We start from the raw sequence: 576,716 nt of genomic DNA on the forward strand, positions 1-576,716 counted from the left end.
GGACACACTGAAGAGGCCCCGGACAACAGAGCGGCCAGTAATATACAGCAGGAATACCCTGCCGGACGTCTTTCGACATCGCAGCTGTACAGGCTTCAATCAGTAGGTCTTTAGACGTCAGACAGTGGATTGGAAAGGGTTAATCCTAGGATCGAGTAAGCCGTAGTGTCAGGTTATTTAACGGTTAAAGTTCAATTGCTTGATCATTATAACTCCATTGTTCACTTTCAGTTCTTCATTTTTAAATACATATTGAACATTGTGGTTACTGCTGTATAATACCCTGAATGCTGCGTCGTGATACCACCCACCCGCTACATAGAAGTGGTGAACAGAAGTCTACAATGTTGTAGTTTTAACCACATTGTGTTTTTTTTGTTTTCTTACACACTTTTTGCAGAAATCTATTCCACAATATTAAAAGATTAAGGTGAAAAAACTTGGTGAAGAAAGTGAAGAATTACATGTAAGTTTCTAGAAGAATTTCTAATGCCCTATTTTCTACCGGAGGGAATGTCATCTGCTTGTAACACTTGCAGCTTGGTCAGACCTCTGGGTGAGGATTCCTTTTTTGTTCTTATTTATCCTGTATTCTGAATGCCTCTAAAGTCCTATAATCCCTCAGATGGATACTCCACAAACATGTCATGGCGGCTACTCAAGCTTCTCGCTGTAACTTCTAAAGCTAATAAGCAATAGATTATACTTTAGTTACTTGGGGAAGCAGGTTATACCCCAAGGCCTACAGGTAGAAAAGCAATCTAAAATATCTTCAGTTTAAAAGACTGATAATCTTATAATTCTTAGGCATAACTGTATAGTATCTAACGCATACGGCTTGCCGCAAAAAACTTTTTTTTAATAGATTTTAACTGCATAAATCAATGCTGGGGAAGCATAACACTGGGTAATGTACAATTATCGGGGTACATTTTGTATTCATGAAAAATGATGGATAAGGGAACTCGCATGGTTCAGATAGACGGCTCAAGGTTGACTCAGCCTTCCATCCTTCAAAGGTCGGTAAAATGAGCACCCAGCTTGCTGGGGGTTAATAAATAAATAAATTACCTGAAAGCGATGCAGAATGAGTTGGCGCTATACAAATGTTAAGTCCCCTCCTTCCCTATTGTATAAGGAGCTAACCACACGTGATATACCCTGTGTCCCCAAAAATAAGACAGGGTCTTATATTAATTTTTGCTCCAAAAAAATGTACCTTTTTTCTATGAACAGCTGTCTGAACACTATTTAAGTTGACTTTTCTTATTGACTGTACCTTGGGCTTATTTTTGGAGTAAGGCTGATATATTAAACATCCTCAAAAACCCTGAAAAATCATTCTGCATTCTAAAAAATTCTGAAAAATTATGCTAGGGCTTATTTTCAAGGAAACAGTTCCTTACAGTTCATAAGATGTAAATAGCTGCACCAAAAAAAATTCAGCAACCTACTGTGATCCTATAAGCTAAGCTGATACCTGCGTCACACGATCAAGTGTTTGCCTTGTAGTCTGAAATGTTCAGTGGCGGGTTTGACAGCGGACACAGAGGAAAGACGGGGAAAGTAAATATAAAGCTTAAGTCCACAAGTCCTTTTGTCACAGCGCTTTGTGTTTCCCGTTGTGTGTAGACATGTATCTTCGTAGGCTACCAGTACCTACACACGGACAACCGCGATACGGGCTGAGTTTCTTGGCCTGATACAGCGCTCGCAAAAGTGCATTTTCGCGGCAATGCAAGGCGTTTTTATGGCAAAAATGTCTCCCATCACTTCAGTAAAGTAGTAATCCTCTGATTCGGCTTTTAGTCTTGTCGGAGGATCGTCAAGTGTTTCCCATTATTTTCAATGGGAAGACTTGCATACCACTGTCAAGCAAGCATATCACACGCCGCGCAATGTGTTATACTGTCCCATTAAAAACAATAGGCGCTGCGTTCCAAGGAACACAAAAAGTTAGAACATCCCGCTCATGTATATGGCTCCATTCAATAGAATGAGGTTCATATTCATGCGAGCTTTGTGTGTCATTGTGTGAGTTTGAAAAAAAGTGGGAAGATAGATTCTGCCCTATCTTTGCTGCACATAATATTAACTACATGCAAGAAAGAAAGCGCAAGTCCTATCTTTTTTTGACCATTCTATTAACAGGCAAGAATACCTTTAGTGATAACAAAACCATTGAAATCAATGGTTTTGTTTCATCACGTTGTGCAGGCGTGATTATCATTATCACAAATGACTCCAATTTACAAAGTAGACCCCTTAATGAATTCATCTAGGGGTGTGCTGCGTACTGCAAACTTTACAATTTTCATTTTTTTTGGCAATTATGTCATTTTAAAAACATTTTTTTGGTACAGCACACATATGAATGAAGACTTTCACCCCAAAATGGATACCCCCATCTGCCCCATGTTCAGAGACATACCCGTTGTGGCCCTAATCTTCTGTCTGTATGCACAACGGGGCCCAAACCAACAGGAGCAGCCAGTGGCTTACAGAACAGACATTTTACTTGAAGATAATTTAGGCCCCATTGCCCACTTGTAGAGCCCTTGAGAGGCCAAAACGATGGAGAACCCCCACAAATAACCCCATTTTGAAAACTAGACCCTTAGCGAATTCATCTAGGGGTGTACTGCATATTGTGACCTCACAGTTTTTGAATCTAAGCAAAGCAGAAGGAAAAAATTACGATTTTCATTTTTTTGCCAATTGTGTCAATTTAAAAACTTTTTTTTTTAGTACAGCACACATATGAATGAAGACTTTCAGCCCAAAATGGACCCCCCTGTTCATCCTGTGTTCAGAGACATACCCATTGTGGCCCTAATCCTATGTCTGTATGCACAATGCGGCCCAAACCGAAAGGAGCATTAAACTTCAACTGTTTTTAACTTTTACGTAATTGCCATTATTCATTCATGGATAATGTCGATCACATGAACCGGGACCACTCACTGTGACCCTCGGTCACTGCTCCTGGGTCTCAGCTACCTCTATTAGCCAGATACACTGAGATTTTAAATTTCCCGGGCCCTCACCAGCTTCTGCACTTACGTCCGCCACTTCGCCGATCAGCGAATGCGTTGAAGATGGGGAAAGGTGCGTGGATAAGGATCCCATAAGTAATTTCACTTCCCCTCGTGGATCCTGTGACCAGCGACCACATACTGCGGCACCTTCCCCCACCCAACCCCTACGTTTGGTAGCCAAGAGCAGGGAGATTTTAAATTACCCTGGCAATCCGTGGCTTTTGTGCATGCATTCGCTATTTCGTCAACGGGCATATGCACAGAAGCTAGGATGAGGTCCGCGGGTAAATCCGGGTACCTTAGGTATGTAATTTCATCTCCACTCACCGATATGATCCATGAGGGGAGATGAAACATTAACTTTTTAAACTTTTTTTTACACTTTTTTTTACTTTAGATTATCACCATTATCCATGTGGCGCGCATTGTGCAGAAGGCAACGTAAGTTCCTTGAAGGACCAGAATGTCGAGGGACATCACGGAGGTTGGAGGTGAGTACTTTCAGCTGCTCTCATGGATCCGATCAATGAAGGGAGCTGAATCTTTAACTTTATTTAACTTTTATTTATATTTTTATGCGATCGCTATTATCCAATCGCATGATAGGGGGTCACTTACAGCGGCCCCCCTGACAGCTCCATACACTTGGCTACCTGCGGCAGCCGAAAGCATGGAGCTGTCACGTTCCACAGGCCCCGCAGCTTTAATCCTCAGGGCGAGCATGATTTTACGGCCCAGAGGTTTAAAGCCCACTTAGCTAGGACGTAAAAAGGCAATGGGGCAGTCACTAAGGGGTTAATAATATAATTAACCTAATGAAGATATCACAAGACTTTATCCTATTCTAGGCTCAGGATCAGTATAATCCTTATCATCAGATGGCCAGTCAGTTGAGCAAGAGGGTGATAATAAGTCTTTAGGTTTTCCTAGAGTATTTCACCTACTTTTAGTTTAATAAAACTTTTGTCATATCAAAGTTTATTGTTTTTTATGTTTTTGACCTAAATTTTATAGTTGTAGCCTATTCCATTTTTGAAGTGAGCATGCTCTAAAAATGTCTAGAAAGGCAACAAATGGAATCTCAAAATCATCAGAAGGTAGAGTATGTCCTCTGGTGGAACATGCCATGATTTGTATTCTGTCAGATCCATATGGATCACTATTAAATAAGACAGAAAGGACTTCTGTATGTCTTCATATGAAATAGGAGGCACACTGAGGTACAGAATAGCAGTATATGGCTGCCATATTATGGCTCCGTACAACTTGGAGGTCATACAAAGCCAATTGTGTACAAGATGCTTAGATTGACTTTTAATACTCTTTATGATGGTAATATGTAGATAAATAACCCCTTTTCATTTGCCCAGAAGTTTATGGAACTCTGCTAGAGCAAAAGGCCCAGCATGACACTTTCATGGGGTCATTTAGCAACCTGTCAAATATTCTCCATAGAGAAGACAGCATGGCTTAGAATACTTGATGTTTCACTCGTAACATTGAAGCTAAGGATTAAACAGGTCATCAATAGTTGATATTTTAGATATTATTTCCATGCATCTAATTATATTGCTACGAGGGACTGCTAATAAGTCTTTGCTTTGTGTTCTTTTTTTGTTTCTATGGTAACGAATGTTACATCACATGAAAGCCTTATGTGTCTAATATATGTTTTCAAAATTTTGTGTCTGTAGCTTATGGCAACAGTGATCTAGGCACGCGGGAAAACAAAATGGCGGAGTCTAAGGCGATATTCACAGCAAATGAGAGCAGAGGAGTGATAACATTCTTGTTTCTGCAAGGAAAGTCTGCAAAGGATATTCATGGTGATATGTCGCAGACATTGGGGGATCAATGCCCTTCATATTCTACAGTTAAGAACTGGGTTGCCACATTTAAAACGGGCCACTTCAGCACAAATGATGAGGAACGTCCTGGACGACCGAGAGAGGTTGTTGTTCCGGAGATCGTTGATGCTGTGCACAACCTCATATTGGAGAATCGGCCAATTTCAGCTAAAGGAATAGCCGACATCAGGGGGATTTCTCGTGAACGTGTTTGTGTCATTAATTATCCATGAACATTTGAACATGAAGAAGCGATCTGCAAAGTGGGTCCCCAGATGTTTGACAACAGATCAGAAAAGCATGTGAGTGAAAACTTCCTGCTCCATTTGTCAGCGTTTCGGACAGATAAGAACTTTGAGGATCGACTGGTCACTAATGGATGAGACCTGGATTTATTTGTATGACCCTGAAACCAGGGAGCAGTCAAAAGAGTGGAGGCACAGTGGTTCTCCTCACTCAAAGAAGTTCAGGGTGCAAAAATCAGCCACTAAGATGATGGCGTCTGTGTTCTGGGATAAGGAGGGTGTGCTGCTAGTGGACTACCTTCAAAATGGTTCCACCATCAATGCAAGGTATTTCATTGAAGTTTTAGACCAATTGAAGGCAGCTCTGAAGGCCAAAAGGTGCGTCAAGCTGTCCAAAGGAATCTTGTTCCTGCAAGACAATTCCTCTGCTCACACTGCACAAGCGATCCGGGCAAAACTGGTGGAGCTAGGCTTCCAGCTGGTTGACCACCCACCTTATTCACCAGATCTAGCTCCCTCCGACTATCATCTGTTTCCAAATCTGAAGAAACACCTCAAGGGTACCAAATTTCACACCATTTCTGATGTCATGGCTGCTACGGATGACTGGTTTGAGGCACAACCGAAATCCTTCTTCTTGCAAGGCTTACAGAACTTGGAATACCAATGTAAGAAGTGTGTTGACATCAGTGGAGAGTATGTGGAATAAATGTAAAGTTTCATCTTCCGATCTCGTTTCTTTCTGTGTAAAGCCAAAGACTTATTAGCCGACCCTTGTATAAATATGGACCTAGAATTTATTAGCCCAATTATTAAATTGAAAGCTATGTATCTAATTAATCCTAATTATTTAATTGTTCATTTAATTATTTGTTTGCTTGTGTTCTTCATTCCTCTCTCTACTTCTTATAAATGACTCTTTTTATTATTAGGAATTAAATTTTATGTAATTACCCCCCCCCCCCTATTTGTCAACATATTTCCTATTAAATGTACAGTGTGTCCCCAGCTAAATACTGAGGAAGGTGTGCAACGGCGCCAAAACACGTTTGTTGTATTCTAGATTAATTCTTAGTAAAAACAGGAGTCGAGCTTAGAAATACGTGCCATGCCTCTTTAAGTAAAGGGATTGTACCTACAACCACTTTTTTCCTACCTTTATTCTATGAATAGTTGATCGACTGGGGTCCTCTGCTCAGGATCCTGACCAATCAGCTGTTCCAGTGCTCGCTGTCACTTGCAAAACATATTGTATGGAATGGAAACAGATGTCTCCGACCCCTGTTTAGTGTCCGCTGCTGGAAATTGCAGGAGTAGTTCCCATTAAAATCAATGAGAGCTATGCCTTCAATTACCAATACCAGCCTCTATACAGGGGTCAAACAAATCTGCTTCCGCTCTGTATCCTGTATGTTTTAAGGGTAACAGTGGGTGCTGAAGCAGCTGATTGGCTTGGGTCCACCACTTGGGACCCTGACCAATCAACTGATGGACTCGGACTTTACTGGACATCCGTGAGTAGTGCCAATGTTTTTCCAGGGTCTATTCATCCATCCATATAGGTGATGCTTAAGATGGAGAAAGAGTATTTTTGCGTTTCTAGGGTTACAGCTACATGTGCCTCTCACCAATATGTAATCAGTATATGTAGAGGCACTCTGGAGGAAGTGGACCAAAATGGAATTTTTGTGGGATCTATCAAAAGTTTTCCATATACATACAGTATAAGACAGCATAGTGCAGATGGCATGGTGGCTCATTGGTATCATAGGAGCTATGTGTTTGAATCTGACCATGAAAACATCTACAGGAAGTTTGCAAGTACTCCTTATGTTTTCATGAACACTCTAAGGATATGTTCACATGGCATAAATGCTGAAAATTTGCCATACAGAGTTTCTGCATGGAATATCCACAACATTTAAAGTACAACCCATGTGGATGAGTTTTTAATAAGTCTCATCCGCATAGCAAGTGAAAAACCTGCAACGCAATTGACATGTGGTATGAATGTAGAGGGGGATGCCTTGTTTCCTCCCAGATGGATTCTTAGTATTTAACAGTTTTTGTTTATTTGTGTGCCTATCGCTTTAAGGATGTGTGCCTGCAGCGGGCAGTTTACTGAGAGGCGGAAGTACTTTCTGGCGCCAAAATGAGGTGCATCGTGGGTAAACTCAGATGCTGCTCTACTGGTCTCTAGCTGAAAGAGAGGGCTCAGTGGCAATATTAAGGATGCCACTGCCTGAACCATGTTTCTTGATTGCTGCAGCGATAAAATGATGTTGTTTGGAAATTATACTTCCTGCAGATGGTCGATTTTGCACCCGTTTTTGTATGCAGATATTCAGTTGCAGAAACCGCATCCTTTAAAACCCATTGATTTCAATAGGTTCCCTCACATTCCTCATTTTTCTATGCAGAATTGGGCACCAAAGGCCCCATAGAAGTCTATGGGGGCTTGTATATGTGCACAAACTAAGAATGAACATGTCTAGGAGAGCAGTGAAATTACACAGCCACCTGCCAGGGCACTGTAAGTTTGCAGCTAATTGCAGGCAAGAAAGGGCAGACAGTGCTTAGGAGGGTCTCTTTTGGAATCTTCCTCCATCGAGTGGAGATGGAATTGGTCATAAATTTTGTAGATCAGAGGCCAGCACTCTGGTACCCCAGGAATCCCAACCTTTTATTCTGGCCTACCTACACAGATTTTTAATTTATTGTTTGCTACAGATTTTACCCTTGGCAATGCAAAAGGTGAAATCTGCAAGAAAATCTGTGTAAAATATGTCAGGTCACTGCTAGCACACCTTCACTACTGTGGGTTCTGTCCTGGATAGCTAGGGTTAATATCTTGTCTTCAGGCTAGTTCAGGTAAATTAGTGCTGCAGCTGGTAGCTGAGGTAGTGGCTGGTGATTGACAGCTCTGTTAGCCAATCAGTCTCTGTCCAGCTCCTCCTGGCTGTGAGTTGCTGGTTATTTTCAGTGTATTGCTGCTCTAGTTAGCCTGCTTAGTGCTATTGTTTGGATATTGCTCCTGTGTTCTGGTTTGTCCTCTGTGTTTCAGATTGTCTTGCATTTCTGTGTCCTTGTTTTTTATTTACTGTCAGTTTCTGTTTGTCCCTGGTTTTCTGTACTCTGTTCCCGATTTTCTGTACTCCGGTTCTTTTCTGACATTGGTCCCTTCTTCGTGGAAGAAGTGGGGTCATCCCTTTTGGGACGGTACCCCACTGTGAGGTGGGTTCTGTCTGAGGGGTTCAGAGTATCTCGCTCTGATCACTACCTCTCATGTCTCTCCGCTCCTGAGTCTAGCCACCTGTATACCAAGTCTACATGTCAGTCCTGACTGCTCAGGTACCAAATCTCTCAGGGTTTTATTGGCAGTCCCGGATGAACATAACATATTATATGCGGATTATAACATGGCTTTTTATGCCAATCCACAACAAACACGCAGCCGATTTTCTATGGTAGAAATTCTGTACTCTAAAAAAATGTTCCCAGGGCAGAATCTGATTTGGATTTTTCTGTGCTACTTCCATCCCAAAATCGGTGGCTGAACTACCGATTTCTGCCATGCATTTGCACTTGCGGTTACAACAGATCCACATGTTGATTTAGCCACTTTCAACAGGACAAATACACATATCGATTTCCTGATGCAAATTCCATGTAAAGAAGTGACCTATTATGTTTTTGGTTCTGAATATATACTTCAAATCCGTGACACCTAGACTGTGGTGCAGATTTGCATGAGAGTGCATTGACCACTTTTGGTCTCAGATTTTGCAGTAGATTTCATATGGAATCAGTGTGCCATCAGCATCAGATTTCGCATCATATCTGTAGTGAAATCCGTCGTGTGAACGCAGCCTAAAGATCATCTATTTTTTTATATACTATAGAAGTCTCCATACAGTAAGTCCCTCATAATAACCCTTTCACTAGATCAGGATTCAGATAGGGAAATAATATCATCTGTTTGGCATTCGCTGTCTTTAACAAAAGTTAACAAGAGTTCAACCTAAAGATATAAAATGCATTAAGAAAAATAAAAATCCTGTCAGTAACAATGAAAGAATAGCAGCAAATTCATCTTGTGTTCAGCAGATCAGACTCATTCACCGTTTATGACCTTTCGAGAGCCTTGGTAATCGGCTTTTGAATTATGTTGCAATGAGAAATTTGTAGTTAATAGCTGAAAAGTGAGCTGCAATTATGTGAGAGAATAAAATGCCTTTAACGTACTGCGAACAATTATCTGCTTTATGGACATTACATATCATTAATAGTGTGGCATTACGTGCGAATTATGGTTCTGTATGTAATGTATGGGACAAAGCAAGGGATAGATGTAGGTAAAGTGTCTCTTGGCCAATGGCATCCCAGCAGTCGCAATGAGGCAGATTCTATCAGGCGTCTGTCATCTTTCAGAAAATTAGTCAGTTTACTGATTGAGATAGTGGTAGCATAGAAGAAAAAAGGAAGGAAGTGGAGCTACTCCGATGAAGGTCCAGTGAGGAGATTGGTGGAGTAATTTATTGGTGGAGTATATAGTTTCTTATTTCCGTATGTGGTGAAGAGGAATAGGAGAAATAAGTTCCACGTGCTGCCAAATCAGCAACTGTGCAACCTAGATAGGTTGGCCAGTGAGATAATGGGTGGGGGAAAAAAAGACGCTGAACGAGTGGCGCAACCTCTTTTAGAAAATTGCGCACATGCTTGGATATGTAGAAGAAAGAGTTGCTTTATTTTGAAAAAAAAAAACTGAAACGCATAGCGTTTTGATGCAAAATACCCCCCTTCTTCAGTCACGGTGGATATACAAAGCCGTGTGGCTCAGAAGGACATTGGTTTGTGTATCAGGAGGATCTAAATGGCCAGGCATCTCAGCATCTTTAAAAATTGTTTAAAAATCCTAAAATTCTGCAATTTTCATAGAATGGTAGAGTTAGAAAGAACTTCCAGGGTCATCAGGTCCAACCCCCTGCTCAATGTAGGATCACTAATTCATCCCAGACAGATGTTTGACCAGCCTCTGTTTGGAGACTTCCACTGAAGGAAAACTCACAATCTTGCATGGCAACCTGTTCCACACATTCATCACCCTCACTGTCAGAAAGTTTTTTCTAATATCTAATTTGTGTCTCCTCTAGAGATGAGCGAGCACCAAAATGCTCGGGTGCTCGTTACTCGGGACGAACTTTTCGCGATGCTCGAGGGTTCGTTTCGAGTAACGAACCCCATTGAAGTCAATGGGCGACCCGAGCATTTTTGTATTTCGCCGATGCTCGCTAAGGTTTCCTTGTGTGAAAATCTGGGCAATTCAAGAAAGTGATGGGAACGACACAGCAACGGATAGGGCAGGCGAGGGGCTACATGTTGGGCTGCATCTCAAGTTCACAGGTCCCACTATTAAGCCACAATAGCGTCAAGAGTGGGGCCCTCCCAAAAACTTTTACTTCTGAAAAGCCCTCATTAGCATGGCATACCTTTGCTAAGCACCACACTACCTCCAACAAAGCACAATCACTGCCTGCATGACACTCCACTGCCACTTCTCCTGGGTTACATGCTGCCCAACCGCACCCCCTCCCCCCCACAGCGCACACCAAAGTGTCCCTGCGCAGCCTTCAGCTGCCCTCATGCCACACCACCCTCATGTCTATTGAGAAGTGCGTCTGCCATGAGGAGGAACCGCAGGCACACACTGCAGAGGGTTGGCACGGCTAGGCAGCGACCCTCTTTAAAAGGGGCGGGGCGAAAGCCCACAATGCTGTACAGAAGCAATGAGAAATAGAATCCTGTGCCACTGCCATCAGGAGCTGCACACGTGGGCATAGCAATGGGGAACCTATGTGCCACACACTATTCATTCTGTCAAGGTGTCTCTGCATGCCCCAGTCAGACCGGGCATTTTAATTCATAGACACAGGCAGGTACAACTCCCTATTGTGAAGTCCCTGTGGACCGACAGCATGGGTGGCTCCCTGGAACCCACCGGCGATACACAGAAATATCCCATTGCATTGCCCAACACAGCTGAGGTAGTAATGTCGTGCTTAATGCAGGTGGGCTTCGGCCCACACTGCATGCCCCAGTCAGACTGGGGTTCTTTACAAGTGGACACATGTAGGTTAAACTCCGTGTGCACCTACAGCATGGGTGGCTCCCTGGAACCCACCGGCGATACACAAAAATATCCCATTGCATTGCCCAACACAGCTGAGGTAGTAATGTCGTGCTTAATGCAGGTGGGCTTCGGCCCACACTGCATGCCCCAGTCAGACTGGTAATATGTACCTTAACAGTAACCGCGTTGGTGGTAATGTGTTGGTGACTGTGGACCTAGTAGCGCGGTTTTATTTTGTTGGTTTTCGGAATGTGGCCAGGATTAAGTGGGCTGTGGCGGGGGATGTTTTTGAGGCACTACGTGTCCTCTCCACGTGTCCGTGGTTATATGCACCTTAACAGTAACAGCGTTGGTGGGAAATGGCCTCGCCGCCATCATGTCTTTGGGAAGCCTCTGTTTCCACACCCCAGAGACATACCATTAGCAGCGGTATAGGCAGAGCCCATAATTAGTAACATTTCAGCCGTAGCATTAGGACAGGCCCCACTAACATATCACTAGCAGCATTATAGGGGGAGCACAGTATGCATTCCATTTCAGTAATAGTAGCACTCAAGACAGGCCCCAGTAACAATTCCGAAGCAGCAGTATAGTGGGAGCGCAGTCTTCGTTCCATTTCAGTAGCTGCAGTATAGACAAGGCACAAGTTACATTTATGTAGCTAAAGTGTAGGCCAACCCCACACACCTTTCTGTACCATGAGTGCAGGCGAAGAACATAGAAATTGCTATGATTACACTGTAGGCGAGGGGCCACAAAAATTGCTGTATCAACAGTACTAATGTACATCCAAAAAATTGGCCATGGCCAACCAAGAGGGCAGGTGAAACCTATTAATCGCTTTGGTTAATGTGGCTTAAGTGGTAACTAGGCCTGGAGGCAGCCCAGTTTAACGAAAAATTGGTTCAAGTTAAAGTTTCAACGCTTTTAAGAGCATTGAAATGTATAAAAATTGTTTAGAAAAATTATATGAGTGAGCCTTGTGGCCCTAAGAAAAATTGCCCGTTCGGCGTGATTACGTCAGGTTTCAGGAGGAGGAGCAGGAGGAGGAGGAGGAATATTATACACAGATTGATGAAGCAGAAATGTCCCCGTTTTGGATGGTGAGAGAGAACGATGCTTCCATCCGCGGGTGCAGCCTACGTATTGCTTAGGTATCGCTGCTGTCCGCTGGTACAGAAGAGAAGTCTGGGGAAATCCAGGCTTTGTTCATCTTGATGAGTGTAAGCCTGTCGGCACTGTCGGTTGACAGGTGGGTACGCTTATCCGTGATGATTCCCCCAGCCACACTAAACACACTCTCTGACAAGACGCTAGCCGCAGGACAAGCAAGCACCTCCAGGGCATACAGCGCGAGTTCAGGCCACGTGTCCAGCTTCGACACCCAGTAGTTGTAGGTGGCAGAGGCGTCACGGAGGACGGTTGTGCGATCGGCTACGTACTCCCTCACCATCCTTTTACAGTGCTCCCGCAGACTCAGCCTTGACTGGGGAGCGGTGACACAGTCTTGCTGGGGAGCCATAAAGCTGGCAAAGGCCTTGGAGAATGTTCTCCTGCCTGCGCTGTACATGCTGCATGATCTCTGCGCCTCCCCTGCTACCTGACCCTCGGAACTGCGCCTTCTGCCACTAGCGCTGTCAGATGGGAAGTTTACCATCAGTTTGTCCACCAGCGCCCTGTGGTATAGCATCATTCTCGAACCCCTTTCCTCTTCGGGAATGAGAGTGCAAAGGCTCTCCTTATACCGTGGGTCGAGCAGTGTGTACACCCAGTAATCCGTAGTGGCCAGAATGCGTGTAACGCGAGGGTCACGAGAAAGGCATCCTAACATGAAGTCAGCCATGTGTGCCAGGGTACCTGTACGCAACACATGCCTGTCTCCACTAGGAAGATCACTTTCAGGATCCTCCTCCTCCTCCTCTTCCTCCTCCTCAGGCCATACACGCTGAAAGGATGACAGGCAAGCAGCATGGGTACCGTCAGCAGTGGGCCAAGCTGTCTCTTCCCCCTCCTCCTCATCCTCCTCATGCTCCTCCTCCTCCTCCTGAACGCGCTGAGATATAGACAGGAGGGTGCTCTGACTATCCAGCGACATACTGTCTTCCCCCGGCTCTGTTTCCGAGCGCAAAGCATCTGCCTTTATGCTTTGCAGGGAACTTCTCAAGATGCATAGCAGAGGAATGGTGACGCTAATGATTGCAGCATCGCCGCTCACCACCTGGGTAGACTCCTCAAATTTTCCAAGGACCTGGCAGATGGCTGCCAACCAGGGCCACTCTTCTGTAAATAATTGAGGAGGCTGACTCACACTGCGCAGCGCAAGTTGGAGTTGGTATTCCACTATAGCTCTACGCTGCTCATAGAGTCTGGCCAACATGTGGAGCGTAGAGTTCCACTGTGTGGGCACGTCGCACAGCAGTCGGTGCACTGGCAGATTAAACCGATGTTGCAGTGTCCGCAGGGTGGCAGCGTGCGTGTGGGATTTGCGGAAATGTGCGCAGAGCTGGCGCACCTTTCCGAACAGGTATGACAAGTGGGGGTAGCTTTTCAGAAAGCGCTGAACCACCAAATTAAAGACATGGGCCAGGCATGGCACGTGCGTGAGGCTGCCGAGCTGCAGAGCCGCCACCAGCTTACGGCCGTTGTCACACACGACCATGCCCGGTTGGAGGCTCAGCGGCGCAAGCCAGCGGTCGGTCTGCTCTGTCAGACCCTGCAGCAGTTCGTGGGCCGTGTGCCTCTTCTCTCCTAAGCTGAGTAGTTTCAGCACGGCCTGCTGACGCTTGCCCACCGCTGTGCTGCCACGCCGCGTGACACCGACTGCTGGCGACGTGCTGCTGACACATCTTGATTGCGAGACAGAGGTTGCGTTGGAGGAGGAGGAGGAGGAAGGTGCTTTAGTGGAGGAAGCATACACCGCCGCAGATACCACCACCGAGCTGTGGCCCGCAATTCTGGGGGTGGGTAGGACGTGAGCGGTCCCAGGCTCTGACTCTGTCCCAGCCTCCACTAAATTCACCCAATGTGCCGTCAGGGAGATATAGTGGCCCTGCCCGCCTGTGCTTGTCCACGTGTCTGTTGTTAAGTGGACCTTGGCAGTAACCGCGTTGGTGAGGGCGCGTACAATGTTGCGGGAGACGTGGTCGTGCAGGCCTGGGACGGCACATCGGGAAAAGTAGTGGCGACTGGGAACCGAGTAGCGCGGGGCAGCCGCCGCCATCATGCTTTTGAAAGCCTCCGTTTCCACAAGCCTATACGTCAGCATCTCTAGGCTGATCAATTTTGCAATGTGCACGTTTAACGCTTGAGCGTGCGGGTGCGTGGCGTCGTACTTGCGCTTGCGCTCAAACTGTGGCGCTAGCGACGTCTGGACGCTACGCTGAGAGACATTGCTGGATGGGGCCGAGGACAGCGGAGGTGAGGGTGTGGGTGCAGGCCAGGAGACGGTAGTGCCTGTGTCCTCAGAGGGGGGTTGGATCTCAGTGGCAGGTTGGGGCACAGGGGGAGAGGCAGTGGTGCAAACCGGAGGCGGTGAACGGGCATTGTCCCACCTTGTGGGGTGCTTGGCCATCATATGCCTGCTCATGCTGTTGGTGGTGCCTCCCCAGCTGATCTTGGCGCGACAAAGGTTGCACACCACAGTTCGTCGGTCGTCAGGCGTCTCTGTGAAAAACTGCCACACCGTAGAGCACCTTGACCTGTGCAGGGTGGCATGGCGCGAGGGGGCGCTTTGGGAAACAGTTGGTGGATTATTCGGTCTGGCCCTGCCTCTACCCCTGGCCACCGCACTGGCTCGGCCTGTGCCCACACCCTGACTTGGGCCTCCGCGTCCTCGCCCGCGTCCACGTCCTATAGGCCTACCCCTACCCCTCAGCATGGTGTATTACCAGTAATTTGATTTCCCAGGCAGGAAAGAAAGTGGCGCAAGCCTGCAGCCAAAATAGAATTTTTTCCCTTGTTTTTCAAAGGACAAGCCACACTGCGTGTATTCAATGAATACTACTAAGTGTAATAACTGTGTTGTGGCCCTGCCAATGTGTCAGAGAACTGCAGTGATGCAAAGTTATTCGCTCCAGCAGATCAGGGATTTCCCATGCAGGAAAGAAATTGGCGCAAGCCTGCAGCCAAAATATAATTTTTTCCCTTGTTTTTCAAAGGACAAGCCACACTGCGTGTATTCAATGAATACTACTAAGTTTAATAACTGTGTTGTGGCCCTGCAAATGTGTCAGAGAACTGCAGTGATGCAAAGTTATTCGCTACAGCAGATCAGGGATTTCCCACGCAGGAAAAAAATTGGCGCAAGCCTGCAGTAAAACGTAGCTGGCTGCGTCTGATTTTTTTTAACGTTCTGCACGCAGCACACACGTACCCAGAGCCCTGAGGACTGTCAGAGGCAGGCGAAATAGAATTTTTTCCCTTGTTTTTCAAAGGACAAGCCACACTGCGTCTATTCAATGAATACTACTAAGTTTAATAACTGTGTTGTGGCCCTGCAAATGTGTCAGAGAACTGCAGTGATGCAAAGTTATTTGCTACAGCAGATCAGGGATTTCCCATGCAGGAAAAAAATTGGCGCAAGCCTGCAGTAAAACGTAGCTGGCTGCGTCTGATTTTTTTTAACGTTCTGCACGCAGCACACACGTACCCAGAGCCCTGAGGACTGTCAGAGGCAGGCGAAATAGAATTTTTTCCCTGGTTTTTCAAAGGAAAAGCCACACTGCGTCTATTCAATGAATAATGTATGTCTTCTGGCCCTGCCTACACAATTCTATCCCTGTAGTATTAATGCCGGGTGCAATGGTCTGCACAGCCGGTTTTGAGAAAAGAAAAAAAATATGCAACACTGCTAACAGCAGCCTGGACAGTACTGCACACGGATAGATGTGGCCCTAGAAAGGACCGTTGGGGTTCTTGAAGCCTACACTCACTGCTAACACTCTCCCTGCCTAACCACCACTTCTGTCCCTATTGCAGGGCGCAATGCTCTGCAGATCCAATTTTGAAAAAAAAAAAAAAATACAGTGCTAACACAGTACTGCACACTATTAGATGTGGCCCTGAGAAGGACCGTTGGGGTTCTTGAAGCCTACACTAACTCCTAACGCTCTCCCTACAGCAGCTCCAGCACGATACCACTGTCCCTCAGCTAACTCACAAGGCATGTGTGCCGAGCCGCGGGAGGGGCCGACTTTTATACTCGGGTGACATCAGATCTCCCCAGCCACTCACAGCAGGGGGGTGGTATAGGGCTTGAACGTCACAGGGGGAAGTTGTAATGCCTTCCCTGTCTTTCAATTGGCCAGAAAAGCGCGCTAACGTCTCAGAGAGGAAACTGAAAGCAACCGGAACACCGCGTGGTACTCGTTACGAGTAACGAGCATCCCGAACACCCTAATATTCGCACAAATATCAAGCTCGGACGAGTACGTTCGCTCATCTCTAGTCTCCTCCCTTTCAGTTTCATCCCAATGCTTCTAGTCTTTCCCTGTGCAGATGAGAATAGGGCTGATCCCTCTGCACTGTGACAACCTTCAGATATTTGTAGACAGCTATTAAGTCTCCTCTCAGCCTTCTTTTTTGCAAGCTAAACATTCCCAGATCCTTTAACCATCCTCATAGGACATGATTTGCAGTCTGCTCACCATCTTGGTAACTCTTCTTTGAACTTACTCCAGTTTCCCTGTCTTTTTCAAAGTGGGATGCCCAGAACTGGACGCAGTATTCCAGATGAGGTCTGACTACGGAAGAGTAGAGGGGATAATGACCTCACATGATCTAGACTCTATGCTTCTCTTAATAAATCCCTGAATTGTGTTTGCCTTTTTTGCTGCTACATCACACTATTGACTTATGTTCAGTCTGTGATCCTTTCATACACCCAAGTCTTTTTCACATGTGCTGTTGCTTCTCCCAATTCCTCCCATTCTGTATGTGCTTTTTTCATTTTTCTTGTCCAATTTTAGAACTTTGCATTTCTCCTTGCTGAATATCATTCTGTTACTCACCGTCCACAGTTCAATCTTTTCTAGATTTTTTTGAATACTCTCTCTTGTCTAGTGCTAGTTATCCCTCCTAGCTTTGTGTCGTTGCCAAGTTTGATCCATTCCCCCTCAATTCCCTCCTCCAGATCATTTAGAAAAATGTTGAACACTGGGCCCAGCACAGTGCCTTGTACTACCCCACTTGACACATTCTTCCAATTGGATGGACAGCCATATATGACCACTCTTTGAGTACAATCACTCAGTCAGTCGTGAATCCACCTGATTGCTAATGGTCTGATACTTCCTGTTCTGTAGAGAAAACTTTGCGTGACAGTGACAGTGAGAGGGAGTCTATGATTGGAGGAGAGAGAGAACAAAGTGAAAGTCCCGCACAGGAAGGCAAGAAGTGCACAGTAAGTTAGTGGATGAAGAGCAGAGCAGTCGCGCCTGAGGAGAGATAGTAAGAGCAGCCGTGAGAAGAAGACAAGGAGTGGGGACGGAGCGGAGAGTGGACATAGAGAGTGGATGAGCAGCTGTGAGGAAGGAGCCCTTCCAAAATGGGCCTGTAGCCTAGAGGCTTGGTATAGTCACTTTGGGTGAGTGAGTCAGTGCAGCATCAAGCACCTAGTTCTGATAGAAGGATTAGTGTAGAAGCTAGCGCTATAGTCAGTACTACCACAGGAAACCTTCTCCTCATCAAGGCTGTCTCCTCACAGCCATATATCCCCAAGTCATCTTGTCACCTCACTGCAATTGTTTAAGCAATCTGTGTAACCCATGTATGACTATGAAGAAAACCTTTATGCTGCATCTTGTAAAAAAGGAGAAACATTTAAATACTCCACTGGGTGAGAACTAGTAAAGAATTTACATCTTGGTTACCTTACTACCACTCTGTTTCTGTCTGATTCCTTCATCACTAACTATTGTGCTGCATAGCACTGGCGTCACGACCATTACCATTACAAGTCATCATTAGCCATTTACTCTACTGCAGACACTACTATTTGGGAAGCACTGGTGATAGCTGCTGTGACACCAGTTTACTTACTCCCACTCTCAGCATTCATGTCCCATCTGGCACGCAGCATGTGTTTCACTATCTGGTTTTGATTAGTAAAAATGTATATGCAATATATTTTTTTAACGTAAATTAATCGTTTGTTCTGTCCAATTATTCATTTTGTTCATACTCGCCTCCATTCGCGTGGACGTGCTGTTTTTAATTCTGACTACGTATGCTATCAATGTCTCAAGTTGGTGGTCCCCACCATTCACTGTCAATGGGTGACATCAGACTGTCAATGAAGTCCAACGTCACCCATTGACAACGAGCAGTTAGGAAGTTGGAACCACCCACTTGACACACTGACTGCACCGTGAACAGGACCTTAGAAGAGCATGTATGGGTGAATGGAAGTGAGTATGAGAATTAAAAATAAAAATCTAGTCAGCAGGGCAATGGCTTCAGAGCTATTCAACCAACCATCCCACCTTCACAACATAACAGGTCCTCTTTAAAGTCAACGTCTGACCTTTTCTAGAACCTTGAAACATATTGGACTATTAGCCAAACCACAGACCTCCATGTGTAGACATCACTCTTTTAGGGTTGTGTCTCCTTGTCAGTACAAAGTCAGGTTTGCTGTGACCTAGCAAAATAGAAAATAAACAGAGACAGAGATAAAGATCAGTTATCAATGAGTGGATTATATCATTTCTAAAATATTGCCTAAGGTGTACCATCAACTCTGCCAAAACTGAATGTTCACATTGCAAAATATGGGAAATCCAGAGGTCTTTATTTGGAATATAATGAGCAAGGTCAAGAGTAACATAAACATCACTTTGTATAGGTCCCATTGTCTTTGTTCATTGTTGCAAGCATTCTTAAAACTTGCAACATTCCTCATTCCAACGTAATCTCCATTAGCTTTTTATAATGATATTTCATACATAGAGCTGGCAGGAAATTGTGCCATGAAACACCGCACAGGCACAAAGGTCATGAGCAACAATATTAGCATATTTGTTTTTAATACCTGAGGTTAGACACGGCTGCACCGATCAACCGGGAGTATGGATTTGTGTTTAAATCCGAGCATATTCATTTTTCTTATTATGCAGGATCTTCTCTGCTTTCATTCTCGGAAGAATACATTTAATAATGGAAAATGGTTGTTTATCATTGAACATTGAGGGGAAATTGTATTATTTTTCTTTTTAATAACCTGTGTATGCTGTGATGTTTACAAGGCTGTTTGCATTGTTTGAAGGCATATTCAGACAATCTCTGTAGGCTTGTTAGATTTTAATACCATCACCACTCAGAGTCAAAGTTTAATACAAGAGTATCATTTATATGGAGTTGACTTAGAGTCAAGTCCTCCTGGAAATTTAGGTTACTCGAGAAGACTAGCTATTCAACATCATGGTCTACTCTTAAAGATCCCTCTTTCTTGGAAACTTAGAAAGTTCACTAGTACTTAGCTGCTCCAAGACACCAACACATTACTGTTCTTTTTGAGCTCAGCAACTCTAGATTTCAATGAAACAAATAATTCCCAACTATGATAATTAAATAGTGAGCTGAAAGTGCAATATCATGACATAGATTGGAGAAGGACAGAAAAATGGTCCTAGTCACTGGAAACAAAGGGTATATTGACATGAGACATACACCCATCCACCACAACATTAAAATATGATGAGAAAATGACCTCCATTACCTTATGAAAATAGCACTTGTGTTATGGCTACTAGTCAAGGCTTGTGGTGTCCTCTGCCTTCTCCTGCTGTCAGAGGTGGCCAGTTTCCTGGTTCCCATAGCGTGTGCTCATGCCCATTATGACTTTCCTTTCCTCAACTAATCCTAACAGGTCCTGACTCCTGGGCTATTTATGGCTACTCTGCGAATAAGCAGGTGCCTGAGCAATTCTCCATATTGTGTTAAGGTGTAAATGTGTTTCTGTCTGATCTCCTGGTATTTGATCCATGTCCAATACACACAACTTTCTAGACCATCCTATACCTAACCTTGGCTTGTTACTTGACTACTTTCTCTTTGTCTGCTGCCTGCCATGACCCTTCGCCTGATCTGCATTGTGAAATCATTTCATCTTCCCTATCTCAGGCTCTATTCTATGACTACATCCCTGTCTATACTCTTTGGTACCACATTACGGAAAACTTGGTCAAGTGCATTAGCTGACTCGTAACTGAGACTATGTCTAGAGTAATGGTTTGGGGGTCTAGCAGCAAAGACCAGATCCTTATTGGTGTGGTGAATTGGTGAAAACTAGGGAACCCCATGTTCTTACCCAGGATCTAGACCCACATCAAATCAGTTCTGATGCACAACAGTTCCACATATACTGTCAAGACATAGGATATATTCAACAACAAGTAAAGGTTAGTCCATCTAGTCATATCCTACAGAAGAGCTACTGTAGGAAGAATTGCTGAAAAAGTTAATGTAAGCTATGGTAGAAAGGTGTCAGAAGATGCTAACCTCTGACCACGCCTAAAAGCAACTACAATGGACACTTAAGCAACAGAGAAGAACAGTGGAGCAATTGGAAAAGGTGACCTAGTCTAAGGGTATCATGTGTTTAGTACACCATATGGGTAGCCAAGTGTATGCATTGCTACTCCATATTGATATTTCCTGTGTGTCCAATGATAACAACAGAGTTTATGGCACAATTATTGTATCAGTGTTATGACCAGCAGGAATTATCTTGTTGTATTGTTATCTCCTATCTTCTAACCTGTTGTTGGGGAAGGGGGGGGGGGGGGGGCTATGTTGTTATAACACAGCTGATCCATTGCAGTAGAATAGTTGGCCTTATTGATAGCTAACCTCATTTAGGGAGAAGTTTATCATTGGCTAGCCTCTCGTTATGTATCCCTGGCTTCTGCAGTGTGGTTGTTGGTGATGTAACAATGTGCATTTTAATGCAAGTTCTAGTACCTTGTTCTAGTCCTGTTGGTCTTGTCAGTTTGGTCTTGTTTCTGTGGTTGCCTAGTCCAGTATTGTTTTCTAGCCTCTGTTTTTGTCTGTTTTTCCTGTTAGTATCTACTTAGCCATGGTTCATTCTGCTTGCTTGTTTGGTTTCTTGTCTGGGTCCTAGTGCTCTCTTGTTCTTAGCAAGAGTACTTCAGATAGGGTCACTAGTAGGGATAACTTGAGGACTACTTAGTAATAGTAGTGTCTACTGTTAGGGTAAGTGTCAGGGAAATACTAGGGAGAGACACAGGTAGAGCTGACAATAAGGATAAGATTTCCATGATTGTTATTTATGTTCCATACCATCTACTCTAGTTTCTACTGCCAATTTTATCATTATTCTTAACATCCTCTTCATCCTCATCATCCGACTACCATTCCTGTAATCTAATGGTGAATCCCAAGTTTTGTATTAGTATTTTCTAATGGGTGTTGATAAAATCAGGGTCACCCAAGAAACTGTGGCAGGTTGTTTCTCTGAGCCTTTAGGTACCTGAGAGAAGGAAAACCAGGCATCAGTTTTCATAATGACCCAGGGACTTCTCGGACTAGCTTGGAATGCTCTTTGATCACATCCATACAAGGAACCATAAAGTATACAAAAAGTGCCTCAGGGTGTACACCAGGCTTATTAACAATGATTGACACCAAAGGGCAAGAAACACCCTGGTTGAATACACTCATTAAAATCTAACTTTTATTGAACTCAATTAAAATACTAAGAAGGAATACTAAGGAATTAAAATTATGAAGACCTACCTAGCAAACCTGGGAGCACTATGCCCTCTATAATATATATCAATCAATACTGCTGCAACACACTGTATTCTGTGCTTTATTGAGCTGGGCTGATTACATCATCACACATCAGGATTGGCTGTGTATGAAGGAGGTGGTCTGTAAGATTGGCTTAAGAACCTGTCCTACATTGTTAGCTTTCTCTCCATTGGTCACTCACCAAGTCAAATGGGAGAATCCCTCCCTCATGTTATATAACAGCTGATATTTAAATCGATGCACCTCTAATAACCATAATGCACTACTAAGGATGCCACTACATTGGCAAAACATTTTGGGCTACTAACTATTTAGGAGAGCTCTATAAAGCACAGGATACAGATACAGATTCAACCGGAGTGTTTCTTCCCTTTGGGCAATTTTGGCGTCAATTACTCATATGAAGAAGTCAGAGGATCCCACATGGTGCTTCCTAAACTTTATCAACTGGAAATCTTAGCACAGCTATTTGCACAGTGAGTGATACAGCTCAACATTTTCTGGATTTGTGCAGTAGGCCTTTGAAAGGGGAGACTTCATGAGAGGACAACCTCAATGCTGAGCAATTCTCCATATTGTGTTAAGGTGTAAATGTGTTTCTGTCTGATCTCCTGGTATTTGATCCATGTCCAATACACCCAACTTTCTAGACCATCCTATACCTAACCTTGGCTTGTTACTTGACTACTTTCTCTTTGTCTGCTGCCTGCCATGACCCTTCGCCTGATCTGCATTGTGAAATCATTTCATCTTCCCTATCTCAGGCTCTATTCTATGACTACATCCCTGTCTATACTCTTTGGTACCACATTACGGAAAACTTGGTCAAGTGCATTAGCTGACTCGTAACTGAGACTATGTCTAGAGTAATGGTTTGGGGGTCTAGCAGCAAAGACCAGATCCTTATTGGTGTGGTGAATTGGTGAAAACTAGGGAACCCCATGTTCTTACCCAGGATCTAGACCCACATCAAATCAGTTCTGATGCACAACAGTTCCACATATACTGTCAAGACATAGGATATATTCAACAACAAGTAAAGGTTAGTCCATCTAGTCATATCCTACAGAAGAGCTACTGTAGGAAGAATTGCTGAAAAAGTTAATGTAAGCTATGGTAGAAAGGTGTCAGAAGATGCTAACCTCTGACCACGCCTAAAAGCAACTACAATGGACACTTAAGCAACAGAGAAGAACAGTGGAGCAATTGGAAAAGGTGACCTAGTCTAAGGGTATCATGTGTTTAGTACACCATATGGGTAGCCAAGTGTATGCATTGCTACTCCATATTGATATTTCCTGTGTGTCCAATGATAACAACAGAGTTTATGGCACAATTATTGTATCAGTGTTATGACCAGCAGGAAGGAATTATCTTGTTGTATTGTTATCTCCTATCTTCTAACCTGTTGTTGGGGAAGGGGGGGGGGGGGCTATGTTGTTATAACACAGCTGATCCATTGCAGTAGAATAGTTGGCCTTATTGATAGCTAACCTCATTTAGGGAGAAGTTTATCATTGGCTAGCCTCTCGTTATGTATCCCTGGCTTCTGCAGTGTGGTTGTTGGTGATGTAACAATGTACATTTTAATGCAAGTTCTAGTACCTTGTTCTAGTCCTGTTGGTCTTGTCAGTTTGGTCTTGTTTCTGTGGTTGCCTAGTCCAGTATTGTTTTCTAGCCTCTGTTTTTGTCTGTTTTTCCTGTTAGTATCTACTTAGCCATGGTTCATTCTGCTTGCTTGTTTGGTTTCTTGTCTGGGTCCTAGTGCTCTCTTGTTCTTAGCAAGAGTACTTCAGATAGGGTCACTAGTAGGGATAACTTGAGGACTACTTAGTAATAGTAGTGTCTACTGTTAGGGTAAGTGTCAGGGAAATACTAGGGAGAGACACAGGTAGAGCTGACAATAAGGATAAGATTTCCATGATTGTTATTTATGTTCCATACCATCTACTCTAGTTTCTACTGCCAATTTTATCATTATTCTTAACATCCTCTTCATCCTCATCATCCGACTACCATTCCTGTAATCTAATGGTGAATCCCAAGTTTTGTATTAGTATTTTCTAATGGGTGTTGATAAAATCAGGGTCACCCAAGAAACTGTGGCAGGTTGTTTCTCTGAGCCTTTAGGTACCTGAGAGAAGGAAAACCAGGCATCAGTTTTCATAATGACCCAGGGACTTCTCGGACTAGCTTGGAATGCTCTTTGATCACATCCATACAAGGAACCATAAAGTATACAAAAAGTGCCTCAGGGTGTACACCAGGCTTATTAACAATGATTGACACCAAAGGGCAAGAAACACCCTGGTTGAATACACTCATTAAAATCTAACTTTTATTGAACTCAATTAAAATACTAAGAAGGAATACTAAGGAATTAAAATTATGAAGACCTACCTAGCAAACCTGGGAGCACTATGCCCTCTATAATATATATCAATCAATACTGCTGCAACACACTGTATTCTGTGCTTTATTGAGCTGGGCTGATTACATCATCACACATCAGGATTGGCTGTGTATGAAGGAGGTGGTCTGTAAGATTGGCTTAAGAACCTGTCCTACATTGTTAGCTTTCTCTCCATTGGTCACTCACCAAGTCAAATGGGAGAATCCCTCCCTCATGTTATATAACAGCTGATATTTAAATCGATGCACCTCTAATAACCATAATGCACTACTAAGGATGCCACTACATTGGCAAAACATTTTGGGCTACTAACTATTTAGGAGAGCTCTATAAAGCACAGGATACAGATACAGATTCAACCGGAGTGTTTCTTCCCTTTGGGCAATTTTGGCGTCAATTACTCATATGAAGAAGTCAGAGGATCCCACATGGTGCTTCCTAAACTTTATCAACTGGAAATCTTAGCACAGCTATTTGCACAGTGAGTGATACAGCTCAACATTTTCTGGATTTGTGCAGTAGGCCTTTGAAAGGGGAGACTTCATGAGAGGACAACCTCAATGCTGAGCAAATTCTCCTCAACCTGTCAACTTTAAGCATACTTTTGAACCTTATTGTCTTATACTCCTATGGAGACCACCATGATTTCCACATTGGTTTTCTAGACCAGAACGTGGAGACTCTCCCTCACTATTAGACTTAGGTGTACCCTGGATTCTGGAATTTCAGATGCACTGGAGATAGTCCCAATCAGAACTAGAACTGCACATTACACAAGCTCAAATGAATATATGATTGAGGGCTCTTTCACATGAGCCATGGCGCGGCTAAAAACCAGTGGACTGGCCCACAAATCTACCATTTGTATGCCCATTAAGACAGCATGGGCCCAGCGCATGTAAGCCGAGCCCGGATTGTCGTTGGGCGGGGAAGACAGTTTAGCTTTGCTAAACTGCCTTCCCCCTTTTTGCCCTCTTGCTGGCTCTCGGCAAGGGTAGCGGGTGGGACGGGGTGGGAGCTAGTGGGCTGAGTGCTTTTACGTGGCAGAAAATCGCCTGTCTGATCTGATGCATTGGAATCCAATGCATCAGATGGTAGCGTATATAGGCCGGCCATGAAAATGGCGGCCAATATACGCTCATGTAAATAAAGCCTCAAAGTAGCAAGCCTTCAACACAAAAATAAAGTACAAGCCCTTTACAGTACAACCCCTTTACATTGATACGTGCATCATATCTATTCTCGCAATAGTCCGGTTGTTACACTATTTGACTCTATAAATCGTAGGAGTATCTGCGTACTGGGAGACATGGTTTGTGGAGACAAAAGTGGTTGCTATAGGCAAAGTCAAGTTCTACAGTTTATTGTGCAATTGGCGTTGTCGTTACAATAAGTGAACAAGCAGATGTTCTGAATAGATGGAGGGTAGGCCCGCAGAATAATTTCCTACGGTGGGTCCAAGAAAACTTGCTGAATCTAAATATGTGTTCTGTTCTAACATTTATTCCAATGACAGAATATACAGGATTTACTATTAGAGCTCAAAGATCACTCTATATCTATTAGGCTTTGATAAACTTTTAATAAGCCCTCTTTCATTAACATGACCTTTTAATAAGGTGATCATTTACCTCTGCCATAATAATGAGTCGTCGTTAAATTAAACCTGGGTCGATTTTCATGGCAACCCATAAAATAAATAATTCTCTATCATTATTCTTCAGTTTCTGAGGATTGGAAACACAATAAAGATGATAAAGACATCCTGTGCCTATAGTACGAGGCTAGTACTAATGAAAGCTGACTTTGATTACTGAAAATACTATCTTAACCATGGCAGATTTCTAGATGGCTTCAATGAATTTAATCAAAAAACGTTAAGCGCAATAATCATCCATTACGCCTTTCTTCTTGGGATGTTAATAACATTCCATATTTTAGACTGTCAATTGATATTTACTATACTCTATAAGTAATCAGGAGAAAGGCGCATGTGATCAAGCCCTCTTCAACTTCTAGAATATAATAGCAATAATTAGAGAGGTCATTCTACAATGTGATCAAAAGGGTTGTGTCCACGGATGACATGAATAGCAGACACAGTTGGCATTTACGCAAGTTCTTTCTCTGGGTACATAAAATGTATTGCATTTACAACATTTATTCATTTCTTTTGGTGGAGCAAAATTGGGGAAAAAATATTTAGTCATAGTTTCTTTTTCATTTAATTTTTTCAGCCTACAGAATAGCAGATAACATTATGCTCTGGGTCAGCATGAGAACAAAATGATAAGGGGTATATACAGTTGTATTGTTGTTTTCAAACACCCCTAACACTTTTTTTTCCATTAGTAGGGCTGTGTGAGCGTTTTAGGGTTTTTTGCAAGACAGATCGTAGCTTTTAATGGTACTATTTGGTGATACATGACTTTTTAATAGTTTTATATTCAGGTTTTTTTTGTGAGGCGAGATATACTAAGTTATTTTCTCCATGTTTTTTAAAAATGTTTTACTAATGTATAATACACTGCTATGCTTCGGTATAGTATTGCATTATATTGGTCTATTAGGCTTTAATAGGCCACCACAGATGGCAAACCTGGAAGCCATCTTCAAGTCTCTGAGTACTGTAGCAACTCATTGGGACCCTATGATCACATCACAAGGGTCTGATGGCTGACAGAGGAAGATTTCTTTCTGCATTTAGTTTATTGCCAGAGAAATCCAAGAAATCATAACCATGTCACAGGTTTCCAACTGTGATATGGCGGAGAGGAGCGTCCTGACAGGACATCATTTATGATATGGGCTCATGTTTTGTGGGTGTCTTAGATCCCTGTAATGATATGTCAATATCATGCAAAATATGTTAGTTCTAGAGATGAGCGAGCGTACTCGGATAAGCACTACTCGCTCGAGTAATTGGCTTTATCCGAGTATCGCTGTGCTCGGGTCTAAAGATTCGGGTGCCGCTGCGGCTGACAGGTGAGTCGCAGCGGGGAGCAGGGGAGAGCGGGCGGGAGAGAAGGAGAGAAAGATCTTACCTCCGTTCCTCCCCGCTCACCCCTGCAGCTCCCCGCTCCGTGCCGGCACCCGAATCTTCAGGGACGAGCACAGCGATACTCGGATAAAGCCAATTACTCGAGCGAGTAGTGCTTATCCGAGTACGCTCGCTCATCTCTAGTTAGTTCCAAATCCACACAAATATTAACCATTGCTACGTATTGATTCTCCAGCCAAACCCTATATACTCTAAAGGGTGGCTTTACATGGGACAACTATCATTCGAAATGTCGCTGGAAATAGCTGTTACAGCAGGTTGTTGGCATACGGATGACTTTTGTTAGTGTACCTTTACACAGAGTGTAAACTTATTGGCTAGTCATTGAAAGACAAATTATTACCTGTTTACACAAGATGATAATTATTCAACCAGGAACAAATTTTTAGGCCAGGCGAAATAAAGTAACTGGTGAATGAATTGCTGCTTGTCACCCTGTGGTGTTTACATGGAACAACTATTGCTTGCATTCACTCTTTTGACTGACTATTTAGATGATAGCCACCCTGCGTAAAACCACCCTAACATGCAAGATAAAAATATTTGTACAAGGGAACTTGGCATCCATTTACAGATCTCATATCCCAGCTAAGAGGGGTGGCCAAGGTAGAATAAGTATATAGAGACCTTTGTTCTCAGGCATTATATCAACGATGCATGTTGGGTAAAGGACACATTGTTACTATCGTTGTGTGAGGGGGGTACCCACAAGTAATTCATACAGGCAGCCTCCATACATAGAGGATAGTAGTTGGGTGTGAGCCCCCCCATTCACAGGTCCTAAAGTTACTAGAGCTTGGCAGGAAGTGTGCAAGGGCTAGAGTGTGGCTAGTGAGACGTGCTAATGTGGAGATGGTCTGAGGGTGCAGGCCTGGAAAAAAAAGGCACTGCCAAGACTTAAGAACAGCATAGAGATATTTCTGAGTGATAGGGGAGCAGAGCATCTGTAAAGAGACACTGGGAGCCCACCTGAATGCACTGGGACCCCAAGGAGACAACAGAGCGATAGTCTGCAAAGAGGGGGGTCAATTGCTGGTGCTGTCTTGCAAATCCCATGTGCAATGGCTGGTGTAATTGGAAAAGAGTTAAGGGAATACTGGTACAAAGAGACTTGTACTCTTCAGCAAAAAACTGTAAGTGAGATCTGCTCCAATCCATTTCATAAGTGAGCACACTAGTACTGACTCGCAACAGGCCTGCTGTATAGGGAAACACTGTAGCAATTTCTAGTTAAAGAGAGAGTGCTCCCTGGTTACGAACAGTCTTACTGATCTAACTCCTTTAAAACATAATTTTTACTAATAAAAGTGTAAAAACATAAGGCTTCAGTAACAAACAACATAAATTACCTAGCTAGTATGACCGGCACCTTAGTGCCCTTGGTTTTAACAACCATAGATTAGATGCTTTGTAATAGACACACAAAAACTATGCATTGGTCAATTAATTGAATGTATGGTCCTTGATAGACCTGTGGCCAACTGCATAGAAATGTTACTATGTTCTATCAGGAGGACTGGTGTTGAAAAGTGATATCAACATACCCCCGATCTACTGAATAACAGGTGACTAGTGCCCGCTTACCCGTGTCCTACCTTCAAGGCTGGAGGTGCTGCTAGGTTTCTCATTTTGTTATTTTTGGTTCTCTTTCCAACCAAGCCTTTACTTTAGCTGGTAGCTGGCAATATTAGCAGCATACCTAGCCGTTTCTACACCCGCTATTGGGCACTTTGCTCTCATTTTGAATTTTCCTTGGGTACAAACGTGAGTTTTGTAGCAATATCTAGTCTTAGGCCAACCTATGACACTTGATGCTGATTGAGCTTATTTGGGGGCATAAGTAATTTCTATGCAAGTCTAGGTAGTACATTTTGCTTTAGTAGCAGAACCTCTTTTCCTAGCATTATGAGGTATCCTCCTCACTTCCTTGAATAACTACTAGGATTCCCTAGGGTTCATTGAGTTGATATCTAAATGATCAGATATTCGCTTGGTTCATTCTTAGAAGGTCTCCTGATGAGTTGCTTATGCAGCAGAAACGCGTTGAGCCATATAAAAATTCTGAGCCATATAAGAACTTATGCTACCGGACCTCATCTGTCTGAATTCCATGTGGGAAATATCTAGAATTGATATGTATCTAGATCTGGCTCGTATTCTCATCCTTATGTGGACAAACCTAGAGCCATACATGTTCTAGTATTTTCTTCCTCTGTTTGAATCTATCTGGCCCAATACTTCGTTATTGGTGTTAATGTAGACTTGGCTGATATCCTGGTCTTATTCTAATACTAATATAAATTGTCACTTTGGACACGGGTAGGCAGGCACTAGTCACCTGTTCTTCAGTAGATCGGGGGTATGTTGATATTACTTTTCAACACCAAGCTTCCTGATCGAGCCGATTAACGTTTCTATGCAGTTGGCCACAGATCTATCAAGGACCATACATTCAATTAATTGACCAACGCATAGTTTTTGTGTGTCTATTACAAATCATCTAATCTATGGTTGGTAAAACCAAGGTCACTAAGGTGCCTGACATACTAGATAAGTAATTTATGTTGTTTGTTATCGAAGCCTTATGTTTTTAAATTTTTGTTAGTAAGGGCTCCTTCCCACGGACGGATTTCCACCGCGTAATTCGCGGTGGAAATCCGCTGCGTTGCCCGCACCTATTAGGTTCTATTGAACCTAATAGCTCAGGGCTCACGGTGCAGAATTCCACCGCGGAATTCCGCACCGTGAAATCCCCCGTCCTTACCCGCGGCATGCTCTATTTGCCGCGGGTGTACACGCGGACGGCTTCCATTGCAGTCAATGGAAGCCGTCCGTTCACGCTATTTTCCGCTGTAGCCCGTCACGGCCGTGTGCAGCCGGCCTAAAAGTTATGTTTTGAAGGAGTTAGATGAGTGAGATTGTTACAATTCCCTTTGACTCCCCTGCAGCTGTGATTTCTGGTTACAAACAGAGACAAATTGCTTAGCAATACACCAACATGAGTCTTTTGGGAGGACAGACGCCGTGTTAACTTATAGCGCATTCATAGTAGTGCAGTAACAACCTTGTTCAAAAATGAGTGCGCACCGCTTCCCGTATTTGCGCTCCGCTGTTACCAGTCTAACTATTGCGAATGTAATTCATATTGTTTTGATGTATTACTTGCAGCAAGTCATGGACACGGAACGGAGTTAGTGCGCACAGCATTAAGTTACCATAGAGTGAAACTCAGACTGTTTGTTTATTGCCAGTTACTCTTGTTACTACTTACTCTCATACCGGTATAATCATAATTCCTTTATTTTTAAATAAAACATTGCATATTTTTGTTAACTCTGTGGCTCATCATATCCTGAATCCTGCATCGCGCACCACCTCCTCGCAACATATTAAAATCATAATATTAAAAAAAAAACAGCTCCCCACAAAAGTGGAGTGTCACTTTAAAGTTTTGAAACAAAAGCCAAAATTTCAATCCAATGTGTTTAGTAAAAGTTGTTCAATCTGTGGAGTTACAAGCTATGAAAAATACCTAAAAAAAAGTGCCATGAAACACCTGTAAACATCAAATCCGATGGAATGCTTCTAGAGATAATTTATGACATTGTCTTTCCTAGTTTCATATACAATTCAATACAGTTCTAGGTAACTGTACTCAGACATATCCTGAGAGCTCCATAGCCGGCTTGTCATATTGATGTATATTTTGGCTGAATACAAAACCATATCTGTCAGATTTTATGGTCCCACAAAATGTTTTACAGTTTTGGACAATGTCTCTGTCATTGACTTGTCACTGAAACCGCAGATCAACTCATATGTGGAGTGGCTATATAAAAGTTCCTCACGATGCTTTAGAAAAAGCAAGTAAAAAAAGGGGGAATTTTAGTATCTGATGAAAATATTCATAATGTAGAACTAGTATGGAAGTTCTTGTGAAAACTAAAGGTTTGGGAAAAAGAATCAAGTGTATGATGAGTAAGCAATGGAAGCGGCTGGAGATGAACTGTAGGGTATCTAGATGGGCAAAATAAGACCATCTGATGATCCAGAAAAAATCAATATTGTAAAACTCCATTAGATGATGAATTCAAGCTACAAGTTGGGGATTTCTATTATTGCTGATATATAATTTATTTTAATTTTTTTATTACATTTATTTATTTTTTTAACTGCAGTTGTGTTTTAGTTTCCGATTCCAACTAAGGTGAAAACTACCAATTGTTGGAGTGGTAGTCACAGTTTGTCACTTATGCCCAAGAGCTCACAGAAAGCAACGTGGGGCCTGACCGCAGGGTTGATGTATTCCTGACTCCTGGGATTCTGCACTGGTTGCAAGATGTAGCCTAAATCGCATCCAGATACGATCGTCTATGCTTCAAAACACCTTGCTGCCACCACTGACCGTTTTACTGCACGGCAGGTCAGCCACCTAGTTTCTAGTTGTGTACTGATTACGGATAGAGATGAGCGAGCATACTCATTAAGGTGATTTACTTGAGAGAGCATCGCCTTTTTCGAGTACCTGCTGGCTCGTCCCTGAAGATTTGGGGGGGGGGGGGCTGCAGGGAGTGGCGCGGGGCGGCGGAGGGGAGCGGGGTGGAGAGTGAGAGATATCTCTCTCTCTGCCTCCCGATCCCCCCTGCTCACCCACGCAGCCCCCTCAAATCTTCAGGGACGAGCCAGCAGGTACTCGAAAAAGGCTATGCTCTCTCAAGTAAATCACCTTAACAAGTATGCTCACTCATCTCTAATTACTGGTCATCCTGGTTTACCAGTTACCAAAATTGCCACAGTGATTGGGGTCTACCAATTGCTTATAGAGCAACAAGGACAGACTAATAAAGATTTTAGAGTTTATTCCAAAAAGGTAGCAGTATGTAAAAAAAAAAAAAGGTATATAAAAAAGGGAAATATACAAATGGACATAAACATACAATAAAGAAATGACAGTTACTGAAATTAAAAAAAATATATATAAAGCTAGTTCTTATGGATTGGATGAGATCAGTTGAAACTGGATGTGAGGAAATATGCAAAAATATCTGGGCAGTCCCAGTATACTTGGACCATCGCCTGGAATTACTGCCTATTTGTGTTAGTGCCTCTAGGTCTTAAAGGCTTCCCAAGCCAAACCTCCCACCTCTGACATCAGGGCGAGACTGAATGAGTGTATGCACAAAACTCTAGGATGGAAATACAATATTCTGGCCAAATTTCCGCAGGAGCCACTCCAAGAGTAAAACTATTGCCATATTTTATATTGTGATTTTTGCTGTCAATAGACATCAAACACAATATGCAAGATTGTTGGTTCAAAAGGTATGGGCTTCATCCTATTCACGACATTAAAAGCAAATGCATTGTAGTCAGCGGCACTTCACAATTGTAAAGATATAATTATATCCATGCTGTACCATCCTTCAAGTTATTAATGTATCCTTTATTCTAATCCAGTGTTTCATCTCCTGGGGTGGTTCAGAGAGGCAGAGGCTTGGAACAGAGTTTCTGTTTAAATGGTGGGCAGAGGAGGATATAGGGCTTTAGTATTTCCTGCGACAACTGGCGTGTTCGTTAGCAGGCACAGTAAAATAATCTACATGCTATTGGTATCCCAGACAGCATAGAGAAAATGGAGAAAAGCCCCCTTTAAATGCCCTTTTACATGGCACAATTATTGTGCAAACCACTCCTTAGATTGAGCAGTTTGCACAATGGCATAAATACGTGCAGTGAAAGGACAATCATCAATTAATCATTGATCGGATCTTTCATGTAGACCCGAAAATCATCATTGGTCTGCCACTGCATTGGATTGTCCAAACAGACAGTCATTCATTTATAAAGGACTGCCTGTTTATTGTGAATGGTGAAAGATGGCCAGAAGAGATCCCTGACATGCTTCATCTCCATTTACTGAGTGATCATCTCTCATGATGTGATTGACTGTCACACTCTGGAGGTTTTCCCTGTGTACTCCTGTCACTTCTATTTAAAGCAACCCCTGTCCGATGTTTATTAGACACCATCTTGTCAGTAAGATTTTTTACTTTCACTTTCAAATCAGTACCATAATGCATTCGCACAGCATTGGCTAGAGGCTGTACCATCTCTGCCTGCTGTGAGGTCAGTTAAATTATTGTTACCTTCTATATTCATCTAAATAAGCTATAGACCATAATTATATAATTAGGAGGCTTTGCTGTGATCTCCTCTATTATAACTGTGACAAGAGCTGTGTGATCATCACTAACTGTGATAGGACTGTCTGTATCCCCTTCTAGGTAGTTTGCATGGTATGATTCATGCAACAGCATAATTCAGACTGACTAGTTTCAGGCAGCATAGACCTAAGTTAATCTGAGCTGGTCAGAATTAAGATCACGTGACCATCTGAGTAAAGAGAGGTCGGGAGTTTCAGATAGTAACTAGCTGGACTAACTACATAATTAAAGGGGGGGGGGATCACTGGAGTGGCCCTTTAAAAAATTACAATATAAAAAGCTGAATTCCTTGTTGTCGCTTCTTATTAAAGATCAGAAATTACGTATTATCCTCATTTCATTACCTTTCATGGTTCAAAAGTCAATAGTGCCATGTCAAAAGTAAGATGACATGAATGATGCAAATAGATTCCTGCCATAGAGCCCGGCACGACAAGAATCCCATTTGCATCTCATTTGCTAAACATACATGTTTACATGACCTTTACAATATATTAAGACCCGTTTCTTGAAGAGTATGATAGAAAACAAGAAAGCAATGACAAAAACAAGACATTAAACGAGCGGGTAGCGCAGACTGTAACAGAATGGCCATTAGTTTTCTATGTGCGCAGTATAAATGCCATGTGGAATACATTTGTAGCTTTCGGGAATAAACAGATTAAAAAACAAATGGTAAAAATGCTCGGCACGTATTTTACCAATCAGATGCTTGTAGTCATTTATAAAAGCAAAGGTTAAAGACCTGGAAAGCAAGGTTGTTGTGAGACAAGAAAATGGGACTTCGGCGTGTACCGGTATTGTTTTAGAAATAAATAATCCATAGAAATGCGGCAATTTTAGTCTTAACGCTGTCAGTCTTTTGCATATATAATATGTGTGAATATGAAAACATTATCACCTTCCGGTGGCCTGTAGTTCTCTTTTCTTTACCCCCAGGCACTCTGGAAATATACCATAATTCCAGCCTCAAAAAATTCAACTAGCGTAAAACAATAAATACTGAGTAGGCGAGGGGGTGAGGGGGGGTGAGGGGGGGTGGGGGATGCAACTGCAGGTTCTCATTCATTGTTTCAGTGAAACAGCAAGTGATGGGGAGGGCATAACCCGTCCGTTCAGCAAGCATAGAGAGAAAAATATCTAACCATCTAATACACAACTACATCAGCTAAAAGGCTATGTACACCTTTTCACTCTTTATGAAGACTTTTTGTAATTGTTTTTCCTTTAAAATCTCTGATTGTTTGATTTCTATGCTTTCTATTGTTTTTCAAAGCACGGAGTATTGCAGTATATGGTATAAGCCATCATACCAATCACAAGTTCAAGTCCCTCAAGGAGACTTAACTAAAAAAAAAACAACATTTTTTTTAAAGTCCCTTTTGAGGAACTTGAATTTGTGATTTGTGTGATGGCTTATACCATTCAGTATTGCAGTATATTGTATTTCTGCAGGCACTCTACTATGACCTGCATCAGGCATGTCTTAATAGGGAGAAATACATGGCAGCCCTGGGGGTTTTCAGATGGCCTTGAACTGAAATGATATCTGGACAGCACCTCATGATCTTAAAGGGGTGGTCTCGCGAAACCAAGTGGGGTTATACACTTCCGTATGGCCATATTAATGCACTTTGTAATGTACATTGTGCATTAAATATGAGCCATACAGAAGTTATTCACTTACCTGCTCCGTTGCTAGCGTCCTCGTCTCCATGGTTCCGTCTAAATTCGCTGGCAGCTTGCTTTTTTAGACGCGCTTGCGCAGTCCGGTCTTCTCCATTCAGCACGAGCCGCTTCAGTGTGCTCCCCGCTACAGCTCTTCTGCGCATGCGCAGACGAGCTGTCACTGCTCGGGAGCGCGCTGGAGCGGCCATTCTGCACCATCCTCTGTTAGAGGAAGGTGCAGAAACTGGAGCTGCCCAGCGGAGAAGCCCAGCCCAGCCCAGCAGCCCCGAGAAGCCTCCCAGGTAAGTGATGGGTCGGGGGGGGCTGCCGCTGCGCCGGGCTGCGCCGGGGGGGCTGTCGCTGCGCCGGGGGGGGCTGTCGCTGCGCCGGGGGGGGCTGTCGCTGCGCCGGGGGGGGGCTGCCGCTGTGATGGGGGAACTAGCGCTAGGCCGGGGGGGGGGCTGTCGCTGCGATGGGGGGGCTGTCGCTAGGCCGGGGGGGCTGTCGCTGCGATGGGGGGGCTGTCGCTAGGCCGGGGGGGCTGTCGCTGCGATGGGGGAACTAGCGCTAGGCCGGGGGGGGCTGCCGCTAGGCCGGGGGAACTAGCGCTGGGCTCCGGAACCTAGCGCTGGGCTCCGGGGCCTTCACCTGGGCTGAGGGTCTAGCGCTGGGGAGCCGGGGGCTAGCGCCGCTTACCTGCTGCCTGGCGGTGGGCGTCTGGTCGGCGGCTGCGGGGCGTCCGGTTGCCATGGAGACACAGCTGGCGGCGTCTCGGGAGCGCGCACGTCGGGCTGCAGCGAGCGACGGGGAAAGAGCCGGCGGCCATCTTGAGGAAACTTTTATAAGTTGCTGAAACGCTGGAACGGTAAGTACGAACCAGCTAGAAATGTCATTTACAGGGGGGCTTAGTAATGTGTGTTTAATGGGGGGGACTGGGCAAAAAAAAAAATTAACTGCTTCCTCGAGACATCTCCTTTAAGGCAGAGGAGCCATTTGGGACCACCAAATGTAGACCGAGGCACTTAAAGGGTTAACAGCGGTGCTCAGCGTGAACTTAATAAGCAGAAATACAAAGGCTGGATGACTCAGCAGAGAGAGCTGCCAACTGGAGCACAGAAGGTCCCGGGTTCACTCCCTGACACAGACACCTGTCCATGTGCTGTCTGATACATTGACAGGATTTTGTATATCCATGATACGGACGAGCAATGAGTTTTTTTCATGTGGATCACCAGTCCGTGTGAAAAAAACAATATTGCGCATAGCCCTGTAGGTCAATGTACTATCCATGAATAAATACCAACAGCACATGAAGCCAAATATACTAGTGTGCTGGAGGCTGAAAAGTCAAGGTTATGTGAAAAGGGAAATCTATGGCTGTAAATCCCTGATGCTTGGCTTGAAAACTAGGATCTAAGCGGTGTCATTTAGAAATGGGCTTAAATAGGAAAGTAATGCCCATTAACCCCACAGCTGGGCCGAGAGCTGGTTAACTCTTTCAGTACTGGAAGAAAACAGACATAAAAAGTCCATACACACAAGGGAAGCAGAGCGGCAGACACGGGTAGCCGACCTAACAAGCGCTATACAATTTCTAGATAACACCGTTCAGATCATAATTTTTAAGTCAAGCATCCTTTTTCCTGATAGTTGTGTGTTTTGGGTTTCAGACACTCAGCTCTCCTAGGTCACCTGTTTCAGTCTTTATAGTCTGTCTGATCCTGTATCTGTATTCCGTTTAGTGGTTGTCTCCCTGTCTCTGCCCTTATTCCATTTGTGTGTTTGGAGTTGTCTTCCTGCATAGCCTCCCCACTCCTGCCTTTTTAGCCTGCTCTTTGCCTTGTATGTTTGCTGCTGCCTGACTCTGGTATCTTCACTTGGTGTGAGCCTGTTCCAGTCACCCAGCTTAGGCATCTTGTACCTTTATCTGCGTGTACGTTTGTTTACTCTCTGACCATGTTCCTGACCCTGGTCTGTCCCTCTCCTTGCTTGTGCCTTTGTGCATGTCCATCTGCTGCCAGATTCAGTCTTGGTACCATTCCTGGTTCCGTGGTTCGTACAGCTGTGTTCCTTGTCTTTAGTGCATCCTGTGTCCAGTCTTTCTCTCCTGTGTCCCATCAGGGATAGTCAGGCCCAAGAGGAAGACCGCGTGGCTGTTCTTATCAAGACGCCTACCCTGCTTCTAGGCAGGGTTATCCTCAATTCCCTTACTAGTCAGGAGCTGGTTTTCCATCAGTCCACCAGGGGTCAGCTGCCAGCCACACCAGGAGTAGCCTAAAGCCAAACTGACTGGTTGGTTGGTTCAGTGGGTCCACAATTCATGTTCGTGACAGCACTGTTATTTGGGCAGTGCATGACACTATTATTTGGCCACAATATGGCATTATTGTTTTGATATATTAACATTATAGTTTCAATATATGAATATTGTGGGTGCATGATTTAGAAAACGGATGATAATATTCTGTGCAGTCTTTAAGGTATGGATAATGTTTGATTGTCTTGCTCTTTGGAATCTTTCAATATATTGTAGCTACATAATTTTCATCTTTCACCTGTAGTTTTGGTGTCCTCTTATCTACTAAATATTTTTTCTAGGGATCTTATAAGCCTTGATATGGTCCTGTGTAAATATGATATCAGTATAGCCTACTCTGCAGAGAATGGTCTGCCTAGAGGGTAAAGCTGCCCATACACATTCAACAACTGTTGAATGAACGATCACTGTTCAGCTCGGCCAAACGTTCAGATGCTTAGACACAACCAGTTAGCTCTGGTGCTGGCTTATCTCCAAGGGAACAAAAGTTTACTCTTTTATATCTCCTTTCAAGACCCTTTTCTGAACATATTGTTAAACATTTGACAAAGTGACTTGTTGATGTTCATCTATGGTCTTTGGTGGAGTTAAATGCCCTTATCATTCTTGCAAGTTTCCCATTAGGTTTTCTAAAGAACTTTGTTTTTGAAAGTGTAGTGATCAATGTTTAGGTTGTATGCTTGATTTTAATATAACTAATGTTGCTGCCCCCTACATTTACTGCGTTTTTATATTTTACAGATTTTCTACCATCCATCGACTGCATTGATTTCTTAAGTGGTTGCTAACAGCTTTGCTCTCATATTCTGTGGTATTGTATCCTTTTCACCCTTACACTTTATTTTGAGTTATTTGATATTTCTTTGTTTTTCTTTTATTTTACCTTTTGACATGGTTGGTTTATTTTAGCTAAATCCAATATTTTCCATTTAATTGTACACTTTGTCTGCCTCTCCATCACTGTAAAGCATCTAGCAGCATGTTTTAGCAGTAATGGATCAAGAAGACACACTTTGGAGAAAATAGAATATTTTATTGGTTTTATGGGATGAAGCACATGGGTTGCTTTATGCACCAGTAAATACACTGATCAATAAGGGTGCAGATAGTTAGCTAACAGGTCCCTGTAGCATTGACCATTCAAGGATTATAGTATGATGACGAATAGTCCTAAGCCATATCAGGAAAATACTCCCTTGACCATGACACCGGGGCCTCCAGCCTGTTGAACCCGAATGATACATGCATGGGATATGGTTTCACCTTATTTATGTCAAATGCAGACCGATCCATCCATATGGCTCAGCAAGGAATAGGACTCATCACTCCACATGACCTTCTACCATGTTTCCAAGGATTATTGACATCTTTCCTGTGTCCATGCAGAGCGTTGTTGGTGTTGCTGCGGGGTCATCAGAGGTACCCTTGTCGGTCTTCAGCTATTGAACCCCAGTCAACGCAAAGCACATTGCATGGTAAAAGTGGAAATTTGTCTATTTTTGACCAGTTGTTCCACTGTGGCACGTTGTTGCTGGGATATCAGATATGCCACCTGATGCTCGCCTCTAGGATCAAGCAAACATGATCTGCCAGTGTGTGATCTTCTGTTGAAGGTCTATCCATGGTTCAACCAGTCTTCAACAGGAAAGATGCAAAAAATCTAGGTGACAGGAGCACCCAAACATTCCTTACTTTGAGGGGAGGCTCCGTTAGTCCTGTACATGATGCAGACTTAAAATAGATCTAGATTCGTGATCCATATAAGCACATGTATTATTTCAAAATTTGGACCGCATCCGGGGTACCTAGAAGGTGTCTAACTTATGTGCAACTAATAAAGATGAAACACTTTTAATGAAGCTGTGAGTTTTTCATCTTCTTGGTACCCCAAATGCGGCCTGAATTTTGAAGTAATACGCTCAACTAGTCTTGGTATACTCTTGATTCTGTGGTTCAGGAATAGCCAACAAGTGTGATTGTTTCAGGAATATTGGTATCACGGCGGATGGCTACAGTTTTGTGAGCTTTGCATAAAAGATCTCTAAAGCAACTAAAAACCTACTTACCAGCAGGACTTTTGAAGGTGGATCCATTGCTCTATTCTTTCTCTAGTGATGACCCAGAAAAGTAGGCCCTGGTAGGTTAACGGACTTCTTTTCCTCCTGCAATTCAGGAAGTGAGGTGGTGGAGCAGACCTCAGGAAGAAACACTGAGGGGAGTGACGGACTTGGAGTATTCCCTGCAAAGGAAACTGGATAAGTAGACTTCTCCTTGTCCCCCGCTCTCGAAGCGAAGAGGCTCTCCAGCATGCCCTAGGGATGGAATGGGAGTATGTTCTGGGCATGCTTGAACATACTTATCTTATGGCTAGCAGTGTTTTCGCTGATGCAAAAGATTACAGTTTACGACTCACTCCTAACCTGCAGCTGGCAATATTATTGATAGGGGCTGAAAGTATCCCTTCTGTTCACAGGAAAATCATATCCCATATTCTACTATCAGTGAAGTTCCTAATAGCAAAACATTGGAGGTCTCCTGACTCACCTTTGATACAGAATGTGATCGATATGATATCAGAACACTTTTTTATATGAAAAGCTATTTGCTCTAAGAAGGAACACAATTTCCTTATTTAATGCATTCTGGAAGTACTGGCTAAATTATCTTCATCTCTGATGTATCTTTATTAGCACTACTATGATATAATGCTATAGTTTTCTCGACTATATTTCTAACTGCAAAGCCTACCTTATGACCAGGGAGAAATGTAGAGTACTCTGTCAGCTACAGGGAGCTGTGTCCGTAAGTAAAATTGGGGCAAAGTGCCGCGGTTGAAAGCATGACGGTTTGCCCTGGTCGTGTGTGAGAGGACCCTAAAGGCGTTCAACATTTGTGTAATTTTTTGGGAAGATTCTTGATATTATGTTTTTATTTCAAAAGAATAATATTAGATAGTCAATTCAGTTAGGCTGGAAAGATAAGTATTTGCAAATTGGTTTATTCGGGATCAACAAAGATGAAGGCACCGCTGAAAATTTGCTTCTTTATCCATTCTCTATAGTAGTGTTTACATACCGTTGGCTCAAGAAACCTAAATGGTTTTCAAGCCCTCTGTATCTGCCTTTCTAGGTGATTTACAGATACTATCATAGACCAGTGGAACCAGTGATGTTGCAACGTTACTGAAACTTGGCACAAGGATCCATTATATCACTGACAACTGACATCAAGCAGGCTGGTTCCATGAAATCCAGAGAAAGGATTAAACAGATTGCAAATTTTACTTAGACTGCTCCCTTTTTCAAAAACTTTTCTTCAGGTCTCTCTGTATTACTGTGCATATAGAGAAACCTGTCAATCAGCAGTGGGAGAGGCGGAGTAAGTAGTGAATATATGAATATGAGCTGCACTGGACTCATCTCTGTAGCTCGTTGCAAACTTTCAAATATAAGTTTTTTAAAACTGCTGAAGCAATCAGTATAAGGGCTTAAACAGACGGGCATGATTTGTCCCGTTATGCAGCCGTGATAACCATAGCCGTATAATGGGACAAAATGAAACCATTGATTTCAATAGTTTAATTTTTACTATTGGTATTCTTGGGCATAGTATTAATACTACATGCAAGAAAGATTGGGCAGGACCTATCTTCCTGCTTTTTTTTTAGCTTGCACACACTACCATAGAGTTTGTAAACTCTGAAGAAAAAAAAAACTGAAAAACCCTGGTTCATAGAATCATAGAGTGGTAGAGTTGGAAGGGACCTCCAGGGTCATCGGGTCCAACCCCCTGCTCAGTGCAGGATCACTAAATCATCCCAGACAGATGTCTGTCCAGCCTTCCAATGAAGGAGAACTCACCACCTCCCGTGGTAACCTGTTCCACTCATTGCTCACCCTCACTATCAGAAAGTTGTTTTTTTTTTTAATATCTAATTTGTGTCTCCTCCTTTCAGTTTCATCCCATTGCTTCTAGTCTTTCCTTGTACAGATGAGAATAGGGCTGATCCCTCTGCACCGTGACAGCCCTTCAGATATTTGTAGACCGCTCTTAAGTCTGCTCTCAGCCTTCTTTTTTGCAAGCTAAACATTCCCAGATCCTTTAACCGTTCCTCATAGGACATGATTTGCAGACTGCTCACCATCTTGACAACTCATCTGCAACTACACTCCGTAGCGGCGAGCGTAGTTGCACTCACGCCCATCTGTTTAAGCCCTAAGTGACAAACTGCTAAAACCAGCATGCCTTTCGCTAAACAGTAGTGCCATAGTCCAGGCACTAGTTATGAGCGAACTTTAGAAAAGTTCATTTTAGCCAGTCCACCGAACTTTTGCAAAAGGTGCCATTTGATCTGAATTAGTTTAAACCAGACCGGAAGTTCGCCAAAATAACCTAAAACTGATATTTTACATTATATAAGAGCTATAAGTATCCAGTATAACACTCTAAAAGTTGTTATAAAGGGTCTTCATGGCTCTTAGGTAGTGTTATACACCAGTGCTCAGGACTAGTGTTGAAGGACCTAAACCAGTAGAATCCTGTTTTAGGTAGAACTTTGCTGAAAGCTCAGTTCGTGTTTCTGCTCGACTAATATTTTGACAAAGTTCATACCAAAACATGGTTCTACTGGATTGGTTCGCTCAACAATACCAAGCACCATTAGGGATCAGACAGATTAACCCCCTCCTGCTCCAGGACGTACATTTAAATCCCCCGAACAATGTTCGGGGTCCCGTACCACCCCCCACCCCCCGCAGTGAGATCAGGGAAGCCGTGCAGTTGTCATGGCTGCTGGGGGCCTTCTGAAAGTCCCAGGACTACCTTGAGAGATTGCCTATCAAGCCATTCCCGTGGGGTGGCTTGATAGGCTGCCTGTCAGAATGCAGTAGGACGTAATGCTATAGCATATGTCATATAGCATCACGTCATACTGCAGGAGTGAGCAAAGCATCGCATATTGTAGTCCCCCAGTAAAGATCAATAAAGTTTTTGTTTTTTTTTAAGTTATAAAAGTTTAAATCACCCCCCCCCCCTTTGCCATATCTATAATTTAAAAATCTAAATCATAAAATAAAAATACATATTTGGTATCACCGCATCCAGAAAAGTCTGAACTATCAAAGTAGCACATTATTTACCCCGCACGGTGAACTTCGTCTGAAAAAAAAAGAACGTCAGAAATGCACTTTTTCAGTCACCCTGTCTCGCAGAAAAAACGCAATTAAAAGCGATCAAAAAGTCATATGTATTTCAAATTAGTACTAACGGAAAACACGGGACATCCAGCAATAAAAGAGTCCTCGCTGAACTACATCGACGGAAAAATAAAAAACCTATTGAGTGCAGAAGATAACCACAAAAAATAATTGAGAAAAATTAAATGTCTTTGAAAAAAAAGAGTAGTATAGTAAAAAAAAAAACTATACAAGTTTGGTATCGTAGCAATCATACTGACCCATAGAATAAAGTTATCATGTTGTTTTTGTTGAAGTTTGTGCGCGGTAGAAACAAGATGCACTGAAAGATGGCGGAATGTCGGGGTTTTTTTTTACATTTTACTCCATTTAGGATTTTTTTAACGTTTTTCAGTACTTTATATGGTACTTTAACTAGCACCATTGAAAACTACAACTCGTCCCGCAAAAAACAAGCCCTCATAAAGTGACGTCGATGGATAAATAAAGGAGTTACGATTTTTTTAAAGGGGGGAGGAAAAAACGAAAATGGAAAAAAAAGGGCCGTGTCATTAAGGGGTTAATAGTAGCGCATCCACTATTCAGAATCCTCATCTTTTGGCCAGAGTGTTGCAAAGTTACAAAGAGTATCCCTCTCTCTGGAGGACTGTCTTACCCTACATTACACAGATGGTGTCTATTGAAGTCAATAGGCTAAATATTGCTTATAGGGATACTGTCACATCCCCACAGCACCATTGGCTAAGTTATAGTGCTGTTAAGAGAGGATATGGGGAGACGGGTGATGTATTTTTTATACTCACTGCTCTCATGATCCAGCACTGTCACCAGCTGAAGCAAGTGTACAGAATGATAATCTGAGTCTTTTCAGGTTCCCGTGGACATGCTCTCCCATACAAGTCTGTGGGAGAACGCAAGAGTCCGATCTTTTTTATTGTTTTTGCTGCATGCCTACTTCAGTGGGTGACGGCACTGGATCACGGGAGTTGGTGAGCATAAAAAATACATCACCCGGGAGACCCGCAGCATTTTACCGTTACGCCCGTGGACATTAGGCCTTGGATGCATAGTTAGCCATTAGAAACAGAAATAAAGTGTGCGCACAACTCACAATTCTCAGATTTCAACTACAGTAAAGAAGTGTCACAGCTTGCCCGCCATGTTGGAGGATCGGGACCGAAGTGCTGTCACATTGTCAGCCCAACCCATGTAATCCTCATGCTGGTGCCTGCTACCTGTTGTTTCAATGCTGGAGCCAAACAGGGATATTTCTCTGCTGGTGTATGGTTAGAATGGTTGACTGGGAGTTGTGTATCCCAGCCAATAATCGGCATCTGTGTACATTTAGTCTGGCTTCTCCTCAATCTGAAGGTGTCTGGTTCAGTTGGAGGCTCTAAAGTCCAGTCTAGTGTCTCAGTTTGGATTAGTGTGTCTAACAATACATGTTATCTGTTCCCCTTTGATATTTGTGGTTCCAATATTTGCTTAACATTTAACTGCTGCCACATTGCCTTTTCTTATATAGAAAGCATCTGGGTAACCCTTAGGTTTCTGTTTGTGGGGTTGCCCTCATCTGGGCATGTGCTCCGCTTTTAAGTACGGTTCCCTTATAATTAGTAGGCCAGAATCAGTTCCTCTATTCCTCATCTTTAGTGTCTTAATATACTATTTTGTGTTATCCGTGTTTGCACTTTGTGTGTTTCTCCATCCTTTACGGCCCTAAAATTACATCCTGTTCGGACATAACAAGAGGACTACTTGTTGATTTATAATCCAGTGTATCAAACGAGTGGATTGTAATCTCAATGTGATCAACCTTTCCCAATGTCAAATTATAAAGGTTACAGAATGCACATAAACTACTGGATGAAATTAAAGTGACCCTCCGAGCCTGGAGAAACACAGATGGCCATACCAGCTTCTCTAACTGCCTGATGCACACTGAGCATTAGTTTACACCATTGGGGCTTCTTTAGACAGACGCATGCGCAAATATGCTCTCCTCTATGAAGCGTATTAGCGCATGAACCAGTGATTATTTTTGACTATTCGATCTCTGCGCCATTGTCCGCAAGTTTGAAAAAAAGTGCAGTAAGATAGGTCCTGCCCTATCTATCTCGTATGTAGAAAAACTACGTGCAAGAAAGATAGGGCAAGCCCTATCTTTTTTTGCGCATAGTAGTAGTAACATGCAAGAATCCCAATAGTGAAAACGAAACCACTGAAATCAATGGTTGTGTTTTGTCCCATTCGGAACGCCACACTAATCGTGGTAAAAAGCGTCTGGTGTGAGAGTGGCCTGAAACTACTGATCCATACTATGTACATACAAACAGAAGCACTTTAGACATTTTTGTTTCTACAGGCGCAGAAAGAAGCAGCAAATCAGTATCTAATATCTCCTGGCACATGCAATACTGAAAGAACCCAGTCCTAAAGTTCTAAACAAGGAGTGGAATCTATCATCAGTTTTATACTAGTTTTTTGCTGGAAAAAAATTCAAATTTTGGCACAAGTGATGTCTACCATTATATTTTTGCTTTTTAAATTTTCCCCCCATTTTTCAAAAGTGGTTCTGTCAAACTTTCCAGTGTTTGTGACAGCAAAAATAATACATTCTGCACCTCTATTTTTGCTGTAAGAAATGCTAGAACTCCAATTAACCCCATTACTGTGTCTATTATACATGGAAGCCGCAATGCTGGTGTGAACAGAACCTTATACTACTACCTGAAAAGTCTAAGAAGCCACCAACCTGGACTTTGCAATATTTATGAATCCCCAGACAGAAAAAGACTTGATGAAAGGGAGTTGGGATAGACGCTGCAAGGGGCAGTGGGAAATTGAATGAAGTTCATTGAAAAATCAAGTGAAAGAGGAAAACAAATATTTTCAGCTTTTTATGTTCTAAACTCACTGGCTTTTGAATATGTTCATAGTATAGAGAGACTGCATTTCAATTTCTTTCTCTCGGACCCAGCCATTACTTGCTATACCCCTAATGGAAAGGAACAGTCAGCTTGTACACATTTTCGATATTTACTAAAAAGTAGAAAGGAGAAAAAAACAAAAATAGGGGTGGAGCTACCTGAATGGGTGAGGGATTTGGATAAATTAGGTGTGGAAGATGTGATCCCCTCTCTCGTTAACATGGTGGGTCATGGAAAAGACCTAGTTGTTCGGGTGCAGCCAACCCAATGATAGTCGTACTGGCAGGTGAGACTATTCTGATGGAAGAGTGAAGAGAAAAATGTGATGGATATAGGTGCAGCTGACCGAAATATAAAGTTCAGTACAATACAGGAAGCTCAGCTTCTCTGTTTTATTTTAAACCAGCATAAAACAACGTGTTTCAGGGCAATGCCCCTTCCTCGGTTACAGCTGGGGGTACACTGTTACGAGTAACAGGTTAAAAAAGGAAAGACGAGTGCGCAATAATTGTGTGCATAAAAAATAAGTAAAAGAGCAAAGAGAGAAGAAAAAAAAAGGAAAAAGAAAAACTGTAGAAAATGGTACTCATACAATAAAGCATTATGCTTGAAGGACACAGTAATACAATAAATATTATAACATAATGCAATATAATAATAAATTCCTATAAAAAATAACAACCAGTTATAAAACCGTGATCCCCCATCAGGATTATGATTGCGTTTTTTTGCATGGTGGAGAAATATATTGAGACATAGAAGAAAGGAAACTAACTTTATTAAAAAGTCCTTAACCCTTAGTGACAGCTCGAGAGTGTTTTTACGCCCTAGCTAAGTAGGATTTAACCCCTTGAGTGGCGGGTTTCTTACCACCCTGTTGAAGGTTCAGAGAACCTTGAATTCTGAATTGATCTACTTACCACCCTGTCAGACCCACCAGGGCAGGTGTTTTAAATGGTCTAATCATTTAATTTCAACTAATTTTGCAGTCGCGTTCCAAGAGCCATAACTTTTTCATTTTTCCACTGACACAGCCATACGAGGGCTTGTTTTTGCGGGACAAGTTGTACTTTTTGATGGCATCATTTTTGGGTTCATATAATGTATTGCATAACTTTTGTAAAAAAACATTTGTAGGGAGATTGGGGGAAAAAAAATAAATTCTGCCATTTGTTTTTTGGATTTCCTTTTTACGGCGTTCAGTGTGCCGAATAAATAATGTGCTAACGTGATTCTCTGAGTCACACGATTCCGGCGATACCAAGTTTATAAAGTTTTTTTTTGTTTTGCTATTTTTGTACATTTAAAACCTTTTTTTTTCTTAAAGGTTTGCTTTTGTGTTGCCACATTCCAAGAGCCGTATTAATTTTATTTTTCCATTGCCAGAGCTTTAGAAGGCCTTGTTTTTTGTGGGAAGAACTCCAGTCTTCATTTATCTAATTTTTTGGAACATGTAAAATTTTGATCGCTTTTTATTCCATTTTTTCTAGTGGCAAGATTAATAAAATCTGAAAAGGTTTTTTATTTTTATTTTTCACTGTATTCTCTGAGCAGTGTAAATACTGTATTAAAGTAATTTTACAGGCCGGTACGATTATGCCAATACCAAATTGTAATAGTTTTTTTCTTTTTCACGACTTTTTCACACTTTAAGGCCTCGGTCAGATGGGCAAATCGCGTGACCGGGGCCGAAAAATCGCCGGAAAAATCTGCTCCTAGCCGCGTTTCCTTTGAAACGGGCCGGAGCACAGAGCGCTGTCCAGCCCATTAAATTCAATGGAGCCGGCAATACAGCCGGCTCCATTGAAAGCAATGGGCTGCCGGCGAGCGCAGGGTGAATTTTCGGGAAGGGCTTAAAAATATAAGTCCTTCCCTGAAAATCATCCAAAAATGTGTAAAAATAAAAAAATATATATATATACTCACCTTGTCCCCGCAGAAGGAGTTCAGCCACGGCCGGCCGGCAGTTCTCCTGAACTGCTCTGAGTAGTATCTAGCAGCCAGGGATTTAAAATCCCCGCCTGCTGAATGGGCTGCCTCTGATTGGTCACAGCCCTCACCAATCAGAGGCAGCTCTCACTTACCCATTCATGAATTCATGAATGGGTGAGTGAGTGCTGCCTCTGATTGGCTCAACGCAGGGACCAATCAGGGTCAGCTCTCAGCTATTGAATGACAGGTTCTATAAAATCGCAGATCGCATGCGCAAATCGCGCGAAAAATTGGCCTCGTGACCGAGGCCTAAAAAAAAAAGTAACTATTTAAAGCACCATTAAAAAATAACAACTCGTCCCGCAAAAAACAAGCCCTCATACAGCGATGTCGATGAATAAATAAAGGAGTTATGATTTTTAATGGGGGAGGAAAAAAAGAAATGGGGAAAAAAGAAAAAAAGGGGCCATGTCATAAGGCCTTAGTCACACGGGCGCATCGGCACCCGTACACCGGCGCCGATGCGCCCGTCTGACTGTCAGTGAGAAGACGGACGTACCTGCAGACGGCCGTCTCTCTGCAGCGCTGGAGGAAAGAACATGTGACCGTCTCCAGTCAGACGGGCGCATCGGTGCCGGTGTACAGGTGCCGATGCGCCCGTGTGACTAAGGCCTTAAGGGGTTAAATAATGTACTAACTTCCTCCTCTGGGTCATTATGACACAGGGATACCACATGTGTAATTTTATTTTTAATTTTTATACAAAGTAAAGGGAGACAAGTGTTTTTGTTAATAATTTTTTTACCTTTTTTTTTGTCCCTTTAGGGGACTTCTACAGAGACCCATCAGGACCCCCTGATTACATTCCAGATGTCCGATGGTGACAGCCTTTTACATAGACTGCAGCATTTAAAGAGTTAGCACAGCAGAAATCGGAGGTTTTCTCTGATCTCTGCTGTAAGAGCTGGTGCCTGGCTGTCCTCTGATTGCCAAGCACCAGCTCTGCCTGCCACAGAGACCATAGGCTTGCTTCTGACAAGCCGATGGTCTCTATGGCAACCTGTAAACAAACCAGTGCAGGAGTTTGAATTCAGAAGCGGGAGATTGCTGGCAGATCGGCAATATCTTCCTGCTTCTGTTTTTCAGAGTCCTGCACTGGTTCTCTGTGGGACTGTGCAGGCAGAGCACACTGCCACAGCTTGTGGCATTAGGCTCTGCAGCTCCCATAGTGATACATAGCCCGGAAATCTTCCGGGCTATATCACTATAGGCAGTGGAGATCGTTGGGGAAAATTTCCAGGCGTGCCACTCAAGGGGTTAATCCTAGAGAATGTAAAAAAAAAAGAATCCTCTTAGGATTAAAGCCACATTGGCTATGGACGTAGCCGACAACATGGAGCTGTCATCCCTGGCTGAAGGTAGCCGGGAGGCAGGAGATGTCACCGGGGACCGTGGTGAGCGGTCCCCGGCCCGTGATCGCCGGTATCCACTGGATACCGGCGATCACGGAAATGTCAAAAGAAGTTTAAAAAAAGTTAAAGTTCCAGCTGCCTCTATGGATCCGATCTATGGGGGCAGCTGAAAATACTCACCCCGGTCCTCCGTGATGTCCCACTGCGATTGGGACCTGCAACGGGCTTCTGCGCATCGCCGATGTGACGCACATGCACAGAAAGCCAGAGAACCTGGCAAATTTAAACTCTGCCTGCACCCAGCTGTCAAAGATAGCTTAGTGCAAGGAGATGTGACTGGGGACCGCTGTCTATAGTTCCTGGTCACAGGATTACTGTTATCTATAGGATAACAGTGATCATGGAAAGTTTAAAAGAAGTAAAAATAAAAAGTTTAAAAAGTTAAAGTTTCATCTCCCCTTATGGATCGTATCTGTAAGGGGAGAGGAAACTACATAACTAAGGTCCCCGGATTTGTCCTACAATGGGATCTTTATCCGGAGACCTTACCCTGGCTTCTGCGCATGCGCCTGTCAATAAAATGGCAGATGCATGTGCAAAAGTCGAGGATTGCCCAGGAAATTTTAAATCTTATTGCTCTTGGCTACCGAAGTTAGTCAAGAGCCTGGAGATGTCATGGGGGGCTGCGGTGAGCGGTCTCCAATCACATCATCGCTGTTATCCAATGGATAATGGAGATCACGTTAAAGAAAAAAAAAGTTGAAGTTTCATCTCCCCTCATCAATGCGATCGGTGAGAGGAAATGAAACGTCTTACCGGAGGCCTCCATATTTGAACCCTCGAGACAATCCTCCTCCGTGGACCTTCCCGGCTTCTGCATATGCGACCGCCGGCAAAATGCCAGACACATTCGCAGAAGTCGGGGAGCCTGGTAAATTTAAAATCTCCTTGCTCCTGGCTAGCAACGGTCTGGAACAGTGACCAGTGACCTCGTTAAGCGGTCCCCGGTCACATGATAAAAAGGTAGCGATCTACCTTAGGCCGGTCTCACACAACTGGATAGAAATTACGGATTCCGTATGCATCTGATCCACAGTAATACGCAGACCGCTCACAGCGGAATTACGTAATCCACTCGCAGAAAACAGAATGCATGAGGTTCTATTTTACCATGGATATTGTGTTCCATGGTCACGGATAAACCCATAGCCCATACGCAACTACATTGTGTATGGGCTGCGGTACCCGTGTCATCCCTCAACGACGGCGCGGGAAATACAAACAAAAAACGGTGTACTGCGCATGACCGTCTCTGTGTAAGTACGAAGTTATGCGCAGTTCATTACGCGGCTGTACACACCGCCATGGGAGGGCTGACAGCTGGGATCCACATACGACCGTGTGAGCCCAGCATTATTCAGTTCGCTACCCGTAATAGGTAATTTACAAGGAGTCCCCAGGAATGCTCGCCTTCCTGCAGTTCTAGGAGCAGCTTGTTAAGCACCGCCTGTGTGAGACCGCCGCACCTCAGCAACATTACAAAGCCTCACAGAACGCCACTTTTTACACCGCATCCCTGCCTCAAAAAAACATGAGTAGAGGAGGGATACCTGATTTTATTGCCCCATGTGCCCATGCCAACCAGGCCCCCGCAATTACCCCTGTCTTTGGACATACCACACACTTTTCATTGTTCCTTTTATCTAAGATTTGGGTGAGGCCAAAAAAGGGCGCCGAGGGGGGGATTATTTTTAGGGAGTCCATTTTTTTTCCGCACAAGTGAGCAATGGGGCCTGGAATTTATTCAGCTGTGCCCTGAAATCCAACGGGTGTTCCCTCCATTATAGGCCTAGCCATGTGTCCTGTAAGTAGATTAGGCTATGTTTCTGACACAGGACAAACACAGTCTATCTATTTTTGGGTGAAAGTTTTCATTCATATGTGTGCTGAACAAAAAAAATAGTTTTTAAATTGCCACAATTGCCAAAAAAATAAAAATCGTAATTTTTTTTTCTTCTGCTTTGCTTAGATTAATTCAAATACTGTGGGGTCGAAACGAAAACGAAAGTTTTTCCAATGTGTGTCCAGAATAAAGTGAACAGATGAAAATATATCTTATCAAAAATGTGTACAGTATGTTTGCACATATTTGAGAATTTGCAATTGAAAATGTGAAAAAATTATAATTTTTTCAAACTTTTCTCAATTTTGGCGCTTTTAATAAATATGCATACATTTTATCAGTTTATTTTTACCACTAAAATGAAGTACAATATGTGGCGAAAAAACAATGTCAGAATCACTTGGGTATGCAAAGCCTTTACGGAGTTATAGTATGTCACATGTCAGTTTTTCAAAATTTGGCTCCGTCACTAAGACGCAAACAGGCTTTGTCACTTAAAGGGTTAAAAGACAAAATGTGTGTATCTTAAAATGACTTTTAAAACTACTGTGATGTGATAAGCAATATTAAAAAATTATGGTGGAATGAGCTTATGCATCACAGTAGTTTTAAAAATGTCTTTTTAACATACACACATTTTGTCTTTTAAGGACTATTTAATAAAGTTAGTTTCCTTTCTTCTATGTCTCAATATATTTCTCCACCATACAACAAACCGCAATCATAATCCTGAAGGGGATCACGGTTTTATAAGTTGTTGTTTTTTATAGGAATTTATTGTTATATTGCATTATGTTATAATATTTATTGTATTACTGTGTCCTTCAAGAATAATGCTTTATTGTATGAGTACCATTTTCTACTGTTTTTCCTTTTTTTTCTTCTCTCTTTGCTCTTTTACTTATTTTTTATGCACTATAATTATCGCACACTCATCTTTCCTTTTTTAACCTGTTATTTGTAACAGTGTATCCCCAGCTGTAATGGAGGAAGGGGCATTGCCCTGAAACACGTCTTTTTATGCTGGTTTAAAATAAAACGGAGAAGCTGAGCTTCCTGTATTGTACTGAACTTTATATTTCGGTCAGCTGCACCTATATCTATCCCATTTTTTTCTTCACTAATCGATATTTACTAATAGACACTTTACAATGTTCAAAAGAGGTTGTTTCCAACAGTCTCATAGACTTTAATTATGGTTCCTGGCCCCCAGCTTACCCCGTCCGGTGGTCACAGTGCATGTCCTGCTCCTATGCACGTGTCTTTCAGGCTACTGTCTGCCCAGTCTTGGACAATGGCTCAGATTGCGCATGCAAGTCTTAAGGGCAAGCATGCACTTTGCAAATTCCTCCCCTGATAATTATGTGGTGTCCTAGGATATATCAAGCATCTTCCTCCTATAGAGGGTGCCTCATATATCCTAGGTGTTATGTCATTCACACTCATGAACTGGCAAAACTCTGGTGGAACTTGGAAACAGTGGACATAACTCACGGACAGACATAGCACACTGACTATCACCCAAAACACCACCAAGCATACCGCATGCATAAAAATATGTAAATAGATACAATATGAGGTATTGGTTTGTATTTTGGTCAAGATACTTAGCCCGTGAGTCTACTTCACAGGCCCTCGTTGTCTTGCGGGTCCCTACTCTAACCGGACAACTTCCACATGAAACCTGTATGCATGCAGGGTGATCGTCCCAAAAAGGATGGCCCCGCACTGGAACCTAGGGATCTACCTAGACTTAGATAACAAATGAAACATACAGCACACCATGCACCCTGGACTGTTCACACCACATGTCCGCAACATGCACCGACACGTAGGAACATGACACTATTTACACTGAACAAACAGAGGAAAGTCCAGAAGCCTCTAGCAGAGGAGCTGTTATATATGAGCAGCAAACCAGTGGTGATTGGCTGGCTGGAGAAATCCACACCCAGCCAGCTCAATCAACCCCAACCTGTGGGACTGCACTGCTGGAAACCCATGTAGAACACCACATCTCGCAACAAACCATAACAGTACTTCCCCCTTCAGAGGAGCCTCCGGAGACACAAAGACCCAACACTCAGGGGTCTGAGACCGAGAGGACTGATTGGCTGGAGAAATCCACACCCTGCTAGCTCAATCAACCTCCTCCTGTGGGTGGCTGTGCTGTGCTAGAATCTAACACTAGGGTATCGGTCCTACTTAAGCTACTATAAAAGTGTGTTCTGACTATCTAGTTCCTGATGTGAGCTATTCATGACTTTGTTGCTTTCTCCATTCCTGACCACAGCTTGTTTCATTTACTTTGCTTCTGTCTGCTGCCTGCTCCGACCTCTGGCCTATTGTACTTCGCTGAACCTATTCTGTGTGTTCTGACCTCTGTCTTGTTCCTCATTCTGAGGTTTTGACTGTCCTGACCAGGATTGTCTGACTATGCTTCATTTCACAGTTCTGAGGTCCATGTCTTTGTCTATAGTAGCTCAATCGTCACATTACTGGGACCACTTCCAGAGTAGCGGCTTAGGGGCCCCATAGCGAAGCCCACATCACATCCCAATTGGTGAAGTTACAGGATGAAGACTGGGCTTACCCATGTGTCGCCTCTGGATTTGGCTCTAAGTCAAACCAGTATGTAAAAGAGTGGATCTACATGTGCTTTTTCTGACAACTTTAGTGTGGATGCAGAGTGACTTGACTCCTGCTCCATTCAGTCTCTTCCTAGGTACAGTCATGCGCTGAGGAGGAGTGCAGGACTTGAGACCCCCATTCTAGTAATTGGTGTGATTCTCAGTGATCATGCATTTATCATCTTTTCTGTAGATTGGTGATAATTGCCACTTGTGGTAAAACTGTTTCAACTTTGCTGTCATCATTGTGGACACGGTCCATACTATCAACAAGGTTGAATACTTTTTTTGTGAATTATCCCATAAGGATTAGAAAGTGGCAAGTGATTCTGTCATGGCGCACTACTGCCACAGCTCCTGTGTCACTGGAGCCACAGTTGGGTTCTGCAATCTCCTGTAGCCAGTATGCCAATGCCATACTGTTTTTGCTTCCTCGCAGGATTCAGGATGTAGGTTCGCATTCCAGTCTCTCTTCTTGAAGACCCAGTGTGTGCATCCCTATCTCTTCCTCTACCAATCCTCTTCCTGGTCTGGCTATGCTTGGCATCCTCCCCATATCGAGGATGTCTAAACAATCATTCTTCATAAGCATTGTGAATAAGCGCCTGTTCGTTGTGTATTCTAGTTCTGACTCCTGTTCGATTTTTGACTATTTTGACTTCTGTACCCCCTGAACTTGGCTCTGTACACTGGACTTTGGTATTGCCTGCTGCCTGCCCTGAGCTTCAACTTGGATTTCATTATTTCACCTATGCTACTGTTTTTCATATGCACCTCTTCACACCATCAGGCACCATGGCTCGATCCAATGCAAGGTCAGCATCCACACTACCGGGACGAGTGAAGACTTGGGAACCCTGCAGCAAAGACTATGTCCCACTTGTTGGGAGGGTCAAGAATGAAACCAGTGTACCCTTGGTGCTGCCTTCCCCGATGGCCCAAAATCAAGCTGGTGTTTGGCAAGGCAAATCCACATCTACCTGCCTGATTCACTCCAAATGGGGTTGCCAATTTCAGTCTTTCTGACAACCATAAAGTGGAAACGCAAAAATGTGTAGCTGGGAAGCACTGCAATTATACAGCACTGAAGGCTCTGAATGTAGCACGTGTCTTTTTAAGCATCATATGATGTTATTAATATCAGACACTGATATTTTTGGCCAATTATTTGCTCACTGCATTAAACAATATTGTGAAAAGAAATGACTGCCTTCCTTGTGCCAATATACAGGGTGTGGTTGGCAGAAATTGTTGCTCAGTTTTCCAGAGAGCAGTGACCCTGTGCCAAAATCTCATGACAAAAAGTACTTATGTGCAATGTCAATAATTTGCTTCCTGTGATTCACAATTGTATGTCAAGAAAATCTTCTTCAAATCTAATGCATTGGGATTTAAGAACTTGGCCGGGATCTGCGTTTTAAGCATATATTTTATTTATGTAACATTTATTAATGCTAAAAACAAATCATATGGAAGCAGGTCTGTATGCATTAGTTGTAAGAGGAATTTTCAATGATCCATACAGCAAAGATAACGAAAGATGAGTAAAGGTACCGTCTGTCACGCAAACTTTTTGTAAACAGATAAAGAATTAACCTTTCCCAAGAATGTAAAAAGTTTCATTTGTTCTTGGCAGCCCGTGTTTTGTTCTGTCATGGTGTTAAATCACACTTGTTTCTTGAAACAATAGTTATTTTTAAGGGTAATTGATTGTCACCAGGCAACGTGTTCCAACACAAACTTACTTTCAATACCGACTGCTAGAATCTAGGAAAAAAACAGAAGATAGAAAATATAACAATGTAGTTAAAGTAAAAGAAAAAATTAATAATCTGGATATTTTTTATTTGGTCTGCTTGTCATTTTTGGCTAATACTTAAAAACTTATGAATAGAGATGAGTGAAATTTGCAAAGTACGGTTCAGCAGGTTTACCAAAATTTGGGAAAAAAGTTCAGATCAGTCTGAATAAGTTTGGACTAAACTTGAACTTCCCAAATGCCCCTAAAATAATGATTCACGGCCAAACGGTGTTGGTGGTCATTAGCATGGAGTTTGTATGTTTTCCCTGTGTTTGAGTTTCTTCTTCTTGTTCTACTCTGGAGAAAGAAGTAAAGGCATGAGGTCCTTGGAGTCCTGGAATCCTAGATTTCTATCTGACTAAGGAAAACATCTGTATGTAGTTTGCATGTTCACTTTGTATTTGTTCTTCTTGTTCATCTCCCTCTATGGAGAATGAACAAGGAAGAAGAAGCAAAGTGGCTCAGTGGTTAGCACTGCAGTTTTGCAGCCCTGGGGTCCTAGGTTGAAATCTGTTATTAAACGTCATGCAGATGTTATCCTTGGTCTGATTTGAACCTAGGACCCCAGCGCAAGACAGCAGAGCTAACCACTAAGCAGTCTCCTCCTCCTTCATTTGGCCATGATGAACCACATGAGGTTCGGATTTATTGTAAACCAAACTTTTAGGAAGATTGGACCCAAAACAGGGTTCTATTGGTTCGATTAGCTCAACACTACTTATGAAGTAGACAACAATGGCTGCTATACATTTGAAAGACTTTTCGTTTGTTTTAAAAAAATCTTTACTCAGGCTGGATTCACTCTATATTTGCATCATTTTTGTGCCATTTATGGTAGTCCGTAAAAATATGAAGTTTGCTGCACACAATGTAAATTTTTGTGCATTTTCTGTCCCATTGCTATTTTTTAAAATAAAATACTTGCAGGGATGGAATAACAGTGTGCCGGAACAAGGCAAAAAGATGAATTAGGGCCCCTCTGAACTGCATATGCACAGTAATTACCCATCGGTACTAGAGATGAGCAAGCATACTTGCTAAGGGCAATTACTCTAGCGAGCATTGCCCTTAGCGAGTACCTGCCCGATCGAAAGAAAAGGTCCGGCTGCTGGCGGCGGGTGATAGGTGAGTTGCAGCAGTGAGCAGGGGGAGCGGGGGGGAGAGAGGGAGAGAGAGATCTCCCCTCCGTTCCTCCCTGCTGTCCCCCGCCGCTCCCTGCCCGCCCACGGCAGCCGAACCTTTTCTCTCGAGCGGGCAGGTACTCGCTAAGGGCAATGCTCGCTCGAGCAATTGCCCTTAGCGAGTATGCTCGCTCATCACTAATCGGTACATATCAGGTGACAAGTGAAACAGTAATACTTACCATTATTTTTACTTTAGTACTTTTTTAAAATTGAATTTGGCTGCTCCACTTCTATTTTCTGAATGACTATCGCTCCTGTCTGAAAGCAGAGGAGCTAGAGGCTGTGGGACAGTCATTCTGTGTAGGGGTACTTTAAACCGGTCTGATCAGAAATTCATCACTTATAAAATGCCTTTTTTTCTAAGGGCACACTCTGTTATTGCTTCACCAAAAGAAACCTTTTTGGTTAACTCTACCTTGACAGAAAGTACTGCAATTGCATTTAAGCAAATCTGTGAGTTATTGTCCTTCATGCTGATGTTTTGTCTCTGTGTTTGCTCTAGAGAGTTAGAGAAGAAATCTTGTTTTCTCCATGTGCAGTGTGTAGAAGACACAGAACAACAGGATGCTCCAACCAGCTCAGAAAGCGCTGAGAATTAGAGATGGAGCCTGCAGATGGGAAACCTGGTGCTAAATGCAGCATACAAGTCATATAAGCCAGAAATACAGTAGTAATATTCCTCATGAATACACATGACTGCTTATTCTAAAAAGTAGTCTAAAAGTGCATATACACTTTAACTCTATGCTTATTGTACTGATTATGCAATATTACTTTCTTTGTTTTCTGTCCTCACAGACATACATGCACACAGCACAATTCAGCAGTACAACCTTGTATGTAGAAAGTTATGAAAAATGCATCATAAAAAGTGTCAGTTCATGTGATATTGCTCCTGTGCTTTTACACATCATTCAGCAACTGGAGGCGGAGCGGGGAGGGGGGGGGGGGTTCAGCCCCCCACCTTCATTCACAGTAAACAGGACGTTGTTCATCTATGTATGTTTATACAGGAGAATGCAGTGGTAGGCTAGCAATGATTTGTAGTTCTGCATGAAGATCAGATTAGCAATTTATCACTGATTGGTCTTTCACTGCATGCTTTCACACTGCTCAATTATTGTGCAAAACACTAGATATAATGAGTGATTTGCAGGATAATCATGCCTTGAAAATGGGGCTTAACCTGAAGTAATCTGGGACACGCCCTCTATCTAATTAGTGATTCAGGGAGACACGCCCCCTACCTTCTTTGCAACCTAAACTAATGGTAGGAGGTTTGTCCCAGACTTCAGATTAGATACTGTAGGTAAACTAATTGCAGGCCCCAGCTCTGTCCTGATAGCGATAAACTGAAAAGCAACCAAGGAACAAGCAGTGACCTAGACAGCAATTTTGAGATCCTGACTGCTGAGTTTTTTTAAGTATGGTAAAAGGAGAGACCAGTTAAAATGAATAAATGAATGAGCTAACCAGTGAATGATGTAATTAAGTATATACAGGGGGTAGACAAAAATATGGAAACACCATACAAAATGCATGGGATTTTAATCATTAGCACTGAGCAGCCCTTTGACCCCTGTTTCGCTGAGAGCTTTCCCACCAAATTTGTTTTTACTTCACCTCTTGCTCTGCTCTGGGTGGTTTTGGGAGCCAGCTGGTAACAGTAGCTGAGTGGCTCAAACCCCTGACCGATGGAATCTTGTTGCTCAGGTAGATGTGATAATACTTCCACTTAAGTTACATGGGATTATAAATCATATTTCAATAAGACATGTAGAGACTTATTTTAAGGCGTGCATTTCGTACGTTTCCATATTTTTGGCCACCCCCTTGTATATTTTATATAGGTATGACATCCTAATCTTAAAAAACACATTTTTATCACATTTGTTGGGACTACAGGGAGACAGGATAAAGTACTACATGGATTTATTAGCCTGTATCGGTGGTGTGTTGAAATATGATATGAAAAGAGCATATAAAAAGTATTCTGACCCTTCCCTGCACAATGATGTCTCCCTGCTAAATAAGAAAAATGTATGTAATTCTGCTTCCTGCAGACAGAAACCTTGTAAAACATTTTAATCACTGTTGACAAATTATAGTGTCTGCTACCGAAAAAATCCATATATAATTTCACACTTGTAACCTCCTTAGTTCTTTCTTTGGCAATTCATTATCTTTATATGACTTGAAGCGTACCTGTCATTTCGGAATAAGCTGTCATGTGTGTGCATGAGAGGTAGCACTATTTCGCTATATGACTTGTATATGGCATTTTCTCCCAGAGGATCATTGCATGATTTATAAGTCTTTTCTCCTCATATTCCAAGCTTTTTTAGCTGATGACAGGACCTGCATCCATTAGCTGATCATCCGGCCCACTGTCCTGGCAGCAGGCTGGACGTCAATCTCAGGGGTCAGAAGAGGAAGTCAGAGTGCCAGATTTACTCCCATTGAAATAAATGGAAGCGCCATGCTGCTCTTACCTTTCTAGCTCAGGAAAGGATATGACATCTTGACCATGTTCCTGAGCAGAACGTGTAAGAGCAGCGTGGCGCTCCCATTGATTTCAATGGGAGTGAAGCTAGGACTTTAACTTCCTCCTCTGACCGCTGCTGCTGATGGCTGACCTGTTGCACTGACATGGGCCAGAGGATTAGCTGATGGACAGCAGTTCTGAGCAGCAGACCCCTGTCCAGGGGATAGGTCATCGGTTAAAAAAAGTCTGGAATACCCCTTTAACTCCACCAGTCAGGATCTTGGATTTGCTATTGGCACTAACACTACTATTGACCAAGGCGAGGTACTTGAAGGTGTGAACAGGAGTGTAGTCAGACAATCCAGTTCAGGGTAGGCAGCAGAACTTTAGGACAAGGCACAAGCCAGAAGTTGCGATATACAGAATGCACTCAACAAGGTACAACAAGCCAAAAGTCAGGGCAGGCAACAGACAGAAGTGTGGTCTGTATAACAGACCTGGGTTAGGAGTGGAAACATAGTCAAGAATAGCCAAAGTCAAAAATTGGAAAATCAGGACTCACTTGACTAGTACCTTAACTCCTTCACAATATACAGTTATATACGTCCTAACTGCATACACCCCGTGCAGTTAGGATATATATAGACATCCACAGCATATGTTGTGTATGCAGCGGGCTCGGAAGGTGAGCCCACTCTATACACAGTAAGTAGGAGGAGTCTTTGGCAGTCAACACCAACCTGCAACAGCCAGGATCAGAAAAAAAATCATTCAAATTGCTGTAGTCAATTCTGACAGTGGCATTTAAATGTCCCAATATAAATTACTGAATGACCCCAACGGGATAAGATTGCGAAGTTGCCACCCGGGTGTCATGGCAGCCTGCAGCCTTCTGGCACGTCTTTAAAAGAAATCCTGTTAAAATACAGCATTATGCAATACCATGATATTGCATGATATTGTATAAGTGATCAAACAATCGTAAGTTTAACTCCACTATGATGACTAATAAGAAAAAGTCAAAATAACAAAAATAAAGAATTTTTAATTATTACAAAAATTTCAAAAAAATTTCAAAAAATTGAAATTCACCTCGCAAAACACAAGCAGCCACATAGCCTTATCGATGAAAAAATAAAATAGTTATGATTTTTTGAAAATGGGAATCTCAGAACTGCAGGAAGTCATGAAAGGGTTAAGCAGCACCAAAAGGCTAAAAACTCAGGCAACCTTCATAGGGGAAGGATGTCTGATATAGCCAAGAGTACCAGATGATTGGCAGGAGTGGAATATTCAAGGTGTGTGCTGGCCCTTTAAGTGCTTAAACATATGGGTGTGTTTTTATCCCGTTATGTAACCGTGAAAATCATGGCTGCATAATGTGACGAAATGAAACCACTAGCAGTATTCTCGCCCGATATTAGTACGAACGAGTAAAGATGGGACTTGCCCTATCTTTCTCGCACGTAATAGGGTAGGACCTATCTTCCTGCTGTTTTTTTTTCAAACTTGTGCACATTACCGCATAGTTTGAAAAGTCTGAGAAAAAAAATAACCCATTCATGCGCAACTACGTTCTGTAGTGGTGAGCCTAGTTGCGCATATGGGCGTGTGTTTTGCCCTACGAGTGCAGCCACATGCTTGCGTGCAACCTTGGGCCGCTACTGGTGACCAGAAAGACGTCGAAGCAGGGTATGTGCTGAAGACAAGCACTGGAAATGTATATCAGCCACCAGGACAGTAAATTGGCAGCTGTGGCTGCATACTGGAAGAAAATTGCTCATTTAATAGCTAGCAATCCAATTGGATTTCCTCAAAAATTTAAATAAACTCGGAGCAGTGAGTATCTTTCCCTGGCTGGTGCTTTTCTCCTCCAGGATTTCCAACACTGCCCAATTCAGGATATAGCATGCATCAGTGTCAATACACAGTGCCAACAGCAGAGGACTGGAGATGTTTTGGCAGCAAACTTCGCAGACTTGAGGAGAAATTGTCAGGATGGTCTGGGCCAAATGGAGAAGAAAAGTAAAGTGAGTTACTAGATTAAAAACCTATTCTGCCTGTATCTTTTTCTTTAAAGATGTGTTTAAATCTGTTTCAATAGAGAGAAAGTTTGCTTTTAATAGATTCCAATCTAAGGATTGCAGGTGGTGGGAGGTGTCAATCTCCTAATCTGCCTAGGGCACCAAATCACCTTACCCCAGCCCTAAGTAAAAGAATGGTGACTTTTAAAAAGACAACCAGACCCTTATATCTTATTCTGGCATATGGACATCATTCTCCCTGATAAAGAGCAGATAATGTTCTTGTGGATTCGTGTGAATGGGCACCATGTAGTATTAACTATCCCCTGTAGTGGCCACTGCAAGGGAAATGTGTGGTTGCTTACAAATTTATCAGCTGACTAACAGAGGTTTCGGATGCCAGAACGAGGCTTCCTTTTAAGAAGGAACTCAAAATTTACCCTAGGGCTGGCCATATGTATTAGACTTTATTGGGTCTGGCCTATCATCTAATGTGTATGGGAGCTTCCTGACTCTCTGTCTATGGTATATGTAAGGGGCGATAAGGATGGGGCAGCTGGATATCATTCCTGGATTGGATTCTTGGGGAGATAAGTCGCTGCCTCTTTTCTACACTTTCCACAATCAGAACTCATGTAAACTCAGCTGAACTGAGAATGCATGTGTATAGGGGGTGTCAGGTGATATAGATATCGGCTGAACGAGCACTTGGCCAACTGCTATCTATTGTGTTTCGCAAACTTTGCCTATCTTTTGACATGTAATAAATTTTGGCGTGCCACGCATTTTTTTTACTTGATTCTTTTGACACACCTACTTTGTGCCAACATGCGTTCGTGTGAAAGAGGCCTTAGACACATTTTTTGCTGTGTGTATCAAAGTTTTCTTCCTTTGCAAAAGAAGGATCGTGGGTGAAATAAATTAAGGCAAAAGTTGCTGCAAACTGCACTCAAATTTTGGCACAATTTGTGGCATAAACTAAGCCAACTAAAAGGTATTCTAAACTTAGACTAGAGAGTCTTAAAATTTGATAGATTTATCATCCAGTAGAGCTATAAAATAGATATATGAGCCCAATGTGGCTTATTTACTAATGCTGTCTAAATTTTAGACAGTGCAAACTTGGGGCCCTTCTTCATGGGGTGAGAAATTGTTTATATTCCTGCGATCAGCGATTATTGTTCAGTCTAAATGCATGCATGACTGACCAATGTACAATAAATTCTTTTATTGTTCACTTTCTGCATGCATAACAACTGAACAATGGATCAGCCCATTTAAACAGGCAGCCGTTCATCTATGAACAACTGCCTGTTTACTGTGAACGGAGGCGGGCAGGTCGGCATGATCCGCCTCCATTTACTAGGGATGCTCTTTCGTATTTAAAATTACAAGAGCGATTATTGCTGGGATGACCTGTTGGGCATCTGCACCCAACAGTTTGTCCCGTGTAAAAGCACCCTTAGAGCAAAGCACCTGAGCAAATGCACAACTACGCCTATAGAGTGCAGCGCAGGCAGTGGGTTCTTTCTTTGTTTATTTCCAGGCATTCAAACTCCACCATAGTGCATGAGTTGTAAAAAAACAGCAGAAAGATAGGTCCTGCCCTATCTTTCCAGCACGTAGTGTTAGGACAAGTCCTATCTTTTCTCACCTGTACTATTAACAGGCAAGAATACCGCAAATGAAAACAAAGCCATTGAAAGTAATGGTTTTATTCCATCCCGTTTATTACGGCTGCATAACAAGACTAAAACACTCCCATGTGAAGAAGAACTTAGTCTAGACATTCTGAAAATGCACCAAGTTATCATAGTAGCTCTGCTGCATAATAAATCTGTCAAATTTTAGAATTGTCTAGTTTAAGTTTTTAGACCACCTTTTCGTTGGCTTAGTTTAAGCCAAAAATAATGCCCAAATTTTGGCCCGATTCAGGCCATATCACCATTTTTACGGTCCAAAAATGTTGAAAATAAGTCTCCTAACAAGAGGTAACTCACCTGGTATGATCAATCTGGCCTGGGTGGGCAGACTGTCACACCTAAATCCAAGATGGCCTTATCAAATTAATCCCATCAGATGGGGACCCCTTATCTTCTCGGGACAGGGGGGAGCATCTGTAGGATCTCTGAAGGGTAGCATACCTTGGTCATATATGAAAAAAACAAAATTAAGAAATAAATGCCAGCGCTCCATCAGTTTAAAGCAGTAAAAACAGTGTGTGCTCAAATAGGATAAAGTATGTTAAAGTTGAACTTACTTTGTAGAGGGGCCCCAAATTAGACACCCCCCCCCCCCCCCCAGCAAAACCTAAGCGCACCTTGCCCACACTGTCAACATTGTGTCTTGCAATCGAAATCCACAGTGATGGATTAATGCTCTTTTATTTAGGATTAGTACGGCATAGAAATACATGCAATGCATTTTAGAGGATAAAACCTCCTTTATCAGGCATAAATTGGTCACATATATCAGCAATATTTATATCCAGATATTTCACTACTTCTTTTCCTTCCCATCTCCATTAGTGGGTATGGGGAAGGTGTGGTTTGGTTTTCAAGCCATTGGTTCGATTTGGAGTGCGACATACCTAGCGTGGGTGGCATGTCAGAATTACAGGGGCGCACACTTTAGCACTGCCATTGGTGATCGGATATGCACTCCAATGACCAAAAATGTGGTCGCACCAATGTTAAAATAATACATTTACATCACTTAAAAGGAAGAGGAAATTAAAAAACAAAGTCCCAATAATATAAATAGGATGATAAGTACCAACAAGAAGATAATGTAGTCACAGGCAATAGGAAAAACAATGGTGTGATAAAATAAGATCAATAAAATCAATGCTATTTTTTGGCAAGGGGGAGGAGCTGGAAATAAAAACATGTGAGAAACATGTTAAAAAATGGGATTAAAATTTGCACCATATATTTATTCTGACTTTTGATAAGTAAAAAAAAAATACTAAAAACAATATAAATATACTTTAAAAAATATATGAAATATATTCCTTTTTTTATGAACGCACACCTTCTTGTCTCACACAACAAAAAAAGTGTTTGAAAGTGTCTAAAACACATAGTAATGTAATGCAAACTTTGCTTGATAGCTTTATGGTGCAATTTGTGCCAGAAAACTGTTTCTGTCTCAAGTGGCAAAAACAGCATCAAGGCAGAAGCCTGGGACAGATCCATAAGGTTTAGGGTGCCTACCCACTAGCGATATTTTTTCTTGCGATGTGAGAGCTATGATTATGAAACCAATGATTTTCAATGGTTTCATACTCATTTGCAATTTTTACTCTCAAGCCTCACAGCACAGAGAAAAAATCTGCAATATCACTCAATGTTTTCAATGGGGCGGGTGGCAGCAGCGCCAGATCCAGACCCATTAAAAACATAGGGAGTACTGTATAGGGTCCCATGCACTGCATAGGAGCCTATACAGAACAACGTGGGTAAGACTGTATAGGCTCCCATGCAGTGCACCCCTCATCCTGAGTACCTGTTCCAGCGTTTTCAAGTAGACTACTTCCAACTGCCAAGGGTGGGCAGGTACGAGTTCTTTCTGGTCTGTCTAGATCTGTTCTCAGGGTAGCCAGTCCGACATACCCGCCTACAAACGCCACCAGCAAAAACTGACCTCTGAGGTGGTATACAGGTACAAAGTCCCGGGGACAACTGAGAGTGACCGAGGTACTCCCTCCATGGTAGAAGTGATGCAGAAAGTAATGAAAGTGTTGGGGATAGAACTGGCCTTTTATGCTCCATACCATCCACAAAGCAGTGGTAGAGCAGAAAGTTTTATTTGGTACCTTAGAAACCACGATCCAGAAGGCCATGGCAGAGCTCAATAGACCATGCACCAAGTGACTCCCCTTGGTACTCTTCTCCGGAAGGTACACACCTGCAAGAATAGGACTCAGCCCATGTGAGCTACTTTTTGGGTCGGCCCCAAGGTTAGGATTGTATTTACCGAGATAACTCCAGATGCAGCATGGTAGCTTGACAAACTAATTGTGTAATTGCTCTCATAAAATACTTAACTAATGTATATTCTCAAGTGTTTATTCCCCTTCCAGATCTAGAGACTGACATGGGGACCCATGACCTGCTCCCCGGAGATTGGGTCTATGTGAAGAAAATTGTTAGAAAACACCCCTTTGAGCCCAAATACGACGATCCTTCTCCATTTTCTCAGCCTCTATACTAACACCACCACCAATAGGACAGCCTGTAAAAGATGGAAGGAAGAGTACCCAATTATTACTAAAGTAGAGGGGATTGTGATATACCCGGGAAACTACACCTGCTTTGTCAATTAGGGCAATGGTAGATTCCTAGCGAGCTTCACAGTTGGGTACTGTGCTGTTTGGAAGGATGGCACCCCAGTACGGAGACAAGTCCAGTCCCTAGGAGATGTCTATTGGGTGTGTGGTGATGGCAAGATATGCACCAGACTTGAAGGGGACTCGACTGGGGAATGTGCCCTGGCAAAAGCCTTAATGCCCTTGCACATACTACCTGACAATGCTGCAGAAAACAAACTCCCACACCGAACAAAAAGAGAAGTCGAGACCCCAGGCGTTAGCTTTGACCCTCATGTGTACCTAGATGCCATAGGGGTGCCTAGGGGGGTACCAGCTGAATACAAAGCCAGGGATCTGGTTAAGGCAGGATGGGAGTTGTTATTTACCATTGTCATAGTTAGAAAAACTGTAGATTGGTTAAACTATATTTATTATAACCAACAGAGAGATTTGTAAATTACACCAGAGATGCCTTACAAGGAATTGCTGACCAGCTAGCACCCATGGTAGCACGGCCCAAGTAGGGATCGCTGTCCTGTATGTATTAATTATCTTTATCATTGTAGCTTGCTGTATAATCCCCTGTATCCAGAGGACCTGTGAAACCGCTGCTGCCAGTGCTGCTCCCACCATGAACCTGCTTAACGTGTCCTTAGAGAATGTGAACAAGCCTCATAACCCCTTGAAGCCTCTGACCCCTGTCTACAACACACTCCAGCCTTAGGGACAGATCACCTTCCTTGGAACGAGTCAGTGGCTACGGGGGACTCAGGCTAGCTGTGGTCCAGTCGCAAGGGCTGTGAACAACCCCGTGGTAGACCCGGAGAGCTTGCCTTGGTTTGCTCAAAGGGCCTGTCTCAATCTGGGACGTCGAGGAGGGTCAACCGTTGAGGACTGCGGGGTAGTGTAGGGACAGTTAGTAAAACAGACAGTTTCAAGGGGGGTTTGTGGAGGATATATATATATATATATATATATATATATATATGTGTGTGTGTGTGTGTATGTCTACGCAAGATGAAATGTCTATTTCACTATCTGAGCCAGTAGAATAGAATAGAATGTGCCTGTACTGCTAACCGTTATCAGAATATGCAGCTTGATAGAAACACACGCTCATAACCTCAGGGCACATTTTTTACCCGCACATAACCCTCGGGCATCATTTGACTACACATTGCTCATTCCCGCCCCTGCCCCCTCCATCGAACTCAGAAAGATGGCGCTGGCTCTTCATCTGAAAGCACGTGATGTCGGACGTCAATGACAGCAATTCACGCAGGACCGAATGCAAAAAGACCATATTTTGACCACCCAATCCCATGCTTTGATTTCCAACCACATATTGCTTCCTGCCGGCCCATAAAGTGCAATTAACTCATCATGCTATATAAGATGCTATATGCCTACTAATAAACAGAGTGCAGGAAGACTTTCTACACTGACAGTCTTGTCTCCTATTGATTACGCCGTGGACCCCAAAATAAATCCACATCAGTACATCGCGAACTTCTGCCACAGCGGTGACAACTATGGCAGCTATGGCAGAGGATTCCTTCATCCTCGCGGGTACAGCTGTGGCAGAAGTCCATGATACTATCCCATTGCTTTCAAGCTGTGGCAGAAGTCCGCAATGTACTCCCTATGTTTTCAATGGGGCTGGCACTGCTGCATCGCTAGAAATAATATCACTAATGGGTAGGCACCCTTATTGTGTGAAACGGAAACAACTGTGTTCTCCATTTCAAAAGGTTTTGATTTGTTTCTGGTATTTTAGGAGGATAGATATAGTCAACCCTGGTTTTCTATACCCGAAAATACCAGAAGTGAATAAAATCCGTGTGAAACAGAAACCAAAATGGTGTCTGTGTTACACATAAAACTCTATGGTTCCATCTCAGGTTTCCGCCTCAATGCCATTTTTACCACTTGAGACAGAATCCCAAGATTGAAACACATAGCATCTACAAAAACATTGTGAATGCACCCCTAACTTTGTTGTGGTACAACTTTAAAACCAAACAGCCATCATTTTATATAAATGGACACCTTGAAGTTATTTAATGCCCCGATCCTGAACATGATAATATAAAAGTATCTCTTATGCTTGGGGGAAATGCTAATTCGGCAGCACATTGCCTATGTATACTACAGGGGGTTAGCTCCCAGCTACTAGCTTTCTAATACTTAAATAATATTTGCAATAACCAGAACACAAATAAAAAAAGTAAACAAGAATTCCATCCAAATCTTAACAGAGTTAATCATCTTCCAAGATATTCTATAGCACTTGGATTAAGCAAGTCTTTAAAAACTACATACAATACCTTCAGTATACTGAGCATAATCAAAAATAAAGTATAATAGAAGGTTCTAGTGCTTTTTGCTTAGCAAATTAGACTCACAGCTACCTGAATGTTTTTGAAAAGTATTGCAGGAAAGGGGCGTGGCTAAAGGCATGGCTAAGGGCAGTGGAAAAAATGCACCCCTTTTTTGAAACATTTATAGTGTCACACCATATTGGTGAACATATTGACATAATGTTCATCATGATCAGTAACATACACAGAAGAGAGGGGCCCCATAGCAAAGATCAAAATGGCCTGTAAATTAAAGAGGTATTCAGAGCATTTACTTTGAATGACTTATCCTCCATGAATAGCTGATTTGTGGAGGTCCACTGCTCAGGATCCCTGCCAATCAACTTATCTCTATCTGGCTGTCAGTGCAGTAGTGCCGGACATCCATATTGGTGGTCAGAGGCAGAAGTGTAATATTAGGCTTTACTCCCATTGAAAACAATGGGAGCTATACCTTCTATTATACTTCCGGCTCCTCATTGCAATCAGAGCCAGAAATTTAATAGAAGACCTTGCCCCCATTCATTTCAATAGGAGTAAAGCCTTGTCTTATATTTCCTGCTATAACACCCATGTGGACATCCAGTCCCATTACATTGACAATGGGCCAGTAGATCAGCTGATTGTTGCGCATACCAAGTGGTAGACCTATGCTAATGAACTATTGCTGACCTATCCTGAGGATACGTCATCAATAGTAAATGCTCAGAATACCCTTTTAATGTGCTGTATTTTGGTATTCTGGATAGAAGTGTATGGTCTTTGGCTTCCCTCCACTTCCTTCCCATGACCCTTAAGACATTTCCCAGCACCCTTGTTTTGGAAGACCTCAGTTCCTCTGGTGAAGGGAGTCCTGCACTGCTCACAACCACCCAGCAGAAAAGGGGGTGGGACTAGACATTGCTAGGCCCCCTCTTTCTCTGGACTCCATAGCAGCAACACAGTCTGCCTCTATAGTGTTTACACCCTTGGTAATTGTGTGGCGAAAGAAAGAGAAATTTGCATCAAATTTGTCAGGTTGTAGAATTTTTGTAAATATGTTATTTTAAAGACAGTTTTCTACTATAATGCACAAGAAAATGATGATATGCACCCCAAAATGGATACTGCTCTTTGTCCTGTGTTCATAAACATACAAATTGTGGCCCTTATATAATGTCTGTATGCACAATGGGGCCCAAACTGAAAGGAGCAGCCGGTAGCTTTCAGAACAGAAATTTTACTTGAAGGTGTTTTCTGCTTCAAAGCACACTTTTAGAGCTCTTGAGCTGCCAAAATGATACAACGCCCCCACAAGCGACTCCATTTTGAATTCTAGACCCCTTAGCCCATTTATCTTGGTGTGTACTGAACATTCTGACCTCCCATATGTTTACAAAAATTATTGAAATTAAAAAATAAATACAATTTAATTTTTTTCATAAATGTCACTTTAATGAAAGTTTCCTTTGTTTGAAGCAGGGAATACTGGGAGACACACCCCAAATTTTATAGCACTAGTTCTTCTGTGTTCAGCAATACCCCAATCTACAGGGACCACATACCATGGTCTCACGTGAAATCTCTAGGCACTTGGTTACCTTTGGAAGCTAAGAGTTAGTAAATTTTAAATTTTCAGGGCAATCCTCGGCTTTTGCACATGCATCTGCCATTCTGCTGACAGGCACATGCACACAAGCCGGGGATATGGTCAGCGGATAGAGATCCCATCAAGGGACAAATCTGGGGACCTTTGGTAAGTAATTTCATCTCCCCTCATGGAACCGATCCTTGAGGGAGATGAAACTTTAACTTTTTTAAAACTTTTTTTTAACTTTACATGATCGCCGTTATCCAGTGGATAATGGCGATCACGTGACCAATGACATCACCCTGCTCCTGCTCCCTGGTGCTGTATTGTGAACAAATGTCCTACAGCCGGATGATGGGTCCTCATGCCATCCTTTTTGAGTCTGTTTCTGTCAGTTTTGTCAGAAACATGCAGACCAGTAGTCTGCTGGACATCACTTTTGTAGGGCTCTGGCAGTGCTCCTCCTGTTTTTCCGATCCTGATGCTAGAGATAGGCCCTTCTGTGGCTCTCTCCAGCTCTTCTCATGTATTGGACCATGTCCTGACTTCTTCATGCTCTTAAGATTGTACAGGCAGAAACAACAAACCTTATTGCGGCACCACATATGGATGTGCCATTTTGGAAGTGCAGGACTACTTGTGCCATCTGATTGGGCTGTAGGCATCACTTCATGCTACCAGTAATGACAAGCATACTTGGAAAATGCAGAACTAGAAAAAAATAAGTCAGGAAGAAGAGAGGAATTGTCTCCATTCCTTTTTTCGGCTTGTCTTGCTGTTGCCTCTCCTGTGCTTCTGTTGTTACTTTAATTTGCACAAAAGTAGGCCAAGTCTATTCACAATTGATTCTGACTTGGGGTTATACCGGGATGCTTAAGTGTCCCCTTCATTTTTTAAGCAGTGTATATTTTATCATCATATGTTGTTATATCCTTCACATTTATGTATGTAAACATTGTTGCAGTTCTTATCATAATGGCGGACATGTATTTGGACACCTAATTCGGTTGGGGCAACCATCGAAAGTCTCTTCTCTTCTAGAGATGGGTATACGTATATTGCATAAGACTGCACAAAAAAATGGAGATGCTATAAGCTTTGAATGTAGTATCCATTTATAGAATATTGAGAATTGTTTATTAAGGCAGAATAGGTTTATGGGAAGTTATAGTTATAAATGTATGTAAGTTAATGACCACTTCCATCATCCATGGAACCTGTACCAGCTCATGATTTAAATTCTGTAGTTCGAATTACAAAAAAGCATATAATTAAATATATTTAAGCACCAGTTCAGCTAGGAACACCTCAAACTATCTATTACATATCAACACCTCCATTTATCATCACTGTGTTAAGCCATTTCTTGCTGAGCATTCCTTCAGCTTGTCTCACAATGTAACTGATGTGCTGGCTCTGGGCCGAGCCTATGGAGAGCCCTTATGTTATAGGCACCGCAAAGCGCAATCTACATTATGCATTATATTTATATCCACACCTTCACACATTATGAGAAGAAATTAACGATGATACATAGGCTTTAGCAATGAAGCAAATTAATCTTAGCAGGAAACACATGCTGGTTGCTCTGTTATAGTCCCGACCCATGCGATGGTCTGTTATCTACCTGCTGCTTACAAATATCACACATTCATGGTTTTATAGTTTTATATAGTAAAGTACAAAGCATAATTGTAGCATGAAAAATGGATGTTTTTATTAAAGAAATTCCCAACCAAGATTTCAATATTTCTAATTAATACCATAGACTAATGTAAGGAATGACATGGCTTCACTTCTCTAAGCTGCTGCTCCTTCCTTGTTGGTGGCATTGGAGTGTACCTATACAGTTTCGAGTGGAACAGTTGAGTCATGTCTGACATTTTGGTGCTAGAGATACACAATCTGAAACGGGAAGAGAAGAGTCTTGTAAGAGTTCCATGAGGACAGGAAGATGCCCTCAAGGATTGCTGCCAAGATAAGTAGACAGCAAGAGACATCTAACTTTCTTTCATGGAACTCAGAAGAATGACATAAATGAACCTACAGTGAGAAGAATGCAGGGCCTATTTGAGCTTTTGGGGGCTGTCTCCTAATGCCCATAATACTCCATCAGTTGGGAACACTCACTTAGTGCATACAAAGTTCAATGCAATCAAATGTTGCTCTTCTCCAGCAACAAAGGCACAATACCTTGTACACAGGCTGTACAGTGCAGTATAGTATGCTTAGGGCCCATTTAGACAACAATTATCGCTCACAATTCGCTCAAAATACATCTTTTGAGTGATAATCGTTATGTGCATTTATACGGCAAGATGATCGCTCAAAAATCGCTTAAACGGCAGTTTGAGTGACAGTTTTGAGCGTTCACTTCGCATAAGTGTGTAAATGAAGGCTCATGCTGCATGCAGAAGACAAGCGGGATCACTATCTACTGCATGCAGCTTTTGTCTTCTCGGAGTGTTCAGCTGGTATACAGCTGAGTGCTCCGAGCAGGGTGTGCAGAACACAACTGAAGCGCTGTCTTCTGCATACTTCTGCTGTGTTTTCGGAGCACTCAGCTGGTATCCAGCTGAGTGCTCCGAGCGGGGTATACAGAAGACAGCCGGAGCGCTGTCTTCTGCTGTGTTCTCCAAGTGGTATACCAGCTGAAACAATAGTTGTTCAGCTTGCTGAAAGACAATAATGAGCTAATCGTTGACGAAAACTACACGATGGCCTCGCGTTTAGACCCAACGAGTCTCGCTCAAAAGACGGCTTTGAGTGAATTTTGAGCGAGAATCGCTGGGTCTAAATGGGCCTTTACTGTACTATATCTGCTCTTGGACAGAATTGCTCATTTGATCAGCACTGGCCAACCAGAGAGCAGTGCACAGTGTGCATTAGGTATTTTGAAAATTTCTGCAGCCATCTTGAATGTCCGATAACAGGGCACAAAACTAGCAGATAGGATAGGTGGCAAAGAAGAACTGTAGACAATATATACAGAAAAAGCACGCATAGTGCAGTGGCGTAGTAGAGAGAGAGAAGAAGGAATTTGCGAGTGTTGGCTAGAAGAGGAGTTATCTTCGGCCTGTGAATGTTGGACGTGTAATTTTCTTACCAAAACTGACAAAATTTTTGTTCCAAAAATGGAGGATCGCTTTAAGGATGCGGCCTACTATGGTACTTAAAACATCTTTATTTTTTTCCTCTTTGCAAAAGCCATTACTTCTAGATTTTCTGTTGACAAAGCCATATGATGGCTTGGTTGATGTGTTTTGAGCTGTAGTTTTTATTTGTCCAACTTTGGGGTACATATATTGTATTGTATAACTTTTATAAACTTTTTTTTAGGGGGGAAGAGGTAGAAAAAATACAGCAATTTTTTCAAGTGTTTCTAGGGTTTTCTTATAGCATGCACTATGTGGTATATAGTAAATTAAATAACTGTTTCCTGTAGGTTGGTACGATTATGATGATATCAATTTTTTTTAGCTTTTTCTACATTTGCACAATAAAAACTCCTTTTTTGAAAAACAATTTATTTGTGGCATCACTGCATTCAAAGACCCAGAACTTTTTAAAGCTGCATACCACACCATCCCATGGTGCTTCAGTAATATAACATACATTAGGGCATGCAACAATTTTTATCCTTATGGATTCTGTATGTCTGCATTAGGAAAACCCTCTGTCACGATGAGGTTCAACATGGGCCTAAAGCAGCTTAAAGTCACATAAATCCATATGAGTCCAGGAGGGTAATGTTTCTCCTTGGTAAAAGCACTTAAAGGGTGTAGGGAGTTTTATAGACCTTGCAATGCTTCCTAGGAAAAAAGCTATGCAAGTGAGTGATGGAATAATCTCCACAGTGGAAAGTAGCTACTCTACCATTCATTATCAACTTTTGAACAGGCCTTGTAACATGACTAGAAATATAAGCAAAACCCAAGAACCTATGGACAGACAGCTGGTTCAGCGTTCTTACCCCTCATCACAGAAGGGTTGACTAGGTAAGAGGCCATCATCAGTGCAGATGGGTAATATTTCTCTTTCTGGAGAGCAACACAGGAGAAAACCCCTCACCTAACCAACCAAAATCCTACTGTGCATTGATGAGAAGCAATATCAGCAAAACAACTGTGTGTATATGGGTATTCTGGTTTAGCTACCATCCTGGTCAAACTGCTAACGACCACTTGTCTTTAGTATGTGAGTGAGTGCTTCTGATACTCCGCCCCTGGTAACGTCATCGCTCCACCCCCTGGTGATGCCATCGAAGGTCCTACAACAAATATAAAACACAGAGTCTGACTGACAGAAGAACAACACAGTTAGGGCTCTTGGAAGGGGAGGACAAAAATAACACAATGAGAATACAATCAAGCCATTATTATCTCAGAAGACACAACTTAGCAGTCCTGACCGAAGACAACAACCTACCACCACCACAGAGATCCAGTGGGGTAAAGGACCTGTGGTGATGTCACTGCTATGGAAGGAGCCAAGCTGTGTGTGTGATGTGTGGGGTGTAGTAGAGCTGTGTGTGTGCATGTACCATGTAGCAGAGCTGTGTGGCACATTGAGCCACTAGAAACACTGGTACTGTAATTTCCTACACAACTCAGCAGTCCTGACAACACACTGACCTACCATCACCACAGAGATCCAGTGGGCTGAAGGGCCTGTGGTGATGTCACCGCTGTCGGAGGAGTCCAGCTGTGTTTGTCTGTTGTGGTAATCAAGCTACTGTGAGTGTGATGTGCCACCAGAAACACTGGTACTATAATGTCCTAATAATTACTAGCCATGTTATAAGGCCTATTTTCAGGATCAGCAAGCACGAATCGACTGAGCCACAACCCGCTATGATCTGATGCAATGGATTCCAATGCATCAGATTACATGTCCGTATTCCCGCGGCATAAAAGCGCCTGGCCTGGCCAATATAGCAGGTGCTTTCACGCCAGGCTGAAAAGATAGTCCTGGAACTATCTTTTCGGCCGGAATACGTTGACCGATGCATAGGCTCCTATGCGAGCCAATGACAGCGGACGGAGAAGGGAGGTGGGGGGGAGTTTAGCAGCGTGACTGCTAAACTCCCTCGCTCTTCTCTCCTCCTCTCTCCTCCTCTCTGGCTGTTTACAATGGGAGGGGGTGGAATTTTGTGGAGCTTAGCGATTTTTGCTGTCAGCAGACAAGGGGCAGGGAGGATACGGGTGCTTAGCTCTGCCCCCGTCCTGCACACTCCCATTGCAAACAGCCGGATGGAAGGAGAGAGTAGGTGAGCCGGCAAGTGGGAGGGAAGAGGAGGCAACAGCATTGCAGCCTCAGCGTATATGCACTGAGCCCATTCCGTCTGAACGGGTGCACAAATGATTTGTGCGCCTGTTCACACGTTTCCATGGCGCTGGCACGCGCACGTAAAAATGCCTAGGCAGTGTGAAAGACATAAGATAGCTCAAAAATGAGAAGCGTGCACTACAAGAGCTTGAACATTGTACACCAGTCCACTCCGTCTCCACCATCAAAAGACACACTGAATGGTTTACATATAAAAAATAATTAGGAAAATCCAATAGATGCAGCAACATAATGAATGCTCTTTAATCTTTCTCATTTAATTATTACCATTTGAGCAGTCCAGGCAATGCTGGTTTCCGCGACGTCCAATCAGAATTTGCTACCTCTGCAATTTTAATAAATTAAATTTTCCCTATTGTTAAAACTACAACATGTGCGAACGAAGAATCCCCCAGAGTGTTCCAACGGGCTCAAAAGCTTCACAACATTTGAGTAGAAAAAACATTGTCTAAGTATTCACATGGTTTGGCTTTGGCAGCAGTAAAATCTTCATGAAATCATTCATTTATTGCTTTTCATTATAAAACAAATGTTAAGGATCTGTCAAGCATTAAGAATGAATAATAGCCGCGATCTGGAACAATCCTGAAGCTTGAGTTCCCCCCCGACGGCTTCCAGTGTTTTCTGTATTTGTCAACAGTTTAATGTACTTATCCCACATAATACCAGCTTGGATGTGATGTAGAAGGACATATGGGACAACCTATCTATATGCCGCACATGTGTCACCGGCTACTGAATACACTTTAAGGGCTTCAACAGACGAACGCATGAGTAAATACACTCGCCGCAACAGAGTGCGCATGAACAAGGTTTGAAGAAGCCAATACTCAGGCTGTTGCACGAGTGTCAGTGCACAGTACTGTAATTTTTGCGATCGCAACGCCAGTTCACGCGTGCGTGATGCTCCCTTCCAGTTGAATAGAATGGTTATTTAAAGCCTTATAAGGGCAGCTGTCTTCCTTTTCCTGCGGTGTCCGTCTGGTCACACCCCTCCCCTTGCTTTTTTGAACCTACCATAGACTTCCGTAGCAGGTTTTTATACTATGTGGCACTCCCCCTCACCTCCTCCAAAGGCTTCCTGCTGTCAGTGCTCCCTAGATTCTTGTTCCCAGCGGCCTGTAGTGGCCTCACCTGACCAGCAGCGTTGAACCTCACCAGGCCACTGGGAACCATAAGCTGGGTAGCGCTGACTGCGAGAAACCTTCAGAGGAGGTGAGGGGGAGTGCGGCATAGTATAAAGTCAGCTGACTATCTTTTGGATGCAGAAATGCTGCAGAATTTGCAGTGCAAATTTTCGCTGCTGACATTTAGCAGCATCTCTGCCACGTGTAAACATATCCTAAATTGGCTTGAAGTATGCTGCCACATGCAGAGTGGCCCCAGTAGTAATAGTGTCCCCTATATCGGCCACAGTAGTAATAGTGAACCCCCACAGTGGCCTCAGTAGTAATAGTAACCCCCCCCCCCACAATGGCCTCATTAGTAATAGTGACCCACCATAGTGGCTTCAGTAATAATAGTGACTCACACAGTTGCATCAGTAGTAATACTGTCCCATATACCGGCCCCAGTAGTAACGGTGACTCCCCACAGTGGCCTCAGTAGTAATAGTGACTCCCACAATGGCCTTAGTAGTAATAGTGTCCCCCCAAATCAGCCCCAGTAGTAATAGTGACTCCCACATTTGCCCCAGTAGTGATAGTGATCACCACAGTGGCCTCAGTAGTAATAGTGTCAACTAAATCAGCCCCAATAGTAACAGTGACCCGCTCAGTGGCCTGAATTGTAATACTGTTCCCTGTATTGGCCTCAGTAGTAATAGTGACCCCCCCCCCCCCATAGTGGCCCCAGTAGTAATACTGACCCCGACTGTGGCCTGAGTTTTAATAGTGTTCTCCACAGTGGCCTCAGCAGTAATACTATTACTACTGGGGCTGATATAGGGGACACTATTACTAATAGTGTCCCCTATATAGACCCCAGTAGTAACAGTGACTGCCACAGTAGCCCCAGTAACAATAGAGCCCCCTGAAACTGATATGCTTACCTCCTCCTGGTCTTCAGAGTTCCACTGCTCCTTCACTCGGCACTGCTGCAGGCCGAACTGTGTGCGCCCAGACTACTCCTCCTCTTTTCTCTCCTTCTGCAGAACCAACAAGGAGAGGTTAGGGGAGGAGGAACCCAGGTGCACACACTGCCTTCAGTGTGCGCATCCCACAGCAGCAACAGTGAGTGATTCCCAGCTGGGAAGCTGCGGCACCCTGGCTGGTAATTACCTTCATTGTGAACCCTTGTCCCGAAAGTGGGACAAAGGTGGGACAGACTTCCCGAAAGTGAGACAAATGGCTGTCCTGCTTGGGACTCAAGCAAAATCTGGTCACCTTAATTAGTGTCAGGCTGCGGAGTGACGATAGTCTAGAGGCAGATCACTAGGGGCAATATAGATGGCCGTAGGTACCCTGGACCCTTGGGCCTGGAATAGCTACACCTATTTTAATCTACCATTGCTTCTTAGGCCTCATGTCCACGGGGAAAATCAGGCCCGCCGCGGATTCTTCATGTAGAATCCGTGGCGGGTCCCTCCTGCCCCGCGGACATGACACCTAAAAATCAGAATAAGCTCACCTGCTCCAGATGATGCGGATCTTCCTTCCTTCACAGCCGGATCTTCTTTCTTCAGCCCGGCGGGTGTGCTCGGCACGCCGTGCGCATGCATCGGGCGCATCCGCCGGGCCGAAGAAAGAGGATCTGGCCGCGAAGAAGGGAAGAACCGCATCGTCCGGAGCAGGGGAGTTTAATTCTGGTACGGGTCTCCTGCGAATCCGGACGGCTTCCATAGGCTTCAATAGAAGCCTGCGGGAGCCGTCCCAGTGGGAGACCTGCACTAAAATGGAGCATGTCCATTTTTTTTCCCGCGTCGGATCCGCACCTGACGGGAAAAATGACATTCGCAGGTATTTAACTACCTGCGGGTGTCCAATGCATTCCTATGGGGTGCGGATCCGCGTGCGGGAGAAACGCTGTGGATTTTAAGCCCGTGGACATGAGGCCTTATACTTATCCAGCTCCCCATTTTCTCACTGTCGCCCCTAGAAGTTGGTGCTTTGTCTGTAAGCATCACTCTTTTTTCTTCAGTCAATTTGTGCATGTCTTGGGCTACCCTGAAAGCGTTAAATGGTTGCTATGACAATGGATTGAGAGATGCGCTAAAATTTGCGCCAAAAATACAGCACGCAGAGTGCAAAGTCATTTTTAGAAATGTGCATGTTTCCAACTAGTGGCTTTTCCTATCCCAACATGACAGTAGACCAGTGCACACAGTGATCTCTATAAGGATGTGTGGAGGAGCTTGAGTTAAGGCTCCTTTTTCTTATTATGGGGACTGTATAATAATTTCATTATTCTTGTATTCCTGTTTTTACACAAATCATCATAAATAATGCTCTGAAGTTATTGTACAGGTTGTTATATTTGTGAAGATACTGAATACTGCATGTCTTTACCATTTCTTGCCTTTGGGCCTATATTTAATACATTTTATTTGAGGTAAAACATTGTGTGTCTTCATGTTTATTTACTGATTTATTTCCTTTGTATAACTTTTCTTTATTTTTTTACATGTTTTTAGTCCCAAAAGGTTTTAAAGCAAATCTTTAGTCTTGGACAAACAAAGCTAGCCGAACAGCTTCTCTGACTACCTACTGCACATTGTACATTAGTATACATTGGGAGTTTAAGACACTACTAGCTAGTACTGTTCATATGGGCAGCACTGGTCAATCAAAGTGCAGCGTCCCATAGAGAGAAGCCGGACATTTGACATACATGGGGAGCTGGGAGAGTAAAGTTAATGGCTTGTCACAGTGGCACCTACCAAACTCCTTTTCCTGAGAGATAACATGCAGCCAAGGCCAGAGTATAACTGCAGGCCACCAAAGACACCCCCTAGGATAGGGAATGCCAATAAACAGGAGGATGGTAGTAGTAGTTGTCACAGGTTACGCCACCGTTCCCACACACCAGAATAATACTCGGCGGAGAATAACTTCAGACACAGGCAGTCTTTTAGTACCTCGGGTCCCTAGTATTGGTTAGGGCCCAGTATAAACTTTACTTTGGTAAACTTGCAGTAAACAATTATCACAAGGCAATTTAGGTACAGTTTATACAGTGCAGGCAAGACAAGTGGCTTGAGGTCAGGGAGGAAACACAGGATGACACCGGTCCTACAGTCAGAAACCGCTCCTGGAAGGGGAGCACTCTAGAGGAGGAATGAGGTAGGAGTCACTCCACAGATACTCTGGCAGTAGTTATTGACTTTCACCCAGCCATTAAGACGCGTGGGTGTAACTTAGTAGCATACTTCTACGTGGTGATCCTGGCTCTGGATGGCCACGTGGGAAAACTTGTAGAAGTGTGTAGTACCTCTGCACTGGCGTTGTCAGGTAAAGTGATTACTTACAATTGCTCTCTCTCTTATTTTGCAGGCTCACTCCACTCACATCCAGAATACAGTCGGTATAGGAAATCTCTTCTCCTCTTCCATCTTCACCACAAGGAAGCTGAAGGTGTTTCTATGTGGCTCTGTGTTAGGTGGCAAGCAAGATGGAGCGTAGGTTGAAAATGAAGATTTGGAACCCTTTCCCGCTCTCAATCAATCCTACTTATACCTTCTCTCATATGACGTATCTCTCATATCTCGTATCACGTGACATGACAGACGTGATACATTTACATGCAGGCAAGGATTTTATTAAAGTTAAAGGGGTTGTCCCGCGGCAGCAAGTGGGTCTATACACTTCTGTATGGCCATAATAATGCACTTTGTAATGTACATTGTGCATTAATTATGAGCCATACAGAAGTTATCAAAAGTTTTATACTTACCTGCTCCGTTGCTAGCGTCCTCGTCTCCATGGCGCCGACTAATTTTCGGCCTCTAATGGCCAAATTAGCCACGCTTGCGCAGTCCGGGTCTTCTGCTGTCTTCAATGGGGCCGCTCGTGCAGAATGCCGGCTCCGTGTAGCTCCGCCCCGTCACGTGCCGATTCCAGCCAATCAGGAGGCTGGAATCGGCAATGGACCGCACAGAAGCCCTGCGATCCACAGAGAGACAGGATCCCGGCGGCCATCTTCAGCAGGTGAGTATGAAGACGCCGGACCGCCGGGATTCGGGTAAGTACTACCCGGTGTGTTTTTTTAACCCCTGCATCGGGGTTGTCTCGCGCCGAACGGGGGGAGGGGGGTTAAAAAAAAAAAAAAACCGTTTCGGCGCGGGACAACCCCTTTAACCTCTCAAGCGCTGCAGCTGTGCAACAAACACACTGGAAATAACAAGACAGGCTTGCATAATGCATCTACATGGGACAAACATGTATGACATTTATGGAGAGGCCCAGCATTATGTACTGGGTCACTACAAAAGCAGCATATAGTGTCTTATACTAAGGGCTTAAACAGACGACCATGTTTGTGGAACATTTTGCGGGTGTGAAAATCACGCCCACAAAATGTGACAAAGTGAAGCCATTGATTTCAATGGTTTCGTTCTCATGAGCGTCTTTCTCGCACAATATCCCTTACCTTATTTTTCTCACATATAGTTTTTATATGTATGGGAAAAGATAGGTCCTGTCCTATCTTTCAGCTTATTTTTTGCACGCAGTAGCGCGTAATGTGATCTGCAAAAAAAAAAGACTTTGGACTTGTTCATGAGCAAATTCGCTCATTAGCATTGAGCATATTTGAGCATATGCTCATTTGTCAAAGCTCTAATAAGGTATACTAATGCACAATGTGCATCAGATAGTCAGCGAACCGGTTCGGCCATATTTCCTTGTCCAGTCTCAGAGGGTTGGCTTAAATTATTAGCATCATGATCTGGTGCTGGAGCCAGAAACTGGCTCAAAAGTGAAGGTTTGACGATAACTTTATCAACACCTCTCCAATGCTTTATCAATCTGAACCAGAATTGCAATCAACCCAGTCTGCTAGCCCACGGAGACAACCTTTGGTTTGTGGCCTCCTTCTACTCTGAGTGACTCAGTACATGTTGGTTTCCGCCTCAGTTACTTTGTCACAGGATGGTGCTCTCCTTCCTTCTGACCACCTCTTCTGCAGTGGACTCTTAGAGTAGGCATTGTCTTCACATAATGAAAGGACAGTGTGTGTTGACACTCAAGGAGTCCGATGAAGGCACCAAGTGGCAGCTTTTAGATGGACAGAGAGGAAGCAAAAAGTTAGAGGAGTATACAAAATATCAAACTCCTGCACTCAGCACTCCCTTTCTAGGAGTCCATAACTTTAGTTTGTGGGGCTTATAGGAGCTGACAAATTTTCTTTAACAATCTTTTTATCCAGACAGGGTAGCTGGTGAAGGCTTCTGCTGCTGCCAGCTGTCTTATAGACAATCAAAGAAGAGGAGTTGGGGAATATGCCTGATTTCCTGGGACACTTAGAGAAGATTTGCTTATGTATTTCTCAATTTTAATTGTAATATGAAACAAAAGAGAATCAAAGGAAATGAGAGAATTTAAGGAGGAAGAGCTGGGATGGCATACTTTATTTTTTTTATACATTTTCTGTGGTTAGTGTCACTTTCAGGCCTCTTTCACACGAGCAACATGATATCTGCGCGAGAAAATCACAATTTTGTCTCGCTACAAAGTCATACATGGTGCCACGTGCGAGGATTTTTGGGGGTGTGAGTGAGGGACTTGAAATATAATCCTTATCCAAAAAATAAGCCCTAGCTGCATTAAAAAAAAATGTTTCCCCTGAAGCTCCGGCAGACTTGCTTGAAATCGTCTGTCATTGCTTCCTTGATCTCGATTAGAGGTTCAAATTCCTCGCCTCTAGGAAGCACTGGCTGTGATTGGTTCTTGAACACTGCGGCTCAGCCAATCAGAACTAGCACTCGATGAACCAATCACAGCCAGCGCTTCTTGGGGGCTGGGAATTTGAACCCCTGACCAGGAAGCTCTGAAAGAAAACTACCAGCAAGTGCCGGGGAGCTGCAGAGAACACAGTAACATAGTATGTTAGGCTGACTGAAGACAATGTCCATCTAGTTCAGCCTGTTTCAACCTTCTTGTTGATCCAGAGAAAGGCAAAAAACCCAAGAGGCAGAAGCCAATTACCCCTTTCGGGGGAAAAAATTTATTCCTGACTCCATAATGGCAGTCAGAATAATCCCTAAATCAACCTCTGATAGTTACTACCTGTCTGTAAGACCCGGATCAACAACCCGCTGGTCACCTAAATGTTTATAGCCTGTAATATCCTTTCGCTCTAGAAAGACATCTACTCCCCTCTTAAACTCCTCTATGGATTTTTCCATCACCACATCCTCAGGCAGAGAGTTCCACAGTCTCACTGCTCTTACAGTAAAGAACCCCCTTCTGTGTTGATGATGAAACGCGCTTTCTTCTAGATGTAGCGTATGCCCTCTTGTTACCGACACAGTCCCGGGTATAAACAGATCATGGGAGAGATCCTTGTATTGTCCCCTCATGTATTTATACATATTTATTTGATCACCCCTTAACCATCTTTTTTCCAGAGTAAATAATCCCAATTTTGATAGCCTCTCTGGGTATTCCAGTCCCGTCATTCCATGTATTAGTATAGTCGCTCTTCTTTGAACCCCCTCAAGCACTGCAACATCTTTCCTGAGCACCAGTGACCAGAACTGTGCGCAGTATTCCATGTGGGGCCTGACAAGTGCCTTATATAGTGGGAGGATAATGTTCTCATCCCTCGCCCCTATACCTTTTTTAATGCACTCCAAGACTTTATTAGCTTTTGCAGCAGCTGGTTACTCCAGTTTAGTCTACAATCCACTAGGACCCCAGGTCTTTTTTCATCCCACTTTTTCCTAGTGGTACCCCATTTAGTGTATATTGGTGACATCCGTTTCTCCTGCCCATGTGCATAACCTTACATTTATAAATATTGAACTTCATTTGCCATTTTTCTGCCCAAGCCCCCAGCTTGTCCAGGTCCGTTTGTAGCCGTACATTGCCCTCCTTTGCATTGATTATATTGTATAATTTTGCGTCATTTTGCAAATATTGATATTTCACTGTGCAGCCCCTCTATCAGGTTGTTGATAAATATATTGAATAGAATGCGGCCTAATACTAAACTCTTTGGCACCCCACTAGCGATGGTGGCCCAATCAGAGTATGAACCATTTATTACCACTCTCTGCTTTCTATCTGTGAGCCAGTTCTTTACCCAAATACACACATATTCACCCAATCCAAGCTGTCTCATTTTATATATCAGCCTATTATGCTGCACAGTGTCAAATGCTTTAGAGAAGTCCAGATATACAAGATCAATAGACTCTCTCAGGTCCAGCCTAGAGTTTACTTCATCGTAGAAGCTGATCAGATTGGTCTGACATAATCGACCCCTCATGAATCCATGCTGGTGAGGAGTTATTCCATTGTTCTTCTTGAGGTATTCTAGGATGGCGTCTTTTAGAAACCCCTTGAATATTTTTTCAGTTACTGAAGTGAGACTTACCGGCCTGTAGTTGCCAGGCTCTCTTTTGAACCCCTTTTTGTATATTGGAACTACATTGGCAACGTGCCAATCCAATGGTACAGCCCCGGTCTTGATAGTATCCATAAATATTAGAAATAGCGGCCTAGCTATCCCATCACTTAGTTCCCTTTGAACCCTTGGGTGTATTCCATCTAGGCCAGGCGATTTATCGATTTTAAATCCCCTTTAACTGGTTCTGCACTTCCTCCTGTGTTGGCTATGTAATATTTTGTGAGGGGTTCATTTTATTTCCCTGCATCTCCTGTTACATTTCCTTTTCGCTCATGAATACACTTGAAAATAAATGTGCACAATGACCGCTGGATCCTCACCAGCCCCTCCCAGTAATCTGTCAATCCGATCCAAGATGTGTCGAACGCGAGTGCCAGAAAGACAACACACTGTTCGACAATCCCGCTCTTTATGGCAGTTTGCCCTATCTGTCCCCCTTATAATTGAGTCCCCCACCACTAGGACCTGTGTAGCCTGCACTACGCTCCCCGTCCCCTTCTCACTGGAGCAGTCATCCCCCTGGCGTTCAGAGGGCATGTCATGCTACAGCGGTGCTCACTCTGTAATGGCATCCCCCTCATCTACCAACTCTGCAACTTGTTAGGTTGTGCCAGTTCAGGACCAGCCTCCCTGGTTCTCTTCCCTCTACCCCTCCTTCTATCTGTCACCCAGCTGGCTGCCTGTCCCCCTGCTCTTCCGTACTACCATCCGCCCCCACCTCTACCCCAGTGAGTGCCTGCTCAGTGAGCAGCAAACTTCTTTCCATGTTGTCAATGGATCTCAATGTTGCCAGTCGCTCATTTAGATCCAGTATTTGTGTTCCAATTGTGCGACCAGCACGCATCTTGCGCTTTAGTATGCACCCTCGATCGGCTGATCAAGGACCGCATACATTGCACAAGTAGCACACTGGATGACATTGTTAGGCATGGAGCTCATCCTAATGGGGATCTACAATTGTGGAAGTAGTGAGGATTGACTAGAACACACTCCAAACTCGCCTCCGCCTGTGCACATCCGCTCACGCTCTTCCACCCGTGTGCAACTGCTCATGCTCCTCCGCCCATGCGCAACCGCTCATGCTCCTCTGCCCATGCACAACCACTTACGCACCTCCACCCGTGCGCAACCGCTCACACTTTTTTTTTTAATGCTCACACACTTATTACTTGCTCTCGCTTAATCACCCAATCCGGCTTCACTTACACCTTACACACAGACACTTACACCGTTTTTCTTCACTTACACACTTGCATTCTAATACCCCTAACTTAGTCACGGACACACATACACTAAGACACACACAGACACACACACTTAGATACACAGAATATACTTATCAGCTCCTCTGCAGCTCCGATAACATCACCTGCCGGCTCAGCTTCAGGTTCTCTCTCCTAGCGGCCGCGCTCTCTTGCCTCCTGCTGCTTCGGGTCTGGGACCCACTCCTCTGCTTCTGCCCAATGATCGTTCAGCGGGCAATCCTCCAGCGGCTCCCTCGGTCTCCTGGCGGCGGCTCCTGTGTCGCTCCGGTGTCACCTTCTGCCCTGCTCTCTGCTCTCGGCTGGCGTCAGCACGGAATAAACAGTGGCTGTTAGGTGATGTTTTTTTTACTGCAGCTAGGGCTTATTTTAGGGGACACAGAAGGATTTCCTACTGTAAAAGTCGCATCGCACCGCACAAAAAACAGCTTTTCCCTATAGGAAATGTCCTTCCCTTTGGAGAAGCGTTTTTCACAATAGCTGCATATAAGAACAGAGACAGGAACAAAGATTGCACATTTCAGTTTATAACATTGGTAAATAGTTTACTAATGAAATCCATGCACTCACTTGATTTCCTAAGCACCAGAACAAATTTGTGGCCCACTTTTAAGATGTTCCCATCATCATTTATGAGACTACGGAAATCTGCTCTGATTTCCTTTGTCTCGCTTGATCTCCCGACTTGATAACTTGCATTCCCCATTTAAACTCCTAACGGTGTGCCATCGATTCTTTAAACATAAGTCCAAGTCCAGTCAACCATAAATTGTATTTAATTGTTTATTCGGCTAGTAAACTTTTAACAATGCCTTCAGAACATGCAACAATTTGAAGGAAACACCCAGAAGACTCTTTACTGTACATTATTATCACATACTTCACATATTTTTCTGGTTGTTAACAAGTGCAGTTTGCTACATTGATGAAAGACATTTTATATAACTTAGTATAAAACTGTGTCAGACATTTTGCCATCGGCTTTTGCTACTGAGCAGATATACGAGTGATATGTGCTTGCAAAGATGCTACATTAGACATTGGTTGTAGTTTCAGAAAATGTCTGATCTGCCGTTGTTACATTCTAAGGAACCCCTAGAATCTGTGAACCCCTAGAATCTGTAGTCCTTCAGCAGTATACGACTGGTTAGAGGCCCCAGATTTGAGGATAGTGCTGGGTGTGGAGAACCACTGAGCAACACAGTCCTTATCTGACTCCAGCAGTGGTTCCCCATATGTCCTAAAGATTCCGACTCCGCTTAAGACAAAATGGGAGCATTCACAGGGATTGCTATATGATAACCAAACTCTTTTTATTCTACCAAACCACCACTCAATTGTTACAGTCTTTCATCCGTGATATCAGCAGTTGCTTGGGGTCTTACTGCCTTTCACTTTCCCCTTAGGGTAACAGACTCTACCTTGTCCAGCTCAGTGTTGAGTTGATGCAAGTTGGCAGACCACAGGAGACTTTCCAGCTGTTTGTCTCACAGCTGTCAGTCACTGAATCTCAACAGAGGATACTTATTACTCTGCCACTAATCTTTTCATGCTGCGTCTGAGGTGTGCGTTGCGCCCCAACTCTATATATCACCTCTCCTAATCTCACAAGAGCTAGTCTCCTCCTTATGCCGTGTGGCCAGCACATACAACTGCTTTTTTTTAAAAGCAACAGGCATCTTGCAACATATCAGAAGTTTTGAGGGACTGAATCTTTCAGCTGAGTTCCACTGAAGGGACTAAATCTTTCAGCTACGTTCTGTGCCCCTTTGCTTTGATAAGCTTTACACGATTCCCCTCATAGATGCTACTGTAGTCCCCCAGCACATGCTTGCTTGGCTCCTTCCATAATGTCATACATGTTATATCTTATGTTGGTGCGCTGTGCAAATCTGTCTAGTCATTCTGTTATATGTATTGCACAGCTGCAGCATGTGATGGGTTAAGTGTTTACCAGAGCCTGTAGATTGCCTGTGATGGTATCAATTTATGTCCTGTCACGTGGTATAAGTGAGAGTATAAATAGGAGTGTTTGAGAGCAGGAAGAAGTCCATGTCTTCTGGATTCCTGATAAAGAGTGCCAGCAACATAGGGGTAGCTTCAACCCTCATGTAGTGATTGCCTTACCGAGCATGAAAGAGGAGTGAGCCTCAAGTGGAGAGAGAACATGAGAGAAAAGTAAGTGGAGTTTTCCCCAAGGCCCAGTGCAGAAGTACTCTTATCAATTGTTCACACACGAGTGTCCTGAAGTCTGGGACCACAGGGTGGAGGTATTCTTCTTCAATTGTTCAGGCACAAGCATCCTGAAGTCTGGGACTGCTGGGTGGAGGTACGCGTCTTTAATTGTTCAAACCTGGGCGTCCTGAAGCTTAAGATTGCGTGTGGAGGTGCTCCTAATCAAGACTTTCTAAATGCCTGCACTTGGAAGATTGTCTACTTTGCCTTGTACTGCTGGAGTTTGTTTAAGTAAATTTGTTCCAGGCCCTGACCGTTCCCAGGTACCTGAGATACATTATATCTGTCTGCAGCTCATTTATTCTCTGCCGAAGGTCATTCCGGTGTGCATCGGAACAGTGGCGTCACCCATTACAACTACTATCCCTGTTCTAATAATAATAATAATAATCTTTATTTGTATAGCGCCAACATATTCCGCAGCGCTTACATAGACAGGGGGGAATACAGAAAGACAAAATACAAACATTACAGAACCACGGTTACATATAGTAATCAGTTGATGGAAACAATAGGGGTGAGGGTCCTGCTCCAACGAGCTTACATACTACAAGTAATGGGGTGATACAGAAGGTAAAGGGGCTGGAGATGTGCACGGTATGGCGAGGTGGAGAGTGAGCGATGCTATACACATAGACAATGGTCAGACATTTAGCCGTGTGACGGCAGAAACGGTGTGACTGCAGGAGCGGTTTATGATGGCTAGCAGGGATTGCAGTCAGTAGGTCAGGGAGCATGTTATCAGGCGGAGTACAGAGAGGTTTGTTTAGGGAATGCGGTATGCCTCCCTGAAGAGGTGCGTTTTTAGAGCACGCCTGAAGTTCTGCGAGTCCTGGATTGCTCGGGTAGCCTTTGGTAGTGCATTCCAGAGGACCGGTGCTGCTCTGGAGAAGTCTTGGAGGCGGGAATGAGAAGTTCGAATTAAAGGGGCGCTCAGTCTGGTTTCATTAGCAGAGCGGAGAGCCCGGGCTGGTTGATGGATTGAGATGAGGGAGGCGATATAGGGGGGCGCTGCACTGTGGAGGGCTTTGTGGATGAAGGTAGCGAGTTTGAATTGAATTCTGTATTTAACGGGCAGCCAGTGCAGTGACCGGCACAGGACAGAGGCGTCCGAGTAGCGGCTGGACAGGAAGATGAGCCTGGCTGCCGCATTCAGGATGGACTGGAGAGGGTAGAGTCTGTTCTATCATGTATTGGGCATCCCTCTCCTAGGGGTGTCCGGAAGAGGCCCAGCGCTGCCCTGGCTATGACTATGTGCATCCCTCTGGGAGGGACCATGGTAAGTTCTGCCGTGACAAGCCAGCATCTTACCCACCCCGCTCCTCAACATATGCCCTGTGTCTGGGGTCACCCTACGGGATACTGCACTATGAGAGTGATGTACAGATTCATAGAAAGTATATGAGACTGTACAACTTTCTGCTCACACTCAAAAGTTTTTTTTCATGGGGGTATACCGCTTCAAAGAAATGTTGTAAAGGATGCTGACTTTTCTGGCAGGAAAGAGGCCTTAGGGTTTCATAACTGCAGATAAATCAGCACACACATTCTGATCCCTGTCTACCACCACAATCACCTGAAATGGGCACACGATCATCAGAACTGGAGAATGATCATGGAGAATGGAAGAAGGTGGCCTAGTCCGATGAATCACATTTTCTTTTACATCATCTGGCATTTTTATTTATATAGTGGAGGCAGAAGATGCACGCTGGCTTATTGGATAGCACTCTTCCCTTCCAGAGCTGGGCTTCTAGGTTCAAATGTGATCATCTTCATGGAGTTTAATAAAGATGATCATTATGTAACACAGGGAGAACATACAAACTCCTTGCAGATGTTATCAGATTTGAAGCTAGAACCCCAGCACTGCAAGGCAATAGTGCTAACAACTGAACCACAGTAGAAGAGCCAACCAAACCTTTTAAAAGTTAGCTCATCTCTAGTCCTGATTATTGCGACTGTTTACACAGGGCTAACCTGCCAGAGTTTCATTTGATTGCCCATTCAATAAAATTACAGCAACATTTGGAGCCAAGAGCAGAATCCATCTTTTAACCAGGTGGCCAGCAGCTGAGCCTCTTATAGGGCATTTTTGGAAGGGGGTTTGGTATATCGCCCTATGGAATACCTGTGTGGCCATAAATCTGAGTCCAGTAAGAGACAGCAGGTAGACAGCACCATAACATCCCTCCCGCAGGTCTATCCCATTCCAAAATGAAAAGCCATCACCTTCCCTAGATTCTTTAATGGCCGAAGAAGCACAGTGCTCTGCTCAAAGATACAGCCCCTTTGTTGCATTGATTGTTGGCGGTCTCGGCATGTCAAACATTTTCTGAAACTACGCTTTAAAGCAACTGTTCAAGTAATAAAAACATAGAATCACATTATATATTGAATTGGCTTCCATGGAGATATTAAAAATATGTATTATGGATCTATAGCATATAGCCAATCACAGGAGACCACATAATCACTATGGAGTCAGTGGGGAAAAAGAACCCAAGCCTAATGGCTTTAACTTTATGCCCAGCTGACTGCAAGCAAAACCAGCAAGTCCCTTCTCCGGAGCCATGTCTCTGTCACTCTTCCTGTCCTATTGCTTCCACCCTATGCCCAGCTGACTGCAAGCAAAACCAGCAAGTCCCTTCTCCGGAGCCATGACTCTATCACTCTTCCTGTCCTATTGCTTCCACCCACTGCCACCCACTTGAAAAGCTGGAAGCATTGTATTTGACATATACTTAACAGCACCAGACAGACCCCATTAACTATGATGGCATCTGTCCAGCTTCAAGCATATGGCCTGCAATTCTCCTTGACAAAATAGCTCCGCATGCTATGTTTTTTGATCTGGGATCATATGCCAGATCTGTGCCAGAGGCTCCAAACAGAGCCTCCAATACAGATATGAAGATGGCCTTAAAAGGATTGTCTGGTTGTAAACTATTGATGGCCTATCCTTAGGATAAGTCATCAACAGTAAATTTGTGGGGGTCCACCTGATCACTGTCTGCCAGGCCGGTGTGCTTGTGCACTGATCTGATTATAGCAGATAGCTCTGTTTGTACTGTTATCGCTAGGTTTCCCTTAATCGACTACTACATGTAACAATGGTTTTTGTATCTTTGTTTTTTGTATCTCTTCTCCCCTGTTTTGTAAACGCTGCAGAATATGTTGGGGCTATATAAATAAAGATTATTATTATTATTATTGTAGGCAAAGTTCCCATTCATTGCAATACTTGTAATACCATTCCTGGCCACTACAGTAAGAATGGAGCTGTCTGCTTCCTACAGAATTCAGTTCAGCACATGGATGAACCAGCCCAGCAGATGCCTGATCAGCAGGGGGCATGGGCAACAGACCCCTCCAAGTCTACTATTGATGACTTATTCTAAGGATAGGCTGTCAATAGTTTACAACCAGACAACCCCTTTAATCATACAAAAAGTAACATGTATTTGCTGAAAATGAAATGCCATCTTAAGAAGGTAATATAATATAGTAAACATAGTGAAAATGTTGTTTGCAGTCGGTTGACTCTTTTTGACAATTGAGATAACATTTAAAGGTTAAAGTAAATGTTGACAGAAGAAGCTGTGAGAATGAATATGATTCAGGACAGTCGACTTATTGATAATGTGACACCTAAGGTTTCTATAATCATGACACAGCAGAGAAATGTGGCTTCAGAGACAATTTCTATAAAGTAAATGGATTTATCAATAACCATAGCAGTTGTGGTTTATTTCAATAATTGTTTTACTGAGATAATAGATATACAGAAGTAGAGGCAGTTTGTTAGGAACTGTATGATGGGACAATGTAGGGCAAGAGAACAGAATGGAGAGAATAATCTAGTTGGACCCGTAGTCTCACACCATACAATTCCATATTCCGTTACACACTGTATGGGCACTTTATTAGAGACAGTGCTTCATATAGGGCTTCCATTAGGAATATCTTTAGGGCTATTCAGAGACAGTGGTGTCTGATGTTAAGATCACAGGAGCAGGGATAGATTAGGGAAAGCTACAGTAAAGGCCCTTCAAAAAATCATTCAAAGAGCAAAAATGAATGATAGTCATTCAATGTAAACACAGCCAATGATCGAACGATTAACCCTTTCCAATCCACTGTCTGACGTCTGAAGACATTATGATTTAAGGCTGTACAGCTCCGATCTTGGAAGACGTCCGTCGGGGTTCTCTTACTGTATATTGCCAGCCTCTCTGCTGTCGGAGCCTATCCAACTTGTCACCTCATGCAGTACTGGCTTTAGTCAGCAGATAGCGCCGTTGTATAATGGCAGAAAAGGAGTAAGCCCCCTAGGAAAACCAGGATACAAATTGAATTGGAAAGGGTTAATCGTTCGCTTTTCGTTGATGTTATATGGGCATAAAAATCATTGTTGGCTGGTTCACTAATCATCCGTTTTACATACCGATCATTAAGTCTTTCTCATTCATTGATAAAGTGAATGTCAACAACTGAATGATTTCTCGTATGAATGACCCAACCATGTATCTGTCTGTAAAAACAGGCTGCCCCAGCGAATCAGCGACTCTTTTGCTCATCCAAACGAGAAATCGGCAGGTCTAAACGAACCCTTGGGGTTAGTTATTATCAATTTGCTACTATCTATCATCATCATCCATTTGTGCCATCTTCTGATTACCTTCACCATTGTGTTCCTGTCATCCATTGGTCAATTCCTATTTTTCATTTTATTACCTACAAGTGTTGATACGTACTTCATATTATTGCTCATTTGACTATTTGGTTGTCACCTAACACACTACTGTAAGTGCTGGGGGTATCTAAGTACTGGGAAACACCAATAGTACCCGAGAAAGGTGAATGCTGTGAGTAAAGTCCCTTTCTGCTGTTTTGTAACCCAATTGGCATTGTTACAGGCTGCTGTTATCAGATAGATGTGTGGACGCACTTTGCCACACACAAAGTTTAGGATTAGATCTGGAGACAGTACTTCAGGAACTCTGGTATTCACCCTTGACTCCTCCAGTTGGGATTTGGTCTTTGCTGTTGGGTTCCTAAATATCCCATGCAGAAATAGTCTCAGTAGTGTGGCCGCTGACACTACACAAAGCCGCAGCACGGTATCTGAAAGCGTGAATGCATATGTAACCAAAAGACAAGCCAAGTTTGGGGCTCGCAGAATATGTGCAATACTGTAGCATGGTCCAGGTCAGGCAATAAACACTACTATGCTCAATGACGTAGTCAAGGTCAGGAGTACAGGCATCAGGACAGTCAGAATCAGGCCAGGAGACAGGAAACCAGAAAACACACCAAATCCTTGTAGAGGCTTACAAAACAGGATAGGTCTAATTGTTTAGATATGCTCTGTAGAGAAAGGATGCCTAATAGAGCTAGAGTTATCATGTGATTGGTTAGCAGAGCATGCAATGGTCTTTTAAGTCAGGGGCAAGAGCATGGGAGAATCCTACAGGCAGAAGCCAGGAGCCATGCAGCAGAAAGGATGTAAGGGGTTACCCACAAGGGGTACACAGCCTCTATGATGTCATAAGCCCTAAACATAGGGAACAGGGGAGAAGGACCTTGGAGCCCACCCTTCCACAGGTTCCACAGTCACTAGAGCTCAGCAGGAAGTGGTGCAAGGGCTAGAATGTGGCAACCGGAGATAGGTGCTTGTGTGGAGGTAGTCTGAGGGTGGAGGCCTGAGAAGAGAAAGAGCTGCCAGGACTTAAATACGTTGTTGGACCCTTTCCTGAGTGAGAGGGGAGCACAGCATCTAGGAGGAAAGACACCAGTAGTCCCCTTGAACCCACCAAAATCCCAAGGAGACAACAGTGCCACAATCTGCAGAGAGGGAGGTCAATTGCTGAAGATGCTTTTACAAGGTCAAAGTCATTCGGCTTGTGTAATCGGTTATGGAAATACCAGAAAAGAGAAGCTTGTAGTCTTCAGCGACAAACTGTAAGTGAAATCAGCTCCAACCCAGATGATAAGTCTGCACTCTGACTCACAAGCCTGTTGTGTAGGGAAACATTGCAGCGATTCCAAGTTAAAGAGACAGTGCTCCCTAGTTACGAACAGAGATTTAACGCAATATACCACCATATCTCTTGGGAGTACAGACACGGTGCTTAGTTCTAATGCATTCATAGTAGTGCAATAACATCCTTGTTCAAAAGTACTGTGTACAGATTTCCTGTCTGTGTTTCGATGTTATCCGTCTAACTCTTCCAAATGTCATTCATATTATTTTGATTTATTGCTTATAGTAAGTAATGGACAGAGAACTGAGTTAGTGTGCACAGCATTAAAGGGAACCTGTTATGTCCCCATGGCACCAAAAACTAAGTTATGGTGTAGTTAGGGGGCATGAGTGGGAGCCGGAGGAGGTGACAGGGAGTCAAGTGAGATATTTTTTATACTCACCCGCTCTTATGATCCAACGGTGTCCCCCTCTGAAGTCAGCGTGCAGCAGAAAATCTAACTTTTTTAGAGTCCCGTACGTGTGATCTCTCATAGACTTATATTAGAAAGTGTGCACATGGGACTTGAAAAAGAGTGTGATTTTCACTCCGCACACCAACTTCAGTGGGGGACACCGCTGGATCGCAGGAGTGGGAGACCATAAAAAATATCTCTCCTGTCTCCCTGTCACCTCCCCTAACAGCACCATAACTTAAGGTTATGGTGCTGTGGGGACGTGACAGGTTCCCTTTAAGTAACCATAGATTAAAACTCAAATTGTTTGTCTATTGCCAGTTACTCTTACATATCGTAGTAACATAGTATGCTAGACCGAAAAAAGACAATGTGCATCCATTTCAGCCTGGCCCCCTCCCCCCCCCCCCCTTTTTTGATCCAGAGGAAGGAAAAAAAATGGGGCAGAAGCCAGTTACCCCATCCTGGAGGAAAAATTCCTTCCCGACTCCAAATCTAGAAATCTAGCAGTCTGAAAATCCCCCTATCAACAACCCATTCTGACTATTTAATGTCTATATCCTGTAATGTCATTCATAGCGCTCTAAAAAGACATCTAGTCCCCTCTTAAACTCTTCTATCAATTTTGCCATCTCCACGTCCTCAGGCGGAGAGTTCTTTAGGCTCACTGCTCTTACAGTAAAGAACCCTCTTCTATGTTGGTGATGAAACCTTCATTCCTCTAGACGTAGCGGATGCCCTCTTGTTACTGTCGCAGTCCTGGGTATAAGTAGATCATGGCAGAGATTTTTGTATTGTTCCGTAATATATTTATACATTATAGCTATTAGGTTGCCTCTTAACCGTTTCTTTTCTAGGGTAAATAATCCCAATTTTGATAGCCTCTCTGGGTATTCTAATCCTCCCATTCCGTTTATTAATTTAGTTGCCCTTCTTTGAACCCCCTCCAGCACTGCAATATCTTTCCAGAGCACCGGTGTCCAGAACTGTGCGCAGTATTCCATGTGAGGCCTGACAAGTGCCTTATATAGTGGAAGGATAATGTTCTCATCCCTCGCCCCTATACTCTTTTAATGCACCCCAAGACTTTATTTGCTTTTGCTGCAGCTCACTGGCATTGATTGTTCCAGTTAAGTCTACAGTCCACTAGTACCCCCAGGTCTTTTTCCATCTCACGTTTCCCTAGCAGTACCCCATTTACTGTGTATTGGTGACATCCGTTTCTCCTGCCCATGTGCATGACCTTACATTTATCAATACTAAACTTAATTTGCCTTTTTTCTGCCCAAGCCCCCAGCTTATCTAGGTCCATTTGCAGCCGGACATTGTCCTCCGTTGTTGCTAATTAATGCTCATAGCGGTATAATCATCATTTCTGTATTCCTAAATAAAACATTGTATACTTCTGTTAGCTCCATGGCTTCATCGTATCCTAAAACCTGCATCACAGACCACCTCCTCATGACAATCAAGCGGCAGGCAACCGGACAATGAAGATGGCGACTGCCCACAGCCCAAGTAGCAGTAAGCTGCAGTGGTAGCGGTGGCTCGCTGTGACAGCTATTTGCCATTAGGACAAGCCTACCTGAGCCCACCCCACACAATTAAAGGTTGGATCTCACATGTCCTCCCCAGTAGAGCCTTCACGCACTGGCCTTTACAAGCATAAAGTACAATTCCCCAACAGCCTGGTGCCAACAAGAATGCATGCCTACTATAATAATAGTGTACAATACATAGTATCTGAGTAACGTTAAGCCTGTAAAACACAATCGCTTTGCTCTACATCTTTTTCCATTTGTTATGAACACTTAGGACATTGATTTTAAATGGTTACCAGCTGGCTTTACGCAAAACCTGAAAGACAAAAGGTCCCTTCTTATACATAATACACACATGTATCTCTCCCTATCTTTGATTACATTTTCGGGAAGATTTCCGATGTCAGTATGCGCCCTGTTCTGGGGAAGCTGGAATAGGACTCTGTTTAAGAACAACAGCTCTGGGCAATCTCTTTGGAAAGTATCAGCCTGTCTGCTTGAATAAACAAAGGAGGCTATTGTTTGCTACGTATGTTTTAAATACTACTGTAAAATTCTGCTTTGCAGCACTAACACATCCTGATTAAACTGAAAACTCTGCGGAATACAATTTGCAGACAGCTTACCGCAAGAGCCGTGATGCAAGAGATTTGCCTGTTGACATGTACAGTATAGAGATAAATTATTCATGCAGACACAAACCAAGGCTTATCATAGTTGTTCAAGCCTGACATTCTATCTTTATTATTCAAATACATGCTGAAAATAGAAAGTCACTTTTTTTGAAGACTAATACTCATGTTAAAGTTATGCAGAAAGCCAATAATTCGTTTCATAGGAACATTCACCTGGTTGGGATTCTGCAGGGATTATTTCAATTAAATCTCTGCATTATATTGGATCATAAATAATATATATATATATATATATATATATATATATATATATATATATATATATATATATTTAATATATATAAAAGAAACTTAATGACTAAACTTGTTTATTAGTCTTTCAGCTGATTTACCAAAATTCATCATTTTTTAATATCTTTACTAGGATATAAAATAGACTAATAGACAAGGTTTAGTCATTTAGTTTCTTTTTTTGTTTTTTTACATTTTTTAACTTGTAATCCAATATGATGCAGGCATTTAATGACGGCTGATCAGGGTGACAGTCATGAAACGATAGGGCAGAAATACATTTATGTTGAACTATGGGCCACTTTATTAGACACCCAACTAGTAGACCTCCTTTGAGATGTGATGAAGAGGTACATTCACATCCGAAATCTTGCACCTACAAATACCACGTGGCTGTGGTTGGCTATACAGATGTCATGGTTCAGCATTAGAGATGAGCGAGTATACTCGCTAAGGCATATTACTCGAGCGAGTAGTGTCTTAGCCGAGTATCTCCCCGCTCGTCTCTAAAGATTCGGGGGCCAGCGCCGGTGACAGGTGGGTTGCGACGGCGTGCAGGGGGGAGCGGTGGGGGAGAGAGGGAGAGAGAGATCTCCCCTCCGCTCCTCCCTGCTCTCCCCCGTCGGCCCCCGAATCTTTAAAGACGAGCGGGGAGATACTTGGCTAAGGCACTACTCGCCCGAGTAATGTGCCTTAGCGAGTATACTCGCTCATCTCTATTCAGCATCCATTCAGACGTCATACGTTCTCTTTTGGAATCAATGCCACATTGAGATGCTGCTCTTCACGAGGCTAGAGAGACTCCTACAGGATATTAATTCTTGTCTCCTTTTGGCATGCCAGTGTAATTATAACTTTTTATTGTGTGCAACAAACATCTACGGTATTGAAGAACGATGGGACCAACCTTACCTGAAATCCTCCACTCTACAGACTCGACAGTAGAAGCTCATTTCAGATCTATGGCACAGATTCAAACCTTCTTCTGCTATAGTAAGCAAACTACAAATGTTCTGAATGGAGTTCTACTTTAAAAAGCACATAACCAGTGCCACATGGGCCGTCACAAGATTTCATTTTTTTTCTGTGATTCAGTATCATAAAGTCATCCGAAACTCTTGTCCCTTTGGTAAATGTTGTTCTACTTTGTCCATATAATACGGTTAATATTAAACTTTTCGAAATAAAAAATGACCTAGACTTCCAACAATCATTTTTGCTTTTCAAAAGGATCTGTAAATTTATGACAATATTGCGGTATAGCTGCTTTATTTGCACCGTGCAGAAGACTGAAAAATATATGGAAAGGAAATGTATTAAATTTCTGTCACCTGAATGACCCACATCACAATGGGATATATGAAAGCCTGATGCCTCTGCCTCTCAACAATTGAATTAACATGCACTATCATGCTTGTTCCATATGTATTTACTTTGATGCCTCTCTGGCTCAATTCAGATCATTTCCATCTTCCCCGATATATTATTAGACTGACATTTCGTCTTGAAGGTCTGTTTACATACAGAGTGAAGAGTAAATCATACATCACATCACCAAATTATTCTGCCAATAAACAAGATGCGCTGCTTCTCAAAATTCTTATTCCATTTGTCACTGCTTTTATGTTTTGTTTTTTTTTACTCGATGTTCTGGTGCGAGCCGCTATAGGGATTTTATTATGGCATCATATACATAACAATTTGTTTATAAAATGTGATCCTACCCATTTCCATATGACCTGTGGGGATCCATCACGGATAAATGAAGTACTGTATAATAAGGTGCTCATTTAAATGTATGGACAACATGGTTCCAACAAGTCCACCAGAGAGAAAGAGAGAGTTAAGGCCCATTTAGAAACCATGATTATCGCTCAAAAGATGACTTTTGAGCGATAATCGTTATGCACATTACACGGCAAGATGATTGCTCAAACATTGAGTGATCACCTTGTGCTCTGAGCGGGGGATGCAGAAGACAAGTGGGGCTGCTTGTCTTCTGCATACAGCTGTTCTCTGTTCAGAGCGCCCAGCTGTTATACAGCTGAGCACTCTGAGTGGGGGATGCAGAAGACAAGCAGGGGCGCTTGTCTTCTGCATACAGCTGTTCTCTGCTCGGAGCGCCTGCTGTTATACAGCTGAGCGCTCCCAGTGGGGTATGAAGAACACAGCTGGACCACTCTGTTCTTCATACCCCACCTGTGTTCAGGGAGTGGGATACAGCTGAAACAATAGTATCAGCTGTATCCCGCTGCGAATTCCTGATAACTGATCACTGATCTTTCAGCATGCTGAAGAACAATGATTAGTGACTGCTTAACAAAAACTGCACAATGTCAGTGCAGTTACACACAATGATTATCACTCAAAAGCCGGCTTTTGAACAAATTTTGAGCAATAATCGTTGTGTCTAAATGGGCCTTTTCTCTCTGCAGCAGCTCTCTGCTCTAGATCATACATTATCCCACCAAAAGTAATTGGACACCTGAGCAAGAAACAAAAGCAGTATTTATTTACACATGTTAATACTTAGTGGGGCCACCTTTGGCGCTAATGACATCAGATACTCTCCATGACATGGCATACTACTTTCTGCTAACATCTGATACACTTCAACTGGTGTTTCCTTCCATTTGTCCTGTAAATGTCTGTCAAGTTCTCTTAGGAAAGATGCATTGGCTCTTCTACAGTGGGGCAAGGAGCATTGTCATTGGACATTTGAGCAATGGAAGAAGGTTTACAAATCACACTACTCCATCTTTAAATCAGAACACCTGGGGAACACCTTTTGCCTGAGTGTGTTGTGCCAACAGTTAAGTGTAGTGGGGGGGATGTTTTATGTGACATGATCTCAATCAGTAGGCTGTAGTGGCAAGAACCATGAACACAGAGCTGTGCCCTAACATTCTAGACAATGATGTGCTACCAACAATCGTCAGAAATTCTTCCAACAAGACAACAGGTTTTAGTTGTTTGTTAGAGTGGGGGTCTCACAAAACAAAGAGGACCCTTGATGTTGGTTTGTGAGTTTACGTATTCTGGCCAAAATACAACCAGTACCTCGTATGTACTAACTTATTAGATATTTCCATCTGTCTGGGTGGTGTGGTAGACTGGTAAGTATTTTGGCATCTGTTGACTTGACTTGACACAAGACCTGAAAAGGTGTCTTATAGGAGTCTTCTAGTATTTGGCACCAATATGTTAGCAGAAGATACTTTAAGTCCTGTAAGTTGTGGGGTGCTGCCTCCATGGAGCAAACACATTTTCCAACACATCCCACAGATGCTTGATCGGATTGAAATCCGAAATATGGAGACCAAATTATTATCTTAAACTTTTTGTCATATTCCTGAATACTTTTTGCAGTGTAGTAAGGGGTGTTATCCTACTGGAAGAGACCACTGCCATTAGGGAATACTCATGCCATGAATGGCAGCACTTGGTTTATACAGTATTTAGGTGGGTGGTGTGTGTCATATCCATATGATGCCAGAACCCAAGTGCTCAGCAGAACATTGCCCAAAGCATTGCACTGCCTCTACTGACTTGTCTTCTTCCCATAGTGTGGAACCGCGTGTCTATGTATGAGGTCACAGCAAGGCTGTCCACAGCCAAGGAAAAACTAGACTGCACAGCCAATTACTTTTTTTTTCATGTTAGCTGGTAGCATTAGGTGACAGACAAATCTTGAGCAATCAAATTGGCAGGAGCCTCAGTCTACAGCCAGTGTAAAATCAAGGCACAGCAAAATTCCAGTCTCTTAAGCAATTAACAATTAGATGTGTACCTAAGGAATGCTAAACTCCCCCCCCATCCCTAATACCATCCCACCACTAAAATCATCTAGCAGTGGTCGAGCACAGGACCAGTATCTTCCTCTACACAAAGATATGTCTACAGCAGTGCCAAGTGCCATATAAACACTTGAGAGTATTGGACAATAGTTATGTGTGCTGTTCATTCATTGTTGACTGGATTGAGGGGGCATGGAGAAGCTTTGAAGTGTACACACAATGTGGTATCCATAAAAAAGGGTGGATAACTACTATATTGGATGGACATGTTATTCTTGTGTAAGGGACTTGTGATCCTATGATCTCTCAGATAATACACTGCAAAATTTCTTGACTTGCAGTGTCTTATCTCCTATCCATTACACAAACAGCCATGTCAGGTCCAGAGGCCATTGTTAGGCCTCTGGTTGCCAAGGCAACCCATCAGCACTACACACTACATTGCAGAGAGCAGATGATGTGACAAAGGGAGTGCCTCCTACTGGTAAATACTTGCATCCTGCCTGCAGTCAGTATTGAATGCAGTATGCAAGAGGTAATGCCTAGGTAGAAAGTTATCTCCAATCCCAGATCTTGCAGTGGGACCCCAGCTGGGTGGCCATTACAGCTGGCTCTCACTGCAGATGGTACGGACTGAACTCCTGAGATTATGCCATCAATATGCTGTAAATGTATAGCATTTTGCCTTAAAGCACTCTTGCCCATGACGTAAATATACATCATGGGACAGAAAGGGGTTCAAGTGAATTGGGCTGTACTGTAATAACATATACAGTATGTGAACAGATGTGGCGTTGTTTTTGGATGAAAGCAGCCCTTTTTTTAACATGTTGTCACATATGATTTAACTTGTGTATATAACCAGAATCGATTACATCTGGAACTAAGTACAGGGTCAGACCAGGGGACAGATAAATTGGATTTTATGGTATCACATAGAACGGACTTCAGCCTGGAACTGTGGTAATTATGAGTTGGTATTGCCTACCTAAACCGGACTGGCCACTCCAGCAAAGCACCTGCCCCAAAAAGGGCAACCTCACTATAGAAGAGAAGCTGAATCCAGGACTAAGATAATTAAGTGGCACCGTTCACGAAACAGCAAACCACAAAGAATAAAAGTCCTTGGTTTGGATTACCGTGAAAACTGAATATTGAACTTCTACATCCTAAACTGCTGAACTCAGAAACCACTGAACTTGGATTAACAAATGTTGGCCAGAACACAAAAACAGCATAACCAACATCCTTCACACAAAGGAGCTGGTTTAAATACCCTCAGTATGACACTGATAGGCTGACTGGGCTGAAAGACCGCCCGGCTAGCCAACCCACGCTCCCTTGGTGTCCATTGCCAAATGACACTGAGCATGCCCAACTCTGTACCTCACATAGTGCAGGAATCACCATTATGACATCATCCAAGACTGGTGGCCAGAACCTAGAAGTTATGGTGCGGTCGATGCCGTGACACATGTAACATATGTAATTTTGTATTACCTTTATAGCAATCCTTTTCTGTATTAACAGAATATACATAAGTAATATAAACAGCAAAATAAGTCATCCACTATTAATAATAATACTAAAAATGACTCAATATTTGCAAAATCGGGATTATGGTCATGCTTCTGACTGTGAGTCTTTTATCCTTAACTGTATCAAGTTTCAATAGACAATTTCCAAATGTCAATCATGTTCTTTAACTTTTATTTTTTCTTTAAGCTATAATTATCACTTTTCGTAATCCTTCTGTTTCATTTAAAGGATTCTAGGTTTAAGAATTCACACATTCTTTCTTTTTATAAGTTTCTTGTTTCGCATTATTCTTCAACATCTTGATTGTTCCCTATTTGTGAAAATTAAAAAAAAAAATAGCATTTTTAGCTAAGGCATAAAATAGCAGAATATCATAAAATAATGTAATAAATGATATAATAGAGACTTTATATATTCAGATTTTAAGAGCAGAGGAAGCCAAGTGCTATTACATTGTTTTATAGCTTTCTAAGTCACCATTGATCATTCATTATTAGCTTCGAGCGGAATTATCCAAATTTTGAGAAACAGCAGCAAATATTATTAGTACATTTTTTAAGCAGGTTAAAGGCGTGATCCTGTCTGGGGTATAATTCAGGTATTTAATTGCTGATAAGATGAAAGAATAACAGCTTTCATTTAGTCAGGGTGGAGCAGGCTTCAACAGTTGGCGGTCTTCTGTGATTTACTTGTCTACAGAAAAATGTGCATATAATTTAGATCAGCTTAGAAGCTACACTGTTGAATATTTTTGGAAGCGATTACGGCTTATGCTTTTATATACGTATATTTTTTTCAATCCCGGTTATTTTATGACAATTCTATATTCTTGATTTTCTAAATTTAGAAAATAAGAACTTAAAAGGAAAATGAAAAGTTTGTAAAAATTTTGCAAAAATAATGAGCTTAGATGGATGATAACAATGAAGGGTGTGGAAGGACTTTCCTAGGCGTCTCTGAAATTCACGTGGGCAGATTGCCTTTAATCATCCTATAAAACAACTATACATAATAGATAATGATTTCTGGGCAATAAAGCAAAGTCAATCTTCAATCTCTGGGTTTTTTTTTTTCCTGACGTTGGATTATCATACATTTTCTCAAGAAAATCCCAGATGAAGGTAAAGGAAGTGCATCATAAAATGCCATCCCAAAATGATTTACAGATGTTTACAAAAAAAGTAGTTGTGTATCATGTGTGTAACAGAATAAAACACATATCCCAAATTATTTTTTTTTCCTTTCTTTCAATCTGTTTTTAATTAAGTCTTCAAAACAGAATTATCATTCAAATTAAAATGTATCATTCCAGTGCTCGAATGAAATGGGAGGGCAAATCTATTAACATGGAGTCTGTAAACTATCAAAGCTACAAAGAAACATAAAAGTTTAATAGACACTTGGTTTATACATGTTCTAATCTGGAAGGAAAGGAAAAAAAACAGAAACCAACTCCACGTGGTCGAAAATAAAATTCTGATGTCAACAAAGTCTTTGAGGTTTGATCCAGTAAGAGACTTGAATGGTCTTTGTGAAACCCCACAAGTTTTTTCAAGTGGTATCTCTATAAATGGAATGAGTCTTGTATTAATCTGGATGAAATATGGGAAAGTATTCCAAAAAAGGGACGCATTTAGTGAAGTGGGTGGCGGGTGGGTTATAGAAAGCTGTGATAACAAGGAGGAAGAAACTGCAGCAGTAAAGTCAAAATGATGTCTATGGGAACTTTTGAGTGATGATGGACTTATCACTCCATATAAATGGAGTTTGAATAGACATTAAAAAAAATTGTCATATCATCTATGTAAGAGGAATAGTTAGCAGAGAGTGCATCTGCTCCAAGTTGATGACTGGGTTTGTTAAAGGGGTTCTAACACGAAAAAAAAAATGTTTACCTACCTTGCCTGGCCAGGACCGATCGTCAGGCATGTTCCCTCCGTCGGGCATTTTCTTCGGTGGCTTCTAGAAGCAGAGCAGGAGTGGTCAAAATGACCGCTTCCTGCTCTGCTCCGTCCGTCAGCCACTTCCGAGGTGAACGGACGGGCCGCCCACAGCAACCACGTCACAAGCAGTGCTTGCTGTGGGCGGCCCGGCCGTCCTGGCTGAAGTCGGAGTTCAGCACATGCGCAGTGGAGACGCGACCCGTCCTGACTCCTGTCAGAGGGCACCTCTCCACTGCGCATGTGTGGATTCCCGGAGGGGGGGCGGCCCATCGGAGGATGAAGAGGAGCCTGCTGGGAGATGACCCCGCTGCAGAACAACATCAGAAACAAAGGTAAGTGTAAACTTTTTATGCTTTAGCAGCCATTGATCGTGGGTTCCCTGTGTCCATTAGGCAGACCAGGGAACAATGGCTGCTAAAGCATTAAAATCTGATTCATGTCAGAACCCCTTTAAGGGTTGTACATACAGGGGGCGCAGAGGTAGCACTTGTACCAGGTTTTGTTGCCTGGCGCATATGAAGACACAAATAGTATGACTGGCACATGGTAAGTAGGAGAATCTTACAAAAAAAAGTATGGACTGCACATCCACATATTATACTTTGATCTGGTGCTTCTCAGCATTATTTTAAACATGAGGTCCTCGGTTACATTTTGATCAAATTGTATAAGTACACTAGCCACGTTACAACGAGCTCTATACGTAGGTCCCTACACTACTGGGCACAGTGCAACATGGCGGCACTGTCACCACAGCACAACACCCAGAGAAGGAGCAACCCAGTTGCCCAACAACAGCACTGTTGCCAGACTCAGCCCCCATGGCACTGGGTCCCGCTCCACGGACACTGCACCATAATAACCTGGGCCACTATGCAGCACCGCACCATGTGAACAGGCCTCCAGAGCTTATCTGTCCATATGCTCATCGGAAATAGACTGAGATCCAAGTAGGTAAATCACCCTTATTCAGTGTCCTGCTAATTTAAAACACCTGAGCCAAATGGGCTGCACTGCTGGTACAAAGAGTAAAAAATTAGATCTTTGAAATGGAACTATACAAAGAAAAGCATAGATTGTGCATCCACATATTATACATTGATCTATTGCTTCTCAGCATTATTTTAAACATGAACATGAGGTTCTTGGTTACATTTTGATCAAATTGTATAAGCCCACTAGCCACATCATAGCGACCTCTATAAGTTGGTCCCTACACAAGTGGGCATAGTACAACACAGTGACCCATGCCACAATACCACAACAGCCACAGTAGAGGGAGACTCTGCTACTGAACTTTCATTGACTTCCAGAAGCTTCAAGTTAAGTCTGAAAGTTATTTAGAATGGTACTGTTAATTTCTCACAACTCTAAAGGGGTTGCCCATCGTACCACTACTAGGGGTGACCGACTGTGATATGCCATGGCTCCCCAGACTATCACACCAGCAATGGGGGCAGTGTACCGCTCCACAGCAAAGGTAGAATGAGGTGTTCACCCTTAGTTCTTCAGACATAAGTGCCCAAAGTAAACGTGGATTCGTTGCTGAAGATAACTTGGTGCCACTCCAAAGCAGTTCAGTTTCATCATTCACAACACCACTGCAAATAGAGGTGATGGCGGGTGGGTGTCAAAGGCAGTACATGTAATGGATTCCATGAGAACAAATGTCCTTTAGCCAAGTGCCTGGAAATGATTTAAACAGACACAGGGGCCTGTACAATGGTTCCATCTGTCTCTGGATGGTGGACAATGAAACAGTTGGAGCTGCTTGCTTTTGTCAGATGATCAGACGTTTCTCTCCACTGGTGGTGTGTTAAAGCTGTCCTGATTCTGGTAACCTTATGTGAAATCCGTCCTGCATCCACTGATTCCAACACTTTCTAATAGACTGGTCAAAGGGCCCAAGTGGCGGGAATTTCATCGATAAGACTATGTAGCTCCTTGCATTCCAATAATGCGCCCCTCTCAAACTCTGTTAACTGAGCAAATCTCTTTGATTGCATCATAGAGGCGTCTAGTGGTCAACAAGCTCTACACAAGAGCAAAAGAAGTCCACTACATACAAGTAGCCTCTGAGAGCCTTTTTATAAGCCAAAGGTAGAACCACATTTAGGGCCTCCGGTGGCAAGACTGTTCATCTAATGACAACTCTCATCGTTTGCATATCTGCCTGACATGTAACTGAATGCCATGTTTTGTAGCAAAATGACAACTCCTTCTAGGTACTTGATTTTTTTGGACAAAGAGTGTTATGGCCCTGATACCTGCTACAACCATGCCTACAGCCAATATTTCACTGAGTGTTTATATAATCTTTCAAGCAGGAATCATAGGCTATATCAACAACTTATACCCACATTGTTCATAGTTTCTCTACCGAGGATACCTCCTCTAAATGTAGGTCTACCTTTCGATATTGCACACATTGTTATTTTCAATATACTATATTTTCATCAAAAGGGTCAATAGTTTATTAAAAAGGCAAAATGTTTGAGGCCCAGGGAAATAAGGGATGGTTGAAATGTAGAACTTTTTAATCAGACATGTCAAACAACAAGTTCTAGGATGAGTATCTTCATTAGAAAGTCTCCGCAACTTGAGGCAGAGGGACTTGTATGTTTTTTTTTCTATGAACAGTCTCCGGTCTTCTCCTTTTTATCTTTATTGCCCATTTCTAAGTGCAGTTATAAAATAAGTAAACACGATGACTGACAAGGAGATTATATAGCCATATTTGTGTTACCAGACAATCAATCACACAGTATCTGCTTCAATATAACAGCCATTGCTGCTGTACTTTTATGTGATCACTGGTAGTAGAAGAAGACGTGGCGCTGCCACTGTTTGCAATGAATAAGACTGTGCTCAATGAGTGCTTTCTATGCAATTAACGAGTCGGCAGAATCGGTTATCAATTAGTTTCATCTTCTTTGTGGATGGTCCAGTATTAACAGACACGACTACAAAAGCTCAAGCAGACTCTAAAGGCCCCATACATATTAGACGATCGGCTGATCATTGGATGCATTGGGAGTCCTCTTGACTGATGATGTGAAAGAAGGCATGTTGAATTTCAACACCTGATCCTTTTGTTCCTCCTAAGGTTCCACCTCCGGTGTCTGGCTGCAGATTTCTCTGCTGCCCCACGGAAAACACATGACTGTATAAGAAAGGTATAGGCTGGCCAGATGGAGGTAATAATGCGAGCAGCCAACCCAACGGATAGAGGTACACGTCCACTTGTTCATGCAGAAACATCCACTTCCACATCCCTCCCACATGGGAATCATGAAGTAGGGTGGTGATAGGGCTCACAGGTCAGGAACATATAACGCTGGTTTGATGCACGAAAAAACAAAATGTTTATTTTAACAGTCCAACCTTTGCTTGGCAAGCATTTGGCACTTGACTGATGCGAATAGGTGTACATCAGGGGACCATTTTGAGTAACCACCCAGGTCTCTGCTGGACTCCAATTGTGTCTCTGGAGCAGCATTACTAACAGCACAGCAGTGTCCTCTCAGTTGTGTTTCCTCACTATCACCACTCTACTTCCAGAACTCAGGCAGAGCCAACAAACCTTCCTATATATAACCTCCCGCAATAACGAAGTAGTCACTGGAGCATCACCTCTCTGAACGTTGCCACGCTCTTAAAGGAGCAGTAACCCCTTAACATACTACAATACAATATGAAGTCATTAACAGCACACAAAAAAGCGTTATGTTCTGTGCCCATCATTACAAATGATCAGCTGAATGAGCGTACTTGCTCATGTCAGAGTTGGGGGGGAAACTATTGAATTTTATATAGGCACCTTAAGACCAATTTCAGATGGTGGTGCTTGAGCCTTTAAATTACAATCACCAAGGTTATAAATGGTGATCTAATTGGTTCGGTAGAACCGCTGAGGGTCCTGATGTTGCATCTTTAATATGAACACTGAAGTGTGGCTACTTAAATGTAGAACATTGGGAGTACTTTGGTCCAATTTATTTGCATAAGGCATACTTGGTTTAGAAGGGATCCATGGAAGACCACAACAGAAGGTACTGTTACTCTCACAGTCGGTATGGGAACTTTGTATAGGTTGCACTGGAGGGGGGAATAAATTTGGGGCTCTCCATAGGAAAAAGAAACAAGAAAGTTTGAAATAACTTATCAAGAACATAAGAAGAACATTTATTAAAATTACAGAAAATTGAATATATATCCAATCATTGCAAAAAACCAAGTAACCGCCTTCTAAAATGTCGAGATCTCAAGATTTGTATAGATGTGACTTCCTTTTCTAAACAAATTACCTGTAGGGCAATTTCCATAAAAAGGTTTGTCAGCCACCTTTTAACATTAAAAAACATTTTTATAGCTGGCCAAACAGAGGACATATATAATAACAGCTTGTAGTTTGCTTATTCTTGCTCGGTTATTATATTTGCAACCTTTTTACAACATTTACCGGAGAAAACCATAAAATATATTTCTGTAAATTTTATGTGAATTATTTAATGTTAGCTTTCAACGCCGAATGTATTTAGACAATTCTATACTAACAGCACGGCCATAAAACAAGAACTTACATGAAATTTTTATTTGAATGCTAGATAACCATTTATAGTGAGATATCAAAAGCCATAAATTATGAATATGAATATAAATTTATGGGCAACAGTAACAAAAGAAAACAGAGATAAGTAATAAAATATCAACAGATTTGCTCAGCTGTGTCATGCCAGAACAAAATTAATGAGGCTATGCCAAAAGCACAACTGCTCTGTGCAGGATTCCTATAAGGGCGTACAAATGTCATAGAGCAAGGTCCTCTGCTTGGGACCCCCCTCTATTACCTAGAATGTACTAAGTGGCTCCTGTTGTAGTGCGTCTTCTGCTGTCCTGGTAATATGGGATTGGTCATTCATGTGAGGAGCCACCCCGTAATACCGCATTTTTCCTACAGCAGCCACTGCAGGGAAAATGTGTAGCTGCCACAGCTTTCCCTTGACATTTCAGCTAATTGCCAAGAGTTGGACCTGGGGTGATCAGATGTTCGCCACAGGCTTTGCATTCAGGGAGGGGTTGTGACTCTTGGCACAACTCCTTTAATGCAAAACAAAGTAATCAATCATTTAGAAATTATTTATGGAAAATCACATTAAATCTTAATGGATTTCTGCCAGTAGTTTTGACCAGGCAGATAGGTCATCAATAGTTGATCGGAGGGTTCTGTTGCTCCAGATCTTCACCGATCAGCTGATTGCCTGGCCTGGAAAACCCTTCTAAGATAACCTTATTAATGCTGTCAGCGACTACACCTGAAATGGGAAAATGGCACAGGTGAGGGAGAGGCTTTTACACCAGTTCAGATGAATGAAAAGACTTTAAAGAATGTATGATGAAGAATAATATGGCAATAACATACAACAGTATTAAGTGGAGTTAGTAATGTTTGAATAACACTATAATTCGGTTTGTCCCCTACGAATAAGGTCTTAAAGGGAACCTATCACTTGCCTAAAGCGTCATAAACTAAATTATAGTGCTGATAGGGCAGGTGACAGAGAACTGGGTGATATATTTTTTTAGACTCACTCACATCCTGGTTCCTCTGTGCCCGATTGTAAAATTCAGACCAGGGGCGTAACTATAGTGGATGCAGGGAATGCGGTTGCACCCGGGCCCAGGAGCCTTAGAGGGCCCATATGGCCTCTCTTCTCCATATAGGGAGCCCAGTACTATGAATAAAGCATTATAGTTGGGGGCCCTGTTACAGGTTTGCATCGGGCCCAGAAGCTTCAAGTTAAGCCTCTGATTCAGACAAAAATCTTACTCTTTTCAGACTTGAAAAGAGTCAGATTTTCGGACGGCTCATGGACTTTACAGGCACTCTTGGGACTAGGATGTGGGGAAATACTGCCCTAAGTCAGTTTCTGGTGCTTTAGGCAGGTGACAGGTTCCCTTTAATATTGTGCACACAACATAGATCTATCACAGTTAATAAATGGTTAAATAATGGTTTGGCCATGGGTAAATAGCCAAGATAACTTAGTCTTGCAGGAGCTTCAATTAACCAAATAACTGAGGCCACTCTCACACAAGGCATCGGTAAAATGCCGCAATTTTGATTACTGCGTTTTTCTGTGAGCTTTATCTGTGTTTTTAAATGCAGGGTACGGAGTTTGGCAGCGTTTTTTAATGCACCCCACCATTCTGATGGGCGATGAGATGCATTAAAAATCGAGAAAAAGTGCCAAAATAGAGCAGATAGCGCTAGAAAATGATGGTATTTTCTGACCTGTTCGAGCACAGGTCTCCAAAGCCCAATTGAGAACATTGTACTGCGATTAGTGTGATGTTCAAAATGCCACAGTGATCGCGATAAAAAGCGCATGTGTGAGTGGCGCAAATCTGCTAACATAAATATACAGCCACTGTCTCCTAAAGAAATTATTGGTATAATACCTTTGGAGGTGATTGCACAGTAATGAAGCCAAAATAATCCTTCTTAGGCCACTCTCACACATGTGCTTTTTACCATGATTACTGTGTTTTTGCGCATTTTAACACACCTCATAATGATGGGTTGCATTAAAAACCGCTGTTGGAGGTAATAACCTGCATCCGAAAACAGCGGTAAAATCACGGCAAAACGCTGAAATCAAAATCGCAGCATTTTGCCGTCGCTGTTAGTGAGAGTGGCTTTACAGATGAAGAGTCTGGGTGATTCTACTGACAATTACACACCACCAAAACTTGAATATCCAGATACTGGCTGTCAATCTATCTGTTCGCGCTAATGGTGTCTCTCCCAGTGAAGGTTCAGCACTTGCGGTTGGTAATTACAGTTGATGTTTCCTTGGACAATCAGAAACCTCCCTCTGGTACTCATAATGCAACAGCAGGGTAGCGCCACTATGGGAATCCAAGTTGCACTTTGCCTCTCTCTCTAGTACAGAAAAAATCATCTCTCTAGTAGCACTGGGGCAGCTCACTCCTCACAAGTTTCTCTGCTCTATTCAAAAACTGCTGAGTCACAACAGGGCCTGGGAACAATACCTGCACTTTATACCTAGCCCTTCAACCAATCAACAGGCAGTTCAGGTCCTGTAAATCCACAATAGAAAAGTTAGAGTAAAAAAAAATACAATAATGTGACTAATATAGATTCTAACAAGAATATATCTTGTCTAGCAATTATACTTCGACATATATGCATAGGTATTCAAGCCCTACACATCAAGACATAATTAATCTTTTAATAAACGACAAGTCTACCACATAAGACGTCTTCCTCTGGCGCACTCCCTCTTGTCCAATCAGATGCACTACAGCAATGACAGGTGGCTATAGCTGTCTCCTAATTGAGATGGGCATGTGTCAGTGGTTGAAAGAATAATGTTACCCTGATACGGCTGCTGACAATGTCAATAAAGGTATCTTCACTCCCGGCTGCCCGTCCCAACATACATCTTTCAGCAGTTTTGCATGGGCAAAACTGCTGAAAGAATCCGTTCAAACTGAGCATGAACATTAGCTGGCTGCCAGCCAAATGCTCATTCGGCCAAAAGTTATCATGTTTTTATGGGGGAGCAAGTCTTTCCCAGACACCTCTGTTGGCAGCTTATCTTCCCTAAGAATAAAAGCTTCAGACATGAAATGCCTGCTCCTTCTACCCTCCAACATCTGCAGTCAGAGGAAGGTTGGGAGGCTTCCTTACACATTAGATGGTCAGCCAATCCCACCAAAATGGTATGTTTAGCCAACATTAATCTAATGTGTACAGCCAGCTTTACTAGCTACAGATACGAAAAACTGTAATCTTGCCATATTGCTATAGACATTCAAGCAATTTTGACACAAAAGAGGTGTTACTAGAAGCTCATAGGACCATATTCAAAATCGTGCAACTGGCAGGCTGACCTTCACTTCTCTACACATCAAATGTGGCAGTGGAGCTTGCAGCATGTTCTCTTGGTTGGAGTGATATTCCACAGTACCTTATACCACTCTTCCTTAAACCAAGTGTATGTACCATACAGGCAACCCATGCACACACCTATGGTGGTCATTAGGGACAAGTGGTCCAGGTCTGTTTTGTTTTATCCTTTGCGCTATTGGATGGTGCTAACCTGTACAGGACTCCCCTATCCCAAGGAGCTGCAAACAAGAAGCTAAGGAGTTGTGCCATGAATAAGGGGAGATTTATGATCCCCAAAGTGGTGTATAAAAGTCACTAAATTTGTACAAACTTTTTTCAACTTTTTGCTGCCTACACCGTCCAACACCACTTTTTAATAAAGAAGAAACATGGTTGGTCTAGACCACAAGTGGCCACCCTGTCCCTACACATTTATGTGTAATTTATGCCAGAGGCAGGTATAAATTATATCAGAAATCTATGCCGGCTTAAGCTTTCTGTTTAGGCACATTGTCCGTCGGCAGGGATCATATTGAGACTGGCGTTTGAAATGCCAGTCTGAGGCTGGCTTCCGTGTGGAATTTCGCTGCGGAAAATCTGCCTGTGGCCGCTAATCCTGGGATTAGCCAGCCATGTGGACGAGTTTTGTCAAAAATCTCGTCAACATAGGATGGCCAATCCGTCGCGGCAAAGCCAGCAGAAGAAAAAGCATGCAGCCAAGCCCCTCCAAAACCCACATCTAAATGCCGCAGATTTTGAAGCTGTGCTTTCCCGGCAGAAAGCTCATGGTTTTTCACTGCGGCAAAACCGCAAGCTTTCCGACGAAAATATTTGATAGCGCTTTCAGATTGCGCTTTTCAGTATTTCCAGTTTCTTATATGTCTGCTCTAAAACAAAATATCTCGTACAGTAACCCCTTTCTTAGGCTTTTACCCAACTCCCTGAATAAAGGAAGAAAATTAGCCTTACAGCATATAGGGTCTTTGAAGAATGAGTTATCTAAACTCCTAATGGCCAATATTCACAGGCCAAATATCATTAACTCATACACACTAGTCATCTATCGTTAAAAGTGTCGTTTTGTGAGCACTTGTAATGATAGATTGCTAGGGTGTATAAAGAATCAACGTGAAGCGATAAAACAATTATTAATCAGTGAGTTTGATTAACTGCACCACTGCAAAAAGTATGCTGGCTACACAATAGTTATATGCTGCTTCTACCATGTTTCCCCAAAAACAAGACCCTGTCTTATATTGATTTTTCTCCAAAAAGAGGCACAGGGTCTTATTTTTAGGGGATGTCTTATACTCACTTAGCAGGCACCGTCCAGGTCCCTCTCATTGCTCTCCTGCATTCCTGCAAGCTTCCATGTAATTGTCAGCCTCCTACAGACCATCTCTTGCTGATAACAGGGTTGAAAACCCTGCCTCCAGCAAGAGGTTGCTCTCATTGTCCCTCGGGCGCCACACTCAGCGAATCAAAGCCAGCGCTCGATGCACCAATCACAGTCATTCATTTATTTGAGAGACAATCAGAGCAATCTCTTGCTGGAGGCGGGGTTTTCAACCCTGTTACCCGCAAGGGATGGTCTGTCGGAAGCTGACAACTGCACAGAAGCCTGCAGTAACGTCAGAGAGCAGCAAGAGGAACCTGGACAGCACCAGATAAGTGAGTATTGCTTTTTTTCCCCACTTAGTGTAGCTAGGGCTTATTTTGGGGGTAGGGCTTATCTTTCAACCCACCCCCATACCCCCCCAAAAATCAGAGTAGAGCTTATTATCGGGGTAGGTCGTATTTTCGGGGAAACATGGTAGCGATGAACCATTTTTCTATGGATTTCTGGTGGCAAAAATAAGTCTAACATGTTAAATAGGGTTGGTACCACAGGGGGCACTATTAAGCACTATTCTTTTCAATATATTTACTAACAACCTCATAGAGGGATTTTACAGTAAAATATGAATTTTTGCAGATGATACAAAACTATGTAAAGTAATTATTGCAAAAAAAGGACAGCATATCGATACAAAATGGATCTGGATCAGTTGGATGCTTTGGCATAAAAGTGGCAAATAAGATTTAACTTGGATAAATGTAAAGTTATGCTTACTGCTGCTTACAGCTGCTACCAAGGCAAATAGGATCATGGGAGGGGGTGGCATCAAAAGAGGTCTAGGGGCACATGACCAGAACATTGTGCTTCCTCTTTACAGGTCACTGGTCAGAGCATACATGGAAGATTGAGGACAGTTTTGGACACGGCTACTCAAGAAAGACCTATCGGAGCTTGTCAAAATAAAGTAAAAAAAACCTCCTGCACTACTATGTATGCTTGTCAGATTAGCATTCGGAGATTTCGCTTACTCAGCAGAGGAGACTGGAAGGCCACCAAGTCTCATCAATATCCACGTCCACAGGTCAAAAGTCCCCAGCAGATGAAGAGGATGGTGTCTACTGATTTATGCCACATTATATTTAAAATATAAATACGGAAACAAAACAGCATATAGCCAGGCAACATGTTTGGAAGGCTACCACTTGCCTTCTTTTTCTAGCAGCTAACATATCAATCCAAGAACAATTGATAAAGACTAATGGAGTGAGAGTAAGACGGGTCTCACACACCGAATTTCAATTGCAGAATCCGCAATTGTCACCCTTGAGGATGATTTGCAGTATTCTGCATACATTGAAAGAACAGAACATTCACATATCCGCTCAGGTGAGCAGATAGCGATTTCCATGAGCGGATGTAAAATCACAGCATGTTCTATTTTTTGTGGGCTCTATGAAGACGGCTTCCATTGAAGTCAGTGGAAGTCATCTGAGCTGCGACCCATCCGCAATTGACATTGCAGATAGGCCACGAGTACCCGCATCATCACCTAGCAATGGCGCAGGAAAAACAAAACCGTACTGCGCATGTCCAACGGCGGGTACGGTATACAGAAAAGAGCAGGTATGCCAGTTCACCGGCCGTAGACAGAGCCAGATTCTGCTGCAGACTCCTGCATGCAGAATCCAACATGTTCCTATGAGACCAACCTTAGGTGCATGATAGGCTCTCAGCACTTACCAATTGGGAGTGGTCACTTAGAGGAGCACCCCCATGTCATTCTCCATGACTCATTTGCAATAACTTTCTCCCCCCCCCCGTGTATATGCGTTCCACCACGAGAGTGAGCACAGCGGTCTCGTACATCATGGAGATCACATGCTTCTAAGTACTGCATAATAATGTCTACATAGCGATTGCTAAAAGGTTTTTTTTTCTTTAATTCAAATGAAACACATAATTGGCTACTATTTACTCCAAAATGCTGAATGTATGTTACCTCCTCATAATTGAAATAGATTGATAATACACTGTAATCCAAAGAGAGTATAGCAACAGTAAATGGATTTCTTTTATTGCAGATATGGTAATAAAAGATAAATATAAGAGGAAACTGAATTTCCTTACATGAAGAAGCCAGGAGGAATCTCACAAGAATTATTTACATGTATTCGTTAATAAAAAGTATAAAATATATAGGAAATACACGAGATTCCACAATTCTATAGCTATTTAAGACTTAGTTGTATAAAAAAATGTATATGAATATATGTGTGTATATATATATTATATGCATATGTATAAGGCCTTATTCACACGGGTGCTGTCCATGCACATAAAAGCTGCACACAGAATGCATTTCTATATACCGATGGGTTCCTATAGAAGCGTTCACATGGACGATTGTTAGACGTGCGGAATGCGCGCATCTAACAAAGATAGGACATGCGAGTGCAAACTTGCATGTCAGCTTCGAGGTGCGCACAAAGATAGGACCTGACCCGTGCTTTCCATAGACTCCTATGGGAACTGGCAGATAGCACTTGTGTGAAAGAGCCCTTATACTGATTCATGAGCTAGTCCATCATAAGGTCCATATTATTCATATATAACTTCATATTACAAAACTTTATGGTTTCCTATTTTGTATACCTCTTTTTTTTTCATGGACTCGTCAGGAAGAGCAAAATAAAAAAAGAACATGACTATTGAACAGCTGTGCAACACCCTCTTATGAAATCACTTCTTACCACTTTATCGCCTACTTGACCTTTGTAATATGTGTGTGTTTCTGCGCACACAATCTCATAACAGAAGTGAGACCCGGATTCCATCATGGAAATGTAGCATGATATACAGTATCATGTAGACCACAACGCTATCCTCTCCATGAGGACCTCTACGATTGGAAACCATTACTTCATATAAGAGAAGTTCTGCTGTCAATCCCATCTGGCTTCTTTAACTATTGGCTACGATTCAGTTTGCTGCCCTCGTCTTCTCTCCAAATACTAGTGTGGCTTGTTGGTGTGCTAATGGCACGCAGCAGTGGGGCGCATGCCCCAATAATTCCTTTCCTCTTAGGTATGCCCACGTTTGGCTAAGACCTTTTTACTTGAATTCCAGCTGAATCATATTTTGCCTTTCGAACATTTTATTCTAGTAGGGCCAGGCTACTATATACACTGCCTCTCGTAGAAAATTTCATACCATGAAGATTTTGTCGCAACGTCACACAATTTTCAGGATATGTTCAAACAAATAAGTTGTGTAAATTGATGCTGTTTCGGGACAATTTGGGGGAATGTTAAAAGAGGTAAACCTGTATGGATATAAATTAGGGAGTGAAGATGCTGTTGAGAGACACTTCATCAAATGGACAAGTTTACTAAGGGTTACATCATAGGGCTATGAACAGCTGATTCGTCTGTGTCATAATGTGGCAGAAATTCAACAGGAAGCCACATCAGTGGGTCAAATTGGTAAACGAAATGTGTATCGTTGTAGTGGGATTGGAGATGAACGTCAAAACACACAGATGAAGGCTTCATGTCCGCGGCACGCGCAGATTCCATGCAGGAAATCCCGCACATTGGATGGCTTCTATTGACTTCAATAGAAGCCATCCCTGCGAGATCCACCAAAAAATGGAGCATGCTGCGATTTGTTTTCTGGGCCAGAAGGTCTGCAAATCAAATCCACATGCCTTTAATTCATTTGCAGACACCCGTGCTTCTCTATGGGTGGTTTCGTTTGCGGGTGCCCCATGCGGATTCCGCAAATCAATTTTGCCCATGGACACATCTGGTGTCATGCAGTTGTGGCTCCACAATCTACAGCTGAGGGTCTGGAGACATCGTGTGGATTCTTCCACCACTTTGAAGCACCACACAGTTCGTCAACTTGGAGACATGGTTTGGGATGTAATCAGCATCAACACTTGATAACTTCTAGTACATATAGCAAAAGTCTGCTGTTAAGTAGTGAGGTACTGTAGCCCATTGCTTTAGCATATCTTCAGGGCATACCTAGCACCAATGGCATGGCTACAAAACATCGCTAATATAAGGGAACCCATTGGAAAACATGGGCTTCACATACATGCGATTTGTAGCGCTGTCGTATGGCGAAAAAATGGCATGATTTTGTCCCCCGCCTGAAACCTGCCTTCGGACGAGGTGAGCTGTAATTTCTATGCAGACCATGTTGAAGTACAAATACAATAACTATCTAACTTCTATTGATAACACTTTTCAGTAAAAGGTAAACCAAGGAGCTGGAATTTATAACTATATATCAGTAGTTGTAAGGGTATCAAATATGTAGGGTTTTTTATTATCTTTAGCCATTATTATACAAAGAGTGCCTTTTTTAACCCTTTCCAATCCACTGTCTGACATCTAAAGACATTCTGACTGAAGGCTATACAGCTCCGATGTCGAAAGACATCCGGCAGGCTATTCTTACTGTAGATTACTAGCCGCTCTGTTGTTCGGGGGCCTCTCCAGCATGTCCCATACTACAGTACTGGCTCTAGCCATAAGATTGCACCATTGTATAATGGCAGAAAGAGAAAGCCCCCTAGGAAACCCTGAATCTAAAATTGGATTGCAAAGGGTTAATAATTTTATTGGCTATTCATTAGCCCAAATGCACCAGAATTCTGGTGGCAAAAATGTTTTCACATAAAAAATTAGGACTTTTTCTCAGTTTACAACACTAGAACCAACTCTCATAGCTGGTGTAGATTTGCTTCTGCGCCACATAGATGGCACGAGATGTGTCTAATGTATTAAGAGGTATGTGCCTCATTAGGGTGCATTCAGATGAGCGTGTTTATGTGCATACTTATGTGCGCACATAACCTTGCGTCTATTAGAACCATTGGTTCCCTATGGTGTGTTCACATGCCGTGTTTTACAGGCGTGAAAACGAGTGCACCTGTAAAATATAGGACATGCGTGCACCACATAGGTCCGTGGTGCATGTCAATATTCCCCGCTAGAAGTCCCCTTGTCACTGAACACTGTGACAGCACTATCACAGTGTTCAGTGACAAGGGGAACCCCCCCCCCCCCACCTCGGGGAGTAAAGAATCCCCTGCCACAGCTGTCACAGGGGATTCTTTACTCTTCCGGCAGCCCCATTGAAAGCAGTAGGGTGCCGGCACCCCCGCAGTGATATTTGGGGAGGGGCTTTAAATATAAGCCCTTCCCTAAAAATCAATCCTAGTTGTAGTAAAAAAAAAACATACATACTTACCTCTACACAGCTGCCGGGGCTCAGGTGCATCTAGCAGCCTGGGTCCCGTCACTGTAATGAAGTTCTTTTAGCAGGCGGGGATTTAAAATTCCCACCTGCTCATAGGGCTGTGTCTGATTAGCTGAGCGCTCAGCCAATCACAGGCAGCGCTCAGCTATTCATTAAATGACAACTGAGCGCTGCCTGTGATTGGTCACTGCGCTCAGCCAATCACAGGCAGTGCTCGGGCTCTCACTGAATTCGACTGTACAGCAGTACAGCAGTAGGCTGTAGTACTAGCACAGACCACGCTAAAGTGGCGGGTGAGAAACTGATAGTTTTTTTTTTTCTTTAATGTGTATTCATATGCATGCAGTTGTACAGATGATATTATGCTTGAAAAAGGCTTGTATTTACGGCCAAAATGCATCACAATATTTTAATGAATAAAATCTTTCTAAGGACTTATCAGGACCAGTTCCTTCCACCTGCCCCAAGGCTCTGTACAACGCTATTCTGGAATAGGGGTGCTCTCGTGAGAGGCACCCCTGTAAAGTAAGGTCTGCACAATTTCCCTGTTCTTTCTCCTTTTGAGTGTACTCCCTGGAGCGCTGGGACTTTTTTGTTTTCTATCCTGATAATGATGGCTAATAGAGAGGGTAAAATAGGCAATTGCCCAGTAGACTTCACCATGAAATGGCTTCTACCAGTTACATCAATCCCCCTTCATATTATGTCTTTGGGCCTTCAGGACCACTAATTTTAAGATTTTCTAGTTTAATAAACCCATCTATACAAACTGGGGTCATCATAGTCAAGGAAGTAAGTCAAACCTCACATCATGCTTTAGCTGCTTTGGCCCAGTTAAAGACACAGTGTGGCTCAAAATCCATGTTCATGACCTAACCAAGTCTATTCATCTAGGATGCGAACGTTGATATGGATTGAGATTCGAACTGCATGATGCTATTGCTTTTGCATTGTATAGGTAGCTTTACATGGGACAATGGTCATCCGAATAGTCACTTAACCCCTAAGGAGCAGGCTGTTTTGTACTTTAAGGACCAGAAACTTTTTGGGAATATTAGCCATGTGGTAGTTTTACGCCCTATTTTTTTCCTTTAGCTACCAAAATTATTTTTGCTGCATTCTTTCCATGACATATAGGGCTATTTTTTTTAATCTTTTTCACTGACTTTTTTTTTTTTAAATTAGTTTTATTGGGGGGTAAAATGCTAAAAATTGATTTGTTAACATTTATAATAATTTTTTTTAATTAGTATACTTACACTAAAATTAAGTTTGGGAACGGGTTCTTCCTTTTGTTTCAGATGTTTTGATATATAGTATGTATAAATTCGGATTACAGCGTGCTTCTGGGTTTTGGTTGGCATCGGCTTTGGGTTATTTTCTTCTTATGTATATATTGCTGTTTTATTCTATCATTTTTATTTACTTATGTATGTAATTATTTTTTTTACTATCTATGTCCCCCATGATGTCATATAAGACCCTCATGGGGGACATTCACATGTTTGTTTTTTTTAATTTAACATTTTTCTACTGTAGCTGGGACATCCATAGGAGCCCAGTTACAGTAAAAACATCCCCTGTAGTGACAATAGTCACTGGCAAAGCTAATCAGGGTCTTCTGGAACCCCGGAGCGCTGCTGTAGCAGAAATCCCGGCGGTCATGTGAACCCCAGCCTCCCGTAGTGAAAGAAACACTTTATATACTGCTGGGCTTGAAGTCCGGGACCAGACGCAATAATTTTACAGCGCCTGGTCCTTAATGGGTTAATAGAGCAAACGTAAGAGAAAGTTCTATGTAAAGACGGCCACCAACTGGATGACAAGTGAGAATTCATTCACTAGTCTCTTCATTTCAACTTACCTAAAAATTGTCACTGGTTGATTAATTATCATCATCTGCTAGCCCCTAACTAGTTGAAAAACACTATTCCGGCCCGTGTATATGCTGCCAACAGTTTGATCATTGATTGCTAAATTGATCAAGAAGAGAAGAACAAGCATCTTTTTAGGGGATAGTGTTCCCATGTGAAACTACCCGATGTCCCTTTTATCTAAGCACTGTGTAGCAATATTATTTTGGACACTACCCTGTTTCCCTGAAAATAAGACATAGCATGATTTTCCAGAATTTTTGAGGATGCAAAATCATTTTTCAGGCTTTTTGAGGATGCTTGAAATATAAGCCCTACACCTAAATTAAGCCCTGCTAACAGTTAATTTAAAAAGTCAATTTAAATAGTGTCCAGGCAGCTATACATGTAAAAACGTTAAACCTTTTTGAACAAAAATTAATATAAGACACTGTCCTATTTTCAGGGAAACACGGTATTAGATACATTTGGTTTTTCATTACTGCTTTTCTTTTAGGTAATGGAAATGATTTGCTGTGGAGTATCGTACCTTAATCTGGCTTCAAGCTTTGGCATGTAGCATTGTGGATATTCAAACATTTCAGGACATAGAAACCCCTCCTAGGTGTTTGGAGCAGGGATAATTGCTATTCCATCTCCTTTGGGGGTTGGCTGAATTGTATCACATGTGTAAAGTTTGGTAAGACAGTTAACCGTTTTATTTGGTGTCAGGTGATGTGAATTACTGTCCAGGAACTGTAAAGGTTAAACCTCTCTATTTTTACACAATGCTCTGGACTTTTCACTCTGTTCTTCCAGACGTCCTTTGATTCCAGTTTCGGTATGGTATCATGAGACGCATTAATAACAGAGACATTTTAATTAACATATAATTAATATACTCATTATCCAAATATTGAACCTTTTCTCAAAGTATTTCTGCAATTGGCAATAAAAATAGCTTTCCTCTAGAGAAAAGAGCAGTCTGCTAAACGTCCCTTTACATGGCTACTTTATAAGTCAATGTCTTAGTCCAGAAGGAGTCTAGGAAAATTGCTGGTTTCAAGGTGTATGAAATGGATCGAAGGATGCTATTGAATTTCCATTACTGCTTTAAGCGGAATGTAGAAATGACCTACTGTATGAATCTAGTTTTTATGTGCAACATGTATCCTAAAAAATGTTTGGGATTTTCTTTCCTAAATGTTCAATGTCCCAATCTGTATTAATTTTTTTTTTTTTTTACATATTTTATATATTTTTGTATACCGTATACACTTTTGGTGCACATGGGTCTTTCTTAGGTCTGGATTGCATCTGTATTGACAGAGTTTTTCAAAATGTAAGAAGGCCCAAATGATGTCTTTTTTCCCCAATTTCTCCTGGCAATATGCATTAAAAAAAATGAAAATACATGCAACTGCATATTTTCTGCATTTTTATTTGATTCCATTGACTTTAATGCGCAATTTCAGTTTGTAAATAGGCTGAAAATAAGACATACTGTACTTTTTTTTACTTGAATACACCAATGCATATTAATGATGTTGTAGGCTGTCTGTGAAAAACATGCATGTAATACAGGCAGAAAGTACACCCATTTGAGAGAGTCCTAAGTCTAATAAAGAGTCTGACACTTCCTGTTCTGTACAGAAAACTTTTTAGACATCTTTTCATTATTACAGGTCTGAGTACAATAGAAGGAAATACCAATGTATATATAACATAGGACCCACAATTTATAATAAGTGATGGTCAGAGCCCACCTCCTCCCCCTCCCTGCACAATAGCATCTGCATAAGTCACAGAGCATGTCCACAACACTCACCCATAGACGTCAATGGTTCAGTCTCTGCTCATTGTGTGAATGGTTTATGAGATCTGCTGTAAAGGACATCTGCATATGCAGCTCAGGCAAGATGACCACCCTTACATTATATACATATATATATATTCCCTTCAGATGGTTGCATGAGAAAACAACATAGCACAGACTAGCAATATTTGATTTGTGGGACCTGCCTTTTGGCTAATCATCAGAATAAAGGGCTATGGTACTCCAGCAATTGCTATTCTTCCTTCATTGCTATACAGGCTCAGCAGGTGATCCATATGGACGGCTGTGTCTGGTACTGCAACTCATTCCTGTTCAAGGACAGGTCATATTTGTCTAACTAAAAACACTTTCAATCCCCAAAATTTGCTGTAATCTAAAAAAAATTAACAAAAGTAACGCCTCTGCTTACAGGGTGATTAGTGATGAGCAAACTTTGGAAAAGTTGGGTTTAACTGATTCGCCTTTGTTTTGCAAAAAATTTCGTTTGGTCTGAAAAAGTTCAAACAGAAATGGAGGTTCATCAGAACCCATAAACCTAGTGCATAACACCATCTAAGAGTTATTAACGCCCCGTATAGAACTCACAGAGTATAACACAAGGCTTTTATGGCTCTTAGTGCCATACATAGTGTTCAGGACTAATGTTAAGCAAACCGAACTTTTATCAAAGTTTGACCGGAAACAGGGCTCTACTGAATCAGTTTGCTCAACACAAAAGGTAACATTTTTATGTCTCAGTGTTGAGTTACAAAAGGTTTACTCAAGTGTTACTACTGAGAATTTTATTTTGTACTATGCTCAGCAATCCAAATTCCCAAAGTGAAAATGTTAATAGCGATAAAAAAAAGACTGGAAGTGTATTAAAAGGATTTTCCAACCTTAAAGAAAACTTGCCCCAGAGTAGAGAATGGCATGAAAAAATGTAGAGTCATTAACTCACCCTTACATTATGCCTCTGGTCCAGCCCCGATCACCAGGTCCCCACCACTGCTGTCCTTACTGAAAGAGGAAGTGACCATAGCATGTTAATTGCTCACATGACTGTTGCAGCCAATCGCTAGCTCAATGGTCATGTGCTGTTCATGCACACATGTCATGTGACCAACAAATGTGACATCATCGCTTCTTGTTTTAGTGAGGAGGGGTGCAGGTTGGCAGTGCTGGACCTGAGGCACAGAGCAAGGGTGAGTGGTGGTTATTTCTTTTTTAATGTCATTCCTTGACTTGTTGCATTGGAAACAAAAACTGTACTCAAAATTACTTGTGTAAAAGCAGCTTAAGGCAAATGCCAATGGACGGATCTTCACTGCAGAATTCGCAGCCAGATGCCCGCCGTGAATTCCGAAGCAATGTCTGTCCATAGACATGCTATGTTAAAAGATTCTTTCCACTCACGGGGGAAAATCGCAGCATGCTCTATTTGGTGTGGAAAATCACACAGATGGCTTCCATTGCAGTCAATGGATGCCATCCTTCTCGCGGCACTTCCGCAGTTAGCACTGCAGAAGTATCACGGGAATCCGCGTCATAGCCCACCGTGTCATGCCCTGCACTGCGCTTGTGTGCCGGCTCACCAGCCGAGACACTCGTGGAGGATCTGAACATGTGAGTGTAGGTCTCTGGGGGTCACTGCCTGATTCCGCTGCAAGATTTTGCAGGCGAAATCCAACCCGGCCGTGGGCAGGAGGCCTTAAGGGGTACTCCTACTTCTTGCTGTTTTGCTGCACGAAGCAGATAGCTCCAAACATCCCATAGTGACTCGGGTTGGTACTGCAGGGTCAGATCTATGGGTGTTGTGTAAGCGCTGCGGAATATGTTTGGTGCTATATAAATAAGGATTATTATTAGCCTGCAGTACCAAGCCAGGCCACTAACTAATGTACAGAGCTGTTTGCTCCCTGCAGCAAAACAGCTAGAAGTGGGACAACTCCTTTAAGGTTTACTGCACACCGCAGAACCTTCAGTGCTAACTTCACACTGGTGAGCGCGATACGGAGCCCTGAATCCCACCCCACATCACATTCCCCGTCATGTGATTTCCCCAAGGATGCGAGGCCTCTTCATGTCAAAACAGCCTCATATCACTTTGGGGAAGGAGCAATCCTCCACTGCGGCTGTCACAGATCATGGAGTTTCTCCCATTGCTTCCAATGCTGCCACTAGCCCCATTGAAAACAATAGGCACTGCGATGCGAGAGCACACAGCAAGATACAACAGTGCCATACAGGAAAACATCGCTCCTGTGCATGACCCCTTTCAAAAGAATGGGGTTGATATTTGTGCGTCTCACAACTCACAAATCTCGTGCGATTTTGACGCCCGTGTGAAGGCCGCCTTATGCAGGAGCCTGTCTGGTCGCAGATGACATCTCTGTACTACAGACCCTTCCGGGCTTCAGATTAAACTATATCCTGCTCTGTGTGGCACTGTGGCTCAGACATCATTCCCCTTAGGGTACATTCACCTGTCATTTCCACATCAAAATCGGCACTATTGGAGCAGATTTCTGTTCCAAACCACAACAGATCTCACCCCTTCTACTAAATCCACGCTGTGTTTTTGATCCGGGTATGACACTGCTTTTGGTGTGAATCCAGACCATTTCCAATACTTGTAAACATACCCAATAAAGAAAAAAAAAAGTATCCTTTTTGCTTATATGAAAAAATATTACAAGAGTGTTACAATAGTTAACTTTTTCTTACATGTGATCACGCCCCTGATGTACATCCCGCCTTAAATAAACAATTAATTGTTGTGCACAAACCGGTTTTAGATCGGAAAGAAAAAAAACAATTCAGAAGGACACATTATTGCATTTCAGCTTGCAGAGGAGAAGAATGTCTGCAAAACCCCCAATAACCCTAATAAGAATAACACCCACTGCAAGACTTAAGGCCAGACAAATGACCTACAGTCCGTACAACAAGCCGCTCTTCCCCGGGAACTGTAGGGTTAATGTTCATCCCATCATAAATTTTTGGACACAACTGGTGCAATCCAAATGAAAAATACTCCATACGATGAAGCAAACCTTAACCACAGGACCGAAATCACTTGAAGGGCAAAAGATAATTACTCCCAGTCTCCCGTCTAAATGTCTTCGGAGATACGAGATTGTGTTTTGTGTAACCTACATTGGAGAAGTATTCCTGTACATGTCAGCATGAATCATTCCTATCAATTACACTTTATACGTTCCTGTAATCTCCAGTGTTGTCCATATGTCATCAATAATTACACTGTGTACATCACAAGAGGCTGCAGCACACAGCCGCCGCTCTATTTATCTCCCCATTATGGGTGTAGCTAATGCAAAAGCATTTATCTCTTTTTTTTTTTTTTAACGGAGGCAAACCCAGAGGAAATATTAAGGTAGCACCCTGTGTTATTTTAGCATACAGCATTCACTGCATATAAGGGCAAGGCGTCTTGGCTGAGCTAAATATTACTTTCACATTTTAGGAACTGTCATGTGTTAACTTTTCCCTTCCTCCAATGTTTAGTTAATACAATCTGTTCCACCTTGTCTAAGCCTCCAGACAAAATACGAATACAGATCATTTCATGTCCTCTGTGGGCTGACTGTAGAATAAAAAAAAAATCAAGGTTGAACAGGGTTTTAAGCCTCGCTGTTCTATTTTAAAGGAATTGGGGAAAGAGCTAATTGTTACATTGTATCATATTAATATGGTTACATTGTAGATTATATATTTGCTTTGGATCTTCTATTATTGTTCGTGTTTCAAAATATATTTTTTTGTAGTTTATTTATTCATTTTTTACAAAATGTACTTTTTTTTGCAATGAATGTTTTGATTAGTTTTCGATAGTTTTAGATGCGTATCTTAACCCCTTCATAACCAAGAGTCATTGATGCGGCTGTCACTTTCTGCAGTTCCAGTATTCGCAATTTAGAAAAAAAATCTGAACATTTATATTTTTCAGGTGGTAGCTACATGAGGGCTTGTTTTTTTTTTGGGGGGGGGGGGGGCAAGTTGTATTTTTTATTGGTACCATATGATGTATTGGAAGAGTTTCTTTTCGAAGTAAGGCATAATGGGACAAAAACGCAATTGCTACATTTGCAAGAGGGGGGTGGTGTTTTTATTAAAACATTCATGTTGCAATAAAAAATATATTGTTGTCTTTATTCTGTGGATCGGTACCATTACAGTGAACCCCGATTTAGTCATTTACTTTTTTTTATAATAATACTTAAAAAAATAAATAAATAAAATACTTTTTTTTAAATTCCTTTCTGCCCCAATATTTTGACCCCCATAACTTCTTTAATTTTCTGTTCATGCTGCTGTGTGGGAGCTAGCTTTTTGCAGGGTGACCTGTCTTTTTTATTGATACCATTTTGGAGTTTATATGACTTTTTAATCACTTTTTATTCAATTTTTTCTTGGAGATGTGGTAAACCAAAAAAGGACATTTCTGGCATTGCCTATTTTTTTTCTAACGGTGCTCACTATGCAGGAGTAATAATGTGATATTTTAATAAATTAGATGTTTATGGGTGCAGCAATACCAATTCTTCATTTTTTTATTTTTTGATGTGACAACTAGAGAAAGTGGAGTTTTTTACCTTTTTATTTATTACAAAAAAACTAATTTAGAGTCTTTATTTTAGCTATTTTTACATTCATTTTAAGTTCTTATGGAGGAACTTGAAATCAGTTTATCACTTATACAATATAATACAATACCATGGTATTGCATTACACTGTATTATAGGCTTCCTTTTTAAGACATGCAGCATTCACACGTCCGTATTTTAAAAATACAGCATGGCCTATTTTTGGTGTTTTTGCCCCTGTATTGCTATTCCCTTCTAGTGGGCAAATACGGATCAGTATTTTCCCAGTAGAAAATCAATGTCTGGAGGCAAAACCAGATCAAATACGGATAAGATTCTGATGACGTTTGGTTGTAATGTCATCTCTAACACATCTGTAATATGGATCCACATTAAAGACGTCTGAAACTGGCCTAAGGCTTGTTGTAGAGAACTCAAATAGTAATGCGAAGTTACCCAAGTGCATCAATTATTTAATGCTACAGTTCTTTGGAGCATTTTTTCAACACCGGCCTAAGGCTTTTGCAAAGTAAGATTTTTTTTCAAAAATAGAAGGCGTCTGGTTGACTCTAAATTTTTTTCTGCAGCCGGACAGCAACTCCAAACATCCTGCCAATGTCATTAAGAACTATCTTCAGTGTAAAGAAGAACAAGGAGTCCTGGAAGTGATGATATGGCCAACAGAGTCCTGATCTCACCATCATCCAGTCTGTCTGGGATTACATGAAGAGACAGAAGGATTTGAGCGAGCCGACATCCACAGAAGCTCTGTGGTTAGTTCTCCAAGATGTTTGGAACAACCTGCCTGCCGAGTTCCTTCAAAAGTAGTGTGCAAGTGTACCTAGAAATATTGATGCTATTTTGAAGTTAAAGCATGGTCACACCAAATACTAATTAGATTTAGATTACTCTTTTGTTCAGTCACTTTTAATATTTTTTTGTCAACCAACAAAACTCAAACTTCTATTTTTGAAAACAATCTTAGGCCTCATGCCCACGGCTGTGACGGACTCCGCTAGTGGAATGTCGCAGTGGAGTCCGCCACGGTGTCCCCACAAAACCCCCATACTTACCACTCTGGGTCCTTCATACGCTTGCTGCATGGAGGGCCGGCGTGCATGCGCAGTACAGCGCATGACGCGCCAGCAGTGTCAAATGACGCGGCCGGCAGTGGGTGGGGCCACGTATTCATGCGATACTTCCACTGTGCTATAGCGGAAGTATAGCGGGACTACAATGGAAGACGGCCGCGTGTATTGCCGCGGCATTTAGAACATGCCATGGTTTATTTCACGCTGTGGAATTCTGCAGCGTGAACGTTGAGCTATCAGGTTCAATAGAACCAAATAGCTGCGGGGCAACGCCACGGATTTCTGCTGCATACAACGCAGCAGAAATCCGGCCGTGGGCATTAGCCCTTAGTTTGCAGAAGTTTTTTACACATCTGCCTAAAACTTTTACACAGTACTGTACATTATACAAAAAGAAAACCCTTTTTTCCTAGATGTTGCATCCAATAATATTCTATGGATATTTTGAAATAACGTGATAATACAGTCATATAAAAATCATATTATTGATCTGTTGCACCAAACAAACAGTTTGATATTGTAGAATGTGTTTACTACTAATACATGTAAGGTAAAAGCTTCCGCTGCTGGGATCTCTGCAGTGGTTTCAAATAAAATTACCTAATGAAATAATGTGGAAAAAGTAAACTAAACATCTCAGAGCAGAGAAAGTAAAATGAGAACTTCATTCTCAGATTCACTTGAAACCTTGGCTGAGGAATAGTGGTATTCAGAGTTCTGGAGTTCTACAGGCACTTGAGCATGGCTAATGCGTCAGGGAAACGCTGTTAAAAAGGTTTCCTCATAAGAAGGACACTTGGGGAGATAAAAAAAAGAAATTAGGGAAAAAACAAACAAAATAACATAGTTAGTATAAGGTGGTTTCACATGGGCGAGAAAAATTGCGCAAATTTCCCGTGATGCGAGAGTCAGTAAAATAAACAAAAAATCGTGACATGCTCCATCTTTTAATCAGAACACAATGTTGCGTTGCGATGCAATGCAATTGTAACATTAGAAATTCCTATTGACTTTCGCAATAAATAATCGCTTGTTTTATCGTGCGATTTTATCGCGGGCGGCAGCAATGCAATGAGATTATTCTAAATAAAAAAGCATTGCCGACGCCGGAAAATTGTGGGCGCGATCTTGCGGCAAAATCACAATCCCCCGTGTAAAACTAGCCTAAGTGCTATAATTGATTTCTAATAGCTAAACATATCAATTACAACACTATAACTATTAACTAGAGATGAGCGAGCGTACTCGGATAAGCACTACTCGCTCGAGTAATTTGCTTTATCCAAGTATCGCTGTGCTCGGGTCTGAAGATTCGGGTGCCGGCACGGAGCGGGGAGCTGCAGGGGAGAGCGGGGAGGAACGGAGGTAAGATCTTTCTCTCCCTCTCTCCCTCTCTCTCGCCCTCTCTCCCCTGCTCCCCGCTGCGACTCACCTGTCAGCCGCAGCGGCACCCGAATCTTCAGACCCGAGCACAGCGATACTCTGATAAAGCACATTACTCGAGCGAGTAGTGCTTTTCCGAGTACGCTCACTCATCTCTACTATTAACCCTTTCCAATCCAATTTGTATCCTGGTTTTCCTAGGGGGCTTACTCTTTTTCTGCCGTTATACAATGGCGCTATCTGCTGGCTAAAGCCAGTACTGCATGAGGTGACACATTGGATAAGCTCCAACAGCAGAGAGGCTGGCATTATTCAGTAATAGAACCCAAATGGGCGTCTTCCAACATCGGAGCTGTACAGCCTTAAATCATAATGTCTTCAGAGCTCAGACAGTGGATTGGAAAGGGTTAACATAAAATATAGCAAAATGTTTTTTGTGACTGCCCTAATCCTGACTGTGTATGAACCCATTCAAATGAATGGGGTTCATATTTGTGCAAGATCTGCGCATCTCGCAACACACAAATCACGTGCGATTTTCTCGGCTCTGTCAAACTGGCCTCAGGGTACATTTACACATTGCAGAGTTGGTGCAGAGTTTCTACAGGGGATCAGCAGCATTTCCACCCCGTAGGCAGATATCCTTAGGGTGCGATCACGTGGGACGTATTTGCTGTAAAATCTCCATAAATCTGCTGCAGACAATTTCCAGCATTTATAATGCAAGAGATCTTAAAAATCTTGTTCACATGCATCAAAAAATTCTGCGTGGAATGCATAGCATATTGCTATATTTCGACATTTAAAATGCAAATGTTGAAAGTTGCAGCACATCCGCACCACAATCAGCAGCAACATGGCCCTTTTACCAGAGACACCCATGTAGTACGCCATTGGACCTCCTTTGGCTTTCAGAGCCTCAGCAATTCATCGTAATATAATTTACGCTAGATGTTGAAATCATCCTGCATATATTGGACCATGCAGATAGGAAGCATTGATTGGTTGACAGGAAGGAGTCATCGATTCATGCTTCTTCCACCACATTCTGACCCTCCTATCAGCGTGGTGCAACAGAAATTCGGATTTATCTGATTTTACGGATGTTTTTTCGCTCAGTGATACAATTTTGTGCGCTTATTTGGCCCCCAAAATCTTGTCTTTCTGTTTCTCCTAGACAGCATTGGTGCTGGAACTGTTCACATGCTTCTATACCCCATTTGTGCTAAGGAACGATGAATTCTGTTTTTGGACATGTTAGTTCATGCGTTACTTGCATCCACAGAACCGCTTTTACTGCATGTTTTCTCTTGATCATGCCATTCTCTGTATCAGGGGCATAACTATAGAGGATGCAGGGGATGCAGTTGTACCCGGGCCCAGGAGCCTTGGGGGGCCCATAAGGCCTCTCTTCTCCATATAGGGAACCCAGTACTATGAGTAAAGCATTATAGTTGGGGGCCCGGTTCCAGGTTTTGCATTGGGGCCCAGGAGCTTCAAGTTACGCCTCTGCTCTGTATACTTTCCACACCACTGCATGAGAAAAACCCACAACGTTGGCAGTGACAAAATGACCTCGGCTAGTCTAGCACCGATGACCAGCTCTCAATGGAGGTCCCATATAATGTAGATTCATTTAAAAAAACGGATCCACAGAAAACATGGCCATTTGATTTTATGTTGCGCTCCGAGGTAACAGGTCTAATTTTCATACAGGATAATTGCAGTCATGAAAGGGCCGGTGTCTCTAATAAAGTGGCCAACTCATATAACAGGTAGAACTTAAAAGAAGAAAGGTGGTAAAAAAAAATCTAAACTGATAAAAGCATGAAATTACAAACTGTTTAAAATAAAAAATCTAGAAATGTAAAACTAAAAAATATAACAAATAAATGAAAAGTCATTCTAATCATAAACTAAATTAGAAGGGAAACCTGACTTTATGTGTTTAGATGTTGGAATATATAAATAACGCTGATATTATTCAACATGATTACTTTTTTTATGTTTGCTGTTTAAAATCCCAGCAGAGAAAAATAGTTAATCTATGTGACAGATGGTCAAGACAATCTATAGCTTTAACAAGTTGCCAAAGGGCATTTCAGGTCTTCGGCTACATTTAGGGATTAAAATAGTGAAAAATTAATTCTTGAGGGTAACAAGTTTAACTGGTGCAGTAATACGACTAGATTTGGTTTTAATTTCTCTTCAAATCTAGAATGAAATATACACAATCAGATGAAAACAGTGTAAGAAAAAGTATCATTGTATTCTATATTATGTACATGATTATATGGGCAGTCATCTTGCTTGAACTACTGCCACAGCAAATATACTTTACAGCAGGCACCTGGATATAAGAAACTACTGCAAACAAATCATGTACTTATACAGGAGAGTGTTGTGGGCGTGCTCAGTGACTTCTATGGAGGTCATTATGCAGAGAGGAGGAGGAGGAGGGAGGAATAGCTGAGCTGTGAGCCCTTCACCTTCTATCAATGGTGTGAGCTAGAATTATCTGCTTCTGGGTTTATAATAAGAGATGGTAACATTCATTATATTCCTGCTGTCTTATGATGAAAGGGCTAATCCCCTTGTGTACTTAGCACAAGCTCAAAAGTGACAGTCAGTGCCAGCCTAATGGCCCTTTTACACAGGACAATTTTTTTCAGAATCATTCAGATTCCCATGCTCCCATGGGAATGTGAACGATTTTCTCCCATGTAAATGCATGCAGCAAGTGAACAACTGAGCGAGAATTGCATGCAGAAAACTGAACGGGCCATTCAGTGTAAACAGCAGTCATTCATTTTTGAACAGCTGTTTGATTACTGTGATTGCAGGCAATTGGGGGAGAACGCCCCCTGGTTTGCTCCACCAATCTTTAATATAGGAGAGCCTGCAAATTAAGTATCAGGCTTTCGAAATGCATGACAAGAAAAACTCAATGCAAAAAAAAAACAGATAAGTGCATCATTTTTTTCTGCAGGGGCTTAACCTTTACCAATCCAATTCTTATCCTGGTTTTCCTAGGGGGCTTACTCTTTCTGCTGTTATACAATGGCGCTATATGCTGGTTAAAGCCAGTACTGCATGAGGTGACACGATGGATAGGCTCCGACAGCGGAGAGGCTGGCAATATACAGTAAGAGAACCCCCGATAGATGTCTTCACAGTAGTGAGTGGCTGGGCCGATCAGGTGACTGCTAAGTACTTAAACTGGTCCCGCCTGCGGCTCGCCTCAAACGCATGCTGGCAGAGGTTAGGGATAGTGCTGCTGCTAATATAGGGACAGTGTTAAAGTAGGATCCTGTCGTCAAGAACCCCAACAGTCCTTCTTAGGGCTACTCCTCATAGTGTGTATTACTGTTGTGGTTGGCTAGGAGCAGTAGTGCACCAATTTTTTTTTTAAGCATCTCGGGCTGTGCAGGCCATTTCAACTATAGCGTTCTCAGTCTGCAGTGCATTACACAGAGTTTAGGGAAAGAGCTGCTTATATAGGGAAAGTTATACAGTCCTCCTGATCCTCTGTACAAGAACCCCAACAGTCCTTCTTAGGGCTACATCCCACCGTGTGCATTATAGTTGTGGCTGGCTGGGAGCAGTAGTGCATCAATTTTTGTATTACGCATCTAGGCCTGTTCCCAGCCTTTCAGTAATAACGTTCTCAGGCTGTAGTGCCATACAACCAGCTCTCACCATGAAACTGCACTCTTAACATTTCCTAGCCTACTGCAAACGACTTCAGTTATACCGTTCCGTGTCTGCAGTGCATTAGACAGAGGTCTCACGGCTAAACAGTACTGTAATATTTCCTTGGCCACTGCAAAGTATTTCAGCTCTGCCGCTGTGCAGAGCGTCTTACAATACCCTTTCCTTAGTGGGGTTGAGATAGCCGCAGTTACCAGCACTATCCACTGGCTTTAGAGTCTTCTCCCACTCCATACAGCCTCTCTTATCTACAAGTCTCTGCGAGCAGTAGATTACCCCTAGGTATCAGCGCAAGACAGCGGGTTAATTTTTTCAAGTCACAGCATAGAGCCTCCGCTATCTACAAGTTCTGTGTGCGGTGAATTAGCCACAGTTGTAAGTGCTGTACAGTGGGGTAATTTATTTGAGCCCTGCTCTATTCTTAATCCGCCATGCTGAGGAGGAGGGGTAAGGGTGTTCAAGTGAGGGTGCGGGCACAGGCCGAGTTCCTGGGCGTAGTGAATCACAGCCGGCTGCTGCGGGATTAGGAGAGAGGCAAGTTTCTGGGCTCCCCAGCTTCATATCACAATTTTAGGGTCCGTGTAGTAGACCTGTATTACAAACAGAGCAGTGCGAGCAGGTCCTGTCGTGGATGGCAGAAAACATGTCCAGCAATGTATCGACCACCCAGTCATCTACGCAGTCTACTACTCCCAGCCTGCGGACTGCAAGTCTGAATCCTCTGGCTGCTCCTCTTTCTTCCCAGCCTCCTCACTCCATGAAAATGACATATTCTGAGCAGGCAGACTCCCAGGAACTGTTCTCGGGTCCCTGCCATGAGTGGGAAAAACAGTTCCTCTCTCACCTGAGGAGTTTGTTGTGATCGATGCCCAACCTTTGAAAAGTTCCCAGAGTCCGAGTGATGAGGCTGGGGGCTTCCGGCAACTGTCTCAAGAGCTTTCAGTGGGTGAGGAGGACAATGATGATGAGACACAGTTGTCTATCAGTGAGGTAGTAGCAAGGGCAGTAAGTCCGAGGGTGGAGCGCCCAGAGGATTCCGAGGAAGAGCCGCTGGATGATGAGGTGACTGACCCTACCTGGTTTGCTAAGCCTACTGAGGACAGGGCTTCATAGAGGGAGGCAAGTGCAGCAGCAGGACAGGTTGGAAGAGACAGTGGAGTGGCCAGGGGTAGAGGCAGGGCCAGAGCGAAGAATCACTCAATTGTTTCCCAAAGCACCCCCTCGCGGTAAGCCTCTGTGCAGAGGGCTAGGTGTTCAAAGGTGTGGATGTTTTTTAGTGAGAGCGCGGACGACCGATAAACAGTGGTATGCAACCTGTGTCACACCAAGATTAGCCGGGGAGCCTCCACTACCAGCCTAACTACCACCAGCATGCACAGGCATATGATGGCCAAGCACCCCACAAGGTGGGACGAAGGCCATTCACCACCTCCGGGTCACACCACTGCCTCTTCCCCTGTGCCCCAACCTGCCACAGAGATCCAATCCCTCTACCAAGACACAGGCACAAGCGCCTCCCAGCCTGCACCCACACCCTCACCTCCATCGTCCTCCACTCCATCCAGCAATGTCTCTCAGCGCAGCATTCAGCTGTTGCTAACACAAGCATTGGAGTGAAAGCACAAATACACTGCAACCCACCCGCATGCACAAGCTTTAAACGTGCACATTGCCCAATTAATCAGCCCAATTAATCAGCTTGGAGATGCTGCCGTAAAGGCTTGTGGAAACTGAGGCTTTCAAAAACATGATGGCGGCGACGGTCCGGCGCTACACGGTCTCCAGTTGCCACTATTTTTCCCGGTGTGCCATCCCAGCCCTACACCAGCTCGTCTCCCGCAACATCAATCGTGCCCTTACCAACGTGGTTACTGGGAAGGTTCACTTAACCACAGACACGTGGACAAGTACTGGCGGGCAGGGCCACTATATCTCCCTGACAACATATTGGGTGAACTTGGTGGAGGCTGGGATCAAGTCAGAGCCTGAGAACGCTCACATCCTACCCACACCCAGAATAGCGGGTCCTACCTCAGTGCTGGTATCTGCTCCAAACTCTCCTCCTCTGCCACCTCTACCTCTCAATTAAAAAGTGTGAGCACGTCGCCAGCAGTCAGTAGCGCGAGGAGCAGCAGCGCAGCGGTGGGCAAGCGGCAGCAAGCCATGCTAAAACTAATCAGCTTAGGTGACAAGAGGCTCCCTGAGCTGCTGCAGAGTCTGACAGAGCAGACCGACCTCTGGCTTTCGCCACTGAGCCTCCAACCGGGCATGGTCGTGTGTGACAGCGGCCGTAACCTGGTGGCGGCTCTGTAGCTTGGCAGCCTCACAATCGTGCCATGCCTGGCCCACATGTGAGCACGTCACTAGCAGTCAGTAGCGCGCGGCAGCACAGCGGTGGGCAAGCGTCAGCAAGCCATGCTGAAACTAATCAGCTTAGGTGACAAGAGGCACACGGCCCCCGAGCTGCTGCAGGGTCTGACAGAGCAGACCGACCTCTGGGTTTCGCCGCTAAGCCTCCAACCGGGCATGGTCGTGCGTCACAATGGCTGTAACCTGGTGGCGGCTCTGCAGCTTGGCAGCCTCACACATGTGCCATGCCTGGCCCACGTCTTCAATCTGGTGGTTCAGCGGTTTCTGAAAAACTACCCCCACTTGTCTGACTTGCTCGGCAAGGTGCGCCACGACAGCGCACATTTCCGCAAGTCCACCACGGACGCTGCCACCCTGATGTCCCTGCAACATCAGTTTCAGCTGCCAGAGCACCGAATGCTGTGCGACGTGCCCACACGCTGGAATTCTACGCTGCACATGTTGGCCAGGCTGTACGAGCAGCGTAGAGTAATAGTGGAATACTAGCTGCAATATGGGCGGCGGAGTGATAGTCAGCTTCCCCAATTTTTTACTGAGGAATGGGAATAGATGGCAGATATCTGCCAGGTCTTCGGGAACTTTGAGGAGTCTACCCAGAGGATTAACGGTGATGCGGCAATCATTAGTTTTACCATCCTGCTGCTTTGCCTGCTGAGAAGTTCGCTGCTAAGCATAAAGGCTGACGCTTTACAGTTGGAGCAGGAGAAAGGGGAAGACAGTATGTCGCTTGATAGCCAGACCACCCTCATGTCTATATCTCAGCACGTTTTGGAAATGGAGGAGGAGGGGGAGGGGGAGGAGGAGGAGGAGTGGGAAGAGACAGCTGGCCACACTGCAGAGTGTACCCATGCTGCTTGCCTCTCATCTGTTCAGCGTGTATGAGATGAAGAGGAGGAGGAGGAGGATCCTGAAAGTCATCTTCCTAGTGAGGACAGCGATGTGTTGCATACTGGGACCCTGGCACACATGGCTGACTTCATGTTAGGCTGCCTTTCCCTTGACCATCGCGTTAGACGCATTCTGACCAACACGGATTACTGGGTGTACACCCTTCTCGACCCACAGTATAAAGAGAACCTTTCCACTCTCATTCCCAAAGAGGAAAGGGGTACAAGAGTGATGCAATACCACAGGGCCCTAGTGGAAAAAGTGATGCTAAAGTTCCCATCTGACAGCGCTAGTGGCAGAAGACGCAGTTTTGGGGGCCAAGAAGCAGGGAAGGAGCGTTGATCAGGCAGCATGTCCAGCGCAGGCAGGGGAACACTCTCCAAGGCCTTTGCCTGCTTTATGGCTCCCTAGCAAGACTGTGTCATCACTTCCCAGTCAAGGCTGAGTCAGAGGGAGCACTGTAAAAAGATGGTGAGGGAGTACGTAGCCGATCGTACCACCATCCTCCGTGATGCCTCTGCTCCATACAACTATTGGGTGTCTAAGCCGGACACGTGGCATGAACTTGCGCTGTACGCCCTGTAGGTGCTGGTCTGCCTTGCTGCTAGCGTCTTGTCAGAGAGGGTGTTTAGTGCAGCTGGGGGAATCATCACAGATAAGCGTACCCGCCTGTCAACTGCCAGTGCCGACATGCTACTATACTCTTGCTACAGAAATGTTACTGGGGTCTGCCTATGCTGTGGGTGCACAAAGACTTTCCATCGCAGTGTTTTACCTATCTGTCACAAATATACTGACTGACTTGATCAGAAATGTCGGCCAAGGCCGAGCTTCTTGGCAGGGTGAAACTCTGCCATGTTTTGGCACTTTGATTTCCTCCTGTGTAATACCATCTTTGTGCATCCACAGCATAGGCGAGCCCAAGGAACTCAAAGACTTCCCATTGCGGTGTTGAGCTATCTGATACCTACACAGAATGAATTGTGTGGGGACACATGGATTTCCCATTGCTATCTAACTTGCGGCACCTTGGGTCACACAAGGTGGAGACTGGGACCGAGCCTGACCCTGGGCCTGCTCACAGGCTTCCCACACAGAGTATTGCTGCATTGTGGAGATGTGTAGAAGTGCTGGCACCTGAGTCCCCTTTATGCCCACGTTTGCGGCTCCTGACAATTTTGTGACGGAGGTGGCACGGGATTAGAATTATGATCATACGTCAATTTATCATCAATTCTCAACAACATTGTGGGCTATCACCCACACTTTCAAGGAGGGTCGCTGCCTGGCCCTGCCAACCCTCTGCAGTATGTGCCTCTGGTTCCTCCTCATCCAGTACGCACTTATAAATAGACATGAGGGTGGTATGGCTATGAAACGAGTGTGTGGCATGAGGGCAGCTGAACGCTGTGCAGGGAAACTGTGTGTGCTGTGAACGCAGGGTCGTGCAGGGGGGTTGGACTGCAATTCCAGCATGTAACCCAGGAGAAGAGGCAACAGTGTCACCTGCAGGCAGTGATTGTCCTTGGTTGCAGGTAGTGTGGTGCTTGGCTAAGATGTGCCAGCGCATGTGCCTTGCTAATGAGGTTTTGTTCCAAGTAAATTGTTAGGGGGGTGACGCCAAACTCTTGCCCCCATGTTGGCTTAATATTGGGACCTGGGAGCCTCCAATGCAGCCATGCATGTTGCCCCTGCACTTTCCTATCCGTTTCTGCTGTGTTTCCATGACTTTCTCATGTTTTCTGGTATCTGACAAGTCATCACCTATGCGGAGCATCAGTTCCATACAAAAATGCTCGAGTCCCTCATTGACTTCAGTGGGGTTCGTTACTTGAAACGAGCTCTCGAGCATTACGAAAAGTTCGACTCGAGCAACGAGCACCCGAGCATTTTGGTGCTCGCTCATCTCTAGTTATAATTATCATATCCATTGCTCTATCTTCTAGGTCTTCTCCTCCCTTCCTTGGACCTTGTTGCTCTACACTTCACTAGTTACTGTCCTCCCAATTGCTTCTGAATTTAATTAAACCAATGAGTTTGCCCCACTCAGCATCCAAGGCCCAAAGCAGCTGCTATGCCTGATACCATTGTATTTATGTTCATGGTACACAATTAAAGAAAACATCTTTAATTTGCCTGGTTGGCAAGTCCTTCAATGCTCATGCTTGGATAGTGTAGGGTTCAGAGAAGAGGCAAATGGCAATGCAGCCTAACTGCTGCCCTGTACAGTAAGTAATGATTAGTGCTTACAGTGTGGTTTTTTTCATATATTACATACCAATGACGTATCCTCACTGTAGTACTACAGAGTAACAATATTCATATTGATTTCATGGTGGTTACACATCTTAATATCCCTGCAAAGAACAAAAATCACCCTCTAAATCAAATTTAATCACAAGAGACACAAACCAAGTCATCAAGTCCAAATATAGCACAAAAATTACAAAACAGTAAGTCATAAGTATCGTTGGGAAAAGGAATTCAGAAGATCAGGGCAATTACCTGCATTACGTATTCAGCGATGACAATTAGACACAGCTTGGACAGGTAAAGTCCCACAAACCACCACAATTACATCATTGCAAATAAATCCATTGGGCATACATTATATTAGTGAACATATGGTTATAGGAGACGGTTCTGCTGGTTGTGGCCCTCAAGCATTATATAAATAATGCAACAACTCAAAACAGCTTAAAGCAGATCTATCAGGTCTGTTAGGTAACCCATGTAGGCTAAAGCTTGGGAGGTTGTGCTTAAGGACAGAGAATTTACAGTAACAATATTTTATTATGAAAAGCCAGAGAAATCCTGTCCAGACTCAGAGTGATCCATGATTCTTACTTCTCTCTGCAATGGTGTGGCAGATACTATTAATACCTTAAATGGGAACTGCAACTTTGAGACAAATTGTGTTAATATAATAGCCAATTTGCTAACTCCCCAAAGTGCAAATCAGTAATTTAACCTAAAATGACATCTCCCTTCCTTGTAATTTGCTGTCAACTCCCTGTTGTCACTTGAAGTCTGTCTATAGTCCAGAGTGTTATGTTCGTGTGGGCAAAAAAGGACCAGGCCCACACGAACGTGACCCAATGTGTCCTGCAGGGAAGATGACTCGGCCCTACCTACAAGCAGAGCGATCGCCTCTATAAAGGCGGTCCCACGCTGGAACCTTGACCCTGCTCTCCCTGAAAGGGTGACACTCGCAACCAGGAGGAACTGACTCATTAGATGCACAAACTCACTTACCACACCACCTTGCACACTAAAGCAGATGGAAAAACTAAATACAAAAGCGAGGAATTAGTTCGTACATTGGCCAATAAGCTTAAGCTGCAAGGCCGCGGCAATGCTCCTCGTGTCTTGCAGTCCCTACTCTAGCAAGACACTAAACAGGCAGCACAGGACACCAAACACCCAGCAAGCTGCAAGCTGACCAGACACTACTCACACAGCAAGCTGCAAGCTGACCAGACAATTCACACACAGCAAGCTGACCAGACAATACACACACAGCAAGCTGCAAGCTGACCAGACACTACACACACAGCAAGCTGCAAGCTGACCAGACACTGCACACACAGCAAGCTGCAAGCTGACCAGACACTACTCACACAACAGACAAGATTGAAGAAATACAGCTTCCTCATTGCATAGTGGCTGGGGTATATATCTACACCCAGACCCAGGGGATTGGCAGACCTGAACAACCACACCCAGCCAGCTTAATTAACCCTCACCTGTGCAAGTGTGCTCCTGGAACCCTGTAGAACAACAAACTCCAGCAGCACAACCTAACACAGAGATAACAAGACAAAACAAAGGAAGTGGAGGCAGTTGATAGAAGTCTTTGGAGAGGTGGGAGAGATAGAGGAGGAGGGAGAGAAATAGACTGTGGCTGTAACTATTATGCCAATTACAGCTACTAGAATCACATCTACACTGCTCAGTACTTCTCTAAGGTCCTCCATGATGCTGTTAAGTCTTTGTGCGTTCTACAAAGAGGGAGCAAAATCGGCTGTTTTATCCAGACATCATAGTAGCAGTCTCCTACCAGAACTGTAGGAGACTGCTGATCCTTTCTACAGGTTCTTCTTTAATTCAGCTTCGAGCCCTATGAATGTGTCAAGTGGGCAGTCCCTATCACTGACTATCCATGGGTGAGGTGAGGACTGCCCATTTGACACATTCAAAGCTTCAGGAGCTCAATCTAAGAATTGGGATGACAAAACAAAATACGTTGTTGAAGTCAGTGATGCTGTGTCTGCAAAGCTATGCAGCAGGCCCCATTGACAGGGGAAGATTGGCCATTAAACCCACTGGTAAAGTTCCTGGTGGGCCAGTTGGGTCCTTGGGCTGGTAGAGGGGAAGTAATTTATTAGTAAAATGTCCACAGATAAAATTTTTTAAAAAAACTCTTATACTCACCTGTATCGCTCCTCCCATTCCTTGCCTCTGCAGTTATGCACGACTCCAGACTGTTCACTCACTGAATTGTGGGTAGAGTGAACATGTGACAAACACATGATTACTGCAGCCAGGAACTTGTCACAGTGGTCACATGATTGCTCTACTTTGCAGTCATGTCCAATTCCGCATTGTTCACTGTCTGAGGCCGGGAGCGCGACTGGCAAGAGCAACATAGGAGAGTATAACAGTTTTTTAATATTTTAAAGTATATACTTAAATGTTTATATATATTTTTTTTAGTATATATAAAATTATTGTTACTGAGTGGAGAGCTGGAGACTTTGAGGGGCACCATTATTGATTAGGGGACTGGAGCCTGTATGGACATTATCATTGAGTCAGGCCTTATATGAGGCACTATTACTGAGTGTGAGTTCTGTGCTTGATAGTAAATTTGCTGCATTGACTATGCACGCCACATAGGCTTCTCCCAACCTACCATCTCCATTCTGATCCTGGCAATTTGCTGACCCCTGCCTACTTGGTCATCCAATGTGCTTCCGATTTGTGCCTACCTAAAAATATGGGGCCACTATGTAGAATTTTTTCCAGGGCCACTTAGATTTCCCAATCCCCTGATGCCCACTGAGATAAGGACATAATATGTCCTCTTTAGGTAAACAGGATTGAACCGGTGGAAAAGAGTGCTGCAATTTTTTTGGGGGAAAAGCAGGCTATTTTATATTACTGGACAACTAGTGATAAATAAAGGATTCCCATCTCTCATCCCCTATGACAATATTTTACCTATACAATCTAGAAAAAGCAATTACTTTATCAGCATCGAATGAATATATTGACTATACCAAGCAAAGAAAATCAAAATAAAGTACTTTCCTGTACAAAATGTCTCTATGGACTATTCCTTTAAGAGACAGGATGCCTTTATGAAGAAACAAATTAACAGGCAGATTGCCAAATAAGAAAGTAAGCAAATTCAAGCCCTTTTGTGTGGCAACAGAGTTTATGATACGTTTACTTAGAAGATTATGGAGAGCGCTTAAGTTTAGATTGTAAAAGGTAAATGTCACACTTTCTACAGTCAGTTAGTTGTCGCTTTGTTGGCTTATATTAATACAGGTAAATGAAAAGAAACCTGACGGTACAGACCCATTTTATCACATAAGGCACTGCAACGACCTTGTGTCAAGCCGATGATGACCTTGACTCATATAATCTCAGTGATCAATGGCCCTTTATGATTAAAGAATAGAGAAATATCCCAAACCATAAAGGCGTCTTCGAGTTTTAAATATTTTAAGCATTAGTTAAAGCATATAAACCTGAAGGTAATGCACACTCAGTACTAATAAAAGAGGAACTGATGAAAAGATCAAAGACAACCCAGTCCAAATGCAGGCCAAAATAGAAAGGAAAATCATAGTAAGGTGATTTCTAGAGCAGACAATGTATTAAAAGGTGTTTTCCGACATTCAGGAAACATCGCCCTAGGATAAGTAATGGAATATAAAAGTAATAACCGTTACTCACCCTTTAACTCACCCAGTTCCGCTGACCTGGTCCCTTTTGCTCTAATTCCAGCTGATGCAGGAAGCAATGATGCCACGTTCATTGCTCATATGACCACTGCACCCAATCGCTGGCCTCAGTGGACATGAATGATAAGTAACCGCTAAGTCTAATGATTAGCTGTAGCGGGATGTGAACTATGAATGTGACCTCACCCTAATCTGTGAACTGGAGGCACAGTGAAAGGGTGAGTGATTAATGGTTATTTTATTTTTGAAGCTACCACCTGCTCTGGGCCAACTCTTTTTTGAATGCAGGAAAACATTAGTGGCAATGGGAAGGTGGAGGCGGGGGGGGGGGGGGGATTAATATATATTTTAAAAAATACCTCTCCACTAATGCGCTGCTCCCCCACTCCACTCTGGTCCTCCAATGGTTTGTTCACACACCGATCACATGGCTGTTTGCCCACATGACTGTTGCAGTCAATAGAAGGTCCAACAAGAGACATCATCAGTGACCCACATGACGTTTATGAGACATCATGGGTCAGGTGCTGTGGCATCAGAGTGGCAAAAGGCCACTCAGGTGCCATGCTAAGTATATTGATCAAGCATAGTTTAAGGTGGTGGGGGGACAAGATACACTAAAAAATTGGAAAACCATTTAAAGAATCACTCCCCTGAAAATTTGTCCTTCCTTGCACCCCTCACCTGATTGCCTGCCACACTCTGGAGGTCACTTCTGTATATTGTACTGTTTTTCATGCAGGGCAGCCTGGGTAGGGATGATTAGCATGCACCATCTTTCATTTTCAACCAATCCCATAATTCATCAGCATAGTATTAGCTGGAGACTATATATCACCTTTGCCTGCTGGGTGGACCGTGTAAATATCATTAAAGTGACCCTACATTCCCTTAAATAAGCTATAGACCATAAGCATATAGCCAGGAGGATGAACTATTATCTTCTTCATTTAAACTGTGTGACCCGAGTCTGTAATCAACAGCAGTATCTGTGATAGAGATTTCTGATCCCCTGATAACAGCATTTGTGGTACAGGATATCACATAGGAAGTTCTTGTAGGATAGGAAGGGGGGAGGGGGGTGGGGTCACCATGAGATCACATGACCCAACTGAGAGGAATTTTTCAGATAGAAAGGGATAACGAAACAAGGTAAGATTAGCTGATTTATATATACTGGAGGGCTAGCTACATGATGAATGAAAAAACATTCAGTGGACTGCTTCTTTAAGGATCCGTTCACGTGAGCAGATTTTGTGCTCTAACAAATACCAATTGTTAATAGAAGTGGATCAGCACCGTTTTCAAAAGTATGCAAACTATATTTGTCTAAAGACCTTCCTCTACTCAAACCATGCCCCCTTTTAAAGATACTTTTGAAAAGTGAGGGGAGAAGTGTAATATCTGTTCTTTTTGGTGTGAATCAATAGTGAATGTGTCTAATCTGATTTTCATCAAAAAGAGGGTGCAACTTAAAGTGACCTTCTGGGCCTAGGGAAAAAAGATGGCTGAATCACTTCTCTGACGACCTGATGCGCATCGGTAGTCTAACAAACTACATTCTGCTCTGGCTGATAGATCAATTGATAGACCCAATTTTGATGTATCTACGCATATCTCTTTATCTAGATCCAGCCTCTGTTTGCAAAACTTTTACACTCCTTTGACCTGGTGGACATATGGTGGAATTGTCACCCCCCACGGTTAGAGATTTTTGAACACTGTTCAGTGGCAAATGATGAGTACAGAAGAATTGATCAGGTTTTCACTCAAACCAGATTTATTCCTAAAGTAAACTAGACACAAATTTTTATTTGCCCGTGGTCTCACCATTCCCATATTTGATTTCATTTGCAGATCTTGCTGATTACCCCTCTATGGGACACTTGAAAGTCCATCCTTGACAACGAATCAACATATACAGAGATCCTTCATCACATTTCTTTCCTCTTAACTGTCCTAAAGAAACCTCCCATTTTGTTAATTGGGAATTCCAAAAGGCATTGGTGAGGCGGAAACTCATTCAGTTTGCCCCAAATCTAAAGTGTTGCAGTCATTGGAATTAAAGGGAAAGGAGGTACCTCATTCCTTCTTACTACAGCGTCACAAGGCTAACCTGTTCCTTGATCCTTGTTCCTTGGAAATCTCTAAAGCACACACGTTTTTAGAGCACGCCTGAAGTTTTGTGAGTCCTGGATTGCCCCAGTAGCCTTTGGTAGTGCATTCCAGAGGACTGGCGTTGCTCTGGAGAAGTCTTGGAGGCGGGAATGAGAAGTTTGAATTAGAGGGGTGCATAGTCTAGTTTCGTTAGCAGAGCGGAGAGCCCAAGCTGGGAGATGGATTGAGATGAGGGAGGCAATATAGGGGGGTGCTGCGCTGCGGAGGGCTTTGTGGATGAAGGTAGTGAGTTTAAATTGAATTCTGTATTTAACGGGCAGCCAGTGCAGTAACTCTGGGTGGAGTTCCTGTTATATGTTGTATGCACAACCATGTTTGTTAGCGTGAACAGTGAAGTGTGTTATGGCTGTGCAAGTGGCCAGACGTGCTTTATGTGCAGTCCTGTTCTGTGTTCTATGTGTTATGTGTAACCTGGTATGTTGGTGTGAACAGCAATGTGTGTGGTATGTCTGTGCAAGTGGCCAGACATGTACTTGACATATGTGCAGTCCTGTTCTTTGTACAGTGTGTATAAACAGTGTCGTGTCCTGTGTGTGTTTGGTGCATCTCTCCAGGTTCCTGATCAGGGATAGCCTGGTCCCAGATGAAGACAGTGGGGCCGACCTTATCAGGACAATCACCCTGCTTTTAGGCAGGGGTTCCCCACTTTCCCTGGTTAGTAAGCGACAGGGGTCCTCCCATCCATTGCTTGGAGAGGTGCAATTGGTCAGTGCAAATGCTGTGTGAGTGTTTGTGGTTTTAACAGGACACAATCTTGCGTCTGCACAGAGGCCTGGTGTTTTAGTGCGCCAGGCGGACATAACACAAGTGTGTTTAAACACACTCCCAGCTATGTGCACAGCTGCACATTCCATTGTTCTTCTCCTGACTAGTGTAAACGTGCTACGGGGAGAACATCCTGCAGTCTATTGAAAGTTGAGCGCAATACATTCAAATGGAATGTATTTGCCCAGTCTTTCAAAAGTGTGAAGGATGGATTTTAAGTAAACCAAAATCCATTGTTCAAACAAAAAGTGCGCAATGCCCATGTTTACATGTAACGATTATCGCTCATTTTCCGCCGTTTGGACGTACTTTGAGTGTAATCGTTGCCTGTAAAAGGGCCTTTGCATAGATGTGTTCTGTGACCTGTGCAGCAGTTATTATGCAAGGAGGGGGAGTACATAGTCACAGCTTATCACATATTGTCAATGGTGGATCCTGTGTTAATTATATATAGATTAAAATAGGGTAGTGCCACAGAGGAAAAAGATCAAATACTCCAAGGCATATAGGTACATTAATGAGGGGACTTAACTGGTATGGACACCTGGCACCCAAGTGGTGGTAGGGACCAGACCTCCACACCTGCAGTCCTAGGATTACGGATCACCAGTCCTCCTATGCCACCAGAGGCATCCAAAAACAAGAGAGCCGCAGAGGAATCCTATAAACTCCCAAGGAGTTTTGGAGCATGAATAGAAAAGTAAATAATGTAGAAAGAACGCCGCACTCATAGGGGTACTAACATTTCTAAATTCTAAATCACAAGAATAAGAATTGCTATACCCCCCTCCTTCAAAGTAAGTGGTAGCAATTATTATTCTTATTCTTGTGATTTGAACACAATTTAGAAATATTAGTACCCCTATGAACACGCATTCTTTCTACAGTATTTACTTTTCTAATTATATATAAATGTCCCCTTTCACTGTGATCATTTCTGTAAGGAGAACAAAAGGACTGCTGAAAAGTTTACTTTACGCAACAGCAAGTGTCAAACTATTATTAGGCTACAACACAGTATTAAATTGTGGACATTCAGTAGATATATGGTAGGGCCATTATTTCATTGCCGATCTGACTGCACAGAACTTCCATTGTCCTTTTCTTTGGATTTGAAGTTTTCTCCAACAGTTGAAATGTTTAAAAACATTTTCTGCTTAAGTGGAAATCACAGGAATTTGATCTTGGATACCAAATATTGATTTAGCTGCGGTAGTTGGACTGTGAATTTCATTTTACTATAATATGATGTCATGTCTCAATTAACCTAACAGCAATGCCGAGAAAAAGTTTAGAAATTAGAAAATTCTGTGATAGCTGGAGAAAAAGCATTGAGGAAAAAAGCAAATAATAACAGGCATTGGTATCATGTTTACTCTTACGGCCTCCATTCCTCCTATTATATAGATTTGTTGTCATACATGGCTATAAAACAGAGTTGTGCTTACTCATTAATGACTGCTTATTGCACTTTATACAAAAGAAAACAATAGTAAGGTACAGAATATAAAACAAAATCATTGCTACGAGTCCCACTGGGCGATGCTATGTGACATGGATTTATGAAAATTTGCCCTAGTAGCATAAGCATAAATATAAGAAGGAATGTGATTAATTACTATGGGCAACTCTTTTACAGCATTCTTTTTGTATTGTTGTATATACATGTAGCAAGTTGAAGAAGTCATTTAACTATTTATTTTGTACAATATGAGGAGATAGAGGAGTTTTACTAGAATTTTAAGTTACCCCCTACCCACAGGAGAGTGGATAACTTGCTAATCAGGGGAGTCCTCACTACTGAGACCCCTGCTAATCTCGATAAGGGAGGGCGTTTGTTCCCAATCTTCCTCACTGCAGAAGTGTTGCAACGCTCCATTTACTTTATATGGGACTTCCAGCTCAATATTTCCATCAGTCCCATTGAAATGAATGGAGCATTGACTGTTCTTACTCGGCCAGTGATCTCTTCATAGTGACGTCACTGTGGGCGTTGCTTCTCCTGTAGTCCCATTCTTGAGATCGGGGGGGGGGGGAGGGGGGGGGGGGTCTCAGCAGTGAGACCCCCCACTGATAAGATAGTTATTAGAGATGAGCGAACGTGTTCGTCCGAGCTTGATATTCGTGCGAATATTAGGGTGTTCGGGATGTTCGTTATTCGTAACGAACACCATGCGGTGTTCGGGTTACTTTCACTTCCTTCCCTGAGACATTAGCGCACTTTTCTGGCCAATTGAAAGACAGGGAAGGCATTACAACTTCCTCCTGTGTTGTTCCAGCCCTATACCACCCCCCTGCTGTGAGTGGCTGGGGTGATCAGGTGTCCGCCGAATATAAAAGTCGGCCCCTCCCGCGGCTCGCCTCAGATGCCGTGTGAGTTAGATGAGGGACAGTGCTGTTTGTACCGGAGCTGCTGTAGGGAAAGAATTGGTAGTTAGTGTAGGCTTCAAGACCCCCAAAGGTCCTTATTAGGGCCACTGATAGCTGTGTGTTGGCTGCTGTTAGCAGTGGCAATTTTTTTTTTTCGCAAAATCGCCTCTGCAGACCGTTGCACCTGGCATTAGGGACAGAAGTGCTGCATAGCAGGGAGAGTGTTAGGAGTGAGTGTAGCCTTCAAGAACCTCAACGGTCCTTTCTAGGGCCATATTTAACCGTGTGCAGTACTGTCCAGGCTGCTTTTAGCTGTGCTGCATATTTTTTTTCTTCTCAAAATCGCCTCTGCAGAGCATTGCACCCTCCATTGATACTACAGGGACAGAATTGTGTAGGCAGGGCCACAACACAGTTATTATTCATTGAATATACGCAGTGCGGCCTTTTGCTTGTAAAACAAGTGAAAAAAATTCTATTTGACCTGCCTCTGTCCGTCCTAAGGGCTGTGGACACGTGTCGGCTGCGTGTGCAACGTTTAAAAATCAGACGCACCCAGCTACAGTTTACTGCTGGCTTCGCCATTTGCTTTCCTTAATTGGGAAAAAATACCTGCTCTGCCAGAGTTATAATAACTCTGCTACCCTCACGTTCTGTGACACATTAGCAGGGCCACAGCACAGTTATTAAACTTCTCATGTTCATTGAATATACGCAGTGCTGCCTTTTGGTGGAAAAAAACTGAAAAAAATTCTATTTGTGCTGCCTCTGTCCGTCCTAAGGGCGGTGGACACGTGTCGGCTGCGTGTGCAACGTTTAAAAATCAGACGCACCCAGCTACGTTTTACTGCTGGCTTCGCCATTTGCTTTCCTTAATTGGGAAAAAAAATACCTGCTCTGCCAGAGTTATAATAACTCTGCTACCCTCAAGTTCTGTGACACATTAGCAGGGCCACAGCACAGTTATTAAACTTCTCATGTTCATTGAATATACGCAGTGCTGCCTTTTGGTGGAAAAAAACTGAAAAAAATTCTATTTGTCCTGCCTCTGTCCGTCCTAAGGGCGGTGGACACGTGTCGGCTGCGTGTGCAACGTTTAAAAATCAGACGCACCCAGCTACGTTTTACTCCTGGCTTCGCCATTTGCTTTCCTTAATTGGGAAAAAACTACCTGCTCTGCCAGAGTTATAATAACTCTGCTACCCTCAAGTTCTGTGACACATTAGCAGGGCCACAGCACAGTTATTAAACTTAGATTATTCATTCACTAGAGGCAGTGGGGCCTTTCGTTTTCAAAAAAGGGAAAAAATTATCTTTGGCCTGCAGTCTTGCGCCAATTTATTTCCTGCCTGTGAAATCAAATCACTGGTAATACAGCATGCTGAGGGGTAGGGGTAGGCCTAGAGGACGTGGACGCGGCCGAGGACGCGGAGGGCCAAGTCAGGGTGTGGGCACAGGCCGAGCTCCTGATCCAGGTGTGTCGCAGCCGACTGCTGCGCGATTAGGAGAGAGGCACGTTTCTGGCGTCCCCACATTCATCGCCCAATTAATGGGTCCACGCGGGAGACGGTTATTAGAAAATGAGCAGTGTGAGCAGGTCCTGTCCTGGATGGCAGAAAGTGCTTCGAGCAACCTATCGTCAACCAGCAGTTCTGCGCCGTCCACTGCTGCAAATCCGAATCCTCTGTCTGCTGCTCCTCCTTCCTCCCAGCCTCCTCACTCCACTACAATGACACCTGCTCAGGAGCGGGAACACTCCCAGGAACTGTTCTCGGGCCCCTGCTTGGATTGGGCAGCAGCGGTTCCTCTCCCACCAGAGGAGTTTATCGTCACTGATGCCCAACCATTCGAAAGTTCCCGGGGTCCGGGGGAAGAGGCTGGGGACTTCCGCCAACTGTCTCAACAACTTTCTGTGGGTGAGGAGGACGATGACGATCAGACACAGTTGTCTTGCAGTGAGGTAGTAGTAAGGGCAGTAAGTCCAAGGGAGCAGCGCACAGAGGATTCGGAGGAAGAGCAGCAGGACGATGAGGTGACTGACCCCACCTGGTGTGCAACGCTTACTTAGGAGGACAGGTCTTCAGAGGGGGAGTCAAGGGCATCAGCAGGGCAGGTTGCAAGAGGCAGTGCGGTGGCCAGGGGTAGAGGCAGGGCCAGACCGAATAATCCACCAACTGTTTCCCAAAGCGCCCCCTCGCGCCATGCCACCCTGCAGAGGCCGAGGTGCTCTAAGGTCTGGCAGTTTTTCACAGAGACGCCTGACGACCGACGAACAGTGGTGTGCAACCTTTGTCGCGCAAAGCTCAGCCGGGGAGCCAACACCAACAGCCTCACCACCACCACCATGCGCAGACATATGATGGCCAAGCACCCCACAAGGTGGGACGAAGGCCGTTCAGCGCCTCCGGTTTGCACCCCTGCCTCTCCCCCTGTGCCCCAACCTGCCACTGAGATGCAACCCCCCTCTCAGGACACAGGCACTACCGCCTCATGGCCTGCACCCACACCCTCATCTCCGCTGTCCTCAGCCCCATCCAGCAGTGTAGTTCAGCGCACCGTCCAGCCGTCGCTTGCGCAACTGTTGGAGCGCAAGCGCAAGTACGCCGCCACGCACCCGCACGCTCAAACGTTAACAGTCCGCATAGCAAAATTCATCAGCCTTGAGATGCTGCCGTATAGGGTTGTGGAAACTGAGTCCTTCAAAAGTATCATGGAGGCGGCGGCCCCGCGCTACTCAGTTCCCAGTCGCCACTACTTTTCCCGATGTGCCGTCCCAGCCCTGCACGACCACGTCTCCCGCAACATTGTACGCGCCCTCACCAACGCGGTTACTGCCACGGTCCACTTAACAACGGACACGTGGACAAGCACAGGCGGGCAGGGCCACTACATCTCCCTGACGGCACATTGGGTGAATTTAGTGGAGGCTGGGACAGAGTCAGAGCCTGGGACCGCTCACGTCCTACCCACCCCCAGAATTGCGGGCCCCAGCTCGGTGGTGGTATCTGCGGAGGTGTATGCTTCCTCCACTAAAGCACCCTCCTCCTCCTCCTCCTCCTCTGTCTCGCAATCAAGATGTGTCAGCAGCAGCATGTCGCCAGCAGTCGGTGTCGCGCGGTGTGGCAGCACAGCGGTGGGCAAGCGTCAGCAGGCCGTGCTGAAACTACTCAGCTTAGGCGATAAGAGGCACACGGCCCACGAACTGCTGCAGGGTCTGACACAGCAGACCGACCGCTGGCTTGCGCCGCTGAGCCTCCAACCGGGCATGGTCGTGTGTGACAACGGCCGTAACCTGGTGGCGGCTCTGCAGCTCGGCAGCCTCACGCACGTGCCATGCCTGGCCCACGTCTTTAATTTGGTGGTTCAGCGCTTTCTGAAAAGCTACCCATGCTTATCAGACCTGCTCGTAAAGGCGCGCCGACTCTGCGCACATTTCCGCAAGTCCCACACGGACGCTGCCACCCTGCGCACCCTGCAACATCACTTTAAGCTGCCAGTGCACCGACTGCTGAGCGACGTGCCCACACGGTGGAACTCTACGCTCCACATGTTGGCCAGGCTCTATGAACAGCGTAGAGCTATAGTCGAATACCAACTCCAACATGGGCGGCGCAGTGGGAGTCAGCCTCCTCAATTCCTTTCAGAAGAGTGGGCCTGGTTGGCAGACATCTGCCATGTCCTTGGTAATTTTGAGGAGTCTACCCAGGTGGTGAGCGGCGATGCTACAATCATTAGCGTCACCATTCCTCTGCTATGCATCTTGAGAAATTCCCTGCAAACCATAAAGGCAGCCGCTTTGCGCTCGGAAACGGGGGCGGGGGAAGACAGTATGCCGCTGGATAGTCAGGGCACCCTCCTGTCTATTTCTCAGCGCGTACAGGAGGAGGAGGAGGAGCATGAGGAGGATGAGGAGGAGGGGGAAGAGACAGCTTGGCCCGCTGCTGACGGTACACCGGCTGATTGCCTGTCATCCTTTCAGCGTGTATGGCCTGAGGAGGAGGAGGAGGAGGAGGAGGAGGAGGATCCTGAAAGTGATCTTCCTAGTGAAGACAGCCATGTGTTGCGTACAGGTACCCTGGCACACATGGCTGACTTCATGTTAGGATGCCTTTCTCGTGACCCTCGCGTTGCACGCATTCTGGCCACGACGGATTACTGGGTGTACACACTGCTCGACCCACGCTATAAGGAGAACCTGCCCACTCTCATTCCCGAAGAGGAAATGGGTTCGAGAGTGTTGCTATACCACAGGACCCTTGCGGACAAGCTGATGGTAAAATTCCCAGCCGACAGCGCTAGTGGCAGAAGGCGCAGTACCGAGGGCAAGGTAGCAGGGGAGGTGCGGAGATCGAGCAGCATGTACATCCCAGGCAGTGCAACAGTTTTTAAGGGCCTGGACAGCTTTATGGCTCCCCACCAAGACTGTGTCACCGCTCCCCAGTCAAGGCTGAGTCGGCAGGAGCACTGTAAAAGGATGGTGAGGGAGTACGTAGCCGATCGCACGACCATCCTCCGTGACGCCTCTGCCACCTACAACTACTGGGTGTCGAAGCTGGACACGTGGCCTGAACTAGCGCTGTATGCCCTGGAGGTGCTTGCTTGTCCTGCGGCTAGCGTCTTGTCGGAGAGGGTGTTTAGTGCGGCTGGGGGAGTCATCACAAATAAGCGTAGCCACTTGTCAACCGACAGTGCCGACAGGCTAACACTCATCAAGATGAACAAAGGCTGGATTTCCCCAGACTTCTGTTCTCCACCAGCGGACAGCAGCGATACGTAAGCAATACGTAGGCTGCACCCGCGGATGGAAGCTACGTTCTCTCTCACCATCCAAAACGGGGACATTTCTGCTTCATCAATCTGTGTCTAATAGTCCTCCTCCTCCTCCTGCTCCTCCTCCTGAAACCTCACGTAATCACGCTGAACGGGCAATTTTTCTTAGGGCCACAAGGCTCACTCAAATAATTTTTCTGAACAATTTTTATAAGTTTCAATGCGCTTAAAAGCGTTGGAACTTTAACTTGAACCAATTTTTTCGTTACACTGGGCTGCCTCCAGGCCTAGTTACCACTTAAGCCACATTAACCAAAGCGATTCACCTGCCATCTTGGTTGGGCATGGCCAATTTTTACTGAGGTACATTAGTACTGTTGGTACACCAAATTTTTGGGGCCCTCACCTACAGTGTAATCATAGCAATTTGTATGTTCTTCGCTTGCACTCATGGTACAGAAAGGTGTGTGGGGTTGGCCTACACTTTAGCTACATAAATGTAACTTGGGCCTTGGCTATACTAAGGCTACTGAAATGGAACTAAGACTGCGCTCCCACTATACTGCTGCTTCAGAATTGTTACTGGGGCCTGTCTTGAGTGCTACTATTGCTGACATGGAACGAAGACTGCGCTCCCGCTATACTGCTGCTTCGGAATTGTTACTGGGGCCTGTCTTGAGTGCTACTATTGCTGACATGGAACGAAGACTGCGCTCCCGCTATACTGCTGCTTCTGAATTGTTACTGGGGCCTGTCTTGAGTGCTACTATTGCTGACATGGAACGAAGACTGCGCTCCCGCTATACTGCTGCTTCGGAATTGTTACTGGGGCCTGTCTTGAGTGCTACTATTGCTGACATGGAACGAAGACTGCGCTCCCGCTATACTGCTGCTTCGGAATTGTTACTGGATCCTGTCTTGAGTGCTACTATTGCTGACATGGAACGAAGACTGCACTCCCGCTATACTGCTGCTTCGGAATTGTTACTGGGGCCTGTCTTGAGTGCTACTATTGCTGACATGGAACGAAGACTGCGCTCCTCCTATAATGCTGCTAGTGATATGTTAGTGGGGCCTGTCCTAATGCTACGGCTGAAATGTTACGAATTCTGGGCTCTGCCTATACCGCTGCTAATGGTATGTCTCTGGGGTGTGGAAACAGAGGCTTCCCAAAGACATGATGGCGGCGAGGCCATTTCCCACCAACGCGGTTACTGTTAAGGTGCATATAACCACGGACACGTGGAGAGGACACGTAGTGCCTCAAAAACATCCCCCTCCTCCTCCAACAGGGAAAACATTCTTGGCAAATGCCTTTGCATTGGTTCGTCTGGTGGCAGTCCAAGAATTTCACCTTTACCGACACAACAAGAGAGCCCCCCCACCATCCCCCCGCCACGGCCCACTTAATCCTGGCCGCATTCCGAAAACCAACAAAATACAACCGTGCTACTAGGTCCGCAGTCACCACCACATTACCACCAACGCGGTTACTGTTAAGGTACATATTACCAGTCTGACTGGGGCATGCAGACACCTTGACAGAATGAATAGTGTGTGGCACATAGGTTCCCCATTGCTATGCCCACGTGTGCAGCTCCTGATGGCGGTGGCACAGGATTATATTTCTCATTGCTTCTGTACAGCATTGTGGGCTATCGCCACGCCCCTTTTAAAGAGGGTCGCTGCCTAGCCGTGCCAACCCTCTGCAGTGTGTGCCTGCGGTTCCTCCTCATGGCAGACGCACTTCTAAATAGACATGAGGGTGGTGTGGCATGAGGGCAGCTGAAGGCTGCGCAGGGACACTTTGGTGTGCGCTGTGGGGGGGGAGGGGGGGCGGTTGGTCAGCATGTAACCCAGGAGAAGTGGCAGCGGAGTGTCATCCAGGCAGTGATTGTGCTTTGTTGTAGCTAGTGTGGTGCTTAGCAAAGGTATGCCATGCTAATGAGGGCTTTTCAGAAGTAAAAGTTGTTGGGAGGGGGGGGGCCCACTCTTGCCGGTATTGTGGCTTAATAGTGGGACCTGTGAACTTGAGATGCAGCCCAACATGTAGCCCCTCGCCTGCCCTATCCGTTTCTGTGTCATTCCCATCACTTTCTTGAATTGCCCAGATTTTCACACATGAAAACCTTAGCGAGCATCGGCGAAATACAAAAATGCTCTGGTCGCCCATTGACTTCAATGGGGTTCGTTATTCGAAACGAACCCTCGAACATCGCGGGAAGTTCGTTTCGAATAACGAACACCCGAACATTTTGGTGTTCGCTCATCTCTAATAGTTATGTTTTATCCTGTGGAAAAGGGATAACTTGAAATTCTGGCACTCATTTTTCCGAGACTACACTATTGATCATGGGGGTCTACTGCTTAGAATCCCTGCCAATGACCTTCAGTCCATACCAGGTTCAGCGCTGTACATTGTATAATGGCTGAGACTGGTACTGCAGTTCAATTCTATTCACTTGAATGGGACTCAGCTGCTCTCAGGGCATCTGACCAAATAAAATGACATCACTGAGGGCCACAGCCTCTTCAATTAGCTGGGGATGTTGAGCAGTAGACACCACCAATTAACTATCAATGACCTATCCTGAGGATAATCATCAATAGTAAAGTCCCAAACAGTCCCTTCAACCTTATCGAGATGCTGTGGCAAGACCTGAAGAAGGCTATGCACACAATGGATCTCAGAAATATTGATGAACTGAAGCACATTTGCTGGGATCAGGGCTCCAAACAGGTCATCAATAGTTGAGTTTTTCCCTGAAAAACTCTTTTAGATAATGCCAGCAGTTTATCTACAAGTCTATGAAAAATATAGATAACACAAAGGGGTGGATTTATTAAGACTGGCATTTCATAGAATCCTAGAATGGTAGAGTTGGAAGGGACCTCCAGGGTCATGGGGTCCAACCCCCTGCTCAGTGCAGGATTCACTATATCATCCCAGAGAGATATTTGTCTAGCCTCTCTGCCTGGTACACCAGGCACATACCAACAGCCAACACAGGGTGTGTCCCCGACTATAACTGAAGAAGGGGCGCTGCCTCAAAACGTGTCTTTTTATGCTGGTATAAAATAAAACAGAGAAGCTGAGCTTACTTCTTGTATTGTTTCGAGCTTTAGATTTTGATCAGCTGCACCTATACCCATGACATTTGTTGCTTCCCAAAAAGAGGAATAGAAAGCAATCAAAAAGTGACTTATACCTCAAAATGGTGCCAATGAAAACGACTGTACAAGTCATCTCACAAAAAACAAGCCTCACACAGCTCAGTTGATGGAAAAATAAACACGCTCCAGTCTTGGAATGTGTTTATATTGTAGAAAGTATTAAAATATAATAAAATCCTTATAATTTGGGTTTTGCCAAAACTGTGATGACCCGTAAAATAAAGCTAACACAATATTTAAAACGAGAATGCCATAGAAATAAATCCCAAAGTAAAAATGGCAAAATTGCTTTTTTTCACTGCATCCACCAAAAAATTAATGTTATGCAATACAATATATGTACCTGAAATTGGCTCCTATAAAAACTTGAGCACCTCTGAGCAGGTATTCCAGTCCAGGAAGATTGGACTACATTCTACAGTTCTGCATTTCTTGGTTTTGCCTCATAAACCACATTTTTGATGTCACCCCACAAGTTCTCTATGGAATTGAGGTCAGGGGATTGGGACGGCTACTGCATTACCTCAATCATGCTTGTCTGTAACCAAGATATTGTCCACTTACTGGTGTGTTTTGGGTCATTGTCGTGTTGAAGCACCCATTTCAAGGGTATTTCTTCTTTCGCATCGGGCAACATGATCTCTTCAAGTATTTTGATATATTTAAACTGATAAATGATCCCTCGTATGTGATAAATAGACCCACACCGTGGTATGAGAAACATCCCCATATCATGATTTGTGCACCACCATGCTTTACTGTCTTCACAGTGTAATGTGACTTTAGTTCACTGCTTGGGGGTCGTCTGACATATACAGTCACTACACCCAAAAAGTACAATTTTGGTTTCATCAGTCCATAAAATGTTGCGCCATTTCTGTTTGGGCCAGTTAATGTGTTCCGTTGCTAGTTTTAGCCTATTAAGGACTTTTTTCAACAAAAGGACTTTGCGGGAAGTTCTTACCGGTAACTTGGCTTGACTTAATCATCTTCTAATTGTAGCGGCACTCACTGGTAAGGTCAGATCTTCTTTGAACTTTCTGAAGGTGACCATTGGCTGAGTCTTTTGCCATTTTGGCTATTCTTTGATCCATTTGAACAGTAGTTCTCCCTTCCTTTCCCATCTTTCAGGCTTGAGTCGCCACTTCAAGACATTTGAGATCATTTTAGCTGAGAAGCCTATAATTTGCCGCACTTCTCTATATTTTCCCTCTCCAATCAACTTTTTAATCAAAGTACATTCTTCATCAGAACAATATCTGGAACTACTATTTTCACTGGTATTTCAGAAGGACATAGTAACATAGTAACATAGTATGTAAGGCTGAATGAAGACAATGTCCATCTAGTCCAGCCTGTCTATCCTCCTGTGTTGATCCAGAGGAAGGCAAAAAACCCCAAGGGCAGAAGCCAATTAGCCCTTTTGGGGAAAAAATTCCTTCCCGACTCCCTAATGGCAATCAGACTGTTCCCTGGATCAACCCCTAATAGTTCCTACCTGCCTATATACCCGGATTTACAATTAACCTAAGATTTATATCCTATAATGTCCTTATTCTCCAGAAAGACATCAAGTCCCCTTTTAAACTCCTCTATGGATTTTGCCATCACCACTTCCTCCGGTAGGGAGTTCCACAGTCTAACTGCTCTTACAGTAAAGAATCCCCTTCTATGTTGGTGATGAAACCTACTTTCCTCTAATCGTAGCGGATGTCCTCTTGTTACCGTCGCGGTCCTGGGTGTAAACAGATCTTGGGAGAGATCCTTGTATTGTCCCCTCATGTATTTATACATCGTTATTTGATCACCCCTTAGCCGTCTTTTTTCTAGAGTAAATAATCTTAATTTTGATAGCCTCTCTGGGTATTCCAGTCCCGTCATTCCATGTATTAGTTTAGTTGCCCTTCTTTGAATTCCCTCAAGCACTGTGACATCTTTCCTGAGCACCGGTGACCAGAATTGTACGCAGTATTCCATGTGAGGCCTGACAAGTGCCTTATATAATGGAAGGATAATGTTCTCATCCTTCGCCCCTATACCTCTTTTAATGCACCCCAAGACTTTATTTGCCTTTGCAGCAGCTAACTGGCATTGGTTACTCCAGTTTAGTCTACTATCCACTAATACCCCCAGATCCTTTTCCATATCACTTTTCCCCAGCGGTACCCCATTAAGTGAATATTGGTGACATCCGTTTCTCCTGCCCATGTGCATAGTCTTACATTTTTCAACATTGAACTTCATTTGCCATTTTTCTGCCCAAGCCCCCAGCTTATCCAGGTCTGTTTGTAGCCGCACATTGTCCTCCGTTGCCTTAATTATATTGTATAATTTTGTGTCATCTGCAAATATTGATATTTTGCTGTGCAGCCCCTCTATCAGGTCATTGATAAATATGTTGAACAGAGTGGGGCCTGATACTGAACCCTGTGGCACCCCGCTAGCGACTGTGGTCCAATCAGAGTACGAACCATTTATTATCACCCTCTGCTTTCTATCATTGAGCCAATTTTTTACCCACTTACACACGTTTTCGCCCAGTCCGAGCTGCCTCTTTTTGTATATTAGCCTTTTATGTGGCACAGTGTCAAAGGCTTTAGAGTAGTCCAGATATACGAGATCAATAGATTCTCCCTGGTCCAGCTTAGAGCTTACTTCATCGTAGAAACTGATCAGATTTGTCTGACATGAGCGACCCTTCATGAATCCATGCTGGTGAGGAGTTATTCCCTTATTCTCCTTGAGATACTCATCGATGGCGTCTCTCAGAATCCCCTCGAAAATTTTTCCCATTACTGAAGTGAGACTTACTGGCCTGTAGTTACCAGGCTCACTTTTGCTCCCTATTTTGTAAATTGGAACCACGTTGGCAATGCGCCAATCCAATGGTACTACACCGGTCTTGATAGTGTCTAGAAATATTAGGTATAGCGACCTAGCTATCTCGTCACTTAGTTCCCTTAGTATCCTTGGGTGCAATCCATCTGGGCCCGGCGATTTATCAATTTTAGTCTTCTTTAGTCGCTTCCGCACCTCCTCCTGCGTTAGGTATGAGATATTTTGTGAGGGGTTCGTTTTATTCCCCTGCATCTCGTGTGGCATTTCCTTTTCGTTTGCGAATACACTTGAGAAGAAACTGTTTAGTAGATTTGCTTTCCCTTCGTCATCATCAATGATTTCTCCTGCATTATTTTTTAAAGGGCCAGTGCTCTCCCTGCAAATCCTTTTGCTGTTAATATAGTTGAAAAATAGCTTCGGGTTGTTTTTGCTCTCGTTGGCGATCCGTCTTTCTGCTTCCTCCTTGGCAGTTTTGATCTTAGGAAATGCCCTATAACCAAATGTGCAACATTTGTCGCCCTCCTAACTTAAATAAGGAGCAAACTTAACCTCTGTTATTCCACAGAATTAATGATTTCACCAATTTAACCCCTTGCTGCTATTACTTTGAAACCTCCCCCTTCATTTAATGATTCAATTACTCACATTGAGCGGCACGTCCTAATTGTCGGCTCAGTTTTTTTTCTATTACTCCACTACACTTACAAGTAAATGACTTGCTATGTAGAAATATCACTTCTACCAGAAACAGTGATTTATCAGCTTAATGGTGTTGGGCTGCTATGTTTTCAAACACTACTGTATGTATGATATTCTAGCACAATCTTCTGACCAATGACTGTATATTGTTGCATACTGTACTTGAATTGTTTGTAGAATTATTTGCCTATGTTAAAAAATAAGCAGATTGTGAAATCACAAAAAATTATCTAAACTTCCAAGACAGAATACTATATATAAATGGTAATAATTATAGAGGCTACATGTCCTGTCAGTTTCCAAACCCAGCTCCCATTTGGTACAGAAACCATGGTTACGGCAGGAATCTGTTCAACTTTTCCTATTCCTAATTCTTTAGCTAGAAATGATATTATATTTGCTAACAGACGTCAGAAGTCATAGAATATTCTGTTTTTTTTCTTCTTGAAACAGAGCCAGCACTGCAGTAATATGCAATTGTCAGTTTCTCAGAGAAATTTACAATGCTACTGACAGCAAAAATCTTAAATATGTCAGTTTTTACATTTAAAAGTCAGTGATTTATAAAATGCTGCGCTGTATCTTGTATCCGATCTTGTAATTTCTCACTTCATGTAAGCGTGTGCTATGTCAGCCAATACTCACAATATCCCATCTGCCAGACATAAACAAATGAATAATGTTACTAATGTTAGTCAAGTATCTCACCTGGTAGAGTCCAGTATTGTAAGAGGAGAATAGAAGCCAAGTGCTACAATAAAACACTATTGCAGAATTACACGAATCAACAGAGAGAATTGAGTGACTGTATAGAACTTTCTCATGTCTCCCCAAACTTACGAACTAAGGGCGCCCACCCACTGGCGATTTTTTTTTCTTTGCGTTTTGCGTTTTTTCTGCAGAGCAATTAGAATTGAATGTACTCCTGTCCACTGGCGTTTTGCGTTGCGTTTGCGTTTTTTAACATAGGAACTGTCAGTTGCATATGTGTCCTTATTTTTCTCCTAATGCACCCATGAAAGTCAATGGAAATTAATGGAAAAGCCGCAAAAACGCCGCGAAAAACGCTGGAAAAACGCCGCAAAATCACTATACATATATAGTGATTAGAGATGAGCGAACGTACTCGTTTAGGGCGATTTTGCAATCGAGCACCACTTTTTTCGAGTAACTGACTACTTGGGCGAAAAAGAGTTAGGGGGGCGGGGGGTGGCGTGGTGGAGCGGGGGATAGCAGTGGGGAACAGGGGGGAGCTCTCTCTCTCCCCCCCCCCACTCCCCTCTGCAACCCCCCGCTCACCCCCAGCGCCCGCCGAATCTTTTCACCCGAGTAGTCAGTTACTCGAAAAAAGCGGTGTTCGATTGCGAAATAGCCCTAAATGAGTACGTTCGCTCATCTCCAATAGTGATCCAACGTAATACCGCGGTTCAATGATTGAGGCTTCAGTGCATTGCGCATTTTAGATAGATAATATATAATTCTATTTTCGCTGAATTTTTCGCTATATCGCAGAATTTTGCGGTACATACAGGAAATACAGAACGCCACCAGCGCTTGCAAATGCAAAATTGTACACAGCACATTATTGGCTGATGGAATGTGTTCTGTATCGTGGGCGCTGATTGGCTCACTGATCATAGCATGCTGTTCGTTTGTTCGTTGCGTGTAAACTGCCCTCGCTAAAAAGCGCATGAATTGCTCACTTTTGCGATTGCTTGGCAGTTCATCCGACAGATTGATTTGTGTAAATATAGTGCCGCTACTTTGCGGATTTCCACATATTGCGGGGGGTCGCTGGAGCGTAACCCACACGATAGACGAGGGATCACTGTGTGTATATATATAATAATCGATTTAGCCTTTGTAGCCCTGTTTCACTCTTGGGTGTATTTCCTAGTAGTACGACGAATTCTGTAATTAACTAGTACAAAAAGCCTCCACTGTAGTCAGGTTCTATCAGTACACGTTCTCCTTAGCTGCTTTCACACGGGCAACAAAATCACGTGATTTTGTAATACTGCGAGAGCGCTTAAAAAACGCATGTATGTAAAGCCCATGATTCATAATATTGCTGCAATTTGTGATGTTTTGTAGCCCCTTTTTCCCTATGGAGCCTTCGTTTTTGTCGCATCACAGCGCACAGAATTGTGGTTTTCATGCAATGTGATGTGACTTAAAGGGGTTGTCTCGTGAAACCAAGTGGGGTTATACACTTCTGTATGGCCATATTAATGCACTTTGTAATATACATCGTGCATTAAATATGAGCCATACAGAAGTTATTCACTTACCTCCTCCGTTGCTAGCGTCCTCGTCGCCATGGTTCCGTCTAATTTCGGGGTCTTCTTGCTTTTTTAGACGCGCTTGCGCTGTGCGGTCTTCTCCCTTCGGCTCTGCTCGGCAGCATCTGCGTTTTGGCTCCGCCCCCTTGTACGCATCATCACGTAGCTTATTTTTTTGTGTGTCGGTCCCAGCCTCCTGATTGGCTGGAATCGGCACGTGACGGGGGCGGAGCTACGCGATGACGCGTACAAGGGGGCGGAGCCAAAAAGCCGATGCTGCCGAGCAGAGCCGAAGGGAGAAAACCCATCTGCGCAACCGCGTCTAAAAAAGCAAGAAGACCCCGAAATTAGACGGAACCATGGCGACGAGGACGCTAGCAACGGAGCAGGTAAGTGAATAACTTCTGTATGGCTCATAATTAATGCACAATGTATATTACAAAGTGCATTAATATGGCCATACAGAAGTGTATAACCCCACTTGATTTCGCGAGACAACCCCTTTAAGCCCTTCCCCAAAACTCAGCCATAGCTGCACTCCAAAAAAAATGGGAATACTTATCTAGCAGGCTCAGTCCAGGTCCTCCTGCTGCTCTCCGGAGCTCCACTGGGTTTCCTGGAGTCCTCATTTGCCCACAGAAGATCACTTCCTGGTTGCTGGATTCATAAATCCCACCTCCAAGAAGCAATGGCTCCGATTGGTTTATCCAGCAATGCTCAGCTAATCAGTGCAGTGCTCAATTAACCAATCAGAGTTGTCTAAGGAAGAGCCCTTACCTGCACAACATGATGTGCTTGTATTTTAACTCCAGCAAAATAAACTCATTTCACAAAATAATCGTATTATGGTGCGAGAGCAGAGAAAGCGCAAGTACGTAAAATGGCAGTTGCCTGTTCTGTGCACTTCCTCCCACCTACTAAATCGTACCCACTAATAAAACATAATAACTTTAAAACATACATAAAAGATATAAAACAATAGAACCCCATAATGACCCCCTTACAAACATCTTATCCGGATGTTCAAACCCAACTCCTGCGATAAAGGTGTAGTGCAGTGCTAGGAGAACACCTCCCAAAAAAATGTAAAAAAAATTGAAATAACATTATTAACCCCTTGGCAACATGTCTGTCGGCTGTTTGCACGGTTTCTATGGGGCAGTCTTGGAAGCCAAACTAGCTCCATACACAGTAGGCACGGCTATCTTTGACAGCTGACACCCAGCTATGGTCGGAATTCACTCAGATCATAGCTGCTAACCATTTAGATGCTGCTGTTCATTCTGACATCAGCATTTAAATGATCTGATTGGCATCTAGAAGTCCTGAAGAGATTATGGGGTGCTATTTGGGTGTCATGGCAGCCAGGGGCCTTGTCAAAGTCTGCAAGGCTGCCATGAATGTTTACCTAGTAAGAATTGCCTATAGATCACTTGTCAAAATACAGCAGATCAAACAACTGCAAGTTCGAGTGCTCTCGGGGGACTAAATGAAAAAAGCTTTTTTGAATAATTACAAAAATATTAAGTTTAAAAATCTTTCTCCCATATTTATATAAGAAAAATCAAAATTAAAAAAGGTTAAACATATTTGGTATTGCCACATGCATAAAAATCTGATCTATTAAAATAATGCAATATTTATACCACACATTAAATACCATCAGATAAAAAATGCACAATATCAGAATGACTCTTTTTTTTTTTATTTTCCCATCACCAAGAAAAAATGTAATAAAAAAAATGATCAAAAAGTCATATATACACCAAAATGCTACCAATAGAAACCACAGGTTTTCCTGAAAAAAAAAATAAGCCTTCACACACTTGCATCGACATAAAAATAAATAATGAAGGTCGGAGGTTGGTGACCTTTTAGTTTTTAAAATTAGTACAAAAAAACGATATAAATTTGGTAGTGGCGTATTTATACTGAACCACAAGATAAAAGTTAGCATTAGAGATGAGCGAGCCTACTTGGCCAGGCCCCTTTTTCGCCCGAGTACCGCGATTTTCGAGTACTTCCGTACTCGGGCAAAAAGATTCGGGGGGCGCCATGGGTGAGTGGGGGGTTGCAGCAAGGAATGCGGAGGAGAGGGAGAGAGAGAGGGCTCCCCCCTGTTCCCCGCTGCTACCCCCCGCTCTGATAATTTTTTTTTTATTTAACTCCACTTAGAAACTTGTGAAAGTTTTTCAGTACATTATATGGTACATTAAATAGTAGCATAGAAGAATACAACTCATCCTACAAAAAACAAGTACTCAAATAGCTACATCAACAAAAAAATTTAAAAGTTAGGATTTTTTGGAAAGCGTAAAAAAAAAATTAAAAAAATGTCTGCATCTTCAAGGGGTTAAATATATTATTATTAGTATTACTATTATCCCTGAAATATTTTCGGACCTCCCGGATTACTTTGCATCTCCGTCTGGCATTTACATGCTGTTTGTGTAAATCCAGATGCCCATCTCCCTGAAATGAACGCCTTGATTGCTGCAGTTTTGGTACCAATGTGTATAATCAAATCATTTTCATCCATGACTATTATGGCCTTTATAATATTTAATAGAAAGAAATGGAGCTCATGGAAAAATCTGATAAAAGATAAAAGGAAACAAATGTCATGGAGCCAGATGGAACACATTTGTTAAAGTAAGCTATTGTGTTATATTCCACCCAAATCTATATTTTATGAGCCACCAGTAAATGCTCGTAAAGACAAAAAGTCTTTGTAAGATTTACATGGAATATAGAAAATGTATTATTTTTCTCCGGGGAGCCGGCACACTGCTTTATCCTGATTCACTACCTGCCGAACAAGATAAAACATTCCGCTGCAAACTTACAGAAAATGTCTTCTTATCAATGTAATAACCTTACAGCTACTGTTCTCCATAGTCCCAGCCACTATTTAATACCTCCCAGCCTGTCAAAAAGATAATACTTCACCATGGGATCGAGCACATAGAACTGGAATTTCCCACTTTGACCCGCAGTGTTTGAAATTACCATCAAAAGGTACCTGTGCTGATAAAAAGTGTGGCTATTGACACCCATATTATGAAGAGTTCAGAAATAATGGCCGGTTTGACAAGCTAAAGAGTGACGACTCAATAAAACGGATATATAACAGCATAGAAAGCATTTGGCAAAGAGTTCTCTTGATTTCTCATACTGTCGACCGATGGCAGATGGATTATCCGGAAAAATAAAATCTTGTTGCTTACAGCTGATGGCATTTTTTTGACTTATTTGTTTACATTTGACAAGATGATGATACAAACAAATTCGCGTTTTCTTAGCTCATTTTTGAAAAACTAGCTAAAAAATCCTTAAATACAGTGGCATTCATAGAAGTGAAAAAGTTCCATAATTAGGATAAAAAAGAGCCCCCATTATAATGTTGGGGTTTGCCAGCCAGGATAGAAGGGCCTAGTGACTGTTTCCCCCTGCAAATCATTTCTTTCAAAATATGTTTATTCATTTTCATATCAAATGATACAACAATAAATCGAGACGTCCATAGGGTTCCATTGGGAAGAATACAGAGTTATTAATAAACAGTGATTGAATGAGAATGGAGGATGTCAAGTATTCTTCTACCTCCTCGGTTTGCGGAAACTGACTTACAGTTAGGAACAGTGAACCTGTGACTTAAACCCTACGAATTAGTTACATTCTGGGGTTCTACGTCAGCGAGAGCCCCCGAGGTTGAGTCTATCTTCAGTTTTCTTGCGATCTAGGGGGAATCTCTCCCGCCTCTCTATGTTGCGCAGAGCCCCATCTACTATGAATAATATATAATGAAATTAACTAAATTAAAACAATTAACGTGACATATTGGACCAAAGGCATTGTAACAGTAGGGGAGTGGAAGGGGGAGTGGAAGGGGGGGTGAAGAAGAAGGTAGGGGGCCGTGAATCTCGGAGGCTCACAGTATAGGGGGGGGGGAAGGTAGGGTAAGCATAGGTTGTAGCAGTCACCGGTTTAGATTCTCAGGTTAGCTTTACATCATGTTATGGGTGTTGTGTCTATTCATCCTTGCCTTATGCGGTTCCATCTCTCAGCCATTTAAGGAGCCGTGGGGATTCCTTGAAGTCTATCCACGGCGCCCAGGTTGATATGGTGTTGGTGGTTTCGTAGTTCCTCTCAGTGTCTGATCTTCTCAATTCCTCCATGTGTTTAATGTAGTTGACCGCCTCAACCCAGACGACTCTCAAGACCGCCCCCTCTCTTCTCCAGTTCTGAGCAATGCTATGTCTCATGGCCATTATGAAATGGCCTAATAGGCCTTTCTTGACCTGGGAGATTGGTCCTGGTATCATGGAGAGGAGAGCCATCTCGGGCGTCAGGGCCAGGGGGAGTCTGGAAAATGCCCCGTACAGTCGGGCAACATCACCCCACAGGGAGGCAACCAAGGGGCAGCTCCACCATATATGTACCATGGTACCCACCTCAGAGCGGCATCTCCAGCATTCATTTGTTATTAACCTCCAAATCATTTCTGCCACTCTTATGGCAAATATCTACCCCTTGGATGGTAGCAATGCACTTCTTCTGAAAAGGGAGTGCAGCACAGGTTTTTACCGTCCAATAATAAAAGTTACAGAGACCATATTAAATGCCTGTATGGTATGTATGACCTTACTATAGGCTACAGGAAACATTATCAGGACTCTCATGATTGCATCTCATACTGATAAAAATGCATTTAGTATAGATTTTCGAGAGGAAACAGTTTACATAGTATTATGTTCTTAACCCCTTCACCCTAAAGAGTATACAAGTATGCCCTTTAGGTGCGGGATTTGTATAGAGCAGGATAGGTAGCTGATCCCACTCCTTTCACGGAAGGTGCCCGCGTCAGCCACAATCAGGGCTCACGCAGATTGGAGATGTTAGCCCTTTAATTGCCACTGTCATTTCTGGCATTGGGGAATCCTGAACGGCAACCTCACGATGAGATAGCAAGGTGTTATTCAGTTGTTGACAGCTCTGGGTCTTCTAAAGGCCCCCAGGTCTGCCATGTATTCCTGCCAGCTAGGATGGGCTAGTGGCCTGTACTAATAGAATGCCTGAAGAAATACCATACAGTGCAATACTGAAGTATTACATTATATGGTACGGTATAAGCAATGAAACAATCGCAAGTTAAAGTTCCCTAAGGAAACTGAAAAAATAAATAAAAATAAATAAAAATAAAGTAGTTTATTTTTATTATTGTTAAAATTGGGGAATCCCCAATGGCGACCTCACGATGAGATAGTGAGGTGCTGTTCAGTTGTTGACAGCCCCGGATCTTTTGACGGCCCCCAGGCCTGCCATGTTAGGATGGGCCTAACTGCCAGTTAGGATGGGCCTGTGGCCTGTACTAATAGAGGGCCTGAAGAAATACCATATACTGCAATACTGAAGTATTGCAGTATATGGTATAAGCAATCAAACAATTGCAAGTTCAAGTACCCTATGGAAACTGAAAAAATAAGTTCAAATAAAGTAGACAAGTTAGTTCCTTTATCATTGTAAAAATAAAGGATAGTAAAAGTAAAAGGAAAACCTTTTCCTGCATTCATAATAAAAATCTAAAACAAAGTAAAACTAGTACATATTTGTTACCGTCATGTGCGTAAAAGTACAATTTTTCAAAATAATGCATTATTTGTCCCACACAATGAACATTGTCATAAATGAAAACTACACAACCCCAAAATTGCAGTTTTTTGGTCACGCTGTTTCCAAAAAAAAATTTGATAAAAAGCAGTCAAAAACTTGTTAATATTTCAAAATAGTACCACTGAAATTCATGGGTCATCCCATTAAAAAAATGACTTCTTACACAACCCTATCCACAGAAATATAAAAGAGTCATGGCAGTTAGAGGATGGCGACACAAAATATATCTTTTTAAAGGGTTCTTTTTTTAAAAGTAGTACAGCAAACAAAAAAAAAATGCAATCATCATAATCATACTGACATCATGGAGTAATGATATAATATTATTTTTTCAGAAGACTCCCCTAAAGAATACATTTTTTTCCATTTATTTTGGTTACAAATTTTTTTACGTTTTTCACTGCACTATATGGCACATTAAATAGTACTATTGAAAAACACAACTTGTCCCACAAAAAAAGAAGCCCTCAGACAGCTATGTTGATGGAAAATTAAGAGTTAGGCCTCAGTCAGACGGGGGTTTTTAGCCGCGATTTGCGCATGCGCATGCGTCCGGCGATTTTTTAAAACCATTGCTTTGCAATGGTATCGGACACATGAGCGCTTTTTATGCGCTCGTCCGATAAATTATAGAACAAAAAAATCGCAGATCGCACCTATCTGCGATCTGCGATTCCTGTTCTCTTCTGTATATGCGCTCAATGGGGCCGGCGGCAGCAGCGCCGACCCCATTGAGAACATATAGAAGACAAATCATTCTTCTCTGCCACAGCTGTAACAGCTGTGGCAGAGAAGAACGATGTTTGCCCATTGAATTCAATGGAGCGGCAATACAGCCGCTCCATTGAAAGCAATGGGCTGCCGGCGTGCGCGGGGTGAATTGTCGGGAAGGGGTTAAATATATAAGCCCTTCCCGGCAATTCATCCTAAAATGTGTTAAAATAAAAAAAAATTGTATACTCACCTTTCCGCTGCAGCCGGAGTCCAGCCGCGGCCGCTGTCAGTTCTCCTGAACTGCTTCTTGGCACTATTCAGCCGGCGGGGCTTTAAAATCCCCGCCTGCTGAATGATCTGCCTCTGATTGGTCACAGCCCTGACCAATCAGAGGCTGAAAACACTCACACACCCATTCATGAATTCATGAATGGGTGAGTGACTGCTGCCTCTCAGCGCTGAGCCAATCAGGGGCAGGTCTGACTCACATCCATTCATGAATTCATGAATGGGTGTGAGTGAGGCATGCCTCTGATTGGCTCAGCGCTGAGCCAATCAGGGGGCAGGTCTGACTCACACCCCCTTCACACCCACTGCAGGACGGCCGCGCGGAGCTCCGGCTGCCGGGAGAAGGTGAGTACATATATATTTTTTATTTTTACACATTTTAGGATGCATTGCAGGGAAGGGCTTATATATTTAAGCCCTTACCGACAATTCATCCCGGGCTCGCCCGCAGCGCATTGCTTTCAATGGAGACGGCTGTATTGCCGTCTCCATTGAATGCAATGTGCTGGACAGCTCCGGCCCGTTTCTAATGAAACGCGGCTAGGAGCAGATTTTCGGGCGATTTGCGGGCGACTTGCGCGCACCGGTCACGCGATTTGCGGATGCGCAGCCGTCATGCGATCCGCAAATCGCGCGAAAAAACGCCCGTCTGACTAAGGCCTTATAGTGATTATTTTAAGGTGGGGAGGAAAAAACAAAAATTGAAAATAAAAAAGGGCTGTATCCTCAAGGAGTTAGGGAAGTTGAGCGAAGATGAAGGGAAAATGTAGCATTACAGGATAGTCATTCACATGAATGTAATCGCCTGTAATAACTGGACAGTTGAAGGTCAACCAGGATGGGAGTCACTCTTACTGAGTAGCTCTCCATTTGAGCAGCTCTTTGGTCTGACACATATAAGGGGTCTCAAGTAAGGGAGTCCACTCTATGATGTTAAAGGGGTTGTCCCGAGATGACAAGTTAAGTTAAACACTTCTGTATGGCCATATACATGCACTTTGTAATATACATCGTGCACGAAATATGTGCCATACAGAAGTTATATACTCACCTTCCCTGCGCTGGCGTCCCCGTCTTCATGGTGCCGTCTAATTTCAGCGTCTAATTGCCCGATTAGACGCACTTGCGCAGAAGGGTCTTCTCCCTTCTGGTTGGTCCGGGCACAAGCGGCGTTCTGGCTCCGCCCCCTTCTATGCGTCATCGCGTAGCTTCGCCCCGTCACGTGTGCCGATTCCAGCCAATCAGGAGTCTGGAATTGGCAATGGACCGCACAGAGCCCACGGTGCACCATGGGAGAAGACCCCCGGTGCATCGTGGGTGAAGATCCCGGCGGCCATCTTGGAGGAAAAGAAGGAAGAAGTTGCAGAGAGGGGATTCGGGTAAGTAAAATTTTTTTTTTATTATTTCAACACATCCCTTGGGTTTGTCCTGCGCTGAACGGGGGGCCTATGCAAAAATAAAAAAAACCGTTTCGGCGCGGGACAACCCCTTTAATATGTCCTAATAGGGAAAATTAGAAGGGTATGCCATTTTGGCACAGCCCCCTTAAAAGGATCACTTTTTGAAAAATTGTTATGTATAGCACAGGCCCTGAGGAGAAGGTGCATGACTCATGGATTCAAAGGACAAAAAGAAAGAATTGTGCACTGCCGTCTAATGACCTGCGCTAGGCACAGTACAATTAGGCTACATTCACATGAGCCTTTTTATGCGGATAGTAAAAAAAAAAAAAATCTGAACCATTGAAAACATTGGATTCCGATGCTTTTATTCAGATTATTAGCCGAGTAAAAACGTCCGGCCGGTGAAGATAGAACATCAGTGGCCAAATACACCAGCCAATTTTTTTTTGATGCGCTCGGAAAAAATAGGTCTTGCCCTATATTTCAGCCGCGATCATATGGCGACTCCCATAGGCTTCTATGGAAGCTGTCGACAGAGGGAGTGGGAGGGAGGCTAGCAGTGGCTAGTGCTGCTAAAACATGTCAGCTGGCTCTATTGAACCATGTGAATGGACGAGGAAACTTTAGCCATGACCTGGTCACGTATTTTTCCCATCCATGCAATTTTCAGACGCGATGCGGCCGGTGTGAGAACACCTTAGCCGTGTGAATGATGCCTTAATGAGGTTTTCCTGTGTGTTCTTTTACAAAAGTTCTTTCACCAGTACAAAACTTTCTAAAACGGAAGACTCTTTTCTCCAGAGGTGAATTGAATGCTGAGGGTCCAACTCAGCCCTCCAAATGACTTCTTAAGAATGAAATTCTGTATGTAGTGAAATATGCAACTTTTCTCACAATGAACACTCATTGGATGATGACAAATCATGTTTGAATGGGATTTCGATTACTCCTTTAAAAGGGCTCGCTCATCACAGACAATCCTTTTCATATTGGAGGTGCCATAGCTCTTCAGATGAAATGTACCATTACATGGCAGCCATTGAGTTGATTGACCATAAACTTCATAAATGTCTGGAGTTCTGTTAAGGCAGATGAACTCCACTAACTTTTAGCACCAAGTATGAGTGAAATGCCTAAAACCACTAATTATGCATGAGTCTAGTATCTACCATGTTGCATTTTTAGCATTCTACATTTAAATCTTGTGGTCGCTGCCAGCATACAGCATGCTGTATCAGTAGTAGCATTATAAGTGAAAGATCCTAGATCCTATTCAGATCATGTCTGTATCGTGCAACACAAAGACTGTACATCAGACAAACCATCAGGCACCCATATGCCGTAGTTCTGCTGTCCACCAAAGACTTTAATATATGCTGTGACACATCTCTGCCCAATTGGGTTCATGTGTGGAATGACAAGCTTGTCACATTGGTGGGGAAAGATCAAGAGTATTTAATGACTTTGTAAAATTCAATTAATTCACTTTAAACCACATGTAACAAGTAGTTTTAATTACAAGTATAATTATATTAACAGATAATAATGTGAAGCATTTCACAAAAACATCTAATGAATTGTGACCTGCAAATAATTTTCACACTATTTTCCATGCATCTTAGTGTCATTTACCATGGAGATGCTGAATTGTCATGATGTCAGTGTATTAGAATTCGACTTTATTTCTTGCATTGTTTTGGGTTGGTTGTAGGCCACTGACATATGACTATGTAGAAGTGTGACTATAAAAACAAAAATGTCAATACTTGGGCATTGTCTAGGTAAATACATTGGCAACGCTCAAGTAGTTGCATCTAACTGCCCACTCATTATCTCCCCAACATCAACCAAGAGTCAGGAGACCCTCATACACATAAGATGATCAGTTGATTCTACCACAATCTAGATTTGATGTCTATGGCCACCATAAAGACGTTCTCCAGGACTTTTACTATTGATGGCCTATATTCAGGATAGATCATAAATAGTCTATCAGCAGCAGTCTGCTGCTCAGGATCCCTGCTAATCAGTTGATTGCTGGACCGCTACAAAGCTGACAGTGCTATCTACTTCCAGCACTGTCTACACTGATAGCCGTCGTGGAGTTCCAGAGCCATGGACCCCTGCTGTTCAACTATTGATGAGCTATCCTGAGGTTGGGCCATCAATAGTAAAAGTCCTGGATAACCCCTTTAATGGGTTAAATATGTGACCCACTGATGAAATAGGGGGAAGCTATCAGGAGCTGAAGTACCACTTTGCTCTAGCAAACACATGAGGTCCTATTAGTCTGTCAGATATCAATGGCATCTCCTGTGATATGCTTTCAAAATATTTAGTCTTTATAGATAACACCTTTAAATGGGTTGTTCCATTTGAACAATTAGTAGTGTGTCTCAAAAATGTAAAAACTCTCATATAGAATGAAAATAGTTTGGCAAACGGTGATGCAATTTTGCATACAAGCTGTAGGGGGTAGGGAGAGACTTGTAAGGCCATGTCACCAACATAGCAGACATTTTGAATGCTGCCATCTTGGATTTAACTCTAACTTTCCTAATGGGAAAGTAGGTGTGTGATATAGCTAACTGGCAGAGAATTTCACCAGAAAAACATTGGTGTACCTAAAGTTTATTTATTCTCCTGTTAGCACAGTGAGTTTTATTTATTGTGAGCAATGTGAATGAGGGTGTTATCTCAAACAGAACGTTTGAGATCGTCTTTATATCAGCTGAACGAAGCACAAGTGTCATCAGTGAAGATTTCAAAGAACGCCACCCAACCAGATCTCCCATTCCCACAGTGCAGTAATCAAACTTCTTTCCAGATTCCGTGAAACAGATTCTGTCACCGATAAACCAAAATCTGGCCTCATTCATCAATAATGGTTTTTGGTCATCCAGATTTTGGTTTATCGGTGATAGAACCTGTTTCTCCAAATACATTTTGACCACTGAATTGTGGGAAATGGGGGTGCTGGTTGGGTGGCGTTGTTTGAAATCTGCAGCGATGACACTTGTGCTTCGTTCACCTGATATAAGGACGATCTTAAATGTTCTGCTTCAGATAACGCCATTATCTACAGCTGTGTTAACTGTGTTAACAGGAGAATGAATACTACTATGTTAAAATTAAGCAAAACATTGTTTTTCTGGAGCAATTATTGGCCAGTTTGATATATCACACACCTACCTTCCTATTGGAAAAATTTGAAGTGAATCCAAGATGGCAGCATTCAAAATGGTCGTCATGTTGGTGACATGGTCTACCAGGTTTCTTCCTTTCCCCGCAGCTTGTATGCAAAATTGCATCACCACCTGCCAAATCATTTTCATTCTTTATGGGTGTTTCCATATTTTTGAGACACCCTGTAATGCTATTCTTGTGTTGTATTTCATTTTTAAGGGGGTTGCATTTTAATGCAATTTTTTGATAGTAAGATGATGGTTACAGAGAAGCATTGCCTAATATCATTGCTAATGCAGCAATGTTCTCCTTTATGATCAAGTTTACCATTCAATATGAAAACAAAGCTATGAGTGTGCTAACGCACCAGATGTTACTTTCTGCAAAAAAATCTACCTGGTCATTGCGAGAAGCTGAAGCAAGATGACAGATAAGTCACCATAATTCATAAAACAGGAGGATGTTAGTTCAGCTGTAAAGTCGACACCACCATCTGGCTCATTTGAAATCATTTTACTAAAACAGACTCTAGACAGCAAGAAAATGGGTATTTGGCAGGACAGTTTATAAAGTAAGCAAATTTAGCCACTTAGGCCCCCTACTAGGAACTCCGATGTTTAATGGTTATCGCTATAAAACGAGAGATTAAATTAAGAGTCTGCAAAAGTCACAGAAATGTTACAGGTCTAAAGGTAAGCTCAGGGTATTCATGTGTTTAACCATGATGTGTCTCCAATGGACACTAGTTCATGGTTCCAATATCAAAGCCAGGGATTAGTTCTTCAGTGCTTGGCTGCAAAACATTGCACACAACATTTACCATTGCTTTGGGATGTTCCTCTTGACTAATCAATGAGGTCCACCTAGATCCAATTACAAGAACAAGAGTTATTACTGCAATCTCTCCATCCTTAGCACTGTATGTACCCTAAAACTACATAGGATGTAAAGGAATTCAGTGTCCACATGTAGCTTCAAACTCAACAGTTGAGTCAAGGAGAATGGGACAGCTGTCAACTCCATGTCTGTCCTTCTCAAAGCACGCTTCACAAAGTTGTACCAGTCCATATTTGTGTCTCATGGGGTGAGATGGAACACTGGTGGAGTGAAGAGATAGTGTCCTAGTGGTGCTACAACAGTTCCTTACTGATGAAAACTTTAAGAAACAGCAGCAACAGGCAATCCCATACTGGTAAAAACAGTGTATGGCAATGGCATGAGGTCTGTTGAGTTATCAAAGTAAGGACACAATTCATGCAGTTTTGCTGCATGCATGTGGCTTTAGTGTAATACAAAGCTACATTTTTCCAGTGTCTACTATTAACTTACTGTACTTAAAGGGGTTGTCCCGCGAAAGCAAGTGGGGTTCAGCACTTCTGTATGGCCATATTAATGCACTTTGTAATGTACATCGTGCATTAATTGTGAGCCATACAGAAGTTATTCACTTACCTGTTCCGTTGCTAGCGTCCTCGTCTCCATGGTGCCGTCTAATTTCAGCGTCTAATCGCCCGATTAGACGTGCTTGCGCAGTCCGGTCTTCTCCCTTCTGAATGGGGCCGCTCGTGCCAGAGAGCGGCTCCTCGTAGCTCCGCCCCGTCACGTGTGCCGATTCCAGCCAATCAGGAGGCTGGAATCGGCAATGGACCGCACAGAGCCCACGGTGCACCATGGGAGAAGACCCGCGGTGCATCGTGGGTGAAGATCCCGGCGGCCATCTTAGTAAGGTAAGGAAGAAGTCGCCGCAGCGCGGGGATTTGGGTAAGTACTAAACTTTTTTTTTTTTAACACATGCATTGGGTTTGTCTCGCGCCGAACGGGGGGCCTATTGAAAAAAAAAACCCGTTTCGGCGCGGGACAACCCCTTTAATCTTGTGCATTCTAAAGTAGTAGGGCGACCAGACATTAGATGCAGAAGAGGTATACAATTAAGAAAAAGGAATACGAGCATAAGGAATAAAGTCAGGCAATAACAGGCATGGACAGCAACAAACTGATATAATGCATTTGACTGTCTAAATGAGTCATCCTTATCACCAAACATAAGTGTTTTATCACTGCCAATGTTCCTGCGGCTGAATGGTCACCATCGAGAAAAGTGGATACTGTGTTATAGCATCAAGTAAAAGGTGGCCAATGTCCCATTAATGCCCACAAGTGTAAGGTGGGGGTCATGGAGTGTTGGTGGTCATGAAGTCACCACCCTCACAAAGCCACAAGATAAGACAGCCAACAAAATGCTGGCTTCCCGTCCATCTACTAGAAAACAGAAGAAGCATTCATGGCTCGCAGGTCCCCAACATGGCATTAAGAATGGTATTGAGCGAACCAAACCAGTAGAACCATGTTTTTGGTCAAACTCTGCTAATAGTTTGGCACAAACCCGAACCATGATTTTAGTAAATTTCTATGCAAAACAGGGTTCTACTTGTTCTATTCACTCAACACTAACCCTGAATACTGGTATATAATACTTTTTAAGAGCAGTAAAAACCCTGTATAACACTCTTAGAGAGTGTTATACAAAATTTGTATGGTTCTTGGACAGTTTTATTTACCAATTTTCGGCTTTTTGGTGAACTTTCAGTTTGAACTGATTCAGACTGAACGGAACTTTTAACAGTTCTATTAATCGGTCCAATCGAATTTTTTCAAAAGTTTGCACATTGCTAGTAGTAATGTGAGGCCAACACTGAGCTCACACTTAGCAGTCTAACTCATCTCTTAATGAAGCAACACTTTAGACATCCAACTTGTATAATAAAAAGCACTGATGCAATGGATCATCTATGCTAGTGATATATAAACAAGGTATGGAAAGGTGATTTGTGTCATGTTAGGTAGAAGCAAATTACTCCAAATTGACTTGTATGATGAATTCACAGTTATCTAACAAACAAGAATCAATTCCCAATGCATCCACTGACAGCATTTATTGAACTTTCTTTGCCAAGTACCTTCTACTCAAATACATTGTGCCAAAGTACCAAAGAATTGATCATACATTGTGCTGCAAATTAAATGCAAAATCCAATTAGACGGCTAGTACTCCAAGTACCCCAAAGTGACACGTCATGTACCCTAAAATGTACCAGGAACCTTAATAACCATATTTTCTCTCATGGCCTGAAATGGCAATGTGACAATCATGGTATTGCGAATGGATTGCGCAATAAGAACTAGATCCCTCGGTCTTCAATGTTGATTCATATCACCATAGTATCTTAGCTAAAGGCTTATTCACTTTTTTTACCTATTCCTAGTAAGAGAAGTTTAGCATCTTATGACACTGGGTAGGAGCCACGGGTGTAGTAACTGTGCGCATCCTGAGAGTAGTCAGGAGGCAGCCGGAGGTCGTCAGCAAGTAGTCACATTTGCAGTTAAAATAGAGGAGGTGGAAAGCATAGTAAGACGGAAAGCCAGAAGTCATTATCGGGAAGTCTTGGTTGCAGTACAAATGGATGAAGCAGAAAGCCTAGTCAGAAGGAGAGCCAGGAGTCATCAACAGGTAGTCACAGTTCACATGAGAGGAGCAGATTAGAAGATGCAGTTTGATACAGGCAATGGAGCACAATAATCCCATGCTGGTGCAGTGGCAGGGTCAGGCTTTTACAATGAGCCTAATCAGGAAACAGTGGCAGGGTCAGGACCAGGACCAGGACCAGGAGACTAGATTACTGGGATCAGGGAACGAGGCTGAGAATCATGCAAGGGAACTGTCCACAGGGCTGATGGCTCAATAAGAAGGGCTACTGCTTGGAGTGCAAGAGGTTCCTCTTGCAGAATGGCTTCCGGATGCCCAGGGGCTGGCTCTCCTGGGTACCTATGGTGGAATTCTCCTGTGAACCTTGGAGCATGTATATTTTCATCTAGTTCCCAAGAGTTCTCCTCTAGTCCATATCCGTGCCACATAGTACTGAAGTCTTCCTCGGTGCCTTCGGGAGTCCAAGATTTTTTCTACAATGAACTTGTTGTGCTTCTGAACCATCACAGCAGGGGGAGGCGGTTGCTGTCTCTGTGGGTAGATATTCTCCCAAAAAGGCTTCAGTAGGGACACATAAAAGACTGGGTGGATCTTTAGGCTGCCGGGGAACTTCAAGCAAAAAGCCGCATGGCTGACCCTCGCTGAAATTGGAAAGAGGCCGATGAATTGTAGCCCAAGTTTTGGAGAGGGTATGTGGGCCTTAAAATTCTTAGTGGACAACCAACCTGGAAGATAGGGGCCGATTGATGGTGTCTGTCTGCCACTTTCCTATATACTTCCTGGGCTTCCAGTAAGGCTTCTTTTAGTTTCTTTTGAATGTCTACCAGTCTGTGGTTGACCGTCAGGACAGAAGTGTTAGCAGGAATAAAAATGGGAGGCGTCCAGTAGTTGGCAAAGAACGGGCTCTGAACAGTAGAACAATGTTGGGCATTTTTATATGTGAACTCTGCTGTCGCTAAATAATCCCCTCAATTGTCTTGTAGATGGGAGATGAAGCAGCAGAGGTACTGCTCCAGAGTCTGGTTAGTTCTCTTGGTCTGGCCATTAGACTGTGGATGAAAGGCTGAGGGGAGACTCACGGTATTTCCCAGGGCCATGCAGAAATTTCTGCAAAAGTTTGAGGCAAACTGAACCCCTCTGTCCGAGATGATATCATCCAGAATGCAAATGTAGTTGGAAAACTTCCCAGATCATCAACTCTGCGGTGTGCTCAGTGGTGGAAATCTTTTCAATGGGGACAAAGTGAGCCATTTTCATAAGGCGGTCCACAACAACAAAGATAGTAGTCATTCTTTTCGAGGAGGGAAGGTCCACTATAAAGTCCATCAAAATAGATCCCCATGGCCTGGATGTGATTAGAAAAGGTTGTAGGAAACCCAGAGGGTGAGCTCATGGTGTCTTGTTCCAGGCACATAAATTGCAAGAGGTGACATATCTCTTCATGTCCTTCCTGCAGTCCGGCTACAAGAAGAAACAAAGCAGTTCCAGCATCTTTGTGACCCTAAGGTGACCAGCCAACTTGGAATCATTGACCAGTTTGTGGAATTTGAGTCGACCCAGCCTTGGGCATATATAGTTGGTGTTCTCGCCTGCAAAGTCCAATATTGAAAGAGACAAACACATCCTTAGAAGAAAAGGGTCACTTTGGTAGTCTCCCTTAAGCTTTGTTAGGGGGTCCTCAGAATGCAGAATACCTAAAAAATTATTTGGAGACAGAATGGTGTGGTCGGGATAGCGATTCTTAATAGTAATCAATGCACAGTCGAAGAGTAGAATCCTTCCTTTTGACAAAGAAAATGGGTGCTCTTGCCAAGGAAGAAGAAGAAAGCCAAATATAACCCTTCTTTAGATTTTCATCCAAACATTTCAAAAGGTTCTTTAACTCTGGTTCTGAGAGGTTGTAGATATGCCCAAATGGAATAGAAGATCCAGGGAGCAACTCTATAGGACAGTCATATTGCCGACTCTGGCAGCTGATCAGCTTTCTTCTTGCTGCAAACATCATCTGGTAGTGAATTGGTAATTTCTCAAAGTACTGTTGACCATCCTCGAGGTCTTGCACTGGTTTAGGGGCAGATGGTGGTATCTGGCAGTTTTCCTTACAATATTCTAAAGGGAAGGCAATGGCCAGGGTTTCCCAGTTGATAGAGCGATTATGGGTAGAGAAAGAGGTGATCTCAAGAATCACCGGAAATTTAGGGGACGAGATGAGCTGGAAGCTGATTGTTTCTTGATGGTCAGGGTTCATGTGGAGCTCCAGTTTAATTGTCGCCTGTGTGATGTGACCCGAGGACAAGGGTGACCCATCCACAGTTTCCATATCAATAAGTATGAGCTTAAGTCTGGTTAAAATGTTTTTGTCACAAGCGAATCCTAAGTCCATGAAGTTTCCTCCCGTTCCGGAATTCAACATTGCTGAGTCTTCTGATTACCTGTTAAAATCTCTATTGGGAGGATAAAATGGTGGAGTGGGTGAAGGGTTTTCACACCATCTTGAACTACCGATACAAAGGTGTGTTTGGTGGCATCCCCTTGGTTCAACTTGGAACTTATTTGGACAGTTTAGGGAATAATGTCCACAGCTTCCACAATAAAGGCACAGATTTTCAGCCTGGCGCCTTTCTTTTTTAGTGGTAGAGAGGAGTTTGTGGATTACATCAACCTGCATCGGTTGTGGTGCGGCTTTAGTCCTTAGTTGGAGACTCAACATAGAATGACTAAAGGAGTAAGGGGAGTTGGTTCCTAAACCCTTCAATCTCGGAAAGTCTCTGTTGATTCCAGATGCATAGGTGAATGAAGTCTTCCAGGTCATCAGGGGTCTCCACTCTGGCAAGTTCATCCTTTACCCACTCAGTTAATCCCCGGCGGAATTGGCTCTGTTGTGCAGCTGGATTCCATGTGGTATCATTCGCCCAGTGATGAAATTCCGCCATATACACTGCAATGGAATATCACTAGAGATGAGCGAGCATACTCGTCCGAGCTTGATGCTCGTTCGAGTATTAGGGTGCTCGATATGCTCGTTACTCGAGACAAGCACCACGCGGTACTCGTCTCGATTAAACGAGCACTGACCATTGAATTGAAAGCAATGGGCTGCCGGCGATCTCAGGATGAATTTTCGGGAAGGGCTTAAAAATATAAGCCCTTACCTGAAAATCATCCTAAAATGTGTAAAAATTTTGAAAAAATGTATACTCACCTTTCCGCTGCAGCCGGAGTTCAGCCGCGACTGGCCGGCAGTTCTCCTGAACTGCTCTCTGTAGTATTCAGCAGGTGGGGATTTAAAATCCCCGCCTGCTTAATGAGCTGCCTCTGATTGGTCACAGCCTCACCAATCAGAGGCAGCTCTCACTCACACCCATTCATGAATTCATGAATGGGTGAGTGCTGCCTCTGATTGACAGCTGAGAGCTGCCCCTAATTGGTCCCTGCGCTGAGCCAATCAGAGGCAGCACTCACCCATTCATGAATTCATGAATGGGTGTGAGTGAGAGCTGCCTCTGATTGGTGAGGCTGTGACCAATCAGAGGCAGCTCATTCAGCAGGCGGGGATTTTAAATCCCCGGCTGCTGAATACTACACAGAGCAGTTCAGGAGAACTGCCGGTCAGACGCGGCTGAACTCCGGCTTCAGCGGAAAGGTGAGTATACATTTTTTTTTTTTTTTACACATTTTAGGATGATTTTCAGGTAAGGGCTTATATTTTTAGGCCCTTCCCAAAAATTCATCACGCACTCACCAGCAGCCCATTGCTTTCAATGGAGCCGGCTGTATTGCCGGCTCCATTGAATTCAATGGGCTAACATCGTTCTTCTCTGCCACAGCTGTTACAGCTGTGGCAGAGGAGAATGATCTTTATGCTGACAGTGCGGGGGGGGGGGGGGGGCGGGCACTCTTGCCACTATTGTGGCTTAATAGTGGGACCTGCGAACTTGAGAAGCAGCCCAACATGTAGCCCCTCGCCTGCCCTATCCGTTTCTGTGTCGTTCCCATCACTTTCGTGAATTTCCCAGATTTTCACAAATGAAAACCTTAGCGAGCATCGGCGATATACAAAAATACTCGAGTCGCCCATTGACTTCAATGGGGTTCGTTACTCGAAACGAACCCTCGAGCATCGCGGGAAGTTCGACTCGAGTAACGAGCACTCGAGCATTTTGGTGCTCGCTCATCAATAAAAAACATCACCCTTGTCATAGGTTATACAACCTTCCTTCACCTGTGGCACAACAGTTCGGATCATCTAAGACTTGGCCCATAACGGTCATGAAGACAGCGAGGCTGTCGAGAAGATTACCCATAATTTCTATGTACGGTAAGGCCCATGCGAGCGCCTCATCAGTGAGGAGGTCAATAATGAAAAACACATTTTTCCTGTCGCTGGTAAACATTGTTTTGAATGGGAAACCTCGCATCACGTCAGGTTCACATCACATGCCATGCAATGCTTTTTCTGGCTCCATTGAAAACAATTGGAATACGACATTCTGCGATTCTTTTCCTGCACCGCGATGCAGGAAAAAAAAAGAAAAATCGCTCATATACATGATTAGAGATGAGCGAGCACCAAAATGCTCGAGTGCTCGTTACTCGAGTCGAACTTTCAGTGATGCTCGAGAGTTCGTTTCGAGTAATGAACCCCATTGAAGTCAATGGGCGACTCGAGCATTTTTGTATATGACTGGTGCTCCGCTAAGGTTTTCATTTGTGAAAATCTTAGCAAATCACCAAAGTCATGTAAAAAACACAGAAATGGATAGGGCAGGCGAGGAGCAACTTGCAGGGCTGCATTTCGGGCTCCGAGGTCTCACTATTAAGCCACAATAGTGGCAAGAGTGAGACACCCCCCCCCCTCCCCGCACTGTCAGCATAACGATCGTTCTCCTCCCATAACGATGTTAGTCCATTGAATTAAATGGAGCCGGCTGAAAGCAATGGGCTGCCGGCGATCGCACAATGAATTTTTGGGAAGGGCTTAAATATATAAGCCCTTCGCTGCAATTCATCCAGAAATGTGTAAAAATAAAAAATATATATATACTCACCTGGTCCCGGCAGACGGAGTTCAGCCGCAGCCAGCTGGCAGTTCTCCTGAACTGCTCTCTGTAGTATTCAGCAGCCGGGGATTTAAAATTCATGAATGGGTGAGTGAGTGCTGCCACTGATTGGCTCAGCTCAGCTGTCATTCAGCTGAGAGCTGCCCCTGCACTGAGCCAATCAGAGGCAGCACTCACTCACCCATTCATGAATTCATGAATGGGTGTGAGTGAGAGCTGCCTGTGATTGGTCAGGCTGTGACCAATCAGAGGCAGCTCATTCAGCAGGCGGGGATTTTAAATCCCCGGCTGCTGAATACTACTCAGAGCAGTTCAGGAGAACTGCCAGCTGGCCGCTGCTGAACTCCGTCTGCCGGGACCAGGTGAGTATATATATATATATATATATATATATATATATTTTTTTTTTTTTACACATTTTAGGATGATTTTCAGGTAAGGGCTTATATATTTAAGCCCTTCTCGAAAATTCATTGTGCAATCGCCGGCAGCCCATTGCTTTCAATGGAGCCGGCTGTATTGCCGGCTCCATTGAATTCAATAAGCTAACATCGTTCTGCCGGGACAAGGTGAGTATATATTTTTTTTTTTACTTTTTACACATTTCTGGATGAATTTCAGGTAAGGGCTTATATTTTTAAGCCCTTCCCGAAAATTCTTACCGCGCTAGCCGACAGACCATTGCTTTCAATGGAGCTGGCTGTATTGCCGGCTCCATTGAATTCAGTGGTCAGTGCTCGTTTAATCGAGACGAGTAACGAGCATCTCGAGCACCCTAATACTCGAACGAGCATCAAGCTCGGACGAGTATGCTCGCTCATCTCTATACATAATCCCATTCAAAGGAATAGGGTTCATATTTAAGCAAGATTTGTGCGTCTCACAACACACAAATCTTGAGCCATTTTCTCAGCAGTGTGAAAGCGGCCTAAGATAACAATAGCTTTTTGATGGCTTAAAGAGATTGTACTACATGATGCGTGGGGGTCTCACTGCTGTAAACGAGACTACAGTGACATGCCATTTTAACACCGCTGTGGTCGCACATGCATGGCTCTGCTCCATTCATTTCAATGGAACTGACAAGTACAAGTGCTCAGCTATCTCCAGTTGTCCCACTAAAAATGAATGAAGCAACAGAATGCTCTATTTAAACTCATCCTTACTGCAGAGGGTGCAATGAGCCCAAAATGAGAAGGAGAGGGGGATATGGAACCTTCGTTCTTGGGATCAATGGGGTCTCAGCAGAGCCACTCACTCTGATCAGACTTTTAATACTTATCTTATGGACAAAAAGTCAATTGTGGAACAGCCTTTCAAAGATAAAATAAGTTATCATAGTTGGGTTAAACTTGGCTACATCTGTAAGCTGCATTAAAGCAAATGTTAATTTTAGCATTAAAGCTACTGAGTAGAGATGAGCGAATGTACTCGTCCGAGCTTGATACTCGTTCGAGTATTAGCGTGTTCGGGATGCTCGTTACTCGTAACGAGTACCACGCGATGTTCGAGTTACTTTCACTTTCATCTCTGAGACGTTAGCGCGCTTTTCTGGCCAATAGAAAGACAGGGAAGGCATTACAACTTCCCCCTGCGACGTTCAAGACCTATACCACCCCCCTGCAGTGAGTGGCTGGCGAGATCAGGTGTCACCCGAGTAAATAAATCGGCACCTCCCGCGGCTCGCCACAGATGCATTCTGACAGAGATCAGGGAAAGTGCTGCTGGTGCCGGAGCTGCTATAGGGAGAGCGTTAGGAGTTATTTTAGGCTTCAAGAACCCCAACGGTCTTTCTTAGGGCCACAGCAGACAGTGTGCAGTACTGTTGAGGCTGCTTTTAGCAGTGTTGCACAATTTTTTTTTTTTTATATATCGGCCGTGCAGAGCATTGCGTCCGCAGTCTGCAGTCATTGTACAGAGTATAGGGCCAGTACTGGTGAGGCAGGGAAAGAGATATTCAGGCTATATAGGCAGTGGGCTTTTTCCAAAAAATTGATCGCCGTCATCCCGCCAGAGGGAAACAGTATACATAATATTATACGCTGCCTACAGTATCTATCTGCTGGGGGTAGTAGTCGTAATTAATACGCAGCTAAGCGTTACAGCAGGCTTGCGCAAAATTGTTTCCTAGATCTGCTGTCTCTGTTACATGATCGCCGTCATCCCGCCAGAGGGAAAGAGTATACATAATATTAAACGCTGCCTACAGTATCTATCTGCTGGGGGTAGTAGTCGTAATTAATACGCAGCTAAGCGTTACAGCAGGCTTGCGCAAAATTGTTTCCTGGATCTGCTGTCTCTGTTACATGATCGCCGTCATCCCGCCAAGTTTTTATGTATATATGTGTAAGGGTTTCCCTCCCCCCCCTTTTTTAAACGGCAGCATCCCATTTCTAAGCATCCCCGTCCGAACATCAAACCAGGTTCATCCTCATTATTACATTTATATATTTAGTTTTAATATTTAATTTTTACTTTTTATTCCCCCTATACCAACTATTTATATTTATATTAAATTTATCCATAAGTTGAGCCCACGGGACACGTAGGGCCAATTAATTTTTAAATATCCAACTCTATATGAAGTGAACTATATAATACACCTAGATTACATGAAACAGCCATCGGTATAGAAAGAGGGTCTATATATATATTTTTATAAAAAAAACAGAGTCATTATCATTTTTTATAAATCAGTGTTATTAAAAAACTTTCGATTGAGAAAGTAACAATATTACAAATAATTAAAAACAATCTGGTTTTTTCATATATACACATACTAGGATCGCATAAAAACACCCTAATAATTAAATAAAAAAATGGTCAGAGACACTTATCTTGGTCGCCTAACAGATATACAGCAGAGTACGAGCCATGAAGGACTTTACACATTATTCGTACGCAGTTAACGCAAACAGCGTTTACACCTGGTTGTCAGGGATACAACAGATGCACATCGCGGCAAACACTAGGACAAAACTTACGCATTATTCGTACGTAGCTAACGCAAGTAGCGTAAATATCGGACGTACCCTGATTGACAGTTCAGGAACCAATGACCGCGCAGATAGAACCATTAGGACATGTAGCTCCACCCAGACCTTACACACGTCACCTACCCGGAAGAACTATACTGTCATCTGATCCCGACATGGCGCCTGCACTATACGGACGCTTGGGACGCCAACCCCCACTATCACTGCAACGAATGGGATGCTGCCGACCAAAAGTGAGTAATCTATATATATAGTGAATGTGTAATGCTAGAAACATTGTGCTTGATAAAGTCGTTGTGTATAACGATGAAACGCGTTGCACAGAGGATTTTTTAGAATAAAGCTTTGAAATTAGTGGTGTCCCTAGCCTGACTCTGGTGTTCAGGTCCCAAAGAGCGCGGGCCTTTTCTTTTTACGGAGTCCCTATACGAAGTCATCCCGCCAGAGGGAAACAGTATACATAATATTATACGCTGCCTACAGTATCTGTCTGCTGTATCAGCTCAGTATTTTAAAAAAATAGAAGCAAAATACTTAAGGCCTACTACTGGCCTTTGGCCACTTGACTGCTTCTGCGCTGTGAATTCCACTAGCTCAGTCATACGCACCTACGCGTGCGAAAAATTGTTTCCTGGCTCTGCTGTGCGTTCCGTAAGGGAAGTCAGCCTCCAACCACAGGCCAATAAGCGGCACATTTAATTACAGCGTTCTGTTTCTGCACTACTGGTAATACACCATGCTGGGTAGGGGTAGGCCTAGAGGACATGGACGCGGACGAGGACGTGGAGGCCCAAGTCAGGGTGTGGGCACAGGCCGAGCTCCTGATCCAGGTGTATCGCAGCCGACTGCTGCGGGATTAGGAGAGAGGCACGTTTCTGGCGTCCCCACATTCATCTCACAATTAATGGGTCCACGCGGTAGACCTTTATTAGAAAATGAGCAGTGTGAGCAGGTCCTGTCGTGGATGGCAGAAAGTGCTTCCAGCAATCTATCGACCATCCAGAGTTCTGCGCCGTCCACTGCTGCAACTCTGAATCCTCTGGCTGCTGCTCCTCCTTCCTCCCAGCCTCCTCACTCCATTACAATGACACATTCTGAGGAGCAGTCAGACTCCCAGGAACTGTTCCCGGGCCCCTGCCCAGAATGGCCAGCAATGGTTCCTCTCCCACCGGAGGAGTTTGTCGTGACCGATGCCCAACCTTTGGAAAGTTCCCGGGGTCCGGGGGATGAGGCTGGGGACTTCCGGCAACTGTCTCAAGACCTTTCAGTGGGGGAGGAGGACGATGACGATGAGACACAGTTGTCTATCACTCAGGTAGTAGTAATTGGAGTAAGCCCGAGGGAGGAGCGCACAGAGGATTCGGAGGAAGAGCAGCAGGACGATGAGGTGACTGACCCCACCTGGTTTGCTACGCCTACTGAGGACAGGTCTTCAGAGGGGGAGGCAAGTTCAGCAGCAGGGCAGGTTGGAAGAGGCAGTGCGGTGGCCAGGGGTAAGGGCAGGGCCAGACCGAATAATCCACCAACTGTTTCTCAAAGCGCCCCCTCGCGCCATGCCACCCTGCAGAGGCTGAGGTGCTCAAAGGTCTGGCAGTTTTTCACTGAGAGTGCAGACGACCGATGAACAGTGGTGTGCAACCTTTGTCGTGCCAAGATCAGCCGGGGAGCCACCACCACCAGCCTCACCACCACCAGCATGCGCAGACATATGATGGCCAAGCACCCCACAAGGTGGGACGAAGGCCGTTCACCGCCTCCGGTTTGCACCGCTGCCTCTCCCCCTGTGCCCCAACCTGCCACTGAGATCCAACCCCCCTCTCAGGACACAGGCACTACCGTCTCTTGGCCTGCACCCACACCCTCACCTCCGCTGTGCTCGGTCCCATCCAGCAATGTCTCTCAGCGCACCGTCCAGCCGTCGCTAGCACAAGTGTTGGAACGCAAGCGCAACTACGCCGCCACGCACCCGCACGCTCAAGCGTTAAACGTGCACATAGCCAAATTTATCAGCCTGGAGATGCTGCCGTATAGGGTTGTGGAAACCGAGGCTTTCAAAGGTATGATGGCGGCGGCGGCCCCGCGCTACTCGGTTCCCAGTCGCCACTACTTTTCCCGATGTGCCGTCCCAGCCCTGCACGACCACATCTCCTGCAACATTGTACGCGCCCTCACCAACGCGGTTACTGCCAAGGTCCACTTAACAAAGGACACGTGGACAAGCACAGGCGGGCAGGGCCACTATATCTCCCTGACGGCACATTGGGTGAATTTAGTGGAGGCTGGGACAGAGTCAGAGCCTGGGACCGCTCACGTCCTACCCACCCCCAGAATTGTGGGCCCCAGCTCGGTGGTGGTATCTGCGGCGGTGTACGCTTCCTCCACTAAACCACCCTCCTCCTCCTACGCAACCTCTGTCTCGCAATCAAGATGTGTCAGCAGCAGCACGTCGCCAGCAGTCGGTGTCGCGCGGCGTGGCAGCACAGCGGTGGGCAAGCGTCAGCAGGCCGTGCTGAAACTACTCAGCTTAGGTGAGAAGAGGCCCACGGCCCACGAACTGCTGCAGGGTCTGACAGAGCAGACTGACCGCTGGCTTGCGCCACTGAGCCTCCAACCGGGCATGGTCGTGTGTGACAACGGCCGTAACCTGGTGGCGGCTCTGCAGCTCGGCAGCCTCACGCACGTGCCATGCCTGGCCCACGTCTTTAATTTGGTGGTTCAGCGCTTTCTGAAAAGCTACCCACGCTTGTCAGACCTGCTCGGAAAGGTGCGCCGGCTCTGCGCACATTTTCGCAAGTCCCACACGGACGCTGCCACCCTGCGCACCCTGCAACATGGATTTCATCTGCCAGTGCACCGACTGCTGTGCGACGTGCCCACAGGGTGGAACTCTACGCTCCACATGTTGGCCAGGCTCTATGAGCAGCGTAGAGCTATAGTGGAATACCAACTCCAACATGGGCGGCGCAGTGGGAGTCAGCCTCCTCAATTCTTCACAGAAGAGTGGGCCTGGTTGGCAGACATCTGCCAGGTCCTTGGAAACTTTGAGGAGTCTACCCAGATGGTGAGCGGCGATGCTGCAATCATTAGCGTCACCATTCCTCTGCTATGCCTCTTGAGAAGTTCCCTGCAAAGCATAAAGGCAGACGTTTTGCGCTCGGAAACAGAGGCGGGGGAAGACAGTATGTCGCTGGATAGTCAGAGCACCCTCCTGTCTATATCTCAGCGCGTTGAGGAGGAGGAGGAGCATGAAGAGGATGAGGAGGAGGTGGAAGAGACAGCTTGGCCCAATGCTGAGGGTACCCATGCTGCTTGCCTGTCATCCTTTCAGCGTGTATGGCCTGAGGAGGAGGAGGAGGATCCTGAAAGTGATCTTCCTAGTGCGGACAGCCATGTGTTGCGTAAGGTACCCTGGCACACATGGCTGACTTCATGTTAGGATGCCTTTCTCGTGACCCTCGCGTTACACGCATTCTGGCCACTACGGATTACTGGGTGTACACACTGCTCGACCCACGGTATAAGGAGAACCTTTCCACTCTCATACCCGAAGAGGAAAGGGGTTCGAGAGTGATGCTATACCACAGGACCCTGGCGGACAAACTGATGGTAAAATTCCCATCCGACAGCGCTAGTGGCCGAAGGCGCAGTTCCAAGGGACAGGTAGCAGGGGAGGCGCAGAGATCAGGCAGCATGTACAGCACAGGCAGGGGAACACTCTCTAAGGCCTTTGACAGCTTTCTGGCTCCCCAGCAAGACTGTGTCACGGCTCCCCATTCAAGGCTGAGTCGGCGGGAGCACTGTAAAAGGATGGTGAGGGAGTACGTAGCCGGTCACACGACTGTCCTCCGTGACGCCTCTGCCCCCTACAACTACTGGGTGTCGAAGCTGGACACGTGGCCTGAACTCGCGCTGTATGCCCTGGAGGTGCTTGCTTGTCCAGCGGCTAGCGTCTTGTCAGAGAGGGTGTTTAGTGCGGCTGGGGGAATCATCACAGATAAGCGTACCCGCCTGTCAACCGACAGTGCCGACAGGGTTACACTCATCAAGATGAACAAAGCCTGGATTTCCCCAGACTTTTCTTCTCCACCAGCGGACAGCAGCGATACCTAAACAATACGTAGGCTGCACCCGCGGATGGAAGCATTGTTCTCTATCACCATCAAAAACGTGGACCTTTTAGCTTCATCAATCTGTGTATAATATTCATCCTCCTCCTCCTGCTCCTCCTCCTGAAACCTGACGTAATCACGCTGAACGGGCAATTTTTCTTAGGCCCACAAGGCTCAGTCATATAATTTTTGTAAATTTTTATACGTTTCAATGCTCATTAAAGCGTTGAAACTTGCACCTGAACCAATTTTTATTTTAACTGGGCTGCCTCCAGGCCTAGTTACAAATTAAGCCACATTAACCAAAGCGATTAATGGGTTTCACCTGCCCTCTTGGTTGGGCATGGGCAATTTTTCTGACATACATTAGTACTGTTGGTACACCAATTTTTGGGGGCCCTCGCCTACAGTGTAATCCAATTAATTTTTTGCCCACCTGCATTAAAGCTGACGTTACATCAGCTGTGCTGGGCACTGCAATGGGATATATTTATGTACCGCTGGTGGGTTCCAGGGAGCCACCCATGCTGTGGGTCCACAGGGAGTTGTAACTGCATGTGTCTACTTCTAAAGAACCCCAGTCTAACTGGGGCATGCAGTGTGGGCCGAAGCCCACCTGCTTTTAATTGGATGTTACCTCAGCTGTGTTGGGCACTGCAATGGGATATATTTATGTACCGCCGGTGGCTTCCTGGCACCCACCCATGCTGTCGGTCCACAGGGAGTTGTAACTGCATGTGTCCACTTCTAAAGAACCCCAGTCTGACTGGGGCATGCAGTGTGGGCAAAAGCCCACCTGCATTTAACATGACATTACCTCAGCTGTGATGGGCAATGCAATGGGATATATTTATGTACCACCGGTGGGTTCCAGGGAGCCACCCATGCTGTGGGTGCACACGGAATTCCCATTGCGGAGTTCTACCTGCCTGTGACTATTTATAAAAAACCGTGGTCTGACTGAGGCATGCAGACACCTTGACAAAATCAATAGTGTGTGGCACATAGGTTCCCCATTGCTATGCCCACGTGTGCAGCTCCTGATGGCGGTGGCACAGGATTATATTTCTCATTGCTTCTCTACAGCATTGTGGGCTATCGCACCGCCCCTTTTAAAGAGGTTCGCTGCCTAGCCGTGCCAACCCTCTGCAGTGTGTGCCTGCGGTTCCTCCTCATGGCAGACGCACTTATAAATAGACATGAGGGTGGTGTGGCATGAGGGCAGCTGAAGGCTGCGCAGGGACGATGGTGTGCGCTGTGGACACTGCGTCGTGCGGGGGGGGGGGGGGGGGTTGGGCAGCATGTAACCCAGGAGAAGTGGCAGCGGAGTGTCATGCAGGCAGTGATTGTGCTTTGTTGGAGGTAGTGTGGTGCTTAGCTAAGGTATGCCTTGCTAATGAGGGCTTTTCAGAAGTAAAAATTGTTGGGAAGGGGGAGGCCCACTCTTGCCACTATTGTGGCTTAATAGTGGGACCTGGGAACTTGAGATGCAGCCCAACATGTAGCCCCTCGCCTGCCCTATCCGTTTCTGTGTCGTTCCCATCACTTTCTTGAATTGCCCCGACTTTCACATATGGAAACCTTAGCGAGCATCGGCGATATACAAAAATGCTCGAGTCGCCAATTGACTTCAATGGGGTTCGTTATTCGAAACGAACCCTCGAGCATCGCGATAATTTCGTCCCGAGTAACCGAGCATTTTGGTGCTCGCTCATCTCTACTACTAAGCACAAACCTGGTGTCACAAAAGGGAAACATTCTTACTGACCACCAGCAGATGGCTAATTTGAAGTTCCTGTAACCCAAGAAAAAGCCTGTAAAATGGTCCCAACAGTGAAATACCTCCATCCACTCAGCGATGCCCGTTCGCAGGATCGATCATTGCTGGGGCGATCTGTCAGTTATCCGCACCCAACAGGTCGTCCCGTGTAGACACGCCCTAAGCCTGCATGGTGCACTACACGTATCTCTGGTACCCTTTCTATGCCTCATCTATGTGCAGGTATAATACTAAGTAGCCCTCCCTGCTGAGTGGTGGATGTGTGAGTGGTTGCTCATCAGTATTCAGCACCTGTGCCCCTCCCACACTTTGCATTCTGCTGTCTGCATTCAGCTGAAGACCGCTGTTTATACCTGTCTGATCAGTGAGTAAGGGCGTTTGCTGGGATTTTTTAGTTGATATGTTTTTTTTTTTCTGTGAATTGTTGGTAATGTTAGTTTAGGAACTCACAAGGAAATGAGGGCCCCTATTGTGGGTTGCAAACGTGTTTTTTGGCCAAAATATCATATGTATTTTTGCAGCAATCAGTCTGGCTTTAAAATGCTGGTGGAGGTTGGAGTGACTGCTTTGTGTGGCAGAACATCCCCCCGGATTATGCTGCATTCACACTTGGCATTTTTTTGTTGTGTCTTTGAACCGCAGCAAAATAAATGCAAGTGTTTTACAAAAACCCCATAAAGCTTTGTAAATATTGTTAAAAGGGTTTTTTTTTTTGCTTTTTTTGATAAATGTGCTTTTTTTTAACAATGCATGTGCTTTCAAAAACTAAAGCATGCATTTATGCGGTTCAATAAGGCCCCTTCACGCGACCGTATGTGTATTTCCGCAGCGCATTTGCCGACTGATGTTTTTTGCGCACATATCAGCGTATTGAACTGTATTATTTCCACCCACAAAGCATGCTCATTTGTGCGAGTTTAGGATGTGACTTCTATGGGGGCTTTTTGCGCGTGTGACCAAAATGCGTGCACAAAATACGGACATGTGAACGGACTCATTGAAATAAATGGGTTCTTTTCTCTGCATATTGTGCTTGCAAAAAAACCTGTGAGAAGCCAGCCTTATAGAATGGGGAGTCATTAATAGGCTGGTGCTTATATCTGCCCTTGTATGCCAGTAAGGGGCTAACCACATGGCCTTTAGCTCTACCCATTTCACGGACAGAGTTCCAAAATGTGTCTCATCCTGACCGCGGGTCTCCAGAACCAAACTCTGAGCATCATACAAGCATATGATGCTTGAAGTTCACGTCCGGAGACCCGCAATCATGCCGGGACATTTCGGAATTCTGTCCAGTTGGGAGTTCCAAAAAAACTATTAAAAGTTGTACCATTGGTGCAGATTTTGACAGGCAATCAGTCGCGTACCCGCAGCTGATTTCATACTATGTGGCGCTCCCCTCACCTCCTCCGAAGGCTTCCCGTTGTCAGCGCTCCCCAGCTTCCAATTCCCAGCGGCCTGGGCAGGTGATGCTGGTCAGGGGAGGCCACTGCAGGCTGCTGGAACCGGAAGCCGGGGAGCGCTGACACACATACATTATCAGGCCCAGAGTGTGCAAAAAGCACAGTACTATGCACCGACACACGAACAAATCAAAGTCATTCAATGCGCAAATACATTGCTCTGAAGCACACGCTATTGCGCATATGGTCATCTGAAGCCACCCTTAAGGCTACGTGCAAACCAACAATATTGTAGTCAGAATTTTGCTGCACAAATTGCACAGAAATTGCACCCATTCATTTTAATAGTGTAGGCACATAGGCTCTAAGGCTGCCTACACATGGGTGAGCCAAATATTACGTTCGGGAACATGTGAATTGCCCATGGATGTGAACCCCGCATCTGTGAAGTTCTGATCCTCTTGCACTAGTTTCACGCACGATCAAGGATCGAAAGTGTTTCCTATTGTTTTCAGTAGTCAACCTTGCATCGCACTGCATGCACCTAGCACGCGGTGTGATGCTGCCACTGGCCCTATTCAAAACATCACATCATAGTGCGATGCCTTGTGGGAAAAAAAATCAATCCTATGTATGACCCCCATTTAAAAAAATGGGGTTCGTATTCATGGAAGAGTTACATGTCGCGCAACGCACAATTCTTGTGTGAGATTCTTGGTCGCGTAATAACGGCCCTAGTGTGCTTTCACACTGGCGATAAAATCGCGCCATGCAAGAGTAAGGGAAAACGATGAATTATGAAACCAATGATTTTTAATGGTTTCCTTGGTATATAAAATGTTTTCACTCATGCAATGTGGCGTTAACAAAGAATATATATCGCTGCATGTCTTATCTTTCTACGACATCGGCCATTGTTTTTAAGCAATGGGGGAACTCTGCAATCCTCTGCCGTGGCTGTGACAGCCGCGCCAGGGAAATCCCTTGAGCCGCGGCTGGGGGAATCCCTTCATCTCCGTGGGGATCTCAGGTGCAATTCACATTAGACAATATGTGGACACCTCATCCGTGTGCTGTCCAATAAGTGTCTAGGTGTCTAGCCAGCTACACCTTGTTCTTACATCCTTAACTTGTTTGTTTAACTTAAATACAGCACCAAAATCAAACTCCTAACATAGGTACAGCTCCAGAACCAAAGCCATAATTAAAAACGCTCCAGAACCAAGCTCATACATGAATACAGCAGCAGAACCAAGCTTCTACACAAATACTGTATCAGAGCCAAGCGCTAGTATACCTGTAAGTAATAGTTATCATATAATGTTCTCAATCAGCAGTTCTACACATTGATAGTAATAACAGTGCAGTTACCTTCAGTGATTACAGATGATGCCCTCTCTGTTTGGAGTCATCCGTATTCAGTTTTATTCTCTCTAGGTTCAGGCTGCCACTGAGATTTTTTTCCAGGAATAACTTACTTTTGCACACTTACCCATCCTGCTGCCGCTACCCCTAATGAACTTCTCAGTGCGTCTCTATAGTAATAATGAATCCACTGTGGTTTTCACTAAGTAATATTCCCCTAACTGTGGTCCCACTAAGTAATAGTGCCCCCGCTGTGACCCAAATTAGTAATAATGCCCCAGATCTGCCCACAACTAAGAATAGTGACCCCATTTGTGGCTCCAATTAGTAATAGGACCCCTGTTGTAGCCCCAATTAATAGTGCCCCAATGTAGCCCGAGTCAGTAATAGTGACCCCTTTGTGGCTATACTAGTAATATTGTCCCTTCTGTGGCCTCAATTAGTAATAGTACTTCCCTCTGAGGCCCCTTGCATTTTATATGGGATTGCCTCTATGGCCTAATAGGCTTTTCCTGGGTGGTGAAATTACACCCATGGTTTCTGCTGGTAGCGGCCATGTTTTTACTATTACTATGAATGCTGGAAAGATCACCTGACTACAGTCACCAATCACCATGTTTTCTAGGTTCAACCTTTGGTGACAGAGCTAGTGAATTTAGTTTTGCAAATCTTAGATCAAGAAGTGTTGGTGCAACATTTTTTTTCATTAGATCAAATTCAATCCCGGCCGATAACAGAAATATGGCGCAGGATTAAAGCCTCTGCTTCGACAATCAAGCCGGAGCAGGTCAGGTTCTCAGATGTTAGTCACAGCTAAGTACCTGAAGGAGAATCGGTTTTTAGCTGCTTCTGCCTTCTCCTTTCCAAGGTACGTAGCGCTCAATGAGCGCTATGTACTAAAAAGTGAAAGTGGAAGGGTTCCTTCCCCTGCGCGAGCCAGCGGCCATGTGTCCATTGGGATTCCCTAGCACAGCAGAGCTACAGGGTCCTAGCAGACCCTGATCAGCTCTGCCAATGACTATTGTCACTACAGGGGATGGCTCCTATAGATGCCCCAACTACAGGGAAAAAGTGTGAAATTAAATAAAGAAAAGACCATGTGAATACATACATAAAAAAGAAATGACCCAAAGCAGACGCCAACCAAAACAGTCGCCGTATGCGCCATGTAATCCAAAACCTTATATATTATATATCAAAACGTCCAAAACAAAATGAGGAACCCATTCCCACACTTTATTTTAGCGTAAATATACTAATTAAATTTAAAAAACAACTATAAAATGTTAAAATCATTTTTTTAGCTTTTTATCCCCAATAAAACTAAAAAACAGGGAAAAAAGGAAGTGAAAAATATATAATATGTCATGAAAAAAAAAACACTGCAAAAATAATTTTGGTAGCTAAAGGAAAAAAAATTGGGCAGTAAAACCACCACATGGCCAAAATCCCTAAAAGGTGTCTGGTCCTTAAGGTACAAAACAGCCTGGTCCTTAAGGGGTTAAAGGGATTGTCTGGTCTCTCTTCCACTGATGACCTATCCAATCGGGACCCTCATCCATCAGCTGATCATCCAGGCCACTGTTAGTGCAGCGGGCTGGATGTTGTTATCAGCGGGCAGCACAGGAAGTACAGGCGCCAGCTTCACTTCGATTTAAATCAACGGGAGATCTGTGCACCGCACCTCCTGCTCCTCTCCTCATCAAGACTTCGTATCCAGTCCAGATTACGAGAGGAGCAGGAAGTGGAGCAGCAGTATACCTCTCCTATTGTTTTAAATGGAAGTGAAACCTGTGTCCAGACTTCCTTCCCTGTCCGCTGATGACAACGCTGGGGGGCGCCAGTGGTAGACCCCTGTACATCAACTATGATCACCTATCCTTGATCCTGGTCAGTGGAGAAGAGGGCAGATAACCCCTTTAATATTATATCCTTTAATATCCTAGTCCCAGTAAAAGCCTTTAATCCATACACCAGTTGAGTGTTAAGACTTTGAAGTCTGACTCAGTGCTGAGCTTTGAGTCACGGAGGTGGGCCACGCCAGCCTCTCCCAGCCCATACTATATCAGTGACAGCTTTCTCCCCTTTTCTCTATAAGAAGAGAGCTGTCTGTCTATAAGCTGCATGGAGAGGCCGCTGCAGCCCACCTCTGTAACTCGAAGTCCAGTTCTGAGTCAAACTTTAAAGTTTTCAGTCTTGCCACAGCTTTTCAGAATAAAGCATACACGGTGGGAATGAGCATACCTGCCCTGGATTCATGCTGCTCGTAGTTCTGGCAGGATGAACCTGGTGACAGGATGCCTTTTAAGAAGTCTGATGGCATGCAGAACTAAAAAATGAACAATGTTGTATAAATTGGGCCTAAAATAATTCTGCCTTAAAATGCAGCCAGAATGTGAAAAAATAAAGTGGTTAAAAAAAGTTCATTTGATCAAATAAAATACATCCATGTTTGAACCAGCGTGCTAAAATAAAACTTCTCGAAACTTTGTGATATCCACAGCTGGAGGGGCATTGTTCACAGCCCTGTCTACCCCCTCTCTCCCCTTTTCAGCTCTACTACAGACAATGAAATTCTGTTCCAGTTGTCCTGGAGTTTGGTGACCGTGCGGCCTTCTCCTTTTCTAATCTTGATGTTTGAATTTCAGGATTAAAGGCTGGATGATTGGTGTGACACCTCTGTAGGGTGATGAAAACCGGAGGTTGTTTATCAGGAACGTTATCACGACGTTAGGAGAACTGAATTCAGTCCATGCATCAGAATAGACATGGAGAATGGAGCTAAGGTAAAGTACAAATGAATTAAACATAGAAGAATACATATACGAACTTTTGACCAGCATCAGGGGCGTAACTAAAGGCTCAGGGGCCCTGATGCAAAACGTGAGCTGGGGCCCCCCCTCTATCTGTATCTGTACCCGTACCCATACCTAAACCATGCTGCACAGAAACATAACTTGAAGCTTCTGGGCCCCAATGCAAAACCTGTAACAGGGCCCCCAACTATAATGCATTATTCATAGAACTGGGCTCCCTATATGGAGAAGAGAAGCCTTATGGGCCCCCTAAGGCTCCTGGGCTGAGGTGCAACCGCATCCCCTGCACCCTCTATAGTTACGCCCCTGACCAGTATTGATTTCTTCTCAGGGCCCAATCACAGTTTGCTGTTGGCTTTAGGATAAAACAAAGTGTCAGCCCCCTATTTTCATTCGAAGAAAGGGAAGACCAACCACAAGAGGAAGTTAAAAATGAAATAGCTATAATACATATTGAACAACAATAATACAATTACAGCAATTCCCTTTTAAAACCTGTCATGCAACTTCATCTGGATAGTGGTGTGGGCCACCAGGGCATTTGCTCCTTTACTTTCCCTATGGTTAACGCCGCTATGTCAAGTTTAACACTTATCCCCTATCCACAGGATAGGGGACACGGTTCTGAACAGTGGCCGGCCAATAAAACCTAAAGAACACTGGGCCATTGTTGTATTAATGGAGAAGCAGTCCACTGAAGCTCCATTCAACTCTGAGATATTCACCACGGGCTCTTTTAGATGGGACCAATGTTGGACGTAGATGCATATGACAGTCGTTCCAGTGATAATCGCTTCTGTGTTTTTACACAGGGGCAATAATTGTCCAGTGAGTGGAGGCAGACCGGGTTGGGGATTGTTCCAGTTCACCCACCTCCATTCACTGTAAACAGGTAGTCATTCATAGATGAACAACTGCCTGTTTACACAGACTAATCGCCATCCGGTTTTCATGCCTGTATAAACTGAACTTTGAATAAGCAAACTAAATATTGCTTGTCATACAGTCGCTGACAGCATTTATACTGATTATCGTTCAGATTCCCACAATCCACTGAGAAGCTGAATGATAATCCTTTTGTGTCAAAGGCCCCTATCCTACCTAAAGTAACTGGGCATTTGTGCAACAATTGGACATAGTATTTATTGCCATATGTTAGTACTTAATGAGGCTTCCTTTGGCCCAAATGATAGTGGATACTTTCCCGTGGCATACTTTATACTGATATCTGATACTCTTCAGCTGTTATTTCCCTCCATTCATCCTACAAATGTCTGGTGGATTCTCTCAAAGAAGATGGATGTTCATATTTCTTGACCCGGCATTCCAGTTGATCCCAAAGGTGTTCAGTAGAGTTCAGATCTAGACTCTGCGTAGCCGGTCCAATCATGGAACATCCATATCCTCAATCCAATGTAAAACAGCGTTGGCTTAGTGACAAGATGTGTTGTCTTGTTGGAAGTATTGCTGACCATTCCCAGAGTATTGCCATAGCATTTCAGAAAAAAACATGCTGGGCAATAGATATAGGTGTCCTGGCTTCATGTTGCTTGTGGTTCAGGCACCATTAACCTGGTGACAAGTTCCCTTCTAGCCCTCCTCCCTCTACAATGGAAGCTCTAGACTACTTATGTTATAGGTTTCCATAATTACTTATATGTAAAGAATATATGGAAAGTTAGTTGCTTCCACAGATAACGGTTAGATGTACAGTATTGTGTAACTGCAAAGCACAATGCTACAGTATAAGATATTCATGTATGTAGAAATATCAGCACTGTAGCCTTGTGTTCATAGTGTACTTAACAATATAGGGGTATTGCCTGCTATGAGCAATACAGGATGTCACATATACCTACAGGAACTTACACTAGTATGTTATCAGGTCACAAATTGTAGACCTAGCAAGTAAATAATACCTTTCACTGTAATTTAAAGCACACCTGTGCTTCCATGTGACCTAAGAATAAGCTGCCATGTGTGTACATGAGGAGCTGCACTATATCTGGCCGTGATACAACTTGGACTGTATGTGGACATTTTCACCAGTTTACCACTCTGCAGACTTCATCTCTAATTTTCAGTCTTCCCTGAACTGCTGGGTGGAGATGCTATGTTGCTTTCATATGCTGCACACATAGGAGAGTAGGATAGCTTCTCTCTCTGCGGCACACATTCATAAGTAACCGCAGTATCCAGGACATTACACAGCAGTACTAAGCAGTGTCGATGTAAAGCACTGGGCTGAGATAGAACTTACTGAAGGCTCCTGTAAGTTTTCTTTGTGTGTCTTTATTCTCTTCCTCCCTCCTCACCATAGATGTCTATGACCAGCATATAACTTACTCTTTCAGTGAAGTGTATTTCAGAGTGAGTGATCAGTACAGGAGGCAAGGAAGGATGAGAAATAAGGAAAATTGCCTCTTTTTCCATTTATGAGCCAAGATAGATATTACATATAACTTTGTAGCATATTTATTTTGTACTATTGATTTCAGCAAAGTCTGATGAAACAGCAGTGCTTATTTAAAAGGGGTTGGTCTGTTACCGGACAACATTGCCCCTACATCTCCAACTGTGTAAAAATAACAAAGGACAGTACTTACCCCTCCTCTGCTGTGGGGATGCAGCACTGTAGCCAGCTGTCTTTTAGATGATGCCATTAGACCGCTGCATCGCCACCGCCAGGTCTCCTGGCATCAACACTCCCATCCTAGGCGCCATGATGCCAGGAATTCAGAACAGTGATGCCAACAGGTAACTTCCATTGGCATCAACTTCTGCAACAAACGTCATGAGGACGACAGGGCTTCAGCGCTGGATCCCCACAGCAGAGGAGGGGCAAGTAAAGCTTGAGGATGTAGGGGTAATGTGGGCCGCAACCGGACAACCCCTTTTAAGTTTGCACAAAATGTTCACAATAAACTGGGAAACACCAATTTCATACCACAGTATCATTATAGGAAAGACGACTTGTAGAAGGGATTATATGAAAATGAGATGGTGTCCGCGAGCAGCTATGGATTCGCTTTGCCATACACTAATTTTGGCTTTGGGGTAAATCTGGAGGCAATACCTTAAGCCATTACTTGCAGAAGTACTCCGTTATACGGCAGCTGACACTACATGAGACCAAGGCGAGATACCTGATGGTGTGACCAGAGATGTGGCCGAGGTCAAGGCAGGCACCGGAAACTTCAGTAAGGGAGTCCAGTAAGAACAGATGCAATACGACAAACAGTATTGAGTCAGAGCAGATAGGGTGGTCCAATAACCATAACTGAGGACCGGGATGGAGAAGTCAGAATAACCGGGGAACCACACACAACTGATCAGGCTGGAACCAAATAGCTGAGGCATTAAGCTCTGGTAGGAGGATGCCTATTATAGCCAGGTGAAAGAATAGTAGAGCACACACACTGGCCCTTTAAGTATAAGGGTGTGCATGCGCCTTATGGGCAGAGGATAAAGACTGGGAAGGGTATGGTGTCTGCTGCATGGAGGAGAGAAATGTGAATGGCAACTAGCGCAAGAATACGAGCCATGACAGCTGATGGATTTCAAATGTGCCATATGCATTCTGCAGACCCATCGACAGGCTCTTATTTAATTGGTAGAAGCACAGGAATCAGAACTCAAGGCCGGCTTCACACTAGTGTATGCAGATTTGCACGCGCCTGCGCATAGCGTTTTTGCAGAATGAACTATGCTTTTTTTTGTGCGTTTATCAGCGTATCCCACTGCCAATCTTTGCACCCGCAGGGCATGTTCATTTGTACACAAATGGACGCACTACTTGAAATGGCTAATGAGCTCCAGATGTGTTCTTTTTCCTGCAGAATTATGCAGTGTTTCACGTATCTCCATGCACAATTGCGCACCTTCCCCATTGGGTTTCGACGGGGTCCTTTGGTGCACAAATATTTAGCAAAAATTTAGAACATATTGTATTTTTTTTTTTTTGCGCTACCGAAGTGCGCATGCAAAACACGGAAGTCTTAACAAACTATTTACTGCGTATTGGGGCTAATTCTGCATGTGCAAATACACCCGTATGAAGCCGGCCTTGGTATATTTATATGGTGTTTGCTAATACAGACCCTATAAATGTATCCAATTTTGTAAACTATTTTCCAGTGATTTTTGTGCGCATTTGCAAGTTTTCCCACACTATTTTTTATTTTGCGCTTGCATTTTTCCTGCTTGAATTAACCCTTTCCAATCCACTGTCTGACTTCTAAAGACATTCTGATTGAAGGCTGTACAGCTCCGATGTCGGAAGACGTCCGGCAGGGTATTCTTACAGTATATTACTGGCCGCTCTGTTGTTGGGAGGCCTCTCCAGCATGTCACATACCGCAGTACTGGCTTTAGCCAGCAGATGGCGCCATTGTATAATAACAGAAAGAGAAAGCCCCCTAGGAAACCCTGAATCCAAAATTGGATTGCAAAGGGTTAAGTGTAAATCTGATTGTCATTTTTCAAACGCAGGCATAGGCCTGAATGGGTGATTTTCATCTGAAAATCGCTACAAAATCGGACATGCAGCATTTATTCTTCTCTCAATGTTCGTCCGGATAAAAAAAATATTGCAGGTCTGAATCTATACATTTAAAATGTTTTATTTCCACCCAATTTCAGATTTTTTTTCCGGTCCATTAATCTGATGGGAAAAATCCTTTGTGTGAATATACCCGTAGGGCACGTTCACATAGACATCTGTGGTTTTGGACTGTGAAATGCGCAGCAGACTGAAACCGTGTGTATTCACAGGATACTGCGTGGTTTTGTGCGTATTGATTGCGTATTTCACATGAGCAAAAAAAACCACAAGCCGGGCCTATTGGCTTCATATGGGAGTGCGCTTGCTTCACACGTATTTATGCAAGCCCGGCTATTTCAGTCTGTAATACGGACCAAAATAGGACACGCTGCCTTTATAAACTTGTGAAAAACGCATGTGTGAATACCCCAAGGCAAATCAATGGGGTATCAGCTCTCATATTAGGCCTCATGCTCACAGTTGTACACAGTTGAGACCATGTATGGCTGTCAGTGTACTGCGCATGCCCAAATATCGCACGCACATGGTCATGAGAAGCGGGACTTAAATTTTTTTTTTTCAATTACTTGTTCTTTTTTATAGCGGGGTTGCGTATGAAAATGCCGCCATATGCAGTGTATTGTGTATGGACAGCATTTAATAGGCAGCTTATACAAATATATAGGGCTCACACTGCGTGATACGCCGAGAAATAGAGCATGCTGCGATCTACAGGTGCATGATAAACAAAAATTCATTGGCTTTCATTCACTCCATTCACCACTTATTACGCGGCCGTGCAACGCATGCGTAACAAGCGGTGTGAAAAAATAAATACATTAAAAAAAAAGTCAACATGAGCCGTAAATTTGCATAAAAATCTGCATTTAATCCAAAGTGCAATTACGCCCATGTGAATGAAGCCTTAGGGCTCACTAACACGGGCGTTTGTCGACCGTGTGTTACGCGGTGCTAAAAGGCCCTTGATTTCTGTTGCTTTTCACACCTGCTTTTTCTTATTCTTCATTCACGCTCTTATTACACGCCTGAAAACGCTACATCTACTAATTTGGTGCATATTATGCACTAATATATGCCATAAGAATTTAACATACGCAACAAATATGTATGTACATGCGCATTTACTAAATGCACATAGTATGTGGATATATACACCTGCAAGTGACTTTTTGTTCTGGCAACAGTGCATCAGTGCAAACATCGCTAATGGGAAGGAAACCGTTTTAAATCATTGGTTTCATCAATCTGCTTTTTTACTCACTCTTGCATCGTGCAATTTTATCACCCGTGTGAACCCACCCAAGGGCTCCTGCACACTGGTGAGAGCGATTTTGCCCTCGCATTCCTTCTGAAAACCCGTGGTTACGAGGTTTCTTCACATGGAAACAGTCTTGCTTGCCTGTGGGGCAGAAGGAATCCTCCGCCGCAGTGGTCACAGCTGCGGCAGGGGATCGCGATCTTCTCCCATTGATTGTTTTTAACGGGACCAGTATTGCTGCCATCGGAAACCCCTTGATGTGACAGCCTCTCATCCCTGCGGGGCAGAAGGAATCCCCCGCCGCAGCTGTCACAGCCATGGCAAGGGATTATAATGCTTTCCCATTGGTTTCAATGGGGCTGCCGCCACTGGTCCCATTGAAAACAATGGATGATGTCGCAAAAGGAACAGACGTGCTGCGATTTTTTTTTTCTCCACTGCAAATGAGACTAAAACCACTGAAAATCATTGGTTTCAGAATCACGCGTTTTCGCTCACTCTCGTGGCGCGAGAAAAATCGTGTACTCTTCTCGCCACTGGGAAGGAGTCCTAACACTAACTTTTTCAGATTGGAAGATACCCCTGGAGCGCAGCTGCTCAGGTTCTATCTTTAACTAATCTGTGGATTTTTCTACAGATTCTCCACGCGTTTCATGCAACATTTTTGAAGGGGTGAAAAATCCGTAGCAGAGAGAGAACCAATGTCAGTTTACAATCTTCTCTGCAGGCCATGGTATGCTACAGAGTTTTATCCCGCAGTGTAAGGCTACATGCAAAAAAGGCGAGCGCGATATCATGTTTGCGAACGTGTGTCATAGTGCGGAGGCAAGGTATTTTTCATTCAAGAACGCCTCGCATCACTCCTGTAAAATAGCGCTGCTCAGGCGCGTCAGAGCATCACAGGTGTTTCCTATTCTTTTCAATGGGAAACATTACATTGCAATCGCATGCCCATCAACAGCATGAAGTGCCCTGCAATATCTTTAATGTCTCATTGAAAAAAAATTGAGGGATGATTCCTAGCGAATGCCAAAAAAATAGGACATGCAGCGATTTAGCATCGCTGTAGGGGGAAAAAAAATGTTCATGTGAATAGGTCCTTTCAAAAGAATGGAGGTCATACGTGTGCGTGTAGGCTGAGATTCTTGAAGTCTCATCCGCTTGGCCTGTACTGTAGTACACTATTTTGTACATGCGCAGTGTTGACCCCATGTGTGAACTCACTCTTAGGGCTTATTCACACAAAATTGCCACGGTCATATATTTCCAGTGATTGCATGCAGGCAGCACTCTGACCCGTTACCGTAAATGGGGATATACTGACAAGCATTTCTTTTCCACAGACTGTTAAAAACTGCATGTCCTATTCTGGACCAACCTTCAAGATGACTGTCACCCATTCAACTTAATGGTTAGCAAAAAAGACAACCAGAGTGCACATGGAGCACATCTGTGTGCGCTCTGCTTTTCAATGATCCTTACTAAGGGACTCGAGTAAAAAAAAAAAAAAAAAAGGCCTTCCTTCAATTTATTTGTATGGGAGAAAAAAGGATGTCATATGCCTCCCACCCGGCCGTAAGCCATAGACCCACACAGGTATAAAAATTGGCACGTTATCCCCATACAGAAATCAGACATGCTCATCTGAATGTCTAAGTTCACCTTTATAATACCATAAATGCTGCAGAAATCCCGCAGCCTTTACGGTACGCGACAAAACCTCCTCCACGTCGAACGGAAAATGGCAGCATCGAATCTGCAGCTTTTTTGAAAATGCTGTTGCTTGTTGCTGAGGCTTTTAGTCCGTGAAATGCAAGGGTTAAAACCCACAGCAAAGTGCGCACCATTTATATGTGGATTTGGCTTTTGGGGATTTGCGGTGTATTTGCTTGGGGGGGGGGGGGGGTTCGTTGCAGAATGCCTACAGCATGCAAGCCGATACCCAAAAACAGCAGAAATCATCTTCTGGTACGCAGGGTGTTCCTAGGACACGCTTTTATTACTAGGTGAATGTCTGAGGCGGTATGTGGGATCTGCTGTGTTCATCCAAATCCTCCTGATTCACGAATACAATTCTACAACATTGCATTACAGGCCAAACCGTAGAACCTGGAGTGCTGCATTAGTGCATATTTTTGGTGTTGTGTTTGAAACTAATAGCGGCATGTCCTATTTTGGCACATATTACATGTGTAATACGCCAATTCTAGTTTATGGGTACATGAAATCCACAGTGAATCGGCGCGTTACATGTGTATTTGCTGCAAAATTTATACAGATTGCTAAAAGACCTGAGAGGGAAAGTTCTGACATCTTCTAGGCCCGCCTTGTGCTTTTCTCTCTTTTTTTGGGGGGGGCATAAAATACGTAGGACACATACAGGCATTACGCACGCAAAGCAAAAAAAAGATACCTTTAATTACGCAGTAAAAACACAGCGTATTTTGCGGATCCCATACGCCCATGTGAGTGAGCGCTAAGGATGCATTTACATGGGAGAGTGCAATATCGCTCAGAGAAAATTAGATTGATATTACAATCAGAAACCTATTCAATGACTGCGATGCGTTTAGGAAGAAAAGCGCGCCCCTGTACATGCGATATCCCCACACGTGTAAAAGTGCATATTTCTCTAATAGGTAAAATAGAAAAAACGCATTGTGCGTGCATGCAGAGCCCGTGGTATGCGAGGGTGATGCCGTATTTTTCACGCACCCATTGGGGTGAAAAGGAATTTCTTAAATAGGATCACCCAAAAAACTAGGGCACGCTGCGCATTTTTTATTTATTTTTTCCTCTGGGACTCTAGAGAAAAATCGCCCATGTGTACAAACCAATTGAAAATAATGGGTTCTTTACTTGTGCGCGGTCTGTTTAGATCTAGAGATGAGCGAGCACCCAAATGCGTAAAAATTTCCTAAAACTCAAGAGCTCTACTCGAGTAACGAACCCCATTGACTACAATTGGAAACTCGAGCATTTTTGTAAGTGGGACGCCGGGTGCCGAGAGTCTCTCTCATATCTGTCTCTCTCTCTCTCTCTCTCTCTCTCTCTCTAACGAGCATCAAGCTCGGCAGAGTATGCTCGCTCAACTCTATTTAGATCACATCGGATGGAACTCGCACAAGTTTCCCACCCATCTAAAACTACCTGCATACAGAAGGGTTGAATTCCGCATGCGTGAACCCACAGTGGAATCAGACCCTGTGCCTGGCTGGCGTCTGTGCGTACCTGTACTGCAGATGCTTCTGACGGATCGTCGGCGGACATGCACAGTACGTTTTTTTTCTTTTGTTTTTTTTTAAATTCCTGCTTTTCTCATGCTGTCACTAGGTGACTCGGGACTTTTCGTGAATGTCAAAGGTCGTTCGGCTTCCATTGACTTCAAAGAAAGCCGTCCATGTGGAATCCGCGCAAAAGTGGAACATGCTGCGATATATCCTCGGAAATCGCAATTGATTTCGGCTCATGTGCACGAAGAAGAGCTTTTCCATAGCATTTTACGAACGGTATTTGCTACGGATCCGCAGTGCGGATGCCCGATGCGGCTTCCGCAATGCAAATCCGTTCGTGTGCAACCGGCCTAATAATACGTTTTTATCTGCCATTCATGGTCTATGGAAAGCAGCTTGACATCACCTATGGGCAGAGTACAGGCTGCTGGGTGTATACCCCCCCACAGGCTCCATGCAGAGTTCCCAGAATTCCATACTGAGTGGTTAGAGGCACTCCATGTGGTGCTCAATATGCCCCTCTAGAGCATTCTATAGTATATTAGCTCTATACAGTACATCTAGGAACATGAATGGAGACAGAATAGGGCTGTGTGTACATTTGTCCTAATAGGATCCCCATGGATTTGGGGCTGCACAGACGTACCCACACCTTTGCTTGAATATAGTCAAAAACTCCAATTTCTCAGTCTAGAAAATGTAATATATTCTTGCAGCATCCCGTGAATAAGAATCTGACCAAGGCTACACTTGCATGGAGTTTATATATTCAGAGGCTGTGTAGGGCCGAATCTACCTGTAGAAGCAGAAGCCCGATGCTGGGAGAAGGCCACCTGATGAATATTTTATATAGGAATACACTGAACATTTTCTATTTGCATGTACAAAACTATGTAAGAGTTTTAGGCAGGTGTGGAGAAATACTGCAAAGGAAAAATGCCTTCAAAAATAGAAGTTTTAATAGATTTGTGGTCAATTAACAAAATGCAAAGTGAATGAACAAAAGAGAAATGGAAATCAAATCAATATTTGGCGAGACCACACTTTGTCCTCACAACCACATCAGTTTTTCTAGGTACACTTGCACACAGTTTTTTTTTTTTTGAAGAAACTCGGGAGGGAGGTTGTTCCAGACATATTGAAGAACTAAAGACAGATCTTCTGTGGAAGTAGCTTGCTCAAATCCTTCTGTCTCCTCATGAAATCCCAGACAGACTGGATGATGATGAGATCAGGGCTCTGTGGGGCTAAATCATCACTTCCAGGACTCCCTGTTCTTCTTTGTGCTGCAGATGGTTAATGATATTGGCTGGATGTTTGGGTGGGTATGGTTGGGGTTGGGGGAGGGGGGGTCTGCTGCAGACAAAATTTAGAGTCAGACGCCTTCTTTTTGTGATTTTTTTTACTTTGCAGCATTCTTTCCTCACCTGCCTAAAACTTTTACACAACACCATAATTTATATATTAGTTGCTCAGTGCTGCGTGAATAACAGAAGGACACCCAGAAAGGACATGGGAGAAACTGCAGGGGGTGCCAGATATTGTGAGACATGAACAGCAGTGTTCTGCTTCGGTTGGAGTTCTTTATGGGCGGAGTCTATGGCGCCGGATACCTGTTCAGACACACTCCTGTGTAACGTGCAAAAATTAGCCACATTATAGTTAAGGACGGATATGAGTGATGCATCCTTTGTAGAGCACTGTGAAGCACCTTGACTGTTGTGAAACTACACGTCCGGTAGCCTGTGTCTGTTAGGGCATGCTGGGAGTTGTAGTTTCACAACAGCTACAGGTTGCAGACTATTGATTTTTCATAAGTAAAACAGCAATTTTAGGATATTTTCTGGGATTAAATTCATATATTTTATGTTATAAAACTGTCAATATTGCAGTTATTTGCTGCTTTGAAAATTTTCTGCAGGCATCAAGAATCAATAACCCAACAATGATTTATGTCTTACATAGATGGAAACTTCAGAATAATTAATGTTGCCGGAGCTGTACGCTGCTGTCAGTATGTTCCTCTGCCACGACTAATATCATGCAGATGTAACATAAGCGATGGAGGATACAATACACTATGTAATAAGTTCCTCTCTGTCTCTGAAGGATAAAGATTTAAGAAGGGGGGGGGGGGGGGGGGAAACACACCAGAAAAGCTGTAAATAAGAGTATCTGTGGAATTGGCTTTAATTGACTTAATATTACAGAATTAAGGTATCGGGAGGCGGAATATAGATTTATAAATTCCATTTTCATAGAATATTCCATTATCGTAGTTTAATCTTTGGTGCTCTGATTTCTTAATAGCATTGTGTTCTGTCAAAGGCAAGTGCCGGAAATTTTGCAACAAGTATAACAACTGTGTCCTAACATAGTAGGTAATATAATAATAATCATCTTTATTTGTATAGCGCCAACATATTCCGCAGCGCTTACATAGACAGGGAATACAGAAAGACAAAAGTACAAACATTACAGAACCACGGCTACATAGTAATCAATTGATGGAAACAATAGGGGTGAGGGTCCTGCTCCAACGAGCTTACATACTACAGATAGTGGGGTGATACAGAAGGTAAGGGGCTGGAGATGTGCACTGTATGGCGAGGTGGAGAGTGAGGGGTGATATACACATAGACAATGGTCAGACATTTGCGGTATAATACAATAACTGAATTTATATAGTCATATTGGAAAGGTTATAATTGACTGTTAACTATATTAGCTGACATTCTCATGTTTGTCAATCATGTCACATTTATTGAAATCTTACATGGATCCATCTATCTAGTAATATCTACCTGTGTATCTGTCATGTAGTTTATATACAGTATATTCATCTCATATTAACTGTGATATTTGTCATTATATCATCCTCACTCAACATCTATCTTTCATGTATTCGGTTTCAATTTCTCAGATCAGTCAGTCATACAATATTTATCTAAGGCCATATTTACACAGGCGAGTTCAATATCGGTTCGAGAAACTCAGACCAATACTGTTCTTGCAAACCAGTAAGTTTTTTTTTTTGCTGTTGCGATGCATTATGTGAGTAGAACGCATCACATCACATATGTTTTTTTCCTTGTGTAAAAATCATGTTTAAATAGCAAAAAAAAAGAAAAATTGCGACGCACTTACATGAAACTTATATTTACATGTGAGTGCAATGCAAATTTTTTTTCTTCTTTTGCTCTCATAGGGAATAATGGGTTATTCTTGAACAGAATCGCCCCCCAAAAAATAGGACATGCTATGATTTTACTATCTCACAGCATTGCTGTAGGATAATATCTTCCATGTAAATACACCCATTTAAAGTAATGAAAAGGAAATATACAGATATACTGATACAAGAGGGATGTATACCACGTCACCCTCAGCGTGGGTTCTTTTCATGTGCATGTCACAATGCACAGAAATCATGTGTGTATATTGCCCATGTAAATGTACACGAAGGTATGCATCATATAATATCGATCACTTATCTAGCCATCATGTAGAATTTATCTGCTTATCATATATATATATATATATATATATATATATATATATATATATATATATATATATATATATATATATACACACACACACACACACACGTGTGGACTTATCTATTCATAGAGAGCTATAGATAAATATAAAACATACATTTTTATAGATGTCAGTTTAACACACTTGATTTCTCTTGCAGTATATAACTGCCTCTCTCTTCCAATATACCTACTTTGCACGGTATATTCTCTATTATGTTATAATGTAATTCATGTATGTGTACATATGTTACCCAAAATTTCACATTACAATGTCCAGCTCCATGGAAGATGATCTTATAGCAGTAATAACAGGAATAGTCATATATTAAATATCATAGCAATGGTGCCTAACTTATGATGTATTTCAGGCACTGGTATACTTCATAAATCTATGTAAAAATAGAATCTATAGAGATTTCTAACTTTTATGTAAAGAAGAAACCATCACAGAAGTAATGATCATATTACACATCACATATGGATAGCTGGATATTCAGTACAAAACCCCTGTAATGCACTTATAGTAAGTAGACGGCGTACCTGATGAAATGAGATGTATCCACATGTGGGACATTACTGGGAGACGACTAGCTTGCATCTGTAAGAAAGAGTCTTAAAATATAAATATACGTATAGTGAAAAAAGTGAAGGGAAAAACTGTTGCATACTTAGTCTAATATTATACATGCAAATGTTGTAAAGTAACGAAGAAGCTACATTCTATAAGCAGCCTGTAGATTTTAAGCACAATGCTGGGATAGAAAGTTGCAATTTTAATGTTTCAGGCCAATGTTAAGCAAAATGATGTCAAAATACATGTATTAATAAATGCAAAAACATTTCACATATTGCATACATACATCGCACATATAGACGCTGCACAAAGAAATATAGGTGGAGGATGTACTAATCGTACATTGATACACACACTACATACAGCAGATACACTAATATATATTAAAAAGAAAAGAGCAGCACTGTGAAAAAAAACTCATTATATCAACAATTAGGTGCCAGCGTCACAACCTCAATCCCAGGTCCATAGATAGACCTGAAATTTTTGATGAATAACTACCATTGCACCTGATCGATTTGGGAATACTGTGTATCTTTCAAGTTTATATACACTTGCACATATGTAGATACATAGGAGTATAATATATATATATACATACATACATACACACACAAACAGTATATGCCATCAGACATAGAGAAGTGCAGTTCAAAGCAAAAGGAATAGACTATACAGTCCACTAGAGCTGAATGTATCCGTCCAGACTATATAAAGTGCAGTGTGTATATATTTCCATATGATGCAATGTAACTGCCAGGTTGATTGCCAACAGTTTTGCATTGCATTACACACGAGACTCCTCCATAGAAATAGAGAAATGACACTCACAAAATCTATACATACAAGTGCACACACACACAAGTGACCAATTCTATTTGCAACTTTGCATGCTTTTATATATTTCAATGTTCCACTTGGATCTCTTCAATACTCTGTATATACATTAATGCAGATATACAAAGAAAGGGAGATTAAATGTTAACTAGCAGCGTATCCCCTATAAGAGTTCTATACTTTGTAGACAGTGCAGTGGACATGAGCTACAATAACTCCCCCCTTGTACTATATAGATCACTTATCCCAAGTGCAGTAGCACTTATTTCCTGCTCTCCCATATGCATATCCCCAGCAGCACCATGCTCTGCATCCCATGTGCCTCCTATAAACCCCTTTCCCCTCCCCCCCTTTCAATGCAAAACAACTTCATCCAATGCACTTTACTCTTTAATATCCCCCTTGCATTCCTTCCAATTAATCTCCCTGCAGCACAGAAGTTAAAAGGAAACTTTTCTATAACCTTGCTACATTGTCTGCACCGCACAAGCCAGCAGCTACAATGTATCCAAGAGATCTCCCAGCCTCAGCTTCCTGTTTGCACTATTTACAAACAACTTTACAACATTGTGTCCAGCAGCAGCAGCAGCAACAACAACAACCTGTGCCTCCTTCACTATACACAATGCAACTTGGAAATGAACTGGAGCAAGGGGGCTGGGATGGAGTCTGTGTGTAGCCCTCCTCCCCCCTTTTCCCTCCCCTGTCTTGCTGTGCTCACTGCTGCTGCTGTCTGTAGATGGGAGGTTACTATGTCTTTAAGCCTGTGCTGTTGAGGGTGGTGCCTTTCTCTGCTTAAGGCTCCTTTGATATTAATAGTGTTGGTGTCTTGCAACTGACGTAATGCTTGCACTGAGGTCCTGACAAGCGATAACATTTCTGATAAAGAACTCATCTTGCTGCAATCTACAGCTTGGGATCTAATATTAAACCCAGAGCATCCATTACTCTGCCTCTCTGTCTCTCTTCACCCCCACCACCAACCACCTCCTCCTCCTTCTCCTAGCCCCCCACTCCTTGTTCCTGTCTGTGTCTCTGCACTCAGACATACACACTGGGGGGAACAGGAAACCTATTCTTCCCCCCACCCCAAAAAAATTAATCAGAGATCAACTCTGCAAACAACAAGGAAGCGGTTCATGGCTCAAGCTAGATCTCCACCATCTTCCACATTGCTGCTGAGGTTATTGCAGATCAATCAACAGGTAAGAGGAGAGGGGGGGGGGGGGGGACCTAGAAATCCAGCAAAGAGATCATCAGTGCAGAGAAGGAAGCAGTAGCTTTCATTTGCTTTCTGGCTGTCTCTTGCAATCTCTCTCTTTCTGTCTCTTCCTTGCTCTCTCATTTCATGCATGGTGTGAGCTCCAGTGCTGCCTGCAGAATGTGGGGTATCTGAACCCAAACAAGTGACTTTTATTTTTTGCAATACATCAGGGAAAGAGCGAGAGAGGAGGGTGCGAAATCCTTCTCATGTTTCAAGTGCATGGGAGATTTCCTCTTTTTTTTTTTTTTTTTTTTTGCATGGTGGGTCAAAAAGCATGAGGCATGGAAATTGGCTACTTCAATCTCCAGTAGCCCTTGGCTTTTTCTGCAGTAGTCCTTCCTGGTCCAATCTCCAGGAACTGCCCTCATGTTTGCTCCAGGAAGGGTCAAGTTCACACACAGGAGGAGATAACAGCAACTAAAGACCTTTTTTGATTATTATTATTATTTTTTGCCTTTTTTGTTGTTGTTTTCATTTGTTGTTGTTCAATTAAAGTAACTTCCAGGTCAATTTTTTGAACTTCTTAAAGGAACACGTCACTTTTTTTTTTTCTTTTGCTTCTTCTTCTGTTCGCCATGGAATCAAACCTAAAATGGATGTGATTTTACATATATATTTTTTTCTTTTTTACCTATACATTTTTAATTGCACTTTTGACTTAAAAAAAAAAGTGATCCAGTCGTGGCGATCATGAGGAGCAGGGTGACCAAGGGACAATGATGAGCAGTAGTAAGTTTTTGACCAACTTTTATTGATTGGATGTGAGGGAAGGGTGATATGGATAGAAGTTATTGTTTGCTTTTCTACTATTTATTTTTCTTTTTATGGTTTTATTAAGTTTTTGAGTGATGAGTTTCTGAAAAAGAATATCTTTTTTTTTCACATGTGATACTGTTTGTGAATGAATGGAAAATCTGAAGTTATTTTTAACATTGATGTCAATTATTTTTATATTTTGTCATGTACAGATTTTATCCCCTAGCAGTCTGGAAGAAAGTGCGCACAATTGGAAATGACTCATTAGCCTTTATTCTTAATCCCTTGTATTCTTATGCTGATCATAAAAGAGACATTGAAAATCTGAATGAATGCTGGCTGTACCCGTACGTGTATTTTAATACAGGGGACAACTAAACAGTATGGATTAATCAGCGATTAGGCCTTGGTGTCATTGGCATGCCTGTATTAGATTGCGAGCTGTAAATATACAATTCCTTTTATAGTGGGTTCACAGTGTGAACAGTTGGAAAAGTGTTGAAAAGTTAGAGACTACCCAAGAAGATGAAGTTTTGGAATAGGCTAAGAGCAGGATGCTAATGTGGACCCCCAAAAATGTAATCACTCCAGATTAATTATCTTCTATATTTCCTGATGTAGCAGAGCTGAGTTTTCAATTGGCACAACATGTGCTCCTTAGCTATCTATAAGTAACTATGACTTGCAGAGTTGTGAGGATGTACAGACAAAACAGTTAAATGACAATTTCAGCTCTACTACATCTGTATACTGTACAGTGAAGGTCAGGAAGATGGAAGATAACTTTCCATAAATAGGAGTAAATTGCAGAAAAACTCTTTATTTCACCAAGATGGCAAAAAGACAGAAAAAAAGTGTCAGGATACTCCTAATCACTGTCATTGATTATAGCCGGCGTTATAGAGCCCTGATACTCCGTTTTGAGGTGACAGAGAAGTCTAAGAGGTATCAGTCTAGAGTAATGTAGAATTATGGGGGATATGGTGGGTAAAGTTAGTCGGCGCTATTCCCTGGGTGATAAAGTGTGTAAATATGAGTTACCGATGTAGCAGAGCTGAATTTGTCATTTGTATCTTACCACCTGCAGTCTTATGATATCACCACAGGAGTTATTTAAAAATGACAACCCTAGCTCTCTAACGCCAACCAACTCAGCTCTGCTACATCTGTGATATAACATGTCTGTCTCTACAAGACAGCACAGCATGCAGTAAAGTGTTTGCCTGTACACAAAGGTTAATGATTTAGGTTGTTGTGTATACAGACATCATGTACTATTTCCTGCAACCCCCCCTGATGATGACAGGACTGTCTGGAAATGATAGTAACCATCTCGATTTACTTTCCAGTGCTTCTAACTTTCTGACGTGGCCAATACAAACACTGTCTCTTCTAAGGCTTATCTTTGTCTGAAGACTTTTTTTTTCCTTGACACCTATGAGAAGGGTCTAGCATGACCCTGAGGCCTAAGGGTTAAAAATGCCACCTGAGACAGTGTGGAGGGTCTGTAAGAAGTGGCCAATAGGGAAAGAGAGGGAGGAAGAGGGGGTTAAAAAGTTTCAAAAAAGTGTCATTTAAGTTTTTAAATTTTCTATGAAGTTAGAATGTTTGTGGAAAATCTGAGCGGCACCAATGTCACGGCGAATACACGAAGATTAAAAGCAAATACGTACAAATTGGTAGTAAAAAAAAAAAAAGTGAAGGTCCCGTTACCCCTGCGCTGGGATATATTTTGATTTAGATATTCTGTAGGAGTGTAAAATGAATCCATTCATTCAATCAACTGACAACTTTCCAATCTCTGTTTGCCTTAGCTTAATTTACTTTCCACAGGACAACTATTGTGGCAGCCTGGATTGGGATTTTTTTGGCAGGCACGGACGACTGTAAACGCAGACATTTCTGTCCCAAATATTACACCTCACAAGTCAAATTGGAGTTTATAACACTAGACAGATACTTTAACATAAAACGCATTACATTTTCCATATGCTGATTTGTAGAGGGGGGGAGCTCTATGGGGGCTCCTGTCTAGGTTCTTTTTTTTTTGTGTGTCCTTTGCTTCAATCTCCAACACTCCGTTAGTGATAAAAGGGTTAATGGTTTTCTATTCCCACCTTGATCTTTCTTTTTGCTCACATTATATAGAAAAACGAATACATTTTTTAAAATTTTTGGTATCTTGGAGTAAGTCGTCAGTTTCGACTCCAACCTGACTAAGGAACTGATATTAATTCCATGCCTTGGATTGAATCTTCCTATTATGATGTTTATTAGTCATTTTTTAATTGGTTTTGGTCCCAATGGAAAACATTCCCATTAGATTAGGCCCAAAAATATCTTTATGCTCCTTCTTTTTCGGTACTTCTTGAACCAACATATAGAATAATTGTTTTATTGTAACGCTTCCATATAGTGTAATACTCTTCATATAATAATCATTAGACATTTTTAATTGATTTTGGGGCCCAGAGGGAAATACTGCAATTAGATTAGGCCCCAAAAATACCCATTTTCCCCTACTTTTTGAACCACCACCTAGAAGGTCTACAGAATAATTGTTTTATTGTAATCCTTCCATGTAGCCTAGAATAACAATGGTGGGTCCTTATCTGTAACTAACATAGGCTGGAGCATTATAACATTTTGTGCTGCATTTCAATGAATGGAAACGCCACCAAACCTTCCCCCCCCCCCCCCCCTCTACTTTCAAAATCTTAATAGCTTTATATAAATAGAGCATTGCGGATGCATGTGACTCAAAATTTCAAAAATCAAACATGTCAGTGTTGTTGTGTAGTCCTACTTCGTTTATGCATCATCGACCCATTTCCTCTTTTTTGCCTCTTTTTGATTACCATTTTTTATGATTTTTATTTGCTCTGGTCAAGTGTCAGGTCACCCCTGGGTGTTACTATTGACAGGAGTCTGTAGTATGTGGGACGACTTGATCCAGTTGTAAACTTGTGGATAAACCGTGCTGGAGGAGGGGAAGGAGGGGGGTCTTTGTACTGTAACTTTTTTACATAGTGTGTGTGTTCAATAGTAGCTTATTGGGAATCGGTTGTATGAAAAGAAAAGCGTTCTTTATGTGGCTTGTATACCTGATGTGTAATGCTGCTGTGTTGTAGGAGAGCAGGAACGAGGCGTAATAAAAATTTACAAATTCAACGTTTTGTTTATGGGAAGTTTTTCATTTATTTTTGCAGGCACTATTTGGCTAAAACTTTTTTTTCCCCTCACTCTTATAAATCAATGGTATCTTTTGTACCTTAAATATGATAATTACATCTCTTACGATCTATCTGTGACCAGACACACAGCAGGAGGTATTTTTATAACCTGCTGAAGATTTGTTATTCCTATTCCTGTACCCAAGCAGCATGCATGCCCCCCCCACCACCCCACTCTTTAATTCTACAAAGCAGAGACAGAAGTCCTAGGTGTGCATCAATATAGTGTCATGGAGAATTATAGAGGGAGCCATTGTGTTATGGGGGTAGGAATACTGTTCACTATGAAGACAGGATGGGTGAAAAGCACACGGAGCATCGATGATGTACTTTAAGGTGAATCAATTTGGGAATCCGATTTTTTTTGGTATGTTGAGTATATGTATTTTTTTTATAACTTTTTTAACTTTTTTTTTTTTTTTTTGCTTTAATTTCTATTTAAAGCATTTTTATTTACTTTAGTATTTTTTTGAGCAATGGCCTGGAAGGCTGCAGATACCTACTCATTAGTACGCTGGATAGTAATTCACTACTTACAGTGCATAAACCTAGTGATAGATACTGTATATTATTGTATCAGACCAGTGGACAGTGCAAAATGTGGATTGAGCAAGTGAATTTTACGTTCTATTCCCCTACCCCCTTGGACTGAAGAAAATAAACTATTCTTATAAGAAGTTATGCTACTTTTGCATAGTTTTTATGCAGTTTTATATACTCCTACATGCAGTACATATTTCTGTAAGGTCATGTATTGTCCCATTCGTTATCTGAGCAGGTCAATTTCTCTTCTTACAGAGAAGTTTGCTTATCAATCTATTTTTCCTGTCTATTTCAAACATATATTTCTTGTTATCAATATTTTTACATAGTTTTTATATAGCGTATATATACCGCACATTTCCCCTGTAATATCATCGATTAGCCCAGTAGGTATCTGAGCAAGTGAATTTCTCTTCCCCTAAAGAAGTTAGCTGATTTCTTTTTCCGGTCTATTATCTGCATACTATATGCGTCTCATTATGATGATACTTTTGCATAGTTTTTATGTAGTTTTATATGGTTCATATATACCTATACTGAACATTTTTTTTCTTTAAGATCATCTATCGGCCCAGTAATCTCTGAACAAGTGACTATCTTTTCTCCCAGAGAAGTTCTATCATCTGTCTTTTTTTTCCCCGTCTATTACCGACATGCTATATACTTCTGGTTATAATTAACCATTGCGATATGATGAACAGGAAAAATGAGCGCTCTGCAAATAACACCCCGGAGTTGCGTATATTGTTACTAACAGGAGTATCCATAAGGTAGATGCGATGTATGCGTCTGGAGATCCTGCTGCCTTGTTCTGTATACTTTGATTAATTGCGCCTATTTTTTTTATTTTTATTTTTTTGCAAATTCTGGCCTATAGATAAAGTATATATCTGTAATATAAACCAGGAGTTTAAAAAACTTTTGCACTTGCTCTGCGCAGCAGGAGCCGCTATGTAGTATATACCTCTGTGAATTAGACTATTAGTAGAATTATTACATTTTTTTTTTTATAATTCTTGCTGAGTTTTGCTGGAATGTTCCAGTTGCTGCTTGTAATAGCTGATGCTTAATGAAATCCAAACGCCAATTTTATGGGAACATCTTTAATGTCTGCGATTCCTTATTGAAACTTATTTTTTATATTCATAGCAGATACAGGAGTTACGTTACCTTTTTGATGGCTCCTTTTAGGAACAAAAGAAGTCCATTAAAAAGTAACTAGCGGGCTGCTAAATACGCATTCTGTATAGAGAAGCTATGTAAAGTTTTTACAGGTGGCACCAGGCACAAAGTGATCTTCGTACTGCTGTTGGAGCGGTTACTAGATGTATATACTGTGCAGTGTTCATATATGTATGTGTTTGTGTGTTTTTATATATACACATACATACAGTGGATCTAAAGTCTACACGCTCCTGTTATAATGCTATGCTTTTGTCCTGTTGAAAGGTCCGGCCATTTCAGGTTTATTTCCACCTTAAGTGTGATCCGTATCTCTACAATTCCCTTTAAAAACAAACTGAAATCATTTAGGCCTCATGCCCACGGCCGGGTCGGAATCCGACTGTGAAATCTCGCTACGGAATCGGACCCGGAGCCCCAGCAGAGACCCCCAGAGACACATAGTCACCTGTCCGGATCCGCTGTGAGTGTCTTGGCCGGTGAGCTGGTGCGCTGTGCAGGGCATGATGCATCGGCGTTGGGCTATGGCGTGGATTCCTGTGATACTTCTGCAGTGCTCCCTGCGAAAGTGCGGCGGATCAGATGGCATCCATTGACTGCAATGGAAGCCGTCCGTTCAATTTTCCGCACCAAATGGAGCACGCTGCAATTCTCTCCCGCGAGCTGAAAATCCCAGTTGATTTCCGCTCGTGGGCAGCGAAGAATCTTTTAATATAGCATGTCTATGGATGGACATTGCTGCGGAATTCGCTGCGAATTCGGCTGCGAAAATCCGTCAGTGGGCATTGGGCCTTAGGGTGGAAAACGTAAAAATGACAAAACGATTTGTGGTTGCAAATAATGTGGTTGCATTAGTGTGAACACCCTCGTATATCTGAAGATGTGGTTGTGTTCAGAATAAGCCAATCACATTTAAACTCATGATGAATAGTAGTCAGTACTCCGCTACCATCATTTACAGGGATTCTGATTGACCCCATATAAAGTTCAGCTCATCTAGGAGGATTTTCCTGACATTTTCTTAGTTGCATTTTTCAGCACAAGCCGTAAAGCACTTACAACACATAAAAGGGATCTGACTGTTGGAAGGTATCAGTCAGGAGAAGGTACCCAAAAGTTTCCAAGGCATTACATATACATATACCATGGAACACCGTGAAGACAGTCAGAAGTGGATTAAAATTGGCACAACAGTGACATTATCAAGAACTGGATGTCCCTCAAAAAAGGATGAAAAGACCAGAAGAAAATTGGTCTGGGAGGTTGCCAAGATCCCTACAACAACATTAAAGGAGCTGCAGGAGTTTCTGGCAAGTACTGGTTGTGTAGTGCATGTGACAACCATCTCCCATGTTCTTCATTTGTCTGGGTTCTGGAGTCGAATGGCAAGACGGAAGCCTTTTCTAGTAAAGAAAAACATCCAAGCCCGGATATGTTTTACCAAACCCTACACCAAGTCTGCCAGAAGTATGTGGAAGAACGTGTTATGTCTGATGAGACCAAGGTTGGGCTTGTTGGTCATAATTTCAAAAGCTATGTTTAGTGCAAAGCCAACACTGCGCATCGCCAACAGAACACCAAACCCGCAGTGAAGATGGTGGAGGCAGTATTATGCTTCGGGGCTGTTTTCCTGCTGCTGGAACTGGGGCCTTAGTCAAGGTGGAGGGAATTATGAGCAGTCCCAAATATCAGTCCATTTTGGCACAAAGCCTTCAGGCCTCTGCTAAAAAGCTGAAGATGAATTTCACCAGGCATACCTCTAAATCCACAAAGGAATGGCTTTACTAGAAGACGATCAAAGTTTTGGAATGACCCAGCCAGGGCCCAGACCTGAATCCCATTGGAAATCTGTCGGTTGACCTGGAGAGGGCGCTATTAACGAAATGCCCTCACAATCTGACAGTTTGGAGGCTTTTTCAAGAAACAGTGGGCAAAGATTGCCGAGTGAAGATGTTCCAGGCTGATAGACATCTACACAAAAGGACTTAATGCTGTCATAAAGTCAAAAGGTACAACAGAGGATTAGTTTTAGGGTGTTTATATTTGTGTAATCACATTATTTTAGATTTCCCCCCCCCCCCCCCACTCTTTTAGAGTTCAGTCTGTTTTACAATGGAATTGTACAGATAACGGGTCACATTGAAGGCCGAAATAAATCTGAAATGATTATTCTTGTTATAGTTTTTAACATGATAAAAACACGGCATTTTAACGGGTGTGGAGACTCTTTACCTGGGGCCTATTAAAACCAATGCAGGCATTTCCATATGCAATTCATTTTTTTTTTTTTTCCACTTTTTCATGTACTGACGGTCAACGTTAGGATAAAAAATAAAAATAAAAAAATTGCAGGATGTTCTGTTTTAGTGAATTTTCATGTACTAACTGCCCATTAAAGTCCATGGGGGTGTGGAAGAAAAAAACAGACTGCACTCGCATAGCAAGTGTTTGTGCGTGTATTCTGTGCTCCTTTTTAAAGTTCATGCAACTGTGGACTTCAATGGGTGTTTTAAATTACAGTTATCTCTCATATTTATCTCTTATATCTATCTATCTCTCACTCTCATCTTTCTCTCTCATCTCTTTCTCTTTCTCTTTCTCTCTCTATCATATCTCTCTATCTCTCATATATCTCTCTCTCATATCTTTCTATCTTTCTCACATCTGTCTATCTCATATCTATATTTCTTTCTCTTTCTTTCTCTTTCCCTTTCTCTTGCTCTCTTTCTCTCTCCCTTATATTTATCTATTTCTCTCTCATATCTGTCTCATATTCTATCTCTCTCTCTCTCTCTAATCTCTCTCTCTCTCTCTCTCTCTGTCTCTCTCTCTCTCTCTAATCTCTCTCATCTCTCTCTCTCTCTCTCTCATATGTATCTATTTTTCTCTCTCCCATATCTGTCTATCTTTCTGTAATTAGTGGATTCTTGCGGTATGTAATACGTATCAGACTTGTTATTCCATAAATCCTTCCAAGTTTATCTTCCAGTCCTTTGCGCTCTGAATAACACTTTGAGTTAATTGATATTCACTGCATGTCAATGATTGATTGAGCGCATATCTAGGAATGACTAATCAACGCGTTTCGCCCTGTTCTTGTCACTATCCCTTATGCTATGTATATAGATTTCTATCTCTAGTCCCAGATGATGTCCCTCTCCCGGATAATGCCTAAAACTTCCACGTACGTTCTTCCCAGAGGCACCGCTCATGTGCGTTCACTGTAACCTCAGGTTTGTGCCAGAATTGGCATCTTAGATTAGCAACAAGGAATCAGTTTGGCTCTTGGCAATTTTTCATTTCTCCAGGTTAGGCACTCCACCCAGTGTAACGCCCCACCCTTGGAAGACTATAATTCAAAAGTACATTGCTTATGCTGGTAAACCTCCCTATGGTTTGAACGCAATACGGATTTGATTCCTCAAGTATGCTGGGTTAGGAAACACCAAAATCGTAAAAAATAAGCCTTCTATTGCTTGTGACATGATGCGATATAGTCTTACATCCGTCATGGGAAGTGGTGAAATCGAACCCCTTCAACGGTGACGATAAAAGACAGACGTATCATTATGTGCTATTATTCTTTTAGTTGTCATTTCAGCGTTTTTCTACATATGGGTTGCTATGATATCAGTACACTGGTATTAACATGACTTCACCGAGAACTGGACTGACGAGCTTTGATGTTTCTGAGAACTCTGCTGCTCTTCTGACTGTAATGGGGCTTGTATCGTTTTATTACAGAATGAAGAACATTCTTGGTTTTTAAGGAATTAGTGACGGCTTGATGTTCGATGAATCCATACTGAGTATTAGATACATTTGTAGCTATGTGAAATACTATCCAGATAGGATACATAGTGACAAAATAAAAAATAGGGGGCTACTTGACACTAAGGGCCTATTCACACGGGTGATTGTAATGTCAGAGTTTGTCTAAGTTGGACAGAACTTGGTCCCATCAAAGTCAATGTGTGCATTCACAAGTTTTTTTTTTCTTAACTTTTTCCACAGACTTTCCATGGTAGAAAAAAAAGTACAATATGCAATTATCGAGCCAGCATTGCCCATTCATGTCAATGTATGCATTACAAAGTTTATTGGCATATAGTCACAGTGAAATCTATAGGCTTTTCACTGACTAAAGTTGCACTCGCCCTTATGAGTAAGGCCCAACATGCAATTAAAGGGATATACCTATCTCAAACTTTAAAAGGGTTTTCTCATCACTTAAAATTGCTGCACAACCACTCTGTGCTTCCTGGTTGCTGCTGACTAGAGATGAGCGAGCGTACTCGGAAAAGCACTACTTGCTCGAGTAATTTGCTTTATCCGAGTATCGCTGTGCTCGGGTCTGAAGATTCAGGTGCCGGCACGGAGCGGGGAGCTGCAGGGGAGAGCGGGGAGGAACGGTGGGGAGATCTTTCTCTCCCTCTCTCCCGCCCGCTCTCCCCTGCTCCCCGCTGCGACTCACCTGTCAGCCGCAGCGGCACCCGAATCTTCAGACCCGAGCTCAGCGATACTCGGATAAAGCAAATTACTCGAACGAGTAGTGCTTTTCCGAGTACGCTTGCTCATCTCTACTGCTGACCAGTACATGACTGTTGCATCCAATCATTGGCTATAGAAGGCCATTGCTGTACCAGTAATTGACTGCAGCAACTAGTAAGAACAGAGTGCTTGTGGAGTAATTTTAAGTCATGGGGAAACTCCTTGAATGACTTATCCCCAGACTATGCTATAAAAGAGACGCTGACCAAAGAGATGGGACCAACACCTATCTTGAAACAGGGTCTCCAATGTCCACGGCCACCATAAGAGATGGGACCAGCACCTATCTTGCAATTGGGTCTCCAATGTCCACGGCCACCATAAGAGATGGGACCAGCACCTATCTTGAAATAGGGCCTCCAATGTCCACAGCCACCATAAATGCAGAGGTTTGGATGATGGAAGCAGCTGAGCTCTGCGGTTTTGTAATTCCTATGGGAGTTATGTAAACTGAGTAGAAGAGCGAGTCGTGCTTTTATCTGTGCATACATACGCCTCGTTGACTTCCATGGCCGTTATAGGCACAGCATAGCTCAGCTGTTTGTCATCTCGGCCACCTCTTAATCGGTAGTGTCCCCATCTCGGGGAAGTCCTGGTGCCGTCATTCTATTTTGATGATATTTTGGTAACATTTCACAGCTTGTGGAGCCCACATCCAGACCAAACTGCAATGGGCCCAGATGAATTTCTCTCTCCTTAATAATAAATAATTTAGAAAGTGATTGTTAGAGTACCTGAGGTCTATGTTTGCCTTTGTGTGTGTATAAATAAGGTTTGTCCCTTGTGTTATAGACCGTTTACTTGGATTGATCTAGGTGACAGTGATTATGTACATAATCTAATCTCGTTGACTGCGCCACTATTTACTTGAGTCTTTGTTTTTGGATTCAGTCTTACTATGTTTTTGATGACCCCTGACCAAGGAATAATGCAGGCAAGGACAGATATCTGATGCCAGGTCGCTTATATGCATTCACAGGGCCGTTATTAAGAATTTAGTTTAATATACAGATATATCTGAGTCTGTGATGTATTATAGCTCGGTTCAACATGATCTCTCAATGTGGTTTTCTAAAGGCATCCAATGTAATTATAAATGTAGCTCTTCTATGTCTGTCATCTACTTTAGGAGCTAGAAACGATCTTTAAAACCTCCAAAGTCAATAAGATTATCCATCTTTGTGTTAAGGATTAGTATTAGATGTATATCGTCCGAACCTGCCAATTTTAGCGGGATCGGCAGGCCGTCTAGTGTGTATGAGGGGCTCTTCGAGTCTCTCTTGACGACAGATGTTGTGGGTCAATAAGGATTTGGCTCTTGTGAAGGTTGATTCAAAATGAATGGTGTAAAAGTAAATCTGACTTCTTCATACATGGACTGAGATACAACAGCCAGAATGACGTGAAAAAATAGAAGATCCCCTTACGTGTTTACTGCACCTTACAGATGTTCGTTGTGGGTGCTGTTGGTGACACTAGATGACCTGAAACCATACATCTCCACTGTAGTGGAATTGATAACAAATGACATGGTAGGACGCATCTGGGCAGAACTGGACTACCGACCTGAAATGTCCTCAACGACGCCCACATAGAACATCTTTAAGGTGTTGCTGTATGACTGTAAGTGAAATGAGTGTTCAGCTAACAAGGATCTCATGTGTATCGCTAGTTTTAACCATTCACTTGCAACTTTTTTTTGGTCTTATTCTTTTGTGGTCTTCTATGTTTAGTTTTGAAATGCTCCTTATGGAATATGGTCTCAAGCGTTGTATCACATCTGTTTAGATTAGACTGATCATGGTCAATATATAATTGTCAACTAGAGATGAGCGAACGTTTAAAAAGTTTTTGATCTGGACTGTTGGCCAAATTTTTGAAAAAAGGTCAGTTAGGTCCAAATTACGTTGAACCTAACCGGAAGTTCACCAAAACGCTTAAATCCGGTATATAGCACTCCCACACACATGTTTTATACTGCGTATTATGCACATGTAATACGCAGTAACTTTACATTACTTTCAACAGTGCCTCTCACACATAGAGCGCACAAAAAAGAATGCAACATGCCCTATCTTGGCCCATATTATGCGCGCATAAATATACGCAATGTAGTGTATGGGATTTGTCGGCACACAGCAGTATGAAATGCATTGCATACTGCTTTATGTTTCCTGCGCAGGAGATACACCTGCGGAAAACTCTTCTCTGCGAGAGCCCTAAGAGCCATAATGGTTCTGTATAATACTCTGAGAGGGCTATATAGGGATTTTATGGCAACTGGACCGTTTTATACAACCAGTGTTTAGGACTAATGTTGAGCGAGCCCAACTAGAAGAACTGTGCTAATCTGAACTTTTAGCATAATTCGACCTGATGCAGGGTTCTACTGGTTCGCCCAACACTAATGTCAATTAAAAGACCTTTCAACTGATTATTATGTTAATTTTTACCTTATGTACTGTAGGTAGGCATTGGGAAATGAATGATCCCCAGACAACTATTGAGCCATAGAAACAGTAAAATTTTCACCCCTGGCCAAGTTGACCACTTTTTTATAATCTTCTAGGTCATTAGAACATCCATGGCTCTAAAAGATAACCTATGTACCTTGCCCATTGGCCACCAGAATTAGTTCAGTCCTGGTCCAATATATATGTTCAACTCTTACCGGGTCTCAAACAAAATCAACAGTTGTCTGCTAACAAAAATTGAATTTCTACGAACCCCTTCAGGTAGATTTATGTCTAGAGATGACAACATCATCACAGTATGAGGTGTATTCTAGTATAGGTCCGTGCTGAGTAGATTTATGAATGTGCCTAAACATAATAGAATTTTTGTACTTTATCACTCAGAGACACCATCACAATTTGGTCTTATCTCAAATTTTTTTCTACAATTTAGCTTTTACATCATGCCCTAGAATTCGTTACTTTTTGCTAATCTTGGTTTGAGCAGGCTATAGTCACAGAGATGCTTAAAATAAAGTTTTACATACTTGTATTTAGTAAGAACAGGTATTGTTTTTCACCAATAGAAATGTTTCACACTTGGTTTCCTAGCTTTCGGATAGTCATCCAGTTTATGCCCTACTGAAGGGGCAATTTTTGATTTTTTTGTTGGTGCGTATAGAAGTTTAAACATGATTTTATCCCTTTGATTTCTTTTTGCTTAGTCTATTTTCATATATTTTTTCCTAATAGTCAGTCTCTAATAAAATGGTACAGTGTAACCAGGCCGTGTGACTAATTTATACTCATAATTATAGCTTGTGTTTGTAACAAGACCATCTCCAAGTAGAATGCCTCGCAGCTCATTTCTCTTCTAATCAGAATGTTGCTCGATAATGGCATTCAGGTTGCTATCTGAACAGCAGAGTCGCAGTATATTAGTTCTACTTAGAACCTCTTATCTGTCTACCTCGCGTCCAATCATACCCTGAGTTTGTTCTTTCAGTGCTTCGCTTCAGTTTTGCCTTAAACCATTTGAAACCACCTCTATTAGGAGCGTTTGGCAGCTCGTTGCTTGCGAGAGATTATGTATGACAGTCTCTGTTATATAATGAACAGGAGTATTGTTTGTTCAAAGGTAACATATTGCGATTTGTGTACTTTTTTGGCAGTTGGCGTTCACTCCGCTCTGAAACCCAAGTGTGATCTAACATCCCAGATATCTGAATATTTTTCAGCAGGCTGTATGGTTGTGGTGTGTTTAAATCATCGCTGATAATACATATACAAAGCCCAAAATGGTCAACTCTGCTATCTCATGCGCAGGAGGAGCTCATTGCCTTTAAGGATCTAGAGTTTATTAAATACTGGAAGTTACTTGCTGAACTTAGCTGGATTCAAACAGAGTTCTTTTAGTGTTTCTTTATTATCTGATCATTTTTTATATTACAGTATGTATTTTATATCATGGTTACAGCTTAATTCTTGTACTGCATTTTAGGGTTAGATTTTAAATATTCCAGATTTGATTTTTTTTTTTTTACATTTTTTTTTTCTTTTACTTTTGTTTTGCTAATTATTACTGTTACAATCATGGGGTTTTGAAATCATGTACCTACACAACAAGCAAACTTTAACTTGACACTTAATGCTTTGTGATAACTCTATTTACAGCCTTAGAGTACAGTTTAGTTATCACAATGTGACAGTCAGGTTAATGATTGCTACATCTGTAGCATGCTCAAATAGTGTTAATATTTTAAATCAGTCTGTCCCTATATCAGAGTTGACAACCATCCAGAAATTCCTGGACAGTCCGTAAAAATGGAGTATTTTTGTCCAGGGTTCATAAAAAAAAAAAAGAATGTATCCTTGATTTTTTTTTCTTTTTTTTCTTTTTTTCAGGCTGCTACTACTTCAGTAGGTCATTGCAAGTGCAATCGGCATTAAGTGAATGCTAGTAATAAACTCGTATCAGTATTTGACCCCAAAACACGTATCCCTTTCAATCTTTAGCATTCGTCGTGGTTTTTCAATGTTCCCGTAAAAAAAAAAATTGGTTGTCTGTGATTTTTGGATAAGTTGTCCAGAAAAAAAGAAAAATTCTGCTTGGCTTGCCTTCTTTGTATATATCTCTATCTCTCTAGGTCTGTATTTGTCTTGATCACTGTATCTATGTTCCTCCCGCTCGCTCTCCGTATCTCTGTTTGTCTTTTCCCATGAAAAGCACAAAAGTGACTGCATCCTTTAAAAAAAAACAAAAAACAATTCTATTAAACTTTTTAAAATCTATATTTCTATTTTGTAAAGTTCTATTTTGGTTTGTTTCTTAGGCTGGTGTCCTTTAGAGTTGTGTGTTTTTTATTTTTCACTGTTTTCAATGCTGCTGTTTTTGCCGGAAAAATAACGCCGTATCCAGATGTTCGCCGTAGATCAGTAGTAAAATATAGAAAAAGCCCTACAAACATTGCAGTTTTACTTTAGTGGTGCTTTTCTCACATTTGGTGTGATTTTTGTGTTCTTTCAAAATCATAGCATTCTCTAGGTGTTATGTTTTTTTTTCAGGTGTTTTCCCATTGGCTTTTCTATGGGGTGTTTTTTGCCATTTTTTTTTCTACGTGCCACCTGTACAAATGCAAGCTTGATAAACTAAACAAGAAAAAAAAAACTCAGATGAAGGCATTGTGCCAAAAAGAGCTTTGGGTGGACACCATCCTTTATTATAGGTTGGTAGTATTTCCATGGACCTGTTAGCACTTTTTGATTATGTGATGTATTTTAATAGCCTATACTGGGGTGTTTATTCTGCTTTGTGGCTTTTTTTTGCTGTGGACTTATTTTTTTATTATATATATAATATATATATATATATATATAATTACCTATAAATACATATTTTTTATATTTATTACAAATACTAGAAAAAGCCAATGACTGAAGAAAGCCTTTGGACTCTTTCACATGGGTGAAGGCAGCTTTGGTCTGTGAAAAATCTAAATACATTCAATACATCTGTGTGTGCATTTAGTATGTGCATATTCTACATACGTGTTGCATCTGTGTTCACTGCAGTTGTTATGGGTGCAAAGAAAAAAAAATGCGAGAGGGTCCAAGTTATTTCACTTTTCTCACAACCCAGTGAAAATGGGGTGTGCAAAAAACATAATGAATATGCATGCTAATGTCTATTTACTGTGGGATTTTTTTTTTTTTTTGTTTTTTTTTTGTTTTTCTCTTGGTTTATACACCCATAGACTTTAAAAGGTGATTTTAGTCCGTGAATCTAGGCAAAACTAGGACATTCTGGGATATATATTTTTTTTAATACGCAGAAAATTGGTCTGTGTGAAAGAAAAAAAAAAAGCACCTCTAAATATACCAATTCAATTCAATGGGTTTGTATTCTGTCTATATTGAGTCAATAGAAAATACGGACTGGATACAGACAGAAAATCCGCCCGTGTGAGTTGACCCTCAATCTTAATTTCTAGAACCTCTTTAGCATGATTATATATATGGATACTACAGTAGTCTGCTTTATAGTATGTAAATGTAACTCGGTGAAGATGTAGTGAGCTTATATGTAAAACACAGGTAATAAACCAGCCCGAGAATAATCACCCAGAAGGCGTACCTAATATCTAGATTGAATTATCTGTAAGGTGTAGTTTCTATATTTCTTGCATAGTAAATAGAAGAGTAATAGTAAAAGTGTAGATCTTGATGAAGGTCTAGTAAGTTGTGTGTATGGCATCCCGGGACTTGTAGTTCTCAGCACAAGGCAAAGTTTCTACCTACTATGTAGCACCATTATATTACTCCTACAGTAGGAGTGTGATTTGCAGTCATTCGTGAAGTATCAGCCCTTTTGTCAGCTGAAGAAAGAAATTGCCATTTGTCCGCACACCATCATCAAACCCTTTTATGGGAATGTAAACCTATTAGTCACCTGATACCAGCATACATAGACATATCTGTATACTGTATGTAATTACAGCTCTGCTCTGCCTATATGGACCTATAAACTGTGTATGCACTCGCTTGTAAAAGTGCCTGACTTTTTGCCTTAGTTTAATTACAACATTGAGACTTTGTGCGTGCGAGAATCTACGATTATGCCATATGACCAGTCAAAGTAGTCTCAACTAGTAAATATAGCTCTGTGTATAGCCTCTATCTCTGTTTCTCTGTCTCTCCTGTCTGTCTGTCTCTCCTATCTCTGACTACCTGCCTCTCCTACCCCGTCTGTCTGCCTGCCTCTCCTACCCCGTCTGTCTGCCTGCCTCTCCTATCTCTGTCTGTCTGTCTGCCTCCCCTTTCTGTCTGTCTGTCTGCCTCCCCTATCTGTCTGCCTCTCCTATCTGTCTGTCTGTCTGCCTCTCCTATCTGGCTGCCTGCCTCTCCTGTCTGTCTGTCTGTCTGTCTGCCTCTCTTATCTCTGTCTGTCTGCCTGCCTCTCTTATCTCTGTCTGTCTGCCTGCCTCTCTTATCTCTGTCTGTCTGCCTGCCTCTCTTATCTCTGTCTGTCTGTCTGCCTCTCTTATCTCTGTCTGTCTGTCTGCCTCTCTTATCTCTGTCTGTCTGCCTGCCTCTCTTATCTCTGTCTGTCTGCCTGTCTCTTTTATCTCTGTCTGTCTGCCTGTCTCTCTTATCTCTGTCTGTCTGCCTGTCTCTCTTATCTCTGTCTGTCTGCCTGCCTCTCTTATCTCTGTCTGTCTGCCTGCCTCTCTTATCTCTGTCTGTCTGCCTGCCTCTCTTATCTCTGTCTGTCTGCCTGCCTCTCTTATCTCTGTCTGTCTGCCTGCCTCTCTTATCTCTGTCTGTCTGCCTGTCTCTTTTATCTCTGTCTGTCTGCCTGTCTCTCTTATCTCTGTCTGTCTGCCTGTCTCTCTTATCTCTGTCTGTCTGCCTGTCTCTCTTATCTCTGTCTGTCTGCCTGCCTCTCTTATCTCTGTCTGTCTGCCTGCCTCTCTTATCTCTGTCTGTCTGCCTGCCTCTCTTATCTCTGTCTGTCTGCCTGCCTCTCTTATCTCTGCCTGCCTGCCTCTCTTATCTCTGCCTGCCTGCCTGCCTCTCTTATCTCTGCCTGCCTGCCTGCCTCTCTTATCCCTATTCCATATATAACATAGTTTTCAATCTAGTGTAGAAATGGCTACCAAAGAATTTAATGATTTAACCCATTATTGTTAGTTACAATGAAATTACTTTAATCCAACATCCAGTATAGCAAATCTGATAATCCAGTTTTGAGCTCCTAAACTATAAAGGTATCATAAAAATATCCTTTATTACTGCATGGTATAAAAAACATGCAAACAAACAGGAAAATCGCAAAACCAAGGAGTTGAAATTCGTAAATTCACACCCAAGCAGCAGTGTAAAATTGCATCAGGATATACAACGGGATACCCAAGCAAGTCAGGAGTCCTTTTCTAAGAGGTGGGGTGTTACTAGTACAGGCTTATGTTGCTTGGTGAATGTCTGCGGACCCCTTCTGAGGCAGTGTATCGGCTGACGTCTCGCTATGAGATTTTTTTTTTTTTAACAAGTTGCCGTGTTTTTCACGTATTTTGGTATGTCTGATTCATATAAATAACACGCAGCTATGAAATTTTGTTTTCCTTTTCCGCTGCTCAAAAAAATCATAAGAAACGTAGCATGGAGTAAAATTGGGTGAATACTGTGTTTCCCAGAAAATGGGTCCTACCCTGATAGTAAGACCTATCTGGTTTTTGGGGTAGGCTTAAAATATAAGGCCTCTCCCGAAAATAGGACCTATCTCGGTGCCCCACTTAAAAAAAACAACAAAAAACCTCACATGGTCCGCAGCGGTGGTGTCCCAGCGGTGTCCCAACGGTGTCAGCAGCGGCGGTGTCGTCCTCCGTCTCACAGCTGCCTTCTGCTGGCGGCGGGACTTTAAATACCCTGCCTCCAGCAAAGCAAGTGCTGTGATTGGCAAATCGAGCGCCGGCAGCCAATCACAGCCAGCACCCGATGAGCCATTCACAGCCTTTCAGTAAATGACATCACTGAATGGCTGTGATTGGCTCATCGAGCGCTGGATTAGCCAATCACAGCGCTTGCTTTGCTGGAGGCGGGGTATTCAAAGCCCCGTCGCCAGCAGAAGGCATCTGTAAGACCAGGAGGCCGCCGTGCCGCCGCTGCCGCCAGACACCATTGGGAGGAATCTGGATGCCGCAGACCAGGTAAGTAAAAGGCCTCCCCTGAAAATAAGACCCTGTGTTCTTTTGGCAGGGGGGGAATAAAACAGTGTCTTATTTTTGGGGAAACACAGTAGGAAGGGTGAGGCAAGGGGGACGTGCCAGTTTTTGTCAAAAGTTAATACTCAGTGCTGTGTGGGCAAACGGGTGACTGGTTCGTCCATCATGACAACGCAGATGCCCACACAGCGCTGAGTGTTAAGCAATTTTTGACAAAAACATCATGACACCCTTGCCTCACCCTCCGCATTTACCTGATCTCATTTTGTGAAGAAACAATTTTACGATTGTTTTGAGCAAATTTCATGGCTGCATGTTGTTCGTATGAATCAGCCATCCCAAAATAGGCGAAAAACTGAACAACTTGTTGAAAAGAAAAACACTAGAGCTGATTGCAACTTTCTCCAACAGCAGCTCTTATATCACCTCTGACGAGTTCCGAGGACATTCAGCTAGAAACAGAAGCCTCTACTAGTAATGTCCCGCCCACAAGAAGAATATCCCCGTTTCTTTTGAGTAGTCCCTCGTACAATTACAAATATCTCATTGTTGGGCATGTCTAACCAACAATCATCATCATTACATACCCATTATACACGTGTGCGGAAATCCAGTTGCGCATTTCGCGATACTTCATGCCCTGATGAAGTAATGCGAAACGCGCGTTGGGCTTTATGAACACTTGTTGTATAATGGGTTTGTAAGAATGATGATTGTTGCACATGTCTGATAATGAGATATTTGTAATTGTATCGCCTTATGTGATTTTACACGGCTTGTTGGATATGCATTTATGGATTTCAACTAATCCACTAAATGTATGTTTTGGTTTTTTTTATATGTCTTTTCAGATCATGTAATAAATAAAGTATATTTTTCTATGATGGCATTATACACCTTTTTTATCTGATAGCTACTCCAAAAAGGGCAATCTACTTATTAATGGGGGGACAATATACATTCTAGGTAACGTACCTGGCCCAATTTACTAATTATCCTGCATTATTTTTATATGTGTTTAAACTATAAAGTTGCCTTCACATGGGCCAAATATTCCACAGGACGCCGCAGAATATTCTTTCGTCAGAATCCATACCAAGATCCGCAGGTATAAATGCGAATTTTCCAGCAAAGTTGCCTGCAGAATTCTGCCATTTTGAATTCCGCGTAGTGGAGTATTCTACATCGACCTTTGGAATATCCCCCCCCCCGTGTGAAAGTACTCTAATATGGCGCTCCTCAGAAACAGAAGCCTGAGCAAAGATGAACTTTTATTTACATTAAAAATAAGGTTCTAGTAGTAGATTATGTAAATTCAACCTGAAATCATGTGTTCGCATCGGCTGAAAACCCCTGGACAGGCAATGTTTCATATGCACATCGCATGAAACATTGCCCGTTCACTGGAGCTGGTGCGCTTGAAGAAACGCAGCTGCTCCAGGAGGAGAGATAAGAAGCCTCACAGGGCTTCAGGATTTCCCCAAAGCAGGGAGAGTTAGCAGAGCTATGCAGGGGTTCCCCATAGCACGGGGAGATGGAGCGGGATGAAGGGTTACTCCCCTATTGCTCCGCTCTCAGTTCCTTGCTATGGAGAAATCCCCCATAGGTCCGCTAAATCTCCCTGCTAAGGGGAATTCCCAAGGGATATCACCATAGTGGAGAGTGATTGTGCAGGGCTATAGGGAATCTCACAGAGAATCCCAATAGCAAACTACAGGGGAGCCAGTCTAGAGGGCAATCTGTCTAGCCTCACTCCCAGGCTCTTGGAGGAAGTCCTGTAACCCCACCCTTCTGTCTACACACAATAGAGAAATCCCTTGTAGAGAGAGTTAGGGAGAGCCCTCTACTGTCCCCCCCCCCCCCCCCCCCCCCCGCTGCTGGGGAATTACCCAGCAGGGGGGCAGGAGGAATACCCTGCTGCTTACACCGTGAGATTGAAAAGGTGCTTCTGGCCAGAAGTACCTTTTAAATGTCCTGCTGTAAGTAGCGGTGAATCTATTCCAAGTGCAGGAGTTTCCAATAACTCCTTCTTCCATAAGAGTCAATGGAAACTCCTGACTGTCGCGCACAGAAGATGTACATATTCTATAATTCCGCGCATATGACGCTTCTATAGGAACCTATTGGTTCTTTTAGAAATGTTCATTTTGTGCACCCAAAAAGCACACTCGTCTGAGGCCTAAAGCTGTTAAATATATCTTAGGAAAGATGTCCACCTCCATAGGCATGTAGAGACAATAGAATAAAAAGTTCTACACTCAGAAAAATAAAAACAATTAGAAAACTGGAAAATTTTTCACTATCCGGTTTTAATTCATACAAAAACTGTTGGTGTTACAGTCCCTTTACTGTCTTACATAGAGGCCGGTGCAAAAACGCCAGATAGGAATGCACAGACCTACAGCTTGCTGCAGCGGCAGAAAATGCCACATACAAAAAAAGAAATTGACTGTTGGAAACCACAGAATTTTCTTTTTAAAACCCCTCTAATATTTGCATATTGACTTCCAGCTAACGTCTTACCTTGGCATTTTTGTCAAAAAGCAAACAAAAAAAATGCATCAAGAAAGCACCTAGAAAACCAAAAATGGCTGCTTACTGAAAAATATTCTGTGAAACCATTCTTATATAATTCTTTTGCATATAGCAATTTCATTAACAATTTGTGCCACAGGTAAACTCTCTAAGCTCCACAGTTGTATAGACAAAGCCTTTGGTATACTACAGTGAGACATAGTGACCAGCGATGATTTGCTTTCTGTTGCATTCATGGTTTTTCTCTGGGCTTCCATTAGCCTTTCTGAAGTCAATGATATCACAACCCTAACAGGCCCCGTTAAGATCAATGGAGTCCATTGTGATTTGAAAATGGATCCATCACAAGGGTGCTTTTAATACCCAATGAGTCCAGTGCATTGGTATTAAATCGGTGCTCCCGTAGATGATTATTGGGGCAGCACAGAATGATATTGTGGGTTGTATATGGCCCTGGGCTGCACCCCTATTTATCGGCGGTTTTGCCAAGTTATAAAGTTATTCCCTATCTACAGGCAGGGGCGTAAGTAAAGGCTCAGGGGCCCTGATGCAAAAGGTGAGCTGGGCCCCCCCTCTATCTGTATCCGTACCCGTACCCATACCTAAACCATGCTGCACAGAGACCTAACTTGAAGCTTCTGGGCCACAATGCAAAACCTGTAACAGGGCCCCCAACTATAATGCTTTATTCATAGTACTGGGCTCCCTATATGGAGAAGAGAGGCCTTATGGGCCCCCTAAGATTCCTGGGCCCGGGTGCAACCGCATCCCCTGCACCCTCTATAGTTACGCCCTTGTCTACAGGTTAGAGGATAACTTTATGTTTGATGGAGGTTCCAACCGTTGAGTTCCCCAATTTGCTTGAGTTGATTGCAGGATGCTGATGTGTGCCGCCACTCCATGTAAATAAAAGTTGATGTTAGTATGAGTCTTACAAGTGTCCTTAAATGAGTGGAGTAACGGTACCTGTACCTCTTATCTGCCAATCTGGACCCTCTTCTTCATCCCATGCAGCCATAGATCTCTCATTGTCTTTACATGCAACACTTCTGCAGTAAACACAACAACAGTCTGTTATATACAACTTCCAGCATGCATAGAGCTTGTTTACCGGCCAGTACTGTAGCTCCGCCCCAACTTACAGGTCCTACAATTTACCAGCACCACCCTACCTCTCCCTGAGAGTGCCAGGGAAAGCTGCTGAAGCCGACAGACAGACAGGACTGTCCAGCACTCTGACTTGCACATGAGCAATATAGCACAGTGCTTCCTCTTCTGTCCTCCCATCCTGCACTGCTCACAGGAAGTTGAAGGGAAGAACTAGCAAATGCGGACAAGATGTCAGAGGAAGTTGAGAAATTTTTCAGGCAGAGGGTCACGTGACATAAATAGAAAATGAACAAAATTGCTAGGCCAGGTAGACTAAGCCTACTACAAAATGACTTATTGTGAGGAGGTACATTAGATTTTAAAATGTTAGTCTGAGACCAGAATACCCCTTTAAGAAGACTCCAGAATTGAAAATGGCACATGGTAGGTAGGGGAAGTTGCTATGGGTTTTGAACTGGGTCCTTGGATCTTCCAGTCACATTTCAGACAGTCTGCAATAGTATAAATATTAATTTTTATTGCACAGTAGAACATTACAATAATCTGAAACCGTAACCCTCCAGCCGCTACCAGACTTCAGCCACATTGCAGATTCTTACATAATTCATTCTAATTGATCCGTAAATCAAGCATTTTGATTGAATTTTCACACAAAGTTTCATAAAGATGCAGCAAATATGTGATTAGGTTTGGGAAGAATAATTCATGTATTGCTGCCATTTGCATTTATTGAGCTGGATCCAAATGCAATTAGAAAGTTACATTCTGCCAAACCTAAGAAGAAATCGTCTAAATAAAGGCTAAAATGTGAAGAGAACAAGTAAAGATTGAACAGAAACGTGAAGTCGTAAGAAGCAGAAAATCATTGGGCCAAGTTCTCCACGGTGCGCGGCTGCCAAGGTTTGGCTATTTTTCCAGGGACACTCGGTGCTCCTGGGTACAAGCATCTGTTTACTTTATACACCCTCCAATATCATATCGACATCTTTTCTGTCAACATTTCCGAGCGCTTGCCAAAAACATCTTGCTGCTGGGCCAGCGCATTTGTACACATTTCCTGAATGTCTCTGTAGACCTATAGGTACTACACCTTACAAGGACTTCATAATCCCCCAAGCCTACCATGACGAGAATGATTAATCTGGTTCTGCTAGACGGATATGGAATACAAGAGGACATAATAAAATTCTCCTTTGCTACAAGGTGGTCACAGAGAAGTTTCCCGGCACCATACTATTATGAAAGCCACCTTTAAAGGTACATATGTAGCAAAGTTTAACTTGATAACTTAATAACTTTCTGCAACAAGTTATCTTAAGCCATTAAGAAGCTATTGTACCGTGACGTCAATCGAAGCCGTCTGACCTGAGGCTGGTCACAAATTCCATGTCGTCGCCTAGCGATGGTGCAGGAAAAGAACTTGAAGAAAAAAAATTGTATTGCGCATATGCGACCGTGAGCTGCCGGGTACATCCACAGTATAGATTCCCTGGCGACAAAGCAGGTATACTCCACATGCGGAATCCGACTCTGCAGTGTGCAGGATGCCTAGAGTCAAGTTAAATTTTGCCACATCTGTATATCTCGAACCGTCCATCACCTAACATGTGTCGTCTATAATAGTGGAATGCTGCACAGGTATGCAAGAGACGCTTCAGGGTCTCGGTGCAACTGTTGCCCCTGTGTCCCCTATAATTACTGTATGCCCCTGGTCCTTACTATGTTTTATATGATCGGCCCTACTTTTGATTGGCCTGTGTGCAGTAGAAATACATAGCTGGCTACAGCTTTTCATGGCTAATTGTTGAGGATTTATGAGCTGAACCTGTGCTGATCAGCAGATCGAGAGTGTTGGCATCCTGCGGGATTGTACTGAGTTTGGAGACTCTCTGGGTTATGTTAGCTTTCGGCCAGTTTAGGATGCCAGCAAATGTCCATGAGACCAAGACCAACCTTGATTAACCTAAATGAATAGAACCCTGGGAGATCTGCGTTTTAACATCCGTAATTCTGATATGAATCTGTGGCCATATTACGTCCGTCTAAATTGAAGCTAATGTAGATTTATTTTTTTTGTTGTAACTGGCTTCAAACTTCTCCTTCAATTCTTCAATTCCGGCTGTTCTGCAGCCGACTATCGAACGCCAGATTTAACAATTTGGAGCCCTTTTTCTAATAATAAGAGTATTAAGAGGAAAAGTTTTTGGTAATAAACTTTTATAACCCCTGACTGTAATTGTGGGTAATTTACAAGTGAGGTCAGATTTGTATAAAGCTTTAACTATAATCTGTTGTGTGATCGAATACATTGATTGGCATGTTTGGCAAGAGGATGAGTACTCCGTTCAGCATCAATGGGGAAATTACACAGTTTAAATTGCCTTTTACAACATTGCTTTATGTGGTGGTGGAAAAAAATACCTTTCAGTTTAAACCAAGTTGAGGAGTTTTAACCTTCGTAGAAAACTATTCTGTGCACTACGTTTATATTGTATTTGGCCTCACGGAAATCTCAGAATAATTTTTATTTCTAAGGACCACTTTTTTTTATTTTTAGTCTATGGTGTATTATTAGCACTTTATAATATATTTATTTTGATTTGCAACAATAACATTTTTATACAAACATACATATATAATTTTTTTTCCCTTATTTTTGTCTGTTTTATATATATTTAAGGCCTTCTTTACACTTCTTTTTTTGTAGTTTTTTTTCTTTTACAACATGTAACAAAAGTCAATTTTTAAATTTGTAGATTTTTTTTTTAATTTTAGTTTACACATTTTTTTTACATGTTTTTTTTTTCCCCCTGGTTGTTTTATATTGTCTAAAGAAGCCTATGCAAAAATGCCAGAAAAATGTCAACAGTATAGCCTGCTGCAATTGACAGAAAACACTGCACTGACCCAAAAAATGCACACAAAAAATCCATAAAAATCACGCTGCTGGTAGTGTGCTTTATATTAACCTTTTGTCCAACAACAAACATCTAGCGGTACAGTTTTTTTTTTTTTTTGGCACATTGCCCTGAAAAAGAAAATTTAAAACAAGGTGTTTCCAAAAAAAACACTGTAAGGATAGGTTCACACATAGCTTAAATTTTCAAAGCAAAATCCGCAGCATTTCTGCATCAAAAACAGAGTCAAAATCTGCACCATTGTTGCATCCTTAGGGCGCCTACCCACGGGCGTTGCCAATTTTCGTGCGTGAAAAACGCAGCGTTTTCCACTGCGTTTTTCGTTAATTTCCATTGACATTCATGGGTGCATTAAGAGAAAAATAAGGAGACATATGCAACTGACAGTTCCTATATTAAAAATTGCAACGGACCGGAAAAAAAAACCCCAATGGACAAGAACACATTCCATCCTAATTGCTCTTCAGAAAAAACGCAAAACGCAATTTAACATCGCAGGAAAAAAAAACGCCAGTGGGTAGGCGCCCTTAGACTCAAAATCAGTTGCCTATCCATTAGAGATGAGCGAGCGTATTTGGTAAGGACAGATATTCGAGCAAGTATCGTCCCTACCGAGTACCTGCCTGCTCGCCCGCAAAGATTTGGGTGCCGTGGAGCGGCGGGGGGAGCGGGGGAGAACGGGAGGGAGATCTTTCTGTCTCTCTCTCCTGCTCATTCCCGCAACACAGCGCTCACCCACGCCGGCACCCGAATCTTTGCGGGCGAGCAGGCAGGTATTCAGTAAGGATGATACTCGCTCGAATATGTCCTTACCGAGTACGCTCGCTCATCTCTAGTATCCATCGCTTATTTTAGTCTGCTGCTCCTCTTACTTCGCAATCAGCAGCCCCTCGCTGCAGTGTGAGGAGCAGAACTAACTGAGGTGTCCATCCTCCTCTGGCTACTGTTAGCAAATACTGGGGCCGCAGCACTTAGTAGTGGTCGCTGGGTGAGGGATTCTCTGCTGCAGTGAGAGGGTTGGCCAAAATCCTCTGTGGATTCGCACCTGATTAACAAAAATAATGGACATTATAAGCAGAAACGTGAAATAGAAGCAATGCAGTATTTTTTTTTCCTTTTATTTGATTGGACGGCGAAACTTGACTGAGATTGTGAAGTTGAGGTGTTAAAATTCAGGTCTTAGCGCTCTCACATAAGTGTACTTTACTGCACGTAATACGCAGGACCAATTTTTACATGACTTTAAATTCTGCCTTTCACACACAGTGTGCGAAATGTGTGTGCGAAAAAGAACTATCCTGGCCCGTATCATGCGTGCAAACACACCAAGATAATGTATGCGGGTTGTCGGCACACAGCAAGTACACAACGCACTGCGTTCTTCTGCATGCTCCCGTGTGAGAGACCTATACGCAGTGCGGTGCCTAAAAAAAAGCTTGTGTAAGGGCGCCCTTATTAGTGTAAACGTGTGGCGTTGTGGGGAATGTTGTAACTCATCTATGTTACTATTTCGTTTTGTAGTAATCACATGGGTAGTGGAAAGTCTTGCTAAATTTTGTAATTTGGCCTCATGCATCTGCAATGCTAACTGATTAGTCTCCGTGTAAATATGACTGCTGTGTCGGATTTTATCTTTTTTTTTTTTTCTTTCCCATTTTTCTCCCTTTTTTTTGTCTTTTTTTTGTCTTTTTTAATCTTTAGATATTGGTGTGTGTGTAACTGGAAAGCAATGAACAACCATATATATAAGCTCATTCACACAGACATTAGTCGCATTAATAGTGCATATTTACATGACCAGAAATCGCTTAGGACTGTGTATTTCACCCACAAAAAATTACGCAGAAGTTGCCATGTGTTGGGCAAATATGCAATGACTACACCGCACCCATTTCCTGGCCCATTCTTTTCAATGGCCTATGGAAATGAGTAATATGCACCAAAATATTGTCCAATAACATTGCATGAAAAAGACACCTATGTGAACGAACCCATTGTAATCAATGGGTTATTTTCACTGCAAACGTGTGCAAAAACCTTTCCATGTAGCATGCTGCGTAATTACACTTAGCCCTTTAATCAATATTCACAGGCAGTCTGCCAACGCTCACTCTCTAGATGTTCTCATATGTACCAACGAAGCATTCCCGTAGGTGGTTGTTGGGCTTATGGGCGGGTGAGACTTGGCTCACGTTGGTCTTACTAGGATAGATGAAGACCGTAGCAGCACACTGCGAAAACAATCAGTATAGAAATGGACTGGTAGAGATTCCGAAATCCATAGTGTCAAGTCTTTCACCAAATTGCCATTGCAGATTGAACCATTTACAATGTATAAACTGGATTGTGTGATCACTCCACATGTGACACCAGCAGATTTTGCAGCAGATTCGCCAAGCATTTGTTGTAGAGAAGTCCACCCTAAATCTTCGGCTTGGTCTTTGTGACTGTGGCAAACAAGAAAGGATTGGAACTGACCAAAGGGGTCACACTAACCTTTTCTTTATGGCAGGGGGACAGGATTGAATATGCACCTTGCCCTTGTGGCCTGGGAAAAGTCAATGCGTGACCCCGGGTCAGATGCCAACTCCATTTACTGATTTATGCTAAAAGCGCAACAAAAAACAGCGTGTCTGAATAAAGGCTCAGCTTATCTGTGTGTAGCGAGTTAAAACTTTGCCATAAGCATTTGATGGGATTGTAGGGACTGAATATATGATGTCATTCAGTAAGAAAAAAATCAAAAGTTTGAATACAGTCACTTAAATAGCATTTTACTATCTTCTTAAGTTTATGTGTTTGGGGTAATGTTCTTGTTGAAAACTTTGAATTTGAGACTTTTCTTTTTTCTTGAGTGGTAATGTATCGTTCTTTCTCATGTAGCACTGACACTGTACTCAGCTCTTTACAAAATGAGATACGTCGGTTAAGCAAAGGAAAGCTTCGTCACAAGGGTGAGTACCATGGACCTACATCGCCTATAATAGGAAATATTGTGTCTCTTGAACAAAAAAGAAGGGGAGGGGGGAAATCTAGCCTTTTGCATCCTCATACAAGTCAGAGGTGAACATACAATATGTATGTGCCCGCCAAAAAATTCAAAACCAGTAAAATGCACCCCCTCCTCCCCCTAACAGGTCAGCAAGGGGGGAATTGGCCCCATTCCTCCTCCCCCATCAACCCCCAATAAAAGAATTATATTGTACCAATACCATATACAGCAGGGGGTATATATAGTTTTCAACTCCTGAATCCCTTTTCAAAGAAAGCCTAGCCTTTTGCGTTCCCCTACAAGTCAGAGGTGAATATATGTATGGACCCATCCCAGAAATAAAATGCACCCAAACAAGTCAGTTGGTAGATAATTGGCCTGTTCCTCCTTCTCCTCCATCATGTATATGTATGTGTGTGTATGTATATATATGTATGTATATGTATGTATGTACTCTATATCCCCATACAATACAGCAGGGAGTGTATATAGTTTTCAACTCCCCTCCTTCCTTAAAAAAATCGAGTCATTTTTGCATATCCATACAAATCATGGGTGAATGAATATATATATTCATATATATATGTGTGTGTGTGTGTGTATGTGTATATATATATATATATGTGTATGTGTATATATATATATATGTGTGTGTGTGTGTGTATATATATATATATATATATATATATATATATATATATATATATATATATATATATATATATATATATATATATGTATATATGTATATATGTGTGTGTGTATATTAATTAGCCTTTTTATTGCCCATCACCCCCCTCCTCCCCACAAAAAGAAAGTCTTTGCTCTAATATAACACAGCAAGGTGTATATGTAGTTTTGAACCCCATTCCCCCTTTAAAAAAAATTACATAGCCATAGATAAAATGCAAGTATAATACTCCTCTGCACCCCCAAGTCAGCAGGGGGGTGTATAGCTTTATTACTTCTGTATCTACCCCAAAATTAAAATATAAGTACCCCCAAGCAAGTCAGCAGGAGGATATATAGCCTCAATCCTTCTGCCTACTCCCTCACTCCTCCCACCCAAAAAAAATCTATGTCCCTCTAAGGCCGCTTTCGCACGGTTGAGAAAATTGTGTAAGATTTGTGACACACAAAACTCACACAAATATAAACCCCGTTCTTCTTCTGAATGGGGTCATACAAATGCGTGTTTTTTTTTTTGTTTGTTTGTTTCTTTTTCTCCAGCATTGTGGTGCGGGAAAAAATCACGACATGTCATATATCTTTGGGCGTTCCCTTCCATCACCCATTCTTTTCAATAGCATCGCACGGCGTGTGAGGGGCACGCGAGTGCGATGCAAGGTTTCCCATTGAAAAGAATAGGAAACCCATTCCGCGGTCCTCTGCCGCTGCTTTTAGTGATGTGAAGCGTTTTTGACACAAGAATGCCAGTGGCACCAGTGTAAACTTAGCCTGCGGCTGTATTTACGCGGCGAGTGTCTAAGGAAATCGGACGTATTTTGCGCTCGTTAAGCTATGATATTCAGGCTTGTGTGATGGGATTCCACTTTAAAAAGTACGATTCATCTCGCTGTACATTATTCACGCACATGAAAAACATTGCATGTTATTTCAATAGCTGATATGGGAAAAATCGTCTGATGCCCACGTGTTAAACAATTTTTGCGCACTCCCATGGGAAAGAATGGGATTTCCCAAAAATAGAACATATAGCGATTTATTTTTATTTTTTTTTATTTTTTATTTTTTTTTAAATCTTACACAATTGGGGCAAACAAAAAAAAATCACTAATATAAATTACCCCATTGAAAACAATAGTCTATCACAATGTACGATCGCAACAGACCTTGCACGTTATTACTACCCGTTTGGATACAATATATGTAGTTTTCAAACTATCCACCTCCCATCTTTGGGGAAAAAAATGTAATCTAGCCCTCGGCATCTCCATATGAGACAGCGGGGAGTATACAGTATGTCGTTTTTAACTTTCCACCCCCCTTCCCTTTTAAAAAAGTGTAATCTAGTTCTCTACATCCCAATACAAGGCAGCAGGGAGTATATATAGTTTCCAAGAAAAGGAAAAGTTTTCTATATGGCCGGCTCTGCAGGAATATAAAGAAATACGCAAAGATATTAAAATTCCATTTGTCATCCTTAGTAAAATATGATGCAAAGACATTTATCCAGAAATCACAATGGATTATTTCAGACAGTTTCCAATTACAATTTTCCTGTGTATTCCCTGGTTAAATCCATAATCCTTCTGCGCCTCAAAAGTCAGGATAGTCTGATGTAAGGATTTCCTTTTTTTTTTTTTCTCGGAGAAGGGGGAAAAAAAGCAAAAGAAAACAACTCCCACCCCCTTCCCCCGCCCACCCCCTTTCCTTTCCTATGGCTGTCGTGCCTGCATTGGTAATCTGCCTTAAGTCTGTTTATATGCTTACATGTGAAATTCATATCAGCTTGTTTGTTTAATGTCAAGGCAACTGGTATAATAATTGCTCTTCCGTATACAAGAACGTCATTCTGCATGTTACATAAATGTAATTTGGCTTTGATGCTGCGCTGCTCATGCATATACTTTATGGCTGTCACAATCCAGTTTTTTTGTCGGGAGGTGAACCTATGCAAAGTCATCATCATGACTAATTATTCAGGAATCTTTTCCGACGAGTGTGTGCGTATTTTGCTAAGAAGTAGGTTGGGACGGGAATCACACAGTAACTTGGGTTTCTCTTATACTTGTATTTCATTTATTTATGGTATGAGGCTAGGGCTATATGGCAACAGGAAGATCGCAGGGCCGCACTGCAATGTCATATCTAATGACTGTTGTGACATAACGCAACTGCGATGCAACATCTGCGGATAATGTGGAATTTGATCGCATGCGACCTTTAAACCATAGACATCAATGCAAGTGGTATGAGACTGTAACTTGTGTGTTTAACAGCCAAATTACAGCTCTCAACCAATCACGCAACAACCCAATTTTTTGGGGGGGGGGTTTCATAACTTTTCCGAGACTTTTCCATGTTCCTAGCTAGTCATGAGTGAACTTTTGAAAAGTTTGGTTCATCAAGTTTGCCAAGCTTTTGCAAAAAGTTTGGTTTGGTCTGAGCACATTGAGGAAAGGTCACGGATTCTGCGTCATTGCTAGGTGATGACGTGGAAAAAAATCTGTACTGCACATGTCTGATGAAGACCTGTGCAAACCATCCGCAGTACAGAGAAGCTGGGGAATGACAGGTACGCAGAGTTACCGACCGTGATCAGAGCCGAATTCCGTTGCGGGAGTCTGTATACGGAATCTGACCCACCCGTTTGCATGCGGCCTTATCCAGCTGTCCCCCCTTTTTTTCCCTTTCCTTCCCACCCTTAGGGTCCTGCATTTTTAGGACATTTGATCTTTCTATCAGAATTGGAGATCTGTATTTGTCTTATATGAAGAATTGTATATCTAAAGGGGTTGTCCTCAAGATTAGTGATCAATAGTAAATTGTCAGAGGTCCTCCACCCAGGACTTCCAGTAATTAGCTATTTGTCATGCTGATGCCATCATGCACAGAGCTGATGTGTGCAGAAAGAGGACAGCTCTGTTCCCACCGCAGTGGCAAAGATTGGTATTACAAGCAAAGTTCCCATTGATGTAAATGAGTACTTTGCCTCTAATATCAAGTTTGACCACGACAGTGGGAAAGGAGCTGTCTCCTTCCTGTGCACAAGAAGAGCATCAATCCAGAAAATAGCTGAATGACTGGGATCCCAGGATGGTGAACCCCTGACCATAAAGTAACAATGAAGTATCCTGACGACTGGCCATTAATAGTCTAAAGCTGTACAACCACTTTAATAAACTACAACTGATCGCTAAGAACCCCCAAAGGTGGGACTTCCTGTGATCAGCTTATCATCAGAAGATCCTTCATACAAAGATTATCTAAAGTTGACAATCCTTTAAACATTGGTATGGAAAAAAATTCAATTGCACCACTTTTGATAGAAATAGAATGCAGTTGGGTATGTGTACACAATGAAAACATGAGGACATTGTAAAAGCCCTATGATCCCGACTAAATCTTTAGCTCTAGGACCAACCTGAGAAGTGTCAGTTGACCTCAATTAAAGGAAGTTTTCTAAGACTATAATCAATAAAGTTTATTGAAGAAGGCACATAATTTATATTGTATGTCCAGATTCAACCCATATTGAGGAATATTTATGGTGGGTAATGGTGCTTGGAGTTCATGACCTGTGGAGCACATGTCAACAGCACACTTGAGCTTTTAGTGTGAACCTGTGATTAATGCAGCCTGGTGATGCCTGCTAGTTGCAGATTCTCTTTCAGCAAGAGTAGCATGTTGTGATATAATTTAAGAATTGTGTCTAAGGCCATATACAGCATTTGGATATCACCAGCCCAATGTTCCACCACTTCCCTGCCCAAAATAGAGCATAGGTAGTCATTTTGTGACTTATTATGTGAGTTCAAAAGTCTACTATACTATGATGGGTAAAGAAAAACACACGTTGTTATGTGTTATAGCTAGTGCAAGTCCGGAGGGAGGGGGAACACAAAAGAAAAAAGTAATTCACCACCCCATTGAGCCCTACACTGTTTTAGGGTAACGCATAGCAAAAATGCTGCAAAATTTACACATGCAAAATCGTCAAAATCTGTACCTGTACATGACCATCAGCGCTATGCTCACTGGAGTCAGCCGGGTACCAAGTGAAGGGGTGACAAAGCAATGACTTCAGAGGTGAGGGGAATGCTGTATCTTCTGAAATTGGCTGCGGATACACCGCTGGTTTTGAATCTGTTTTTGGATGCAGAATTTCGACAGCCTTTCCTCCACATCTAAACGTTCCCTTAGACACTTTTGGACACCTTTTTCTACTTTTTGCTGTCTGACAAAGGAGTGTTCCTTTGTACAAAGTGGGCGTCTTATAAATTGCTTCAAAATTTCTGTTTAAGTGCGGCAAATTGTATCAAAATTTGGGCACAATTTTTAGTAAAGATTAAGCTGTGTAAAAGGTGGTTTAAATGTAGACTAGCCTTAAAATTGGACAGATTTATCATTCAGCAGGACTTTTGGGATTAAGCTGGTGCATTTTAAGACTGTTTAGTCTAAATTCACACTGATATCGGATTATGTCAACAGCGGGGCTCACTATATTCACCGACCTGCATATTTATGGAGTGTGGCAGGAAACTGGAGTACCCAGAGGAAACCCACCAAAGCTCAGTAAGATCATGCAAACCCCATGCTGATGTTGTCCTAGGTGGGATTTGAACCCAGGTTTCCAGTGCTGCAAAGCAACAGTGCTGACCACTCAGCCAACATGCTGCCCTATACAATTTATTATACACTGGTATGGTAAAATGTTAGCTTCAGCGGTCACATGCTTTTCATGGCAGGATCACCCATAAAGCTAACAATTAGCTGAACAGTCACATGTACAATGAACGGCACATGACCGCTGAAGCCAGTGATTGGCTTGGTAGTCATGTGTACATTGAAAGACATACAGTGTATGATCATTGAAGCTTCTTCTAGAACCGGAGCTGTATTCTTTAAACACTAGAGCTCTTGCGTTGGTTCAGGGGGAAGGGGAGAGTAGGGGATGTCTAAATCATGGGCGTAACTATAGAGGATGCAAGGGATGCGGTTGCACCCGGGCCCAGGAGCCTTAGGGGGCCCATAAGGCCTAACTTCTCCATATAGTAAGCCTAGTAGTATGAGTAAAGCATTATAGTTGGGGGCCCTGTTACAGCTTTTGCATTGGGGCCCAGGAGCTTCAAGTTACGCCTCTGGTCTAAATATTACAATATATATAATTATATACACTTAATGGTGGCCCTCCCCATTCATCAACTTTCTTTTTAATCTCGGAAATCCTTTTTAATTACCTGATTCTTAAGAAAGATGTTCAAGCCATGAAAAAAATGTATTGCTAAATACTAACCATAGCCCTGGAGGAAACATTGATTTTAACTTTTCCCTACATGGTGTCTTCTCTTGTGCTCATTGCTACCTATGCTAAATAATGTACTTTCCAAGAAGAGTGGGCGAAGGGTAGCGACAACTGCTCTGTGCATGATTCTGCTAGGAAAAGTGGTTTGTCCGTTTTCAAGCGCAATCAAGTGTTCTATCTCTTCCAAGTCTATGCACTCGAATACTTCTTCCTTTTGGAGGAAGAATACTGACCTGACAATGCTGTAGCATGTTCATATCTCAGTGGAATTCCACTTTAATACACAACGTGAATCTAGTTTATGGTGTAGTAATCAGCAGGAGCAGAGTTGGGCCATAGGAGAATTACAAGCCATAATTTACATGTTTCCACGCTCAGTTCATAAAACCAAATTAGGAACATTTCCTTAATTTGAAGAAGTTGACTATCTCCTAGCAGAGACGTGTAAACTGCCGCTATTAATTTCTGATATATTGTGAGCAACTTCATGCAACATTACTTCCCTCTGGCTCTGGTTTGATTTAACTCTGTATTCCTGATTCTCCTCTATGGATATAAGGGCAATCCTCTTGAAAATGGGTTAAATTCTGGTGATAATGGAAGAAAACGAAACATCTGGAAGCCATTTCCTATTTGTCTGTTCCCTTCAGTTCAGGGGTCTTGAACTCCAGTCCTTAAGGGCTATAAACTGTCCAGGATATAAGGCTATCCCTTCTTGACAGTGTGCGTCAATCACAATGAATGAACCTCTTACTGGCCCACCTGTGAAAATATCCTTAAAGGGCCGGTTTACGGGTTTAATTTATTTCCCTGAAATACACAAAACAAATTGGATTAGTTTCCGTGCCTTCATCTATAAATATGACTTAGTTCTGCCAAATAGTTATTGCCTTTTAGAAGCAAAATTAGACTTTTCCACAAATGGCAACAGTGACGCTTTTTTTTTTCTTTTGCAAAGAACGTAGATTTTTTTTTTTACTGTTTTTTTTTTATTTACAAAAAAGTTGACTTGAAAATTTTGCTCAATTGCAAACTTTTCTCTACTTTTCTGTGTTTATCCCTTTTCATACAGTCCTCAAGATCTATGAGAGATCTGTGCCACATCTCTATAAGGGAAATCTGTTAGCCAAATATGATGCTAATATTGCCAAAACGATGTAGATGCTATTAAACAAAGCTCAATCGTATCTTATGTTTTCCTGAAAAAGCCAAATATGCATATAGTACTATCAAAACTATGTAGTTCTTATTAAGAGAACTCAGTTGATTCTCTGAAAAAACAAGGATGAAGAACTGCACATGAGCAATACAGTGCAATACTTCCACACTTGTCCTCCCACCCTGCACTGCTCACTAACTGTCTCTGTACTCCCTCTTTGGTGCAGCAGGAATTCCTTAAAGTGCTGACGTCATCTCACTAAAAAGTTCACAGGGAGCATACTCAGTTCTGTTTGGAGCAGCCATCTTGGTACACCCTTTTGGGGAACACCTTTTATATTTTCCTGCACAGCATGTTGTATATAAATAAGCAACTACCCTGATGGGTAGTCTTGCAGTTCTCAGAGGTCCGGCCTGTCTTTGCTCAGTAATGCATAGCCCCTCCCCTTTCCTTATGATTGACATCTATAACTTGCTTGAACTTATAGACATTGAGGGGAGGGGTTGTGAATTACTGAGCGTAGATAACCTGGACTGCTATAAACTGCAAGACCACCCATTGGATGGATTTACATGCAGCATGCAACACTTGAAAACCTCTCAGTCCTTCATATCTGCTTTTTCAGGGAGCAAAATATGATCAAGCTTCTCTTAATAGCATCTACATAGTTTTGGCAGTGCTTTATGGGGCGTTGATGGACTTCCTTTAAAGCCCTGTTTTAGCAGAAATGTATATATCATAGATGACATGTAGAGTTGAGAGAGCATACTCGGTAAGGCGATTTACTTGTGAGAGCATCGCCTTTTTTGAGTAACTGCTGGCTCGTCCCTGAAGATTTCGGGGGGGGGGGGGGGGGGTTGCGGGGGTGAGCGGGGGGTTGCCGATCCCCTCTGCAACCCCTAAAAGAAAAAACCCTAAAATGGGTGTAAACACTGTCGAGCTGTGAAATCCCCAATATACTCCTATATAATCACCAAAGAGTGTGATACAGGGATTTTATACACCAGTGTTCAGGACAAGTGTTGAGTGAACCGAACCAGTCGTACTCTGTTTCGGGTAGAATTTTGCTGAAAGCTCCACTTGGATTGGTGTCAAACTGAACCTTTAGCAATGTTCGACCCAAAACAGGTTCTACTGGTTCGTTTTGTTCAACCCTACTCATTGCATTAGAAGTTAGAAGATTCAGTGACCGGTTTATGGAGTTTATCATCCATTAGGCTTTTAAAGTAGAGCTTTCTTATTTATTGCAGGTAGTTGTACATACTAGAAAACATCAGAACGCTCGTAAAGACAACTCCTTTTGCATATAAAGCCAACCTAGCAGTCACTTGATCGGCACTGGTTTGGCTTCAGGATGTTGCAACTACTCAGACATTTCCCTATAGTGGCTACTGCAGGACAAATGAATGACTGGCCCTAAGGACGTTCTTCTTTTTTTTTTTTTAATCCTCTCTCCTCTCTGGCTCATAGGAGGGTCCCAAGTAATGGCCCCTCTTTTTATGATATCCATGTCCTATCCTATAGTGACAACTTCGATTATGACCCAACATTAAAGCCTTTCAGTCTGTTAAGGCATTGTCACGCTCAATACCACACATACTGTTCTGTGAATATTTTAAAAATCTGTTTGCTGTAAGCGGCTCAGACAAAAAGAAGTAAAATATTTGTGCATACGACATATGTTGTTGGATTTTCAGCATATTCGCTAATCAGTTCAATTAGCCTTTTAGTTCTCTGCTTAGCTCTTACCGAGGCTCGGGAAAAGTCTTCCAAATGTGTTCTTCATTATTTAAATATGTAGCATCCCTAACTGTTTAAAATACGGCAGATAACCGTGTGATAATGATTAGAAAATCCATAAGATTGTGTACTAATGTCCATTAAAGTCAATCTATAAATAATATATCTAGTTTTTGCATTTAATTCTCAGTGTGATGAGTATCTTCTGATTGCCTTTAAACTTAACGAGCACTTCTCTTAAACTTCTACTTAATTATGTAAGATGGGGAAAAGCTTTTTAGTGATATATCCACTACAGTGATGTAAATGATGTTACTATAAGCAAACCTTAGTTAGTGTAGATGTATTTAGCTTAAAAAAAACAAGGTCAAAGGTTGTACGGAAGGGCGGGTGCTGCCAACACCCACATAAATTTAAAATACTATATAGTCAGCACTCGTCTGACGACAAGGTGTCTGGGTCACTACTGCCATATTAAAATAAATTGGCACTTCAAGGTTGTTGAGGAATCAGAGATAATATCAGTGCTCAATGCCAAAAAGTAGCACTATGGTATTAATGAGTATTACTTTGCCCTGAAATTTAGTCTACTGGTCTTAATAGGCATAGCACAGAATGGCTCTGTAGGACCTCAGATCCATTAGGATCTATTCTTCAACACTCAGAAAAGTATAAAGATCTATTCTGATGCCTTTAGGGGAAGTCATAAGTTGGATACCCCTTCCATGATGTCCATATGTAGTGAAAGGGTTTATGGATGGGGGGTGTCTTCATTAAACAGCGCCTTCAAGCAAATCCACAAAAGGTTTTCTGCAACCTAATTGCAAAGGAAGACCTCAAAGTTCTCGGAGTTGGAATATCCAGGTCAACTCGAATTCGAGAGGGATGATAGGTAAAGAACATTGGAAACTTAAGCATCAGCTTTTGTCTGGGATGAAGCGGCCTGAGGGCTAGTGGATGGGTAAATGTCTCATTGACATTTGGCACTGTTGAGAGATCTACCAATGTAGTATTTGCCTTTGCTAATAAGGAAAACTATATTCTGTAGCCTTCACTAATCTCAACGGAGACTCACACAAACGTGGTCATCTCTCAACTGATGATCATTCTCCTCCTCAGTGGTGGTTCCATGTGACAGATCCCACCAAGATATCTCATTGAAATGTCATAAAAACTGTATTTTTTTTTCAGGACCAACTCTGTACAGGAGTTGTCCCAACTAGATAATCCTGTTTCAGTTTTAACACCACATTGCATCTCGCTGTTCTAACTTCTCCACAATCAGCCATCACTACTGGAAAAAGCTGTATGCGGCAGATGCAGGGGAAATGCATTATTACACTCAGCGGGTCTCAGCTTTAGCACATGGAATGGGGTCTTGGGTGAACGCTGGACCTTGTTGACATCTAAATGGCCTAAGAGGGTGTACAGAAACAAGAGGTGTGAGAAAATATTTGGCATATGGCACAGGCTTCCAAATGAGAACGTTGGGACTAGAAGTGCAGGATCAAGTCTTTATTGAATAGTAAAAGTAATAAGCCAGCATAAAACGTGTTTTTAGAGGTGGAAAGGCCTTTTCATTGCACTCCAGACTGGCGCCAACACAACTGAACATAGTCTCTTCATGCCTTATTTAGTGCTATCACCTTTTTCCTAATAAGGATTAGCTACACTACCCAGGTAGCACAACTGCCCTTATGTCAGCCTGACTGAAGAAGAGGCTTTTCACCTTGAAACACGTTTTATGCTGGCTTATTACTTTTACTATTCAATAAAGAAGACTTTTTGTCACTTTGAAGGTTGCACCATGTGCCTAATATTTTCTCACACCTCTTCTCTCTATATGTTTCCACGTCTTCCACCAGTAGGGGCACACCTGGCTGGCAACACCTCCATTTAGCCCATTGATTCGATCCTACAACCTCACTATAGCCTTTCACCTTCAGGCACCACTATAGGGTTTCTCGACCCACTCTACAATAATAGAGCATACAGATAGGGACAACCCCCATACCTTCCACTCCCCTATACACAACTACTGTAGATATTTTTATACGATGAGTCCACACTTTAAATAACTGTGCTATGGAGGATAGTCTGTTCCACCTTCCACGGTTTGACCCAAGTAGTCTGAAGTAACACTTTCTGTCCTTCCCTGTATTCTCAGGACATTCTCTTTTAAATGCTCAACATCCGGACAGCTTTATGGCTTCTATACCTCTGTACTGCTTGTCAGTTCTGGCAAGCTTGTTTCATATTGCTGTTTATAACCGGGATTGTTCTCCTAATCCTTGTCTCAACCAATGTGTCTCGCAGATTGTCTGTCTTGAGCACTCCTCGTGGAATTCGAGTTTTGCTGAAAACATGCAGAAGTTGCTGCCGAAACTAATGAGCATTGAACTAACACAGCATTTATGCACAGTGTGTATGTGCCTAGTGATATTGCCATTACATTTTAAAGCTCCAGTTTGTTTTGTGACTTGATACAATAGGAATATTTTCTCCACAGTATCAGTGTCTATATTCGGCTGTAAAGGGTACTTGTAATAGTTTAGGATTTCATGCATTTTACAGAATGAGCTGGAGATCGTGAGAAAATGTCAATTTATTTCATTTTTTTTTCCCATTTGTATAATTTGTCATAAAGTTGTCTGCTGTTTTGAGATAGAAATGTGCAAAGATGTCTTTTTTTCCATATATTATCTATTGGTCACATTGGCAGGGAAATAGACTGAACTGAATGGAGAGATGTCTTTTTTCAGCCCAAAAAACCCTCTTGCAGGTCACAGTTAGGAAGAAAGCTCCTCCTTATGGGAGTTGAATATTCAACTTCCACTGATCAGTGCAATTATCTCAGAGAGAGTCTACAGTATGTACACAGCTAGCCTTGCTTCTCCAAAGAGCCATAAGGGCACAATGCTCAGCCAGGACCCTTAACATACATACTCCAACTATCAAAGGTTTTTTTCATTATTAGTAGAGATGAGCACACTTTTGAAAAGTTTGGTTCCACCAGTTTGCTAAACGTTTGCAAAGGTTTGGGTTGGTCCAAATTAGTTTGACCTGAAAGTTCACCAGATCCCCTGGTATGTAACACTAAGAGCTAAAAAAGTCCTGTAAAATACTCTAAGATGTTTTTTTAATCTCTTAACTGTGTTCTACCCCAGTGTTCCCGACTACTATTGTGTGAACCGAACCAGTAGAACCCGACCATGGGTAAAACTTTGCAGAAAGCTCGGTTCAGGTTTGTGCCAAACCAAAAGTTTAGCAAAGTTTGACCCAAAACACGAAATCACTTGTGTGAATACAGCCTTAGGCCTTAGTCAGACGGGCGTTTTTTGCCGCGATATGCGCATGCGTCCGGCAATTTTATAAAACCATTGCTTTGCAATGGTATCGGACACATGAGCGCTTTTTATGCGCTCGTCCGATAAATTATAGAACAGAAATCGCAGATCGCACCTATCTGCGATCTGCGATTCCTGTTCTCTTCTCTATATGCGCTCAATGGGGCCGGCGGCAGCAGCGCCGACCCCATTGAGAACATATAGAAGACAAATCCTTCTTCTCTGCCACAGCTGTAAGAGCTGTGGCAGAGAAGAACGATGTTTGCCCATTGAATTCAATGGAGCCGGCAATACAGCCGACTCCATTAAAAGCAATGGGCTGCCGGCGTGCGCGGGATGAATTGTCAGGAAGGACTTAAATATATAAGCCCTTCCCTGCAATTCATCCAGAAAAGTGTTAAAATAAAAAATATATATATACTCACCTGCTCCCGGCAGCCGGAGTTCAGCGCAGCCGGCCTGCAGTGGGTGTGAAGGGGGTGTGAGTCAGACCTGCCCCCTGATTGGCTCAGCGCTGAGCCAATCAGGGGGCAGGTCTGACTCACACCCCCTTCACACCCACTGCAGGCGCTGAGCCAATCAGGGGGCAGGTCTGACTCACACCCCCTTCACACCCACTGCAGGCCGGCCGCGCGGAACTCCGGCTGCCGGGAGCAGATAAGTATATATATATATTTTTTATTTTAACACTTTTCTGGATGAATTGCAGGGAAGGGCTTATATATTTAAGCCCTTCCCGACAATTCATCCCACACTCGCCCGCAGCGCATTGCTTTCAATGGAGCGGGCTGTATTGCCGGCTCCATTGAATGCAATGTGCTGGACAGCTCCGGCCCGTTTCTAATGAAATGCGGCTAGGAGCAGATTTTCGGGCGATTTTCGGGCACCGGTCACGCGATTTGCGGATGCGCATCCGTCATGCGATCCGCAAATCGCGCGAAAAAACGCCCGTCTGACTAAGGCCTCAGAGCCGATTTGAGAATTGTACGTCCCATTAACAAGGGCAATGGTAACACCCAGTTTTTAATTTATTCACATAGTTCCAGGAAGTACAGCAGAAGGGACAACATGATATTCCAAGAAAGGAGTTGCAACATAGTAACTTTGTGTTTACTACAAGCGATCTACTGAGAGAGAGAAAAGCTCCACAAGAACATTTTTTTAATGATTTTCATTTTTCAATGACATTGCGGTCCCATAAGAAGTAGCAGCGGGCAATGTAGCCGCATACAGTAAGCGCTTTATCTGTGTGTACAATATATGTGCGGCTCTTAGCTGCTCAATATAAATTATGACCGGAATTCCTCTCGAATTGGTCCAAAAACTGATGCAAAAACTGCACTTTGGCTACGAACCAATAACCCAATGGCCTTTGCAGTAATACATCTAACCCCACATTGCAGCCTTCTCTGAAATTCGGGACCCATTTCCTCTTCCAGCCCCCTACTGAATGGATCACTTCTCTAATGTTTTTACTTGATTGTGTCACCCAGCGCTTTCATATTGTATTTCGTCTCCACCGGGATAGTAAGGTCCGTTCCCTTCCTGATCTGACATACCCGCTGTCCCTTATCTTGCAGCCCAGTGTAATGGATGTAAATGCCTTTTTTTTTTCTTTATCTCTCCAGTTTAGAAAAGTGTAAGCAATTGCCTTTTCCTTGGCTCAATTACACTGAAAAGGACTATAATCAGCAAGTCCTGATTGCTCTTTATGTTGGAAACATTATTGAATGATACGAGGCTTGAGCTGAGCCGCTTGCCTTTTGTGCCATGTTTTAGAACATTCTTGATAAACATAATCTACTTTTTTTTTCTTTTATTTTTCACTATTGGTAATGCTGGCATAAATGGAGAGCACGCTTTCATTATGTTGCATTTAAGGATAATCCGGCTATATTTTCCATTTTTATTGCTTGCTGTAAACAGATTTGCGCAGACAGAATTTATCCCTTGTGCCAGTTTGAATCTTGTGGTTACTATTTTGTTCTATGCCTTCACCCATTGTTCAGAATTGAGACCAGAAGTGCACAGTATACAGGTTAGTTCCTCTAGTTCTTGCAGTGTCTAGCCTTGGCACTGGCCAGCATGTTGCAACATCTTATCACAGGAAGTATTGCTTAATTATACTAATATCCTCTTTGTTAGAATTTTCTCCTTTTTAAAGGAAAAGTCAAATCAAAAAGAAAAAAAAGGACAGTAAAGACCTTGTTCTCCTTATAGTCCATGTTACAGTATGGTTTTTACAACGCACAGATTTGTGGCTGTTATCTTCATGACTCATCTCTCAATTACTGTCAGTTGTATAGATGGCTTTACACAAGACGACTATTATCTGTATAGTCCTCTAAGTAGTTGCTAAAGTGTAAAAACGGCTGTGTGCTTTTACATGGAGCATTGGTGGTTCAGTTGTTCAATTTTACGATTAATTTTGGCAGCAGTTACACAAGGCTAAAATATTGTTTGTTAACTAGTTAGGGGTCGTGAGGTTCTTTGGCGGGTGTGTATTTGAGATTTCGGACCCTTCCCAATGTGCATTCACTGGTTGCCAAGTCTATTGAACGCACATAAATACATGCGAGTGGTCTACGGCAGTGTTCCCCAACTCCAGTCCTCAGGGACCGCCAACAGGTCATGTTTTCTGGATTTCCTCAGTGTCACACAGGTGATGTAATTATTGTTCATGCATCAGACATTGCCACAGGGTTCTTGCTATAGGATATCCTGAAAACATGACCTGCTTGTGGTCCCTGAGGACTGGAGTTGGGGACCCATGGTCTACGGGTTAATACACACTGCTGTGAGGCTGCAGCAGAGTATTTGTTAAAGGCCAAACCAGTGAGTGACCAAGTAGTGAGTATTTTTTTTAAGACCAGCAGGACTGTTCAGTAGGGGATCACTAGCACATATTGATTGGTTCCTGGAAACACTAAGTGGGAGGGCAAGATGTTCAAAAAAGGGGACAGCCAACTTTTTAACATGTCAAATGTTTTCATTGGTGGAGATCCAGGTGCTGAAACAAATCGACAGGAGCACTCAACCAAGCATTGTGCCTCATTGACTATGATTGGCTCCCCTTGGCTCTTTTCAAAAGCTGAATAGGGGCTTCTATAAGTCTGAGCCCATCTTCAGCTTCCAACGATCAACACCCCATCCAGATATCCAAAATGAATGGATTACAGCCAACCAATGAAGCCTTTCTTCAGCGGCAGTTCTGGAAAGGTCCAGTCCTGAATCTCCTACAAATAAGTTGATAGCTGTTATTTCCTTGCTGGTACCAATAGTGTACATCTGTAGTCCTTGGTGGAACATAATTGCCCGGCAGTTCCTTGAGGGGAGAAGTCCAGCATTGAATGGTAGATGTTGAAATCAGTGGGCTGTTGGTGTAATACTCGTAGAAGTGAAAGTGGTTGCAAGTAGGTTGGAAGGTTTTTGAGATAATACTGAATCATTGATACATAAGTTGCTATTAGCAACCATTTTGGTCACTTTTGGGACTTGGATCTCCTCACTTTTCATTACAAAACTACCTAAAATGTGTGTGAAGTACTCTTTTCATGCTGTACCCAACAGAACAGTGAGAGGAAACCCATTAGCCGCTGCTGAAGAGCTTCCTAATTTTAAGTTAATCAACATTTTTTTCCCCATTGGTGGACATGTTTTTTGGGTTAATTCTTTTTACCCAATACCACCCTAATGCTTTTTTACTGTTCATAACGCCAACAATTCTCTGCATTCCTTCTGTGTCCACACTTTGCTGTTTTCAATTAGCAATTGCTCTATAATAAAGAAATATGGACAGCTACTGAACACAATCAATTTATTGTCCGGCTTTTACGTTCTGCCTTGTAGATAATGATCATTGTGTACGCTTAGTGTAGCCGAATACCCCTGAGCTATAACGTCTTGCCAAATGAATGGACCTCTCTAATAAAAAATGTAAATTGTGAGCTAGTAAAGAAAGTGTGGTGTTAACAGAGGCTTATTCTCATTTCTTCATAAAGGAAGGAGTTTGAGACAAAAAGATATATGATAAGAAGCAGATTGGTAGACTTAAAATAACTTCAGTCTCATCCAGGCAATTATATCGGAGACCCATGAAGCCTTCCTGTAAGACTAGACTTTTTTTTTTGCCACAATCTTTTTAATTTATCAAAAATTGTAATAAATTGGCATAAGATAGAAAATAATTTAGATTTTTTTCACTTTTTCACTTTGTTCATAGATGGCACTTTTCTTCTATTTCTAAAGCTCCTTTTTAGGGTGTGTTTACACATGCAAGTTTCATTCAGGTTTCTTGCTACAGTTTTTGAAGCCTAGGCCCCCTGGCCACGGGCGTGATTCCGCCGGTGGTAAATCGCCAGTGAATCACGCCATCTGAAGCTTTCCATATCGTTGCTATGGAAAGCACCGGCCCCCTGTCCACGAATGGAGAATCATTGCAATTCTCCGCTCGCGGCCGGCAATTCACAGCATGCTGTGAATTGCCGCGATTCTCCGCGGTCAGCCTATCTGTCAGATAGGCTGACAGCGGAGATCCATCTGCCGGCTCCTGCTCAGAGGCAGCGGCTACCACGGTGGAGATTTGCCGCGGGATACCGCAATGCACATGAGCAGTCAGCCTAAACCAGTTCAAGATGATAAAAGGAGAGAGAGAATAAACAACAAATACTACTTCTTCTCTTTTTTTGGATCCACCTCTGGTTTTGTTTTCAAAAACTGTATCAAACGCCTGAACAAAACCTGCACATGTGAATGCACCCTTACATGCGCAAATTCTTGTCATTGAGTGTTCATTAGAAAGCTTGTTCACATGAGCTTTGTCCCATATAAATCTTTTGTGCAGCCTGAAAAACTCCATTGTTTTTGGCAGTACATCTCCCCATATGAACAGGAGATATGCAGCCAACAGCGATGAAACTGAATGGGGGAATGAGCTCTCATAAACGTGAAAGTACACTAGGGACAAGCTTGTGTAAAAGGCTTGGTAAATGATAGCTGATCATCATGAGAGGTACTTGTGAAATGCGTGCGTCAGCCTGCGTAAAAGGATTTTAACATGGACTGCGTGAACCATTTCATTTTTTAATTTAAGGGGTTTTCTGGTTGTAAACTATTGATGGCATATTTTCAGGATAAGTCATCAACAGAAGATAAGCCGGCATGCTTGTGCACTGAGCTGATTTCTGCAGGAAGCAGATGGTTCCATTCTTACTGTAGCAGCCAGGCTTGGCTTTGCAGGGAAATTTCCTATTCATTTCAATGGGAACTTAACCTGCAATACCAAGCCTGGCCACTACAGTAAGGACAGAGCTGTCTGCTTCCTGCAGGATTCAGTTCAGCACATTGGCCACGGTGAACAGCTCATCTCCAATGAGCTAGGGAACGGACCGCTGGAAATCTACTATTTATGGCCTCTCCTGCCATCGATAGTTTAAAACCGGGCAACCCCTTTTATTGGAGCTATATCCTAGTTAGAAGGTATTTTTGAAATGAATATATATTTGTCCCCAATTCTTGTTGTGTAATCGGGATCAATTTATGAAATATACCTTTTTTGGATATTGAAGTAAATGACATATCTTACTTTTTTTAGTGTCTTGTGTGATTTTTGTTTTCAATGACTTTCACTTTCAAGCAAAGGACTCTGAAGGTTTGACTTGTGTCTGAATGAGTTTAAAGACTGGTCCCCTTGACCTGCGGATCATATGACCTATATGCTCCAGCCCACTCCAGATTGGAACATTCAGTCACCTACAACTCACAATTTAGCTTGAAAAAAGTTTGCTGACCCAAAACTTAGCATTTTCTGGAGTTGCATAATTAAAAAAATGTAAAAAAATTTTGCATTACTTTTTGTGGGTGCTCTATTTTCAAAATACACGACTAAACAATTCAGAACAGTTATTGCAGACTGCTGTTTCTCATTTTTAAAGGTGTTGCATGTGAGTACAAAAAATGGCCTGCCTTTTCCCAATCACACCACTCTCGCCCATTGACTGTGTAAGGTATTGCGTCACAACCAGACTACACTGAAAGGGTCTAACCAGACAAAACAACTCATTGACTACAGTGGTGCTATTTCTGAAAATAACGGATCCTTTTGATTAATCACAGAAAGCCCTTAAAGATCTCTAGCAGGCTATTTTTTAAGGATTACTCATAGCAGACAGCAGTTGCATCACTCTTGCAAAGTTTAAGGGGTCGTCTGGTTTAGGAGACCTACTTCAAGTATCGTATTAGCCAATTCTTAGTATATTGGGTGGTCCTTTATTCAGGACTAGTGATGAGTGGACTTTTGAAAAGTTTGGTTCGGGCAGTTTGCCAAACGCTTGCAACGAGTTTACTTCGGTCAAAATTAGTTCAAACTGACCTGAAAGTTCATTAAATCCCCCTGAAACTGGTGTAGAACACTGCTTAGGAGCTATAAAAGCCCTGTATAACGCTGAGATGGCTTTTGTGCATCATAGACTGTTAAATACACCAATATTCAGGACTAGTGTTGAGTAAACCGAACCAGTAGAACCTGGTTTCGGGGACAACTTTGCTAAAAGTTCGGTTCAGGTTTGTGTCAACAGGGTTCTTACTGGTTTAGTTTGCGCCATAATATTCTGGACCCCTATACATTATTCAGAGTGGAGAGTGGCTGAAGGGATCATCTCTCACTAAAGAAGACCTGTCATATCTATACATTACACCGATAGTCCATTGATTTCAACACGTACCATTCATTTCACCGGTAGTTGCACTACAGGATAACTAAACACTTGCTGCCAAGTTCCGTCACACATTACAGCTGATCACAAGGCATCCCAGTAGTTTCTTTGTTTGACCTTTTCAAACAGAAGGTAATTGTCCAAAACAGCCAACCCCTTTAAGGAAATTCTCAATACGTGACCTTTTGAGGCCATTTGAGGTCTGAAGTTGAGAACACTAATGTAGATCACAATGGTTGGTCAATGCAACCTCTTCGACCCATATGCGCTTCCAGTCTCTTCCTGTTAATTAAGTTGCGCCTAATCCTATACAACAAACTTGATGACCCGGGGTTAATTTCAGCCTTTCATGTCTTCTAAATGTATTCAATGCCCATCATAAAAGCTAGGACAGTGCTAGTTTACAAGGTGAAAGAGGTATTCTACAGAGACAGCTAGTTGGAGGGAAAGATCTGGTTGTAAGTAGTCTAATGGGGCATTCTATATGTAAGCCTTCATTTGAGGACCAGTAGGACGGCTGGTTTACTTTTGTCTCAGGTCGTGACTGCAGGGTCAATATCTTTCCCTATGTATTTCTCTTTCAATAAATTAGTCTATAACAGGTATGCATATAGCAGTAACTTCCAGATCCTTTCTAACAGCTTTTCTTATTTTAATAGTATCATTTTATGGCAGGTTTTAAACTGGTACTCAGGGAAATGATGTTTGCCATGTGTGCAATTATAGATAGAATCATTACATCAAGGGGAAATATGTGCATTCTCCTCCATTGCTACTAAAGTAACTGCTTATAGGAATAATATTTATCGACCCATAAATGTAATTTTTTTTGTAACATATGTTTTATGATTTTGGTAAATGGCCAAGATTTAAATTAAATTTCCTTTTTGTATGGCAAAGATCAACGTGAGGGCTTTTGGCATCACCCCATCTTGTTATAAACAATCAAAGGCAAAAGAGTTAGAAATCTTTTATCAAAGCTACAAGCAAAATTCATTAAAAAATAGCAGTAACACATACATTATAGGATTTTCCCAGAGATTGCATATGGGGGAGTTGTGCCCCACAAAGTACAAAATAGAAGCCGCAGGATTTTAATCATATAGTTATCCTTTGATAAATCCCATGTGTCGCTGTGATTTTTCTTCCTTGTTTTTCAGCATGAAAGATAACCACAGCTGGCACTTGATATGGTTTTCTCTCAACATTCCCATCATTCCAAGCTAAGCAAAAAGAAAACCATGCAAAGTTGTGCAAAGTTGTGCAGTTACCCATAGCAACAAGTCAGGCGTAAATATGGAGATATAAAGATGAATGGATATTGGATATCAGGATTTTCAGTTAATGGAGTTATCACATCAAAAACAATTATAACTAGTGATGAGCGAGCATACTCGCTAAGGGCAATTACTCGATCGAGCATTGCCCTTAGCGAGTACCTGCCCGCTCGGAAGAAAAGATTCGGCTGCCGGCGGTGGGCAGGGAGTGGCGGGGGAGAGCGGGGAGGAACGGAGGAGACATCTGTCTCTCCCCCTGCTCACTGCCGCAACTCACCTCTCACCCGCGCCGGCAACCGAATCTTTTCTTCCGAGCGGGCAGGTACTCGCTAAGGACAATACTTGATTGAGTAATTTTCCTTAGCGAGTATGCTCGCTCATCTCTAGTGATGAGCAAACTTTAGAAAAGTTCAGTCTGGCCAGTTTGGAGAACTTTTTGCGAAAAGTTTGGTATGGTCTGAATTAGTTTGAACCAAAACTGGAAGTTCAACAAAACACCTAAAACTGATGTATATAATGAAATATGATACCCTGTGAATGTTCTATAGGGCTTTTATGGCTCTTAGACAGTGTTATATACCAGTGTTCATGACCGGTGTTGCTCAAACCGAAAGAGTATAACCCTGTTTCGGGTAGAATTTTATTAAAAGCTCCATTCAGGTTTGTGCTGGACCAAACTTTTAGCAAAGTTCACCTTTTAATATTGGGGTTCACTCAACACTAGTTGTAGCCTATCCTGCCGATTTCATTAGTGGACTTGCGTGGTATAGCACACTGATCTTTCTGCAACCAAATGCTGGAAATTCATGGACATCTGCTGAAATTGAAACCTATTTGTCTCAGTTTCAATAGTTTTCCATAATGGTCCAGATATGCCCCATCCAGGAGTGCCATTTTCAGGATTTTGAATGGAGACCCTCTCTGGTCCCCTGGACGGAACCAATAACTAGCTCTGAACAGAGCCTAACTATGTTGTAATAACTAGCATCTGCTCCTTGACACTCCATACCTCCAGGACACCGCTGCTACCAAATATGTGCAGGAAACTACAGGTAGTAGGAAGAAAACACACTTTTATGAGCATTCTGCCTTTGTCCCCCATTGCCTTCAGGTAAATGCGATGGTGAAGCGGTATATGGTAGAACAATAAAGAATTTAAAAGGACCCTTATAAGTAGCCTATTCTTCTCCAAGTTTTCTGTACTTATTTTGGTAATTAATGGAGTCCCAGAATGTCCCTTTTGAAACGGAGTCTACAGGAACCAACATTATTCTCTTATACTTGTAAGAATGTAACATTTGATTAGTAAATGAGGAAGTTCCTTTATATTTTCTATTAAGTTGACATTTGATATTGTGCTACATAAAATGGTAAAATGTTAATTCCTGCTGACTAATCAGAACAAGAAACCATCTAAATATCTATCAGATGGCGGTAAACATCTATGAAATGAATAATAATGCTGTATCTTGGGTGGGGAAGTTCATTGCTCTTAAATAAAGCATGAGTAAACCTGGAGCTACTTTACTTATGCCAATTAGTCTCTGCACCAGACTATCATGTAAGGTTCCTGTGCAGTAATGGCTGACTCACTTCCATTCTCATTGCTTTTTTGCACAATATGATAGATATAACTGCCTCATATTAAACAGCTTAGCTTTGACTTAATGAGTGTAGCCTGACATGATGGTGTAAGATCTTGCGGCTTTCATGTTGTAAAGAGGTAGTATTGTCTTCTCAGACCTTCACAGCAGTTGGCCACAAAATATAGCTGTATATATACACTATACTACAAAATGACCAGAGGTATACGTGTGTGATGCCTTCTTAGAAATGGATTGTCTAGTGCAAAATCGGTCATTAAGTAGATGTATGGGTTTATTTTATAATATCAGAGCGGGAATATAGGCAAAGGCTAATTTCTTGCTCTATATGAATCCAATTAAACAATATGTCTTGGCATTCTCGATTAAAAGAGGTGCTGGGTATAAGTTCCCAACCCAGATATGAGACTATATCAAAACTCTGCAAACGCCAAAAAACAAAAACTTTTTTTAGTCTCATAAGATTTAACAGAGACCCAAGTGGTCTTAATTTCACCAGTGAAACCTATGGTTCAGTGCAGAGTTCTGTCTGAATGCTGTTGGCTGCAATTCAGATGGAATCCCAGGGTGGGAATGATAGTATGTAAGGCCGAATGAAGACAATGTCCATCCAGTTCAGCCGATTTAACCTCCCTGTTGATCCAGAGCAAGGCAAAAAAAAACCAAGAGGTAGAAGCCAATTAGCCCTATTGGGGGGGAAATTCCTTTCCGACTCCCTAATGGCAGTCAGACTAATTCCTGGATCAACCTCTAGTAGTTCCTACCTGTCTGTATACCCAGATCAACAACCCACTGGTCACCTAAAATTTATATCCCGTAATATCCTTCCGTTCTAGAAAGACATCAAGTCCCCTCTTAAACTCCTCTATGGATTTTGCCATCACCACATCCTCAGGCAGAGTCTCACTGCTCTTACAGTAAAGAACCCTTTTCTGTGTTGGCGATAAAACCTGCTTTCTTCTAGACGTAGTGGATGCCCTCTTGTTACCGTCGCAGTCCTTGGTGTAAACAGATCATGGGAGAGATCCCTGTATTGTCCCCTCATGTATTTATACATCGTTATTTGATCGCCCCTTAGCCGTCTTTTTTTCCAGGGTAAATAATCACAATTTGGATAGCCCCTCTGGGTATTCCAGTCCTTCCATTTCATGTAATAGTTTAGTTGCCCTTCTTTGAACCCCCTCAAGCACTGCAACATCTTTCCTGAGCACCGATGTCTAGAACTGTACGCAGTATTCCATGTGGGGCCTGACAAGTGCCTTATATAGTGGGAGGATAATGTTCTCATCCCTCGCCCCTATACCTCTTTTAATGCACCCCAAGACTTTTTATTTGCTTTTGCAGCAGCTGACTGGCATTGGTTACTCCAGTTTAATTTACAATCCACTAGTACCCCCAGGTCTTTTTTCATATCACTTTTCCCTAGCAGTACCCCATTTAGGGGTGTTGGGCACTGTTAGCAGCAATTGTGACCTCTAGAATATTTAGAGTTTTGAATTCCTGCCTATTGGAATTTGATTGTAAAGCTAGCCAATGGTCATTGGAAATTTGCTCACATATATACAGTGGGGACCTCAATTACAGGTACCATTGTATATGTGAGCAAATTCCCAATGACTGTTTGTGCAATCATTTCAGTTTAATATATTGTTTTTTTTCTACTTTTTTAGTTTCTTTCCATGTTTAATTACTAATATACGAAGAGTTTAAGCAATACCGTGGTAAAACAAGTCTTTAAAATAAACTTTGAAACTACCTTACAGTAGTCAAGTGGACCCTGTATTTGCCTAGTAGAGAAGTTGATTGATTATAGCATCAATAAACCCACTAATGTATGCTAAAGAAAGTCTTAGTCTTAGAAGGAGAGATCTTTTTCTGGATTAATTTGCTATGAATTAATGAGTGATTTATTTGGCATGGTTTGTTTGAAGACTGCACTTTGCAACTCAATTGGTCTTAAAAGTATGTCTCTAATGTTACAAAATAATCAATGCTTCTAAGGAATGGCGTGGGAGCGAGCAGGCTGTTCTAAAATGGGACATATGTTTTTACCTATGCATTGAGTCAGTTGATGGTTTTTAGTGTATTTTCCGCATAGTGCGTTTAATTTACTAATTGCAATTTGCCCTCTGAGCCAGACATCTTTTTTTTTTTTTCCATTTGGGAGAAGAGTTATCAATCTTGTAAAACCTTAAAACTTAGTAACCTGATTTTTACAAGCTATAGTCTCAGTTAATTTAGAAATATTGAGGTCAAAACGTATGATATTCAGGGCCAATTGCACCAAGGTTTTGGTCTGAGATCAACAAGAGTTGGTCTAAGGTCAAGTAGAAAAATGTTGTACCAACACGGTTCATGATCTTGGTTCAAATCTAGGTTCAATTTTATTCCCGATTTTTGACTGATCAAGCTAGTTTAACCTATTCTAGCTGCCAAAATTCAAAATGGCTGCCTCTGTTGATAACCTGATAGGTCTTTCTTGGGTGGTGACATTACTTGCATGTTTGCTGCTGCTAGCATCCATGTTTTTACTATTACTATGAATGCTGAAAGATCACTTGGCTACAGTCATCAATCACAGACACATTTCTTCTAGGTTCAATCTCTGATTGCAAATCAAGTGAACTTGGTTTTGCAACTTGGTTTGTACAACACTTTTTTCTTAAAGGGGTTCTGTCATTAAAAAAAAATAATCTATACTTACCTATTCCTCCCCAGGATGTCTCCTTACCGTATCATCTCCCCGTCGATCTTTTCCTGCCTCCTGCAGTCCCCTCGGGTCACCTCAACACCAGCCGGCTGATTCTTCTGCTTCCTGTGATGAAGCATCCACTCTCTGCAGTCGTCTTCTTGCCGAGCAATGTATGCTATGTCACTAGTGACGTAGCGTTTACAGCCTGGCAGGGAGTGCCAAGCTATTGCAGAGACTGCGCATGGGCACAGTCTCTGCAATAGATCGGCATTCCTTCCTAGGCAGTGAACACTACGTCACTAGTGACGTAGCGTACATTGCCTGACAGGAAAAAGAATGCAAGGAATGAACGCTTCATAACAAGAGGATCCGGCTGGCTTGCAGTGAGGTGACCCTGGGGACTGGAGAAGATCGTCGAGGAGAAGGTGCTTGAAGAAGGCTGCCTGGGGAGGAATCGGTAAGTATTGTTTTTTTTTGTTTCTTTTTACATGACAAAACCCCATTAAATCAAGTTCAACAGCTGATTGCAGTTTAACTAAACCTAGATCAAACAGCATGGTTTGTGCAACCAGTGTTTATAAATCTGCCCCATTATCCATAATGTGTTCATATTAGCACATATAGACCTGATAGTAGAAGAAAGGTGTTCACTCATGACACCTGTCTATTAGCCAGAGCATAATGCCATTTTTACACCTTTTAATTTTTGCATGGTTGTCAGGTCTGGTTTCAGATTGTTTATGATCAATACCATAATTCTAGGGAATGCAGATGATGTTGTTGCACATGAACCTATCAGAAAGCTTTAAAGGTCCCTATAAATGAGAGTTCAGGGGACCTGGCATTGATTCTTGCATTGGAGCCCAGTAGCTTTAGGTTATGTCTCTGTATATGGCCCCATAATGGTGGTAGTTCATGAGAATTTTGTTAAATGATGTAGGGATGCGTTTTCAACCTCCAGTAATTGAGGTCTATAGGGTATGGCTGTTGGGAACTATTTATAATTAACTTTATTGGGACATTATTGAAAGCAAGAAGGATGTAACCCCCTCCCTCATAAACTGTTCATGCTCTTTTTAGGAAGATATGGGCATTAAGAGTAGGTAAGTAGGATGAAGATAGACAATGTAATGAAGACTCGCTTACTACTTAAAGATACTAGTGAAAGATCTTTAAGATGGTAATAGACATGCTCAAAGATAAGTGGATGGACACTCATTTGGCCTAGAACTATTTCCCTTTACCTCCCTTTACCACTGCTTGGCTCCAAGAATAACAAATGATCAGGGATGGTGAAATCCAACATGTCCCCTATGTTTGATGGTCATAACAGATGTCAGGGTTCAGTCAACTTGCCCCCAAAGAAATTATATTTTTGATGGATCTCGCCAGAATCGTTCTTATCTGCCAACATTAATTTCATGTGTATCAGCAGCTTTATATGCCATATAGAAGTCAACCAGACTTGACTTCTATATAGCAAATAAGGACAGTTGCCAACATTTGTGTGTTTGAGAACATTTGCCACCCATTTCCAGGGATTCATCTAGTGTTGCAAGTAGCAGAACGCAATTAATGGATAATTATCAGTTACAGTTAATTTTTCCCAAGTTACAAAAATAGCTTTATCCATAGGAGGGAACAATTTTAGTGTACTGGATGAAATCAATCAAACTTATTCTGTCACTGCTTGAAAATTCCTCATGTGACTCAAGGGATCATCAAAATGCATTATATGCTGCATCTTGTCTTTGGACTATTCTTTTTATATTGTCATGACTAATCCTAGAATTGGTCAGAGGTAGATATATAGTGTGACTAGAGGTATTTTTCATAGTGCTACTTTCTTTACTTTACTATGAGGTTGACTCAACAGTAAATGGGCCTAATGAAGAGGGAGTATATGCAAGTCATATATAATATGAGATGAGAAGGACAGTTGGTGTAATTTAATTAGCATTTGGGATACTCCATCCTTTTATATTCGTGATGCTCAAACACAGAAGGAAATTTGTCATTGTGTAATTTGAATGTACGAGTAGAGCCTCTACCAAGAACTTGTACACTTGGAACTTGCAGAGATTTGCATGAAAATGTTTGTGTAGCTATCAGTCACCTTGGAGAAGCGCCCTCAGTGGCATCCTTTTCATTCTCTACCTACATAAATATTTGCATTCCTATTATTATTCATCATCATCACAACTGCTTATTGTGTCAATGGTAGTAATAAAAAAAGCTTCAAGTAAATTGGTCTTTCGAATTAAGAGTTCTTCCAAAATTGAGTTTTGTAGGGGCAATATGTATTTTAACCCTATGCAGCTTTGGTAAATCTGGTCATAGAGATTAGCTTTAGTTAAAGAAGTTATCCTACCTTGAAAAAGAAAGTTAAATGGGACCAAATAACAAAAAAGTGATATTTATCTCTCCAATTCCCTGCCATTCCACTGTAGAAGCTCTTCCCGTCCTTCCAGTCTTTGTTTGAAAGTAGATAGTACGTGACTGCTGAAGGGGTCACTTGTCATACTCCTGGCATCACCACTCTGCAATGGGGGTCATAATGCAAGGTGTGTGGCACCCATCTTGCCACAGAAAAAAAATGGATAAATGTCTGATGGCTGGGTTCCAAACACTGGTACCCCCACTGAACAGGGGACCTGTTTTTTTGCATTTGAATGGAGTAGTGGTGAAGTATTAACACTGCAGCTCCATTCCAAATTAAGGGCCTGTTCACATTGTATGGTGAAGTTCAGATGACAAGCACTAATTAGCGAGATTCCCACTTGTTAACATGATCCGCACTTTAACCGATTCAGACATTACGGGATGTGCGATCACTTATACAATCATTTGTCCCTCGTAGAGTTTCATCATTGTTGGCAGCACATTCCCCTGTTCACATGGTGAGATGGGCCACCAAGTATGATAATGAGTTTTTAAGATGGCCAAGTGTTGTACTCCTATCTGCTTTCAGCTTCTAAGATTTGATTGAATCAGAGCATGTACTCTGTCCAATTCAAATGGGGGACAATAGATGTCTTTCTAATTATCAATGGGCGTAACGGCAATGGAATCCCAAACAATAATCTGTAATTTGTTGGAAAACCTGGCAGTACGTGTTCATTTTCCATACAGTGCCACTTACGGGGGAAATAAAAGACTATGGAAACCTTTGTATATTAAAAAATGAATACACACATATTTAAGTAAGTCCATACAGAAATAATGATGCACTTACCCCGATATCTTTTTTTTTTTTTTTTTTTGCATTATTTTTCTTCCTATGCATTTAGATAGCCCCATACATGGTTTGAAAGCTCTCCTATACTAAAGTTTATAACTTGAGGGCATTACTGTACTGATCAGCTGGTCTTTTTCATGAATGCACTCAAGCTCCGCATCCCCTCCTCTCTTTCAGAGACTGTGTAGCATAACCATGCCCACTCTATACTACACAGCCTTCAGCTCTGTCTCCTTCTTTCTGAGTAGCTGTTGGTCTGTTCCCCCTCACTATGTGATAATCGCTCCTGATTTCTACCACTATTCCCTGGCATGGTCTTATAGCCCTTTGTGATAGTAGTTATCTCTGCTCTTTGTCCTCCTGATATGAATGGGGAGAAATTTAAAGGTGGGGCTGAGAAATAACCCATCAGTTTACTCTGACTAACAGAATTTGCTAAGATTTCAGACCTTAAGTCTGCAGTGCCTTGGAAAACAAAACAAGCATAGAAATTAAGCAATCTGAATTTCTTAATGAAAACTAATTACAAAGCATCTTCATTTCCAAAGGTACATTGATTAAAAAAAAAAGTGAAAAGATGTACATAGCCTTTAACCATCACATAGTGCTGATACAGATGCATGGGTTGTCCATAGGTTGTCGGCTGGACAAATATCTGTCTGGGATGATTTGGTGATCCTGCACTGAGTAGGGGGTTGGACCCGATGACCCTGGAGGTCCCTTGCAACTCTACCATTCTATGACTCTATGCAATGAAGGGCAGGACTGGTCCTCCAGAGTGCAAGAGAGATGCTCTTTGCAACAATTCCCCACTCCGGCCAAGATATTCACATCCTAAACATCAGACATTCCCTATAAACTCACTATTCTCTAATGTGAAAATGGGTTTTCTAAACCAGACAATTTGAGTGCTTTTGACCACCTTAGACTTGCCATAGTCTAAGATGGACGTATTCATCAAGTATTGAGCTTTCTCTTGTATTTATGAGGTATTGAGTTTTGTCTAAGCGCTTTGCTGAGGAGGATGTTTGGAAATCGTAAGCAAAATCTCTGTACAGTATTAGATAACAGAAATCAAGTCCTGTTCAATTTGGCATAAGAAGAGAGGGTGAAGATCAAAGATGTAGGGAAAGCTGAAAATCTAATATAAAAAATACCACCTGCTCAGTTAATTTCCATGGTAAATGGGGTCTTATTAGAAATGTCAAGACCTTCTCTTCTTAGAAGTTTTCATTTGCCCACAGGAGACACTTGAAAATAAATTGCCATGTTTTACGCAAGACAAAATGCAGATCTGTTTCACCGGCTCACTTATGTCTGATATTCAAATGTGCTATCTCTTAAATGGATTTTAATAAGTTAAAATCTTCTTCTGTAATTAAGGTCGCTTACATTTCTTCCATAACTAATTTTATAGTTTTTCGTTCAGGAATATGGAATACAATTGGTTAATAGTGTGATCATTACTAATCAAAGTTTCTCCCTCATGTATACACCCTGGAAACTCGAGAAAATTGGATTTGTCATATACTTTTCTTTTTTTTTTTTTTTTACGAAGCCGCTATTTTAAAGAATAGCCAAAGTTAAGAAGTTAACCCGTTAATCTGGTAACTTTTAAAAGTTGTGGATAAGAAACCTGCAGCTAGTCATATTCTGAGAGAAAGTCAGAGTACCTGTTTTATTAAAAGAGGACCTCCGTCATGCCCTCTGATCAGCCGGGTTGGCTGTATAGCATTGTTGCTGTGGCCCCACTGACTTTATCGCACCCCTTTTTTCCTGTATACCTCCATACTGACCTTTGTTAAATTCAGCTCCAGGAACGTTGAATCGATCAGTTGGGCAGTCTTCTACGCTCACTGTCAACAGGTGACGTCCGTTTTTTTCTACTCTCTAATATTAACCATTTTTATTCTATAAATGGGTCTCCCTCGTTTGGGTGGAGAATTGATCTTGCATGCATCCACTCTGTTTATCCCTATGGGACTGGAGAAGAGAAGCTGAGTTAAATGTTCCACAGTCCCTGGCGGCCCCATAGAGATCAATGGAGCGATAGTGCACAGACTCGACCAGAGCTCTAATTATATAAAGGAACATGGAACCCACTTTCCTGTGATCAGTGGGGTGCTCAGTAGTCGGACCCTTACTGGTAAGACGCTTCTATTCCCTATCCACACGATAAGGGATAACTTTAAATCTTGGGACAACTCTTTTAAGGATAATCCTAACCAGTGAATTATCTAACTTTCTATATTTTTTAGATTTGATATGAGTAGTGAGCACCACTGCCTTAAAAATGCACTTCTTCAGGGAGGCATACCAAATCCCCTGACCTAGTCCACCTGCCCCTCCCTATGGCTCCCACACCTTTCACCCTGCTTACCTTTAATAACCGATTTCCACATGTAATCCCCATACTGCCTATGCCTTATCTCCCATACCCAATGCCCTATCTCTTATCTCCCATACCCAATGCCTTATCTCTTATCTCCCATACCCAATGCCTTATCTCTTATCTCCCATACCCAATGCCTTATCTCTCCCCCCCCTCTTGTACCTCCTGTATCACCCCCACCCCGTTTGTTTCAAACTGATTGTATACCACATGTAATTGTTGTATTGTCCGTGTTTTCCCATGCTTGAAAGCGCTGCGGAATCAGTTGGCGCTATACAAATAAAGAATATTATTATTATTATATTGTTTTCCTATTTCTGTGAAACATTTTGTTAGTTGCACAGATTATTTTCCTTTTTTGATAATATTACAGGTGAATAAAGAGTTGTCCCACCAGGTCCGCTCCTCCTGAAATCAAAGCTGCTCTGCCAATCTGTTGACCACGGAAGGTCCTTCTGTTGAAACTGATATCAGCCATACATTTCCCAGGAGGAATCAAATGTTGTTTGACCTGTTTGGAGCTCTTTCATACTCTTCTAGAGTAAGAGTTGTTCTTTCTATACCTTTCAACTCTTGCTAATAGAAGTGCCAAGAACATATGGAATAGGGTTGTCCAACTGGTACAATCGCTTTAAAGGGAACCTGTCACGTTGAACACGCAGTCCATTCTGTAGGTTATAGATCAGAAGGAGCCAAGTAGATCGATATATTTAGTTTTGTGAGAAAAGATTCAGTATAACATGTGATTTATTTAAATCCCTAGGCTTTCTGGGCTTTAGGGTCCATTTACACGGGACGAGCTGTCGGGCAAACTCTTCCCAGTGATGCTCGCTCCTGTTTTGTTACACTGGAACGGGTATTGCTAGCATCATTCAAAGCGGTGCCGGAATGGAGGCGGACCGGCCCGAGGAGTGTTGTCCTCCCGCCGCCCACCTCCATTCACAGTAAGCAGACAGTCCTGCAGAAGTGAACGACTACTATTTACACAGAACGGCACGTAATTCAGTTTTCTACATGAAGAAAATAAATGATTGAAAAATTCTCGTTCAGTCGCTGCATGTATTTACAAGGGACGATTATCGTTCAGATTCACGTGGTAACGCAGAAATGTGAACAATTCTGAATGATTGTCCCATGTCAAAGGGCCATGATGCATCCAGTGGACACTGATAATGGTTAGTCGCTCATAGGACCACCCACTGGACCTCTAAGCTCAGAATGAACAGACTTTAAATGAGTAAAATACAAGTTACACTGAATCGTTTCACCCAAAACTATATAGCGTATATACTCGAGTATTAGCCGACCCGAGTATAAGCCGAGTCAGTAAGTTTTACCACAAAAACTGGTAAAACTTATAGACTCGAGTATAAGCCTAGCTATACTAGAGTATGTACTAGGTAAAAAAAAAAAACGCAATACTCCCCTCCCAGCCGGCGTCTGTGTCCCCGGTGCAATGGTCTCCTCGGCTGTGCGGCAAGCTACTTAAGAATTCTCCCCGCTGTCATCTCCCTGCTTGGCTTTGAATTCCCCCGCCTCAGTGCTGTGTAAGTTAGCGCTGTGATTGGATCGAGCAATCACAATCGGAACTCAATAAACCATCACAGCCATTCACGGATGTCATTCACTAAATGGCTGTGAATGATTGAGCACCAGCTGTGATTGGCTGGCGCTCGATCCAATCACAGCGCTTACTAGAGATGAGCGAACGTACTCGGCCACGCCCCTTTTTCACTCGAGCACCGCGATTTTCGAGTACTTCTCTACTCGGGTGAAAAGATTCAGGGGGCGCTGTGGGTGAGCAGGGGGTTGCAGAGGGGAGTGGGGGGGAGAGAGTTAGACAGAGAGAGCTCCCCCCTGTTCCCCACTGCTACCCCCCACTCCACCACACCATCCCCCGCCCCCCTGCACCCCCCAAATCTTTGCACCCGAGTAGCCAGGTACTCGAAAATAGCGATGCTCGATCGAGTAATTACTTGAAACGAGTACGTCCGCTCATCTCCAGCGCTTACTTACACAGCGCTGATGTCAGGGAAATTCAAAGCCGAGCGGGGAGAATTCTCAAGCAGCTTGCCGCAGAGGTGAATATTGCGTGGTTTTTTTACCTAACTCGAGTATAAGCCGAGGGGGGCTTTTTCAGCATTAAAAAATGTGGCTTATACTCGAGTATATACAGTAACTTATATTTTACTCATTAAAGTCTGTTCATTTTGACCTTAGAGGTCCAGTGGGCATCCCTATCTATGATTGACAGCAATCTGTGTATACATAATAGCTGCCAATTACAGATAGGACCGCCCACTGGACTTCTGAGACCAAAAAGTGCAAGGATTTAAATAAATAAATTACAAGACCTACTGAGCCATTTCCCCCACTAAACTATATATCAATCTACTCGGCCCATCCTGCTCTATAACATGCTGCTTGCAGCTTGGATAGCATATTCAATGTGACTGGTTCCCTTTAACCTGGCATGACCTAGTTTCCCATCCAGTTGTGAGATCAAGCAATGGAATTAGGTTAGGTATGGCTGGCGTCCGTATTATATTGTATTCTACATTTACTGCAGTCTTTGATGTGTTATATGTCATTATTGCTAAACTCACAATGTAGCATAGGAAGCTGTGCGGTCACCGAATTTTGATTGGTCAAGGTGTGAGCCAGCTTTATTTTTTGCCTTTTTATATGTTGTAACTCATGTTAATGACAAGTGATGGGACTTTTATAGGTGTAACAACTAAAAACATCTCATGCAATAAACACAAAAAAGTTCCATGTCACAAAGACTGTGAAGGAAATGTCTTTCTCTAAACTCTGAAGTTTGCACATTTCAGCTGCATCAGTAAAGGAAGTGATTATTTATGGTGTATAACCACATTCAATATGAAAGATACTGTTTGCTTGACTCATTAATGTTTAGCAGCGGTGCAATTCTCATCACATGAGCCTGAGAAACTGCTGACTTTACACCACATCAGTTTCCAGTTCTACCGTACCATCTACTACCGGCTACCACCGTTGACAACTTATTTCTTATATATCATCAATCCAATTAAGCTCTTCACTTATCTTCAGCTTACTCCATGATGTATCCCACTCCCCGTAGTAATACAAATCAAAAGACCAAATGCTCCAAAAATTCTGCTTATTTAAACTAACTGGTACCATCACCTACATATCTCTGAAGATTCTCTGGTCTGGAGATACATGACATATACCCGGTTTCCCTGAAAATAAGACATACCCTGAAAATAAGACATAGCATGATTTTTCAGATTTTTTGAGGATGCAAAATGATTTTTCAGGCTTTTTGAGGATGCTTGAAATATAAGCCCTACTCCAAAATTAAGCCCTGCTAACAGTTAATTAAAAATTCAATTCAAATAGTGTCCAGGCATCTATACATGTAAAAAAGTTAAACCTTTTTGAACAAAAATTAATATAAGACATTGTCTTATTTTCGGGGAAACCGGGGTAGTAGTGATATTTTTCTGAACTTTATCCTTTTATATAACACTATAGAAGGTCTGGAATGGCCAATAACAGGCTATCCTAGAGGGGCTGAATGTAAGTAGAGACCAGATAGATTGAAGAGTGGAAGTCTTGAGCAGACAATCATTCTTGTCAACCATATTCGGCATTTGGGCCACTCTGTTTTTTATGATGTGGATGAGAATAACCTTACAAGATGGGACAATACGGAATTTAGTGACAGGAATAATGCTGCTTGTCAAAAAACTGACTAGGCTGGGCTCACATGACCGTGTTGGAATTGCGTATTACGTGAGCTGCGTACGCCCTTGTGATATGCGGTATCTTACAGGCAATCAATTACATTGCCTTACACATTGCATGTTGGAATTGTGTAATTCGCAATTGCAAAATAGAATGCAGCATGTTCAATTAAAGTATATACACGAGATAGAGCCCATTTTCTCTATTATCACTTATATACCCGCTGCAAATGCCATTACATTGTGTATGGGCTGTGGGTATACACGTCACTCTCCCCAACGTACATGGTACCCGCAGATGTGAGGCGTTCTTGTGTCAAAAACTCCTCCCATCACTTCAGTACAGTTGCAATCCTCTAGGATTGGCAAGTGTTTCCCATTGTTCTCATTGGGAAACCGTGTATTGGCATGCAATGTGTTTTCCAGCCCATTGAAAACAATGAGAGATGCGTTGCGAGGGAACATCCAAAGATAGGACATGCAATGATTTTTATTTTGTACCTTGATGCAATGCTGGAAAAAATTGCTTATGTATATGACCACATTGTAAGTTTTGTGTGTCTTTCTTGGTCCCGTAAAAGTCTTAGGTAAGTTCTTCAGACTAGTGTAGAGTGACACTTTATACAGTTTATAAATAGGGATGAGCGAGTATACTCGCTAAGGCACTACTCGCTCGAGTAATGTGCCTTAGCCGAGTATCTCCCCGCTCGTCCCGAAAGATTCGGGTGCTGCCGCGGGGCGGGGAGCTGCGGGGGAGAGCAGGGAGGAACGGAGGGGAGATCTCTCTCCCTCTCTCCCGTCCTCTCTCCCCTTCTCCCCGCCGAAACTCACCTGTCAGCTGCGGCGGCCCCCGAATCTTTAGGGACGAGCAGGGAGATACTTGGCTAAGGCACATTACTCGAGCGAGTAGTGCCTTAGCGAGTATACTCGCTCATCCCTATTTATAAACTGTTGGGACCAAAAGCAGAACAACCACGTAGCAGCAATATAAAGTCTCCCATTGCATCAAGGCCAAGCAGAACAATAACTTAATTACCTTCATCGTGGCATTGGTTTCACTAAGTGTTGAAATTCTGCTTTAACATAGGCCCATGTGGACAGGAAGCTTCTTATAGTTGCTGCTAATTAGATGGAGGTACTGACATGCTCAGAGCACCTGACAGGAAGGGTTCATTGATTCATGCTGCTCGCACGATCTTCATCAGCACCGTGCAACCGAAATCTGGATTCATCTGACCAAATGATGTTTTATTAGAAATTCTTTATGAAAAAAAAACTAGTAGTGACATTTTACAGTATGGTAGCAAAATGTTACGTTCAATGATACAACTTTTGTGCTCTTTTGCTTATTGGAGTCTTGTCTTTTTGTTTCTTTTGGACAGCAATGGCACTTGAACTGGTTGTCTGTTGTTATAACCCAAGATTCTAAGGAAGGAGGAATTATACATTTGGAGACATTAGTTGGAGCACCAATGTTGCATACAGCTGCTCTACTATGCACCTTGTATTGGTTAGAACAATTCTCAACATCCTCCTCTGAACCTGTGCGTCAGTGAATTGTTTATGTCTAGAGATGAGCGAGCACGCTCGGATAAGTCAGTTACTCGAGCGAGTCTTGCTTTTCTCGAGTAACTGCATTCTTCTCCGAGCGTGCTTGGGGGGTAGTCGGGGGGTGGGGGGGAAAGAGAGATCTCTCTCGCTCTCTCCCCCGCTATCCCCTGCCGCCCCCCCCAAGCACGCTCGGACTCGAATGCAGTTAATCGAGAAGAGCAAGGCTTGCTCGAATAACTGACTTATCCGAGCGTGCTCGCTCATCTCTATTTATGTCCATAGGATCCCCTTAACTGTATGTTTTTCTTCGATCACACCATTCTCAGTATACTCTTCACTGCTGCATGAGAAAACCCCACAAGTATTGCTGCGTATGAAATACTATCCTGGCTAGTGTAGCTCCAATGACCAGACCTCATTCAAAGTTGCTCTGATAGTTCGATTCTTGCATCCTAATCTGATTGACGTGGAAGACTTGCTCACGTGATTTTATGCTTCACATCAGGGTCACAGCTCTTTTTTTCTATACAGCCAAGCTCCGATGACGAAAAAGCCTGTGTCTCTGGTAAAGTGGTCATTCAGTGTACATGTTTTCATACCTTTTAATATCAGTTGAGCTGAATTTGACACAACCTCTTCCAATGCTCCTTAGTGATTTGTGATCCTAAGCAACAAATTAGATATTTTCATTGATTTGTAACGCAAGTCACACCAGTGAAAGTAAACTTTTTTTGGTATCAACCCCTTTTTGCCTAGGTTATCACTATAATTAAGCTTTTCCACTGGTGAAAAGTGAAGCTTTTTCTATAAAATTCCCTTGGCTTTCCAGCGTCCCTTTAATTAGCAGCACCACGCATAATCATGCATTTTTAAACATTGTTTACGAGATGCCGCCTCGCTGACATTTAGAGGGAGATTTTTCATATTTAACAACAAAACTGACATTCTCCTCGTTTGATAAATAGGTGTAATTAATTTCTGTAAATACCTGCAGAAACTTTTAGAGAGTGTGTTGTGAACTTCAAAGCCAGCTCTGTATAGCATATAAATGCTAATTGAGTACTAATAATTATTAATAGTGCTGGAAGCTGCATTACAATAAAGGATGGGGTCAGCTAATATTAAAAAATGAGATTCGTTTTTCTTAGGAAGCTCTACTGGGAAGAAGAAAAAAGTTATTGGCTTCTAAGGAAAACTCTTTCATTCCATTCTTGTGTATGGCCATTAATGGGCTGTGAGTGTCTGTATTACATGACTATCTAGCTTATGGCTTGGTTGCGGAAAGGTTCGTTAATTTAAAAGTTCCCCAAATGTGCTTCTGTTTACATAATATGTCTGCTTGAAAAATGATTCTGATAATCTCTCCAGGAAGGAATCCTACAAGTCTGCAATTTCTAATGCACTTTCTATCTATGCGATAAATGCCGGACAGGCAAATATGGCAGCTGTAGCCATATGGTCAACCATCAAGCATTCCTTTAATGATGAGATCTGAGTCCATCTTGTTTCATGTACTTCGTCAGATAACGAGGAGTTCTATTTCATTACCATTTTCCAAACGTGACGAATAATCTTCTAGTTAGAAGTTGGCCGAACAGAAGATTTTTTCTCTTCAGCGTTTAAAGGGAATATTTTACATAGAAAATGGCCTTTTATTTAAATTACCTTTTTATGCTGAATACAATTTTTAAGGTTTTTTGCTTGTTTTAATCATTGTTTCTTGATCACTATTTAGCAGAAATTGCAGAAGTTGGCCATACTTACTAGTAGACTGATACAAAATATAAAAGCGGGTATAAACCTCACACCATTGGGACAGGAAAATTGCTATATGTGGGAGGACTTTGTGAGCAGGCAGGATAACAATAAAAAGGAATATCTCTATTCTAAAGTTGGAGACCGATAACAGAGGGTTGGTTTCACCCTTGATGGTGATGGGCACTGCTGACCCCTCGCACTCTGCATTATGACCTCTGCACATGTCGTAGAGCAGGGGTCCCCAACTCCAGTCCTCAGGGACCACCAGCAGGTCATGTTTTCAGGATATCCTATGGCAAGAACACCTGTGGCAATGTCTGAGGCACCAACAATAATTACATCACCTGTGCAATACTGAGGAAATCCTGAAAACATGACCTGTTGGCGGTCCCTGAGGACTGGAGTTGGGGAACACTGTCGTAGAGCATGCTCCTAAGATTCTTCATTGGAAATCAATAGGAGATTTTTTTGATTAAAGTTTGTATCCAGTTGGCTGCTATAAAGTAAATTATCTATTTTTTAATCCCTCAAGAGGACTTCAAGATGTGATTGATCAATGGCTAGGATAGTACACTGCATTACTTATGTACTGCATTCTATAATGCCCATGACATCAGCCTTATAGACTCTGCCAGCAGGGAGGTCTAAAAGGTGGAGCTATATGGAAGACACAGAAGTCTTTGCCAGGCTTCTGGCTGCCATGGGAACCTATTAATACCTTAAGGTTGCATTGTGGGAAGCCGATGTGTAATAAGAGGAGATCCCCCCCTTGTCATCTACTTACATGCTGCAGTTGCTATCTGAGGTTTCTCCATTCGAGACAGGAGGCTGGCGGTCAATAGTCAGCCAAGCCACCACCTTAAAAAAGATGTATGCATAAAGCCCATAAGTGATTAACATAAAAAGGTGTATTGGGGGTTACTAAAGGTTTAAAAAGACTAGATTATAGCCTTCTGCTGTTACTACAAGCAAATTAGTCAATCAAAGGGGTTTGCATGCCTCAACATTTTTTTAGATGGTCGAAGATGGGTACTTATGGTTTTCTCAAGTATCCAAATTTCCATGCCTGTCTAAAGGCCTGAATAGTTTTTCATTGACTTGCTCAAAAGTCGTCTAATAGAAAAATGGCTCAGTTGCATGCATTCCTAAAATATACAAGTTTGGGTCTAATATGTAGTTTGGAACCCCCACAGGGGGTTACATTTAAAAATGTAGTAAATGCCCTTATAGTCCAGTTATCGAAAACCTAGATTGTGCGTGATGTGTGAATAGAAGTATTCCATTTGATCTTCATTTTAATACGTTATACTGCGTAAACTCCAGTAACTCTTATGAGATCTGTGCTTTTATCCACTTTTATGTTTGGAAATAAGAAATAAAAGAAAGGTCCCGGCAGAGATGAATCACCAGATAAACAGTCATTCAGTAGATTCCACTGAAAGCTCATGGATTAAGTTGATGCAGTGTTTTCTGTTTTCAGAATATTATCGCGGTACAAGAGAAAAAAAACGTAACATGAATGCAGCTATGCGCTGAATAGGAAGACATTATATTATTTTTTAAACATATTTTAAAAAGGATCTGGCATGTCTTCTGATTAGTGTAATGGGCTATGTACCTTTTACATTAGGTCCTCATTAGAGATGAGCGAGTATACTCGCTAAGGCACATTACTCGAGTGAGTAGTGCCTTAGCCGAGTATCTCCCCGCTTGTTTCTAAAGATTCGGGGGCCGGCGGGGGAGAGCAGGGAGGAACGGAGGGGAGATCTCTCTCTCCCTCTCTCCCCCCGCTCCCCGCAGCAACTAACCTGTCACCCGTGCCGGCCCCCGAATCTTTAGAGACGAGCGGGGAGATACTCTGCTAAGGCACTACTCGCTCGAGTAATGTGCCTTAGCGAGTATACTCGCTCATCTCTAGTCCTCATTGATTCCTTCGCTCCTTATATTTTTTCTTTTAGACCCCAGTTTGCACTGGCTCTCGTTACTTTCAGAACCCGACACTACTTCTTTATCAGGTGGTCTCCACTGCCAAATGTCAATCAAACATTACATCAGCCATTGGCAATGAGGGTGGAAACATCCATTTAATAGCGGACTAATGGCAGAGAGCGATTGCAAATGGGGGTGGGGGTAACTAAAATAAAAATAAAAACCAATGCAGGATCCAACATGAACGCAACTGTAAAGGTATGTAGCCTATTCTGCTGGTTCGAAGACCTGATGGTTCCTCTTTGATTCATTGTAGAAACCCTTTACCTTCGTGCGCATGTAATATTGTGACTGTATACAAGTTCCAACTTGTGTAGAGCCGTAACAAAATGCCCACAGAGGTTTATACAGCCATATTGTGTCTCAGCATGCCACCCATTTGATTTGAGATGTATGAAAACCAACAAAAAATTGCTCATCCTGGATGTTGTATTATAGAGGTATTTTGCGCTAGTAGCCCTGCCGGCGTACAAGCTCTACACACACTGTTCTGCTGTGTGGATGAGACCTTAATTTTCCTTCGCTAAGCAATAATGTATTTATTTTTTGATCTTGCCAAATTTGCCAATTCATGATTGTTATAGCCGGTATCACATGACCGCACACATGTTCTTAGAGTCAGAGATTGCCCCAGAAGACTGTACCAGGAGGCCATGATGTTACCAGTTGCATCTTTGGCTTTCATTGCTCTAGCCGTGTATTTAAATACCCTATCAAAAGTAGAGCGACTTGTTGGTGTCTCTCTTCTGGTACTGGACACTCAAAACAAAGGTGCCACCAGCCCCTACGTAGATAATGATTTGACTGAAGCTAATGATCAAGCTAGAACATTCCTAGGAACACTTGTTTCCTTGATTAGCTGCCCATGTGAAGGCTCGGCTAATCAGTTGTTGGGAGATTGCATCTTTCATGCAACACAAAAACATAGTTGTTGGCGGCACATCTTCCTGTGTGAATGGGCAGTGTGCAGCTGACAATGATGGAACTCCATGGGACCGAACGATTGTATGCGTGGTCATTCGACTCAGACTAAATGGGGATGGTCTGTGCAATGGCCCGATGGACAACAATGATCTCGTTGACCAGCACTTGCCTTCTGGAGCAAAGTTGGACAGTTTAAAAGTACCTTTACCCTTTCTGTATTGCATGTTCTATCAATTGTACTCTCTCTTGCTTCATTTTTGTAACATCTACGGCGGGTAGCTCTGTGGCTTATTCTTTAGCATTGTTGCTTTGCAACTCTGTGGTCCTGAGTTTGAATTTGACCAAGAGCAACATCCGTATGGAGTGTGTGAGAGTTTCTTCCTGATTTCTTTGGTTTCTTACCACACTATAAAAACATACTGATAGATTACTTACCTTCTTGTGAGATTAGCCGTAGTATTTGTGAGGACAATTAGACTGTGCGCCCCATTGGGCACAGGGGCTGAAGTGAATGGAGACCATCTCTGTGTAGTTCTGTAGAATGTGTTGGCGGTATATGAGCAACAGGAAATACACAACTCTTATGAAGGAATATACATATCTTAGGACGGAATGAATTGGCAGAGTGCTTTGCTTTGTATATACAGATAAACAAGAAGAGCGCACTTCCTCTGCATTGTGACCTTATGATTTATATAGAGTATGAGTATGGCACTGTGGCTCTTCCTGTTCAGGCTTTAAACTCATCAGACTTTTGTCCTGGTAGTCATTCAAAGTCTGCCTCTGCATCCTATCGATATTCATCAAATTAAAAGAGTCAGATGGAGGCTGCTTGATGGAATATCTTGACATTTCTGCTGAAGGACTGCAGTCATTTCATGAAGCTTCTTTAGCTTCTATAGCACTTTCCATTCCTCATAAAAGTATACCACAGGCTGCCACAAAACTTTCCTATTCAGCTAATGGATTATCAAAGCACATATTCAGCCTCCCGAACATCGTTCCAATAGGCCTCTTACTTCTGAATCTCATCAGCTGTTCAGTTTATTAATTCATTTATGCAATCTGTTTTATCTAAATGATAGTACCAGGCACTGTATGCATAGTGGAATAATATAGTGTGCGTATATGTGTGTGTGTGTGTGTGTGTGTGTGTATATATATATATGTATATATATATATATATATATATATATATATATATATATAATATTATATTAATCTGTGTGTAATTTAGTAGAAGTTGTAAATTTCGCACCCTACAATTTTGGGAAATAAAAACGGGTAGTGGCTGTGTCACATGGAAGAGAGGGAACCCTAAGTCAATGGAGCTTTCCTTCTGGTTCTAGCAACTATCAACACACATCTTATCCAGGGATGTGTTGCTTACTTTCCCCTATTTTATTTTATTTCTCCCCTTCCGATTTCCTTCTTTCCTCTCTTTTTTTCCTTTTTTTTTTTTTTTTTAAACTTCGCCTTCCATATTGTGTTCTCTATTGTTCCTTTCCCTTTTCAACCTACACCTTCTTTCTTTCCTTTTTCCCCTTGCTAATTATGCATTGTATAATTACAATAGACAGTATAAATTGTGAATTTTGCAACATACAATTTAGCAAGGCAATAGCCATGTACCATGGAAGAGCGGAGCCCCAAATCAAAGGAGTTTCCCTCCTTGTTCTTGCTAATGTTAACACAAATATTAATCAGAAATGTGTTCCTTTCTCTTTTTTGTATTTGTTTTTCTTCCCTCCCCTTTTTTCCTTTCCTGCCCTCCCCTTTTTTTACCTCCCTGCCCTCCCCTTTTTTTCCCTCCCTGCCCTCCCCTTTTTTCCCTCCCTGCCCTCCCCTTTTTTCCCTCCCTGCCCTCCCCTTTATTCCTTTCCCGCCCTCCCCTTTATTCCTTTCCCGCCCTCCCCTTTATTCCTTTCCCGCCCTCCCCTTTATTCCTTTCCCGCCCTCCCATTTATTCCTTCCCCGCCCTCCCCTTTATTCCTTCTCCGCCCTCCCCTTTATTCCTTCTCCGCCCTCCCCTTTATTCCTTCCCCGCCCTCCCCTTTATTCCTTCCCCGCCCTCCCCTTTATTCCTTCCCCGCCCTCCCCTTTATTCCTTCCCCGCCCTCCCCTTTATTCCTTCCCCGCCCTCCCCTTTTTTTCCCTTCCTTTACCCATTACTTTTTTCTTTTGCCCTTCATCTGATCGACTTGTCAGGGGACCTTACAAACAGCGGATTGTATTGGCCTCTTGTCCCTATAACTAGCCCACCAATATAGCTAGTACAGTGTTCTTCTATAGTGGTCAATGGATGCTTTTATATATCAATGAATTAATTGAGAGATGTGTTCTATGTTTTTCTATTTAAAAGAACCAGAATCTAGCTTAAACTACTTTTAATGCATTCTTCATACTGCTTATTCTTATTGTTTTCTTATGCATGTAGATTGATTTGCTTCTTAACTCCTGCTCTGGTAAGAGTTATACAGTTGAGGTCTACAAAAAATTTTGATTTTTTTTTTTATTCTTTCTTTTAACAGATATGGTCCGGAAAAAGAATCCCCCTCTGAGAAACGTTGCAAGTGACGGTGAAGCACAGATTCTTGAGTGTGCTACATCAGAAAGAGAAGATATTTTGAGGAGCACAGAATTTTCCACTGATCCGATGCAAGAAAATAGTGAACATTCTAACTCTGTGGAACAAAACAGTGAAGATCAATGTTTCCATGATCAAGAAGCTTCTTCCAGCTTTAAGGACTCTGAAAGTGTGGGACTCAACGAGAGAGTTGTACTAAACTACAGCCACCACAAAGCAAGAAATGTCTCCTATGATGAGGTGACAGAAAATAATATGTTGGCATTGTCCACTACAGATCCAAGGGTCATTTGCGAGACCCTAAAATCATCTATAAAGTCCGAGACTGATGAAACTCAAGAACTGGTTTCTGCTGCATCTGGGGACAATTTAGAGACTAGAGAAGAAAATGACTTGTCACCAAGGGCTGCTGATCTCACAATGCAAAGTGTTAAAGTAGACTGTCAAAACTCTAGTCCAGCTTCGGTGGCCTCTGAAAACCTTCAAGTGCCTTTAGATGGGAGTTCAGGGCTGAACAAAACCCACACTGGTGTGTTTGTCAATGACAATTCTGAATCTGCACCTTTATCCCCAGAACTTCAGGATTTCAAATGCAACATTTGTGGTTATGGGTACTATGGGAACGATCCCACAGATCTGATCAAACATTTTCGTAAATATCATCTTGGCCTACACAACCGTACTAGGCAAGATGTTGAACTTGACACCAAAATTTTGGCACTTCACAACATGGTACAGTTCAGCCAATCCAAAGATTTCCACAAGGTGAATCGTTCTGTTCTTTCAGGTGTCTTACAAGACATGAACTCTCAAAGGCCTGTTTTGTTGAACGGAACATACGATGTGCAGGTTAGTGCTTTATTCAAGGAGACCTCTAATCTATGCATCCCATTTCTGTATTCAGGGTTATTTGGGAATTCTTGTATATTTAAGACCTGTTTATGGTTTGTGACTTTATATTGTAGCTTGGCTCTATTGAAGCACATGGGGCTGAGCTGCAATAATAAACACCATCTGTAAGCAGGTCTGCAATGTTTTTGGAAGAAAGTCGCCATGTTTTTCTAACCTTTTTTTACTTTTCCTTCCATACATAATGTATGGGTCGATTTGCTTTAATATTTTATGTTGCGTCTGTTTTGTGCATGGGGGAAGTATGTATACTTGTATATATGTGTGCATTATAATGCTTTCATTTCCTTCTTCTTTTTGTTTCTTTTTTCTTGGCCAGTACAACATGGTAAGACTTCCAGTTATCACAATGGCTAAAGTACTTTAAGTCAGGCAAAAATATCCAATCCTGGTACATATTGCACCCATGGGTGGGACAAGCTGTTTTTGCACCAAGGCAGGGTATTCAGAATGGAACCCACTCCTCCCCTGTTACATAATTTCCAGTTCGATTTTATTGTTGGATGGACAGTTATCCATTAAAGTGGTTGTCCAGTTGTAAACTATTGATGGCCTTTAACCAGGGTAGATAAACAATGGCAGATTTGGCAGGGACAATACCCAAGATCCTTGCTAATCAATAGCTGTTCGCTGGGCCAGTGCACTGAACTGATTTATATGGGCTAGGCTGGTGAACTAAGCTGATGTTTGCAGGATACAAATGGCTCCATTGTCACTGCAGTGGCCAGGCTTGGAATTACAGGCAAAGTTCACCTTAACTTCAATGGGAAATTTGGTTGTAATACCAAGCCTGACCATTGCTGTGGGCACTGAGCTGTCTACTATCCGCAGGAATTAGCTTGGTGCACAAGCACAATGGCCGCGTAAACAACTGATCAGGCAGGGGTCCCGGGCTACAAATCCAAGCTAATCTACTTTTAAAGGCCTATCCTGCGAATAGGCCTTCAATAGTTTACAACTAGACAACTCCTTTAAATTGTTCCTAGCACAGTAAAGGGAAGTGCTTTTTGGTCCCCAGCACTTGCAGCATTACCAATACCTTCACAGCTGCAGGCCCATTTAGATACGATTATAACTCAAAATTAGCTTAAAAGCCATCTTTTGAGCGATAATCATTGTGTCTAAATGTGCCCATCTTTGAGTTTTCTGCCAAACGACTGTTTTTAGTTCTGCTTGAAAACCGTCGTTCGGCAAAACAGCTGATGAGCAGGACCGCAAGCTTCTGCTGGGGGAGAGCTGAGAACAGCTGATTGCTTTGTCTCAGCTCTTCTGGGGCTGGCAGAACCACAGGCTGTGTCTGTTGCCCATGGTGCTGAATTATCCATGGGGAGCTAGAGATTACATTGTTTTCCCTTATTAGCCAAAGGGTGAACAATGGAGCTAATTACAGAACTCAGACCTTCTGCTGAGTTCTGAAACAGCTCCCAGAGACTCATTTCCATGCAAATGAAGCTGATAAAGCACTAATAGCAATTAGTGCCTATTAATACTTTGTGCAAAACAATAGCTGATCTTTCAATCTTTTGAACGATTATCTGTGTATGTAAATGTGCCTTTGGTCATAGTGACCACTTTTTTTGTAGAAAGAAATGTAATTTGGTCTCCAATTCAGTGGTGCCCAAGGCAGCTTCTTACAATGACTATCCCTCATCCCAGCCCTTATTGCACCATAATTTATTGTCTATAGTCTGAATGTAACATCCAGACGCCCATCTTGGCTATACTTTGTTGGACTTAATTCAGTGAAGGTTCTTTAATGACTTAAGTAAAACTCCACAGGAGATCTGGTGTGGCTGTCGTAATTCCAAAGCATGTCCACATTAAATCTGAGTTTTACTATCAGTTTTTTGGGCTCCATGTACAACTTTGCTATCATGCTAAAGATGATACAGACCACTAGATTGTGCTCTTTTGGAAGTTTTTGGTTCAGTTATAGGATCACCTGTTTTAGCTGGATATTGAGGACTAGTGATGAGCAAGTTTTTGGCCATTTTACTAAACTTTTTCAAAAAACTTTATTTGGTCTGAATCAGTTTGAAACTGAACTGGAAATTTACCAATACCCTTAAAAGCCATAATTGTCAGAGTGCTGTACAGGGCTTCTATGGCTCATAAGGTGCTTTGAGACTGAATATACAGCGAATGTGAAAACTGTGCTGAACGATTCTCATTGAACAAGTCAACGATGAATCCACCTGTCTGAGCTGATTGCATGAGAGCGAACGAGCTAACAGTGACGTCAGTCTAAAAGGAGCCTTAGATAGTGTTATTCACTAGTGTTCAGTGAATTACCGAGTAGAACACTGCTTCTGGTATAGCTTTGCTAAATCTCAGTTTGGGTTCATGACAAACCGAACTTTTAGCAGAGTTCGAACCGAAACCGGGTTCTACTGGTTTGTTTCATTCAGCACTATAGAGGACTGCGTATGTGTTTTGTCGGCTTGGATATTGACTTCAGTTTGGTGTTCTTATGGGATATTCAAATTGTTATTGGATGTTTTTTGTGTAAATTGGCAAATTTTATAATGACATAGAAATATATGAATGTTTATTGGGTAGCTGCTAACAGAACCTGTCCCCTGGTTTTAAATCGTACATGGTACTTACTACTGTATATTTTAGCACTCTTACAGAATTAAACCTATGCAATCCTATAGCATAAAACTGTTAAGCAGTAATTAAGAGCAAAGTACATTACGCCGAGGCTATTTTAAACAACGGCTCCCTGCTGCTGCACCAGCTGGAATATTCGCCAAGCAAAAATACTTGTCTGGTGGATGAGAGATGATTGACTGGGTCAGCCTTCTAGACACGACTGCTACTTCCAGTAAATCACAAGCAGATACTATGTAGCTTGGGGGGGCTTGGTAAAAGTTCTACCATGCATTAATTGGCAGTGCGGTTATAGGACAGATAATGCTGGTCTGTCAGTTCATAATATTATAGATGTTGCTGAGCTGAGTTTGCATTTCATATTTTAGGTTACTTTTTCTTTTTGGTTCATTTTGATAATGCAGTTGGATTACCTGCAGTCCTATGTAAAAGCAAAGACCGCATCACTATAGCTACAAGAGTTGACGCAGCATTGAAAGTTATCGCTTATCCACAGTAAAAGGGATAATTTTTTGATCAATAGGGGTCTGACCACTGGGACCCTCCGCATTGGGGAGTTTTTAAAGGGGTTGTTCAGTTATCAGAGAACATCCTACATTGAGTGCCCACTGTGCTAAAATGATAAAAAGAGCAGTACTTACTCGTTCTCTGCTGCAGCAGTGTTTGTTGGGGAAGAGGTCAGTGGAAGTCTCCCGACAGTTGCAGCTGATTGAGGGCTGCAGTGTCATCGCCCGCTCCTCTGACATCAGCGCTCACATCCTCGGTGCCATGACACCAGGAGTTTAGAACAGTGATGCTGTAGTGGTCAGGTAACTTCTGGTGCCAACGTCTTCCACAACAAGCGCCGTGAGGATGGCAGGGCTGCAGTGCTGTATCGCAGCGACAGAGAAAGCGTAAGTACCGCAACTTTCGTTGTTTTAGCACAGAGCGTGCTAGAGGGGAAATGTTGTCCAGTAACCAGAAAATCCCATTAGAGATGTAGTCCAGGACCTTGACTATTGATGACCTTTTCTCTGGATAGGTCATCAATAGTTGAATGGCGGAGGTCTACTGCTCAGAAACCCAGGTGATCACTGGGTCTGCTGTCAGTCAGGAAGCAGATAGTACTGTCATTACTGCAGCAACCCGATTTCTATGGAAGTTGTACCTGCAGTACCAAACCAGGCCACTGCAATAACGACAGTGATGTCTGCTTCCCGACCTGTCTGTAGTGACAGAGTCCAGCCATCAACTCAGATCCCACAAAACAGCCCCCCCCCCCACCCCGCCAGTCAGCTATTGACGACCTATCCTGAGGTCATTGAAAATCTTTTATGTCTCCAGATGAATGATTGACCACTGTAGTAGTCTCCTGGTTGGATGCTGCAGCTGTCAAAGCTGTGGAGAAGCTCTATGGACAAAAAGGAAGAGCATCGGAGAAAGAAGCCCCACCCTCAGAGCGCTGCACTTATGCCAAAGCAGACCCCCCCGCCAATCAGCTACTATGTTTCCCCGGAACAAAAAGGTCCTACCCCAATAGTAAGACCTAAGGGTTTTCGGGGGAGGCTTGAAATAGAAGGCCTCTCCCGAAAATAGGACCTAGCTAAAGTGCCCAGTAAAAAAAAAAAATCAATACTCCCCTGGTCCGCAGTGTCCCAATGGTCTCCGGTGGGGCTGCAGCAGTGCTGCGTCCTCCTTGTCTTACAGCTGATCTTCTGCTGGTGACGGGGCTTTGAATACCCTGCCTCCAGCAAAGCGAGCGCTGCGATTGGCTAATCGAACGCCGGGAGACAATCACAGCCGAAGCTCGATGAGCCAATCACAACCATTCAGTGAATGACATCACGGAATGGCTATGATTGGCTCATCAAGCGCCAGCTGTGATTGGCTGCCGGCGCTCGATTAGCCAATCACAGCGCTCCCTTTGCTGGAGGCAGGCTATTCGAAGCCCCGTCACCAGTAGAAGATCAGCTGTAAGACGAGGAGGACGCAGTGCTGCCGGACACCATCGGGAGGCATCGGGATGCCGCAGACCAGGTGAGTATAAGGCCCCCCCCCAGAAATAAGACACTGTGCCCTTTTTGTGGCAAAAATTTAAATGACAGTGTCTTATTTTTGGGGAAACATGGTATTGATGACCTATCCTAAGGATAGGTCTGTAATAGTCAAAGTCGTGGAAATCCCTTTGTCTCCACTTGAAGGATTGACTCCTGGTTGGATTCTGCAGCTGTGGAGAAGCTCTATGGACAGAAAAAGAGCATCAGAGAAAGAAGCCCCGCCCCCAGAGTGCGTGAAGTGCTGACATACTGGGTATAAAAGTTGATTTCATTGGTACATAATGAAATCAGACACACAGGTTGCCGTATGTCAAAACCTTTGCACACCAACCCTGTCAACAGTTTAGCATCGGCAGCATTGCTGACAGACTCGCTTCTAAGGGAGCAAGATGACAAATCTCATATTTACTACACCTGACAAACTCGGCACTGCTGTATTCTTTTCTACCATCGGTGAATACCGCTACAGTATTTTATCATGATAGCGTTTTGCATTTTTAAAGGGCAATTTAATGACTCTACTTAATAGGATGAAGAAAGTAATTTGTGTTTCTGACTTAATTAAAATGTAGTTTTTATTGATAAACACTTGCAGCTATTTAGAAACATAACATTTAGTGTTTACCCAACAGATCTCTACAATATATACAGATTCAGCTATAGGTGGGTGGTGGTTTCCAATAGACCTGGCGCTGGTACTGCAACGGCCCATGCCGGACAGGACAACGTAAAACAAGTATTAACATTTAGTAGATCCTTGTAATTGTAATGAAGGTTGGGCTGTAACAGCGTTAGGCTTGGTTCCCATCTCTGTTTGGAGCCTCTGGCACAGATCTTGCACAAAACAGCGCAGCACGCTCCAATATTTTGTCCGGAAGATGCTAGAGGACTATAGACAGCGATGTCTGTCTGGGGCCATAACAGAACAGAAAAATGGACACCCAAACACAGATAAGAACCCAGCCTTAAAGGGGTTGTCCCGCGCCGAAACGTTTTTTTTTTTTTTTTCAACCCCGATGCAGGGGTTAAAAAAGAACACCGGACAGCGCTTACCTTAATCCCCGCGCTCCGGTGACTTCTTACTTACCCGGTGAAGATGGCCGCCGGGATCTTCTACCTCCGTGGACCGCAACTCTTATGTGCGGTCCATTGCCGATTCCAGCCTCCTGATTGGCTGGAATCGGCACGTGACGGGGCGGAGCTACACGGAGCTACACCGAGCCCCATTGAGAAGAGCAGAAGACCCGGACTGCGCAAGCGCGTCTAATTTGGCCATTAGACGGCGAAAATTAGACGGCAACCATGGAGACGAGGACGCCAGCAACGGAACAGGTAAGTGAATAACTTCTTATAACTTCTGTATGGCTCATAATTCATGCACAATGTACATTACAAAGTGCATTAATATGGCCATACAGAAGTGTATAGACCCACTTGCTGCCGCGGGACAACCCCTTTAAAGGGGTTCTGTCATTAGAAAAAAAAATCAATACTTGCCTATATCTCTCAGCTTTCTTACCGCATCTTCTTGCCAATCTTCTTCTGGCTCCACCAGTCATCCGGCTGGTGGAGCCAGAAGAACTTCCTTCCAGCTGTCCGGATCCTCTTCTACCTGTTATGTAGTGTCCATTCTCGGCATTCTTCTTCCTGCAGGTCCGTGTACACTACGACACTAGTAGCGTAGCATTCACTGCCTAGCATGGAATGCCGAATCCTATGCCGGGCTATTGCCGAGATTGCGCATGCGCGCTGTCACGCTACGAGTATTCATATACTATTGCCGCAAGACAGTGCACACGAATGCCATGCAAGTGCATTCTGTAGTCTTTTGCGCACCCATTGACTTTAATGGGCAATTTTGGTGTGTGGAAATACACCAAAATAGAACATGTTGCAAGATGGATAGATGGATGGATCATCTATCCATATAAAAAAAAAAATCGGACATTCACTTCAATGGGTCCGAGTTCCGTCAGTTGCGGATGGAACTTGCATTTACCTTGGCCATGTGAATAGCCCCTTAATAAGTTTAATGGTGGCCAAAAAGTCATTGTCATACTCAGAGACGTAACTTGAAGCTTCCAGGCCCCGATGCAAAACTTGTAACAGGGCCCCCAACTATAATGCTTTACTCATAGTACTGGGCTCCCTATATGGAGAAGAGAGGCCTTATGGGCCCCCCTAAGGCTCCTGGGCCCGGGTGCAACCGCATCCCCTGCATCCTCTATAGTTACGCCCCTGGTCATACTTTATAGTACAAAAAGCTGCATCACGATTACCCCAAGGCTTGGTCATGACGAAGGGACACACTCTTCTACACAGCTGTAGTTCTGGCTAGGACTTCTCCATAAAGTATATTTTATTTAACAGAGATCAGAAAGCTCCTTGTTTTAGCTGGATACATGATGAGGGAACACAGAAGCGATCACGTCTGATCTTCATCCTGGGGGGAGGCAGCTGTGCCATGTGAAGTTGTCTACAACAGACATATGATGGCGGATTGCAGCTCCATCAGTTGCCAGTTGGACATCACCTGTAAACAAACTCTCAGCATTTTCCGACCTGGGGTGAAACTACAACTCCCAGCATGCAGCCTGTGGCGCTTAATGCATGCTGGGTGGGGGTTGTAGATTCACCATAGCTGGAGGTTGGAGACCGCAGCTTTTAAAGCCTCAATCTATGTATTGTCTATTTTGGTCTTTCTTTGCAAGCTATACGCTGTGTATACAGTAGTGTGACAAGCCGCTGTACGTATTTATTATTTTTGTAGATAAAGTAGATGGCGGCATTCATCTGGGCTGTGCAGCCTTTGATCTGCTGTATCTGAGCTCTTTACAGCAGAATGTTTAGCTGAATCTAAACACACATAAACAATCTTCAAATCTTGTATTGTTCTACTGCTGATATTACAAATGTGTCTGTGGGATTTTGCTCTTTCAGAAACTCAACTGTGCGCTTTTGACTGCTGGATCCGTGACAGAAATTGTTTTGGCTAATTTTTCTAAGTCCTGTGTTATCAGAATCTGCTTTATATTTGCAGTAGAAGCCTTCTGCCGGCAATATGCCCCTCAATGGCTCTCCAGATCTGGATAGAACTCTACTTGTATCTAAAAATCAGTACAGATAATAGCTCTTGGTTGGCTGATTCTACTAATTGATGACCTTCCATGCCTGATGACTCCATATAAGATTGTCAGGAAATTAATGGGATTGGCCAGCCAACAACTGATATTCATTGCTTCTTTAAAGGGATTTTCTGGGCATTTACTATTATTGACCTATAGTCCGGTTAAGTCATCAATAGTAGATTGGTTGGGGTAGGAAGCTCGGGATCACTGTGGTTAAGCTGGTCATCCAGCCGCTGTCGGTGCAGCTGAATCAGACGTCTGCATTGGTGGTCAGAGATGAAAGAGTAATAGAAAGGCTTGCTCCCATTTCAATGAGAGTAAAGTCTTCTATTAGACTTCCGTCTCTGACCACCGATACAGATCAGCCCAACTCGGCTGCTCTGACAGTGGCCAGAAGATCAGCTGATCAGTGGGGATCCCGAATGACTGACTCCTGATGATCAACTATTGACAACCTATCTCGAGGATAAGTCAGCTATAGTAAATGCTCAGGAACTTCCTTTAAGGCCTTAGTCAGACGGGCGTTTTTTCGCGCTATTTGCGGATCGCATGACAGATGCGCATCCGCAAATCGCGTGACCGGTGCCCGAAAATCTGCTCCTAGCCGCGTTTCATTAGAAACGGGCCGGAGCTGTCCAGCGCATTGCATTCAATGGAGCCGGCAATACAGCCCGCTCCATTGAAAGCAATGCTCTGCGGCGAGTGTGGGATGAATTGTCGGGAAGGGCTTAAATATATAAGCCCTTCCCTGCAATTCATCCAGAAAAGTGTTAAAATAAAAAATATATATATACTCACCTGCTCCCGGCAGCCGGAGTTCCGTGCGGCCGGCCTGCAGTGGGTGTGAAGGGCGTGTGAGTCAGACCTGCCCCCTGATTGGCTCAGCGGAATCGCAGATAGGTGCGATCTGCGATTTCTGTTCTATAATTTATCGGACGAGCGCATAAAAAGCGCTCATGTGTCCGATACCATTGCAAAGCAATGGTTTTATAAAATCGCCGGACGCATGCGCATGCACAAATCATGGCAAAAAACGCCCGTCTGACTAAGGCCTAAAGGTGTTCTGGAGTTTACATATAACCAAAAAAAAGACAAAAACACAACTCTTGTCCATGGTATTGCATTCACTTGAAATGAGCTGAGTTGCAATACCAGACATGGCCCACAAGAGTGGTGCTGTTTCTGGAAAAATTCAGATTTCTGATCTCGCATAACCCCTTTAATGTGGCTCTGAACATTAAATGGTTGACAGCTGTCAACATTTAACATGCATACTTGGATGGATGAGTTGCACAAGCAATTTCAGAAGGGCCATGAACATCTACAAGATGCCTCCAGAATCGCACGTTTTCATAGTTTAAAAAATTGGATCAAGCAAGTAGCCTTGCCCAAGCATTGTACTATCTGAGACCATATGGTCTGTGTTTTTCCAGAAACCTCACCATGACTCTCCATAACTGTGTAGTGTCTGATATTGCATATCAGACCTTTCGACTTGAATAGGGATAAGCCGTGATACCAGACACAGGCCATAGACAAAAATGGTGCTGTTTCTGGAATAAAAGGTAGATCCACTTTTTCTTTAAGCGTTGACCATGTTGAGATGCACTGACTTTCATGTGAAAATAAAATCCGTTTTGGAATTTCTCTACAAGGTAAGAAAATAGGGAATGGCACTATATCTATTAGATCGCAGGCACTGCTGACTAGAGATGAGCGAGCATACTCGGTAAGGTGATATACTCAAGAGAGCATCGCCTTTTTCGAGTACCTGCTGGCTCGTCCCTGAAGATTCAGGGGGGCCGCGGGGGTGAGCGGGGACTTGCGTAGGGGATCGGGAGAGAGAGAGGGATCTCTCTCACTCTCCTCCCCATTCCCCCTCGCTGCCCCGCGCCCCCCCCCGAATCTTCAGGGACGAGCCAGCAGGTACTCGAAAAAGGCGATGCTCTCTCGAGTATATCGCCTTACCGAGGATGCTCTCTCATCTTTACTGCAGACACATTGTACCATCTCTAATTTGCATACCAAATTTCCCAGAGGAGCATTGCTTGAGCTTTTAAGTCTCCTTATACGTACTAGGTTGTGAAAATGTGCCCTTCTCAACCCTAAGCTAAGCAGTTGTTTCTTTTTTCATCTGTAGTGGCTAATTTCCCCTTTTTGTTAGTGGGGTGAACAATTTCTGAGCACCCCGTATATTAATATAGTGGGAAAAAAATTTGGTATGTAATATTATATCATCAAATCTAGCAAAATGTGATATCCTTGAACAAGACATTTAATGAAAATGGAAAAAAAGTTGTGTCAGAAGTCAATGGAAGAAAATAATGTGATTTTTAGAAATAGATGACCGCACAGTACATGCATAAAATATAAAAGTGGTACAATTAGTACTATAATAAAACCATCCTAAGAGTAGTAATAATTTCATTGGATGCTAGTGAGAAGAATAGATATAATTACAGATGGGTCTTTATTTCTCTACCACTTTCTCGGTTAAGACCACACAATCTTTATTCCATTGCTTTTTAGCCTTTAGACTAATTTGAGGAGAACGGGAAAGCCTGGGAAAACTTAATAAAAATTGCTTCAATATGTTGTAATTTCTATTATTTTTAAGGGTTATGTCGAGCTTTTCGTAATTAAATCTGATTAAGCCAATCAATCAGACGTGCTCTTTCTCTGCCAGAGATTTCTTAAAGCATATAATATCTGCAAAAATGTAATGCAAAGTCTTCTTACGTTCTTCTACTCGATGTACGGTATGTTGGAAATTTGAATGATTTTTCTGCTGTATCGGAACAAATAATATTTTTTCTTTTAGATTTTTCAGGAGATTGTGAAAAAATATTTAAAAAACATTTTTTTGATACCTTTCAGATTCAAATTTTATGAATTATTTGTCATTATTCCAAAGTTGTTCACTCGCTACCATTTGTATACATGACTCCAATCTGGAAACATCCCAGGATTTAGATCACCTAGAAATTCTGTACTGGTGCCTCCATTGTTGGGTTGAGAAATGTTTCTGCCTTCATCAATGATGGTGGCCATAGATGGGACATGACGATCATAATGTTTAATCATTTACAAATGGAAGGATAAAGCAAATGATTGTCAGTAGTCTAAAATCATTTCTGACAGATTGTCAACCAACAGAACAAATTTCCATCAATCTACAGTTGTTAACAATCACTACTGTTGTAGCTTTACCAAGAAAGTTTTTATATGTGGGGCAATTTTAGAGAACGAGGTTTACATCAATTGTGATTGCCCCGTTTATAACTCTTTCTCAACGATTACAAGACCAGGGGTCTAAATACTTTTTCAATGTCCTTTTCTTCTGTTGTAGGATGAAAGTGTACTATGACCATGGGCTGCCTGTGTTGTCACACAGAGTACGGGCCACTAGCTTGTAGGGTTGAGGCAGGGGCATAACTATAGGGGATGCAAGGGATGCGGTTGCTCCCGGGCCCAGGACCCTTAGAGGGGCCAATAAGGCCTATCTTCTCCATATAGTAAGCCTAGTAGTATGAATAAAGCATTATAGTTGGGGGCCCTGTTACAGATTTTGCATTGGGGCCCAGAAGCTTCAAGTTATGCCTCTGGGTTGAGGCATTAGGCTGGGAGTGATTGCCTTCCTTAGGTTTGCCCGTGTCAGATGATCTTCTTCTGTGCTGTAGCGTCTTGCGGAGTTACTGTACATAAAGCCCTATCCTCCTGGCTCTATCTTCTCTTCTCTGATATTTTGATGTGACTCTATCAGCCCATTGGTGCTCCTGCACACAGTCTGTTACTGTATATAAAAGAGCTTGGTTCTGGCATTGGATTTATGTATTAAGGTTGGCGTGTGCTGTATTTGTTATTATTGGGATTTAGCTGCCGTATCTATGTACTAAGTTTGATTCTGCTGCTGTGTCTATGTACTGAGTTTGCTTCTGGTGCCGTATCTATGTACTGAGTTTGATTCTGGTGCCATATCTATGTACTGACTTTGATTCTGCTGCCGTATCTATGTACTGAGTTTGATTCTGCTGCCGTATCTATGTACTGAGTTTGATTCTGCTGCCGTATCTATGTACTGAGTTTGATTCTGCTGCCGTATCTATGTACGGAGTTTGATCCTGCTGCCGTATCCATGTACTGAGTTTGATTCTGCTGCCGTATCTATGTACTGAGTTTGATCCTGGTGCCGTATCCATGTACTGAGTTTGATTCTGGTGCCGTATCCATGTACTGAGTTTGATTCTGGTGCCGTATCGATGTGCTGAGTTTGATTCTGCTGCCGTATCGATGTACTGAGTTTGATTCTGCTGCCGTATCGATGTGCTGAGTTTGATTCTGCTGCCGTATCGATGTGCTGAGTTTGATTCTGCTGCCGTATCGATGTGCTGAGTTTGATTCTGCTGCCGTATCGATGTGCTGAGTTTGATTCTGCTGCCGTATCGATGTGCTGAGTTTGATTCTGCTGCCGTATCGATGTGCTGAGTTTGATTCTGCTGCCGTATCGATGTGCTGAGTTTGATTCTGCTGCCGTATCGATGTGCTGAGTTTGATTCTGCTGCCGTATCGATGTGCCGAGTTTGATTCTGCTGCCGTATCGATGTGCCGAGTTTGATTCTGCTGCCGTATCGATGTGCCGAGTTTGATTCTGCTGCCGTATCGATGTGCTGAGTTTGATTCTGCTGCCGTATCGATGTGCTGACTTTGAGTCTGCTGCCGTATCGATGTGCTGACTTTGATTCTGCTGCCGTATCGATGTGCTGACTTTGATTCTGCTGCCGTATCGATGTGCTGACTTTGATTCTGCTGCCGTATCGATGTGCTGAGTTTGATTCTGCTGCCGTATCGATGTGCTGAGTTTGATTCTACTGCCGTATCGATGTGCTGAGTTTGATTCTGCTGCCGTATCGATGTGCTGAGTTTGATTCTGCTGCCGTATCGATGTGCTGAGTTTGATTCTGCTGCCGTATCGATGTGCTGAGTTTGATTCTGCTGCCGTATCGATGTGCTGACTTTGATTCTGCTGCCGTATCGATGTGCTGACTTTGATTCTGCTGCCGTATCGATGTGCTGACTTTGATTCTGCTGCCGTATCGATGTTCTCAGGTTGGTTCTGCTGCCGTATCGATGTTCTCAGGTTGGTTCATGCTGTATTTTTATGAGCTTGGTTCTGGTACAGTATTTATTTATTCACTTTTAGCTGCTATCTGTCTGCTTTCTGCACAAGCTGAATACAAACAAACTGCCTATCAGTGCAATATTTTTTATCTTATTTTTATGGCCAGGGGAAGAAGGGGGGGTGTGGGGAAAAAAAAAAAACACAATGTAATGCTTATTTTTCCCTGTCGTGGCGCAGGGAACTTGTACATTTCCCCGTATCTTGTAACAAGTAATATTCGCCTAAGAAGTTAATCAGTTCTGGCACGTAGTAGAAATAACAAGGAGCAGAGTTGTCTGGACATATTTCTTCTGAATGACAGTTCTGAGATCTAGAACTATTCTACACGTCGTAAGATATGGCCAGCGTGTTGTCATACTTCTTCTGCTGCATTGCTCAACCTGTGTGAGCTGCATATTCCTTTTTGACTCTGTTCCATGTCAGGCACTGTGTACACGCAGCCTTATCTGTTATGACTAGACTATACAGGAAACTCTGGAGATCTAGTCCAAGAGGGGAAAATCTACTTTACAGAGGGGCCTCACAAGTCAGAAGACACGTTACAACTGCATTCATTACATGTGTACACCATCCCCCAAAATAAGGAGTCAAACATCTGATGCAATGCAAGTGTGTTTACACAAGTGCTACCACGGCTTTTACACATTGACTTACTCACTGGAGGGAGTGTATCGCTGTCCAGTCCTTGACGCGAACACTTCTGAATATTCATGAACGGAGAGAAAAATGACTTATGAGGAATGACTTGTCATATTAGAATACTGTCTTAATAGTCTATATTTTCCTTTGCTTTTCCGATGTAAACTGTTAGGAAATTCTTCTTCTTCTGCAAGTGTGTTTTTATGATTACTGTAAAGTTATGTTTTCACTCAACAGAAACTTTTTGTTCTGAAAATGCGCTGAAATTAGTAGAAAAAATCCACATGGTTCATACGTTGAATCTGCATGATGTACACCCTATGTGAACATTGCCTAAGTCTTCATGCACTTACTGGCATTATAGCTTTATGCTATGCCACTTGGAATGGAGATGTAATACAGCACTCATTGAAGTCTATGGGCCATATTGTACCTCTGTAGCAGTTTTTACTCTTGGAGTCTATTTATCCAATCCGATGCCAGTAATGGATATACTCTTCCCCAGAAGCACTGTTTGTAGGGTAGAATGCCTCCACAATACTGTACCATATGGAAGCACCAAATGACAGTCTATGGAGTATCTATAGCTATATAGAGAATCCTTGTGCTGCCATACAATTTCCGAGCACATGGCTGTACTGTGCGTAACCCTTAACCCCCCAACGACCAGGGGTGGTCTTCTCGAAAAGGCTCACTGTACAGTATTATGGATTGAAACGAATTGAAAAACTGACTCATTTTTGCCGTATGAATCTTGTCAGTAGTGTTGAGCAAACTGAACGAATAGAACCCTGTTTTGGGTTGAAATAGGGGCGTAACTATAGAGGATGCAGGGGATGCGGTTGCACCCGGGCCCAGGAGCCTTAGGGGGCCCATAAGGCCTCTCTTCTCCATATAGGGAGCCCAATACTATGAATAAAGCATTATAGTTGGGGGCCCTGTTACAGATTTTGCATTGGGGCCCAGGAGCTTCAAGTTATGTCTCTGTGCAGCATGGTTTAGGTTTGGGTACGGGTACAGATAGACATAGAGGGGAGGCCCCAGCTCACCTTTTGCATCAGGGCCTCTGAGCCTTTACTTTTGCCCCTGGGTTAAACTATGCTAAAAGTTCAGTTTGGCACAAACCGAAATCGAGCTTTTAGCAAAGTTCTACGTGAAACTGGGTTCTACAGGTTTTGTGATCTAAATGCTAGTCTGTGCACATAACACTGTCTTAGAACCATGAAAGCATCACTTGGAGTATTATACTTGGCTTTTATGGCTCTTATGTTACATAAACTAGTTTTAGAGGTTTTGGTGAACTTTCGGTTCGAACTAATTCAGGCTGAACCAAATTTAAAAAGTTCGGTGAATCAGCCAAACTAAATTTTTGAAAACTTTGCTCATCACTACTTCTTAAAGAAAGCGGCAGAAATTCTATGTTTTAATGATGTTGAAAACCACATTTATTCTAGTAATACAGAAAGATGTGGCTGACAGGTTTTATGCATCAATTATGCATTTTATTCTCCACCGTGACTAAAGAAAAGTCGATGAACATCAATAAACAATGAAAGAGTCCCCTGCCCGTAAGGGTTTACAATACACTGCAAATGGATTGTGTGTGGGGTGTGGGGGTGTGGGGGGGGAGGGTTGCTAATTTTGTCTTGGGCATCAGCCAGTTGTGTATAAATAGGGTGGAATAAGAATAATGATGCATAGAAGTCACCCAGCCAGTATCTGTGCCAGGTATAAAGTGCATATTGATGCAATGACGGAAAGCAACTTAAGCGCAGTAGAGTTGAGTTAAAAGATCTGTGACCGGTTTAGGATGTTTGCAGGCCGTGGGTTCTAGTTGCTTCTGTAATATAGTTTATGTGGCAACCTCAAGAAATTAGTCTTAAAGTTGTGTTCTTTTAAGGACAAATCTAAGGCTAGGGCTACACTGTAACTTGGGCCGCAGTTGGGCTGTGTGGCACCGTAACATCACACTACCATTAAACTCAACTAAGTCGTGGTTGCAAAAAAAAACAAACTCCACCCTCATTGCGTTTTATCCTTGTACTGCCTAAGGTTCACAGTTAGCAAATCTAATTTTTTATTGCACTTTTTTTTCCTCTTCTTTTATAGGGTGTGACAAAAATTTAGATTTACTAACTATGAGCCCAAAAAACCCTATCGGAGTCTACAGTCGCACTTCTAGAGCATTTAGTATTCTACTACACTAAACTAAGCAGTTTCTAACTCCAGCTCCTCCTAAATCCTACAGATGTGCATGTAATCTGTTGCAGAGGACAATCTATATTGTAAAGTGTTTCCTCCTGTCATGACCCTTCTAAACGCTTCCATGCTAAAGCATTCTTCTCTGTCAGAATCAATGCATTTAATGTGCGGATCCTATGGTTTTAGTGTTACAGTGTACTAAAAAAAGAGACAAAAGAGTAATTTATTGGTAATTCGGACGTATGAAGTATGTGACCTTACTGGATTTTTTTTGTGTATGTGTTTTGAGAGTGAAAGCTGTGTGTATGTATAAGTACTAGACATACTATGGAACAGATCTGTGTATATGGGACCTATCCTGGACCTCAATATCCTAATTTGAGGATATTAATTTCTATATAAGTGTTTAAAAGAAAAATTGATACTTTCGATGGCGCAGGAGAAGAATGCCATACCATGATCGGCAATGGTCACCAACCAGATGGACCTAGAGAGTATCAAACCAAAAATATTGCTGGAGGGCAAAATCGCCAAACAGCGACTCTCATACTTTGGACATATAATGGAAGCCAATTTTCTAGAAACGGCATTAATGCTCTGCATAGTTAGTGGGTCGTGAAGAAGAGGACCCAAAGAACATACTGACTAGACGCAATCAAGGATACAAACATGGAAGAACTGAAAGAAGCGGTCAAGGATAGGAAAGCATGGAGTACGATGATCCATAAAGAGACTGTAACTCTACCTCGACTGAACGGATAATCCTCATCTTATGACTGCTGGTAAACCTACTACAGCAAAGGGGTTGCAAACAAAAAATACTGTATTTCGCTATATGAAACTGTGTAATATATACTGGCAGCAGAAAGTGTCATCTTCCAGCAGGCTTAGTCTGCCTTCCCCTGTATGTAGGCTCTCTGTAAATTTTTAGAAATGTCACTAACCAAAATTCCGTCTAACGGGGGTTTTCGGGACCGAAAGGAAAATGTTATATGACCAGGGAGTGGTTGAAAATAGAAAAGTAAGACATAATCACCTGTTAAATGTCTTTTTTAGTTCAGTGCAGCCATCTTGGTCCCCACTGCTTGAATCCTGAAGAAGCTGTAGTAGCCTCGTGCCATTCATTGTGCATGGGATTACACAGCCAATCACAGACTTCAGTGGTCACATGCCATTAATAGCAGTTCCATTGTTGAAGCCTGTGATTGGATGATTGGTCACAGCCATATGGCAGCAGCTTCTTCTGGGATCGGGCAACTGTGTTGGACTAGGAGGACATTTAAAAGTTGATTACTGCTTACTAGAGATGAGCGAACGTACTCGTTTCGAGTAATTACTCGATCGAGCACCGCGATTTTCGAATACTTCAGTACTCGAGTGAAAAGATTCGGGGGGCGCCGGGGGGCGGGGGGAGGCGTGGCGGCGCGGGGGGTAGCAGCGGAGAACAGGGGGAGCCCTCTCTCTCTCCTTCTCCCTCCCACTCCCTGCTGCAACTCCCCACTCACCCACGGCGCCCCCCGAATCTTTTCGCCCGAGTACGGAAGTACTCGAAAATCGCGGTACTTGGGCAAAAAAGGGGCGTGGCCGAGTACGCTCATTCATCTCTACTGCTTACTTATCTTTTTTTCAACTATTTCCTGCCAATATATTTTTTACATTCAGTCCATGTGATGTTAAATAGTCTTGTATAAAAAAAGACAACCGTATTATAGAGGGGATACCTTTATTGGCGAACGAGAAAAAAATTATATTTGCCAGTAAGTTCTAGAAAGCTTGCAAATATTTTTTTTTTAGTTAACCAAAAAAGATATCCGCTCTATAATACTTCTGTCTTTTTTAATACAGGAGTATTTAACAGCATGTGGATTTTTCTGGCTCAGCTGTATTTACATGGGCAAGTGCGAGATAGGTCTTGGGGCGGTCTCACATCTGCGTTAAAACCTCCGGTGTGAGGTTCAGTTGTAGATCTGGCACAAAATACCAGTTAGAAGTTGGCAGCTTAGCGAAAAGTGAGCGGACCCCATTCGACGCTGTTCAGTTTTGTCCTAAGGCGGAGTGGAACCACCAAAGAGAGCAGGAAAGTGGAACCACCAAAGAGAGCAGGAAAGCGGAACCACCAATGCAGGTGTGAAATTACCCTTAAGCCACTCTCACACATGCGCTTTTTATCGCAATTACTGCGGTGTTATGAACACTGTGGTAATCGCGGTACAACAAGCCCATTGGTTTCAATAGGGCCTCACCAACCTGTGCTCGATTACGGCATTTTCTAAAGCAGTGATTTTTGAGCTCTGTCTGCTCTATTTAGGTGCGTTTTGGTGTTTTTAACACGCCTCATTACCCATCACAATGTGTTTGAAAGTGGCTGTAAAAATCTTGGCGAATCGCCACAATCAAAATCGCTGCGTTTTGCCGAATCGTGTGTGAGAGTGGCCTTAGGAATACGAATATGATGTCTTTTTTTTAGCTTCTATAGGAAATAACAGCTAATTCTAGCACTGTAATCGCCCCCAAATAGGGCATAATGCGATTTTTCAATCTCGTGCTGTTGGTGTCATTGGGAAAAAAAAATTGCTCAAAAATGAATCCATTGAAAATATTGGGTTCTATTCACATGTGAGTTCTCCGCATCTCGCTTTGCACAGAGCGTGCACATGGAAATCACCTGTGTAAATACAGCCTAACACAGTGCCACGTCATTTTTTTCAGTCCAGGAAAACCTCTTCAAAAAGTAACTGCACTTTTTACAAATTTTGACAAGTCCGCTAGACATGTCAAACGTTTTGATCAGTGATGGTCTCGCTGCTGAGACCTCCTGCTGATCGCTAGAATGAGGGGTCTGCGGCTCTCACCCCAGTGCTGTGCTCCTTTTGGCTGCCTTCACTATTTGTTGGCTCCTCTCAGCAGCTGAAGACTGACGCATAGATGTCTATGGAAGATGTCTTATCAGGGGGAATACCTCCAAGAAGACTGTTTCCTATTAGATGTTTTGCATTTGGTCAGGTGAGATTCCAGATAAGTTCTCAGTTCTTGTCAACAAATACATTATCGGATTTTTTAACATGAAATAAGAAATATGTAAATTACATATTACACAATGTACCCAGTGCATAGGGTGTACAGTGCACAATTTATGGACTTTAGTATAGACAGTCAAGTAAGTCAACATGTGGTTCACATTCCAACATATAATGGGACCTGGTGTATGGTGATGGCTGGCTAACTTGTTTGAATCCGAACCTGCACATGTCCAAGTGGGTGGGAGAGGATACATTCGCTCGGTTTGCGTATATTGGGTTGTGTTGGTCCCATCAGTTGTCTTTGTGCAGATCTGGGGCTAGCATGGGCAAAACTTAACGGGACTATCCTATTGAAGAGAAAAGGAACAAGAAGTAATAGGGACCCTAACAACAATTTGTTCTCAGTTTTGTGCTGGACTCTAAGGGTATATTCACATACAGAAGATTCAGTGCAAAAATTTCTGCATCTCTGTTTCATCTGAAAAAACCGTACAGAATTCCATGCATGTGCTTTATTAGTACCCCCCTAAAAAACAGATTTTCCAGTCTCCAAAGCTCTGCATCAAGTCTACGTGTGAATGCAGTCTAAAAATTTCTCACCTATTATATACACTCATTAAAAAAAAAAATCAAGCGCCCAGAAGTAGTTTGTTGGACCTCTAGATCATGCAAACGCGGAGGCTGTCACAGTTAGCATTCCAGATGGTCCCATACATATTCTATTGCTGATAAATCTTTTGACTGGGCAGGAAGTGTGATAATGTTGTGGAGACTCCTGTGACCCCCTTGTGTGTGCAGCCGCGCATTATCCTGATGGAAAATGCCTCTTGGAAGCCACCATGAGAGGAACACGTGGCTGCAGGATGTCCTAGATATATCACTGAGCTGTGATTGTCCATCGTACCACTACTAGAGGTTGTATGCGATTTTTTTCCCCCCAGACCACCACACCAGCAAGGGGGCAGTGTGCGGCTTTACAGCAAAGGCAGGATTGAGGTGCTCACCCCTAGGTCTCCAGACACGAACACAGATGTCGTCAGTGCCCAAACTAAATCTACATTCTAAGCTAAAGACAACCCAGTTCCACTCCGTGGCAGTCCAGTTTCATTGTTCATGACACCAGTACAAACTGAGGGGACGGTGGGTGTCCAAGGCAGTGAACATAGTGGGCTCCATGCGACCAAATTATCTTCAGCAAAGTTCCTGGAATTGGTTCCAACAGACACAGGGGCCTGTAACAATGGTCTGTGGAGAGCAGACAACTAAACAGTTGGAGCTGATTGTACTTGTTGGATGATAAGACGATCCCCTCTACTGGTGGTCTGTCTAGGGCGTCCTGAGCCCGGTCACCTTGTGTACCCTCACGCATCCACTGGTCCCATCACCTCCTAACAGTCTGACCAGAATGTCCTAGGTGGCGGGCGATTTGTCAATAGAACCATCCAGCTTCTTGTATTCCAATGATGCGCCCCCTCTGAAACTCTGGTAACTGGGCAAAATCACTTTAATTGCATCGTAGAGGCATCTAGTGGTCAATGAGCTCTACACAAATGGAAGAGAAGAGGTCACTACGCACAAGGAGCCTCTGGGGCCAACCTCTTTATAGGCCAAGGATTGACCCATAGTCAGCAAGATAGTTCATGTAATCACGCCACAACTTGAATCATTTGCGTATCTGCCTGACATGTAACTGCCAGGTTTTGCTGCCTTCTGGGGGCTTGTGTTTTTTTATATAACTTCTATATTACAACAAACATTTATCTTCATATGTATTGTTGTTTGTTTTTTTGCATTGCATTATATTTTTCTTTTCAATTTTTTAAATTGGGTTTTATAATAAACAAAGAATAAAAGAAAGTTGCCTTATTTGTTGTGTTAGAATTAGAGATGAGCGAGTATACTTGCTAAGGCACATTACTCGAGCGAGTAGTGCCTTAGCCGAGTATCTCCCCGCTCGTCTCTAAAGATTCGGGGGCCGGCGGCAGGCGGGGAGAGCAGGGAGGAAAGGAGGGTAGATCTCTCTCTCCCTCTCTCTCCCTCTCTCCTCCCCGCTCCCCCCTGCTCCCCGCCGCAACTAACCTGTCACACGCACCGGCCCCCGAATCTTTAGAGACGAGCGGGGAGATACTCGGCTAAGGCACTACTCGCTCGAGTAATGTGCCTTAGCGAGTATACTCACTCATCTCTAGTTAGAATACAACTTCTGTACCGTGACATAAATATTTTAAACTTCCAATTCGTTGCTGAATACTCTCGGTTTGTCTCTTAACAAATGAGACTATACATTCCCAAAAAGTTTTGAATCAACATTGAAAAAAAAAAAGCTGTCCGTTGTTGTCGTCCTTTTTTATCCTGTAGTAAACAAACTGGTTGCAGCAAAAGTACATGGAAAAAAAAAAAAAACTTCACTCCAGACATCCTGCTTTTTTCACATAGATGGGAGGTGATTTAGAACTTGACCTGCATGTGTGTGGCATTATTTGAGAGAAACAGGGGAACATACCAGAGTCTACATGACGGCTCACTGATAACAGCCAGATGTAGAGCATACATAAAGGGGCCTTTCAGTGGTGGTATACAAAAATAAAAAGGCCTTATTGTAAAAGAAAAACATGCCGCTAACTAGAACCCAGGAAAGGTGAAATACGAAAAAAAGAGTGTGTGGCAGTTAAACGGGTCAAGGTTAACCTTGTACATGAACAAAAGTAAACAGAGGTTTTGATAAGCGGGTCCCGAGGCGTTCTCCAAGATCTGTCTCCAGTCACACACTTTTTTTTGTAAGCTTTGTTATTAATAGTAAAGTTTATGTTTCGATACAATGGATTGGACACTTTTCCTATGCAGCGCTTTCAGAAATAAAACAGATGTGCGAGCTATCTCTGTTTGAACTAATCGAACTAGAAATAAAACAGCTGATGCTAGACGGTACTGACTGCCAAACTTAGCATAGAGAGCGAGCGTAAAGTAGAGAAAAAAAAATAGTCGACGGGGAAGAGATCGCAGACAAAAAGGGAACTAGCAGGCAGCAGAAAGATTATCTAGTCTAGATCTGCCTCTTCCCAGACTAGGAACATTCTTCAAAGTTAAATGCAAGTAATGAGAATATTCTGCTTTTAAAAAAGCTTTTACACAGTCTAAAAAAAAAATAAAATAAATAAAATGAAGAAAAAAATAGTCGAAGGGAAGAAATCACAGACAGAAAAGGCCTAGAACGTAGTAAAGAGTATCCGTTCAGGGTCTGCCTCTCCCTAAACTCTCCAAAAATAAACCAAATGGGAATATTCTGCTTTTTGAAAAAAAAACTTCATGCAGCAGAAAAAGCCAAAAAACTGTCCTTTTTATCAGTATGTTTTTTTTTTAATCTTTATGTTTATTTTTCTTTAGTTCGAAGTTGGGGGTTGGTTATTTTTGGTTTCTTCTTTTACTTTTTCTTTATTGATGGAAGTGAAAAGAATCAAATGATGCTGTATGTAAAAACCAGAGCATGTGTGTGTGTGTGTATTGCAAAAAGAGGTCACATACTCCCAAATGCAGTCTAAAAAGGTGTTCTCTGTTCACCAATGATACATGTAACAATGTAATGATACAATTCACTCTATGGAGATTCTCCTTAGCTTAAGAAGCTTGTATTTGGGAGCACAGCTTTTTGGGGGGGATTAGTTACTATATTTCCATGATTAGGAACTGGCCCACTGACACGTTGTTATTTGTACTGCACTACTTTTCTTCTGTATGTGTGTAATTTATATTTTGATTTCCAGATATAGGAAAGTTTTACTTGACTTTTAAAAAACTTCGTTAACTTTTATGTGTAAAAGATTAATTCTCCTTTCAGTTTCTTTACGATTGGTGGTGTTGCGTTTAGATAATGGCTTTAGGAGGACTTTAGACAACTTGTTGGAGAAAGTTATTACTGTCCATATAAACTTCGCTGCATCTATATATTTATGTATCTATATGATATAATATGGATTATGCAAAATAGCAGGTAGGGGTCATTTTCTTGCTGTCTGGTCCAAAATTAAATCTAGATGGCTATTTAATGTGTTTTGTAATAAACAAGCATACGTGGAAAAATTACTTAAATATGGTTTGTGCCCTGTATTCATGGTTTAGAAAAAATAACCTGCTAGATATTAAATATATTTGGTAAATCTAATGGCCCTTAGCATGCTTAAAATAAAATGACATCTTGTCAGAGATCTAGGCAACAGATGTTCTTCAAGAATGTGTGAAGAAAAATGTGCATCGAGTCTAAATCTAGCATGTCCTTATAGCAGATACTGTACATTAGCAGATTTATGGAGATGACTAGTGGTTTTGAAAATATCTAACTCCTCTCCCTCTACCTAACCCTCTCTTTTTCTCTCTCTCTGTCTCTGTCTCTACAGAATCTCCTCTCTCTCCCCTCGCTGCAGTATCGCCTCTCTCTCTCTCTCTCTCCGCGCTGCAGTATCGCCTCTCTCTCCCCGCGCTGCAGTATCGCCTCTCTCTCCCCTCGCTGCAGTATCGCCTCTCTCTCCCCTCGCTGCAGTATCGCCTCTCTCTCCCCTCGCTGCAGTATCGCCTCTCTCCCCTCGCTGCAGTATCGCCTCTCTCTCCCCGCGCTGCAGTATCGCCTCTCTCTCCCCTCGCTGCAGTATCGCCTCTCTCTCCCCTCGCTGCAGTATCGCCTCTCTCTCCCCTCGCTGCAGTATCGCCTCTCTCTCCCCTCGCTGCAGTATCGCCTCTCTCTCCCCTCGCTGCAGTATCGCCTCTCTCTCCCCTGGCTGCAGTATCGCCTCTCTCTCCCCTGGCTGCAGTATCGCCTCTCTCTTCCCTGGCTGCAGTATCGCCTCTCTCTCCCCTGGCTGCAGTATCGCCTCTCTCTCCCCTGGCTGCAGTATCGCCTCTCTCTCCCCTGGCTGCAGTATCGCCTCTCTCTCCCCTGGCTGCAGTATCGCCTCTCTCTCCCCTGGTTGCAGTATCGCCTCTCTCTCCCCTGGCTGCAGTATCGCCTCTCTCTCCCCTGGCTGCAGTATCGCCTCTCTCTCCCCTGGCTGCAGTATCGCCTCTCTCTCCCCTGGCTGCAGTATCGCCTCTCTCTCCCCTGGCTGCAGTATCGCCTCTCTCTCCCCTGGCTGCAGTATCGCCTCTCTCTCCCCTGGCTGCAGTATCGCCTCTCTCTCCCCTGGCTGCAGTATCGCCTCTCTCTCCCCTGGCTGCAGTATCGCCTCTCTCTCCCCTGGCTGCAGTATCGCCTCTCTCTCCCCTGGCTGCAGTATCGCCTCTCTCTCCCCTGGCTGCAGTATCGCCTCTCTCTCCCCTGGCTGCAGTATCGCCTCTCTCTCCCCTGGCTGCAGTATCGCCTCTCTCTCCCCTGGCTGCAGTATCGCCTCTCTCTCCCCTGGCTGCAGTATCTGCCTCTCTGTCCCCTCGCTGCAGTATCTGCCTCTCTCCCCTCGCTGCAGTATCTGCCTCTCTCTCCCCTCGCTACAACATCTGTCTCTCTCTCTTATCTCTATTTCTATCTCAGGGTTGCCTTGGCCTTTGACTTACCTACCAAACTAGATATAAGTACCCAATAACTAGACTGTGTGGAGAACCTCACACTGGGAGTTAGGGCTCATGGTATGGCTTGTACAGTCACATGCGTTGTGGGAATTTATCAATGCACTTGCACCTTTTGTCATAAAAAGGCTCAAGTTTCGGGACTTGTTTATTTTTGTGCAAAAAATTTGAAGGCTCTTTTTAGTTTTTATGCCAAGCTTATTGCATTTTCTGAAGCAGATATGGGTTAACGGGAGAGCAATGGCCTCTTTAGGCCCGACATACTTATATACTGGTGTAATTGTGGTACAAATTTAGGCCAGCTAATAGCGATCATAGATTTGATTTCTGATGTACTGTATGAAAATGAATGCCATTTTCATTTTTTCTGTCTAGTTCTTTCTTTTTTGTGTATAATAATGATCATTCTATTTTTATTTTGCAACACCATACATGGGCCTACAGAATTATGTATGTTTATACAGAAAAAGCCATAATATGCCTGTGTGTTAGCCACCAGAAATCTAATTAAATACATTGCAAGCATACCCGCCTTTCCTGGGCGTGACTTTTGCTCTTGCACATGGCACTGGCCACCAGTTTGTAGTGTGTGTATGTGGGTGAGGGGGGGGGGGGGGGGGAGTGGTGGATGTAAGTTGAGAGCCATCATTCTCGTAGGTCTGCCCAGCCAGGTGCTGCATTTTATGGAATTACTTGCATTATCCTCTTCGTAGCTCTGTCTATTCCCCTCTGATGTCCTGAGGTGCTGCTTTTAGCTTACCGACACCCCCGCAACAAAGTTGCATAGTTATCCTACTGTATTGATGTTATGAGCTTGGTTCTGTGGCTGCATTTGTTATGTGTTTGGTTCTGGTACTGTATCTATGTTGGTTTGTGCTGTGTTTATATTATGAGTTTGGTGCTGTATTTATTTACTTGTGCTGGTTTGTGCTATATTCGTGTTCAGTACTGGTGCAGAATTTTTATTATGAGCTTGTCTCTGGTACCATATTTATTCACTGATTTCATCTGATGCGGGTATTCTGCTGTCTTTCTGTACAGGCAGAATGCAGGCAGATTGCTTACCAAATATACAATACTTGGTAATAAAGAAGAAAACGCTTTCTTCAGTTTCATCTCAAATTTGTCCAGCTCTGTAACTTGCCACAATTCTCATCTCATCCAATTTTCCTCAGAGTTCTACCATGTGCACAAAGTCCTATATTGCATTTTTTCTGGTTTACTTCCATACATCTAGAAGTATTAAACATATACAGCTGGGATGTTCACAGTAGTTTTCTATGGATGCCCGGAGGAGACCTTGAAATCAGTCTGTAAATTATAAGTAGACTCTTAAGAAAAATGGATGCATTTAATCATTAGAACTACTTAAAGCGCAGAATTCGGGCCGGATTTCAAAGAAAAACTAATAAAAAGGAAATGTGAATCAGATTATTAAGCAAATATTTATGCAGAGTACAGAACGTGACTTTTGAGATTTTGAGGACAAAGAAGAAGGAGTAATTCACCCAATATCATTTATGTACCAGAAATCAACTGGCCTCTGTCTTTATGGTTAGATGAAGACTGATATAGAAGAGTGTTATTTTATTCTTTATGCTTTTGTACTGTATGAGCTTAGTTTGTTGTACAAGATGATGAGTTTTTAGTTGTGGGAAGCAGTGGTGCTATAGCATTACAGAGGTTTTCTCATTGGGGACGATCCCTTTCAGAATGTAACCACCACTTCAAGTCGGCTAATTTTCCCCTAGGAAGCCATGGCTCATGGGAAATATAGTATTACACGGCTGTCCGTAGAATACAATGATGCTCATGTATGCCAGAAAGGAGTCACTCTCATCTGGCTCCTCAAGAAAGGTCCCTAGAGAACAATACTCCATAATACGGTACCATATGGATCACTAATACAACCAAGCGCAGTTACCTTGTATCTGTTTGCACAACCTCTAGGCAAATAACAGCCTTACTGACTCGGTCTTTGTGTTTTGTTTCTTTCCACACTTGTCTTACTTCGCCCAGACGGGCTCTTTTTAGGTTTCCTCATGTTGGGTTGCTGCAGAAATAGACACTAGGCAGGGACCTCCTTCACAGATCAGCAAAGGGACTATTCATTCACAGGTCATCAGGGACTATTCATTCCTAAGGGTCCTCCTAGACAGGACGACCTATTGGGCACAGATACTCGACAGGTGGTCCCAACGATGATCGTCCCTGTTCTTTTACACTTCGCTGAGTGAATGGAAGTGGAATGGATTGGGGAACATTCCGGCCCACCTGCCTCAATTCACAGTCAACAGGCCGTTCTTCATAGATGAACGCCGGCCTGTTTTTGCACAAGCTGATTTACCATTCTCTTTTTTTAGGCACGCATAAACTGACCAATGAGCAAATTATCGTTCGCCAATCAGTCGATGCATGCTTTTATGCTGAGCGACAATTGTTGCTGATCGCGGGGTTCTAATCGACTTCCCGGCCTTTGTAAACGACCCTAACTAAACAAACCGCTTAAGGCTGTTCATAACTGGACCAAAAGCCAAGTTTCGAGGACGAACCATTAAATGCTATTGATTTCAACACCTTCATACTTGCAAGGTGAGGAATTAATTTTTGTAACGAGTCGGCTCTATCTGCAACTCTTACAATATTGTGCAATCCTATGAAACGGCATGACTCCTCAGCACTGCTCCTTCCTGAGTTCATACTTTGTTTCCTGCAACATCTTAATTGTATATACAATGTTTTATAACACTTCAACCAACCCAAAACAGCTGAGTAATGTGGTAGGGAAGTAGACCGCCTTGTATTGAGAATAGTCAAAAAGCCAAAAAAATCTGTATTGAAAGATGTCGGTGCAATCATTCCAGGGCCAAACAGAAATGACCACCTTGGATTTAATGATCTATTGAGGACATCTAATAACAAAATTGTCACCATATATTCTGTAATTCATTTGCATACTAAATTTCCCAGAGGAGCATTGCATGTTCTATAAATATTATGACCCCTAATTGGTGCTCTCCACAAGCAGAAATAGTACCCCTCCTGACCCACATCACAAGCCTTTCATCCAGCAATCCAGAAACCTACTATATACTGCAAAGTCGAAAGAACCCCAAAGTGGCTTTCTGTACATGGGTATCCTTTTCTCATGGAAAAGATCCTGGTTTTGCTTATATACTTAAAGGCATTGCACCAAGATAGGCTATCACCTATCACTAGGTGATACTCTGCTGAGACCTCCACTAATCCTATCCCCTATCAGTAGGTGATATCACCTATCAATGGCCCAGTTTCCCCTATCCTTCTGGCTTTGGGCTCACTGGCCCCCCCATGCCCCCTTCCACCCCAGTGAGGGGGAAACTTTAATTGAGCTTTGGCTGCGCATGCGCAATGCTGCACCATTAGTTTCGATGGACCAGATGGAGACCGCCGAGCACTTTGTACTTGGCTATTTCTGAAATAAATGGAGTGATGGCAACGCATGAAATGGCAGCACGCCATTCAATCTGACGTCACTGTGGGTGGAGGATATAGCCCCGCAATGATGAGAAGAGGGGAACATGGGATCTTTATTCTCGGGATCATTGGAAATTTCAGCGGTGAGACCTCCACTGATTAGGCTTTTATGACCTATCTTCAATCATGTTGCAAAGCCTGTTAGAAGGTTGGACCTTGACTTCTACGTGAGCTACCTTCAAATAGGTGGCATTGCATAGACACTGTGCCATCTCCCATCTGGTGATAAGAGGCTCTGGCTGAGAACCCGTGTCTCCTTCATGCTTTACACTGCATGTCTTCCTGTTCACATTGGCTTCTCTAGGTCCATCATGAAATCAGTGTGCAGAGCTCAGGTTTATATTAGAGCAAAGATGGAATAATCCAAAATTATAAGCAAGCAATTTAGAGGATTACTGTATTTTGCAACTGCCAATGGTAAGCTTCGGGAAATGGGCATCCGTTTGAGGAAGTGTAGATCCGCTTTACATTCTCTGGCTGTTACAGTCTGCATACACATAGTTTGCTCAGATTTCTTCTAATTTATGACTAAGAAAAAACATAATTTTATCCTTTTTATATACAGTACTGGTTGCAAACTGCCTGCACTGGGCTGAACTTTCCTGCAGCCAAAAGAGAAAAAAAACCCAGACATGGCCGCTGGCCAACTCCTAGTGCGTGAAGAGTAGTGAATGAAGGGGAGGGCAGTGCTGGAAATCCTAACTGTATTTTCATACTAAGCTGACATGCAGTACATTAGCTGAAATTTCCACTTCTGCATTAGATTGGTCAGGATTCAGAAGGCTGTTATGTTTTCATGTGTGAAGATGTAAAAGTACCTCTACAGCGCCACCTATTGGATGGTGACTTCCCAATAAGTCAATGTCCAACATTTCAACAGCCTTGACAACGTGACCAACGATATGAGACAAAGTGAAGTCTTCCCCAGAAGGAAGAGACACCAATCTGCAGACAAGCTATTTCAGGGAGGTTTACCTCTTTACAGTGTAGAGCAAGGTCCTGGATGGCTGGGTGAGGGACCTTTAATATGGATATGGGGGAGGGTACATTTTTTCATTGAGGAGAATGCCAGGTTTGTGTATGGGGTCTTGTATGAGCCATACAATGCTCCCTAGGAGAAAAAAAAAAACCATACAAATCGGCGATGGAAAAATACCTCCACGGTGCCATCTGTTGGAAGATATGTTCCCTATAAGTCAATATTTGACTTTTTTAACAGCATTTGGCAGCATGACTAAGGACATAAGCCAAACTAGAGCTTTCCCCAGAAGTGAAAAAAACTGTCTGTTTCAGAGTATTTGCCTCTTGTTACATCTGCAGGCGAGCTATTTCAGGGAGGTTTAGCCTTTACAGGGTAGAGCAAGGAACGGGTTGGCTGGTTGAGAGGCCTTTATTGTGGGTATAAGGAGGGAGGGATAATGTCTCTTCTTGAGGTGTGTGCCAAGTAACCATATGTACAACATATAATAGTTATAACTAGAGATGAGCGAGTATACTTGCTAAGGCACATCACTCGAGTGAGTAGTGCCTTAGCCGAGTATCTCCCCGCTCGTCTCTAAAGATTCGGGGGCCGGCGCGGGTGACAGGTTAGTTGCGACGGGGAGCGGGGGGGGAGGGGGAGAGAGAGATCTCCCCTCCGTTCCTCCCTGCTCTCCCCCGGCGCTCCCCCGCCCCCCGCCGGCCCCCGAATCTTTAGAGACGAGCGGGGAGATACTCGGCTAAGGCACTAATCGCTCGAGTAGTGTGCCTTAGCGAGTATACTCGCTCATCTCTAGTTATAAGCAGACACGTAACTTGATGCTTCTGGGCCCCGATTGAAAATCGTAACAGGGCCCCCAAATACAATGCTTTATTCAACGTACTGGGCTTCCTATATGCAGAAAAAAGGCCTTATTGGCCCCCCCCCCCAAGGCTCCTGGGCCCGCGTGCAACCGCATCCACTGCATCCCCTATAGTTACACACCTGGATATAAGTCCCTATGAGCAGTGCATGATGGGAGGACAGGAGCGGAAGCACTGCACTGTTTTGCTCATGTGCAGTTCAGAGTGCTGGACGGTCCTGTCTGTCTGGCACACTGAGTGAGTGGGAGGTTGGCGCTAGTAAGTTGTAGGACCCGTGAGCTGTGGGCGGAGTGCAGTGCTGCCCAGTAAACAAGCTCCATGCATGCTGGAAGTTGTATGTGTTGACTGTGTAAGTGATGCAACTAGAGTCAGCGGCAGATGAAAGCTACAGGTTGCTGCTACTTAGCTGGACTTCCTAAATTTCAATATTTTCAGAATTTACATTTTTTGGAAAACCCCTTTTAATTTGTGTTAGCTGGTATTCTACTGCCAAGTATCGTGCATAATGCAGGTTGGGAAGGGCCATGTTTAGAGGGTGTGAAAACCGAAAACCTAGCAGAATGTGACCTAAATTCTGAGGTGCAGAATCCGTGTTTTTTGCATCCTGAAGCATTTTCTCCCTGCCATACTGACTGCAGGCTTTCAATCTCGCAGTAACATCACTAGACAGGTGTGGCTCACTCCTGGGAAGGGCAGTCCTGCCTGCTATGACAACCTTTATATTAGCAACTGGCTCTGGAAACCCTTCTTCTCCTCGTTGCTGTCATTGCTGCCTTAAATCACAAGAATAATTAAACTATTTATCGTCTTGCTGTTTTTTTAAGGTGGGGATAAGGCCCTGGCGTCGTTCTGCAGTAATGTCTACGCATTTTTTCTTCAATTATTTTTTTATTTTTATTTCGCTGGAAGCTGCTATTGTGGGAATGTTTCTGTCGTCTAAGCCTCTGGATATGGAAAAGTTATAAAACATTTTATGGGATGTACTGTATGTGTCTGCTGATTTATCCTGCACACCGTATAGTCTGAAAATTGGCATTTCATATGAGGAAAATATTGAAGTTATTATATATTTTTGCGTTTCGTTAGATTTTCCGCTCAATGTGTTAATTAATGTAAGCCTGGATTACTAGTCCGGCATCTTAGGCAGTGTCTTAGGGTCTGATCACGCCGAGAGGACTCGTAAAATAACTTGGTGCACACCTACATGGCAGACACGGACCTAATAAATGTATGTTTACTGTACTAGAACTAGGCCGGTTTTGGAGTCACTGTTGGATAAAGTGTGTAATTCGCTATAGGTCGAATGTGGCATTCTGGGGCCAAGTATTTGATTTTTTTTTTTTCTTTATGCCTGCAAAACCTGAATGAAGAATGAATCTTCGTTTGTCATTCAGTTGTTGCCGGCATCTGAACTGAACAATTATCGTTCATGTGATCCAGTGAAAATCAGAACGATGATCAGCCCGTGTTAAAGGGCCCTAACGTGATGTACAATAATTCTGCAGTCAACTTTGGAATTTTGGAGTCTGATTTTTGGTGCTTGATTTCGGGATTAGTGGGGATTTCAGCTTGAGAGCTCCATCGATCAGACATTCATGACCTATCTTGATGTAGCTCCTTTAATTATGTGGGAAAGCCTGTTAGAAGGTTGGACATTGACTTCTAGGTGAGATACCTTCAACTTGACATCCAATAATTCTGCTGTCAACTTTGGAATTTAGGAGTCTGATTTTTGGGGCTTGATTTCGGGATTAGTGGGGATTTCAGCTTGAGAGCTCCATCGATCAGACATTTATGACCTATCTTGATGTAGCTCCTTTAATTATGTTGGAAAACCTGTTAGAAGGTTGACTTCTAGGTGAGATACCTTCAACGTGACATCCAATAATTCTGTTGTCAACTTTGGACTTTTGGAGTCTTAGTTTTTGGTGCTGGATCCAAGCCCTTTTGCTGGTCATGTATAAAGACTTGCTTATTATTTGACTGGAATGCTGTTCTTTCGTTCCCACCTAGCGTGCTTTGTACATGTATACGCGTAACACAACACATGAAGATTGAAGTATATAGTTCATCCTACCGAGCCTCCTTTTTTCATGGAAGTAAAGTGGTGGCGAATGAAAAAGTCATGGACCCTTCAGACATTTGATGTCGTACGGAAAACCATTTTTTAGTATTATTAATGCAATGATATATAATTATACCAAGTAACTAGCATAACTGCATGGACAAATGACTCTAGAGTCTTGTAGAGGGCCACTTGAGCACTTGAAGGATGAATGTTCCTAGTGCAAGAACACCTGAGCCTTCACTATTTTATGGCCATTACTGAGTACGTAGTTTGCTGAGAAATGAAGAGGTAACAATGTAAGGATTGTGCTTTTGATCCGTATAACATGGGAATTGCTCTTTTCATCTTCTTTCACTTTGGGTGATTGTCACTACAGCTGTCGAAAACTTCAGAAGGGCATTGTCTGTTGAATCACAGAATCATAGGCAAATGGGATTATGAATGGTACCTTTCCAGAGTATTGATGTAATAATTGGGTGCCGCCATCTTCAAAAAAATGAGTATAATTTGCCAAGTGGTTGCATTTTATTAGATATGTTGCTGGCTCTAGCTTGCTTCTGAAATATATATATTTTTGAAGGATCAGAAATTGGATTGTCTGAGGTATGACAGTCAGTTGGAAAAAGGAGCATTAAATGAGGGTTACACGGGGTGTAATAAATCACTTGTAGAAGGAAGTCTTGAGATACTTGCCCTGATTCTTTCAAGCAAAAGTTTACATGAATGCGACAGCTAAATAAGACATGGACAAGCCACAAGCTTCAGACTATCTTAATTAAAATGTTGGTAACGTTACAAGACTGCGAAAATCCAAACATACAGTTCTTAATGATCATATAAAATGATATGCTGTCTACATCTATTAAACGAGCCATGATTGATTGGTGTGATGTGGTTTCTGCCTGGCTGTACTATCTGCTTGTAGCAGCTTGTGCTCATTATTGTGTTACTTTATATTGTATGTACTCTTACTGTAGGCCTACATTTTGTAGGCTGTAATATCAAGTGTATCAGGGTAGGTACAGGCCACAGAGTGAGAATGTGTGCAAGAATAGACCGTCCTTCTAGCAGTCCATCAGTAACTGTTTTGAAATTCCTTATCCCATTCTGTACATGCAATATAATAGATAGTAGGAGGCTACTTCTGGGTTAAAGTAGTCCTCTCTGCAACTGCACAGGATTCACACATGGCAAGTCTGCCCTTGACGGTATATACAACTGATTTAAAGGGGCTGTCGAGTTGTAAACTATTGAAGGCCTAACCTCAAGATAAGTCATCAATAGATTCAGTGGGTAAGTTGCCAGACAGCCTTTCATCTGTTTTCTTGGTCAGTGCAGTCATACTATGAGATGATTTTTTTTTTTTTTCAGGAAGCAGCCAGCTCCATTACAACTGCAGTGATGAGGTTTATTACCGCAGGCTAAGTTCCTATTGAAATTAATGCATTGTAATACCTAGCCTGGCCACTGCAGTGGGAATGGAGCTGTCTGCTTCCTGCAGAAATCCGCTCTAGGGACATGAGTGCACTAGTCCTTCAAACACCCCTTTACTTGTATTTTCCTAGAGCTTAAGCCACATAAAACATTCTTCCCCGCAATGTGTCCCTCATTTGGTGTACCCAATTTCCAAGAACACAAGGGTACAGACCTTATCACATAGCAGGCCAAAGGTGCACTGGTAGTAGATAAGGTTGATCACACTGGCTGCCATGATCAGGCCTCTGGCAGCCTTCTTCCATGCATTTTTCACTCTCTACCTGCCTATCGCATATTTATTCACCTATCTAATATTTGTTGATCTCCTATCCATCTCATTTGTCTGCAACATGGTATAGAAATTTGAAGTCATGCACATCAGTCAACATTCATGTTAAGGCTTGCATATCAAAAACAACTTCATAGGAAACAAATCAGCCTACTAAAGTGTTTTAGAGAGTTAGGAAATTGGAAAACCCATGGGAAGTCCATGTGAGCCTGTCGAGAACTTGAGGACTCTATATTAATGTGGCTTTGCTCAGACCCACAGGCTGTAAACCAACATGGTATTTCTTATGATAGACTTGTAATGATATTTTACCAAGCCATGTTGATTGAATCATAAATATGAAGTTCCATTATTAACCCTTGTTCATAACCTCTACCCTTCATTTGCAGGTGACCTTCGGTGGGACCTTCATTGGCATTGGGCGTAAAACTCCAGACTGTCAAGGAAACACGAAGTACTTCCGCTGCAAGTTTTGCAACTTCACGTACATGGGCAACTCGTCAACGGAGCTGGAGCAGCACTTTCTAAAGACGCACCCAAACAAAATGAAAGTGTCCTCTGATTCTGGTAAACCATCAGAGAAAAGCACCAATAAATCCAGCCCTATTCCACGTTCTTGTGAGCCTGGAGATTTGGGAAAGTGGCAAGACAAAACCACTATTAAAGCAGCAGATGATATGCCAGTTGGATATTCAATGCCAATTAAGCCAGTAGATTCCTCCAGGCAGAATGGTGCAGATGACACCAACTACTACTGGTGCAAGTTTTGTAGTTTCAGCTGTGAATCCTCTAGCAGTGTCAAACTTTTGGAACATCACAGCAAACATCATGGGGTAGGGATGTCAGAAAATCCTAATTCTGATCCTATTGACAAGGCCTACAGGGGAACGGTTATTAATCAAAATAAAATTGCCAAAAATACTGCTGAACAGCTTACAGCAAAACTAGAGAAAGGATTGTCTAAAAAGAAAGACCTCTCCATTAAACCAACTGAGGATTTAATAGTAACGAGCTACAATTGTCAGTTTTGTGACTTTAGGTACTCTAAAAGCCATAGCCCAGAAGTAATCTTGGTTGGGCCTCTCCTGCGCCATTATCAACAGCACCACAATATTCACAAGTGTACTATTAAGCATTGCCCTTTTTGTCCCAGAGGCCTCTGCAGCCCTGAAAAGCATCATGGAGAAATTTCTTACCCGTTTGCTTGCAAAAAAAGTAATTGTTCCCACTGCGCTCTCTTGCTGTTGCACTTGACTGCTGGGGTAACAGGTAGCCCTCGAGTTAAACACCAGTGTGATCAATGCCCATTCTCCTCTCCTGATGTAGATGTGCTCCTGCTTCATTATGAGAATGCTCATGAAGGCCAGGCATCTGAGGTCAAGCAGGAAATGAATCACCAGCAAGCGACTGATGAACAGATGACCGTCAAAGAAAGCAAAGAACACTCATGTACCAAATGTGACTTTATCACCGTGAGCGAAGAAGACCTTTCAAGACACTACAGGTAGGAAGCAAGCTTGAGTATCTTGTTTTTTTTTTCTAAAAACACATGCTTGGATAGAATAGAACATTCAGAGCCCTTCACTGTGGATATGATTTCACAAGAATTGGACATTCAATCAGAATCTCCACTAGGGAAAGGGGTTGTCCGGGATTTTAAAAAATTCACCTAATAGCAGGCAATATCATAAAAAAGCCAATACTCACCTGTTAAAAATTCCCCCGGCACTCCAGTGATCCCCGTCCATTCTTTGTTTTCCTGCACCAATTATGTACTCCATATCATGAGACCACTGTCGGTGAGTTAAACAAAGACCATCTGGGACCACTGGAGCATCAACACTGGGGCAATGGGAAAGTGGTTATCCCACTAAAATCATTTATCACCTATTCACAGCATCGATCATTTAGAGTTTGACTACTAGGATCCCCAGGGATCCTGAACACTGGGCAACCCAAGTCACTTTCATGAATGGAGCGGTGGTGAGCATACATGGCCAATGTTCCATTCACTTCTGTGGGGATGAGGGAGATGGCCAAGTACAACACTCAACTGTCTCTGTACTTGGTAAATGGAGCTGTGGTCACACATGGGCACCACCTCTCCATTCGCTAGGGGGACTTTCTCATGATTCCTAGGGATTCAACCAATTGGCCGCCTTATGGATAGGTTCTAAATGTTTTTGCTGAGCTAACCCCTATGAGAGATGAGTAATATTATATTTCATCACATTGCCTGTTAGATTAGTTTTTAAAATGCTGAACAACCTCTAAAATGTGTGGCTCTCCACTGCAAAGGACCTTCTTCTTTTAAACCAGGGGGTAATATGAATATATATTGGTCTTAACGGGAGCATTTTTGTGGCCTCATAGACTATGTATGCGTGAATGTTACGAAAAGTTGACCAAGACTTTCCCAGCTATGAGCCTTGTGTCCTAATCAGCTTGTGGGAAGAAACACATGATACAGAGATAATACCGAAGGTTGGCAAACCCTTTAATCATATATGACTTTATCATATTAAGAGTGGCATAAAAATCTCATAGCGGAATAAAACAACAATGGAAGGAAAGGTGATCAATGGTTCTATTAAAAGTAGATGTGTAAATACATAATACATCTCCACTAGATTCTAGTAGGGTTCGTGGACAATGGGTTTTCTTTAGGAAACAAAGTCTTTAAGCCGTAAACCTTTTTGATGTGTGTTGCTGTATTTACTCAAACTTATTATAAGTCTGTCATAAGGGTGCATTTACACGGGCGAGTGAAACTCGGACTGATATCGCACTTGCAAACCTACAATTTTTATACTGGTGCATGCCGGTTTGCGAGAAAATTGCATCACACTTGCATCACAGCATGTGTGATTGTTACATGCGTGAAAATAGGCAATTTTTCCCTATGGGAGCAAAAAACGCCTCAAAGTCGCATGAAACTCGCATATACATGCAAGCACGATGCAATATTTTTTTCTGCTCCTGTAGAGAAGAAAGGGTGACTCTTCAATAGAATCGTCCCAAAACAGGACATACTACAATTTTTCTATCCCATCACTACTCCTCGCAGCGCTGCAAGAAAAAAATCGCCCATGTAATTGCACACATTACAAGCTATGGGTTATTTTTTCATGCGATTTATGTGCATCTCGCAACGCACAGAAATGTTGTTGGAAAATCGTCCATGTAAATGCAACCTCAATACTACACATACTCGTTGGGGTGCATTCACACTCGCTTCTCACACTCCCATGAAACTCACTTGTACATGAGAGCATGATGCAATTTTTTTCTCTGCTCCCATAGGGAAGACAGGGTGACTCTTCAACAGAATTGCCAAAAAATTGCACATGTAAATGCACCCACTAAAAAAACATGGGTTCTTTTCCTGTGCAATTTCCGTGTATCTTGCAATGCATAGAAATCATGTGGGAATCTTGTCTGTGTAAATGCAACCTTAGATTAATATTAGCTGATCATGCTGTCAATCTGATATGCATGGAGGCAACCCAACTCTCTCCTAATGGTAGATGTGGGACATATTGCTTTTCGACATGCCAATACATTTGTTCTGCTATTAGAGAAGTCACTGCCAGAAGTGTCCCCAACTATATATTCTACCTAAAGCAAGAACCTAAAGCGGCAACCCAATCACAAACAAATTGGCAAACCTACTGTGTATCCATTATTTGCCCCAAGGCACCCTAGTCACTCAAAGAGCTTTCCAATTTGTCGTAAGACAAAAAAATGGTTCCCAAATAGACATGTATATTTATTGATTTTCTGAAGGCAATGTAGTTGGTCCAATTCATTAATAACAGCTACTAACAGATATACAACTGAACTACTGGCCAGTTCTTGACCATCTTCATTCGACAACCCTTTCATGATGATGCCAAATGTCCCGTCAACTTATGTTTTTGTCACTTCCTGGTCCTGTGTTTAGGAGGATTGGGTGGTTTTCATTTGCATCTTGTTTCTAGCAACCAAAACACATATGGTGGTCTTTCTCTCTCCATTGAGCTTGAACATTCGGCCAGCCAAGTTTTCATATCATTGGGGAAGTCAGGGGAGATAGCGGTCAGTCAATTAATAGCTTAATGAATAAAAAGTGCTGGATCCCATGGAAATCGATTATATTCCACTTATTGAACAAAAAGGAAGAAACATGGCGGTCACTTTAAGAAAAGTTTTTGTCTTTTTCAACCCTACAAAAAAGACAAAAATCAAAAAGTTTTCTTTTGTGTGATTTCCCTACATGATAATTTCTGTAGAACGTTTATCTGCCTTTTCATCAAGAAATGATTAGCTTGAAGTGTTACTTTCTTTTAAGACATATTGTTCGTCTTTTATCTGTTGATACTATCTGAAGAAAAGCATTCTATTGTGCTCATGCAGAGATCTCACATTTGCATGTGGTTTGCTGTACACTGCACATTTCATGCTTTCCTCTATACCTGTACAAACTTACATTATGAAGACTCTGTCCGCTCTTGGGTCTGTTTGATCACATTGGGCGCTCACATGGCACTCTTTTTAGATTTTTTGTAAATGAATGCAAGCCTCAATGGTTTCCTTTTGGGTTATTTTTGCTTGGGGAAATTTTTGCTCTACCCTAAAATAACCTTAAATGCAGAGAAGCGAAAGGGTAGTATTGCTAAAACCGGAATTAATTATTAATTCTATTAGTCTATATATAAATTATAAGTCATACTTGGAAAAACGCAGGAAATAATGGATTGGAGCAAATGGCTTCTGGCATATTTAGAACTGATATCCTGCGACTAGCTTGTCATATACATAAATTATTTCCTGGTAATCTGGAAATTTTAGAATCTTGAAGTGAGTAATAACTCTACTTGATGTATGTGCAACATCTGGACCTTAATTACTTGGGTAAAAAAAAAAGTTCTGCTCTGTGAATGGATGCCTCCTTTTTGTTCTTACTGATAAGAAACGATTGCAAGATTTTCTTCAGGTTTGTAGTAACAGGATTTCCAAAATCCGTTTATTTGCCTGCCTAAGGCTGTATTTACACAGCTGATGGTGAGTGGAGTCTGAGACTCTCGGGCGTAACTCGCATAGCACAGAGCATAGACACCGTGTTCTGTGCGATGTGGGACACATCACATTCGTATGTACTATACTCATGCAATGCTCACCCGAAAATGGGACATGCTGCAAGAGAAACATTGCCAGTGTATATAGACCCATTGCAAAGGAGTTACGAAACTCACACAAGAATATCGGCCATGTAAATACGGCCTACGATCTTGTTGATATAGGCATATTGAGAACTATGTGTTATGACTATGTTATACGGTGTCTATAGAATTCAATACCATACAAATGACCCATGCTGTACCTCTTGGAGGTCTATTTCTAGTGGAGAATACAAAGTATCATGGAAGTAGTGTGCAGCAGCACACAAAGTAACTACAAGTTCTTAATGTGAATCCATAGTAAGTCCATATGCCATCAAACATGGTATTGCTCCATGCAAGAGCCCAAAAACCAACCCAGTCATGTATATTTTCAATGCTTGAACTGTTCACAAGTAACTAATTACAGAGTAACACTACACTTTTGAAAGAGCAAGATGTTAAAAGTTTTGATCCGTGCAGTCCAGGTGCCAAGATCCCCTCTGATTGCCGAAATGAAGGGTTTGCAGTCGCAACCGAGCACTGGGACTGTCTTCGTTGCATGTCGTCTCATCTTGGCAGCTTAAGATGGATGCATAAACTTCTATAGACCTTTATATGTCCGTCTTCAGCTGCCAAGATGAGCCAACAGGCAGCGATGAAGGGGTCCAGCTCTCAGGTCAGCACTGCAGCCACTTCATTTCAGTGATCACTGGAGCTCTCAGCACATGGAACCCCATTCATCTAAACTTTTAACATGTCAAAAGTTTTTCAGCAATCCAGTTATTCTTTAAAGGGTCGATACTAGAGATGAGCGAGCGTACTTAGAAAAGCACTACTCGCTCGAGTAATTTGCTTTATCCGAATATCGCTGTGCTCGTCCCTGAAGATTCGGGTGCCGGCACGGAGCGGGGAGCTGCAGGGGAGAGCGGGGAGGAACGGAGGTAAGATCTTTCTCTCCCTCTCTCCCGCCCGCTCTCCCCTGCTCCCCGCTGCGACTCACCTGTCAGCCGCAGCGGCACCCGAATCTTCAGACCCGAGCACAGCGATACTCGGATAAAGCAAATTACTCGAGCGAGTAGTGCTTTTCCGAGTACGCTCGCTCATCTCTACTCGATACACATTAGATCAGTGTTTTCCAAACTCTAGTCTTCATGATCTCCCCGCTTCCCCCAACAGGTGACGTTTTCAGGATTTCCTTAGTATTGCACAGGTAATGTCATTATTGTCTGTGCCTCAAAAGTTGTTCTCTCTGTAGGATATTCTGAAAATATGACCTGTTGAGAGTCATGAAAACCGGAGTTTGAGGCCACTGGTTTAATGTGTTTGGCTGTGTCCCAAGTCTTCCCCAAAAGAAGATGTTGGAGGTAAAAAAAGATCTGGCATGCTGATTTCCAATATGCCCAATCCTTTGGGAGATTAGCCACCTCCAGAGGTGCCTGGCAGTGGATTTCTTTTTTTTCCCTCCCTATTGAGAACACATGACAGTTTCCAAACATGCTTCTATATTGGGGTGGAGTGTCAGGAGGAATAACGGTCAGAAGTTTTCAGTCAACAGCTATCTAAGATTTATGACCCCCCTTAAGAGCGTTGGGTTGCTACCCAAACCTAAGATTATGACACCAGGGAAGTGTAATGACATCACAGAATTTCCTGTGCCTGGAACAGGTTTTAGGGGGACACTTTTTTTTTCTGCTTCTTGCTACATAGAGATCCCTACTAAAATTGATTTAAAGGGGTTGTCCCGCGCCGAAACGGGTTTTTTTTTTTTTTAAACCCCCCCCCCCCCCGTTCGGCGCGAGACAACCCCGATGCAGGGGTTAAAAAAACAACCCCCACAGCGCTTACCTGAATCCCGGCGGTCCGGCGTCTTCATACTCACCTGCTGAAGATGGCCGCCGGGATCCTCTGTCTCCATGGACCGCAGGGCTTCTGTGCGGTCCATTGCCGATTCCAGCCTCCTGATTGGCTGGAATCGGCACGTGACGGGGCGGAGCTACACGGAGCTACACGGAGCCCCATAGAGAAGAGGAGAAGACCCGGACTGCGCAAGCGCGGCTAATTTGGCCATCGGAGGGCGAAAATTAGTCGGCACCATGGAGACGAGGACGCCAGCAACGGAGCAGGTAAGTATAAAACTTTTTATAACTTCTGTATGGCTCATAATTAATGCACAATGTACATTACAAAGTGCATTATTATGGCCATGCAGAAGTGTATAGACCCACTTGCTGCCTCGGGACAACCCCTTTAAGGATAGCTGCTGATAATATAGCTGCAACCATACATAAGATAAGTCATCATTGGCACAGAGTGGGCCTTCTTTGCCTAGAGTCTTAAGGCCCCTACTCAGCTACTTAAATACCAATTAGGTATGCAAGCGAAGCCTTTACTGAACGCAGCTAATAGCCCGAGGCTATTACCTGCGCTCAGATCCTTTGTTCTCCACGGGGAAACCATTCCATCAGCACTCCCCGTGGAGAACTACTGATACAAATGAGTGACGGTTTTTATGTTAGACTGATTTTAACGATCAGCCGAAAAGCTGACGATGGGCGCACAATTACACGCACCGATTATCGCTAAAATGATCGCTGATTAGCTTTTTTTTTTTTTTTTAGCGATAATCGTCCAGTGTAAATGGGCCTTTAGGGAGACCCTCTTCTACATAACAATAACCATTTTATAAATGGCATATGACAATTCAAGAGCCCTTTTACATTGGTGCCAGGAGCTTCAAATTACTCCCCTCTATCTATCCACAATCACAGAAAATGGCCGTTACTTACTGACTGAGGAGTGCATATAGATGCATCCTCTCACCATGCAGGTAGCTGACTACCAAATGGAGGAGCGAATAACACCTGTGCAGGACACCGATAAGACAACCACTCACACTGCCTCCTGATAATGAGGGGGGTGGATGCTTTGCGTATACTCCCACACATAGTGGATACCGGGTGCCAGACCATTCTGATATATGTAGTTCACCATGCAGACCAGCAACCTATTAATGACGCCATGATAATTCGGCGGGTTGCCCTGCATTTCAAACAGTGAACCACATTGGTGCTGCCACCCTGGTCTCCCCCTGGAGTCTTAATGCCACACTGCATGTGAATGATAGATAATAAATGCAAGGCATTGGTTGGATGTTGGCCAAGATACATGAGCCCACTAAGCAGGTCACAGTTCCTTGCGTTGCAGTGGGTCCCTACACTAATATAAATGCATCACAGAAAGGGAAATAAAAAATTATCCCCAAAAATATATAGTTTGTTTCTAGATACGTATACATACAGTATATTTTCTAATGGGATAAGTCACCATTAAAACCGCTAAGAACAAGCATCCAATTTGCCGCGCCAAAACCCTATTTTTGCTTAAAATTTGTTTGACAATAGACATTATTGAAACATTCGGCTTTGCTATTAACACAGGAAATTTGCAAGCCTTTATGAAAAAAAGCGTTCCTTCACAGTAAAATCACCTTAATCTCTTACTGCTGTCACAATTAGGTTGTGGAAATTCTGTCTAGACCTGCTAAAATCCAGTCTTGTTGAACCTGGAATTTTACAATAGTCCTTTTCTTTCCCTTTACGTTCCTTCCAGGTTAGATTATGGAAATTTTCCTTTCTCAATAGTCTAACCATGGGATTTTGCTATGACATAATCTGGACTATGTTCAACAAGAACAATCTCAATGGTTCCACATCGTTTCCAGTTTGCTCACCTGTCTCCCAGTTTGTACAGATTGATAGCTTGACATTTCACCTGCGTTGAGCTGGAAGTGTGTGTTCTGTATTGATTCGAGAAAGCAGAACAGCAGTAAAACAAACAAATTATACCGTTCTTTCACCACTGGCTACAAAGAAAGCATGGATGTGGGTTTAGTTACACTACTTAACTGAAATCAGTCATTTCACTCTGGAAATGAGTAGAAAAACATTTCGTGCTTGCTCAGTTCATTATACTGTAGGTTCTGTTTTTCTGTATACGATTGTAAATCTATTGTAAAATTGGCCCAAAGATTTTTGGTTTATTCTTAAATGGATTGTGCAGATGATTGATTGATTGATTGATTGATTTTTTTAAAAGGCTCGAAAGGGTGTACAAGAATAAAAATAAGTTGCACTCACCATCCTAATCTCCCATTGCCGTTGTTCCTGGTCCGCATTGGTCTCTACTTACTAGTTCCTATTGATATGTACATATGGCTTCTGTAACTAATCACTGGCCTCAACAGTGGGCATCTAACTAATTCAGTCAATCACTGACCGTGGTGGTGACCTATCACAGCCAGTGACTGGCTACAGTGTTCATATAGCCATGTTGAAGGGGATGAAGAAGTAGAGGCTGGTGGGGTACCTGGGAAGTGCCAGAAGACAAGTGGTGGGAGATTGGTAAGGTGGGTATGACTTATTTTATTATTGTACACCATTCTAAGTCTTTAATTTATGCAACATAGTTAATAAATTGGAAAATAAGACAAAGCCATCTAGTCCCATTAGTAACCCTGCAGTATTGTTCAAGAGGAAGGCTAAAAAAACCACAATAAGGTATAGCCCAATTGTTCTTACGCTTCCTGACCCAAACTATGAAAATCCAAAAAATGTTTTGGTAGGTGGATCCTTAGAGGGAGTATTTCCACAATAGACTTTCATTACCTATCCATAGGATAGGTGGTAAAAGAAGTCTAATTGGTTGGGGTCTCACCATCAAGACCCTTATCAATTGCAAGAATGGTAGTCCCATGTCTCTCTTTTCTCGTCACTGCAGGCTCCCTGCAACCACCCACAGTGATGTGGAGAATGATTGCAGTGGTGGCTGCATATGCATGGTCCCTCTCCTTTCACTTCAGTGGGACTACAAAAATAGCAGAGTACAAATGTCTCCGGTAGGGGCATTGAAGATGAATGGAACGGCATCACATACACACGGCTGCCACTCCACTCAATCTCCTCCCACCAAGGAAAGAAGGGGGACACAGCACCCCTTTTCGCAGGATTTGTGGAGACGTCCACCGATCGGACTTTTATCACCTACTCTATGGATACAACCCCTTTATGTCAAACTCTTGGGGACAGAATTAAAACCCTGTGTACCTAAAGTCTCAACATTCAACCTTCCAACTTCATTTTAGTTCTTTTTTATGGACTTCTATGAACTACATCGTTAATTTTACATTTGATACATAGTGCTATAAGGATATTTGGAAGTGACTAAATGATAAACAAAGGGCATAAGTCAATGGCGAAGCCACTGGAAGCAGATAGAACTTCAGAGGTCCCCTGTGGGAACTTTGTGTATTTGTGGTGTCATATCGATACAGCTCTCAGAATGACTACTCCCACTGTGTGTAGGTGGCAACTACACTTTTGCAAAGTTGTTTACTGGTAGAAAAGTGCTGAGACATTGGCATTTTGGGTAAATAAGTTCGAGGGTAAATTAACATCTGCAACTAGACTTAGTTCCTGTAGGCATAAGGGGATTTCTTATGTTAGTGGGCTATGATATTTGTTCATGATGCTTCACATTATGTCAGATTTATTATGCAGTTCAAGCTATATTTGCATTTGTGGTTGAGTTTGAAAGTGTTGTTACATGGGAAAAACCCATTCTGATTTTGTTTCCAGCGCACATATAGATGTGTTAGAAAATGATGACTATAAAGATCTGGTAAATTTACTTCCTGTAGCTTATTACATAAGGCAGCTGAATTGTGTTGGCAATTGTAGAAGTCTACATGTACGTGATAACAGTTACATACTGGTAGAACTACTGTTCTGTATCTTTACACCAGTAGGACGATGTTAAGTATATCCATAGTATGGTGCAGTTTAGAGGCCCCCTTCCCATTTCCCTGCAACTTCCCCTGATATTACTCTACACTACCTAATGGATACAGTTACTAACTTGAATGGATTATACAGGATTAGAAAAAAATGGCTGCTTTCTTGCAAAAACAGAACACACACCTGTCCATGGCTTATGCCTTGTATCGTTTCTCTATTGACGTGAATGTGGGCTATAACCTATGGACACCATAGACACAACCTATAGATACATGGGGCTGTTTTTTTTAAGTAAACCCAAGCTATGTTTTTCTATTTTGTAGTCAACTCTTTTTTAGATAATGCATGATATAGGGAGGTGTTTTTGTAAATAAATTCTGTAATCTTCTATCAGTCAAACTCTTACTCGGGGATTGTTAAAGGTGTCAACGTCTAAAGCAAACCTTCAAAGGGACTGCCCAGGCTTAGAAAACAATGGTTGACTTCTTCCAAACAAAGCACCACCCTTGTCCATAGGGCTGTGTTTGGTATTGTAGCTCAGCTCCGTTGAAGTGAATGGGCACTGAGTTGCAATACCAGACACAACCCATGGACAAGGGTGGCGCCGTGTTTGGAAAATGTAGCCATATTTTTCTAACCCTGGATCGAACCTTTAAGAAGGTTATCCCACAAAATTAAATTATTCTTCCTACGTACAGCAGAGCTCAAGTGCTTGGCTGTGTTTGGTGGTCCCATTGAAATAAACAAAGCATTAGTGTGCAAGTTTGACTATCACTGTATTCATCTAAAAATGCCCTGGAACCCTGTTCTCCCAAACTATGTGGGTCCCAGTGGTTGGAAGTTCAGCGATCAGTTAGATAATCCCAAATTTTCTAGATGGGGATAAAATAAACTAATGGAACAACCTCTTTGAAAGGAACCTGCCATCACCTTCGAAACCCTAAACTACATTTTTGGGCTCAAAGATGAGGGAACAAGGAGCCCGGGAAACTCTTTTATACTCACCATGTGCTCCATTGCTGTGCTGTGTCCCCTTGAAGTTGGCTCATATTTAAAGCAACCCTCTGGTTTTGCGACAAAATTATGTCCCGGGACTGTCGGGTGATGGGGGTATATTACCTTACTTGATTTTCTCACCCATCCATCCTTTCCACCAGTTCCAGTTTCCTTTTTCAAGCAGCCAAGATGGCCCCCGCCATCTTCACTTGTAGGGTCTGATTGTAATAGATCAGTTTATGGCAAAGTAATTTCAAATTACTGGTCAGAACACACATGGAATAATGTGTACAGTTTGAGGCACTGGTACACGAGCTAGATATATCAGCACTTGAATGGATAGAAAAGTGGTCAATTAATAAATGCCCAAAGAGATTGTCAAAATCAGGCTTATTTAGTTTAAAAAAAAAAAAAAAAAAAAGACAGCTGAGGGGCGACCTAATAACTTTGTACACATATCAGGGGTTAATACGGAGGTCTTTCACATGATCAATTTATACCAAGGACTGTGACTGTAACAAGAGGGCACCCTCTACATCTACAGGAAAGAAGGTTTCTACACCGACATAGAAGGGGGCTCTTTATTATGAGAGCAGTGAGACTATGGAACTCGATGCCTGAGGACTTAGTGATGGGGAACTCACTAAAAGAGTACAAGAGGGACCTGGACACCTTTCTTGAGTGTATTAATATTACACTCTTTGTAAAAAATCCAGCACCTAGAAGCAGTTGTCATTTTGCTGCAAAACTCGGAATGCAGTTACATCTCAGACAAATATGCAAATGATTAGAGTTATGGCATGATTGGATAAATGGTCTTGACACCCATGGCCTATAAAAAGGCTCTCAGAGGCTACTTGTGTGTTGTGGACCTCTCTTTTTCACTCGTGTAGCGATTGTTGATAACTAGACATACCTTTACGACTTAATTGAAGATGTTTCGCCCAGTTAACAGAGTTCGAGAGAAGGCCTATTATTGGAATGCAAGAAGCTGGATGTTCATATTACTGAATAGCTTGCAAACTTGGCTGTTCTGACCAGACTGTTATGAGGTGTTGGGACCAGTGGATGCATGAGGGGATACACACGAGGCGGCCGGGCTCAGGACGCCCTCGACAAACCACCAGTAGGGAGGATCATCCAACAAGCATGAGCAACACCAAATGTTGCATTGTCCATCATCTAGAAACAGGTGGCACCATTGTTACAGGTCCCTGTGTCCCTGAACCATTTCCAGATTATTGACTGGAAAGACATTTGTTCTCATGTCACCCATTTCATGTACTGCTGTTGACACCCACCATTGGCCTAATTCACACGGCCGTATTTGCACTGCAGGATCCGGAGCTCCGGATCCCGTAGCAAATACAGCCCATAAGACATGCATTAAAAAATGCATTTACATGCCCACGAGCGGAAATCAACTGCGATATTCCACTTGCGGGGTGGAAATCGCGTCATGTACTATTCTAATGTGAGCCTCACACAGGCTCGTATGACCGTGTCATTACTGATGCGCTGGCTCTGCACTGCGCATGTGCGGCTGTACACCAGCTGGCACATTCATAGCGCAGAGTGAGGACGCAGGACAGGTAAGCAAGAGCTTGCTGCAGGGGCACAGGGCTACATCTCTCTGCGAGCATCTCGCAGTCGGAATCCGACCCAGACATCTGCATTTAGTCATTGCCTCAGTTTGCAGTCTTGATGAGAACAACAAAACTGGACTACTATGGAGTGGATATGAGTTGTCTTCGCCAATGAATCCAGGTTTGGTTTGGGCACTCATGACGACCGTGTTCATGTCTGGAGACTTAGGGATTCGTGCCTCAATCTTGCCTTTGCTGTTGAGCAGCATACTGCCCCCACTGCTGGTGTGATGGTCTGGGGGGCTATTGCATACCATAGTCTGTCACCCCTAGTAGTGGTACAAGGGACAATAACAGCTCAGCGATATGTTCAGGACATCCTGCAGCCACATGTGTTCCTCTAATGGCAGGGTTTCCAAGAAGCCTTTTCCAGTAGGATAATGCTAGGCTGCACACAGCAAGGGTGCCACATTAATGCCTCCACAACACTGCCACACTTATGAGGCCTGCCTGGTCGCTACACTTTTTCTTAATAGAACATGTATAGGACCATCTGGGATGCCAACTTCAACAGCCTACAATTTTGCATGACATAGAAGCTCAGTTACAGCAAATGTAAAGCAGTATTCTACAGGATACCATATCGAACGGATATGCCTCCATGCCTACCTGTATCACATCTTGTACCCAAGCCAAAGGTGATACAACAGGGTGCTAGAGCCTCCATGCTTACCTGTATCTAGAGATGAGCGAGCGTACTCGTCCGAGCTTGATACTCGTTCGAGTATTAGGGTGTTCGAGATGCTCGTTACTCGAGACGAGTACCACGCGATGTTCGAGTTACTTTCATTTTCTTCCCTGAGAAATTTGCACGCTTTTCTGGCCAATAGAAAGACAGGGAAGGCATTACAACTTCCCCCTGCGACGTTCAAGCCCTATACCACCCCCTGCACTGAGTGGCTGGCGAGATCAGGTGTCACCCGAGTATTAAAATCTGCCCCTCCCGCGGCTCGCCACAGATGCATTCTGACATAGTTCAGGGAAAGTGCTGTTGATGGCGGAGCTGCTATAGGGAGAGCGTTAGGAGTGATTTTAGGCTTCAAGAACCCCAACGGTCCTTCTTAGGCCATAGAAATCGCAGATCGCACCTATCTGCGATCTGCGATTTCTGTTCTCTTCTCTATATGCGCTCAATGGGGCCGGCGGCAGCAGCGCCGACCCCATTGAGAACATATAGAAGACAAATCATTCTTCTCTGCCACAGCTGTAACAGCTGTGGCAGAGAAGAACGATGTTTGCCCATTGAATTCAATGGAGCCGGCAATACAGCAGGTTCCACTGAAAGCAATGGGCTGCCGGCGTGCCGGAGTTTAAAAGGGGACTTGATGTCTTTCTGGAGAAGAAGTATATTACAGGATATAAATATTACGTTAAGTGTCAATCCTGGTATACAGGCAGGTAGGAACTATTAGGGGTTGATCCAGGGAACAGTCTGATTGCCATTAGGGAGTCGGGAAGGAATTTTTCCCCCAAAAGGGCTAATTGGCTTCTGGCCTTGGGGTTTTTTGCCTTCCTCTGGATCAACACAGTAGGATAGACAGGCTGGACTAGATGGACAATGTCTTCATTCGGCCTTACATACTATGTTACTATGTTACTATGTAATTGTCGGGAAGGGCTTAAATATATAAGCCCTTCCCTGCAATTCATCCAGAAATGTGTTAAAATAAAAAAAAAAATAAAAAAAAATATATATATATATATATATATATATATATGTGTATACTTACCTTGTCCCGGCAGACGTAGTTCAGCCGCGGCGGCCGGCAGTGGGTGTGAAGGGGGTGTGAGTCAGACTCAGCGCTGAGCCAATCAGGGGGCAGGTCTGACTCACACCCCCTTCACACCCACTGTAGGCCGGCCGCGCTGAACTCCGTCTGCCGGGACAAGGTAAGTATATACCGTATATACTGGCGTATAAGACGACTTTTGAACCCCCAAAAATCTGCTCTGAAGTCGGGGGTCGTCTTATACGCCGGTAATACAAAAAAAAGAAAGTGTCCAAAAAAAAAAAATCATTACTCACCTCCCCCGGCGTTCTGCGGCGCTGCTGCAGGCTGTCGCTCCCTCCTGGTCCCTGGCAGAGCATTGCTTTCTGGATGCAGGGCTTGAAATCCCCGCCTCCAGAAAGCTACTGTGATTAGCTAACACACGCCGTCAGCCAATCACAGCCATTCAATGACATCATTGTCATTGGCTGTGATTGGCTGAAGGCACGTGTGTTTTCTGGAGGCGGGGATTTCAAGCCCTGCATCCAGAAAGCAATGCTCTGCCGGGGACCAGGAGGGAGCGACATCCTGCAGCAGCGCCGCAGAACGCCGGGGGAAGTGAGTAATGATTTTTATTTTTTGCTCCGCTGTATTTCCGGTGTATAAGGTGACAGTTGGGGGGTCGTCTTATACGCCCTGTCGCCTTATACGCCGGTAGATACGGTCTATTTTTTTTATTTTTACACATTTCTGGATGAATTGCAGGGAAGGGCTTCTATATTTAAGCCCTTCCCGACAATTCATCCCGCGCACGCCCGCAGCCCATTGCTTTCAGTGGAACCTGCTGTATTGCCGGCTCCATTTAATTCAATGGGCTAACATCGTTCTTCTCTGCCACAGCTGTTACAGCTGTGGCAGAGGAGAACGATCTTTATGCTGACAGTGCGGGGGGGGGGGGCCCACTCTTGCCGCTATTGTGGCTTAATAGTGGGACCTGGGAACTTGAGATGCAGCCCAACATGTAGCCCCTCGCCTGCCCTATCCGTTTCTGTGTCGTTCCCATCACTTTCTTGAATTGCCCCGATTTTCACAAACGAAAACCTTAGCGAGCATCGGCGATATACAAAAATGCTCGGGTTGCCCATTGACTTCAATGGGGTTCGTTACTCGAAACGAACCCTCGAGCATCGCAATAATTTCGTCCCGAGTAACGAGCACCCGAGCATTTTGGTGCTCGCTCATCTCTACCTGCATCACATCTTGTACCCAAGCTAAAGGTGATACAACAGGGTAATAGAGCCTCCCTTCAAGGGGTCAGTTTTCTGCAATACATTATTGTTTTGCCCTGATATTAAGCACTTACTTGTACCAACATTACAAGGACACTTAGAAAGTTTAATTCGATTCTGAGAACTTTTAGGTACTTGATTTTTTTTGCTGTTGACAATGAGTTTACATGTTATAGCCACTGATTACTTCAGACAGGTTGGTGATCCAAGGATTATTGTCATTACCAAAGTGGCAGTTGGGAACAAATTTTTTGTTCCCCTAAAATGAGGAAAATTGGTTTCAACCGCATGTTTTTTTTTTTTTTTTTTGCCTTTCTCTGGATCAACATCAACACTTTTTTAGTAATCCTATAGTATAATGAAGTTGTACTGCTTTAAAATGTTTCTTTTTTATTTTCCTTTTTGTTTTATATGTAAGCAAGTCCCATACAATCCTTATGAGGTTTCTTATTTTGAGTTCAAGTCAATTGCTGCAGGAATAAAACACAAATACATCTAGTAATTGTCCGGGAAGAGTTGCTTATCTGAGTAAGTCAGCGATCATGTTTTGACACTTAATGGAGTGTGGAAGGAGAGGTGATGTCTGCTAGCGTAAGAGTGACACCGCTGTTTCCCCGGCCTGTATTTCATCAGTTACACTTAGAACAATAGAATTTTCTTATCAACTTGACAGGAACATGATTTTGTGCCAATTGTGTGGTAAACCTGTATACTCTTCCATTAAATAATTCTTTACAAATACATAGCAGTTTACCTGCGATAGAGATATCAGGGGAGAAATAACTCTCAATGCCAGTAAATACAAACAAAATGCAGTATACTACACTAATAGGCTCATTGCACCAGTGTGACTTCTCATTATTCACAGCATGTCTCACATTAAAGATCATTTAACGCCTCACATCACTTGAGAGAACATTTTCTAACATTAACAGTAGGTATAGACGGCATTTCATGCTTGAGCTGATAATGTGGTAAAATAATATCAATGATTATTAAAGCTAATATTCCGTTTATTGCATAATAAATACGTACAATTAATATAAAATATAGAAAATACTAGAGGTAATTGTTATGGTCGTTTAGATTTTTATTAGTAGTAATAATGTATTTCACATTATTATAATCTAGCTTGTACTTGGGACGGACTTTGGTGATACATTACTACTAATGTCTGATTGGTGGGGGGGTCTAACTGTAGCAAGGTCAACAGGAGATTTGGATCCACTGGGTCTTAATGAATTTGGCATATCAATACACACATCTTACTAAGATCCTGCATGTCTTTTTACATTGACTATTCCTTGTCGTGCATTTAGAAAGCCTCATACTTGGTTTGCAGTATTTTCTACATTCAAATTTCTGGCTGTGGCATCCATCTTATTTAAAGATGGAGAAGTGTGATTCATGTTCTTCCATAGCTCAACGCTCTTTGAACCATTGTAGATGGGCCAATGCATTACATTTTGTGATGAACAGCTTGTGTGTGCAATGGCATAACCCTTATATACAATAGGGTGCAGATCCTGTCGCAAACTATGGTTGCCACCTCCAAGGGTCTGCATCTTATGTAGCATGGTTTAGGAATAGGATATGCTAACAAGACATGATCCATTCTACTGATTGGAGTGTCTAAATACTTTTAGTAGAATAGTATATGTACTGCAGAATTTGACTGTTTCCTGCTACCAATGGCATACAATCAAAGTGACAATAAAGAATTCTGTCATGTCTTCAAAGCTTTCAACGCTGTCACCTGCTCGTCAAATATTTCTTCTGATTCCAGACATGCTGTTTGATCTACCAGAAACATGTCTTAAGTCTGTACTATCACTTTACATACCTGCCTGAAGAGCTGCACCTACACTCTGGAATGTCTCTTTATCTTTCTATCCCATGACTTTCAAGCAGACCCAGAATGCACATCATTTTATTGCTTTGGTAACCCTATGGCCTCCTGTCCACGGGCGATATGTCACTGCGTTAACCGCAACGATAATCGCGGGTAACGCAGGCCATAGACTTAACTATGGAAAGCGCAGCGTCCATGAGTGGAGACTCATAGCGAATGTCCGCTCGTGAGATTCAAAATGCGGCATGCGGCGATTTGCTGAGATTCTCCATGGTGAGCCTATCTGACCTGTCATTTCTCCTCCCTACTCCCCGCGGAAGAATATCGCTAGCGATATTCCGCCTTGCCTGTGGACAGGCAGCCTTAAGGTACACTTGCCTTCAGTTTTCACAGTTATTTTACTTAATTGTTAATCTTGATCAAACTGAATTTTGTATTCATTTAAAACATAATTGACCAAGATCTGAATTTGAGAAGACCTTCATAGCCAAGTCCAACCGGCATTTAAATGTAGTTTAAATGGAATAAAATATTTGGAGTGGACATGTGTGTATAGAAAAAAATCCATTAAACCAGAAAACTCCCTTTACAGGACAATAACATCTGAAATAACCACAACATCCATTGGTTAATCTTTGTGCTACATGGCCACAACATTATTAGGAGCATGGGGCAAATCTCCTGGTCACTCAGTGTGTCCTTAGAGCATAGTAACAATATATAAGAAGATGGCATAGACTCAGGCCTCATGTCCACGGGCGGGTCTGATTTGGCATGCGGGAGTCTGCAGCAGAATCTAGCCCTGCCTGCGGCCAAGGACTGTGCTTATCTATCTGGGTCTTCACTGAGGATGTGTGTGGAAGCACCGGCTGATGCGCCGACGCACATGCGCAGTAGAGTTTTTTTTTTTTTTTTTTCAATAGCCTGCTTTTCCGCAGAAGCCATCTGTGCGGGAACCGCAGCAAAATGGAGCATGCTGCCATTTGTTTTCCAGACCAGAAGGTCTGCAAAACAAATTTTCATGCTTTAATTAAGCTGCAGACGCCCATGTCTCCCTATTGGCGGCTGGAATTGTGGATCGTCTGCGCCAGGAGCCCCGCGTGGATTCCGCAATTAAAATTTGCCCTTGGACATTGGGCCTTACGCAAGGTCCATGTATTGAACTTAATGAGCTATATTTTGCCATGGCAAAAAAATGTACTGAATCATAAAAGATATGAAGAAACTAAGGATACTTTTTACACAGGACAACTTTAAGATGCTTAAGCACCCAACAGCTGTCCAAACACTATAGTTCCTGTGCTTTCATGCAGGAACAATTGTCATTCAGAGAATCTCTTATGGGTTACCTGTCTACATTCACTATGAACAGGCAGTCGATCAATGATGAGTGACTGCCTGTTCACCCACTGAGAAGTTGCTCATTTGTTTCTTCATTTCAATGAGCTGAAGTGAAGTGACTAGTGACTAATGAGTGATTTCTTGCTCGACACACTGTCAGGTCCCATGCTTACAGTGCACAACAGTTGGTCAAAGTCACTCATTTGATCAATTTGTCAGCTGATAGTTGGCCAATGTAAAAGTACCCTAAGTCCAGAAGCATTCAACTTCTGTAGGAGAGTGTTCTGTAGGAGAGTGTTCTGTAGGAGAGTGCTCTGTAATGTGTCCAGAGTTTAGGTTGTGTTCAAGTTGTTTGTTTTATTATTTCTTCAGTTTCTTTTTTAAGTTATCTAATGTTTTTTATGTATATTTTAGGAGAGTACATAACTGCTACAAATGCCGGCAATGCAGTTTTACAGCAACTGAAACTCAATCCCTTTTGGATCACTTCAACTCTGCACATTGTCAGGAGTCTGAAATCACTACAGCAAATGGCGGAGAGGTCCATGGAATCTCTTCCATCAAGGAGGAGCCAAAAACTGAGATGAAGGTGTACAACCTTGTCACCCCTGAATCCAAAATGGGAGAAGCCATATATGACAGCACTGTGAAGAGGGAGAAGCCTGATGACAAGGATGTACTCAGGGAGAAATCTTGGTCTGACGGTTCAGTAGATGATCTCCGTACCATTACTTGGAGAGGATCGGAGATTTTGAGAACAAGTCCATCCTATACACAAATGGGTTTGGGCCTTTTAACAACCGTGTCTGTCAACCAAGAACAGCAGAAATCTTCAAGAGATAGTCCAAATGTTGAAGCAGCACATCTAGCAAGACCTCTTTATGGCTTGTCTGTAGATGTTAAGGGATTTCCAGGAGTGACTGCTGGAGCCAGTGGAGAAAAATCGGGGCCGCTTACACCACAGTACCCTTCTACCGGTGACAGCAAGTCTAAGGATGAATCTCAGTCACTCCTACGGGTAAGTGTACATATATTATACATCTTTTGTTGCCTACAGAGAAGTCCCATTCTCGAGTTCATCTTTTCAGCTGTTGGTATGGGAAATATATCGCTCCTCTATTATGTTGCTACACTAGAAAACCACATTCTACGAGATCTTGTTTATTTGATTTATAGAATTGATTTTTTTTAGGCTTTTCTATAGAAACAGAGGCATGTTAATAAATGTGACTCTTCACTGCAAAATGGTGACTTAGAACATGCTTGTAGCCCTTTTAAATTCATCCATCATGATTTAGCTGGTTGTGCAACGCCAATTGTCCCGAAAGTAATGTAATTATATGTTTAGCTAGGTAAAATCAGTTTAGAAATACTTTTTTCAATCAACAGGAAACACAAGGCTGCTGTTAACGATGTGGCATTAATCAGTTTGTTATATATGGAAGGATTAGACAGCAAGACATTTTTATTATATAAAAATACATGTTCCTAAGAAACCATTTACCGAACTGTGGTGCCAACCGCATTATGATTATTGTTTCTCTTTACAATAAGATTTTCTGCTAAGGTTCTGAAGGTTATTTAGAAAAGTTGAGCTAATGATGTGAACTCACAAACTTTCAGTCGTTTCTTTATCTGATATTTGATTGATTCGGCCTTCTTCAACTCTGCGCACAGAATTTTAGTCCACTAATCAATGAAACTTAAAATGTAATTCCTCTTGTAAACACAGCAGGAACAGGGAAAAGATATTCTCTTAATGTACTCTTAAAAGTAATTTCAAAATATGTCGCTTACTTTGTTAACGACTTCGTGGCCACTTAGCAATTATGCCGGAATGTGTCAAGGTAAAAAATAGTGATGTGTCTAAAGGATTGTTTATAGATGGACCTGTTAAAGTAACAATGGGGATCCTTTGCATCGGACATTACCAACTGATAGCACTCTAAGGCTACCTTTCAGCCATGTCGGAGGATCGGCAAGTGTTTTACGTGTCATGTGTTTTACTGTCCTAGTTAAAACAATGGGCGATGCGTTCCTAGGAACGAAAAAAGATAGGACATCGCTCATGTGTATGACTCCATTCAAAAGAATGGGGTTCATATTCGTGTGTCTCCCAACACACAAGTTTCTTGGCCGCGTGAAACTGGCCTAATTGTTGCAAGGGCGCGACTCCTAGCATTCTTAGGGCTCTTTTACACATGACGATTATCGTTCTCCCACAGGGTTTTAAGCGATAATCGTCCCGTGTAACAGCCTTCAGAAAGTGAACGAGAATCAACAGTCGTTCACTTTCAAGCAGCTTAAAAGATGAATGACTATCCTTCGGTGTAAGCAGCAGCTGTTCAGTACTTAATGGCCGCTGCTTACAGTGAATGGAGAGGGGTGAGGGGAGAGAGCTCTCCTCCAGGTGCCTCTCCTCCCTGCTGCAGCCCTCTGAGAGATCCAGTGATGCTCGCCCCTGTGAGATGACAACTGAACAGTTTTCTCTACAGAACAAGCATCGGCATATTATTAAACTTAGTAGTCAATGTAAAAATTGCGAAAGTTTAGAATTTTTAAACATATAGAGAACATCAAGAATAAAAATAAATAAAAAGTCTTAAAATGATTAACATAAAAACTTGATTTATACAATAGGTAGCTTCATTTATAAAAGGTAACTATTAGAGATGAGCGAGTATACTCGCTAAAGGCAATTGCTCGAGCGAGCATTGCCTTTAGCGAGTACCTGCCCGCTCGAGACCAAAGGTTCGGGTGCCGGCGCGCGGGAGCGGTGAGTAGCGGCAGTCAGCAGGAGGGAGTGGGGTGGAAGAGAGGGAGAGAGAGATCTCCCCTCCGTTCCGCCCCGCTCTCCCCCGCAGCTCCTTGCCCGCCGGCACCCGAACCTTTTGTCTTGAGCGGGCAGGTACTCGCTAAAGGCAATGCTCGCTCGAGCAATTGCCTTTAGCGAGTATACTCGCTCATCTCTTGTAACTATCGTTTCTAAGACCTTTTGACATGTCACTATGAGAATTCTGATTCGTGGTGTTCTGAGTGCTGAGAATTCCACTGATCAAAGGAACGAAGGTGCAAAAGCACTTGTATGAGCGCTGTTTCCTTTGAGCTCTAATCATCTTGTTCAGATCTCCTGGAAGAGGCCACCCTGCCATGTAGAGTTATAGACATTCTATGAATATATAGACACATCTCCAAGAGGAGTTTGAAAAGGCTGTTCAGAGCCAAGGGGTCCCAACACTCAGCCATCCAGTCCTGCTCTTTTTTTTTAGTGATCAAGTGTGGTTTTAGCACCCGGACTCTCACCGATTCAAGCTTTTTATAGTATTTTTAGACAATAGTTGCCTTTCAAACTTGAAGGGTTGAGTCTTTTTTTTTTCAATGTTGTGTCAAGCTATTTATTGATTACTTATAACTGCACTTGTTAAAAATTTTGACAGGTCAGAGCGATTATATCAAAAGTTGTGATCAGTGGGGTCCGGGTGCTGAGACTCCCCACTAATCGCTCTAGTGCAGGGGCTGCAGTACTCTAGTGCTGTTCCCCGTGGGCTGTCTTTTTCACTTGTCTGTTGCTCTTGTCAGCTGAAGATGGACAAGGAGATGTCAATAAAATTCTATGCATCTGTCTTCAGTTGCTGAAGAGGCACAGTGTTCGGGTGAACGTTGCAGCCCCCTCGTTTCAAGGATCAGTTAGGGACTCCGTACCCTGACCCCTATTGATCAAGACTTTTCACGTCTTTCTGAACTGTCAAAAGTTTTTTTTGTTTTTTTCTTTAAAGTGCACTTTTTAACTAGTCATTATTGTTAAGTACGGGACAAAAATATAATTTTTCAAAACTTCACAAGGAACCTCAAAAGCGCTTACCCAGTCCGGTTGTAGGAGGTTTCATTTACATGTTGTACATCATCCTTCATATATTCTTGGTCAAATTTCATTTCCTGTTGCCTATCATTATGTTTTGCTAGAGATATTGGCCCCAAACTATCCAATTGGCCAAACCATGTACTGTATGCTTTTTTTTCCCCCCATGTGGCTTAGTTTGAGAGAAGAGATTCTACTGGTCTGTTTTACATTTCCCGTCTTCGATCAATGTAGTAGTAGCATTATTTTTCTTTAAAACGTACATTACTTAAAAAATTTATAGCAGAGAGCATTTTAATGCTAAAATGATGTGGCAACATTTTCAAAGTGATCAAATGAACAAAAGAAGCATATGGTCATATCTTTCACTATGATGCTGTGGTACTGGGCTGATCTGCTTTCAGCACTGGCATATGGAAATAATTATTTTTGTAAGTCTCTGTGTTTCCTGCTAATACCGAGGAAAATAGGCCATCTCATGAATGTTTGGAGATTGTAGGGGCAAGTAACATTAGATTGAGTAATTCGTCTTGTGATGGTCTATGCATGTATTAGTGTCACAGTACATTAAACTAGTCTCAAGCCTGGTGGGTGGAGATGATGGCATATATTTGTTCTTTAACTTGCACCACATGGTACTAAAGGTTGAGTCAGTCTTAGAATTCTCTTAGTAAAAGAGCTTGTGAACTGTCTCGATTCCTTGAACACATTCTTATAGATTGTGTTTGATATCTTTTCATTATTCCTACAGCCATATACATTGAGCATGTGTATGAATATTATAATAAATGCCATACATTACAGGGGCAAACCATTGATTTAAAATTCAGAAAAGTCCATGTGATATTAGATACTCTTGTATAAAAAAAAAAAGTCAAAAATATTATGGAGGTATTACCTTTATTGGCTAACCAGAGGCTATAAGGCTATAGGGCCCCTGTTTGTGACAATTATCTGTTATCCTGAGAGTTGATACAAGGAGCCACTCAATAGGTGGACATCTCCATACATTACAGGGGCAACCCATTAATTTAAAATTCAGAAAAGTCCATGTGATATTAGATACTCTTGTATAAAAAAAGTCAAAAATATTATGGAGGTATTACCTTTATTGGCTAACCAGAGGCTATAAATAGAGATGAGCGAGCATTGCCCTTAGCGAGTACCTGCCCGCTTGAGACGAAAGGTTCGGGTGCCGGTGCGGGGGAGCGGTGAGTAGCGGCAGTCAGCAGGAGGGAGTGGGGGGGGGGGAGGGGGGAGAGATCTCCGTTCCGCCCCGCTCTCCCCCGCCGCTCCCTGCCCACCGCCGGCACCCGAACCTTTTGTCTCGAGCGGGCAGGTACTCGCTAAAGGCAATGCTCACTCGAGCAATTGCCTTTAGCGAGTATACTCGCTCATCTCTAGCTATAAAGCCTTTTTTTGCAAGAGAATTTAAAATCACATCAATGGGAATCCTGTAATACTTCATCTTCCTTGTGGTGGTGATGTATGGGAATTAAGCCCTTGGTGCCATAGCCTACAGCTGATTACTGAGGAAAAATGAGCGATTAATAATAGCTTTTTCTTGTGGGGGTTTTTTTTTGTTTTTTTTACAGAAAGAGATGGCTATTGATATTAGTGTGCATGAAAATTTGTGGGATATTTTATTGCCTGTGCTGGTAGTTGTCTGCCTCTTGTGGCGCAGAGTGTTAAGGCAGCGGAAATGAAGGTAGTGAGTTCAATCCCTGCATGGTTCAGGTAGCCGTCTCAAGATTGACTCAGCCTTCCATCCTTCCGAGGTCAGTAAAATGAGTACCCAGCTTGGTAGGGGGGTAATAAATTAATTACTTGAAAGTGCTCTGGAATAAGTTGACGAATAATAAAATTAATTAATACAAATAACAAAATTAATTTTATTTATTTATTTTTTCCCTTTCATCTCCGTCTGGATCCTTGTCCTATATTTGAACATCCAGGATAGTCTAAAGATTGTATTGTATCTAATTCCCCACAGTTCATTGGTAGTATTAAATTACTGATGCACTATACATGCTTGCTGATTGGCCAGAGCTGCTCATGTGATCAGCATTGGACAATCAGAAAGCAGTGTGAATTAGGTAGTTAGAAAATGGCTGCAGTCATCTTGGATAGCTGAAAACATGGCTCAGAACCAGTATATTGGAGGAGAGACAGAGAAGAATTGCAGTTAATATACCCCCTGCCTCTCCTGTCCTGGGGCGGAATCTTGTCCGAAAACTAGGGGGTTTCTTTATTACATGGGGTTCCAGAGTTAAAGTGTACTGAAACTCAGTTCCCAGAATAAAGTGACGTTGATAATTAAGGTCCAAGAATTGAGTTTACAAGCTCAACTGCACCCTGATAACACTTTGTTTCAGCTTTGAAAAACGGAGTATGGCTTAATCAGCCTTTGTCCACCTTTCACATTTTTGTCAGTATCCTTTTGATATTGAGTCTGTTTATCTTCGTTTTTCACAGAGATTATTTACAGTATTAACTTCTCATGCAGAACTTGCACAATAATGAGACAGTCATCATGTGGGCTTAACCTTTATTCATGATAATGTAACTTATAGTTAATTAAAATGGAACTGCAGGCACTATCCTTACCGAGACATATTTTCCTTCTTAACTGTATAATGCGTATTGGGAGGAACAAAGCTCCATCTTCAGCCTCTAAGGGTAATTAAACAGATGGCGGAAATGCCGCAGATTTTCTTTGCCTATTAATGCATGGAAATTCTGCGGCATATTACAATACCAGCTAAATGGATGAGATGTGAACAAGTCTCATCCACATAAATAAATAAATCTTGGTATTTGTATAGCGCCAACTTATTCCGCAGCGCTTTCAGGTAATTATTACTTAATACCCCCCACCAAGCTGGGTTCTCATTTTACCGACCTCGGAAAGATGGAAGGCTGAGTCAACCTTGAGCCGGCTGACGCATGTGGGGATCGAACTTGCAACCTTCAGGTTGTAGGTGAGAGCTTACACTCTGCACCACACGAGGCTCATCACATGTTGCAGAATATTGACCTGCAGTATGGATTTCTAGATCCATAGCATGTCGATTCCTGCTGTGGATTTTCAATGTTGACTTCAACCCTTCCAACATCCACGGAGTATTCTGACTGCCATTATGGAGTCTGGAAGGAATTTTTTCCCCCAAATGGGCTAAATATTTTTCTGCGTCATTGGTTTTATTTTTGCCTTTTTCTGGATCAACAAATAGGGGTGGAAACAAGCTAAAGTAGATGGCCATTGTCTTCTTTCAGCCTAACATACTATGTTACATAGACAGGTGAAATGCACTTCAAAATCTGCATTTTGTGGCAGACTTGTGGTAGATTTTTTTTCGCTGTGTTTGTACCTACCCAGAGGTAGAGTTCAGACAAGCTTAAACTTTCATAAGCGAAAGTAGTTAAACTGGTCTGATCATACCTGTGCTATAATGATCAACTGCTGTGTTGCATTTAACTTACCACATTTTTAAACAATTTTGCCAAAAAACAGGGGTTTATAAGAGTTGTAATGCCTCCTCACCCCCCGAAAAATAACTAAAAATCATTTCCACTTTATTCTTTCTCTATGTATGTTTATCCCTGCATTTTGTAGCGCAAAGGTCTATCCCAGCCTACAGTTTGCTTGAAGCTAAAGTGATTATATAACTCTTGAATTAATTTGGTTGGTAAGGTTCATTCATATTCATTATTATTTAGACATGTATGTCGTTCTTTAGGACATCCCGGCCCGGAGGAATTTGTTAATCCCTAATTGCGTTTATCTCTCAAAAAAATGTATTTTTATTAAAATGGGTGTAGAAAGCCTTGGCAGCTAAAACCATTATTTGGGTGTGTGACAACAGACAGATCAAGTAGGTCAAAATTACAAAAAACCCTGAAGAAAAGAGTGAATCACCATGAACAAAGCGGCTACGGAGGCAACCCTTTAAACCCTAAGGCTTTTTTAGTAAACATTTAGTAATATAGCAGTTGCTAGGTTTTCCTTGGCTTAAAGTCATAGATAATATGATAATCTCGAGATAGAATATGTAATTTGATATATTGACGTACTTCAAGAAAAACTCCAGACACACTATAAAAATGTACATGGGATGTATACATAAAATTATTGTATCCTCTTGTCTGTTTGTTTTTTTTTTTAATGGTGGAAAGCAGTGGGCATAGACCCAGTATGTGATTGACTGATTTGACTTGAGGCTAATTCAGAGGTCCACTCTAAGAGGTTCTTGGTCTTTACCTTTTAACCTCTGGTCATTGATGCAGGAAAACTCATTGAGTGTTACCTCGGGAGTAGTTTCAGCCCAGCGACAGCCGGCCCAGATGGGTCAAAAGGGATTGGAGCATGGTGCCAAAGTATGAGGCTGGAACTAAGTCATATATTGAGAAGAGAGGCCTTATGGGCCCCCTAAGGCTCCTGGGCCCGGATGCAACCGCATCCCCTGCATACCCTATAGTTACGCCAGTGACTACAAAATTAGGAATCTATTGTTTAGGCACCTTAGAGTGGAAAGAAGTGTGTTAAATAATCCAGAAAGTGCGGGATAGGTTGGGAATGGAGAGCTGTTTGCATGAGTGGGCCTAGCATGCGCATGCCGAAGGACAGAGGCAGCAGCTGGGGAAATGGTGCATGTTTGCTGCATAGAAGATAGAGGGCATGAGGATGTCAACATCCACACCCGGCAGGAGAATCCAGGTGTGAGTAGGTGCAGCCATAGTAAATGGGTTGTATAAGATCAGAAAAAAGGTGCTTCAATACCAAATGAAGCCCATGAATAAGAGTGGTGCTATTTCTAAAAAAAGAACCTCTTATTTCTTTTCATACAACCTCTTTATTTTCTCCTGTATTGCTTTTTATTGTATAGTCCTGGACAGAGAGTATGGACATCACCGCTCATTCTCTAGGCATCAGTGCTCACATCCTGGGCGCCATCATGCCTGGAGAGCTGAACTGTGATGCTTGAGAAGAAGGATAAGTACTGATCAATTTATTTTACTACAGTGAGTAGTAGTATTGAAGGGGTGTTGTATGGTAACTGGTCAACCCTTTTAATGAGAGGCGCAGTATCACAATCGGAGAAGAACTTCAGGCATCATGACACTGTGGAGGAGGCTTCTTTGTGGACAAAAGTTGAAGAGCTTCATGGGAAACTCCTAGACTTTGCTTACTGTCCAACTTTTATGTCTCCCACAAGGGTCCAGCAATCTGAAACTTAATGACTGGTTCATGGAAGTGCTTTAGATGGGACCGTAAACACCTATTAAAACAATCGGGATGGCACACGCAGAGGATACAAAATAGCTACAAAATAACTACAAAAATATAGTTATTCTGCTGGGGAGTCAAAAGTAGATGTTTTTTGTAATGAGACTCTTAGCAAAAGGCTCCACATATCTCCACTCCTTGTACTTTAATATCACATATGGGATAGATGGATATTGGGATTCCATTGTACTGACACTTGAATTTTTGAAGTTAAGTGGAGTTAGACTAAATTTCATTCCTAACGCACGCACCTCAAAATTTAAAGGAAAAGGCCCAATGTTGTAAAGCCTATCATGGTTAGAAGATATTTGAACATTTGTCACAATGGTTTATGGTCCTCAGTTTTATTGTCTACCCCCTACACTGCCTGAATTTTACCTCCGAAAACTAAAGTCCTGATAGACCGTAAAGTACTTGACCCATGTGGTGAGACCCTGTCTGAGTACCAGAGAATGTATATCCAATTACTTAATTTTTGCTTTATGAGAGAGACTGTGTTTTACAATACAATTTAAAATATGGGATATTTCTGTGGAAAGCCCTAAAATGTTTTTAAGCTCATTACAAAAATGTCTTAGATTTTATGATAATTCTATATAAGTTTTATGTAGCTGCAATCTTTTGATTTTGTGTTGATTTTTTCCAACATTCGAAAGTAAGACGACATTTATAGGTTAGACGTAATAAGTGGCAGCTTCTTTTGCCTTTTATGTGTAAGCCGCCTGCTTTGAAGCCCTTTTACTGGACCATCAATATAGAAGAATTTTCGCCCATCCTTTAAGAAAACAATTATCCACATTAGCGACTTAAAGTTATTAGGTGTGGCAGTCATTTTTTTTATTTTTCTATTTTTTTTTTAAATTTCAGTTTAATGTATCTTTTCAAAAATGTAAAAAAAAAAACCAATGATTTTTCTCACAAAGTATAAAATGTTAAGAATATTTCTGGTGTAATTATTATTCTATGTGCAGAAATAATTCACTATTCTCTTAACCGAAATCATGAGAAATTTATAAGACTGTGGATCCATATAGTAGATACTGAAACTAATTTTGATATGTTGTGTAATTGTAATAATTGTCCCTACTTCTGCCATGTAATCTATCCACCATGCCCCATAATTAGAGATGAGCGAACCTACTCGGCCACGCCCCTTTTTCGCCCGAGCGCCACGATTTTCGAGTACTTCCGTACTCGGGCGAAAAGATTCGGGGGGCGCCGTGGGTGAGTGGAGGGTTGCAGCGGAGAGTGGGGGGGAGAGAGAGAGGGCTCCCCCCTGTTCCCTGCTGCTACCCCCCGCTCCGCCACGCCTCCCCCCGGCCCCCGAATCTTTTCACCCGAGTACGGAAGTACTCGAAAATCGCGGTGCTCGATCGAGTAATTACTCGAAACGAGTAGGTTCGCTCATCTCTACCCATAATCCTACTTTCCCCTGATGTGATGACCTTATGCCCTGATCTAAAACCAGGAGGGTGGCCCCATTTTACGATTTGTCTTCACTGATTGCCTTATTATGATAGAAAACCACCTGCAAGAGAACCCAAGGTCTACTACCAGACCCCCTTAGGCCCTTGTGGAACCACAATCCAGCTTGGACCTAGTCACCATCTTCCTTTTCCTACTGCCTGAACTGGAAGTGTTGAAAGTTACAGTTGAGTGACTTTAATGTGAAAATTACAGTTTATTCTAGTGTTTCCCTTTAAACTGTGCACACAATTTATTTTCTTACTAGGTCATTTTAACCATGAATCCTCGTAAGAAGGATATGAGAGGGAAAATCTGAGTTTTGCCAACTTTATGGTGAATTCTTTCTGTTTGTGTCTCCATGCTATTTTAAAACCCGTTAAGACATTTAATTTAAAAAGCAACTTGAAACACATTTCGCCCCCCCAAAATAGAAACTCCACCTAAATATAGCCATGGATACCCTGTGTTTTGCAACAGAGTATATTTTAGTAAGTCATAGGCAGGCTACTATTTTATTCTGAATATAAATGACCTAACCAATTCCATATGTTGTTTTTTAGGCTGCAGATTTTTTAAAACAAACAAAAGGCGATGCCAGAATATGAGAACATACAAAAGGTTTTAACCTTGTCTGCCAGTAATGTATTAAATATACACAAAAATCATAAGATGTCTTCACTTCTGCACTTAGGTTAGAATGTAATGGGTGTACTTGGTTAGAAAGGCAATGTTAGGAGGGCCTATGCCATCTGCTTTCAGTCCAATTACGGGGTCTCTTTAAGTAAGCTACTAGTTAAACGTTGCATATGTTGGGCCAAGTGGTAAATAAAGACCTGAAAATTAGTGCTACTCTTGTCATGGGTCTGGAATTTCTTCCCCTTCAGTAATTATATAGAGTGAATAGAAAAATGTTATCTTTGTGCCTTATTAAGGTTTTATAGCTTTATATATATAAATAGTAATGATGTAGAAGAGTACGTGTAATTCTCTAATCTTGGTCCAACTGGCTCAACAGAGTGCCGGTGAATCCTCCCCCCAGATTCTGGGATAATGGGCTCCAGTGGTACAGCAGAAGACAATATCATTTGAAGTTGATTTGGAGCCAATCACTTGCTGCATGGTACAATTCCTACAGAGTTGCTCTACAAAAAGCTATAGTTTTCCAGTGGTTGTGCCTACTATTGCAGTTCAGCTTTACTGAAGTGAATGGAGTCAAGCTGCAATACTACACACAACCTGTGTATAGGCATGGCACTGGTTTTGGAAAAGATCTGTCAAATTTTCGAACTGTGCTCAACCTCTTTAGGGTGGGTAGGCCTTTAATTTTTTTTTTCTTTATTTTTTAGGTAAAGGGATATTTCCCTATAAGACTCTCATGGCATATTTACAGAATATGCAATTAAAGTCTGATAGAAGTGGGTCCCACATCGTGGACCTATACGTATCTTTAGTTCTGGCCCCTGCTGCTCCTGGCCGTGGTGAATATGCTGGCAGAGACTTAGGGAAATAGTTGAGTGGGTTTCGCAGTGCTGTTTCTATGACTTCCATAAAACTTGTACAAATAATGTAGCAAAGTGAGTTACACTGTTTCCTCAGCTCCTAAATTAAGGGCTTGTATCAAAAGCACTTATCACCTATCTGTAGGATAGGTAATAAAGATTTGATCAGTGGGGGTTTTACTGCTAAGACTCCACTGATCCTGAGAACTTGAGGATCCTGTGCCCCCTCTTTTCAACACTGAGGGGTCTCTGCACCCACCTGTATTGACGTCCGATTGAATGGGGTGGCAGTCTTGTATGTGGGGTGCTGCTCCATTCATTTCATGGGGCTGACGGCAATAGCTGAGTACAAGTACTTGGCTATCTCCAGCAGTCCCCATGAAAGTGAATAGGGGAGCGCCATGCATATGCGACTGCCACTCCATTCAATCTCTTTACTAGGGGCTTCAGCAAGCTCTTAGTGATAAGGATCAGAGACACAGTTCCCCTGTGCTCAGGATTAATAGTGGGTCTCAGCAGTAAGACCCCCACCAATCAGAGTTTTATCATCTATCATATTGATGGTCGATAAAAGTAGATCTCGTTACAATCCCTTTTAAGGAAACAGTGTAACTTGCTGTGGTATGTTGTTTCCATAATACTCATAATAATCATTTCTATGAAAGTTATGGAAACAGTATAGCCCAACCACGCCCAGCGTTTTCTGTTTACCCGACCACCATAGTCATATTCCCATCACAGCCATGCTTGGTTAAGATAGGAATATCCCATGATTTAAAAAAAAAAAAAAGAAGAAATGCAGCCAGGAATTGCGTAAAGCAAGTGTCCCAGCTTGATGAATAGTTGAGCTGTTACACAGTCACAAGGAGTCTGAAACCAAAACCTGTCCATCATCCCGCAAATAGGAAATACAGACATTTAACAATGAAAAATTAATTTGATTGCTTTATGGAAACTTTGAATAAAACAAGTATTCCAATCTTTTGTTTTTACAACGAACCATCATTCTACTTGCCACAACTGGTCCGTGCTTCATTTTAATCTGTTTGCCTTAGGATATCCATCAGCTTTCATGTAGATCCCAGCCAATTAAAAGAATAACAGACATTAAACAAAAGGGTTTTCTCTCTATAAGCCATTGTCTTTTGCTTTTATAAGGCGAGGTGTAATCCTTGGTAAGAACGTTTTCAGCATATAGTTGTTACGTCTCCTTAACAAGTTTTGAGTAAATTATACAAAAGTACATTGATAAGCCAAAGACCCCAGACAGACATCGGGGACCAACTTATAGTGTTACGCCATTTCAATGTTGTATCGATTTTGAGGGAAATTCTTTGTATTTAGTATTGATGCTGCACTAAAATAATCCACAGATCTAAATGGCCTCTGGTCAAGTCTATGCTCTAATTTGTCTTCTATGTTTCATACAAAAAGGCAAGTTTCATTAAATGTTACGTGATTGACTAAGGAAATGTATGTTTTTGGATTTGGGTTGATCTCGATGTAAGTTTCTATAATCAATGGATTTGTTGTACAGCCAAACGTGGTCTGTTGAGTCTTTGTAATCCCTGCTCTACTCGGAACATTGCAAAGACTTTAAAGGGGTTTTCTTGGACAATAAATCTTTTTTAAAGAATAAAATTGCACGAACCCCAAGGATGAGTTATGTTCTGTGGAGAAACCAAATAAGTAGGAAGTAGAGATGAGCGAGCACGCTCGTTCAAGGCAGATACTCGAGCGAGCATCGCTCTTCGCGAGTAACTGCTTACTCGACCGAGCAAATGCGGGGTGTCAGGGGGGAGCGGGGGAGATCTCTCTCACTCTCCCCCGCCGCCCCCCTGCATTTACTCAAATGAGTAAGCAGTTACTCGAGAAGAGCGATGCTCGCTCAAGTATCTGCCCTAAATGATCGTGCTTGCTCATCTCAAGTAGGAAGTGTTAAATTTCCCTGTAACATCACCACAGGGAAAATGAGGCATTACACTATTTTCCGGAAATAAAATGGGGTGCCACTTCTTCCGCCTCTTCCTCAGTAAACATATGCACTATTTAAATGTGATTGTTATGATTAATATACCCACAGAAACGCGGGGAGAACATAGAACCTCCATGCAGATGTTGTCCTTGATTAGACTTTTAGCTAAATTCAACCCGAAACAAGCTTTGACTAGTTCAGTTCGCTCAAAGGGAGAAATCCTTTTTAGTAAAGTTATTGTGTAACCATTAAATTAGGGTTTTTCTAGAATTATAGTACAAATACTCAATATAAAACTACAATATAAAGCTTCATACACACAACTTCAGCTTTGTGCAACCTCTGAGAAAACTGGGGGGAAGGAACTTGTTATTTGTATAGTGCCAGCTTATTCCGCAGCGCTTTCAGGTAATTTATTTATTACTCCCCAGCAAGCTGGGTACTTATTTTACTGACCTCTGAAGGATGGAAGGCTGAGTCCACCTTGAGCCATGCGAGGATTGAACCCACAACTTTCAGGTCATGAGTGAGAGCTTAGGACTGCATTCTACTGTCTTAACACTCTGCACCACACGAGGCCCATACTAAAACTGTAATATGGCACCCACAGATGTATCTCTTTGGGTGCCTTCAATCTTAACTGAAGGCACATGGAGGTTGAGCCATACCTTGACTTTCCTTTGCAAAGGGCAAAGATTCAGTTTGCAACCCTGGACCTGAATCTAAATCCCCTGACAAGGTAAAGTGGGTTGTTGGTATCCTCCTCTGGCACCAAGCATCCGAAGCATATACTGCTTCCCTCCATAAGGCTTTTTAGGTTAAGATTCTGTATGAATGCATTGAATAGGGCACAGGAACCGTTTCACCCAGTAGGGGTCAATAGTATTTTTTTCATTGCAAAGTGGTAGAAAAATAATACTTAAATCATTCAACTACTAAGTTGCTTGACGAGACCTTTGTTGGACCGAGCATTCTAAGTATTGGGTAGAATGTCCAGCTGTAGAGAATAAAAGGATCTTTGCACATATTTGACTGACAGAGTAGTGATTAGGGATCCATTTACCTGTGGCACAGACACCTACTCTAAAACTGTCAGCTGAGTTTTTGATGATTTGACAGATAATGAAAGTTTTCGTCAGTAAATTGACTCCTGATGTAGAGCAGACAAAACGGGATTTTGAATTTCAGAGCTGTAATTTGGTATCGATAAAGCTAAAATTTTGTAACCAGAGCACAACTAATCAATGCAAACAATGTGAATGCAAGACCTATATTTAACTTCTCAAACTCTCTAGAACTTGCAATATTTGGTGACTTTTTTTAAATTATTATTATTATTTTATGTCACAAAGACAATTAAATGCCCCAAGGGTGTTGATGGGGTCTTAAAGGGCTGTTCCCAGCTTATCCAAACTACTCTGAAATGGGAACACTGCTGTGTACAAGATGACTAGGAGGACGGAAACAGAGGAGCATGGCTGTGTTGGTTTGCATTACTGCCATAGAGCTCAGATAGCGTAATGAAGCCTGTTCTGCTGTATCCATAATCCTAACCACCTCCTGTTAAGGTGGGGGTAGACCCAAATATAGGTGCAGGTCCCATGGATGGGACCTCCTCCTACCTCACCTCTATGATATATCCTGTGAATATGCTATAAAAGTCTGCTATGGGACTACCCCTTTAACTTCTAAAGCAATCTTAAAGGGGTTGTCTCGTGAAATCAAGTGGGGTTATACACTTCTGTATGGCCATATTAATACACTTTGTAATATACATCGTGCATTAATTATGAGCCATACAGAAGTTATTCACTTACCTGCTCCGTTGCTGGCGTCCCCGTCGCCATGGATCCGTCTAAATTCGCTGTCTTCTGGCGTTTTTAGACGCGCTTGCGCAGTCCAGTCTTCTCCCTGGTGAATGGGGCCGCTCGTGCCGGAGAGCTGGTCCTCGTAGCTCCCCGTCACGTGTGCCGATTCCAGCCAATCAGGAGGCTGGAATCGGCAATGGACCGCACAGAGCCCACGGTGCACCATGGGAGAAGACCCGCGGCGCATCGTGGGTGAAGATCCCGGCGGCCATCTTGGTAAAGGAAGAAAGAAGTCGCTGCAGCGCGGGGATTCGGGTATGTAATAAACTTTTTTTTTTTTTTTAACCCATCCCTTGGGTTTGTCTCGCGCCGAACGGGGGGCCTATTGAATAAAAAAAAAAACCCGTTTCGGCGTGAGACAACCCCTTTAAGCTTGGAGATACATGTTATTGAACAAAAACCTGGGCCCATACCCTTGGTGCAAGTGCTAGTAATGCCTTTTTCATGCTTTGTCATATCCACCAGGAAAAACTCCTGACATATGCAGAACAGAAAGCCCTAAAATACAGTTGCATATTTTGCCCATAGGCACCCATGTTGATAAAAATGTATACCACCTGGCTTTCCAATACAGGAAAAAAAAAAATAGAAAAAATAGATAGTAATGTAGATGTGAGTAATGGATGTGGGCCAATAGGACACTCTTTTAGGAAATGTCAGGTCAATGGATGCCTTTGATGTATGTGCAAGGAGCATTCCTGGCACTTATACCAAATCTAGCCATACAATATCACATGAACATCATCTAAAGTAAACCAGTTTCTCTTAAATTTGCCATTTTATACTCTTATAGAATATTTTTGTTGGTCACCTTTCTGCTGGTGCCTTTTAAGAGCTTCTCAAGCGATTTAATATCTATGGACTGTCCAGTAAGGTATTAATCCAAAGCCAACAAAAAAATACATTGATGTTGCAACAATTGCCTAAGTATAGTGCTATAGTAAGAGTCATTTGGCTAATTAAGCATAAAATCATATATATAAATCTATATGTACAGAATTATAATAGGAAGAATGATTAAAAAAACCTGTAATAAAAATGATAATGGAAATACGGACAGATGCGCGAGTGTTTTCTCCAGATTGATCCATAATTAGCGAGGGTTTAGGCGTGAACAGACGCTTCTAAATAAGGTGCTCCATTTGCTCTTTGTTTCAGTGTGTTTTGCTGCAGCCCTCATCTTTGATAGATAATGCTCTCTTTCTTACATTAAGAGGTTTCCTTGGTGAAAAATGACCTTGCTTAATTATATTGTGTGTGTTCTTCATAGTGATAACTCACGATAATAGTGTTGCCAACAAGACATGGAGCTTGTCAAAGCATTTTTTAAAAGGAAAGAAATGGCCCGATGCTAGACTCCAGCAAAACAAATACCCTCAAATATGGCAGGAGACGAAATTTACAGTTTCTGAAGTGCTGTCCATTGATACATATAACAAACTATTTCTATAAGACACACCTTCAAATGATTTTGGCCATTTTGTAACCTGTAACGAGGCCCTTGTTTGCCGGTACCCCAAACTATTTATTGTTGATAGTTTATATTTTTAAGGATATATTTTTAGGAATTGATTTGGAGAGGATAATGTTGTTTTAAGGATGTTTTTACTGCTATTTTTTATGGTGTTTTATGTTATTTTTAAACTAATAACTCCAGAAAAACAAATGTTAAAAATGGAATTTTTTGCACTCCACTCAATCAAACTTTTTTAAACAATTGGATTGTAGAAAGATCAAAATGTAATTTCTAAGACAAACGTGTAGTTATGAGCTCTATTGTCTGAATGAACAATACCATCATCTACTGTAAAGATTTCAGTACGCAATGGCCTTGGTGTAAAGAAATAATATTGTATTGTCCGAAGTGTCCTCCCATCCGGTGCAGGAACCCCGATCACTACCACTCCGATCCTGGCAGTCATGTACACACTGAGCCCTACCTAACTGCTAGCTTCTTTGGGTTTTGAGTAGTGGTGACCCCGGGGCTCCTGCCTGGATAAGGGGGACACTTCAGTGAGCATAGACTTATTTCTTTATTTTACACCTTGCTGTGCTTGCAAAAAAAGCATGATCTGTCAAATTCGGTTGATCAAGCTATGCACTTGAAATTTTGGCTGCATCGGTTGGAAACTTTATGATGTGACGGAAGTGATTTTTTTTTTGTATAGAGAAATCTTCCATCACTCACCATTGTGCATGGTCATTTGCGTTAATTTTTTTAGCTGATGGTCACCCAAAATATCCAAAATCGAGCATTTCATGTGACTTTTATCTCAACTATATGGCTACCTTACAACCGCTAACAGGTAAACCCCCATGTCTTTTATCTTTTAAGAGAATCAGTCACCATGTTTTTCCAGCCCTCTCTGAGAGCACCACAAGTAGTGCCTGTCACACTGATTGCGGCAATATGTGTGGTGTGTGTATATGTGCAGTAGTTTTGGAGAAACTTGCATTTTATTAGTAGCACTGGGACACAGAACTAGTCCTGCATATTCATGAGCTGCAGCTAGCCATAACCACCCCACCCTCCAGCCTATGATTGGCAGCTCTGTCTCTATGCACAGTAATAGGCAGACAGCAGTCAATCATTGGTCGGAGGGTGGGGTTAGTGTAGCTAGCCTGCAGCTCATGAATATCCAGGACTACTTTAAGTAGTCCTCTGTGCATGTGCTGCTACTCATTAAAAAAAAAGTTTCTCAAAAACTACTACACAGATCCATACAACAGATATATCAGTGTAATCAGTGTAACTGTCAATACCGTATGCTGCCCTCAGAGAGGGGTGCGAAAAGATGGGGACCGTATCTTTAAGGATTTATTTTCTCGTTTTGAGAGTGTAATTTTTTAAGCGTTCATCATTTGAGTAGACGTGGACTGTATATTTTTCAGGTTTTTTTTTTTTTTTGGAAGATAATTTTTTTTATTACATCTGTGTGAGTATATTTTTTTTCTTCCTTTTAAGGTTGGCAACCAACCACTATCACTGTTGCTTTAATAAAATCTCATTGCATCTTAGATATGGTATTTTGATGTGGTTAGATGGAACTTGAACAAAACCATAACTTTTTTTTCTTCTGTATTCCATGACATGAAGGTCATAGGTTAAAGTGCTGTAGATACCTATGTTTATTTTCTGACATTGTTAAATTAGCAACCTCTCAGACCTCTAGTGTGAAAGAACAACCTGAGTAATTGAACATGCCGCTGGGGAGTTGGTCTGGGTAAGCCTGATTCCTATTATGTTGTCTTGTCAGAAAGCAATGATTAAATCTGAGGGATGCTTGTTAGATGTTTGCAAGGTGAGTCGAAGAGTTGATGAAACCTTTTCCAGTTCAAGGTCCATTGTCGGATAAGGAATAGGGCACATTGTGGTTCCACAGATTATGGTTGCTTATGGTAAATAATGATGTATAGCTACTATTAATCTTTATTTTTTTGGAGCCGAGGGGTGTTGGTTTTTGTTTGGGTAAGCTGCAACATTGATGGTATGGCTTATACTGTAGTTACTAAAAAATTTTTTTTGGAGGGGAGAAGCATGTTTTTGCTTGAGTAAGGCCGGTCTCACACGACCGGGTTTGAATTGCAGAATTTGTGATTGTCCCCCACCAGACGATCAGCCGTATTCCACATCCAGCGCAGGAATAGAACATTCGCATGTCTGCTCACATGTGCAGAGAGTGATTGTGATTTCCATGAGCTGAAATAAAACTGCAGCATGGTCTACTTTTCGATTTCCATTGAAGTCAATGGAAGACGCCCAACTCAGGTCGCATATTATTATATTCCACAAGACTTCTGCTCGATTCACAACTTGATTGGTTGTTTGGGTTGGCTGATTCACAGTGATTGGTTGTTTGAGTTGGCTGATTCACCAAACAACCAATCAGGTTGCGAATCGAGCAGAAGTCTTGAGCAATAAGTTAATATGCACCTGGGGCCCATCCGCAATTGACATGGCAGATAGGTCACGGGGACCGGCGTCATTGACTAGTGACAACACGGGAAAAATAGAGATTTGAAAAAAAAGTCTGGACTGCGCATGACCAACAGTGAGCATCCGTGGTCATCCGCAATACAGAAGAATGAGAAAGAAGACAGGTATGTGGGAGTTGCCCACCGTGGTCAAAGCTGAATTCACTGTGGGCTTCCGCATGTGGAATCCGACTTGTCCGTGTGAGACCGGCCTTAGTTGAAAATTTGATGGTACAACAAAACTTGTTTAAAAGCAATTTTGCAGTTGAGGCAATCCTTTTGTTAGAATACTTCTCTAGTAATAGACTAATTACAGGGTGTCCTGTTACTGGGACCTCCAGTGATCAACTGTGATCAGTAGGGGGAACTAGCAGCAAGTGTTCATTAGTGCCACAACAGGCGAAGTGAAACATTATACAGTGCCCATTGAAATATATGAAATCCACTAATGAGCCAGGTCATCTGGAGTGGGATACACATTGTAGCTACTCCTATGTTATGTCTGCTGCACATTGCAGCAGGGAGAGATATTGGCAGCATATACGGTATGCCTTTATTAATATATTTTCTTAATAACAACTTTAAAGTGGTTTTTCTGAAATAAAATACAGGTTTACCATACATTAAATAGACTTTCAAGGTTTTATAAAAAACAAAGTATTATTGGTATAGCCAAAATACATACACAATGTTTTTATGTCTTTTAAGTCTTTTTAAGTTACAAATGTTTAAATGTGAGCCTTTTCACGAACATGATCCATTCGATCTTCAACTATAGGTGGTCTCCCAGAACTTTTTTTCTTTGCATAAGCAACCAGTGTTCTGAAATTTCTTGCTCCTTGGGCGCTCATAAGATATTGACATTACGAAAAGCTGCCATTTTGAAAACATTCATCCCAACTCTATGCTACTATGCATATTGTGTGTTTAACTTTTTAATATTTTGGTTCTATATAATGTTGATAGTGTCTATTTCTCGTTACAGTAACCCTGTAATAATGACCTATTCTCGGGATAAGCTCTCAATATTAGAAAGGTGGAGATTTCCCGAACAGAGATCCCCGGCGATCAGTTATTAGAAGTAGCTATGGTTCTCCGGTGAACACCCACGGCCTTTTTTCAGGCCAATCACATCATGTTTATCTATCACATTTGTAGCTCAGTCGTGTTTAAATGAATGCAATGGAGCTGCTATACCAGGCACCAGCACTACAAAATGTATGGCGCTGTGCCTGGTATGCAGCAAAGAAGCCAAAGAGCTGGCCTGAGCACTGTGATATCTTCAAACAACTGATCGGTGGGTATCCCAAGTAGTGGACCTTCACCAATCTGATATAGATGATCTGTCTTGAAAATAAGTCTTCAATTTCAAAGTCCTGGAAAACCCCTTTAAGATTGAGCTGCCCCTCTCAAAGTATGCACTGCATCCTGAAATTGCTTAAATGAAGAAGACTCTTTAAAGCATTGATGAGCAATTAGCTGTTAAAACAAATATATTCCCAGTCCTCAGCTGTCAGGGCATGCTGGGAATTATAGTTTTCAACAGCTCCTTAGCTGTAGGTTAGAGACCCCCACCCTAGAACATATGCTCATTCCTAAAGGATTAGAAAAGGTTAAGTTTCTCCTTAGGGAGAGCAGCTAGTAGGTGTGAGGAGACTTACAAGGCCATGATTCCTCCTCTGGGAAGTTTATTCAAATGGAATATGCAACAATGCCTCTATAGAACCACCTATTGGAAGACAATACCTAGGCCTTTTAACTAGAATCCTTGAATCATAGAATGGTAGAGTCGGAAGGGACCTCCAGGGTCATCGGGTCCAACCCCCTGCTCAATGTAGGATCGCTAAATAATCCCAGACAGATGTCTGTCAAGCCTTTGTTTGAAGACTTCCATTGAAGGAGAACTCGCCACCTCCCATGACAAGCTGTTTCACTCATTGATCACCCTTACTATCTAATTTGTGTCTTCTCCCTTTCAGTTTCATCCCATTGCTTCTAGTCTTTCCTTGTGCAAATGAGAATAGGGCTGATCCCTCTGCACTGTGACAGCCCTTCAGATATTTGTAGACAGCTATTAAGTCTCCTTTCAGCCTTCTTATTTCCAAGCTAAACATTCCCAGATCCTTTAACCGTTCCTCATAGGACATGATTTGCAGACCGCTCACCATCTTGGTAACTCTTCTCTGAACTTGCTACAGTTTGTCTATGTCTTTTTTAAATTGGGGTGCCCAGAACTGGACACAGTATTCCAGATGAGGTCTTGTAACAATGACTGGAAGTATAAACCAAAGTCAACATCTTCTCCAGAAGCAAAAGATAGACTGCTTTGAAGCTTTTGCCCCGGATCACCGTGCATCACTCCAAACGAAACACTTCCAGGCAAATCCACTTTGGTGTTTTTTGAATATCTGTGTCATGCACTGCCCCCTTTGACCTTGTGGGTATCATGCAGTGTAGTTTTAAATGGAGTGTTCTTTTAAGTTACAGTCTAATAATACCTGAATTAATGGTATATCTCCTTCAGATTTTATTATATCATACCTGTTATATCTTGACTTGATTTACTGTAGGTGCACATGATATGCCTATAATCGTTCTATGGTCCAACCTGCTGTATTTCGTTGTGTGGTGTAATCCTCTGTATCTGTGTCCTTGAATGTCCTCTTCACATTTCTATTTTGACATTAATTTAGTTGCAAAAATCCAACCCTCTCCGTTGCTATTGAAAAGACCTCTCTGGGCCACAAAACTGTGTAGTGACAAATGAGGTAACACTTTTTTGAATTTTTATCATTCTTCTGGTTTATGGAGTGGAACTGAAGCAATTTTCAGCAGCGGCCTTTAGAGGAACATTTCAGTGTCGCAGTCAAGTTAAAGATCACTTTGAATTGTACCTTTTTCACCTGTGTTACAATTGGTGTTATGTTCATAAAATAGTCTATTTTTGTTCTTTTATTAACCTTGCTCGGAATGTATAAATTCCATGTCCCCAGCGCAGTTATATGTACTATTGTTGTAGCCAGAGGTCTTGCAGCGATGGCGTGTGAAACCATTTTTGTAGCAGGATTACACGCCTATTATCGTGCGCCATTTGTATTTTTGTTACTACTAGAGTTGAGCTCTTTTTACGCGAGTGAACGATGACCGAGTTCGCTTCATCGCTCCTGCAGCCTGTTTACACAGGCAGATATATTGTTCGCAATTTAGTCGGCATTGCATTTGCAAATCGTTCAGTCGTTCACATTCACTTGTACCATTGTTTCATTGTATCACTGTTCACACAATGATGTCCAAAGGGTTATTTTTATGCTTGCATAAAAGTAACTATGAAGAAGAAGCAAACTAATTCTCATTTGTTGTTTCATCCTTGGCCGTGTTTACACTGAGCGATTACCGTTCAAATTCGCACCATCCAACAATGGTTTGAACAACGTTCACAGTTAAAGGGGTTGTAGCAGAATTGACTATTACCACCTATCCATAGGGTAAGTGATTAAAAGCTGGATCACTGCAGGGCTCACTGCAGAGACCCCCACCGATCCTGAAATGAGGAGTCCTATGTCCCATCTCCTCATTACTGTGAGCTTGCTGCACCCACCCTCAGTGATGTCAGATTGAATGGCGCGGCATGTGCAGTGCCGTTCCTTCCATCTTCAACGACACTGGCGGAGTTAGCTGAGCTCTTGTTTTTGGCTGCTTTCATCAGCCCCAATGAAATGAATGGTGTGGGACCTCGCATTTTCAATTTCTGCTTTGTTTAATCTGATATCACTGTGGGTGCGTGAAGGAAGCCCCTAGTGATGAGGAGAGGGGGACATGGGACTCCTGTTCACAGGACTGCTATGAGCCCCACAGCAGTCAGAATTTTATTGCCTATAAGGGCGCCCACCCACTGGCGTTTGCGTTGTTAGTGCGTGAAAAACGCAGCGATTTCGCATCTACGCGTTTGCGTTTTTCGCTGCGTTTTTTTTACGCAAAACGCGGAGAATGTCTCATCCTAAAACGTTGCATAGCGTTTCTATACCAACACACCCTACAGCACCTGTGAAGAATGCCCGCCCTTCCACAGTCTTCAGTAATGTTGTCTGCAAAAAAACGCCACGCGGCGCGTGCGAATTGCGTTGCGTTGCGTTTTTTCCGGGAGCATTGAAAACCATGGGAGAAGTTAGATTAAAAAAAGGAGCCAGAGTGTAAGGACAGCTGCGATGCGATTTTGCGGGGCGGGGCGATTTTAAAAACGCCAGTGGACATGAGCACACTTTATCTCTATGCCTGTGCAGGAAAAACGCAAAACGCAGGTAAAAAAACGCCAGTGGGTGGGCGCCCTAAGTCTGGTACCCTGAGTCTCGGACCCTGGCGGATCAACTATAGATGACCTGTCCTAAGGTCATCAATAATAATTTTGCCAGAAAAACCCCTTTAAAGATATAATTCCCAACCTTTAATGCATAAGATCCAGTATAAGGAGGACGCACCTAAATACAATCAGCCTAATCTTGATAAATGTGGACCTCTTAATGGCAAATGATGTGATGCAATACGATAATGACCCAAAACCACATAAATAATAAACTAAAGACGATTTAAAAAAGAAGCCTTGTATAGTGAAACGGCCATGTCAGAGTCCTGACCGCAACCATATCAATATGCCGTGGCATGGCCTGAAAAGAGTTGTGTATGTAAGGCATCCCAGAAATATTGATGAGCTAAAGCACATTTTAAAGGAGGAATGGTCCAAAATTCCTCAATATTGTGCAAATCTTATTTGCAGTTGCAGGAAATGTTTTGCAAGAGGTAATTATTACTGCTAAAAGGGGATTTGCAGATTATTAAATTCAAGGGTCCTCATACATTTTGTCGCTGTGCTGTGGATGTTTATTCAGTGTGCTCAATCAGACATAACACAGTTTTACCATTCATAAGTTAGTGTGTGTTAATAATTGTGACTTGGATAGCAATTAGACCATATTATATTAGTAGTCCATGCAGAAATCTGTCTTTGCAAAGAGTTTGCTTACTTTTTCTTGCAACTGCAGATTCTAATCTATACTCAAGACATATCACTAGTTCTTGGAGTTGTCCAACTTCTTTTGTGTACTCCTTCAGAACATAACAAAATCTTTGCATTGCTGGTAAAGTGCTTTGGAAGTTATGGACATAACTGCTATATCCAAGGGAGCCCGGTTTGCTGCTTTGGTCATCAGGATGGATAGTGGATGACAGTAGTGTTGGGTGGAAGCAAATCTGTACTGCAAATACACTGAAAACCTATTTAGCTATAGACTGGCGGATCTGCACGGTCTATTATGGCACTTTTATTTCATATGACTGTTTGAAGAATATTTAGCCTGTCTCTATGAATGCATCATTCTATTCTAAATGGAAAATGGAGCAGATCAATAAAAGATAAAAGGTCATTGAATTAAATCCATTCTGTAGAGAAATCTCTCGTAAGAGCGTATTGATGACAAACCTTGACAGCTAAAAACTCTACTCTGAACCTCATTTCCCCATATACTGGGTGAGAAATGAAGCATTGTGTGATTTCTGAAAGAACATCCATTTTCTAAAAACCTGTAAAGGGAGAAATTTAACCTTATGTTAACTTCCAGTTTTAGTTTAGATATATGGGTCTGATATAGAACGAAGAGATGTTTATAATGACAGAGATTGATGCCACGGCTGCCATAACTTCCTACTTGGAGGTAAATTCTAGACATGGAATTCATGTGTTAGTATAATAATCCCCTAAGGGGCATTAGATATTTTCTAATACAATTCAATACATCATTGTCATATGAGAACTCTGTGTATAATAATAAATTGCTTTAGTATGGTTGTTAGTTTACAGGTATATTAGTATTACAATGGCTTAGTATATAGAGTGGCATATCCATCTTTAGTGTTGAGTGAACCAAAACAGTTGAACTTGGTTTCGAGTCGAACTTTGCTAAAAGTTTGGTTCGGCCACACCTGCTAAGATTATTTCATCTCCTTTTCCTACTGCTGAGAAGCAGAAAGAAGAACGTTATTAAAAGTTTGGAAAACCTGAATCTTGGGCAGTTCATCCCAGCCGAACCCACTAAACAAAGGTGATGGTGGTGGTCCTGTGACTCATGGTGTTTAGTCGTTACTATCATGTTATGACAAAACATTGCACTATTATACAAATGAAAGCTGCATTCACACATGGCTATGGGGCTGTATGCTGTACATGGAATGCACAGACTGCATACGTCCCAAACATACAGTCTTGTGAATTGGTCTGTGTAAAATAAGTGTGTGTTTATGCGTGTATGTATATAAAGAGGGTCCGGAGCGGTGTTGTGTCTCCTTAAGGAGAGCACCCAAAAAGTGTGTGGAGACACCTTAGGGGGTGAGTGGGCCAGGGGATGGTATAGTCTCTACCAAATGAGAGCACCCAAAAGGGGTGTGGGGACACCTAAAAAGTGAGTAAGGAGACTTATAGAGTAGTAGGTGGTTAATTACCTCATGTGATCTAGACTTCGCTTAATACATCGCAGAATTGTGTTTGCTGGTGGTTTGCTGCTGCATCACATTGTTGACTCATCTTCAGTCTGTGATCTATTAGTATACCCAAGTCTTTTTCACATGTGCTGCTGCTTAGCTCAATTACTCCCATTCTGTATGTGGGGTTTTTTTCATTTTCTTGCCCAGATGTAGGACTTTACATTTCTCCTTCTTGAATACTCGCTGTCTCTCTCTTCCCTAGTGTTAGCTATCCCTCCTAGCTTTGTGTCCTCGGCAAATTTGATCAGTTTCTCCTGAATTCTCTCATCCAGATCATTTATAAAAATATTAAATAACACCGAGCCCAAGACAGAGCCTTGTGGCACCCCACTTGAGACAATCTTCCAATTGGATGTGCAGCGATTTATAAGAAAGCGCTGTTATAAGAAATGTTATAAGAAATGTAGAATTGTCATTTATATCAACTGATCCGATCATGCAGGACCTTTCTCAATAATGTTTGTTTAGGTGATGGACAGAAGGAGACTGGGCCTTATTAGAGAATTTCCTGTTGCAATTTTGTAAAATAATTCTGTAGCATCTTTTTTATTTCTATTTTTTTAGAACGTCTGCATTGTCTCATTCTTTAGTTATTAGTTAGTTATTACAACTGGGTCTTACTTTTCCATTTGTCAATAGGTTATTTCCCTACACAGTTTGGCAGTCATCGCTGACCGTATCAGTCTGTGTGGAGAGTCAGAAGGGGTACGGCTTTTCCTTAAAGAGAACACCTCAAAGGTGTGAGAAGACTTATAGGGCCATACATGCTAATCTGGGAAATATGCAAATGGTAAGATGGAACAATGTCTCTACAGCACCAACTATTGAAAGGCAACATTCCTTCAAGTCAGTGTCTAAGCCAAAGTAGAAACTATACCCCTCCTGACCCAAGTCCATAGGCTTCTCACTCAGCCAGCCAGACACCTACTTTAGGCCACTCCCACACGGGTGACAAAATTGCGCGATTTTCTCGCTATGCAACAGTGCTACAAATCACATGTTTGTGGAGCCCATGTTTTTCTTCCGGTGATGTTTTGTAGCCTGCAACATTGCGAGACTACAAAATCGCGGCATGCTCTATACTTCGTGTTGCATCGCACGAAAACGCGGTTTTCGTGCGGTGTGATGCAACATTTACAGTAGGAAATCCTACGGCAAAAGCCTTAAAATAAGCCCTAGGGGCCTTAAAAAACATAACAAAACAAAAACCTCACCTAGGAGGTGCTGTCTGGCTCAGGCGCACTTCTCCCGAAGCTCTCCGACACTTGATTAAAGTTCTCCGGCATAGCTTCCTGGTTAGGCTTTTGAAAAACTCTGCCTCTAGGAAGCTCTGCGATAGCACTCAGTCAATCTGAACCAGTGCTCGATGAACGAAACCAATCAAAGCCATTCATTGAGAACTTCAGTTAAGTGTCGGGGAGCTTTGGGAGACATGCGACAGAGCCGGACAGCACCTTTTAGGTGATGTATTTTCTTGCTTTTTTTTTTAGCCAGCTAGGGCTTATTTTTGGGGTAGAGCTTATATTTCAAACCCCCTAGAAAATCCTTCCACGTGGTGCTACAAAGTCATGCGACTTTCTTGCGGCGATATCGCATCGCCCGTGTGGAAGTGGCCTTAGACTGATAAGGGTCAAAAACTCGGAAACAGTCTGTCTGTGGACGGCTATCTTTTCCTTCTGGAGAAGACTCTGGCTTTGACTTGTATTCCCAGTCATTACACGGCCTGTTCAAAGGTCTGACATTGATTTGCAGGAATTCTGCCTTTTAATAGGTGGTGCTATGAAGGCATTGTTCCCGCTTTCCATTTTCTGCATAGGGACACACCCTGTTGACAAGGGGAATGGGGAAACCTACTTATACATTAATTAATGCATTATCAGAAAGAATAACCGAGGAACAGCACAATCCAGAGTTCTAAGATAATGTACTCCAGAATTGATATTTTATGGGGAAAACAAGTAGTTACTAAAACAGGCTTTTAAAAAAAAAAAAAAACTTTAACTTTTGCATTCCATGCAACCCCCCATTTTATAATCTCTTTATTATCTTCTTGCCTTAATTGTCACTTTACCTTGCTTTATGGTTGACGCTGCATTAACCACCTGAGCAGTCATTTATTTGGTTCCGATGTTTAAGGGAAAGCAGTGCCTCTCTCTGTAGATAAATTATAAACTGACCCGCAGCAGTTTGCAGATGTGCTGACTCAGGAGAACGGGGCTTAGTCAAGACTTATCGACCTATAAATTGGAGTTACCAGTCCATGATGAGTTAGACTACGGCATTATGATTAATGGTCATACAGTCGCCTCTCTGAGTTAGCGGATTTAAAATATTATTTGATTATTCACTGTGAGAGAAGATAAAGTGCTCAGATATTGTACAATATGTAGTGATATAGAACGGCCTCTGTGTGTGGGTGTATATATACATCACCATGGTGAACCGTAGTTTCCCGGAGGTCAGTTTTATCCTACTTTTCAACAATTCATGCATTCCCACGTCAGATGAATGTAAAACACCTTTCTGGTTAATTCAACTGTCTCATTTCTTAGGGATATTGAAAAATGCTGTATGATCTCCATTCATGTATATAGTATCGGAGGTCTCTATAAATTACACAACCATAGAACAAACATTTTTCATTTAAAAGGTGTATACTCATGAAGGTGTAGGCTGCCGGTGTGGGATGGGCACAGGGGCTAGAGACCACCGACAAGCCGGCCTCCTTTGGGGCAGCTGTCATGCTCCCAGTAGGTGGCTCAATTATGTGACACCTGGGACGCCAAGTTTCCTCCTCCGGTTTTCTCTCCAAATCGATACGGTTGTGCGGCGTACTGCTGGTAATATGCTCAGTCACAGGAGATGTACAGTACCTGGCCTGTCATGGGATCACTTCATGGGAATGCTTATATTTTAATTCCTTTATTTGGAACAAATGTAACGGCCTCCAGAATACCTAGTTGCTCGTGGAGTGGTACGCAGGGTCCAATCTTGATATCCGGTTTCAGAGTGCCGTTTTATCTTTCTTCCTTCTATCTGTCTGAACCTCTCTGGGGAGTCTCCGCTTCAGGGTTCCCTTGTTGTAGCAGAACCACGGCTTGCACAGAAGATATGTCATAGACGTATCCTCCTTTTGCCCACCACCTTTTATCCTCAGTTCTGACCTCCTACATGACCTGCTACGTAGCATGTCCATGTTACTTGGACCATCCACTGATTTAACACTTCTAGTACAGGGCTTCTATGGCTCTTAAGTTCTATAAACCAGTGTGCAGGACTAATGTTGAGTGAACCACCCCAGAAGAACCCTGTTTCAGGTAGAACTTCGCTAAAAGCTCGTCTGGGGCTTGTGCCAAACTGAACTTTTAGCAACGTTCTACCTGAAACAGAGTTTTACTGGTTCCGTTTGCTCAATGGTAACTGTGACACTTAGAGGCGGGACATGCAACGGATCCAAATGGTGCTTGATGGACCTCATTGACCTATAATGAAATGTATTTGGCTCCAGCATTTTGTTGGCAAGAATAGTGCACCATGCTCTGCTATTCTTGCTGGGAAATATGGTGACATTGAAAGCATGAGCATAGTGAACAAGAGTTGGAACAGTAGGATAGTAACTTTACATAAGTCATGGGTGTAACTACCAGGCATAGCAGCTGGTATAGCCAGGGGGCACACATATACTGAAGAGTTGTAATGCAGATCACTGGGATGATGAAAGGAGATCATTGAAAGACCAAGGAAAAGCATAAAACGACAAAGACCAAAATAACCAAAAGCTGCCTATGTACTGAACTTGAGAATCAGGATGGGATGTGGCCCCAATTCTTTGCTTTTCTATGGGGCCCCTGGGCTACTTAGTATGTCTCTGATAACCCCCCACTCCCCCTCACATCCTATCCCCCCCCCTTTCCCGCAAAAAAAGAAGAAGAATTTGCTATTTAGGGTCTATAGAGAGTTTGGGTGCAATTACTTGCTGAGGGTATCTTTGCTCCTTCCTTCATAGTATCCAGTAGAAGTCAATGCAGATCGGTTATTCTGCACACATGCTGTCATAGATGTAGAGCTGAATTAAAGGGGTTGTCTAAAATAGAAGATCTCCTTGTTTTCCAAAAATAGCGCTCCTTTTGTCCATAAGCATTGTCTGCCATTGCAGCTCAGTCCAGTTCAAATGAATGGTGCTAAGCTGCAATACCGGATGGAGCCTGGAAACAAGGATGGCGCTGTTTATTAAGTATCTTTTTAGGGATTATTTTTGATTCTTTGCAATATTGGCTAAGTCATTTTAGAAGCTGCATTCAGTATGTACAGGACAAGCAATAAAATCCAGCAGCATCGAGCAATACTATAAGCCGTGTCTTTTAGATGTAGTGCCGATTCCTAGAGCCTTTGACAAGAAAGTGATGCACAGAGGGGTTATATTTTCTTAAGGTAGAGTGCAGAACAGTAGAATTGCATTAGCCAGAATAGGGTCAATACTGATTTGCAGAGGAGATTTATGAAAGCTGACGTTTATCAGAAGGACGTACTTTAGCTCTCTTGCATGATCCTTGTTAACTGTTTTTCTGGTTGGGTGAAACCGTTTATACACGTAACCCCAGGACATATGACAAAAATGGCAACATCGTAGCAGCGCTTGACAGTAACTATTTGTTTTCTGAACGTCTTTACTCACATGTGTCTGAGTGCTGTCTAGACAGCCCAATAATGCAAGCAAGGAGGATTTAGAGGTTTCTCAGAGATGTAACTAAACTACTACTACTGCAAACTTCGGCAAGAGTTCAGTTCGGTCCAAATTAGTTTGAACTGAACCAAAAGTTCACTAAAACCCCTAAAACTGATTTATAACACACATGCCATATATAATGCACTGAGAGTGTTATAAAGGACTTTTGTGGCTCTTAGACAGTATTAGGCCTCCTGCACACGGCAGAGACGCATTCCACATGCGGAAGCCTGCAGCAGAATCTGGGCCTGATCGCAGCCAGCGACCCTGTATACCTGCTTTATTTTATTACCATCTGTACTGTGGATGGTCCGCACAGTTTACCGTCAGACATTTTTCAAGTGTTTATTTTTCCCGCGCCGTCGCTAGGCGATGATGCGGATAGCCACGACCTTTCCGCAATGTTATTGTGGAGGGGGCGCGGGTCAGACGACTTCCATTGATTTCAATGGAAGCCATCCCCCCGGAATTGATTTCCCATAGCATGCTATGGACGGTATTTGCTGCGGATCCTCTGCAGACGCCCGCTGTGGATTCTGCAGCAAAAGTCCGCCCTTGTGCAGGCGCCTTTATACATCAGTGTTAAGGACTATGGTTGAGCCAACTGAACCAGTAAACGCTTGCTAGAAGCTCGCTTGTAGTTTGTGCCAAACCGAACTGGTAGCAAAGTTCAACCCGAAACAGGGTTCTACTGGTTTGGTACGCTCAACAGTAAACCGGGTTCTACTGGTTTGGTACGCTCAACAGTAAACAGGGTTCTACTGGTTTGGTATGCAGTAATCTAAATGTTGTGTTTAACCTCCATGAATGATAAACTTTACTCAACATCACTTCTTCTTTGCAGTCTCCTTAAGGAATATATTAGGGTGTTGCACCAATACTAATTACCTTCTATAAAGGCAGATGTGCGTGATAAATTAGTTTGCATTATAGATCTGTCAGCAAGGGCGTAGCTATAAGGCGGAAAGGTTGCGGTTGTACTTGAACCATGTAGTCTAAGGGGCCAATATGTGAAGACCAGTGCTATAAATGGTGTGTATTAATTAGAATGTGCTCTAAAGGGCCGTATTTGCTGCTTTCTTACTATAGTGAAAAATTGGCGGTCAAATCCACACCTAAATGATTCGGATTGTGGTGTAGATATGCTGCGGGTTTCAACTTTGGCATTGCAAAGGTTAAAATTCATTGTGAAAATCTGTATCATAAATTGACATGTATCTCAAATACGCAGATGTTGTACTTTGCCAATTATTATGTATTTCCGTGGGTGTATTGTATTGTGCGCTGTTCGTGTTGGGGGGTTGGGGGCCCACACCTGGCTTATGGCCCGCTGGGAAATTCACATGTTCCCCTGTGGGTTAGTCCAAACTTGTATACCACACTATAGAGTTCATGTGTCAATGGCTTCTTTCTCATTGTGGAACTTATATTTGGATATACATACCAACGAGGTAATGAAAAAAATTCAAAAAAAAATTGAAGTTGACACATCATAGTTTTAACCATTTGTGGTATTGCCAAGTATTGACTGGCTTTTTTACACATTATGGTCTTGTTGCATTTGAGTCCCACCATTTTACAAACTCAACACTATCAGGCTTGCTTCACACTGTCTCTTTTTCTGGCTTGTTCCAAAAAAAAGGGAAATTCATGTGCTTTTTGCAAGCATGCGTTATGGTGGCGTTCTTTAATCACAGATCTCTTATCTATATGTAAAAAAAAACATCTCGTGAAAATAGCAGAAAATATGTCATAATTAGAGCATGCTGCAAATTAGGGAAAAAATGCCATGGGCCCAAAAAGTGCACCAAAACTTATAAAACGTGCCACCAAAAAGCATACAGTTTGTTATTAACCTACAATTAACATGTTTTAACTGCAAAAAACACCAGCCTCAAACTGCGAGGAACGTGGTGTTTTTCAAAAAGGCTCTGTGACAAGAGCCTAAAGCCCTATAAATAGGTATTAAAAAGACCGAATGATGCAGGTATACATCCACCTGCTACGAGGAAGCATAGAATTGCCCTATAATTGACATCAGATTCCAGCGTAAATTATAGTAACTCTGTTGGCGGAAGCTCAGCCCCTGCTCGCTAGACCCTGCCCACTTTGCCTTGCCAATTTTGAAAAGTGGAAAAAGTAACAAAACCAAGCCAAAGAGGCAATTTATTGAGCAAATGCAGTGTGATCTATAATTTTTAATCTTTTTAAGCAGAAAAACTTGGCGTCAAGCCTTTAAAGGGGTTTCCAGGACAAACCCTATTGATGATCTATCTAGAGATAGTCAATCTCTGGGGACACACTCCTCGGAATCGATCAGCTGTTCGCCCGAACCACCGTTAGTGCAGCAGGGTCAGATGTAGAGATGAGCGAGTATACTCGCTAAGGCTAACTACTCGAGCGATTAGTGCCTTAGCCAAGTATCTTCCCGCTCGTCTCTAAAGATTTGGGAGCCGTCGCGGGTAACAGGTGAGTTGCGGCGGGGAGTGGGGGGGGGGGAGAGAGGGAGAGAGAGATCTCCCCTCCGTTCCTCCCCGCTCTCCCCCGCCGGCCCCCGAATCTTTCCCCTCCGTTCCTCCCCGCCGGCCCCCGAATCTTTAGAGACGAGCGGGAAGATACTCGGCTAAGGCACTACTCGCTTGAGTAATGTGCCTTAGCGAGTATACTCGCTCATCTCTAGTCAGATGTCATCTTGATTGGAGGCAGAAATGTAATAGAAGGCTGCACTCCTATTAGAATCAACAGAAGAGCGGCTCGGATAGGTCATCAATTGGATTTGCCCAGAAACCCCTTTAATATACCCTCAATGGAATTTGTAATAATTTTAATATGATTAGTGTTTTTTAGTTTATTTTTCTCATGTAGGGTTCTTGGGACAAATCATTGAGTTGTGTGTAATTCTTAGAACCGCTGCTCGCTGCCTCGGCCCCGTTCATTGTGCGGCATTTCATTCTCTGCGCAGACTTGTACATTAACTAAAAACACATCATGGAAAGTTTAACCTGTCAGAAATGAAATTAGAGGAAATACTCGGGAGGGGGGAACAAATGGCGGATAATTGTTACCACCTGGCTCTCCCTGACTGTGTTTCTGTAAAATAGTCGCTGACCTCTTGACCACTGCATCATTTTACTAAGGTTTTACCAATAGAGAGTTCGAGGTTCATTTCTGCTTGGGAATTTTCGGATGAAATAAAAATAGAATCAACACATGGAAGCCATGAATCTGTCAAGCAGGTCTAGAGTGAAGGGGGCTGCTCCATTTTAATGCCGGCACATAAATTTGAGTAGAAAGCCAGTCTGCTGGCTTAGAAGAAGGGTTTGATCAAGCACCTGTCTCTTATGGTGGCAAAGAACACCTATTAGAAGGTAGCTTTGCTACAAGTCAATGTCTGACCTTCTAACAGGCTTGCAACATGACTGCGAATATAAACTACAAGGAAAAGATAACCATGTGCAGACAGATTCTTTGGGGGTTTTGACCCTCATTAGTGTACAGTAGGTTTCTGGCTGGGTGAGATGCCTATGGTGTAGGTCAGTAGGGTTACGGCTTATGCTTGTGCAGACCACCTAGGAGGTGTGGGGAGACTTTAAAAAAAACATGCAGTTTATTATGCAAATGATAGATATTCCCAGAGGAGCATTGCATGGCCTTTTAAGTCTCCTGAAACCCTACTAGGTGGTCTCCACACGTAATAATTGTATCCATCCCAACCCATATGATGGTCATATATTCTAGATTGATGCTGGTACTGTAGATACCACTTTTTTTTGTAGAACTCTTGGGGCAAGATCTCCTACTGTAGGCCCTTCTAGCACCTGTATATAGGAGTTTTCTACAAGTGCACTGCAATTTTACATTTTTTCTTATCAAAATATAGGATTTTCACATGCATGGAAATTACATGTACTGTGATGTGATGGGATTTTCACACAAAAACACATCACACTTGCATAGAAAACATGGCTTAAAGAGTGCAATGTTGGTCCTAGTTTCTCAGACCAAGATCGCACTCATCCATGTAAATCCAGCCTAAAGGCCCATGTAGACGGGACAAATGTCGAGCAAACGATGCCCGGCACTCATTGAAGTCAATGAAAGCTGTCCAACTCGAAGCTCTTTCGCAATTGACATTAAGGAAAGGTCGCGGATTCTGCCTCATTGCCTAGCAAAAGCAGGGATTTAAAAAAAATATAAATTTACTACGCATGTCCAACCGCGAGCCGTTTGGAACATCCGCAATACAGATAATATAGGTACACACAAATGCCGGCTGAGCACAGGGTCAGATTCCGCATACGGAAGCCACAGCGGAATCCAACCCAGTGCTGCCGGCATCTGTGTTTGTGTTAGACCAGCCTTACACAAAAGTGTGTGAAGATTTGCCATATTTATCATCCAGCATGAGCCACTGCAATTGACCAGGCAGTCTAAAAGTGTGCCAAATCTAGGTTTGCCCTGAATAACCTATAGGCCGCCTGCAGACGGCCAGGTCGGATCCGGCTGTGAGAATTCTCGCAGCGGGACCCGACCCAAGCGTCTGCAGAGAGCAGCGTGGGCACTCACCTCTCCCGTGGCCCCGACTCTTTCATGTGCCGGCTGCCGGGCAGCCGACGCATGCGCAGAGCGGGGCCGGTGGCCGGTGAGTATGCCGCGATTTGTTTGCGAGATTTCGCGCGGCCAAATTGCGGCCGCCTGCATAGGATTGCGTTTGTTAACGCTATCCTATGGCAACTTCAAGTGGCAGAAATTCCGAGGGAAATCCAGCCGCGGAATTTCCGCTCGTCTGCAGGCGGCTTTAGGATTAGTAATTCAACTGCATTCTCTATCATGATTGTCTTTAGAGGGTTTCTGCTATTAAGAGCAGCAGTGACACAACGTAACATAGTAGTGTATATAGCAAGCCATAGACTTTACAACCAAACTTCTCCCTTTGCCATACTGCCCCTAACAGTAGTAATGCCCCTCCCCAGCAGTAATAATGCCTCCTCCCCGACCAAAACCCACATACTTACCCCTACTCCTCATGGAAGCGCTGTTCCTCTTCTGCCTAATCGCTGGTGCACACCTCCCTCTGCTCTCGCAAAACCAAGTAGAAGACGTCAGGGGACTGGGGAGAAGGATCCCTGCTGTACACTGACATCACAGTGTGCGCCGGGATCAGCGCAGATAGCAGCACTGATGGCAGTGGGCTGAAGAGTGAATGCCGGCAGGGGAGCCACAGCCCCTGCAGGCATTCACTAATGTGGTGAGCGGCCGATGGTGATGCGTGCCAGCAGGGAGGGCTCTGCGTGCCGCCTCTGGCACGCATGCCATAGGTTCGCCACCACTGACCTAGGGTATTATCACTGCCCCTAGAGGTTTTCTGCTGTAAGTGCAGTATTAAGAGCCTAGAAGCTATTCTTACAATATCAATAACCCCTGGTGTTGAGGATTTCTGTGTTGAATTATAATAATGCATGTTCTTAACAAGCAAACATGGAGTTTTACTTTCCCATTTGCTTTTTTTGATGGCCTTTATTATTTGTAGACCCTTAAAAGTAGAGTTTCCATTACAGTTGCTGCAGTCTGCTGCTGTTTATCTACTTCTGTCAGGCTGCATTAATTCATCATTGATTTTAAGCAGTTCTACTTTGATTTTTCTCTCGATGCCTGTAAACAAGTAGACGTTTTTCTGCATATTTTCATTTCCTCTCTAATCTGATGGTTAATGGTGTAAATATTCTCTTTTTACTAATGTATTTGGAATGTCCTTGTAATTGATCAAACATGAACATCTGGTATTGAAAAGTAGTTATCAGTCGTGTATCCATATTTAATAAGAGAATAGAAAAAAAACCAATCTGAAATCTACCAGTGGTGTATCTTAAAGGGCCACTCTAGCAAGAAGACATTTTTCTATTCTTGCATACCCTCACCTGATTGCCACACTCTGGATGTCCTCTCTACATATTGTAGTCACTTCCATGCAGTGCAGCCTCCTGTCTGATTATTATCAGTCACCATCTTGATGTTGAGATTTCTCTCTGCTCTCTTATATTTGCTTTGGACCATTCCTTATTCTTTGAAGGGTTCCCTGATGATAAACTGATCACAGCATGGCTACCAGAGATTGGTTGGTTGTGAACTGTGAGGAAGAATCTAGTCTCAGGTGTTTTTCCTTGCAGCCCCACCAGAGGAGAAATCAATGCACTGTCGGGTCCTCCCGAAGAAGAGACACTTTTTGTAGCCACTCTAGCTAATAGAGAAGGGTCTTCAATGCAGCAATCTACTCTATTAACTCTGAATACCCTTATAGGATATTACAACATGGACTTTCCAAACCAAACAACCTTAACAAAGAAGTTGCCCCAGAAAATTACCTTATCACCTACCCACAGGATAGGTGCTACTGCTAACTATTTGGTCAGTAAGAGTCTGACTGCTGGGACCCTTTTTGACCTTGAGTATGTGGTCCAGGGGTCCCTGAATGAATGAGACAGTGGTCATGCATGGGCACTACTGCTTCATTCATTTCTATAGGATTGTTGGAGATAGCTGGGAGTGCATAGGAAGATGTATAAGATTATGGATATAATCCATGAGATAAGTACTAACTGTTTTATTATGGAGAGCATAAGGAGAGACCTCACAATATCCCATGCTGACATTTTACTTGCACCCCTGCTGCCAAATAGCATAGAATTCCCATTTCAGGATCCTATTGCCCAATTATACATCGAGAGCCTGAAGATAAATTTGACCTCCTGATAGAAGATGTTTCTAGCAGCACAACAGATGGAAAAAAATGTGTATTTTATTATATTCTAAATCCAAATTACGCTCATCCTAAATCAGCCTCGTTTGAGTTATTGCTGACATTTCAGTAGTTTGCTGGAAACCTTTATCCTGAGTATCATTTGGCATCGGCAGAAATAGGTATCAGGCCAAGAGTTTGAAAAATAATCCTGGCCATCCTGAACAAAAGGATTGCGTCTCCAGCCAAGAACATGTTTTATCTGCAAAAATCTAAAGTTTGCGTTTAATCATATCCTGTAGCTCTAGAAACGTCCATGATGCAAACGGTCCATGGAAGCCAGTCAGGTATGAGGTCTTACATGGCTGCTTATATCTATTCCCTAGTTGGAGACTGAGCTGAAATACTGTACATTTTGTTGTTTAAATGAGACTTCAACCTTAAAGTATTTCCTGACATGCCACACGTAGCAGAGCTGAATTTCTTTATGCACCAGAATATTTCACAAACATAAAGAGGGATTTCCATCTATTCCTTCACCACTTATCCTGTGGTGTGCCTGGCTACTTCCCCTTTCTCCGGCTCCACATGGGCAGGACTGCAGCTCTTAATAAGACAACCTTTTAACCTGTGGTGTGCCTGGCAACTTCCCTTTTCTCCGGCTCTGCATGGGCAGGACTGCAGCTCTTAATAAGACAACCTCTTAACCTGTGGTGTGCCTGGCAACTTCCCCTTTCTCCTGCTCCGCATGGGCAGGACTGCAGCTCTTGATAAGACAACCTCTTATTCTGTGGTGGGCCTGGCTATTTCCCCTTTCTCCTGCTCCGCATGGGCAGGACTGCAGCTCTTGATAAGACAACCTCTTAACCTGTGGTGTGCCTGGCTACTTCCCCTTTCTCCAGCTCCACATGGGCTGGACTGCAGCTCTTGATAAGACAACCTCTTATTCTGTGGTGGGCCTGGCTATTTCCCCTTTCCCTGGCTCCATATTGGCGGGACAGCAACTCTTTAAAAAGACAACCTCTTATCCTGTGGTGGGCTTGGCTACATCCTCTTTCGCCAGCTTGATGTATAGACTAGACTGCAGCTCTTGATTGACAGTTCAGGTCAGCAGCTCTGTACTAAAGTAATCACAGCGCTGACCTGAATGTGCATGCTCTCGATGATGCAATTAAAACAAAAGTAGTCTAAAGCTCTACTGAGGTTTTAGGCATACTGTAGACACCCAGAAGCTCTTCTATAAACCTCAACAGACTTGCCAGGCAGAAGGCTATCATGCATTCTCCAGTATGTATGCTCCAGAGATTCTAGCCATCTGCAAAAGAAATAAATCAGTAAGCTTTGCGCAAGTTTAATAATCCCTAGGGAGGCAGAAAAGGGGTGTTGGAAGTTGGGTATAGGCGCAGGGATGGTCATCGCTGGGGTGGCCAGAGTTTTGCCCGCTTCTTGCTGTGCAGTAACTACGGAAACCTCTGCGCCAGTCTCCTCATAGCTCTAGAATATAGTGGACTCTCTTTGTGAAAAGTATATCCAGTCACAGACACTCTGAAATAGCACCCCTTGGGATGGATCATACTAATGTGGCATTTTGGCTTGACTTTCCTAACATTTTGGCAACAGGTACCATCTCAATCAATGAAGGCGGTGTGCACGGAGGCCTTTTCCCAGATTACCTACCACAGTTGTAGACAGCTCAGCAGGCTAGCTCCTCCCGCTCTCTTTTTCGGAAGGCTGTCACAATGTTCAGATCTAGGACCAAGGCAGACAACTTGGTACCACCGCAAAATACTTTGCTGCCTGTTTTCCTTGCACTCACTTTCCCAGCTCAAGCAGCAACTAGAGAGTCTCTGCACCCCTCTTTACAAAAGTCCTTTTTTTTATAACTTTTGAACCCTCCTCCTCTAGCGAGAGCTACCCCTGCACTTTGCGCCATGCCACACCCAGTAGACCGTGCAGTCAAAGAATTTTTAAAGAGACAGTCGCATTAATATAGCAGAGCACAAAACAAAATAAACATGCCGGGGTAAGAACCCCTTACACAAGCGTAGCCATCACTTCAAGATTGCGGCAGTAGTTGGAACCCTTGACTATAAGCTATAAGCAACCAGTATATCCAGAACAGAATATATGGAGAATGGAACAGTATTGAAATGCCATAGGAGTCACCAGGTGGGAATATCTCTTTTAAGAGAATACTTTAAGATCATCTAAATGATAGGCAGTCTGGTTGCCTAGACCTCCATAGGACATCAGAAGTCTTACCCACACTCCCGCCTGCTTCTCCCGCCATCGGTTTTAGACTTATATAGACTTATAGTCATTGGAGGGAACCCTTTAAAGCAATTTAACTGTATTTATTGAGAAATTACTGTGCAATTTTCACTGTGCGACTCCTATTGGAATGAGTTCTATCTCAGAACAAACTATAATATATGAAGTGATGTTAGCTACAATTTTTTTTTCTTTTTGCAGCCAAAGGGATAACCAGCATGCATTTGACTCTCTCAGCATGTCAAAAAAATGCTTCTCCGGGAGCCTCTAGGGGAGCAAAGACAAGATAAATTGAGTAAATTAAAAAGCAGCCTGAACACTTAGTCTGACATATTTCCCGATGAATAGAAGCCATCGCAATGCCTCTTCTTCAGGGACCTCGTGTAATCCCACATGCAGTCTCGCAGTATCCAGGGGATGGCACTAATATTACTGTTCTCTACAAAGTAACAATAAGGGAAAAACACAGTCATAGAAGTATAATACAATTCTTCCCGTTTTTTAGTGTTTGCGTTGAGAGAAAAAAAAGCAATTTCCAGGCAGATCTTATTTTAATTAACTTGACATCAGAAAAGGAGTCCTAATTATGTAAACGAACTGTCATCTTTCTCCGGAAAAATCTCAGCTTTCTCATTAATCTTTTGCTCGGAATGGCTGTAGCAGCATTTTAGTGCAGTAACTTGCTGACCAAAGTCGAGACTGGAAAAAAAAAAAAATATCCATCTAAATGGAAATAGAGCGAGCGAAGGTTAATCTGTCGTAGAGAAGGCGTTTATTTGGCCTTTTTCTTAGAATTTTATTTAGCTGCTAATTTTTATGGCAAATAAAAAAAATTTAAAAAGTAAAGAAATAGAACATTTTTTATTTTTTTTTTCCCCCTAGAGGAATTCTGCTTTCTGTACGTGACACCTATTACTGCTTAATTTAACCGGAATAATTGATGGTGTCATAAAGCAACGTTCTCGTTAATGATCATATGAAAGTAATTAATGAAACAGATGTGAAGATGTACGGGTTGGAAGGCTGGGGCTTCAGCAAAAATATCGTGTGGAACTAAGAGGAAGACCAGATGTGTAATCCGGGGGAATTCTGAAATATTATTATTTTATGTGTTTACTAGCTTATGAACCTGGCATTGCCCGGGTATCCCTTGATAGCCTCACTCTTTTTTTTCCCCCTCTATTTGAATTCTGGCCTCATGCTGTTCCAGGGTCTCTGCAGCCCTTGATGTCCTGGCTCTTTCCAACAACACTAGAAGTCGGACCATACGCTGTTCTGTCATTTCTGATGCACTTGATGCAGTGGTTCTTCCCTTCTGTTTTTGGTTTTGTCATGGTTTTCGAAGCAGAACCGCATCAAAATCACATCCTGGTTCTTGACACTTTTTTGATGTGAAATGTGCTGCTTATTTTCCGCTGTGAAAATATGCGCCACAATCACCCAGTGGTTGTGATGTGAATTGCAGTCTGCTGTATGTTTTGCTAGTACGTTACAAAAGTGTATTGAATCTGTATCATGAGAAACTGGAGTCTTTAACAAAATTTTGGGAAAGTTATTATGGATACATTTGTAAATAAGGCCAACTTAGTGTGTCAGGAGGGGGCTAGTCACTTCTTGGGACCACCATCTTTTCTTGTTTACCAGTAGAGATGAGCGAACGTACTCGTAACGAGTACTTACGCACCCGAGTACCGCCATTTTCGAGTACTGCAGTACTCGGGCGTAAAGATTCGGGGGGCGCCGTGGCGGCACGGGGGGTAGCAGTGGGGAGTGTGGGGGAGAGGGAGAGAGAGAGGGCTCCCCCCTGTTCCCCGCTGCTCCCCCCCCCCCCCCCCGCACCGCCGCGCCTCTCCCCGCCCCCCGGCGCCCCCCGAATCTTTACGCCCGAGTACTGAAGTACTCGAAAATGGCGGTACTCGGGTGCGTAAGTAGTCATTACGAGTACGTTCGCTCATCTCTATTTACCAGTTTTACTGCATCACAGCAATAGTTCACAGCACTTCACACTGTACATAAAACGGTACATAAAATAAACCATAGCCACCTGGCCACTAACTATACATAATCTTTGTCTCTAATTGTCAACACATCATATCAGCAACATCACATTCAAAGTCCATTACCAGTACTCTTGTGTCAGTGCATAGAGAATCTTTTCCATCAGCAGTCTGGATTTTTCGATTAGTCCTACCCAAGAGCTGGGAGTCGCACGGCCACTTCTTTTTACAAGACTTCTTCAGGTGTGCCTTGCTTCACAATTAGAGGCACCCTTTCTCTGCCAAACAGAATACCACAGATACTTTTACTGGTCATATCTGGTACTGTTCTACCAACCTAGTCTCATTTATGTGTAGCCCCTATAGGCCAATGACCTCAAGTACATGTCTAATTTCCCCATATCCTAAATACTGGGAGACCATCCTGCTTCATATCATTTGGATGAAATAGAAACCATTTATACATGTCAACTAACTCCACTCTCAGGCATTAACTATAATTCCGCGGCCACTTTATAGCGGAGTAATCATTTTCTCCAGAGTCAGCAAGGACATTTCCTTAGGTTTAAATATCCACAGCCAGATATCTGTAACATGACGTTGCGGCGGCCGCATCACTTTCCTAAATGCTGCACACTGCTATTACGGCTGCACCCCTGAGTATAATTTTGTCAGGTAGTATCACTTCATAACAGCGTGGGCTAAGCCTGTAATGCTGATAACCTTGACATTCATCACTGAGACAATGGGATAGATGTATTCCTTTGGCACAGTAGGTAGAATTATCTAATATTGATAACTGGAACAAAGTGACAAGCGCAAAGGAAAGGTGATTGATTGAATGAACAACAGACAAGCCCCAAGAAAGAGATCGTGTTTACTGCAAAGTGAGCAAACAGAGTACGCCAAGGTCATATAGGTGTCTAATATTAACCCCGTCTTCTCCAAACAGAACTGCTTGCAACTGCTGCTTTCATACTCTGAGGTTTGCACTGGGTGTATGGAGTTTATAGGTTACCCTGTGCAGCTCGCCCGTGCTTCATCCTGGTTCTCCCACTTTCTACTACTCTCTAAAACCATGTCAGTACATCAATTGGCTTATTATGAAATTAGATCAAATGATAACATGATTGCAAGCCCCATTAAGGACAGTGGTGTTATGAGTGATAACCTGTATACAACACAACAGAATATGTTGGCGCTATATAAGCAACAGGAAATATTTTTAGTTTTTTTCATTTTCAAGGGGGCTCTATGAGACTTTTACTATTGAACTTTACTAAGGATCGGTCCTCAATGGTTGATAAGCAAGAGTCCACCGCTCGGGATCCACGCTGATCCCTGGGCCTGTGGATGTGGACATTGCTGGAAGCACAGGCGTAATGTGAGGGCTTATTTTTTTTGCGGGGCGAGCTGTAGTTTTATATTAGAATTATTTTGGGGCATATACATTTTTTGGTGCTCTTTATAGTCTGGCAGCATTTGGGTACAGTATGGCGTGTTAACAAGGCACTTTATGGTGTGTTTATTTCTACACTGTATGATGTATTAACCTGGCACTTTATGGAACGCCAGAAATGGGGCACCAGTGGAAGCTGCCATATAGGTAACCACCCAACTTAGAGTCATTCCAACCTTGGCCAATAATGGCTGAGAACACAAACACCCACTGTACGTGGTGGGCAAATTGGTTGGGAGCACAGACACAGCCATGTGGGCTGCTGTATGTTGTCTCCTTAATTCTCAAACCCCAACAATCCTTGGCCGTAGCAAATAGCCAAGCCAAGGGACTCCGTTTTTTGAGATAAATGCTAGTTCCTGCAGATATACCTAGAAGTATGAGGTGGGAATACTCCTTTAAGACTCGCCCAGACAGTGACAATATTGGGTAAGGCTTACTTGGTGTCACCAATGAACGGCAGCTTGGCAGTTGTGTTGCGGATCTGTATGTTGTTTGGGGTTTTCAAACTCTACGATATTGAAGGTCTTTCCAACCGGCTGTAATGACCAATGAATATTAATATATGGATACATTATAGCTCACTCTTGCCAGCCAACAAGTAACACATTATTGGTCATGTCATATGATGGGTTTCATAACTAATGCGATGACTTCACATCCCATAATGCCTTGATTCACCATCTTTTGCATATAAACCTCTTATACTATTTCCTATTTGTAGCATTCCTATCATTTCCAAGACTATTTGACCAACTGACCAGTGACCAGGCAATTTAAGACCACATTCTCCAATCCTGAATAAAACTAAGCAGCCAGTGTGTAACATATGGCAATTAATAGAGGACTGCTCATGGGGACTGTGAGGCCCGTTCCACCCTTGCTCAATGGTGCACCTGAGGATAGTCTTCTGGAACTCAGTATCTTCAATGTCAAAGAGATAAGTGGATTTAATCCTCTAATAAGCTGATTATAAGTGATAACGCGTTTCTGTGTGAGGACCAGAGTAACCAATGTTCATGTGAAGAACATTGTGTACAAGAGTGTCCATATATAACATTACCACTGGTTCCTTAGCACTGGGAGAATAACACATCATATATTACTGATGCAAATAAATCCTTTATCCCTGGAGGTATCTTAAGGTAAATAATCGTTTTATCTCGTTAATTTTTTTTTGTGAGGTCAAACACCTGGCTACATTGTTGACACATCAGACTTGGCATAAGGCAGAAATTGGGATCCTTAAACTAGGTGCAGTGATCAAAGGCATCGAACAGTACCTGACCAATTCTATTGACTTTGCAAATCTTCAGTCCAGGGGTGGAGGGAGAGCAAAACCACTCTAGGCAAAACTGAATTTTCAGTTTTGCCCAGAGTTATTCTTCTATGGCGTGAAAACAAATATTGGCATGTGCCATGTATGATAATTATCTTTGTTTTGGCATCCATATTCTATTTTTCCACCTGCCTTCGATTAGGATCTATGTATATAATTAGAGGTGTAACTTGATGCTCTTGAGCTCCAGTGCAAAGTCTGCAACCCTCCACCCCCCACTCACTCAGGCAGGTGATGACAACTTGAATTTAGCTTTTTTCTGGACAACTTATCCATAAATCATGAATAGCCAACAATTGGCAACCCTGTTACACACTTACCATGTAACACATATAAGACTGATGCATTCCTATCTGGCAGAGGGGCCTTCTGGGCCCTGAAAACCCCAGAACCCAAGTGCATTTGCTGTATATGTACTCCCTAGCTTGATACTGTCAAAGCTGATACTGGCATGGATATAAACCAACTGAAAGAAGCAGTGCAAAACCAAAGAAACATGGAAGGAGCTCGCTTTCAGGGTCACCAATGGTTGTAAACGACTAACAACAACAACTCCATATAACTGTAGCAATGGATGCAAATTGGCTCTCTTTCTCTCTAGGGCCAACTATCAGAAGGTAGCTAGGGCCAACTATCGGAAGAGAGCTAGGGCCAACTATCGGAAGGGAGCTACTCTATAGGTCAGGGCTATTCTCCAAGCTTCACTAAATCGACTTCAGGCTCACCAACTAGGCCAGGGAGAATGGCATTGGCTGCTGCCTCCATGTCTGGCCTACTCAAATCACGATCTGACAGTCCAGGCTTCAGGAAGTTGTGCTGGTCGTAAATTGTCTCACGGGCTAAGATGTGGCAGAGGTGGAGAGAAGAACGAATGCCACATGATAATGCTTCAACAATTTTTAACTGAAGAGCTTTCAGGGAACTGTAGTAATGGCGGTAGTGACCGTTTCAGTGAAAATAGTGTATGAACGTTTCTTTCTATACCAGCTAGGCACTGTTCAGTCTCCAGTAATCATGCCCCCTAGCCATTACTTATCCATCTGGAACTTTGGCTTGCATTGGCATGTCACTTGACAGAGAGGTAATGCCACTGTACTGGCTACGTCAGCACTCTTAACAGGCCATATCAGCAATGTTCCTCCCAACCATGCTCTCCTTGGCAACACAACCTTGAGAGCTCCAGCTGAACGCCTTCGCAACTTGCACCAATACACTATCTAATTCATCAGGGGCCACAGATGCTGGTGTGCACTAAGGACGCCAATGATATACTTGCAGTACTAGAACTTGGTGTCGGAGTCAAAAGCATAACGTGGGCAGTTAAAGGGGTTGTCTGTTTAATTTTTTGAAAATTAAATGGCAGCTGTAGATGTACCTTAAAAAAAAATCAAGCTCTCATTACCCATCCTTGGCCCCTGTAATGCTGTGCTACAACTCCACTGTTTAGCCAGTCTATGCTAACAATGGAAGTCAGGTTACCATACCTGCCAATCAGAGGCCTCAGCATCACCACCCATTCTTTTGGCATTGGCGCTCGCATCCTGGGCACCATGATGCCAAGAGTTCTGAACAATGACGCTGTGGCCTCTGATTGACAGGCAGCGGTTACCTGACTTCCAGTATCAACAGAGGCCGTGTGAACAGCAAGGCTGCAGCAGTGGACCACTCGGGGGGCCGAGAATGGGTAGATACTGCTTGATTTATTTTTTTAGTACACCTGCAGCTGCCATTTTTCAAAAACTAACCAGACGACCCCTTTAACACTGAGATAAATACTATATCCTCATCTCCACTATACGTTTTTTGTTTTTTATTCACTTGAACTATCCAAAGTAGGAAAAGTTTGGATCTGGCCGACCCTGTGACAGCCAAATAGGTCTACATTGCCCTTAAAGCATGTGAAAATGTCAGTCTTCACCACAGTTCAAGCATTCCATTCGTGAATCCCAAATTTTGAAACTGTAGCTTATTGCAGTCTGTAGCAGAAAGTAAAACCAAGTAATTGAGTTGAGGAAAACATTCCCAGCCTGTAATACTTTACCCTCTTTAATTTCCACTGGGCGAGGAATGCTCTGACAGTAATAGCAGGTGATTGGCACAGAGCAGCCTGTCTTAAGTGCATTTAGATATTGCAATATATGCAGTATAGATTGATTCCACGTATGATGATGGCTGTCTGGGTAATGAACGCAGTCCATCAGCCTTCAGTATGCTAATAATATGCATTACTGATTTTCGAGACAGCTCAAATTGGGGAGTTGTAGTTTAATTTGGCGCAGGGAAGCCGTGGACTTTATTCAGCTCGAACCATTTAATAATTAACCTCCAAGCATTCTGGAAAGCGAGGTTATTTGTGAACTATTTAACTGGCCACTATTGCTTTACATACCGTGTATAATTGCTTTAGACAAACAAGTGAGACAGCATCTGGTTCATTTTACGCCGGATGACATAAATTCCTTAATCCATACAATATTACTCTACCGAGTCTCCAAGCTATTGGTTTGCATTTCACCCCGCAGACAGATAGTGGAACAGGCGTTTGTGAATGGGAGGCAAGAAATAGTTTAGCGGGCATAACAAGTCATTGCTACATAAAGTGTATTCTAACAATAACAAATAGAAGTATTGTTTTTAATGTCCGTATGCATTGGCCTTTAGGGTGGTTATTGCTTCCATATGGTAGATGGTTCTTTCCATCTTTCGACAATATCACAATGATGAAACAGATGGAACTTCATTTTTCTCATATTGGATTCATAGAGTCCTAGTGAGCCCCTTTTGCATGAGATGTTTCCATGCATGTATTGATGCCCTATTCGGAACTGGCTTTAATGCCCAAGTGCTCTTTAGTGGCTACGAGATAAAGTTGTCACTCGGAATTGTATCCACTTGACTTTTAATAGCCTGTCACTAGTTATGAGGCATGAATGGACATTACCGCCGCATCTGTTGATGATAGGTTCCGTAGTTGGATGCCAGGGGGTCATGTAGAATACAATATGTCAGCATCCAGTAAGTCCATAGACTCTGTGTGCTGGCATACAGGCTCCGTGCACACAGCTGTATTAGGGGCTATAGAGTGCCTTTATGCTGTAGAATAGCAATAGAGTATGCCTGTACTATGGTCTAGAAGCAATACCTGTATTATACCGCAGGTTATGTCTACTGTCCTATAAAATTAGAGTGCCTAGAAGGATGATGTTTCTTCTTGAGGAGACCACTAACTTGCTGTAGGGAGATTACAGGCCAGGCAATGCTCCCTGGGAAAAGTGTATGCAGCTAAGCTCTCTCTACCCTGTTTCCCTGAAAATAAGACATACCCTGAAAATAAGACATAGCATGATTTTCCAGAATTTTTGAGGATGCAAAATGATTTTTCAGGCTTTTTAAGGATACTTGAAATATAAGCCCTACTCCAAAATTAAGCCCTGCTAACAGTTAATTAAAAAAGTCAATTTAAATAGTGTCCAGGAAGCTATACATGTAAAAAAGTTAAACCTTTTTGAACAAAAATTAATATAAGACACTGTCTTATTTTCGGGGAAACACGGTAGATGAGCTTATGTGCATAAAATCAGACCGGTTTGGACCCATAAGCGGCTATGAATGCTGTATTAAAGGAACTGTATTGGAAGTAAAAAAACATATGACTGCTATTCATGCAGATTCTCAGACACCAAGGATGGGATGATGAAACCTAAAGTATAGGGGGTAGGGGCCTAGCCATAGGTGGGGATGATGTTCTGGTTGGTGAGTCCCCACTGGAAAAAAAATTGAGAAACCCTGCACTGGTGGCACCAGTGATGTCCTAGCATGACTTAGTATTACAGACCGTAACATGAAGATTAATGCCACTTGAAAGGATTACTAGTAGAGATGAGCGAACGTACTCGGTAAGGGCGATTTCGCAATCGAGCACCGCGATTTTTGAGTGCTTCACTACTCGGGTGAAAAGTACTCGGGTGCGCTGTGGGTGAGCGGGGGGTTGCAGCGGGGAGTGGGGGGGAGAGGGAGAGAGAGAGGGCTCCCCCCTGTTCCCCGCTGCTACCCCCCACTCCCCTCTGCAACCCCCCGCCCCACAGCGCACCCGAGTACTTTTCACCCGAGTAGTGAAGTACTCGAAAATCGCGGTGCTCGATTGCAAAATCGCCCTTACCGAGTACGTTCGCTCATCTCTAATTACTAGGGTATTGGCTGTTTTTTTTAAAATGGCTGCAAATGTGTTAAAACAACTAAAGCAGCCATTCTTAATGACTTATACCTCTAGTGATCCAGGGCTGCAGGTCCGCGGTCCTCCCGGTCTTTATTAACAAACATCTACTACCTGACCACTGCGGCCAATCAGAGGCCAAAGCAGTCACAGTCCAATCTCCTGGCGTTATGGCTCCAGTGTCTGCCTGTACATATTTTCCTACAGCGGCCCCTAGAGGGGAAGATGTAGTATTACGTACCAGACAATGAAATGAGTAAATGGCTAGGTCCTCCAGAATAAGGACGTAATTTTGTTAGCTGCTCCCTACCCAGGCTAATACAAGTGGGTCTTCCTGTGACAACCCCTCTAAGTGGCTCTACTGAATCAAATGTATATGATTTAATATTTACTTGTTGCTTGACTTAATTGTCTCTGAGACTTCTCAGTAATATAATAGGCAGGGCACACTTGTCTCAAGGAGTTTTTTTTTTTAACCTTCCAGCTGCTTGGCACTACCGTATATGGAGAAAGCATCTGTCTGGAGAGCCGCGATAATTCATACAGATAACCGAAGCGTACTGAAGATGGAAAAAAGTGAATGAGAGGAATCGTCTGTTATATATAGGAAGCGGTTATTTAGAATAGGCCTTTACCAGCAGCGGGACTTGGGATTCCGTGCTCTGTCTACCGGTCTTACATTATACAGCAGACAAAGTATTTATTACTCTTCCTCGCCGTTTCACTTTTTTTCAACAGAAGCTTCACTGCTGGAGGGAATTAAAACAACCTGACCCTGTAAAGTTTTCTGTTCTTTGACATTTTGTTTTGACTTTGCACATTTTTTTTGGCGAGCCGTGTGAAATGTAGAGACGTTCTGTCCTAATGAGCCAAATTATTCATAATGAACAATCGCAAAAAAACAATGGCGCTTTCCGTCGTGTTTACTCTGTTGGATAATAGTTGTATAACAGTGCGGAGCTGTTCTCGCTTATTGTGCTGTAGGACTTCTACCAGGCCAGCGAGTAGAGATGGAAAGTGTGTGTCGGGACGATGAGTAGACATTAAAGACCTCAGCCTGGCCTAAAAAGCTTTCTTTTATTTGCCTTGATTGTTGCATCAGACGTTTCATTGAACTGGTTTGGATCTCGTTTAAAGGGATAATAACCTACAGGTGATATTATATTCTGTTTTATGTATAACTATGCACTCATAGTAAGGAGATGTTATGGGTTGGGGAGGCAGAGGAATGGCTGACCGTAAGTTAAGGAAATCCCCCCCCCCCCCCCCCACCTCATAATATCTGCTTTATCTCCTATATCTCATGTTCATAGAACTTCCAGAAAAAGTTACGTAGCACATGTACAAACGGGTGTAACTGTAGTGGGTGCAGAGAGTCTGGACGTACCATGACCCTGCAACCTCAAGGGGCCAATATTATTTCTTTTACCCATATGAGGAGACCAGTACTATAAAGGACACATTATAATTGGGGGCCCCTAATACATATTTTTGCATTGAGGTCCAATAACCTCAAGTTATGCCTCTGTGTGCGAATGATATTAGCAGCTTTATAGTAATTTAGCAAATGGTAACAAGTTAACACATCAAATGCAGCGTTACAGCAAGCTATACATTGATGCTTGACACAAGCAAAGCCATTGAAAAAGTCAAGTTACAGGGGTGGTCTAGTAAGGGGAGACCTCTAAAAGTTAATTGCATTAAGACAAAAAACTAACTTCTACTTATTGATGCACCAGGTTTCCAGTCTCCCGCTGCTCTTGTCCCCTTCAGCATTATATAGTCTTCTTCCTAAGAGGCTGAGGCTAATCACTGGCTACAGTGTTGAATCCTAGGAGTGCCCAGGACATCAATACGTTGAGCATATGTCAGGTTTGATACAGTTTAATCCTTTAGAGTTTTTTCCCCTAATGGACAACCCCTTTAAATGTTTGTTACAACTTTTCTATATAACACCCTAAGTTTTAAGTTAATGTTTGCTACATCTGTACATTAGAAATAGTGGCCCTTTAAATAGTAACTGCACTTTTCACAAACCTTTCACATGTCAAAAGTTTGGATCATTGGGGTTCCAGCTGCTGAGACCACCGCTGATCACTAGAACGAGGGGGCTGCACGCTCACCCAAGTACAGTTCCCCATTGGCTGTTTTTGCTACTTTTTGGCTCCTCCTGAGAGGACCCATTTATTTTTATCTTTTTATACTAAAATTACCTGTGCCAACTGATGTAAATATGCCGCATTAGTCGGATTGATGCTTATTATTAAAGGGGTTGTTCAAGGTTAGAAAAACATGGCTGCTTCTTTCCAACCCTTGTCCATAGGGTTATGTGTGATATTGCAGCTCCTCTCCATTGAAGTGTATGGGAGCTGAGCTGTAATACCAGATACAAACCACAGAAAAGGGTGATGCTGTGTTTGGAAGAAAGCAGCTATGTTTTTCTAACCCTGGACAACCCCTTTAATGACTGTCAGTAATCAGTTTATGTAGGTAATGATCTGATTACCGTATAACCGCTATAATCTATAGCCATACAGGCATTTGCTAGTTATGTCTATACATTTTGTCTACTGAATGCGAAAGAAAAAAATCGTATTTTAAGCCCTAGAAAATGTGTTTGGAGTTTAGTGGAATGATTTTCCACTTGTTGTGCTGTTGAGAGTAAGCAGGTGCTTTGGCGTGTGCAGGTGCGCTGCGGTATTAGGTAGTAAATAGGAAGAAATTCTGCTATAAACCTTGTTTATTAGTGTCACTCACTACAGTGGCTTCTAATAATATTTCCCATATGGAAAAGTTTAAAGAGGCAAAAGGCATCGTAACATTTGCAGCGGTTATTTTATACTACTGTGAAAGCCTTTTAATACAACTAACAAAATGTATGTTTCTGGCAGTTTGCTATACGGAACTGTGAAGCGCACATAGCAATTTTTTTTTAATGCAAACATCCAAACTTTTTTCACTTAAAGGGGTTATCCAGTTGTAAACTATTGATGACCTGTCTTCAGGATAGGCCTTAACTAAAACTATTCTTTATTGTATAATACTAAAAGACATATATAGGGTACCGAAGACAAACGCTAAAACACATATAGTGAAATCTCATATAAATCTATTTGAAAAAGTGAAGAGATAATCACTACTATATAATAGTGGGAAAGGTATGTCTCAGTATCCCTAGGATGCTAAAAAGCCCATATACTCAAAGCAAGAGCACTCTCTGGACTAAAAGGTAAGTCCTACTTAAAGATAGCTCTAGATTGTTGGGAATCAATAGAAAATTGGCATAAGGCCCCCCTATTGATTAGCTGTTCACCAGGCTGGTTTACTGAACTGATTTCTGCAGGAAGGATTCACTTCAATGGGAACTTTGCTTGCAATACCAAACCTGGCCACTGCAGTGGGAACGGAGCTGTCTGTTACCTGCAAAAAGGCCACCAATAGCTTACAACTGGACAACCTCTTTAATTTTGAAATATATATTTATAGGTGTTAAAGTTTCAAATCCTCTGCTACTTCTCACACAATCATAGAGTTGGGTGGTAAAATTGTGACTTGTAGCAAGCACCACAAGAGGGAGTTTAGGAGATTGCTAAAGATATAGATTTATTAATGAGTTAGTTGGGAGAGTTAAAAATCCAGGATAAGAGATAGGTGTGTGATCGGTAGGGTCCGAATACTGGAACCCCCAACAATCATAAGAACGGGGGTCTTAAGTATCCTTTAATAAATGGAGTAGGGGTTCCAAGCTGTCGGATTTCCACTAAACAGATACCCATTACCTATTCTGTGGGTAGACGATAAGTTTTATGTGACAACTCCTTTAACCTCTTAATGACATGGCATATTATGGTCCTAAGGACGCAACAATTTTTGGAGAAATTTTCATCTCCGCTTTTCAAAAACCATAACTTTATTATTCCCTCGACATGGCCGTAGGAGGGCTTGTTTTTTGTGTGGCAAACTATAGTTTTTATTGGTACCATTTTAGGGTACATATGGCTTTTTTGATCATTCTTATTGCTTTTTTGGAAGGCAAAGCGCACAAAATAAGCATTTTTGGGTCATTTTTTAGGTTTTATTATGTTCACTTTATTGTGCAGGGCATTATGGATGCGATGATACCAAACGTGGGTTTTTATTTTTAAAAATATACAGGGGAAAGTGTGCTTTTAGTGTTTTTATTTTTACAGATTACAGATTATTTGACATTTATTTTTTTAATTTTTATATCTCTGTTGGGAACTTGAACCTGTGAAGCAATGATCGCTACGATAATACATTGCAGTACTAATGTACTGCAGTGTATTATCACTATTATTAGCGATCAAGATAGGTCATTGGTAGTTGATTGGCTGGCATTAATTAATTATTCTGAGGACAGGTCATCAATAGTTTATTCCCAGAAATCATGTTTAAATACTTTTACTATCCTACAACATGGCACATGTGGGCAGCCCCACCAGCTGAGTAGGCATACAATCGTGCCAAAAGAGCACTTGCATGTTAAGCTTCTCTACAACTCTAGCCCTTGTTTCAGCTACCCCCCCCCCCCCCCCTCATTTCCCCACTCCTAGTAAAATGGCTTTTTAGGAGATTTTTTTTGTATTACAGGTGTCTAATAAATTCCTTTAGGGTTCATTTTGCTAAGGAGTTTTTCTTGCCAGAAAATGGAATTGATCCCAGCAGAAGACATAGGAAGACATCTGTTAGGATCCATTCCTGTCATTTGGCAAGAAGTATGTGGATAACACATGGATCAAAAATATTCCCATCTAAGCACTTCTTTACAGAAAAAAAAGGATTTCAAGTAAAGAGAGAAGGAACCGAATTTTAGATGTGAACGAATGTGCAGGTTATTATTTAGTCGCATCATCTGGGCTTCAGGAAGACGGGTAACAATGTTTCAGGCAAAGTCCTTCTTCAGCAAAATAGGAGCCCATTGTTTTTTATTGTCACGCATATATCCGTAGCCCAAACAAATATGTTGCACACGGGATGCGGGAAATATAAGAAAAAACAAACAGGTGTATTGCGCCCGACTGCCTGCGTCAGTGTGCGGTCATGCGCAGTACAATTTCGCAGCTATATGTGGCCGTACGCAGGGTCACTGCCGCGTTCACAGCTGTAAAAACGCTATGAAGTGCCGTGAGAGCCCTGCCACATTTTATGCTTCTGGCCATGTGACTCCAGCCTTAAACAGTATCGTTAGTTTGCTAACTATTCAGGTCTGAGCATACCTGTTAAATCAAATGTTTAAATGTTCCCCCGCGGCATGCAAACGATGGATGATCAGTCTGGTGGGCGCGCTGGACCGTCAACAGTGAGCTGTCCTAACCGTCTCGCGAGACCTGCAGATCTCTGTAAACACAAAGTTTGTTACAAACTTGCTCCAGTAGCTGGGAGGTGTACAAAGTGTCTCCACATCTCTAGACATATTTAAAGAGTACCTGGACTTTCAATCTGGAGCACTTGTGTTCTGTCAACCATTTTCGGCTCCTCATGGCAGCCAACGATGGCCCCATGCAACGCTAGATGAGGTTGTTTTCAGTTGCCGGAAGAAGCCGAATACAGCAGACAGAGCACAAGCTCTTCGGCTTAAAAGTGCGGGTACTCCCAAAAGCTTACCTGGGTTTTCAAAGCATTCTAGGTCTTCCTTCACTGCTGTTTGCACCCAGTTTCAGCTCTATAAATTTAATTATATATATTTGCTATCCCTTACAGGTGGGAGACATGTACAAGCAGTCATTTTGACAATACCGTACTGGCCAGGACTTCCCACACTGCCTTGCATAGCCCTGCTCCAAACAGTCGCAAGGCAGCATCTGAATGCTTGTCTTTCTGTTGCATGTACGGTAGCAGTATCCCCACTTCCCTGTTACTAGAGAAGCCAAGTACCTAATGACAGGCAGTGGATTGTAGATGAGCTGGAAGGGAGACCCCTAGTAGCAGCTACTTCAAACTTGATTTTCAGTGGTTAAACCACAAAAATCAAGTAAGTATATTACAAGATTGGTGATAAACACATAGGCTGTTAGATGAGCAGAAGCTATGTGAAAGCCTACGGTTCCTCCTTTAGTTGTGACCAATGAATCTACATTGTATGACATTTAATGGATTTGTCACATTTTAAACTTTTAGTACAAGGTAAAAAGAAAGTTTCCAGTAGACTGGCAACAAAAATTTCCTTGACAACAACCCCCCCCCCCCACCTTCCCCCATTGTGTCCACATGCAAGAGAACCTAAATTCTCCCAAATTTCATACAGTAGAGTAGGGAAGAGGAAGGGTCATTTTAATGGTAATCTACTATATAAATTCCAGCCACAGTATTAGTCGCCAATCTCTAGCTACATCTGAAGCGGTGACATAGAGTAACACTCAGGACTCCGATTCATTTTCTCCAATATCAGCATCTGCCGTGTACAGCGCTCACCCCATCACTCAAGCAAGAAGCCAGAAGGAGAAGTTCAATAGCAACCTGGAGAAATGCTACCGATTTCAATTTACAGGAAATTGAGAGAGTTTATTTCACAAATTCCATGGGTAGGAAATGTCACAGAAAGCGAATAGAAAACGGAGAAAAGCCTTTGTTGATTTATTCTTAGATTTCCCACAAATTTCCTAAATATTTACTACCGCGGCTACAACTGCTGCTCTGGTCAGATTTGTCCTGACGTAGCAATGATTGCGGCGTATAATGTGTTACTTGACAGAGATAAATAACGGCTCGTTTCCATGGCAGCCATTGATAAATAAAGCAAAAATACCATTTAACTGTTTTTGCAAATTTGTCATATTGTCATGGTAGTGGCTGACTTGCATTGAGTTGTCACGGCAACAGTTATTATAAGACCAATCTAAGTGGAAAATAGACAGTGTTTCAATCTTGAGCTCTTTAAGTTGAGAAGTGTGTTCCTTACACGAGTTGAGATTTTCTCAGGATAGCGTTCTGAGTGGGCTGTCGTTTTAATGTATTATGTATGAGAGCGGAACAGATTTAATGCTGACAGTTGTATCAAATGTGATATAACTTGGGTTATTTCGAAAGAGAAGGTCTTTATTCTTCTTGGTAACTTTAAGAAGAAACAATAGTAAATTCCCAGAGCAATTCTGAAAAAAAAAAGTGCAAAAAAAAAAAAAGTTGCGAAAGACAAAACAGGAAAAACAAGTAAATTGAGAGGTCAGAATAATTATAGTTATGTATAATTATATGGAAAGTTCACGGGTTTGAAGTATGAGATGGACGTTTCCATCGGAGCAGCGGTGTAAGCACACCAGAGATCAGAGGCGTAACTTGAAGCTCCCGGGCCCCGATGCAAAACTTGTAACAGGGCCCCCAACTATAATGCTTTACTCATAGTACTGGGTTCCCTATATGGAGAAGAGAGGCCTTATGGGCCCCCTAAGGCTCCTGGGCCCGGGTGCAACCGCATCCCCTGCATCCTCTATAGTTACGCCCCTGCCAGAGATGCTCTAAGATAATGGTGCTTGTGTAATAGTGCTGTTTGTTGGGATGCACATGGCCTTGCAGGTTCAGCCTGGCAATTTTCGGAAAAATGTGAATGCTAGCAACAGCTGTTAGTGCTCATCTAAGGCTAATTTCTCATAAGCGAGTGCGGTATCGGACCGTGAAACTTGGCCCGATATCGCACTCCCCAACGAGCGATGTCCCCGTGGATGAGAGAAGTAGCGATCCTCCCTTATGGCATTTAGGTATGTGGCTGGCCCTCAGGTCTTCAGGGCTCGGGGAAATCACTGTCTCATGGTGCTCCATCGCTGTCCCCAGCATGCAGCCGCTCAATTGTCCCTTGCAATTGGCTGCTGCCACAGTTCTCACAGGCCTACTGCTGCTGGGTACTGCATCTATCTCCCTCGGAGTCTAGAGTTTTGATGTAGCTTTCAGCCCTTTTAGATTGCACCTATAGGGCGCAAAATCTCTCTTACTTTTGAAAGATGGACAGGGCCCTATATCAGCACGATGCCCTAACTAAAGGGCCGGATCCTCTGAGCAGTGACCACTCACATCACTATGGGAGGGGGAGCCTCCTGCACAGAGCATCTCAGAGGTTCACCCAAAATATCGACGTCCAGTGGTTCCAATTTGGCGCCAGCATTCCCCTCTAACTGGCTATATCACTGGACAGGTGAAGGGGGAGCGCACACAGCGTGGCAGCGCTGTTCTCTTACCAGCTCGGCAAGCTCCAGTCTCTTGCTTCTCCCCACTCTCCCAATCGGCTGTGTACCAGACTAGAGGGGAAGGGCTCGAACCTGGAGCCGGCAGCCACACTAACATGGTAGCTGCCTGCTGCATATATGTGTAAGGGAGGGGGTGGAGCACCCCCTAACATGGTCACTGTGTTTCAGAAGCCCATTCTATGTTGTATAATTTATTTAACCCCTTAATGATCAGCCTGTTTTGTACCATAAGGACCAAGCGACTTTCATTGTTGCATTGCAGGAGCCAAAACTCATTGACATGACTATTCACGATCTTGATTTTTGTGAGAAGAGTTGTATTTTTTTAATGGCACCAACCTGGGGTACATAGAATGTGTTGTATATCTTCTCTTACATTTTCTTAGCGTAGAGATGCAAAAATCGCCAGAGCTTCTGCAATTTTTTTTAAGGGGGGGGGGGGGTGAGGGTTTTTTGCACGGTGTTCACTGTTCAGTAATAATAACATGGCATTTTTCTTATCTGGATCAGCACAATTTCTGCACACAAATGAAGCTGATAAAGTACTAATGGGTATTAGTGTCCATTACTACTTTATGCAAAAAGATCACTAAAACTGTCAATCTTTACCACTTGATCTACCAAAGATTGTCTTTGCATGTAAATAACCCTTATTAGGCTGAGTTACATGACAGATATGAAGGCCTTTGTCAGGCCTCTGGCAGTCATGGGAATGCATCGGTACCTTGTGATCACATTGTGGGGTGTCGATGGGTGACAGAAGGAGCCTACTCACTCTGTCTTTTGCTTATATGCAGCAACTGGCATTGATTGTAGCATGTAAGGGGTTAAACTGCCGGGATCTGAGTTCATTCCACCCCTGACAGTTATAGGAGGAGCCTGGCTGTCGGTAGTCAGCCAAGCCACCGCCTTAAAAAGTTGTATGTACAAGTTTAGGGCGCTTTCACATGACAGTTTTCGTGTTCAGTTTTTTGTGAGCCAAAACCAGGACTGGAGAGAAAGTATAAGGGGGAAGGTTTGCAGTTTTTCCACATTTTGGACCCACTTTTGGTTTTGACTCACAAAAAAATGAACACAAAAACGGTCATGTGAAAGCACCCCTAAAGCCCATCAGTAGCTGCCGTAAAAAGGCACATTGGCAATCAATAAGGCATAAATGAGGATGTCTTTTGAGGGTTTCAGTGAGCATGGAAAATTAGTGAAGCGTCACTGCAGTTGTACATAGTATTACGTAGATGTAATTATGCCAAGGCAAAAAACCCTGGAGCGATGAATGAATCTTCCAGTTGGCATTGCCAAAGGTGCCATGGAAATTTCTATAAACTGATGCCCAATTCAGTAAACATGTTGACCTTGCTAGTGATCTTCAGGAGTATTCCACATTGGTCTTAATTTATGGGAAGATAACAGAGAGTATTAGAGTGCCAGGTATTACGGGGGTATTCCAGAGACAATTTTTTTCTGGATGGGTGAAACCACCGATCTTGGAGGCCAACCATGCCCCCATTATCAAGATGAGTGGGGGTTCCAGCGGTCAAACCACCCCTGTTCTATCAGGTTGATGGGTGAAAAATTATTTGGTCTCCAGAATACCCCTTTAAAGAGTATCTCAGTGTAATAGATATGTTACATCAGTTCTGTGCAGTAGAAAATCCTTTTTTTTTCATGGTTTCAAATTTGAGGACCACAATGCTTTGTGGTAGAGATGCAGTCACATTCCTCCTCTCCTGGGTAGCTCTTTCTAAACTAAAAGTGTTGACTGGTTTAGAAAAAAAAACAAAACTCAGTAAATAAAATACAGTATTGGGAAAATTTGAGATCATAGAGGAGGCTCAGAGTCTTCAATGTGTACCATTTATTGCTTCTCTTCATATGTGGTAGCAGTGTAGAGTTATTGATTACTTCCTGCTACTGTAGTTCCCTCATTGATTCCAGCTAAAAGTTAGGGGACAAAGTATTAAAGGGGTTGTCCAGTTTTAAACTATTAATAGCTTATCCTTAGGATAGGTCATCCATAGTAGATCGGCAGAGGTCCATGGTCCAGGGCCACCATGAACAGTTGTTGACCATAGCGAACAAGCTCATGCACAGAGCTAATTTCTGCAAGAAGCAGACAGCTCCATTCTTACTGTAGTGGGCAGGCTTGGCATTGCAGGCCAAGTTCCCATTGGTTTCATAACCTGGCTATCTCCACAGTCCCATTGAAGGTGAATGCGGCATCACTGCGCTTACGTGAGCAGCGCTCCATTCAGTCTCCTCTTCACTGCAGGTGATGCAGTATCCATGCAGTAAGGTTGAGGGGGGTGGAGGACATGGAACCCCCATTCTCAAGATCAGCGGGGATCTCAATTGTAAGACCCCCACTGATCAACAAGTTATCCCCTATCCTGTAGATAGGGGATAACTTGTCATCTTGGTACAAGCCCTTTTATCTCAAATCTAGAGGATTGCATTGATGATCAGTGCGCAGAAAGACACAATAACATTTCATTTACCCTTGATGATAAGCTGATCACAGAATGGCCTACTGCTGGGACATCCAATGATCATTCTAAACTGTGGAAGAACTCAACAAGAAGTGTTAAAATCCCCTGCAGTGCCCCCACAGCAGAGGTGAAGTATTACACAGTTCTCATTCATAGCAATGGTTTGCCTGTGTAATGCAAAGACAGATTAGGTCCTCCATATCAAGAGATGCTCTTAGTAGCCGCTACCTGCTATGACTCCGATATGAGGATAGGAATTCTCCTGCATTGCATTCTGTAATAGAGTATCTAAAAATTCTGCTGTAACTCCGTGGTGTGTGAGCTCACCCGTATCCAGATGACTATTGGCTGTTCACACTATTGGAATACCTGTTGCCTCTATCGTCTGTGCGGAACGTACTTTTTTCTAAACCATTTTAACCATTTTAGCTCATCGACCTGCACGGAGTCCTAGCATCGACCATACATAAATACCTTTCATATGTACCAGGCTCGATATAATATTTTTCGAATGCACTTTTTGTCAAAGGAAATAATTTATGAACCTGATTTAATATGGCAGCTGTTCTAAATTTGCCAGGACTAATTTGCATCCCAGGCTAAATTATAGTGTGACATTCTTTCCACAGTTGTGAGCATTTTGGGGAAAGTAGCATATTTATTGCCGATTTGCTATTGTGAACTTTGCGTTGGTGCCAGAATGTTGAAAGCCGTTGAGCATATCTTAAAATGATACAACACATGTTCTCAATGGATATTACAGTGGTGACTTCTTTAACTCTATTGCAACTCCAATTTAAATTTTTAAGTGGCACTAATGCTTGAACATCGTTTTTGTAATTAATTGTAAATTGCTTTGGCTTCCACCCAGAGGCTGCCATTGAACTGATGTGCCGGGCTGGTTCAGTAAACTCCTCTACATTGCCTATAATAAGGTGAAGAATTAATTTACTTTAATTATTGACAGATTTAGGGAAGATCTCTTGCGTCTTATGAGGAATGGAAGTTGCATTTTTAACACTAGGTGATGTTGTGGTCTATGGCCAGTTCATTGGAAAAGGCTGTAGAACTTGTGACAAAAGGTTGGTTTAGCAGGGAGCATTGACTTTCCTTTTTTTTTATCGAATGTCATCCCTTCCTTTGACAGGACTCGATGCTTTGGGGACATCTTCCTTGGTACAAGCTTCTGGCAGTCTAGCTCTTACCTGCTTCGAACTACAATAACAGTACTTGGAGGAAATACCTTGTCTTGGATAATGTGTTACTGTTTAGTTTGGCCACAAGCATAATTGGGTCACTTCCAGTGTCCATCAAAGCCTAGAAGTATTTGTTTTCCCAATAGCATGCCCATATTGGGTTTTGGGCCTGAATGTCTATAAACAAATAGATGATTTTACTTTTACGGAATTGTATGCATTGTAGTTAAGTACAACCTTCCTTATGTTCTTAACCAAGCGGAGTAACACAAGCAGGACAGACCTATTTGTGTAGAAAAAAGCATTTCCTGAAACTTGCAAGAAGTGTTACTTTGAAGGCTGCATGCTGGTTATGCAAATACGCCGCCTCAAGTCAAAGAGGTGGCGCCATGAGACCTTCAAGTCACCATGTCACTGCCTAAACACAGCCTCTCATGCCACTCTCCACCACCCCTTTGTGTTGACATCAGTGCTGAAATCTAAACTAGACCGGCGCCTTGCACATGCGCTGGAGTATGCGGCCATAGGGGCTTTAATAGCCCATTTGTGCTATGGAATGATGAGTTGTGCATTCCGCCATGTGAGTTGGAGCACCAGTGTTGTATTTGGCCGTAGTTTGCTTGACGGTGCGCTTTCTGTCCATCAGAACAATTCTTGACATTCTCCTCTGACTCCTTTCGTTGGCAAGTTTTTTTCTGTCCACCGGATCCCTTTCTGAGGATTTTTTTCTTCTTCAACCCACTACTCTCAGTATACCTTTGCATTACAAAGCACAACTACGTTGGAGGTGTATGAAACTCTCGTTCTGGCTAGTCCAGCACCGATGACCAGGCCTCAATTCTCACATCTAATGTGAATTTACACTGATACTGATCCACGGAAAACTTGATTTTTTTGCTTCACTCTTGGGTCACAGATCTAATTTGCATACAGGTAATCTCCGATCATACAGTGTCTGTAAGAAAAGTAGCTATTCAGTGTATATAGAAGCCTTTATGATAAACCTCTATAGCATAGACGTCCTATTCTATGCTGATACAATGTCAAGTGACATGAAAACAAAAACCCTAAATGGGGTAACTGCAGCAAAACCCAAATTAGAATGCTAATATCTGTCTATTATAGAGAATTCTAAAAACATTTTGATCTAAGGTAATCAGGTTTATCCATCCCTACCTTCATTGGGATATAAGATACAATGTTCCCTATGAACAAACAGATGTGCAAAACATTTCAAAGAAGGCTGAGTTGATTAGTTTGGCCTTGAAGTCGGATGGCATTGAATGCGTAGAACCTTTTTAAGGACCCATTTTTCAACCCTGTTATTTTTTTGGTCCTTTGTGCTATTTTTGAATGATGGTCATTTGGATAGATTTGAACTAAACACATGCTATGAGAAGTAACATAGCCATTAGAGATGAGCGAGTATACTCGCTAAGGCACATTACTCGAGCGAGTAGTGCCTTAGCCGAGTATCCCCCCGCTCGTCTCTAAAGATTCGGGGGGCGGCGGGAGAGAGCAGGGAAGAACGGAGGGGAGATTTCTCTCTCCCCCCGCGCTCCCCCTCGCTCTCCGCCGCAACTCACCTGTCACACGCGCCGGCCCCCGAATCTTTAGAGACGAGCGGGGAGATACTCGGCTAAGGCACTACTCGCTCGAGTAATGTGCCTGAGCGAGTATACTCGCTCATCTCTAATAGCCATTCTTAGTATGTTCCCTAGCTTCTGCAATCTCTTGGCCATTGACTAAAGGTTCTAATTTTCTGAAATCTATTTGTTTGGTTCTGCCTTTCTATTTTCCGTCTGGCATATGCTGTAGAGAAATGTTAACATTCATATCCGAGAACCAAAGTCAACATCTCACTCATTAAAATACATAAGGAGGAATAAGATTTTATCTCACAATTAGTAGCCACCCCCTCAGTCCTATAGCTAGCAGAATTGTTTCCTAAACCTTTATCATTAATGATTGCGCAAGAGAACAAAGAACAGTTACAGATCTCGGAGGCTAAAAGGCGAGATTGTGGTTTTGTGTATTACAAAATGAAGAAGAATCTTGAGCAAAACAATAAACCAAGGACACTGAAGACTATTATGTATTTTACGAGCCGGGAGTTGAGCAACGAACATTTCAGGCATGCTATTATTTAGGATGTTGGAACGCATATAAGATTCTTATTATATAGAAATGCTCAGGATCATGAATAAGCTGCGGCAATTATTTTCTGAGTTTTAAAAGGGAAAGATGAAAAAGCGAAGTATGGTTGGAGTAATATTTTGCTATTAAAACAAATGGAGATTCAGAGATTATGAAGCTGTTCTGGGCTATTATATGTTAGTGGTTTTTCTGTTTTATGCAAATAGTGTAACCCTTTCTCAACAGACATACAGCTCTATAGAGCCTTGTGGGGTGCAGAGTGTTAAGGCAGCAGAAATGCAGTTCTAAGCTTTCACTCATGACCTGAAGGTTGTGAGTTCAATCGCTGCATGGTTCAGGTAGCTGACTCAAGGTTGACTCAGCCTTCCATCCTTCTGAGGTCAGTAAAATGAGTACCCAGCTTGGCGGGGGGGGGTAATAAATAAATTACTTGAAAGCATTGCGGAATAACTTGGTGCTATACAAATAAAAAGATTTTTTTTTTTTTATACATCTTATGTGTGCATGTCTCATGCAGTTAGGACATATGTATAGGCATCCATATTATAAGATGTGTATGCAGTTTGCTCGGGAAATGAGTTCGCTCCATACATGGTGGAACACCTGCCTGCAACTGACAGCAGCATTTAAATGTCCCAAATGACCCTGCTGCAAAAAGATCGTCCATCCAGGCGTTTGTGGCGGCATGTATTTTAATAGGCATCCTGTAAAACAGTGTAAGGCCTCATTCACATTAGCGTGTTTGTGTGCATATATATACGTGCGCACAAAACCACGCATCTATTTAGAACCATTGGTTCCCTATGCTGTGTTCACACGTCTGTGTTTTACAGGTGTGCAAACACGTACCTGCAAAACATACGACATGCGTGCACGCATAGATCCGTGCTGCATGCCAATATTTCCCGCAGGGAGTCTTCTTGTCACTGAGCACTTTGACAACACTGTCACAGTGTTCAGTTACAAGGTGACTCTCTGCAGGGAGTAAAGAATTTCCTGCAACAGCTGTCACAGCTGTAGCAGAAGATCACAATGTTCTTCCATTGCTTTCAATGGGGCCGCCTCTGCTGCCGCCGTCCCCATTGAGAGCAATGGACTGCCGGCAACCCCTGCAGTGATTTTCAGGGAAGGGCTTTAAATATAAGCCCTTCCTTAAAAATTATCCCTGGCTTATATAAAAAATTAAAAAATAATTATACTCACCTCGCAGCCGCTGTTGGAGCTCAGGCACGTCTAGCTGCTTTAAAATCCCAACCTGCTGAAAGAGCTGTATCTGATTGGCTGAGCGCTCAGCCAGTCACAGGCAGCGCTCAGCCATTCATTGAATGACAGCTAAGCTTTGACTGTTATTGGTCACAGCGCTGAGCCAGTCACAGGCAGCGTTTGGCCATTCATTGAATTCAATGTTCTGTGAACTTAAGACATTGGAAGAGCAAATTGCATGGACGTATCAATCTGGAGTCCAGGCTGTTAATCTCACAGAGCATTGTCTATTTTAGATACAATTGTATCCATTTTCAGCTGAGAGCAGGATTAGTTATGTATTGGTTTACTGCATCTGAATGTAAACTAGAGTGTTCTCATTCATTGTCAGCAAACTAATATCTTGAGAATGGTGAGGAATTGAAACAAAGCTTAGTAGAAAGTTGTGGAACTTTTCACATATACACAGAATAAGCTTTAAAGCGATTCTGTCACCAGGTTCACGGGGTTTAACTCGGAGCTGAGCTGTACTGGGCTCTCCCTGCCCCAGCACGCGAAGTGACAGCGCTCTCCCTATACACAGAAAGGGGAGAGAGCTGTCAGTCTGCATGATACAGGTGGGGAGCAGGTGGCACGGCCCACATCCGTGACTCGGAGCTCTGCTACGAATTAAACCTCATCAACCTGGTGACAGAATCCCTTTAGCATAAGGCCACAAAACTCCTTCGATATACCTGAATGATCTTTGTGAAAAGTCCCATTTTCTGCAGAAACCACTCCATGCTCTATGAACAGATTTCTGCAGCAGGTATTTTCTGTGAGGAAATGCAATTACATCTTTTATTTAAGCAATATTAGAGAAAAACTGAGATGCATAAATATAAAGAGGTCCATCTGGTTGATAATTGAAAAATTAGTGACCATTTAATGTTTCCAACAACTTTTGCTCCTATAATAGCCAATACGATAACTAGCAATAAAGCAATTTACATTATTTACCTAAAATTATGTTTTTGTGTTGAAAAATCACTGTGAAGTGTTGGCCACTAGGGTCTCTCTTACTACTAACTTGCTGTATACTGCCTGGTGTCAAGTGATTCTTCTTTACTGGAGATAGCAGAACAGGAAGTGGTGGAGGGAGAGGAGTGATCATGCTTATTAAAGTCTATGAGAGCACAAGGGAGGGAGGAGGAGACTAGCAACAACTCACACATGCTGTTGGAGCTTTTTTAACTGTATTCTTATTGACATATTTCAAACAATGACCAGTAAATACAAAAACAAGATAATGATGATCTTATAAGGAAAACAATAGACATAGTAGATGTGAAGATCAGAGAAGAACAAAGTCTAAACCCATTGAATATGATTTGCATATAATTCCCTGTGCCAACAAAAAAATAAAGAAAAAGAGAAGTAAACACCATCTAATATAACACAAAACAATGAAAAAAAAATGAGACACAGGGGAGGAGCATAATGTACGGGCAATACAGTTGCATATTTCAGATTATTCATTAGAATATGACCAAATAATCATTACTTAATGGGAGTTTATGATACACCAATAGTCCCAAGGATTCCAAATTGCTATAAACAAGTCCAAGGTGGTGTCTAATGGTGCTGTGAGGTATTGCTCTTAGAGCTAATGGTGAATGATTTACTGTTTTTAACTCGCATCTCCACTGCTCAGTATTGCTATTCGTTGCCATACACAATGTTGTGTCTGTATATGTGTTACAGAAAGCAGAATCTCTTGTTCACTGTGTGCAGAAGACAGCATAACCGCTAAGACTAGAGATAAGCGAGCACCCAAATGCTCAGGTCCACGATATTCGAGTCGAGCTTTTCGTAAAATTCGAGAGCTCTACTCGAGTAACGAACCCCATTGACTACAATGGGAGACTCAAGCATTTTTGTATGTGGGACGCCAGATGCCGAGCTTTTTTTTTTTCTTCGAGGGGTCTCTCTCTCTCGACAAAAAATTTGCAATTGACGCGCGCTGTGTCTCGGTGGGGAGGGGGCAAAACAGGCACGTCACAGTGGGGAGGAGCCAAAACTGGGGCGGGGTCGAATACGGCTTGATGCTCGTTTGAGTAACGAGCACCATTGAGTATGCTAATACTCGAACGAGCATCAAGCTCAGCAGAATATGTTCGCTCAACTCTAGCTAAGACTCCTTCCACCAGTTTTGACTTGAGACTTAAAAATTGGATATACACCCTGCAGAGGGGGAAAGTGCAGGATGAAAGTCATACTACGACCTGCAGTAGTATTGTTCCTCGCGTACACAAAGCAGCTAATTCTGAAAAGCCAGTTATGCTTTAAAGAGACTTGAAGGGATATTATGCTGATCTTTGCATAGGCAATCATGTGTGAATGGTTAGGGTGCAACCCCCTAGACTCCTACCAATCATTAGTACAAGGGCCAGCTGCAGTGTTGTAACCCCTTCATTGCAGTATGTGACACAACAATGTCCATGCGCTTGTGGCTACATCTGGGACTGTTGCTGAGCCCACCTAAGGGAACAAGCCTCATCTAGAGCCCCCCTTAATGTATAAGGATGCAAGATGGCCTAGTAAAAGCAGTGGTCAAAGTGAAAGTCCACTGATCACAATGGGTACCCTGTTGCTCAGGACATATGAGCTGTCCCATTAACCCTTTCCAATCCACTGTCTGATGTCTAAAGACATTCTGATTGGAGGCTGTACAGCTTCGATGTCGAAAGACATCCAGCAAGGTATTCTTACTGTAGATTACTGGCCGCTCTGTTGTCGGGAGCCTCTCCAGCATGTCACATACCGCAGTACTGGCTCTAGCCAGCAGATGGCGCCATTGTATAATGGCAGAAAGAGAAAGCCTCCTAGGAAACCCTGAATCCAAAATTGGATTGCAAAGGGTTAAAGGGATTGTACCACAACTGACTTATCACATAGCTTGAGTTTAAGGACTACTTCATAATGTATGAAGATCATTAGTTTTGTGATCCCGTCCTGTCTGATAATGCTGGTCTTGTACTACAAAGAACCCATCAGGATGACATATGCTAATGCGTAGGTGTCTGTAGACTCCTATATTACATGGAAAAGAGTTTGATAACCTTAACTATTCTGCGTGGTTTATTTTTGATGCCTCTTGATGATACAATTAACTTGATGCACTGAGGCCCCTGATTTTATACTAAACATTTATTCCAATGTCGTGAGAACAGCCAGCCGGTTCTTCTAACTTTGTAGGCAGCAATGATTGACTAATTAGGCAGTTCCCACTTTCTGTGTGCAAGGAGTTAATTCCAAGGTGCTGAACTGCATTCCTGTAGGGTGTAGCTAGGATTTCCCTTGTCGTATGTATTTAATAATCAAAATGTGTAACACCTGCGTAAATCTGGGGATAACCTCGATTCTTTTAGCCTTCTAGAAATGCGGCTCAACTACATCTATAATCTCTACAGCCATGCTAGGCGTGAAGCCTATAAACACTGAATTGAAGGTTCACCTTTTGATTACGATTATGTATAGTAGTAATTCCCAACCAGGGTGCCACGTTACCAAGGGTGCAACGGCTGCGAGAACCCGCTTAGGGTGCCGTGGCTCCCTGGCTGGGAATCACTCAGTCAACATTAAATGAGTCTTGTAGGCAGAGCTCTTCGGGATACACTGGGGTGGGAAGGGAAGCACTGCTCCGACCGTGCTGCCCCAACCCTGGTGTATCCCTGCAGGCGCTGCCTGGAAAACCCTTTAGGCTGGGTCCACACGGAAATTCCGCGGCATTTACAGTAGCAGCAAAGTGGATGATATTTTAAAAATCTCGGCCACAATCTGCAGAAAGTCAGCATAAAATCCATGTGGAAATAGACATGCGTTGCGGAATTTAGTGCCATAGCATCTTAATTTTTCATTTCTGTGTGAAATTTCCACTTTCTCAACGAGGGGGTAAATTCCACACAGAAATATGCAAAAAAAAAAAAAAAACAGCGTCAAAAGCCTCACCAAATGGTGCAGGTTTTGAGGCAGACTTTCTGCTGTTGGATCTGCTGTAGAATGTCTGCTGTAGGCATTCCACAGCAAATCAGCCCCTTTGAAGATCCAATCTTAGGCTAGGTTCACGTATAGCTAAGATGCTGCCAACGGAAAATTCTGCAGTAAAATCGGCAGAATTTCTGCAAAAGACAGCATTATACATCAGTTTTAGAGGTTTTGTGAACTTACGGTTCAGATTAAACTAATTCAGACTAAACTTTTTGAAAAGTTTGTAGAACTTGCTAAACTGAACTTTTTTATTACTTCCCTCATCACTAATCACAATATCGCGGAGACCTGTCAGTGCCCCCCTTCCTGCTCCCCTGCCGCAGAATATCACTAGCGATATTCCGTCACGGCCGTGGACAGGCAGCGTTACTTATATACTCAGTTTTACAGTGCCAAACAGGTCAAGAGACTATATTCTCCTAATATATGGAGGACCTAGTACAACATTATTACTTATGTATAGGGGATGCAGATCAGGCTATAGAATGCATCCGTAGTACTTATATCCGTAGTCCTAATATATAGGAACCCAGACATGACTACACAGTGCACCCTTAGTACTTATCCTAATATATAGGAGACCAGAAATGGCTACACAGTGCACCCTTAGTACTTGTCCTAATATATAGGGAACCCAGACATGACTACACAGTGCACCCTTAGTACTTGTCCTAATACATAGGAGACCCAGACATGACTACACAGTGCACCCTTAGTACTTGTCCTAATATATAGAGATCCAAACATGTCTACACAGTGCACCCTTAGTACTTATCCTAATATATAGGAGACCAGAAATGGCTACATAGTGCACCCTTAGTACTTATCCTAATATATAGGAGACCAGAAATGGCTACATAGTGCACCCTTAGTACTTGTCCTAATATATAGGAGACCCAGACATGACTACACAGTGCACCCTTAGCACTTGTCCTAATATATAGGAGACCCAGACATGACTACACAGTGCACCCTTAGCACTTGTCCTAATATATAGGGGACCCAGACATGACTGCACAGGGCACCCTTAGTACTTGTCCTAATATATAGGAGACCCAGACATGGCTACACAGTGCACCCTTAGTACTTGTCATAATATATAGGGGACCCAGACATGTCTACACAGGGCACCCTTAGTACTTATCCTAATATATAGAGATCCAGACATGTCTACACAGTGTACCCTTAGTACTTGTCCTAATATATAGGGACCCAGACATGGCTACACAATGCACCCTTAGTACTTGTCCTAATATATAGGGGACCCAGACATGGCTACACAGTGCACCCTTAGTACTTGTCCTAATATATAGGGGACCCAGACATGACTACACAGTGCACCCTTAGTACTTGTCCTAATATATAGGGGACCCAGACATGTCTACACAGTGCACCCTTAGTACTTGTCCTAATATATAGAGGACCCAGACATGGTTACACAGGGCACCCTTAGTACTTGTCCTAATATATAGGGACCCAGACATGGCTACACAGTGCACCCTTAGTACTTGTCCTAATATATAGCGGACCCAGACATGACTACACAGGGCACCCTTAGTACTTGTCCTAATATATAGGGGACCAGACATGACTGCACAGTGCACCCTTAGTACTTGTCCTAATATATAGGGACCCAGACATGGCTACACAGTGCACCCTTAGTACTTGTCCTAATATATAGGGGACCAGACATAGCTACACAGTGCACCCATAATACTTGTCCTAATATATAGGGGACCCAAACATGACTACACAGTGCACCCTTAGCACTTGTCCTAATATATAGAGATCCAGACATGAGTACACAGCGCACCCTTAATACTTGTCCATCCTGTTGCCCTCCTATGTACCTTTTCTCTTCACCCTGCATGGAAACTACATGTGAGCAGCCATACATGTACATTTCTGAGCCCAGATGATTGGGCCGCAGGTTGTTCTCCGCTGGGACATGGCGTTGTAGTAAATCTCTTCCTATATATATATCTAACTGTGAATTGCTACTTGTTAGCATCCTTTGTTTTCGGTATTATTCTTGCAAGTAGCAGCACGTTTCCAGTATTATTAATCATGACCAGGTAGCTTTCTGCTATTTTTAATGGCCGCCTGTTTCCTATTCTCTTCTTTGCTTTTCTTGGAGAGAGGCCCGTCTAACAAAGCATTAGAAAAACTCAGCTGCCCTGGAATGTGTGTATTAGCCGCAGATTATTTCCTATTAGCAGATCAGCGGTGCGGCCATTGGCTCACTAAAGTCTTTCAAACTTTTTTTTTTTTCTGTGTAAGCGATTCAAGCCATGGGAGAGAATTACCGCCATGATGGGGGAGAAAAGGGAATTAGTTAGTGTTGCTATGGACACGGGAGTTCACTGTTGTATAGTTAGAGGATCAGCGCACAGTCAGATAGCTCAGCGTGGTAGAGGCTTTGTTAATGAAATCACTGAACACATATGCCTTTATATACTTCACTCCTACGTTCCGCTGCCGGCGTGTACAATCTAGATTTGCGCACTTCTCTCTGCATTATTGTGTTGATCTGGGCAGATAGTTGTCTGACAAGATGCGTAGATATCAAGGTGCTTTTACATGCAACAATTAGCGTTCAAAGAAAATTGCTGGATCATTCGAATTCGAACGATCTCCAGTATAAGCATGGCCGACAACGTTCTCGTTGTTCAATTTACACAGGCATAGAAACCCGTATTCACTTGTTTACGCATCGTTGCGTGTAAACTGCGATCGTTTAGTCGTTCACATTCACTGGCGCAGTGAATCTGAACGATTTGTGAGCGAACTATTTATGTGCCTGTATAAACAGGCTTCACGAGTGAACTGTGTCATTGTCCGTTCGTGTGAACAATTAGGCGCTCAGTGACAAGTACCCCTAGATATTGAGAAGATAGTTATGTAAGATTTGGAGTGAGATGACACAGAGTGGAATGGAAAGAGATATGATAGACAAAAGTAGACATTTAGAGAGAAGAGAGACGTATCCGAGAGGTCATACATGGATGGATGGATGGAGATAGATGGATAGATATAGGTATCTAGATAGATGGATAGATAGTAGAGATGAGCGAGCACGCTCGGTAAAGGCAGATACTCGAGCGAGCATCACTCTTCTCTAGTAACTACATACTTGAGAAGAGCGATGCTCGCTCGAGTATCGGCCTTTACCAAGCGTGCTCACTCATCTCTAATAGATAGATATAGAGATATAGATAGATGGATAGATAGAGAGAGAGAGAGATCTAGCTATAGAGGGAGACAGAGATAGAGAGAGAGATATATCTAGCTATAGAGAGAGAGATATATCTAGCTATAGAGAGAGAGATATCTAGCTATAGAGAGAGAGATATCTAGCTATAGAGAGAGAGATATCTAGCTATAGAGAGAGAGAGATATCTAGCTATAGAGAGAGAGAGATATCTAGCTATAGAGAGAGAGAGATATCTAGCTATAGAGAGAGAGATATATCTATCTATAGAGCTATATCTAGCTATAGAGATATATCTAGCTATAGAGAGATATCTAGCTATAGAGAGAGATCTAGCTATAGAGAGATAGAGAGATCTAGCTATAGAGAGATAGAGATATCTAGCTATAGAGAGATAGAGATATCTAGCTATAGAGAGAGAGATATCTAGCTATAGAGAGAGAGATATCTAGCTATAGAGAGAGAGATATCTAGCTATAGAGAGAGAGATATCTAGCTATAGAGAGAGAGAGAGAGATATCTAGCTATAGAGAGAGAGATATCTAGCTATAGAGAGAGAGATATCTAGCTATAGAGAGAGAGATATCTAGCTATAGAGAGAGAGATATCTAGCTATAGAGAGAGAGATATCTAGCTATAGAGAGAGATATCTAGCTATAGAGAGAGAGATATCTAGCTATAGAGAGAGAGAGATATCTAGCTATAGAGAGAGAGATATCTAGCTATAGAGAGAGAGATATCTAGATATAGAGAGAGAGATATCTAGCTATAGAGAGAGATATCTAGATATAGAGAGAGAGATATCTAGCTATAGATGGATGGATGTATAGATAGTTATACATATCTAGAAAGATAGATAGCTATATAATTTATATAAATATATCTATTTTTATATATGTAATATTAAATAAAATTTAAAATGAAAACAAATGTATAATCTAAATAGAGAGAGTGATATTACTGATATAAAGATTTGAAAGCTAGAAATAAGTAGACCTGCTAGGTGGCCATGGAAAATTAGCTCGGCACCACGCTTGTATAGACATATTCATTTTTACATTGTGAGCATGCTCAGAGTGCGTAACACACGCTCTGGTTCTTCATCGATGCCAGGAGCATCTCTTGAGCATGTTTTCTAGCTGTTCATCATTACTGGAGCACACCCCACAGAGCATACTCTGATTATGTTGGCTGTGCTCCATCTAAAAGCAGGCTTGGAAGTAGAGAATCAAGCTGGCGGCGCCCAGCGCAAAACAACTCATATGCAGTTTATTCTGGATGAACAGTTGTACACCGTAGAAATGGATGCAGAAACTGCAAGGAAGTAGCTGTCAAGTATAAAGCACTGCACATGACGGCATATCTCGCGCGCGCTGTCATGCGCGGTAGGACTAATTTCTTTTTCTTTTTTTAATTACCCGCTCTGTCTCATAGCGACGTTGCATATAAACGCCGCACATACGCAATGTAATTACATCATATATATGTACAACGTTCATTGCGCACCCATAGAGAACAAAAGGGCTCTATCGAGCGTAATAGGCGGTAAAATAGAACATGCGGTGCGCTTTTTTGCGCACGTATAATACGCAATTAAAAAACACTACTGTCAGTGTCTCAATGAAAATCAATCTACTTTGATCTCACTCCATTCACCGCGTATACCGCATGCGAAATACATGGTTAAATCATACTTGTGGGAATGAGCCCCTAGAGAGAGAGAGAGAGAGAGAGAGAAATGAGTCAATATGGGATATATACAGTTATAGATTATAGAGCTACATATATATCTAAGACATGGATACAGTATTGGTGTGCATGTAAGGTTGAATAGATGCAGATATAGAGGGAAGAGAGATATTAAGGAGATATAGAGATAATGGAGACATTGAAGTGTGTGTAATAAAACCTATAGATACTAAATGAACTAGATATATCAGATATGATACAAATAGATGAGATTAGATCCACTGTATATAGTGTGTAGTTGACCTCCACCTTGAAAATGGTTTCTCGGTTCCCCTTCCCGGTAGTAGATGGATCATTAAATTCTCTGGGGGAAAATCTAACCATTCACTTGAAGCTCAGCGAATTCCTGCCTTCACCTTAAAGGCCAAAGCACAATGAAGTTAACTGCGTGTGATTTACTGCGTGTATAGAGGTGGGTATGGTCAGAGTAGGGCCGGGTCCAGCGTCATTTAATTGCGTATTACGTACGCAATGTATGCGCACATAATACACGGTGAATGGAGTCAATGAAAATACATTGATTTTTCATTGATCCATTCACACATGCGTATAATAATTGCGTTAAAAAAAACAGCGCAGCATGTTCTATTTTACCACGTATTACGTCCCCTAGAGCCCTATCGTTCCCTATGGATGCGTACAAAAACACTGTACACGCGCGCAGAGACAACAGAAGGAAAGTTTAAATAAAGGAAACCAGAAAGCCAGTATATGACAATGTGCGTGAGATACGCTGCCATACGCAATCGCAAATACGGTGATACGAAGCTCCAAACACACGGGTAAAGAATTGCAATTTTAGGCCTTATTCACATAACCGTATTTAGACAGGTAAAAAAAATCGCCCAAAAATCACGCCTATCCGAAACATTGGATTCCTTCAAAGTATTTATTCAGATGAACGATTTTTGGGCCTGTAAAAAACTCACGCCAAATAAATAACGCATACGCGACCGGTTGCTAATTTTATACGCTGCATCAAAAGATAGGTTTTGCCCTATATTTTGCCGAGATATGCAGGACGCTCTCATAGACTTCAATGGAAGCGTAAAAAAGAGAGCGGGAGGGAGTTACATGGCATAGAACGCTGGGAAAAGCAGAAAGCTTGGCCGATTTAAGCATTGTTAGTCATTCAGAGGACTTTACAGCGATCGATGGCTTTCCGCACTTCTGCGTATTTTTTTGCCGATACGCAGCAGCGACCCATGTGAATGGATGAAAATACGCAGCTAAAGTTCGGGACTTGAAACCATTCGTTCATGCGATTTTGCGGCGCGTAAGGGCAAACTTTAAAAGGTGTACGGTCGTGTCAAAGAGCCCTTACTGTGTAATCAACATTGCTTGGGATTCCCCTTTATAAGCCGAGTGATGTCATCGTTCGCTCTTGGTCAGCCTGTTTAGACAAGCAGACATACGTTGGTCGTTCAAAAGAGCATTGTTCCGTATTGTTCAATCTGTCACATTCGCTCTCTAAGAGGGACAGAACGGGCGCTGCTTAAACCGAACGAGAAGTGAACAAGCTAACTGCATAAAACTTTGCCCATTCACCGGAGCAGCTGCCCCACGATGGCCCCCTCACCACTGAACACTGTGACAGCAGTGTCACATTGGGTACTATTCTATCTGGGTACCTGGAGAGGCTCTGGATGTATCGTATTTTTGCTTGATTCCTGATCTTGAATACCTGTTTTCTTTGATTTACCTGCTTGTTCAGCTGCAAATTCAGAGCACAGTGTCCACTCCCTATAAAACCTACTCTGTATCTCACTTCAGTGCTTTATTCTCTGTGTACCCCCTCTCCCTCCTCCCTTTCTCACATGGTCATGGCTATGAATTCTGGGACCAAATATATTTGTAAAGTCAGGGATATGCAACATGCTGTGTGTGAATAGTGCTAACCTGCTCTTGCCACAACTTTATTACAATGTTTGGAAATAAGTTAAAGCGATCCTCCAGTTTCAGGACAATTCTGTCCCTGAACCAGATGGTGGAGAAAGGTTTATTATTACCTGCATTTGCTCTTCTCGGTTGCCCTCCATTCTGCTGGTTATTCTACTGATTTGGGGTCTACTTTCTAGCAGCCAACAAGGCGGCCACTATTTTTTGACTACACTATACACTGCTCTGTGATTGGTCAGCCCTGTTCACCTCCACAGCGCTAGCCAATCAGAAATCAGATATACGTAATGCATTGGTAGTCCTAGCACTAAAAAAATGGTTGCACATAGAAGGAGAACATGACTTTTGAAAGGATTACATCTCCAGATTTATAGTGCCTTATCCAAAGTAGAAATGGACATTCTGATTAACACTTACTGGCTGTTTTGTATTTCCCTTAAAATTGCACTTTATCAGGTGTGGGGTTCCTCAATGATCTGCATGTACTCTGAAGTCATCAATATTCATAAGTTCTGGGCTCCCCTCTGCCGGTGATTGACAGCTTTCTTCCTATGCACAGTAATAGGAACAATGCTGTCAATCAGCCACAGGAGAGGCCTGCTGGTCATGGAGTGTGCACTCAGCTCTCACTACACCTACTAAAAAGTAGTTTTTTCGGAGCTACTGCAAAAAAAGCAGAAAGTGACCCACTTCGGTAGGGCAGCATAGCCCTGGTAATGGAGCTCCTTTATGAGGATGCATGCAGTACGATGGAAATCTGCAGTTACCTATTCTGTTCAGTCTATTGCTTTCAATAAAGTGCAACCATCTGCATAGCGCTCCGTAGAAAGAATGTGATATTCTTGCAGACCACAGCCATTCACCTCTCACACCAATGTTTAGCTTTCCAATCCCAACAAACAGTTACTAAATACAACCGCACAGTACTGTGTTTATCTGGCCAATTAGCCCTGTAGTGGGGCAAGCTAATAGTTCACTTCTTCCAAACACTACTCACCGCCATGTAGGAACCACACGAATGTAACATCGATCACGTGTAATCGCTTTAAGATGTCGTGCTGGAACATTAATGCGGTCCGCCACACAGCACAGAACCGGGGAGCGATGCAGCCTTTATTGCTCGGTGCTCGCCTTTATTTATCTCAGTGGTGGACTGCGTGCTTTGTTTCACCTCTAATTCCTTCCATCACGGAGCTGCAAACCTTACTGTAACACAGTATATTGAACGTTATAGTCATTTTAATTTATCTATCAGGTAATCTGAGCTAAGAGAATAATCAAAGAAAAGCTGCCGTGTGTTTTATGAACGAGTGTAAATAAAAAAGTTCTGAAAACTTTTAGAATAGTTGACACTTTCTCCGGTTATCAGTGGTTGATGCTACTAGCCTGATGCCTATAGCTTTTATACTCCTATTAGGGCTAATGCCCATGGATTATCACTGCAGAATTTGTGACGGGTGTCTGAATTCCGCAGCAATGTCCGTTCATAGACATGCTGTGGTAAACGATTTTCCCATGCCCACAAGCAAATCGCAGCATGGGAAATCGCAGCATGTTCTATTCTGTACAGAAAACTGCGTGGACGGCTTCTATTGCAGTCAATGGAAGCCGTCCGTCCTACGATGCTTCCGCTGTGAGCACTGCAGAAGTACAGTGAGAATCCACATCACTGCCAAGCTCCAGTGCATCATGGGCTACACTGTGCACGTGTGACGGCTCGCTGGGCAAGTCACTCACTGCGGATCCGTAAAGGTGAGTATAGGGTCTCTGGGGCACGATGGGTATGATTCAACTGCGAGATTTCGCAGGCGGAATCTGACCTGGCCGTGGGCATGAGGCCTTAGGGATGGACTGAGATTTCGTAGACCCATCAGAGGAAACGGTTCTGGGAATCAAGCAGCATCTTCCACATCAATTTTTAATTGTGCTGTGAAGGTTTTTGTTGTACACACAGGACGCATCATCAGTGAAACCTAATAGTTAGTGATGAAAAGTTCAGATCAGCTGGTTTGACGAAAGTTTGCAAAAAGTTCAGTTTAGTTCGAAGCAAGCTAGAAGTTAACCAAAACCACTCAAACTGGTATATAACACTGCATAGAAGCCATAAGAGCCTTGTACTCTGTGAGTGTTCTACAGGGATTTTATGGTTCAGGATCAGGAACAGTGTTCAGGACTAGTGTTAAGCGACCTTAAGCGACCAAGTAGAATCCTGTTTTGGTAAAACTTTGATAAAAGCTTGGTTTAGGTTGGTATAAAAAAACAAAAAAAACAAGTTGAAAATAATTTTCAAGTTATTTTCTCTTATATAGTTTTGGGTTCCCCATAACAAAAACCATGTAAAATCAATATATTCACGGTAGTGCCTGACCGCCACTTCAGTGATCTGGCACCACGGCACCTAACATGTGATGTCACTGGCCCGCAGGTTCGGTGACATTCCATAAAACCTGTCACATTGCTTTTTAATATTAAAGCTCTATGGCCGATGTATGGGACGCTCATGATGATGTCCATGCCAGCCTTCTGTTGGCTGCAGCATTCAGGTGGGTATACAACCCACACAACCACAGCAGCCCAACGTAAACCAAAACCAGGAGAGCATCAGCCAGTGGGAGGTGAATATCAGTGTCTACTTTTTTTTATAGTCCATGTGTTCACCCACTGTTCCACTGCGTTCTTTTTGTTGCTCTGTCGGCCAGAAAAAAATTAAGAAAAAACAATCCAAAAGTACCCGAAAATGGTACCAATAGTAACCACAAGTCATCCTACAAAAAATGCCTTCATGCAGCTACATTAAAGGGGTTGTCTCGCGGCAGCAAGTGGGGTTATACACTTCTGTATGGCCATATTAATGCACTTTGTAATATACATCGTGCATTAAATATGAGCCATACAGAAGTTATTCGCTTACCTGCTCCGTTGCTAGCGTCCACGCCTCCATGGCTCCGTCTAATTTCACTTTCTTCTGGCGTTTTTAGACGCGCTTGCGCTGTGCGGTCTTCTGCCTGGTGAATGTCACCGCTCGTGCCGGAGAGCTGGTCATCGTAGCTCCGCCCCATCACGTGTGCCGATTCCAGCCAATCAGGAGGCTGGAATTGGCAATGGACCGCACAGAGCCCACGGTGCACCATGGGAGAAGACCCGCGGTGCATCGTGGGTGAAGATCCCGGCGGCCATCTTGGTGAAGGAAGTAGGAAGAAGTCGCAGAGCGGGGATTCGCGTAAGTAATATATGTATATTTTTTTTAACACATCCTTTGGGTTTGTCCCGCGCCGAACGGGGGGCCTATGGAAAAAAAAACAAAAAACGTTTCGGTGCGAGACAACCCCTTTAAGAGAAGTTTTGGTGGTCAGAAGATGACGGCGACAGAATTAATAAAATAAAAAAATTTCTTTTTTAAAAGTAGGACAACCAAAAAAGATATATCAATTTGGTTTTGTCGTAATTGTCCTGGCCCACAAAATCAAGTTGTTATGTCATTTAAAATGGTGCAATTGCATTTTTCCCATTTCACTTCACTTTTAATTCACTGAAAAACTTTTCAAAATACCTATGGTGCCTTGGAAAAATACAACTTGTCCTTAAAAAAAAAGAATAAGCCCTCATGTAGGCATGCCACCTAAAAAAAGTTGTGATTTTTTGAAAATGGGAGGAAAAAAATGAAAACTGAAACTAAAAGGCTGCAGTGGGAAGGGTTAATGCGTTGAGATGTATACATACGCTTTATGTTTTAACATCTTTAGGAGTAATAGAACCGGTTTCTCTCGTTATCATGCCGGTACTCCGGTGATTAATACTTGTGTCCCAGCAGTCATTGTTCGCCTTTATACTGTCAGACTCTACAGATTTAAAATCTGTAATATCAAGGATTCGTCTTTCGAAAATAATGGTACATAGGCAAATTTAATTCTCCATCTTTTTGCTAATTTGCCATTTTCGAGGCTCTGATCTCTTTAGCGTTCGCTGCCAGTCCCTTCAGTAACATAATAATCCGGAATGTTATGGTTGGAGACACGGCTTGTCACAAATGATGAGGATTCAGATGTACACTATATTTCTAATTGCCTGCTAAGTTCAGCAAGCCTCCGGGGCATGTGAGAAGAACATTTTTGAAACCTTTTTTTTCTATATATCTTACTTGTGATTTCTATAGAATGGCCTCTGAATCCCGCAAAGACAGAATAAATTGCTGGAGTTCTGGTAGGAGGTAACACCAATTCATTACATTTTGGGATGAGAGCCACACATCAGGGCTTGACAGCAATAACTTGATTAATTACCAGTTTCATTTTATTCTTTGATTGGGATTTTTGCCTTTCAATATGTAACGTTGGCTGACATGTTCTGGAAAACGATAGTTAAAAGAACATCCATCATGGCTCTTTATCACTTATATCACTGGTATGTTAACCCCTTCAGGATCAGAGAATTTTTTTTTTGTGGATCCCGCCTTCCATGAGCCATAAGTTTTAAAAATTATCGTTGACATAACCCTATTAGTGCTTGTTATTTGCGGGATGAGTTGCATTTTTCTAATGGTACCGTATAATGTACAAAAAGTTTTCTTATAAATATTTTTAAGTGGGGAGAAATTTTTAAAAAATGCAGTTGCGCCCTTAATTTTTTTTTTTTTTTTTTGAGGGGAGGGGGTGTAGGGATTAGTTTTTACAGTGTTCATAGTGCAGAAAAAATGACATGAACTCTGTTGCACGGGCCAGTATGATTACAGCGATACCAAATTTATATAGCTTTTTGTAATGGACTTGAAATACTTTCTTTTACAGAATAAATACTGTGATATTTTAATAGTTCGGACTGTTACGTACAGGGTGATGACACGTATGTGGATGTTTTTAATTGTTTAGATTTATTTGGGGGAAAACCCTGTATTAAATCTTTTTTTTTTCACATTTTTATTTAGCCCCCAGACAGGACTTTGACTTGTGATCATTTGATCATTTGTACAGTACTATATACTGCAATACTTCTGTATTGCAGTACATAGTCATTTTTATAGTTACCTATGAAGACCTCCTAGAAACACCCGAGAGTTGCTAAGTATGGAGTGGACTTGGCTCCTGAGCCTGCTGCATGCAACCTTCATGACCGCACAATGTAGAACAAAAAAGAAGAAAACCTTCCTTTCTGTGAAGTTCTACTGTAAAACACATGGCATCACTGTACATGCAATTTTCACGTGTGAGAAAAAAATGACATGTTCCTGTAAGTGTGCCACACTCACATGCAAATCGCAAAGCATGCAAGTATGATGAATTTTTAAATTTTTTTTTGCTCCCATAGGAATTAATGAGTTATTCTTATTCGAGAATGACCCAAAAATTGAGCATGCAGCTACTTTTTTATCTCTAGCGTTTTTTTTTTTGTTTTTTTTTAACACCCATTGAAAACAACAGGAAAGAAAAACATCAGAACCGATTTAATTCTGTTTTTGTCAACAGAATTGCAAAAATGAACTTGAGCAGGAAGGCCTAATACCGATGCGAATGGGCCCTGAATCGCCACGTGTTTGCAGCCACAAGAACCAGTCGCAACGCTCTTATTAACCTCTGTACATGAATCCTTAAGGGGCCCTGAAATGCACATGTCTGTCGGGGATGGCAGCATAAAGCACAGGACCGGTTCCCCTTACTAACCTCTATAGGAAGCTCTCAGTTGACTAAGTCCGTGTACGCTCTACCTCCATTTCACCTATGGATTTCATACTGCCAGCAGTTTATACGGAAAATATATTTTCCGTTGTGCTTTGCAGTTTGCAACCAAAATAGACCCATACAAAAAGCTCATAAAGTAGGAGAGAAAGGCGAGAGCATGAATAAGCCTCTTCCCAGACTCTGCTTGACTAAACCGCACTAGCTGAAATATTAATGAAACTTTCATGAATCACACATAGCATATACTACCCCTTTGTGTAGGAAAATGCCAGGCTTTTATGGGCTTTTCTGCATCGCCAGAATAATAGAAGCTAGAGTCATAAACTAGTAATTAATACTCTTCAGAATTGAAGTATTTTATTGTGTGGGTGCCAATTAAGCATTATGGATCGCATTGGCGGAGAAGACTGTATACTGGTTGAAAGGTTAGCGCTATTTAGACTTTACATTATGTGTCATTTCAAAAGCTTTAGTCGTTTCGTTTTCTATGGCGTATTAAAAAAAAGCGTATTACCTGGACAGCGTAGAAAGGAAGTAATGGACTATGTAGTGCATTACCGTATCGTTATACGGCAGCGGTATTACGGCTCCTGTAGATGCTCGGGTTTAGTTTTGTAGATCGTTAATTGTAATGATATGTTAAGGGTTAATTCACATGGCCGTATTATCAGTCCGTGCGCTGGCCGAGTCTACAACAGAGTCTGACAGCACACGGCGCCTTTACATGGGTGAGCGCAGTATTGGTCTAAGTAGATGAAATCCATGTTGCGCTTGCAAGCACGCAATTCTTCACTGGGAATGCGTTTTACGCATTAAAATCACGTTTCAATAGGAAAAATAAAAAATTGCATCACACGTGAAAATCGCGCCTGTATTTGAGTGCGGGGAATTTTTTTTTATTTTTCCAAAAAAATAATGGGGAATTTTGCCAAAAAAAACAGGACATGCATCGCTGTGCGAGAAAGATCGCCAACGTAAATGCATGCATTGTAAATAATGGCTTATTACATCGTGCAAATTTTGGCAGCTCACAATCACACAGAACCCGTGCGTTTTCCTTGCCCGTTTAAAGGCAGTCTTAGGCTACGGGCACACCAGTGTTACTTTTGCGGGTTCTGAGACGTACATAACTCTTACGAATATGAGCTCCACTCTTTTGAATGGCGTCATACACATGAGTGAAGTTTTCCCTTACAGCGATGCTGCAAGATAAAAAATCCCTGCATGCCCTTTTTTTTGTGCTCCTCCGGACCGCATCGCCCATTGCTTACAATGGGGCAGTCAAATGTATTGCACACTGCGGGATGCGCACCCAAGTGCGATGTGATGTTCCCATTGAGAACAATGGGAAACATTTACCGATCCCCCAACGTACGTGAAACAAGGCTGGAGGATCGCAATGTCCCATAAGTGATGCGAAGCATTCCTGCATGAAGAATGTCTTGCATCCGCCGGTAAAACACATGCAGACAAGTGCGATATCGGGCCGGGTTTCTCAGTCCAATATCACGCTCCTGTGTGAATGTAGCCTTAGTCATCCAGTCTGCCAATTCGTACATCAGTGATTCTATATGGATACACGGTCCACATGAAACAAATCCCAGCACTCACTATCCTGGCCCGATTGGAAGATGAGATTTGCCCATTCAATTCAAATAAGGTTGAGGGGGACGCAAAAAGAAGCACATGGACACCATCCCAGTGCTGCCCGTATTTCATAGGTCTTTTGCTAGCTGATACAGAAAAAATGATTTTTTTGTTTTTTTTATGCGGACAGGAAAAAACGGATGATCACACAGACATAGAAAATGGACATACAGAAGTCATACAGAAGTGCACATAGGTGAAAAACATCAGTTTTTTGCTGATGCGGCATGGTTGAGTTTTTATGCACGTGTGAATTTGGCCCTACATGCTGTAGGCATGTGCTTATTGTGAGTGGTCTCCTCCCAGGTGCCCCCCTGTTAGAATCTTTTAGGGCATATGGACATTATGGAAAGCTCCCCTTCTTTGTGTTCCACTCCATGAACCAGAGTGGAGATCTGCTAACAAAGTGGTTTCCACTTTGAGGATTAGCACATCCATATATACTACGGACAACATGGCGCAGAGGGGGAAATGCGTTGCTCTCAGCAAAATCGTCTCTTTGCCGGGGAAGTTAGAAGCTGGATCCGTAGGGATCGACTGATTGCTGCAACGGCTTAAATGTATAAAGGAGTCATCTTCGCAGACAGCCCCTTTAAATGCCATTTTACAGGTAACATTTGTATCTAATACATTATTACTTACCTTCTACTGATCCTTCATGTTAGCCTAGAACTGCATTCACAATTTTGCAGGCTCTTGAGCTGACATCTTTTCTTGTTACCATGCATATTCACTGTCCCAGAATGCAGTGCAGTCTAGCGCATTCAGAATAGTCCGTGTATGTTCAGCTCACAACAGTAAACCCAGTGGAAAATGGATAATGAATTTATAGGTAAGCTGTTGGCACCAGTCTGAGATGAGACACCTATTTCATTCTACTGCAGAAGCTGAACAGGCAGGGAGATGTGAGCTCAGAAGTCTGCAGAATGTTGAATGCAGCTCTAGGCTATAATGCAGCTCATCAATGGCGATTAGTAATGCATTTCTAGATATGAAATGTATTGATCCCTGGATTGTGGGGGAGGAGAAAAACGTGGAGATTAAAACTATACTAATGAAATTTGGACTTTTTTCCCATCACCAGATCTACAGTACTACAAAAAGTATATCAAGTGCATACAAGGACAACTAGGCTACCAATCTGGGCAAGGCTAGGAATGGATTAACGGTGTCTGTATATGAGCTGCTCAATGGAAATGTAGTTGTAGGACCCCCCCCAACTGTGATGTGATCTGTGGAATTTCTAATGGCAGCAACCTGTCCTTGATTAGATGGGTTTTCCGGGACTGCACTATTGATGACCTGGTTTCAGGATAGGTCATCAATAGTTGATCAGCGTGGGTCCGTCATTTGGGATCCCTGCCAATCAACTGATTGAAATGACACCATTGCTCAAGTGAGTGCCGCTCTCACTTCAGGCCATACCAGGCACAGCACCGTACATTGTATAGTGGCTGTACCTGGAATTGCATTCTATTTAGTTGAATGGGACTGAGCAGCTCTCTGGCCATGTCACTGATGAATGTGGCATCACATGCCTGAGTTGAGGCTGCAACGCTCACTCAAATGCCAGGGCCTCTTCAATCAGCTGATCAGTAGAGATCCCAAGCTGCGAACCCCACTGATCAACTACTTTTGACCTATTCTGATGATAGATCATCAATCCCATAGTCCAAGAAGACCCCTTCAATGCACTTTGATTTGCTTTATACAGCTCAGCTCCTTCCTCCTCCCTCTTCTTGCCTTGTGGCATCTATATCTCACAGAGCATGCTCACTACATTCTTCCATAAAAGCCAATGACTCATTTCCTGTCTTAGTTCTTACACTTTCAGGTAATGCTGCAAATATTCACAGCACAAGGTGGCTGCTCCATAATCATGCGAGGAAAGTAGAATAAAAAGAAGGTGATAATAAAAGTTTTAAATGTTTTTTTGGATGTTCCACACAGACTCCTTTCCATTTCACATATGCAGCCTGCATACAGTTTAACATATCCTCCGTTAAAATGACATTTATGCATTGCCAGCACCTTGCATATTAATTTCTCCAGTGCATTTCTTCCAAATTATTTTTTTTATGCTTCATATAAAAGCTTTTAATTAACTAGTGCAATATTGTGACTTTCTAGCAAACATAAATCGCCCGCTTCTTGCTTGCTTCACTGTTTTTTGTCTTTCTCCCATTCCTCTCATTTACTGTATTTTTGCTTCTCAATTTATTTTGCTTTAGTTGCTTTTAGTGGTTTGGTTTTTTTGCGTCTGCTTCTCGGCTCCGCGGGGAGTCCCAGCTGGAGGGCCGTGTTTCATATACAGAGTTTATTTAATCTTATTATAGGCTCTATCAGTGCTTGTATCAAACTTTTTCTTTGTTTATCTTCTTCGGAATGTCTTTCAAACTTGTACTTTTTGACATATAGTATCTATGGGGATTAAAACGCAAAGCTAAGTAGTATGAAATAACAGGGATATATATGTGTGTACCTATATATTATTGTCTAGGCTAGAGGGCAAAAAGTTGAACCCCTATTACGGAATGCAGGAGTACGGCTAGGGTTTTCTAGACTTTGGTATGAATGTTGAAACTGGTCCCTCACCTAAAAATCGTTGACCTCACGTACTACAAATAGAGAGACTACTTGGCCATAATTTCCTATAAGGAGACAACTTTTGTTAATTCCCACATAGTTTCGGGGTATCGGTCCAGCAATGGAATAGTGGTCTACATTATATGTAAGTACATAAGCTATTTTATATTGTAGTTAGAGATGAGCGAGTATACTCGCTAAGGCACATTACTCGAGCGAGTAGTGCCTTAGCCGAGTATCTCCCCGCTCATCTCTAAAGATTCAGGGGCCGGCGGGGGGGGGGGGGGGGCGGGGAGGAATGGAGGGGAGAGATCTCTCCCCCCCCCCCCCCCCCGCCCCCGAATCTTTAGAGACGAGCTTGGAGATACTCGGCTAAGGCACTACGCGCTCGAGTAATGTGCCTTAGCGAGTATACTCGCTCATCTCTAACTACAATATAAAATAGCTTATGTACTTACATATAATGTAGACCACTATTCCAATGCTGGACCGATACCCCGAAACTATGTGGGAATTAACAAAAGTTGTCTCTTTATAGGAAATTATGGCCAAGTAGTCTATATCATAGAGGCAACCCCTGTATCTGCTATGGGGCTTATTGAAGAGGGGTGCCCTTTTTTGGTTAAGGCTATTTACATTGTATTTGGTGTTAAAGTGACCCTCGGCACTTAAAGAAACCAAGATGATTGAACTGCATAGTATGCATTGGTAGTCTAAGACAGCGGAGACTTGTAGAAGACTGCAACTCATCCAGAAACTCAGAAATTTGCTAAAATTCTAATGTATTAAAGAAATATTTTTTAAAAAAGTGGTGACCACTTCAAAAAATTTCTGGCACATGACGGGACCTTTAGTTAACCCCTTAGTGAGCAAGCTCTTTTTTTTTTTTTCCGTTTTTCTACTCACCCCTCCACTCTCCTTTTAAAAAATCATAACTCCTTTATTTATCCATCGACGTAGTTATGTAAGGGCTTGTTTTTGGCGGGACAAGTTGTATTTTTCAATGGTACTATTTAATGTACTGTACAATGTGTTGAAAAACTTTAAAAAAAAAACTCTTAGGTGGAGAGAAATGCCAAAAAAAAACGAAATTCTGCCATCTTTCGGTGCATTTTGTTTCTACAGCACACAAACTGCAACAACGACATAACTTTATTCTATGGGTCAGTACAATTACTACGATACCAAACTTACATAGTTTTTTTGCTGTAAGAAAAAGCCTGCGCCCGCGTTGGATGAAGAGAGATCGTCACGCAATCTCTCTTCATACGTAGACCGCCGATACAGGCCATCAAAAGGCGTATCGGCGGTCTCTAAGGGGTTAAATGTGGGTTAGTGAGCTGGTTCACATATTATTTTCTTGTTTACTATTCTGTTTTAGGGCTTATTCACATGAATGCATCTATGCAGCATGTTGCACATGCAAAGTTTGGGCATGCGATACACAGTGAATAGAATCCATTGATTTCATGTATCTGTGTATATTTGTAAATAGCGTAGTATATGGTGTGTAAATATATATAATCTAGTGAATTGGCACTGTTTCCCTACAGCTCTGTGGTCTTAGGTTCAAGTCCAACCAAGGACAACATGTGCACGGAGGTTGTATGTTCTCCCCATGTGTGGGTTTCTTCCAGGTATTCTAGTTTCCACCCACACACCAAAAGCATACTGATAGGTTAATTGCCTTCCATTGAAATTGGCCTTAGTGTATGTTTTAAGCTTTGCTCACATCTGCATTGTGGCGTTCCATTTTACTGTTCATAATATAAAAAAAGAACCATGGGCATAGATACAATACCAGAACCAAGCTCATAAGATAAATACAGTAGCAGAACTAAGCAATTGTGTTGCGGGGGTGCCAGTAGGTTGAGAGCAGTGACTCAAAACATCAGAGAGGAGGAGACCGAGCCAAGATAAAGATGATTCATGTAGTTTCACGATTCACTGCTGCAAGGATGAAGATCATCTGGCTAGACGTATTTAAGGGGGGGATTGCTACCAGTTTACATACTCCCTCTACAGGTTGGCGACTAGTGCTTTGGGACCACATGGGTTGTACGCAGTTGAGGTCAGCCGTCGCAGCAAGTATAAATAAATGTATCTGTGTCTGGGGCAAGTTAGGTCTTGGACCTTTTTTTGTATAAAGCTCTATGTGATTTCTCTAATCTGTCTTGGAATTAAACTCTCTTCTAGAATTCTTCATCTGATCAGCTGACCGCTATCCATCTATCATCCAATATGATAAGTTTGTATTTCTTCTCCGTTGGCTGCCTCATAGAACACCCTAATCTATTTAGGTCTCCTAGAACGTAATGTGGGAAGCCCTTGGCAAGAATTATGTTAACAAGATGAAACAAAGAGACTTTAGAAGTAACTCAGACTTATGTCTAAGTTCTATATTAATAAAACCATTGTTGGTATTTCGGCTCATATGGTATAAATCATACTTAAGAGCGAGACACTGCAGTAGTTAAGAAAAGACTTACATGGATTTATATTCAAGGGTTTGCCTGTAATATTCTCTCAGCAGAAGTGGTGTGAAATGTTGAAAGAAGAAAATAGAAATTTTATTGTTGCTCTGACATCATCATGGTGGTTGGAAGGAGACGTGTTGATACCGAAGGAAGGGTTGAAGGCTTTGGGTTACTATACATACAATTCCTTGTAACTATATACAATTTATTTGCTATGCCTTATCGTTTGATAAACCAAAGACTTTGGATTAGCAATGCTAAAAAGAAATAGCTGTCATCAAATGTAATGAGATTTTTATGTGTACGGGGCTGTATTTACAGCAAATGTTGCCCCGGGCACTGCGTATGTGCGAACTCAGGGTGTATTCAGTCATGTTTTTCAACGTGCTTACGCCCCATCACTCCACACGTCCTCCTTTGATATTTTAAAGGAGAAATTTGGATGCATAATTAGTCCAAGAAGAAAAACGAGAAAGGGATAACGAGACGTGGAGCTACAGACTCGGTAGAGCTGAGTCAGTCACTTTGGAACAACTCAACGTATTAACCCGGTGTGTTGCATGGTTTTATTTACGACTTCAGGTTAATCTACTAGATTGTCTTGACTGCAGCTTGGCTTATATTGCTAAAGTATTGAGGCAATTCATATGAGGAAGCCCTGTGCCTTGTCAGGAACAACTTTTTAGCTACTGAAAGATGTAAGGACTGAAAAAATGTAACTCGGCAGACTTGTCACAAAAAGAAGGCTAACTGTCAAAAATGGTCAGAATTGGCTTTTACGACCATCTAAAGTCTGTAGTGTATGTATGGTAGGCTTTATGAGACTAATTCAGCATTGCTTCATCTCTCCTTAGGTAAGTATATAAGCAACCATTCGTAGGTCAGTGGATATATAGAGATAGGTGGTTTAGGGCAGATGGATGACACATTATACGGAGAAATAGATAAATGATAGATGTGCATTAGAGATGAGCGAACGTACTCGGTAAGGGCGATTTCGCAATCGAGCACCGCGATTTTCGAGTACTTCACTACTCGGGTGAAAAGTACTCGGGTGCGCTGTGGGGCGGGGGGTTGCAGAGGGGAGTGGGGGGTAGCAGCGGGGAACAGGGGGGAGCCCTCTCTCTCTCCCTCTCCCCCCCCCCCACTCCCCGCTGCAACCCCCCCCCCGCTCACCCACAGTGCTCCCGAGTACTTTTCACCCGAGTAGTGAAGTACTCGAAAATCGCGGTGCTCGATTGCGAAATCGCCCTTACCGAGTACGTTCGCTCATCTCTAATGTGCAATACATATGACATAAGCACATATTATAAAGAACAGATGGGTACATGGATGGTTTCTAGATGGATATAGATATGATTTATGGTTTAAAAGAGTAGGTTGGTGGATAGAAATTGGAATATATATATATATATATATATATATATATCTCCCCAAAATGACGACTACAATCATATATTGTACTCACCGCGGGGGAGCGGTGAGTAGCGGCTGTCAGCAGGAGGGAGCGGGGGGGAGGGAGAGGGAGAGAGAGATCTCCCCTCCGTTCCGCCCCGCTCTCCCCCGCAGCTCCCCGCCCCGCGGCGGCACCCGAACCTTCTGTCTCGAGCAGGGGAGATACTCGCTAAAGGCAATGCTCGCTCGAGCAATTGCCTTTAGCGAGTATACTCGCTCATCTCTAAAATATATATATATAAAATGGCCAGTCTTAGGAACATAATTCAACTAAATTAAGAATAATAGATATAATGCGAAGGTGTCAGCTGCTTCAAAAGCACAAAATACTCAGGGCAAACCAACGTGGAGGTTCCTTTTTGTGTTGCCCCATTGGCCTACTTTTGTAGACCCCGTCGAAGAGCCATAAAATCCCTGTATGACACTCTGAAAGTATTAGACTGGGCTTTTATGGCTCTTAGACTGTGTTAAACACCGGTTGAGAGAACTGAACTATTAGAACCCTGTTTGGGGTAGAACTTTGTTAAAAACGTGGTTCAGGTTTATGTTGAACTGAACTTTTAGCAAAGTTTGACCTGAAACGGGTTTCTATTGGTTCGGTTAACTCAACACTAGATAGGAGTCGAGATTAATGAATTCTACATCTGATAAATTCTTTGGATGGATAAATGGAGATTGAATAAATAAATGAATGGAATGGATAAATAGGAGACAAGATTAGTAAATGGTACATCTGATCTAAATTCTTTATTCTATCAGTAAGTGGCAGTATATATCACTTTTCATGTGTGTGCCTCATGCAGTTCAGACGGCGCAACATGATCTATATCTGGAGAGATGACAGTGTAACATGTAGTGTAAGATCACTATATCTTCAGCCCCTGGGAGAAAACATTTTAAAGTCTGATCCCGCCGACAGACGCGGCTTTCAATAATTTGAAACATTTGCATTTATGGCTTAAAACGCACTCGATTACGTTGTAGCCATTAACAATCCCCTACTCTTACAGCGCCCTCTCAGTCAAACCTTGATATATCCCATAATGTATGACTTTGTCTTTATGATCTGACAAGCTTCATTATATAATAAACTCGTTTAAATAAATCTTACAGACATAAAAGTCTTCATGACACAGAGAGGAGAGGCAAGAAAAAACTTTAATAGCACAAATGATATATCAGTTTGATGTTCCAGTTTTTTTTTTCTTCATTCAGATCTATGAACATGTGTTTTGAATCAGGCTGTAAGGCATTTTCCAGTATCCAGTGTTGTATTACTAAAATGAGTAAAAGAAAACATGTTTTACCATTTCATTCAATAGTGTCACAATCCCAGATGACAGCGTTAATTACACTTGTTTTTTTTTGCTTTCCGCCATACTTGCCTACTCTCCCCGAATGTTCAAAACTCTCCAACTAGAAGAGCAGGCAAGACTCTCGTGTACCGCATCCTGACTAAATACCTCTCTTCATTTGTACAGTCCTCTTCACTACCAAGTGTGGCCACAGACAACAATCTGATACCAGGGTCAACACCAGGAAGTTGTCTGCAGTGGTGTCAAAAAAAAGTGGAGAGGGTTACTGGAGAAGTGAGGATTTAGGGAGTTTAATCTAGGACTTATATTAGTTGAGTGGTTCTGTGTCGGGTCTCTGTTTTACTTGGGGTTTTAATTGATGGTTTGTATTTGTTTAGGGGAGTCTGGGTTGAGATCTATTTTTTTTATTTAGAGGGACCGATATGGGGGTTTGTATTTCATCTAGGGAGCCTGGTATTAGATTAGTATTTAGGGGGTCTAATATGGCACCTGGTTTGCTTAGCAGGTTTGATGTAGGATCTGTATTTATTTAGGGGTCTGGTCTGGAGTCTATGTTTATTTTGAGGGTGTCTATATAGCTTTATGGAGTCTGTATTTGCTTGGGAGTAGTGATGAGCGAACATGTGAAAAGTTTGGTTTAGCCGGTTCACCAAACTTTTACAAAAATTTTGGTTTGGTTCGAATTAGTCCAAACTAAACCAGAATTTGACTAGAATCCTTAAAACTAGTGTATAACACTGTTTACGAGCCATACAGTATCCAGATAACACTCTGTAATATGGAAAAACATACAACGTTTTAGTCACAACTGTGATCTTTGTCAAGTATGGCCTTCTCTTTATTGCTGAGTACTGTACACCAGTGTCCAGGGCTAATGTTGAGCAAACTGAACCAGTAGAACCAGAGGCGTAACTTGAAGCTCCTGGGCTCCAATGCAAAACCTGTCACAGGGCCCCCAACTATAATGCTTTATTCATAGTACTGGGCTCCCTATATGGAGAAGAGAGGCCTTATGGGCCCCCTAAGGCTCCTGGGCCCGCGTGCAACCGCATCCCCTGCATCCTCTATAGTTACGGCCCTGAGAAGAACCCTGTTTCAGGTCTAACTTTGCTAAAGGCTCAGTTCCAGTTTTGTGCTGAGCCAAACATTTAGCACAGTTTTACCCAGAACAGGTTGGTTCTGTTTGCCGGTTCACTGAACACTACTGTGTACCTTATGCTGTGTACATTGTTTACCATGAGCAAAGCAAAGGTTTGCTCATAGTAACACAAATTCCCGCACTTGCTAACAATACATTTTCATTTTTTAGAGTATCTCATCCTATGCCATTTTATAGCCTCCCATTTTAGGAGACTGAGCTGGTATGAAATGGGATGTGTTATAGAAAGCATAATATTTAAGATGAGATATCGTTGAAACAATTTGTTGAATGTCTTGAGCACGGATGTGCATGTGGTTCCCATTTTAGCAGCTTTTTAGTACTTGTTCTATGCCTTCTATACTTTTTTTTCTTCTTTATTAAGACATTTGCTGCCTTTGTTTGCTGCTATTGATGATTTCACCGTGAGTCATCTCTTGGAAGACATTGAGTTTCTTCACTTCCCAGGGTGGATAACGGAAATGGCCTTGTTGTTTTAATCATTTATTAAAAAATATGTTTAAAAAGCCTAGGAGATTGTTCTGCTACTGCTCTGTCAAAAATGTGTAAATGCTAAACCTTAAAAGGATAGTTGGCTGAAGGCTGTGTTGTAAGCAGGACCCTCTCGTTTATCTGACTGTTTTTATGTTCCTCGTATGGAATTCTGAATGAACATCTGAGCAGCTTAATTAAAAAACAAAGTAAATATGGCCAAAAAGTTTCCAGAGTTATCGTAGCTTGTTTATTTTTATAACCTCACCCTACAGAAGGGCACATATGGTGGCCCCACCACTGGACTATTATTCCCTTCTGTTGATGAATTTTACTGATAACTTTCAACTTCTGTATAGTTCTTGAATAAGTTCTTGAATAAGTACTTCTTGAATAAGCACAAGCTAAATGAATGATAGAATGGTCCAGATATTAATATTTCTTAAATTCTTCTCATCTTGGACCCCAGATTTACACTCTGTCTCCCAATATTGGACATCAAACCACCCTGCACTGCATGGCTCTCTGTGCCTCTGATCCCCTTATAATGGGCATCGTAGAGTTCTCTTGGCTAGCTTTGTTGACAGTATGACCAGATTTGGACTAAAATATCTGCACCCCTTCAAACTGCTGATTGGTATGGGTGCTGGGAGTTGGATCCTCACAAATCTGATACTGATGAAGTATTATAAGTATAGATCATCAATGGTCATCAATATTTAAAGGGGTATTGTTATCTTGGCTTATCAAGGCAGATATGAGAATGCCCCTACAGCTGGGGTAGCTAAGTGAATGGGAGTTACGTAAACAGTGTAGCCTAGTGAGATGTGTTGTTTCCATAACTTAGGAGCTGCAGAAGTGATGTAACTTGCTATGCTGCACTGTGATTGATTTATTTATTTTTTTTTGCATTCATTATGTTGCTAGCCCACCAGTATATATATTGACTAGTATTATATAGTTATTTCTGTCTATAGCTTCTAGCCTGTTTTTCCTCAGATGGTCATGTGATCTCAGTTCTGACTGGCTCAGATCTACTTGGGTTTATGTATTCATTTTCTATTCAATTTCTCTGTTTGCGTGATGCTGTTGCATGAATCCTACCACAAAAACTGCCTAGAGGGGGACGCAGACACTTCTAACATAGTTACTGGTGATGATCACACATCTCCTGTCACACAGTTGTTATAGAGGTGATCACAGCTCAGCCTCCTGACTTTATACTTGTGGTCTGTAGCTTATTTAGGTAAATACAGTAGGTAATGATAATTAAACTGTCTCTGCAGCAAGCTAAAGCTGTGCTGATGCATCATGGGATAGATGTGAAACTGAAGGTAAAACATCTCTGCCTCAAGATGATGCCTGATAAGTATCAGACAGGGGCTGCATTGAAGTGACTGGAATACACACCGGAGACCTCCAGAGTGTTACAGGCCATCAGGTATGGGGGGCAGGGATGGCAAAACAGGTTTTCACTGGAGTGGCCCTTTAAGTGCTAAAAACATTAGGATTCGTAACAATTATAAGTGAAAGTGTTACAAAATTACATAACGACAAAGCACAGATAATCAAAAAGATTTCCTATTCCACTGCTTATCGTTATACTTATCATCAGCAACATCGAGCGCTGTGGAATTCTTCAAAACATTTTTCATTCACAGACTAAAAATTTTTTTAGTGGGAATTCTTAAAATACCATTATAAGCTAAACTTTTCTTTTTTTGCCTCCAGAGCAAGTGACTTTGACTGGCAAGATTGATATTACAGTCTTGTGCTATGAAATATGGCTATATGTCTGTTCGAATGCAGTCATTCAGGGAGTTAGGGAATTCCGTAAAATAGTAACAAAGACTAGAAAACTATAGCCCTGGGTCCTCCAGGCCCTTCAGAATACTGCCCACTGCGCTCCCATGAACTTGTGGCAAGAGTGAAATGCTCACATCCTAAATACTTTGTGCTGCAGTGACTTCAAATGTAGCTCCCCTTTGGCTCTACTGCATTAAAGGAGAGTTCAGGATGGGTCACAAATAGTTGATTTGTTGGTTTTCACCGCTGGAGACTCTAGCTGATTAGTTGATTGGGCACCCGCTGTCAAAACCACAATATATAGTGGTCAGAGAGGAAGTTGCTGCTTTGACCCCTGTATAGTGGTACCTGTACTGCAGATGCAGCTTCCATTGATTTTAATGAGAGCTGTGCCTGCAGTTACAAGCACTGGCCAGTACATGGGTCGGACCCTTGTGTTTTGTGGCGCTGAAATCAGCCACCTGATCAGCTGATTAGATGGGATCTGAGTGGTGGATCCCAGCTGATCAACTATTCATGAGCTACTCTGAGCATAAAGCATCAAGTAAAGCCCCTTTCATACCTTATGATTTAACTTGAATATAAACTCCTATTCAAATGTCAACAGAATTGATCCAACCAATAATGGGATCTGCAGAGTGCAATCAATTTTCAATGCTGACTTTGCAGTCATGAAGTTTTAATAAAGACACTTTTATAAGATGGCCCTAGAATTGTTTTTATGCGAACTGTATGTGTTGTTCCTTACCTTTCCTCTTGGCTCAGTATATCGGAGATGAGTAGCTTAAGATGACCAGCTTTGAAAAATAGTCATGATTTCATTTCACTTTTTCGGGAGATGCATGTCCTAGATGTGTCTATTGTGGCCACCTAGTGGTTGTGATGCGATTTGCAGCCAGTTGAGGATTTTGCTAACATGTTGCAAGAGGATGTTAAGTTTGTATTGTATGAAATTGTAATCCTTATCAAAATTTGCAGAAAGGTCAGAGAGGACACATGGGTGTGCACACAATAATTCTTGTAAAAGAAGATTTCACCCAAAATGTAAACAGGTCTCTTATGGTAGGTAATTGGAGCTTAGAGCATCAACCAATGTTTGGGAATTATACATGAGTTGCCTAAAACTTACGCTTAAGATGTGACACTACAATGAATCTGTTCATATAAGTGACAGTTGAAATAAGAATGTGACAAGAATGTTTAGCCCTTGTTTGAACATTATCAGGGCATGTTATCCAGGCTTGAGTGTCAGGGAGAGGGCCAACAAGCCCCTATGGCTTGACCAGCATAGTTAGGTACAGAGCTAGGACAGCAGACTAAATCTTTGCCCTGAGAGAGGGAAAACCTAGTTATAACTAGTTTTAGTTACAATTGTAGAACAACCGACATTTAACAAGCCGTATAGTGCTTGAAGGTTTGTGAACCTTGACATTAGCTAATCTGAAAAAGGCCTTTAGTTGCCTAGAGGTTACCTTGGGTTCACTTGTGACCTTGCAGCTATTCTATTCCTTGCTCTTGCGTGATCGTTGTTGGTGGACCACTCCTGGGGAGGGTAATAATGGTCTTGAATTTCCTCTATTAGTGCTAAATCTGTCTGACTGTGGATTGGTGGAGTCCAAACGCTTTAGAGATGGTTGTGTAACCTTTTCCAGCCTGATAAGCATCAACAACTCTTCTTCTAAGGTCCTCCAAAATCTCCTTTGTTTGAACCATGGTTCACTTTCACAAATGATGTTGTGAAGATCAGACTTTGATAGATTCCTGTTCTTTAAATAAAACAGGTCGCTGACTCGCTCCTGATTGTCATCCCACTGATTGAAAACACCTAAAGGTTCACATACTTTTGCCTCGATAAATGGCCAAGTAATATTTTTGACTCATTTGTTTGATTTGGTTCTTTAGATCTACTTTTGGGACTACATTTGTGAAAATTTCATGTATTTTTAGCCAAATATAAGCAGAAATATGAAAAATTCTGAAGGGTTCACAAACTTTCAAGCACCACTGTACAGAGATATTCTCCCTAGAATCTCACTGGCATGGCCCTGTGTCATGTCACCATACAATTGGAGGCTGTACAAAGCACTAGTACAGTCATATGCATGAGTCCGAAGTATAAGCCAAATGTTCTCACTACACTTGAAGGACATATTAGTCCTTCCTTTTCATGTCTCTCCCCCGCCCCAATGAAAGCTATAACTCAGAACACCTGCCGTTGCCCCCTAGTGCGAAGTCTTCATTAATGCAGCTCTGATCAACTGTAGTATACTTGTAATTTCTCCTGGAACTGTGCTCCAAAGCTGGCTCATCTTCTCATGCAACTGATTACTGCAGCTTAACTCTCTATATCGTACAAGGGCTTACTGTATCCTTTACTGATTCCCTCTATGGAAAGCCTACAGAGGTTCTGCTTGTTTAAACGCCTTTCTGGGTGGTTCTCGAATATTGCTCTACTAAATTGCAAACTATTGGCTAAAATTTGCATAGTGATAAATGACCCTGTCAAAAAATTGAACACGTTTCCACTTGATAATCTAATGACGTTCCAGCTGTTGTGTGACCTGTTTTATGAGGTATTTTAAAGACGTCTTTTTATTTTTGCTCTCACGTTGCAGATGGAACGATATCAGGGCTCATTAAAAAGCACCGCAAGAGAACAAACTGCAGATAATGATTCTAAGGGCTCCTTCACATGACTGTGTTGTTACAGTGTGTTCCACCCCGGAATACGCCGTACTAATCTGCCATGGGCTCCCATGCTGTCAGTCACACATACTGCGTGGAGTATGTGCAGTAGGGCTCCTTCCCACGGATGGATTTCCGCCGCATAATTCGCGGTGGAAATCCGCTGCGTAGCCCGCAGCTATTAGGTTCTATTGAACCTAATAGCTCAGGGCACACAGTGCAGAATTCCATCACGGAATTCCGCACCGTCAAATCTCCCGTCCTCACCCGCGGCATGTTCTATTTGCCGCGGGTGTACGCGCGGATGGCTTCCATTGCAGTCAATGGAAGCCATCCGTTCACGCTATCTTCCGCTGTAGCACAGCGGAAGATAGCATGAAATCGCCTCTCCGCCTACCGCCGCCGTGTCATATGATGCGGCCGGCCGCTTCATGTGACGCAGAGGGCGTGTCATGTGACGCGGAGGGCGTGTCATGTGACGCGGAGGGCGTGTCATGTGACGCGGAGGGCGTGTCATGTGACGCGGCGGGCGTGTCATGTGACGCGGAGGGCGTGTCATGTGATGTGGCCGGCGTGTCACGTGACGCTGCGGCGCGTCACTTCGAAGCGTCATGCGGGTCTCTGGGGGGCGCCTTGACTGGCTTCGCTGCGGAATTCCACGGCGGAACCCGTCACGGCCGTGTGCAGCCGGCCTAAAGATTGTGGCATGCTCTATCGTGGTGCATATTACGCGCACATACACGACTAGATAGTGCCATTTTTTTAAGGGACTACATAACAATAAAGTGCATATTTTTTGAATTACATTAGATTTTTTAAAATTTTGTTAAACCCTTTCCAATCCCACTGTCTGACGTCTAAAGACATTATGGTTTAAGGCTGTACAGCTCCGATGTTGGAAGACATCCGTCGGGGCTCTCTTACTGTATATTGCCAGCCTCTCTGCTGTCGGAGCCTATCCAACGTGTCACCTCATGCAGTACTGGCTTTAGCCAGCCTATAGCTCCGTTGTATAATGGCAAGAAAAGAGTAAGCCCCCTAGGAAAATCTGGATACTAATTGGATTGGAAAGGGTTAAACAATGTAAGAGTAATATCTGCAGATAAAAATGTTAAATTCCTGAATTATTCATATTTTTCTCTTTTTTTTAGTCTGTTAACATGACTTGTAAGACCCAAGGCTGGAATTTCCAAAAAGAAAATCACACCAGTTAAAATATTGCACTTATGGGAAGGGGTGGATGTGAAGGCTTAAATTACTATGAAATCAATAGTTTGTTTCTTTGATGAATAGGGTACTTTTATTTGTGCTCTGGGCAATGGATTTGGGGCATTGCATAAATTTTACCCTTTTTGTTATTCTGAAAAACACATTTGAAATTGTTAATGCCCATTTTTCATACACTATCTGCAGAGAATACTCGGAAGAAGAATGATTTTGGTCATTATGCATAAGGGTCCTGCGAGCTCCGTAATATATCTCTTTTGCAGGTTGTGGCAAACTAAATATGTATGGTTGCCTACAGTTTAAAACGAAGCTCTACTTTGTGGAATCACTTTAAGAATATTGTATATCAGGGAAGCACAGAAGTAATGATTTTCCAATATAATATTGTTTTCTACAGTTTTATGGTTATCCTTTTAGTGGCAAAATGGTATCATTAGGACAGCAACATTATATAAAACCATGGAACTTTAGGCAGCAACCGTAGCTATTATATTTGTGGTGGCAGCTATAGAAGTACAGAGCTAACAGTTTAAGCAGGGTCTGTACTCCTGGTCATCATTTATGCTACTTAAAGGGGGTTTCTCTATAAAGATATCTATTACCTATACACATCATCAGAGATAAATGTCAGATTACTGGCCCCTCAGCCCCCAGATTGCCCTAACGCAGTGGTGCACATGTGCATTCACTTCTACAGGACGAGGGACATTGATATACTTAAAAGTCATTTTCCATTCCATAGAAGTGAATGTAACAGTGATCACACATGCGCACCACCGTTCCGTTCACATGGGACATTCAAGGTGTGCAGATCTTGCCACTGTTTAGTGTCGTGGCAGTCTGACCCCAAGCGATCAAACATTTATGTCCTATTTATTCCCTGTGGATAGGGAATAAATGTCTTTAGTGGGAAAACCGCTTTAAAGGGATTGTGTGGCTTCAATAGAAAAATGTCTACAGGCTGGGCATGCGTAAGAATAAAAAATAAAGCGTACTCGCCTGCCTTTGATTCCCCGAGGCACCGCTAACAGACTTACACTGCTCCTTTACAAGCCTCTCCCAGGGAGGTCAGGTGACCACTGCTGCCAATCAGAGGCAGCAGCAAACTCCTGGCATCATGGCACCCAGGATGTGAGTGCTTATTCTAGGAATTCAAAAAGTGATGCTGCCGCCTCTGATTAGCCACAGTGGTCATTTGACTTCCTTCTGCAAAAAACGGGGATGTAACATCAGGAGCCATTTAAGGTGCAGGATAGAAGGCAGGCGTGTGTAATTTTTCTTTTATTTGAATGCATGCCCAGCCTTTAAACATTTTTATATATAAACCACCTTTAGGAAAAAAGCACTTTACAAGAGTGCAAGGAGGAGATAGGAAGATGCTGCTGTAGTCTGTCACAGCATGTGCGAAACTTAGGGCTCTTTTACACTGAATGACAATCGTTCAGATCCTCATTGTCATGCCAGATGAATCTATTTTTCTTGTATAACATAAGCACGGATTAGGTCAATCAGGGAAATGCGGTGGATATAGTATATCTTGACCTTAGCAAAGCATTTGACAAAGTATCTCATACTATACTTATTGAAAAATGGCCAAATATGGGATTAACAAGGCAACTGTTAGGTGGATTCACAACTGGCTGAGTGATCATACTCAAAGAGTGGTCATAAATGGCTGCACATTAAAGTGGAAGAATGATTAAATGGGGTACCACAAGGCTCTGTCCTAGGCCCAGTATTATTCAACATTTTTATAAATGATATAGAGGAGGGAATTTATGGGAAACTGATCAAATTTGCGGACGACACAAAGCTAGGAGGGATAGCTAACACTATCAAAAAGTATTCAAAAAGATCTAGAAAAGCTTGCACAGTGGGCAGCGACTAACAGAATGGTATTTAACAAGGAGAAGTGCAAAGTCTTACATCTGGGCAAGAAAAATGAAAAAAAGCACATACAGAATAAGAGAAATTGAGCTAAGCAGCACATGTGAAAAAGACTTGGCTATACTAAACTGGGTATAGACTGAACATGAGTCAACAATGTGATGCAGTAGCCAAAGAGCAAACAAAATTATGGGATGTATTAAAAGAAGCATAGAGTCTAGATCCTGTAAGGTGATTATCCCCCTCTACTCTTCCTTAGTCAGACCTCATTTGGAATACTGTGTCAATTTCCGAGCACCCCACTTTAAAAAAGACATAGACAAACTGGAGCAAGTTCAGAGAAGAGTTACCAAGATGATGAGCGTACTGCAAATCATGTCCTATGATGAACAGTTAGAGGATCTGGGAATAGCTGTCTACAAATATCTGAAGGGCTGTCACAGTGCAGAAGGATCAGCCCTATTCTCATTTGCACAAGGAAAGACTAGAAGCAATGGGTTGAAACTGAAAGGGAGGTGACACAGATTAGATATTAGAAAAAACTTTCTGACAGTGAGGGTGATCAGTGAGTGGAACAGGTTACCACAGGAGGAGGTGAGTTCTCCTTCAATGGAAGGGTTCAAACAAATATCTGTCTGGGATGATTTAGTAAATCCTGCACTGAGCAGGGTGTTGGATCCATAGGATAAATGATAAAAGTCTGAATTACTGAGGGTCTAACCACTGAGACCCATACTATTCCTGAGAACAGGGGTCTTGTGTGTTCCCCTCTCCTCTTCACTGCACCCACCGACTATACAAATACTATACTGTTCTATCGTCCAAAATTTTACTGTAGAAGTAAACCCTTTTTTTTCTGCCTCGATGGGCGTTCATTCTATTCCATCAGACATACTGTAGATGACTACCTACCTCACTTTGATGTCCTATTAAAGCAAAGAGATGTTGTCTTAATAACTGAAAGGCAGGTTACAATTAATTGTATGATTTCTTACAAGCTGGAAACTCCCATTTCCTCTTTTGGAATATAAAGAAGGAATCTTTTTCTGTTCTTCTATTTGGTCAAAAGATATCAGTTAATGTGATAACATCTGGTTGAAGCAAATCGCTGCCAGGGAAAGTATGGCTTCCTCTCTGTGGGCCTGACCAGAGTCTGATGTTGTGCAGATGTGCAGCCAGGCCTGACTGTAAAAGTCATAAACATTGTCATAACATTGTTCGAGTCCTCTAGTATTTCCTGTCTTCTGCTTAGCACTTTATTACTAAGCCTGGCCTTCTGCCAAGTACAACGCAGGGAGTTAGGGCCTCTCCGTCTTGAACTCTAAAACAAGTCCAGAATTCATTGGGTTTAATTTGATATGCAAACCTTGATAATTTACACTTGTTAAAATACGCCAGATTACAATCATTGGGAGAATTACACTGGCTTTCGAAATAGACTCCTACATGACAAAAGTAATGGACTTGGGTATTTGTGTATCTTAATATTTGGCAGAAAATTTTTTTTTCTAAATAAAAAAAAGAAGCTTTGAGTGAGGAACAGCTGATTCAGAAGCTGGACGGCGTACAGAAAACTTGTGTTCATTTCCTGAACGAGCTGCAGTTCCCTGGGCAGAGAATAGACCTTTCTTTCAACACTTCAGAGCACGTTCATTCTCTTGGCTTCAGTTCAGAATTGGGAAAGGCCACATGAGGCTTTATTGCCTGAACACCATAACAAAACGGTAAGGTGCAAACAAATGAATAAGCCCCACTTTTCCTGAAAGAATATCTTCTGCCAGATTTGAATAGCACATTAATAAACCAACATATGCAGACGTGTTAACCCAATTTTCCGTGATTGATTGGGAATTTTTGGACCACAGGCTGTGATAAACGTTGAATTAATCAGGAAGCAGAGTGTCTCCCGGGACTAGCTTGAATGATGTAGTGCTTTTTCTTCTCAAAGTGTTCTACAGTACTTGTATTCACATTCGCAAAGTACAAAGCTGTCTGGCTATGTGGTTTCTGGGCTTTTTTTTAATAAAAGGAAAAAAAAAGATTTTTTTTTTTTAGCCTTAAATGTAGTCATTACATTTAATCTAGAAACATGTAGTCTTAACCAATTTCATTTCTCGAGAGGAGCTATCACTGTTCTCCAGCCCATTGTCTTCCCACCCGTCTCAGGTTCTTCGTCGTTCTCCAGTGGTTATGAAGGTTTGGCACTGCACAGGCAAAGCACTTACCAATATTTCCTTAGAATGCCAGACAGGTCTAATAGATTTCCAAATACTGAATCAGAACCGTATGCAGGGAGTGGAGGTGGCTTCAAAAAAATCACAGCAGTCTCTGGCAGTTAAGGGAGCTATGTGAATAGTCAGGGTGGGAGTTAGTTAAAACTTGGAATGGAGTCAATAATGTAATGGGACTGGGGCCAAGTATCCTTATATCCACCGAGGATACTTTGCCATCTGTTTTATTTCATGACACCAATTTAAGCTTTCATAATAAAAACCTTTTAACCAGCCTAGTGGCACTGATAGCCGGAGTGGGCTGCTTTTAATAACTCCGCACGTTCAATTCTTTACTCTGAACCTGCTGGGTGTGAAATGAGATAATTTTGCCTGATGGATCAAAATTTGTAAAGCAATTGTAATTTTTTGTCAAACCGAATAACGTCAATTTCATTCAAACATTAATGTTTTTGGAACTTGTTGTTTAAGTAGAGCTCTAAAACTGTATCCAAGAAATAACTGAAATTGGCTTTGTGTCAGAGGAAAAGTAAGGCTAATAGTATGAAAGTAAACTAGACATATACATTTGGAATTTTTTTTTAAAACAATAAAAACTGTAAGTTTTTGAAAATCCAACATGACCAAAACGGTGGTGAAAACAATTTTAAAATATATGGTTGAGTAAACAGTTATACTATTATACTTTGTTGTGGCTTCACAGATTAGCTCCTCCCCACACCAGCACTTTGATACCATTTCTTCTCCTACCCTTTCATTTTGGTCTTCTTCTCCAACCTTCTTGAAAATCTGGCTTATAAGGTGTCACATTAAATCAAGGAGAGGAAGAAAGGTAGGGGACGGAGTAAACCCAAAGGAATGTCAGGTATATAACTAGGATTCCAATAGCCTTGATGAGGGTTATAGAAAGTACATGGTGGAGATACTGCAAGCCAGGTTGACTTGCCAATAGTGGTAAAACTAGATACGGAGCAAATAAAGCTGGTGTTTTCATGCAACTCTCCATTAAAAGTCATGAGACCATAGGATGAAATATCCAACTTCTCTTTCATTTAGTGAAATAAAAGCCAGCAAAAAAAACAAAAAGCCAATCATACTGGCAGAAACATCACTCTTGGGGCTGCAGAGGCATTGACCCAAAAGTGCTGATCATCAACGGAGATGACCAGGGCTGTGACACCAGGGAAGAAGCATAAGTGCAGCTCAATTCTGTGTTATTCAGTTAGGGAAAATCTTACCCAGTTCAGGTCCAGCAGTGTTGTCACCTCCTCCTTTAGCCTACTTGTAACACTGGTGCTATGGACCTCTCATTGTCAATGATATCATCATAGAGGGTTGGCTGACTGACTCATTTCAATAACCAAGCCAGCCCCCTTTTCTGTCATGGCCAATGTAAGAACTGAGCCAAACTCAGAGGTATGGCCAGCGCTGGACCTGAATTAGACGAGGTAAGTTTTTACCTCCCTGGATATCCCCTTTAAGTGGAATAGGGTTGAGCGGCACTGGAAGACGTAGTGGCTCTAATAGAAGTTTTTACTTGGCCTATTTCATACAACCTCGTCAAAATGCAGTTTTATTTTACCACTACTTGTCCCAGTGGAATTTCTATTCCCGTGTTTAAGTTGCTGAGATCTGATTAACTAATTGAATGTCTGTTAACCCACATAGACATCCTATTAATTTTCAATATACATTACCTGGTGATTCTGGCATAAGGCCACATCTAGTAAATTGTCCTGACTCTGGCATCCATTATACTTTTTAACTCCATTATTCTACCGATCTCCATTATGATTCTCATTTTTATGCGCAGTAAAGCCCTAGAGCCGCCCGGCGCTGAGTATTTGCAATGCATGGTGAATAGTTTTTTTTCATTCTAAACCCAGATATATTTTTTCCCTTTTTTAACTTTATTTGATGGATGATTCTTGACACAAAAAATGTGAGAATCCTGCAACTTTCTTCTGTCTAGAAGCTTTTTTATACAGTATTTTTTGTTATTTTCAAGTAATGCTCATTGCCAAACTCCAAAAATAAAATGATTGTAAGTTACCGGGGGTCTGTTAGTATCATTTATATTCGTTACTGAACAGTCCATTCTTTCAGTAAGAAGAACAGACGGTGCAGAGTCACATGACGTGAAATGCATTCACTCATGCCCAACACGTTCTGTACACAATGGTCTTTCTAACAGATTACGAAGGAAAGTGTTACCATGTTCTGCAGCTCCTGCTAGCACTTCATTATACGTCGCTTATTGAGAAGTTCGCTTCCAATGGGTTTTCAGTCCAAATATTAAATATTCTGTTCACGACACATTTGAACACCAGACATGTACTCTGAAGTTGTAGCAGATGGCTGGTAGGTGACATTGAGACTTGACATGAAATAAAGTCCATAGGTCTTTGGTTGGTAATATTAAAGGGGTTCTGACACGAATCAGATTTTTACGCTTTAGCAGCCATTGTTCCCTGGTCTGCCTAATGGACACAGGGAACCCACGATTAATGGCTGCTAAAGCATAAAAATCTTAGACTTAACTTTTTTCTGTTGTGCAGCGGGGTCATCTCCCAGCAGGCTCTTCTTCTTCCTCCGATGAGCTGTCCCCCTCCGGGAATCCGCGCATGCACAGAAGACAGGTGCCCTCTGACAGGAGTCAGGACGGGCCACCTCTCCACTGCACATGCGCAGCATTTGGGAGTTCAGCCAGGATGGACAGGTCGCCCACTGGAAGCACTGCTTGTGATGTGCTTGCTGTGGGCGGTCCATCCGTTCACCTCGGAAGTGGCTGACGGACGGATGAAGCAGAGCAGGTAGTGGTCATTTTGACCCTCCAGCTCTGCTTCTAGAAGCCACCGAAGAAGATGCCCGATGGAGGGAACATGCCTTGCAATCGGTCCTGGCCAGGCAACGTAAGAACATTTTTTTTTTCAGGTCAGAACCCCTTTAAAGGGGTTGTCTCGCGGCAGCAAGTGGGGTTATACACTTCTGTATGGCCATATTAATGCACTTTGTAATGTACATCGTGCATTAAATATTGGCCATACAGAAGTTATTCACTTACCTGCTCCGTTGCTGGCATCCTCGTCTCCATGGATCTGTCTAATTCTGATGTCTTCTTGCTTTTTTAGACGCGCTTGCGCTGTGCGGTCTTCTCCCCTTCTGCTCGGTCCAGGCACGAGCGTCGTTCTGGCTCGGCCCCTTCTACGCATCATCGCGTAGCTCCGCCCCATCACGTGTGCCGATTCCAGCCAATCAGGAGGCTGGAATCGGCAATGGAACACACAGAGCCCATGGTGCACCATGGGAGAAGACCCGCGGTGCACCATGGGAGAAAACCGCAGTGCATCCCTGGGAAAGGACTAGCGGCCATCTTGGGAGAAGATTTTTTAAAGTCCTTATTTCGTCGGATCGGTAAGTAGCAAGCGCTTTAAAAACTGCTTTACTTTGCTATTTTATGCCAGGGGGTGACAGTGGGAATGGGGTAAGGTAAAATTTTGAGGTTTGCCGCGAGACAGCCCCTTTAACCCTTTCCAATCCACTGTCTGACCTATGAAGACATTATGATTTAAGGCTGTACAGCTCTGATGGTGGTAGACGTCCGTTGGGGTTCTCTTACTGCATATTGCCAGCCTCTCTGCCGTCTGAGCATATCCAACGTGTCACCTCATGCAGTACTGGCTTTAACCAGCAGATAGCGCCGTTTTATAATGGCAGAAAAAGAATAAGGCCCCTAGGAAAACCAGGACACAAATTGGATTGGAAAGGGTTAATATAATGAAATGATATCATAAACACAGTAATATAAATGTTTATTTAGAGTGAGGTTCAATGTAAATGATGTAGTCTACTAATTGATACGGTACCTGAATAATGATGCTGTATTTTCTTGAACTGGAAGGCCCCTGGAATTTTAGCAGTGTTTTTTGAACTGATTGGCTTGTCATGTAAGGCTATATTCACAGTGAGTGGTGGAGACTACCCACCTTCTTTAACCCTTTCCAATCCACTGTCTGAACTCTGAAGAAATTATGATTTAGGGCTGTACAGCTCTGATGTTTGAAGACGTCCATCGGGGTTCTCTTACTGTATATTGCCAGCCTCTCATCTATCTGAGCCTATCCAACATGTCACCTCATGCAGTACTGGCTTTAGCCAGCATATAGCGCCGTTGTATAATGGCAGAAAAAGAGTAAGCCCCCTAGGAAAACCAGGATACAAATTGGATTGGAAAGGGTTAAAGGGATTACAATTTACTTGTTAAATAAATTGATACTTGATTTAAATTAATGTTTCAAATAGACGGTATTGTAATATAACATTTTTTTATCCGAAACATAATGGACTGTGGGGCATTTACCCCGTTCACCCTTTCTTTTAAACTGTACACACAATATATTGTAGAAATTAAATATAAATCTATTTCTTACCTAAAAATGAAAAAATATCAAGTCGGAATTTGTTTTGATAGAAGGCGGAAAACCTTGGCTGCCAGGAAGAGCACTCCTCGCTATCACAGGTGTCTATGTGCTTGCAACGAGAGGCTCTGTTGCGGATGTGTTGATGAGACTCTGTGTGTCTGCACTGCCCTGTGGATATGTTTTTCTTCCCACAATATCCCGTAACTAGAAGAAAACACCATTTTTTTTAGTATCTTCTCCAGCTGCTCAGTTAAATTCATAATAAAATATTTTAATGTTGAATCTATATATTTTTTAAAAGGGCCACTATAGAGAATTTTTTTTCTTTTTTCCCTGAGCGGTCGACATAAAGTGCTTACTAGGGCAGATAACATACTAGCTAATCGCTCCATTGATGAAATATTTCCTCTGCTCCATTCCCTTGTTGTCCCGCATGACCCGGGCTGTGACTAGCTGAATCCTACCGCGTTCTGCAGATGGGCTATAAATTCACAACTGGTCGAACTCTTTAAGATACGGTCTTGGATTGTGGTTGATCTCTTACATTATATAGTTTGGATTTATGAATCCAGGATTTTGCTGTTGCAGTACATTGTGAACATTTTGGCTGTTAGGACTTTTTCTAACTCAGCTTTTTTATATTGTTTACTACATGTAGTGGGAAATCCTCATCTATTGGGCTTTGATGGGTTTATGGATGTTGATATTAAGGGATGATTGCAAGTGTTTGACTTATGACATGCAGAATTAAAGCTATGCAAGACTTTTTGACTATAGGTTTCATAGCATAAAAATGACCCCGTAAGCACCCCCCTGCAAACTTATCGGTAATCACACTTTGTTTTTGGAGCCTAGTACTAGTCAAATCTCATGTGAGCAGTTTTCATCATCCCATATCAATTAAACATCACCTCGGCCTTTCACACTGGGCATTGTGGAGCACTCATATGAAAATGGCCTAGTATTCTGCACTAAATCCAATAGGAGTGACTGCATGCATATGGGAATTGGGGGGATAGGTAGAAAAATATAAACCTCAATGGAATTCGTGAAGAACCAACTGTTAAGATATGTAGTCAGTTTAATTTGTCAGAAGATGTGACTGGACCTCTTTAAGCCTAAGGGAAGTTAAAACCTTAAAGGGGTTGTATCACAATTGACTATTACTGATGTATAGGATAGGTGATAAAAGCCTGATGGGCGGGGTCTTGCCACTGAAGTCCCCACCCATCCCAAGAATTAGAGCCCTATGTCTTTCATTTCATCATTTGATGGTCATGTCAGATTGAAAGGAGCAGCAGTCACACATGGGCAGCACTGCTTCATTAGTTTCAATGGGGCTTGCTTGATTGCTCTCTTATTGGCTGCATCACTTGTGATGCCCTCTAAAAAGGGCTGGACTGCAGCTGTAAATAGGGACAGGAGTAGGGGACAGAGCACTTGTGCGGGACACAGCGGGGGCAGGGAGAGGCGAGTATATGACAGTTTGTTAAGTTAGTGCATGCTTATGGGGTTGTCCATAGATGGTGCAACTTGGACAACACCTTTTTAATCTACATTTTTTCTCTCGCTCTCACCAAGGAGTATTATGATACATCTTATATTCAGTCACTTAGGAGTCAATGGTTTAGAAAGTAATCACCATAGTAAGTGATGATATATACCAGCAGGACTCCCACCAATCATTGGACTGAAGTTTTTCTTTGCACAAGAAGTGTCTTGTAGTGTCTTGTACTGATCCTAGTGTTATGGCATAATCTAATCCTATCAGATGGGAATATCCCTTTAAAGGGCCATTTAACCCTTTACAGTACTGAACTATCCTCACAATAGATAATCGGTACTTGATCAGCTGGAGTCCGCCGCTTGGATACATCGGTGATACCTGAACTTACTCATCCTCTGCACTCACTGTAATAGGCCAGGTAATTTACAACTCCATTCACATTGGGTTTAGAGATAAAAAATAGAATGTATACCTACGAGTTGTATCTGGAAGTGTAATAGAAGGCTTTGATCCCATTGAAATCAATGAGAACCAGGGGCGTAACTATAGGGGATGCAGGGAATTCGGTTGCACCCGGGCCCAGGAGCCTTAGTGGCCCCTAAAGCCTCTCTTCTCCATATTGGGAGCCCAGTACTATGAAAAAAGCATTATAGTTGGGGGTCCTGTTACAGATTTTGCATCGGGGCCCAGAAGCTTCTTCTATGGTACTTTTGGCTCTGACCGATGCAGATGTCGAACCCTGCTGCAGAGAATGGGGGGCTGAGCTCAACTACATATGACCAATCTTGAGTATAGGTCATCAGTACCGCAAGCTCTTGAATGCCCAGACAACACCTTTTAAAGTATTACATCACCTGTAGTGCAAATGCATACAGCATGCTTGGATCGTAGGTCAATATGAATGATATTTCCACTAGCAAAGACCAGAGTGGCTAAAAAGAGCGGACGCCTCCTCATACCATAAATCGTGCTTAGACTTCATTCTCTGTAGGTTTAGATCTATCTTCCTTGAGTTTCAAGGGTTTCTTGAAAAATATACTGAGCTTTTCCCTTACAAGCTGCGCACAATAGCACAAGTAATAGTAGTACTATCAAGTATTCTTATACCGGGCCTCTTCTAACTCGGAGACAATTTCCCAGCGTCTCAATTTCACGCCTGCTTTATGTTGAAAATATTTTTGAACGGCTTTATAAAGCGATATCTTTGCACTTGGCGCATACTTGTAACCATGAGATAATTCTCTGCTGTCATATTGGAAAAATACAACAAAGCAAAACAACTGGAATCCCATTATAAGGCTTCCTAAACGGAGAAAGCCATTGCCAAAGCGTTACATTAGAAAAACCCAACCTGAAGCCCCTAGTGGGCACTGCATGCAGAACAAGCAATTAATCCATTTATGTTCAACCACCGGAGCACTCAAGCATCAATTAGCGTTTAATAGTACATAACTAATTTATGAAATCGAATAGAACATTTCATTGTTCCCTTATTAAACTTTGTAGTAATAATGTACAAAAATAAAATCAATACTGCTTTCTGCTTTATGGCAGAGCCTCGCTAACTGCAATTAAGTGGAGACCTCAGAGGCATTGGAGGGCAGATCAGCATTGTCAGCTTCTGGACCAATAACATAAAGTGCCGCTTCACCTTTTCGACACCATTGAGTAATTAAACAGAACAACGGCAAAGACGGCAATATACTTAATTATTGCTATTTTTTTCCTCTATTATAAAATAGCTTCTGAGAGTCGAAATGTGGAGTAAATCAGTGCGGAAAGTGACCTGCGGTGCGGAATTTAAATACGCAGCATGTCAATTGTAGCAGCGGATTTGGTGCAGAAAACGTTACTTTCTGCCATAGGCTTCGATGGAGAAGCTGGAATCCACAACAGTAGCTGCAGATTTGGAAAGCAGATTTTAGGCATGCAGCAAATTGCCCCTGTGTAAACATGGCTTAAAGGGGTAGTCTGGGCACTTTTCAACTGATGGCCTGTCTTCTGGATAGGCCAACCGTAGTTGATGGCTGGTGGGTGTTCGCTATTTTGGACCCCGCTGATCATCCGGCTCGCTGACCAGTTCAGCGGGTGGGGCGTTGTCATTAGTGGACAGTGCAGAAAGTGGAATTTAATAGAAGTGCCAAGCTGCTATTCCACTTCCTACCCAGGTGGCACCACCACTCATTTCAATGGTAGTGCCGCGAGAAGTAGAAATACTCCACTGTCTGCCGATGACAATGTCCGGCTCGCTGCACTAGATAAGCCAGACGATCATTAGGGGTCACGAGAGTTGGAAAAAAAGCCCAGACTAACCCCTTCTAATGGGGCAGTTGATGAGACAGGGGTATCTGTCTCTTGGGTGTCATGCCTCACAACACTGTAGAAATTTTGCTTGGGGTGTTTCTTTAATGAAAAAAAAACATTCTAAAGTTGAATTAGTATTAAAAAACGGGTAAAAAAGGTAAAAAAAAAAGAATGAGTTTTATGTAATTTGTGAAAAATCTTCATATTTTCAACATGTTTTAAAGTGCAATAAACATTTATTAACAAAAAAGAATAAACCATGGAAATTAAAACAATCCACAGCGCATCAAAAGAACCAATGTATAAAGAAAAAACATTATCAAAAATTTCCAAAAAGTCCCTTTTGACCGTTTCAGAACAATAAAATCTGAAGGCTGCGCGCACATTTTTTTTCTATCGAGCATCACCCACAGCAATGACTAGAGTGGCTTAGTTCAGAGAGAAGGCTTTCGACTCTGCTGGATCCTGGGGTTTTTTTTAGTTTGCTTTTTAGGCAGTCCGTTTGTTGATTTTTCTCCTTTTAACCACATATCCTTACATGTTTACATCGAAAAGATCCATATTTCTATTCCACCCACACAATGTCAGATTGTCTTGTTATGTTCTCTAGCTGGATGAAGAGTTCTAGCCTCATCACTAGGATAGCAATATAGAAAAATATATTTTTCTCAACTGCAGCTGGTACCATACGGAATATAAAGCTACCAAGGAGGTTTGCAGCAGAAATATATACTTTTTTGCTATTACTCAAGTCTTAAGTTATATGCAAATAAAAATTCTACATTTTTGACTACCGGTATACTATGGGGCTTATTTACTATAGAAAATGCAACCATTTTCCTGCGCAAGTTGTCAAACGTTCTATGCGCAACAGTGTGTTCAGGCTTTTTTGGAACACTTTTTTTGCTGTGTCTGACAAAGGGGTGTTCCCTCATTAAAAGAAGGTGTGGCTTTAATTGCGACAAACTTTGCCGCACAATTTTTGGCATAAACTAAGTGAACTGAAAAAGGGGTCTAAATTTAGACAGGACAGGCTTACAATTTGACATATTTATCATTCAGCAGGCTACTGTGATGAGGCCCAATGCACACGGGCATATTTGCGCTGCGGGATCCAGAGCTTTGGATCCCGCAGCAAATACTGCCCATAGGACATGTATTGAAAAATGCATTTCCATGGTCACGGGCGGAAATCAACTGCGATATTCCGCTGGTGGGCTGTACGTTGCAGGATGGCCTATTGTAGTGCGAGCCTCGTAGAACCTCACACGGCTGCGTTGTTGCTGATGCGTCTGCTCTGCACTGTACACGTGTGGCTGTGCGCCAGCTGGCGCATTCACAGCGCAGAGTGAAGGCGCTGGACAGGTAAGCCGGGGGGTCACTATAGGGGCACAGGGTCACATTGTAAATGAGTACAGTGTTGATTACATTAATAGTAAGAATAAATTCACTTGAATGACTTTTCTGTGCAGTTTAGGGCTTCTTTAGACCATCATATGCGCAATGGCGCATGCTTCAGAGCAATGCATTTGCAGCATGAGCGAGGTAGATTTGTGCACGTATTGGTGCATAATTCAGTACTTTTTGCACAGCAGGGCCTGTTTATATGCGCAGGCCGAACATCCCCACCCGGATTTAATAGGCTATTTAGCCTAATAAGGTGTTTTTGTGTACACATATGTGCACCTCCCATAGACTTCTATGGGGGCCTTTGCAGCACTATACACAAAAAGATAAAGCAGGCCCTACTTTTTTGTACACGTACAAAAAGCGTGTACAAAACATGTTAATGGAAATGAATGCATTGACATCAATGGATTCTATTTTCCATGTATTACACGTGTATATTTTGCGTGCACAAAAAAATGGTCATCTAGAGCCACCCTACTGGACTGGGACCCGGCATTGCAACCCCGCTGTGGTCCCAGTGATAGTTGTGACAGAGCATGTCATCAGAAATCAGGTGACCACTGTAGCCAATCAGAGGTCGCAACAATCACTGGGACCAAAGCAGGCCTGCAACGACTGATCTCGGTGGCTATTTTAATCTAGGGAACCCTAAGGGAGCGGTGTTGTCCAGTAAGTAGACAACCACTTTAATAAAGCCCTACTCTTTCCCCTAAGCAATTAATAAAGTCTCACTTTGCCGCAGCAATTAAATAATAAACACACTCTCCTCCAAAATGTCCTCCATTCTCCTGCTTGGCTTCAAAATAGGAAGCACTCTGCTTCTAGTCGATGCTGACCCAGCCCACCAATGTCTCCACCCTGTGGCTAAGGGATGGCGGTCAATATTGGGGATACCCCTTAAAGCTTTATTTACCTAAAGCCCAAAATGTCTTATATCGCATAAAGGAAGCGACTAGTACAATTACACATTTGACTCTGCTCCTTCTTTACATAGTCTTGAGCGTCTTTCTTTTGACTGTTTTGGTTGATTACTTTATATCCTCATATTCCTTAATTTCTATTTCTTGAACTCTACTCCCGATCCTTCCAGTAGATTCCATGAACATTCTGCATGCTCCTACACACCACACTGGATGTAATATAGCACCACATGACCTTATGTACTACAGTTCTTGTAACTCCACCGTACAGCATGTTCCTATGTATCAGAGGTCATCTTTCGCTCTACCATGTCTTTATATAACAAATGTGATTTTTTTTCTCTTATACTGAGCTACATGTTCTTTATATACAGATGTTCTCTTTTTGATTTGCAATTCACAGACATGAGTCAGTGTATTGTATAGATTAACTAAGGTAATTCCAGTTATGAAGAATCTATGCTTAATAGTAATTCCCAGCAATTTTTTTCTGTAGGACCCCCATTGATCAACAGATTGCTGGGCTGGGAAACTTGTGAAAATTGAGCTGATTTCTGCAGGAAGCAGACAGCTTCATTCTCACTGCAGTGGCCAGGCTTGGAATTACAGGTAATGTTCACTATTGAAGTGAATGGGAACTTTACCTGTAATACCAGTCCAGGCCACTGCAGTGGGAATGGAGCTGTTTGCTTCCTGCAGAAATCAGCTCAGTGCATAAGTGCGAACAGCTGATCAGTGGAAATAGCAGTTAATGTGATAAAATAAAGTAACCAATGTGCAGCTCACTTGCGCCACCGCCACTCTATTGGTCCCGCTGGTCTTTATATACTTTGTTGCTGCAGGGAGTTACGTACACTCACTTGACCGCTGCAGTCAATCACTTAACTCAGTGGTACGCTTGCATGTATGACAAAAGAACTCTGAGGCAGGTCATTACTGTAGCAAGTAAACAAAGAACAGCGCAAAACATCCATGCATCGACACCGGAGCCACGAGGAGTTAACAGATGAGTATTGTTTGTCTTTCCTATATTCCTATATTATATGTACTACTATTAGCCAATTTTTTAAAAATTCTGACATTAAAGGGGTTTTTGAAGCCTTAAATATTGATGACCTGTGCTCAGCATAGGTCTTCAATAGAGATGAGCGAGCATACTCGCTAAGGCAAACTACTCGAGTGAGTAGTGCCTTATGCGAGTACCTGCCCGCTCGTCTCTAAAGATTCGGCTGCCGACGCGGGTGAGCGGGGAGTTGCGGGAGTGAGCAGGGTGGAGCGGGGGGAGGGAGTGAGAGAGAGATCTCCCCTCCGTTCCTCCCCGCTCTCCCCCGCCGGCAGCCGAATCTTTAGAGACGAGCGGGCAGGTACTCGAATAAGGCAATACTCGCTCAGCATAGGTCTTCAACAGTTGATCGTCAGAGTCTGTCACTCAGGATCCCCACCGATCATCTGATTCTCTGGCCTGCTGTAAGTGCAGCTGAACCACACATCCGCATTGGGGTTGGAGTCGGAAGTGTAATAAAAGGCTTTGCCCCCATGATTTCAATAGGAGCAATGCCTTCTTTCACACTTCAGGTTCAACCACAATGAGGTGCCAAAAGTGCAATGGAAGGCATCACTTCTATAGGTTTTTATGGGGATGAAGCCTTCCAGCTCTGACCACCTATGCGGATGTGTGACAGTGGACTGGACGCTTAGATGATAGGTGGAGATCCCAAATCACGGAACCCGCCAATCAACTATTAATGACCTATCCAGTGGAATAGTCATCAGTAATAAATGCTCGATAAACTCGTTCAATTCATTTCCATACTAAGCTCCATCTACTTCTATTCCATAATTTGTTTTTGTTTAGTCTCTTGCATGACTTAAACCCCCCACCCCCCTCCCGCCTCTTACCGCTACAAATGACAAATGGCGGCGTGTCTTTAAGCTTTATATTCCAGAATTTTCTGCACCACCAAATCTACATAATTACATAAGTAATCCACCCCTTTATATTTATGACTAGCCCGATACAGTACAGTTTGTGTATTCCTATGTTCTCTCCATATATCATCATCAGTTTTACACGCTGGAATCTGGAAGAGCGGTGTTATGTCTGCATGCCGCTAGGAATAATGGTGAAACATATTACAAAAAAATTGCAAGCAGATGTTTTACAAAAGTCGAACATTCAAAAAGATTACACTGTTTTCTATAATGAAGTGAAATATTGTAATTCTGCTTGTCAGCGGGAGTGATAGTAATATGTCTGTGTAAGCTGTATTTCATTATATCATAGCTTATGTTCTGTAACACTCGGTGTGGCCGATCGTCCGCAGTAACCGGTGGAGGAGACACGTTTGTAGTGTATTTAATGTTGTTCTGGAACTAGAATTGATTTGATTACAAGATATGGGGTCGCGGTTATTTTAGAATGCAGCTACGCCATTTATTGTTGCCCCTGTATGGCTTTACGATATATGGATATCTTAAATGGATGACTCTGACGGAAATGTGTTTGTGCTGGGACACTTTCACATGTACTAGAATATTCTGCTGCACAGAAAAACTTGCATATGTAACATGGAGATTTGCTTAATTGCTACAAATCCACGTAAAAAAAAAAAGACGTACGGATTTTGGTGCAGAAAACTCCACTGTTTGTTATAGAATAATCCTGGATTCTGGCTTGGTTTTCAATTCCCAATCATTGGTCTAAAGACCTGTCTAAAGGGTCGGGCATTGATTTGATGGAATGCTGGCATCCAATAGGTGGCGCTGCAGAGGTATTGTTCCATCTGCCTTATTTGCATATTTCCCAGAGGAGCATGGATGGCCATATAAGGCTCCTCACTCACCTTCTTGGTGCTCTCCTTAAGGAGTGATGTTACCCCACCCTTGCCATACTCCAGCACGTGTGAAAGAGCCCCAGTGTGGCACTAGAAATTGTATTGTTGGCAGTACATCGCCTTATCTAAACAGGAATATGCTCACGACAACAATAGAACTGCATGATCTTCTTGAACGATTGCATGAACGACTGTCCAGGTTATTTCACTATGTCCCAGCTGTGACCTAGTATATCTATTGAAGCGAACCTGAAACTCAGGGAAATGGTGTTATCCAGATGCCCGCAGTGAAGTAAGTCTATTTTCACCTTACTTCAGTGCACTATATGCGGGTGGTCTAATAGCGCAAAGGGGTTACAGATTTTTCTTTTGTTTTTATATTACCAGCTGCAACCTAGGAATGGGAGCAGGGTGGCATCAGAGCATTATCTTCTGCCTACTTGTCGCAACGTGCTCACTGTCAAATTGGTGTTAGACACTAACAGGAGCACTTATCTATATGTTCATGGGCAGATTGATTAGCTGGGGGCTTATTCTGGCGTAAAAATTAGATTTACTACAAAAGGTTTTACTCTCAAACTACATGTCTTCTATTATATAGTCAGTCTAACATGATCTTAAATGGGTTGTCCGAGTTGTAAGACCTTGAGACAACCCATTCCCAATGCAGTAAAATAACAACTAGCAATATACTCACCTCTCCCGCTGTATCTCATGCCGGTGTATGGGGAATGGGTTGTCTCGAGGTCTTACAACTTGGACAACCTTTTTTAATAGAAGCTGTGCAATCCCTCATTTCCCCTGTGGAGGCACTGCAGGAAAAATTGAACACTTGCTGCCAGGCTCCACCACAGATTTAAGTTCATCATTAGGAATCTCAGCAGTGGGAATCCCTGTGATGAGCTTATTTTTAAGGGGCCCTTCTAACAAAACAGTATTGTCTACGATAGGCAAACCTTTTATCTATATAATAGAATATGAAGATAACCTGCTATATTTCCTGACATATTTGATGCTGCTCATTTTATAAACTGCGGAGATTATAGAAAGGTTTTCAGTTCTAGATGACGTTCTGTTGTACTTTTCAATTTGTGCTTGATATGTTGGCATTTGGGCTGCTGCAGACTTGTCGGTAAGTAATTACTACCCTAGGAATAAGTGTACGTTAGGTCAACATTATTAGGCAGTCTAAAAATGCAATGTAGCTGTTTTGGCCCCTAAATATATACCATTCTTGTAGCTTCTGCTCCTGGCATAATTCTCTGCCTTCAGCACAAACTAACTGCTTGACGTGTAAACTTCTTATACCAGTTAATGAGATGTATGCATAGATATTAGCAGTATGAATAGATCTGAATATATGCAAATGTAAAACTTGTTAGAAATTATTGACACCTTCTGCAGTCCATTCTACGGCTTGCTTCGTTAAAGCTTATATGAAAATGTAGGCTTTTAGGAAATAATTGCTTTGATTCTATGTAGGCCAAGGTTGCATTAGAAAAACACAGTCATAAGATGTCGGGAGAAATATATAAATGTTGACCGATAGAGAGCAGATACAATCACATGAATGTATGAAGACCTTTCCTAATTTTTTTTATTGTTCTAATGGGATCAGTAATATTTGTTGCAGCAGCTAGAATGTTCTTCCATCGCTCCACTCATCTTTGCTGTGGGCAAGCCATGAGGAACAATGAGAGGAATGTTCTACTGATCAGTGGAGGTCCCAGCAATGAGCTCCCCAGTGGTCTTATATTTCACACCTTTGGTATCTCGTGGATAGGTGATAGATGCAATTTATTTCAAAATGTCTTTAATACCACATTGAGAATACAGCTTAAAGATACTTTCAGATGGCTAAATTGGAGTTGTGCCTGAGATTATTGAGCGCAACTCGAATTGGACAACACATGGACATTTTCGTGAGCTGTCTAATACCTGCAGGCAGTGGACACTTAATGTCCAGTTCTGGTCTGTGAATCGGACCATAATAGGACATGCTGAGCTTTTTTTTCTCATAGACCATCTGCCTGTGTGTATAGCTTAATTGGTTGTAATGGGTCAGAGAGCTGTCTGTGAAATACAAAGGCCCTAAGGCTAGTCGTAATGCCAGTTGTACCCAAAAGACTCAAGCGCAACTCTAATTGGACAGCACACAGACACCAATCCATGTAATGTCCCGTATATAAGAATGATGTACATTGATATGCATTGGCATGTCCTTTTTCTCTCGTCCATGGAATGGGACAGCTGTGAGTCTTTTCACAAGGGCCTTGGGTCCATATGAAAAAATGTTCTCAAAGGCCTACAACAGGTCCTTTTGCTGTCCGTGGATTAACACATGTACCTACCGGTGGGGGGTCCTGTTGCTTAGAAAGATGTGCTTACCCTTTCCCTACTTTACAATAAAATATTTTTATCCTGCAGTTCAGGATTTTGAAATCCGCATCATGTCAATTGTTTCTGCAGATTTTTCACTGCAGATTTCACGCTTTTCAATGCAAATCCGGCAGATTTGTTGCTAATTCACTTTGGAAAATCCACAACAAATCTGCCCCTAGTACAGGCATCCTAAAGGGGTTAGTTTGCTTTGCTCGCTCAGGGATGTTATATCATTGCCCCTATATAATGGAGAAATGACCTTTTCATTTACTAATCGAAGGGTACTTTTACACTGGCTAATAGTCACCAGAATAATCGCTCAAAGAAGCCATTAAGGGTGACAGACATTCTGTGGTCAGAAACACTCTTTTCTCCTTAGGGAGAGCAACCATATACTATAAACTAAGTGAGGAGACTCAAATGGCCACGCACGCTCCTCTGGGTAATATGCAAATAAGGGAGATGGAATAAATCCTCCACAGTGCCATCTATTGAAAGGCAGCATTCCTTCAAGTCAAAGTCAGACTTTTTATACAAGTCTTGTTACAATGACTGGGAATTAATAGCAAAGCCAGACCCCATGTACATACAGCCGTTTCCAGGTTATTGCCCTTCATCAGTGTACAGTAGGAGTCTGGCTTTTGACAGTGAGAGGCCTGGGACAGGGGTCAGAAACGCTCTTTTCTCCTTAGGGAGAGCAACCATATACTATAAACTAAGTGAGGAGACTCAAATGGCCACGCACGCTCCTCTGGGTAATATGCAAATAAGGGAGATGGAATAAATCCTCCACAGTGCCACCTATTGAAAGGCAGCATTCCTTCAAGTCAAAGTCAGACTTGTATAAAAAGTCTGACTTTGACTTGAAGGAATGCTGCCTTTCAATAGGTGGCACTGTGGAGGATTTATAATCCATCTCCCTTATTTGCATTTAGACATTCTGTGTAAACATGGGACCCAACACGGGTTTTAGGTGAGCTAAAAACTCAATGATTGTCGGCCCATTTGAACAGGCAGTCATTCATCTACGAACAATCTCCTGTTTATTCTGAATAGAAGCAGGTGACCGGAAGAGATCTCTGGCGCGCTCCATCGCCGTTCAGTGAGCAATCATCGCTCCTATGTGAAAGCACAGGAGTGATAATCTCTGGCATGGCTGTCGGCACTTTAGGGCCCAACAGTTGTCCTGTATAAAAGTACCCTAAGGAGCCAGAAGGTGCCAAGGTGTTACCTTGGAAGTGACACAAGACTGAACACAAGAAGTGTCAGAATTGAAGTGTGATTAAAGACATTTTCTATGCTTACAAATACAGAAGATTTGTAGAGTGATCAAATGCATTTTTTTATAGCATTTAAAAATGACTGTCTAGGGTTGCAACAGACTTTCTCAGGTTCAGTAAGAATAGCAGCTCTGGAGCACAAACTGTGCTCTAAAAGAAAAAAAAAATCATATATACAGATAGTCCCCTATTTACGAACGTTTAAGTTACGAACATACGTTACATACAAACAAGGTTGTCCTCAAGTTAAAAGTTTCCGTAGAACGTGTGTTGACAGCTCTGTGACAGCTCCCTGCTCAGCGCTTCCCATAAGAAGCATTGAGTGAGAAGCTGACGAGAAGCCAGCAAGCTGGCGGCAGGACTTTCAGTTTGCAAGCTCTACATGGGCACTGTCGTTCAGCGCTCATGCAGCCACTTAACAGGTTGCCGGCCGATCTCAAAATATATACTTCATGCACTTTGGACATACGAACAAAATGGACTTACAAATAGGCTCCTGGAACAGAACCTGTAAATAGGGGACTATCTGTATATCAACATCAGGGGGCGTAGCTTAAGACACATGGGCCTGGGTGCAAAAGTTCAACTTTGTGGCCCCCCTACCTCCCTTAAATTCCACTTCATGGCTGCATCTCCTCCATCACTTTTAGCTGCATTGCTGGTCTTTTAAGTGAATAGCAGTCTTAAAAGATCTGGGGCAAAAGCCTCAAGACACGTTTTGCTCCGCACAAGGAAAAAAATATATGTATGTATACACACATTGGAAGCCGTATCATACAATATATACAACAGAGGCAACATAAGATAAGTTTTATAGCATGTTGGGCTCCGATACATTGACTCAGCAGTAGTATACCTCTAATAATGCAATGACATTATAGTTGTCAGGTTCTACACATTGATAGTAATTACAATGCAATTACCTTCAGTGATCACAGGTGCCTTTCGCATTGATTTTCTGATTGATGTGTGAGCATTGTAACCTGATTGGTCCTGTGGCACAATACTTACAGGTCATTGCAAGACATTGTTACCAAAACCAAGCGGAAGGGGGAAGGTCTACCTGCTCTAGACAGTCCTACCTGACAGCATAGTTTTGCTCACCTTAGGTCCTTCACACTGGTTTGGCAGCTTCTCCTGCAAGGTGAAAATTCATCTTCTTCCACAACCATGGCTTTGTCTCCTCCCGTCGGATGTTCTAAGTAGAAGAAATCAAGAGAGAGGACTTGGAGCTACAGAGGAAAATCTAAAGTTCAGCATGCAGGAGAAGTTGCCTGATCCACGTGGATGACCTAAAGAGAGAAAAACTGTGCAGTCAGTTGGCATTAATGTGGTGTGGGGGGCCTCTGGGCCCTCCACCTTGGGGGCCGGGTGGCAACTCCAATAGCTACACCACTGATCAACATGAATGTCTCTACCCAAAAGTCACTCACTCACTCACATTGGCATAATTAGAAAAACGTAGGTTCTCCTTAAAGGGGTTGTCCCGCGAAAGCAAGTGGGGTTAAGCACTTCTGTATGGCAATATAAATGCACTTTGTAATATTCATCGTGCATTAAATATTGGCTATACAGAAGTTATATACTTACCCCCTCTGGTGTTGGCGTCCCCGTCTCCATGGCGCCGACTGAAGCCTTCTTCTGCCTGGATTAGACGCGCTTGCACAGTCTGCCCTCTTCTGTCCCGCTCCGGCGTGCTCGCGCCGCAGAGGTCTTCTGCGCATGTGCAGAAGACCTGTGTGGCGCAAGCACGCCGGAGCGGCCCCTTCAGCGGCACAGAAGAAGCAGACTGCGCAAGCTCGTCTAATCCAGGCAGAAGAAGGCTTCGGTCGGCGCCATGGAGACCGGGACGCCAACACCGGAGGGGGTAAGTATATAACTTCTGTATGGCCAATATTTAATGCACGATGTATATTACAAAATGCATTTATATGGCCATACAGAAGTGTTTAACCCCTTAGTGACCAAGCCTGTTTGCGCCTTAATGACCAGGCCAAATTTTGCAAATCTGACATATGCCACTTTAACATAGAAAAACACCAGAAAGTCTTTGCATATCCAAGCGATTCTGACATTGTTTTTTTGCCACATGTTGTACTTCATTTAGGCGGAAAAAATAGACCGATACAATTTGTGTTTATTTATTAAAAGCGCCAAAATTGGGAAAATTTTGAAAAAATCGTCATTTTTTTCACATTTCCAACTGCAATATCTTAAACATGTGCAAACATAATATAGAAATTTTTGCTAAGATTTATATTTCCACCTGTTTACTTTATTTTGGGCGCACATTGGAAAAACTTTCGGTTTTTTTTAACCATTTAGGAGACGTACAAATTTAACATGACTTTTTAGCATTTTGAGGAACACTTTATTTTCCTACACCAAGCCAAGATTAGAAAGGCTCATGAGTGTCAGAATAATAGATACCCCCACAAATGACCCCATTTCAAAAACTACACCCCTTAGTGTATTCACTGAGGCATGTCATGAGTATTTTGACCCCACAGTTTTTTTTTCAGGAATTAATTCAATTTAGAGGAGAAAAAGTAAAATTTCATATTTTTGCAAATCTGTCATTTTAAAGACATATTTTTTTCCTATAGTTTACATGAAAATGAGGATTTTCACCCCAAAATGGATACCCCTGTTTCTCCTGTGTTCAGAAATATACCCAATGTGGCCCTAATATTATATCTGAGTCCACAAAGGGGCCCAAAATGAAAGTAGTTGTTAGTGTCTTTCAAAACAGAAATTTTGCTTGAAGTCCTTTTAGGCCCCATAGCACACATGTAGAGTTCTTGAGCGCCCAAAACCATAGAAAACCCCCACAAATGACCCCATTTTGAAAACTAGACCCCTTAAGGAATTTATCTAGGGGTGTACTGCATATTTTGACCCCACAGTTTTTGAATGAATTCAAGCCAAGCAAAAGGAAAAAATTGTGATTTTCGTTTTTTCGGCAATTCTGTCATTTTAAAAACAGCTTTTTTTGTACAGCACACAAATGAATGAAGACTTGCACCCAAAAATGGATACCCCTGTTTGTCCCGTGTTCAAAGACATAACCATTGTGGCCCTAATCTTATGTCTGGATGCACAACGGGGCCCAAAATAAAAGGTGTAGTCAGTGGCTTTCAGAACATAGATTTTGCTTGAAGTCCTTTTAGGCCCCATAGCACATTTGTAGAGTTCTTGAGCGCCCAAAACCATATAGAACCCCCACAAATGACCCAATTTTGAAAACTAGACCCCTTAACGAATTTATCTAGGGGTGTACTGCGTATTTTGACCCCACAGTTTTTGAATAAATTCAAGCAAAGCAAAAGGAAAAAATTAGGATTTTGTTTTTTTTGGCAATTGTCATTTTAAAAACAGCTTTTTTTCTACAGCACACACATGAATGAAGACTTACACCCCAAAATGGATACCCCTGTTTGTGCTGTTTTCAGAAACATACCCATTGTGGCCCTAATATTATGTCCGCATGCACAACGGGGCCCAAAATGAAAGGAGTAATCGGTGGCTTTCAGAACATAGATTTTGCTTGAAGTCCTTTTAGGCGCCATTGCCCACTTGTAGAGTTCTTGAGCGGCCAAAACCATAGAGAACCCCCACAAATGACCCCATTTTGAAAACTAGACCCCTTAACGAATTTATCTAGGGGTGTACTGTGTATTTTAACCCTACAATTTTTGAATAGATCTAAGCAAAGCAGTAGGAAAAAATTACGATTTTCATTTTTTGGGCTATTGCGTCAATTTAAAAACAGGTTTTTTTGTACAGCACACATATAAATGAAGACTTTCACCCCAAAATGGATACCCCTGTTTGTCCCGTGTTCAGACATATACCCATTGTGGCCCTAATAGACTTACAGGACACATGGCTAGGCCTACAATGAAAGGAATACCCGTTGGATTTCAGTGTACAACTGAATAAATTCCAGGCCCCATTGCCCACTTATTGAGCCATTGAGCGGCCAAAACTATAAAGAACCCCCACAAATGACCCCATTTTGAAACTAGACCCCTTAACGAATTCATCTAGGGGTGTACTGCGTATTTTGACCACACAGTATTTGAATGAATCTAAGCAAAACAGAAGGAAAAAGTTACGATTTTCAATTTTTTTGGCACTTTTTTTAATTTAAAAACAGTTTTTTTGTACAGTGTACATAGGAATGAAGACTTTCACCCCAAAATGGATACCCCCGTTTGTACTGAGTTCAGGAACATACCCATTGTGGGCCTCATCTACTTACAGGACGCATGGCAAGGCCTATAAAGGAGGGAACATCCGTTGGATTTTAGGGCACAACTGAATAAATTTCAGGCCCCATTGCTTATTTGTACGAAATATAAAATTGACTCCCTAAAAATCCCCTCCCCCACACACTCCGCGCCCTTTTCGGCGTTCCCAAATCTTAGATAAAAGTAATAATGTGAACTGTGTAGTATTTCCGAAGACAGGGGTAATTACGGAGGCTGGTTGGGATGGGTACATGGGGCAATAAAACAGTGTATCCCCCCTCCTCTCATGCTTTTTGGGGGTCATTTCTTGATCTCAGTGGTGGGTATGGGGTGTAAAAAGTGGCCGACCAGCCCGGGATGACAGCTCCATGCTGTCGGCGACCTGCGGACACCGACAGCATGGAACGGTCACGTCCACAGCCCGAGGGGCTTTATTCTCTGTAGGACGCATGTTTTTACGTCCTCAGAGAATAAAGCCCACTTCGGGAGGACGTAAAAACACTATGGCCCGGTCGTTAAGGGGTTAACTTCACTTGCTGCCGCGGGACAACCCTTTTAATTTTTGCCGAACCTGTGCCTTTTCAGTGTGTAGTGAGTCCTCGGAGACATGTTGTGTAATTTGTAGGTTGTGAAGTTCATATCACAGAAAAAAGGAACTTGTGATTGAAAAAATAAACAGTGGAACATTTGATGGTTACAAACGCCTACAAGGAAATGACTCAGAGATTAAACTCTTGTCTAACTTTTTGTATTAATTCATACATAAAATGTAAGTGGAGTGACATCCGTGGTCGTATATTACAGTATATTACAAATAACACCCGAATTACACTGAATATGCACAGAATTGTGCAATCTGCTCATGTCCAAAATGCTAGAGAATCTGGAAAGCATTAATATCAAACCTTAATTAACTATATTGGGGAGACTAAAATAAATCATTCTATCCATCCTCCTCATATCTATACATCCATCTCATCTCTCTCATCCATGTATCTATCTACCTGTCTAGTTTTTTAGGTGTCAAGGATTTGACTCTTTGGTAATGTGGGATTGATGGTGCCCGCTCTGCTTCCTTGCCATTTAGTTTTCCAATTTTCTGCTGACAAATCTGAAAATATTCTAATTTCTCAGAACCAAGAGTTCACTTCAAATGTTGACCCTGGCAATATATTTAACTATACCTAGTAGAGAAAGAGAAAGTAGGATTTACCATTAAATACGTGTATCACATTTCCATAGAATGTAATAACCTAAATACATGATTGCATTGGGTTCACTGGAACCCCTAGGGATCATGAGAACAGCATTGCTCATGTATATGCATCACTGGTCTGTTCACTTGGGGGACTCTGGGACCACCGTTTCCGTGATTACCTGAGGTCACAGCAGTCAAACCCCCAGCAATCAAACATTTATGGTCTATGCTATGGAGAGACGCTTAATGTATTTTGGGGGAAATGCTCTTTAACTTCTTAGCACCCAAGGACGTATCGTACACCAAGCCTGCTCCATACATCACCTGTGTAGACTGTCTTTAACAGTCAACACCCAGCTGCAGCAGATGAAGTCCATGTTCGTGCCAGTTGCTGCTGTTCACCCTTCAAATACTGCTGTCAATTCTGAGAGTGGCGTTTAAATGGCCCAATCACCGATCAGAGGGCCGAACAGCCCCCCTGTGATGAGATCACAAGGTGCCGCCTGGGTGTCATAGCAGCCGTGGTCCTTCTGAATATCTTCAGGGCGGCCATATTTTACTGCTGATTAAGTTGTGCTTGCAGATCATCCTAATACAATACAGGCAGAAATATCATGTACTGCAATACTGAAATGCTGCAGTATATGGTATAAGTAAGTTCAGGTCCCCTTAGGGGACTAAAAAGCCCCCCAAAATACATGAAAAAGTTTAATTGTTGTAAAAAATATAGAATACTAACATTTTTAGTGTTGTTTTTAGTTGGTTAGTGGAGTGTCGCAAACAACTAAACCGCTAACAACAACGCTAAAAGTTTAAATCCCCCCCCCTTTTCCCGTATTTATAATGAAAATATCAAAACATATTTGGTATTTCTGCCTCCATAAAAGACCAATTAATTAAAATAGCGCATTATTTATCTAGCATGGTGAATGTTGTAAAAAAAAAACAAAAAAAACACTACACCAGAATTGCGTAGATTTTTGGTCACTCCTGTTTACAAGGATAAATTGAATACAAAGCGATCAAAAAGTCATATCTACTGCTTGTCAACCGCTTGTCGCACAAAATACGAGCCCCCACACAACTCCATTGATAAAGTATTGGTGTTAGAAGACGGTGCCAGAATTTTTTTTAAAGATTTTATTTTTTAAAGTAGCACAGCAATCCTCCCCCCCCCCCCCCAAAAAAAAAACCTAAATAAATCTGGTATTGTAATCATACTGACCCACAGAATAAAGTATAATAACCTCTCCCCAGTCTGCGTAGTAAGCCGCCATGATGTTCACTACATGCCGTATACCTGTATGCTGACACCGCTGCATCCTGCTATAATGTACATGTCATGTAATGCTGCAGTCATTTTATTCTGTGCCCAAAGTCAGTCATTCAGTTTTTCACAGCTGTCTACGAAGGATCAGATTCCAGCAGTAGGTTGTGTCTAGTGCGCTGATAAATGATTGTTGGAGAGGTTATTGGGAATGTACGCCGCGGCTGACGACCGCACGCCGCTGCTGGTAGTGACTGATTAATGAAATGCAATAGAATTAAAAGTCCAATGTCGCTCTATGTTCTGGGCTGGGAATCGACTCCAGCTTCCCTTTCTATAAGCACCGTCACTTTTTAGTTTATGGTGCTCATAGGAGTTGACAGATTGCCTTTAAATGTCTGACTATTTGCAATCCCAATAAAATCCTGCCCACTAAGAGCTCATTGAATGCATCGTTCACATGAGGCAGACATTTCTGGGATTAAAGATCTTTTCGAAACATCTAAATGGAGTTATTTTTGCAGCAAAATCTGGATTTTCCACAAGCCCCATTCAAATAATTCGACTAGAATGTTTGTTTATATTGTTATACTGACTGTATTGGATACAATATATATTGTTATATTGCTTTTCACTTGAGCCAGCTATTTAAAGGGGTTTTCAAAGTTATTTTAAAGTTGGTCTGAGGGTAGGTGTAGTTAAAAAATAAAGTCAAACTTGGCCGTCCAAATCCCCGGAACTGTCTTCACTACCGGTCTTTGTTTGTTTATATTGGCTGCAGTGGTGACATTCCAAATACACAGATGACATCATCGGTCCAGAGCCATATACTGCTGCAAGCATTGATGGACTGCATTGCTCCAATATGTATTTAAACACATCACTGCTGCAGCTTGTAAACAAAGGTGATGGATGGGAGTTGCAGAACTCTACCTATAGGGCATTAGAGCCGTGAGTATGGCTTTGTTTACTCTTAAAGGGGCATTTAACTCCTTGTAGTATTCATGACCTAGCCTTAGAATAGGTAATCAATGGTTCATCAGCTAGTGGTCAGCCACTTGGGACCTGCAGTGATCAGCTGATCTCAGCCCCTTCACTCACTTTAGCAGGGCTGGACATCTGCATTGGAGACGGAGCTGAAAGTACAATAGAAAGCATAGCTTCTATTGAAATCAGCATCTATTGCACTTCTGGCTCTGATGGAACTGTCAACATCCAGCCTGCTGCAGTGAGTGGAGGGGCTGAGATCCGCTGAATGCCGGGGGGTCCCGAGCGGCAGATATTCGATAATCAACCATTGATGACCTATCCTGAGGATAGGTCATGTGTTCTGCAAGGGGTTAAATGCCCGGAAAACACCTTTAACAATTTCCTGTCTTTTGCCCAAGTTTTAAATAAATTAGCCCCTTTAAATGACTTGCTCATGTCACACCGGTGCCAGGCGTTGATGTAAAACTCAATCTCTACTTCTCATTTTGCCCCTAGTATTGACAGATAATTGGATAGTTGACCATCAGGCAGAACAGGTATCTGAAACTGCATATTTGTAATTAGTTTAGCTGAAGTGTTACTGCTAATGCTTGCATCTGTCAGGAACATATCCCTACACAAAACTGGCGCTTCACCAGAGTCTAATTTTTTTTTTTTTATTCTTATGCATTGTGAAACACTCGATGAATCAAATGCCCATTCAATGCCAAGAAAGTGCTCCAGTCTTGAGGCCAAAATGATGTCTGCACAAAGGTTTTTATTTGAAATGTATCAGAGTACAATTACATCCATTGTATTCTTTTGGCACCAGACTTCACTTCTGCAGTGCAGACTTGTGTTAAATAAGTTGGTGAAATTGAAATAAACCCTTTAAAATTGCTGGTTTATAATAAAGGTAATTTTCTGTTTATGAAAGTGAATTTGCTAGACTTTGCTCTCAACTCTACTGCATGAAGTAGATAGATCTCATTAAAGGGGTTGTCCCGCGCCGAAACAGGTTTTTTTTTTTTTCAACCCCCCCCCCCCCCCCCCCGTTCGGCGCGAGACAACCCCGATGCAGGGACGTACAGAAAGCTTACCGGAGCGCTTACCTTAATCCCCGCGCTCCGGTGACTTCTATACTTACCTGTGAAGATGGCCGCCGGAATCCTCTTCTTCCGTGGACCGCAGCTCTTCTGTGCGGTCCATTGCCGATTCCAGCCTCCTGGAGGGCGAAAATTAGTCGGCACCATGGAAACGAGGACGCCAGCAGCGGAGCAGGTAAGTAAAAAACTTTTTATAACTTCTGTATGGCTCATAATTAATGCACAATGTACATTACAAAGTGCATTATTATGGACATACAGAAGTGTATAGACCCACTTGCTGCCGCGGGACAACCCCTTTAATAGTTTCAGACCGTGATTTGGGTTTCAATTTATCTCATTGTCCCAAAATTCCAAGCATCCTTGAGATCAAGGGTGAACACCATAGAGACAGACCATTGGATTACTATAGGGCCCTCAGAAAGGGGGCCCAGTACTGCCTATTTGTAGTGGAGGTGGGAACCTGTGCATGATGCCCGTCACCAAGGGAACTATGTCACTTGCAAACAAGGGAGATGGTGTTGGAAGAGTTATCCCACTAAAATTTATCAGCTATCCACAGCGACCAATCAGATAGGTGATAAGTGATTGGTCGCTGGGAGAGTTCAACCCCCAGGGATCATGAGAATGTTATGCCCCAATTCCTCCTTAGTAAATGGAGTAACATTGAACATGCATGACCACCTCTCCATTCATAGTCTATGGAGATTGCCAAGTGATGCACTCTGTTTTCTCCTTCAGTCCTGTAAGCGCCTTTGGAATGGTGGTCATGCATTCACACCACTCTTTAGGGGACACAAGGGGGCAATTTTTTCATGATCCCAGGGGTCCTAGCAGTTCATTCCCCAATAATCAAACCTTTATCCTCTGTCCTCAATGATTGTCCCATTCACTGAGGTAGCTGAGCGATACACTCAGATATCTCCCTAAGTCCCATTGAAGTGAATAGAACAGTGGTTACACATGTACACCACTTTCCACCCTCCAACGAGCACAAGGAGGCACCATTCTCGCTATCCCAGGAGTTGGGCCCCCAGTGATCAATCATTTATCACCCGTCCTGTAACTACTTCTCCATTACGGTCTATGGAGATAGCTGAGCAATGCATTCAGCTGTCTCCTTCTGTTCCATAGTGGGGGTCACAAATTTACTCCACTGTTTTATCAGGAGGACTTGGGGTTTTCCATTCGCATGATCACTGTGGGTTCCAGCAGTTGGACCCACTGCGATCAATTATTTATCACCTATGATGTGGCTAGGATTATCTAAAGCAGATATCCCTAAAGTACCTGCAACTATCTGCCAACATACATATCCCAATGTATATAGAGCATTTAGGAGATGTTTTATACCTTTTGTAAGATTACAATAATCCTTTTACATGTAAGTAATGTGTTTTTGAATTCCTGCTATACATATTCATTATCTCCTGCTGGATATTTAGAATGCCCTTAATTTAGAGGATTCATTATCTCTCCAGTCATGCTTAATAAATCTCTTTGCAGTCTTTTCTTGCCTTTTGCTGGGAAGCAACAATTGACATTGACATTTTCTATTACATTTGTGAATAAATTGGTGAGAATTTCCAGCTTCAGAAAAAGTATTTTTTTTTTCCTGGCAATTCCTAGATGGTTACATTGTAACTTCTGCTTAAACTGTTTTCCTTAAGGGGGAACAGACTTTTATAGGGTGGTCTTTTTAAGACAAAAAGGGATTAAGATTAATGGATTATTATTAGGTGTTATTTTGAAAACTGACATTCTATACATTTTTTTCTATATACGTTCTATTACTTTTTGGTGCGCCATCGTTTGCTCATTCCATCCAACAGAAGCTAAGGTTCCTTTTACATGGAGCAATTAATTGTTGGAACAAGCAAACAATCATCAAGTTGTTTGATTTAAAGCAATGTTTTTTTACATGTTCTAATCACTTTTTTTCAATGTTTTTTTTATACTGGTTAGTTCAGTCCATCGTTGGTCTGTCTTGGGTGTCTGGAAATGACAGGGAATGATTGGCGAACAACTGAATGATCACTTTTTTTTACAAAATAACTAGAATATTCAACGATTAATTAAAAGATAATTGCTGAGTGTAAAAGGGCTTTTAGAGTCTTATCTAGAGCAATTTTAAAGGACTGCTAGTCGCCAAGCGAAACGCATACATGTGATGGGTCTAAAGAGGAGGACCATGGCATGCTTTCTTTGATTCTCTGTGTCATGCATCACCTCTTCGAGTTTAGTATACTACAGTATATAGGTATGTTTTTTCTCCCCTCAGGATAAGTAATAAATGTCTGATCGGTGGGCTTCTGAGCCCTGAGACCCCCACCATTTATGAGAACAGGGGGTCCCATGTGTCTCTGTATAAATGGAATGGTGTTCATGCATGTTCATTTATCTCTACAGGGCAGCCAGATATAGCCTTGTCTATCTCTAGCAGTCCCATAGAGATGACTGGAGTAGCAATCAGAGTTGCCAATCTGAAATTCCTTTTTCTAGACAACTTATCCAAAAATTATGGATGACAATTTTTATGGGTAAATTGGAAAACCACTATGAATAGTGATACGTGTTTATAGATCATAAACTGATATGTACTCATAATTAGCAGTTACTGAGAACTGTAAAATTATACTTTTAATTACAATGACCTGCTATGACCAGCTTCAACAACAAAAATCACAGAAGCATTTTTCTTTTGTTCATGGACACTGGAAAAAAAGTCCTCTATTCATATTTACTGCTAAGCAATTTCTGGACAGTGGGTAATATTGGTGGCAGGGTGCACATATGACCACTGCTCCATTCATATGGGGATACTTGTGACCTTTCTTCACCTGATTTGCTGTGGGTCTTCATTTTGAAACCCTCAGAGATCAGATCAGGGGATAAGTTGTTTTCTTGAGACAACCCTCTTAATGTATGGTGGCAAATTTAAAATGGCATGAAGAGAACACACACTCTTCCTCCTTTGATTACATGAGGGCAATAGGGTGCTCTAGTTCAAAATGGCCGCTCAACTTTTCTACAGTCTGTCTGGTGTGAACTTCTCAGCAGGCACCACCAAAATATGAAACTATGAAATGACTGACTGGTCACTTTGAAAGCTTTGAACGTTAATCAGCACCACAATGGGGTTATAGTTACATTTTTTTAATATAACAATACATTATGCTCTATATATAGTATACTACTGGCCTATAGATTTTACCTAGAACACATGACAAAGGGGTTTATTACCCTTTCAATAGATCTGGCTGATGATAAATAGATAAATGACTCTGGAAAGATTAACTTTTTACTATTTTTTTTCCTTTTTATTTCATTGCATTACTATACAGTATTCAGACTGATGAGTGCCCGCGAGATTAAAAACCATTTAGGAATCTGACCATTTGATTAAGTTATCTTTTTATTGTTAAATCCTATTATTTGAGGCCCCATTACTAATTTAAATCGAGTTTAATTTGCTTAATATTCTTGTACTTGTCAGGCCATTCATTAATCTTTACAGTTAAAAACATTTTTTTATAGTTTTCCCATATTTTCTTTGCAAGCTTTTCTGCCAATTTTAGTAGTGGAGACATTTAAATCCTTACTTTCGGCCAGCAGCCCTAGTAGTATATATGTTTTATTTCTAAAGGCTAAGTAATCAGTTAGAACTACTAGATCTAATTATGATGAAGACCATTTTATTTGTGCTTAATTTGGCCTGAAAACTTGGCCTGTTGATGTCCCCGAAGAGTAGACCTTGTACGGTTGTGTTGAAGAAAACCTCTACTAATTTCATTCTTTGTAAAAATAATATTATTGCTCATGTTTGATGTATGTTTTGCTTTCTTGATTTTTCAGAGACGTAGAGGCTCCGGGGTTTTTTGTGCCAACTGCCTGACCACAAAGACTTCACTTTGGCGAAAGAATGCAAATGGTGGCTACGTTTGCAACGCCTGTGGCCTCTACCAGAAACTGCACTCGGTAGGCAATGCAAATGTTACTGTTTTTCGGTGCCAGGTCTAGAAATATATGAATTAATTTAGGCTTTCTTACGTACATAAATCCACAATATAACTTCTAGACTACAAATGTCTAAAAGTTCCTATAACAAATGGATCTATTTACGTAGGAGAAGCTGGAACGGGCACAGCCCTATAGGAAATTGCCCTGCCTTTCCTGATGTAGGTGCATGATTGTATCTGCATGTAAGCTACACCATCAAGAACCACCTTGCTTATATACGCCAAACATATCGAAAGGACAAGTCTGCACATATGAGGCTGGTTCCACATGGACGATCGCGATTTTGCCGCAAGAAAATCGCATCTTTATTCACTGCGGATTTTGAGCGTCAGCTATGCTTTCTTTGGAGAATAATCTCGCATCGCTGCCGCCCGCAATGAAATCGTGCGACAAATTTTTATTGCTTAACTCAATGGGACTTCGTAATGTTTAAATTGCATCGCAACGCACCTTTGTCGCATTGAAATGCAATAAAAAGAAGGCTCCATAGGAATACATGGGAGATAAAAAAAATAGCACATCGCAGAAAGATAGAGCAAGCCACGATTTTTTATCCCCTCAACATCACATCAGTGAAAACATCACAGATGGGAAGGAAACCATTGTTAATCATTGGTTTCATATTTTTCTTCTTTACTGACTATCGCTGCAGGCGAAAATCACACAATTTCTCGCCCGTGTGGAGCCAGCCTAAGCCCAACTGTTTGGCAGGATTTTATCTCGCCACTCTTTCCAATGATAAATTAGTCAGATTTCAGAAGTAACTAAAGGGGTATTTCAATTTTAGACATTTATGCCATATCCATGGGATATGCTAACAATGTCTGTACATATGGATCCCACATCCCACATCTCCAAAACGGGGAGATAGCCTCAACAGACAGGACAGAGATCAGGGAAACCCCTCTGTTTTGGATATAGGTATGGGTCCAACAGTTATGGATGTTGTGTTCTATGGATATGCCATGATAGTCTAAGTTTGGAATACCCCTTTAGTTGTTACTTTAATAGTTGTGCACTGGAGTGGTTGTGGTTGCCTATTTTAGGTCAGTCATCCTGGCAAATGCTTCTATTGTTAGATGGCCATATCTTTATTCGTATGGTTTTTCTCTTAGAAGCAATGATATATGGCTAGGATATGCCACTACTTCTTGATCAATTGTGGATGATTGTCCGGATCCCCACCAATCGTCAGAATGAAAAAGTTAGAGTTTGTTATGCTATAGCTCTTTCACAGTTTAATCCTACAAAGCACCATCTTCCATCTATTTGCTTTGCAGGAAGTTGCAGAGTGACTGCAGTCTTCTTTCTTGGGATCGGTTGTGGTCCCAGAGACAGTTGTGGTCCCTTCTTGATCTCCATGTTATTACTTGTTCTAGCAAAACACCATAACATTATAAATGGAAATGACTCTACAGATGATTATTATAGATGAAAATACCCCCTTTATAGTGAAAAGTGCCTGCAATTTCAACACATAATTCGTTAATTATGAATTCCGAATGTAATAGCCCTGCCCCTCTGCACCTCAATTGTAACATGAAGGTTTATGAAGAATGTCAAATTCTCAGTGTCATATGTAGCTCAGCCAGATTCTGTGGCTGCATGGTAATTGTATGGCTTCAAGAGAAGAGGGGGGACAGCTGTACAAGACAGCTGGACTTCAAATAGAGAAGATGGAGACTATTTATCATTGTCTCTGCCTTTCTGATCGCTGTATGCACAACGCTCAATTCACACTATATATACAGTTAACCTCATACACTGTGATCATGTGATCACAAGGTTCCAGATAGCTACAGGAACTACAGTATTCCTCAGTAGGCTATTAACCTTGGCTTATTTGTCAGCATCAGAAATGAGGGAAATCGGCAATTTAAAAAGTTATTATATGACTTAAGTATTTTATGATTTTAAAAAAACTTAAGCTAAAACTAAATTTTATGGAACCGCTACTAGCCCAAACTGCAGCTTCTAGCCCCACCCCTGAGGAGCCAAAATTTTATATATATATATATATATATATATATATATATATATATATATATATATATATATATATATGAATGACTGTAATGGAAATGAGGGACAGGAGCCTATTTGAGTGTCACTTTGTATATTAAGAAGATAACTAGGAGACAGACACTTCAATTTTTATTTTCACCTTATATCACTGCAAGAAGAATATAAAAGTGACTTTAAAAATAAAGCCTCATGTATCATGAAAAATGGGCTCAAATGATAGTTGAGAAGCAAATCAAGGAAAAACTTTATAGTATATAAGCCTGCATGTACTGAAAAAAGAAAATAATGGAAATGTGCCTAGTCATGAACAGGGAAAATGTCCCAGGCCTGAACTAGTTACAGTGAGTCTTCACTTCAAGACGTCTTGATTTATCTATAGGGCTCTGTAAACAATAGCCTTCAGAACTTCCTACTGCATTACATGTTCGGTAAGGCTACCACATCTTTATCAGCAAATACAATATATAGCACTTCATTATAGAGTGCTCAGGTTGTCTTCTAGTGCAGCAGCATTAGTTGTTAAAGCCTTTCTCGCCTTTCCTTCACATGATATTTATTGTAAAATTCACTACTTCTCTGGAAAATAGTCGGAGATCCACTGCTCCCCAGAGAACAGATATTATTGGCACTGAGATATTCTCCTGCAGCAGGATTTATAGTGAGCTTTACCTGCAGTATTTCCTTTGACTTATGAAGTGCAACAAATTCTATAAAGTACACTTTAAATGCTCTATTGTTATGTTTGCTTCTTGCTGTGCCATAACACTACCGCCCAATTTTTCTAAAATCTCCTGAAACACAGCATGGCCTTTTCGGTTCAGAACTGTATTGCTTTGGATGTTTATTTCTCTCCTCTTTGCTTATTCATTGTCATCACATTTTGTGTCACTCATCCCATTTGCCAAAGAAGAGAGACAGGTAAAATGAAGCATTGCAAAAATTTCAAGACTTCCGTATCTTTATATTTTTGGATGTCAGCAATATGGAATCAGAAAATAGACTGCTAAAAATATTTAGAATCCTATTTACTATGGTGACATCGCATTTTAGAAAAGTCTATACAGTATATAGGTTTTGTGTAGTTCCAATTTATTTTGACTCGGTGGCAAAGCATGAAGAACCTGAGCTCAAATGCAAAACCTTTACTAGGCCCCATCTCCCAATATGTTCATTTACAGGGGTTTACCGGGACTAAGATATTGATGACCTATCCTCAGGACCGGTTATGAACATCAGATTGGTAGGGGCTGGCCACTCGGGACCCTCACCAATCAGCTGTTTGGAAGAGGGTGTAGTGCCTGTGTGAGGTCATGTTTATCAGGCACATGGTGTAAGAGCAGCTCAGTTGGAGTCAAGTGAATGGTACGGTATTGAGCTACGACATGAGGCGTAGCTGCAATGGAGTGTACAGCGCTGGGTCTGGTATACAGTGGAGTGACTGCAGCACTCACCCAAGTGTCACAGCCACTTCAAATAGCTGAATGAAGTTCCAAGTGGTGGACCATCATCATTCTGATGCGATGACCTATCCTGGAAAACTCCTTCAAAGGGGTATTCCATGATTTAAAAAAAAAGTCAGAGGGCATATAACAGTAAAATAAAGAAAAAGTGTATACTCTCTTTTTAAATGTCCCGCCATTCCAGCACTACCAGCCTGGTACTAGTCACTCTGGTCCTAAAAGCTGCTAGAGTGTTCACATGCCATGCATCACTCACATCCCCACTGTGGACAATCATTGGTGTCAGTGGTCATGTCTGCAATAAATGGACCATGATCAATGCATTACCAGCTTTCACGACCTGAACAAGCAGGAACCAGATCGGGCAGGACATTTATTAGGTGACTATGACCATGTGTGTTTTTTGTCTACACAGTTGTATGCCCCGTGGCAATTTTTTAAAATCCCTCAAACCCCTTAAAAATTCCAGTGTCTACCTATGGCACCCCCCCTATCATGACTGCCTGGTCGAAACTGCTACTTCTGCACCCCTTATAGCTACCAATTCACGTAACATTGTTGTAAAACCTGAAAAACAATTATTTAATGGTGGGGCAAATAATGTGAATTCTTTAGTCTTTTTAGTCACTTTTTACTAATCTTCTGTCACCATGTCTTCCAATCTCGGCCTTTCTATGACCTTGTGGCCAGGCTAATTCTGAATAGACTCTATAGCAAGGCAAATGAGAGCTCCTATACACTGGGTATAGATTAACACATTAGTAGAAGAATGCCTAGCTAGGAAGGAAATGGCTGACTGATGGTGACTTCACGGACTTCTATAGAAATGGCAGGGGGCCTGAGGTCAGAAGAGTGTGTCCAAAGAAAAGAAATGGATTATTGTAGTATGCATTATTGATCTGATACCTACTTCATATTGAACTACTTCTTTAGACAATACCATGGAAAATCAAGTGTTGCAGATAAGCCAAGCCCTAAAGAAACAGATCCAAAAAGGGGAAAAAATATAATAGATATAAACAGTGAATGAATACAATACTGAATAAACGGTACCTTCAAATGTTTGAAATAGTGCATCTGGGGTCAAAGGAACCTTTTCTTGTCTGGCATCAGGCCTGGCTATGGCTCCTACCTCTGCATCCCCTTTAACTAGGACATTGATGTAAAATGTGAGAACTATTATTACACTGGTTTGTGACAAACTCTGAAATAGAGAGAAAACGTAAGGTAAAAATCTGCTGTTGTGAAACAAGGAAATTTTAAATAAGGACACCAAAAAAAGCTTCCCAAAAAATGTTAAAATGGCAGGAGCAAAGTTTGCAAAACTTTTTGAAATGATCACAACTTGATCCATGTTATTTAGTTCCCTCCCCTCTGGTGGTCAGCAGTTTAGTATCCCAGTCCATAAGATTCTTCGTGTTCATTTCTCTGTAGACATAAGGTGAACTTTCCTGTTCATGCATTGATTTTTTTGTATCAAGGGTAGTGTTGAGTGAACCAAACCAGTACAACCGTGTTTTGGGTTGAACTTTGCTAAAAATTTAGTTCTGGCTCGGTTCGCTCAACACTAGTCCTGAACACTGGTGTATAACACGAAACCTCTGTCATAGACAGTATTTTACACCAGTGTTAGGGGTTTTGGTTAACTTATTCAGACTGGACCAAACTCTTTGCAAAAGAGTTGTTCGAACTGGACAAACTAAACTTATCAAAAGTTTGCTCATCACTATTCAAGCAAGGGAAATAGTGGAGCAGTGGGTAGCTCATTTTTTGTGAGCTGCAGTAACATAGAGTCCAGTCTTTAGCACATTTAAAACCCACAAACGTTCGCCTCAACATTCATTTCCCCAATTATCGGCCTGTATGAATATACACACAAATGTTTGTTGACTGATCATGTCTTTTGTGTGGCATAAAAATGCAACAATGCATTTTATAGGGGAACAAACGATCATTCTTCCACATTCTAGTGATGATCTGCCCTTGTACACATTATTGACGAGAGCCAAGCAACATGCATTCATTACCATTGGCAGCTTATCTACCCACACCATTTCCCATCCTTTGTAGATAAAAAGTTGTAGGCACTGTAGTTTTAAATTAAATGTGGGTGAGAACAGTCCCATTTGCATGCAAAGATGATCGCTCAAAATTCGTTCAAAAGATAGGGAGATTGACAGTTTTAGCGATCGTTTTGCATAAGCTGCTAATGGGCAGCTTATTACCTTCATTTGCACGTAAATGAGCCTCCTGGAGCGCTATGCAGGTGGTGTCTGTTCTCTGCATACAGCTCCTTTGTTCTGCCACAGGGCTGCAAGCTGAATACAATGTAATCAGCGCTCCCGCTGAGAACACATTGTGCGGTCCCTGCTATGAGCTCTCTGGGGGAACAATGAATTTATGCTCACCTAAAAATCATCATTCGGCCAAAAAATAACCTATGGTAGCATTTACATGCAACGATTATCACTCAAAAGACATACTTTGAGCGATAATTGTTGCATGTAAATGGGCATTTTAGCATGGGTTCTGATATGAATATTTACTATAAAGCCTACATTTTTAAAGAAATGCCCCTATGCAGATTGATTACCCTATTCTATAAGAATCAAGAGTCATACTGAAGGTACACTGCATTGGAAACATCGAGGCAGATTCATCAATGTATTTAACCAATTTTTTTTTGTGTAAATGCATGAAAAAAATGGCATCTGAGATAATCACCAAAGAGCATGATGAAGGTAAAGACCATAAGCAGAATAGGTGTTACAAAAATAATGAACCATCTCCAGTCTGTCTGTACTTAAAGTGACCCTCCGGTCCCTGACAAATCAAGAAGACTGCATCTCTTCTTTGACTACCCGATGCACACCATGCATTGGTGGTAGTATGTCGGTAGTCTAAGAGATACACGCTCCTCTAATTAGCAAGCACTGTACTCAGGATGAAGTTTATTTATGCTCTATGCATCAGCTGCGAATGGAAACATAGACTTTTTCAATGTACTGTTTGTGAACACCTTTGTATGGAGGAGTATGGCTTCATGACTCCTAGTCAGAGAGAGCTACATTGCTTGTTAGCAATGTTGGCCTGTCCATGCAGCATGTAGTGTCTTCAACTACTGATGTGCTACCAGTGCATAGTGTGCATCACGTAATCAGAAAATAATTGCAGGGGCGATTTTCATTTGTCCGGGACTGGAAGGTCGTTTTAATAATGTAGTGTATGGACCTAGTTAACTCATGATATAGTATGGACAAGCCTTCTAGCTGCAGTAATTACGATTATATACCATATTTTACTTAATGAATTATGTTTTATAAATTCTGCATTCATGACTTTGGTTTCACGTATTTGATTGTCTCTGGAAGGGATTTTATCATCCAAAGTAGATGACTCTTGTTTTATTTATCTGTTTTCTCTCTTACACAGACTCCCAGACCTTTAAACATCATTAAGCAAAACAATGGAGAGCAGATCATTAGGAGAAGGACAAGGAAACGCCTTAACCCAGACGCACTGCAGACGGAACAGTTAAGTAAACATCAAAGAGGGAGCACCGAGGAGCAAACTAATGGAAGTCCCTTAGAGAGGAGGTCGGATGATCATTCAGTGGAAGGTCACCAGAGAGAATCTCAGCAACTTGTCATGAATAAATACGAGTCCCCAGCATCATTGACTAAAAGCCATTCTGCTCAGCAGACAATAATAGTCAGCCAAACTATGGATGTCCACAAAAGGATGCAACCTTTGCACATACAGATAAGAAGTCCTCAGGAAAGCAGTGGAGATCCAGGAAACAGTTCATCTATCTCTGATAGCAAAGGCAGCTCAGAGAGAGGTAGCCCAATTGAAAAATATATGAGACCTATTAAACATCCAAACTACTCTCCTCCAGGAAGTCCAATAGAAAAATATCAGTACCCGCTCTTTGGACTTCCGTTAGTCCATAATGACTTCCAAAATGAATCTGACTGGCTGAGGTTTTGGAGTAAATATAAGCTGTCCGTTCCTGGGAATCCTCACTACTTGAGTCACGTGCCTGGCCTACCAAACCCTTGCCCAAATTATGTGCCTTATCCCACCTTTAATCTGCCTGCTCAATATTCCACTGTTGGATCAGATAATGACATTCCTCTAGACTTGGCAATGAAGCATTCCAGACCTGGGTCAGCATCCAATGGGGCCTCGAAAGATAAAATTAAGTCACCTTTGAGTGTAAAGGATGATGGTCCATTGATTGTAGTGAAAACTGAGAAAGTGGATAAAAGTACACAAGATGAGCTCTCAACGAAATGTGTGCACTGTGGCATTGTCTTTCTGGATGAAGTCATGTATGCTCTACACATGAGTTGCCATGGGGAAAATGGACCTTTTCAATGTAGTATATGCCAACATCTTTGTACGGACAAATATGATTTCACAACTCATATCCAGAGAGGCCTACATAGGAATGTTGCACAAGTTGAAAAGAATGGAAAAACTAAAGAATAAAATTTTAGCACTTAGCACAATTAGAATTGGGTCTTCTGAATAGAAATTCAGTAGCTTGTAATGTCTGACCATTGTTCGCAATACATTTTCTTGGTGTGGAAGTCAACATTGGTTTGTTTTATTGATAGAAACAGAGCATAGCTGCACTGTATGGCCAGTCCAATGTGTTATTTTTCTCATATCTAAAGGTGTTCATAACAGTAATAAGGGAACTAGCTTAATACGATCAGATTAAGTTTGAAAGTCCATGACTCATTTTCTTCTGCGGCACTGCCATTATGGTCATGGTGTCTACCATCAAATGGGTTTACTTGCTTGCTGTTCTCTTTTGGCCTCTTTTTTCCAAATGTATCACAGAAGCAGGGCGAGCAGAGCAGATTAACATATATGTTAATATATAGTTTTCTGGGAAAAGGTTACAAGCTCAATGGGGGCCCCCGTTCCCTAACTGACTGCTGTCTGTGTATGCATGCTCATAGAGTAAAGACTAGCAATCATTGAGTCACTCCACTCACTGGACTCATAATCCTGAATGAGTAGGACTTAAGTAAATTAATTTTCAAGTTATAATGATTTGTTGAAAAAAAAACAAATTCAAGGAAGACTGACCATCACTGAGTCACTCCACCCACTGGACTCCTTAACAGATTTCGGTCAGCATGTTTTCCACTACAAAAACAGCATGGGAAACATGTTGACCTGGAGGACGTTCTAAAATACCTTTTGTTGTCACTTTGTCTGCAATAGTTAGCCCAAAATTGCTGTTTGATTCCACCATGTACCATATGTAAATATAGATTATAACTGACTGATGAATGGTCCATTAGTTCCGGGCTTTATGAGATCTTCAACTTACTCCCCTTGCTCTTAAATGACAGATCAAGCATGATGCTAGCGACCAAGGGCTGGGGAGGAGACATTCAGGACCGCATAATGCTGTAAGCTCAAAACAACTCGCTAGTAATGGACTGCCAATTGGATAGTTATAGCCTAATTTACATACAGCATGCAGCAGAATCGAACACCAGTTCCAGAATTACTATTGCTGCCAGAGCAATAACGGAGGAATGTAGGCTGTTCTGCTTTGTAAGTGTGTTTTCCATGCTACTGTTTTAGTAGCCAGAAATACACTAACAGATGCCCGTTAAGTGTTATTCTGGATCTTTTCGTATCAAACTGCAATACATGTTAATCTGCTCAAGTTTCCCCTGCTCTATGATATGATGACCACAACCATTGTCAACATGTCAGATTCGCTTTTCAGAATGCTCCCTAAAAATTTGATTGGAACTAGTGAGAGCACCTACTGTACTATTGGTGCCACCTGTGGGTAGACAGTTGGAGGCTCACATGCATTGCCATCGGCCAACCAAGGCAGAGCTTTCATAGAGATATTTAGTCAATACCTAGAGCTAACAATAAAACAAAGTCTTAGATGGAGGTGGGTCATGATCCACAAGAGGGCCGAGGCATGTCTGGCTACATAAAGTAAGATAAATATCCTTCCCTCTAAAAATGTATTGACTTTATTATAGAGTTTATATATAAACCAGTCATTTATATATAGAACATCTTTACCTATGCTAAATGCACATAGTGGTGAAGTGAAAACTATGAGAAACCAGGATGTTCTCTAGCTTGGCTTAGCTTTACATCACACTTCTTTTTTTCTTCTAAATCAGGTATGAGCATTGCTTTATCACAATACGTAATTCCCAATTCGTGTCTCTAAAGCTGTTGTAAAACTATAATTCCTATCATGACCTCATAACCATCTGCCAGCTTTTTCTTTTTTTTGGTGGGATGAGGGGGAAAGTAGACTTATGTTGTGAACCTTCATCTGAAGGCAACTGATCTGAAGTAAGAAAACATATCATGTGTTATCCCTATCTGATTCAACAATAGTTATATATGTCTTAAGAAAACCAAAAGGCTAATAAAGGGATTGTCTGATTATAGGAAACCCATGTAGATGAGCAGATAATGGCTACAAAGATCATTTCTGGCTCTGGGAAATCCATCCTGTCTGTGTATTATTGTACATTAAGAGCACATTCATTTCAAAGTGAGCAGTTTTTAATACTTACTTTTTCCTGTGGCGACACATGGAACTTAAACACTTGATTCTCCTGCACATTACAGCTCATTATGGGGGTTCCCTACAGTGAGACACCCTTTTATTTGCCTATCATCCAAGGACTCTACTAACAAAAAGTGATTATGCAAAACAGACAACCCCTCTAAGAATTCTTTAACGTGTGGTGTAAAAATCTGCAACAGACAAACCTGCCCAAAATCTGTATGTCTTACTTGTGCATTTTGCCGTGGAATAAATGTAGATTTGGAGATGTGAAATCCATGGCAAATCCACTGCAAAATCAGTAAGATGGAATATGTTGGCACTAAATGAATAAAGATTATCATTAATATTGTGAATTTTTCCACCACATGTGAAAGCACCATAAGGGATGTCTTACATGACAATACCGTAAGTTATAGGTAGGATTTTTTGTTCTGACTATAGTATTGTAACATAGGAATGTTAGTTCCATACTACATGGGCAGGCATCTACTGAGCATGGTATGAAGGGAAGGCAAATTGTAGTACTACCACTGCTAGTATGGTAAAGCTCTCATTATTTCATTACTTCAGTCTGACACATTTATCAGTCCATGAATCAGCAAATGATCATATAAAGGAAAAAAAAAAAAACAAAACTTGGGCCTCATGTATCAATGATGTCCAGTAGAAATCTGGACTTGTAGCCCGTAGCAACCAATCAGAGCTCAGCTTTCATTTCTTAAACTTCTGTGGTAAAATGAAATCAGCACTGTGATTGATTGTTATGCACTACAAGGTCATATTTTCTGTTAATTTAGAGAAATTAGGCTAAATGAGATGAAAATGGGCGATTTCTTGATTTCTTAGCTGATTTGGTGGGTCTTGGTTGCTTTGACCACATGACAATTTGGCTTTCAAAAAAAAAAGAAGAACTGGGTCTTATATTTGAGAATGGTTGACTAGGTATAGGTCTACTTCAGAGGCAATCAAACTTTGTATGTGTGTCTTATAAAGGCTGGCTTCACACACAATTTTGATGCATTTTTTTTTTGTTACGACTCTCTCAGCGTTCTTTTCTTTTATTGTTTGAAGGTGTTGCGGTCGGGTATTACTTTATAGTCTGTAGTAAATATTTTAAAGTCTACATACAAAGTGTTTTGGGTTTTGCCATGTTTGTAGCGTTCTTCTTCTTTTTTTTTTTAACACAGCATGCTCTAGGTATGACACTTTTCTGACGTTTTTCCCCTAAAAACCCTTTTTAAAAATGCTCAAAACACATTTTTTCCCCATTTTTTGAAATGCTGAAAAAAGTCAAACCGACAGCATGCTGCAATTGTAAAATATCGCTACTGACCCAAAAAAACACACTAGTATTGAAAATGCCACAAAAAACGCATTATTTGCAGAGCATTTAATATTTCCCTATTGACTTGCAGCTGACATCCGGCCCCGGCGGTTTTTGCCGAAAGAAAAGGGGGAAAAAAACGGCAAGATAAAAAGCCACTAAAACGTGACATTTTTTGGATAAATTGCTGTGTTTTATCTCTTGCCCAAAATGTTGCAACTCAATGTTGTGTGAAAATCTATAGTGAAATGTAAAATGCCCTACAATGTGTTTGTGTTTGTGACATTCTTTTTTCTTTTTGCCTTTTTTTAGTGCATTTTGTCTTTTTTTTCATTTCTTTCCCATTGAATTCTCTATACAATTTGAAAAATACATGTTACAAATTATAAATATATATAATCACCAAAAGCGCTTCTAAAAACACAAAGGAGAATGTTAGAAATTCGGTGTTTTCCACAAGAAACAAAATGCAGAAAAAAAAGTGCGTGAAGGAGACTGAAGGCTTATATATGAAGGGAAGACTCCTTAGCAAAAAATGCTCAGGGAATAGCTTAACAATAATTAGATACATGAAGGTGCTGATTTGCCAGCCAGTTAGACTTTTTCTTTAATACTTTTTGGGTACTGTACTAGTTAGTTATACAGAACTTCAACTCAATCTACAAAAAAAAAACTAAATAAAAATAAAAAAATTTTTTTTTTTTTAAAAACCATGAAAAATATGCATAGATTTTACAAGCTACTGGATACTGTCAGATCATCCATTTTTTTTTCATTAACAAAGTTGGGAGAACAAAAAGTCTTATTTTTCTATTAATTATTAATGTATTACATTTCAAATAATGGTGCCTGACACATAAAATAATTATTTTTTACTATGTACGTATGCAACAAAGATATTCCATCATGCATTCGAGTCGGGTTGACTCAGCCTTGCTGTTTACATTTGCAGATGTAGCAAAGAAGTTAATGAAGCGACTATTTCTATTTGCAGTAGGTTATGTTTCTTTGTGCATTAGAATTATTTTCTCGAAAATCCTGTTTATTTGTCAGTTAAAAATGAGACGAACAAGAAGGAAAGATTTAAGTATTTTTTGTCAATTTAGGGTTAAAGGGTTAGAGCGATTCATTCCAAGTACATTTGTATACTTCGAACTGTTAACTAACATGGCTACGCTTCAAGATGAGACATATATTCTCTTACCGCTTTGTCTATGTTTCAGATGAAACATTTCATAAATCCTGTTACTAGCCAATATTTTGTTTATCGCATCTGTAGTAGCATTGCACTTCGAAATGTGTTATTGGGTTTGCTTTTGATTTTTTTAAATCTGGTGCGCATGAGGATAAGTGGTATTTATGGGGACGTTCCTTATCTCCATTTACATGATTTCAGACAAGTTCAATTCACTTAAATACCCAAAATTTACTGTCCATGAAATAAAAATGCCTCTCTGGAATTTTTTTTTTTTTCTTAATAGTCAGGGCAAAACATATATTGCCCCCCCCCCCCCAATATATAAACAGGAGGCTTTATGATATCCTAATGTACATGACATATTGAGATGTGCTGAAATATTACTGGAAGTATCTATGAACCAGTTCCAATACAAGAAATAGAGGGTTTTTTTGTTTTTTTTTAATAAATTCAGGGATAGCTGTACTAAGAAAGATTTTAATTCTCTGTATTGTAGAAAAAATGGCTAAATTATGCCTCCCATATACAAAAAGTGAGCCGTAACTTTCAATGCATTTTTTTTTCTATTTACAAAAATATATAACTTTGTTAGGCTTCGTTCAGACAAGCGTTATTTTTGCACACAAATGGCCAAACGAAGAGATCGTCACTTACGTGAACGAAGCTAAAGGCGGAGTCTACATTCGCGCCTAATTTGCTAGTTTACATTATCCATGGTGCATTCTGCGTGTTAATCCAGCTCCCATACTTGTCAATGGGAAGTCCTGCGTAACTCGCACCAAAAATAAGTCAGGTCCTATCTTTTCTCGCAGCGCGCACCTTAGATGCGTTCATGTGAACGCTTCAATTGGCTCTAATAGACGTGATCTTTTTGCACGGCTGTTTGTGCGCCAAAAAAAACGCTCGTCTGATTGAGGCCTTAAGATGTTTAGGGGTTAATTGACTTTTTTTTTTCTAGAACATTTAGTAAAAAGGAATGCATCAAAAAATCGTTCAATAATAATAACCCCTTCATGACCAAGGCCTTTGATGCCTAAATGTCGACAGAAAAGTTTCATCTTTTCAAAACAATACTTTCTAAACCTATCTTTTTTAATATGTTTTTTGCAACATAGATTTGACCCCAAACTGTTACTTTTTCATGCAAAACAAAATGGGCAATTAAATGTGACACTTTATCTTTGGTTGGAATTCATTTTTTTTATTTTAATTTATAAAAAAAATATCAAATGTTACTTTTCTAACCATTTTTAAATTAATGTAATACATTCAGAAAAAACTAATCCTCTAAATCCCCATTGTATAATGATACCAATGTGTACTCTAATTACCCTAAATCATTGCTGTAGCATCTGAGTTCAAAAGTCCCAGCTTTTACTTCCGTGTAGCCTTTGCCATTAGCTGGTATTTGGGCTTGCTCTGAGCGCTATGTCTAGCACTTTTTGTGACCAAGAACTGATCATTTAAACTCCCTGCATTGCAGTAGGATTGGACGCCAAAAAGGTGGCCAAATAATCACAAATGATTATTTTAGATCGTGGACCCAAAGGAGTTAAAGGTGTATTTTTCCATGACCATTTTTATTTTTTGTTTTGCAAAGGATGACAGGTCACAATAGATGATCAATGGAGACCTGGCTTGGCACTGCCGTATAGGTCCAACTTAATTCAGTGGGAGCTATGCCTGCAATACCCACCCGGGCTGCTGCACCATGATCTGCGCTTTCTGCTTCCTACACGGACTGCAGTGACAGCGGCCCCAAGAATCAGCTGATCTGCAGGGGTTTCCAAGCGGCGAGTGTCCGCCAATTATCAATTGATTATCTGTTGGTTATTAACCCTTTCCAATCCACTGTCTGACGTCTGAAGACATTATGATTTAAGGCTGTACAGCTCCAATGTTGGAGGACGTCCGTCGGGGTTCTCTTACTGTATATTGCCAGCCTCTCTGCTGTCGGAGCCTATCCAACGTGTCACCTCATGCAGTACTGGCTTTAGCCAGCCTATAGCGCCGTTTTATAACGGCAGAAAAAGAGTAAGCCCCCTAGGAAAACCAGCATACAAATTGAATTGGAAAGGGTTGATGAAGAAAGTCCTGAATATCCCTTTAAATGTTATTGCTTGACCCACATACATTATGGATAAAATATGTCCACATTTTAAGATTGCCCTATTATTTATTTTTCTAAGAAAAAAGGGTAGAATGGCACATGGAAAGTTATCAATCTGGCCTTTTATGTACAGTGGATATTCCATTGGATAAGGATTTCCATTTATCTCCAGCATTATTTTTTACAAATGAGATCTAGAATCCCTTTGTGATGTTTCCGAGCTAAACATTCTGTAAAACTGTAAAATTAGAGACCCAAATCTACAAAAAAAACTAACATATGTAAATATTTTTTTAGTTTGAGTTTCGGTTACAGAACAAAATCTGTTCCTACACTATTTTTTTATATATATCCACTCCATATATCTTTCTGAACATGGGTTAATAAGAGTTTACCAATGTCTTCCATTTTTTTAGTATAATGGGTCCATCATGGCTACAGTTTTTTTTTGTATATGTTGCCTGAATTGGTAAATATATAGCATTTATAGTTTGAATTCTTGGACTCCTCCCTCCCCCGGAAAAAAAAAATATTTTTACATTATTTAACATATCTATACATTTACGGTAAAAAAAAGACAAAACTACAATACATTTTCATGTAATTTTTTTATGTTGTATGCTACCTGCAAGCAGGTGTATTTGCTTTTTTTAGTGATAGATAGTATTTGCCATGTTGTTTGTTTTTTTTTGGTATTTACTGCAGACAAGTTCAAGCTAAGAGTTCAATGTATTTTTACCTTTCCGAAAAAAAAGGCATTATTGATGATATTTTAGTGTATATTAAACAAATGCCATTTTTTAAAGTCTGGAATTATATAATTGTTTAGATTTATAATGTTTTAATGTCTGTTTTAACAGTTTATTGGACTTAATGTAGCTGTTATTTAAAATACATGACCTCACAAGCTAGATGGCCTATATAAATATAAGTAAAGCTGGAGATATGTATATGAGCCATACTAAACAGATTATTTTAGTGGATCCAGTATCAAAACTAAATATTTAGTGTATTTAACACTTTTTTTTGCTTTTCTCCTTTACTTACAGGTACAAATACTTTTTTTTTTTTTTTTTAGTCTAAAAATGTAAATCGTGTAAAGAAAAAAAAAACACTGGCTAAAAGGATCAGTGTCTTCTTTTAAGCCAGTTAGCAAGACCAACAATGGCAGAGATTTAGGTGGTCATTGAATTAACAGTATATGCTGCATGCGGTATGTATGTAGAACATACATACTAATTTATTTAAATTCCATTGGAACTGGTCTTTGCAGGCAATTAATTTCTAGGCTTTGGTAATCAATGAGAAAAATTGTATTCGGTAACGATAGTGTGCTTTAAAAGCACTTTGGAAATGGCATAGGGAGTGTGGAACATCTCAATATGCCACTGTATTATAAAAAAAAAAAATCTTTGTTAATTCTTTATTAATCAGTATGCACCAGCAAGCTTTTGAGTCAGAAAAAAAAAAATCTTATTGCTGAGAAATGGGAAAACATGTAGTCCTGCTAAAAAATTTACCTGTCTGCTGTCTGTCTTACCACAAATATTTGTTGATGGTTTCCTCATTCTGCATGTTATTTTTTTCCACAAATGTTCTTTGTGTATTTCTATTGCATTAAAAAAAAATAAAATAAAAAATATCAGGCAGCAAAGATGTCTGTTACATCTAAACTTGAATAATAAAGTTTTACCACCAATTATAAAATGTTGTTCACTTATTTGTTTGTTGTAATGCCGATATTGGGGGCTGTTCAAAGCATACTTTTGCAATCCATCAAGAGTATATGTTTTAATTAGAGATGAGCGAACGTACTTGTCCGAGCTTGATATTCGTGCGAATATTAGGGTGTTCGGGATGCTCGTTACTCTTAACGAGCACCACGCGGTGTTCGGGTTACTTTTACTTTCCTCTGTGAGACGTTAGCGCGCTTTTCTGGCCAATTGAAAGACAGGGAAGGCATTACAACTTCCCCCTGCAACGTTTAAGCCCTATACCACCCCCCTGCTGTGAGTGGCTGGGGAGATAAGGTGTCACCCGAGTATTGAAATCTGCCCTTCCCGCGGCTCGCCTCAGATGCATTCTGAGATTAGTTCAGGGAAAGTGGTATCGTGTTGGAGCTGCTATAGGGAGAGTGTTAGGTGTATTGTAGGCTTCAAGAACCCCAACGGTCCTTCTAAAGGCCATAAATCGTCTCTATATGCGCTCAGTGGGGCCGGCGGCAGCAGCGCCGACCCCATTGAGAACATATAGAAGACAAATCCTTCTTTTCTGCCACAGCTGTAACAGCTGTAGCAGAGAAGAACGATGTTTGCCCATTGAATTCAATGGAACCAGCAATACAGCAGGTTCCACTGAATGCAATGGGCTGCCGGCGATCGCAGGATGAATGGTCGGGAAGGGGTTAAATATATAACCCCTTCCCTGCAATTCATCCAGAAATGTGATACACTAAAAATATATACCGGCGTATAAGGCGACGGGGCGTATAAGACGCCCCCCCAACTGTCACCTTATACGCCGGCAATACAGTGGAGCAAAGAATAAAAAGCATTACTCACTTCTTCAGACGATCTGCGCCGCTCCTGCAGGCTGTCGCTCCCTCCTGGTTCCCGGCAGAGCATTGCTTTCTCTACGAAAGGCTTTAAATCCACGCCTCCAGAAACACACGTGCCTTCAGCCAATCACAGCCAATGACAGTGATGTCATTGAATTGCTGTGATTGGCTGTGTTTCTGGAGGCGGGGATTTCAAGCCTTTCATAGAGAAAGCTTTAGTCCGTGGACCAGGAAGGAGTGACAGTCTGCAGGAGCGGCGCAGATCGTCTGAAGAAGTAAGTAATGCTTTTTATTCTTTGCTCCGCTGTATTCCCGGCGTATAAGGTGACAGTTGGGGGGTCGTCTTATACGCCCCGTCGCCTTATACGCCGGTATATATTTTTAGCTTATCACATTTCTGGATGAATTGCAGGGAAGGGGTTATATATTTAACCCCTTCCCGACCATTCATCCTGCGATCGCCGGCAGCCCATTGCATTCAGTGGAACCTGCTGTATTGCTGGTTCCATTGAATTCAATGGGCTAACATCGTTCTTCTCTGCTACAGCTGTTACAGCTGTGCCAGAGGAGAACGATCTTTACGCTGACAGTGCGGGGGGGGGGCCACTCTTGCCGGTATTGTGGCTTAATAGTGGGACCTGTGAACTTGAGATGCAGCCCAACACGTAGCCCCTCGCCTGCCCTATCCGTTGCTGTGTCGTTCCCATCACTTTCTTGAATTGCCCAGATTTTCACACATGAAAACCTTAGCGAGCATCGGCGAAATACAAAAATGCTCGGGTCGCCCATTGACTTCAATGGGGTTCGTTACTCGAAACTAACCCTCGAGCATTGTGAAAATTTCGTGCCGAGTAACGAGCACCCGAGCATTTTGGTGTTCGCTCATCTCTAGTTTTAATACAAAGAAATATAAAAACATATAGCTTGATGTACCCATAGACTATATTTGTGTCAGAGCCAGCAGATGTGGATCTTCTGTGCCACGCACTGTTTTGACCTTGGGCTACATCTAGAGGTGAAATCTGAAAAAAAACTCGGTCTTCACCCTTTCACCGCACCAGTTGGGCTCTAGGCTTTGCTGCAGAGTCCCTAAGACATTATGTGTGAAGTGGTTCCAGTTATGTGTCAGCTGGCGCCACCACAAACCAAGCTGCAGTATCTGAGTGTGTAAACGGGGACAGTCACAGGAGCCTAGAATCGAGGCAGGCAGCATATACTTCAACATGAGAGACAGTCCAGGAATCGGCGAACACAGAGTAGGTTCAGCACGGTATAAACAGATCAGGAGTTGGTGCAGACTATAGGCAGGTCTGTACAATAAGCCAATATCGAGAGTGGAGAATGCAGTATAGTCTGGTAATGCCAAAATCAGAGACCAAAAGTTTAGACACCTTCCTTACTGCTCAGTTAGACGAGTGTTTTTAGCACATTAGCAACAGTTGCACAACTCTTTAACCCCTTAACGCTACATGGTGTACAGTTACATCCAGTAGCTTTGAGGTATGTATGGAGGGAGATCGTGGGTCGATCCCATTCCATACAGCATGGGTGGCAGCTCTTACAGCCGGCACCCGCTCCACTCATCGGAACTGCAAAACCCTGTAAATGCCCTGACCGATGTTTGGAGTCCTGTATGGCCCCCGCGATGAAACTGCGGGTTGCCGTGCGGCTGTCATGGCAGCTGAGGACCTTCTGAGAGGCCCAGGGCTGCTATTGCAGAGTGCCTATCAAGCTGTGCCCGAGATCGCGATATGATATGGCATTACATCATACTGCAGGAGCGATCAAAGCATCGCAAGTTCATGTCCCCTATGGGGACTAAAAAAAGTTAAAATAGGTTTTAAAAGTTTTACTAATTCTTTAGAAAAAAAAAAAAGATAAACGTTAAAAAAAACTTTTGCCATACAATGTTTCCCTGAAGATGAGCTCTACCCCGAAAATAAGCCCTAGCTTAGATTTTTCAGGAAGGCTTTAAATATAAGCCCCACCCCAAAAATAAACCCTTACATTACATTAAAAAAATAGGAACACATTACCTAGCAGGCTCGGTCCAGGTCTCTCCCACTGCTGTCCAGCAGGAGAAAGGCCTTACGTGGGCCAAAACGTTGCTTTTTAATAGACTTAAAGGGGTTGTCCCGCGCCGAAACGGGTTTTTTTTTTTCAATAGCCCCCCCGTTCGGCGCGAGACAAACCCGATGCAGGGATAAAAAAAACAAAACAGATAGTACTTACCCGAATCCCCACGGTCCGGCGTCTTCATACTTTCCTTGTGAAGATGGCCGCCGGGATCTTCACCCTCGTTGGACCGCAGGGCTTCTGTGCGGTCCATTGCCGATTCCAGCCTCCTGATTGGCTGGAATCGGCACACGTGACGGGGTGGAGCTACGAGGAGCCGCTCTCCGGCACGAGCGGCCCCATTCAGCAAAGGAGAAGACCGGACTGCGCAAGCGCGTCTAATCGGGCGATTAGACGCTGAAGATTAGACGGCACCATGGAGACGAGGACGCTAGCAACGGAACAGGTAAGTGAATAACTTCTGTATGGCTCATATTTAATGCACGATGTACATTACAAAGTGCATTAATATGGCCATACAGAAGTGTATAGACCCACTTGCTGCCGCGGGACAACCCCTTTAATAAAGATAAATCTCAAGATGTGATTTTACAATAAGAAGATTCCCTAGTGCTGCTTGTACTGCTTCTATGCCTATGCTCTCCAGAGCCCCGGTGTGGTTCCTGCAGTCCTCGGACACCCACACAAGATCATTTCCTGGTTACAGGACTTATAAATCCTGCCTCCACGAACTGATTGCTATGATTGGTTCTTTGAGCGCTTCATTGATTGGCTGAGCCACGGCGCTCAAATAACTAATCGCAGCCATCATGTCGTGGAGGCACGATTTATGAATTAACTGAGCCATGGCTCAGCCAATTCATAAATCCCGCCTCCACAAAGCAATGGCTGTGATTGGTTCATCAAGCACTGCATTGATTGGCTGAGCAGCGTTCAAAGAATCAAGCACAGCCATTGCTTCATGGAGGCGGAATTTATGAATCCCGTAACAAGAAAGTGATCCTGTGTGGGTGGCCGAGGACTACAGTAGCTGATCAAATTACATTGGCCCATCTACCAACATCCAGGTGACCAAGCTTTCAGATGGGTCCTAACTAGAGTTGAGCGAACGTACTCTGCCGAGCTTGATGCTCGTTCGAGTATTACACGATCGAGTGTACTCGATGGTGTTCGTTACTCGAACGAGCATCACGCCATGTTCAACACCGCCCCAGTTTTTGGCCCCTCCCCGCTGTGACGTGCCTGTTTTGGCCCCTCCCCGCCGCGACGCAGCGCGCGCGTCAATGGCGAATTTTTTGGCTGACAGGCAGGGGGAGAGAGAAAGAGAACACGAACCAAGAAAAAAAAAAAAAAAAGCTCGGGACCCGGCGTCCCACATACAAAAACGCTCGAGTCTCCCATTGTAGTCAGTGGGGTTCGTTACTCGAGAAGAGCTCTCGAATTTTACGAAAAGCTTGACTCAAATAACGCGGACCCGAGCATTTGGGTGCTCTCTCATCTCTAGTCCTAACGCTAATACGCTAATAGGTGGTTTAATCTTAACCTGGGAAAGATGGGTACCTACCTCTCAGAATGCTCCTCTCTTGGGACTAAGCCTACAAATAAAACCAGGGAAGGTAGGATACCATTTATATGGTCCAGTAGGAGGGACAGAGGTTAAATGGGCGGTGAGCGTGCATGATCAAATTACATTGGCCATCTACCAATGTCCAAATTATATACCAAGAACCTTTCATTACTTAATGTGGTTAGAGTATTGATTATAGGTATGTATACCTCTGATAGTAAATGTATTTTGAGTGCTATTGCCACTTTTTGGTTTCTGCTTCTATTGTATGTTGCAGCCATGGTTTAACATGCACCTGTAGATTTCTATTGGGAAGTGCTGACCTATTTTATCCTTTTTTCTACAAATATTGCAAAGTTTTGGCTGCCTTCACCTGGTTGTGCACGCCCACTGCCCATTTAGCTTCTGTCCCTTCTACTGGACCATATAAATGGTATCCTACCTTCCCTGGTTTTATTTGTAGGCTTAGTCCCAAGAGGGGAGCATTCTGAGAGGTAGGTACCCATCTTTCCCAGGTTTAGATTAAACCACCTGGTATTAGCGTCTGAAAGCTTGGTCACCTGGATGTTGGCATGTGGGCCAATTTAATTTGATCATAATATACCAAGAACCTTGCATTATTTAACATGGTTAGAGTATTGATTATACTGTAGGTATGTATACCTCTGATAGTAAATTTATTATGAGTGCTGTTGGCGTTTGGTGGTTGCAGCTTTACTATTACTGTCTAGTAGAGATGAGCAAACCGAACCTGTAGAACCCGAATTCAGATTGAACTTTTGCTAAAACCCTGAAATACAAGCACTGCAAGGCATCAGTGCTAGCCACTGCCTCTCTTATCCCTCAATACCTGTTTTAGGGGGTTTCTGAGATTTGGTTCGAACCAAACTTTTCAAAAGTTCACTCATCTCGATTGTCTAATAATTAGACCGTGCAAGCTTAGATTAGGCAGTTGTGGGAAATGGCCCAGATTTATCACAGTGGCTTTGCTTGATGATAAGTCTCACATATCTTTAGACTGTCTAGTCTAACTTTATACCACTTATTAATTGACGAAGTTGCCAACAAATCTGGCACAAATTTGACTCCTTTTCAGTGCATGATGTTGCATTTTGTATGATGCAGTAAAAAAATGTCCAAAGCTACCTAAAACACATTATAAGTGTAGTACAAAACCTGGAAGAAAATTTTCTGCCTCAATTTGGGTCAGGAAACTGACACATTTTTAATAGTTAGGCCACCTGTAGACGGGCGGGATTTCCCGTGGAATTTCCGCCCTTGGAAGCTGCCATAGGATTGCGTTAGCAAACGCAATCCTAGGCAGACGGCTGCGGTTTGGCTGCGTGAAATCTCGCGCGGCAAACAAACCACAGCACGCTCTATTTCAGTGCGGGGCTCGCAGAGCCCTGCACAGAAACGTCACTCACCCGGCTCCGGTCTGCGCATGCGCCGGCACACCTGTGTTCAGGTGGCCTTAATCTGCCCTATAGAGTTTTATCTTCTGAAGGGTTGAAAATATTTTGTTATACAAATAAGACACATGTAGATATTTCACCGTTTGCCATCATTCATATTGGTCCTTGTCCTCAAGGGGGCTCAAAAACTAAATTCACCTATTGATACTTTTGGAGAAAAAAAAACTACACAGAACATAGAATTTTGTTCTCCTATGCCTGATATTGAATTGAGAACAGTGCTGCCAGGCACCGGTGTTAACCACTGAGGCACCATACTGCAGATTTGCTGTACCAATTTATGCAATGGGCTTGTGGATGAGATATTAACAAATCTCATCCACATGTTGTGAAATTGACATGCAGTGTAGTTTTTCAAATCCTCGGCATGACCATTTCTGCCACTTATTCTCACAGCTTTTTTCACCCTTTTCAATGTAGAGGTTGAAATCAGATGTGAAATCTGCAGCAAATCCGCATGTTGCACTTACAGAAGTTGCTGAGGATTTGGTGTGGATTGGCAGCAAATCTGCCAGTAGGTTTCTGGAGGATTTTTGCATTGTGGATGACATAATAATAATAAACTTTATTTGCGTAGCACCAACATATTCCGCAGCGCTTACTGCAAAAGCCCCAGTTGTCCTAAAATAGCAAACAGAGCAGCACTTGTCCATCCTCTGCCGCAAGGATCCAATGATCAATGTCCAAGGCAGAACTGCAGAAATTATCATTAAAAAATTGTTTACTGAAAATCACATATATAATAAAAACAACATTTTAAAAAGCAGAACATGAAGGAAATGCAGCATCAATACAAGGGAAATACATCACCTCAGGACACACATAGAAGATCCCTCTGAAGGAAGCACATCGGGCGCAGGGATTTCCAGATCCTTGTTTATGTGGTAACACTTTATTATATGCATGACACTGACCTTGGTTGCGCCTCCGCTGTCATCTCCCTGCTTGGCTCTGTCATCCCCCGCCGCCAGTGCTGTGTAAGTAAGAGCTGTGATTAATTCGAGCGTCAGCCAATCACAGCCGGCGCTCGATCATTCACAGCCAATCAAGCTGCTTTAGAATTTTCCTCACTGTCATCTCCCTGCTTGGCTTTCAAATGCCCTGCCGTCAGTGCTGTGTAAGTAAGTGCTGTGATTGGATCGAGCGCCAGCTGTGATTGGCTTGCGCTCAATCCAATCACAGCGCTTACCCAGCACGGACAGAACCAAGCAGAGAGGACAGCGGGGGATGATAGCGGGGAGAATTTAAGCAGCTTGTCGCACAGACACAGATGCCGGCTGGGAGAGGAGTGTGTAGGTTTTTTTTTTTACCTAGTATATACTCGAGTATAGCTCGGCTTATACTCGAGTCAATAAGTTTTCCCAGTTTTTTGTGGTGAAATTTATTGTTTCGGCTTATACTCGGGTCGGCTAATACTCGTGTATATACGGTATATAATAAAAACTATTTTCTAATAATTTTTGCATTCCTGTCTTAGACATTAATTTTGAGGTTGCCATATTAATAAATATTTAAGACTGACATTTTTGGTGGGATTATGGCTGTATTCTTATAGGATTCAGGGATCCAATGATGTTGCCCCACTGTCCTCCTAATGATTGCTGTAGAAGATGACGTTAGTGGAAGTCACCTAATTGCTCCAGCCAATCAGAAGCTGCAGTGTCTCCATTCTAACCCCCTGGCATCATGGCACCCAAGATATGAGCACAGAAGGATGAGCAGTGATGCTGCTGCAGCCCTCAGTTGGCTTCTGCTGACATCGTCTTGCACAACAATCACCAGAAGGGCGGTGGGGCAACAGCACTGGATCCCTGTGATAGAGAACAGGTAAGTATTGCTCTGTGTGTTAATTGGGGCTATTGTAGCAACATTGTCCGATTATCAGACAAGCCCTTTAATGGTGGTGATAAATGTGGGTTATACTTATGTTTCCATAGAAAGGACATACCAGAATAGTTTGTGCAATAAACGTTAATCAACTTATTTCTCCTTGTTGAGTTGCATCACCTCTATTTTGATATATCATGCAGTGCTGTTGCTTTTTTGTTTACTTTTTGTGTGTATTATTTACACTTTCTTATAGTTTATTGTTAACATTTATATTTCCAGCTATCTATTTTCTAAGCACAGCAGTAACTTCAATAGTTTTGCGTTTGTCATGGGGTTTTGATACTGAATGATGTTGTACACTGCCTTTCTATTTACAGTGCCATCTACTGGCTGAAAATGTTATATATCTGCCCTCAAATGAAGTGTCACATGTAAAGGCGTCTACTTGCGGATTCCATAATAAGCTGCGTTATTTAGATGGAAATTCCATTTCGTATTCACAGGACATGTTACAAAAGCTGATTGGCGCTCAACCAAAAAATAATTTGCTAGACATATGAATGGATTTAGCTGGTTACAACTTGGACTCGTGCCATAGGCTTTAGAAAGGTGCAACCAGTGTTTTGTAATGAGAAGATTTCTGATGAATACTGACATTTGAGGCAAAGCAAAATGTTCATTTTGTGAGAAGCAGACACAAAATGATCATAAAACAGCATTTCAATGTCAGAGGTGGCTAGGATAAGAAAGCAAGGTTCCGTTTCTAATAAAACAAAGTCTTGTCTATGGCTCTCAGGTGATTATTGTCTTCACTTGAGAAGGAAGCAACATTATTGCTTTGTGTATAAAACTGTAGACCAGTTGCCCATACTTTATCTTAGACTAGTTTCAGACGAGCATATTTTAACTCTGTGTTCCACGTTTTGCGGACTATAATACAAATCTAGATATCTATTCACCTAGTCGTATTTTTACGGACATTTAAAAAAAAAATTGCATTGCCTATTATTTTCTGTTTCTACCTCCGTACTGCTATTATATACAATGGGGTAAAAGCGGATCAGTATTTGCCCAGTAGAAAATAAAAAACAATGCAAAGGCAAATTTTCCGAAACTGAATTAAAATGGAATTAACATTTTTGTTTTTTTCCCCATTGATTTTAATGGGTTTTCAAAAAAAACAGAAAGCAGAAGGAAAGCTTTCAGGTATTAAATTATTTATTTTATGAGTAAATTATTCATTTTACTTTGTAATTTATTATTTGTATCATTTTAGAATTGTTATTAATTACCGTATTTTAAACAACCTCTTCTAATATGCCCATCAAGGAATGCTGTGCTAGTAGAGGAAGGTCTTTGCAATAGCTACAGCTGAAGGCTCTGTCCAACATGGGTTAAAGTTCTGTAAGAATACCGGTATCCATGCAAACAATAGATCAATGGAAAATTGTTTGTGTTGGCCACATGATGATAGGGCTTCAAAATATGTACTCATGAGGGACAATCCAATTCAAGTCCAACTGTGCCGATACCTCCACATCTGCCTTGGTTTCAGCACCGGGTCACATTGTACTGATAAGGAGATTCTTCCATTAAAGTCTCTTGTCTCACTGTGTAGAATTACAGTAATATTTATTTAGAATAAGAGTTACAAATAAAAGGTATTAAAAAAAGAGAAAAAAGTGGGAAGAATAAGAATGCAAGCCCAGGGATTTCTGCAAGAGGTAGCAAGAAATCTGGCTATCATCTGAATACATGTATCACAGAATGACTTCAGTTAAAATGTAACCTTTATTATATACTCTATAAAAAAAAACAAAATAAACAGCTTACGTATAAATATAAACATATAAACATATTCCCAGGACTCCAGATACGAGAATTAGCTGGGAGCCTAAATCTCACCCTATGACATCCATCTCTATGAGGCTATCTATACATACCAGAATTGTTGTTCTGACAAGGGCAATCCATATTAAGAACCTTACTGCTCTGCCCATGATATGTCCTGAATTGTAATAGGTTTTTGTAGCATTCAATTCCAGAGCTCAATGTTGTCCAAATCAGCTGCAAGAATAGGGAGTCCAAAAAAATTACTCCTTAGATGTCATGCATCAACTGTGCAACGAGGGGGAACCTATACCATGTGATCTGTACCAGAACCGGGCTGGAGATGACGTTTTCAGCACTGCTGGATCTGTATTGGACTTAAAGGGGTTGTCCTGCAGAAGCAAGTGGGGTTCAGCACTTCTGTATGGCCATATTAATGCACTTTGTAATATACATCGTGCATTAAATATTGGCCATACAGAAGTTATACACTTAACCCCTCATGGTGCTGGCGTCCCCGTCTCCATGGCGACGAGCAAACTGCTTCTCTGGTCGCACGAACAGTCGAACTTGTGCAGACAGGAATCCCCTTCTGTAAGGTCCTTTCTCACTAGCTGCGTCCTGGCTCCTCCCCCTTCTTAGCATCATCGCGTAGCTCCGCCCCGTCACATGGTGCCGATCAGCCAATGAGGTGGCTGGAATCGGCAATGGAGCTCAGACAGCAGAACATCCACAGTGCACCATGGGAGAAGACCCGCAGTGCACCATGGGAGAAAACCGCGGTGCACCTTGGGAAATGACCAGCGGCCATCTTGAAAGAAGAATTTTTATAAGTTCACGAAACGAGCTAATGGTGAGTAGAAACGCTGTTTAAAAACGCTTTCCACGGGTAGTGTAGTATGTTTGCTTTAGAAGGGGGACTGGGAAGAGAAAAAATTTACATTTCTGCCATGGGACAACCCCTTTAAATAAGTATGAGTCTCAAGATAACCACTTTAATGTTTTTAGATTGACTCTCTTGTACTTACACCAAATGATCATTGCATTAGGAACACCTACTCAATAAGGGGTTTGTCCACATTTTTGGGCGACCACAGCTTTCAGATATCAAAGAACAGATTCTACAAGATGGAGAACATCCTTTATACTCAACACATGTCCACTGCAGCAGCTCTGTCAGTTGGTGCATATTTTGCAGATAAGTGAGAGCAGATCTCACAGTCCTGTCCAGCATATCCAAAACATATTCAATGGGGTTACCGTCTGGTAAGTTTGTGAGCCAAGGGTGGGCAAAGAATTCATTGTCATGTTCCCCCAATCACTGTCTAGTCATCAAGGCTCGATGACATGTAGTTTTGTCCTGTTGAAAGATGGAACTGTAGTCAGGGAAACTTCTGACTTTCTGAAGATATGGGTGCAGATGGTCAGCTACCAGGTCCCTGTAGCAATCACCAGTCAAGGATTGTGATTAGAGATGAGCGAGCACCAAAATGCTCGAGTGCTCGTTACTCGAGACGAACTTTTCGCGATGCTCGAGGGTTCGTTTCGAATAACGAACCCCATTGAAGTCAATGGGCGACCTGAGCATTTTTGTATATCGCCGATGCTCGCTAAGGTTTTCATTTGTGAAAATCTGCAAAACCCAAGAAAGTGATGGAAACGACACAGCAACGGATAGGGCAGGCGAGGGGCTACATGTTGGGCTGCATCTCAAGTTCACAGGTCCCACTATTAAGCCACAATAGCGGCAAGAGTGGGCCACCCCCTCAACAACTTTTACTTCTGAAAAGCCCTCATTAGCAATGGATACCTTAGCTAAGCACCACACTACCTCCAACAAAGCACAATCACTGCCTGCATGACACTCCGCTGCCACTTCTCCTGGGTTACATGCTGCCCAACCCCCCCGCACGACCCAGTGTCCACAGCGCACACCAAACTGTCCCTGCCCAGCCTTCAGCTGCCCTCATGCCACGCCACACTCATGTCTATTTATAAGTGCGTCTGCCAGAGGAACCGCAGGCACACACTGCAGAGGGTTGGCACGGCAAGGCAGCGACCCTCTTTAAAAGGGGCGGGGCGATAGTCCACAATGCTGTACAGAAGCAATGAGAAATCCAATCCTGTGCCACCTCCATCTGGAGCTGCACACGTGGGCATAGCAATGGGGAACCTATGTGCCACACACTATTCATTCTGTCAAGGTGTCTGCATGCCCCAGTCAGACCGCGGTTTTTTATAAATAGTCACAGGCAGGTACAACTCCGCAATGGGAATTCCGTGTGCACCCACAGCATGGGTGGCTCCCTGGAACCCACCCGCTGTACATAAATGTATCCCATTGCCGTGCCCATCACAGCAGAGCTAACGTCAGATGAAATGCAGGTGGGCTTCGGCCCACACTGCATGCCCCAGTCAGACTGGGGTTCTTTAGAAGTGGAAACAGATGCATTTACAACTCCCTGTGGACCCACAGCATGGGTGGGTGCCAGGAAGCCACCGGCGGTACATAACAATATCCCATTGCATTGCCCATCACAGCTGAGGTAGTAATGTCATGTTTAATGCAGGTGGGCTTCGGCCCACACTGCATGCCCCAGTCAGACTGGGGTTCTTTAGAAGTGGACACATGCAATTACAACTCCCTGTGGACCCACAGCATGGGTGGCTCCCTGGAACCCACTGGCGGTACATAAAAATATCCCATTGCATTGCCCATCACAGCTGAGGTAATAATGTCATGTTTAATGCAGGTGGGCTTCGGCCCACACTGCATGCCCCAGTCAGACTGGGGTTCTTTAGAAGTGGAAACAGATGCATTTACAACTCCCTGTGGACCCACAGCATGGGTGGGTGCCAGGAAGCCACCGGCGGTACATAACAATATCCCATTGCATTGCCCATCACAGCTGAGGTAGTAATGTCATGTTTAATGCAGGTGGGCTTCGGCCCACACTGCATGCCCCAGTCAGACTGGGGTTCTTTAGAAGTGGACACATGCAGTTACAACTCCCTGTGGACCCACGGCATGGGTGGCTCCCTGGAACCCACCGGCGGTACATAAATATATCCCATTGCATTGCCCATCACAGCTGATGTTATGTCAGCTGTAATGCAGGTGGGCCAAAAATTTATTGGATTACACTGTAGGCGAGGGCCCACAAAAATTGGTGTACCAACAGTACCAATGTACCTGAGAAAAATTGCCCATGCCCAACCGAGAGGGCAGGTGAAACCCATTAATGGCTTTGGTTAATGTGGCTTAATTGGTAACTAGGCCAGGAGGCAGCCCAGTTAAAATAAAAATTGGTTGAGGTGAAAGTTTCAACGCTTTAATGAGCATTGAAACGTATAAAAATTGTTTAGAAAAATTATACGACTGAGCCTTGTGGGCCTAAGAAAAATTGCACATTCGGCGTGATTACGTCAGGTTTCAGGAGGAGGAGCAGGAGGAGGAGGATGAATATTATACACCGATTGATGAAGCAAAAAGGTCCCCGTTTTGGATGGTGATAGAGAACGATGCTTCCATCCGCGGGTGCAGCCTACGTATTGCTTAGGTATCGCTGCTGTCCGCTGGTGGAGAAGAGAAGTCTGGTGAAATCCAGGCTTTGTTCATTTTGATGAGTGTAAGCCTGTCGGCACTGTCGGTTGACAGGTGGGTACGCTTATCCGTGATGATTCCCCCAGCCACACTAAACACACTCTCTGACAAGACGCTAGCCGCAGGACAAGCAAGCACCTCCAGGGCATACAGCGCGAGTTCAGGCCACGTGTCCAGCTCCAACACCCAGTAGTTGTAGGGGGCAGAGGCGTCACCGAGGGCGGTGGTGCAATCGGCTACGTACTCCCTCACCATCCTTTTACAGTGCTCCCGCCAACTCAGCCTTGACTGGGGACCGGTGACACAGTCTTGCTGGGGAGTCATAAAACTGTCAAAGGCCTTAGAGAGTGTTCCCCTGCCTGTGCTGTACATGCTGCCTTATCTCTGTGCCTCCCCTGCTACCTTGGCCGCGGAAATGCGCCTTCGGCCACTAGCGCTGTCGGATGGGAAGTTTACCATCAGTTTGTCCACCAGCGCCCTGTGGTATAGCATCATTCTCGAACCCCTTTCCTCTTCGGGAATGAGAGTGGAAAGGCTCTCCTTATACCGTGGATCGAGGAGTGTGTACACCCAGTAATCCGTAGTGGCCAGAATGTGTGTAACGCGAGGGTCACGAGAAAGGCATCCTAACATGAAGTCAGCCATGTGTGCCAGGGTACCTGTACGCAACACATGGCTGTCCTCACTAGGAAGATCACTTTCAGGATCCTCCTCCTCCTCTGGCCATACACTCTGAAAGGATGACAGGCAAGCTGCATCTGTACCCTCAGCAGTGGGCCAAGTTGTCTCTTCCCCCTCCTCCTCATGCTCCTCCCCCTCCTCCTCCTCCTCCTCCTCCTCTGGCCACGCACGCTGAAAGGATGACAGGCAAGCAGCATCTGTCCCCTCAGCAGTGGGCCAAGCTGTCTCTTCCCCCTCCTCCTCATGCTCCTCCCCCTCCTCCTCAACGCGCTGAGATATAGACATGAGGTTGCTCTGACTATCCAGCGACATACTGTCTTCCCCCGCCTCCGTTTCTGATTCCAAAGCATCTGCCTTTATGCTTTGCAGGGAACTTCTCAAGAGGCATAGCAGAGGAATGGTGACGCTAATGATTGCAGCATCCCCGCTCACCATCTGGGTAGACTCCTCAAATTTTCCAAGAACCTGGCAGATGGCTGCCAACCAGGCCCACTCTTCTGTAAATAATTGAGGAGGCTGACTCCCACTGCGCCGCGCAAGTTGGAGTTGGTATTCCACTATAGCTCTACGCTGCTCATAGAGTCTGGCCAACATGTGGAGCGTAGAGTTCCACTGTGTGGGCACGTCGCAGAGCAGTCGGTGCACTGGCAGATTAAACCGATGTTGCAGTGTCCGCAGGGTGGCAGCGTGCGTGTGGGATTTGCGGAAATGTGCGCAGAGCTGGCGCACCTTTCAGAGCAGGTATGACAAGTGGGGGTAGCTTTTCAGAAAGCGCTGAACCACCAAATTAAAGACATGGGCCAGGCATGGCACGTGCGTGAGGCTGCCGAGCTGCAGAGCCGCCACCAGGTTACGGCCGTTGTCACACACGACCATGCCCGGTTGGAGGCTCAGCGGCGCAAGCCAGCGGTCGGTCTGCTCTGTCAGACCCTGCAGCAGTTCGTGGGCCGTGTGGCTCTTCTCTCCTAAGCTGAGTAGTTTCAGCACGGCCTGCTGAAGCTTGCCCACCGCTGTGCTGCCACGCCGCGTGACACCGACTGCTGGCGACGTGCTGCTGCTGACACATCTTGATTGCGAGACAGAGGTTGCGTAGGAGGAGGAGGAGGGTAGTTTAGGGGAGGAAGCATACACCCCCGCAGATACCACCACCGAGCTGGGGGACGCAATTCGGGGGGTGGGTAGGACGTGGCGGTCCCAGGCTCTGACTCTGTCCCAGCCTCCACTAAATTCACCCAATGTGCCGTCAGGGAGATATAGTGGCCCTGCCCGTCTGTGCTTGTCCACGTGTCCGTTGTTAAGTGGACCTTGCCAGTAACCGCGTTGGTGAGGGCGCGTACAATGTTGCGGGAGACGTGGTCGTGCAGGCCTGGGACGGCACATCGGGAAAAGTAGTGCCGACTGGGAACCGAGTAGCGCGGGGCCGCCGCCGCCATCATGCTTTTGAAAGCCTCCATTTCCACAAGCCTATACGGCAGCATCTCTAGGCTGATCAATTTTGCAATGTGCACGTTTAACGCTTGAGCGTGCGGGTGCGTGGCGTCTTCCTTGCGCTTGCGCTCAAACTGTGGCGCTAGCGACGTCTAGACTCTACGCTGAGAGACATTGCTGGATGGGGCCGAGGACAGCGGAGGTGAGGGTGTGGGTGCAGGCCAGGAGATGGTACTGCCTGTGTCCTCAGAGGGGGGTTGGATCTCAGTGGCAGGTTGGGGCACAGGGGGAGAGGCAGTGGTGCAAACCGGAGGCGGTGAACGGGCATCGTCCCACCTTGTGGGGTGCTTGGCCATCATATGCCTGCGCATGCTGGTGGTGGTGCCTCCCCAGCTGATCTTGGCGCGACAAAGGTTGCACACCACTGTTCGTCGGTCGTCAGGCGTCTCTGTGAAAAACTGCCACACCGTAGAGCAACTTGACCTCTGCAGGGTGGCATGGCGCGAGGGGGCGCTTTGGGAACCAGTTGGTGGATTATTCGGTCTGGCCCTGCCTCTACCCCTGGCCACCGCACTGGCTCGGCCTGTGCCCATACACTGACTTGGGCCTCCGCGTCCTCGCCCGCGTCCACGTCCTATAGGCCTACCCCTACCCCTCAGCATGGTGTATTAGCAGTAGTGCAGAAACAGAACGCTGTAATTAAATGTGCCGCTTATTGGCCTGTGGTTGGAGGCTGACTTCGTTTACGGAACCCCAGGAAATAATTTGGCGCACGCCTGCTGTAACACTTAGCTGGCTGCGTATTTATTTGGAGAACTACTACCCCCAGCAGACACGGACCCAGAACACTGAGCACAGTGATAGGCAGGCCAAATAGATTTTTTTCCAATATTTTTTTGAAAAGGACCACTGCGCATATTCAATCTATAATATATGTCTTCTGGCCCTGCCTACACAATTCTGTCCCTGATGTGTGTGACGGAACTGCAGTGTTGCACTGTTATTAACTGCAACAGACCGGTGATTTCAGAGCCAGGAAATAATTTGGCGCAAGCCTGCTGTAACACTTAGCTGGTTGCGTATTTATTTGGAGAACTACTACCCCCAGCAGACACGGACCCAGAACACTGAGCACAGTGACAGGCAGGCCAAATAGATTTTTTTTCATTATTTTTTTCAAAAGGACCACTGCGTATATTCAATCTATAATATATGTCTTCTGGCCCTGCCTACACAATTCTGTCCCTGGAGTATTACTGCAGGGCGCAATGCTCTGCACGGCCGATATACCAAAAAAAAAAAAATGTGCAACACTGCTAACAGCAGCCTCCACAGTACTGCACACGGTCAGATGTGGCCCTAAGAAGGACCGTTGGGGTTCTTGAAGCCTACACTAACACATGGTGGTAGACTATTCTCACATGATAATTATCCCTAATGCAGTGATTGTTCAGTATTTACAGGGTTATACAGTTCGGATGACTAGAGAGTGGGGGAACGTGAAAACTTCTGCACATTTGCACTAGAATAATGGATTCACGCTTTGCAAATTTTCTAGTACTTCAGATTCTTGCTTTCTTCCATAACAAGTGGGATTTGTAAGTATAAAAGGATGCACTTTTGTTAAAACTATAACTTTTCTTCAAATTATTCCAAGATAAAGTCTACAGCGCTTCATGTTTTCCAACCAATTTGATGAAAAATGTAGATGATTAAGGATTCGATGTTGGCTGCAAAAACATGTCCATCAGATATAGCTTTAGGACAGATGCAGAGAATACATTTTATATATTATCATAGACCATTAAAGAGATCCCGGTGAAATCTCTGCACTCATAACAACATGTAATAATTAAATGACTGAAGACAAAAAAATTCTACTGTCTGGAAAGGATGTTTTGTGTGTTGTGATTACACATGGCAACAGATACAAGAGGTCTTTTGTCTTCTAAACAATATACAATGCATTGTGAAATTCCAAGTACAAGTTTATAGATCAGTGTAAGTCAATAGTGCATTGTGTGAAAAGTACTCCAAACCCTTTAGATTTGCATTACTAATCATACGGTGCAAATATTAAGATGTATATATGCATAATATGCCTAAGGATAGCTATAGAAGGCACAAAGGTTATAGATGCAACTAGGCCACTATTACAGAGGAGCCCATAGATTGAAGTGCCCATAAAAAATCAAGAGCACTATATAAGGGAAAATAATAAGTTAGTAATTAGGATAGTTGATTAGAAGGAGGGCTCATGTCACATTTTTTTAGAGCCCAAGAGCTTCCATGTTTGCCTGTTATGTCAGAGAGATTTGTCATTGATCCCCTGCCTTTTAAAAATTCTTACCCTAATTTTCACTAACTAAGCAACTATCAGAAAAGTCATAATGGATGTAGGAAGCCAATTTATTACAAAAAAAATAACAAAACGGGACTAACTTAGAACATAACATTTATTATATGCCATTAAAATATATAGCCAGGGCTCATTCATCGAAGTTGGTCATCCAAAGGTGATAAATATACTGTAGCTATACATGCTTATACTTGCATTATGCAGAGTTGAGTCAGATTATTATGACTACCGGCTAATATCCACCAGGTTGTGTTCTTCCAGCAGTGGTTGCAGGGAGCTTGTTCTCTGATGCCCATCTGTTTGATGAATCAGCGGTGATCCATTTCCAATACTACCATGCAAATTGAAGCCTTTTCTTCTGATACACCTTTGTTATTACAGGTGCAGTGACCATCCGCCTACTTCGGAGCACCGTACGCAGTAGGGTTCACCAAACTGTTGTTTAAGACACATGTCTGGTAGACCTCTAGTTTCTTTTCATGGGGAGCTGCTCCACTGTAGCGTATCAGTCGGCCCTTGCACACCTTCACCTTGACGTTCAACTCTTACATCAACGTCATATAGTGTAGGAAAGAATATACAGCAGATAGAAAAGCAATATATAGAACAGAGCTAGACAAAAGAAAATAAGCCTCACAGTTATAGTATTACCACTGTTTCTTAGCTGCCGAGAACTGCTGCCATACCAAAGACCAATCACAGGCAGTGATATAGAGGCAGGCCCAGAATAAGGCCTCCTTCCCACGAACGGATTTACGCTGCGTAAATTCGCGGCAAAAATCCGCTGCGTGGCCCCCTGCTATTAGGTTCTATTGAACCTAATAGCACAATGCTCACGATGCGTAATTCCACCGCGGAATTACGCACCGCGATTTCTCCCGTCCTCACCCGCAGCATGTTCTATTTGCTGCGGGTGAGGACGGGCTGTACGCGCTGACGGCTTCCATTGCAGTCAATGGAAGCCGTCCGTTCACGCTATCTCCCGCTGTAACCAGCGGGAGATAGCGTGAAAAAATGCTTCCCCACCTACCGCCGCAGCGTCATTTGACGCGGCCGGCGCGTCACGTGACACTGCCGGCCGCGTCACATGACGCGGTGGGCGTGTCACACGACGCGACGGCGGTGGGCGGGGAAGCGGCTTCACGCTATCTCCTGCAGGTAAGTATAGGGGCTCTGGGGGGCGCCGTGACGGGCTTCACTGCGTAATATTACGCGGCGGAGCCCGTCACGCTCGTGGGAAGGAGGCCTAAATATACTTCCATTACGACTATTGGCCAGCTAGTGGAAACACCTCCCTGTTGGCCATTAAGTCCATACACCACAACAGGTATTGTACCAAGCTTGAGAAAAAGGCCACACTATACACTGAGCCCTGCTGAGGGATTTCTGATAGACCACACCTCAGAGGTCTTTTACAATGGCACACATCAGCCCCCAGCACCAGAGGCGCAGTCACGTAGACTGGGGCTAATTCCTTGAAATCACTATGGCTCCACTTCTTGATTGTGACTGGGGCCCCGTAAAACCCACAACCTACCAAAGTCCCCATACCCAACACACAACAAAACTATACAATTATTGACACTTTCTCCTGTACATCCTCAAATGTGGTATACATAATATGATGTACAGTGGAGAAATAGAACAGAAACTATAGTCTAGAATGAAGCTGCACAGGCACACAATAAGGAGGAAGCTGGATACACCCGTAGGGAGCTATTTCACTGGACCGGATCACGTTTTAATGAACCTAACAGTCTTACTACTTAAAGGACATTTTGAAAATTACAGAGACAGAAAAATAAGGGAATTCAAACTGATGAGAATTTTACGGACATTAACCCATGGTCTGAATTTTGCACCAGGGTTTATGTCTCATTACCTGGACACTTTACACCTATCAGCCTTATCTGTGATTTCCTAGTCATTACCTCTTTCCCGTTCATCTTAAACACAAACTTCAGTCCTTCGACTTTGGTTTAGCATTATTTAAATGCTGTCCCCAACTATCATTCTTCCATTTTTTTATGCAAATTAATCACACTATCTCCCTACTCTGTTGTGTGCATACTGTGGAGATATAGATATATATATATATAGATATATCTATATAGATATATATCTATATAGATATATATCTATATAGATATATAGATATATATATCTCTATATCTATCTATCTATCTATCTATCTATCTATCTATCTATCTATCTATCTATCTATCTCATATCTATCTATTAGAGATGAGCGAACGTGTTCTTAACGAACACTTACGCACCCGGACACCGGCTTTGCCGAGGACTTCAGTGTCCGCGCGTAAAGCTTCGGGGGGCGCCGGGGGGCGGGGAGAGGCGCGGCGGCGCGGGCGGCAGCAGCGGGGAACAGGGGGGAGCCCTCTCTCTCTCCCTCTCCCCCCCACTCCCCGCCGCACCCCCCCGCGCTGCCACGGCGACCCCCGAACTTTTTTCGCCCGAGCACGGAATTGCTCGCAAAGTTCGGTGTTCGGGCGAAAAGGGGCGGAGCCGAACACGTTCGCTCATCTCTACTATCTATCTATCTATCTATCTATCTATCTATATAGATATATCTATATATCCAGATATATGTTGATCCACCAGCGTTCAACAGTCTTGAAAGCTTGAATAATTTTTCTGGTTAACCATTAGAGGTTTCATCTCTATAATACGGTTGTCTTGTTTTAGTAAAGAGTACTTAACATCTAGAGATTTTCCTATTTCTCAATGGAGGAAAAAAATAAACTTCTAGGAATTTTTTGACTTGAGTGATTTTGAAGAGATTTCCAAGCTACTTAGTGCATTCCTATGGACAATAGTATTACAGTGATTTTTCTGAGGCTACTTGCACATGGATAATATTTCTGTCTGATTTTCGGGCAGAATAAGTGGTCCACAAATCGTTCACCAATAGCAGACAAGAACGTTGTTTTACTTGGACAGTAAGTCAGAGTATAAAAAATTGCAGTGTGTCCTATTCTTGGATAGAAATGGCACATATACATTAGCGGACTCCCATACATCAGACAGCACACAGATGTGCTGTTCGGTATGAGTTGTGCCCAAGAATCTCCGGCGTGACTTTTTTTTACAGTTCGTGTGCAAGTAGTCTGTATAATCCAAGTGTAGCCCTAGATTAACCCCTTAGGGCCCGTTCAGATGAGTGTATGCGCTAATGCGCGCGTTTGAACATGCGCGCAAAAATGCGAGTTAGCAAATGTGATGTTGGCTGCATGGAGCGCATGTAGATGCGCTTTATACCTTGAGCTGTATCAGCATTCCCGCCAATATACATGGCGCCAGTATTTTAAGTATTGATAGTTGTGAGACACACGATTTTTCGCGCCCCAGCAGACTTTGGATTACTAAGTGTCTTCCTTTATATAACAGGCTGCACATCCTTTATTGGTGTTTACAACCAAACACATCCGGAACACAACATGGAGTGCTTTATGCAAAGGGAAAGACACAAAAGCATTTAGCTTTAGCATAAAAAAAATTAGACATTGCTGTCTATTGGGTCGTTCACACGAGCGGACTCGCGTGCAGCGTGTCCCATAGGAGCCAATGTTAAGAGCAGCGCAGTACGGAGCAAACTGGTACGCATGTCCTTTATTCGTTGCTGCGCGCGTTCGCACGCACTAAAAACACGCCCATGTGAACACTCCATAGGAACTCCATAGTTTTATATAGGAGCGCAGTTTTGTGCGTGCGTATGTGCGCGTGAAAACACGCTCGTCTGAACAGGCCCTTAGTGATGGAGCTTTTTTGCTTTTTTCCATTTTTGTTTTTTCCTACTCCCTTTTAAAAAAATCGTAGCTCCTTTATTTATCCATTGACAACGCTGTATGAGGGCTTGTTTTTTGCGGGACGAGTTGTATTTTTCAATGGCACTATTTATTGTACCATATAATTTACTGAAAAACATTTTAAAAATTCTTAGTGGAGAGAAATGGAAAAAAACAACGACATTCCACCATCTTTCGGTGCGTCCTGTTTCTACGGCACACAAACTGCCACAAAAACGACCTGATATTTTTATTTTATGGGTCAGTATGATTACTACGATACCAAACTTATATAGTTTTTTTTTTTGCTGTAGTACTTGTATTTTTTTTTTAAGATATTTAATTTTTTTCAATTATTTTCGGCGGTCATTTTGTGCGCGCAATAACTTTTTTATTTTTCTGTCGACGTAGTTGTGCAAGTGCTCAATTTTTGCGGGATGTCCTGTAGTTTCCGATAGTATCAATTTGGAATACATACAACTTTTTGATCGCTTTTTATTGCATTTTTTCTGGGAGACAGGGTAACTAAAAAAGTGTAATTGTGGCGTTCTTTTTTTTTTTTTTCGGACGACGTTCACTGTGTAGGAAAAATAATGCACTACTTTGATAGATCGGACTTTTACGGACGCGGCGATACCAAATACATATTTTTATTTTATGATGTAGATTTTTTAATAATTGATATGGCAAAGGGGGGGGGGTGATTTAAACTTTTATAACTTTTTTTTTTTTTACAATTTAAAAAACATTATTGATCTTTTTTCTTACTTTACTTTGAAGTCCCCCTGGGGGACTTTAACATGCGATGCTTTGATCTCTCCTGCAGTATGACGTAATGCTATAGCATTACGTCATACTGCTTTTTTACAGGCAGTTTATCAAGCCACCCTGTGTGGATGGCTTGATAGGCAGTCTGCTAAGGCAGCCCTGGGGGCATTCATTAGGCCCCCGGCTGCCATGACACCTGCACGGCTCCTCCGATCTCACCGCGGGGGGGCCGTGCGGGACCCCCAAACAGCGTTCGGGGGATTTAAATGCCGCTGTCAGAATTGACAGCGGCATTTAAAGGGTTAATAGCCGCGATCGACTGAACGGCTATTACCCGCGGGTGTCAGCTGTAATAAACAGCTGACGCCCACACTGTATGGAGGGAGATAGCGGCGCTACTTCCCTCCATACACGTCATGCAACAGCAGGACGTAGTTTTATGATAGCGCCATCACTAAGGGGTTAAAGGTGTTGTCTGCCCAATTTTTACTGATCCTCTTGATAGGTCTTCAGTAGTTGATACAGGAGAGTTTGCTGCTGATTGTCCGGCCCGCTCTGCAGTGGAGCAGGCTGAACTTTGTCATAAGCAGACATGACGTCACATCCAGTCCTGACCAGAAGAGAAGCAGGAAGTGTCGTGGCAGTGTGGTTTTCCTATTAATTTCAATGGGATTGAAGTCAGCAATGACGTTTCCTCCCCTGCCCACTTATTACAATGTCTGGGCCACTGTACTTGACAGCAGGCCAGACGATCAGCTGATGGCTGCATAGAGACTTTTGACAGCACTACTAATTGATTGTTATAATATGACAGCTGCAGTCCACATGATTACATACAATGGGATCTGCTTTTGATATTGCAGATGCAGGTTCATAGGTATTACTCACAGAAAAAGAGGCCAAATATGCATCACCTGATAATGCAGGGCATACTCATTCATCATATCCCGTAGTAGCATGCAGACACCAGACTGCAATATGAGGGAGCTAAATCTCAAAAACTGACCTACTGGTTTTTCCGCCCTCTATTAAATGACCTCATCCTGACATCTCCATCTCAGTGTGTGGCACCACCATAACTCCCAGCACGCTCGCTGTCTTGGGGTTACATTCGACCCCGATCTCTCCTTTACCCCCTATATCCAATCTCTCGCCCAAACATGTCAGCTGTACCTCAAGAACATTGCAAGAATCTGTGCCTTTTTTCACTGTGGACACACTAAAAATGCTCACTGTTGCCCTCATCCACTCTCGGCTCAATTATTCTTGCTGCTAACCGTCCTCCCCTGCATCAGACTCTCTCCAATCTATCCTGAATGCGGCAGCCAGGCTCATCTTCCTGTCCAGCTGCTACTCGGATGCCTCTGCCCTGTGCCAGTCACTGCACTGGCTGCCCGTCAAATACAGAATTAAATTCAAACCCACTACCTTCATCTATAAAGCTCTCCATAGCACCATACCTCCCTCATCTCAATCCACCACCCAGCCCGCGGCCTTCACTATGCTAAAAATCAGATTAAGTGACCCTTTAATTCGAAATTCTCTTTCCAGCCTCCAAGACTTCTCAAGAGTAGCACCAGTCCTCTGGAACCCACCACCCCAAATTATCTGGGCAATCCCCCGACACACAAAACTTCAGGCGTGCTCTAAAAATGCACATCTTCAGGAAGGCATACCATTTCCCCTAAACTAAACTCCTCTTTACTCCGCCTGATAACATACTCCCCGTCCTACTGACTGCAATCCCTGCTAGCCGTAATGAACCTCCCCCTGTAGTTACACCGATTCAGCCATCACACGGCTTAAGTTTGACCATTGTCTGAGTATTGCATCCCACACTCTCCACCTCACCATACTGTGCACATTTCCTACGCCTTTACCTTCTGTATCATCCCATTATTTGTAGTATTTGTAAGCACTGCGGAATATGTTGGCACTATATAAAGATTATTATTATTAAATAGGGGAGCTGGGATGCCCTGCCAGTGTGGCGCACTGTGGTAATACAGGGCAATAGGGCAATCCACTGCTTTGCCAGTAGAGGTTGTATTCCTGCATGGTGTGTTGCACTTATCTATGCCTGGCACTCTTGGTGTCAGTTCACATATGCAGACTATGTCGTCTGTAGTCACCCCTCCACCAATCTTAGGTTGAGGTGAGTGGCTGCACATTATGCTGCACTGAACACTTAGCTCCCTCATATTTCAATCTGGCTGTCTGCATACTACTAGGGTCTATGGTGATTAGGCCTGCCCTGCAGTATTGGGTGATGGGTATTTAGCTTCTTTTTCTGTAAGTTATGTCTTTGTACATTTTTGCTCTCACCTTTGTGATTTTATTCAGGTTCATAGTTACAATTAGTATGTAGCATCTCAAAAAGTTTCTGTGTAGCCCATGCCATTTTCACGTATTTTCAGAAAAAGGGCATGGGCTAAGAAAAAATGCCCAAGAATTTTTATTTTATTTTGGCAAGGGGTTTCTTGCCTGTGGGTCGCCAACCTCCCAAATGACAGTTCCCAAACAGATCTGCACAGGATTTCACTGGTCTCAACTGGACCTTTGGCTAGCAACCCTCCTAGCTCCACTGAGCTATAGGCATATTTTTATATTCCACAAGACTTCTGCTCGATTTGCAACCTGATTGGTTGTTTGGTGAATCAGCAAACCCTAACAACCAATCACTGTGAATCAGCCAATCCAAACAACCAATCAGGTTGTAAATTAAGTAGCAGTCCTGTGGAATATAAATATATGCCAGCTATAGCTCTCTCCTGAGTGTGACAGGAACAGACTTTTATCTAGCTTACTGCCACACCCAACAGGTGTTAACCCTTTCACTGCAGTACCAGACATCCTATCTACAGCCCTCTACAGATCCTTCTGTGTACTGCACTCCTACATAATATGCATGCATTTACTAGAACAGACATGCCAGACCTCTTTAAATTCAGTGACTCAGAGGTGAACTTTTCTCTTATTGTAGTCATTCTTCTTTTTCTTCTCTATACAGCCCAGACCTCTTTAACAACTTCTTATACTGCAGTAACTGCTGCAGCCATCCCTAGCCTCTCAAACTCCAAAAGGAATTCAAATGCCAAACCAGATCCCTAAATAATTTGAGAGCCCAGCCCAGACCCCATAAATTAATCCAAACCTCTGACCAGACCTCTAAATAAATTTTAACTCCAGACCAGTCCCTAAATTAATCAAAACGCCTCCATAAATTCACATCCCAGAATAGCAATCTACATTAATTTAGGCAGACCAGACCGAAAATCACATTAGCCCAAGATCATTTCACATGCCGTTCTAAGTAAACACTCCGCTCGGCTACGTTGACAAATGTATTAAGATGCACAAGCCCCTTAATACATTTGTCTCATTTGTTCTCAGTTGAGAACTTTCTCACTTCGGAAACCTGGTTGTCTGTTTTCAATTCTATTCGCACTGTAGATAGGTAGAACATTTTTACTATGAAAGGACAATTTCATTGCTGCTCTCTATAGACAAGAATACAGATGAACAAAAAGAAATATTTTTAGCATGGACTAAAATTGTTCTTTAGGCTGATGTCAGCAGGTCCTGTGGCCAAAACCCATTGATCAGCTGCACTTATCAGGGAAAGTTGAGGCCGCTGCATAGTAGTGTAAGATTTAAGCAAAAATATAATCAGGCAGATTTATCAGTCTTGTCTAATAGTTAGACAGTGCAAACTTAAGGCTCATTTAGACACAACAATTACCGCTCAAAAGATGTCTTTTGAGTGATAATCGTTGTGTCCATTTACAGTGCAAGGTGATAGCTCAAACGTTAAGCGATCACCTTGCGCTCTGAGCGGGGGATGCAGAAGATAAGCAGGGCCACTTGTCTTCTGCATCCAGCTGTTCCCCACTAGGAGCGCCCGGCTGTTATACAGCCGAGTTCTCCAAGCGGGGGATGCAGAAGACAAGTGGGGCCACTTGTCTTCTGCATCCAGCTGTTCTCTGCTCAGAGCGCCCGGCTGTTATACAGCTGAGCGCTTTGAGCGGGGGATGAAGAAAGCAACTGGACAGTTGTGTTCTTCATATCCCACCTGTCTTCAGGGAGCGGGATACAGCTGAGACAATAGTATCAGCTGTATCTTGCTGTGAATTCCTGATAAGGCTCATCGTTGTCTATCAGTATGCTGAAAGACAACGATGAGCGACTGCTTAACGAAAACTGCACAATGTCAGTGCGGTTAGACACAACGATTATCGCTCAAAAGATGGCTTTTGAGCAAATTTTGAGTGATAATCATTGTGTCTAATTGGGCCTTTAGACTAGTGAGTCTTAACCCTTTCCAATCCAATTTGTATTCTGGTTTTCTTAGGGGGCTTACTCTTTTTCTGTCGTTATACAGCGGCGCTATCTGCTGGCTAAAGCCAGTACCACATGAGGTGACGCGTTGGATAGGCTCTGGCAGCAGGGAGGCTGGCAATATACAGTAAGAGAACCCCGACGGACGTCTTCCAACATCGGAGCTGCACAGCCTAAATCATAATGTCTTCACAGGTCAGACAGTGGATTGGAAAGGGTTAAAATGCATCAAAGTTATCACAGTGATTCATGCTAGATGATAAATATGGCACATCTTTAGTCTAAGTTTATACCACCTATTGTGTGGCTTAGGTATATGCCTGTTTTTGTGCAAAATTTTGGCACACAATATCTTATTTGGGCCCATCCTTTCCTGTGAAACCTCTTTCCTTTTCAGTCATAGTGGGAAAAAAGTGTCTAAAACATGCTACAAACGTAGTGTAAAGTTTACAAGACAGTTTTCTAGTGCAATTCATCGCAGAAAACTGGCATATTTGCAGTAATAACTCTGCCCCAATATTCATATAGTATCTATTAAATATTCATTGACTTCTTTATACTACATTAAAAGGGCACTCATTTCTCAGACAACCTATGCTCATCTACTAGCTTGTTTTAGTCTCATCTTTTTTGTTTTATGCTGTACTTACAGAAAAAAATTTGTTGCTTAACCGCTGTAAAATATGTTTGAAGTGGATGCCACTAGGGTTATCCCTTCCAGCTTTTCTGAATTCCAGTCTCTGCCATTAGGTACAGAGTTTCTGTAATAACAAGGGCACTGGAAGCTTTTCTTAGCAACAGGGAGAGTAGCTATCTTCATAGACAGCTCCCATGTGCTCAATGGCTGCAGGCTGACAGATTTGCAGATATTGTGATAACATTCTCCACAGTCTCTGCCTCTCCTTCTGTTACAGCATGCGGATGTGTGGCTGTGTGTGTGCACACATTACACACGCAAACATTACATTGGATTTACTAAACATTTGTCCAGAATGTTTCTGAATGCCTGAATCATCCTGGGAAAGCAGAGGGGCAGACAATCAGATACCGCCTCCCAAGTTATTGGACCAGAGACAGTGCAATACAGCATAGCAAGTAAGGACAAGGAAGTCAGGACAGTGAACTACTGGCAGAATGGTAGGCTTGCTACATGCCTCATACACGAAAGTGGATTGCAAACAACAGTACAGCGAAAAAATAGTAAAAAGCACGTGAAAATCTGAACTTAAAAGCATGAAACAGAGTGTAAACAGCCGAAAATAAGTGTGCAAGGAGAACATCGTGTTCTTTAGAAAACATGTTGAAAACTCAGATACACTGTAAGGTTTCTCTCACACGTGTTTTTTTACAGCCTTTAGTGGGTGTTTTCAATGCCTGATACAAATGCTGCGCTAAGCCTATATTCATTTTAATCGGGCCTCTCAGATGAGCATTTTACCTAAAACAAACCCTGTTTGTTCTATTTTCAGCATTGTAGCGCGTTCTTGACACCCTGCATTGCCCATTGAAATTAAAGGGGTTGTCCCGCGCCGAAACAGTTTTTTTTTTTTTCAGTAGCCCCCCCGTTCGGCGCGAGACAAACGCGATGCAGGGATGAAAAAAAAAAAAACGGGTAGTACTTACCCGAATCCCCGCGCTCCGGTGACTTCTTACTTACCTTGTGAAGATGGCCGCCGGGATCTTCACCCTCGGTGGACCGCAGGTCTTCTGTGCGGTCCATTGCCGATTCCAGCCTCCTGATTGGCTGGAATCGGCACACGTGACGGGGCAGAGCTACGAGGAGCCGCTCTCTGGCACGAGCGGCCCCATTCAGAAGACAGGACTGCGCAAGCGCGTCTAATCGGGCGATTAGACGCTGAAGATTAGACGGCACCATGGAGACGGGGACGCCAGCAACGGAGCAGGTAAGTGAATAACTTCTGTATGGCTCATAATTAATGCACAATGTACATTACAAAGTGCATTAATATGGCCATACAGAAGTGTATAGACCCACTTGCTTTCGCGGGACAACCCCTTTAATGGGTTGAGTTAAAAAACGGTGGTAAGAACATAGTGTACAGCATTTTACAACATTTGTAATGCTGCTTACTATGCCACCGGGAGGGGAAAAGAAATGGTTCCATCATCAGCTTACTTTGCTTGCAAATACTCACAAAAACGCAGTAAAATGCAGCTATCAGTGTTGCAAAACGCTGTGTCAAAAACGCTGAGTTTTTACGAATGCTCATGTTAGAGTGGCCTAAGGCTGGTTTTACATGACCCTATTACCAGAGCATTTATGCATCTGTAATATGGATGAGTGTTCAGACCTAAAGGGCAGATCTCCTGACCCAAACTAAGAGCATCAGAGGAATTGCAATGGCCGGGGCTCAGACCTTTAGTTGGGGAGACAGCGGGGAATACAACAATTCTAACTGTTCACATGACACCAGTGCCTTCTAGAGAAAGGAATCATCAGGATCAAATAAAAGACTCCAAAGTCAAAGTGTAGTTTAAACCAGAGGCACATTGTTTTTATTCCACATTTCCAACTTTGATTTTCCAAGAACAAAGTACAACACTCTAAGGGTGCCTACCCACTTGCGATTTTTTTTCCTGCGATGTTTTGCGTTTTTTCTCAAGAGCAATTAGTATAGAATGTGTTCTTGTCCATCTGGGTTTTTTTTCCGTTTCGTGGGGTTTTTTCACATAGGAACTGTCAGTTGCATATGTCTCCTTATTTTTCTCTTAATGCACCCATGATTGTCAATGGAGGGCTGCAAAAAATGCCACGAAAAACGCGCGAAAATCGGCAACGCAAGTGGGTAGGCACCCTTAGGGTGACTACCCACTACAGTTTTTTTTCACTGCGAAATTCGCAGTGTTTATTTTTCTGCAGGGTCTATGGGACTTGTAATGTTAAAATCGTGATCGCGCAAAATCGCAATTTACCGCGAAATCGTGATTTTTCGCAATCACAATTTTAACATTACAAGTCCCATAGACCCCTGCAGAAAAATAAACACTGCGAATTTCGCAGTGAAAAAAAACTGTAGTGGGTAGTCACCCTTAGGTACAATACTTGTAGCACATGTTTTCCCGATACAGTCCCCGATACACTTGCATTAGACAGACACTCCTTCCCCGAAACACAGTCGCCGTCAGTCTCAGTTATCTAGAAGAAGAAAAAGGGTCACAGCAGCACTCCAAGGGTTCAGCCACACCGCTGGTGCAAGGCACTATGCAATAGCCCAGTTAGGGTCCCGACTCCCCGGGCCCACCGTTGGTCATCAATGCAGAAAAGAAGAACCAGGCAGCATTCATTAAAATCCTCTTCTTATTTATCAAGACCCGAGCACAGGGTCGATACGTGGCTGCTTGCTTCCTCATGTTCCAATAAAGAAGAGGATTTTAATGAATGCTGCCTGGTTCTACTTTTCTGCATTGAGTCTCAGTTATCTGATAGGGAATTCTTGGGAGAGCATTTCCAACACAGAGAGGGAAAACATGGATGGTCTTTTAACTACTTATTAAGCCCTTTCCTTGCTGACCTAGCAACATTTGCAGGACAGACACTCACACCAGACTTGTTCTCCAACTTGAAGCAGCAGAGTCGGTCTTGACCCTCAACTCCGTAGTTAAGGGAGTGTGCAATGTTCACCGATGACTCTTTCTCCCGGAGCTGGTTTTGGCGTCCCAAATCCCTGGAGGATTTACCGACTGACCCCGCCCCCTCCCCTATACAGTGACTAATCACATCACACGGAGCAGCTTAGGGTGATGGGTTGAAAGACACCACCAAAGTGTGGTAACACCAATACGAGCCATAGACTAAAGGACAACCCAAAAAAGACAAACATGACATGACATACATGACAAAAGACTAACAACAATGTAAATACACACACAAAGACAATCCACATGAGGTAGACAAGCAAGAGCTAGTGGGAGCCAAACTGTGGTACACTACAGAATCTATTATGATCTGAATTTGGGTTGGGATACCCTTACTTGGGCTGGAACACTCGTCCATATTACGGATGCATAAATGCTGCGGTAATAAGCTTGTGTGAAACTAACCTACAGGACACTTAAAACTATGAAGATGCCACAATGCCAGTGTAGCACTACTGCCCATTTACTATTTATCCCTGCTCAGTGGTGCCTTAACCACCCACCATCCAGGGAACTGCAGCATCGGAGTCATTCAAGAGAAAACAGTGCTGCAACTTCATCATTCTTAGGTTTATGAAGGGCCTTGAGGTCAGTTATAAAGTAATGGCACAACCTACCAGTACACAGTAATGCATCAAGCTTTTCTGAGTCATTAAAGGGGTTGTCCCGCGAAAGCAAGTGGGGTTCAGCACTTCTGTATGGCCATATTAATGCACTTTGTAATGTACATCGTGCATTAATTATGAGCCATACAGAAGTTATTCACTTACCTGCTCCGTTGCTAGCGTCCTCGTCTCCATGGCTCCGTCTAATTTCAGCGTCTAATCGCCCGATTAGACGCGCTTGCGCAGTCCGGTCTTCTCCCTTCTGAATGGGGCCGTTCGTGCCGGAGAGCTGCTCCTCGTAGCTCTGCCCCGTCACGTGTGCCGATTCCAGCCAATCAGGAGGCTGGAATCGGCAATAGAACGCACAGAGCCCACGGTGCACCATGGGAGAAGACCTGTCCACCGTGGGTGAAGATCCCGGCGGCCATCTTCGCAAGGTAAGTAAGAAGTCACCGGAGCGCGGGGATTCGGGTAAGTACTATCCGTTTTTTTTTTTAAACCCCTGCATCGGGTTTGTCTCGCGCCGAACGGGGGGGCTATTGAAAAAAAAACAAACCCAGTTTCGGCGCGGAACAACCCCTTTAAATGTATGAATCCAATGGATATATCATGGCTTCTTTATTTGAGTCTCTTAGAAATACAGTATCTCAACATACACAGAGTTTTGCAAAATGTATTTACCAGAGTAAGAAGAAAATAATAATAGCAATAATAAGAAAAAAATCTGCGGGTTAGTAGATTCTTCCTGACTGAGGTCAATTGAACTTCAGTTCCGAGTACTCTGGAGGCTTTTACCTTGAACTGTTTTTTTGTTGGATTATATAACAAAGTGAACGGTTTGACACTGCTGGAAATCATATATTCAATTTCATGATGAAAAAGCATGATTAATGTTTGTGTAGTTTCATTTCTTACCATTCTCAGCACTTTTATCACACATTCTTCTCCTACACAGAAATAGAGTTTCCAAATAATGTGTGGTCCACAATGAACACTGTGAAAATAGAGAACTACTCTCAGAAATCTGTTATCTCATTAGGCTGTGACAGCAATGAAAGTGTCTTAAAAACTGATATGAAAACAGTTCAGGATAATTTCAATTTTTTTGTTTGTTTTCCAAATAATGAGGCATATTTACTTAAACCGATGTTTCATATGGTAGTTTAGGAAATAAGCGCCAGTATTAGTGCAACAGATGTATTAAGACATACATGGCCCTTTCGTACATTTGTCGCATTTGGCAGCACTACCATGCATCACAATGAAATTTACGCCAACATTGATCTGGAGTAGGTGTCAGAAGTAATTTACACAAATTTCTGGCTTAAATTATAATAAATATGATAGGGCTCATTTAACCACGCCCTCTAACAACAGGCCCTGCCCTATAACACCAGGCCCTACCCTTTTTGAAAGTGATGTGACCTGGGGCAAACACCCAAAAAGTTGCAGAAAAAACTATTTAATAGATTTGCTTTCTCCTCATTACCCTTTACAGTTATTCCCTCATTATTTTTTAAAGGGCTAGCATTTCAAATTTGAACTTTTTGCTATTTATATATTTGAAGAACAGTTTAGTGTTATTTTTACTCTCTTTGGCAATGAGTCTCTCTGTCTCCATTTGCTGCTTTTGTCTGCTTTTTAAATCATTTAGACAAGTTGTAATCTATAAAGGAATGGTCACGGAAGGCATAAATGCTGAAGCTTTTCTATGTGGAAATTCGAGTGCTTGCAGCATTAGAAAAACTGATATAATTAAAAAAATCTCAACTACATGGTAAAGAAAAAAATCTCCACAAATTCCACAGTAGAATTGACATGCCATGCTGATTTAAGTAATTTTTTTTAATTTATATATTTTTTTAAACTAAAATTATTGTTTTTCAGGGAAGAGCTTATATGTAAAGCCCTTCGCTGAAAAAGAATGCAGGGGTGTCGGCAGCAGCCGCGACTCCATTGCAAACAATGTGTACATTCCCAATAGTGCACGCATGTCCTATCTTTTCAGGCACACACCTGTAAAGCACAGACATGTGCACACACCATAGGGAATGCATTGTTGCAAATAGAAGCGTGTTTTTGTGCGTGCGTATGCACGCACAAAAATATGCTCATGTGAAGCCACCCAAAATGTAATAATAGGCAATAAAAAAAATGAAAAAGCCATATGTACTCCAAAATGGTACCAATGGAAACTACAGGACGCCCTTCAAAAAACAAGCCCTCTCACAGCCCTATCATCAGAAAGATAAAAAAGTAATAGTGGTCAGAAGACGGCGACCATATTTTTAGAAATATGCTTTATTTTTTAAAAGTAGCACAGCAAAAAAAAACTAAATATATTAAGTATCGTTGTGATTGTACAGACCCACAGAATAAAGTAATCATGTTGTTTTTTTCTGCAGTATATAAGCCGTAAAAAATGACCTCTGCAAAGATGGCAAAATAGTGTTTTTTTCCTATTTCACTCTACTTAGAAAATTTTTAAAGTCTTTCAGTACATTATATGACACACAAAATAAATAGTACCATTAAAAATAGAACTCCTCCCACAAAAAAAACAAATAAAAAGAGGTGGGAGGGGAAACTGAAAATTAAAAAATAAAAAGAGCCTCAACCTTAATGGGTTAAATGGATTATATGAAAGTTTAAAGTTTGCAAGATTGGGGATAGCTTTATGATAGGTGGGGGTCCAATCACTGGACCCTCACCTATTTGGAGAACAGGGGACCTGACAGTAGCCACATGAATGGAGAAGAGGTGGTAAATATGGGCTCCATTCTTTTAATGACAGCACTGGAAATTGTCAAGTAGGTGCCCTCAACCATCTCCGACACTGTCCGTGAAATGAATGAAGCAGGCACAACCTCCATTCTGTTCATGCAGGGACCATCAGGACCGCAACGCTTATAAACTTATTTCCTATCGCGTGGTTGTGGGATAACCTTAGATTTTGGTACAACCCTGCTATGCCATCACAGGGGGAATTAAGGATTACACAGTTCTGGATAAGTACTGGGTCCTCCTCAGAAATAGATGCTCTGAAAGGAATTTAACAGCAATATCCTCAAGATAGTTCATCAACAGGAGTTTGATGGATTCCAATACCATGCACCTCCGCCAATTATCTGTCCACCAGAGCTGTTCAAACAAATGAGACAGAGTTCACAGTACCACTCTGGGCCGATGCACAATGTATAGGGCTGTACTAGTACCAGCGCACAGTGCCTCTGGCGCTAGCACAGCAGCTCTTGCAAACAGCTGATTGGATTTGTTTCTTTTTACCAGACGACCCCTTAATAATAATGCAGATAATATTTTATTGCCTATTCTTTATGCTATGACGATTTGATAAAAACTGACTTTTGAAGCTGCATATACATTGTAGTCATGTTGATTCTGCCAATTCATAGTTCACATTATTATCACTTCCAATATTTCATTAAAATTGAGGTTCTACAGATGATTCCTTGTTATATTTTATAATAGAATCTGTGAATGACAGTTTGGTTCCAGAGGTAGTTTCAATAATTCAGGTTAATTGGGGTGTGAAATGTGGTGTTCTTTAAAATTAGCAGAACAGTTGCAGGTTGAATGAAATTAACAGCTGTCACATCAAAGCAAATCAGCTTGTTTTTCATTGTAGCCATATTGGTCCCTGAGAGATATGTATTTAGAGGTATAGTCTCTCTGAAGGCTTCCAGTACAGAATATTATACTAGATAGGGTTCCTGGACCATGCAAAATGAACTAGATTTTATAATGTGTCTTGCAGTAGTCAACAGGAACTTCTATTTTCTAATTTGATGTTACATTAAATTATACTATACAGGCAGGGATACAAAAAGATTTCTCGATATTTCATATTATATTTACTATAAATTCATTAAGCTGTGATATGTGCAAGAGTTCATCTGCATGTCTTTGAAAAACCACTGATAAAATATTGGATAGCATAGCACATCATATTAACGTAAACTTTAAGGTGTTGTACCAAAATATAAACTTATTCTCTATCTATAGGGGAGGGATGACTTTATGATTGGTGGAGGTCTGACCACTGGACCCTCACCGATCCTGAGACTGGGGGTTCCAATGGTCTATGGATGAATAAAGTGGCAACACTTAGTTCATTTCAATGACCATGCTGTACCATGCATAGCACAAATACACGACAGTCTCCAGCACTGTTATTGAAATGAATGGAGTGACAGCTGGGACAGGGAGACTAGTCATGGCTGATGAAAAGCAGAAAGGAGCAAAGTATAGAGATATTCTTAATGATGCAGAGCACAAGGGACCTCAGACTGGGCAGAAGGTTCACCCTCCGACAAGTCAATGACCCTAAGCATACAACCATGATAACACAGGAGTGGTTAGGGACAACTCTGTGAATGTCCTTGAGTTCCACAGTACTGACTTGAACTGAATTAAACATCTTTGGAGAGACCTGAAAATGGTTGTCCACAGACAGCCCCCATCCAGCCTGACAGCGCTTGAAAGGATCTGTAGAGAACAATGGAGGAAAATCCCCAAATTCAGCTGCGCAGACTATGTGGCACCGTACTTAAGAAGACTGTAGGCTGTAATCATTGCCAAAGGTGCTGCAACTAAGTACTGAGTACAGGGTATGAAGGCTTATGCCAATGCAAAAATGTACAAATATTTCCAACATTCTGTTTTCACTTTGCCATTATGGGGTATTGAGTGCAGAATAATAGGGAACCACTAAATTTTTTAAAATTTACACAAGTTCGCAGCATATCAAAATACAAAAAAGTGAAAGGGTCTGAAGAATTTCCAGATCCACTGTACATGTTCAACCATCAACAATCTTCATTCATGCAGGGATTGCTTGGACCCCCATTGCCAGGTTCTGTGGAGTTCCTAGCGGTTGGACTCCCAATCATAGAGTTATCCCCTATTTTTTAAATAGGGGATAACTTTTTATTTTGGTACAACCTCTTTAAAGGGGTTGTCCCGCGGCAGCAAGTGGGGTTATGCACTTCTGTATGGCCATATTAATGCACTTTGTAATATACATCGTGTATTAAATATGAGCCATACAGAAGTTATTCACTTACCTGCTCCGTTGCTAGCGTCCCCGTCGCCATGGTGCCATCTAACTTCAGCGTCTAATCGCCCGATTAGACGCGCTTGCGCAGATGGGTCTTTTCCCTTCGGCTCGGTCCGGCAGCAGCGACGTTCTAGCTCTGCCCCCTTGTACGTGTCATCGCGTAGCTCCGCCCCGTCACATGTGCCGATTCCAGCCAATCAGGGGTTAAACTTGATGTTCTTTTAAATGGGCATTCATTATCATATAGGTGCCGATAAAAAAATTAATTGATTGGATCCCATTTAAAATGGCTTTACACTGGCCAAATGGTGCACAAACAATTGTTTAATAATTGTGATAGTTCATGCGACCGTGCATTTCCACATTTGTCAGAGCACAGCCCCCATTTATACAAGGATTAGAGATGAGCGAGCACCAAAATGCTTGAGTGCTCGTTACTCAAGTCGAACTTTCAGTGATGCTCGAGAGCTCGTTTTGAGTAACGTACCCCATTGAAGTCAATGGGCGACTCAAGCATTTTTGTATATGACTGGTGCTCCACTAAGGTTTTAATTTGTAAAAATCTTAGCAAATCACCAAAATCATGTAAAAACACAGAAATGGATAGGGCAGGCGAGGAGCAACATGCAGGGCTGCATTTCGGGCTCCGAGGTCTCACTATTAAGCCACAATAGTGGCAAGAGTGAGACCCCCCCCCCGCACTGTCAGCATAAAGATCGTTCTCCTCTGCCACAGCTGTAACAGCTGTGGCAGAGAAGAACAATGTTAGCCCATTGAATTCAATGGAGACGGCAATACAGCCGGCTCCATTGAAAGCAATGGGCTGCCGATGAGCGCGGGATGAATTTTCGGGAAGGGTTTAAAAATATAAGCCCTTACCTGAAAATCATCCTAAAATGTGTAAAAAAAAAAAAAAAAAAATGTATACTCACCTTTCCGCTGCAGCCGGAGTTCAGCCGCGTCTGGCCGGCAGTTCTCCTGAACTGCTCTGAGTAGTATTCAGCAGCCGGGGATTTAAAATCCCCACCTGCTGAATGAGCTGCCTCTGATTGGTCACAGCCTCACCAATCAGAGGCAGCTCTCACTCACACCCATTCATGAATTCATGAATGGGTGAGTGAGTGCTGCCTCTGATTGACTCAGTGCAGGGACCAATCAGGGGCAGCTCTCAGCTGAATGACAATTGTGGCAAGCACGAGTGAACAAACCAACCAAAGTCTTTTTCTTTTACTTCTTATCTGTTTAGATTTTTCTTCTTGTTCCTTCTTTTTTTTCTTTTTCTTCATTAACTTTGCCCTAAAACAGCTCAAAAGTGCTTAGATACATTCCTAGGTGACCTATGAGTGCTGCACAGGGCTTTAAGGGATTTTAGACAGTTTTATTCCCCAGTTTTAAGAGGTATTGGTAAAATGATGGTTCATTTTGAAGTAATTCAGACTGAACCGAAACTTTTGCAAAAATTCATCAAACTTTTCACTGGAAGAGAAATGGGCTCCAGTCTGAAAAATGGTTCATGTGTTACAATAAGTCATTTTCTTCCTGATCCCTGAAACCTCCTCCATTGACAGTGCCAACAATCTCCTTGATTCTACTCCATCCATTGTTGTGCTAATACTTGCCAATTAGCCAATCGGATAAGGATCACAGTCTGGGTCATCATTCTATTTTGCTCATTCAGTGTGCTGTATTTGACACAACCCTGGAAGGTGGGCATACCAGTTGTGCGCCAGAGGCTATAATTTATGTTACAGCTCTACACATGAAGTATCTTCTATCCTTTTTTTATTATTACATGTTAAAAAATTAAAAGGAAGATAAAAATATCAAACAGTGAATCAAACAAATGGGAAATTGTGTTGGGATTTTAATAACTTGTAGCAGTAAGGTATCCAGACCAGGACAATGATTTTCCTGTGACAGAATTGTGACAATGAAGTTAGTATTGTGGAACCAATGTCAGCGTACATCATAACAAAGCTCTAGTACAATACTTTACGTTCTATTTATGTGGCTCTGAGCAGAGTAGAAAAAAATAATTAGAAGTATACTGAATCATATCAATCATGTAAAGTCTGCCAAAAGCAATACGTGCGAGAAAGAACTGAGTGAAAACATTTATTTATGCATTAAACTTGATGAATCATGCATGAATATATTATTTTATGATAACTCATTTGCTTTGTAATTTACACATTGATCACTAAATATAATGTAAGCAATATAACTATGATAAAATGCCTATGGCTTGTGAAGGGGGGGGGGGGGGATTAAAAAGGGAAGTTTTACAACAAATTATAGTAATGCTTCAGGTAAATTTTCACAATACAGTAAGAAAAATGGAGTTGCTATTGTCACTTAACCTATACAACTGTTATCACTCTGGTTCCATAAATGCATGTTTTTCAGGTGCTTTCAATCCCGGATATCAATTGGCATTAGCTAAAGGTTGTACCATTTCTGCTTTCAGGAGGAACAGTTTAGTTAACATTGCTTACAGCAACCGTACAGTTTAAGAATGCATGCAGTGACATGAAAGAATATTTCAGGAGACAGAGACTGAAAGAGTTCTTCCATGACAAAGAGCAGACATGACCTCCAAAGACTCAAACACAGGAGAAACTAGGGGCCAGGAAGAAGTTTGATTGGACACCTCCTCCTGGCCACAATCTCACCTTGGATAAATATATAGACTCCTTTAGACATGAGGTGCAATACACCATACTGGTCAAGCAGAAAAGGGAAGCATTTAATATCAATATGCAGTAAAGAAGGGCCATCTATGCACTCAAAAACAATAAGCAGATCACCATTAAGCCTGTGAATAAGGGGGGAGCTATAGTCCTTATGAACACATCGGACTTCAAGAAACAAGCAGACAGACATCTGACAGACACCAGATACTACACCAAACTGGTTCAAGACCCGACTCAGAAATGTATAAGGGAATTAAGAAGGGTCATCAGAAGCCCGTCTGTGGGCTCCACAAAACTTCTGGACTTGATATCGGAAAACCCCAGGATTGGAGTATTCTACATGCTTCCTTAACTACACAAAGCTGACAACCCAGGGAGGCCAAATATCTCCGTTGTGGGAACACTCACTGAAAAAATCTCAGGATGGGTGGAAGGTGTCCTCAAACCACTCGTGAGGAATACAACCAGCTACTTGCAGGACACCACGGACCTACTGAACAAACTGTCAACTGTAGGTCCCCTCCCAGATGGCGCAATCCTGACCACCATGGATGTGGAGTCCTTATACTTCAACATCCCACATGAAGATGGACTGACTGACTGCCAGGCGTACCTTGGGTCCAATGGGGTTGCCTCTGAATCCGTGTTACAACTCACTAGATTCATCCTCACACACAACTATTTCTCCTTTGACAAGGAGATTTTCCTGCAACTTATCGGGACTGCCATGGGCAGTAAAATGGCACCGCAATATGCCAACCTTTTCATGGCAAAACTGGAGAGTGACTTTTTGGTCTCCTGCCCCAACAAACTATGGGCCTACTTCCACTATATTGATGGACCAACACCAAACAAGAACTAATAAAATTCCATGAGAGATTCAATGCATTTCACCCCACCATAAACCAGATATTAAGCTACTCATATACAGAAATCAACTTTTGGGACACCACCATAAAAATTTCAAACAACTCAATACAGACATCCATATACCTGATACCAATTGATCGGCCCACATACCTCAGATGGGACAGCTCCCATCCTAAAGACATCAAAAATCCATAGTCTACAGCCAGGGCATCAGATTCAACCTGATCTACTCCAACCCAACAGACAGAGAGGAACTTTTACACAATCTCAAAAATACATTTTTAAATCAGGGCTACCATCCCACCTCAATTGATAACCAAATCACCAGAGCCACTAGGATACCCAGAAATCAACTACTCCAATATAAGGAGAAAGAAAAAAAATGGATGTGTGCCACTAGTGACCTACAATTCACAGCTAGAGGTACAAAGGAAGACTGCAAAGAAACTCCACCATACCCTACACAAGAATGAACATTTGAAAACCATATATTTCCAGACCCTCTCCTTCTGTGTTACAGGCACCCTTCAAATTTGAGGAACTGTATAATCAGGAGTACATTGCCCTCTGACACACAAAAAGGAACTTATCCCTGTAAGGTAAGGAGCTGCGAGATCTGTTCACATATACTGAAGGCGGACAGGATACGGATCCCCAACACACAGCAGCACTATAAGATCCCGGGGACATTCACATGTTCCATGTCCAATTTTGTGTATCTGATCCTGTGCAGTAAATGTCCTGTTGGGGGGCTTTATATCGGGGAAACAGGACAAAAACTGAGAGCCAGGATGAGATCTCATCGCCAGTCAATTACAGAAGGAAAAACTGAACTATGTGGCAAAACGTTTTTATGGTCAGGGACACAGCATAGAGCAGATGAGAGTTATTATACTGAAGGGCACTTTCACGTTGCAGCATCACAGAAGAATTTGGGAGTACAAATTTATGGTCATGTTTGATACCCCCAAGAATGAATTGAACCTAAGCCTGGGAAAGGCCTGAAGGAGGTCAAGAGGGATGTCCTCCTCCGAATTATATATATATATATAAAATGTATTTTTCTTTTGCTTTAAAACCTCATAAAAATTCAGAACTTGACTCGTAATAATGTTGCCGTCCACTAGGTGGTGCTGCACCTCCTTCCATATGCAGGTTGAAGGAAAGATGAGACACATCATAAACTGTCCTGAGCTCAGTGGACGGATTTATGATATGCATCTCCACTCTGTATGTTTTAAGATTTGAGTGCAAAACAGTCTCAAATTTCTGTGTGTGAACATTTATTTAGCTCAACAGGTATGTGTTCTTCTCCCCTCTTCATCTGTATGTTATAATTATGTGCCATCCTAACCAGTTTCATTCAATAGCCTGACGAAGGGGGCGAGATATTCTCAAAAACTTGCTTGCTGTCACATCATGCATTTTTGCCATCCATTAAAATGTATCATGTCTACAAGATTACTTGGTTTCTCTCACTGAGAACAATCACAGAATGCATGCAATCACAGCGGCAGATCAGTGGTTGCATGGGAGGAAGAGGAGGGTCTGGAGCAGCAGATAGAAGGTATAGGTTGTCGCTACTTAGTTGTACCTCCTAGATTTCAGCATTTTCAGAATTTCCATTTCATGCCCAGAAAACTCATCATTATGATCAGTGCAGGGAGGAAACAGGAAGCTGATTGGTGATCAGCTTCCTGTTATGGTTGAAGCTGTGGGAGATGGGCAGGGACCATTGTGAGCATTCTATCTAAGAGTGGGCCATGGGAAGCAGTCTACATTAGATGCAAGAACATGGGAAACTCACTGTTGGGGGTAATTGGGATCAGTCTGTGTGTAAAAGGAGCACTCAAAATTTGAGCAGATTTCTTGAGCTTAAACCCATTGTGAAAAAATGCAATGGTGCAGATTTAAGGACCAGGACCATAAGCTTACTTTAGGCAGGAAAGCTGAAATTTACTATGATATTATGCAAGAACCCTATTACAAATATCATCCAATTAGGAAATTTGGTAAAAGACCTTTATGTAATTACCATTCTTTGAAAACTAATTAAAAAGTTGAGTGGACATTAGACCTATGAGTGTTTTATCCACAGAGCGTACGTAAAGGTTTTATATAAATGTTAGAAATGGTGTTTGTTCACAGAATGTACTTCATCAACATAATTGCCTTGGACCATTGCCATTTACAATAGCGAGGACTAGGTGGTGAACACTATGTTCCTCATTATTTAATCTCTAAATGAAATTTTTCTAAATTTATCAGAAGCAATAAAATAGTCTGAGCCTGCCATTAAATATTCATATACGAAAAAAAGCAATAAAACAGATGACGTTTAAATCGTGAAATTCCATGAAATTATTAGTTTTTTTCTAAAAATGTAACTGCTGGAGTTGAAGCAAAAACTATGTATCTTAATGAACTCGTAACAACTTGTTTTAATGGCCGTGATCTGGGCAGTTTATTGAAAAATGCTATTACCGTGCCTTTGAATGAAAAGTTGTTAATGTGAAGAAAGGAATAAATCTGTTGCTGTTCAGATAGTATTTTAACTTGGATTATTGTCTTTTTATAACAACCTCTATTACAGATACCTAAAAGAGCCGTGTTATTCAGAGCGTACTTGATTTGTGCTATTTTATGACTACAATAGTCCTTTGAAACAGGTGGTCTAATATTATATACTTTCCATAGCTTAAAGGAAAAAGTCATTAGAAAGAAAGATTTGCTGGAAAATTAAACTTCGGCAAAAAAGGACAATTATAAGGCGGTTCTGTAAATTATGCAATATGAAAAAATATGTCAAGTATATTTAAAAAATAATAATTTTATCTTTGAAAACGTTCCTGGAGGCTGTTATATTGAAAGCACAGTATCGCTGCTATTTTGTCTGTTTGATGGAGTAAGTATCTAGTTAAAGTGTCCCTCTAGTGTTGAGACCAGAGGATGGATGGGGTACATTACCTAATTTTAATGACTGTCATTTTTTTCCTCTAGTTTGGGGTCCCTTTATCAGGTGGCCAAGTCTTTAGACTGCCAAATTATCCATAGTGCATTGGTAGCGTTAGGACTATCAATACACTATACCTGCTCTGTGATTGGCCAGCGCTGTTCATGTGATCAGTGCTGGCCAATTACAGAGCAGTGTATAAGGTAATTATGAATCCACCATGACCACCTGAAAATGGCACTGGATAGTGGTGGAATTGAATGATGACCAACACAAACAACTACAGATGATGGACCCCTTCACCCTTTATCATAAGTGACTGGCCAACCTGTTCAATGGACAGGAAAATATCCATAAGCTAATAATGTCCTCAAATTTGGATGAAGCATAAGGGTCTGTTTGCACCAAATAACTTACCATTTGAATGAGCGAACAATGTCAGAGTTCACTTATGTGCTAAGGCAGATATATTGTTGGCTCGTTCACACGAGAAGTTATTCAGTTGTTTACATTCACTGTATAAGTGAATGAGAATGACTGAACAATCGATATTTAAACTTAACAATTAGTGAATGAGACAACAATGATTTTTATGCCTGCATAGAATGAAAAAGGAACAAAAAGTAAACTATTTATCGTTAATCGACTACGTTTACACTGAGCAATTATAGTCCCTTTTCGCTCATTTGAATGATTTTTTTTTAACAATAATCATTCTGTGTAAATGGACCTTAAGGATTGATTCACATGGGCGTGAAAATCACGCAGAAGATAGCCATGCAAAAAAATTGGGGCAAAATCGTGTGGAAATCATGTCAATGGACATTTTTCTGCTATCAAGTCCTAAGCCTCATTAGTATAAAAATGCTCATTCATGCAATCAGAAGCAGCATGTTGCAGAAAAAATGCGCTGCTGAAAAAAAAAGTGAGAGAGATTTTTATTTAGTTGGGGCAGCACAAAACCTTCAACTCACTACATTCACCCATCTGAAATTCTTTATCCGCACTCCTGTCACAGTGAGAGTGGGGGGACCCTGACCGATCCCATGTATATCACCGATTTGTCATAGATTGACTACTCTGAGCACTTTTGCCGCTATGACTGCTTGTCACAGCAGAGGCTTGATCGATTACTCTAGCATAGTTGCAAGTGTGAGGTCGTTATAATACAGGTGGATTTGCACCCAGCTTTCTCAGGCTTCTGCACACATGCAGTATGAAAGCTCAAATCACCCCGTGATCCAGTCTAAATATTTGCAGCACTCTACAAGACGCACACACACTTGCTGCCACCACCAGCTTTTATCACAGGCAAGTTGAAACCCAGACTATGAATTATGAACACAATTTTCAGAATTATAGTTCGTTTTAAAATGAACAAGGTTTGACTAATAAATTGCAGATTTGTTCTAGAAAAAAGATTAGCAGTGCTAAATATTTATATATACAAAAATATACAGAAAAAGATGTTACAGTGGAGATAAGGTTTACATGTATACACAACAAACAGTACTTAAAATAAAACAAGGAAGAAAACAGAAAGATACCAGATTTGCAAATGCGTAGATACTTGTGAAAAACCATGTTTCCCTATTTTGGCCATATCTCCACAGGAGATCCTCCAATCGGGAGTATCTGCCTGGCATATATTTCTGGTCATGTTTTTTTTTTATCTATTCAACAATAGCAAATATAACACGTAAATTATAACCAGGTACATTGGTATGCCATTTGGGGGTGACTTGGGCCCAGCACCCCAATGTGTTTAGATGCTTTTTGCTCAGCTGGCCTGCCCAATTCTGAAAATATAATTCCTATCAGGCTAGGACCTTAACACAACCAATAATCCTTATTAAAATATTTTCTCCTAATTTGTATGTCAGAGCCAGCATGTCTGCGAGAATCCAGCTCCTAGGTGAATGATTTTTTTTAGACTTCAGTAATAAGTAAATGGTCATACAATTTGGTATCCTCATGCTAATTCTAATCTAGTTCCAAAAGTTTTTATTGAAGTATCGGATAACATTTGCATTAAGCTTATTTGAGTCCCCACGCAGGGGGTGCAATAATGTTGAAAAGCATATAACAATAACATAACATTTTTATTTTATTTATTTATTTTTTTTTCCTGTTCGGATTCCACCGTGTTCTTAATGTAGGCAATGGACTGGTTTAAGTGTTCAAGTTTTTCTCCTCTTCTGTGTCCCTTAATTCCACCATTGTGTGTTGTGTGTTGCCTTTGATATCCCTCTCCCCCGCCCCACTCCTCTTTTCCACATCCTTCCCCCCTTCTGTTATCAGTCTTTATTTGTTCTTCTATCGGTTTAGTAGCTTATGAACTAAGGGGTCTGGTTAAGCCTGGTATATCTAATGAGACGGCCCAGGGCGTCCAGGTCTTGAGAAATAGGTCCATTTTGTCATCCCTCATGGCCGACAGTTTTTCATAAAGCATCATTCTTGATATTCTAGTTATGATTGGTTCTATATGAAGGGTGGGTTTCATCCATTGGAATGCGATGTAGATTTTGGTTGCCATACAGATCTGCTGTGCTAGTTTGTGTTGTTGGTTATTGTATCCCATGGGTTTGTCAGCCAGGAGGCATACAGATGGAGTGAGGGGGAATGTCTTACCCAATACTCTAGATATGAGGTTGGTTACTCTTCTCCAGAGGGCGGCCACTATGGGGCAGGTCCACCATGTATGTAGGATTGTACCTAGGTTATTGCATCCCCTGAAACAGTTCGGGGAGGTGGTAGGGGAGTACTTATTTATCGTTGTGGGGACTAGATATGCTCTGTGGAGTATTTTTACTGCGGTTTCTGCTAAGGTTACTTGATGACTGCCTTTTGCTGCGAATGTGCAGCAATGATGCCATCGTGGTAGAGAGAGGGTAACACCCAGATCTGACTCCCAGCGTGTCATAAAGGGGAGTTTTGTGCCTTCTGGGGGTTTATTCATGGAAGCGTAGAGTGTAGATATTACGCCCGATTGAAGTGGTGACCGTAAGCAGGTTCTCTCGAAAGGTGTAGGGGCGGTTGGCGGATTAGTAGTGTTCAGTAGGGAGCGTAGGAAGCTGTATATTTGCCTTAGTTCAAACCATAGGTTTTCTGGGACTGTGTATTTATCTATCAGTTGTTGCATAGATAGTAGTTTCCCACAGGGCATGAACTGGTGTAGGGTCGTGATGTGTTTGGCTCGCCACCATTGGTAATTTTGTTCTTGTAAGCTAAGGGGGAACGCCTGATTGGGGATCACCGGTAGTAGTTGTGGGATGGGTGACATCATGGCATATTTAAATCTGTTCTTTCTCCAAATCAAAAATTGGTGGTGGGTTAGTGGGGCTAGGTGTTGTATGTTTGTGGGTTTCCAGTTTTTATCCCAGAATATGATACTTAGGTCCAAAGGGGCCAGAAGGGCAGTTTCCACCTCTGCCCACAGGGGTCTTTTCCTGCCGGCGAACATTAGGGGGATTTGTGATAGTTGCGCTGCTATATAATATTTTTTCAGGTTGGGTACTGATAGGCCTCCGGTTCTCTTGTGATAGTGCATTACCTTTTGTTTGATTCTGGGTCGTTTGTTCCTCCAGATAAATTTAAATATGGCCTTTTGCATTTCTTGTAAGTCTTTAGGGGGGATTCCAATGGGGAGGCATCTGAATAAGTATAGTAGACGGGGCAGAACGTTCATTTTAATAGAGTTGATGCGCCCTATCCATGAAATGGAGGGGTGGTTCCATTTCTTTAAGTCTGCTTTCAACTCTGCGAACAGGGGGGGTAGTTCTTTTTGTATAAGGTGTCTAGTTTGGGGGTGAGTTTGATACCGAGATATGTGATATGATGTTGGCATGCATTAAATCCAAAATTTAGTTCAATGAGCTTTTGTGAGTGTGAGGGGATATTGTGGAATAAGGCTTCCATTTTGCCCATATTCACTATCAGTCCTGAGACTTCAGCAAAGGTGTCTAAGACTTTCATTAAGTTTGGTAGTGAGGTGAGGGGTTTAGTTAGAGTGAGCAGGATATCGTCCGCGAATAGGCTAGCTTTATATTCTTTGCTTCCTGCGGTCACCCCCGTTATGTTTGGGTTATTTCTAATAATTTGTGCAAGGGGTTCCATCGCTAGAGCGAAGAGGGCTGGGGATAAGGGGCATCCCTGTCTGGTTCCCCTCTGAACTAATATTTTATTTACTGTTGAGGTGGGAAGTTTTAATTCCGCGGAGGGGGTTGAGTATAGGGCGTGTAGTGCCGTAATGAAGTTCCCTTGGATACCTGCTTTTTTAAGGACAGCGAATAGGTAATCCCAGGATAAGCTATCAAAAGCTTTTTCGATGTCTAGGGATAGGGTTAGTTGTGGTGTTTTATTAGTGTTTGATATGTGTATGAGGTTAAGGACTTTTCTAATGTTGTCTGATGCCTGACGGGAAGGAATAAAGTCTACTTGATCTTTGTGGATCAGTGAGGGGAGAAATGTGTTTAGTCGTTTCGCTAATATGCTGGTCAGGATCTTATAGTCTATATTTAATAGTGAAATTGGTCTGTAGTTTTTTGGGGAGGTATGGTCTTTATTAGGTTTGGGGATGACAGTTATATGGGCTTTAAGGAATTCGTCTGGAACAGTTTTTCCTAATAGAATGTCATTATAGAAGCGCGTTAGGGGCTGTGAGAGGACGGTGCTAAATTTTTTATAGTACAAGGCGGTAAGGCCGTCTGGGCCTGGGGCCTTACCTGGTTTCAGTAGTTTGATAGTCTCTTCCACTTCTTCTACCGAGATGTGTTGGTTGAGGTGGTCATTTTGGTGATCTGAGAGCTGTGGGAGCATTAGATTATTTAGAAACTCTTGGGGGGGCAGAAGGCGATTTTTGGGGTTTATATGTATATAATTTGTTGTAAAAGTCAAGGAACGTGTTAGCAATTTTATCGGGGTCCGCTGAGCATGATCCATTTTGTGTTCTAATGGAGTGGACTATGTTAATTTTTTCTTTCGCTCTAAGGCGTGATGCCAGTAGTTTGTCAGGTTTATTGGCCAGTTTGAAGTACACTGATTGAGTCCATTGGAGGGCCCTTTCTGCCTGGTTTGTATATAGAAGGTCGATTTGTAGTTTGGTATCTCGGATGTTTTTCGTCAGGGCTATACTAGGGCGTTGCTGGTTTGCTATTTCTAGCAGGGCGAGGCGTCTTTCTAGTGCTTGTAGAGCTTGTGTTTTTTCCTTCTTTTTGGTAGCAGAAATTCTGGAAATTTGGCCTCTCATGAAGGCTTTATGAGCCAGCCATACCCAGACAGGTTCGGACGTATTATTGTCGTTTGTTGCTAGGAATTCCGTCAGTTGCTCTGTTGTTTGTGCCAACGTTATGGGGTCTTTCAGTATGGACTCATTGAGTCTCCATTTTCTTGGTAGAGGCTGCGGGGTAGTATTTATAAATTGGGTGAGGACTATGTCATGATCTGACCAGGCGCATGGGATGTGTCTAGCCTGGGCAAGTATGGGGAGTATATGGGTCGATACCAGGGCCCAATCGATGCGCGAGTATGTTTTGTGCGGGGCCGAGAAAAAGGTGTAGCCTCTGCTCGTGCCGTGCATCTCCCTCCAACAGTCTGCTATTGCTAAGTCTTTCAGTGTATTGTTTATTGAAATTCTTTGTGAAGGGCTTAATTTGTCTGGACTTTGGGAGGAACGGTCTAGGGCCGGGGAGAGGGCCATGTTGAAGTCTCCCATCCAATATATAGAAGCTTTCGGTATCTCTCTTAGTTTTCTGGCGATTTGAGTAAATAGTTTGCAAGGATTGTTCACGGGGGCGTATGAATTTACTATTACTAATTTATGTTCCCTGAGCTTACCGTGTAGTATGACATATCTCCCTTGTGAGTCTATTTCTGTTTTGTCTATTACGAGGGGGAAGGAATTATGTAGGAGAGTTGTAACTCCTTGGTGTTTTTTGGATGCAACCGACGAGAAGACTCTGGTGTATTGTGGGTGTAGGTAGCTAGGGGCAGAGGTGGTGGAAAAATGGGTTTCTTGAAGGCAAATGATGTCGGGTTTGACTTTAAGGTATTGTGTAAATGCCTTCCTTCTCTTGAGTGGGGAGTTGAATCCCTTAACGTTGTGTGAGATTATGGTAGCCATGTTGGGGCGGTAGGAGAAGGCTGAATATTTCTGGGGTGTGGCCCTGTTGGGGGGGTAGGAGGAGGCTGAGTGTTTCTAGAGTGTATCTGGTGTTTTTGGGTAGTAATGTGGTGGTAGTCGTTAGGCAGGTGGTGTGTGGAATTACCTTTCAGTACATACAATAGCATTGTAGAAATAACAGTTAAAACAAATATCAAGGTTTCGAACGGGTTTGGGTCTCTTTCGGAACCCAAGAAATCCCAAACTGAGTGTTCCCTTAAGAACATCAAAAGGGGACACTCAAAGTCTGGTGAGGATTGGGCGTCAAGTTTCTCCGCCCCGTCCCAATGCGAAAATTTATCATAACATTTAACAGAAACAATTAAACAATTCAATCTGGTTTACCAGGTCATTTTGACCTTTTGACTCCGGAGGAAACAGTTTCCTTGTGCCTATCCACGTGGGGCCCGCACACCACCTGTGTTGGTGTTAAGCTTACGTCTCCTCAACCCGTTACGGGGGGGGGGGGGAGGGGGTCAATTATGTATATTTTATAGAATGCGGGGCCCCAGGCGGACAAGCCACTCATGGGTTGTAGGTGGGTTGCCAGGTCTCGCCGTGGGTGTAGTGCCTTTGTCTATTGGCATCGCTCAAGTCCACCTTCGTTTGTCCATGTGTATCACAGGGAAGGTCCCTTTTCAGTAGGTAGTGTCTAGTGGATGTTGGGGAGTAGTCATGTGGTAGCTGAGCCACCCCACGCCCCCCTGTGGAGGGCCTGGGGGGGGCCAGCCCCGTCGGGGCCAACAAGCACTACTAGTTAAATGATACATATCTGAATCAGGCGCTCTGGGTTCGGTTTTCGTTGATGTTCATTCTGCGGCGTGGATTTCCCGCTGTTGTCCAGGAACGCGTTGGTCGTTGTTGTCTAGGGGATCTGCTCGGTTCGCTCACATAGGGGATGTGTTCCTCCTCTAAGATGCGTTTTCCTTCTTCCAAGTTTCTTATTGAGTACGACCTTTGGTTGATGCGGACCAACAAGGCAAATGGAAAGTTCCAGCGGTATCTTATATTCGCTTGCTGCAGGGCTAGGGTTATGGGCCTCAAAGCTCTTCTTTTTGCAAGAGTGGACGGAGCAATGTCTGCAAACATTTGGACTGAGGTGGGGACCCCCGGCAGCGAGTCTAGGTTGCGTGCAGCCGTTAGGAGTTGATCTCTCATCTCTGAGTAATGGAGCTTCAGGATAGTATCTCTTGGTAAGTCAGTATTGGTCGGTCTTGAGAGGGCACGATGTATTCTGTCTATCCGTAGGGATTCCTGCGCTACTTGGGGGAGGAGAGCGGAGAACAGATTCGTAGCGGCCTCTTTCAGGTTGATGATAGACTCTGGAAGGCCTCGGATGCGTATGTTAGCTCTCCTACTCCGGTTTTCGAGGTCCTCACATTTTAGTTCAAGCGCTTCTACTCTTTCAGCACAGTCATCCCATCTCGCTCTTTCATGGTCCAGCGCGTCTATGATGTCGTCCGTTTTGTGTTCAAGATCGTTGGTTCGCTGGCCTAGATCGTTAATTTGTCTGGATATGTCGTGCACCGCTGCCTGTAGCTCCTCTCGGAACAGTTTCTTGATGTGTGTAAGGAGCTTCGAGTCTGAGGAGGAGAGATCAGAAGCTTGGTGCATACTTGGTGGGTCGATGTTCTGGCCGGTGCTTGGGATGTCTCCGTTTTCGGAGTTGTGGGGTGATTGCTCCATCTGCGTTAATGGGGTATATTGGTTGCCCGAGAACAGTTCTGGTAATGTACACTGTGATGTTGTAGGCTGGCCCTTGCTTTGTCTGTTGGTCCTCCTGGACATTATAGATGTTTCAGATTGTGAGGTCTTCTAGTTTGGTGTTAAAAGTTGCTTCTGTTCTGAAGAGAGGGACGGGGTCAGAGCGCAGCTCATGGGTAGGCCGTAGTCATTCCACTAACTGCGTATGACCCTTTTCCTGTGGGGGGGTTGCAGGTCAGCGGAAGTCTTTTGTGAATATTCTTAAATATATGCTTGCGTTTGTGGCCGTTTGTAGGATGCCTTTTATAGCAGTTGTTGTGTGGTTAGCTTCTGCAGGTTCAGGGTGCAGATTTTATGAGTGGCTGGTGCTGCAGGTCTGGGGCTGCAGGGGAGGTGTGCAGGCAGACTTTATGCTGTGCTGGCTCTGGGCCTCTTGCAGGCTGCTTCACTTCAGAGAAGGGGGGGGGGGTTCTGGGGGCAGACTCCTGGGGTATCTCCTCTGTTTGCTTGAGCTACAGGGCTCACTTTATCTCTCTGCTCCCCAGCACAGGATTGGTGCAGGCTTCCAGGGGTCTGCACTGGGCAGCACTTACTTTTAGGAGTCTGCCGCCTTCTCTCCTGCCTCTTCTGCCCGTTCCCCGACGTGTTCTGGGTCTCTGCAGCTGTTCCCCCGGTCCTGCTGCTCTCTAGCAGGGGTTTGGTGCTGTCTTCCGCGGCCGGCCCTCACTTCCGGTCGGCCTCGTCCAGAAATTTAGTCCGGGGATGCGGCCGGAAGTGTAGGCCGCAATATCGCGGTTCCGGCTAGAGACCTGCGGAAGGTCTCTTTTTGTTGGTCTAGGGCCGGAGGTGTCAGCGGTGGTGTTTTCGGCTCCGTGGGGGCCCTTGGACGAGCGAGAAAGCCGCCGGCGTGATGCTGCTGCCAGGAGCTCTGGATTCAGCGTGTGCTCCCGCTGCTGGCTAGCCACGCCCCCGCTAATTCTAATCTAAACAGACAGGTGGAGACAGGAGAATGGAAGGATTTATTCCCTATTGTCCAGGGGAATGTCAGACAATTGCCTTTCTAAATGTGAATATTCAAAAGGCAGGAGGAAACTTATAACTGCATTCTAACTACTCAAGGCCTGAATAGTATTACAGTGGTACAAAATAGATGACACATGCAGCCAAAATGGTGGACGCACCACCAGTCTCTATATCACAACTCCCTGCTCCTAATCTGACTCGATCTCCCTCTGGCATTAGAAGACTGAAACCTCCGGAACTTCCGTGGATACCAGAATAAAAAACAGTATTTATTTTGACATCATGGATAAAATAATCTTCCAACATTTTTTTTTTCTTTTTGCACTTACATGTTTCGAACAGAGTTCTTATTCATAGCATATTTTTTCACACAGTGACGCTGCTTCATGCGCAGCCCTGCCACCCCATGCATGTGAAAAAATGAGCATTACCTTTAGCAGACTTTATAAGAACAAGAAAAAATTGTTCAACTGAGGATGCATGGAATAAGGAAAAGAGAGTAGCAAGTGAATGTTTAAAGGAGCGTGGATACTAGAGATGAGCGAGTATACTCGCTAAGGCACATTACTCGAGCGAGTAGTGTCTTAGCCGAGTATCTCCCCGCTCGTCTCTAAAGATTCAGGGGCCTGCGGGCACGGGTGACAGGTGAGTTGCAGCGGCGAGCGGGGGGGGGAGAGAGGGAGAGAGAGATCTCCCCTCTGTTCCTCCCCGCTCTCCCCCGCTGGCCCCCGAATCTTTAGAGACGAGCGGGGAGACACTTGGCTAAGGCACTACTCGCTCGAGTAATTTGCCTTAGCGAGTATACTCGCTCATTTCTAGTGGATACCCTAAAGGGTTAATAGACCAAGCAAGATTTAAAGCCACAATGAAAGAGAGAAAATCTTTATTGAATGACAAGGAAGACATATTTGAACAAAAAAATGTAAAATCAGGATGTTTTCTCCACTGCATATAGTTCAGAATTTGGTTGTACTAAAAATATTTTTTGAACTATTTATCTATTTTTCATCAGGATAGGATCCTATTAGAGATGAGCGAACGTACTCGTTAAGGGCGATTTCGCAATTGAGCATCGCTATTTTCGAGTACCTGACTACTCGGGTGAAAAGATTCGAACGGCGCCGGGGGTGAGCAGGGGGTTGCAGAGGGGAGTGGGGGGGGGGGGGGGGGAGAGAGCTCCCCCCTGTTCCCCACTGCTACCCCCCTCTCCACCACGCCGCCCCCCGGCGCCCCTCGAATCTTTTCACCCGAGTAGCCAGGTACTCGAAAATAGCGATGCTCGATTGCGAAATCGCCCTTAACGAGTACGTTCGCTCATCTCTAGATCCTATATAACTTGATTAAAGATGGAGTAAAATGTAGATCAAAAAAGGCTCCTACTTTGGCACAAAAATGTACTCTGAAAATAAGATAAACAACAATAAAACTTGGTTGTCAGTAAAGGGGTGCCATGGGTGCGGCCACAAGATTTGCAAAGTATGTAAACACATGATGAAAACTGATACTTTTGCATCTTGCAATAATGGTAAAGCACACAAAATAACATATTTTATTAACTGCAATACCACATTTGTTTCGTATTTCATTACATGTGGGATATGTAAGATACAATATGTAGATTGCACTACTTGTCCTCTTAAAGGGGTTGTCTCACGAAAGCAAGTGGGGTTCAGCACTTCTGTATGGCCATATTAATGCACTTTGTAATATACATCGTGCATTAAATATGAGCCATACAGAAGTTATTCACTTACCTGCTCCGTTGCTAGCGTCCCCGTCGCCATGGTTCCGTCTAATTTCGGTGTCTTCTTGCTTTTTTAGACGCGCTTGCGCAGATGGGTCTTCTCCCTTCGGCTTGGCTCGGCAGCATCGGCGTTTTGGCTCTGCCCCCTTGTACGCGTCATCGCGTAGCTCCGCCCCGTCGCGTGCCGATTCCAGCCAATCAATACGTTCAATAAAGTTTTACTAATTGTAAAAAAAAAGTAATAAAAGTTTAAATCATCGCCTTTTGCAATATGTATAATAAAAAAATCTAAATCATAAAACAAAAATACATATTTGGCATTGACGCCTCCGCAAAAGTTAGATCTATTAAAGTAGCACATTATTTACCCTGCAAGGTGAACATCATCTGAAAAAAAAATAAAGAACGCCAGAAATGCACTTTTTTGGTCACCCTGTCTTCCAGAAAAAAATGCCATAAAAAGTGATCAAAAAGTCGCATGCATTCAAAAATGGTACCAACGTAACTGTCAGGAGGAGATTTACCTGTGGCGGTGCTAGTGTGCGGCACGGCTCGGCTGTTCTGCCGGGTGCGGCGGCCGCTGGTGTGGCGCTGCTCAGCGTCCTTCTATGCCATTTGGCGTCCCGGTCGGCTTGTGGCATGGGGTCCGTTGCACTGTTGGACGGGTCCTCAATGGCCGGGCTCGAAGTTCCCCTGTTAGGGGGCACAGCCAGAGGAGGGCCGGTCTATATGCATCACCGGCCAGCGTGTCATCTATTTCCGCCCCAACGTAGGCAGGGCTTTTGGTATGTAACTCTGCTGACACTGTCACTCCCTGCCAGTGCTTGCTTGTTCTCCAGCTAACACCTGCTCTGGTTTCTCTCCCAGTCGGCTGACCCGGTTTGCTCTGACTTTGATTAGTCTGTTCCTTGCTTGTTCTTGTTGGTTACTTGGCGCTCTAGCCCTCTGTCATTCGGTACATTTGTCTCTCTGGTTAGTTGGTCTCTCCTGTCCTTCCCTGGGATCCCTTCAGTGCAGGGTAGGGACCGCCGCCCAGTTGTCACCCTGGGGTTTAGCCCAGGGGGGCAAGTAGGTAAGGACAGGGGAGAGGGTTGGTTGTAGGGACTCCTGTCCTCCATTCCTAAAGCAGCCCTGACAGAAGCACTGGCCTTACAAAGATTCCGGGTAGTTGAACTCAGAGTATCCGTCTGCTATGGAGGCAGTTTCAGTAGTAGCGGATCAGATTCTGAATCTGACCCTGGTCATACAGGAAATGTCGGCCCGTCTTTTGCATCAGGAGCAAGTCAGGGTTGAAATTCAGGCAAAGATGTCACAGGAACCTGTACCCGTAAGGGAACCTAAGGCGACGTTACCAGACTTCTTTTTTGGGGACTGGAAGGCATTTTTTGCGTTCTGCAAAGGCTGTAAACTTTATTTTAGTCTCCGCCCACTCTCCTCTGGGTCTGAGCACCAGAGGGGAGGTATAGTCATATCCAGACTAAGGGGGGACCCTCAGAATTGGGCCTTTTCATTACCTCCTGATTCCCCCCCTCGCAAGTCGGTAGATTCATTCTTCTCAGCATTGGATCAGATATACGATGAGCCAGATCGTGCGGATTATGCGGTTTCCCAGTTATTAGTGCTCCGTCAGAGCCAGAAGACGGCTGAGGAATTTTGTTCTCATTTACGGCAGTTCTGTGTAGATTCCGTGTGAAACGACTGGGCCTTAAAGGACCTGTTTCTTACCAGGTTATCTGGTGCTGTAAGGAACCTGTTACTGAGCCATCCTGAGCTGGAGACGTTAGAGACAGCTATGACACTAGCGGTACGGGCTGATCGGCGTCTGAGGGCTGGGGGTGTTAGCAAACCAGAGGGTTTCATTTCGGCGTTGAGGGAGCAACATTCTGTTGGTTCTGACGATCAGATTGAGGAAATAGAGCTGAGGTATGTGTCAGCGTTAGAGATGAGCGAACGTACTCATCCGAGCTTGATGCTCGGGCGAATATTAGGGTGTTCGGGATGTTCGTTATTCGTAACGAACACCACACGATGTTCGGATGTTCGGGTTACTTTAACTTTCTTCCCTGAGAAATCTTTTCTATATGCGCTCAATGGGGCCGGCGGCAGCAGCGCCAACCCCATTGAGAACATATAGAAGACAAATCCTTCTTCTCTGCCACAGCTGTAACAGCTGTGACAGAGAAGAACGATATTTGCCCATTGAAACAGCTGTGGCAGAGGAGAACGATCGTTATGCTGACAGTGCGGGGGTGGGGGGTTTCACTCTTGCCGCTATTGTGGCTTAATAGTGGGACCTGTGAACTTGAGATGCAGCCCAACATGTAGCCCCTCGCCTGCCCTATCCGTTGCTGTGTCGTTCCCATCATTTTCTTGAATTGCCAAGATTTTCACACATGAAAACCTTAGCGAGCATCGGCGAAATACAAAAATGTTCCGGTCGCCCATTGACTTCAATGGGGTTCGTTATTCGAAACGAACACCCGAACATCGCGGGAAGTTCGTTTCGAATAACGCGAACCCGAACATTTTGGTGTTCGCTCATCTTTAGTCAGCGTCTGATTGCAAGACCTTCCGTCGGAAGAACGGGCTGTGCTTCTACTGCGGGAACCCGGGACATCGCCTCATCACCTGTAACAAGAGGTCGCAGCAGTAAAAGCTTCAGAGGGATCACCCAGGGGCTCAGGTACTTCCAGGTATTCCCACTTTGTTTCTCCCTTGTTCCATTTCCTTGGGTTCTTGTCAAAAGCATGGTCGCGCGTTTGTTGACTCGGGGGCGGCTGCTAATTTTGTGAATTCCGAATTTGTCAGGTCATCTGCTTCTGAACTGCGGGATTTGGACCCATATATACGGGTCTCTGGAATTGACTCCACCCCGTTGACTGCAGGGTTGATAAAGAAGGTTACACCTGAACTAAGATTTTCCATGGGACTGTTACATACAGAGACCTGTACATTCATTGTTATGAAAAATCTACGAGTGGATATCGTGTTGAGTTTACCGTGGTTGCTCCTACATAACCCGGTTGTTGATTGGGCAGCTTTCAAAGTGGTGCTCTGGGGTTCCGGATGTGGAGATCACTTGACATTGGTCCAGCTGCATTCCTCCAGCTGTGAGATTTCCGGCCTACCTAGATACCTGGAAGATTCCCAACTCGAGAGAATTTTGTCTCCTGGGGTGGTGGCGGCGACCTTGACACCTGACAGAGCTGACCAGGTTTTGGCAGGCCAGGCTGAGTTCCCGGCTTTCCCACCTGAAGCGAGGAGGGGTTGTGCCTAGGGCTGAGCGGTGTCAGGTACTTAAAAGGCTCCATGGTTCCGGTTTGGCGGGTCACACAGGTTTTTGGAGGACGTTGAAGTTGAGCCCTCTTACAACTACGTCGACAGGCAGAAGATGGCGGCAGAAAATAATTTTTAAAAATGTCTGAAAAAAAATAAAAGTAGTACACCAAAAAACAAAAACTATACAAGTTTGCTATTGTAGTAATTGTACTGACCCATAGAATAAAGTTATCGTGTCATTTTTGTTGCAGTTTGTGTGCTGTAGAAACAAGATGCACTGAAAGATGACGGAATGTCGTTTTCTTTTCATTTTACTCCACTTAGAATTTTTGAAAAGTTTTTCAGCACATTATATGGTACTTTAAATAGGACCATCGAAAAATACAATTCGTCCCACAAAAAAACAAGCTCTCATACAGCTACGTTGATGAATTAATAAAGGAGTTCCGATTTTTTAAAAGGGGGGAGAAAAAAATGAAAATGTAGAAAAAATAAAAAAGGGTGCGCGTCTTTAAGGGGTTAAAGTCCGGATCTGTAAACATTTGTCAACAGTGTTCACACCAATGTAGTTAATGCATCTGCAGCTTCAAAGCATTTTCACGAGGTGCATAATGGAGACACATCAGCTTGTCTGGAGATTGGGATTGAGAGGGTTAAGTCACCAGACAGAGGGGGAGATAAAAGAAGACTCTTGCTTAAATGTGAACCCTTCTGGATATTTACTTTACAAACTAGATATCCAATGTGTTTAAATCTAAGATATGATTTGTCATATCAATATCAATCCTGGTGCTTTGACCCTCTTATACATTTATTTGGTTTTTAAACAGAATGTTATTTGTAAACACAGAATAACAAATGTGATTGTGTTGTTGGGTTTTATATGCCTTGCTGTTCACAGATGTAGCATAATGAATGTTATTTTGTTATTGGCTGTGATTTCTGGCTCCTTCACTGGTTCTTCTGTATATTTAAGGAACAGTCGCTGTGTGAAAAAATATGCTATGGATAAGAACTCTTTTCGAAGCATGTAAGCGCAAAAAGGAAAAAATAATTGGAAGATGTTTTTATCCATGATGTCATAATAAATACTGTTTTTTTTATCCTGGTATCAATGGAATTGCCGGAGGTTTTTGTCTTCTATTGCTGTGAAGTGTGCTTGCACCTGTCCGTGCACCCAGCGGTGGCTGTGTCCATGCGGTGAGCTGGCATTTTGGATTTACACTCCCTCTGCCATTGTTTCACAAAACTGACTCTCCCTGCCATTGCCATTGTTTAGCAGAGTTATCTAAACAATGGCAATGTTTAGCTAAGGTTGCTAATCTCACTCCCCCCTCTAATACACTTCTATAGCACTCTTTATCAGCTAATTGTGTTTTTTAGTCAAAACATAGGTCAAGCCCTGTTTTTTTTGCACAGCAGGGAATTTCAGTTGCTGATTCTTAATTGCTGATGTCCTATTTCTTCAGCTGTGATTTTTTTGCGCAGCTAAAATACCTTCATCTAAACATTTCCATAGAAAACCATTGCTTCTAATAGCTGTGATTTTTATGCATGTGTAATTTAGCTGCGCAAATTCCCTTGTGTGAACAAGGCCTATGTCTGTTGTTCCTGCCTAGAGACCACAGAGTCGGGCTTCGTTCAGACAAGCGTGGTTCAGACCATGCTTCTATAGCAACCAATAGGTTGCTCACACAGAGTAAAAAAGATAGGATAGTGAGTGCCGATTCGCCTGTCAGTACTGTGCTGCAGCGCTGTCCATGGTGCTGACCACAGACCACAGACTCCTATGGTAGCTGCAACAGCTCGCAGCACGGACATGTGAACGGGGTGCTCTGTGGAGCATGAAGCAGCTTGTTCACCACAGAATTGCTGCATGTCAGAAGTGTGGTTTACATGCTGCTGTAGCAGCGTGCAAACCATGCTCGTCTAAAAGAGGCCTCACAGGAGAGCTGCATGCAAAGTCCTATCTGTGTTTATAGTGGGTAGCACAATAGAGTTGTTAATAGTCATTAAATCCCTTGTTTTCTAATAATGAGTCTATTGACTTGAGGGCAATTAACATGGGATATTTATCTCGCAAAATTCGTTCAAACAAACAAAAATGCGCAATAATCATTATGTCTAAATGCAAAACCATAGTTTACTATTCATTCACTTTTCGAGGCTGTTGTTTTTTTCACCACTACATTCCTAAAGCCATCAGTTTCTTTTTCATTTTTATTTCTGTTGACTTGGCTCTAGCCGGGCTTGTTTTTTATGGAATGAGTTGCATTTATTGATGCCATTAATCAGGTTAGTTAGGATGTATTTATTAACTTTAATTCCCTTTTAAGGAGGGGGATAAACAAAAAATAGCAATTCTTACTTTTTATTAATTTAATAGGGACCATTACACAGGATAGAAAACAGTAATTTCATATCGTAGTTTGGGTAGTTAGAAATTTGGCAATACCAATTATGTACAAGAGAATACTACTTTTGAGTTTTCTAAACACTTTATTGGTCTATTTTTTATAGTCCTCAACCTCTGTAAAACAATTTAGGCTTTTTTCCATTTTCACTTTATCATCTAAGTGTCCAAGTGCCGGGATCTGAGTTATCTCCAATTTCAAGAGTGTCATCTGATAACTCCATACAAAACTAATTAGGGCACCTACCCACTTGCATTTTTTTATCACTGTGTTAATACTGCTTTTTTTTAACGCGACTGTCAATGAGACTTTCTAATGTTAAAAACTCATCGCAAGTTTGTGCTTTGTGATTTTTGTGGGATGTGTTTTTAACATTGACATTGGGTAGGAGCCCTAACACCATGAACTATTAAGGCCCTTTTTACACGACCATACACACATAGCTATTTAGCCATTTAAAAAAATCATGACCACCTGAAGCATTGTATTCCAATGTATTCATTCAGGTGAACGATTTTTGGGCGCGTAAAATAATCGTGACTGGTAAAAAACGGTCGCTGATTTTATTCACAGCATCAAAAGATAGGTCTTGCCCTATCTTTTGCTAAGGTACGCTGGTAACTCCCATAGCCTTCTATGGGAGCTGAAAAAATGGGAAGGGGAGGGAGTTTACGTGCGTTCAACGCTCGGGAAAGAAGACAGCTGGCTCTACTTAAGCATTAGCAGTCATTCAGAGGATTTCTGCCGATTGCGGTATTTCTGTGCTGCAGCATATTTTTTTGCCATTACGCTGCAGCCGCCAGTGTGAATGGCTGATAATACGCTAATTAGGATCACAATTAGATTGCGGCTAGTATAATTCATGCAATTTTATAGCCTTTGTTCATGGTTCACCAGTAATGATCATTTTCCCCCCTCTATCAAGGGCGTTTCACACAACCCGACTTTTAAGCACAAATGTTCGCCTAAACGTTCAATTGCCGATCACTGAACTATGTAAATGTGCCAATGATCAGTTGACAAACAAGTAAACTTTTATTCGACAGCTGATCGTCTTATTTATACAACCATAAACATGCACTAACGGCTGCACTTCTTTTTATGTGAACAGGGAGATGTGCTGCTGACCAATAAGAGACAAACAATTGTAATAATGATTGTATGTCTGCACAAAAGGGATTATCTGCCTGTACACACATAATGAGTGAGCATTGACTGATATGTTCATAGTCGGTCAACCGTTGTTGCACAGGTAGATGATCTGCCCATGCAAAACAATCTTTAAATGATTGAATCATAGAATGGTAGAGTTGGAAGAAACCTCCAGGGTCATTGGGTCCAACCCCCTGCTCAGTGCAGGATTCACTAAATCATCCCAGATATTTGTCCAGCCTTTGTTTGAACACTTCCATTGAAGGAGAACTCACCACCTCCCATGGCAAACTGTTCCATTTATTGATCACCCTCACTGTCAGAAAGTTTTTTCTAATATCTAATTTGTGTCTCCTCCCTTTCAGTTTCATCCCATTGCTTATAGTCTTTCCTTGTGCAAATGAGAATAGGGCTGATCCCTCTGTAGTGTGACAGCCCTTCAGATATTTGTAGACCCCTATCAAGTCTCCTCTCGGACCTCTTTTTTGCAAGATTAAAAACAATGTGGCTCTGCACTTTTGAGAGTACTCAAAAAGGCTACTGGCACTCAATTAGACATGATACTACCTGTCCTGGCTGTAAGAGGAAGGTGAAGATGTTGACTACAAGGCCCTATTTGCATGGCCAAGTTTTAGATGTGAATGCTCTCCATGTTTGTAGCTGAGCAACTGTGGACAATTCTCAGACCCATTAAAATCAATAGTTCTTTTCAGGTGAGCAATATTTTTCACGAACCGGTGGTCAGTGTAAAAGAAAGTTGCAGCATGCCCTATTTTGGTCCATTTCATGGATGAGAGTAGGCCATGCAGTGTCTACTCTCCCACACATCAGACAGCACACTGATAGGGTGTCCGCGTGCTATCTGATGCAAGTTGCACCAAGGAATTTAGGGTGCAATATGTACTTGGCCCGCTGAATGCAGCTGAATTCAGCAATTGTTCACTGATTACTACTAGTTAACAACACATTTTGTTGTATGAGAGAGGGAGGAGGAGGGGCATTAAATGGTTTCATGCTCCCCAGAGTTTTTTTTATATCTTTATCACCTGCAGATAAGTATCGACTTCCATGTAAAGTATTCTGTTTTTCTTATGGCCTCCTTTACAGATCTTATAATTGCCAGGAGTAAATAAAAGTCTCAGTTTTATTCATGTGCTATAAGAACAAGCAGCCTTATGCCATTGCCAATACAGAACAAAAATGTACTATCAACTGCTTCCATTAAACACTTTTATGATATTATTAATATATGTGTTGTTATGTTAGTCTGTTTCACGCATGCAAAATTGCTATTGAAATATTTATTCCAGCTTTTATTAGAGATGGACTATTGTCTCTGAGAACTTGAGACAAGCGCCGCACAATACTACAATATCAATAGATAATATAAAATGGAGCAGCTCTTTTATGGCCATATCAATAATATCACAGCTTCTCTAGACCCTGCACTTATTATGTGCCATCTCTTTTAAGCCTATACATCCTCATAATGTTTCAAAAAAGAGACGTAACTCAGCACACATTATTTCTCCATTGATAAAATGTCTTCGAAATATGTAAAACCTGTGCACTTCTAAGGTCATTAACGTGATCAATATCGTAAATTACATTCTGCCTTCCTACATATGAATTTTTAAAGTCTTTGCATTCACAGTCATGTGCTGAAATCTGTACAGAATATACAGTTGCCAGAAAAAGTAAGTGAGCCCGTTGGAACTATCTGGATTTCTGCATTGATTACAAGTAAAATATAGTCTGGTTGTTATCTACAGATCTAGCAAACATTAGCTTGTCATATAACATGTTATAACGTAACTACAATAGTCTAATTCGAGTTATCAGAGATGTGCCAGCAGTGTTAATGATTGCTACATCTGTAGGTTACAATTATAGACAAACACAATCTTACTAATAATACACAGACAGTTCTACCATTCATGTCTTTTATTGAGCATATTGAGTAATGATCCAAAATGCAGGGCGAAAAAGTAAGTAAACCTCTGTGCCAATGACTTCTTCACGAGCTAATTGGCAAAAAAGGGTCGCTTAAGGAGATGAGATTGGATTTGTGCAATTCACAGATGTTTTGCCTATTAAATAAAGGCACACAAAGCCTGGTTACTGACAAACTGTTTTCTCAAAGATTGGTTACTGTGAACTATGCCTCAGTGCAAACAACTTTCAGATGACCTCGGAACATGTGTTATAAAGATGCACCTATAAAGATTACCTATTGTTTCCTGTAACTGTAAAATTGTTCTACAGTATCTATCTATCTATCTATCTATTTATCATCTATCTATAAAACCTTTGGCAATGTGTTTTATTTAAACCTTTAGACATTTGTGGTTCACTGTTTGTTTTTGCTAACATGTGGTATCACCATACTTGCATCCAATCCTGCCTTTTGTTTCGAGGGCCTGTGTGGTACATTCTGTTGGTGCCCACTCTTCCATATGGTATACTGTCATTTGGTGTACAAATTACCATACCTTCTAGCCCCTAATTATTAGATGGTGCTTACATAACAGCAGCAGTTTAGTACCAGCCTTAATAATAATACAGTGCCATACAATGCCCAATGAAGTCTAACCATAGAGTGCCCAAATAATTCCATCAAATAGTGCCCAAAGCACAGGTCCATAAATTAAAGGGGTTATCCCATTTTAACTCTTTTGAAGTAGGAAGCCGACAGCTCTGTTCATTGTACAGTGGCCAAGGTTGGAACTACAGGCTGAGTCTCATTCACTTCAAAAGGATTCAGCCCGCAGTACCAACCCAGGCCAATACACAATGTATGAAGCTGTCTGCTTCCTGCTGCAAAACAGCTAAAAGTAGGACAACCCCTTTAATCAATGTATGTAATAACCGTATTATACAATATCTGCATAATACTAAATAATACTGCTACTAATACTAAGATTTATGATTCGGCTATGCTTTAAGGGTCAACAACATTTTGGCATTGATAGCATTGCATGGGAATGTGTTGATCCAAATATGTTGGGAAGTTGATTGATTCTTAATAACATCATAAACAACTGAATTATTGCATTAGGTGTTTAGAATGCAACTTTATATTTCCGTTTCTATTATTAGGGTTCTTCATCATCCTGTTATTTGTATCACTACTTTCAAATGATTTCTAATAATAAGTATCTTCACTTGGCAAAAATAAACATGTCTTAATATTCTTAGCACACATATCTAGAAATATAGGGTTAGTCATTTTCCATTCATAAGGTCATTTTTTTGTGAATATTTCCATTCATAGACAGACCTCGTTCAGCCTAACGAAGTGTTAGTTACTGGAAAATAATGTTGTCACAAAGGAATTAATAGCTGTACTTACTCTGCTTATGTCTGACCACGCTAGGTGGCATGAAGACAAAGAGGGGCTTTCAGGCAGGCTTAGAAGACGGAGAAAAAATAACAGTCTCTTAACCCACCTGGGTTGGGAAAGCAGTTAATGTTGGAAACTAGAGGTTATATCACAATTTAATTGCCAGCATCCACTTGCCAAATGCTACAACAAACTGCAACAAGTTGGCCCAGGAGATAAGTTTGCTGCTATGAGTTGTATGTAAGATATAATTGTTCTATTGATTATACTCACAACGATTTGTAACAATATCAATGCTGCTCAGATCCCTGATGTAATATTCTTACAACTCAGAAGACTTATGTGGGTGCATAAGATTACATGAAGACATTTCTCCCCTTTGCTGGCCAACAGATGCATCAGGTTCATATGAGGTCAGGAATCCATGTATTCTTTAGAAGTATGAATGATATACCCTGCCTTTATCTAAATCTGTGGGTGCACTGACTGGACAGTCACCTAAAGGCCCATTCAGAAACAACGATTATCAATCAAAATTTGCTCAAAGCCATCTTTTGAGCGATAACCATTGCATATAAATGCACGAACATCGTGCGGTTGTCATGCACAATTTGTTCCTTGCTCAATTCTAGTTTTCTAGAACAGAGCGATGAACTCTTATCAGCGGTGCAGGCTGTTATCACAGTTGGCAGCGGTGATAAAATTCTTTCAGCTCGTGTCCCACTGGTAGTTCACAGCGGGACACAAGCTGTAAGTGCACAGAACAATGCAGCTGTTTGCTTTTGCAAAACAGCTGTATTGTTCTTCTGGTGATAGCAGTAGTGTCTCGCTCCACCTGCATAGCTTTTTAGTAGCTAATTAGCTACAATTGAGTATGCAAAGATGATCTCTCAAAGCTGTCACTCAACCTGTTGTTTGAGCGATCATCTTTCAGTGTAAATGGTGCTTTAGAGAATGCAGCTGCCTACACGATAAGATAAGCAATATTGGTCTTGCTGCTGGACAACATTTCTGATCAGCTGAAGTTTTGCCTGCTGCAAAAATCTAGTACAGTATAACAAGGAGATGATCCTGCATGGCTTCTCCAAGTCCTCAAAAACAGGAACTACTCTTTATATAGTGACTTGTGATTCTGGATATGCTTTCAAAAGGACATAAATAGACAGGTGGTGTCCAATTGGGGAAAATACCATAAAATAAAATAAAAAACTCCACATAAAAATTGGAATGACCTAATGCATTTTTATATTGTTATTGTCAAATGCTCAATGTCTTTTTTTATAACTTGTATGATAGCCAAAGTGATAATTAGCTAAAGCGCAAATCACTTTATTTATCTAAAAGGGCAACATTCTGATAGTTTGGCCTGAAACTAGTTATTGGGAAAAACATGTTTGACAGTTAAATATTACTTTTATTTATGACAACTGCCTATTTTTTACCATTTTAAAACTTTAAAAAATCTTACTTTCTATATTTTTCTTTTTTTCTTTAATTTTACCTAATAATATAAAAAAATGGGAAAGTACAATACTCTAGATACTGTATTTTTCTGACCATACCCATTTTATCTCCAGAAAATAGATTGTCTTCTGTGAGTCTTATCTTGTAAATATACCTTTAAAATAATTGTTTATCTGTCTATTTCAGGGAGGAAGAAGGGGTGTAGGAGAGGCTTTATGGCTGAGGGATCATCTTCTTAAGCTCCATTTAGACGGGATGAATGTCGGGCAAGCGATGTGCGACACTCGTCCCTGTGTGTCCTCGCTCCTGTGTTATTGCGCGGGAGCTAGTATAGCTGGCTTGCTCAGAGAGCGGGCAGCAGGGGGGCGGGGCAGCTGCACAAGATTTCTCTCCTCGAACTCCTCTTCTCTTTTGTTGTTCTGTCAGTGCATGCATTTACACTGAACGATTCTGATGATCGCGGAAATCTAAACGATGATCATTCCGCGTAAAAGCAGCTATACAATTTTGCTGCCTTTCTACTATCAATTTGATAGTCAAGGAAGGAGGGTTGGGAGGGGTCTCTCTCCACTGAGAATTTGTCAGATCATCTCTCTGTCCTGGCTTACAACAACTAACATCATCTTTTAATCCCATTTCTGATATTTCCTGCATCATGTGGTTCCAGGGGCTTGGAACGTAATACCTAGAGGGGCAGAGAAAAGGCTCTGCTCTCTGTCAACCTATAATCAGTCCCACATTATTCTCTCTTCCCCTTCCCTTATTGCCCAACCGGCCTATGTACATACCAATGGTAAGTAGCCATAATAGGTCAACTCCTCCTGACGGTATAGTGCTGGTCAATATTGTTAATACACAGACAAGTTATATAGGAGAGAACCAGTCTAATATTCAAGGTACAACCCCCCCTCTCCTCCATCCCCTCCTTAATATCCACATGTATTCTGCATTATAGTAAAGACCACCATGTTCATTTATCAGAGTTTTGGCCACAGATGTCCCCATAGCAGTGCCAGTTACAGATGTCTACTCTGTTAAACATTTTTGCACATCATTTGATCTGAAATATTATTTTTTTTACTTTCTTCCAACTAAAACTTAGGTGCGTCTTATGGTCCAATGTGCCTTAACCCTTTGCAATCCAAGTTTGGATTCAGGGTTTTCTAGGGGTTTTTCTCTTTCTGGCATTATACAATGGCAACATCTGCTGGCTAGAGCCAGTACTGCGGTAAGGGACATGCGGGAGAGGCCCCTGACAACAGAGGGGCCAGTAATATATACAGTAAGAATACCCTGCCAGACGTCTTCCGACATTTGAGCTGTACAACCTTCAATCAGAATGTCTTCAGACGTTAGACAGTGCATTGGAAAGGGTTAAAGTCTGAAAAATGCCATACTTTATAGCATACAGTATTTCCTTGCATGATTCAGTAAGGTTTGCTATTGAAAGAGCAACATGTGGCTTAGACTAATCTTGTACTGTTCTTTTTTTAATAAAATTAAAAAAAAACAACATGCATTATATTAAGCCCTTCCCGCTGCAGGGCGTAAGTTTACGTCCTGGCAGCCTGGTACTTCCCGCAACAGGTCGTAAACTTACGTCCTGGAGATAGCGCGGGATCACATAAGATCCCGCGCTATCCCGCAGCGGGAGCCGGCTGTCAGTCACAGCCGGTGTCCTGCTGCAACAGCGGGGGGTCATCGGAGATACGACCCCCGCTGTTAACCCCTTCCCTGCCGCGATCTAAGTAGATCGCGGCAGGGAAAGAGTTCACAGAGGAAGCGCGGCTCCCTCTGTGTCTCCGGCCGGAACTCGCGATGTCATCGCGAGAGCCCGGCCTGTCACCATGGCAACAGGATGCCAGACACTGGCGTCCTGTATTGCCTATGCCTATAATCGCTGTACAAGCGATAAGGCATGGCAGAGCAGTAGCTCTGCCATGCCTTATACCAGCGATCATCAGGGCAGTGGTTAAAGTCCCTCAGAGGGACTCAAATAGTGTAAAAAAAACAAAGATTAAAAAAAGAATTTAAAAAAATATAAAAAAAGAGTAAAAAAACCCATTTTTTAATGCTTTTTCTCAGATTAGCATAAAAAAAGGTAAAAAAAAAATAAAATCCCACATATTTGGTATTGTCGCGTCCGTAACAACGCATACAATAAGTTGCACATGCTTTTGACTGTGCACGGAAAAAAACGCTAAAAAAACGCTAAAAAACTGAGGCAAAATGCTTATTTTCTAGCATTTTGCCTCACTAAAAACGCAATAAAAGTGATCAAATACCAATAAAATCTACAGCTCGTCTCGCAAAAAATAAGCCCTCATAGAGTGCCGTACATCAAAAAATAAAAAAGTTACAGGACTTTGAATGCAGCAATTTAGAAAAAAAAAAAGATTACCCAGAAAAAGGGTTTTTATTGCAGAAAAGTGGGAAAACCTAAAAAAAATGTAAGAATTTTGGTATCGTTGTAACCGTACCGGTCCGCAGAAAAAATGGAATGTCTCATTTATGCTGCATGAATACCGCTGTTAAAAAAAAAAAAAAAAAATCTATGGCAGAATTGATGCGTTTTCTCTCCCTGCTATCATTAAAAAAAAAAAAAGTTTTACAATATAGTCTATGTACCCAAAAGTGGCACCAATAAAAACTACAGTTCGCCACGCAAAAAACAAGCCCTCATACGGCCGCGTCGACGGAAAAATAAAAAAGTTATGACTTTTGATAAACGGAGAAGAAAATCCGCCAAAAATTGTTGCGTCCTTAAGCCCAAAATAGGCCATGTCATGAAGGGGTTAAAGAAGTCAGAATTGACATACATTAATTATTAATTAACTAATTAATAAGAATATTACAGTTATGCAGCTTTACAAAAAGTCAGTTCTTATCATTGTCAAGAAATGTTATTATCTTTTAATGTATATTCTGTAAACACAGGCCAGTAAATTCTTGTATATACGGCTAGAGTCTTTCCAATTTCTACATTTTAACTTTTTTTTTTTAATCATGTATCCTCTATACTGTTAGAAAAGATTTAGTAACAGGAAACAAATATTGAAATTTTGCTGTGTTCACATTGAAATAAAAACAAATTTAATGCTTATTTAATTTCAGTTTCAGTAAATGCAAGCATAAAAAATTAAGGTATATTATTTTTTAAAAGTTGTGTTTTTATTATTTGAAATGCACATTGTAGTTGCAATGTATAGACATTGAAGGGGTATTCCCACCAAAGCAAATCATCTCCTGTCCAAAGGTCAGGCACCCGGCTATTTTTTATGGTCCCATTGATGTGAGTGGAACGATGCATGCAAGCATGTACTCTGCTTTAAATATTTTTGGATATGATGGGGCACCTACTAAAGGATATTGGGTTAAGACTTCCAACTGAGGGACTCCAGCCAATCAGACAGTTACACACAGCTGGGTAGGCCTGTAGATAGGGGATAACAAGCTGTGATGGGAATACCACTTTAATGGGTAGAAAAGAATCCTTAGACTAATGTGGTTTCCAGGAAGTTAGGATGTACATTCCCTACTACAAAGAACAAAGAGTGTCAAGGGCGCTACATACATAGCTTCATATGTATATATTGTTTTGCTATTACAAGAAAATTATATTTGTCTTGTACCGTTTGGCTTGATCATGGCTACATTGCTGAAACGTGCTTTGCATTTTAAGGAAGAGATGTATAAAATGGCTTTTACATTTTTGGATGTCTCTGGTGCCTTGGATCTCCTTGTAATAACTGATTCCTATGGTTTGGTGGAAAGATCACAACAAACAGCACAGAGTAGTGATGAGTGATACATTGAGTCATACTAGTGTTCCATATAATTTTGCTCTCCTGACTTATCTAGATTTGCAGAAATATTATTTGCCATTAAACAAATAAATAAAATAAATCTTCGTATTTGTATAGCGCCAACTTATTCCACAGCGCTTTCAGGTAATTATTACCCCCCACCAAGCTGGGTTCTCATTTTACAGACCTCGGAAGGATGAGTCAACCTTGAGCCGGCTACCTGACTCACTCGGGGATCGAACTTGCAACTTTCAGGTCATAGGCGAGAGCTTACACTCTGCGGCACACGAAGCTCACAATCCACCACTTAATGATAATGAGATGGCTCTGCTGACTCTGCCCCAGTTCACATAGCAAAACTGAAATGTGGACCAGGTAATAATTTTAAAAAATCAGCCTATTTTGCCCGTGCCAGTGGCTCATGTAAAAACTGGAATCTAATTATTTGGCTAGTCACATAAAAATGTATAAAACAAATATCGCCAACTTATAAAAACCCCGCTGTATACATGGCATTTCTCGATAATACATGGTAATGCATTACCTCAAAATAAAATAAAAATTGCATATATATATAGATATATACTGTATAATTATGTTTAAGTAAGTCTTATAAGTTTGCATCCTATGATTGTATACTATACTGCTGAAAAATTGCCAAATGTGTTAACACTTAGTTGATGTCATGGTGATAAAATAAACGGTTGCACATGGGCAATATTAATTTCTGAAATTATAATATATTGTGACTTAAAATACAAAGAGAGCCATTATTACTTGTAGTCAGACTTTAACCAGTAACCGTATAAAACCAGTTACTCATGGCCAATTGGCTTATATGTTTTACATACAGCTGGTGAGCTGATCTTGAGCAGGCACAATGAGCATACTGTTCAAGCCAGAGGTACATGTAATGCCGTAATTTAGCATAGTAAAAATACATATATTTTACACTAACTCAATCACGTTTTCACGGTGTGTATTATTTTGTGTCCTTAATTCAAGGGCAAAAACAGATGGGCAAATGTAACGCAAATAAATACAATAGATGTGTGCTAAACTGAATTGAATATTGTGTCCTAGATAAGGAGGTTTTGTAACAAATTCAATGGATTTATTGTTCCTTCTTACCTACTTACATAAGACCCATTTACACGAAACAATAATTATCGTTCAGAGTTGTTCAAATCCCTGCACTGCCGTGGGAGTTTGAACGATAGCCGTCTGTTTAAATGCATGCAGAAACTGAAAGACTGAGTGATAGTTGTTCAGTAGTTCAGTTTCTGCATGCAGAAACCTGAATGACTAGCCGTTCAGTGTAAACAGCAGCTGTTCAATTTTGAACAACTGCCTGCTTACAGTAAATGGAGGTGGGTGGGGGGAAAGTGCTCCCCAACATCCATGCCGGTAGCGCTTACAGCGATGCACGAACCTGTGTAACAGCACAGGAGCAAGCTTCACTGGGAGAAGTGTTGGGCATCGTTTGCAGTTCGTCCCATGTAAATTGGGCTTTAGAGACTATACTATTATTTAAATTTGTTGTTCTCCAACTTACTCAATAGATATACTTATAAGATATTGTTTACTTTTACATTGGAGTTTCAATCACCGGATCTAGTATGGATCTCATTGGATTTAGTATGCCCAATGCTAATATGGAGTCCATCCTCACACTCTTGGAGAATGTCCTCAAAGAACGTGTTCATGTATGATGGTGTATTCTAGCTACAAAAACGCGGAACAGCAATGGGGACCAATGTGGCCCCCACCTGCGCCAATCTTTACATGAACAGTATTGAAGAGATGCATGTATATACCTCCCCATCCTGGACCAAGGTCCAAGTTTGGTGGAGGTATATAGATGATATCTTCTTTATCTGGAAAGGCATGGAATGTGAGCTGCTGAGATTCCATCAAGAACTGAATGATATTTTTGAAGAGCTCAAATTTACTATCACATTCTCAAGCCATCAGATTCAATTTTTGGATGTATTGGTCATGGTCTCAGACGGACATCCAAAATCAGACTTGTTTGTGAAACCAACTGACTGCAGTAGTCTTTTAAGTTTTAGTAGCTGCCATCCATCCAGCATGCTCTGTTCACTCCCTTGGAGTCAGTTACGCAGAGTGAGAAGAATCATCAATGAATCTTAGCTTGACGATCGCCTAGACCTGATGTGCCAAAAATTTCTACAAAGGGGATACCCCAGATCATTGATTGATGGTCTCAGCGCTGAAGTACATGATGTACCACATTGCTCTACCCTCATCAATAAAACTAAAGAAACAGGGCCTAAATGTATACCGTTTATTTCTATCTTCAGACCATTCAGTGGCCAATTGTCACATATCATGAGGAAAAATTGGTCTCTGTTACAAACATGTCACCCTGATATTGAAGATTTTCATTCTCCCCTGATGATGTGTTATCGTTGGGAACCAAATATTAGGGATAAGATGGTTTATACTAATAGAAAAGACCTAAGTCACACACTTACCTCGGCTAAACGGAAGGCCTGTTACCCATGCATGGGTTGTGCAAGCTGTGGCAAAACTTATTAAGGGTGATTCATTCTCGCACCCGAGCAGGGGTCAAAGATTTGATTTACATGGAAAATTTACGTGTTCATTAGAGATGAGCGAGCACCAAAATGCTTGAGTGCTCGTTACTCAAGTCGAACTTTCAGTGATGCTCGAGAGTTCGTTTCGAGTAACGAACCCTATTGAAGTCAATGGGCGACTCGAGCATTTTTGTATATGACTGGTGCTCCGCTAAGGTTTTCATTTGTGAAAATCTTAGCAAATCACCAAAGTCATGTAAAAAACACAGAAATGGATAGGGCAGGCGAGGAGCAACATGCAGGGCTGCATTTCGGGCTCCGGGGTCTCACTATTAAGCCACAATAGTGGCAAGAGTGAGCCCCCCCCCCCCCACTGTCAGCATAACGATCGTTCTCCTCTGCCACAGGTGTAACAGCTGTGGCAGAGCAGAACGATGTTAGCCCATTGAATTCAATGGAGCCGGCAATACAGCTTAAAAATAGGAAGGGCTTAAAAATATAAGCCCTTACCTGAAAAAGGGCTTGAAGACAATGGTCCGCTGGCACACCTGAATTCTTTTTCAGGGAAGGGCTTTACATATAAGCCATTCCCTGGAAATGAATTAAAAGTGATTTAAAAAACAAAAAAAATAGATACTCACCTCCCTTCAGCTGCCGGGGCACAGCCGCGTCTTCTCCTGCTGTCCCCTGCACTGTGGTGCTGAACTGCTGTCATTCAGCTGAGAGCTGCGCTGAGCCAATCAGAGGCAACACTCACTCACCCATTCATGAATTCATGAATGGGTGTGAGTGAGATCTGCCTCTGATTGGCTCAGCGCTGAGCCAATCAGGGGCATGTCTAACTCACACCCCCTTCACACCCACTGCAGGCCGGCCGCGCTGAACTCTGTCTGCCGGGACAAGGTGAGTATATATATTTTTTTTATTTTTACACATTTCTGGATGAATTGCAGGGAAGGGCTTATATATTTAAGCCCTTCCCGACAATTCATCCCGCGATCGCCGGCAGCCCATTGCTTTCAATGGAGCCGGCTGTATTGCCGGCTCCATTGAATTCAATGGGCTAACATCGTTCTGCCGGGACAAGGTGAGTATATATATTTTTTATTTTTACACATTTCTGGATGAATTGCAGGGAAGGGCTTATATATTTAAGCCCTTCCCGACAATTCATCCTGCGATCGCCGGCAGCCCATTGCTTTCAATGGAGCCGGCTGTATTGCCGGCTCCATTGAATTCAATGGTCAGTGCATGTTTAATCGAGACGAGTACCGCGTGGTGCTCGTCTCGAGTAACGAGCATCTCGAGCACCCTAATACTCGAACGAGCATCAAGCTCGGACGAGTATGCTTGCTCATCTCTAGTGTTCATCTTTACACGTTGTCTATATGATCAGTTTCCTATGTGGCCTGCTCTATATAGGCGAGACTATTCATGAAGTTAGGAACCGTATTTCCAAGCTCAAGAATATGTTTTGAACTGGGAACATGGACTTATCTGTGGCTAGACACTTCATTACAGCGGGCAACTCGATCAGCCAACTTAGTTTCCGAGTAATTGATGAAGTTCCAAGATTCCTTTGTGGTGGAGATGAGGAAGGTAGACTGACGTTTTTAGAACTGATGTGGATCTTTAGGCTGGATACCCTCCAGCCTAGGGGCCTTAACATCGACTATAACCCGGTACCGTTCTTTTAAACACATACATGTTTTATTGCGTTTAATTTTGTATTGCAACACGTGTGTGTTTTGTGTTATTGCAATATTTATAGTATTTTTTTTTTCTTTGTCTAGATGGCCGTTGAGGAGGCATTCGGTTGTGAAGCAAATCTTTCAAATTAAGAACATCGTTGATGAATTACGGTATTTTGTCGGGTGCAGTGTTAATTTTGGTTATTACCCAAATGATGTCTATTTTTTTGTGCTGGGAAGACATGGTTAACACACTGATGCATGAACAATTGATCATGGGCCTATGGCTGTATTTCACTCTTGTTCTTTCTCAATAAAAATAAAAGATTAATTTCATACCATATGAACTTTCTTCAAAACGTGTAATGTGATTCATGGGTTGTGAGTTAAACCCACAGTGTGCAGCACATTAGTATTTGCTGCTCACTTTACTTATTTAGGCTGTGACTTGGGTTATATATATGGACATTTTTGTACCCACAGGTAGGTTTCACCTTCATTTTTAGTTTGCTCGTGATCACCATAAGTAGTTGGTATAATAACAAAAAATATACATCCATTTAGTGTCAATCTGTATGCCTCTGGACTGCGACATGTATGATTTTCACAACTACTTATTGATAGATGCACACTCCTTAGGACCCATGATCTACGTCATGCACAGATTGTCTTAATTTCACAACCAGAGTCAAGCCATCGGACGTACGTGCTGTGCTTCCTGATTTGGGTAGCTGACGCATGCACAGATGGGTCTGATGTGATTGCCTTAGTGAACCTGCCACGCATGTCTGGAATGCTCTTACGGCATCACATACGTGAGTAGCTCTGACACAATAGAGGAGGAGTTCCTCCACATGACGCAACCATATGGAGGATTCTTCCGCGCATGTGCAGAGAACTCTGTCGGCAACACCTGGGCCGCTGACGCTGTGCAAAAATTCCCTGGAGCGCAGACTTATGATGTGGAACCGCTGTGACCATGAGTTCATTACCATCTTAGATGCTCTGCACCTAATGTCTCCTCCCCTGGGCCAATTATATGTTGGTTAGGTGAAGGTGTGTTGATTTCCTGTGCGTTGATTAGTGTTTTATGTTCATATCTATCTCTGGCAGTGTTCCTGTGCTTTTAAGCTTGACAAAGTCAGCTGTGTCAGACGAAACGTTGCATGTCAGTCCTTTTTTTAACCAGTGGATTCTAAATAAAGATGCAGTTTGGATATTAGGAAGCCTTCTTAAGGATTCGTGCTTTGTGCTGCTCGTTCTCAATTGTTGTTCCATCACAGGTTCTGTCATTTTTTATAGGACAAATAGCCCTAAAGGTAGACCTATTTTTACCGGTCATATTGGTGAATACCTCAATCAACTGAACACATCCCATTATACGTCTCTTGGTTTCCGCTGGTGCCCATTGTGCAATGGATCCAGCAGAGTATTGTCTCTGCTATAGATGAAAGCCACAATGTTAATATGAATATTGCCTAAGTTGATGATATTAGAAACCTCTTTTGATACACCCTATGATCCTATTTGCCTTGGCAGCACCTGCCTGACACTGGTTGCTCAAGTTAAGTTTACAAAGTAACAAGTCCCAGTAGTTTCCCATTTAGTGTGCAATGGTGACATGTATTTACCCTGGCAAAGTCCATAATCTTACATTAATTATTGTTAAACCATGTTTGCCACTTTTCTGCCCAAGCCCCCAATTTATCCAGATTTATTTGAACCACATTCTGTTCTCTCTTGTATTAATTTCTTTACATAGTTTTGTATTACTTGCAAATATTGATATTTTATTGCGCAATCAGGTCATTAATAAATATATTAAAAATAAATTGCCCAATACTGATCGCTGTCGTACCCCACTAGTACCGGTAACCCAATCAGAGTATGTACCATTTATAACTACCCTCTGCTTTCTATCACTGACCCAGTTACCTACCCAATTACCCACTACGTCTAGAGGAACAAAGGTTTCATCACCAGCACGGAAGGAAGTTATTTACTGTAAGGGCAGTGAGACTGTAGAACTCTCTGCCTGAGGACGTAGGTTATGGCAAAATCGGTAGAGGAGTTTTAGAGGGGACTAGACATCTTTTTACAGCACTATGATATTACAGGATATAGACATTAGGTGACCAGTGGGGTTGTTACTCTGGGTCTTGAAGTTAGGTAGGAACTCAAATGTTGATCTAGGGATTACTCTGACTGCCATTATGGAGTCCGGAAGGATAATTGTCCTCCAAATGAGCTAAATTGGCATCTACCTCGTTGGGGTTTTTTCGCCTTCTTCTGGATCAACAAGGAAGAGGGAAGAGGGGTAGAAACAGGCTGAACTAGATGGACATTGTCTTCATTCAGCCTAACATACTATGTTACATACATTCTCACCCAAACCAGGCATTCTCATTTTATATACCAACCTTTAATGCAGCACAGTATCCAATGCTTTGGAAAAGTCCAGATACACAAGATCCAATGACTCTCCCCAGTCCAGTCTAGAACTTACCTCCTCAAAGAAGCTGATGAAATTGGTTTTACAGGAGCGACCCCTCATAAACCCGTGCTGATAAGGAGTTATATAGCAATTTTCTTTGAGGTACTCTAGGATAGCAGCTCTTAGAAACCCTTCAAACATTTAACCTACAATAAAAGTAAGACTTACCAACCTGTAGTTTCCAGGTTCACTTTTTAACCTCTTTTTAAATATTAGCACCACATTGGTGATGTGCCAATCCAGTGGAACCAACTCCATCGCTATAGAGTCCTTAAATATAAGAAACAATGGTTTATCGATCACACAACTTAATTCCCTTTGTCTATTTTAATCTTTTTAAGGCAGGTCTGCATGTCTACCTGGGTCAAACCAGTGACATTTAGTAGAGACTTTACTTTATCACTTTGCATCTCATCTGACAATGCATTTTCCTTTCTGAATATAATGGAGAAGAAAAGCTATTTAATAGATTTGCTTTATCTTTTTACTATTTATAAAATTAAAAAAACAGTTTAGATTTAGTTTTACTCTCTATGGCAATTAGTCTATCTGTTTTGACTCCTGTTGCTTTTATCTGCTTTTTACATCAATTATATTTTTCCTTATAGGTTGTTAGTGCTTTTTTGCTGCCTTCTTATTTTAGTAGTTTAAATGTTTTTTTATTCCTTATTGCCGCCTTAACTTCTTTATTGAGCCACATTGGTTTTCTCCTATTCCTAACCCTTTTTTTCTGGTAAGGTATGATCCGCACAGTAAGTACTTAAGATGTTTTAAATATTTCCCATTTATTGTTTGTTCTCTTATTTTTGAGGACATTGTCCCAGTTAATAAAGTTAATGGCATTTCTGAGGGGACATGAGGGAAACCTTTATATATGTTACAGGAGGAAAGAAGGGGGCCTGATGGAGGCACAGTCTGAGATTAGTTGACGGGAAAATCAGAAAAAATGTCAGAAAATATTATTTTACTGAAAGAGTAGTGGGTGCTTTGAATAAACATTCAGCAGACATGGCTGGAAAAGTAACAATAAATTAATTAATGACTGAAATCAGTAAATATCTATTCAAAGAGATCAATAACATAAAGGTAGACTAAATTTCTGCATGTGACTTTTTCTTATACCACTTTTCTATGTTTCTGTTCCTGGAATTAATAATTATAATAATAATCTTTATTTGTATAACGCCATAATCAATGACAGTTCCACATCCCTTCTTATGACAATTTTTCACAAGCCAACAGCCGGGTAAATGTCTGCACGAGCACTGACATCACCGCTATGGTCATCAGCACTCATGCAGAGCATTTACACTTAAAGACTTCACTGCTGGATTGCGGGTATTAGTGCCAATAAATCTATTTGCTATGTGGTATGCTTCTGGGGTCCAAATTCAGTTAGAGGATAGCAGAGCCTGAGAAATAACTTTCCCCACAACACAACTTGCCATGATCAAAATTGATTGACAGGCATCAGTTTTTATAGAGACAAATTACAATAATTCAAATTTATTATAATTAAGTTATTGCCATTGGTTCATAAAAACTAAAACACAAATATGAATATGCAAGATAAAGAATTCAATATCTAAAATGCCAAACAAAACACACATCGGCGCAATGGGATCATATTATATATGATTAGATTTTTGGAACACGCATACAGGCAATGGTAAACAATAAGTTGTTTAGGTACAAATGACAGTACAGGCTGCTACCTGAGCCATTCTATCTAGGACCTTGAAATATTCTAATCACCGAAGTCCCTATGTATTGTTCAATACATTTCAGTAAATTTTGTTAAAGGAGAAGTACAAAACATTGACACAGACTATTTCATACAAAATGGAAGAAACATACTATAAAATGGAGTCATATTAATTTTACTAACACGGGCTTCTCACTCAGCACTTCACCTACTATGTGAAGCGCTGAGTGGTGAATGTTTACAGAGAATGACAAGGCCTCGACCCAGTGATAGTTTTTAAGTGGACTGCAAAGTCAGTTTAAGAACCAGTGAACGAATAGTGAGTGATATCTGTGTATTTACACTACATGGTTATCTCTCAAATTCATTAGTTTGAATGAATTTTGAGCATTTTTCATCCCCTGTAAATGGCCTATTAGATTACTGTGGCTTCTCTATTCTACTGATTGTGGGGATTGTGGGCGTTAGGCCCCTACTGATCATATATTGATTGCCCATCTTAAGAATAAGGCATCACATGAAAGTCTTAAATAGGACTCTATGAAATGGGCTTTCTGACATTATTGAAAATTGATATATGTATAAGAATAAAAACATAACTCATCTAAATGTCCCACTACTCTAGTGCTACCACTTCATACCAACACTGGAAGCTTCTGTAGAGGTCCTGTACCCTTCAGCATTCATGTGACTGCTTCAGCCAATCACTGGCATCATTGATCATGTGTGCATGATTGCCATGAGTGCTGAAGCCACTGATTGACTGCATTAATCACATGAATGTTGCATGGCATGCTATCGCTGCAACAACATCTGAGACCACAATGAAGCTGCAGGGCATTTTAAAGGTGACTTTTCTTTCTTTTGCACACATAACTGCTGTCTGCCTAATCTTCAAAATTGCAGGAAAACACAGTTGCAAAATTAGGCAGTTCTCACTGTGGGCTGCCCATGGGGTGATACCTCAGAGGGGAGCTACTCATGAATTTGGGTAGGGAAAGATGTTGTTTTGTCGTGAAGCCAGCCCATGTACGTGCAGGGACCCATTCCAAACAAAATAATAAATATAAAAAAGTAGTGAACTAAACAAAAATGGGGGATCAACCTCTGTCCGGCCTGGAGTGCTTACTGTGGTACCTTAGTGCAGATATTAATGATGGAATAGATGGCGGGAAGTGACTCCAGGTATCGGGTCATAGAGTGAACCAAAACTGTTTTATTCTTCAAGAGCACATGAGAGATAAATCTGACTTGTTGCATGCAGTTCACATTGATAGATTTTAGTAGAAACGGTTACAGCTACAGGCATTAATTACTTCTCCAGATCCTCATGGACGTGATACAGGTAAATACATTTATCCTCTGTGTATTACATTTCAGATCTGTTCCCTGGCTGGGCCTGACTCTGACCAACTTGTTTTTTTTGCTTTCTGCTTGATGCCTAGAAATGGCTGACTTAGATCTCCTTCTGCTCTCCTCTTCTCTCTTTCCTCTGTTACTAAAATGTTCTTGCTCTTGAGTACTCACACTTTAGTTGTTTTACTTCCCACCACACTGGCTTTCTCCTTGTTCCTTTCTAGTCTCTACCTCAGGCCTCTCTGACTGAGCTCCTGGATCAGACTCCACTAGACTCCTTAACTCCATCCACTCTCTACCTTTTATACTGCTAAGCTAGCTCAACCGATGATGGGGATCTAAACAACCAATCCCAGGGCCTCTATTCTTTACTAAGCCTGGCTAACCACTCCCCTAACTGTTGCGGGGTGACATGTACACACCAGGGGCTGGAGAATATTGTCAGAACACACATTACAGTGGAGAAATATGAACAATAATATCATAACTTTTTACACTTATTAAACATCACATTAAGACCTGATTGTAAGGATAAAGCAATCACAGAACATGCTGGAGTACCCAACTGTGGGGTGCTACATTTATATTTTGTATACATGGCTGATATTTGTGGTTATAGAACATTTACAGAATGCTAAAAAACATGGATAGGCAGAAAAAATGAATTGCTAACTAAATTAATTTTGAATGTGTTGAAACATTTAGCTAAGGAATTCAAAGATAATAGAAGACTCATATCTATTAATTATAGGGGAGAGCAGTTAAAATTAGCTGTGGAAGACACACCAGATTCGTTCATTATACAGATCATTCTTTGAATTTAAAGGACTTGTGCAATGCTTCAGTTCTCCTGTGGGGGAGCTGCAAAGGAACTGAACACTCTTCCTTGAAGAGTACAGCTGACCACTGAAGGTACCAGCACTGGAAAACTTTATGATCATGTACTCATTGGAGAACCCTTCCAACTCCTCCAAAGTGGATAACTTCTGCCAGGCTGAAATACATATCCTTTCAATTTTGCTATTACAGTGATTATTTATTTTTAGCACAGTAGAAATGGATGAATGAATCAAATATAACAAATTCCTTAATCCTTCTCTCATTCCACTATTACTGTACATTAAAAACATGAAGGGGAATTTACTCAGACTTTTTGTTAAACTACCCGGATAGTATACCTGCTCTCTGATTGTCCATTGCTGCTCATGTGAAAGCATTGGCCAACCAGAGAGCAGTGCGCAGTGTGCAATTAGCTAGATAGAAAATTGCAGCAGCCATTTTGGACCAGAATCGGCAGATTGTGCAAACAGCAGAAAAAAAACAAGTGCAGGTGATATACCCCCAACCGGAGGGTCACTTTAATCAAATTAGAGCTAAGATAATGGGGGACATATCCGTATAAGTACAGTTTCTCCTCTACTCTTTAGCTGATATGTTAATATACAAGTACTTCCCGTGTAGACATAATTTACATAAATAGAAGAAATCTAGTGATGAGCAAAATTTTGAAAAGTTTGGTTTGGCTGGTTCGCTGAACTTTTGCAAAAGTTTGGTTCATTCCGAACTACTTTTAACTGAACTGGAAGTTCACCAAACCCCCTAAGACTGGTATTATAATACTGTCTAAGAGCCATAAAAACCTTGTATAAAACTCTGAGAGTATTATACATGGCTCTTAGACAGTGTTATATACCAGTGTTCATGATTTGTGTTGAGTGAACCAAACATGTAGAACCGTGTTTCATGGAGAACTTTGCTAAAAGCTGGTTTGGGGTTTCTGCTGAACTGAGCTTTTAGCAAAATTTGACCGGAAACTGGGTTCTACTGATTTGGTTCACTCAACATTTTGTGTTTTACATCGCTAACTGTATTCAGGGAATTGGCACACAATTGAGAAACACGGTATGACTTCTATTTTATGATTTAGCAGTTTAATTTATAAATGAAAGAAAGAAAAAGTTTAGGACCCCTTACAGTAAAGGTTAACTTTTAAGTATTGAAGAATTTAATCATTAACATTTATATTACCTATAATGCCTCTTTTATGAGCTGGTGATTTACTAATTTTAGGGTAGCTGCAAATAATTCATCTTCCCCTGCAGCTGTTCTCTCCAGCACCAGAAGCAAAATGATGGAAATGGAGACAACTGTTAATAAAGTCATCGCATTTTCTTATGGAGCCTCTATTCTGTATTGACCTCTGGCTCAACAAACAGCATCTATATTCTGCTAATACCGATGAGGAGAGTAGACACAAAGGGGGAGAGAAGTGAAAAATAAAACAGTTGCTCCCAGCAACATATTTGCTTCCAAAGCACTTTTTTTAAATGAAATTTGCAACATAACTAGGTTACTGAGTTTATTGTTTAAAAAACTCTCTAGTTTGGGGACAAAATTCTTTCCTGGGACTGGAGGTGGGGAAGTCTATTACCTGCTGGCATTCTTCTCTGATGTCTTTCCAATCTGCCAATTGGGGATCCTGTTAATATACACTGCTCTGTAATTGGCCAGCACTGATCACATGAGCAGTGATGTCCAATTAGAGAGCAGGTATAGTGCATTGGTAGTCTAACAGTACCAGTGCCCTGTGGGGACTAGGTGGTCTGAAGACTGCTAGTGGATGAGAAGGGCATTAGTACAGAAGATGGACAGCAGGTAATATAACAGCTTTGTCCCAGGACGGAATTTTGTCCCAAAAGTATAGGGTCGCTTTAACTCTAAGAAGGGAGTTTATTAAGACTGCTGTTTCATACACTGGTCAGAATCTGAAGCAAGCTGGAGGAATATGCACCAAATGTATTAATGTTAGCAGTGTTAGTGCAATTTGCGCTATTCAATATACTATGGGTGCCATATTAGGTATAATTGATACGAACTCGGAGACCCCAATGAAAGACGTGCATTATAGTGTGTATAATACAGGACATCTGCATTCATTTTGTCAGAAAAGGTTTATATAGTATTCAAACAAAGGAAGGTGGAATATTCAGATATATTACAACATTTTGTGTGCTAAAAGGTCATAGGGAGTGTTTATGATGTAATCCGGAAAAGGAAGGAGATTATCAGAGAGATTTTGCCACATGGCACAATTAGCAGCAGACTTAAATATTTGTCTTTCTTGATCTTTTTCCTGCTTGTATTGCTGTTGTTAGGCGTTTAGTCATTCATGACCTGCGGTGACCCTAAAGGCGAGCTCCCTCCATGTTTTTCAATTTTGCACTGCTTCTTTCAATTGAGTGATATCAATGCTCGTATCAGCTTTGACATTATCAAGCCATCGTGTCCTTTGCTGGCCAGGTCTTCATTTGCCACAGATCTGTCCAAGCATTATATTTTTCTAGCAACTCTGCTTGCATTACATGGCCAAAATACATGAATCTGAGCCGGGCCATCTTGCCCTCCAGTGACATACCGGATCTTATACAATTCAGGAGTTCTCTGTTTGCTACTCTTGCCATCCAGGGTATACGCAGCAGCTTTCACAAGCACCACATCTCGAACGCATCAGCCCTCCTTGTATTGGCTTTTTTCGCAGTCCAGCTTTCACATCCATATATGGCTATGGGGAAAACAGTGGTTTACACTATCCTGCGTTTTGTTGCTATGCTAATATTCCTACTTTTCCGTTCAAAATATTTTTATTCGCATATTTTTACTGGCATTAACATACATTTGTCATTTGCTCGTCGAAGCGCATGAGGTCGTTTATTTCTTTTACCCACATTCCTCTTGAGGGGGGGGGGGTCGTGGATTTCCAGAGTCTGGGGATGACCATTCTGGTTGCGAGTATGAAGAATCTAAGGACACTGTGTTTAATACTTTTGATAGTTCCTGGGAGGACTGAGAGGAGGGCCATCTCCTGCGTGAGTCTGAGATGTGACTTACAGATATGATTATATAGGTCAATAGTTTCCTTCCACAGATCAGACACTCTCGGGGAACTCCACCAAATGTGGGACATGCTCCCTATGTCAGCGTTACATCTCCAACAAGTTGGTGGTGTCTGGGGGAAAATTTTATGTAGGTGGTCGGCAGTTTTGTACCATCTAGACAAAATTTTGAAATTTAACTCTTGTGCTTTACCAGCAGAGGACATTTTGTGACATAGTGTCCAGGCTCTCTCCCAGTCCTCTCTTGGTAGGCTGTGACCTAGTTCCTTTTCCCAGGCCTCTATGTATGCAGGGTTTTGGTCCTCTGTCTCTCGATTCAGCATCAGCCTATATATGGATGAAATCATGTGCCTCTGTGTGTTTGACGACATGGCCATTTGCTCAAAGGGCGTTAGCGCGCCCGTTAGGTTCACCCGGGGAGCCAGGGACCCCACAAACCCCCTCAGCTGAAAATATTGTAGCCAATAGCCGGGACGGGATCCTCTCTCATCTATGAGCTCAGTAAACGGTTTTAAATTCGTGTTGGACATTACGTCTCTAATTCTTGGTAGTGGCGACGTGTGTAAGCCTAGTATGGACGTGCCCTCTAGTGTTGTCTTGAATTGTGGGTTTGTTTTGAGAGGGGTTAGGGGGCCAGGGACTGAAACCATGCCTTTTTTTGCCCGAACTCTGTCCATGTCTTGAGTAACTGACCTACAAACGGGGAGATGTTGGGGATCTCTTTTATGAGTTTAGGTGGGATCCATGCTGCTCCTCGTAGGGTTCCCGGGACCATTGCATGTTCCGCAGCAACCCAGAGCTTATGACTGTTGTCTTTAATTAGGTCTAGCACACAGTTTGAGAGACAGGCTTTATGATAGAGGGTGAAATTAGGCAAGCTCAGGCCCCCTTTTTCCTTTTGTCTGGTGAGGAGCGAGAAGCGCATTCGTGGCTTCCTTCCTTTCCAAACAAACGCTGTAATGAGGGTTCGAAGCCGTTTTAGGTAGTAGTTTTGGGAGTTTCACCGGGACCGCCTGACTTATGTAGAGGAATTTCGGTAGCGAGTCCATTTTAATTACGTTGACCCTGCCATTCCAGGACAAGAACAATGAGTTCCATTTGTTAAGGTCCTTTTCAAGTTCTGACAGGAATGGGAGGAAGTTGAGTTTAAAGATCTGTGTGGTGTCTGCCGGGAGTTGAATGCCCAGGTATTTTATCGAGGACCGTTTCCATTTGAATGGGAATTGTGCCTCTAGTTGTGATACCTTGGTCTGCGGCAACGTTACGTTCAGGATCTCTGATTTTTGGGTGTTTACTTTGTAGTTGATAACTCCGCCGAAACGTTTAAACTCTTGTAGGATTACGGGGAGTCCTACTCGTGGATTGGACAGATAAATTAGCAGGTCGTCCGCGAACAGAGCCATCTTGTGTTCAATGTTCCCGGTCAAGATCCCTTTAATTGAATCATTTTGACGGATTGCGTTAGCTAGCGTTTCCATGGTTAACACATAAAGAAACAGGGAGAGTGGGCAACCCTGTCTCGTCCCATTTGTTATTTGGAAGGCGTCCGACAGGGAGCCGTTTACCCTAATTCTAGCTGAGGGATTTCGATATAGGGACATGATTCGGTCTTTTGTTTTCGGTCCCACCCCTATTTTGTCCAATGTGGACGAGAGGAAGGGCCAGCCGACCCTGTTGAACGCCTTCTCAGCGTCGACCGCCAGGAGACATAACGGGTCACCCATGACCCATGCTCTGGCCATCAACGATAGGGATCTAACCGTATTGTCCCTGGCTTCTCTGCCGGGGACAAATCCTACTTGTTCTCCATGTATCAACCGTGGTATGGAGTATTGTAATCGTGTGGCTATCAGTTTAGCGAATAGTTTTATATCTATATTGAGAAGTGATATGGGTCTGTAGTTGCCGCAGACCGAGGCATCCTTCCCTGGCTTTGGAATAACTGAAATGTGGGCCATTAAGGATTGTGTCGGGAATGGGCACCCTCGTTCTACCGCATTAAAGGCTCTGAGAATTAGGGGAGAGATTTCTCCTCTGAAGGTTTTATAAAATCTGGCTGTAAAGCCATCTGGGCTGGGGCATTTGCCCACTTTTAGATCTTTAATGATTGTAGTGAGCTCCTCTTCACTGAAGTCTTCGTCTAGACTCGCTGCCTCCTAGGTTGTCACTCTTTTGGGGGCGTTTAGGGTCAAGTAGGCCTCAATTTCGCCATCTAGTCCCTGGGTGTCAGTCTGTGTTTGGTCTCTGATGTTGTATAGTTTAGAATAGCATTTTTTAAATTCTTCCAATATGTCTGTTGTGGCATGCACGTGTCTTCCGCCCTCTATCCTTATTTTGGTGACATGGGTGGGGGACGATCTAGGGTGGAGGGCTCTGGCTAACCAGCTTCCACATTTATCTGCATATTTGAATGTCCCTCTACGTAGTTTGTCTCTCTGGGCTAATGAATGTTGGTCGAGGATTTTAAGTATTTGCTGCCGTATAGAGGAGATTTCGGCTTTAAGTATGTTGCTTTGGGATTTTTTGTTGTTTTCTTTTTTGGTTTGTAAATTTAAAATAAGTGTGCGTAGTTTCGCTGAGTTTTCTTTTTTAAGTCTGGAACCGTGCGATATTAGGATTCCCCGGACGACGCACTTTACCGCTTCCCACTGGACTGGGGCTGGTGTTTGGTCATTCTGGTGGTTCGCTATGAATCCAGTGATTGCATCCTTAATGTCTGAGACACAGAGGGAATCACGGAGCAGGTTGTCGCTGAGTCTCCACGAGGTGATTTCCGCGCAGCCTGGGCATACTGAGAACCCACCGTACACTGGGGTGTGGTTTGACCAGATAAAGTCGCCCAGGGAGCACCTCGGGGAGTAATCCAACAGACTCTGTGAGACTAGGAGCATGTCTATCCGTGAGTACGTGTTGTGTACTGCCGAGTGGAATGTGTAGTCCCTGTTCCCCGGGTGAAGGATCCTCAACAGATCCACCAAGTGTAGGGCGTTTAGTGTTTTTTTGAGTCGCTGTAGTGCTGATCGGGGTACAGAGGTCCTACCTGATGAAGAGTCTATTTCTGGGTTCAGTACCAGGTTCCAGTCCCCTCCCAGGATAATTTTGGATCCGCTGGCGAATTCGGCCAAGTTCTTTAGGATCTTGGTAGCCGTTGGTACTTGTTCCTGGTTGGGAAGATAAATATTAGCCAAAGTATACAGTTCGGATATCTGGTGGGAGTGCTGGGTGAGCTCTTGGGCGTGGTCGTTCATGGTATTAGTAACTATCTCTTGCTCCCCCTCAATCTCTTCTAATCTCTGACCTAGATTCCATATATCTTGTTGTAAGGCAGCGATGTCGTTCTTGTGGGATGTTTCCATCTTCTGGAAGAGGCCGTTGATTTCGCTTTTAGTGGGGAGGGCTCGCAGGTGTTCCTTCCAGTCCCATTCCCCCGGGGGGTCATGTCTCGGGGGCACTAGGCACATTACTCTGCTTGCACTCTTCTGCTTCGTGCTCGTGTGTGGTGTGGTGCTTGTGGCGGGCAACGGGGAGGGGGGTGCGGAGTCTTCTGCGCTCGACCCTTCTGACGCGCTGGTCGTGCTTGCGGGCTCTCTTCTCCCAGGGCCGCTTACTTCGCCCCTTCTCTGTGTGGGTCTCTGAGGCTGGGAGGGCTGCTGGACATGGGGGCCACTGCCTCCTGCTGTCATGTTTTGTGCGGCTCTCTCTCCCCTGTGGTCAGCTAGCAGGGTCTCTTCTGTCTCCCTGTCTCTTGTGCCCTGTACTGGGGTGTGGGACTGTCCCCTTTGGGTCTTTGAGCTGTGTGGTATGGGAGAGTTGTCCTTACCCCAGTCTGCTGCCGGCTCCTCTGCCCCTGCTGCCGCCTGGTCCGCCTGCATCTTCCTCTCAGCTGCTCCTGTGTGCTGAGCTGCTGAGACTTGTTTCTCCGGCTCCACGCTTCCAGCAGAGCTGGCACCCGCCGGCACTTCCTCCACGTGCGCTGCCCTCTTCATTGCCGGCGGCGCCATCTTGCCCGACGCATCGCGCTCCCCGATGTCTCCCGCGGCTCTAAGGAAAGCCGACAGTCCACTCCCCTGTCGGGTCGGCGTCTTCCTGGAGTGTTCCTTTGACTTTCCCTTCACCATCGGGCCGGTGAGTGATGTCCTGGGGTTCTTTTTAGGTCCGGGATTGCTGTCGGGGCCAGGAGCTAGGCGAGCGCACGTCTCACTCGCTCATCTGCTAGCCACGCCTCCCTCTAATATTCCTACTTTTAAAGATTTTGTCCATGTTTAGCATCGCGCTTTGCCCCAATGCTATCCTACATTTTATCTCCGGCATAGATTCTCCATTTTGGTCAATTTTTGAGCCTAGGAAGATGAAGTCTTGCATGTATTCTACGGCCTCTTTGTCAAATTTTAATTTTAATTTGGACATTTTTTGCAGTTGTCATAATTTTAGTCTTCTTTAAATTCAGGTAGAGGCCCATTTTTTCACTTTTTAGTTTTGATCTTACATATCAGCTGCTTCAGACCAACTTCTTTATCTGCATAATGGAGATTGTTGATGTTTCTGCCACCTATTTTCACCCCAGTTTCTAATTTGTCTAGGTCCATTTTCTGCATGATCACTTTTGCATGTAGGTTAAACAAGAAGGGTGAGAGGATGCGGCCCTGTCGGACACCTTTGCCAATCCCAAACTAATCTGTGTTCTCACAGTGGCTTCTTGATTGATATGAAGTTATTTTATCAGCAAGACTAGATGTGCCGATATGCCCAGCTCTTGTAGGGTGTGCCATAGCTTGTCATGGTCCACACAATCAAAGGCCTTGATGTAGTCAATGTAGCACATGTAGATATTCTTTTGGTATTCTCGAGCTCTTTCCATTGGGTCTGCTAATTCATTCATTCTAATAACAGGCTTTGTGTGTTCTGCTCCTTTGAAGCTCCATTGTTGGTTCTATGTGAAGATAAGAGACCAGTTTAACCTGTTTATCTAAACAATACATTTGTCTCTCATTGTATATAGGGGATGGTTCCTTCCCCAAAGGAGGTTTACAAGTAGTGTCTTCCATCTTAAATCTACACAGCTGATCAACAGATAATACATATACAAAATGGCAAACATCTCCGCCATCTCCCACAGCAGTTATGCAAAGTTATTTTATCTTATTGTGGCATTTAAATCAATGGCTTATGGTTACGAATTAGCTTTTTAATTGATTGTTAATATATTACATTGGTAAAAATGCAAGCATGTCAAAAATAACGTCATGAAAAAAGGAATAATTTTTTATTTCTAATATCTAAGGATGAGCGAGTATACTCGCTAAGGCACTACTCGTTCGAGTAATGTGCTTTAGAAGAGTATCTCCCTGCTCGTCCTTAAAGATTCGGGGGCCGCCGCGGGGCGGGGAGCTGCGGGGGAGAGTGGGGAGGAACGGAGGGGAGATCTCTCTTTCCCTCTCTCTCGCCCGCTCTCCCCTGCTCCCCGCCGCGACTCACCTGTCAGCTGCAGCGGCCCCCGAATCTTTATGGACGAGCAGGGAGATACTCGTCTAAGGCACATTACTCAAACGAGTAGTGCCTTAGCGAGTATACTCGCTCATCCTTACTAATATCCCATTATTTCATGTATACAGCTTCTTTGCAAACCTATTAGTCCTGTAATTTTTTTAGACCATTAGCGATCCATGTGTATCCTGAGTCTAATGATTGGTGTGGTCCGGTGGTGGTGTGACAGAGGATCCAAGATACGATGCCGCAGATGGAATAACAGAAGTTAACAATATTTATTAATGAACTTAGAAATGTTCACTTATGGAATATATGATACAGTAACACAGTTCGCCCTTAGGGGTTAACACTCTAATATAGTTAAAAAAGCTGGTTCCCAAATTAACATATAATGTACCTTTAAATAACGTAGTCCATAAGCTCCGGGTTCAAGCGCCGGAAACTTGCATGATGTTTGATGTTAGAGTCCACAATATTAAGCCTTACTATAGCAGGTCTACTAACACAATGTCTTTAACCCTTTCCTCAGTGTACATACCTATTGTCAGATTAAGGCTAGCCTCACTTATGATATGTCACGTGGGAATACTCACTTTGACTGTCCCAGGCCAGCCCGTGGTCAGGAGGCCTCCTCCACCAAGGGTGCTGTAAATCTGTGTCGCTGTCCCAGTGTCTGGATGGTATGGAGGCACAATACTGGATTCCTCCAGACAAAAGGCAGCCTCTATTCATTGTCTTCTCTTGGCAGCATCGGCAGCTTCCTCTCACGGGCAGCAGATCCTCAGCTCTCTCAAGCTCAGCTCCAGTTTTATCTCCAGCTCTCTCTGCTCAGTGCTGTCTGTCCACTGTGATTCAGCACAATAAGGTCCCTTTTATAACGAAGGCACCATTCTCTAGAAAGTTCCCCAGGAGCATTCTCAGTTCAGTTTGGAGCAGCCATCTTGGTGCTCCATTACTAAGCACAGTACACCCTAGGAATTGCCACACTTTCAGTCTTTTCAGAGATAGCATAAACCCTTTAGGGATGAGTCCTTTACAGATGATAGACTAGCCTAGGCCTGGATCTCAGTGCCAACCTTGTGGGGTATTCTTGTGCAGTAGTGCGGAGAATATACCAAGAATTATGCGAACAGTTAGTAAACAGAACTAATGTGTTTCCAAAAGGGATCAGAGAAGGATGTCAAGAATCTTTCTTACGAATAGGCGCTGCACAGACAAGCAAATTAAAACCAAATATAACACTGGTGCTCCAACTAACATATCAGAATGTACAATTTGCCGATTCTTAACACAGATGAGATATCACAGCTGATGACTAGTCCTAGCGCTGTCACTGGTCTAAGAGAAACAGAAAAAATGAGACTCTTGTGGGCATAAAAGCACCATTGTATCATTGAGCAGTGGAAAAATCTTGCCTAGTGAGATGAATTCAGATTTTGGTTACACCGTGGTGATTGGAGGGTCATAATTTGGCACAAGCAGCATGAACCGATGAATCTTTGTTGATAGCTATTCAGAGCTTCCTGTCCGCATGGGTCAGTATTTCTGCAGAACAACTTCAGCACCCAGTGGAATCTATACCATGATGATTGCTGTAATTCTGAAGGCCAATGGAGGTCCTACGTGCTACTGGATTGGGGGGTTTCTAATAAAGGGGTCATTCAAAGTAGGCATGCATGGGAGCTGTATACAGGCAGGATATTTGTAATTAAATCCAGTTGCTTCATTTTTCATTTTAAGGCAACACAAAATCTTAGTAAAAATTGTGCATACCCCTTAATGGATTAAAAATAACAATAACATGCTTAATTCTTGGTGTGCATTCACTATATAGAGTAAAACGTCAAGATTTTGAAATTAAAGTAGTCAGGTTTGAGATAAATAATCCTCATTCAATCATAATATTCACATTCTGTAATCTCCAAAAATCCCCCACTCTGAAATTGTCTATATAATTAATCCACACAAAAATCCTAAAACTTTCTTGCACTGTCCACCGCACATCGTATTCATCTTTTATTTTTTTTTCACTCCAGTAACTTCACTTCTGAATAGAATTGTTTATGGCTCTTTGAAGGAAGGCCTCGTCAGCTGTAAAAGCCGCTATTGTAGCTGACTGTAGAGCAGGTAAAGCCGAAGAGCAAATTATTCACCATTTTTCAAAGTTACTGTTGCTGAAGTTGTAGCAGATGGTACGAATAAAAGTCGAAAGCTTGATGTTTGTTTGAATTTCTCATCTATGTAATACACGAAACCACAAAGTTTTTCATTATTACAGATATAATTTACTTTCTGAATAATCAACCTTAAGTTGCAGTCACGTTTTCTTCGGCTTCCGGCAATGGGAATTTTTGCACCATTGCACACATACTGTACCGGCTTGTTCTGTGAAGTTACAAAGCCTGAAGAAAGAGCGGCTTTATTCAATTTTCTCAACATTTTACTGTCAGATGAGAAAAATATCTTACAAGATCTGAGTAGAGATTGGGAAGCAAATACTCTAGAAAAAATATTTGTATCAGGTTTTAATATGGACATATTACTGTATAAAATAACAGTTTACATTTACTAATTCTTTTAGCAGTTTTGCCGATATAAAACTCTTGAAAACTCAATTTAGGGGCAGAGGATCAGGGAGGCATCAAACCTTTCGGAACACCCTTAGGCCTCATGTCCACGGGGAAAATCAGGCCCGCTCCGGATTCTCCATGGAGAATCCGTAGCGGGTCCCTCCTGCCACGCGGACATGAGCGCTGAAAATAAGAATAAATAAGAATAAACTTACCTCCCGCCCGCTCCGGATACTTTCTTCACTGCGGCGTCATCTTCTCTGCGTCGCGGCCGGATCTTCTTTCTTCGGCCCGGCGGATGCGCAGGATGACGTCGGTGACTTGCCCCGCGCATGCGCCGGCCCGAAGAAAATAGATCCGGCCGCGACGGAGAGAAGATGGCGCCGCGGCGAAGAGAAGAAACGGAGCGGGTGAGTAAATTCCGATTTTTGTCTCCCGCGGATCCGGACGGCTTCCATAGGCTTCAATAGAAGCCCACGGGAGCCGTCCCCGCGGGAGACCCGCACGAAAATGGAGCATGGTCCAGATTTTTTCATGCTCCATTTTTTTTAAAATCACTTTTATTGACCATCCGCGGGTATTTATCCACCTGCGGGTGGTCAATGCATCCCTATGGGATGCGGATCCGCGGGCAGGAGAAATCTGCTGCGGATTTTAATTCTTCTTTTGCCCGTGGACATGAGGCCTTAGTATTCGCATCAGTGATTAATACACTTTTTAATCTTCCACTGTGCACTGACGTAAGTGCTCTACCGATGAGACTTCTTTCTCTTCTCTCCTCTCTGTCTATTAAGCTGTTCCACAACTGTAGTTCTCTCCTAAATGGATGCTACTGCTGTCAATCATAAAGAGCAGAGCACCTGGGGAAGGAGGCCGGCTACTGAGCACTTGCTGCGGCACCTGCCACAAAATGGAAGTTCAATTTATCACCGATGCTGATACTAACAGCGTTCATAAAGTATATTGACACTAGTGATGGGTGAATATTTGAAAAATTGTTGGCTCGTTTACTGAACTTTTGCAAAAAGTTGAGTTTGATCCAAATTAGTTCAAGCCAAACCAGAACTCCACCAAAAACTGGTGTATAACACCATTTAAAAGCCATAAAAGGCCTGGATAACACTCTGAGAGTATTACACAGTGCTTCTATGGCTCTTAGTGTTAAACACCAGTGTTCAGGACTGGTGTTGAGTAGAGATGAGCGAACGTACTCGGTTCGGGTGTTTTTGGACTCGAGCACCGCTTTTTCCGAGTAACTGACTACTCGGACGAAAAGATTCGGGGGCGCCGGGGGTGCGCGGGGGGGGGGGGGGGTTGCAGAGGGGAGTGGGGGGGGAGAGCTCCCCCTGTTCCCCACTGCTACCCCCGCTCCACCACGCCGCCCCCCGAATCTTTTCGTCCGAGTAGTCAGATACTCGGAAAAAGCATTGCTCGAGTCCAAAAACGCCCAAACCGAGTACGTTTGCCCATCTCTAGTGTTGAGTGATCCAGTAGAACCCTGTTTTGTGTAGATGTTAGCTAAAAGCTCGATACAGGCCTGCGCTGAACTGAACTTTTAGCAAAATTCGACTCAAAATAGGGTTCTCCTGGTTCAGTTTACTCAAGGCTCACATCAGGCAAAACGATGCATGCTACTAGTCTATGATAGAGCCCCCCACGGCAATCTGAAAAGAGTCACATTTTCATAAGGTGTTCAGACTTAAGTGCGTGACAGCATGGCAACGAGAGAGCGAGACAGTATTCATCACTGGCTCCACGTCACATCCCCCAAAAGCACCTTAACGTAGTGTATGGTGCTGTATGGAAGTGACAGTTTCACTTTAAAGCAAAGGCTTGCAAGTTGCCACCTTTTCCAGTTTGAAGGCTAAATATCCTAATTTCTAAACCCTGCAGTTATACTTATAGTGTATTCCCATATGAGCCGTTTATGGCATATTGACAGCATATCAACACTGCCCCCTTAGTGCCAACCACGTGTGAAAGCATCTTAATTGTGCAGCTAAAGGCATCATCATGTAGCCCTGGTCTTGAAGTGTATGGCAGGTTGACATTTAGTGAGCCAACACTGCATATACAGCAATTACCTAATTATGTTCTGATGACAGATCACAGCAGTGAAATGGAAATTGTAATTCTGCCTATAGTATAATACAAGCATGTGCTGCCTATTATCTGCAGCCCACTCAGAAGCTATACATATCATACGGTATTTAAAAATAACTGAAACAATAGGGGAAAATCATTTAGGTACTTTAGTTTTTAAAAGACTAAAGTCACAGCAAAATAAAAAAACACAATTCTGAAAAACTAATATTTTTTGCATAATTAATATCTAATAAATCTAAAAGAAAGCCTTAAAGGAGTCTTTGAATAAAAATGTTTGAGTTGTTAAACGCTGCATGCAGAAAAATAGTATTATTCCATGCATAGAAACCAGCGACTAATAAAGGATTTCTAACGCAGTACTCTGTCGGGCCCCATGCTTACATTTTAAAATTCCATATCAACCACTGTTGATAGTATGGATTGGGTGCGACAAACATTTGGCTGCATGTGTCCACAGATCAATATGGACAGGTATAAGGAGTCAAAACTGCCCTCCCTATAAAGTACAAGGCTGCTTAAAGTTGGTCAGGCAAATTGGTGAAAGCTCTACGGTTACTTGCGGACCAAGCAGGAGGCCAGCACTCCCCAATATAAGGATGTCTTCTGGGACCAAGGGAGGTTATACCGGGAAACCATCCCATGTAACCCCCAGCAGGACTGGCTGAAAGAAACACAACTGATAGTGCCATACTGGTTTAGAGAAGAGTTTCTCTGAGTCGCCCATGAGATCCTGCTGGCCGGACACTTAGGGTGGCC

At 42.5% G+C, this 576,716-nt stretch overlaps 1 protein-coding gene and 1 long non-coding RNA gene across 7 annotated transcripts; one reads left to right on the forward strand and one right to left on the reverse strand.

Moving 5' to 3' along the window:
* Positions 1-101,314: 101,314 nt before the first annotated feature.
* On the reverse strand, positions 101,315-209,587 carry LOC136578453 (uncharacterized). 2 transcript variants are annotated; one of them, XR_010786632.1, is made up of 3 exons: positions 209,105-209,587; positions 207,771-207,828; positions 101,315-101,422 (listed from the first exon to the last, which is right to left on the reverse strand). It is a non-coding gene; the product is annotated as an uncharacterized lncRNA (long non-coding RNA). The 2 variants fall into 2 exon arrangements; XR_010786631.1 differs by lacking the exon at positions 101,315-101,422 and adding an exon at positions 205,159-205,314.
* TRPS1 (transcriptional repressor GATA binding 1) lies at positions 209,431-483,536 on the forward strand. Of its 5 annotated transcripts, none has more exons than XM_066578529.1 (7): positions 209,431-209,846; positions 238,291-238,361; positions 281,038-281,942; positions 315,950-317,064; positions 335,741-336,344; positions 466,979-467,101; positions 474,061-483,536. In XM_066578529.1, exons 3-7 carry the CDS (start codon positions 281,040-281,042, stop codon positions 475,120-475,122), a joined length of 3,807 nt encoding a protein of 1,268 aa, XP_066434626.1. In that variant the 5' UTR covers positions 209,431-209,846; positions 238,291-238,361; positions 281,038-281,039; the 3' UTR covers positions 475,123-483,536. The 5 variants fall into 5 exon arrangements, with proteins under 5 accessions (XP_066434626.1, XP_066434627.1, XP_066434624.1 ...); XM_066578527.1 differs by lacking the exon at positions 209,431-209,846 and adding an exon at positions 210,296-210,634; XM_066578531.1 differs by lacking the exons at positions 209,431-209,846; positions 238,291-238,361 and adding an exon at positions 210,299-210,634 and having other exon boundaries at positions 315,950-316,127; positions 316,887-317,064.
* Positions 483,537-576,716: the final 93,180 nt, after the last annotated feature.

This window comes from Eleutherodactylus coqui, chromosome 9, assembly GCF_035609145.1.
Source record: "Eleutherodactylus coqui strain aEleCoq1 chromosome 9, aEleCoq1.hap1, whole genome shotgun sequence".
Lineage (NCBI taxonomy): Eukaryota > Metazoa > Chordata > Amphibia > Anura > Eleutherodactylidae > Eleutherodactylus > Eleutherodactylus coqui.

Excerpts from the sequence above, each read along its gene's own strand:
- TRPS1 (XM_066578526.1), top strand. Across the intron at positions 317,065-335,740 it reads GACCTTTCAAGACACTACAG|GAGAGTACATAACTGCTACA; the intron begins GTAGGAAGCAAG and ends TGTATATTTTAG. Across the intron at positions 467,102-474,060 it reads TCTACCAGAAACTGCACTCG|ACTCCCAGACCTTTAAACAT; the intron begins GTAGGCAATGCA and ends TCTCTTACACAG.